The following is a 576,716-nucleotide window of genomic DNA, read 5'->3' on the forward strand; positions in this document are numbered from 1 at the left end:
ATACCCATTCTCCTAGGCTTCTGAGACTGTCCTATGGTAACTACACCAAGAAGGAGAACAAAAGTGTACGAGGAAGGAGGCGTGGCAACAAATGTCAGCCAGTCACAATTTTATGCATATCACGGGAACCAGGACAGACATTTCGATAATCATTCCTGAAAACTAACAAAGTAAATATAATTTTTAAATGCAAATTTTTGACCTGGTAAGCTGGATCTCTCCCGGGCGTCGGGATCTGGTGATGCACCGACTAGCTCGCGTTCCAGGGTGTGTCCGGTTTACACTCTCCTAGGAGAATGTCAATCCAGACTTGGGAGAACAGACTGGCGTTTAGAAACGGGTGAAGCTACCTAATAATAATGGGCGACAATCGGTTAATTTAAATACTAATTGATTTAAATAAAAGAAAGCATGAAAAAACAAATAATGTAAAATAAATGAAATCAACACATCTGAAATAACCACTCAAATTTATCCTATAAACAGACGCCTAAGTTTCTTCAACACATATGATCTCACGGAGAAACGTTTCTAATTCTAAAATAAAAATAAATATTGAGTTTAACCAGATAAACTGTTTCTTTATCTGTGGCCGACTCGGCTAGTAAATCCATCTAACGTTATGATAAATAAGAGTTGTACAATACCCAGGAGGAATATTTGAACTTTTTAACGGGTGTGTTAAAGGGTTCTAGTATGTTTGAATGTGTTACATTAAAACAGACATTAACAAGAAATGAACAGTGTATATGTATGGTTTAGATTTAACATTGTAAATGGCAATGTTTAATGTAAAACAGAGTGATGTTAGATCTTGGGATTTGTGGAAGACTGATATTGATGTAGAAAGCGCTGATAAGGCTCCCGAAACATGTACGCGTAAATTATTGCAAAAAAATCAAATATTTGCAATACATTGACAGAGCGCACAGGTTGTACATTATTGTTACGAGTTAATGCGGACCAAATATGGTCAAATTTGTCGCTCTCTCTTTCTCTAGTCATCAGCCGTGAGGCTGCTTGGTACTGGCTCTCCATTCTTCACGTTTCTCTGCTTTCCTTTCCAGTTCATAGTAGGAATCACATCACATTTCATCTAATTTTTGCGTCACATACTCTAATCCTGGTTATCCTCTATAATTTTTCCCCCTATGGAACCCCCCTTTACTTTCTTCAGTAACCCGACGTGTATCAGAATATGGCCTATCGGATGTGCCATAAAACACCTTCTCTCTCCTGCTCTTCTCAAGAATTATTGTCGTCAAGATAGACACCAAACCGATGCCCACCCCAATAGTGCAGGTCTATATGCCTGCTAGCTCAGCGGATGATAAGGAAATGGAAAGAACATATGAAGAGATAGAAGATTTAATACAATGTGTAAAAGGTGACGAGAATCTAATTGTGATGGGAGACTGGAATACAGTCGTAGGCCAATGAAGAGAAGGTAATACAGTAAGAGAATTCGGATTGGACAAAGAAACGAAAGAGGAATTCCGCTTGTTGAATTCCGCACTGATCATAATTTAGTCCTTGCCAATCCTTAGTTCAAACGCCATAAACGACGGCTTTATACGTGGACGAGACCTGAGACACTGGAAGGTATCAAATAGACTTCATTATGATTAGGCAGAGATTAAGAAACCAGGTGTTGGATTGCAAAACTTTCCCAGGAGCAGACGTGGACTCAGACCACAAATTGTTGGTCATGAAATGCCATCTGAAGCAGAAGAAATCGAAGAAAGGAAAGAATGAAAAAAGATGGGATCAAGACAAGTTGAAAGAAAAGAATGTGAGGGATTGTTTCAAGGAACATGTTGCAAAAGGACTAAATGAAAAGGCTGAAGGAAACACAATAGAGGAAGAGTGGATAGTCATGAAAATGGAGTCAGCAGGGCTGCTGAAGAAATGTTAGGCAGGAAGAAAAGGTCAACTAAGAATCAATGGATAACTCAGGAGATACTAGACCTTATTGATGAACGACGAAAATACACGAATGCTAGAAATGAAGAGGGCAGAAAAGAATACGGGAGATTAAAGAATGAAGTTGATAGAAAGTGCAAGGTAGCTAAGGAGGACGGGCTGAAGGAGAAGTGCAAGGATGTCGAAGGTTGTATGGTCCTAGGAAAGGTAGATGCTGCATACAGGAAAATGAAGGAAAACTTTGGAGAAAGGAAATCTAGGTGTATGAATATTAAGAGCTCAGATGGAAAGATACTTCTAGGGAAAGAAAGCTAAGCAGAAAGGTGTCAGGAACATATCCAACAGTTGTATCAAAGTGAAGATATAGATAATTTGGTTCTGGAACAAGTAAAGGCTGTTGATGCTGATGAAATGGCAGACCCAATTTTGAGGTCAGATATTGACAGAGCTGTGAGCGACTTAAATAGGAATAAGGCACCTGGAATTGATGACATTGTCTCTGAATTACTGACTGCCGTAGGAGAAACCAGCATGGCAAGGTTATTCCATTTAGTGTGCAGGATGTACGAGACAGGAGAAGTCCCATCCGATTTTCGGCAGAATGTTGTTATACCTATTCCCAAGAAAGACGGTGATGACAGGTGTGAAAACTATCGCACCATCAGTTTAGAATCTCATGCCTGCAAAATTTACAGAAGAATGGACAAACAATTTGAAGCTACGTTGGGAGAAGATCATTTTGAAGAAGTGTTGTAACATGTGAAGCATTACTGACGCTAGGTCTGATCTTAGTGGACTGAATTAAGAAGGACAAGCTCACGTACATGGGCTTCGTATATCTAGAAAAGGCATTCGATAATGTTGATTGGACCATGCTATTTAAGATTCTGAAGGTGATTGGGATCGGATATCGAGAACGAAGAATTATATACAATCTGTATAAAAATCAGTCTTCAGTGATAAGAATCGAGGGCTTTGAAAAAGAAGCAGCAATCCAGAAAAGAGTGAGGCAAGGTTGCAGTTTTTCCCCACCCCTTCCAATGTTTACATAGAACAGGCAGTAAAGTAAATTAAAGAGGAATTTCCAAGGACGGGAAATCAAATCTTTGAGATTTGCCGATGATTTTGTTATTTTATCTGAGACTGTAGAAGATCTCGAGAAGCTCCTGAATGGTATGGACGAAGACTTGTGTAAGGAGTACAAGAAGAAAATCAATAAGTCCAAAACAAAAGTAATGAGGTGCATTCGGACGAAGGCAGGTGATGCAAGAAATATTAGATTAGGAAATGAAGTCTTAAAGGAAGTAGATGGATATTGTTATTTGGGTAGCAAAATAACTAACGATGGCGGAAGTAGGGAGGACATAAAATGCAGACTAGCGCAAGCAAAGAAGAGCTTTCTTAAGTATAGCAATTTGCTCACTTCAAACATTGATATAGGAATTAGAAATATGTTTCTAAAGAGTTTCATCTGTGGCGTGGTATTGTATGGAAGTGAAACACTGACGATAACTAGAACAGAAAGAAAGCGAAGAGGAGCTTTTGAAATGTGGTGTTAGAGAATAATGCTGAAGGTGAGATGGACAGATCGAATCACAAATGAGGCGATACTGAATCGAATTGGCGAAAGGTGATCGATTTGGGTACATTTGACGAGAAGAAGAAGACACCCAGGATTTGTTCAGCTGGTTTTTGGAAGGAAGTGTAGGTAGGGGTAGACCAAGGTATGAATATGACAAGCAGATTTGTGCAGATGTAGGATGCAGTAGTTACGTAGAAATGAAAAGTTAGCACAGGACAGGATGGCATGTAGGTCTGCATCAAACCAGTCTACGGACTGATGACTCAAACAACACACAAGATTGCGAGTAACTGCAAAATGACCTCGATAGTGTTGTGAGATGGACAATACGCCAAGGTATGATGATATCCGGGAATAAAAGTCAGGTTGTGAGTTTCACAAGTAGGAAAAGTCCCCTCAGTTTTATTACTGTCTCAACCCTGACGTTTTTGTATTGACCTATGTTGAATTCAGTTAGGAAAACCACCAAGTCAGTCTTTCTGAGAATCCCGTAGCGAAGCACGTGTACATGAGTTAGTAATCTATATAAATAAAGTTTTAGGGGGTCCGCTGTCTGTAATTTCTTTTGTTTTGCCAATTTTTCAGATATTTATCCGTTTTAGGTCAACTCAAGACCGAATCGTTGGTTTTTACTTTTCGTGTCTGTTTGTTTGCTTGTCTGTTCCACCATCACGTCGAAACGGCTGGAAAGATCTCAACCAAACTTCATATTTAGAGTATACTCATCCCGGAGAAGGTTCTGGTATGCATATCATTTTAAAATCTTTGAATATACGCGGGTTTATAGGAAAACCTGAACGGTTTTTCTCCATTTTCTCGTATACTATTGATTTTTCGTAAACTCCGTGGACCGTACGTGAAACGTCTCTTCATTATAAACAACTTTCGTTACGTTCATAATTTACCTTACTCTTCACATGACGGAGAAATTTACCATTTTCTGCGGGTATCATGCTCTGCATTGAGTGACCGACAGACCGACAACGAACCTACAGGTTACCATGGCAACGTCTCTGACTGCTTGCCAGCAGGGAAGTAACGTACTGCCATTTTCCTCATCATGCTTTTCATTTCGTGGTTGTTCCTTGGGTAGAAGGCAGGAGAGGCGTCAATCGGCCTATCTGCGGGATATTGGCGGAATATCGTTGGAGGTTATAACCACACTCGAATAGATTAAGTAATAACACCATTAGTCATCTTCTTATCTGTTTACCAAAAAATCACTGCACCTACATTTCTCCTTTGTTACCGCTTTATTAAATCCATAACTCACACCAGCATAATTTATTGAGGGGTATTTGATTTTCCAATACATTCACTTGGCATTTACATATTTGTCGTTATCCGGCTGACCTCAATTTCTTCCTTAATTACCTCGTATGTACGCGAGTGCTACAATTTACTGGATATATTTCCACCAAACTTCATATTTAGAATCCACCTGTCCTTGGATAGGTTTTAGGGCAAATATTGTTTCTGAATCCCTCAACTGACTGGGGGGTTTATACGAAACCGAAATCGTGATTTTGCACTCCCACAAAATATACACAACCGTACTTAATGGAAATCTACCTGCCTTAATGGAAATTAATTTCTAAACCTATTATCTCATGTGCATCATTTCGATACGAGGATTAATAAAGGAGATATCATTAACGGACCGTTTTTCGGTACAAGTCCCATCGGACTTAACTCAAGAGCGGGTGCGTGTAAAGAGTATTTCTTACAACTGTAAAACTACTGAAGATATTCGAACCAAACTTTATATTTAGCATCTACCAGTCCAAAGGTAGGTTTTAAAGGTCAATAACATTTCATGTTCCCGGAATGGACTGGTGGTTTATAGGGAGCCGAAATGATGTACTCTTCCACAATATATACAGTACAAGACCAACCTGACTGGAAATCGACCAAACGTGATGGAATTCCGTCTCTAAAAAACTTTTTCTTCATGTGCATTTTTTCGTAACAACTGTGTGCCTTTACATTGACTATTTTGACGAAAGTTTCGCATAGCTACCCGTTTAACGGGTAATAATGACCATCTGCATCTTTTCTTGGTTTAATTTCTGCAAGTCCTGATTTTTACCCTCCTCGCCCAAAATCCAGATTGCGGCATAATCTGCCAGACGAAAAAGAAAATTGAAATTTGACAAAATTATACGTTTTAGCCTGTAACAAACGGAAAACTTCCATGATCTTTAAATTTTTCACTTTTTATCCCCGAAGAATATCGAAATATGGAGGCAATTTTTATGATGGTGCAGACCTTCGGGAAGTCCTATCACATAACGGATTGCACAATCTCCGTTCAATTTGGAATGATCTACAACCTTGGTCTTATGACTTTTTGTCGTATCTGTATCCCTTTTACGTTTCATTTTTCTCTATTAATCGATGTTAATTTGGACTTTTCACATGCATAATTCATACTTTCAATCACTTATAGGAAATATAGAATCATCAAACTCTTCACGAAAATTGGCCCACCCAGTAGTCATATATGAGCCAAATGCTATGTATGTAGCTGTCACATAATTATCCGAAAAGTAATGCAATGTGAGATAATCTTACAAAACCTTTACCCTGTTTAACGTTTCTAACTCAATCAGACCCAAGAATAGATGAGATTTCATAGGACCAGCCATTTAGGCCACTTAATCCGGCGTCTTATGGTATAATCCTTTGTCGATATTACGTACGTTTAGCAGCAGTTAATCTGTAAATGAAGGTCTGCAATATTGTAAAAACGCATATACTTTCGGATGTCGATATATATACTGTATATTCACTGATGTCGATTTGTAGCGATAGAGAAAGGGTGTGTCTGCTATTGTAATCAGTACTCCCCACACCGACTTTGACTGGCAGTAGGAATGGGGTCCTTCTCCAACTCCTGTGAGACTGGCATCAGTAAGGAAGGCCTACCATTGTAATGAATAGTTCACTTCTCGATTTGACTTGCAGAAGGCAAGGGAACATGCATTTTTTTAACTCCCCTGTTCGTTTGTGTTTGGCAGTAGGCAAGGGTGCCCGCAATTACAAAGAAATGTCCTCATCTAAAATGTGACCGGCATTAGGCATAGTGGCCTGCTATTTTGATGGAAACTCACCAACTTGGTGTGACTGGCAGTAGGAAAAGGGGCCTGACATTATAATGATAACTGCACAACTCCATTTCGAGTGATAGTAGGGTAATTGCCTGCCATTATAATAGAAACTCCTCAACTGTTATCTGTCTGGAAGTTGGAAAGGTGGGCTGCCATTGTAACGAAAACTCCCCAAATCGATTGTGACCGCGCAGTAGGCAATGGAGCCTGCAATTATAATGTAAACTTCCCACCTCGAATGTGAATGGCAGTAGGCAAGTGAGCCTGCCGTTATATCACAAATCCGTGACAAGCAGTTTACATTGGAAACAACGTATTGGGACCTCCCCATGCTGTTTCTCGGATAACGCTAAGAGACATGCAATTTTAAAACAATCTTATTTACTGCATGTACACTATTTACTTCGATATTCGAATACAATGTAGAATACCGTAGCGAAGCACGGGTACATTTGCTAGTATGAAGATAAAGTTGGAGCTGAAAAGGACAAATTGGGCAAATGTTGATTTACAGGAAGGGGAGTTAGAGACTGGAATAACTCACCAAGGGAGATGTTGAATAAATTTCCAAATTCTTCGCAGTCATTTAAGAAATGTCTAGGAAAACAAGAGATAATCTGCCACCTGGGCGACAGCCCTAAATGCAGATCAGTAGGGATTTATTTATTGATTGATTGACAGACACTTGGATGTAATGCTTCCTTTCCCAATTTCATCTCTGTACATTTTATTTTTCGTCTACTACATACTAAAATTGTTCTCTTTTCTTTATTTGTTTACATGTCATATTCTTTTTGCAGTATTTTACTCATCATATGAAGAATCATTTTCAAATCTTCCTCACTCTCTGCAACTTTATGTCATCGGCAAATATTACATGTCAGTTTTATTCCCATCAATACTTACTCCAATTACTTATGCCGCTATAACTCTGTCCACTGCTTTTCTTTGTGCAAAGAGTTTGATTATTTGTGGAGATAAGGAACAACTTTGTCCGACTCCCTTTTCAGAGTGAGCTGTTTCTTATTTATTACCACAGTGAATTGCTCCTATTTCTTGTTTATAGCTGTCATATATGATTCACTCATCTCTAAATCCGATATATATTTAATGAAGAATACTGAATAAAACATTCCAGTTTACGTTGTAAAAATCCTCCTCCAGATCAACAAATGCTATTAACGTTGGTTTTATTATTTTTACTTTTGTTTTTGTATCACTTGCCTCAATGTTAATTTTGCTTCAGCTGTTACCATTCCTTTTCTAAAATCAAATTTATGTTCAGATAATTGTTCTGTTATTTTGCTTTCCGTTTTCAATAATACTATTCTAATTATTATTTTGAGGCATTACTCACTAGACTCAATATTCTGTATTCTTTACAAGATCGTGAATTTGATTTCTTTGGTAATGGTATTATTATACACTTCATAATGTCACAGGTAACTCTCCAGTTCTATAAATACTAGACTACGTACTAATTTGTAAATATAACACTTTAATTTGTCTCCTGATTGTTTAATACTTCTCCAGGTATTCCATCAATCCTACGAGCCCTGTGGAGCCATCTTAAAATTTCTCCTTCATAACAGGTTTTCCAAAATATTTGTTACCTGTTCTTCATTACTAGAGTTTTTATGTTTTCTTCTCTCAGTAATCGTATCTACAACATCCGGACTGATACATTCTTCCTTATTTCTTCCTATAACCGATTCCGTTGATTACAGAATTATTGCATAAATTTATTCCAATTCTCTTCTACACTTAATTGTTCTTCAACATATTCTAGTTCAGTTTTACTTGTTTCATTTCCATAAATAATTTTGGTAGACTCATCTCTAAGTCTAGAAATATCCCTTCTTTCTTTCCATTCCGTTCCATATTTTGAAACTTTAGCTCGCATTGCATAATAATTAGATAATTATCACTGTTGATGTCTGCTCCAGGGTAATTTTTACTGTCATTTACTTCATTCTTAAATCTGTATTTTACTAATATGAAATCTATTTGAGCTTTTATTATGTCACCCGATCCTTTCCACGAGTATCTCCTTCTAGGGTGTTGCTGAAATATTCTATTTGTTACTACTAATTTATGTTGTATACAAAATTATATTAATCTTTTAAGAAATTGTATTAATCTTTCACCTCTCCCATTCCTATTCCATAGTCCAAATTCAGCGATAACGTTTTCTTCAACTCATTCACCAACACAAAGCAAGAGTAAATTTTATTCTCCTTTCATATTACTTTCTAATTCATTTAGATCTTTATAATAGTGTTCTACCACTTCAATCGTTTCGTCGGTTGTCGGCATATAAACTTGAACTATTACTGTGTATTTTGGTTTGGTTTCAATTCTTACTAAAATTTGTCTCTCGTTATATTGCACATAGCTCCTCACGCTATCTCCTAAATTCTTACGTCACATTATACCAACGCCGTCATTTCCTGGTCTAGTAGTTGCCGTGCGAAAATGGATGATCCTATAATTTCCACTCCAAAAGTCTCCCGGTGGCGGCCATCTCATTTCTGCTATACCTAGTACACCTAAACTCAATCTGTCCATCTCCATTATCAAGTTTTTTAAATTTCCAGTTTGAAGTAATGTTTAACGTTCCGAGTACCGGTTCGTCTTTTATTACTAGAATTCCTGAATGTGGCGTCTTTAGTTGACGCCCTACCGAGATGCGATTGTGGGAATATTTTACCTCCTGAAAATTTTACAGAAGGAGCATTGATCATTTTTGAACTGCCGATTCTTGGGAAATCCATATGGATCCTTTTCCTTTTCCTTCCCCCATCTTATGCCGTTGCCTACCTAGTAGTCACGTGTCCAGGGTGATATAACCTCGCAAGGGCCCCTTGCCAAGGTTACGACGAAGACCTCAACGGCATTCATAGTAGGGAAGATGAACTTCAGAACTGTGTGGATGACGGTGGAAGCAGCCCTGTATCCTGGATTAATTGGATAAAAGGCCTTTAGGAACAATTTCTTATCCCATGGGGGCCGGGCTGAGTGGCTCAGACGGTTAAGGCGCTGGCCTTCTAACCCCAACTTGGCAGGTTCGATCCTGGCTCAGTCCGGTGGTATTTGAAGGTGCTCAAATACGACAGCCCCGTGTCGGTAGATTTGCTGGCACGTAAAAGAACTCCTGCGGGACTAAATTCCGGCACCTCGGCGTCTCCGAAGACCTTAAAGAGTAGTTAGTGGGACGTAAAGCAAATAACATTATTATTATTATTATCCCATGGGCAAAAACATGGCCATCCTTCTATCTGCTCAACCACCCTCCAAAGAGGCTGTTTGGTCTTGATAAAAGGAGTTTCCATATACCCGGAGATTCTCGGGTTAATAACTGACATTTGTCCTGAAGTAAGTGCTAATGCCTTTTATCGAATTAATCCAGGATACAGGGCTGCCTCCTCCGTCACCCACACTCTTCCGAAGTCCATCTTCTCCACTATGAATGCCATTGAGGTATTCGCCGTAATCCTGACAAGGGGCTCTTACGAGGTATTATCACCCGAGCCATGTGAACCAAGGTTTTGTAACGAGGTGTTACTCCTCCACCTATTCCTTTTTCAACCGGGCTTGGGACCGGCTATGGCGGAGTTTTCAATTAGCTATGGTAAACTTATATCTACACAACAAATCAAATCAATACAATAACACATAGCGCACGCAACCTGTAAAATCTACATCTCACTGTTCTCATCTACTGACTTCATCACTTCACGTTGTAGTTTCTACCCTTGTGTAGAGGATTAGAGTTGCTATGATTTCTATAAAGCATTTACTAATGCGAATCTTTACTACTTATAGGCTAATATTTTAACACTCCTTGGGGCTGTATTTATATTATCAGACGATTCCCTAGTATAGACGGCAATTAAACTTGGGAGATCACAGGCTCCCATAGCTCATTAGTACAATTCGACGATTCATAATGTGCGCATATCTAGGACGCTGGCAACGTTGGCCACGTCTACAATCCGAAGATCACAATATCATAACATAATTATCACTGTCCCCAAGGCCTGTCAATTAATCACATACTCATGCCATTGAGCCAACGGCCGTAGCCGTGTTGAAACACCGGATCCCATGAGATCTCCGAAGTTAAGCAACATTGGGCGTGGTCAAGATTTGGATGGGTTGCCACGCGCTGTTGGTGGGGGTAAGGGAATGGAGGAGCGGAAAGGAACTGGCCACCCTACCGTACGTAAACTCCGGCTCCGGCAAACCTCTGTGGAGGCTCGGACTTGCCTTCGAGCAGAATAACCCTTACCTTACCTTACTTTCATGCCATTGACGGCTGTCTTTCAAGTTCCTATCTGCTTAACAATTTTCATTTTTCCACGTTCCTAGATGAATTTCTGATCTATCAGATCACTCATAGTAAGTTAACGAAGATTCTAGTCAAAGATCTCTTTCGTCCTAACTGTTTGACTTGGTTCGATGATCCCTCTCTGAACTAATTAATTATTCAACAACTCCAATTTACAGAAAACACTCTAAATAATTAAGTAAATTACTACATTTTTAAGAATTTAAAATTCTACTTATCTCAGGATACACCTTGCATCGCCCCATGCTTTTACTGGAACACCTTCACCATCTCGGGATGACTTGGAAACACATTCTCTTGCATGGATCTGGTTCGGAAGTCGTGGACCATCTCTGTGTTCTCCCGCTGGCTCTGCAACCGGATCTGATGATTCTCTCATTCGCTGCTGGTAGCCTGCTAACACTTATATACAATAATCGTTACCTATTTGACTTGGCTACTGAGTTTATGGCAACGATACTGTTAGATACTACAGTTCAATAGCGTATATCTGGCTGCTAATTCAATCTGCACAGTTCATGGGTTACGACGTTCCTCCGAGGCGCAAAAAACTCGCGGAACATTCTAATTACTTGAAGTAATTGAAAATAGGTTAGAGTTTTCACAGATTACAACTAATTAGTGACTTCAATACAAGAGTAACTTACAGTACTTAGATATTATGCTTCAGACTCTTTTCATTAATATGTTTGTGACTACGCGCATGAGTGCAAGACAAAAGTGTGTAGAATTGTGCAAAGCGTTTCCGCTGGGCCGATGACCTTAGATGTTAGGCCTCTTTAAACAACAAGCATAATCATATTGTTTTAGCTTCATCATCATTCACTTCTTTATATATATGCTTTCTCATCGTGCTTTAATGATACACTTTTAACATTAATTCATGTAGTTTTCTCCATTTTTTCACTGAAGATGGCTCAAAATGAGCCGAAACATGTTTGATTAGAATTACTGCATCAAAAGATGCATGCATGTATTGAATAGGAGGAAGCAATAAATACTTTTCTTTGTAAAGTGAAAACCGTGAGTACAGAATGATATTAATAACTTGTAATGTAATAAATAGGTATAAAATCTACCAACATCATTTTATCATTAAGACTTCATAAAAAAGTATGTCACAATTCTATGGCCATTAATTTACAAATTTGATTAGCTTAAAGCAAACATATATATTATTCTTAAAATTTACATCTTTTTTGTATTGCAATTGTCAATTATATTCGCAAAGTAAAATCGTAAATCATACAGGAGAATCGATGTGTATGTAACGCAATCTAATGCATAAAGGAATTCAAATGAAGACGGTTTCATGGTGATTTTAAAGGAAAATAACCGATGGTACAATGGACAGTAAAAGGTAATAAACAAAACCTTAATTAACGCGCTAGTAGGAAAATGTTTGCCATCCCTAACCTGGAGTAAAACGGAACATCGTAATTGAGGAGCTAGCATCCAGACGGCGTCACATTACTATCTGCGCCTCACGAGAAATCGCGGTAGCTTGTAGGTACTATACTAAACTACAAACAATAGTCGTGATGAACAGTACTTACAGTAAATGTGTAACTAAAGTGTAACTGCGCCATCGAATTGAAACTTCACAGCTGCACTTAATTTCGCAACAATCTCCGCGGACGGAGCAGATATTTATTATCAGGCCGTGAGACTTGACATTGGCGCATGCTTACTCTCCGCACCCCTCACCTCGCATGCACGCGACTTCTCGTGAGACGACCATAGTAAAATACTTGCGCAATGTAGCTGAGGCCATACGGTTATTATTATTATGAAAATAAAGTAAAGTTAAAAACATAATTACCCTACAAGAAGAACAACAACAACAGTACAACAAGCAAATCACTGGAGAGAAAATATTACAAGAAATAATACTAGTTTAAGTTTAGAATTCTAAATTCTGTCTTGTAGTCAAACAATACGGAGCAACATCAGAGGAGCTATTTTATACTATACTCTTCGAGTTTAAAAGCATTTTTCAAAATTCTAGGATGACATATCTTAATCCTTCTTTGTTCCTTACATTGCATATCGTCGCTCGACCGGTAAAAGGTTGTATTCCACAAAGTTCTTCCTATCAATTATTCTCCTTAAGACTGGTCACGCCTCCCAGCCACGTATAGATATGCAGTCCATCTGAACAAATTTTGTTGTGTTCATTTTCCTATGCCCAAGTGTAAAGGAAAATGAACCTTACAGTACCGTACTGTAGGAATGTACGTTTGCATTACATATTTACGCTCTCCTAGTGTACAATGCTTGTAAGGTTCATTTTCGTTTAATCGTTGACATAGGAAAACGAACACAACGGACATTGTTCTGATGGACTGCGTATCCATATGTGGCTGGGAGGCGTGACCAGTCTTAAGGAGAATAATGGATAGGAATAGTATTGTGGGATACAACGTTTTACCGGTGAAGCGACGATATAGTTTTCATAAGGAAGGTTCAAGTAACAGTAACGCTGTGATCAAAATCACGAGGTATAAATTTTCGTGAAATCCTGACCACAAGGAAGTGACATTTCAATATCCGGCGTTCAGTTCCGAACTACGACCAGGCAGTAACGACGTTAAACTGCAATTATTCTCCACGCGCACTGAAATGAGTTTTCATTTTCTATACATATTTCCCTGGGTAAAAGGTGACACATAAGCTGAATGTATATTTATAGCGTATATTTCATATTCAACTTGATATTTCATCTTCTTCTAGGTCACAACAGGAGGTCACAAGACATCATTGTGTATAGGCCTGAGAGCAACGTTATTGGACCGGCGTATTCGGATTCGCTGAATGGCCAACAGGATATCTACAACTAAATATAATTCTCTTTTGAGCCAGGCGTCATGCTAGCCACTTGGAAAACGTTCAGGATATGTACACAATATTTAATGTTTTATATGTTTGCTGGATATTGATACAAATAAATATTAAAATGGTCCTACTGTAAATATATATATTCAATTTTGAGATGAAAGGTCTATTGTCTGTCGCTGTTCATCTACAGCATGTACTTTGTATGTTTCGAATACACTGCAGTATTCTTTAGCAGGCGAGTGATGTACTATAACGTGATCTGAGGTTATCAATCTCTACAAGCAGCTGTCTCGCGGTCACAATGGCACCAGCCAACCCGGAACGAGAACTTATAGCTTGTTTCATCAACTCAATTATTCCTGGTGTTGTGTTAACCCTTCATTTTACTTGAAGTCAATTTAGCCAGATGGGAAAATGTAATTGATGATGCTATCCATTCTATCGGCTTATCAGTTGGAAAATGTGAATACCAGCAAGAAAATGTGAATAGTTCTGATAGTGGTGTAATTATAGGTAATGTTGTGAAAATACACAATTCCAGAATATCATTGAAGATGTATATCAAGTATCACATGTTCCCGATGTTGTAGAAGCTAGACAAGTTAAAAGAAAAGAGTGTGAGGGATTGCTTCAAGTAACATATTGCGCAAGGAATAAATGAAAAGGCTGAAGGAAAACAATAGAAGAAGAGTGGATAGTCATGAAAAATGAAGTCAGTAGGGTTGCTGAAGAAATGTTAGAAAGGAAGGAAAGATCAACTAGGAATCAGTGGATAACTCAGGAGATACTAGATCTGATTGTTGAACGACCAAAACACAAGAATGCTAGAAATGAAGAGGGCAGAAGAAATAGAGGTGATTAAGGAATGAAGTGAATGGAATGTGCAAGGTAGCTAAGGAAGATTAGCTGAAGGAGAAGTTCAAGGATGTCGAAGGTTGTATGGTCCTAGGAATGGTTATACAGGAGAATCAAGGAAACCTTTGGAGGAAATCCAAGTATTTAGAGCTCAGATGGAAAGCTACTTTTAGGGAAAGAAGACAAAGCAAAAAGATGGCAGGAACATATCCAACAGTTGTATAAAAGTGAAGATATAGATAATTTGGGTCTGGAACAAGTGAAGGATGTTGATGCTGATCAAATGGGAAACCCAATTTTGAGGTCAGAATTTGACAGGGCTGTGTGCGACCTAAATAGTAACAAGGCACCTAGAATTGATGATATTCCCTCTGAATTACTGACTGCCTGCCTGCCTTATGAGAAACCAGCATGTCAAGGTTATTCCATTTAGTGTATAAGATGTATGCGACTGGAGAAGTGCCATCCGATTTGCTACAGAATGTTGTTATACCTATTCCCAAGAAAGCCGGTGCTGACAGGTGTGAAAACTACGGCACCATTAGTCTAGTATCTCATGCCTGCAAAATTTTATCACATATTATTTACATATGAATGGAAAGACAATTTCAAGCTAAGTTGGGAGAAGATCGTTTAGAAGAAGTGTAGGAACATGTGAAGCAATACTGACGCTAGGTCTGGTCTTAGAGGATTGAATTAAGAAGGACAAGCTCACGTACGTGGGCTTCGTATATCTAGAAAAGGCATTCGATAATGTAGTCTGGGGCAAGCTATTTAAGATTCTGAAGGTGATTGGGATCAGATACCGAGCACGAAGAATTATGTACAATCTGTATAAAAATCAGTCTGCAGTGATAAGAATCGAGGGCTTTGAAAAGGAAGCAGCAATCCAGAAAAGAGTGAGGCAAGGTTGCAGTTTGTCCCCACCCTTTCCAATGTTTACATAGAAGAAGCAGTAAAGGAAATTAAAGAGGAATTTTCAAGGACGGGAAATCAAATCTTTGAGATCTGCCGATGATTTTGTTATTTTATCTGAGACTGCAGAAAATCTCGAGAAGCTCCTGAATGGTATGGACGAAGACTTGTGTAAGGAGTACAAGAAGAAAATCAATAAGTCCAAAACAAAAGTAATGGGGTGCATTCGGATGAAGGCAGGTGATGCAAGAAATATTAGATTAGTAAATGAAGTCTTAAAGGAAGTAGATGGATATTGTTACTTGGGTAGTAAAATAACTAACGATGGCAGAAGTAAGGAGGACATAAAATGCAGACTAGCACAAGCAAGGAAGAGCTTTCTTAAGTATAGCAATTTGCTCACTTCAAACATTGATATAGGAATTAGAAAGATGTTTCTAAAGACTTTCATCTGTGGCGTGGTATTGTATGGAAGTGAAACATTGACGGTAACTAGAACAGAAAGAAAGCGAATAGGAGCTTTTGAAATGTGGTGTTACAGAATAATGCTGAAGGTGAGATGGAGAGTTCGAATCACACATGAAGAGATACTGAATCTAATCGGTGAGAGGAGATGGATTTTGCTGAATTTGCCGAGGACAAGGGATAGAACGATAGCACACATTTTAAGACACCGAGGACTTGTTCAGTTGGTTTTGGAAGGAAGTGTAGGCGGTAAAGACGGTAGGGGCAGACCAAGGAATGAATATACAAGACGATTAGAGGAGATGTAGAATGCAATAGTTACGAAGAAATGAAAATTTATCATAGGATAGGTGGCATGGAGAGCTGCATCAAACCAGTGTATGGACTGGTGACTCAAACAACAACAAAATCAACCTATCAAGCCCCAAGGACCGAGCTCGATAGCTGAAGTCACTTTCGGCAGCCCTGAAGATTGTTTTCTGCCGTATCACATTTTCACACCATGCGAATGCTGGGGTTATGCCTTAATTAAGGCCACGGTTGCTTGCTTCCCAGTCCTAGCCCTTTCCTGTCCCATCGTCGCCATAAGACCTATCTGTGTCGGTGCGACGTAAAGCCAATAGCAAGCCCCAAAGACTTCAAACAAATCTGTCATCAAAGAGATAATGATCGGTCCGTACGCTGACAATCCAAGGAGATCGCCATTATTTCTGATACTGATTCCTTTAAAAATAGTGCATTCTGATTTGTAAGCATAAGAAGGTCTGAGAAGCGCATGAGTCACTGGCGCTTTGAATTCGAGAACTGACTTCCCTCAAGTGTTATATAGGTCATCAGTTTTGAGTCATTATAATAGTTGATCCACCCGCGATTCCTTCAAACTTGTTTTCGGAACATTATTCAAGGTGTCAAGAGCAAGTTGTGCTGCAATTTTCCTTTTTACTTTCTTCGACATTAAAGTGACTGGATTAGTAAAATTTGTTTATGGGCACTGAAAGTTTTTCTGTGGATGTTAGCGTGTCGGGCTCCGGATCCCATGATAGTGGGTTCAAACCCGGCAGAGTTAGATAGAATTTTCAAGGGCAGTAGAAAGTTCATTAGACACTCCATGTCGTACGATGTTGGCATGTGCCCTAAGATCACTGGTGACACATTTCGTCGCCACGCAACGAAAACAAATTCTTAAAACTCAGCCATAGACGCCCAAAAGAGGTTCCGTTTACTCTGCCATCTAGAACAGGGATGGCAAACCAATGACACGCGTGCCACTCGGCGACATGCGAACACGATGCGCAGCACAACACATTTTAATATTTTTACCATGTAATATGTACTTTAAAAAGGAAAGTATATATTGCATCCTCCTATTAAATACATGTAGCCAATGGAGTAATTCTGATGAAACGTGTTTGGCTGATTTTGAGCCAACTTCAGTGAAGGGTAATGCTAAACAACTACATAAATTAGTGCTAAAAGTGTGTCATTAAAACACGAAGACAAAGAACATATAAAACCAAGCGAAACATAATGAAGCTTAAACAATAAGAGGTTGTAGCAATGTTGAGAACCTCTTAGTATGTAAGTACAGTATGTCATTCGAAATGACAAATTAATCTTGAAAAAACTCTATCTTCAATTAATCACAAGCTCGTGACATGTAGAGGGCAAGGATGTATTGGATAGGACAACACAATAAATGACATTAATATCTTCTAATGTAATAAATACGTAGAAAATCTACCAACACCTTTTTAGCATTAAGATTTAATAAAGAGGTATGTCACAATTAATTCTATGGCCATTTCTTATTAAGAAATTTATTAACTGAAAGGAAAAATATATCTCATTCTTAAAATTTACCTCTTTTTCGTAATGCAATTTCCAGTGATGTTTCCAAATTAAAATCGTGAAACATTCAGTCGAATCGATGTGCACATAATGGAACCTAATACCGTACATAAGAGAAGTCAAATGAAGAAGGCTTTTTGGTGATTTTAAAGAAACTAACCGATGACCTACAAGACAGTAAAACGTAATAAATGATACCCTAATTAAAGCGCTAGTCGGAAAATATTTCGCGTCTCTGACCTGGAGTAAAATACTTGCATATTTTATCTGTGGCCATATGGATATTACTATCACTATTATTATTACTGTTATTATAGGTACTGCTAAAGACAGCCACAAGAACGTTCTTGTAGAAAATATCAGTTATGCACAAACTGGCATTAGTGCTGACCTGACTTTATAAGCCGCCATGAAACTAAGTTTTATATAAGAACTTCTCCTGTCTTAAATCAAACAGTACGGAGCAACATCAGAGGAACTATGTCATACTATCGGAGCTTCAAATATTTTTTCAAAATTCTAGGTCGGGTGGCAATTACTACTGGTGTTGCAGGTTGCAAATAATATATACTAACAAGTTATATGTTAATCCTTCTTTTTCCCTAACGTTGCACAATTTTTCATAAGTAATGTTCAAGTAACAGTAACGCTGTGATCAAAGTCACGAGGTCTCTAAATTTTCGTGAATTCCTAACCATACGGAAGTGACATTTCTATATCCAGGGTACAGCTCCGAACTACGACCAGCCAGTAACGACGTTAAACAGCAATTATTTTCCCTACGCACTGAAATTAGTATTCACTTTCTAGACATATTTCCCTGGGTAAAGGTGACACATAAGCTGAATATGTATTTATAGCGTATGCTTTAAATTCAACTTGATATTTCATCTTCTTCTAGGTCACAACAGGAGATCAGAAGACATCATAGTACATAAACCTAAAAGCAATGTTATTGGACCAGCGTATTCGGGTTCGGTGAATGGCCAACAGGAGATCTACAACAAATAAATGTAATTCTATTTTGAACCAGGCGTCATGGTTACCAGTTGGAAAAACTTACGTCTATCTACTCAATATTTAATGTTTTACATACTTGATGCATATTGATATGAAATAAATGTTAAAATGGTTACACTTCAAAATACGTTTCGTATATTGATATGAAGGTTCTGTGGTCTGTCAAAACCTATTTTCGGGTTCGACTGTGTCGCTGTACAACTACAGCATGTACCTTATATATTTCGAATACATTGCAGTATACTTTAGCAGGCGAGTGATGTACCATAACGCGATCTGAAGTAATCAATCTCTCCAAGCAGCTGACTCGCGATAGATAATGGAATGGCACGAACCAACACGGAACGAGAACTTATAGGTTGTTTCATCAACATTAATTCTTGGCCTTGCATTAACCCTTCACTTTACTTCAAGTCAACTTAGCCAGATTGGAAAATTTAATGGATTATTCTATCCATTCTATGGGCTTAGCAGATGGAAATATGATTACCAGGAAGATAATTTATGTAGTTCTGACAGTGAAACAGTTCGGTTATGTCAGTAGTTAGCCTGCTGGTCGGTACCTTCCTGCTTTGTCAAATGTGAAATTCATATCCCTCTATATGTAATTATAGGTATGTTGTAAAAATACGAGTAAACAATTCCAGAATATCGTTCAAGGTTTATATCACATGTTACCGGTGTTCTAGGAACCTTACATTGCACTCATATAACAATATATTGAATGTTCTGATAAAGCGCTCCGCCACTCATTCTGTTGTATCGGATGTCGAACTTGCGTACCGTTATTGTACTGTCTGTACTTGCACTGACTGCCCTGTACTACCCTTCACCTAGGCGTCCCGCCTCTAACACTGTGCTATTGCTGTCTGATCATCAAGATCTCGCTACTCGGTCGTAAAATGCGAAACGTTCTCTCACCTCCTCGACTCTTCTAAACAGATCAACTCTAAATATCCACGAGTCCTATTCTCTCAAATTAAAACTCTGCGGTGATGATGATGTTATTCTTCCAGACGAATACGACCATCGGCGATTCCATGAATTAGCGCTGTTCCATATTGTCTCCTTTACTTGTTCTAGGGTGAGGGTGGTGTCTGTTTTAATGGCGTCTAACCAGGAAGTCATCTGGCCACCTGGCCTTCCTGTACCGCTGATCATTCCTAGAATGTCGCCTAACGTGGCCAAAGTATGTTAATCTCCGCTTCATAATAACACCATCCGATGACATGCGGGGCTTGTTGCGATGGTATTCGTGACAGTCTTCGCCAACACCAGAGCACAAAAGAGTCGATTCTCCCCTTGTGTGCCTGTTTGAGCGTCCAGCTCTCACATCCACACATGAACAGTGAGAAATTAATCGCATTGACTTATCCGCACTTGGTGGCTGGTTGGCTCTTCCAGATCGGGTACATAGTCAGAGAAATTCGTCCAAGCGAAATCCGTATTTTAATTTCCGGACCACAATCTCCACTATGACTGATTTTGGCTCCCAGTGAGGTGAATCCTTCACACTCTCTGTCTCCTCGCTATTTATCTCTACACAAAGTGAACGATACTCATATATAGTCATAACTTTGGACTTTTTAATATTGAGTTAGAGGCCCATTTCTTCACTTTCACCTTTGAGGCAGGAAATTAAAAGCTTTAGATCTTTTTCTGTTTTTGCCGCCAGGGTTGTATCATCAGTATTACTCAAAATGTTTATAGTTCTTCCTCCAATCTTCACACCAATGTTACCTTCCCCTAAATTTTACTTCCGCATAATTATTTCTGCTAACAAAGAGAAACGAAATGGTGAAAGAATGCGATGAGAGTCATGTGTTTTGAAAGACTCTGATGAAAATCGAATAGAATGGATGACTGAACCATGAAATTTTCCTTAATAATAGTACATTTTGATTTGAAAGCTTGAGAAGATCTGAGAAGCGCACGGGTCACTGGCGCTTTGAATTCGAGAACAGGCTCTCCTCAAGAGTTACGGAAAAGAAACATGTTATGTAAGTAGTAGGGCTAAGTGCTTCCCACGGCGGGATAATCAGAGGCCGCGGAGCGGGTCACGTGACTGATGACGTCAGCGGCGCGGGAAATTTGAATTTTGGCGCGAAATTTGAATTTGCCAAAGGTCATTGACTCCGTGACGTCATGACTACGTGACCGTGACGTCATCACCACGTGCTCTTGTTTGTACACAAAGCCGCGTACTCTTGTTTGTACACAAAGCCACGTGCTATTTTTGACAGCTGTGCTGCCATCTTTACGGCACTAAACCTCACGGCTACCACTTTTGGCACGTGGTAGCGGGCTATTTGAAATATTCCACATGCTTTTTCTTGACAGCTGTCAAGGCGGCAGCTGCCATCTTTAAACAACAGGGCATCGTGCTGCCATCTTAACGGCACTAAACCTCATAGCTACCACCTTAGATATGTAGTAGCAGGCAATTTGAAAAATTCCACGTGCTCTTGTTTGCAAAGAAAGCCACGTGCGTTTTTCACAGTTGTCAGCGGCCATCTTTAAACAACAGACGATCGCAAACGTCAGTGGTGACATCTTGACGGCACTAAACTTTAAACTAACTTTTGCACGTGGTAGAGACTGGCTAGCTGCCCTTCCCGACGCCGAAGAGAGCGAGCCTAACCTACATACGCCATCTTGAAGGGGACTATCGTTAGATTTACGGTCAGATGCCCTTCCTGACGTCAATTGCACTCGGTAATTCTGATTCCATCGCGCTCGCGTACCGTGTACTTGCACTGATTGACATTTCCACGTCCTCCATCTAGGCGTCCTGTGCTATCGCCGTCTGATCATCAACATCGCGCGACTCGGTCGTGAAATCAATAACTTAGGGTGAACCATCTGTCCGAATAAATGTTCCATCACCTTCTCGACTCTTTTATTCAGCTCAGTTCTTGTTGTTAGTTGTTAGTCGTTTAGTCGGTTTCGACTCTCCGTGACCCCATAGACCAAAGTGCGCCATTTCTTCCTGCCGTATACTATTTTCCGAAGTCTTTCTAAATTGAGAGCCGTGGCTTCCTTGATGTCATCAATCCACCTCATCCGTTGTCGCCCTCTTCTCCTGTTACCATCAGTCTTCCCCAGCATTAAGGTCTTTTCTAGTGAATCATGTTTTCTCATGATATGACCGAAGTACTTTAGTTTTTGCCTGAGTATTTGACCTTCCAGTGAACAGCCTGGGTTGATTTCCTGTAATATGGACTTATTAGATCTCTTCGCAATCCACGGAACTCTAAGGAGTTTTCTCCAACACCATAGTTCAAATGCATCTATTCTTCGGCGCTCAGCCTTTCTCACTGTCCAGGTTTCGCTTCCGTACATTGCTACTGGGAAGACCATAGCCTTCACTGTACGAATCTTCGTTCTTAGAGTTACGTCTCTACTCTTGAAAACGTTATCAAGGTTGGCCATTGCCTTCCTTCCAAGGAGCAAGCGTCTCTTAATTTCATGGCTGCAATCGCCATCAGCACTTATTTTGGAGCCCAAGTAGATGAAACTAGGAACAACCTCCATTGTTTCACCATTTATATGCCAGGAGGTGATGGGTTTAGTTGCCATGATCTTTGTTTTCTTGACATTCAACCTTAGTCCAGCTTTTGCACTTTCTTCTTTCACCTTCATTAGTAGATACTTAAGTTGTTCTTCACTTTCTGCCAACAGGGTGGTGTCATCAGCATATCTAAGGTTATTTATATATATCCCACCAATGTTAGCTCCAGTTTCTGTTTCATCTAATTTGGCATTCCTCATCACATACTCTGCATATAAGTTGAATAAGTAAGGTGACAATATGCAGCCTTGACGTAGCTCAGTTCTAAGTTTCTACAAATCCTGTCTCTCAAATTTCAACTCGGCGATGATGATGATGATATCACCCGTTCAGTCGAACACGACGCTCGGCGATTCTATGAATTAGCATTCTCCATGTTGTCCTGTTCCATACTGTATCGTTCCAGGGTGACGGTGGTGCCTGTTATAATAGTCTCTAACCAACGAGTCCTCTGTCGACCTGCTCTTCTTGTACCGCTGATCACTCCTAGCATGATTGCTTTTTCCATTACATCCAATCGCATAACGTGGCCAAAGTATGCTAGTCTGAGCTTCATAATAATACCATCCAATGACATTCGGGGCTTGATGCGCTCTAAAAGTGACGTATTGGTGTTTTTTTGAGTCGACGTTATTCGCAAGAGCCTTCCCCAACACCAGAGCTAAAAATAGTGGCTTTTCAACTTGTCTGCGTCCAGCTCTCACATCCATACATGAACAGTGGGAATATAATTGCAATGACTAATCTGTACTTGGTAGCCAAACTGATATCTCTGCCCTTCCAAATCGGGGACATAGTCTTCATAGAGATTCGTCCAAGCGAAATCCGTATTTTAATTTCAGGACCGCAATCTCCACCTTGACTGATATTGGCTCCAAAAGAGATGAAATATTTCACTCTCTCTGTCTCCTCCCCATTTAACTCTACGACACTGATTCAGAGTCATAAATTTGTTCTTTTTAATATTGAGATAGAGGCCCATTTTTCAGTTTCATCTTTGAGGTAGGAAATTAAAACTTTAGATCTTTTTCAGTTTCTACCAGCAGGAATGTTTCATCAGCATTACTCAAAATGTTTATAGTTCTTACACCAATCTTCGGACCAATGTCACTTTCCCCTAATTATAACTTACGCATAATTATTTCTGCTAACAGACTCAAAAGGAATGATGAACGAATGCGACGATAGTCATGTATTTTCAAAATCTCTGACGAAAATCAAGTACAATTGTTGACTGAACCTAGACCAAATCTAATCCTCAGACCTTATGCTACTCTCGATCGTTCAAAGATGGCGAATCGAGTAGATGGAATTGTTGGAAATCTGGGTTTGTTTTGGTTTATTATGGTATGTAGTCTGTATTAATGTATGAAAGTTGACGATAAATGTTAGTTTCTTTGTAGAATATAAATGTGCGAGTGTATTTATATGAGTCATTGGACACATACGATCTGTAATTATACGCAGTAATGTGAGAGTATGCTTGTTTTGATCGTGTGTTTAACCAAAATATGATTGCACTAGGTGGACCAGGTTTTAGTCTAACTATGGCAATGCCTCTCATACAACTATTCTTAAGTTTCCTACGGAATAGAACATTAAGACAGAAATGGATTTGGAATATACATCGTGATTATTTTGAAGTCCATGACAAAACTGTAGCATGCATACATCATTTTGAGAATAAGTCTGAGGTTAGGGAAGCCATTTCTCTACTTCCAAACTATTCGTGTTCCTCGAAAAATTTAATTTAGATAGAATATAATTGATATGTGATATTCCGTCAGTGTCTATGTGCTTTAAAGTGTCGAGTGATTTAGACGCAAGTTTATTTTACAATAATCTGTGCTTTGCCTGCGTAAATGTCTGGCTGGATCTTGGAGTATAATGAAGCTTATAAGTGTGACAGTTGGAGCAATCTGTATACCGTTACACAGAAGAAATAGTGACTTAGAGGGATTATCTGGGTTTGTAATGTAGGGTTTTACACTGCTAACAACCTTCCGATTCATGTTGTGGTTATCTGTTAACAAGCAAACTGCGCAGAACTGAAGCTCATGCATGTGGTTAAACATCGATGTTTAGTCAATAGAGTTTATGCATTCATGTTCTTTAATGGGTAAAAACCTATTATATCTTTAGTGTCTGAACGTTTCATTACTAAGGTTACTATCATTGTGTGAAGTGCTGTTATTCCATATGTCAACATTATGTTAACATTACCAAGGCCGTCCATTGGGTTAACACAATCATTCCGGGTGTATTTGGGCTGAGTGACTCAGACGGTTAAAGCGCTGGCCTTCTGACCCGAAGTTGGCAGTTTCTATCCTCGCTCATTCCGGTGGTATTTGAAGGTGCTCAAATACATCAGCCTCGTGTCGATAGATTTGCTGGCATGTAAAAGAACTAAGGCAGGACTATGTTTCGGCACTTCGACGTCTCCGAAAACCGTAACAAATGTAGTTAGTGGGACGTAAAGCCAATGACATTATTATTTCGGGTGTACTTTGTATTCGTTGGGCGCTGAATTTAAGAAATTGTCCACCACTTCGAAACTAAGGCAACAAATTGTGCTTCACAGTTCTCATGAGAGCGAATATCGAGGAATTTCGTACCTTAATTTATTTTGAGTCCGCCTCTGTGGTGTAGTGGTTAGTGTGATTAGCTGTCACCCCCGGAGGCCCGGGTTCGATTCTCGGCTCTGCCACGAAATTTGAAAAGTGGTACGAGGGCTGGAGCGGGGTCCACTCAGCCTCGGGAGGTCAACTGAGTAGAGGTGGGTTCGATTCCCCCCTCAGCCATCCTGGAAGTGGTTTTCCATGGTTTCCCACTTCTCCTCCAGGCAAATGCCGGGATAGTACCTAACTGAAGGCCACAGCCACTTCCTTTCCCCTGTCTGGTCTATCCTCCAATCTTCCCATCCCCCACCAAGGCCCCTGTTCAGCATAGCAGATAAGGCCGCTTGGGCGAGGTACTGGTCATCCACCCCAGTTGTATCCCATACCCAATGTCTCACGCTCCAGGACACTGCCCTTGAGGCGGTAGAGATGGGAACCCTCGCTGAGTCCGAGGGAAACCCAACCCTGGAGGGTAAGCAGATTAAGAAAGAAAGAAGGAAAGAAAAAAAGAAAGAAATTTATTTTGAAACATTCAAAATTATGTTAGAAGTATCATTTTAACAGTTTTATCATGTATTTTCATCTATCCAGCGAAGTGAAATCTAAGAAAAAGCGTTATTTGACGAATTGAAATTTCTATATAATCAGCTTGTTGGTCTCTTTTCTAGTAGAATATATGTGATTCTTGTTGACGAAGAGTTTTCATACGTATAAAAGTGATTTTCCCTATGATGTTACATTTATCATGTTAATTTACCGCCGTTTATATAATATGTAGGTGATATTTCCGTGTTAGCCACCACCAGCAATCCGGCTACTTCGGCCGCCATGTTCTTTTTATATTACGGTCTGAGGATTGGAGGATTGAACCACCAAATTACACGTCGTAGTACTGATAAAAGTAACATGTAATGACACCGGGTGACGAATAACAAGTGAAAATACTGCACGTAATGACTGTGTAATGATCGTAGGGCAGATTAGAATGCGGCTCCACACTGCAGGCTGCTAAATGTAACATTTTTCTCGGTTTCTCCCAGGATTGACTTTCCAGGCTATCTTCCTGGGTCTCATTCAATTGAACTTCAATCTTCTATGCCACGTTTTTCCTCACTGGCGTTCACTTTCTGGTGCTTAGCTACCAAGTTCGATTCTCCCCGTGCTTTCGTTGACCGAAAGTCTGGCTACACTCTGACTTCTTTGTTCTCGTTATTCGTCCCTTCGATATTAGAGATGTTTCAGAAATCTTGGCTATCGCTCCTAGTTTGTTTTAATTTTACGACGGCCTTCTAGAGTTCTGTACAATTGTTATGACGTTTTTCGGCACACTTTTTTTGCCAGAGTGGTCAATCGTTCCGAGAGGCTTTGTTTTGTCGTGTGTACAATTCGGTCCCTCCCCTTTTCGTATTTTTAAGGTAAGTGCTGCTGTCCTTGCCACTCCTGGTTCTTCATGTCTTTGAGAAATTGCTATTGTACATAACAACCAGCACGCCGGACAATGGCCTCAGTACCGGCCACTCTTTAGTCACTTCCCAGATAACATAACTTTAGTTTTGGAATTTTTTTTTCATACCTTACTCACTTACGAAAACCGAAAAATATGAAACGATTGAAAAACGTAATTTCCGATGTTTGCTTACAAATAGCAGGAACCAAAAGAGATATTTCCTTAAATATTATTTGGATATAATCGGAATATAATCGTTAATACTTCGGCGGAATATGTTCTATATTTAATATTTTGTCTCAGAAATAACATTATAAAAATAATTAAAGAAATATTTTTAAACGTTCAATTAAGTGGTGTACTTTCTTGCTGAGAAAATAATCAAACTAGACCAATGAACCCTTGCATGCGAAAGATATCAACGTATTTTGAGCTTGTGAAGTAAAGTTAGTGTCGTATAATTTACAGAGGTTGAGAATTTGTTTTTGATTATCCTAGTTGAAAGCTGGGCCCATGAACTAATCAAGTTATCTTATGTAATATACTTCCGCAAGCAGATCTATATAGTGTCTAAGTGTCTACCAAGTCTCAAGTGCATTGATATGATAGTTTATGGGAGGTACAGAAATATTCAAGACAAGTAGGTGGCATCTAATAATGTTCAGCTTGTTAACCTAATTTTTGTATTACCTCAAATATAACTTCAGCACAATAAGTAATGCACCAGATTTTTCAGAAAGGTTAGAGATACCTTTAAGCTCAAAAAAGGAAAATTGACATTTTCTGCCTATCTCACTTCCCGGCTCCATTAAAGCAATATAAACAAATGCACCGTCGCCCGTTGGACGGAAAGGACGTGTGAGTTATGCATGATATTCCTTTGCTACATGCGTGTTACTGGTTAGCCATGAACACATCTCATTTATGCCTACAAAAACACTGAATACTTAATGATACCAAGCGGAGTCTGCGGCTTCATCCTTCAAGGAAGATATGCTGCTAGTTACTGATTAATCACTTCGGCTTACTAAGTCACGCCGTAACAAGATTTTAAGCCTACCTGAGAGAAGGTACTGTCTAAAAGGAGGCAGTTCGTCTGCTACAGAATTGTTTAATCAGAACAAGAAATCTCACAGTATACATGTCTATTGATATCATGACCAAAGCCACGGAACATCTTGTTTTACGTGGAATCCGAACTATAGGGATATAATATTTTATTTCAAGAATTCTTGAAGCACTGACCACGTCCTCCTTGGTGAGAATAGACTTGGACTTGACTCTCACACTCAGCCTAAAGTCAACTCACTTTCTGGCTTAGCTCTGGACATGTTCAAGTCTCTAACTAGAAAGAGCTAATGTTCTCTCCGTATGCTGACAGTTCAGAGTGATCGCAATTATTTCTGATAGTGATTCCTTTAAGAATAGTCCATTCAGTCTTGTAAGCATGAGCAGATCTGACAAACTCGGTTCCTTAACATTATTCAAAGCGTCAAGAGCATTCAAAATAACAACCTGTGCTACAGTTTTTCTTTTTACTCTCTTCGACATTAAAGTGATTGGATTAATAAAATGTTTCGTAGGCACTGAAGCTTTCCCTGTGGTTGGTAGAGTGTCGGTCTTCGGATCCCAAGGTAGCGGGTTCAAACCCGGAAGAGGTAGATGTGTGGGACTCTCGGTGTCGTACGATGTTGGCATATGCTCTAAGATCTCTGGTGACACATTTGGTGTTCACCCGACAAAATACCTTTAAATTGAGCCATAGACACCCAAGAGAGTTTCCGCTTACTCTGCCATCTACAACAGGGATGGCAAACCTATGACACGCGCTTCACTAGGCGACATGCAAACACGACTGCTTTGACGCGCAGCATAACATGTTTTAATATCTTTACCATTTAATAAGTACCGTAAAAATGTAAGTATTAATTGCGTCCTCCTATTATATACATGCATCCACCTTTTAATGGAGTAATTCTAATCAAACGTGTTTTGGCTCATCCTGAGACATCTTCAGTAATAGAATGTTAAAAGACTACATGTATTAATGTAAAAACATGTCATTAAAAACGGTGAGAAAGAACATATAAAACCAAGTGAAACTTGATGAAGCTAAAACAATAAGAGGTTGTTCTCATATTGAGAACAACTTAGTGTGAATGTAAGGGCATGACATACAAAATGAGGACGAAATCACAAATGAAATCTTGAGAACAGTCTACCTCAACGAGTCACAAGCTCGTGTGACCTACAGGGCGAGGATGGATAGATGTATTGAATAGGAGGACGCAATAAAGTGAAAACCGTCAATAAAGAATGATATTAATACCTTGTAATGTAATAAATAGGTATAATATTTCCCAACATTATTTTAGCATTAAGCTTTAATAAGGAAGTATGTCACAATTAATTCCATGGCCAATGATTTTAAAGGAAACTAACCGATGGCACATTTCACAGTAAATGGTCATAAACAAAATCTTAATTAACACACTAGTCGGAAAATGTTTGCCATCTGACCTGGAGTAAAAGATAATATCGAAATTGAGGAGCTAGTATCCAGACGGCGTCAAATTACTATCTGCGTCACACGAGAAATCGCGGTAGCTTGTAGGTACTATGCTAAGCTACAAACATTAATCGCGATAAACAGTGAAAGTGACGCGTGTTCATTATGCGGTCCTAACAGTAAATGTGTAACAAAAGTGTAGTTGCTCTATCAGTTTGAAACTTCACAGCAGCACCTTACTTCACAAGAATCACCGCGGATGGAGCAGATGTTTGTTGTTAGGCTTAGAGACTTGAGATTGGCGCATGCTCAGCAGACCTCCGCACCCCTTACCCAACAAGCACGCGACTTTTAGTCAGCAGAGACGGATTAAGAGGGAGGCTAAATGGGCAGTAGCCCCGGGCCCCGCGTGCCAAGGGGCCCCGGCTTTTGGCCGAACCTAAAATTGTATAAAAAGGCCTGCTGTTCCACCTCCGTGCATGTATATGAATATTTACCCTCGCAAAATATCGAACACGCACTCTTCCTTCCTTCTTATCAGCTGTGCGCGTTAGTATTTCATCACTGCTAGAATGTCCGACTCCATGGCTAAATGGTTAGTGTGCTGGCCGTTGGTCACAGGGGTCCCGGGTTCGATTCCCGGCAGTGTCGGGAATGTTAACCATCGTTGGTTAATTTCCCTGGCACGGGGGCTGGGTGTATGTGTTGTCTTCATCCTCATCACGACGCTCAGGTTGCCTACGGGAGTCAAATCGAAGACCTGCACCTGGCGAGCCGAACCCGGCACTAAAAGCCATATGTCATTTCACTGCTAGAATCAATTACCGTCCGGAGACACGAGCCCTCGCTACTTACGCACTGAAATTATTGTAAAAGTTATTGTTGACGAAAGTTTAAATCTGTCAGCTTGCGAGTACGGGCAGAGGGGAAGGTGGAAGAGGTCTAGGAAGTGAGCGGGAGGGGACAGGGGAAGCACGGTGGAATGCGCATGCTATACTATATCTTTGCATCAGGAACAGAACTTCCAGTTCACCTCTGATTATTGAACCATTCATAAGTCACAACTGTAATGTTCTTGTAGAATGGATAGAAAATATCCTAGTGGTGCCAAGAAACGTAAATTCTGTTTTGTATGTCTATTTGATAGTGATGATGAGACAAATGTAAAATATGTTTTGGCATTACGAAATATTAAAGTGAAAAATAGAGAAAAATTGTAGTCTATTTCAACACTTCCCTATTCATCAATTTAAGTGGTAGTAGTTATATAACAACTTCAGTATGCTAGTCTTGCGTCACCGGGCGAGTTGGTCGTGCGCGTAGAGGCGCGCGGCTGTGAGCTTGCATCCGGGAGATAGTAGGTTCGAATCCCACTATCGGCAGCCCTGAAAATGGTTTTCCGTGGTTTCCCATTTTCACACCAGGCAAATGCTGGGGCTGTACCTTAATTAAGGCCACGGCCGCTTCCTTCCAACTCCTAGGCCTTTCCTATCCCATCGTCGCCATAAGACCTATCTGTGTCGGTGCGACGTAAAGCCCCTAGCAAAAAAAAAGTCTTGCATCATGTTACTAAGAAGGGGCCCCACATTTTTAAATAGCCCAGGGCACCCAAACACCTTAATCTGGCACTGCTTGTCAGAATAAAGTAGTGAAATGCTTGTATATTTTAGCTGAGGCCATGCCGATATTACTATCACTATTATTATTACTGTTATTATAGGTAACAGTAATGCCGTGATCAAAGTCACGAGGTCTCTTAAATTTTCTTGAAATCCTAACCTTACGGTAGTGACATTTCTATATCCCTGGAACAGTTCCGATCTACGACCAGCCAGTAACGACGTTAAGCAGAAATTATTCTTCCCACGCAATGAAATTAGTATTCACTTTCTAGACATATTTCCCTGTTTAAAGGTGACACATAAGGTAAATACATATTTATAGTGTATGCTTTAAATTCAACTTTATATTTCTTCTTCTTCTAGGTCACGGCAGGAAATAGGCAGACATCATAGTAGATAAGCCTCAAAGCAACATTATTGGACCAGTGCATTCGAATGCGGTGAATGGCCAACAGCAGATCTACAACAAATAAATGTAATTCTATCTTGAACCAGGCGTCACGGTAGCCACTTGGAAAACTTTATGCCTATCTCCTCAATATTTAATGTTTAATATTTTGAATATTGATATTAAATAAATATAAAATGGTCACACTGGAAAATATGTTTAATTTTTCAGATAATGGTTCTATGGTCTTTCAAGTTCTATTTTCGGGTTCGACTGTGTCGCTGTACAACTACAGCATGTACTTTACATATTTCGAATAGATTGCATTATACTTTATCAGGGCGGGTAATGTACCATAACGCGATCTGAGGTAATCAATTTCTCCAAGCAGCTGACTCGTAGTACACAACACAATGGCACGAACCAACCCGGAACGAGAACTTATAGCTTGTTTCATCAACCAATTTATCCTTGCTGTTGTGTTAATAGTTCACTTTACTTCAAGTTAACTTATCCAGATGAGAAAATTGAGTGGATTATGCTATCCATTCTATGGGCTTAGCAGTTGGAAAATATGAATGCCAGCAAGATAATTTGAATAGTTCTGACAGTGAAATAGTTCGGTTTTGCCAGTAGTTAGCCTGCTGGTCAGTACTTTCATGCTTAATCAAATGTCAAATTAATATCCCTCTATATGTAATTACTAGTAAATGTGCCCGTGCTTCGCTACGGTATTCTTCATTGTGTACGGATATCGAAGTAAATTACTGTACATGCAGTGATGTTTTTTTAATTGCATGTCTCTTAGCGTTATCCAGGAACAGCAGGAGGTAGGTTCCCATACATTATTTCCAGTGTAAAGTGCGATTTGCAGAGTTGTGACGATAACGGCAGGCTCTCGTGCCTACTGCCATTCGCAATCGAGTAGGCAAGTTTTCATTATTATTGGAGGCTCCATTACCTACTGCGCGGTCACATTCCATTTGGGGAGTTTTCGTTACTATGGCAGGCGCCCTTTCCTACTTCCGGACAGATTACAGTTCAAGGGTTTTTAATTTAATAGCAGTCACCTCTCCTACTGCCAGTCAAAACTGACTTGTGCTGTTATCATTGCAATGACAGGCCCCATTCCTTGATGACAGTCATACCGATTTGGTGAGTTTCCATTATAATAGCAAGGCCACTATGCCTAATGCCAGTCACATTTTAGATGGATAAATTTGTTTATATTGGCGGGCACACTTGCCTACTCATACACACAATCGGTTAGGGGAGGTTTGAACAGAATTGCATGCTTCCTTGACTTCTGCCAGTCAAATAGAGAAGGGAATTACTAATTACAATAGTAGTCCCTCCTTATTAATGCTAGTTACACAGAAGTTGGAGAAAGAGTTCATTCCTTCTGCCTGTCAAAGTCGATGTGGAGAGTAATGATTACGTCAGCAGACGCCCACCTGCTGAGAGTCACTATTGATGTATAATATTAACTATAATGGCAAATACCCCTTTCTATATCGCAAAACATCGATTTCAAAGAATATATATAGATCGATAAGTGAAGTATACGCATGTATACAATATTGCAATCCTTCATTTACAGATTAACTGCTGCTAAACGATACATCATATCGACGAACGGACTGAACCATAAGACGCCTGATTTAGCGGTCTAAATGTTTGGTCTCAAGATATTTTCCCCAGTTTCATCTATTTATTGGTAAAATTTAGAAACATTGAATAGGGTGATATTTGGGTAAGATTTTCTCACAGTGCATTAGATTTGGGTACTAATATGGCAGCTACAAGCATAAAATTTGGCTCACGTATACATACTGGGTGGGCCAAAGTTCGTGCAGATTTAGATGATTCTACCTTTCGCATAACTGATTCGAATTACGAATTATACGTGTACAAAGAGCAAAATATAGGACTAATAGAGAAATACAGACAAATCTAACATAAAAGGCACAGAGATACGACGAAACTTCATAGGACCAAAGTTGTATATCACGCCAAATTGAACTGAGATTTTGCCATCTGTTTTGTAATAGGACTTACAGTTCAGCCGCGAAATACCTAGAAACGAAGGTCTGCACCGACATTAAACTTGCCTCAATATTCCGATATATTTCGGGGGTAAAATCTGAAATATTTAAAGATCTTGGAAGCTTTCCGTCGATTGCAGTTTAAAGCATATAAATTTTGGCATTTTTTTTCTAGCACGTCTGGCAGATTGTGCTGAAATCTTGCTTTGGGGGAGGAAGGGGGGTATATAAAATAAGGACTTCCAAGAAACTAAATCTATAATATGCAGGTGGTCATTATTGCACTTGAAACGGATAACTGAACGAAAATTTTGCCAAAATAGTCAATGTACAGGAACACGGTCGTTCCGATTTTATTTTGATATAGAAAAGGTACCTGCTCTATGTACAACACCTTTTGGGCTATGTCCGCTCGACCGATCGTTCATGATATCTCCCTTATTAATCCTCCTATCGAAAAAATGCACATGAGGAAAAGGTCTTAGAAATGGATTTCCCTCAGGGTTGGTCGATTTCCAGTCAGGATAGTCTTGTATATATTGTGGGAGAGTAAAATCACTGTTTCGGTTTCCTATAAACCCCCAGTCCATTCCTGGAATTGGGCATGGTATGGACCTAACAACTTACCATTGGACAGGTGGTTGCTAAATATGAAGTTTGGTTGAAATATCTCCAGTACGCTTTACACACACTCGTTCTTGAGTTAAGTCCGGTGGGACTTGTGCAAAAGAACGGTCCGTTAATGATATCTCCCTTGTTAATTCTCGTATCTTATAACAAAAAGGTTTAGAAGTTGATTTCTATTAGGCAGGTAGATTTTCATTAAGTTTGGTTGTGTATATTCTCTGGGGGTGCTAATCACGGCTTCGGTTACATATAAACCTCCAGTGAGTTCAGGGATTTAGAAACAATGTTGGCCTAAAACCTAACCAAGGACAGGTGGATTCTAAATATGACGTTTGGTAGAAATATATCAAATACTTTAATATATCCAGTATTTATCAACTTTTAGACAAACAGACAAACAAACAGACTCCAAAGCTAAAACAATATGCAGATGACCTTTATTACACTTGAAACGTATATATTACTATATATACTGAAACGAATAACTGTACGGAAATTTTGCCAAAATAGACAATATACAGACACACGGTCGTTCGATTTTATTTGTAGAGATGAAGATCCTTCCTTATGTTAACACCTACATACTTACAATAATCCCCAAAAGGGGATTACCCATCAACGCAGTAATTAAATCTGAGAGGAATTTTCCTATTTGTGAAACTCACAACCCGACTTATAACCACCTTTATCATCATACCATTGCCTGCTGTCCATCTCACAACATTATCGAGGTTATTTTGCAGTTGCTCACAATCTTGTAACTTATTTATTACTCCATACAGAATAACATCCTCGACAAACGTTTTACCTCTGATTCCACTTCTTTACACACATAATTTATATATATAAGAAAATATAAATGTCCAATAAGATTGCCTTGAGGAATTCCCCTCTTAATTATTACAGGGTCAGATCAAGCTTCGCCTACTCCTAATTCTCTGAGATCTATTTCCTAGGAATATAGTAACCCATTCAGTCACTCTTTTGTCTAGTCCAATTGCACTCATTTTTGCCAGTATTCTCCCATGATGCACCCAATCATATGCTTTAGACAGGTCAATCGCGATACAGTCCATTTGACCTCCTGAATACAAGATATCTGCTATATCTTGCTGGAATCCTACAAGTTGAGCTTCAGTGGAATAACCTTTCCTAAAACCGAATATCCCAACCCATTGTCTTTAATATATATACAGAAATCTTATCAATTCCAGCAGCTTTTCTAGTTTTTATCTTTTGTATCTTAATGTAAATGCCATTATCATCTTATGTAAATTATAATACTTCTTTAGCGTTAGTCTCCTCCTCTACCTGGACATTATAAATTTAACCAGGAATCTTTACATACTGCTGAGTGAATACTTCTGGCTTTTGAAGATCCTAACATACACCACCCATTGTTCATTAATTATTCAATTTGATGAATAACAAGTGAAAATACTGCACGAAAAATGACTATATAATGATTGTAGGACAGATTAGAATGCCGCTCCACACTGCTGGCTTCTAAATGTAACACATTTTTCGGCTTCTCCCAAGAATGAATTTCCAGGATATTCCCCTGGATCTCATCTAGTCGAACTTCAATTTTCTATGCCACGCTTTCCATCACTAGCGTTACTTTCTGGTGCTTGGCCAACAAGTTCGATTCTTCCCGTGCTTCCGTTCTCCGAGGGTCTGGCTACACGCTGACTTCTTTGTTCTCGTCTTTCATCTCTTCGATCTTAAGGATGTTTCAGAAATCTTGGATATCGCCCGTAGTTTGTTTTTATTTTACGACGGCCTTCTATAGCTTTTCAGAATTTTTATGATGTTTTTCGGCACACTTTTTAGCCAGAATGCCCAATCTGTCCGAAAGGAATTGTTTTGCCGTGTGTACATTTCGGTCCCTGTCTTCTTTGCTTTTCTAACGTAAGTTTTATGATATGTTTACGATTGCATGAGGTGTGCTAGGTGTGTTGTCATGAGCCTTTCTGTCTTGCCTCGTGCAGCTGTCCTTGCCACTCCTCGCTCTTCCTGTCTTTGAGGAATTGCTATAATGAATGCATATTTACATAATAGTCAGCAGGACGGAAAACGGGCTCAATACCTGATACACGAAATGATCCACTAGCCCCGGCTGCGTGTTCCATACCTGCCACTTTTAAGTCCCATTCCAGCTGATGCAACTCTGGCTTTGTAAATGACGTTTTTCATACCGTACTTACATAAAGAGACCGGCAAATGTAAAACGATAGAAAAATGAATTTTCCGATGTTTCCAAAGATTATTTCCTTGAATGTCCTTTTCGTATAATCAGAATATATTAATTAATATCTTGGCAGAATATGAAGCTTCTTTGTTTAATATTTTGTGTCAGAAAGAACATTACAAAAATAATTTTTTTAAACATATTTTAAAAGTTCCCTTAACTTATGTAGTTTCTTGCTGGGAGTGGACTAGACAAAAGAATGACTGAATGGGTTGCTATATTTCTAGAAAATAGATCTCAGAGTATTAGAGTAGGCGAAGCTTTATCTGATCCTGTAATAATTAAGAGGGGAATTCCTCAAGGCAATATTATTGGACCTTTCTGTTTTCTTATATATATATAAATGATATGAGTAAAGAAGTGGAATCAGAGGTAAGGCTTTTTGCAGGTGATGTCATTCCCTATAGAGTAATAAATAAGTTACAAGATTGTGAGCAACTACAACGTGACCTCGAAAATGTTGTGAGATGGACAGCAGGCAACGATATGTTGATAAACTGGGTTAAAAATCAGGTTGTAAGTTTCACGAATAGGAAAAGTCCTCTCAGTTTGAATTACTGCGCTGGTGGGGTGAAAGTTCCATTTGGAGATCATTGTAAGTATCTAGGTGTTAATATCAGGAGAGATCTTCATTGGGGTAATCACATAAAGGGGATTGTAAATAAAGGGTACAGAACTCTGCACATGGTTATGAGGGTATTTAGGGGTTGTAGTAAGAATGTAAAGGAGAGGGTATATAAGATTCTGGTAAGACCCCCAACTAGAGGATGGTTCCAGTGTATGGGACCCTCACCAGGATTACCTGATTCAAGAACTGGAAAAATCCAAAGAAATGCAGGTCGATTTGTTCTGGGTCATTTCCTACAAAAGAGTAAGCGTTACATAAATGTTGCAAAGTTTGGGCTGCCAAGAATTGGGAGAAAGAAGACGAGCTGCTTGACTAAGTGGTATGTTCCGAGCTGTCAGCGGGGAGATGGCGTGGAATGACATTAGTAAACGAATACGTTTGAGTGGCGTCTTTTAAAGAACGGAAAGATCACAACATGAAGATAAAGTTGGAATTCAAGAGTACAAATTGGGGAAAATCTTCATTTATAGAAAGGGGAGTTAGGGATTGGAATAACTTACCAGGGGAGATGTTCAATAAATTTCCAATTTATTTGAAAACATTTCAGAAAAGGCTAGGAAAACAACAGATAGGGAATCTGCCACCTGGGCGACTGCCCTAAATGCAGATCAGTATTTATTGATTGATAATCAAAGCAGACCTAAGGACGTTTGCATGCAAATTATTTTAACGTATTTTGAGCTTCAGAGGTAAAATTATTGTCGTAAAGTTTACAGAATTTGAGATTTTTTAAATATCCTAGTTAAAAACTGTATTTTTCTGTAAATGTTTCACTATCATTCAAGCTGGACCCACAAAATAATCAATATATATATATTATGAAATTTACTTCCACAAGCAGATGTGTATATTGGCTAGGAGCCTATCAAGTTTTAATTGCATTTATATGATAGTTTATGTGTAAGAGGTACGGAAAAATCCAAAAAGGTTTGTTTGACTAATACTATTCAGCAAGCAGATTTATGTTTAACCTAATTTTATTGCCTGAAATATAACTTCAGCACAATAATTAATTCACCAATTTTTTCAGAAAATGTTAGAGATTTTATTAAGCTCCAAAACGAAAATTGACATTTTTGCCTATCACACTTCCCGGTTCTCTTAAGGCAATATAAACAAATGCACCGTCGCCCATTGGACTGAAAAGACGTGAGAGTTTTCCATGTTACTCTCAGACTGTTGCTTGTGCTACATGCCTATTGCTGGGTAGCCATGAACACTTCTAATTCATGCCTACAAAAACACTGAATACTCAATGATACCAATTGGGGTCTGCGGCTTCATCTCTCAGTGAAGATATGCTGCTAGTTGCTGGTTAATCACTTCGGCTTACTAACTCACGCAGTAGCAAGATTATAAGCCTATCTGAGAGAAGGTATTGTCTAAAATGAAGGAGTTCTTCTGTTACAGAATTGTTTAATCAGAGCAGGAAACCTTACAGTAAACATGACTATCGATATCATGATCAAAGCCACGGAACATCCTGCTTTACGTGGAGTCCGAACTATAGGGACATGATATTGTATTTCAAGCATTCTTGAAGCATTGGCGCTCACTCAAATGTTTCACTTTCTGGATTAGCTGCGGGCGTTTTCAGGTGATTACCAAGCAAGCCTCGAGGACATCAAAGAAAACTGACATCAGAGAGCTAATGTTTTCTTCGTCTGCTGACAGATCGCGCTTATTTCTGATACTGATTCCTTTAAACATAGTGCATTCTGATTTGTATCCATAAGAATATCTGAGAAGCGTACGGGTCACTGGCGGTTTGAATTCGAGAACTGACTTTCCTCAAGTGTTACGGAAAAGAAACATGTTATATAGTTCTTACGTTTTGAGTCATTTTAATATTTGGACTGTTGATCTACTCGCAATTCCTTTAAACTTGCTTCCGTAGCATTCAAAGTAACAAGGTGTGCTTATTTTTTTCTCTTTTTACTCTCTTCGACGTCAAATTGACTAGATAAATATAACTTTCGTAAGCACTGAAGCTTTCTCTGTGGATGGTAGAGTGTTGGCTCCGGATCCCAAGGTAGCGGGTTCAAACCAGACACTCCATGTCGTACGATGTCGGCACATACCCAAAGATCTCTGGTGACACAACTGGTGTTCACCCGACAAAATAACTTACAACTGAGCCATAGACACCCAAGGGAGATTCGGTATACTCTGCCATCTAGAACACGTATAACAAACCTATGACACGCGCCCCACAGACGAACACGACTGCTGTGACGCGCACCACCATTTTTTTTTTAACATATAATATACCTTTTACAAGAGAAAGTACTTATTGCGTCCCCGTATTCAGTACATGTATCCACCTTTTAATGGGGTGTTTCTAATAAAACATTTTTTAGCGCGTTTTGAGCCATCTTTAGCGAAAACATATTAAAAGAGTACATGAATTCATGTTAAAAATGCGTCATTAAAAACGATGAGAAAGAACATATGAAACCAAATAAAACAGGATGAAGCTAAAGAGGTTGTATCAATATTGAGAACCTCTTAGTGTGAAAGAACGGTATATCTTACGAAACGAGGATGAATTCACAAATTAAAACTTAAGAAGAGTCTGTCTTTAATGCCTCACAAGCTTGTGTGGTCTGGAGGGCAACATAATGTAACTCACCCAATGCTGTACCTGACATTTGCTTTCTCTCTATAACCTCTTATTTTTCAATTGCTTTTATATATTCATTCCCATCGGGTTTTCATGACACTCTTTTAACATTAATCCATGTATTTTTTAAAATGTCTCTCTGAAAATGGCCCAAAACGAGCCGAAACACGTTTGATTAGAATTACTCCAGCAAAAGATGGATACATGAACTGAACAGGAGGACGCAATGAATATGTTCCTTTATAAAGTGAAAACCGTCAATACAGAATGGTATTAATACCTTGTAAAGTAATAATTGGATAGAAATTCTACCAAAATTATTTTAGCATTAAAGTTTAATAGATAAGTACCGTATGTCACAATTAATTCTATGGCCATTCTTTGTACACATTTTTAGCTTGAAGCAAAAATATGACTTATTCTTAAAATTTACCTGTTTTTTGTAATGCAATATTCAGTGATGTTTGCAAAGTAAAATCGTGGAACAATCAGCCGATTCGATGTGTATGTAACACAATATAATACATAAAAGAAGTCGAATGGAGAAGGATTGTTTGTAATTTTAAAAGAGAATAACCGATGGCACACTGGACAGTAAGAAGCAATAAACAAATCCTTAATTAACACACTCGTCAGAAAATGTTCGGCATCCCTGATCTGGAGTAAAGGAGAACATCGAGAGCAGCCAGATGACGTCAAATCACTATCTGTGTCTCACGAGGAATCTCGGCAGCTTGTAGGAACTGCACTAAGCTGCAAACATTATTCGTGATAAACTGTGAAAGAGATGCGTGTTCATTACGCAGTACTTGCAGTAAATGTGTAACTAAAGTGTAACTCTGCTATCGATTTGAAACTTCACAGCTGCACCTCAGTTCACAAGAATCACCGCGGACGGAGCAGATGTTTATTGTCAGGCCTTGATATTTGAGACTGGCGCATGTGCAGCTGTCATGCTTTCCCTCCACGCACCCTATCCCACACGCACGTGACTTCTCGTGAGACGACCATAGGAAAATACTTGAACATTGTAGCTAAGGCCATACCGTTATTATTATTATTATTATTATTATTATTATTATTATTATTATTATTATTATTATTATTCTTGCGTTCCGGCCTTCTAAGGACCACGTTACAATTTCAATTGTTCCTCCTTAGTTGTTCTTTCCTTTTCTTCCAGTATTCTTTCATTGTTTCACTGTGTTTCTTTTTCCTGTCTTCAGTCCACTTTGTGCCTGTTTTCTTTTCCTTCCTCCCTTGGAATCCTTCCATTTGTAAGACTTTCTTCCTAAAAATCTTTCTTTCCAATAATTCTTCTTCTCGTATGTTGTTCCTTTCCAGGTCTTTCTTGACTTCTTGAATCCAGGTGGTAGTTGATTTCTTTTCCCAAAGGTACTTGAAGATTCGTTTAGTTAGTCTATTGTCATCCATTCTGTAAATGTGTCCAAGAAATAGCAATCTCCTTTTTCTTATTGTTTCTGATATGTTTTCTACGTTCTGGTAAATTTCATTGTTACTTCTTAATTTCCAAAACTCTGCAATTCTTGGAGGACCTAATATTTTCCTTATAATTCTTCTTTCTAATATTTCTAATTTATCAAGCTTGTAGTTCAGTGCTAGACATTCGCTGGCATAAAGGCATTCTGGTTTCACTACTGTGTTGTAGTGCTTTATTTTAAGTTTCCTTGATAAGCACTTCTTGTTGTAAGTATTCTTAGTTATACCGTATGCTCTTTCCATCTTTTGTATCCTCTCCTCTATAGCAGATTTTTCTAAACCATTTTCTTGAATTGTCTCACCCAAATATTTGAATTTCTTTACCTTTTCTATTTGACCAATATCCGTTGCTAAAAACTTTGGGGCACTTTTTATATTCGTCAAAAATTTTGTTTTCTCGGCAGAGATTCTCAAGCCTGTCATGTTGGCTGTCTTTTCAAGGAGATTGACTTGCATTGCTGCATCTGTAAGGCTTTCTGAAAGTATGACAAAGTCATCTGCAAATGCTAGGCAATTTATTGCAACACCTTTGTTCTTCTTCCCCAGCATGAGTGGCATTATTTTAGATTCTTTCAGTTTTTCATTCCAAATTCTTACAATTTTCTCCATGACACAATTGAAAAGGAGTGGAGATAGACCATCGCCCTGCCTGACACCTGTATTTATTTTGAAAGGTCGAGATACTTCACCCATAAATTTTACTTTCGAGATAGTGTCTGTAAGTGTTTCACGAATTAGGTTTGCCAATTTAGTTTTAACTCCAAATTCACGGATTACTTTATCTAGGGTTTCCCTATCAACAGAGTCAAAGGCTTTTTTAAAGTCAATAAATGTTACAACTATGTCTTTGGAGTTTATTAATCTGTGTCGAATTATAGATTTCAGGTTGAAAATCTGTTCGGAGCAAGATCTTCCTTCTCTAAATCCACCTTGATATTCACCCAATTGACTGTCCAGTGTCGATTTTACTCTATTTAGTAGTATTGTTGAGAATATCTTGTAAGCAACTGGCAAGAGAGATATACCTCTGTAGTTGTTGACATCCTGCTTGTTACCCTTCTTGTGTAATGGGTGTATTAGAGCCACTTTCCAATCCTCTGGGATATTTTCTGTTTCCCAAATTTCTTCAAAGATTATTTGCAGATCTTCTATAATTTTTGGTTCAGCCCATTTAAAAAGTTCAGCTGTTATGGAGTCTTCCCCACTAGCTTTGTTATTTTTAAGATTTTTGTTGCTTTCTTTATTATTATTATTATTATTATTATTATTATTATTATTATTATTATTATTATTATTATTTTATATATATAATTCTCTGGGGCCATCAAGGACCACGTTAAGTCTTGTTGCATTTGACACTGAACTTGGCCTTCTTTAGAGCCCAAATTTCCCTCATTCTTTGTGAGTGGGCCTGCTTACGCTCCTCTGTCCAAGGGGTACCGTGTCTTCTCTTCGGTTGCTCGTCTCGGTTTAGCCCGTTCGTCAATATTTTCTTCCGGAAGACATCTCTGTTAAGGGCGTCTTCAGCTGAGATATGTAGCATTTGCAGGTCTTCTTTGGTATTTCTAAACCAGGGAATTGTGGTTTTGGGATTTGAGTCAAAAAGTGAAAGATTTCTTTAGTTAACTTTCTTGCGTCCATTCTTTTCAGATGACCGTAAAATCGTGCCCGTCTTTTTCTGATTGTGTCGGTAATTTTCTCTATTTTGCTGTAGACTTCCTTGTTGGATCTCTTTTGATGGATTCCATTTCTGTACTTTGATCCCAAGATTCCTCTCACAATTTTGCGTTCTTTTTTCTCCAGTTCTTCAAGGAGTCCTTTGTTGGCATTTAGGTACAGGGTTTCGGCTGCATATAGAATTACTGGCTTCAGAACTGTTTCATAGTGACGTACCTTGGTGTTTTGGGAAAGGCATTTTTTGTTGTAGATGTTTGGTAGGCTATTTCCAGTTTGCGCACTCGCTCCTGAAGTGCTTCTTTGTCCAGTCCATTTTTCATGATGATCTCACCCAGGTATTTGAATTTGTCTACTCGGGTGACGTCCCCGTATTTTGTATGGAGTTTTGGTAGAGCCTCCTTGCTGTTAGTCATTACTTCTGTTTTCTCAAACGATGTCTGCAAACCAGTTTGTTCGGCAATTTCCTTTAAAATTTCAACTTGAGCTCTAGCGGTTTCTATGTCTTTTGAGAGAACAGCAATATCATCGGCAAATGCTAATCAGTCTGTTGCGATCCGCTTGGATTTGGTTCCTATTCTCAGTGGACTGTAGTTGGTTTCCTGTAATCTCACCCGCCAGGTTCTGATGATCTTTTCAAGAACACAGTTGAAGAGTATCGGGGATAGCCCATCACCTTGTCGGACTCCTGTTTTGATGTCAAAGGAATGCGAGAGACATCCGTGGAACTTTACCTTGGATTTTGTATCGGTCAGGGTGGCTCTAATTAATGCCAGCAGTTTCAAATCAACTCCAAATTAATTTAAGATGTTTAGCAGGACTTCCCGGGCAATTGAGTCGTACGCTTTCTTAAAGTTCACAAAGACAGACACATACTGCTTGGACCTTAGTGTACAACATCTGATGATCGTTTTGAGATTTTGGATCTGTTCAGCTGTTGAGCGACCTTTCCTGAACCCTCCTATTTGATGTTCGACTTGTGCTTCCAAACGCTCCAGGATGGCTAGTGATAGAATTTTGTAAGTCACGGGTATTATTATTATTATTATTATTATTATTATTATTATTATTATTATTATTATTATCAGCACTGGAAAAGACAGCCACAAGGCATTTCTTGCAGACAATATCAGTTATGATATGTCATTAGTGCTGACCTGAATTTATAAACCGCCATGACTAACTTTTAAATAAGAACTTGTCATATCCTGAAGTCAAACAGGACGGACCAACATCAGAGGAACTATGTCATCTCTCAGAGCTTCAAAGCACTTTTTTTCAAAATTCCAGTTCGGGTGGCAATTACTACTGATTTTACAGGTTGCTAATAATATCTACTAACGAGTTACATGTTAATCCTTCATTTTTCCTTACGTTGAACATATTTTTCATAAGTAAGGTCCAAGTATCAGTAACGCTGTGATCAAAGTCACGAGGTCACCAAATATTCGTGAAATCCTGTCCACAGGGAGGTGACATTTCCATATCCCGCGTACACTTCCGAACTACGACCAGCCAGTAATGACGTTAAACAGCAATTACTTTCCACGCACACTGAAATTAGTATTCACTTTCTAGACATACTTCCCTGCGCAAAAGGTGACACATAAGCTGAATACATATTTATAGTGTATAATTCAAATTCAACTTGATATTTCATCTTCTTCTAGGTCACAACATAAGATCACAAGACATCAGTATATATGCCAGAAAACAACGTTATAGGACCAGCGTATACGGGTTCGGTGAATGGCCAACAGGAGATTACAACTAAATGTAATTCTCTTTTCAGCCATGCATCACGCTAGTCACTTGGAATACGTTCAGAGAAGGAGTAGTATGCCGGTTCTAATCCACTTTAGCGTGGGGGTGGTGGAGGTGGGTGGGGGCGTTGTTTGTGCTCTGATCGTTGGGGGCGGGGTAGGGGGCGTGGTCTGTGCTTTGATTGGTGGGTGGGGTGGGGGTGTGGCCTGTGCTTTGATTGGTGGGAGCGGGTTGTGCAATGGGTGTGTGTTCTGTGCTCGGATTTGGTCGTGCAGGGGTCGGTGGGGGCGGAAGCATGGTGGTGGGGGAGAGGTGTGTGGGCGACACCTGCGGCTCTCTCCCACGCGGGTATTGTTGACCCCTACCCTCTCGCAGGCGCGTTCGTGGCGGGTGAGTTGTTCTTTTCTTTAAATGCGTGCAGGTTCTTTCTCCCGCTGAGTCAACATCGTTCCTCTTGTTCTTTTGCAGCTGTGTGGCAGGTGCGTTCTCCCGCTTTGTCAGCATCGTTCCCCTTGTTATTTTTAAATGCATGCATGCACGCTCTCCCGCTGAGTTGGCTTGCACGTGCGCTCTCCCGCTGCGATGAGTTTGGTATATCTACAGCCAGCATTTGTTTGTGGAAGGTATTCACTGGTTCTGCGACCTTGGTTGTATATATCAGTAACCTATTACATATTTCATTGATTCCTGCTCTTGCTGCTCGGGATTGACAAGAGATTTGATTCACACCTGATATATTGGTCAGTTTTTCTTCTGTATGTTTCTTTGTAAAACAGTGTAATAGGTTATAACTTGATTGAATACAGAGGATAACATTATGATTGCTTTATGGTTTCAGAGTGTGATTTAACTGTTTGATTTCTTGCAATTAATGGACTTGTTCGATGCAGAATTGAGCAGGCTAGAACTTCTTTTCAGAGACTTAGGAAACTTTTGACAAGCCGTGACCTTTCCATTTCACTACGGACACGACTACTCCGGTGCTACGTTTTCAGCATTCTATTGTACGGCGTTAAGGCATGGACACTAACTGAGACCATGTGCAAGAGATTGCAAGCATTTGAAATGTGGACGTACCGAAGGATGCTGAAGATACCTGGGACAGCTAAAATGACCAATATAGACGTTTTGCACCGTATGAACAAAGAACCAGAAATTCTCACTACCATCAAGAGAAGGAAACTAGAATACTTTGGTCGTATGATGCGGAACTCTAAATACCACCTTCTGCAAGTAATACTCCAAGGAAAAATTAATGGAAAACGTGGTCCGGGGAGAAGTAGGACATCATGGCTCGGCAACTTGAGCCAGTGGTTTGGGGTGACAAAGCTTACTCTGTTCAGAACAGCTATGAACAAACAACAGACCATGCTACTGATCTGCGAGGACATGGCACGTGAAGAAGAAGAATGGACTTGTTGAAGAAACTTTCTGCTTTGTCCAAATCAAGAGGAAGCGAGTATAAACCGCTAGATCAATTAGCGGTCAATGAGGTTTATAATGTTCTCTCGTACCGAGCCGTTAAAACTCGGTATGGGAGGCGAATTGTTGCACACGTTCCAGAAAATCTGGTGATGAAGAGGTGGCAACGTCAGTATTTTTACCAGCTCAGTATCAAAAGTATCTGCCAAAAGTAACACATCAGTTTTCAAATATAAATCTGAATAGTCGTCCAAAGTAACACAATTAAAAGTTTTCCATGCACGTTGTGCTCGTTCGTATCCTATCTCAGAAATAGAAGTACCAGAAAGCAAGTTATCAAACATATCTTTTGGTGGTAAACTTCTTTCATCCAATACGTTTATTTTCTTTATATATTCGTAAGGAAAAACACCCTTTTGACAAATCAATTATAGTGAACAGAATCTGGAAAATATTTCCGCGTGATATGTTTAGCATCATTGTTCATATGGAAAGCACATTTTTCTACCGAACTGCCCAAAAGGTTGAATGAATCAAGAAATCGTAATTGTAACGACATGAAAGGTTTACTGTCAGCAATAGGAACAACTTTAGTGAACGACTTATAGCGTTCTGTATTAGTAGGTATCAATGTTACCCTTCCTGGATTAAATACCTCACTCGAATTACCATCATTCTCCTCTACAATCTTCTCACACAATAGTTTGATAATAAAATTACTATCGTATCCACTCAAATTACGAAAAAACTGGTATGTAATTCGGTAAGGTGTACTGTAGATTACAACACTGGTGACTAGCACCAAGAAATTTTTCAGTTAAGTGGTCATGATCCTTAACTTTAACATCTGTAGCAACAAACTCTTTTTTGCAAATATCACACAAATTTGCGCCTAAATATTATTCTTCCTGGTCTCTGCTAAGTTCCTCTATCGCAACAACTTGAGCATAATAATGTGTTATATATTGAACAATACTAGATAATGCTCTAACAAAAAATTCACAACAATCGTCTTTACCTTCGTTCGGTATTTTATCATTAATGCTGATTTGGTTGATACGAATAAACGTATTATAAAAATCGTAGTAAGACCAGACATTGGTGTGAGTAGCCAAGGTCAATATTTCTAGGTTAGACTATAATCTGCGGGTTGCATAAAGCTAAGTACCACGCCGTATATCAAGCAAATTGATCGGGCAATAAATAAATCAATAAGTAAATGAATAAGACAATGAAGGTATTAAAGAACTCAAGAAATTATAACTCACTTGAATAAGAATATTTTCAACCGCATACATGCATATATTTCCAAACTGGTATTCACGGCAGTGACGGCACCATCATACATTAAGCTACAGCAGATTTAAGAATGTCCTTACACTTTATAAACTGTCACTTCATAAGAGTACAGGCATGGTATCAACAAAAATATACTGGGACTAGCATATTGATTTTAAACTTTAAAATATTAACGTAAACTGAATGAGCAAAATTTTGCAGTTATTTTATCGTCGCCGAAGTTTTACAGTTTTCACTCGCTTGCTAAGCGTAGGTACAGCAACGGCAAACGGGGAGTAATATTCCTCACGACGTGTACAACTTTTATATTCACAAATAATGCCACAGAACTCGCGAAAACTCTGCCTAAAAACCAAAAATTCACAATTTACCACCACTACAGGCAAACCTTTTCTTACAGAGCAAAACACAAAAATCTCAAAATTCACACTTGGCTCTGTTTTTATGCTGGGTGACCTATACGTGCCATCAACACATGCCGAAATGCAAAATTAAAATAAATACTTTTACTACAATCGATTTCGTAAAATGGCTATTTTTATTAGAAGACTATGTGCAAGTGGCTACACTGCTTTTTCTTGTAGCCATTGGTGTGTGGCGCTGAACACTTCGAGTGTTGACTATTACAAATGCTCTGTACAAAACGAAGGAATGAATGTACACTTACAGATCAAACGTCAACATCCCAGGGAGCAATTAATTGAGACCGATTACCTCGGATCGAGTAAGGGTATTTCAATCGCTTTTTTAAAGAATACTGCAATGTATTCGAAACGTCGGCAAACTGTACGGGATGTGCAGGAAATAACAACACGGTTCAACACGAAAGAAGAAGTAAATAAGCAAATAAAGTAAGTCCGCCTCTGTTGCGTAGTGATGTGATTAGCTGCCACCTCCGGAGGCCCAGGTTCTGCCAGGTAATTTGAAATTGGTACGAGGGCTGTAAAGGCTTCCACTCAGCTCCAGGAGGTCAACTGAGTAGCGAGGGTTTTGATTCCCTCCTCAGTACTTCTCGAAGTGGTTTTTTGTGGTTTCGAACTTCTCGTCCAGGCGAATGCCAGGATGGTACCCAACTCAAGGCCACGGTCGCTTCATTCCCTCTCCCTTTCAATCATTCCATACCCCCGCAAGGCCCCTGTTCAGCATAGCAGATGAGGCAGCCTTGGCGAGATACTGGTCATCCTCCCTAGTTGTATCCCACAACCCAATATCTCCGCTCCAGGACACTGCCCTTGAGGTGGTAGAGGTGGGATTCCTCGCTAAGTCCGAGGAAAAAGACAACCTTGGAGGATAAACAGAACAAGAAAAAAGAACAGATTAAGAAAGAAATATAATATGTATAGTAACGAATTTCTAGAAAAAGTGAAGTAATAATCGCCAGCATTATTATATTTCTAATATATAGTAGCATGGTTCATGGTGTGGGTTACTGTAGTCACGTCCTAGTTCGTGAATCAATCAATCACCACTGATCAGCATTTAGGGCAGTCACCCAGGTGGCGGATATCCTACTGTTGTTTTCCTAGCTTTTTCTTAAATGATTGCAAAGAAATTGGAAATTTATTGAACATCTCCCTTGGTAAGTTATTCCAATCCATAACTCCCCTTCCTATAAACGAATATTTGCCCCAATTTGTCCTCTTGAATTCCAACTTTATCTTCATATTGTGATCTTTCCTACTTTTAAAGACACCATCCAAACTTATTCGTCTACTGATGTCCTCCCACACCATCTCTCCATTGAGAGCTCGTAACATACCACTTAGTCGAGCAGCTCGTCTTCTTTCTCCCAAGTCTTCCCAGCCCAAACTTTGCAACATTTTTGTAACGCTACTCTTTTGTCGGAAATCGCCCAGAACAAATCGAGCTGCTTTTCTTTGGATTTTTTCAGTTCCTGAATCAAGTAATCCCTGGTAAGGGTCCCATACACTGGAACCATACTCAAGTTGAGGTCTCACCAGAGACAAATATGCTCTCTCCTTTACATCCTTACTACAACCCATAAATACTCTCATAACCATATGCAGAGATCTGTACCCTTTATTTACAATCATATTTATGTGATTACCCCAATGAAGATCTTTCCTTATATTTATACCTAGGTATTTACAATGATCCCCAAAGGTAACTTTCACCCCATCAACGCAGCAATTAAAACTGAGAGGACTTTTCTTATTTGTGAAACTAACAACCTGACTTTTATCCCCATTTATCATCATACCATTGCCTACTGTCCATCTCACAACATTATCGGGGTCATTTTGCAGTTGCTCACAATCTTGTAACTTATTTATTACTCTGTACTGAATAACATCATCTGCGAAAAGCCTTATCTCTTATTCCAATTCTTTACGCATATCATTGATATATATATAAGGAAACATAAAGGTCCAATAATACTGCCTTGAGGAATTCCCCTCTTAATTTTTACAGGGACAGATAAAGCTTCACTTACTCTAATTCTCTGAGTTCTATTTTCTAGAAACAGAGCCACCCATTCAGTCAATCTTTTGTCAAGTCCAATTGCACTCATTTTGGCCAGTAGTTTCCCATGATCTACCCTATCAAATTCCTTAGATAAGTCAATCGCAATACAGTCCAACTGACCTCCTGTATCCAGGATAGCAGCTATATCTTGCTGGAATCCTACAAGTTGGGCTTCAGTGGAATAACCTTTCCTAAACCCAAACTGCTTTCTATCAAACCAGTTATTAATTCCGCAAACATGTCTTATATAATCAGAAAGAATGCTTTCCCAAATCTTACGTACAATGCATGTCAAACTGACTGGCCTGTAATTTTCAGCTTTATGTCCATCACCCTTTCCTTTATATAAAGGGGCTACTATAGCAACTCTCCATTCATTTGGTAAAGTTCCTTCATGCAAACAATAATCAAACAAGTACTTCAGATATGGTACTATATCCCAACCCATTGTCTTTAGTATATCCCCCGAAACCTTATCAATTCCAGCCGCTTTTCGAGTTTTCAACTTTTGTATCTTACTGTAAATTGTCATTGCTGTTATAGGTAAATTTTAATACTTCTTAGTATTAGTCACCTCCTCTATCTGGACATTATCCTTGTAACCAACAATCTTCACATACTGCTGACTGATTACTTCTGCCTTTTGAAGATCCTCGCATACACACTCCCCTTGTTCATTAATTATTCCTGGAATATCTTTCTTAGAACCTGTTTCTGCCTTAAAGTACCTATACATACTACTCCATTTTTCACTGAAATGTGTATGGCCGCCAATTATGCTTTCCATCATGTTAACCTTAGCTGACTTCTTTGCTAGATTCGATTTCTTTGTATGCTCCTTCAATTTCTCCGTACTTCCACAGCCATTTCTAACTCTATTTCTTTCCAATCTGCACCTCCTTCTTAGTCTCTTTACTTCTCTGTTATAATACAGTGGATCTTTACCATTCCTTACCACCTTTAAAGGTACAAACCTATTTTCACATTCCTCAACAATTGTTTTAGACCAATCCCAGAGTCTGTTTATATTTTACCGTTTTTCACCAATCATAGTTACTTATTAAAAACTCCCTCGTGCCTCTTTTATCAGCCATATGGTACTGCCTAATAGTCCTAATTTTAATCTCTTCCTTTCTTTCATATTTATTTTTAATTGCCACAAAAACAGCTTCGTGATCACTAATAAGATGTTACTTCTGTTTCCCTATAGAGCTCATCTGGTTTTGCCAGCACCACATCTAGAATATTCTTCCCTATAGTTGGTTCCATCACTTTCTGAATCAGGTGCCCTTCCCATATTAACTTATTTTCCATTTGTTGGTCATGCTTCCTATGATTCGCATTAACTTCCCAATTGACATTTGGTAAATTGAGATCACCCGCTACGATCACGTTCCTTTCCTTATCGTTTCTCACATAGCTGATTATCTTATCAAATAATTCTGAATCAGCATCTGCGCTACATTTTCCCGGTCTGTACACTCCAAAGACTTCAAGTTGCCTATTATCTTTATAAATGAGCCTTACCCCTAGAATTTCGTGCTTGTCATCTTTGACTTTTTCGTAGCTTACAAATTCTCTTTCACGAGAATGAATACTCCCCCTTGTACCATTCCTATCCCATCGCTACGATACACCCTCCAGTTCCGTGAGAAAATATCTGCATCCCTGGGAGGACCTAGTGTTTACAGTGCACTATGTCTTCTGGTATAGGCTAGAGCAATTTTGTTACTTTCATTGATCTGTCTCTGTCTTATCCTTGGGTTTGACTATTTGTAAGTGACTGAGGTATGAGCGATGCTAGTAATGCCATTCCTTCTGCAGCCAGTCCCTGGTATGAATGGTGTGAAAATGTTGCTCATAGGGTCGGTTGGTGAATGCATTTCAGTGGGCATGGCAGACTGGTATGTAATAGCAACTTCTGGCTCGGTGAGGAAATCAACGGGAAACTACCTCACTCCTCATTTCCCTAGTATGCCTCTTCAGTCATGCCTAGGTCATCTAAGACAGCTGATGGCAGAGCTGTTGAGGATCCAACCAGCCTTAGGGCTGAAGACTGAACATACATACATTGTATCATTTCTCAGCCATGATTGAACTCCTATTACAAAATCTGGTAAGTATATATATAATTAATTCTATTCCTTTCTTCACAATACTTCTACAGTTGAGCACTAACAGCTTTATGTCATCCCTACTTGAATTCCAGTTCCCTGTTACCTTAATACCGCTCTCTAGGCCACCCTGTTTCCCTGAATGTACCTCCCTATAACCATGGGCAACGGCTGAGTGGCCTAGTAAGTGTTCCTGAGGGTCAGAATACCAGTTGCTATGGAATGGGAGTGGGCATCTCGGACATATTCTGAGTCATGTCCCTTCTTGTGCTCAGCCGTCTAGGACTATACAATTCACCGGTGGTCCATAACCCGTTAGATGAGAGATCCTCACTTGGACTATACGAGTTTTTCGGCCGGGCTGAGTGGCTCAGACGGTTAAGGCGCTGGCCTTCTAACCCCAACTTGGCAGGTTCGATCCTGGCTCAGTCCGGTGGTATTTGAAGGTGCTCAAATACGACAGCCCCGTGTCTGTAGATTTACTGGCACGTAAAAGAACTCCTGCGGGACCAAATTCCGGCACCTCGGCGTCTCCGAAGACCTTAAAAAAGTAGTTAGTGGGACGTAAAACAAATAACATTATTATTATTATTTACGAGTTTTTCGATGATACAGACCACTATCTGATCTGTGGTGAACTAAATATCTCTAGGCATAGGGCAGAGAAAGTGAAATCTGTCTGCAAACGAATAATGGTAGAAAATCTCCAGGACGAGGAAATTAGGCAGAAGTACATGGATATGATTAGTGAGAAGTTCCGAACAGTAGACAGTAAGCAGGTTCATGATATAGAAGGTGAATGGGTGGCATACAGGGATGCTGTAGTAGAAACAGCAAGGGAATGTGAGTTGAATAGAGGAGGATAGGTTACCTAGGAGGATAATGGTCTCTGTTATGGAGGGTAAGAGAAGTTGTGGTAGACCAAGAAGATGATGGTTAGACTCAGTTTCTAACGATTTAAAGATAAGAGGTATAGAACTAAATGAGGCCACAACACTAGTTGCAAATAGAGGATTTTGGTGACATTTGGTAAATTCACAGAGGTTTGCAGACTGAACGTTGAAAGGAATAACAGTCTATAATGTTAATATATGTATGTATGTATGTATGTATGTATGTATGTATGTATGTATGTATGTATGTATGTATGTATGTATGTATGTATGTATGTATGTATGTAATGTATAGTAACCTCACACAGGTGTGAATATTCACCCTCCTATTCTTATCTTTGTTGAATCTAAACTATCTAGTCCATTCAAATGAGTGACTTAATATTCGGATAGACATAATAACCCATTTTAACCTTCAACTCATTGCATTGGATAACACACGGACGACAGCAAATAGAGAGCTTTAGTCTCAAAATGGCCGCTGCCGCAAGGAATTCTGGGAGCGTCGCCAGACCTGTGTACCTTAATTCTAGCCGTGATAACGCTCAATATGTCAGTTGTCTGATGAGAATATTCCGTAGTATACGTACCCAAAGTCCGTGTAACTTAAATCTTATTCCCAAAGTCAAATAGCCTTTGCGTAAGAAACGCTTTGCAAATAAAGAAGACAATGTGTGAGCATTTCGGCGTGAGAAAGTGCACATTTCCGAATACAAATCTCATGCAGCAAGGCCATGTTTGTCATTTTCCCTTACCTGCGATTCTTGTTCCCTACCCGATGTGGTCTCAATTTTAAGAACTCATTGTCGTACACTTTCGGATTTAGTACTTTTTCCGCGTTGAAGCTGTTCCAGGAGAAAAAAATAATGGTTGCCATGATTTGTTTATTAAACCTACTACTTATTTATTTATTTTCTTTTTTCTTTCTTAATCTGTTTACCCTCCAGGGTTGGATTTTCCCTTGGATTCAGCGAGCGATCGCACCTCTACCGCCTCAAGGGCAGTGTCCTGGAGCTTCTGACATCGGGTCGGGGATACAACTGGGAAGAATTATCAGTACCTCGCCCAGGCGGCCCCACCTGCTATGCTGAACAGGGGCCTTGGTTGGGGATGAGAAGATTGGAAGTGATAGGCAAGGAAGAGGGAAGGAAGCGGCCGTGGCCTTAAGTTAGGTACTGTCCCGGCATTTGCCTGCAGGAGAAGTGGGAAACCACGGAAAACCACTTCCAGGATGGCTGAAGTGGGAATCGAACCCACCTCTACTCAGTTGACCTCCGGAGGCTGAGTGGGTCCCGTTCCAGCCCTCGTACCACTTTTAAAAATTCTTGGCAGAGCCGGGAATCGAACCTGTGCCTCCGGGGCTGGCAGCTAATCACACCAACCATTACACAACAGAGGGGGATTATTTATTTATTTATTTATTTATTTATTTATTTATTTATTTATTTATTTATTTATTTATTTATTTATTTATTTATTTATTTATTTATTTATTACGCGTTCTTTGTCTTGCCATACAATACTATTGTTGTTTTCAAGAAATAACTCAAGTAATACTATTATCTTCATGATCGTTGACCATCTTCAGTTTCCCAAGTGTGGTGTATGAGCCCCCTCCATTTTTTGTTTGTCCATGAATCACTGTTCTCTCGTAATGTTTTCCCAATTTTGTCCTCGACATCTTTATTCACCAGATCGATCCCTTTTCCTGTGGGTCTGCCCACTGGTACTTTTCCTTTTACTTTCCTTTCATATTCTCTTCTTGCACTCATCCTTCTCTCTTGGTCAAATCCCTGCAGTCTTGCTTTCTGGATCCTTTCTAGTAGGAAGTCACCTCTCGGACTTTTCATTCCTGAACTTCCTTCCTCGTCTTCCGTGTCATCATGCATAGGAAGTTCTTTTCTGCAGCTTGGTTTGTTGAGTACCATCATAATTATAAACTGAAGTACTAATTTTATATTCTATTGATTAGGTAGATTACCTCGCCGAAGGATTTATCAATTTACGCTCTGTTCATCAATCGTCGTATACATTAGGTCCCATTGTACTTCTGAGTAATAGCCTGTCATGTATTGTTAAGATACACTGAGATCATTTTCGACCTTTGGAGTACGACACCAGTAAACGAGAAGATAGCTTGAACTACAGGTACTTCATCTTGCTGTCAAATACTAATCTCTCTTGAGAGCTCGTTGTGTTTAATGAGATTCTTTTACGAACTTGCCTGCCGAATTGTTTGGATTTGATAATTATGACAGTGAGATGTTTCGGGCTTTTATGAGCGATAATGTGGTTTCACTTCTACTCCGTATATCATGTCGGATTGAGTTCAGTATTGAGTAACTTGTGCCTAGTAATTTTGCTACTTGTAGTAACATAATGAGAGCGCCATAATTTGCCTCACTACATTCTGGAGTACGAGGTGTATTTCTTTTGACTGCTTAGCGAATATGTAATCATTATAAAAGTGAATAAGTACAAAACTACAAAACAAATCAAATGCATGCAACCTAACGTATAGCCTACAGAAAAAAAGTGGTGTAAAATTTCCTTTCGGAAAAATTAAATTAGCTGCCATCCCCGGTGCCCAGGGTTCGATTCTCTGCTCTGCCACGAAATTTGAAAAATAGTGTGAGGGCTGAAACGGGATCCACTTAGCCTCGGGAGGTCAACTGTGTAGAGGTGGGTTCGATTCCAACTTCCGTCACTGTTCCTTGTCTATTCCTTCCAATTTTCCCATCCCCCATAAGGCCCGTGTTCAGTATAACAGTTAGACCACCTGGGCGAGGTATTGGTCCTCCTCCCCAGATGTTTCCCAAACCCAACGTCTCACGCTCCAGGACACTGCCCTTGAGGCGGTAGAGATGGTAAACCCTCGCTTAGTCCGAGGGAGAAACCAAGTCTGGACGGTAAACGAATTAAAAAAGAAATAAAAGAAAAGAAAGGAAAATAAAATGATCATAAATATATATTTTAATAAATGCAACTCAAACTAATAACGATTCACTTATTTTAATCTAACGAATAATTTTCTGTACGAAATTTGGAGTCGACTAGTGTAGGATTCAATAGATCCAAAGGAGGATACTGAATCAGGGCCTATAACGACCACGAATGAAGTAATCAGTTATCTGGAGTATGAGCCCTTTATGAAGCCATCTATGGGTACTTAACATCACAGACTGGAATATTACGTCAGTGTCTCAGTCATGACCATCCATCAGACTGGAAGATTACGCCAGTGTCTCAGTCATGGCCATCCATTAGTACTTAACATGACAGAGTGGAAGATTACGTCAGTGTCTCTGTCATGGCCATCCATCAGACTGGAAGATTACGCCAGTGTCTCAGTCATGGCCATCCATTAGTACTTAACATGACAGAGTGGAAGATTACGTCAGTGTCTCAGTCATGGCCATCCATGAGTACTTAACATGACAGAGTGGAAGATTACGTCAGTGTCTCAGTCATGGCCATCCATCAGACTGGAAGATCACGCCAGTGTCTCAGTCATGGCCATCCATGAGTACTTAACATGACAGAGTGGAAGATTACGTCAGTGTCTCAGTCATGGCCATACATCAGACTGGAAGATTACGTCAGTGTCTCAGTCATGGCCATCCATGAGTACTTAACATGACAGAGTGGAAGATTACGTCAGTGTCTCAGTCATGGCCATCCATGAGTACTTAACATGACAGACTGGAAGATTACGTCAGTGTCTCAGTCATGGCCATCCATCAGTACTTAACATGACAGACTGGATGGTTACGTCAGTGTCTCAGTCATGGCCATCCATCAGTACCTAACATGACAGACTGGAAGATTACGTCAGTGTCTCAGTCATGGCCATCCATGAGTACTTAACATGACAGACTGGAAGATTACGTCAGTGTCTCAGTCATGGCCATCCATCAGTACCTAACATGACAGACTGGAAGGTTACGTCAGTGTCTCAGACATGGCCATCCATCAGTACCTAACATGACAGACTGGAAGATTACGTCAGTGTCTCAGTCATGGCCATCCATCAGACTGGAAGGTTACGTCAGTGTCTCAGTCATGGCCATCCATGAGTACTTAACATGACAGAGTGGAAGATTACGTCAGTGTCTCAGTCATGGCCATCCATGAGTACTTAACATGACAGACTGGAAGATTACGTCAGTGTCTCAGTCATGGCCATCCATCAGACTGGAAGATTACGCCAGTGTCTCAGTCATGGCCATCCATGAGTACTTAACATGACAGAGTGGAAGATTACGTCAGTGTCTCAGTCATGGCCATCCATGAGTACTTAACATGACAGACTGGAAGGTTACGTCAGTGTCTCAGTCATGGCCATCCATCAGTACTTAACATGACAGACTGGAAGGTTACGTCAGTGTCTCAGTCATGGCCATCCATCAGTACTTAACATGACAGACTGGAAGATTACGTCAGTGTCTCAGTCATGGCCATCCATGAGTACTTAACATGACAGACTGGAAGATTACGTCAGTGTCTCAGTCATGGCCATCCATCAGTACTTAACATGACAGACTGGAAGGTTACGTCAGTGTCTCAGTCATGGCCATCCATCAGTACTTAACATGACAGACTGGAAGATTACGTCAGTGTCTCAGTCATGGCCATCCATGAGTACTTAACATGACAGAGTGGAAGGTTACGTCAGTGTCTCAGTCATAGCCATCCATTAGTACTTAACATGACAGACTGGAAGATTACGTCAGTGTCTCAGTCATGGCCATCCATCAGTACTTAACATGACAGAGTGGAAGGTTACGTCAGTGTCTCAGTCATGGCCATCCATGAGTACTTTACATGCCGGACTGCAAGATACGTCAGTGCCTCAGTCATGACCATCAATCAGTACTTATCATGTCACACATTTTGTATCGATAATTTCTTGACGCAAATTTTCAAAGGACCCCCCGAGCCTTAACACATATTTTCATGAAAACTGCAGCAGGAAAACACACTATTTAATTTTTGTATTCAAAATCCTGGGATTGCAGTCTCCGAATTGTCAGCTCAGTCACGTCCTGTTCATCGAGTTGTCTATTGTGAAAAGTGTTCCACAATATAGTCTCAGATCCTTTCGTTGTTGTGGTATGATGTGCGGAAAATGTCTAATGGGGGATATGTAGGCTGGATTAGCACACTGGCCAGAGGGGAAACCTCTCATCGCTAATTTGGAAAAGATACCGGTTTCATTTAGTGACTTTGGGGTGGGGGAATGGCAGCTACCATCTTAAAGAACGGAGCCTATCAGGGTCGTAACCTTGATGTTTAGTTAATAATTATTGAACGTTGTATATTAATTTGGGAACAACCGAAAGGGGGTAATTAATCCAGGTCATATGATCCAAGGTCATCGGTATTTAAGATATGTGTTTGGCTTCTTGGTTTTTATGACCTGTTTAATAATAAGGATGCGCGTGCCGTTGGACTGAGTAGTGAGTATTCTGGAGTTAGACATCTTCACTATTTTTCGTATCTGCTGTGCAATAGTCGGGATAAAGAGTTGGCTCCGTTTCTCCCAATTGGTTTTAAACGATGGGGCTTTAGTCATTTTTCGTAAAATGTTGTTCAGAAAAGTTTGAATTTTCCCATTGGAGTCTTAGAAATACAGGCCGAGGCCTCAAAACCATAAATCAGAATAGACCTGATGCACGCTAAACATAACTTTCTTTTAATGTTATTTGATATATATTTATTATAAATTAGCGGCCTCAGACAGGTCACTCTTGTCCATGCTCGCTGCAGGGCCTGTTCTATATTCCATTTCCAAGTCAGACCTCTGTCCATTGTCAACCCAAGTCCGCCATGTTGATGACTTTATATATAGAAAAACAAGGACACATAGATGGGATAAAATGAACATTGATTGGCAGAAGTTACTTACATCCATATTCATATCCATTCCTCATTGGAACTATGGACTATTTAGTCAACCTAAGAGAACAAATTGAAGAAAACCGTACAAAGCATTTATATTCCCACCGGGAAGATATAAACCATAGAAGGCATGAATGGGAGGGTAGAAATAGAAGATAGAATTGCAGTGGTTGCGAGAAATGGTGTAAGAGAAATGAATGATGATAACGCGATTGGCTGATCATGTCCCACGCTCTAGGACACCGCTCCTGAGGCGGTATAGAGGTGGTATCCCTCACTCAGTCCGAGGGAAAACCAAACCTTGCACGGTAAACAGATTAAGAAAGAATGACAGATGATTAATATCATGAAAGCCAACTCAAGAAACTCGTGAAAGTACAGGAATTAATACAAGACTTTTCGTTGAATTTTTTGCTACAGGTTTCACGTCACACTAACATATCGAAGGGTTCTGGTGACGCTACGATTGGGAAAGAGGAATCCGTGATCTTAATTGAGGTACAGCTCCAGCATTTGCCTGGTGTGAAAATGGGAAACCACGGAAAAACGTCTTCTGGGCAGCCGAAGGTGGATTTTCTTTTTACAAGTTGCTTTACGTCGCAACGGCACAGTTAGATGTTATGATGACGATGCGATAGGGAAGGTCTGGAAGTGAGAAGGAAGAGGTCATGGTACAGCCCCAGAATTTGCTAGTGTGAAAATGAGAAACCACGGAAAACTATCTTCAGGGATGCCGATAGTGGGATTCGAACCCACTAACTCCCGAATGCAAGCGCACAGCTGCGTGCCCCACAGCGCACGACTAACTCACTCGGTTGATGAAATTGTGATTTAGGAGAAGTACCGTATGGGAAAGGTAGAGGTGGTTATTGTTTGAAGAGGAAGTACAACTGGGCAACCATCCTCTATATAACGCTAATCAGAGAGAAAACTGGAAGTGGTCTGAAGGGTGTGAAAATGGAAAACTCCCTAGGCCTCGAGTGCTGTAATACTGTCGAGGTTGGAAAAGAACAAGAGTTGACCAAGAGAGGTCGGGTGGGATAGATGAAAGTGAGGAGCCTGGCACAAGTAAGTGGAAGCAATGGTATGACTCAGCTAAGGGCTTCGTGGTCGCCAATGCAGGATCCATGTTCAGAGCCTCTGGGGCCCTTCTAGTCACCTCTTACGACAGGAACCAGGTTTGAAGCTTATATTCACATTCCATCGTAGTAATGTTCTGAAAAATTATTTATTGGCAATCACCATGGACATTTGTACTCGATGCTCTAGTCAATATTTTCTCAATCTCACCGATGAAAACTGGTGGTGGTGGTGATTTTTGTTTTCAGAGGAATTACAACAGGCCACCATACCACTAATCACAGAGAAGGAATGGAAGGTGTCGACCAAAGAACGACAAGGGCCACGAACGGCGTGAAAATGAAAGATTCCCTGGGCCACGATACCTAATACCGTCGTGGTCGGAAAAGAACAAGAGTTGACCAAGGGAGGTCGAATGGGATAGACGAATGTGAGTGGCATGTTACAAGTAGGCCTAAATGGAAGCAATGCAAGGATTCTGCTAAGGTCCCCGTGGTCACCAATTCAAATTGAGAGCCCCTGGGTCCCATTTAGTCGCCTCTTACGGCAAGCAGCGGATACCGTGGGTGCATTCTTCATCTGCGTCCCCCACTCACAGGGGATTCACCGATGAAAAACCTCCTAAATTTGCTGATGGATGATGACTGATTTTGGGAAATACAGATTTTGTCGAAAGTTTGACCCTGAGACTCATTGATCGACATTGAGAAAGGCAACAGTATTGGAAACTGTATTCATTTAAATTTAGAAGGTATACGCCTTCAGGAGAATAAGTGTTGTCTTGCAGTATGACAACAATTTATGTGGTAACAGTATTCAACAATTGCTTGTATTATATTCCTCTGTAATTGTTAAACTACAAATCTTGGAAGGTAGTAAATTTCTTACCTTGAAGCATTTTGACGTTCTCAGTTTGTGTGCAGGTAGGTATCTTGCTTGGTGATAGTTTGAATATTTCCTGCATGTGTCCAATGACCACTTCGGTATTAGAATATCAAGAACGTAAGCAAATCATCAGCTGTCTATTGCAACAGTATTATAGTTTTCATATTACCGTATTACTTTATTATCACACCTATGTGTACTTGATTTTAACGTAAATTCATCAGAATAACGCACTCAAAAGTTTTTCTAGATTATTTACCCTAATATTGTGCTTCAGTTGTCTTCAATAATACATTTACGTAACTCTGTTATTCCCATAAACCACTGCCTTCGTAATGTACAGGCCGTACTGCTGAAAGCGCGCCAAGCACATCAGCTGATCAATTGAGGCGAGCTAAGCGAATGTAACAAGTTGTAATGGTGAATTATATTCGTAAGGACTGGGAGCGTTCTTTGGATAATGGTGACTGTGAAAATCAGAACTTTAATTTAAATATATTGCACGTTTGTTCTTTAAATTGATCACATCAGGATTTACTTAAACAGCTGTTACTAAGACAATGAGACCTCATAGTTTAGGATAGGTGTGGTATCTTCATGTGGTAAACAACATAAATTCAAGAGACGTAATACTTCTCGTGGAATTTACTCATGTAATTGTTATCTTATAACACGTTTCTGTGAAAATATAATGTGTTGCGAATTTAAATGCAGTGTGTGAAAGTTCGTAGTTGCCACAATGACAAGAACTTGTGCGTACAACTATAGAACTAAGTACCGGTACACACTAATGTTTTCATTTCCTTAATGTGAGGGCATGATACCTTTATGAGAAAGTAAAATGCCAACAGAAACTGTACCTGTTAAGGAGAATAAAGCAGTAAGTTGCACTCATTTTCCCGAGCTGATGAGTTCTGTTTTGACTTTCTTGTTATACAGATTTACAGCACGGCGTTTTATTGATCCAGCACAAGCATAAAAATTGACAGTAACCATTTGATGCTACATACGGTAAGAGAAAAACTAAATGCAATTTATAAAACCTAATCTTCTGTTAAATGATTTTCGTACTATTATGTTTACATTTTAAATTAAACTATTGCTGTTAGATATGTAGATGCTGGAAGCAAAGTATCTTAATAATAAAGTAATTAATAAGTTATAATTAAGAACTTATTCCTCTGCAGTTTCCGTGAGTGTGGAAAGTAACTAACAGATCTTGCTGGTCAGTACATTAATATTTGTGAAAATATGGGCAATTCCTAAACAGAAATGATATAAATATTTGTGTGGAAGAAAGGGTCTGAAGGATAGCGCCAGAAATGTCAAGAAAAGCAAACAAAAAAGAAAGCTACTGTATTAATGGCCATCTAGAGGTACGGATGTAAAGTCTATTATTGTACAACAATCAATCAATCAATCAATCAATCAATCAATCAATCAATCAATCAATCAATCAATCAATCAATCAATCAATCAATCAATCACTACTGAACTGCGTTTAGGGCAGTCGCCCAGGTGGCAGATTCCCTATCTGTTGTTTTCCTAGCTTTTTCTTAAATGATTGCAAAGAAATTGGATATTGATTGAACATCTTCCTTGGTAAGTTACTCCAATCCCTAACTCCCCTTCCTATAAAGGAATATTTGCCCCAATTTATCCTCTTGAATTCCAACTTTATCTTCATATTGTGATCTTTCCTACTTTTAAAGACACCATCCAAACGTATTCGTCTACTGATGTCCTCCCACGCCATCTCTCCACTGACAGCTCGGAACATACCACTTAGTCGAGCAGCTCGTCTCCTTTCTCCCAAGTCTTACCAGCCCAAACTTTGCAACATTTTTGTAACGCTACTCTTTTGTCGGAAATCGCCCAGAACAAATCGAGCTGCTTTACTTTGGATTTCTTCCAGTTTCTGAATCAAGTAATCCTGGAAAGGGTCCCATACACTGGAACCATACTCTAGTTGGGGTCTCACCAGAGACAAATATGCTCTCTCCTTTACATCCTTACCACAACCACTAAATACTCTCATAACCATGTGCAGAGATCTGTACCCTTTATTTACAATCATATCGTCCCTGTTCTGCCAAAACGGCGAATGTTACAATGCTCTTCCTATCCATTATTTTCCTTAAGACTGGTCGCGCCTTCCAGCCTCATATTGATATTCAGTTCATCAGATTAATTTCCGTTGAGTTCATTTTCCTATATGCGTGTGTAAAGGAAAATGAACCTTACTGTACCATACTGAAGGAATGTATGTTTGCATGACATTTACCCACTCCTAGAGTGTGATATATTTAAGGTTCATTTTCCTTTACACACGCGCATAAGAAAATGAACTCAACGAAAATTGTTCTGATGGACCGCATGTCAATATATAGCTGGAAGGCGTGACCAGTCTTAAGGGAAATAATGGATAGGAAAATCATTGTTACATTCGCCCTTTTGGCAGAACAGGGACGATATTATTTTATGTTACTACCCGAATGATGATCTTTCCTTATATTAATACCTAGGTATTTACAATGATCCCCAAAGGGAACTCACCCCATAACGCAGTAATTAAAATTGAGAGGACTTTTCCAATTTGTGAAATTCACAACCTGACTTTTATCCCCGTTTATCATCACACCATTGCCTACTGTCCATCTCACAACATTATCGAGGTCTTTTTGCAGTTGCTCACAATCTTGTAATTTATTTATTACTCTGTACAGAATAATATCATCTGCGAAAAGCGTTATCTCTGATTCCACTTCTTTACACATATCATTGATACTATTATTGTACGTTTGTTGTCTCCATACTTTTATCAATGCATAATAATTATTTGTTGAGAACATTGACTAGTAAAACCATCAAGCGTTGACCGTATAGATCACACTTCAAACCTACTTCTAAAATTGCATAGACCTGACTTACGAATTATGAAGCGATTACAAGTGTTAATGATCTCACCTGTTATATTAATACAACATTTGTAAATATTTCATAATTTCAAGGTACCATGTCCTTGCATTGCACGGGTTGGACGGCGGAAACAGTTCGCCTCTTTGCGTGAAGTTATCGGAGCTAGAGTACAGCCTGTACATCACGAAGGCAGTGCATAAATCCATTGCCTTCGCGATGTATATTACGACCCGACCACCGACATATTTGGAGTCTACCAGTACAAGGCTAAAACAGCGTATGATCATGATGAAAGTGTTATTCTCTATACAGGTTATGAATTTCTATGTGCTTGAGCAAGACCATTTCGATCAGACGTCAATACAAAATCAACATGGCCGACGCATCTGATGTAAACAAACTTATGATCCATAAATGTAACCGTGTGATTATCGTATTGAATTGCTCAGTTGTCATTGATGGCATGCAAATTTAAACATTTCATGTTAAGTAAAAATAACAAAAGAAGGATATCCTTCTGAAAATATAGAGCCTTTTAACCAAATGTAGACATTAGACACAAACAACGCAGAGGTTTATTTGTAAGGAACAATTACTTATGCACTAATGGCACTGATACATCGGCGATATTGAACACTAATTGTATCAGTAGAATTCTCTCTAGCTCACGAATTACATGTTTTATGGTATACAGGTTGAAAATATTTTAGCAGGGAAGGTCAATAATATCCTTGTTTCGTGGATATGACACAGAAGAAATAAAATACTGACATCCACTCTTTTTTTTCTGCCATACGAAATACTTTTCATCCTCCGTACGTCATATCACACTAACTAAATTCCTCATTCTTAAAGCAGTTTACTATTTTCGTTTAAGAACGCTTTACTTGGGGTAATATAATCAATGCTATCCCCAGGGAATCAGTAAGATAGGTTACGTACAATGGAGTGAAGTCGATCAGGTGGGATGAAGTCGATCATTGTGACATCTCGATGTTTTTTAATTGATGGCATTTTGTAGGTAGATGGAGAAGTAACAAGTTGAGCTTCTTTGGAATGTGGAAGATCCATGCTATTTATGCGATATTCTTTAGATTTTATAATGATAACAAGTAAAGTGTGGTTATGTATTCAATAAGTGTCCGTGTTTAGCATAGTTTGAAAAAGGTCGTAAAAATCTGTCGTCCACCGGTACAATTAATAACCTGACCTCATCACTGACTTCATTTGGTAACTTAATGTGTTGTTCTCTTTTCCTGAACTTTGGATTACATCCAATTTTCTCCGCATTCGGGCAATGATGTAATATGCCTAATGTTTACATTTTATAGGGTGACGTCGATCATGGGACGAATATACCAGAAGAAGCCAGGTCCTGTCGGTAAACGAAATTTTAATATGGAAGTTGAAGAAAATAGGTGTGTTACCCAAGTGTGAGTTTCCTTCCAAGCTCAAGAAGGCATTCAGTGTTGTCGGAGCCCATGACAGCTCAACTATTATTTCTGGTTTCAAGGCTTGTCGGATTGTTCCAATAAATCGAGAAATGGTCTTGAAGAAATTGCCAAGCCTTAATCAGGATCCCGGAGATTCGCTAATAGGAGCAGAAAAGAGATGGAGTGATACACTTGTGGAACATCTGCACCAGTCACAAAATGGAGCAACAAGATCTAGTGAAAGACGTCCAGCAAGAGAAAAGAGAATGAATATTGCTGCTGGTAAGGGAATAGTGGTAAATGACCTCCTTGATTCTGATGAAGAAGAACTAGTTGAGACAGCAGCATTGGAGGAATACTATGATGATGATCTTCATAATGCTGAAGATAATGAAAGTCACTCTGGTGTGAATGAGAATACAATTTCAGTTTAAACCATCAAAGTGATGTCAAAGGTGAACTAGACATTTTTTGTGTTGATGATTTCGTTGTGGTTTCATTTCCCACTGAAAAGAGACAGAAACTTCGTAGAACAAATTGTAAAGGAAGTTGATAATGGCCATGAGATATCGTTGTTGTTGTTGTTGTTGTTGTTTGAGTTATCAGTCCATAGACTGGTTTGATGCAGCCCTCCATGCCACCCTATTCTGTGCTAAACTTTTCATTTCTACGTAACTATTGCATCCTACGTCTGCTCTTATCTGCTTGTCATATTCATACCTTGGTCTACTCCTACCGTTCTTACCACCTACACTTCCTTCAAAAATCAACTGAACAAGTCCTGGGTGTCTTAAGATGTGTCCTATCATTCTATCTCTTCTTCTCGTCAAATTTAGCCAAATCGATCTCCTCTCACCAGTTCGATTCAGTATCTCTTCATTCGTGATTCGATCTATCCATCTCACCTTCAGCATTCTTCTGTAACACCACATTTCGAGATATCATATCTGAAAAAAGAGGTGTCAAGCAAATATATTTCTCATTTCCAGATGTGCCCGATATTCAAGAAACATCTGGTAGACAAATAGTAATGAAATTGTCCTCAAAACGTTCGCAAAGGGGAAGTTATATCTTTCCAAACATAGATGTCTCCAGTATTGAATGATATCGCAGAAATGTACAGAACATTAATTTAAATTAAATAGGGATTTTATTTTGTGATTTATATTCCATACTTGGAGACTAGGCCTCCAGGTGTCAAATATTAGTTAAATGTAGTCATTTTGTCATTTTAAAAATGTTAAATCTTTAATGAAACATTTTTAAAACTAAACTGATGATCGATGTCACCCCACATCATTTATAAAGTCGTTTTTAGGCTGAAAAAATCTGTGATCGACTTCACCCCACCAGGTGGGGTGAGGTCGATCACACTTTAGACAGTAATAACCTTGTAATTTATTGAGACTATCATGTTGTTACGCAACCTTTAGAAAGTTAAAGATTCATTACATATATGTACGTTTTTTGGGAATTGCTTTCCTCTATTTTCATCCCGTAATATGCCAAAAACTATTTATTTTGATCGACTTCACCCCATTGGTTTGCATTCTAAAATAACAGTCCTGTGGAATACTTTTCAAAGATCACCGGTTTCCAGTAAATCAGTCACCAGTAATCTGCATTTAGGGCTGTTGTCCAGGGGGCAGATTACCTATCAGTTGTTCACCTAGTCTTTTATTAAATTATTTCAAAGAACTTGGAAATTTATCGAATTGGTGTAGATATAGTAGAAGGAACCCTTGGTAAATTAATCCGGTCCATAATTCTTATACCTATAAATCAATATTAGTTTTATAAATACATTTATTTCAATGAACTTTCTCTTACTGTATGTTTTTAAATTTAATATCCTACCTCGTTCAATGAAGGTATTAGAAACATAACCCTGTCACGAATTTCAATTTTCTCCTAAGAATTACTCTGATAATGATTCACCTAACTGTTACACTTCAGATAATCTTTGTCTCTCACTAGTAGAATCGATTTGAAGTTCTCTGGTGGCACATGCATTCATATTGGCTGTGGAAATAAGGAAAAATTGAAGGAACTTACTACGAAATTGAATCTAGCAAAGAAGTCAGCTAAGGATCACACGATGGCAAGCATAATTGGTGGCCACACTAATTTTAGTGAAAAATGGAAGAGTATGTATAGCTACTTTAAGGCAGAAACAGGTTCCAAGAAGGACATTCTAGGAATAATGAATGAACAAGGGGAGTGTGTATGCGAGGATCTTCAAAAGGCAGAAGTATTCAGTCAGTTGTATGTAAAGATTGTTGGTTACAAGGATAATGTCCAGATAGAGAAGGTGACTAATACTAAAGAAGTATTAAAATTTACCTATGACATCAATAACATTTACAGTAAGATGCAAAAGTTGAAAACTAGAAAAGCTGCTGGAATTGATAAGGTTTCGGGGGATATACTAAAGAAAATGGGTTGGGATATAGTACCTTATATAAAGTACTTGTTTGATTTTTGTTTGCATGAAGGAAATTTGCCAAATGAATGGAGAGTTGCTATAGTAGCCCCTGTATATAAAGGGAAGGGTGATATGCATAAAGCTGAAAATTACAGGCCATTCGGTTTGACATGCGTTGTATGTAAGCTTTGGGAAAACATTCTTTCTGATTATATAAGAATGTTTGCAAAATTAATAACTGGTTTGACAGAAGGCAGTTTGTGTTTAGGAAAGGTTATTCCACTGAAGCCCAACTTGTAGGATTCCAGCAAGATATAGCTGCTATCCTGGATACAGGAGGTCAGTTGGACTGTATTGCGATTGACTTATCTAAGGAATTTGATAGGGTAGATCATGGGAAACTACTGGCCAAAATGAGTGCAATTGGACTTGACAAAAGATTGACTGAATGGGTGGCTCTGTTTCTAGAAAATAGAACTCAGAGAATTAGAGTAAGTGAAGCTTTATCTATCCCTGTAAAAATTAAGAGGGGAATTCCTCAAGGCAGTATTATTGGACCTTTATGTTTCCTTATATATATCAATGATATGCGTAAAGAATTGGAATAAGAGATAAGGCTTTTCGCAGATGATGTTATTCAGTACAGAGTAATAAATAAGTTACAAGATTGTGAGCAACTGCAAAATGACCCCGATAATGTTGTGAGATGGACAGTAGGCAATGGTATGATGATAAATGGGGATAAAAGTCAGGTTGTTAGTTTCACAAATAAGAAAAGTCCTCTCAGTTTTAATTGCTGCGTTGATGGGGTGAAAGTTACCTTTGGGGATCATTGTAAATACCTAGGTATAAATATAAGGAAAGATCTTCATTGGGGTAATCACATAAATATGATTGTAAATAAAGGGTACAGATCTCTGCATATGGTTATGAGAGTATTTATGGGTTGTAGTAAGGATGTAAAGGAGAGAGCATATTTGTCTCTGGTGAGACCTCAACTTGAGTATGGTTCCAGTGTATGGGACCCTTACCAGGATTACTTGATTCAGGAACTGGAAAAAATCCAAAGGAAAGCAGCTCGATTTGTTCTGGGCGATTTCCGACAAAAGAGTAGCGTTACAAAAATGTTGCAAATTTTGGGCTGCGAAGACTTGTTAGAAAGGAGACGAGCTGCTCGACTAAGTGGTATGTTCCGAGCTGTCAGTGTAGAGATGGCGTGGGAGGACATCAGTAGACGAATAAGTTCGGATGGTGTCTTTAAAAGTAGGAAAGATCTCAATATGAAGATAAAGTTGGAATTCAAGAGGACAAATTGGGGCAAATATTCGTTTATAGGAAGGGGAGTTAGGGATTGGAATAACTTACCAAGGAAAATGTTCAATAAATATCCAATTTCTTTGCAATCATTTAAGATAAGGCTAGGAAATCAACAGATAGGGAATCTGCCACCTGGGCGACTGCCCTAAATGCAGATCAGTAGTGATTGATTGAGTGATATTGAATCCATAATTCTACCATGATAAATATTGCAGCTACAAATAACTACTGGTGCAGCCATATTCTTTATTCTTTATTATTTCACCCTTCATGGCGTGAGAAGTCACCGTGGGATCGTACTCACCGTGGCTATCTCTTCGGACATTGTCGAGACACTTCGGCTGAATTCAAGTATTAAATAATTAACCATATATCAATCAATCAATCAATCAATCAATCAATCAATCAATCAATCAATCAATCAATCAATCAATCAATCAATCAATCAATCAATCAATCAATCAATCAATCAATCAATCACTACTGATCTGCATTTAGGGCATAATAAACCTTCACAACGAGAGATTTAGGCAATTTCATTATTCAAGGAATAAAGAATTGAAATTGGTAAGTATTATTAAATGAAGATAGAATCCACAGGATGGAAATGAATGTAATTAGGCCTGGGAAAATTGTGACATCCATACTGATAATCTGTCCGCGCGACTCAAGGCCAAGCAACCATATTACCGCGAAAGCCTCTACAGGAAATTAACTACGCCCGTTTCAAACACGGGAATAATTAGAAAACAACACCATTGTGACTTGGAATTTTGGTTGAAATTTTGGAATGAATTTCAGAATAAATGGTCCGGTGCTTAAGAAATTGATGATTGCATCACAACACCCCATGGCCAGGATAGCATCATTTGGGAGCCTATAAATATCCGTACTTAGGGAACGGTAATACACTCACTTGTTTGATCGTCGCGCGTTCGGTTCGCGTCGTGTTATGTTTTGAATTGTTCTTCAAATAAACTTGTGAGTTAGTGAATTTAGATGCTTTTATAAAGTTATATTTTACCGAACGGTAACGGTGGAAGGGACTTAGTTGAATTAATACCAACATTTTTGAACTTCTTTCTGCAAATGAAGATCGAAAATACATAGCTAGCTTTCATCTAAGTATTGTGTGTCTTAGATATCAGCAAGGGGAGTCGTAGACTAGCCAGAGATAAGATCGAGCCTAATATCTCGTAAGAGAGGGTGAGTGAGGGCAGTTCTCACAAACAGTGTGTGTCTTTCAAGCAGACGGGAAATACGCACGCATTGTGGATAGGCAAAGTAGTGCGTTATTTGTGTGTATATATAATTTCAAGCGTAAAAGCTGTGTAGTTATAATTGATATATAAGGAAGATGTCCTCCGCCGTGAAGAGAGGCTAATTTTGTACGAGCTGGCCAGAATGTGGCCAGGACCCCTAAGATGACATCATTACCAGGTCTGTCTAAATTTAATAATTTTGTAGATTAGATTTTACATGCTTGTTCCATTAAATTACTATGTTGCGTGTGTCGAATAAGTATTTTATGATGTTTAGGCGAAGTGTATATTGTTCATGTCAGGGTGCGAAACTCTTAAATGCGTTTGAAATCTCGTTAAGGAACGATAAAAAGCGGAGTTTAAATATGGTACTACAAATCAATGAAATATTGTTCAGGCTAATAAAAGTTACAAATATGATAACGATAAAATAGTCGTGGTGAGCGTGATAAACCTCAAATATCAAAATAATAATAATATTAATAATAATAATAATAATAATAATAATAATAATAATAACTAATCTTTACGTCAGGATAAATTTTAAGTGATAAAGTATGTATTCAGCAGTAATGTCGGGTGAGGTTTGCGATTTATACCGAAACTCCAGTGAAGTCTGATAAAGTTAACGTTTATTTTTGGGAAGCTTATATTTTGTGACACCGTGTGTCAAGGGGTAATACTTCTGAGACAGGTTGTATAAGATAACGATGTCCTGTGAGCAATCCGGAACAGCTGACTAATTTAATAATGGTCAAAATCCAAGAGAGAGCATTGTAATGCCTATATTAATTTCAAGTCGATGTTTTCCGTGGTATGATTTTTTATGTGACCGTAGGTTTTGGCAATTGAGTCCAAGTAACGATTCTATGTGGATTTCATGATGGTGGTGATTGCTGTTTCGGCGATATTACGTAAAGTTAGACGGGTGTTGATTTTTTAATTTTCTGAACTTCACTGCGCGTGTTGAGATTGTATTTGAATCACGGATTAAAGTAGCCAGACGTCGTTTAATTTCGATTTTACGTTTTTATTGGATGGAATGGACATTGTTATATTTCCAGATTCGAGTTTATTCTGTGGGGAGCTTCGTTTAGTTGTGTTAACGTTTTTACAAGGCTGAGATTTAAAGATCCGACATTGTGTTTGAAATTTCGATTTCGCCTGACACTATAGATGATGTGTAAATATTTCAACATCCGCTCAACGATAGATTTTAGGATGCTGCGTGTATCTGTTACTTAACGATGTGTAGACACTACGTAGGCTCGATGACAGGATTAGGGTGTCGTCTGTATATAGTTTTGTCTTAGGTTAGTTGTTTTGCTAATCGACTTGAACGATGTTAGTGTCTGCAGTAGTGAATGTGAATGCGAAGTGGGTTAACAGGTATTATCAAGACCATGTTTCGGCATAATTCCTACTAGCCAGAAGGTGCTTCCACAATATCATGACACCGATAGTGGCATGAATGTGAGTGTTGCCATTACCGCTTAGCCGCATATGTTCAGGTTAGATGAACTTTCGTTTCTTTAATTTATCTCTTTACTTTTAAATTTATTGTTTTGATGTCCGGTATCTTGTAGTGGTGCCGTGAATTGACACTTAGACGTTTTATGTAGGATATACGTTACGAATGCGATTTCGATTCGTCAGCTGTTAATGCATTTTATTATCATATTTCGATCTTTCACTTTATGTTAGGAGACATTGGTCTACCAATTATTTGTAGTTTGGTTTAAGGGCCGGTATGATAATAAGGGTTTAAACTGAAGATTGAATTAAACTGTAACTTGAGATTAAACCGATGTTGAGTCTTATAATGGGCGGCCTAATTTAAACTGAGGTGAAGAAGGAAAAATACGATCTTGGTAGCGGTGGCTTGCAAGAAAAGATGACTATCGATAATGTTTGTTTACTTCTTGAAGGTAAAATGGCGAATAAAAGTAATAGATGTTGTCCTAATTTTACTTGTAAGGAAATATAATTGCTTGTGCAATTAGTACAGGAATATTTATATAGTCCGTGAAATAGTGGCCTTATGAATTACTCCGAAATTTCCCATTGTAATAAATATAGTACGGGAGGCATAAAACCGCAATGCTATTAGTAGCTGACTGGGGGTTTCTACAGCATGATTTATGAAATAGAATGAAGTTACTTTCTTTTCTAAAATTTACACTTTTGACATTCAAACCTTTCATAAAGTCATTTTTACATTCTTACCTTTTCGTTCCATGTTTTATTCTAGCACCAACGTGCTGAAATAGGATTATGACAGTCTGTTTTGTAAGTCTAAACATATTTAAAAACTATTTTCATTCCATTTATGAAAGTAACGTGCCCTTGCTCGAAAAGCTCGTGGTGCCCGTCGTCGTTCAATAATTTGAACCACTTCTTCATCATCGCTTAGTATTTCTTCAAACACCTCAAACATATCTTCGAGATCCATTCGTTCTGCAATGTTGTAAGGTTAAGTATGCTTAAACTTTAGTTTAAACGGTAGATGAGTGGCAGTAAAATGAATCTCTAGTTAAACTTAAGATTAACAGATAAACCGAAGTTCAAACTGAACAAACAGTTTAAATCTATTATAATACCGGCCCTAATTAATAGGACAAGTGTAGGTGGACAGATTTATGATGGTAGTCGTAGTTATTGAAAATGGAAAGGTTCCCTTTCATTTGTGTTAGAGTGTGGACTTGTAATTTATTAAACTTAACGACATAGCTGTTTATAACCTTAAATTGTTTCTATAAGAATATTTTCAAGTGACTTATCACTTTTCTTTAACTTCACTCTTTGGCATTTCTCCTAAAGGTATAATGAATAAATGTTTCGCTGTATTTCGCAGTTTTGTTCTTTCAGAACGACGTAACGTAAGATCCTCTCGGACCAAGTTGTTGATGGTTCCTTCTGAACAGCTGTTTGGGTGATGCATGTTTCAGTATCGGGATTACTCCGTAACTTAAGGATGTCACGAGATGACAACACATGGTGGAAATTTATTTTTAATTGTGACTATTGCTGTTAACTTGTAATGAACACCATGCTTTCTAGTGATATTTCGCAACCTATCTAAAGCAACTGATACTCTATTTGGTCCGATTAAGGGTCCATTCGTCGGATGTTCCAATATCCGTTAGGGTATCAGATTGGTGGATAACCTTAATTAAATGTAAATCTGGAATTCTCCTTGTTGAAGGTCAGATTTTCCACGGATCGTTTGCATTAATTCTCAGTTATCGTTTGGATCAATGGTGCCCGATTTTCAGGTTTCATTTTCGTTATCCTAGTTTTTGATATCCACGAATTTCATGATACTTTTACATTCCCTGAAATAATGTTAAAGAGTAATAAGAAGACAACACTCACGCAATGTATTGTGACTACGTCAAAATATTATAAATAATTAAGTGATTTTATGGATGGTTTTTAATAAATATAAATATTTTGATTTGATATAATCGAATAAAATTTTAGTAAGCACATTTTTGCTCAACATTTAAAGTAGTTAGGCTCTCTTCTGAACCCCATCATTTGGTCAATGTAGTGACAGAAATAAACCCACTACGAACCCAGGATTTAAGAGATCAATATTGCTCTATTGCAGCAGCTGTAACAGACGACCAACGATGGAACGGTAAGTTCAAGGGTTCAATATAAAGCACAGTAACACCCAAATCACTGGTCCACAAATACTTACTGTAAGTGGCAGTATATCAGTTGATACCTTGCGCTCTAATTTAACAAATAGAATATAATGGTATTCGCAAATAACGCTAATAGCTTGATCACTTCTGATAACCTCAATGCTCAAACGATATGGTAGTTAGGAAATTGATAGGAACTGTCTCAGGGCTTTGGCCTTGACCGAAAAATGTTAAAGCTCTAAGAATATAACTATCAAGTACATGTAATACAGCCTCTCTGATAAAAAATGCCCTGGAATGTATTAATTCACTCTAATGAATTATTTGTAACTACGGAATCATCACGGTGAGTACTCTTGATTTGAATGTGAGTGCATCTGCAGGCACACAACACTAACGGCACGGTCCTAATATAATCACATTAGTTTAAAAAAACAAATTTCAATACAAAAATCACTACACTAACGTTTCTTAATCAAACCTACAGGAAAAAACTAAACTTATCCGTCACACATGATCATGTTTACATTCGAACAAACCAAACGCGGCGCCATTTTAGCTAATATCGATAGATGAATTAAGGTCTGTCTTGAGTGGTTTTATATTGCTTCATGTTCAATCTACAGCCTGAAGGCTGGTTGGATGCTCAACAGCGACGCCATTAGCTATCGTAATCATTACTTATTTATTTTTCTAAGTATTCCTTAAATAGTCAAAATAAATATCGAGCTCCACATTCTCTGTAGATAAACTCTGGAGCTCTAATTATATTAATAAAATATTTAAATGGCAGAGATTAATCAAACTCGATTCTCCTTGTTCAATATTATGCACACTTACTTGCGCTATCACAAGCCTAGGGAAACCTTTAAATACACGACAGATGATTTCAAATGAGTACCAAGTATAAAAGTGCCCAAATATGATTTTTTTTTAAATAAGGGGATGTATCCATGTCGCATAAATGATGGTAACTTGTGCATGCACTTGAGGTCATTGGTTTATTTAGTAGGACGATCAACAGATAGAGGCACAGTCGAATGTGTCCAGCTGAGTTTGGTGGGAGGGGTGAATGTGCCAGCGTGTCGCGCTGTGCTGTCCGTTGTGTTAGTGTGCTATCACTGAAGCATTTTCTAATTTATGAGCGTTTAATTAAAGAAATGAAATTTATAGAAGCTAAGTGTCGTTATGTAATTATATAAAATGTATTGTACGGCTCCATGGCTAAATGGTTAGCGTGCTGACCTTTGGTTACAGGGGACCCGGATTCGATTCCCGGCAGGCGTGGGAATTTTAACCATCATTGGTTATTTTCGCTAGCACGGGGGCTCATCAGACGCGCAGGTCGCCTACGGGAGTCAAATCGAAAGACCTGCTCCTAGCGAGCCGAACATTTCCTCGGACACTCCCGGCACTAAAAGCCATTTCATTTCACAAAATATATTGGACGTAGTATACTTGCACTTCAAAGGCCGTCTGCTGGTCTCCTTTGGTAGAGAACGATGAAAGTGCCATTGTGCTCGGGAAGTCGATTACCGGCGTTCCTTGAACTTTCACCTTTCCCATATTTGGCCCTCATTTGAGGAGTGTCTGTTCAAAATTTGTTATTTACACTTCCAAAAATGAATCAGTATTTTGTCCACATGCATTGCAGCAGATAAATATTACCGATCGCCATGAACAATCCAGATCAGAGAGATATATTTAATTAAAAGTTGTACCAAACTCGATGATGGGTACGTTCCGTGTGCCTTTCAAACTTTCTTAAAGTAGGGGTGGCACCTTATGAACAGACATTCCTAAGTTTTTCATTAATTAAAAACTGTAAGAAACGGTCTCCCTTTAAGCTGTTGAAGGGTGGTTGCAGTGAGGTCAATATCACCATACAGTTGTTGAAATGGATCTCGTATATGTGGGTAGCATTTTGAAGATATCGCACCCGTCGTTCCAGTCTTCAATTCTCCTTCCTCTCAAAGTCATGCAAAAATCTTCTCTCAGAATTCATAGTGTGAATGTTTCAACTGAGTTCCATTATATGGATTTTGATCCAACATTTTATGCCACTTCAAACAGCTAGTTGCAGTTAGAAATCAAGGTTATAAGTACTACTGTCTCACTGGTGCCTCGTGCCCTGAAAGGGTATCAGTTAGCAAGAATTTACAGGAATACACTAGTGTGCAAAGGTTAAGCGTAAGTTACGAGTAAGCAAGGCAACAGGAAATAGACCGCAAATCGCACGACATATGGACCTCCCGACCTTACGTGTTCTCTCGGTATAGGAAAGGAGCGTTCCCTGCTTTGACTAGTGGCGTAACAGCAAGGTAAACACAGCCAATGCCTGCGCTCCATATTCCCGCAGTCGTGTTTGCCCTGTTATAGTGTGCGGAGTGTAGGCTCGTGGTGAACGTGACAACATAATTGCACAACGACGCCATTTGGACCCTGTTTTGTAGGGTAGAATACTCGGCCGCCTGGAATCAGGCCAGACACAGACCGAAGTAGCCGTATCCTTGAACGTGACACAAAGTGTCATTTCCAGGCTTTGGAGACGATTTCGAGACACAGGAGATGTTAGTCGTTGGCTAGTACCAGGTCGATCAAGAGTAACCACCCCACAGCAGGACCGATATCTGGCCTTAAACGCCCGACGGAATCGGAGTGCACCTGCAAGACAAAAGTCGGCGGAGCTTGCAACCGTCTCAGGGGTTGCCGTTTCGCGGCAAACTGTGTACCGGAGGCTCAGAACAGCAGGGTTGTTTGGCCGACGTCCAGCGGTGTGCGTCCCGCTCACTCTAGCACAGAGACGGGCCCGTTTACTTTGGAGCTGTCAACATCGAAACTGAGGCATGAATGAATTGAGGCATGTGCTCTTCATAGATGAATCCCCCTTCAGTTTGCAGAACGATTCCCGTCGCAAAATAATCTGAATAGAACCGGGTAGCCGATACAACTACAGGAACATCGCGGAACGGGACCAGTATGGTGGTGGTGGCGTCATGGTTTGGGACGGCATCATGTTGAATGGCGGTACAGACCTGCACATCTTCATTTGTGGTCCGAGGAACACTGTTAACGCTCGGAGATAAAGGGATGAGGTACTAAGACCACATGTTAGATTCTTCAGAGGTGCGGTTGGTGCAGACTTCCTCTTAATGGACGATAATGCCCGACCGCACTGCGCTGCTCTGGTGGATGAATTTCTGTCTGGAGAACACATTCATCGCATGGACTGGCCAGCGAGGTCTGCGGATCCGAATCCTATAGAACATGCCTAGGATGCACTGGGGAGGCGAATTGCATCCCGTCTGCCTCTAACAAGGACCCTCCAATACCTTCGAATAGCCCTTTCAGAGGAATGGGATCGATTGCCACAAGAGCTCTTGGACCATCTGATAGAGAGTATGCCACGTCGCTGAGAAGCATGTGTGGCCATTAGGGGTAACCATACACCCTACTAGCAGCTTATTTTGTCGTGGAAGACATTACCAAGTTTTGTTAGTTGTCGTCGAAGGTGTACCTTAGCTATCAGAACCTTTCTGACACTGGTTTTTTTGGACAAGTTATTTGATATATGGTATATGAGTCAGCTTCCGTTTGTTCAGCAATCCGTCTGACATTCCTATCAGGCGCCATGGCCTCCTTTAATGATTATGCTTAACTTTTGGATACTAGTGTATTTACGGGATGCTCACGTATGCGCAGAAGAATTTTCAAATCATTGTGCTTGTGCATGAAAAATACGGCAACCGGCGCGTGGACCATCGAATGGAAGGGCCATGATGATACTTAATAAAAGTGTTTTAGATAACGAAGATTTGAAAGAACAGTTTCACACGAAATGACCACAGTGGAGGAAGCAGATACCACGTTTCCAACATACACTCAACTGGTGGCTAAAGTTTGCGGAACCAAGAAGCGTACGATTATTGGAAAGATACAGTACGGAACGCAGAAGTCAACTTTATCATGCAACGGGACTCTGCTATAAATGCTTACGGGAGTTCTGAAAGGAAGATCAAAAATGCCCATAACATTTCAACGCATTAAGAAAGTAAGTAGTGAGCTCTTAACAGTGTACGGGGAGAAAGCATAAGAGGGGAAATTGTGCTCCAGGGATGAACACAACAGAGCTACTGAAGCACCTTCTCTACACCATCTAGAACGAGAACAAAGACGAGACCGTCAAAAGAGCTTTCAGAAACTCGTGGAGAGCACTACTCATGAGGAAATTAAAGATACTATTGAAAACTACTTTCACTCGCTGTTTGAAGATATCTCGCAGACAGACGTGAACAATCAACATAAATATTTGGATTTCATCAAAGGAAGAGCAACAAACTGCCAACTGGAAGATCTCAGCTCCCAACTGAGCCAGGAAGAAATTTACGAAGCCATCCGAAAGAGCATACCCAACAAATCACTCTGCCCTGATGGGCTTGGTAGAGGATTCTGTCTCACTTTCTGGTCAATTATACAAGAAGAACGTGTTCGTGCACTAAATGATGAGCTTGATACGGAGTCATACCTGAAACACCTAAATAATAGTATGATTGTATTGATACCAATGAAAGCCAGATCACAGAAGATAGATTTTACACCTATCTCCTCGCTGAACTTTGATTACAAAATACTTGCCAGGTGCCTGAAACAAAGATTAGCTACCTTTATGGGAGACGGTGTATACCAACACCAATCATGTGGGATTACGGGTAAACCCATTGTGCGCTATTCGAGACAGAATGAGCGACTCGTCGATTAAAAGGGAAAATGGAACTTCTAATCACTGTGGACTTTAACCATGCTTTTGATCGAGTCAATTATGCCTACCTTGTTGAAGTAATGACAGTCCTAGGATTTGTAGATAAATTGATCACAGTCATAACGAATGTCCTGCAAGGAGCAACTTCAAGAATCTCCTTCAACAGCTTACTCAACCTATAAACATAAATAAAGGTGTACGACAAAAATGCCCACTGTCGATAGTGGTGGTGGTGATTTTTGTTTTAAGAGGAAGCACAACGAGGTAATCATCCTCTCTGAACAAATTAGTGGAAAAGAAATTTTAAAAAACTAAATTACTTATTCAACAAAGAAATTTGGAAACGCAGTACAAAATAAAACAAAACAATTATAGAATAAGGTCGAAAATATTACTAACGAATCAAAAGGGAACGTGCGTTCCCTGAGTAACAGTACACTTGTAATTTATATGTCCTTGATAAGTCCCCCACACATAAAGCGGATGACGAGATCAGCAGTAGTCGCGTCATCGGCTAGAATGCGTTCGAGTGTTCCCTGCAGGCCGAGCCTCCGTCTTAGGCCAGAGAGATCGGCGCCCTCTGTGAAGAACGGGCCACGGTGAAGTCGGCACCACAAGAACACACTGGGGGGTCTTCCCTCTTTAGGAGATAAGAGTGCGTGGATCGTAAATGACCTATCCTCAGCCTAAACAATGGCCTCTCTCCGTGAAGGTCGGAAAGAGGACCGCCATACGGTAGTTGTCTTTTTAATTGCTCTAAGCTTGTTGGGAGTTCGGATAGCTAGCCACTCCGATTCCCAGGACGCCAGGATGGTTTGACGTAGCAAAGAACAAATATCCTTAGCAGGTACATTGACAGGTCTTGGAGGTAAAAGTACCGCTTCCTTTGCAGATTCATCCGCACGTTCGTTTCTCGCAATCCCAACGTGGCTTGGAAGCCATGCGAAAGTGATTCTGGTGCCAGCATCCCTTAACCTGGGTAGAATGCCGTGTATCTGCTTCTGATTGTTTAGTCTCCTGAGCTCTCACCTCACTGCTACATTAAACCCGCACGCCCTAGAGGTGACGATGACGCCACTATTATTGCTAACTGCAGGAAGGATTCCGAGTGGTTACTTAACAAAATCAATGAATATAATGGACATTCTAAAAGCAGAATGAACACATAAAAATAGCACATGCTAGTAATAGGTGAAGGCAAACCTAGGACATTCACCCAACCAAATTGGCTTAACCTTAAGGAAGAGGTGAGAGTCTTAGGGATGATACGTACAATGGAAGTGGACACAAAACTGAACTCACTCAGAGGACTATTAGAAAGATAGAAATATAGATCGTTGTCACTCCATCAAAGAACACAATATGTCAACATGCTCGTCGTGAGCAATATATGTTACTTGATCCAAATTCTCCTTACACCCCGCATGCAGGTACCAAGGTCAAATCAGCAATGAAATATTTTCTCTGGCAAAGCTCACTTTTAAGATTGACATATAAATCTCTCACCCTTTCGAAGCCTCTCTGTAGTCTTGGTCTCATTAACGTGGAAAGACATGCAAAATTCATTTTTGTAAACAGAAACCTAATGGCACTAAAAGGCTTAGGTCATTCGAGCTCTCCACAGTTCTTACAACATTGGTGCAACCTGTAAGAAAACTGCACCGTCTAGCATACATGACGTACATCATCTAGTGTAGGCAAAGCTTTGTCTGAAAGTTCCTTTTGGGGACCATTGTAAGTACCTAGGTGTTAATATAAGGGGTAATCACATAAATGGGATTGTAAATAAAGGGTTAAGATCCCTGCACATGATTATGAGGGTATTTAGGGGTTGTTAGTAAGGATATAAGGATATAAAGGAGAGGGCATATAAATCTCTAGTAAGACCCCAACTAGAATACGGTTCCAGTGTATGGGATCCTCACCAGGATTATCTGATTCAAGGACTGGAAAATATCCAAAGAAAAGCAGTTCAATTTGTTCTGGGTGATTTTCGACTAAAGAATAGCGTTAAAAAATGTTGCATAGTTTGGGATGGGAAAACTTGGCAGAAACAACACGAGCTGCTCGACTGAGTGCTGTTCCATGCTGTTTGTGGAGAGTTGGCGTGGAATGACATCTGTAGACGAACAAGTTTGAGTGGTGTGTTCAAAAGTAAGAAAGATCAAAATATGAACAAAAAAACCAAGGTACTACAGTCCTTGAAGGGCCTTGGCCTGCCAAACGACCGCTGCTCAGCCCGAAGGCCTGCAGATTACGAGATGTCGTGTGGTCAACACGACGAATCCTCTCGACCGTTATTCTTGGCCTTCGAGACCGGGGCCGCTATCTCACCGTCAGATAGCTCCTTAGTTCTAATCACGTAGGCTGAGTGGACCTCGAACCAGCCCTCAGGTCCAGGTACAAATCCCTGACCTGGCTGGGAATCGAACCCGGGGCCTCCGTGTAAGAGGCAGGCACGCTATCCCTACCCCACGGGCCGGCGTTCACAATATGAACATTAAGTTGAAATTCAAGAGGACGAACTGGGGCAAATACTCGTTTATAGGAAGGGCCGCTTCCTTTCCATTCCTAGTCCTTTCCTATCCATCGTCTCCATAAGACCTATCTGTGTCCGTGCATTTCCGTTCACTTATTCCTACCTGCCTTAGATTCACACCATAGTTCGAATTGCCAAGGTGCTCTGCAAACACAATATAAAATCCGTGTTTGGCACCGTCACTAAAATTGCTCACGGTCTGAGTAAAGCTAAGGACAAATTGTCCCCAATATTACATCCTGGGGTATACGAAATTCCCTGTACTTGCGTTAAGATACATTGGCCAAACATTCCGGTCCATTGGTACTCGTATTAAAAAACATGAACGTAATATTCGTTTCAACCAGCACGCTCTATTGACGGGTCATGATGTCATGTTCCAACATGATCGATCTCTTACCAACACTAGAAACTACAGGTACAGGATTATACCTCAAGCTGTGGAAATACTTAAAAATCCTAACAATTTTTACAGGGGCACTGGCTATGAATTAAGTAATACCTGGTTGCGAGCCATTAAGAGTTTTCCCTTCACTGTCGGTTTTTCGGTGTTTTCCAAACTCGTACGTTCCTCATCGCCGGGTGTTTAATTTCAGGCTTGTGTCGCTGTCGTAGCTTCATATGTGCGTACACTTGTTGTGCATGACCAACTACAATTACATCAGACCGTAATCCAGACAAAACATGGCGGACATCGGTGGGCAATATGAGAGGATTAGGGAAAGGTTATGCATGTTTATTCCGAGTCACGCAAAGAAAAGACCACAAGTCGAATGTCATGGAATGCAATTCACTTACTCAAAATATGAAATATAAACACCAAAAATAGCATTACCACGTATTGTAAGTCTAAATGTAATTTCAGAGGGGAAAGTAACGAAGGGAGAATTATTATATCAACGTCAGGTTGAAACAGACACAGAGTATAAAAATATTTCACATATGAAACTCCGGTCAGTAAATACGATATATGGATGTCAACAAAGAACATTATTAACCTTACATGAACTACTATGTAACACCACCATTAACCACAGCCCATTTTGTAAAACACGCAAACAAATGTCGCCAGTAAAATTTCAAATCACCTAAATCCAACTGCATTTTTGAGTAGGTACAAGCGATATTTGTATGATACACTTCACCATCTAAGAACTCGTCACCTTAACAATCACCAGAATTGATGGGACAATTGTAATTTGTATTAAAAGGAAACATATTCCTCACTTTAACTCACGGGAATTGGGGTTAGGTTTAGTTTACGCATGTTCATTGTAAAACGTTGAAACTGAATAATTACATCATTCTTGCACCACCGTTTAAGATTAATTTAGTCTCTAAATCATAAATCTTGGTCATGATTTTCCGGATATTTCCGGAACTGATTTAATTTTCTTTGTAGTAAGGTGCGTTTGCTGATAGGGCAAATGCTAGGATAGGCATCATTAGTTTTAACTTCGGAAGTTTGCGCGGCACTCCAATTAGGTCACCACCTTATATGGGCAATATCTTCCCTAACAATATATTTGATTTCAAAAATGATAAAATTATTAATGCACACAACATTTTTAGGCCTATCATTCAGTTCGCAGTTTTCCTTACGAATGCTCTTAACCAAATTTTGCCTTAATACCAGATCGTTTGGAAACGGGAGCACTGAAGCTTGTGCCCTACCTCTTACTTACATCCAGACACAGAGCACATTAAACTATAAACATATTGCATAGGTAACTAAAAATAAAGAAAGTACTTTTGGAGAAAAATGCGAGAATCAAGATTAATCTAATCACCGCCGATATTGTTGGGATAAATAAGTTCTTTGAGAACAGACAGCTTCTTACGGCACTGAAAGAGGATCTATAACCTTATTAAGACTATAAATAAATATAATGTATGATTAATAATATTCAAATTTTCGTAAATATTTGGTAACTACACGACTTACACAAATCAAAACAAACGCATGTTAGCACTCCAGCTGCCGCCATTATGGACAGTTTCGATAGGTCGGTTAAGGTCTGAGGTATTGTACTTGTTCTTGTGTTATGTTATGTAACCATCGCAGACTGATTCTGATTGTTCCGTCAGCTTCCGTTTCGAACGCTAGAGCACTACCGCATCCGGAGAGCCATCTGGTGACGAACTAACGCTCCATTTCCAGTTCTATTATAACGTCTAAATACAAAGCTCATTGTTTAAGGAGCCTCTCACGTGGACAGTCGAGATTTTCTTCTGATGAATTTCACGTTATTTTCTTGACACGGCAGAATCCCAACAGCCTATATCACGTCTATAAGTACGGGCCGTGACAGCATCAATGGCATCATTAAAATCCTCTATGGGAGGATACTTTTGAGAAGGTTTCAAAATTCAGCAAATTAAGGAGGAAGAAATCTATTGTTCTTTCTCCTTAATGCTTTGTGCTGAGATACAGGGACCATAACATAATTCGCAACTGTGTGAAGCTGAAGCACACGTTAAATACTCCGAAGGACAGAAGAATATATCAACGCGCTAGCAAGGCTCTTGTGATCGAGAGAGTGCAGTAAACTCGTAAGGAACTGGAATCATTCTCCCGAGAGCTGTTTCGTTTACACCTGCTATTAAGCAACACTCTCTCGCAGGAATTGTGGCTGTCTTTTAATCGCATTACTGCTATACAGGCTGAACGCAAATTCAACCAGGTGTCATTCAGACAGAAATGTAAGTTCCTCCGACTAGTTCAGAAACAGGCGGTCTCTTGCACGAACCCGGATGCTGGTAAAACGGTCGTCAATCTTTCCAAGAAATCCTTGGACCAGAGCCACACTGCAGTTCTCGCTAGGGGTCTTAATTTCGGTGTCGCTCCCTCCAAAATTCCTACTGAGAAGTTCATTACTTACGGTAAATAATATTAAATTAGGAAATGAAGTCTTAAAACAAGTTGATGAATATTGTTACTTGGGTAGTAAAATAACTAACGATGGCAGAAGTAAGGAGGACACAAAATGCAGATAAGCACAAGCGAGGAGGAGATTTCTTAAGAAAAGTAATTTGCTCACTTCAAACATTGATATAGGAATTAGAAAGATGTTTTTGAAGACTTTCGTGTGGAGCGTGGCATTGTATGGAAGTGAAACATGGACGATAACTAGCTCAGAAAGAAAGAGAATAGAAGCATTGGAAATGTGGTGTTAGAGAAGAATGCTGAAGGTGCGATGGATAGATCGAATCACGAATGAAGAGATACTGAATCGAATTAGCGAGAGGAGATCGATTTGGTTAAATTTGACGAGAAGAAGAGATAGAATGATAGGACACATCTTAAGACACCCAGGACTTGTTAGTTGGTTATTGAAGGAAGTGTAGGTAGGGGTAGACCAAGGTAAGAATATGGCAAGAAGATTAGAGCAGATGTAAGATGCAATAGTTACGTAGAAATGAAAAGGTTAACACCGGATAGGGTGGCATTGAGAGATGCATCAAACCAGTCTACGGACTGATCACTCAAACAAAAACAAGGCAGCCATCCACAAACTACCTACGGATAAGGCCGAGAAGTTAAGACAGAAATGTGTAGACCCATAAGGTCCGCTGCTGTACCAGCGCCCATTTTAACAAGAGGCGAGAAGGAGAGCTCTGGGGGTACTTAGAGTTGATTCTGAACTGACCGTTCTCTCAGCTGATAAGAGTAATGTAACAGTGGTTATGGACACTGACGAGTATAAGAATAAGATCTCGGCTATATTGTCAGAGCCTGTCTACAGACTGAGCTCACGTGACCCTACCACTCGTTTGTCCAACGCCACCGTGAAGCTCTTAAGGCAATCCTCAATTCCAAAAGAGGAGGCTAAACATCTGTCCCCGGGGGACGCGGTGCCACCTAGATTATATGGACTTTCTACGTTTCACAAAAAGGATGTTCTCCTCAGACATATTGTTAGTGCGATAGGTTCTCCTACGTATGCTCTGGATAAATACCTAAGCGAATTGCTTCAGCTACACATAGTACGTACTTAATCTTACGTCAGGAACTCTCGGTATTTCGTCAACAAGCTGTCAACCATAACCCTTCAACCTAATGCACTCTTGGTGAGTTTCGATGTGGAGTCCTTGTAAAGTGCCGATTGACTCGGTCATGTCTCTCATTGAACACCTGTTCCCTGAGGACATTACTAAGCTATTTTACCACTGCATGACTTCCAGCTAATTCTTGTGGGGTGGGAATTTTCGCGAACAGACAGATAGGGTGGCTATGGGAAGTCCACATTCGCCCGTAGTGGCTCATTTCCTTATGGAGCATTTTGAGGAGGAAGCTATTGCTTCGGCACCCGTCAAACCTATGATATGGTGGAGGTATGTTGATGGTACGTTTGCGATTTGGACAGAAGGTCCTGAGACACTTCATCTGTTTCTAAACCACCTAAATCGGCAACATCCTTCAATTAAATTCGCTATGGAGATTGAGTCGGACGGATGTCTTCCTTTCCTGGATGTCCTAGTGAGATAGAAACCGGACAGCACCTTAGGACATACCGTCCATCATAAGCCTACCCTCACAAATCGCTACCTTAATGCAGAGTCTCATCACCATCCAGAAAAAAACAATGTATTCTCACGACACTCACCAAGAGAGCGAAATGAATATGTGAGCCATCAAATATTCAGGTGGAGATGGACACTCAAAGTTACGTTCAAGGGTAATGGTTACAGCGATTTGCAGATTCATAGAGTCATGCATCCCAGAGAAAAGACCAAGCAAAGCTCACAGAAGGAAGACAAGAAGGGAACTGCCTACCTGCCTTACATTCACAACACAACAGATCGACTTGCCAAGGTGCTACGCAAAATGAGAGAACCGTGTTTGGCACCGTCACTAAAATTGCTCAAGGTCTAGGTAAAACCGGACGAATTGTCCCAACTCTTACACCCTGGGATATACGAAATTCCCTGTACTTGCGGTGAGGTACACATTGGCCAAACATGCTGGTCCATTGGTACTCGTATCAAGGAACATGAATGGAATATTCGTCTCAACCAGCCAGACACTATCTATCGTCGGGTCATGATGTCATGTTCTAAGATGCTCGAGGTCTAACCTACACTAGACACTACAGGTCCAGGATTATACGGGAAGGTGTGGATATACGTAGAAAAACTTACAATTTCGACAGGGATACTGGCTATCAAATAAGTTTTCCAAATTCGTACGTTCTTCATCGCCAGATGTTTCATTCCAGGCTTGTGTAATCGTCATAGATTCCTCTTCGAACGCTGGCGCTGTACCGCGTCCGGGGAGCCATCTGATGACAAACGAACGCACCATTTCCACTTCTATCATAACGTCTAAATTCAAACCTCATTGTTTGAGAAGCCTTTCTCACGGACAGTCGAGATTTTCTTCTGATGACGCAGAGCAAAGTTCTCGGCGAAACGCCAAGAATTTCACCTTATTTTCTTGACACGGCATAAGCCCAAAGGCCTATATCATGTCTAATAATAATGTTCTTCCAAACATAGTACTCGAACAGTGGTGTATGGTAGTGCATTAACTGATTCCAACTAACAAGTTACATCTTATTCGTAAGCTGCACTGTTTGCAAGAAGGAAGAGGACACCATAATGCACCGTTTAACTCGCCGCATACAAGTTCAAGCAGTGTGGAGGAAGACTAAAACCTTAATGAGACAGTTATTGGGCCAGCATATTACCAGTAGTCGAACAGTTCCGGAATGGATCATAAGGCCACTTTCAGCACAACTCCAGGCTGCAGTAGTGTTATTTATTGGTGTATACGTTTATTGTGTTTCAAGTGTGCCAACTTGTAAATCTCCACCTAGATGTGTACGACTATCTGGTTAACTGCACATGAAATCCAAATAAGAAGCTATTTTTAGGTATTTATGGTGACAAACAATGCCAACTTGCAAATGAACAGCTAAAAGAATGAAATATATCAATAAGGATTCACCAAGTTTTCATTGTAATTATTCGCATCAAATTATCCCTTTTTTTTTGACTCTGCATGATGCTTCATGGGATCATAATCAGGTGGTTCCTCTTTGCCTTCCTGATCCTATGCCGCTGGCCGTCCAGTGATTCTTCCGCCTTTATGGGAAGCTTCCCACCCCAAGTACAAGAAGGTGAAACTTCTCAGACTTCTTTTCTACTACTGCTGGAGGGAGACAAGGTTGCATTCTCTCCCCCTTCTATTGAATGTATACAGCGAGTACATTATGAGGGAGACTCTTGAGGATTGGAGTGGTGGCATCACAATTGGTGGCAGGAAAACTAACAATCTCAGATATGCAGATGACATTGTGATAATTGCAACAGATGATCATGTACTAGAAACCATCATGCGAAGGTTAGACCAGCGAAGCAGAAAATATGATCTTGAAATCAACAATAAAAAGCCCAAAGATATGATTGTAGATCGTTTTAATATCTACAGAGCTGCCATAACAAGAACTGCTGATTATGATGTTGTCAGTCGCTTCGAGTATCTGGGATCTATTGTCACAAATACCGGAGACCGTGAACATGAAATCCGTAAGCGCATTGCGATTGCGAGAAATTCAACAGCAAAAACTTACTCGCATCGGGAAGGACAACTCCATCACTTCGAAGACAAAGCTCACCCTCATTCGAACTCTGATCTTCCCTATCGCGACCTATGCAGCGGAAACGTGGACGATGAAGATGGCGGATCGTCGCAGGATTGATGCTCTAGAAATATGGTGCTACAGGAGATTACTGCGAATACCATCGACAGCCTGGGAAAAAAGGGATAATAATACCAGTGTTTAAGAAAAGGGATAAGAAAGTTTGTGGAAACTGTAGAGGAATCACGCTTATATCTTAGGTAGTTAAAATACTGGAAAGGATACTAGAAAGAAGGATGAGAAGAAAGATTGAAGGAGAGTTACAAGAGGAACAATATGGCTTCAAGATTAGAAAATCTACAGTAGACCCAATCTATATATATAAAAGTAAGAGTTTTGTCTGTACAATGCTAAGAATTTAAAAAGAATGATATTTTCGTATCAGTCATATCCACAGTAATGAGGAAATGTAATTTTTAATTTTCCGTAATTTCTGTCTGTCTGTATGTATGTATGTATGTATGTATGTATGTATGTATGTATGTATGTATGTACAAGCATCACGAAAACACAGCTGAAAAGAATTTGATTAAAATCGGTATGCAAAGTCGGAAAATATGTCGCTATAATCTAGGCTATAAATAATTTTATTTACGCTGAGTGAAATGGTAGTTTAGGGGAAGGCCTAAAATTTAATTCTCAAATATTTATGTTATTAGTGTCGGAGTATAAGTAGATATAATCTAGATCATAAATAATTGTACACACGCTGAGCGAAATGATAATATGGGGGAATGCCTAAAATTTAATTCTCAAGTATTTATATTACTAGTGGTCGTACCTTAATGACAATCGGTAGGCAACGTCGGGGAATAATTTGCTACAATTTTGGCCATAAATCATTTTATTCACGCTGAGTTAAATGGTAGTTTAGGGAAGGCCTAAAATGTAATTCTCAAATGTTGATGTTATTAATGGTCGTATCGATAAATACTACTCAACGAAAGTTAAGACACTGGGGTTCCAATCCATTATCTCTCGGATGCAAGCTAACAACTGAGCGCCCCTAACCACATTCACAAATCGCCCGGTCGTACGGAGAGTAACAGCCTGTCTGAATATTGGCGGGAAGTAGCTGGGATGCCATTCCTCTGGTTCATAAATTTTCTTATACTACTGGTTCGTAACTGACTGGTTCATCATTACACTCGATATATTCAATCCCCACTATGAGGAACTGACTGGAATGAGAAGTGTACATATTTAATGGAATAATGGCAGAGGAGTCTTCACGGCAGTCTGCGGCCTGGTCATTCCAGCTCTGGAACTTTGCACTGTTAAATCGGCAGCGTTGTACTGTCCGTTAAAGGTGATAAAATGTGTGGTGTTTCATTTGATTGAGTATTTTATATAAAATTGCTTTTAATCGCTACATTCCGACTGGCGTTTTTGTAATTAGCTATGTTGACTTCAGTTGGGAAAACCACAGTCTGTCTTTCTGAGAATCCCGTAGCGAAGCACGGGTACATCCGCTAGTTTTTAATATGAGACAGCTGATGGATAAGAACTGGGAATATGGAAAGAATTCGGTCCTGACCTTCATAGATATAGAAAAGGCATATGATAGTGTACCAGAGAGAAGGTTTGGGAAACCACGGTTTAAAAGAGACTCTGAAGATAAATGTTAGAAATGGTGCAAGCAATAAACGACAACTGTGTTAGCAGAGTACTGACCGCAGTTGGAAAGATAGAATGGTTTCGGAATAACACTGGACTAAGACAGGGGAGTGTGCTGTCACCTCTTTTATTTATTATGGTCATGGTCGACATTGTAAAGGAAGAAAAGGAAGCCTATGGAGATAGAGAGATGAAGATACTGCCATTTGTAGATGACGCTGTGATCTGGGGAAAGAACAGCAAATAAGTGCAACAATATCTAGATGTACTGTACGAAAAAATGAGAATTATGTCTTGAAAATCAGTACAGAGAAAAGCAAGAAAAATTGTGAACTCGAGACGGGAAAGACCACTGCGAAAATTGGAAGTCAGTGTCTGGAAATATTGGACAGCTTGAAATACCTAGGAGATTGGCAGGAGTGTACAGCAGAATAATGCATTCTACCAAAGTGTAAGAAAACTTGTTTGGAGCAAAGAAGTGCCAAGGAAAAGTAAATAGATAACGTACAAAATGTACTATGTACCCTTACTGACTTATGCAGCTGAGACGTGGAGTAGAATTCAAGCCAGTGAGATGAAATTCCTAAGACGTATGATAGGAAATGCAAGGACAGAGTGAGAAATGAAGGTGTTAGGAAGGAAGTTTGGATAGGGAAGCTAAATGTCAGAGTTGAAAATAATAAAGTAAGGTGGCTTGAACATGCAAAGAGGATGGACGAGAATATAATTTCAAGACATATGCTGGAAGCAAAGTGTGAGGGCAAGAGAGCAAGAGGAAGACATAGAACAAGGTGTATTGAATCAGTGAAGAGCGGCATAAGAAGACGAATGGTGGAAGGAAAGGGGATAATGGAGAAGTGCCATATAAACCCCTACCCGGCAGGAGCTGGATAAGGGGATGATAACCATGGACAGCACACCGTACTAATGAATAGATCCTGCAACAGCTCGGCAACAGAACAAGACTGTCGACCCTTATCAACGAAAAACAACTCGGATATTTTGGTCACATTGCCAGAAGACAGGAGGCAATGGACATATTTATCGTAGAGGGGAAAGTCGACACCCGAAGACCTAGAGAACCTGCACCGTTACGATTTTAATCTAATTTCGTGTGGCTATTTCTACCCGACTGCAGCCCTTGTAAAGCAGACCCTCCGACTAGGGTGGGCGGCATCTGCCATGTGTACTGTAGGTACCTGCGTGTTATTGTGGTGGAGGAGAGTGTTTTGTGTGGTGTGTGAGTGGCAGGAATGTTGGGGACAGCACAAACACCGAGCCCTCGGGCCACTGCAATTAACCAATGGAGGTTAAAATCCCCAACCTGGCCGGAAATCGAACCCGGTACCCTCTGAACTGAAGGCCAGTACGCTGACCATTCAGCCATCAAGTCGGACACCGTTACGATGGGTCGTTGCCTACGAGATACATAAGGCCAGGAAATACAGCAAATCAGACTCGGCCTCGAGATACTTCCAACAAGCGCCGCTAGAGTTCTCTTTACTGAGCTGTCTCGCCCGCTCATTGCAATACGTTCCAGTACGAAAACGTATAAAAATTCATTACAACTAGCAATTTCAGAAGACAGCAAACAGATGTGAGGTAAAAAATAGACCAAGAGCAGTTGCATGATTTACTTTCTACAGCGTATTTCTTACACTTTGCTTAAACGAAATAAGTAATTCACGAAATAAGCAGACAAGTCTATTAGCGAGTTTGTCATTTCTTCCCGTTTTCTCTAATTCTGCCTCAATGTATCCGATAAACTGATCAATATTACGGTCATAAATAACTTTGGGTCTAAACACCATCTTATAAATTATCAGCTATCCTACTTTTCCTCCACACATCTGATGTTGCGACATTCGCATTGTTTGGAGAGCGATGTTATGCCCGTTTCGCCATTAGAAAATCCTATATAATTTTTAGCATCTTCGGATGTGGTACAGTTAGGCAGTTCAATGATCTCAAATCTGTAGCCGGTAGGTGTTTTCCTATGTCAGAGGACGCAAATTTTTAGCGTCGTTTCTCCGCATTTCACTTTTTCTTCCCGTAAGATTCAGTTTGTTCTATCAGGAATAAAGATCCTAAATGATCATTTGTACCATTATTTTGAATTTGGTTTACACTTCGGTCAAATTCAGATACCTTAAATCATTTTTCTGATGTAATTATCGCATCCCATTTCTCTATATAAAGACTGTTTTCCCTAATCTGGCCTTAGAAACCTCATCGATATATATTTAGATTTACATAGATACTCGTAGCCTTTCCTTGACATAGAAACTAGCCTAGTAGGTACTTCTTTTTTGTTTGTGGGTGAGGTTGATCAGTTATAAGCTGAAGATATGGTATGTTCATCGTTATCTGAATCAGAAATTTTACTAAATTTTGATGGTAATACGTCATTTCTTGGAGCTGGAGCCTTCCTGCGTTTGACACTTTTCAGTTGTGTACAAGATATACACTAAAAACAGAAGGAAATTCGTTGGGGAGAATTCGCTTGATTGACATGCTTACACTGAAATGTGATGTATTAAAATGCAATCTACACACTCGTGCCTTGAAATAGCTTGCCTGCATTTCTCTCTTAAACGGCACTCCGAAGGAAAATTCTGGAACGTCACATTTTCTTGCTTTTTAGCGGTATCCGAAGTACATAGAGGTACACAACAGTGCTCCATGGTTTCAACCTCACGGACACTCACCGACAGAAACAATACGCACAATAAATTGCAAAAAATCAACACAACATCACAATTATTCCGTACATCTCGCTTTCTTAATCTGCTTACCCTCCAGGGTTGGCTCTTCCCTCGGACTCAGCCACGGATCGCACCTCTACCGCCTCAAGGACAATGTCCTGGAGCGTGAGACATTGGGTCAGGGATACAACTGGGGAGGAGGACCAGTATATCGCCCAGGCGGCCTCACCTACTATGCTGAATAGAGGCCTTGGTGAGGAATGGGAAGATTGGAAGGGATAGGCAAGGAAGAGGGAAGGAAGCGGCCGTGGCCTTAAGTAAGGTGCAATCCTGGCATTTGCCTGGAGGAAAGTGGGAAACCACGGAAAACCACTTCTAGGATGACTGAGGTGGGAATCGAACCCATCTCTACTCAGTTGACCTCCCGAGCCTGAGTGGACCCCGTTCCAGCCATAGTACCACTTTTCAAATTTCGTGGCAGAGCCGGGAATCGAACCCGGGCCTCCGGGGGTGGCAACTAATCACACTAAGCACTACACCACAGAGGCGGACGCTCCGTACATCACAACGTTAAAGTCCGCCGAGAGCAGAACAGAAACCTGACATCTAGCGGCCAAACCGTGAACACGGTCGGGCCGGGCCGTCTTTTCAGCGGCAAATTAGTAGCTATGTCCCGGCCTTGTATATCTCGTAGGCAACGGATGGGTGGACCAGTTCAAGAGCTTGACCAGGATGAGCTTGTCACCATGCCCAAAGCAGAGGCTCCTGGAGGCAGATCACCATAAGGCTTGTTGCGAGATACCACTACACCGTTACGAAATGTTGGACTCAGAGAGGGAGGGATCCTCTGTCTTCATCATTGTCAATATTGTCATTGCTGCTATCAGTCTTAATATTTTGTTTGTACTGTAACGTGAATGATTATAGAAGAGATAATATAAGAACGTATATTTTAAAAAGGGAACATGAACCTATTTACTGGACGATTACAATATATCAGAATAGAAAATTAAATCAAGTTTGAAATGGTGAAAACGTACAAAGATTTTACGCTTTCATGATAAATATTTAAAACAGAATTTTGCTATGCATCGGTGCTGAGGTCAGCAGAAGGTGAGCAGTGAAATGAAATGACAACATTTACTTATCATAAGAGTTAATTAATGTCCTGAAGTGGACATATATTATTTAAGTGTTGGCCTTACCAGTACGTAGAATGAGGACGTTTCGAAGGTTTGAACAAATTTGTTGCCGTCTATTAAATGAAAGTGGGAATAATCTCACGTCTGCATAATACTTTCATTTCTGTTTATTTCATCCATTGCAATGACATTTCGGAACAAAGGCGCATGGTCGTGTAAAGAAAGGATATGGAGCGCATCCGTAGTACTCGTGTCTAAGAGGGCACTTACATTATTATTTCAGAATAACAAATTACAAAACAGTATTCATTGAAATTGGAGCAAATCAAGTTACATGAAGGAAATCAATACTGTTATGAAACACATAAAGTCACGACTTTCACACAAAAGCATTCCAGTACATTTCTAATGCAGAGGTCATGTACCGTTAACAATAATGTCATCTCTATTCGTAGATTACTACGGGTCACTAATTTTCCATAGCTGTTTCCTCTTAGCAGTCCATATCCCCCAAACAAAGGAATGACAGTAGTGTAGCGGTAAATTCAAGCTAAAGAGCTCAGAGAGTTAAAGTGCGTAACATTTTATAGGGACTTCCTTACGTTAAATTAAGCTATTGAATCCACTATTGTTTTCCCAATAAAATAAATTCTTCTTCTTTGAAAAATCGTATTCTTCCCACCGTGTTTAAATACAAATCAATGAATGAATATTTCTTCTGAATTAAACAAGAATGGACAACTGTTTGTTCTTTAAGAATGACTTGCGATATATTAACTCAGACTTTTACCCGCCACCAGCTAGTTTTTTAACACCTTGCGTCCATTTGACGACATAGGTTATTTCGTAGTTCTTCGGGCAACGTAACCATAGGGAAATGAGCACGACGGAAATTGTTCTGATGGACTGCATATCCATATGTAGCTGGGAGGCGTGACCAGTCTTAAGGATAATAATGGATAGGAAGAGTACTGTGAGATATGGCCTTTCACCCGAACAGCGATGATATCGTCCCTGTTCTGCCAAAACGGCGAATGTTACAATGCTCTTCCTATCCATTATTTCTCTTACGACTAGTCACGCCTTCCAGCCACATATGGATATGCCTTCCGTCAGAACAATTTTCGTTGAGTTCATTTTCCTATGCAGGTGTGTAAAGGGAAATGGACCTTAAATACATCACACTCTAGGAGTGGGTAAATGCCATGCAAACATACATTCCTTCAGTATGGTACAGTAAAGTTCATTTTCCTTTACCCACGGACATAGGAAACTGAACTCAACGAAAATTGTTCTGATGGACTGCATCTCGTTATATGGCTTGAAGGCGTGACCATTCTTAAGGCAAATAATGCATAGGAAGAGCATTGTAACATTCGCCGTTTTGGCAGAACAGGGACGATATAATGTTCGTCATTTACATTAGATAGAACTAATATCTTCAGAGATTTTAGGACGTTAGGTAAATTCTAATAATCTAAAAATTTATGCCATTAACCCTACCAAGTGTCCGCCTCTGTGGTGTAGTGGTTAGCGTGATTAGCTGCCACCCCCGGAGGCCCGGGTTCGATTCCCGGCTCTGCCACGAAATTTGAAAAGTGGTATGAGGGCTGGAACGGGGTCCACTCAGCCTCGGGAGGTCAACTGAGTAGAGGTGGGTTCGATTCCCATCTCAGCCATCCTGGAAGTGGTTTTCCGTGGTTTCCCACTTCTCCTCCAGGCGAATGCCGGGATGGTACCTAACATAAGGCCACGGCCGCTTCCTTCCCTCTTCCTTGCCTATCCCTTCCAATCTTCCCATCCCTCCACACGGCCCCTCTTCAGCATAGCAGGTGAGGCCGCCTGGGCGGGGTACTGGTCATTCTCCCCAGTTGTATCCCCGACCAAGAGTCTGAAGCTCCGGGACACTGCCCTTGAAGCGGTAGAGGTGGGATCCCTCGCTGTGTCCGAGGAAAAAGCCGACCCTGGAGGGTAAACTGATGATGATGATGATGATGAACCCTACCAAGTTAAAAATACCGTATATTAAACTCGAAGGATTTATGGCGTATATTTTATCGTGTACAGATTTTAGAATCAACTAGTATCGACGGAAATATTTGACATATGCTGTTTAATTTAATATTGCCACACCACTGTATACCAATCACTTAAACATCGTTTATAACCTAAATTAAATCACAAGTTTCGACAAATTGTATCTTAGATGTCTTCCCGTTATATCGTTAGAAGAAAACGAGAAACGGAATTTTAACTGAACCTACTTTCGAGATTAAAACGGAGTTTGAGGCAAAACTTGGAGGCTTACAGACAAAGTCATCATCATCATCTGTTTACCCTCCAGGGCCGGCTTTTCCCTCCGACACAGCGAGGGATCCCACCTCAGCCGTCTCAAGGGCAGTGTCCTGGAGCTTCAGGGGGATACAACTGGGGAGAATGACCAGTACCTCGCCCAGGCAGCCTCACCTGCTATGCTGAACAGGGGCCTTGTGAAGGGATGGGAAGATTGGAAGGGATAGACGAGGAAGAGTGAAGGAAGCGGCCGTGGCCTTATGTTAGATACCATCCCGGCATTCACCTAGAAGAAAAGTGGGAAACCACGGAAAACCACTTCGAGAATGGCTGAGATGGGAATCGAACTTACCTCTACTCAGTTGACCTCCCGAGGCAGGATGGACCCCGTTCCAGCCCTCCTATTACTTTTCAAATTTCGTGGCAGAGCCGGCAATCAAACCCGGGCCTCCGGGGGTGGCAGCTAATCCCGCTAACCACTACACCACAGAGACGGACCATAATTTGATTTACGAGTATATAATTTATCAAACACGTTCGCATAATTTAAGTTAATTCCCGGAAATGTCACGTCACAAAGAGAAGTAGTGTCAGATGTTAAGATTCAATGAAAAATATTCCCGTTACTGTGTTACGCTCTAAAACCCTTAATTGTTCATATGTTTACTCTCAAGGGTCACTAGAGGATCGTTACTTATAAGCGAATGAACTACTTTCAAAAGAGGAAACCCATAAGAACAGGCCTGAAAGGAGGATAATTAACGACTGTAAATTGCAGTGACTTTGTAATGTTATCTACTAAACCTCTTATCAAGGCTTACTTTGGACACTTGGCCACAATATAGCTATAATATAGTGCTCAAAATTATTGCCATGGTGCCATGCGCAGCCTATAATGACTGATTTTGCAAATATTCAATGAACCTGAAGGTCATTTACATCAGTTTTTAAAATTATTGTTCGGCTGTATTCAGAATAAATGTCAAGGAGGTAGTTAGGATGGTGATAGCTTAGTCCGTGACACGTGTTTTATGCGGTGATGGTGGTAACTGCTCTTTACGTGGAAAGCAGACAGGTTATCATTACATCATAACTTCAAGGAATGGGAATGCTGTGTACTCCTTTTGTGGTTAGTGCTTTTGGGGGAAATTTAAATTAAATACTAAGTTGGAATCTAGTAAGAATGATTTACTGTTTTAGATCTATATTAAGCGCGATTCAGTCCGCCTCTGTGGTGTAGTGGTTACTGTGATTAGCTGCCACCCCCGGAGGCTCGGGTTCGATTCCCGACTCTGCCACGAAATTTGAAAAGTGGTACGAGGGGTGGAACGGGGCCCACTCAGCCTCAAGAGGTCAACTAAGTAGAGGTTGGTTCGATTCCAACCTCAGCCATCCTAGAAGTGGTTTTCCGTGGTTTCCCACTTCTCCTCCAGGCAAATGCCGGGATGGTATCTAACTTAAGGCCACGTCCGCTTCCTTCCCTCTACCTTGCCTGTCCCATCCAATCTTCCCATCCCCCCGCAAGGCCCCTGATCAGCATAGCAGGTGAGGCCACCTGGGCGAGATACTGGTCATCCTCCCCAGTTGTATCCCCAGACTCAATGTCTCACGCTCCAGGAATGTTCCATATAGTGGTTACACAGCTGAGTTATGTACGGTATCTTAAGTTATTTTGTCGTGTACAACTGAAACAGGCGCTTTTTCATAAGTAAGATAAGTTTTAAGATATTTTCCTCAGTTGTGATGCGATTGATAACTTTTATATAAAAAATATCCAATTGTTACAAGCTTATTACGAATTTTACATTACATGAAAATTTTTAGTAAAATTTTCGTGCCAGACAGAGTCAAAAATCGACAGTTTTAGCCTTTGAGGCAAGCAACGCAATGTTGAAAATTTACTGAGAATATGAGGTACGAATTTTAGGTCAATGAAATGAAATGCAATAAAGTATGAGAATATATTAATTATTTATTCCAAAAATTACAATCCTTTTCTTAGTCATCGTTATCTGGTCGATTATATTAGCAGTTTGCTTTTTCTCTACAACTACGAACGCTAATGTGATTCAATGCAGAGTTTCACTTAAGCCCTTATAAATACATTCGATGAGGAAATATTAAAAAAATCAGAAAACGCCTGAACGCATTGAACCAAGGAACACATTATAGAAAGAATAATGTAAATAATTAATTTGGCTAGGATTTGAATGAAACAGAAAGGGAGTAAAGAAACAAGCGATTTTAGGCTGCTTTACGGAAGTGCGTTTAGACCGGAAGTAATTTTCGAAATTTGTTTTCTTAGTTTATTATAGCTATCCAGGACTGACAATTTGGAACTTTCCCGGGCCCATTGGTCTTTCAATTTACATTGATTTATTTTACGTTTTTCATAGTATCGGGCCCCTACTTTCTCTGCTAAGGAATGTTTTCAACATTTTAAAAAAAACACCTTTCTCTTTGCGATAATAAAATGATCATAAATATGTCTCCCGGTCATGGCATCCAGCAACGGCTGTTAAATTCACATGGCAGCCAGCTATAAGACATAGCCTGCACAGTTGCTAGGTAACAACACCTGCCTGCACGGTTGCTAGGTAACAATACCTTACATCACTGCCTGCACAGTTGCGAGGTACAATACCTTACATCAATGCCTGCACAGTTGCTAGGTAACAACACCTTACATCACTGCCTGCACAGTTGCGAGGTAACAATACCTTACATCAATGCCTGCACAGTTGCGAGGTAACAATACCTTACATCACTGCCTGCACAGTTGCGAGGTAACAATACCTTACATCACTGCTACCCCTCACATCACTGCCTGCACAGTTGCGAGGTAACAATAACTTATATCAATGCCTGCACAGTTGCTAGGTAACAATACCTAACATCACTGCCTGCACAGTTGCGAGGTAAAAACACCTTACATCACTGCCTACACAGTTGCGAGGTAACAATACTTTACATCACTGCCTGCACAGTTGCTAGGTAACAATAACTTACATCACTGCCTGCACAGTTGCTAGGTAACAATACCTTACATCAATGCCTGCACAGTTGCTAGGTAACAATACCTTACATCACTCCTACACAGTTGCTAGGTAACAATACCTTACATCACTGTCTGCACAGTTGCTAGGTAACTACCCCTCACATCACTGCCTGTACAGTTGCTAGGTAACAATACCTTACATCACTCCTACACAGTTGCTAGGTAACAATACCTCACATCACTGCCTGTACAGTTGCGAGGTAACAACACCTTACATCACTGTCTGCACAGTTGTTAGGTAACAATACCTTACATCACTCCTACACAGTTGCTAGGTAACAATACCTTACATCACTCCTACACAGTTGCTAGGTAACAACACCTTACATCACTGTCTGCACAGTTGTTAGGTAACAATACCTTACATCACTCCTACACAGTTGCTAGGTAACAATACCTTACATCACTCCTACACAGTTGCTAGGTAACAATACCTTACATCACTCCTACACAGTTGCTAGGTAACAATACCTTACATCACTCCTACACAGTTGCTAGGTAACAATACCTTACATCACTCCTACACAGTTGCTAGGTAACAATACCTTACATCACTGCCTGCACGGTTGCTAGGTAACAATACCTTACATCACTGCCTGCACAGTTGCGAGGTAACAATACCTTACATCAATGCCTGCACAGTTGCTAGGTAACAATACCTTACATCACTCCTACACAGTTGCTAGGTAACAATACCTTACATCACTGCCTGCACGGTTGCTAGGTAACAATACCTTACATCACTGCCTGCACAGTTGCGAGGTAACAATACCTTACATCAATGCCTGCACAGTTGCTAGGTAACAATACCTTACATCACTCCTACACAGTTGCTAGGTAACAATACATTACATCACTCCTACACAGTTGCTAGGTAACAATACCTTACATCACTGCCTGCACGGTTGCTAGGTAACAATAGCTTACATCACTGCCTGCTCAGTTGCTATGGCTACACTTCCGTCACACATTTTGTCACGTCACGTGACATATTTTAGGTCTATCCCCAGACATAGGATATATGTATGTCCACATGTTATACCTGGTAGGTTACGTTTAAAATGGAGTGGTCTCAGCCAGTTGAACGAGGCGAAGGAGAGCGTTTTATTTCGATCAGATCCAAAACATTTCCGTTCTCAGTATGTTGTGCGCTTAGAGCATTGATGCCAGAGGGATGAGGACAGCGATGCGGAGCGTTCTTCAGAACTCCTACACAAACTACCATTGGATAAAATGGAAATTCAAAAATTTTAAAGGAAAGTTTGTATTGAGTTTCGTGGTTTATAGTGCTTCAGTAAGCGGAAAGCGCATTGTACAAAACAAGCATATTTGGTCGACCTTTATTCTATATCAGATTACGACGTGTTTAAATCCAGCGAATATAATCAAGCGATGTCTAGTTGCTCTGCGAGCCAAGCACCTCTCAATATCTTAGCAGTGTTAGAGTTATGGGGTTCTTCTTCCGAGTTGAACCGTACATTCCGTACAGTTTTCGGACGTTTCGAATACATTGCAGTATTCTTTGTCAAGGCAACTGAAATACCCTTACTCGATCCGAGATTATAAGTCTCCCAGACAGCATTCACTCGGATCGAGTAGTGTTATTTCAGTCTTCTTAAGGGAGAATATTCTACTGTATTCGAAACGATGGCAAACTGCACATTTCAACCCGGAAGAAGAACCAAACACCACTCAATACGCTGCACGGATTGACTGTTCTTGAATTCCACAGCAAGGCAGTGTTGTCAGTGTTAGCTATCTACTAGTTCAGCGCTCATTGAACAATATGAAAAGAAGCGTGTCATACTATATTCGTGCTTTATTTTTTAAAGAAAGAGCGTTATAGATGCATCGCTCTAGTTGGGCCCACGAGAGTTAGAGTCTGACGTTAAACACCATTGGAGAGAAAACGTTGACTAACGCTGGTCTGTTGCTATGGCAACGATAACAGGGATGCCACATTGAAGCGCTCATTATCTTTGCATTGATGGAACCATCGCTACGTGGCTTGGCTTACTCTCAGCCGCTTTTGTGATATTATTGGGAGGGGAACTGTGTTAGTTGATGCCGGTTTATGTAATTATTTACGTGTTTGTTTCCTGAATATTATTTCCGTTGTTAGTTTATTTTTTGTAAGTTAATCCGTACATTTCTTGAGGTTGTTATCAGTTTATTGATTATGAGATCTCATATTTATTGGCAAAGAAATGTTCTGCCTTAAATGCTGGAATTATTAGCACGAGGTTAGGAACGGGTCAAAGTCTATTGAATTGCATTACGCCAACATAGTTCAGCCTGAATTAAAGGGTGATGTGCCGCAGACTATGACAACGCAGCGTACTTCGACACACAACAAGCCAACACCCACACGCACGACTATAAGTGTGAATATATCTACGTACTATGATATTCATTAAGTTACTTACGGAACGTTATATTCTTTCATCACTAATTTCCCTCCCTGTATTGTTCCATTGTTACAGATTACATGCCTCACGATATTCAAAACACAACCGTCATTACGTTGCAGAGTATTAGAACCGAGTGAAACAGTTCGCTTTTATATTAGACTTACGTTTCTCGATAACGGGTACAGGGAAAGAAGAAATTTAAAACGCTCTTATTGTTTCGGTAGAAAGCATATATCGCCGAGTGAAATAACGCTTCGAAATAAGGCAAACGTAATGCTAAATATGTAACGTCACGCGTATACTTTGTTATAAGATGGCGCTGTGTTGACTGGCGCGCTCAGTTGGAGATTAGCTGTCGTGGTGAATACATCGTGGTCAGTTGTGTACAACAACATATTTAATAACGGAAAATGCATCACTTTAATTTGAATGCTGTGCCGAGCAATTATCCGAACGCATTGGGCAATTCATTTATTGATCTTACTTTTGCTCCTAATATTACTACCCAATTCTTAAATTGTGTTTTTTCATATCATGGACCCATGCTACACCGAGGAATTACCCACATTCCATGGGTACCACGTTCTTCTTTTTCTTCTTGGTTCTAATGGGCCTACTTTGGACCATGCTTGTTCAACTGTTGGGCTTTGATCTTTGTCCAGTATCGGCGCATTTTCTGCCGGTGTAGTTCCCTCCTTTCATTAGTCCAGGGGGTACTTTTCTTGTGAGTTTTCTTTCTCAAATCGTCCACAAGGACTTTAAAGTAAATTGGAAGGTTAGATGTTGGTCCATGACATAGTAGCAAGTCGCATCCATTCAATTAAGGGTCCAAGCCGTACAACCACTGAGCGGCACATACCGATTGGACTGCCTTAGTTATACCAAGAGTTCAGAGTTCGTGCCACGACGGCTGGATCATCACGAATCATTATGATGGTACATGTAGTCTCAAATGGAAGCCGAATTTAAGGATTTCCAGACTTCCTTTTCTTCGCTCTTAATTTGTGACAGTGGCTTCTAGTAAGGATGCCCATTAGGCAGTTAAGTCAAAGCTTCTCAAAACAGTATACCCAGTATACCTCTCCTCTGCGTTGTAACTAGGGTAGCGTTGAGTGGACAAAATAAATTCGAAGTAGAATGTTGATTTCTGAATTTTCCTCATTAAAATATTTTTTAAATAAACCACAAATTTTCTTGAGTTGATTTTTCATTTAAGTAGATAGATTAGGATTACTGAAACCCGCCTTTTACCTCAGCAAGTGACGAAGAACCCGTTAAAGACCCAAAAGACAGAAATCATGGTAATTGCTGATATGTAAGGAAGGCAGGTATCCTTTATGGACCTCCAAGTGTTCAATATGAAGATAAAGGTCGAATTCAAGAGGTCTAATTGGGGCAAATATTCGTTTATAGGGAGGGGAGTTAGTGATCTTCAATAAATATCCAATTTATTTGCAATCTTTTAAGAAGAGGCTAGGAAAACAACTTATAGGGGATCTGATACCTGGGCGACTGCCCTAAATGCAGATCAGTAGTGACTGATTGATTGACTGATCTTCTTGTTCCGCCAGAAGATGAACAGGCGATTGTCGGTCTTTTGGAAGACAGTCTTACTCTATGGCCATAGAAGGCTACTCTCCTTTTCCTCGCACAATCAGAGAACCTCTCTGTGTGTTCGTAGAGCTCAGAATTGTGCCGCCTACGGAATTCTTCATCTCTCTTTACCGGACCTAAAAAGAATTAAATGGAGTATGGCGTTTAGTGGCGGTGCTGTCCGAGGATATGGTCGACTCTCCAGATGCAGGTCTTTATATCTGACGCTCGTAGACGACCTGCGCGTCAGTATGAGGATTAAATGATGATGAAGACGACAAATACACCCAACCCCGGTGCCAGAAAAATTAACCAGTTGTGGTTAAAATTCACGACCCTGCCGGGAATCAAGCTGGGACCCCTGTGACCAAAGACCAGCACGCTAACCATTTAACCATGGAGCCGGACACCTGACCTAATATATTCCTAAGAATTCTCCTCTCTCTGACTTCCAGTTTCTCCATCAGATCTCTTCGGTTCAATGAAGGACACTCCGTGGCATACATAATAAAATATATTGTTAACATAATATTTGTCTTTTATTTCTAATAAGTAAGTTTGCAAAACCCTCAGACACCTTCGGTCGTTACTACAGTTGTCAGCCTACCGCTAGTTCATTCAAAACCAACATGGCGACCTGAATCAGGCGTTATATCGCCAGCTGCTCGATAAGGCAAAGAACAACGGAAAATTTCACATAACTGGCTAAACTAATTCCAATGCATTTCATACAAGGATGGATGGAGAGTTTTGCAGATTTTGTATATTGCTTTCCCCTGTGTCTCGTGCTGTCAGCCACTAAACTTCTGATGAAGGAGCCGTGGAAAAGGAAGACCAAATGCCCTTGAAGGCTTGCGACTTCATACATCTAGTCAATACGATTTATTTGCAGCCGAAAAGCTGACGAGGTCTAGAAAAGCCATGAATCACAAGACATTAGAGCAGTTGCAGTTGTGATAGCTAAGAACAATGCAGCAATAATCGAGACAAAGAGAAAAAACAAGACTGATTCCACAAATCAAAACATACTGCTCTACCACTAAGAGCCCATTGTGACAGTGATCCATTAAATGTCAATAAATCAGTCGTGACAGGCAATGCGAGCTCTATATTCATTATCAAACGGTTCATTATGCAGTGCGTACAGTAAATGTGTAATTCAAGCCCAACTGCACTACCTCTCTGAAGCTTCTGAACAACACCTCATTTCGCAAGAGTCACCGCGGATGTTTATTGCCAGGCCTTGAGACTTGAGATCGGCGCATGCGCGGCATGCCTGCATCCACGTGACTTCTCGTCAGTCGACCATATAATCAGAGCGATTTTCGAGCTCTTCGAGATTTTAGAATAGAAGCAGGAAATCAATGTCTACAGAATCAATTTCAGATGACAAATCTCAATTCTACTGCTACGAGCCCCCAGTAGTGGCCTGCCCGTAAGCACTCTCAGACGGAGTCCTCCCTAGACAACGAAAAGATAACTTTTCTCTTTATATTTGAGGTCAAAACTGGACTAGAATAACGCTAAGAAAATTACATTTCATTGTAAAACTCTAAATTCTCATCAATAATGAAAACTGTTAGGCAATATCAAACTTAGGTGGGTGACTTAGCGCGCAGTTCGCTGGTAAATGTTTCCAGGTTGAAAATAAGACACGGTCTCTCAAGCTTCCGTGGGGGGAGGGGAGAGAGATGTAAGGGGGAAGCACGCTGGTGGACGGTTTCGGAGGGACGAAGGGTGGGGGAAGAGGCTTTAAGCCCGGCAGAGTCCGGAGGTGTAAAGGCATATTCTCAAGCCTTTCTACGAGCATACGCCAGCCATGGCTGCATATAATGACATTAAATATTGATTCATGGCCTTGTTTGACCTATTAATAACTATATTTGAAGACGAAAGAAGTAATGAATGATAATGAAATGTAACATTTGAGATGTGGAATGTTGACTCAATTTGCAAAGGTGAAGTATTACGCGCCTCTGGCTTGCATCTAGCGTTTTATGAGGGTTAGCAGCAGTGAAGGATTTTGTTTCCTTGCCGAAAACTTAAATGAGTGCGGTGGTACTGGTCCGAAATGTGTGTTGCCCGCTTATCACATTCGAATCATCATAGGTCTGAGCTATTATTTTTCAGGGTACTTATTGCCCTCCAGTTTATCTACTTCGGCAAATAAAGATTGACTAATTCCGTATATGTGTGATTTTCACATCAGATCCACAGTGATGGTATCCTTTAAATATAATCATCATTGTATATCCAAATTCCAAAAAAACAGGTGATAAGGGAGCGTAAAGATTACAATTTGCTCTTCCCTTTTCTGTCAAAGTTGTCGAGAAAGAGGTGTGGGAAAAGTACTGCGGCCACCCCCTCGACCTAACAGTCCATCGGCCGCCACTGCAAGCCCCACCGTGCGGAATAAAATAATTTCGTCTATAGGGAAAACGTTTGGAAAGGGAATCACAGTCCAAGGAGAGGAAATCAAAACCTTGAGATTTGCAAATGATATGGTTATTTTATCTGAGACTGCAGAAGATCTCGAGAAGCTGCAGAATGGTATGGGCGAAGTCTTGGGTAACGAGTACACGATAAAAATAAGTAAGTCCAAAATAAAAGTAATGGAGTGCAGTCGAACGAAGGCAGGTGATGCAAGATGTATTAAATTAGGAAATTAAGTCTTAAAGGAAGTAGATGAATATTGTTACTTGGGTAGTAAAATAACTAACGATGGCAGAAGTAAGGAGGACATAAAATACAGATTAGCACAAGCAAGGAAGAGCTTTCTTAAGAAAATAAATTTGCTCACTTCAGACATTGATATAGGAATTAGAAAGATGTTTTTGAAGACTTTCGTATGGAGCGTGGCATTGTATGGAAGTGAAACATGGACGATAACTAGCTCAGAAAGAAAGAGAATAGAAGCTTTTGAAATGTGGTGTTACAGAAGAATGCTGAAGGTGAGATGGATAGATCGAATCACAAATGAAGAGATGCTGAATCGAATTGGCGAGAGGAGATCGATTTGGCTAAATTTGACGAGAAGAAGAGGTAGAATGATAGGACACATCTTAAGACACCCAGGACTTGTTCAGTTGGTTTTTGAAGGAAGTGTAGGTGGTAATAACGGTAGGGGTAGACCAAGGTATGAATATGACAAGCAGATTAGAGCAGATGTAGGATGCAATAGTTACTTAGAAATGAAAAGGTTAGCACAGGATAGGGTGGCATGGAGGGCTGCATCAAACCAGTCTATGGACTGATGACTCAAACAATACTCAAACAACAACAGGGAAAACTATTCGCACGGTCATAGTCAACGGCATTAATCAAGCGATTTTTTTTTCACTTTTGTGTAATTAAATCATAGACTGCAGCACAACACAGTACAGGAAATGGTGTACGAGATAATCTGAATATTACTACCTTCGTTGTCAAGAAGAATTTGTGGGTTGCTTGTTGATGACCTCTAAAAAATGGTATTGATGAAAACGGACAATTGATCAAGAACGAAAGACCTTGCGTATAAACAGCAATAATATTATTGGTCCTGGATACAACGGAGGCTGAAATATATCAGGCAAGTTTAAGGACACCGGAAAGTGTTCTGCGGTCAAAAAATATGTGTTTAAAGTGGTGTGAGTACCGAAAGGCACACTAACTGAGGCAGTTCTGTTACCGCATGAGATGGCCGTGCGGTTAGAGGCGCGCGGCTATGAGCTTGAATCCGGGAGAATCCCACTGTCGGCAGCCTTGAAGATGGTTTTCCGTGGTTTCCCATGTTCACACCAGGCTGTACCTTAATCAAGGCCACGGCCACTTCCTTGCAATTCCTAGGCCTTTCCTATCCCATCGTCGCCGTGAGACCTGTCTGTGTCGGTGCGACGTAAAGCCACTAGCAAGAAGAAGAAGCAGTTCTGTTAGAAAAAGAACCAGTGTATAAAGAACTATGTGATCCAAAGCTGCTGGCTAAATGTTTACAAAGCCATACTCAAAATCCGAATGAAAATTTCAACACTTGCATATACGGAAGAGTGCCTGCATAAGGATGTTTTGGCCTAAGGACTTTCAAACTGCAGTATTTTATGCTGTTTTATGTTGTAAGAGGTAGTGTTAAGGGAAGTCAAGTTATAGAAGAACTTAGCATCACGCCAGGGTAGAATATAGAGAGCGCTCCTCAAGAGAGACAGCAAGTTTTGGAAGCAGAAAAAGCTGTTCACGAGATGACCAAGGAAGCTAGGATGAAAAAGAGGACAGGAAAAAGAAGATGCGGAGATCTGAAATGATAATGATTATAGTCCTAGGAAGTTTTAATTCCATTGGTATGTGCAAAACTGACATGGTGTTAGTTTTTAGTGTTTTCCCCGAAATTGATTTTTGTTACTTTAGGTACACTTATCCCAAACCATTTTTTTGATAAAGGTCTCATTTCTTGTGGTTCTTAACAGGCTTGTGTACAACACAGCCGGTGAATGATATGATGGTAATGTCCAAAGAATAAAAGGTAAATACTAAAAATTTGCTCAAAATATTTTACTTGTTATAATTTTTTTCAGAATTGAAGAAGGGAGAGGAGGGTTGCCACTGTTTGATATAAGAAATAAGGGACATTTACGTAAAAATATGGGATTTTTTGCAAAAATACGGGACGGTTCATGAATACTTGAAAATGAAACATAAGGTACCATTATTATTATTATTATTATTATTATTATTATTATTATTATTATTATTATTATTGTTATTATTATTATTGTTATTATTATTATTTACAATATGCTTTCCGTCTCAACGACTCCGATAGGTCTTAAGCCGTGGCCTTAATTAAGGTACAGCCTCAACATTTGCGTGATGTGAAAATGGGAAACCATCTGCCGAGCTGCCGATAGTGGGGTTCGAATCCATTATCTCCGGAATGCTAGCTACCAATTTCAATTAGGTTATAATTAGTTTAATTGGCAGAATAAGGTATTTTTGAAATACGTAAAAATAAAATTTCTTACAACTTCTTAACCGTAATGCAGTACATTGGGTAAGTTATAACAAAACATGCAGAAAAAGAAACATTATTAGAAATATATTTCCTTCTTCTGGGGCTCTAAAGAGAAGGAGATAATGGAGCTACTTTGAACTTCATTGGCGCTCAAATCAAATACGGATTTTAAAATATTTAGTGACAGAAAAAAAGAAGGCAAACGCTCGTTTTTACGGGACTTGGGCTAGTAACAGTCGTGATAAAGATTGCAAGACCTGCAAAGTCATGATCTTCGTTAGTTTTCATTTACATTTTTTAAATTTATTTCCCATGAGTACACACATTATTTATTCTCAATACTCTCAGTTTGTAATAGACATTTTTCTATATTATAATCGTAACAGGTTAACTTAAGATGTTTTAAAGTATAACTTATTATTTTCAGTGTATTCCTTGTATGATTGGTTAATGCTTCGGACTTTTGAACCTAAGGTTACCTACAGGCTGATGACGCCCTTAACAAGGGGCGAAACATGTTCCTAAGAAGTGTACATAGTATGATATAAATTTCACCCACGTAGCACGTGGCATGTATTCAATAGAATAAATTATTTTGTGATAATTTGCTTATAGTCATCTTCAATATGGACCAACCATGAGAATTGTATCTTGCAATTAGAAACAGTGGCTCAGAGGGCAGAAGTCATGTTCACTTATGAATGTGCGATTTATCACAGCTCCCGTAGTCACAGTGTTTAATTTTGGGGGAAAAGAAAATCAACTTATTTTCAAGAAATAGAACGAACCTCACCTCACGTCATGAACAGTTATTTTCAGATGACTGGCTCATTCCGCAGCTGAAAAATGCGGGATTCTTAAACGTTGTTTGGTTTCAGGTCGATGGGGTGCCGGCTCACTTCGCAACGTCTGAGCGCAGTGTTACAGAATCACAGGATCGGGCAATGATCGAGCTCATATTTCATGGCCACCAAGGAGCCCTGATCTAACAGCAATCTGAGGTTACATCAAGGAACAGGAGATGAAGCAGCGGTATGTTGGAAATGATGATCTGTAAAATGCGAAGGACTGTGACGACAAAGATGTTACTTAATATGAGAATCAGTACATGGCAGCGTATTCAGCTGTGCAGAGACCATGAAGGGACATACACGGATGTTTTAGATTCCTAAGATGTAAGACGTGAGTAGAAATAAAAAAAATATGAGCATATGTACTCTAAAATCGTGTTTGAATTATTATAGTCAATAACTACTGATATGCATTTAGGGCAGTCGCCCAGGTGGCAGATTCCCTATCCGTTGCTTTCCTAGGCTTTTCTTAAATGGTTTCAAAGAAATTGGAAATTTGGAAGTTACCCCAATCCCTAACCCCCCTTCGTCTGCATTAATATTTGCCCCGATTTGTCCTCTTGAATTACAACTTTATAATCATATTGTGATCTTTCCTAGTTTTACAGACACCACTCGAACCTATTCGTCTAATTTTTACCGTTTCTTTTTTGCTATTTGCTTTACGTCGCACGGACACAGACAGGTCTTATGGCGACGATGAGATAAGAAAGGCTTAGGAATGGGACGGAAGCGGGAAACCAAGGATAACCATCTTCAGGGCTGCCAACATTGGGTCTCGAACCCTCTATCTCCCGGTTGCAAGCTCCAGCTGCGCGCCCCTTACAGTACGGCCAACTCGCACGCTATATTCGTCTACTAATATCATTCCACTACATACCACTTACTCTAGCTGCTCGTCCCCTTTCGCCCAAGTCTGGGCTGGGAAGAACTGGGAGAAAGGAGACGAGGTGCTCGATTAAGTGGTATATTCCGAGCTGTCAGAGGAGAGATGGTGTGGGATGACATCAGTAGACGAATAAGTTTGAGTAGTGTCTTTAAAAGTAGGAAAGATCGCAATATGAAGATAAAGTTGGAATTCAAGAGGACAAATTTGGGCAAATATTCGTTTATAGGAAGGGAAGTTAGGGATTGGAATAACTTACCAAGGGAAATGTTCAATATTTTTCCAATTTCTTTGCGATCATTTAAGAAAAGGCTAGGAAAGCAACAGATAGGGAATCTGTTGCTATGAAAGCAACAGATAGGGAATCTGCCACCTGGGCGACTGCCCTAAATGCAGATCAGTAGTGATTGATTCATTGTTAATTGATTTCAGCCCAAAACATTGCAACATTTTTATAACGCTACCCTTTTGTCGGAAATCGCCCAGAACAAATCGAGCTGCTTTTCTTTGGATTAGGTAATCCTGATGAGGGTCCCATACTCTGGAAACATACTCCATTTTGGGGTCTTACCAGAGATTTATATGTGCTCTCCTTTATATTCTTACTACAACCCCTAAACAACCTCATAACCATGTGTACCGATTATTTACAATCCAATGTATATGATTATCCCAACGAAGCTCTTTCCTTATATTAACACCTAGGTACTTACATGATCCACATAAGGAACATTCACCCCCTTAACGCAGTAAGTAAAAATGAGGGGACTTTTCCTATTTATGAATCTCACAACCTGACCTTTAACCCCGTTTATCGTCACACCATTGCCTGCTGTCCATCTCACAAAATTTTTGAGGTCATTTTGCAGTTTCTCACAATGATGTAACTTATTATTCTATACAGAATAACATCATCTGCAAAAAATATTACTCTGAATCCACTTCCTTACTCACATCATTTGTGTATAAGAAAATGTAAAGGTCCAATAATGCTGCTTTGAGGAATTCCCCTCTTAATTATTACAGGGTCAGATGAAGCTTTGCCTACTCTAATTCTCTGATATATATTTTCTAGAAATGTGTCATGACTGGTCCAATTGCACTCATTTTTAATTTAACTTTCTTTTATATAAATGTATACGGTCTTTGTGCGCACCCTGTAATATAATTTGCTTTAGTGAGAAATTATATCTTTCTATCGAACGTATTTCAGTTTGCTTTATGGTTTGTAGCGTTCCGTCAATTTTATAAGAAATATTGTCTAAGGTGACTTCGTACTTCCGCATTTCAACCTGTAAATTGCAAAGGAAAATTGAGCTGTCACCACACCTAGGCTTGATATCCACCTTTCTTTGAAGTACAGTGCAGTCATTAATTGCATACACAAAATAAACTATAATACTTACCAAGCATACCACTGAGTTGGGAATTTTGTTGTACGTGTTTGCTGCGAAATTCAAGAATATAAACGGTCTTTAGAGCTGACTTTACGTATTTGGGTTATGACTAAATACAATTACAGACTAGTGACAAAGTTGTGGTTATCTGTGTAGTATAAACCGATTGTGTTGCATTCCCTGTCATTTAATTAACTGGTGTTATGATTTTAAATGACTATAACAATGTTTTACCGTACTGTATGTAATATTATGTGTGATATCTTTATGCTTCATTTTCGTCATGCATGATTCTTTGGCATTGCAGCCCGTCCCTCCGCTACGTGCCTGATGAAAGTCTCTCGAACTTGACAGAGATGTTTGGTATCAAGGTAATTGGTCTATAACTTTAAGGGGGGAACTACACCTTTGAACATAGAAAAATGGGGTATATTAAACATTTTTTCCGCAGCAATGGAAATGGATGCTAAAGGGAAATTTAGTATGACAAACACACTATTCCTTGTTAATGTGCCTACATATTTAGAAATCATATAAACCTATGCCATTACATATAATTAATTATTTTAAATAGCGGGGTATCATGGCTACTATTTTGCCATTTCCCCGATAATTTCCAAACACATGAATATTGTTCTATGATTCCTTTTTGTTTTGATTTCTAATGTAATAGCTACAATATTTTTTGGAATCAGTGAAGTTAATCAAGTACAAATATATTTTCATGGAGTTATTTTCAAGTAGTCATTTATTCATTAATTTTCATTAGAATCTAATTCAATAATTTTAGTATATATTTTTCTCTCATCTTAATACCTTAAGAACTTTTATAGTCATCAGGGAAATGGTTATGGAAGACAAAAGTTACGGAGAACGAGCAATAAACTCGCCGATGAAGGGCTTTACCTTTTATGTCATAAATCCGCATGTTCGGGATAATGAAAAGAATGTTGCACTGTTATCAAGATAAAATTTCAACTTTTAAAAATAAATAGAAACATCGCGTTTGTGGTCCGTCAAATGTGTTGGGCCCCACCTCCCCACCTAAGAGCACATTCTATCTCTCCTCATTTTTTCAATGACTACGATTTCAACAGTTTTCCAAGCCACAAGCAAGTATTTCTTTTTTAAACATCTCGAAAAGACGGTAGCCTAAAATGTTACTGTCCTATTAGTTAACGATTTAATTTTCTTGTAGACTTTGTCATCACCATCGCTAAATGGTCAGCATCCTGGCCTTTACTTAAAGCGGTCCCGGGTTCTATTCCAGGCCGGGTCAAGGATTTCAGCTTTCATGAGTTAATTCTTCTAGCTCGGGGGTTGGATGTGTGTGCCATTTTCAACATTAGAAGTCATTTTAGGTGCGGCCCCAGGTTCACAGGTGCGCAGGTCACCTCTGTGGTATCAATTCGAAACACTTGAAACGCGACCACACATCATCATCATCATCATCATCAGGAGATCTTTCCTCATTAAGACCATTTAAAACCCTCCTGCCTTCTGCAGATGTGACGTCATCTTTATCACTGTTAGGAGCTGTTTAAAAGCTGATGCCCAACTGTGATTTTTTACAGATTCATCGGTTGTCATCGTAAGAAGTATCTTGAGTTAAACATTAACACTCAGTCGAGTCAGCGAAGGCCTGAGCTTCGTCGTGAGAGGAAAACACTAGTCCATGGTGGCCATGAATTCCGCGCAAGTCTGCAAGTAATCCGACAAAAGTCACGCTCTGATTCAGGTTCAGGTTCATTGAGAGTACGAAAGAGTTCCTCCCATTTTTCAATCTTACATTCCAGGAAACGATGTAATTCACCCGGCCAGCTGAGACTCGACATTAGCCATCTGTTCCGATGTGTATTTAACGTGGATGAGATCCTTCAGGAAATCGGGTGTGGTATAATCTCAGTGGCTGGATCCAGAATGGACCTGACGACTTTTGGCTTAATTTTTGTTGAGAGTGAGTAATTAAGACTCCCAAGGCGTAAACTATCCCCGTTTACTCATCTATTTCTGATAATACCCGACGAGTAAGAAATATATCTATTGACTACACTGGTGGGGGAGTAACAATCTGTCGCGGAGGCGGTACCTTGCTCCAAATGTGCAACGATAGTAATAACATCTATATATATATAATAAGAGTTTTGTCTGTACATTGCTTAGAATTTGAAAAGAATGGTATTTCTGTATCGGTCATGTCGACAGTAACAAGGAAATGCACTTTTTACTTTTCCGTAATTTCTGTCTGTCTGTCCATATCATCAGTCTGTATGTATGTACATGCATCACTAGAAAACGGATAAAGAGAATTTAATGAAAATGGGTATGTAAAGTCGGGAAATAAGTAGGTACAATCTAAGCCATAAATCATTTTATTCACGCTGATAGAAATGGTAGTTTAGGGGAAGGCCTAAAATTTAATTTTTAAATATTTATGTTATTAGTGGTCGTATCGATAAATAGTACATAAAGAAAGTTATATAAAATTAAACTTTCTACCATTTATGTCTCATACGTTTTACGGTACCGGTAATGATAACACAAATATTCATGAATTTGTATTTTTGTTGTTAAGTCCATTTCGACGCCGAGCCACGAGAAAATGGGTTAACAGAATTTAATGAAAATCGGTATATAGAGTCGGGGAATAAGAAATTACAGTCTAAGCCGTAAACAAATTTATTCACCCTGGATGAAATTGTACTTTAGGGGAAGGTGCCTAAAATTTAATTTTTACATACCTTTGTTTCTGGTCCTATCGAAAAGTACTACATAACAAAAGTTACAGAGTATACAATTTCCGATTCTTTATGTTTTATTCAGTTTTACCGTACCGACTATGATAAGAGTGGTATTTCAGAGTCGAAAGAAAACTAAATGTGAAGGCCTACAATATCGAAAGCGCATAACCTGATATTGATCAACAATAACATTACATTGACCATTCTTTGTTGTGATGATCTTTGTGTCTTATGCTGCCTCTCAACTCCGATAGATGGGTTACTGCTGCGTACCGATTATAACAGCCTGACTGAATATTGGCGGGAAATAGCCGGGAAGTCAGAAAACTTTCTTCTTTAGCATGCCATTCCTCTGGTACATACCTACATTTTCCGATACAGCTGGTACGTAACACACTGGTTCTTCATAGCATTCCAGTTATTCGATCCCGACGCTGACGCGCTGTTTGAATGAGCAGTGTGCACAATTAAGGCAGAGGCTGACTTAGTAGTAGTAGTAGTAGTAGTAGTAGTAGTAGTAGTAGTAGTAGTGATAGTAATAGTATGGCCTGGTCTAGAATAATAATTTGGAACTATTCCAAATTATAGCACCACAATTCACGAAATCAATCAAAATTCAACCCTGAAAAGAGCCGTTTCTTAAGAAAAGCTTGGATTATAATATGTATTATATTCATTATAATCCAAATTATCAGTGAAGAGGTGTTTTCTCCCCTGGCCTGAAGGAAAAATTTGCCTCCAATTCAGGTAGATTTTCCCGCCGCCAGTGTAATGAATTGATATTTTCCGACTCATCGGGTTCTTCTAGGAAACAGGTTAGTATATGGGCATAGTTTCCGCCCTGGGAGTCTCCACTATTCGACCCTCACCCCACTGAAAAAGGACAAAGAGTGTTCACGAATCACGGCTGTCTGCGGCTTGGTCATTCCAGCTCTGGAACTTTGGACTGTTAGATAGGCAGTGTATTCCTGTTCGTTAAAAGTAAGAAAATGTGTGGTGTTTCATTTGATCGAGCATTTCATATGAAAGCATTGCCTTTAATCGCACCATTCCTACTGACGTCATTGTAATATATGCTCATTTGAGTTGGGAAACCACTAAGACAGTCTTTCTGAGGATGTAACAAGGCAGGTGGAGAGTGAGTGTGTACCATTATAATGAAATCTACCCAACCTGATTGTGACTGATGGTAGGCAAGCGGGTCTACCATTACAGTGAAAATTCCCTAACTCAGTCTTCATATGAGAAAACATGTTTGGTGACTTACCCGTCGCGTTTCTAGGGTAACGTTAAGAGCTGTGCAATTTAATACGATCTTGCTCACAACGTGTACACTAGAATTCCGTATACAATGTAGAATTCCATAGCGAAGCACGGGTACATCAGCTAGTAGAATATAAATATCGGATAAGCTCGCCATTACTCAGGCTGCAAAGATTTAATGTAGAAAGGACGCATAAAACAAGAAAACAGGACATAATTAATCTCGAAGTATATTACCTTTAAATTACCGTCTCGCTAGAAAAATGAGTTCACAATAGAAATTCATACAAGGTGCTGGACGAAGACAGATCCACAATAAAGAGCACAAATAGGAAAACTATGAAATACTCCACTAATCTATTGAAGTTTAACCAGACACTCGAAATTTACTAAAGAATACAGTACAAATATAGAATGCAATTAAAAGGTAAGCATTTACACCAGGTAATGGGAAGTTGTCCAAGGGACATGATTGTTAAAGGTCTAATTAGAGATCTGTACCTTCCGTGCATTACAATTCACATATTGAAATGGTAAACGCTAATAATAATAATAATAATAATAATAATAATAATAATAATAATAATAATAATAATAATAATAATAATAATAATAATTGAAAAACTCGGAAACAGCTCCTTTAATTAGCTTCAGTAACGGTTTTCAAAACAGTTGAAGTAGTTAACCGAAATAACCATATACACTGACTGACAGAGCAAATGCAACACCAAGAAGGAGTGGTCAGAACTTTATGCCAATTGCAGGGTAGACTGACGTCACTGAGGTATGCTCATGATGTGAAAAGCGCCGCTGTGCTGCGCACGTAGCGAACGATAAATGGGACACGGCGTTGGCGAATGGCCAACTTCGTACCGTGATTTCTCAGCCGACAGTCATTGTAGAACGTGTTGTCGTGTGCCACAGGACACGTGTATAGCTAAGAATGCCAGGCCGCCGTCAACGGAGGCATTTCCAGCAGACAGACGACTTTACGAGGGGTATGGTGATCGGGCTGAGAAGGGCAGGTTGGTCGCTTCGTCAAATCGCAGCCGATACCCATAGGGATGTGTCCACGGTGCAGCGCCTGTGGCGAAGATGATTGGCGCAGGGACATGTGGCACGTGCGAGGGGTCCAGGCGCAGCCCGAGTGACGTCAGCACGCGAGGATCGGCGCATCCGCCGCCAAGCGGTGGCAGCCCCGCACGCCACGTCAACCGCCATTCTTCAGCATGTGCAAGACACCCTGTCTGTTCCAATATCGACCAGAACAATTTCCCGTCGATTGGTTGAAGGAGGCCTGCACTCCCGGCGTCCGCTCAGAAGACTACCATTGACTCCACAGCATAGACGTGCACGCCTGGCATGGTGCCGGGCTAGAGCGACTTGGATGAGGGAATGGCGGAACGTCGTGTTCTCCGATGAGTCACGCTTCTGTTCTGTCAGTGATAGTCACCGCAGACGAGTGTGGCGTCGGCGTGGAGAAAGGTCAAATCCGGCAGTAACTGTGGAGCGCCCTACCGCTAGACAACGCGGCATCATGGTTTGGGGCGCTATTGCGTATGATTCCACGTCACCTCTAGTGCGTATTCAAGGCACGTTAAATGCCCACCGCTACGTGCAGCATGTGCTGCGGCCGGTGGCACTCCCGTACCTTCAGGGGCTGCCCAATGCTCTGTTTCAGCAGGATAATGGCCGCCCACACACTGCTCGCATCTCCCAACAGGCTCTATGAGGTGTACAGATGCTTCCGTAGCCAGCGTACTCTCCGGATCTCTCACCAAGCGAACACGTGTGGGATCTCATTGGACGCCGTTTGCAAACTCTTCCCCAGCCTCGTACGGACGACCAACTGTGGCAAATGGTTGACAGAGAATGGAGAACCATCCCTCAGGACACCATCCGCACTCTTATTGACTCTGTACCTCGACGTGTTTCTGCGTGCATCGCCGCTCGCGGTGGTCCTACATCCTACTGAGTCGATGCCGTGCGCATTGTGTAACCTGCATATCGGTTTGAAATAAACATCAATTATTCGTCCGTGCAGTCTCTGTTTTTTCCCCAACTTTCATCCCTTTCGAACCACTCCTCCTTGGTGTTGCATTTGCTCTGTCAGTCAGTGTATATGAATAAGTAATAATGAGGGAACGGATTTTAAGGTGGAAATTATGGTCAGAAAAGGGGGAAATGAGGTTCTGGAAATTCTTGAAAGAAGGTGCAAAATAGGTGTTGATGAAATGGCTTTAAACCTTAATAAAGTGAAAGGTACTTGTTCATTTTTATCTCATTCACTTGGTTCTAGAATTATGATGATGATGATAATGATGATGATGATGATGATTATTATTATTATTATTATTATTATTATTATTATTATTATTATTATTATTATTATTATTATTAGCGTTTACCATTTCTATATTTCAGTATTTTTGATAGTCAACTGCAATATTTACCTCGCAGGCGGCACATCGAAAATGATGCCACGAGTTTCTATAAATTGCATCTTGAATTTTTCTGGAAGTGTATAAAACTTCTTATTACCTTTTGGCATGATTTTGTGTTTGGAAAGGAAATGCTTTTGTCCGCAGTGCTAAAACAGTAACACGGCCAGTAAGAGAGTATACAGTCCATTAATTTAAATTTTTGCAGCATCGTTGTTTAAATATCAATTCGATTTCACAGCTGAAGGTTGGTAATTCTTGCTGGGATATGAATTACTAGTGGTTACCATAAATTATATTTTAATATGTACTATTTTTTATTGACTATTGTTGACTTTTGATTAAACAAAATTTTTAAAATCTGTTCAACATTGAAAAAATGCTCTGTATAATCTTTTAAAAACGTAGATTAAAGTGGCATAAAAGGAGCTGAAGCATGAAATGGAATCGAAAGTGATGCAAAATGTACTAACCTCACAAAAAGGTGCAAACGGTACAATTAATTATTGCTTTTATTGACATGATATTGTATAGGCTTGTGCCGTGTCAAGAAAATAAGATTAAATTCTTAACGTTTCGCAGAAAACTGTGCTCTGCGTCCTCAGAAGAACTCTCGACTGTCCACGAGAAAGGCTTCTTCAAAAATGATACTTTTGAATTTGGAACGTTATAATAGAAGTAGAAGTGGAAATGGTATGTTCATTCACCACCAGATGGCGCCCAGGATGTGGCTTTTGTTTCGCTTCATTTCATGTCCCCTAATGCATACATATAAAATTAAGTATATTTTTGGAAAATTGATGCACCTTATATTCCTCTCACTAGTGATAATACCCCATCCATTATCTAAAGGCTAAGCCTTGTCGCTGTAGCCACATCCCACGGCCTTCAGCAGTCCTTTTCATCGTGACATAGGAAGCAAAACCCAGCTGAGTGATTATGTTACTAAGGTATGAGAGACGTGGTCTTCCTCTCCCCTAGAACCTTTCCTTCTGGAGAAAGGTGTCATGTCGTAGGACGTGTCCAAGCAATTTAGCTTTCCTTTGCTCTATTGAATAAATTAAGGCCCATTTCTCATTAACGTCATTCCAGATTTGAATATTAGTCTTTTTTCATGTCCAAGTCGTCCCTGTTAGTCTTCTTCAGATCCACATTTCAGCAGCTTCTAGTGTTGATTGTGCTAGTTTTTCCAAAGTCCAGGTCTCACAACCGTAAGTTAGCACACTCCAAACAATGGTTTTAACAAATTTCTTCCTGGGTGATAATACTAAAGGTTAAAAATCACAAAGTAACAACCAGAAAGTAAAAAAAAGAATAAGGAAATGAAGGTTAATCGGAAACCTCGAATGTAACTAGAATAAGAAAATTGTGTCCCGAAATATGAATAAAATTAATACACAACATAACCAATCCCAGCAGAAAAACCATTGAAAAACTGGTCACGCCTACTAACACGAAACATCTGATATTTCTATAAACAAAGGAAAAAGAAAACCCAGATATCGACAGCGTAGAATGAATACCTCGTATCTCACAAAGTTCTTCCTATCCAATTTTTCCCTTAAGACTCGCCACGCATCCCAGCCACACATGGATATGCAGTCCATCAGAACAATGTACGTTGTGTTCTTTTTTCCTATGCGGGTGTGTGAAGGAAAATGAACCTTACCTTACCGTACTATAGGAAAGCATGTTTGTGTGACATATTTACTAACTCCTAGAGTATAAGTTTTATAAGGTTCATTTTTCTTTACTAATAAGCATAGGAAAATAAACCCAACGAACATTGTTCTGATGGACTGCATACCCAGATGTGGCTGGAAGGCGTGACCAGTCTTAAGTGAAATAATAGATAGGAAGAACTTTGTGAGATACGAGGTTTTCATTCTAGGCCATCGATATAACCTAAATAGCAATGGTTAATTTCAGTTTAAAAACTTAAACAGGTTAAATACTCGAGAACAAGGTTAGACAATGTTCCGGTCAGTTTTACAGGGTAATAAAATTTACGTACGTAATTAAATAAAGTCCAGATTAACGGCGATACACTCTCTAAGTAATAACTACATAACAAACTCGATAAAAGTACATAATTAATAAACCAAACAAGGATTAATATGGTTTAAAAAATAAAATTTTCAAAATAAAAGAATTTAGTTTGTAGCAGCTAGAAAAGTAGTAACTTAAATTAGAATAAGATATCAAGAAACCAGTTACGAAGTAACATAACACAACACTTTGAAGAAGTAACGAAAGCTAACTCAAGTACAGTTTTAACTAGATAGATGCATTGGCGAACTGAAATTCATCGAGGTAAAACGTTCTGGAAAGGAGGTGTTAGGTAAGCGTAGACGAATGTACAGGTTTGCCAGAAAGGTTAGGGGCACACTACAATTTGAACATAGGCGACCCTGTCGCTATATTCAGCTAACAATGGGATACGAGTATTTGTTTTGCCCAAACAAAGCGTTTCCACGACTACGGGTACCCTACCTAGAAAATTTGACAGATTTGTAAGCAAACGAAAAATTCGGAATCATTTTGAAAGAATGCAAAATTAATGCTTTCAGAAGGGAGATCGTGTGTGGAACGAATTTGGAACCTCGAGACAATACTGAAGGACTGAGTTGCCAGGGGCAAGAAGTATGTAGCAGTTTTTGTTGACTTTCGAAAAGCATGTGATTCAGTTGATAGGAGCACATTGTTTAACATCCTTAGAGAAATGATTACAGATAACAAGACATTACAGCTAATAAAGGAGACTTAACAAACACATACTCAAAGGTTAAGTTTATGGGAGAGATATCTGAACCCTTTGAAATCAAGACAGGCGTAAGGCAAGGAGATTGCCTATCCCCACTGCTGTTCAATTGTGTCTTGGATAAGGTCATCAAAGAATGGGAAAAGGAACTCGCAGACAAAGGCATTAAAGACAAAATAAGGATAGGATACAAGAAAGAGAACATCACTATCAACTATAGACATGATATTGTATAGGCTTTTGGGCTTGTGCCGTGTCAAGAAAATAAGGTGAAATTCTTAACGTTTCGCAGAAAACTGTGCTCTGCGTCCTCAGAAGAATTCTCGACTGTTCACGAGAAAGGCTTCTTAAACAATGACACTTTTAAATTTGGAACGTTATAATAGAAGTAGAAGTGGAAATGGTACGTGCATTCACCGCCAGATGGCACCCAGGACGTGGCACAACGCTAGTGTTGGAAGCGGAAGCTGACCGAACCATCACAATCAGACTAAGCGGTTCACATAACGTGTTTGCGTAACATATGGCAGGTGTAAGACATAGACATAAGCCTGGAATGAAACATCTGGCGATGAGGAACGTATGCATTTGGAAAACACCGGGAACTAAATAACAATAGTGAAAGTACAGGGAAGGGAACTACCCACGTAAATGCTTAATGGCTGGCAAGCAGGTATTACTTAATTGATAGCCGGTGCCCCTGTTCAAATTGTTAGGATTTCTACGTATTTCCACAGCTTCCCGTATAATCCTGGACCTGTATTGTCTAGTGTGGGTAAGAGCTCGAGCATCTTGGAACATGACATCATGACCCGACGATAGAGCGTATTCAGCTATTGCCGATTTGTCAGGTTGGTTAAGGCGAATATTACGTTCATATTCTTTGATAAGGGTACCAATGGACCGGCATGTTTGGCCGATGTATACCTTACCGCAAGTAGAGGGAATTTTGTATACCCCAGGATGTAAAAGTGGGACAATTTGTCCTTGGGTTTACTCAGACTGTGAGCAATTTTAGTGGCGGTGCCAAACACGGTTCTTATATTGTGTTTGCGGAGGACCTTTGCAATTCGATCTGTGGTATTGTGAATGTAAGGCAAGTAGGCAGTTTCCTTCACTTCTTCCTTCTGTGAGATTTGCTTGGACAGTCGAGAATTCTTCTGAGGACGCAGAGCACAGTTTTCTGCGAAACGTTAAGAATTTCACCTTATTTTCTTGACACCGCACAAGCCCAAAAGCCTATACAATATCAGATCTATAAGTACGGGCCGTAAAAGCATTAATGACAACATCACTATCAACTGCTTAGCATTTGCTGACGATCTTGTACTGTTATCAGAAAATATTAATTCGGCGATAATACAAGTTAACACTTTAAAAGAGGTAGCAATGAAAACCGGCTTGCAGATATCATTTGAAAAGACACATTTCATGACCAACATTAAAGAAGCCCCAAGATAAATAGTAACAACAAACAATGATAAGATAAATACAGTTGTTAAATTCAAATACCTTGATAAGATAATACAACCTAATGGGATTGATAAAGAAGCAAACCGCGAGAGAGCCACAAAAATGGAGCTTGCATTCCACCTTACAAAAGACACATACAACAAGAAAGCGATCTCTATTAGGACAACACTACGCCACTATCAGGCAGTAATTCAACCAGAGCGCTTGTATGCTTCAGAATGCCTGGGATTAACTACCAGGAAAGACAGTGAGATATGGAGAGAAAGGAAAGAAATATTTTAAGAGAAATCCTCGGTCCAAAGAAATGTACTGACACATATCGATTACGCAGTAACAAATAAATATATAAAGTATGCAGTAGGATTTCAGATGCCATTCGGAAGCGAAGAGTTAAATTTTTTGGACATATTTCAAGAATGCCCGATGACAGACGTGCTAAGAAAATCTTTAACCACTTCAATAAGCCCAATAGGAAAGGCAGCTCTTATGAAAAATGGTTTGTTAACACGAAGAAGGATTTGCAAGAAATGAACATCACACATCGAGACATCCACAATAGAACCACCTTCATAAAATATTTACACACATTTAAGTGTTTCCTAGAGCCAGAAACAGCGACCAAGAGGACACAACAATGGACGGCTGAAAGGAAAGAAGCAGCAAGCAGGAGGATGAAGGAGTACTGGCGCCAAAGAAAGTTTAAATCACGAGGAGTTATTTACGTGGTGCACAGCTGGCCAATTGTGACGTAATTTTTATTTATTGCTGGATTGTTTCTGACACTCTACGTTTTAAATTAGTAAGGATAAAATATGCTTTGGAAAATTATTTTGCAAATGGTCAAGCTTTTTTTGAGTTTTCTTTTTTTCTATACAAGGTTGGGGGAAATCATGGTATATAACATTTGAAAGAAATCTTCTGGCACACTGCGGTTTACACAGCAGCGATCTCTGTGGGAGAGACAACTTATGCATGTGCTAGATGCTTCCATTCGAAAGTTATATCAAACAACTTACAACATGATTTCCTCTAAACTTCTCAAGAAAATACAAAACTAAGAAAATGCTCGGCCAATTGTGAAATAATTTTCCAAGGCATATTTCACCTTGATAATATAAAATAAAGCATGTTAGAATCAATCCAGCAAGAAATCAAACATGGATAACAATTATTTATTCAGTAATTTTGCATTCTATTGTCAAAAAGTCTACACTTTTGCTTGCTTACAAATCTATATAAATAAAAATGAATCGCTAAATGTGTCGCTAAGCGCAAAACTCGGGAACGGCTGAACCAATTCGGCTAATTCTTTTTTTCAAATATTCGTCGAAGTCCGAGTAAGGTTTAGGATAAGAGAAAAATTGGAAAAAATGCCAGAAAAACGTAAAAGCCCCATTTCTCTTTTAACATTCAAACTGTTCGTCTCTCTTTCCTTCTCCCACCTTTGCGCTTAGCGCTGTCCTCTAATCCAGCGCGTTTTGTCAAATGTCCGTAAATCTGAATGTTATCGGTTAAAGTGGGTGAATATCGGATTATGTATAACATTTTCAAGCCGCATATGATACCGTTAACAAAAAAAGGTTTACAAAATAATTGAGTATGAAAATGTTAATATAATGGAATGTTATCTCAAATTCAAAATCTTCATTGCATAGAACTTATCATGTCATAACTCCTATTTATTATTCACTATATTTGTAATTTTTTCACTGCTGGTAAAGTAATATTTCAGCTCGACTTAGATAAGTTTGTTTTTTCATTTAAATGATAAGAACATGCACTATTTGTCTTTCTTTTCAGTCATGTTCAGAGATTTTTATGTGCAGGCATGAAAAAGTCAGTCACTGGCCAACTTCTTTGTTATTGAATTTGCATGGGGGGTCAAAGCGAGGCAAATGGTCTTCAGATATGGAAGTTATTTTTAAAACAAACCCGAAGTTCTTGTCTTGCTTAGTTCTCAGTTTGGGACAGGAGGAATGTCTCCTTGGGTTTTGGTTTCGCGCGTACGCTCTCCAGACATTCGCTTGCAGTGTCGTGTTTTATTATAGTTGGAGACGTTTGTCTACCCTGATTGTTTTTAAATCTTCGCTTCTCAACAAACAAGTTCATCGATTTCTTTGGTTGATCGGTTTATTTTGTGTCTGCTTCCATATACAGTATACTCATTTCAAGACCCATGCCGCCTATAAGACGCGGGCGGAGCAACTTCGGTCGAAGAACTCGAAATGCTACAATCCAAGCTAATATTCAATCTAATCGGACTGCACAACAACGTGAAGAGCGGAATGAAACTGAAAGGTTTCGGATATCACAAACCCGTGCAGTGCGTCTTTCAGCTAATAATCTTCAAAGTTTGAATCGAGCTGCTTTCAGTTACGATATTTCAATTGACTACAGTGCCTACAAATGCGTTGCTATTGGATCTACGAACTCAGTTTGCCAAAGTTGTGAGTCATTGAAATACAAAAATGAAGCCACTGGATTGTGTTGCGCAAATGGCAAAGTGAAATTAGTGCAATTGATTCCACCACCAGATCCATTGCACTCATTGGTCTCAGGAACAGGAACAGATTCCACACATTTCCTTACACATATCCAAACATATAACTGCTTTCAGCAAATGTACTTTGGAACAATTTCATGCCAACTTTCAGGGTAACATATAACAAAGAGACTTATCCCCCATATTGCTTTCTTTTAACATATAACAAACAGACTTATCTACCATATTGCTTTGTTTATATTATTTTGTAGTTTTTGGGACAAAAATAATAAACCTGTCCTCCTCAATTTACAGATCTTTTTCTTTCTTAATCTGGTTATCCCCCAGGGTTGGCTTTTCCCTCGTACTCGGCGACGGGATGGCCAGTACCTCGCCCAGGCGGCCTCACCTGCTATGATGAGCAGGGGCCTTGCGGGGGGGATGGGAAGATTGGAAGGGATAGACTAGGAAGAGGGAAGGAAGCGACCGTGGCCTTAAGTTAGGTACCATCCCGGCATTTGCCTGGAGGAGAAGTGGGGAAACCACGGAAAACCACTTCCAGGATGGCTGAGGTGGGAATCGAACCCACCTCTACTCAGTTGACCTCGTACCACTTTTCAAATTTCGTGGCAGAGCCGGGAATCGAACCCGGGCCTCCGGGGATGGCAGCTAATCCCACTAACCACTACACCACAGAGGCGGACTAATTTACAGATACAAGGCCAAATATATCACAGAGCAGATTCACTGCTGCCGATGTTAGATGGTGACTACAAATTACTGCAAATTTACTTCATGGGCAATTCAACACAAGAAATTTATCTGCGTTGTGCAAATGACAGTTCAGTGAAGAGGTCTACTGTAGAACAATCACAAACTTTCTTTCATTGTTCTAGACTGCACTGGATCTCATGCCATCTGATAATCACAAAATTGTAATCAGAGCTGATAAAACTCCTGTGGGCCAACATGCTACGTTTCAATGCGCCAATAATTGATGAAGTTGCCATTGTTATAGTTTGAGAAAATTCGGAAGCCCATGATATTGTTTTACATCGCCAACTCTGATTTTTGCGTGCAGTACAGACTGAATTTGAGTTGGTTCCATTGTAATTTACTTTCGACAGAACGACGTCTGTCGGGTCAGCTAGTAAATAATGTTTTCTAGAAGGAGTACCCATTGTGGTGGCAATACCTTGTTTAGGCACGACAATACACGTGTCCCATCGTTAGTTAACAGCTAAGAACATTGTTATTTAACCCAACAGTATAGCGACAGGGACCCCGGTGTTCAAATTATAGTGTCCCTAAACTTTCTGACAAAACTGTGCACGATAATATATATGGATGGAATATCCTATGTAAAAATCTTGTAAGGTACGGTAAGAGTATTTCGCTCTTCGTCAGGATGCATAAAATAAGTACGTGTGCATCTGTCACTAATTGTCCCACCAGTACCAGTGATTAGTTAGGTAAATGATCACATGTAGCCAGCTTGAATATAATACTAATGGAGAGGTACCTGGTAGTCGGTGAACTCAAGTGGCAAAATTCAGCTACATAATGCAAATTAATATTAAAACTGCCAACATAAATTGGGGAACGGAATCAAGATAGGGCTGAGCAGGAGGGGAGGAAATTATAATGAGGTGGGCAGGGTTGAGCCTCTGGTCAGGGGGGATTCCCTTGTTAGACATGTGGGGAAAGTGTGTGGAGGAAAGCGAAACAGGGTAGAACGTTACCCAGGTTAGGTTGAGGCAAATGTTGAAGAATGTAGAAGGGAAGGAGGACAGAAAGTAGAAACTGGTAGTGTTTCACGTTGATACCAACAACTTAAGGCAAGCAGGTATAAGTACCAACATATTTGCGGATGTGTGGGATCTGGTAAATGCAGCACGAGTGAAAATTAAGGAAGCGGAGATTGCTATCAGTTGAATGCTATGTAGGAGGGATACTGATTGGAAGGTGTTGGGTATTTAAAATACTATGGAGTGGGTATGTGGGAAACTGGGAGTGAGATTTCTAGATTGCAATGGGTGGGTAGGCTACAGGGACCTGCACTCATATGGCCTTCGTTTAAACCGCAGTCATACGTATAATTTGGGAAATTTGTTTAGAAGGATCATAGAGAGGTACATTCCGGGAGACGGTGTGGTCTAGGGAGCGGTGATAGGTATGACATAAAAATGTTAGTGTTGAACTGTAGAACTATCGTAAAGAAATGAATAGAATGAAGTAATTTTATAGATTACTTACCAGATATTGTAATAGTAGTTGAGTCAAGGCAGAAAATGATATAATGGATGCAGAAATATTCTCACGGAACTGGAGTGTGTATCGTAGAGACGGAATAGGAATGATAGGAGGGGGCGTATTCATTCTGGTGAAAGAAGAATTTGAAAGCTACGAAAAAGTTAAAAATAAGAAACATGAAATTCTAGGTGCAAAGCTCATTTCTAACGATAATAGGCAACTTGATGTCTTTGGAGTGTACAGACCTGGAAAGGGTAGCGCTGACGCGGATTCAGAATCATTTGATAAGATAATCAGCTATGTGGGAAACGACACGGAAAGTAATGTGATTCTAGCGGGATATCTGTATTTACTAGATGTAAATTGGGAAAGCAATGCGAATGACAGGAAGCATGGCCAACAAATGGAAAATTAGTTAATATGGGAAGGACAGCTGACTCAGAAAGTGATGAAACGAACTAGAGGGAAGAATAACCTGGACGTGGTGCTGGTAAAACCAGATGAGGTGTATAGAGAAACAGAAGTACTATATGGTATTAGCGATCACGAAGCTGTTTTTGTTGCAGATTAAAATAAATGTGATAGAAAGGAAGTTTTTAAAAGTAAGACTATTGGGCGGTACCATATGGATGATAACGCAGGCATGAGGGTTTTCTTTATAAAGTAGTTATGATCGGAGGAAAACGGTAAGTAAGAATATAAACAGACTCTGGAATGGGTTTAAAACAATGGTTGAGGAATGTGAAAAGAGGTTTTTACCTTTGAAGGTGGTAACCTACTATATTGAATCACAGGAGTAATGTGACTGAAAAGAAGGTGCAGATTGGAAAGAAATAGTGTTAGAAATGGCTGTGGAAGCAAGGAGAAATAGAGGAAGCTTACTAGGAAATTGAATCTGGCAAAGAAGGCAGCTAAGGGTAACATGATGACAAGCATAACAATTGGCAGTCATACAAACTTAATGAAAAGTGGAAGGGCATGTATAGGTACTTTAAGACAGAAACAGGTTCCAAGAAGGACATTCCAGGAATCATTAATGAACAAGGAGAGTGTGTATGTGAGGATATTCAAAAGGCAGAAGTATTCAGTCAGCAGTATGTAAAGAGAGTTGGTTATAGGGATAATGTTCAGTTAGAGGAGGCTAAATAATCTAAAGAAGTATTGAAATTTACCTATGACAACAACGGCATTTACAATAAGACACAAAAGTAGAAAACTAGGAAAGCGACTGGATTTGATAAGATTTCGGTGGATACATTAAAGACAATCGTTTGGGATATAGTACCATTTCTGAAGTACTTATTTGATTATTGATCGCATGAAGGAGCTGTAACAACTGCATGGAGAGTTGCTATAGTATTTCCTGTTTATAAAGGTGAGGGTGATAGCCATAAAGCTAAAAATTGTAGGCCAGTCAGTTTGACATGCATTGCATGAAAGCCTTGGAAACGAATTCCTTTTGATCATATTAGACATATTTTCGAAAATAATAACTAGTTCGATAGAAAGCATTTCGGGTTTAGGAATGGTTATTTCCAGTGAAGCTCAACTTGTAGGGTTCAAGCAAAATTAGCAGATATCTTGGATTCAGGAGGTCAAATTGATTGTATCACGATTGACCTATCTAAGGCATTTGATATGGTGGATCTGTGGAGACTGCTGGAAAAAATGAGTGCATTAGGACTTGATAGAGAAGTGACTGAATGAGTGGCTATATTTATAGAACATGTATCTCGGAGAATTAGATTAGGCGAAGCTTTATCTGACCTTGTAATTATTAAGAGGGTAATTCCTCAAGGCAGTATTAATGGACCTTTATATATATAAATTAGCGCTTTGCCCGCGGCTTCGCTCGCGTCATAGTTGAGTTATGTCCCATTATAATTTCCCATTTTCTTTTGAAGTCCACCAAACCAACCTTATGCGTTCATCGACTTTCGCATGAAATGTAAGACATGAACGTAAATGATGTGTTTTCCCGTCCCGGCTTCGGCCGGAATTGAAAAGTTTCACGTGTATACCGAGTTCGCTGTTAAATGAAATTCTCCTGGAGAACACCCTGCAATAACAGTGTGTTTGAGTCATCAGTCCATAGACTGGTTCTATTATTTTTTTAACCCCGTCACACGTAATCTAGTGCCATTGCACAACATAGGTGGTTTGAGGTTACGTAACAACATTACAGGTGCTCCTACTTTCAAACGAAGTTTGTGAGATGGAAATCCTGGAGGATTAAGAGAATTTGGGAATTATAGTGGATGATTGACAGCATCGTCCATTTCTAACACCGTGTCGACCGATTTATACTCTATTTCTTCTGCATCAAAATATGTAATCAATGCTTCATTTATTTCATTAGCCGTCTCATTAAAGTAAATCTGCAAAAATCCAGGATCTTGATGAGCATTTGGCAATAGACTGCCTATGAAATGCTAAATTTGACCTTGTACTTTGAAAGTTTGCACAAAGCCGGATTGGATAACTTGCTTAGCACCTAAATATCGCGTTTGAAAACAGCTGCTATATTTTCTAATTCGATCAAAAAAATGGGCATGATCTGGATGGGCACCCATTAGTATCTGTACGATGGTTCAGGTGGAGATTAGAGTGGTGGCAGCTGAACCTTGCCAGAATCGCAACACATGCCTGGTGTTTCATTTTTCCACTTGAGTGCGTTACAGAATTGGCATTTATGGATCATTGTACCAGTGGTTATCAAACTGTTATCTTCCCAATTAATTTCAGGATCGTAAGACATGCCGGAACGAAACTTAATTTTACATGGACGCAATCGTCATTCTCTTCGGACACCAGGGTGATGTTGCTCATATCGCGTTTGAATTGTCCTGTGATATTCGCGATTATTTTGCTGATGTGTAGCTGCCGCTGCTCTATGAAACTCGGGATTATTTTTCTGGTATGTCGGTGCCGCTGTTCTATTAACCTTGGGGTTATTCTTCTGGTACGTGACTGCCGCTGCTCTATGAACCTTGAGATTATTCTTCTGGTACGTGTCCGCTGCTGCTCTATGGACTTAGAGATTTTTCTCTTGGTATTTACTTGCAGCAATGGTATATGCGGAAGGATTATTCTGTAAAAATGTGGCTGCTGCTTCTTTTTCTCGTAGCATTTGAGTATCGGGTACGACGTTTTTCAGAAACCTTTGTAACAACAAATGAAGCACAGACATTCATATACAGTACTTCAAAATGTCCGTTAGAGAGATTACCAGTAAATCGCAATCTTTTTACGGTATTATCTTCATCACTAAATGTCCAGTCTAACTTTTGGTCACGATAAACTTCAAAGCAGAATGGAAATATTTTGCCTGCTGCCGTCAACTTACATGTTTCACCATAAGTCGAATCTTCTGACACGAAAAGTCGGCACTCTTCTGAGGAGGAATAGTTATTACCAAGATGATTTTCGGACAAAATGGAGACAACTTACGAAACAATAGCATCACGAACTTCTTTATGCCGTAACTGAGTAGCATATAAAACGTAAGAAAGAGATCTAAATAGACACGCACGGTCACCAACAATAGAAACAATGTTATGTGGCAACACTTCACCATTAATGTTTAGATAAGTTACTGCCATTATGCTGTGTGCGTGAAAAAGACGTTATCGCGCTGCAGTCTGTTATTTAGCTGTCTCCTTGAAATATCACACACCAGTACATTGAATCTTCTGATATAAAATGTTGGTACTCTTCTGGGGAGGAATAGTTCTTAGCAAGGATTGCCAAGGTTCAAACCGTTATTGCTCAAGAGTTCTATCACACTCACTTCATTACTGGTCGACAATATTATGCAAGTTGCCTCCTTCGTCAATACGAGTGACATAATGTCTTCGAACCATAGACAGCTTTGCTAATGACGCATGCGCGCGCCGAACTGGTACTGCTTTTGTCTAGCTTGTTTTACCAGTTGTACGGATGAAACAATTCATTTAAACTGTAAGCGGCTGCATAACTCACTAACAAAATATAAAACTGTAATAAATCTCCTTGATAAACCAATATTCCTGTGTTAAAAATGCCGCCGACAGGCAGATTCGAACCTGCATTTTTGCAGTCTATAGTCCGCTGACTTAGGCGTTGCGGTATCAGCGCAGCGTAAAAGAACGTCTCTTGAATTCACTCAGAAACATTCGTGTATGTAGGCTTATATACTGTTAATTGTATTCCCTTTTCTTTAAGAATTTGGTTTATTACCGTCTTTAAATTCACTGAAGCGGAGTGAATTGGCGCGTACACTTATAATTTGGAAAGTGTCGCGGCCATTTCTAATTGGCAAAAGCCAAAGATTCATGCGCGCAAGGGAATTATTTCATCTGGAAAATCTTGAAAATAAATATATTTCCGTTGTATTTTCCAGAAATGCAAGATTGTTGCTGTACTATTGAGACTATTTGGAAGACTGAATGAATATATATGTACAAGATTGTTAAAAAACTGAGATACTCAAAACAAATGTAAAACCACATATCACAGCCTTTCACCCATTTAAAATCGGAATTTTTAAAATTACCCTTAAAATAATATTTACGATGTATGAAAAAAATATCTGGATGAATATAAGTACAAAATTTTTCACAGAAATGGAGAAATTCAACAAAAAATAAATCACATTTCCCCCATTTTCACCCCTTTAAAATAGTAACTTTTAAAATCCTTTCTTAGTACGAATTTAAGCTACGGTAGGATAATGTCCTCAAATTTTCATGCAATTATCTACAGTTGATCTGCGTTGATTATCAGTCAGTCAGGACATTTTTCTTCATATATATATATATATATATATATATACATAGAAGATAAAGATAATAAGAGAAAAGTAGTGGATTCAGAGATAAAATTTTATGCTGTTATTCTATATAGATTAATAAATAAGTTACAAGATTGTGAAAAACTGCAAAATGATCTCGATAATATTGTGAGATGGACAGTACGCAATGGTAAGATGATGTATGTATGTTGGGTATTCAGCCCGAAGGCTGGTTTGATCCTCTGCAGATCCGTCACTGAAGTGGCGTACTAGGGACACGAGGAGTGAGGTAGTTTCCCGTTGCTTTCCTCGTATGATGATAAACGGGGTTAAAAGTCTGGTTGTGAGTTTCACAAATCGGAGAAGTCCCCTCAGATTTAATTACTGCGTTGATGGGGTGAAGGTCCCTTATGGGAATGATTGTAAGTACGTTTTTTTTAATATAAGGAAATATCTTCATTGTTGTAATCACATAGATGGGATTGTAAAAAAAGGGCACTGATCTCTGCACATGGATTTGAGGGTGTTTAGGGGTTGTAGTAAGTATGTAAAGAGAGGGCATATAAGTCTCTCGTACGACCACAACTACAGTAAGGTTCCAGAGTATGGGACCCTCACCAGGATCACTTGATTCGAGAACTGGAAAAAATCCAAAGAAAAGCAGCTCGATTTGTTCTGGGTGATTTCCGACAAAAGAGTAGCGTTACAAAAATGTTGCAGAATTTGGGCTGTGAAGACTCAGGTAAAAGGAGAAGAGCTGTTCGACTAAGCGCTATGTTCCGAGCTGTCAGTAGAGAGATGGCGTGGAATGACATCAGTAGAGAAATATATTTGAGTGATGTCTTTAAAAGTAGGAACAATCAAAATATGAAGATAAAGTTGGAATTCAAGGGTACTGAGAGTGAATGTGCCAACTGGGCGCCTGCCCTATATGCAGATCAGTAGTAGCGACTGAATTTTCGAATCTACCCTGGATAGGCAAAATCACAATAATACTTTCCAGGTACTTAACATGCTAATGGAGGAGAAAACTTCGTCCTCGTACTATGAGACCCCAGATGCTATCAGCTTGGGAGCGCGGGTTGGCAACAACAGGGCCATTAGCTGTGTGTTGACATTAATTCAACTTTCTTGTGCCAGTCTCCAGACTTTCATCTATGCTATCCGCCCTCCCTTGGTCAATTCTTGTACTTTTCGCCCCCGACGACGTTACGTTGCGAATGCGAGGGAGGCTCTCATTTTTTCGCCCTGTGTGACTCTTGTCTGTCTTTGACCAATAACTTCATCTATCGAAGTGTTTGATCCCTTCGGCTTTTCCATCCTGATTTGTCTTAATAGACAATGGTTGCCCAGTTGTCCTTCCTCTTAAAGCAGTACTCACCACCACCACCACCACCACCACCACCTCATACTATTAGATGACTGCAAGGTGATTGGGGATTTACATGAGACTATGGAGTGGGAAACTGGGAGTGAGATTTCTAGATCCTAATGGGTGGGTAGGTTACAGGGATCTGCGCTCAGATGGCCTTCACTTAAACTGCAGTGGTACATATAAGTTAAGAAACCTGTTTAGAAGGGTTATAGGCAGGTACATTCAGGGAAACGGGGTGGCCTAGGGAGCGGTGTTAAACGAACAGGGAACTGGAAATCAAGTAGGGATGACATAAAAGTGTTAGTGCTCAACTGTAGAAGCATTGTAAACAAAGGAATCGAATTAAGTAATTGAACAGATATATACTTACCAGATATTGTAATAGGAGTTCAATCATGGCTGAGAAATGATATAATGGATGCAGAAATATTCTCACTGAACTGGAGTGTGTATCGTAGAGATAGGATAGGAATGGTAGGAGGGGGAGTATTCATTCTGGTGAAAGAAATATTTGTAAGCTACGAAAAAGTTAAGGATGAAAAACATGACATTTTGGGTGTAAAACTCATCTCTAAAGATAATAGGCAACTTGATAATTTTGGAGTGTACAGACCGGAAAAGGGTAGCGCTGATGCTGATTCAGAACTATTTGAAGAGATAATCAGCTATGTTGGAAATGATATGCAAAGGAATGTGATAGTAGCAGGTGATCTCAATTTACCAAATGTCAATTGGGAAGGTAATGCGAACGACAGGAAGCTTGAGCAACAAATGGCAAATAAGTTAATATGGGAAGGGCAACAGATACAGAAAGTGATGGAACCAACTAGGGGGAAGAATATTTTGGATGTGGTGCTGATAAAACCAGATGAGCTCTATAGTGAAACCTAAGTAATAGATGGTATTAGTGATCACGAAGTTGCTCTTGTCGTAGTTAAAAATAAATGTGAAAGAAAGGTAGGTATTAAATTTAGAACTGTTAGACAGTACCATATGGCTGATAAAACAGGCATGAGAGAGTTTTTAAAGAATAACAATGATCGCTGGGACATTTTAAATAAAAATGTAAACAGACTGTGGGATGGGTTTAAAGTAATTGTTGAGGAATGTGAAAATAGGTTTGTACCTCTAAAGGTGGTAAGGAATGGTAAAGATCCACTATATTATAACAGAGGAATATAGAGATTAAGAAGGAGGTGCAGGTTGGAACGAAATGGAGTTAGAAATGGTTATGGAAGTAAGGAGAAATTGAAGGAACTTACGAAAATTGAATCTAGCAAAGAAGTCAGCTATGGATAACATGATGGCAAGCATAATTGGTGGTCATACAAATTTTAGTGAAAAATGGAAGGGTATATATAGGAATTTTAAGGCAGAAACAGGTTCAAAGAAGGACATTCCAGGAAACATGAATGAACAAGGGGGGTGTGTATGCGAGGATCTTCAAAAGGCAGAAGCATTCAGTCAGCAGTATGTAAAGATTGTTGGTTACAAGGATAATGTCCAGATAGGGGAGATGAGTAATATTAAAGAAGTATTAAAATTTACCTATGATGACAATGACATTTACAGTAAGATACAAAAGTTGAAAACTAGAAAAGCAGCTGGAATTGATCAGATTTCTGGGGATATACTAAAGGCAACGGGTTAGGATATAGTACCATATCTGAAATACTTATTTGATTGTTTGGTTGAAAGAGCTATACCAAATGAATGGAGAGTTGCTATAGTAGCCCCTGTGTATAAAGGAAAGGGTGGTAGACATAAAGCTGAAAATTACAGGCCAGTCAGTTTGACATTCATTGCATGTAAGCTTTTGGGGAAGCATTCTTTCTGATTATATTAGACATGTTTGCGAAATGAATAACTGGTTTGACAGAAGGCAGTTTGCGTTTAGGAAAGGTTATTCGACTGAAGCTCAGCTCGTAGGATTTCAGCAAGATATAGCAAATATCCTTGATTCAGGAAGCGAAATAGACTGTATTGCGATTGACCTATATAAGGCATTTGATAGGGTAGATCATGGAAGACTACTGGGGAGATGAGTGCTATTGGACTAGAAAACAGAGTGACTGAATGGGTGGCTATATTTCTAGAAAATAGACCTCAGAGAATTAGAGTAGGCGAAGCTTTATCTGACTCTGTAATAATTAAGAGGGGAATTCCTCAAGGCAGTATTATTGGACCTTTATGTTTTCTTATGTATATCAATGATATGTGTAAAGAAGTGGAATTAGAGATAAGGTTGTTTGCAGATGATGTTATTCTGTACAAAGTAATAAATAAGTTACATGAAAGTGTTGTGAGATGGACGATGGGCAATTATATGATGATAAACGGGGTTAAAAGTCATGTTGTGAGTTTCACAAATAGGAAAAGTCCGCTCAGTTTTAATTACTGCGTTGATGGGGTGAAAGTTCCTTTTGGGGATCATTGTAAGTACCTAGGTGTTAATATAAGAAAACACCTTCATTCGGGTCATCACATAAATATGATTGTTAATAAAGGGTACAGATCTCTGCACATGGTTTTAAGGGTATTTAGGGGTTTTAGTAAGGATGTAAAAGAGAGACACCAACTAGAGTATGGTTCCAATGTATGGGACCCTCACCAGGATTACTTGATTCAAGAACTGGAAAAAATCCAAAGAAAAGCAGCTCGATTTGTTCTGGGTGATTTCCGACAAAAGAGTAGCGTTACAAAAATGTTGCAAAGTTTGTACTGGGTAGAACTGGGGGAAATGAGACGAGCGCCTCGATTAAGTGGTATGTTCCGAGCTGTCAGTTGAGAGATGGCTTGGGAGGTCATCAGTAGACGAATAAATTTGAGTGGTGTCTTTAAAAGTAGGAAAGATCACAATATGAATATAAAGTTGGAATTCAGGTGGAAAAATTGGGGCAAATATTCGTTTATAGGAAAGGGAGTTAGGGATTGAAATAACTTACCAAGGGAAATGTTCAATAATTTTCCAATTTCTTTGCGATGATTTAAGGAAAGGCTAGGAAAACAACAGACAGGGAATCTGCCACCTGGGCGACTGCCCTAAATGCAGATCTGGAGTGATTGATAGAGTAACTGACTATCGCTTCCTTTTCCTGCTTCTTTCGGCCGGCTGTGGACCAGCTTCAGCTTCATCTGTTTTTGGGCCTTATTCCTCATCCTGTTCCCGTTAATTCTTTCACTCTTTTATTCCGTCCATGGCGCTTGAGTACCGGCATCTATCTTTCCCTTGAAACATTTTCGTGGCCTTGATATTCAACTTACAAACATCCCTGTTGCTAATATCCGTTCCTTGTAATCCATTGTAATCCAATGTCTTCCAGGTTCCTCTTCACCTCCTGGTACCAGCGCACTGCAGTTTTCCTGGTCTCAAAAATCTTATTATCTGATTGGTTAGTCTTCCCGAGTTCGTTCTGTACATATGTCCGGAGAGCATGACTCTCCTCTTCCGGATGGTATCTGAGATCTTTTCCATATTGAGAATTCTTGGTTTCCTTTCTTTCTGTATGACTCTTCCCGTGTTTTGGGATCCTATTGTCCTCCTTACAGTCTTTCTCTCCGCTATTTGCATCTTCTTGATCAATCCTGTTTTTATCAGGTTTAAATTTTCTGCTGCATATAAAGCCTGGTAGTGTCTGAGATATTCTTCTTGTTACAAGTCTTCATAGTTTATTTGCGATGTTCATCTTGCTGATTCTCGATAACAGTGCCTGTCTTTCTGACAGATTGTTGTCCATCCACTCCCTCAGATTTTGAATTTCTCCACTTTCTGAATCCTTTCTCTCTCAACTTTCATCCATCTTAGTGGCGTTTTGATGTTGGTTATGTATTGTGTCTTCTCCATCGCCCTCTTCTATGACTGTGCTAATATGCCATCCCAATACAGCGTTATGGGCGATATGGGCCCAGATCCAATTCTTACCGTCGAGCCCTGTATCCCTGGCATTGAAATAAGATTGTTCATTACAGCACACGCAATATATTTTGTATATTTCTGTTTAAACATATAGCCAGTCACTCGATCAGCATATTTAAATCACACCTTATACCTATTTAAAGAAATTCAGTGGAGAACGTGTCCGTCCGTGGCGAAAAAATCAGTAGAAAATAATTTTAACGGTAGTAAATACCATAGGAAATAAATAATTTCACACACCTATTTTGGACCTACATAAGCAATACCTTTCTGTGTAAAGATTTGCGTTCAAATATTTCGGCCTTTCAAAGATCTCTTTTGTTGATATGGCTATGTTATTTAAGAATACAGAAACAGCACATTCGCACATAAATTCACTCAATAACTGTGGATGTCCGATTTCAGGACAACTGAAGTGAGGACAATCCCGCAAAATAGGCACTAAATAGTCACACATAGACGGACCAAAACTGTTAGCACACGTGGTTGTGCTTTCAATAAAAAATCATGAATACGTTTCAAAACCCACAGCAGCAAATCAGATGGGTACTGCAGCCTCTCATTTTCATCTCATTCAATAATCAAGCCCATTAACAATGATGAACACCCTCGTCTTGTCAAAGGAATCAAGCAGCTGCGACAACTAGTTTCCAGGAGTGATTTTCGAACAAAACCTCCCATATACGACAGATATACAGGAATAGAACAGAGCAAAAAGAGAGGACTGCGGGATTTTAAATCGTGCCTCATAATAATAATAATAATAATAATAATAATAATAATAATAATAATAATAAAAATAATAATAATAATAATAATAATAATGCCCGCCTCTGTGGTGTAGCAGTTAGTGTGATTAGCTTCTATCCCCGCAACCCCGGGATCGATTCCCGGCTCTGCCACGAAATTTGAAAAGTGGTACGAGGCCTGGAACAGAGTTCACTCAGCCTCGGGAGGTCAACCGAGTAGAGGGGAGTTCGATTCCCTCCTCAGCCATCCCAGAAGTGGTTTTACAGGCCAGTCAGTTTGACATGCATTGCATGTAAGCTTTGGTAAAGCATTCTTTCTGATTATATTAGACATGTTTGGGGTTGTTTAGGGTTGTAGTAAAGATATAAAGGAGAGGGCATATAAGTTTCTGGTTAAGACCCCAACTAGAGTACTGTTCCAGTGTATGGGACCCTCACCAGGTTTACTTGATCTATGAACTGGGAAAAATGCAAAGAAAAGCAGCTCAATTTGTTCTGTGTGATTTCCAACAAAAGAGTAGCGTTACAAAAATGATGCAAAGTTTGGGCTCCGAAGACTTGGGAAAAGGTAGACGAGCTGCTCGACTAAGTGATATGTTCCGAGCTGTCCATGGGGAGATTGCGTGGAATGACATCAGTAGACGAATATGTTTGAGTGATGTCTTTAAAAGTAGGAAAGATCACAATATGGAGATAAAGCTGGAATTCAAGAGGAAAAATTGGGGCAACTTTCGTTTATAGGTAGAGGAATTAGGGACTGGAATAGCTTACCAAGGGGGATGTTCAATAAATTTCCAATTTATTTGCGATCATTTAAGAAAAGTCTAGGAAAACAACAGATAGGGAATCTGCCACCTGGGCCATGGGCGCCCACGTGGCAATTTAATACTTTGGAATATAAATGGCGACTTGTATTCTGCGGTAGATTAATCCCTGCCTGTTGGTGGGAGACCGTACTACCACTTCTTCGTAATACTGACTTTTAAATCATTTTCTTGAAATGAAAAACCTGACCACATTAGATGTTTTCCTGTCCCTGAGAGCTGGGGGGGGGGGGCTCCTTGCCCCTGTGTATGGGCGCCGTTGACCTGGGCTACTGCCCTAAATGCAGATCACTAGTGATTGATTGAGAAAATGATGCTGGTATTTTGTAGTCAAGCCATAAATTGAAATACGGAGAAAGTTATTGATCAAGGTAATTGGATTTCTACTTTGATTTTCAGTTTTGCAGTGAGTAGTTATGAAGTGACTTCCTGTCCAAAGAAGATGTCGAGTTTGTCGTATAACATCTGTTGTTCTTTGGACTAGCAATAAGCAATACCTTTCTGCTTCATTTAGGCACTGACTTTCTGAAGTTTTCCTTTACTAAGGGGGCTATACCAGTCTCACAATTTTTATTTCCTACGTAGCGCAAAATTTAGTATTTACTCCGTGTGGTAAACATATAATTTCGACGATCTCGAATTGAAATTTGTCGAAAAATCCGTTCTTGAAATAAAATTTAGCGATTATTGACGTTGTTGTTGGTTCAAATAAAGTTCATGGAATGAAATCCTATTTCCCGATCTGCTTTTGCTCTTACATACAAATACACAGAGTGTCTCTATACTATGTACATATACATTCAAATGGTTCACGAGCAAAGAAACAAACTACATAAGGTGAACACAGCCTCATATGACACCAGTACTCTTAGCAATGTTCATGGAGCTAGTCTCGTCAAGGAGACTAATGCCAGATTATCAGCGCTCCAAGCGCCTGAACTTGTAACTATGTCGTGTTCGCTCGTTTACATGTGTTACCGGGCGAATGAGAACGCGTATTAGTGTAGTCATAGTAGAGGGCGACGGTTTTCTCGAAGGAGAACCGTAGGCCTGCCTTACTTGCTTCTTCCTGGAGTTGGGCTGTTTGGTTCTGTGCCTCCTCTATTGACTCCAACCATCGCTTAATTATTAGCCAACTGCTACAATGGGTCACGTGACAGCGAGACTTCAACATTCCAAGGGAAACCGGGAGATCGCGCACAAGTGCAGTTACCGGTAAATCAAGTACAGTGTTGTAAGTTCATAAAAAGTGCAAAGAAATCCTTTCGACTCACAAAAAATGGTCACACTGTTGACTGTGGAATCACATTTAATTTGTCAGCCCGTAGTTTGAGCGTGCCTATCACACAAAAATATTCATAAAATAAAAACGAGTGCAGAAAATTCACTTAAATTTCGCATTTATGTCATTGAAGTTAGGACTTACCCTTTCTTCCTTCCTTGAGTGACTGCTGGCTGTGGTGGAAATCTTTGATTTGAAATCGTTTCAAAAAATGCGGATCCGTGTACTCTAAAAACATCGCAGTTTCGGATGGTGGGTGGACTATACAATTTTCATTAATATTTCTGAAACACCAGTGTAACCACGAAGTGGATAAATATTAGAATTATCGTACTTTTTCACTACGGTTCTTTTGTGTCACCGGCCGTGCGCGTTTGGAAGAACCTGGCGTAGTAATTTCACTCCCACTTTCTTCAATATTCTGCTCACTGGAGTAAATTTCACTGTTTCTATCACTATTCTCGAAGTCGTATTCATTTTCCGAAACATCATTATCGCCGTAATCGCCGTAGAAACAATGTTTACATGCTCTTTAATCTCTCATCGACATTCCCGTGAAACCCGTCCTACTGCATAAAGAAGACTGAATACCAATGAAAATAAACTGTTATTCAACAATTCCAGTGTCACACAGAAATACATACAACAGCACATCCTATAGATCCCTACAGTGTATATTGTTATAAACTATAATGACAAGGGAGTCTAATGTACGAAGATAAGCGAGGCTAAACACAGGACGCCATCGATCACAGCTCGTCATAAGATACAAATGTGTTAAGAATAAAACTTAGCGACCTCAGCGAATGCCACAAGGCGTGTTATATAGCAGGGTTAGAAATTGATGCAAATTTCAAAATTGCATAAAGCAATCCAGCTAGGGATGTAAGGAAGAGGTAACAAAACTAAACTTTATTCCTTTATGTAAAATATGAATGTTGCCTTTTGACTTTCTGAGTTAAAGCGACAACAAATAAACTTAATAGAAAAGAAATATAATTGTTACACAAGTCAGAAAAGAAATCTCCCTCATCACTGATCTGAGTAAATTGGAAAACCGCTCTGCTTAAGTAAATAATTTCTACTCGCAGTTATTTCGTGGATACTCTTTAAATTTTGAAAAAGACGAAAGATAATACTTTTCCTTGTCATACGTTAGCCAAGGGCCGCGATTTTTTAACTTAGTATTCGACTGCTTGGTCTTTTACTCTGATTAAGAAGGATTCCAGATTTGATTATAATCGCTATTTCATTTATCTAATAAGCGAAATACGAAGTTCTCGTCTTATCGATTTATTTGATTTCAGTAGTGGGGCTAAAGTCTCATTCGTAAAAATTTAATTTGGAAAATTTCTCATTTTGAAAGGGCAGATGGAAACCGTCATGTTTAGAGCAGGGCGGGTCCCGTTCTCAGCGTAATCCGTTCGTTTGGAGGACTTGAAGGGTCTGAACTTTTCCACGTTAATCTGTGCGGGTAATAGCGACCAATTGTGATCTCTCCATCTCAAGATATATTACAATCAATCAATCAATCAATCAATCAATCAATCAATCAATCAATCAATCAATCAATCAATCAATCAATCAATCAATCAATCAATCAATCAATCAATCAATCAATCAATCAATCAAACAAACATTACTGACCTGCATTTGGTGCAGTCGCCCAGGTGGCAGATTACCTAGCTGTTGTTTTCCTAGACTTTTCTTAAGTGATTGCAAAGAAACTCCCCTTCCTATAAACGAATATTTGCCCAAATTTGTCCTCCTAAATTCCAAATTTATCTTCATATTGTGATCTTTCCTACTTTTAAAGACATCACTCAAACTTATTCGTCTGCTTATATCATTCCACACCATGTCTCCACTGACAGCTCGGAACATACCACTTAGTCGAGCAGCTAGTCTTCTTTCTCCTAAGTCTTCCCAGCACAAACTTTGCAACATTTGTGTAACGCTACTTTTTTGTCGGAAATCACCCTGAACGAATCGAGCTGCTTTTCTTCCAATTTTTTGCAGTTCTGCAATCAAGCAATCCTGGTGAGGTTCCCGTACACTGGAACCATACTCTATTCGGGGTTTTACCGGAGACTGGTATGCCCTCTTCTTTGCATCCTTACTACAAAACCTGAAAACCATCAAAACCATGTGCAGTAATCTGTGGCCTTTATTTTCAATCCCATTTATGTGATTAGCCAAATGAATATCTTTCCTTATATTAACACCCAGATGCTTACAGGCATCCCCTTAAGGAGCTTTCACTCCATAAATGCAGTAAGTAAAACTGAGAGGACTTATCCTATTTGTGAAATTCACAACCCGACTCTTAACCCCGTTTATCATCATACCATTGCCTGCTGTCCATTTAACAACATTATTAAAGTCATTTTGCAGTTGCCCACAATATTGCGATTTATTTATTACCCTATACAGAATAAAATCATCCGCAAAAAGCCTAATCTCCGATTCCACTTCCTTACTGATATTATTTGTATATAAGAAAATATAAAGGTCCAATAATATTGCCTTGAGGAATTTCCGTCTTAATTATTACAGGGTCAAATAAAGCTTCGGCTACTCTATTGCTTTTTGATCTATTCTCTAGAAATATAGCAACGCTTGCAGTATCACTATCACACTATTGTCCAGTTTTGTTGGACATGTACGTAATTTGGTCGATGAAACTTTCAAGATAGGTAATACTTTACTGAAATATATTAGCTTACAGAGCTCCAAGGCGTCACTCGTGGCCGAAAGATTGGATACCTAAGACGCTTTCATAGATGGGACAGGACTGGCAGAGAGGCAGATGTGCCTAATGCTGCCTCGGTGAAAGAGAAATTGGGAACTTCCTGTGGGGAGGCAGAGACATTTTCTAATGAGATTGTTAATTATTCGTTAACTTCTTTCTCTTCCATGATGGAGTGAAAGAGGCAGTAACTCAGTGGGATGTTTATCTCTACAGATTGCTTTCTTAGCTGTTGCCTGGGAATTAGGCAGCGCCCAAGTGGATTTTCCCCGTACTCCACATGCCTCAGTGGCACCTTGCAGTTGTTAGCTGTGTTCCTCCATCTGTGGTACCTGTAACACTGAGGTATCACAAGGAATAAATTGCTTTGCTGAATTCATTGTTTGGAAGAGTTGAGCTCATGATGCTCAACGGTATCAATTTCTTAGTCTTGGCATCCCAACGTATAAACTGGTGAATATCTTGGGGCTGATACGCACCCATCATGAGCCCAGTCTACTCTGAAGTTGAAACACTACTTTGAATATTAAACCTGAGAAGCATCTCACTCGGAAACTGGTGAGTATAGAAACTCTCATCGAAATATTTCGTCCTTAGTTCATAATAATATTTGTTAAAGGAACAGAACTTAATGGAATGTCTGGTATTGAGAAGTGTAATGTCACCCGTCATTTTGACTTCAAATAGTGACAGTGGTGTAAATATTCACAGGTATCAGCTACCACTATCAGAGGGAAAGATTTGCCTCGTGGGTTGCACTTCCATCGTTTCAATTCCCTCTCCGCTCTTATGGAGCATTGCTCTCTTGTATTCTCATTCTGAGGAGATCTATCCACGGCCTCTCTACTGACTTCCGACAGGGTCGGAGTAAACGTTTCTGGAGAAGTACAACCGCTAGTGGAAACCGTAGCCAAAACACAAAAGAATTTTGGATAGAGACAGGTTTCCTCGTGTTCTTTAGTTCACCAACTTTAAAGGTCATCTTATGACTACCTCCCAGTTCGCCTTCAACCTGGGTTGTCGAACGTCCCGATTTGGAGTTAAAATTCGCGTCCCCCTTCGAATCGGGTAGGGACGAAAAATGTCTCGCAATTCGAAAGTTAAAATCTCTTTAATATCTTCCACAGTCCATGAAACGTTGTAGCTCAATTTCATATTTATTTTCAATTTAATTTGCTGGCAATGTGCATTTGATACCATTCACTGTCGCACTCCACTGAGCACAGCAGATATCTCTCACAAACTGTGTCTGAGTTTCAAATTTCTGGTGTAGTTTTAAAGAAATTCAACATTAAAGATAATGAAGTTATTTTTTCTTAATGATGAACAAAATATGTGCAGCATTCTAATATTGAAAACATTTCTTCGCAGACAAATTAGGGGTACCCATACTAAGGAAAACGTAAAATTAAGCAGTTTTCTCAACGGTACCTAAAGTTGAAGGACTAAAGTGACCGGAGAGCTTTCAAATTGTGAGTCTTCGATAACTCTATCTAACTAAGAAAATAGTTTGAAAATAACTTCCGGCCTAATTGCAGTCCAGATAAATCGTTTGTTTCCTCACTCGTTTCCATTTGGATTCAAATCCTAGCCAAGTTTATTTACATAATTCTCCTGTAATGTGTTCCTTGGTTCAATACACTTAGGCGTTTTTGGATTATTAAAAAATGTCCACACCAAATGTAGTTATAAGGACTTAAGTAAAGGTCGATTCACACATCTCCGGGACGTGACGGCGCTTTCCGTAACGGGACGGCATCTTGCGTGAAAATAAAATATCGTCGCCATGTAAACGAAGGGATGAATTCCAACACTTCCATTGACGTCATTCGCCGTGACCTTCAGTGATTCTCCGTGATCCGTGCCGTCAATGCGTATTCGCTCGCCAACGATATTTTATTGTTTTCACGGACGTGATTTCTCTCTTCCCACATTCCTGCTTCTCTGCTTTCTTCGAGTACTGAGGTTATCTGTGTACGTTTGAACTGTTCTTTACCTCCAAAAATGAAGGCCGAACTGCTGATTGAATTAGTGAAGGTACATTCTTTTCTATATAATTTAGCTGATTCGAAATATATGGATAGTGGTCTGAAGAAGCGTGTATGGAACGAAATTGGCGAGAAAATGGAAGCTGAAGGTAGGTAACTAACATTTTTTGGTTTTAAGAATAAGAGAATCAGTCTGTCAGTACATAGGCACCGACTTTCTGCCCATAACTTACAAAGTCAGGGGTATTAAAAATTAATCAACAATTTCATTTATTTAATTTTTGAAGCAATTATTATTTAATTTTTCGAGTAATTAAAAGCAAATATAGTATATCCGTGAAATTTTACTTCGTCGTCCTCCAAGCACTTATATTGCCTCCTGAGGCCTGGTGTCCTTTCAAAAGGACACTGTTTAAAAATGGAATATCCCGTAAAAGAAACATTTTATAAATAAATAAAAATTTACCTTTTTTGGTGTTTCATTTTTGGGGAGGAATTCATTTACCTTGATGTGATATGCTTCTCACTTCACTGTCCCCCACCAATACACCGTTAAAGAAGTATACACTTTTATGATATTTGACCAAAAGAGAAATATTCTGGGCCTCAGGAGGATAGAGTAGAAAACTCTCCTTCCTTACCCCTGCGTTTCCCTATAGGATGAACCCACAGTTTCTTCCTCTCTTCCTCCTCTTCATCCAAGATTATAGCTATCATTAATAATTCATCATCACTAAAAACTCATCATGGAACACTTGATTGCCGACTTTTGCGCGGAACTGCACGGAACTGAAGTGTGAGAACAGACGTGAAACATTCATGTCGGAAAGGGCATATACGGACACGGACAGCGCCATCACGTCCCGGAGATGTGTGAATCGACCTTTAAACTCTGTATTGACTCACATTAGCGCTCTTAGTGGTAGAAATATGCAAGCTGCTATCGTAATCGACCGGATAACGATGATTAAGAAAATGGTTGCAATTTGTAGGGATAAATAAAGAATATTCTCTCATACTTTATTATATTTTATTTACCTAAAATTCGTTGCTCCTATCCCTGGGATGTTTTTAACACTGAGTTTCTGGCCTGAAGGCTAGATGTATGGATTCTTTTTCTAAACATGAAGCTCTCCAGTTCTGCACTTTTTGATTTGCTTTCATTCTCCATTCTAAAGTCTCTTTACACAGGTAATGTGGGTGATTTTTAAGAAAAGAAAAAGTTCAGATAAAGAAAACTACGTCTTGAACAAGCAATATCCAGTAATAAAGTTGCATAAACTCTCAAAATATGTGTTAAGTAGACAATGAACAGACAAATTAATATCAATGTTTCATGCATTAGAAGGTGGATCTAGTAACGTCTGACCATTCAATCGTCGACGTGCTGAACACGAAGGGCTTCACTCCTGTGAAGAATGCCATAGTCTCGACGTTTACAGTAAGAATCGCTTCACTGATATTGTTGCGTATAAGAGAACATTAGGCTTATACGAATCGTACATAATCGATCCTATGATACCACGTGAGAACAATCTCAAGACCAGACAAATGAAGCTGATGAAGAAAAATTATATATCCACGAAAATTGCATCCCATATTTGCATGAGATGTGTTTTGATTGCTACAGAAACCACACATACTCTCTTAAAACCTGACGAACTATCTACAAAAATATTGCGGAATTTTTACAACTCGGCCTAGACAATATTTCGTTGAACTCTCTTGTGGAAGGTATCATAGTAGGCTCACTACATCTACAAAATCCGTTAAATCACTGTTTGATTACATTTGAAAGTTTTATCTTTCATGTTATATTGTATATCCAGAAATGGATGGAAGGGTATACTGTGAACAAATTTAAGCAGCTTTATTTATAATGTAAGATATTCGAAATTACTAAAACTAGTTCATACCTGTCGTGCGCTGCTACGCCTCTTTGAATAAAAGTTGTTTTAATTAATTCTGTTTAATGCAATTTGTATTAACATTTTTCTTCATTATTTTTGGTTGTTTTGTTATTCATATTTTTCTTATTACATTTACTCGTAATTTCACTTACAAAACAAATAAATAATTATTGTCAACACGTTCTATTTCTTAGATTTCTATGTCTATTAATTTGATATAACTATTTCTATTTGATTTTATAAATGGCGATGTATTTGCATGATGCATAATGTTCATTGCAACGCGATTTGATACATGACATTTTTTTATTTACCCATCCGGTGCTAAAATGAATAGATTCCTAGTTACATGAAAGTACCTCCCGAACACTGCATGTTGGATTGCTGTTCCAAATAACCAGCAATGAGTTGCCTAGTTACGTGAACTTCCTAGCAAGAAGGGTACATCCTAAAACATGGCGGCGTATTCCCATCCTCCTATATACATCATTTCGTACCGAATTCACACGATACAGAGTAAGTCACTACCGCCAAGCAAAAATCTATCTATCAAGGTCGATCCAAATCTTGGTGAGGCTTTGTAATTACATGAATTACATAAAATATTTCCGTTGACGTTTCGAGAAATGCAAGAATTTCCTGTACGATTGAGACGATATGGAAGATTTTGGTACAAACCGCACCTTTTTAACTCCTTATGATTTAAGAGCTTGGGTTTCGTGAAACATACACGTTAGCGTTTTATATATATTAAAACCGTACAGCTCATTGACTGTATCTGCATCTATCCATCCTATTGGAAGCACCTCTGAAATCGCGTTATTTGTAACATTTTGGAACATCCCCGGGACTCGATCGGCGTGTGGTCAGAGCCGGACCCTCAAATAAAAAGCGCGGAAAACAATGGAAAGTTGCGGCTGAGGAAAATCCCTGGAGAAAAAGCTCTTTCAAGTAAGAGACAGAGTTGGAGATAAGACGCGACGCAACGATAAACTAATACGCCCAGAGGTGCGGCCTATTCTACCTGTTTCCACACTAACAGAAGAAATTTCTATGTTTTCTGCACGTTTCACGAGTGCCAATTTCGAATTTTGGCGCGTAAAATAATATGATATTTTGATCCAGACATAGGCAAAATATGTGAGGCACGACAAAGAATAGAGCTAAATTTTCTGTGTGTCCCAGACTGAAAATATGGAATACTTTATTCACGGGCGAATTGAGGTCACCAGATGTCAAGCTGTAATGTATTGCTGAAACGTGTAAATGTAGAGAGTCTCCAAAGCCAAGAATTACCTCCTACCTCGATAGGACGCGCGTGAGCTAATTAATGGCAGGAGCTTGAATACTTAAGAACTGAAGATCGGATGCGATCACACTTGGCTCGAGTGAAAGAAGGAATCGAGGTCTACAATACGCACCCTTTAAATGTCTTGATCTCCAGTGACTAATGGAGCCGATTTCCATAATTAAACGTGAAGAAGCGAGTTGACAATATAAGGCCGACCCTGGCCCTCGCTGAGAACAGGCCATTGACCACTTACAAAGACGAAGGGGGACGCGAATTTTAACTCCAAATCGGGACGTTCGACAACCCAGGTTGAAGGCGAACTGGGAGGTAGTCATAAGATGACCTTTAAAGTTGGTGAACTAAAGAACTAAAGAACACGAGGAAACCTGTCTCTATCCAAAATTCTTTTGTGTTTTTGTGTTTTGAAATACGGAGAAAGTTATTGATCAAGGTAATTGGATTTCTACTTTGATTTTCAGTTTTGCAGTGAGTAGTTATGAAGTGACTTCCTGTCCAAAGAAGATGTCGAGTTTGTCGTATAACATCTGTTGTTCTTTGGACTAGCAATAAGCAATACCTTTCTGCTTCATTTAGGCACTGACTTTCTGAAGTTTTCCTTTACTAAGGGGGCTATACCAGTCTCACAATTTTTATTTCCTACGTAGCGCAAAATTTAGTATTTACTCCGTGTGGTAAACATATAATTTCGACGATCTCGAATTGAAATTTGTCGAAAAATCCGTTCTTGAAATAAAATTTAGCGATTATTGACGTTGTTGTTGGTTCAAATAAAGTTCATGGAATGAAATCCTATTTCCCGATCTGCTTTTGCTCTTACATACAAATACACAGAGTGTCTCTATACTATGTACATATACATTCAAATGGTTCACGAGCAAAGAAACAAACTACATAAGGTGAACACAGCCTCATATGACACCAGTACTCTTAGCAATGTTCATGGAGCTAGTCTCGTCAAGGAGACTAATGCCAGATTATCAGCGCTCCAAGCGCCTGAACTTGTAACTATGTCGTGTTCGCTCGTTTACATGTGTTACCGGGCGAATGAGAACGCGTATTAGTGTAGTCATAGTAGAGGGCGACGGTTTTCTCGAAGGAGAACCGTAGGCCTGCCTTACTTGCTTCTTCCTGGAGTTGGGCTGTTTGGTTCTGTGCCTCCTCTATTGACTCCAACCATCGCTTAATTATTAGCCAACTGCTACAATGGGTCACGTGACAGCGAGACTTCAACATTCCAAGGGAAACCGGGAGATCGCGCACAAGTGCAGTTACCGGTAAATCAAGTACAGTGTTGTAAGTTCATAAAAAGTGCAAAGAAATCCTTTCGACTCACAAAAAATGGTCACACTGTTGACTGTGGAATCACATTTAATTTGTCAGCCCGTAGTTTGAGCGTGCCTATCACACAAAAATATTCATAAAATAAAAACGAGTGCAGAAAATTCACTTAAATTTCGCATTTATGTCATTGAAGTTAGGACTTACCCTTTCTTCCTTCCTTGAGTGACTGCTGGCTGTGGTGGAAATCTTTGATTTGAAATCGTTTCAAAAAATGCGGATCCGTGTACTCTAAAAACATCGCAGTTTCGGATGGTGGGTGGACTATACAATTTTCATTAATATTTCTGAAACACCAGTGTAACCACGAAGTGGATAAATATTAGAATTATCGTACTTTTTCACTACGGTTCTTTTGTGTCACCGGCCGTGCGCGTTTGGAAGAACCTGGCGTAGTAATTTCACTCCCACTTTCTTCAATATTCTGCTCACTGGAGTAAATTTCACTGTTTCTATCACTATTCTCGAAGTCGTATTCATTTTCCGAAACATCATTATCGCCGTAATCGCCGTAGAAACAATGTTTACATGCTCTTTAATCTCTCATCGACATTCCCGTGAAACCCGTCCTACTGCATAAAGAAGACTGAATACCAATGAAAATAAACTGTTATTCAACAATTCCAGTGTCACACAGAAATACATACAACAGCACATCCTATAGATCCCTACAGTGTATATTGTTATAAACTATAATGACAAGGGAGTCTAATGTACGAAGATAAGCGAGGCAAAACACAGGACGCGATCGATCACAGCTCGTCATAAGATACAAATGTGTTAAGAATAAAACTTAGCGACCTCAGCGAATGCCACAAGGCGTGTTATATAGCAGGGTTAGAAATTGATGCAAATTTCAAAATTGCATAAAGCAATCCAGCTAGGGATGTAAGGAAGAGGTAACAAAACTAAACTTTATTCCTTTATGTAAAATATGAATGTTGCCTTTTGACTTTCTGAGTTAAAGCGACAACAAATAAACTTAATAGAAAAGAAATATAATTGTTACACAAGTCAGAAAAGAAATCTCCCTCATCACTGATCTGAGTAAATTGGAAAACCGCTCTGCTTAAGTAAATAATTTCTACTCGCAGTTATTTCGTGGATACTCTTTAAATTTTGAAAAAGACGAAAGATAATACTTTTCCTTGTCATACGTTAGCCAAGGGCCGCGATTTTTTAACTTAGTATTCGACTGCTTGGTCTTTTACTCTGATTAAGAAGGATTCCAGATTTGATTATAATCGCTATTTCATTTATCTAATAAGCGAAATACGAAGTTCTCGTCTTATCGATTTATTTGATTTCAGTAGTGGGGCTAAAGTCTCATTCGTAAAAATTTAATTTGGAAAATTTCTCATTTTGAAAGGGCAGATGGAAACCGTCATGTTTAGAGCAGGGCGGGTCCCGTTCTCAGCGTAATCCGTTCGTTTGGAGGACTTGAAGGGTCTGAACTTTTCCACGTTAATCTGTGCGGGTAATAGCGACCAATTGTGATCTCTCCATCTCAAGATATATTACAATCAATCAATCAATCAATCAATCAATCAATCAATCAATCAATCAATCAATCAATCAATCAATCAATCAATCAATCAATCAATCAATCAATCAATCAATCAATCAATCAATCAATCAAACAAACATTACTGACCTGCATTTGGTGCAGTCGCCCAGGTGGCAGATTACCTAGCTGTTGTTTTCCTAGACTTTTCTTAAGTGATTGCAAAGAAACTCCCCTTCCTATAAACGAATATTTGCCCAAATTTGTCCTCCTAAATTCCAAATTTATCTTCATATTGTGATCTTTCCTACTTTTAAAGACATCACTCAAACTTATTCGTCTGCTTATATCATTCCACACCATGTCTCCACTGACAGCTCGGAACATACCACTTAGTCGAGCAGCTAGTCTTCTTTCTCCTAAGTCTTCCCAGCACAAACTTTGCAACATTTGTGTAACGCTACTTTTTTGTCGGAAATCACCCTGAACGAATCGAGCTGCTTTTCTTCCAATTTTTTGCAGTTCTGCAATCAAGCAATCCTGGTGAGGTTCCCGTACACTGGAACCATACTCTATTCGGGGTTTTACCGGAGACTGGTATGCCCTCTTCTTTGCATCCTTACTACAAAACCTGAAAACCATCAAAACCATGTGCAGTAATCTGTGGCCTTTATTTTCAATCCCATTTATGTGATTAGCCAAATGAATATCTTTCCTTATATTAACACCCAGATGCTTACAGGCATCCCCTTAAGGAGCTTTCACTCCATAAATGCAGTAAGTAAAACTGAGAGGACTTATCCTATTTGTGAAATTCACAACCCGACTCTTAACCCCGTTTATCATCATACCATTGCCTGCTGTCCATTTAACAACATTATTAAAGTCATTTTGCAGTTGCCCACAATATTGCGATTTATTTATTACCCTATACAGAATAAAATCATCCGCAAAAAGCCTAATCTCCGATTCCACTTCCTTACTGATATTATTTGTATATAAGAAAATATAAAGGTCCAATAATATTGCCTTGAGGAATTTCCGTCTTAATTATTACAGGGTCAAATAAAGCTTCGGCTACTCTATTGCTTTTTGATCTATTCTCTAGAAATATAGCAACGCTTGCAGTATCACTATCACACTATTGTCCAGTTTTGTTGGACATGTACGTAATTTGGTCGATGAAACTTTCAAGATAGGTAATACTTTACTGAAATATATTAGCTTACAGAGCTCCAAGGCGTCACTCGTGGCCGAAAGATTGGATACCTAAGACGCTTTCATAGATGGGACAGGACTGGCAGAGAGGCAGATGTGCCTAATGCTGCCTCGGTGAAAGAGAAATTGGGAACTTCCTGTGGGGAGGCAGAGACATTTTCTAATGAGATTGTTAATTATTCGTTAACTTCTTTCTCTTCCATGATGGAGTGAAAGAGGCAGTAACTCAGTGGGATGTTTATCTCTACAGATTGCTTTCTTAGCTGTTGCCTGGGAATTAGGCAGCGCCCAAGTGGATTTTCCCCGTACTCCACATGCCTCAGTGGCACCTTGCAGTTGTTAGCTGTGTTCCTCCATCTGTGGTACCTGTAACACTGAGGTATCACAAGGAATAAATTGCTTTGCTGAATTCATTGTTTGGAAGAGTTGAGCTCATGATGCTCAACGGTATCAATTTCTTAGTCTTGGCATCCCAACGTATAAACTGGTGAATATCTTGGGGCTGATACGCACCCATCATGAGCCCAGTCTACTCTGAAGTTGAAACACTACTTTGAATATTAAACCTGAGAAGCATCTCACTCGGAAACTGGTGAGTATAGAAACTCTCATCGAAATATTTCGTCCTTAGTTCATAATAATATTTGTTAAAGGAACAGAACTTAATGGAATGTCTGGTATTGAGAAGTGTAATGTCACCCGTCATTTTGACTTCAAATAGTGACAGTGGTGTAAATATTCACAGGTACGGTTGTGAATTGTATGTTAGGAACTCGAACAATAGCCAATCGAGCTTAGGCAAGTGTTCCAGTGCTGGGCATAAATTAAGTAGGCCGTTAGAAACATTTGTATAAACGAATAGCGGGAGTTGGCTATGAACAACGCCGGCATAAGTTAGTACACGCTATCAGTAAATAAATGGTATCTAATTCGGAGCATGCGGTAGAATAGCGTCGACAGGGACAATTCGATATTCAGAGTCCGGATTCCTCAAGCCTCAAGTCACCCGAATCACTGTGTTAATGCGTGCCGCTGTCGATTAGAGTGACATAAGGGGAAATCTTGTGTAAATTTGGCGTGTGTGTCCTTGTAGACAAAGGGTACGTGTGACGAGTTCTGGAGCTGATACCAATTGGATTACGTCAAGATTTGTAGCAGTTGAACGAGCCAACCAGGATGATGGACTGTCGCAAACCAGGTTCGAAGGCTGATACTCTCATCTACAGGGCCGAGAAGATGGACGAGTAGGATTCTACCATGGGTTTCCCGTGGAAAGAAAAAATGACCACCATACAGATTAGTTGTCATTTTATTTCTTAGCATAACTGGTGTAATCGAATGTAGGATATTCTTTTGTTAACACATAAATGTTGTAAATAAAGCATGTTCTAATATGGAATATGATTTTTCTTTTGTCATGTTAAAGTAACATTCAGAGACTTAACTCTCCGGATAAACCATTTATTTCTTTTGATCTTTCGTGAGGGGTAGTTTATTGTCAATAATTAATAACATCCTAGGAAGTATGAGTAAGAAGGGTAGAAGAGTATTTGGAGTTCCCCTACGGTGGATTGGAAACAATGGTGGGTGAAGAATACGAGATACCTTGTCCAAAATGTTGCTATTAATGTTCAATATGGTTGTCGTAGGAGCTGGGGAGCTCGCGGGTCATTTAGACAATGCATGCATAGCTGATACGTACTATGAAGGCTTGAACATCAAGAGAGGGAGAGAGAGTAGTCCTGACAGAGAGAGACACAAAACAGCGTTATTCAGGTAAATAATGTTAGGGACAATATGCAAATTTCCCTTGATTGTTCATTATTATACCAGAATCTGTCTGGGCTTTTCTGTTTGTCCATAATCAGTGTGAAGTGCAGTGGTACCGGATGCTTGAAAGAGTGGTCATATATTTTACGGTGAGCGAAGAGAAATATAAAGGGTTGAGAAAGGAATAATGATAGCCCTATGCCCAAGGAATTAGGATACACGGTAAGAGAAGTAATGTGAGGGCCGAACGCCCAAAATAGTCTACGATGAAATGTGAAAGGATGAATTCGAATGTTATATAGCCCCAAGGAATTAGGATACGCGGTATGAGAAGTAATGTGAGGGCCGAACACCCAAAATAGTCTACGATGAAATGTGAAAAGAGGAATTCGAATGTTATATAGCCGAAAGGAAATCGACATGATGTATGAGAGAATAGAGAGTGAAAGAAACATATTTCTTGGGAAATCTGCGGTAACATGAAATAAATGGGATAAGCACATGAATTGGGCAATAATAAGTGTATCTTAGGAAGTGAAATAGCGGCTGTAATTAGAAGGTTACTGCCCGCCTTGGCTCATGAATGGGCAGAGCGACGGGCGACCGTTCTACCGGCGCGACAAAGGAAAATGTTCTTTTTGTTCCGGTACCACCTTCGCGGAGATTGTTATGAATGGAAGTTAAAAGTTATGGAGCCATGGATTTCATACTGTGCCTTATTTCAATCGTTCGGTTTAAGAACACTTGTGATAAATGATAATATCACAATAATTTGGACGGTTGTTAATAGATAATTATCAATCAATCAATCAATCAATCAATCAATCAATCAATCAATCAATCAATCAATCAATCAATCAATCAATCAATCAATCAATCAATCAATCAATCAATCAATCAATCAATCAATCAATCAATCAATCAATCAATCAATCAATCAATCAATCAATCAATCACTACTGATCTCCATTCAGGGCAGTCGCCCAGGTGGCAGATTCCTATCTGTTGTTTTCTTAGCCTCTTCTTAAATAATTGTAAAGAAATTGGAAATTTATTGAACAACTCCCTTGGTAAGTTAATCCAACCCCTAACTCCCCTTCCTATAAACAAATATTTAACCCAATCTGTCCTCTTGAATTCCAACTTTATCATCATATTGTGATCTTTCCTACCTTTAAAGACACCATTCAAACTTATTCATCTACTGATGTCCTTCAACGCCATCTCTCCACTGACAGCTCGGAACATACCACTTAGTCAAGCAGCTCGTCTCCTTTCTCCCTAGTCTTCCCAGCCCAAAATTTGCAACATTTTTGTAACGCTACCCTTTTGTCGGAAATCTCCCAGAACAAATCGAGCTGCTTTTCTTTGGATTTTTCCAGTTCGTGAATTAAGTAATCCTGATGAAGGTCCCATACACTGGAACCTTACTCTAGTTGGGTTCTTACCAGATACAAATATGCTCTCTCCTTTACATCCTTACTACAATCCCTAAATACCCTCATAACTATGTGCAGAGATCTGGACTCTTTATTTATATTTATATCATATTTATATGATTACCCCAATGAAGATCTTTCTTTATATGAATACCTAGGTATTTACAATGATCCACAAAGGAAACTTTCACCCCATCTACGTAGTAACTAAGACTGAAAGGACTTTTCCTATTTGTGAAACTCATAACCTGATTTTATCCCCGTTTATCATCATACCATTGCCTACTGTCCATCTCACAACATGATCGAGGTCATTTTGCAGTTGCTCACAGTCTTGTAACTTATTTATTACTCTGTACAGAATAATATACCATCTGCGAAAAGCCTTATCTCTGATTCCACTACTTTACACATATCATTAATATATATGAGAAAACATAAAGGTCCAATAATGCTGGCTTGAGGAATTCTCCTCTCAATTATTACAGGGACAGATGAAGCTTCACCTACTCTAAACCTCTCAGTTCTACTTTCTAGAAACAGAGCCAGCCATTCAGTCACACTTTTGTCAAGTCCAACTGCACTTATTTTGCCAGTAGTATCCCATGATCTACCCTATCAAATGCCTTAGACAGGTCAATTGTGATACAGTCCAATTGACCTCCTGAATCCAGGATATCTGCTATATCATGCTGGAATCCTACAAGTTGGGCTTCAGTGGAATAACCTTTCCTAAATTCAAACTGCTTTCTATCAAACCAGTCATTAAGTTTGCAAACATGTCTTGTATAATCAGAAAGAATATTTTCAAAGGTTACATACAATGCATCTCAAACTGACTGGCCTGTCATTTTCAGCTTTATGTCTATCACCCTTTCCTTCATACACAAGGGCTAATGTAGCAACTCTCCATTCATTTGGTAAAGTTCCTTCATGCAAACAATAATTAAACAAGTACTTCAGATATGGTATTTCATCCCAACTGACTGTATTTAGTATATCCCCCGAAACCTTATCAATTACAGCTGCTTTTCTAGTTTTCAACTTTTGTATCTTACTGTAAATGTCATTGTTGTCAAAGGTAAATTTTAATACTTCTTTAGTATTAGTTACCTCCTCTATATGGACATTATCCTTGTAACCAACAATCTTTCATATTGCCGACTGAATAATTCTGCCTTTTGAAGATCCTCGCATACACACTACTCTTGTTCATTAATGATTCCTGGAATGTCCTTCGTGGAACCTGTTTCTGCCTTAAAGTACTTATACATACTCTTCCATATTTCACTAAAATTTGTATGGCCGCCATATATGCTTGCCATCATGTTATCCTTAGCTGACTTCTTTGCCAGATTCTATTTCCTAGTAAGTTCCTTCAATTTCTCCTTACTGCCACAGCCATTTCTAACACTTATTTCTTTCAACCTGCACCTCCTTCTTAATCTCTTTACTTCCCTGTTGTAATATAGTGGATCTTTACTATTCCTTACCACCTATAAAGGTACAATCCTATTTTCACATTCCTCAACAATTGCTTTAAACCAGGGCCTCTCAGGGTGCATACGCTTGGTGCATGCACTGTGCACAGTGCAAAAGACGACTTCGCTTGGTTGACCAGAGTGCAGAACCCCCACTCCTCTGTTTGGAGCAATAGCGCTTACTCTCTCTTTCCTCACGCCTGTCTCGCTCGCTCCCCCTGTCTCCCTCTGCCGCACTTGCTTCGTAGCGCTCCAAATCCGAGTTGAGTTGCGCCGAGTAGAGCCGAGCTGAGCCGAGCTTAGCCGAGTAGCCCAGTGACGAAGCGTTGGTCCGAACCAAGCCGAGTGGCAACGATGCACAGTGCACGGAGCTCTTGCTCCTCGATTTGCACGCGTGAGATTTTGGGCGTTTGAGAGGCCCTGCTTTAAATCCATCCCAGAGTCTGTTTACATTTTTATTTACCGTTTTCTACCGACCATAGTTAATTATTAAAATCTTCCGCATGCCTGTTTTATCAGCCATATGGTACTGACTAATAGTCCTAATTTTAATATCTTCCTTTCTTTCACATTTATTTTTGATTACCGCAAAAATAGCATCGTGATCACTAATACCATCTATTATATCCCCCAATATCCCGTAGTATGAGGACACGGAGATCTAGGGTTTTCCAGATATGTATCTCTCAGTAAGAGGAAGCCCGGTTCGAACCCAGGTTAGAATGAGCCGGCCTGCGTAGGCTGCCTTAAGCTTACGCCGGGGGCAGAAAAAACTGATATCCATGTGTTTCTTACAGGAATGGACCCATTTATACAAAAATTGTACGTATGATTGTGTTCAGTTTATAGTGCGTATCTCTTTGAACTGAAACAGAACCGATGTTCATCGTTGTCTGTCTTGGAGTTAGGTCACGGATAGTCCGGGGAGTTTTGTTCAGTATTGTGCGTGTGTTAACTACGTAGCGTTTACTCGCTAAGAATAGAATGTATTGTGTATGAGCCATCATCTCTAATTACACGGTGGCGGTCGACCGAAGCAATTAAATTATCGATGGAAAGATATGCGATGTTAATCGCCAGACTTCGATTATACCTCATTGCTAACTGAAGCTTGTGCTGAGTGAGGTCAGTGAACACCCTTCAGGCGAGTCAATTTAATGTGCGTATTTCTTTTCTTCTTCCCACCGTGTGCGAAGAGTTTATTGTAATGGTGTTCTTTTTCTTCTTATGTCACAATTTAGAATAAATTGGTATCCGTGAACCCATTACATGATTCTTGTCATTTATAGAAGTGCTAAGCTATATTCAATGGATAGTTGAACTCATAAATCCAACTTTCACATTAGATAAGACTCCATCTTAGGTATTTTTGTTAGTTACACTCTTTTTTCGAGCGTAACACCCCCAAGTGCTCGAGTTGCCGAGACAGGCACAGAAAGTAGGAGGTGAGGGGGGTTCGAAGCCTGTGTTGGCAATTCGTGCCGCTCTTCAATATAGTCTCATCTGTGGTTGTTTATCATGTTAAGCTGATGCATTATTATGCTAGGGTCTCACATCCGAAGCCCCGAGGGTTCAATATAGGTGATCGTTAATGATATTCATATATATATAGGCTATTTTATTATTCAACGTGGTATAGGCCTTTCCCTATATCAGTATCTCTTACTTAAATGTAAACTTAAGGAGGCTAAAGTTATAGTGAAAAAAGTATTCCTCTTTGGCAGTTCTAATAACTGACAACTCTGCCGTCAACACGTCAAGATAGGGAAGATTGAAAGCTAGGTTACCGGATGGTAATTAGCCTGATATTGCCAATACGGCAGCCACGATAACCAGGTAAATCAGTGTTGCCACCTTAGTGGATTTCCCACTAAATCTAGTTTTTTCACTCTTCGTCAGTGGGTGAATTTTAATACACGGTGGGCAGTGGGAAATATAGACTTTCTCACGCTTATATTAGTGGGTATATTGGTGGTTTTTCAATTAAAGTGTTATTCAGTGTGATAGAGAGTATAATAATGTATTAGTTCACATTAACGTTGTTGACGTTGATGGTCGTGGTGCCATCAAAAGGGGAGCCGGGGAAGAACTAAACTGTATGCGGAGCTGAGATGTATGGAAATTCCTTAAAAATAAGAAAGCAAGGACCGCTTAAGTGCATGTTTCTTTCTTCTTTCACAGAATAGTGTCACTACTTCAAGTGTCAAATGGAATTCAGATTGTCTTAGAGTCACTGATTCAGTTTTTTAAATCAGGTGATTCGGAAGCCAGCGCACTGATTAGTATATCAGCTAGAAAAGCGTGTCCTTTGCAAAATGATCTAAAACCATGGACCCGTTAATTTCTGGTGTAAAGCGGTGAAATACTGCGATGCAAGTAAGACAAACTCATTTCAGGAGCTGGCAATATTTTCATTGCCACATCTCGCATTGCCATGGTCAAATGTGGAATTGGGGAGAATTAATAGTTAGAAATTTTTTTAAACTAAAGCCAGATATAGAATGAGGCCCGAAATGATATATTTGCTTTTATAGATTCAGACAGAACTGACTGAAAAGAAACTAACAATTCTGTCATATGAGCTAGCAAACGAGCAGGGCTGTTCTTTCTCTGTGTCTTCTATCGATTTGAAATATGTTTGCCTTGAAATATGCTTCGAATACTTTTGTACTTTGAACAACAATGATATATATATTGTAGAATTTTCATAACTCAACCAAACTTGAGAAGGGTAAGTGTCCAGCAGGGCTGGGGTGACCTAGTTGTTTCTGCTGGTTTCCAATCTGCATTTAGGAAAGTCTCCCAGGAGGCAGATTCCATATCTGTTGTTTTCGAAGCCTTTTCTTAAATGATTGCAAAGAAATCTGAAATTTATTGAACATATCCCTTGGCAAGTTATTCCATTCTCTAACGTCCTTTATTAAAAACGAATATTTCACCAAATTTGTGATCCTTCCTACTTTAAAAGACACCAATCAAACTTATTCTTCTACTAATGTCATTCCCGCCAACACTCCACTGACAGCTCGGAAAATATCACTCAGTTGACCAGCTCGCCTCCTTTCTCTCAAGTTTTCCCAGTCGTAACTTTGCAAAACTTTTGTAACGCTACTCCAGAACAAATCGAACTGCACTTTCTTGGAATTTTTCCAGTTCTTGAATCAAGTAATCCTAGTGAGGGGCCCATACACTGCAACCATACTCTAGTTGGGGTCTTACCAGAGACTTATATGCCCTCCCCTTTACATCCTTACTACAACCCTAAATACCCTCATAACCATGTGCAGAGATCTGTACTCTTTATTTACAGTCCCATTTATGTGATTACCCCAATGAAGAACTTTCCTTGTATGAAGACCTAGGTCCTTACATTGATCCCAATAAGGAACTTCCACCCTAACAACGCAGTAATTAAACCTGAAAGGACTTTTCCTATTTGTGAAACTCACAACCTGACATTTAGCCCTGTTTATTAACATATCATTGCCTACTGTCCATCTCGCAACATTATCGAGGTCATTTTGCAATTGTTCAATATCTTGTAACTTATTTATTACTCTATACAGAAGAACGCAATAAGCCTTATATATGACTGTCCTTCTTTACTCGTACCATTTATATATATAAGAAAAGTATAAGAAAATATAAAGGTCCAGTAATAATGTCTTTAGGAATTCCCCTCTTAATTATTACAGAGTCAGATAAAGCTTCGCCTATCAATATAAATTGGTCCTTTATGCTTACTTCAGCTATAGCTATAAATAAATAAATGAATTCGAAAAAACATGCGAATGTCAGACTCATGATAATTTAAAATTTGAAATTTCGAATTGAAATCTTAAACTGAATTGAACCCTGAAACTTGCCCCGAAACGAGTTCCTTAAGAGACACTTTTATCATCACAAATGCAGCACATATGAAGATTATTCTATGGTTACCTGATTTGGTATTTAAGATAAAAACTGATGAATTAGGTTACGTACTAGAACGAATTCGGGCTTAGTTTACAAGTAAAATATTGCTTGTCCAGTATTATAATTTTAAATTTCGCAGTTGTGATGAAAAATTAAATATTTGAATTTGTATAAGCTGGCCGGTAAAAGTTAGTCACCTTAGTGCGAATGCGCAAATGAATCGTTAAGCCTGTACAGATGGCAAAACAAACGTGCCCCGTTCTCCACCGCGGGCAGTGGCGATCTGTGAGACACTTGATGTATCAATCGGAGAGTTTGCATCTAACAATGTGACAGAGTGGCAAAAATATGCAATCGTGTTTGGCCATGCTTATGGCTATATGGTGTGCGAAGTTGCTGGATTTGTTGGTGTTTTGCATCGAACTGTTTTACGTGTCTGCAAGCAGAAGTGTGCTACACGTGGCCGCGAAAGACGACTTCAGAATTGTCGTCGGAAAAAGATCCAGATTGAGAGGGATCAGAGACAAATTTCACGGCTTCTGAATCAAAATTGCTTCCAAATTCGACAGGAATTGCTGCAACTGGGGAATGAAGATTCATCCCAACTTGTTAGAGAGACAACATTAACACGAGAACTGCAAGCAATTAACACAGGGCCTCTCAGGGTGCATGCGCGTGGTGCATGCACTGTGCACGGTGCAAAAGACGACTTGGCTTGGTTGACCAGAGTGCAGACCCCCCACTCCTCGATTTGGAGCAATAGCGCTATCTCTCTCTTTCCTTACGCCTCTCTCGCTCGCTCCGCCTGTCTCCCTCTCCCCCACTTGCGCCGTAGCGCTCCAAATCCGGGCTGAGTTGAGCCGAGTATAGCCGAGTAGAGCCGAGCATAGCCGAGTAGCCCAGAGACGAAGCGTTGATCCGAGCCATACCGAGCGGCACCGAGCGGTACCGATGCACAGTGCACGGACTCTTGCGCCTCGCTCTGCACGCGTGAGATTTTGGGCGTTTGAGAGGCCCTGAATTAACATTTGGAGTCAGTCACCTCGCAAGAGGCCATTGATAAAGCAGGAACGTTTTCAATGGGCTAGAAGTCATCGTACGTGGACAGTAGGTGACCGATTTAACGTAATGTGGTCTTACGAATAACTTTTTTGTTGCCTCTGTTCCAATGACGCACGTTATTGAATGCAACGAAGGCCATATGAAATATTTCATCCTGGATGTGTTCGAAGACAGATTCAAGCCGTAGGTGGGTCTGTGATGTTTTGGGAGTGTTTTTCGTATCATGGATTGAGCCCCCTCACTTAGGTGAGCGCCAACATGAACCAGCATGTTTATTTCAACATTCTGGATGATCAGCTGTTGCCTATCATTCAGCACCTGCATGATGAGGACGCTATTTACAGCGGGTAAAACACCGACATCAATTTGGTGTAACTGCGCGATGATGGCTTAACATGGATATTATGTACCTGTACAACCTTGTGGACTCACTTTCTAACTGAATCTAGGCCGTTATCAAGAGCAAGGCGGAGTCATACCCTATTAAATGATAATGCTTGTAATGATTTCTCCACGGGTAAAGTTACTAGCAGCCTTCAAGAAACTTGCACGAAACATCGTTCAGTAAGAGAGTATTTAGCTGAAATTGTCAGGGATACATCACAGCTTTAGGTGTGACTATAAATGGCATTAATGCCGCAGAATTCCACACAAAATCCAGTTTACAGCAAGTATGCTATGCAGTTTTAATCATCTCTAAATGCGCAGAGGAATATTGAAATACACTCGACACATTTGAATAGGATTTTCACCGAGCTCGATAGCTGCAGTCGCTTAAGTGCGGCCAGTATCCAGTATTCGGGAGGTAGTAGGTTCGAACCCCACTGTCGGCAGCCTTGAAGATGGTTTTCCGTGGTTTCCCATTTTCACACCCGGCAAATGCTGGGGCTGTACCTTAATTAAGGCCACGGCCGCTTCCTTCCCTGTCCCATCGTCGCCATAAGACCTATCTGTGTCGATGCGACGTAAAGCAACTAGCAAAAAAAAAAAAAAAAAGGATTTTCCTCCTAAATTGCTCGGTATTATATGCTTGAAAAGTACGAGTAGTAGCATAGACGGTAAGATATATTTCCATTGCCATTCACAACGCTGAAGGAGAGAGAAATTTTTCGCAAGAAATATTTGAAGGACCGAAAGATTCTTTTAGGAAATTAAGAAACCAACAAGTCCGCCTCTGTGCTGTAGTAGTTAGTGTGATTATCTGCCACCCCGGAGGTCCGGGTTCGATTCCCGGCTCTGCCACGAAATTTGAAAAAGTGGTACGAGTGTTGGAATGGAGTCCACTCAACCATCCTGGAAGTGGTTTTCCGTGGTTTCCCACTTCCCCTCCAGGCAAATGCCGGGATGGTACCTAACTTGATGATGATGCTTGTTGTTTGAAGGGGCCTAATATCTAGGGTCATCGGCCTACAAGGTACCTAACTTAAGGCCACGGCGGCTTCCTTCCTTCTTCCTTGTCTATCCCTTCCAATCTTCCCATCCCCCACCAAGTCTGACTCGTTGGCTGAATAGTCAGCGTACTGGCCTTCGGTTCAGAGGGTCCCGGGTTCGATTCCTGGCCGGGTCTGGGATTTTACCTTCACTGGTTAATTCCAGTGGCCCGGGGGCTGGGTGTTTGTGCTGTCCCCAACATCCCTGCAATTCACACACCACACATAACACTATCCTCCACTACAATAACACGCAGTTACCTACACATGGCAGATGCCGCCCACCCTCATCGGAGGGTCTGCCTTACAAGGGCTGCACTCGGCTAGAAATAGCCACACGAAATTATTATTATTATATCCCCCACCAAGGCCCTGTTCAGCGTAGCAGGTGAGGCCGCCTGGGAGAAGTACTGGTCATCCTTTCCAGTTTCATCCCCGACCCAATATCTCACGTTCCAGGACACTGCCCTTGAGGCGGTAGAGGTGAGACCCCTCGCTGAGTCCGAGGGAAAAACCAACCCTAGAGGGTAAGCGGATTAAGAAAGAAGAAGAAGGAACTAACAAAATGCAAGGCAAGACCTTGTTGTGGGACGTGGTATGATCATGTGTCATTGTTTTCTTACACCAACACATCTGATAATTTTGAAGTCACATCTGTATCTCAATGGATGTCTCTTTGGTTCATCCTTCAGCACCTATAGATCAATTATATCATGTGTAACACAATGAGTACGGCTGCTAATTAGTTCCTATAAACATGCCATCTCTGTACATAATGATCTAAAATCAGTGTGTCGGATGTTACGAAGACATTTAAGAATTCTGAACTTGTTTATCTCATTTCAACTTCCTTCGGCATATTATTCCCTGTTCATTTAGATGAAAACGTAAAAGGACCATTTTTCTACGGGCCATAAACTTTGTAGGAGTGGAAGATAATAATCACAACCTCGGCACTAATGAGATAGAGTGGAACTGATATGGTACTTATTTCAACTCTACCCTGAGTGGACAACATGCCTCTTCTGAGTGATGCTCGTTTTCTAAACATCATTGTCTCCTGACGGGGAATGAAAGCCACGTCCATCCGGATGAACTAAGTACTCCTTTACGTCAAGCAGCCACAAATTGCGAACATATAAACTTTAGCATGTAACGGTAGGTAAATTCGATTCCAGTGACTGACAAATTCAGTGAATTCGGTCCAAAAATAATAGAGGTAATTTACTAAGCAATGGATATGGTTTCATCCATTTTAGATTTCAGATTCGTAGTCTGAAAATGCTGCAAACTGCAATATCGGTATTTAGTCTGGACCTTTGTTTTTAATTTATTCATTTTCATACATCAATGTAGACTATTACACGTCATCGTATTGGATTTGTTTACTGATATTAGGTGAAGTCGCGTATGGCGTTTAGTGCCGGGAGTGTCCGAGGACATGTTCGGCTCGCCAGATGCAGGTCATTTGATTTGACTCCCGTGGACGACCTGCGCGTCGTGGTGGGTATGAAATGAAGATGAAGACGACACATACACACAGCTCCCATGCCAGTGGAATGAACCAATTGTGGTTAAAATTCCCAACTCTGCCCAGAATCGAATCCGGGACTCATGTGACCAAAGGCCAGCAAGCTAACCATTTAGCCATGGAGATGGGCTGAAATCCGAAATCAGGTCAAACTCTATAGTCTAACAGTTTTTCTGCCAAATAAAACCAAAATCTTATCATCTGCCCGTTTTAACGTCAAATACTACTATACAGATATCCAGGACACTACCCCTTGCGGGAGGGGGCGGTAGAATATACCACCTACGGTACCCCACTGTCTGTCGTAAGAGGCGACTAAAAGGGGCCCGAGGGGCTCTTAACTTGGGAGTACGGATTGGTGATCATGAGGTCCTTAGCTGAGTCCTGACATTGCTTACTTGTGCCAGGCTCCTCACTTTCATTTATCCTATCCGATCTCCCTTGGTCAACTTTTGTTCTTTTCCAACCTCGACGGTATTAGAGTACTCGAAGCGTAGGGAGTCTTTCATTATCACGCCCTTCGTGGCCCTTGTCCTTCTTTGGCCAATATCTTCATTTTTCGAAGTGCCGGATCCCTTCCTTGTTTTTCTCTCGGATTAGTGTTGTAAAGAGGATGGCTGCTGAGTTGTACTTCCTCTTTAAGCAATAATCACCACCACCATCCAGGACACTGTTCTTAAGGCGGTAGAGCTGGGTCCCCTAGCTCAGTCCGAGGGAAAACTAACTCCGGAGGATAAGCGGATTAAGGAAAGAAGTGTTTAAAGTAGGTGTAGGTAGATGAGATATTTGATTCTGCCAGCGTGTTCATGCGTAAGCTCTACAAGGAATTCTATCTCTTGTTTTTCTCTTCACTTGCTCATAACTTCCCCATACTCTTTATATTATATTTTCCATTCTCGTCGTCCCCTTTCGTTCACCATTCCTTCCAATATATATATCTACGTGAAATTCTTAAACGTATTTAGTTATTTAGGTCCACCTATTCAAGACAATCAGATTTTTACCACGTAAACTAAATGGTGTGCACAGACTATAGCCTAAAGTGCATGTTTAGCCTTTGTGAAGGTCATCTTCAGCTTATAAGTAGTAGTAAAATTTATATTAAAAATAAATCATCCGTCCACCAGTGAGGGAGACTATAACGAATTGATAATATTATTTTCTGAAAAATTCATCGTAAGAAGATTACGATTTCAGACATAAATGCAACTGTATAATTTACAGAGAATCTCTTATGATCCATGGGTAAAAGAAAATGAACTTTACTGCACCATACTGAAGGAATGTATGTTTGCATGGCATTTACCCACTAATAGAGTGCGATGTATTTAAGGTTCATTTTCCTCTACACATCTGATGGAATGCATATCCATATGTGGCTGGAAGGCGTGACCAGTCGTAAGGGAAATAATGGATAGGAAGAGCATTGTCACATTCGCCGTTTTGGCAGAACAGGGACGATATGCTGAATGATATGGCAAGCATGATCTATAAATTGCTTGATTTTTCAGATTAACATCCTGAGCTTGTTGCAGGTTCCTCTCGAAGCGAGTAGTAGGATCTCACACCATCGCTTTATTCTCTCCTTTTTTTTGATGACTATGATGTCCACCCTTCTCGTACAGACGCAGTGAACTTCTTCGTGCACCTCCCATCCACGTTGACTCAGGCCTTGAGCATTTGATGTCCTTACTCGAAGCCTCCGTGGCTCACTAACTCATTATCACTACTGATCTGCATTTAGGACAGTCGCCCAGGCGGCAGGTTACCTATCAGTTGTTTTCCTAGCATTTTCTTAAATGATCGCAAAGAAATTGGAAAATTATTGAACATTTCCCTTGGTAAGTTGTTCTAATCCCTAACTCCCCTTCCTATAAACAAATATTTGTCCCAATTTGTCCTCTTGAATTCCAACTTTATCTTCATATTGTGATCTTTCCTACTTTTAAAGACACCACTCCAACTTATTCGTCTACTGATGTCCTCCCACGCCATCTCTCCACTGACAGCTCGGAACATACGACTTAATCGAGCAGCTCGTTTCCTTTCTCTCAAGTTTTCCCAGCCCAGCCGGCTCAGGCTGCAGCGCGCCGGCCTCTCACCGCTGGGTTCCGTGGTTCACATGCCGGTCACTCCATGTGAGATATGTGCTGGACAAAGCGGAGGCGGAACAGGTTTTTCTCCATGTACTCCGGGTTTCCCTGTCATATTTCTTCTCTGCAACACTCTACAATATCATTTCGTCTGTCAGTCATTAATCATTGCCCCAGGAGAGTGCGACAGGCTTCGGCAGCCGGCACAATTCCTATCCTCTCCACTAGATGGAGGCTTCATTCATTCCATTCCTAACTGGTCAAATGACTTGAAACAGGCTGGTGATGATTGTTACGCTGTAATTCAGCGCTCCTGCAGAACCGCAGAACATGTACAAGCGTTTCGGTCGCGTTGCAACCGTTTTGGCGGCAACGAATTGAGCTGAAAGTTCTACCGGGAACCGATCTTAGTGTGGTCAGGTTGCACATCTTTATAGCATTTATGTATTCGGATGAAGACAAAGGTGACTTGCGAGACATCAACGATTTTACTTTCGGTGATCTGCGTACAAAGTCACTCCGCCCCCTGTATGAGACAACTGACACCATAACAGGAAAGATCGATCTCTCATTATCTCTGGCAGCTTTCTTCCATTCGTTTTAGAAGGAAGGCTTTCTTTATTGATGTTCAGTTTATGGAGCGCCATATTCTGCTCATCGGAAAATGTTTGTACATGATGCAGCCGTACGTTCTTAATTGGGAGTAAGCGACTGCAGATATTATGGTGCTGAATAGTAGCCTCCCATTCGGCGCAGAGTAGTCCCATACCTCTGAATGCTTTGGACTATATACTGTAACATTTAGTTTGGTGTGTCATCGGCTAGCATCATTATCTTTTTAACCGAACTTCTTGTAATTGTGTTCAGATATTTAAGGAAAGGACTGGATAGCTGAGTTAGAGTTGCGCACTTTAGTGGGTATATCAATCCTGGAAAAATAAATTTATTGACAATTTTGATTTTCTGTTCCTGTTTTAAAAGTGTAGTTTTAAATAAATTGTTTAAATCAGAATTTAGGGTATTAATTACTTTAGATCTGTCAAGAGATATTTCGTTAATGAAATCAATTCCTAGATACTTGATTCGTTCAGTATTTGATGTTAATGATGGTATTAATGAACCTTGAAGAGTGGTGATTTTTTCTGGAACTAGTTTTCCTTTCTTTAGGATAATAGATGCAATTTCTTGTGAAACTAATTATGGCTAAATTGAGCAAAATTGTTGCATCTTGTTCGGTTCTGCTGATTATTGCTGTATCATCAGCGAATGCGAATGCAGACAATGGTGGCATTTCTTTGGATAAAATGTATCTGTACTTATCGCTGACGTCATCGTCGGTAAGATAATGTGATATTTTATTAATTGCCAAATTGAAAAGGAATGGCGAATAATATTAGGGGAACGTTGTATTACTCCATATTTAATTTGTGTATGTTTGGGTTTCTTAAAATCTGCTTCTACCTGAATACTATACTGAAAAAGGAAATCTATAGTAAGTTTACGTAAATAGTCTTGAATGAGAGACTGCTGAAGAGCCCGTCTAATGTGCTGATGTCCAGTAGAATCAATCCCTTTCTATATGTCGAGAAAAATGCGCAACAATCCTTCCCGTAGCACTTTGCACCCTGAAGGCAAAGGACAGGAGAAACGTTCATATGGGTTCCAGTTAGTGATGGTGTTGGTAATTATTATTTTAAAAGGAAGTACAAGTAGGTTACCATCCTCTATTAACACTAATCAGAGAGAAAATGGAAGGGATCCGATACTTCGAGAAATAAAGGTATTGGCCAAAGAAAGACAAGGGCCACGATGGGTGTAAACGTGAAAGATTCCCTAGGCCTCCGAGTGCTCTAATACCGTCGGGGTCGAAAAGGGACAAGAGTTGACCAAGGGAGGTCAGACAAGATAATTCCAGGTAGTAACATAAAACCGCGTTGAGATGGATTTAAAGTGATAAGATCACGTAGTTAAGCGCATAACACACGGTCTAGGATTCTCTCTATCATGGAATATATGGAAATAGGTCTCTGTTCCCTAATGTCGTTTATTTCTTCACCTTTGTGTATCAATAGCGTTCGTCCTCTTTTCAGCTGTGAAGGCACGTAAGAGAACCGCAGCATTGCGTTAATGAGCAACGTGAGAAGTTGTCTTAAACCAAGAACTGTTATACGATCGAGGCCAGGTGACGTGTCAACTTTTATACCGTGAAGCGCCTTATGTACGCCATATTCATAAATGGTAATATCGGCAGGTAAGTCAGTATTTACTTCTGTATCTGGGAAAGGGATGTAGTTGTTTCAGACACCCAATGGATGTTCAAAATATTCTGTTATTCTTGGCATTGGAATTTTGAAAGGCTGACGCTTGTCCACTTCTGACGTTCCTTTACGGGCGTCTTTCCTTCTTTGGTTATCAAACTGGTATTTGTTCTCGATTTTTTCTCGTTACCTCTTAGGCCTTTGTATTGGATTATTCGATGTTTTATGATCATGTTTATGATTACTTTGCAGCTTTCTAGTTTTAAATTGTCTTACTACAGGGTGTTGAGGACCAGACAATTTACAAAAACTGTAAAATGTCAGAAGCCAGGGATTCTAAGTGGTTCAAAATTCCCAGTCTGCATAAAACTAGAGATTATGTTTTCCCTATTCTGCGTTACAGTAGCATTTTTGTTTGGGATATCTCCGACTACTGGATTACTTCGTATTGGTTCTACAGGTTCATCATCGTTTCTATTCTCAGCGGTTTGGATTATGGAATTAGAATTACAAGGGACTGTGCTGTTGATGTCATATTGCATAGATATTTTATTTCTCCTGCTTTCGGGGTGAGTTTTACCGACGTGAATGCTAACACCTAAACATGATTTATATAGCTTAGCACAAATACGGCATAGTAATTCTAGATCAGACTGTGCGTCACTAGTACGGTACTGGACAATCCTTATCAAATGTATATCCGATGATGAAACAGAGATTTATAACCGAATGTAGCCCCATTAATTGATAAAGAATGGTCGTAGTTGTACTCAGATCTGTTTATAATTTTAGTGCTGGAGTCATGATATGGTTATGAATGTAAAATGAAGCATACGAAAAGAGTCATTAAATTAATCAAAACAGAGATAGCCTAACCTAATACAAACGTTGACTGTACGTATGAGAAGATGTGACAGAGTAATGGTAAGAGCTGTAAGTGCAACTGTTTCGAGTTCCGCAAAATGGCAGCACCATCACACGTAATCGTCTTTTCTCTTTGAAAACCAGTGACCAGAATAATATATCATCAGTGATGAGTATTTGTGAACAAGATGGCTGCAGCCATTCGCACAAACTCGATTCTATAGTTTATACAATATGTCACTGAAAATCAGCACGGCCACTAAAGACAACATCGTCGTTCACGTAAAACACGTTATTATGCTACTATATCCATGAAAATACCTATTTGGTGAGAACGCGTGTGACGTCATGTGGTTGAAATCATTTCAGACATTTAGATTATTCGACAGGAATGGTCAGCATACTGCCCTTCTGTACAATCAATCAATCAATCAATCAATCAATCAATCAATCAATCAATCAATCAATCAATCAATCAATCAATCAATCAATCAATCAATCAATCAATCAATCAATCAATCAATCAATACTGATCTGCATTTAGGGCAGTCGCCCAGGTGGCAGATTCCCTATCTGTTGCTTTCCTAGCCTTTTCCTAAATGATTTCAAAGAAATTGGAAATTTATTGAACATCTCCCTTGGTAAGTTATTCCAATCCCTAACTCTCCTTCCTATAAATGAATATTTGCCCCAGTTTGTCCTCTTGAATTCCAACTTTATCTTCATATTGTGATCTTTCCTACTTTTATAAACGCCATTCAAACTTATTCGTCTACTAATGTCATTCCACGCCATTTCTCCGCTGACAGCTCGGAACATACCACTTAGTCGAGCAGCTCTTCTTCTTTCTCTCAATTCTTCCCAACCCAAACATTGCAATATTTTTGTAACGCTACTCTTTTGTCGGAAATCACCCAGAACAAATCGAGCTGCTTTTCTTTGGATTTTTTCCAGTTCTTGAATCAGGTAATCCTGGTGAGCGTCCCATACACTGGAACCATACTCTAGTTGGGGTCTTACCAGAGACTTATATGCACTCTCCTTTACATCCTTACTACAACCCCTAAACACCCTCATAACCATGTGCAGAGATCTCTACCCTTTATTTACAATCTCATTTATGTGATTACCCCAATGAAGATCTTTCCTTATATTAACACCTAGATACTTACAATGATCCCCAAAAGGAACTTTCACCCCATCAACGCAGTAATTAAAACTGAGAGGACTTTTCCTATTTGTGAAACTCACAACCTGACTTTTAACCCCGTTTATCAACATACCATTGCCTGCTGTCCATCTCACAACATTTTCGAGGATCCCTGGTTCGACTTAGGCCGCCTCGGGGATTTTAATCGCTTATGATTATTTCTGCTCGGGGACTGGGTATTTATATATGACCAAACACTTTCCTCCTCATATTCAGAAAACACACCACTCTACCAACTTCACAGAAACACGCAATAATGATTACATCCCTCCGTATAGGATTGGCGTCAGAAGGGCACCCGGCCGTAAAACAGGACATGTGCTACGCAGTTCGCACCCGCAACCATAAAGTTAGTAAATAATACACTAGAGAAAGCGCTGGCGCTGCAGTCGCGTGCGAAGTTAAACGAACGCGCTGTTTGGCAAAAGCTGGATTGTTTGGCACTGTCACTACTGGAGTTTCCCAATAAATTGAAGTCTTATACTTCTCTTAAGGAAAATATCAGTCTTCTGGGCAGCTTATGCCTGCACAGGGAGGTTCGTAAAGGGCAATGGCGTATTATTTCACAGATATGTATATTTGAAATTCATTTTATTGCAAATAAAATAACAATTTGTGACATTTATCGTCATATGGATTGGCCTACTTACGCTGACTTCGCGCTTTCTTTCCCTGTCGGCCTGAATGAGATTCTTTAGACTTTACCATGAAGTCTAAAATGAATGTTTTACTAAATATAAAGGACGTCATTTTTCTTTCACCGAATGGCCATGTCCTTTAAAGTGAATATCTAGTAAATTCAGTGAAATAGTATACGAACATAGGCCTATGCATACATCGTTTTGCAGATCATATGTGCAATTTCCCAACGTTAGAAGTAAGTTAACAAAGACAATTTCGTTTCGTAACTAATAGGTGGGCCCAAACTAATTTCCCTCTTGCATACTGCAACTGAGTTCTACTCTCCTGAACGTTTTCCGAGTACCTCGTTATGTCGTACTACATCTGTGCAGGTTTCCTTTTCCACTCGCCTTCATAATTATATCCTCGCTGCTGTGCCAAAACCGCGAATGTGACAATGCTTTCCCTATCCATTATTTCCCTTGACACGGGTCACGTCTTCCAGCCGCATATTAATTTTTAGTCCATCAGAACAATTTTCTTTTAGCTTACTTTCCTATGCGGTTATGTAAAGGAAAATTATCTTCAATATATCATTAGATAATAGAATAACATAGAAAAAAATTAAAAATAGAAAGATGAATAGTAAGAACATGCATTAATAAGAAGGAGAATGGCGTATTATACTGAATGCAGCAGTATATCAGGAAATAGAATCTATAAGGGATTTCATAAGAAAGAAGAGAATATCATTCTTTCGTCATCTGTTGAGAACATCTCAAGACAGGCTAACTTTGGAGAAGCTCTGGAAAAAAAAAAAAAAACCTGTCTGGATAGAAGAAATAAAAGAAGACATGAAAGAAGTATACATAACACTGGAGGGTCCGAAGAATAAATCATACAAAGTAAATAAATTGAAGAATGGTAAAATTAGATTCCTATCAAAAATTGATAAAAGAGAAACAAAAAAGGGTATTTTCAGAAGAAGAACGAAAAGGAAGATTGGATAGAATGAGGAAATACTGCAAAAACAGAAAAGAAAATGAAAAAAATCATGGAGACCATAAAAGCACAATAATAATAATAATAATAATAACAACAATAAGCATACTTGGCTAAATATGGAATCATACATCCTACAGTGCGGTCAGATTCAATTATCTTTACTCACGCTCATAGGAAAATGAACTCAACAAAAATTTTTCTGATGGACTGCTTATTTATACGTGACTGGGAGGCGTGACCTGTCTTAAGAGAAATAATGGATAGGAAGAGCATTGTCACATCCGCGATTTTGGCAGAGGGGCGACGATACGTCAGACAGATGTGAAGCTTCCGCGGTCTGTTGAATTATTGCTATTGAATCATGTTGAATTATTTTATAGATGTGAGAGTGTGAGTACAACGTAACGATGCTCGATTTTATGCCTCTTAAGTGTTGTAAATGTTGTAACGGTTCAAATCCCGTTACAAGATGATATCTGTATTTTTATTATTTTATCTGTATTATTATTATTATTATTATTATTATTATTATTATTATTATTATTATTATTATTATTATTATTATTATGTCCGTATTATTATTATTTTATCTGTGAGATTACTATTATTTTGTTATAATTATTATTCAATTCCATTATGCAGAGCTTGTCGCTTGCATATTTGTAATTGAGTGTATGCATATATATGTATATGTAGATTAACATTGAATACCTGTACAGTGAGAGTTTCGATGTATCAGATGTGGATGTGACGTTGTTATATTTTGCACTACTGGCGATTCTGCCAAGTCATTGCTACGTCATGGCTACGTCATCGTGAGCTTTTAGCAATTCGCTCAGAGACTCAGCCGCCCCAGGGGATATCACCATTACATGCAACGGTTTGAGGCGTTGTGGGAGTATGTTGTGGGAGATTACGTAGCTGTGTCAACCAACGTCTATAAAAGGTGGGTGCATATTGTAGCGTCAGTCATTATTTAAACGGAAGCAGTACAGTGAAGAAGTCAAAATGGATAAGTGAACAGTCTTTAGTTAAACGAAAGCTGAACAGTGAAGAAGTCTACGAGATGAAGAGGCCTCAGTCGGTCAGTCGACGATTGTGAACGAGGGATGGAGAAGACTCAGTGAGCCATTAATTATTGGTCATTGAGAGAGTGAGGACAAAGTTGGTCGCTCACTTAGTTGAAGACACGGAAACAAGGGCTTACCATGGAGTCAGAGAGGGCTACCACCTGCCATGAGGTAATACCATATTGACTTACAAAGAAGTCAGATGATATGGAGAAGAAGCAGTCACAAGGATGTATTACCAAATTAGGCGTGACACATCTACAGTAAACACCAGATCAAAGGATTATGTCGTAATTACACTCAAAGTGTTGAAGGTACAGTCAAGTGAATCAGTGAGGGAAATATTTCGTATAAATTGTTAAATGTCCGGTCAAGAATAATTCAAATTCATGCCTAGCTTTCTTTCAGTTGCAATGTCATAATTTCATATTCTCATCTGTTCTATCGCAACTAGACTCACTATTTTTATATATTATTTAAAGAATATATTTTGTTCTATCAAATGAATTCATAGTTTTATTTCAGTGACAGTAAAATATCTTAACCTCAAAATTAATGAGGAAACCGAACGTCAATCTCCTTTTCCCAGAACTTATATGGTATGTTGTCAAACGTAAGCTTATTACCCCACACCCTAGAGATAGTCAAGAGTCTCATTCTATTATTGCTACACTGAGTGGCAGCTGGCGCCCTTCAAATAACGTATCTGTAAGTAAGCAGGTAACAAGTAAGTGCGAGTACAAGGTCCGACGAGTGTGTATTTTATTTAATGAATATTAATTTTCAGATTTTCCATTTTAAATGCAGATATTTCATATTTTTCAAGTTAAATGCAGATTTATATATGTTTCAAAAGTTAGTCAGACAGTTAGGAGCGTTTCAATGTGGATAAGTGTAAGAGAGGACCAGCCACCCTAACTTCATCACTTGAAAGAAGATAAATAAATAAATAAATAAATAAATAAATAAATAAATAAATAAATAAATAAATAAATAAATAAATAAATAAATAAATAAAAAATAATGATAGACTAAAGGCCAGGCCTTGTCACTGCAAGCATTCTCCTCTCAATATTGCTGTTCCCTTCACTTCCTTGTAGTCTTTACATCTCTTCTATTTTCTCCTATTCTCAAAGCATGTTATATTTTCTTTGGTCATCGTCTTCCATCCTTTCGTAGTATTTTTCCTTCAAAGACGGTTACTAGGAAGTCATTATGTCTCAGGATATGACCTACAAGTTGTATCTTCCTTATTTCTATATCCTTCTTCTTTCTATATCCTTTATCAGTCACCGTTGCTCATTGACTTCCTTCAGAACATCTCAATTCGTCTTTCTTTTTTAGTCTAGCATGTGTTCGTCGTTTTCCTCATGCCAATTATACGTATTCAAATCCACATTTAAGTTGGTTCCAATGAATCCCTTCTTTTTTCTAATAATCCAGCTCTCATAACTGTAAAGTCGTACACACCAGAAAATCGATTTTAAAATGCCTTTCTTGGTTCCAAACTTATATGGGTATTTGTTAGAAAATTTATTTTATTGTGAAAGGCCTGTTTAGCAAGAGCTATTCCTCTTTTAATTTAATTGGTGCATCTACTGTACTCTTTTCAGCTATAATGCTTCGTAAGTAACAGGAATAAATAAATAAAAATACAAATGATTGAGTCCGGGTTGAACCGTGTTGTTGTTTTATTTGCCTTACGTAGAACTTGCCGACGTTTCGAATGCATTGCAGTATTTTTTGTCAAGACGACTGCAATGTCCCTACTCAACCGAGGTGATCAGTGTTCCCAGGCTCTATGTAAGTAACACAGCACAGCAAGACGCTTCAACCCGGAAGAACTAAATATAGCAGATATTTCCCAGCTCTTTTAGTCTTCCTTTCTCTGTCTCTTGGTCTCTACTTCACACAGTGTCCTCCTCCAAATAAAGCACTTCAATATCCTGTTCCTCAGACTCTTGTCCAATACGAATTTTCATTTCCCAATTGTATATCATACCTTAACGTTTGTTTAACTTCGGAAATGGCTTAAAGTCGTACAAGCCGAGTGACCATAGAGGTCCTGGATGAAAGAAACAGTAATCAACTAGTGCCCTGTAGCATAAAAATCTACGAATCTATATGATTATAAAAAGAATCCAACCTAGCTATAAAACGAGTAAATATGCGTTACCGTTGCATTGGTGGTAGTAGTGATTATTGCTTCAAGAGGATGTACAACCCCCCTATTAACACTACTCAGAGGAAACAATGGAAAGCGTCCAACACTTCGAAAAATGAAGGTATTGTGCAAAGAAAGGTAAGGAGCACAAATGGTATGAAATCGAAAGACGCCCTAGGTCTCGAAAACTCTAATACCGTCGGGAAAGAACAACAGTGGACCACGTGAGGCCAGATAAGAAAGATGAAAGTAAGGAACCTGGCATAAGTAAGTGGAAGCAATGCCATGACTCTGCCAAGGACCAAGTTAAAAAAAGCCCCTCGGGTGTAACTGTTGTGTTCTGAAGAAGAATCTCTTGTGAGACTTCTTCATAAATAATAATGTTTTCAACGTATACAGTGACACTGCTTTCACCTTGTTCATAAGTTTTTCAACAACTTCGGCATCCCCAGGAGTTTTTACCGGCCTTAGTGCCCGTATGTGAACAATTTTTGGAGGAGATATATTCCTATTTTATTTAAAGTCTGTCCTTGCTCTTTATTTATTGTCATTGCAAATGTAAATTTTTACTGCAATTGCGCTTTTGTTTGTATAAACACATGGTCGGATCTGGAGAAACTTATTTAATTCTCGGCATGAACACAATGCTTATTTCATTTCATATTATGACGCAATTGTCTTCTTCAAAATAGTACGCAAAATAACATTTTTCCGTACTGTAGCAATTACTTTCTGCAACTATCTTATTACAAATCTCATCTGACTGTTTGAACTCCGCTTCATGCTAATGTAAACACGGATAGTCAGAGAGAGACCATGCATCAAGGAACGCCGGACTTAACCTTGTTGATTTTTTCTCCGCCTGATAGCAGCACCGCGATTCCGTACTCATCTATAGTACGCGCACCTTTTCTTGAGCCCTGGTTCCCATTCGTTACTATGGAGATCCGGGCTCAAGAAAAGGTGCGCGTACTATACATGTCTCTGCATTCCCAGTTCAAATATTCTTCACCATCACAATACCCACTAAAGTACAGGTTAATCCATTTTCAACAGATAAATATCGCGTATATCAGAGTAAAGTTCGTATTAGCTTCATTAACACAGGACCAGAGGACCACGTTACGACCCTGTTAGCTTACTGGGCTGTTATACATCAAAGAAAGGACCAAAAAAAAAAAACTGGGCTGTTTGCAACTTCAAATAACTTTAATTGTAATTTTATTTCAACATAACCCCATAATAATAATAATAATAATAATAATAATAATAATCGTATGGCCTCAGCTACCGTTTTTCAGACATTTCGATTTGACGCCATCTGGCTGTCTGCTCGTCAATTTCGACGTTCCGGTTTACTCTGTCTAGCAGACCTAGAGTAAACCGGATCTCTCTTGGGCGTCTATGGCTGAGATTGAATTAATTAATCACCAGAGATCTTTTACATGTCGACATCGTACGACATGGAGTGTCGAATGGACTTTTTTCCGCCCTTCAAAAATCCGACTACCTCTGCCGGGTTCGAACCCGCTATCTTGGGATCCGGAGGCCGACACTCTACCACGGATCCAAAGAGGCAGCTAACATAACCGCATGTACTCACCCCTTACCAGTTGTATGCATAAGTGTTTGCCGGATTTTGTGGCAAAGAAGTCACGTTATTTTCAAGGGAAATTCATTTTTTGATTATTTAAAATATTGGTCGGTTTCTACACACTTCGTCCATATTTCGGGTAAGTAATGAATACCGTCCCAGAAAAACTGCTTGTGTTGTGCGGCAAACCATTCGTCAAGCCATTTTCCAAGTTTCTCGTAATTGCTGAAGTGCTGCTCTGCGAGCGCGAACCCCATTTATGAAAAGAGGTGATAGATGGCGCCAGGTCGGGGAGTACGGTGGCTGTGTAAGGATGTCCCATCCAAGCGATTTCAAGGTGTCTTTCACTGTTTTTTTTTATGTGAGACGGCGTATTGTCGTGTAACAAAATCACTTTGTCATGTCTGGCCAATTCCGGTCGTCTTTCGACCAATGCGTGTTTTAAATTAATCATTTGTTGGCTTTAGCGTTCAGTTTGAGTTGGGTCATATCATCCAGTAACGCCTACAATTATTCGTTTTAGCAATTTTGTGGTCTACCAGAGCGCGCACTGCCTTTCACGCTGAAATCACCTCGCTGAAATTGTCGAAATCAAGTCTCATATGTGCACTGACTGAACAAATGTCATGGGATAGAGGAGCACTGATGCGCAGGTGTGTTGTCTGCGCACCACACGCCCCCTGTGCCGCGGCAGTTGTATAGGAGACCTTGTGAGCAGTGGCTATGCATGTGCCAGGTGTAGCATGAAACGTCGTCGTGAGCTGACACCGTTCGAACGGGGTATGGTGTTCAGTGCCCGACGGATGGGAAGTGTGATTTCGGAAGTGGTACGGGGATTCGGCTTCACACGATCAACCATGTCCAGGTGTATCGTGAATGGTTGAATGCGGGTGTCACCCTCCACAACAGACGAACGACCGACCCTCCAGCCACCCTCGATGACCGTGACCAGCGACATCTGAGACGGATTGTCAATAGTGACATACGGGCAACCGTGCAACAAATCACGGCTCAATTCAACACAGGCCGTGTTAGACACGTCTCCCGGGTTACAATCTGTAGGAACATGGGTTCTATGGGGTATGGCAGACGGCGCCGCACACGGGTGCCACTGTTAACCCAATGTCATCGGGCACAACGATGCCCATTTGTCGCCAGTCACCAGGGATGGACACTGGAACAATGGCGTAACGTGATATGGTCAGACGAATTACTATTTCAACTGCACCATGCCGATGGGATGCACCGTGTATGGCGCAGACCACATGAAGTGATGGATCTCGCCTGCCTCGAAGGTGTGGTCCAGGGCGCTTGTGTCTCTCTTATGGTCTGGGGTGCATTTTCCTGGTATGGAATGGGCCCCCTAGTTGTTCTGGAAGAGACTTTGAATGGTACGCGGTATGTTGAGCTGCTCGGAGACCATCTCCACCAATTTTTGGCCTTCCAGCGCCTAGACGGTTCTGCGGTGTTTCAAGATAACGCAGCGGAGGTCCAACGACTACTATGGCCACCTAGGAGTCCCGATATAAACCCTATCGAGCATATCTGGGATGTGCCATGGATCCTGCACAGACCAGCATTGGCGGCCGCTCTGCAAACGATTTGGTGTCAGCTGCGTCCAGAGGACTACCAATGGTAGACTCACTTCCACGGCGTCTCACTGGAGTTCGCAGGGCCAGAGGAGGCCCCACACGCTATTAGGTGACTATCCCATGACATTTGCTAAGTCAGTGTACTAAACGATGGAGCGTGTTCATAAATACGTTCCTACCAGTAAACGATGACTTTCCACAGCCTTTCCCTTTTGATTAAATAAGAAAAGCAATGCGTGGCGCAAATGTTCTTTTTCAGGGGCAAACGTTGACATGATCACGGAGCGGTAGTGTTTGGCGGACTCAACTTGTGTGTGTTGGTAGGTTAATGTCAGACGAACAAACTGACGTATGTGACAAAGTCATACGCTGCGTACTGTTCGCTGGTGCCATCTCTTAGTGGAATCTGGTAAACTGGTAAGTCCACGTTACTCATTTCGAAACATCACTGTAGTAACCCGAAATATCACGTTTCGTGTCTGTTGCTTAAATAACTATTCCCTTTCCAATACATGTAATAACTTCCAATTATATAGATCGCTCCATTAAATCACGTGCCACGAAGTGAACCGCATTAACTTATCCTGAGCCTAAAATCTTTCTTTCGATGAGCATTTCTGTTGCTCCAACTTGCAGGATGAGTTTATGTGATGGCACTCCTGAAGGTACAATAGCAAAGCAAAGCAAAGTCATCTCCGTATAGGCCATGAAGGCCCTTGGAGGAGTGGAAGGTAAAGGCTTCAACTATCCGTAACCTCGGCACTTGATGGGGTAGATTGGTTAGTTCTTCGCCCGGCCGCCTTTGCCCCCAGGAATTAACATGGTACTCATTTTTGCTGTAGGCTGAGTGAACCTCAGGGCCATGTGCATCTCCGGAAGTGGAAATCTCGTTTCTTAAATTTTACGACTTCCTGACGGGGATTCGAACCCACGTCCTTCCGGGTGAACCGAACACGCCTTTACCGCCTCGGTCAGGCAGCACCTCCTCAAGGTACAATGGAGTTGAGAAACTCTTGCAGTCTGGTTTTCCCAGTCGGGTCATCTGAGATGACTGAGTCAATACTGCAGTACTCCTTGAAATCTCCAGGAATTAAAAGTATCAGATCCTTGTTTATTTTGTAACGTTATTCGTTGATAAAGCACACAACACTCCGGGTCGAATGCTAATCTACAGAATTAGGATTATTGGAAGTGCTAAATATCAGTTCGAAGATGGAGGTTTCCTGACATCAGTTTGGTGTTCCTTGTTTCATGATCCCCCTTGACTACACGTATTTAAGTTTCTGTGAATCGGAGCTCAACCATTCAGAGACGATTTCTAACAAAACGTTGCGGAATGTAATTACGATGCGGTAGGGTAGACTGAAGTGATCAATTTCCCAGTTCCTGTACCCATTTAGAAACTGCACATTCATTGGCATTGGCACGAATACTTTTGTTATTCAACCCCCTAAAACCATTCCTTTTCAGAGAAAACGTATTAGAAAGATGCATAGTTCTGCTTTGTTAGCTAATTCCCATTTAAAAACCTTAGCACTCGGCGAGTTGGCCGTGCGCTTAAGGGCGCGAAGCTGTGATCTTGCAACCGGCAGATAGTGGGTTCGAATACCACTCCCGGCAGCCCTGAACATCGTTTTCGGTGGTTTCCCATTTTCACACCAGGCAAATGCTGGGGCTGTACCTTAGTTAAGGCCATAGCCGCTTTCTTCCTACTCCCCAGGAACCTACTACGCTGGCGTAGAAGAGGGAGAGGCGATACTCCCGTGTGGCGCGTCCCAGGTGGCGGATAAGGGGGTGCTAACCGGCTTGCCGACGGATTTTAGCGAAATAAAATAGCTCTCACGGACCAAACACACAACCCCCTGTGGGTGGGGGACGCAGACGAAGAATAGACCGACGTATCCCCTGCCTGTCGTAAGAGGTGACTAAAAGGGGCGACCAAGCGATGATCCTATTAGAACCATGAGACTACTTGTAATTAGTACCAGCACTGCGGGGAACACCATGGGTCGCTCCTACTTGCGCGTGTACAAAGTAGGTTTGTGATTAGTAGCAACAGAGTGTGCTGTCGGCTTTTACAGTACCTGTGATTTGTACCACTATATGAGTGCACCATGGGTGAGCGACACCATGGTTCTGCCTTGCCTACCTTATCAATCAATCAATACTGATCTGCATTTAGGGCAGTCGCCCAGGTGGCAGATTCCCTGTCTGTTGTTTTCATAGCCTTTTCTTAAATGATTTCAATGCAATTGGAAATTGATTGAACATCTCCCTTGGTAACTTATTCCAATCCCTAACTCCCCTTCCTATAAATTAATATTTGCCCCAATTTGTCCTCTTGTATTCCAACTTTTTCTTCATATTGTGATATTTCCTACTTTTAAAGAAGCCACTAAAACTTATTCGTCTACTAATGCCATTCCACTCCATTTCTCAGCTGCCAGCTCGGAACATACTACTCAGTCGAGGAGCTCATCTCCTTTCTCCCAGTTCTTCCCAGCCCAAACTTTGTAACATTTTTGTAACGCTACTCTTTTGTCGGAAATCACCCCGAACAAATCGAGCTGCTTTTATTTGGATTTGTTCCAGTTCTTGAAGCAAGTAATCCTGGTGAGGGTCCCATACACTGGAACCATACTCTACTTGGGGTCTTACCAGAGACTTATAACCCCTCTCCTTCACATTCTTACTACAACCCCTGAACACCCATATAACCATGTGCAGAGATCTGTATCCTTTATTTACAATCCCATTTATGTGATTACCCCAATGAAGATCTTTCCTTATATTAACACTCAGATACTTACAACGATCCCCAAAAGGAACTTTCACCCCATCAACGCAGTGATATATGTGATGAACACCATAGGTTTGTGTTGCCCGTAAATGGCGCAGCAATGTGAGAAACACCATAGATCTGTGTTACATGTGTGCATTATATTACCTGTGAGTTGTCTCATAATGTGTGGAATACCGCGAGTCTACGCTACTTTTGATTAGTACCGCAACATGTCAAATACCATGGTTCTACTTTCCTAATATTAAGTACTATTATGAGGGGCCGATGACTTGGATTTCGGGCGCCTTTTGACTACAAGCATCATCGATTCAGTATTTTGCTTTAGAAGCAGTGCCTTGGTCAGTAATATTATTGTTTTACGTTAGTTTTTGTGAATGCGAGACAATTCAGGTCGGATCCACGGATTGTTTTAAATTCATATCCATCCATTCATTCTTCGTCGTCACGTTTTGAATTCTAGTCAGTGGAGGGTTTTGGACTGTTAATTTGTCATTACATTTCGTCTCATTTCGTACCATTAGGGGCCGATGACCTAGATGTTAAGCTCCTTTAAACAACAAGCATCATCATCATCCTTCCCACTCCTAGGTCTTTCTTGTCCCATATAATCTATCTGTATCGGTGCGACGTAAAGTCAATTAAAAAACCGTTAGCAGTGGAATGTTTAAGAATCTATTATTTAACATAATACAGGACATACAGTAAAAGACCACCACTGTGTGAAATTTCAAACAGGTTCGAAGGAACGAGTAATGTAGATTTTGGGCTTTTATCCATGCAAGTGGAGAACTGTCCATCACAGGAAATTGGAAACCGTGATTTCTATGCATCAATCGGTTGCTGTCACATGTCTGTTCCTGCTCTTATCCCACATCCTCTATCTGAAGAACGTCGCCATTATGCGTCAGAAAATCGCCATCTCTTCGTCGAAAAGCCGTTGAATAGACTCAAGGTTGGTGAGTGGTGCGCAATGTCTAGTGTCTACATGCTAAGACGATTATTTTACCAAACTGTTAATGCCAACCGGCATGTCCAGACACTGTCTAATCCATATGTGGATCAACTCACAGAAGATGAACGGCAGCATACCACGTCGTGACAACGTTATCACAAGTGCGTGAGGTGTTCGGTGAGGAGAGTGCAATCAACTGGCCGCCTCGATCCCTTGATCTGTCTTCCTATGATTTTTACCTGTGGGGGCAAATTGAAGAGTCAGATGTACTCCAATAATCCTCACACACTGGAAGAGCTACATCAGAACATCGAAAATACTATTGCTGCTATCCCTCAGGCAGAGCTGGTACGTGGGTCTCACAGTTTGATAAATCGGACCATTTTCAGCATCTTTTGTGATGTCAATTAACAGCAGTCAATACCGTGTCAATCCTATCCGGACCAGCTTTATTTTCCACACCCTGTATTATTGATGCGAGTGTAATGGACTAGTATAACGTGGAAACAATTCTCTAAACCCATGGGTAAATATTGGAAATAGCGAGCTCGATTAGTACGTCTTAAGTATTATTATTATTATTATTATTATTATTATTATTATTATTATTATTATTATTATTCCTCTCACGCTTGAGTTCTTTACGAACTGCACCAAACATGTATATTACGTTTCCCAAGGGAGATACACATTTGGTGCTTTCAAATATCGTAAAACTCTCAGTGTTATTATATCTGGTCCAGTTGCAGTATAATCTTTGATTTTACGCATTGTTCAAATATTATAATAATTACTATTTATAATAATAATTATTCTTATTATTGTGACTTGTTTGGTGTGGCTATGAAGTTGTTTACGTCTATTAGCATTAATAAAAATAATAATAATAATAATAATAATAATACTATTTACGTAGTTACGCACGGATTTTATTTGGTATGAATCGTGGTCGTATGATTCATTTGTTGTGTCTTGTGTAATAAAACGTGTGATGTTATGTCACGACACGTCTGCTGTGTTTATATTAATATGACTTTATTTAATGTAAGAACCCGTAATTAATAGTGTATAATTCATTATTACCTGTAAATTTGTTGTATAAATCCAATGTAATTGTGTGGAACGCAGGGTAAGATTCCAGAACAAGGCATCTTGTCACTCGAGTTCAATAGAATGTTCGATCCATTTGTAAATAGTTCACTGGATACTCGAAACAATTCGAGAAAACATGTTATGTCATATTTTTCTAGAATCCCGGCCGGGCAGGGTATATATAGAGACATTCTTGGGGGTGTTATGAGTTGTTAGCGAGACTTGTAGTGGAAGTCGTTAGCCGAGTGTGTGAACTAGTGTTGTGATTTTATGTATTGGTAACTGGTTGATATGTTAAAGTTGCAGTATTTTGTTCACTATGGTGGTTTGTTGGTGTGTGTGAATAATGTGTGTATAATTTGCAAATGAGACAGTGTACACCATTGACGGCATCGCGTGTCTGCGTCTTTGCAGTTCCAACATTATCACATAACGGTTTTTGCAGGCGCATAGACTATGTACATAAATCGTCACTGAGGGGCCACAACAGCGAACGTGACAATCCTCCTCCTACCCATTATTTACCTTCAGGCTGATCACGACTCCCGGGCAGTCCATCAGAACAAATTTCGTTGAGTGAATTTTCCTATGCGCATGTGTAAAGGAGAATGAACCTTCCTTTACAGTACTGTAGGAATGTACGTTTGAGTAACTTATTTTCACACTTCCACAGTGTGTGTTCATTTTCCTTTACACTTCAGCATAGGAAAACCAACTACGAAAATTGGTCTGCGTATCAACATGTGGCTGGGAGGCATGACCAGTGTTAAAAGAAATAATGGATAGGAAGAGCATTGTAACATTCTTGGTTTTAGCTCTTTAACGACGATACATATTCTTCTCATAATGAAGAAGATGGTGATAGATCTGCTGAATCATCTCCTCTGTGAATGAAGATTTTCCTCTCACGCTTGAGCTCTTTACGAACTGCACCAAACATGTATATTGCGTTTCCCAAGGGAGCTACACATTTGGTGCTTTCAAATATCGTAATATTCTCAGTGTTATTATAGCCGGTCCAGTTGCAGTATAATCTTTTATTTTACGCATTATCGTCGCCATAAGACCTATCTGTGTCGGTGCGACGTAAAGCCCCTAGCAAAAAAAAAAAAAAATTACGCATTGTTCAATTCTCATCTTTCTCTATCAGTTCCGTTGGCTCTGAAAAGTCGCGGTCTTCTAACGAAGACTTCCTATATACTGGAAAACTGTAATTTGCCTGATTTCTTACTGATTACTCCTTTTTTCTCACCATTTTCACTTGCGTTTATCCCCACTCTTCTTTCCAATTTTCCTTAGATATTTCACGTGTAGATGGGCGTACTATATTTTTTTTACACTTTACTTTTCTACCCAAATGAAGTACATTACACATGAGTTTATACGTCCAACTTCTCAACATAACCTCATTGTATCTGTATGCACTTTTGCCATCGATTTGTCAGTTTCTCCGGACCTTCCTGAAACCATTCATTCGGAGCGCTGCGTACGCATGCTTTGACAGCTGTGTCCAGTTATACAAAATCCGCAAAATGGTGACAACCCAGAGATTTTGCTTGCCAACTGATGGCACTGTTCGAAATTTCTTTGGTGGTGGACTGCCCTTATGCTTCCTTTGCATCGATTGTTGTTTCGTTTGTGTCTCATGGTAATGGAGATATGTCTCATTACCGGTCAAAAGCCTAGCCATGAAGTCGGCTGGTTCTTCATCATGGCGTTTCAAAAGTTCACTGCACACGTCCACATGCCTCTGCTTTTCGTCTGCAGACAAGAGCCTTCATTTCCGTAAATATGATGCATTTGTTTCGTTGGAAGGCCGGTTCGACCCGGGCAATGTGGGCTGGTGTTGACACTGTCACATTCCTTCCAGAACTGGTTCCGTTGTCCACCGATGTGCGGCCTGTTCTCCAACATTCCACCCAGTTTTAAAGTGTTTTCCGTGACGGCACATGTTCTCTACAGACTGCCACCAAGCGCCGATGAATTTCTGCAGTGGTGACGCTTTCTTTCCATAGGAACCAAGTCGTTTTCTTGCTACTTGCTTTACGTCGCACCGACACAGATAGGTGTTATGGTGACGGTGGGACAGGAAAACCCTAGGAATGGGAAGGAAACGGCCGTGGCCTTAATTAAGGTACAGCCCCAGCATTTGGCTGGTGTGAAAATCGGAAATCACGGAAAACTATCTTCAGGGCTGCCGACAGTGGGGTTCGAAGCCACTATCTCCCGGATGCGAGCTCTCAGCTGCGCGCTCCTAACCGCACGGCCAACTCGCCCGGTAAAACCAAGTCGTATAGAGCTGTCCCTGACGGTTGCTTCCCATGTTGTCTGCTCTTCCGCTGACATTGTTGTTACGAAATGGCTATGTCGAGTGCATTCGTTGGCCCCTGTGCGTGTGCTGCTACCAAACGGTGGAACAGGACACTAGTTACACAACCTTCAAAAGTGAAGTATGAACCATACAAAGAATAAAGTATAAAACAATATGGTAGGCCCCTCGTATTATTATCAGTGTTCTGTAGGTATTGTGATCAATAGAGGGATCGATTTGTCGTTAAGAAGACAAAAGAAACGGTTGTGATAAAAAAAAGACAGTGCCACACACATCCAAATGTTGAATTTATCGGAGTACTTCGAGGAAGTTACTCGTGTTGTTGTGAAGCAGTCTTGGTTATGATTTCGATGTTTACGTCCTGTGGGTACAATTCGAAACAAGCGCACTGTGCTGTATTTAGTTAAAATGGCAGAGGTTCACATGATTCGGTTTAATCGCATATACAGATCTTGAAGAATTACTTACATTGTATTCGTTTCTTGAGAGTTACTTGAAACTGAGCTTGCTTTACGTTTCAGTAATGGGCAAATATTTCCTAGATAATTAACAGCGGCGTACACTCAACCCCATGTACAGCAAAGCTGTTGGGGCATATAATTTTGCATTTACCTTTTGATATTATTCCTCAGTGTGTTCTTAATCAAGTTCAAAAAATTGCAAAGTGGCAAGTCAAGCCAAGTACAGCTGATCCGATCATCTATTCGTTCCACAGCAGTCCATCTCTCCCCTGAGAGCTGTGCGAGAAAGAGAGCTACCCTAGCCGTTGCCTACGAGATATTAAAGGCCGGAAAATACAGCGCAATAGACTCGGTCTCGAGATACTTCCGACTACCGCCACTAGAGTTCTCTTTACTGAGCTGTCTCGTCTGCTCATTGCAACATGTTCGCATACGAAAAACTAAACATTCATTAAAACTAGTAATTTCCAAAGGCACCAAACAGAGATCAGATGAAAATAGACCAAGAACAATTGTTTGACTTACTTTCTACAACATATTTCTTTTTTTTTTTGCTAGGGGCTTCACGTCGCACCGACTCAGATAGGTCTTATGGCGACGATGGGATAGGAAAGGCCTAGGAGGTGGAAGGAAGCGGCCGTGGCCTTAATTAAGGTACAGCCCCAGCATTTGCCTGGTGTGAAAATGGGAAACCACGGAAAACCATCTTCAGGGCTGCCGATAGTGGGATTCGAACCTACTATCTCCCGGATGCAAGCTCACAGCCGCGCGCCTCTACGCGCACGGCCAACTCGCCCGGTAACATATTTCTTAAAGTATGCTATAACAAAGTGAGTAATTCACGAAAACTTTGTGACACATTGAGACAGATATATCAGCAGCGTTGATGTTCAAATGTTCAGACGGACTACTTCATTTCATCTCATATAAATATTATCTACATGGTATGACGTACCTATACATAACATTAGATTACCTGAATTTCAGGAAGTTATTACAATTTCAACACTTTGAGTTCAGCGGTTTCGTTCTAAAATTCTTGAAGACGTCATCCTGAAAAATATACCCTAAAACATTTTTTTTTTTCTGATTACATTATCCGTATCCTACTTCTCAATTTGAAGATTGTTTTCCTTAATCTGGTATTTGATTTTCTCATCAGTTTATGTTTATACATAGCTACCCGCAGTCTTTTCTCGTTACAGAAACGGGACTTGTATTACCTTTCATTTTGTGAAGATATGGCATGTCCATCTTTATCCGAATCGGAAATGTTACTAAATTTTGATGGCAATGCGTCGTTGTGAATAGGATACATACTAAAATGAAAAGGAACTTTGTTGGGAAGAATTCGTTTGATTGTGTGCTTAAACTGAAATCTGATGACTTAAAATGCAAGCTACACACTCGGGAAGAATTGTTAGGTAGCCGAAGAAATCCTATTTTTAATACCTTGTCTAGAAACAGCTTGCCTCCATTTCTCTCTAAATCCGCACTCCGAAGGGACACTGTGGAACGTCACACTTTCTTGCTTTATAGCACTATCCGAGGTACATAGAAGTACACAACAGTTCACCATTTTCTCAACCTGACAGACACTCATCGACAGAATCAGTACTCACAATAAGTTGCATAAAATGAACACAGTATCACCATTACTCCGCACATCTCTACGTTGAATGCCTGACAAGAACAGATCAGAAAACCGGAGGCAACGCCGTAGCAGAATTAAGTACCTGAGTTGACGAGTACGTCTTAAGCCACCTTGTTCTGATGTGTGTGGACTGTGGGCTTACCTGGAGATTCACAGTGTATTATGGTGACAAACCTGCTGGTTACGGTAAGGTATTGTCACGCCACAAATTAGTACTAGTAATTGTTAAGAGCTTAGCGCCACATACAAGAGAAAGAACAGTGTGTTAACGGTACATATCCCGCACATTGCCCTGCTAATAAAAAGAGAGTTGTTTTATAAAGTCCGTTGTAATTAAAGTATTGTTTTCTTTTTGGATTTTGGCAAGTACAGGGTCTCCCATAAGACGGTGTTAGTACACTGCTCTACGGCAGTTGCCTCAGCCGAACTACGCTGCTTTAAGCGTCTATGTAATCTTACATGAAATCTCACGTTATAAAAGATGGCGAAAATGTCGTCCTTCCTGTGTTGTATCAGGTAACCACATTCTGACTGACGCGAGTGCGTTCTGCCAATGCAATGTTCCTGATATCATTCATAATATTTTCTTTCAGTTCCACCAATTAGTGAGGATTTGTTCGATACATTTTTCTCTCAGCTAACCCCACAAGTAAAAAGCACACACTATTAGATCTCGAGAGTGAGGGGGAAATAGACCAGCGCAATTCACTCTCTCTGCAAACACTTCCGAGATTATAAAAAGGATATCTTCTGCTGTATGAATGGGGGCTAAAACTTGTTTAAACGTTGCCCGTAATTTTTCTTCTTCTGATGGAAGAACGGCGTAAAAATGTCATCTTAGTACCTCTCTCGATTTACTGTCGTCTCGAAAACAATAGGCCCAGCGCTAACAGCACACCAAACACCGATCTTCCTGTCACAATGAGGGACTTCATACACACAATTAAGATCTTCTGCACACCAATAGCGAGGTTTATGACTGTTTACAACACCATTAAGATTAAACCAGGCCTCGTCCGAAGAGAACACAATCTGTGCGTCAAATAAACGATCATTCAATGATGCAAGATACAACTCACAATATCTCACTCTTGTGGCTGGATCAGGAGGTTTTAAACAATGGGCCCGTGTAAACCTGTACGGAACAGCTTTGTAGTTCTGTGTGCAGAAGAAACCGAAACCCATAATTGTTGTGCTAATTTTGTGAGTTATTTATACGCTGACCTTTGAAGATTCGCTCCAATGTCATCTATCTTTTCCTCTGTTAAAACTGTTCGTGTGTGTGTGTGTGTGTGTTTGTGTGTGTGTGTGTGTGCATGTTTGTTATTGAGTACTGAGCCAGTACCTTCAAATTTATTTACAATTACGTGAAATTTACAATTACGTAATTCATGGTTTGGGTTACTGTAGTCACGTCCTAGTACGTGAACCATGAGCAGCGGCTGAGTGGCCTAGTAAGTGGTCCTGAGAGTCGAGATACCAGTTGCTATGGAATGGGAGTGGGCATCTCGGACATATTCTGAGTCATGGCCCTCCTTGAGCTCAGGCGGCAAGGAATATACAATTCAACAGTGGCCCATAACCTGTTAGAGGAGAGATCCTCACTTGGACTATGTCCAAGTAGGGTAGCATCCTGCTTCATGAATTTGCTGAGCTCAGAACAATTTAAGCAATCCTCGGACCTATGGGAGTAACAGAGTCCCACTCCCATTTGACAAGCGAGGGACTTCTTGGAAACAACTTAGCGAACGAAATGGAATTCGATGGGGCTTATGGAAGAAAGGAAGTATAATTGGCTGAGTCAGCAAAGAGGATGCATCTGGATGTGCTAGGAGTAAGTGATATTCGGATAAGGGAAGATAACGAAGAAGAGATTATAAAGTGTACTTGACGGTTGTTAAAAAGGGAAGGAGAGAGTATGGGGTAAGGCTGTTCATCAGGAATACTATTGACCGCAACATAGTTCATGTTAGGCGCGTAAATGAGCGAAAGATGCGGGTAGATTAGGCGGTTGGAGGAATTTGGAAGAGAAGTGTCCCAGTGTATTTACCATGTGAGGGTGCAGATGAGGATGAAGTTGACTAGTTTCTATGAAGCATTTAGTGACGTCGTAGTCAGGGTCAACAGAAAGGATAAGATCGTGTTAAAGGGCGATTTTAACACGAGAGCTGGAAATAGAACAGGAGGATATGAAAGAGCGATTGGTAAATGTGGGGAAGATATGGAAGCTAATGGGAATGGGAAGCGTTTGCTGGATTTCTGTGCTAGTATGAGTTTAGCAGTTACGATTCACCGCTACACATAAGAGGCAGATCCATAACAGACTATATCTTAACCGACTTCGAATTCAGGAAGTCTGCATGTACGGGTTTTTCGGAGATTTTTCGATGATACGGGCCACTACCTGATCTGTAGAGAACTATTTCTAGGCCTAGGATAGAGAAGGTGAAATCTGTCCGCAAATGAATAAGGGTAGAAAACGTCCGAGACGATGAAATCAGACAGACGTACATGGATATGATTAGTGAGAAGTATCGAACAGTAGACAGTAAGCAGGTTCAGGATATAGAAGGTGAATGGGTGGCATACAGGGATGCTGTAGTAGAAAGATAAAGGGAATACCTAGGAACAACTATATTTAAAGGTGGGAAAAATCGAACATCTTGGTGGAATGATGAAGTGAAAGCAGCTTGTAAACGTAAAAAGAAGGCTTATCAGAAGTGGCTCCAAACAAGGACCGATGCAGACGATACCGATACGTAGATGAGAAAAACAGAGCGAAACAAATAGTTGTTGAATCCAAAAAGAAGTCCTCGGAATATTTTGGTAATAACCTGGAAAGGCGAGGTCAAGCAGCAGGAAACATTTCTCGACAGTAATAAATAATCTTAGGAAGGGGCGGTGAGAAAGAAATGAACAGTGCCTTGCGTAATTCAGGTCAACTCATAATTTATCCCAGGGAATCACTGGAGAGGTGGAGGGAATATTTTTAAAATCTTCTCAATATAAAGAGAAATCTTTCTGGTGTGTCGCGAACAACCAAGCTCATGGGGTGGAGGAAAATTTTGTTGGTGAAATTATGCTTGAGGAAGTGGAAAGGATGGTAAATAAACTCCATTGTCATAAAGCAAAAATAGATTAAATTAGACCTGAAATGGTGAAGTATAGTGGGAAGGCCGGGATGAAATGGCTGCATAGAGTGGTAAAATTAGCATGGAATGATGGTAAGATACCTTCAGATTGGACAAAAGCAGTAATTTCACCTATCTATAAACAAGGGAGCAGGAAGGACTCCAACGACTATCGAGGTATCTCATTGATTAGTATACCAGGCAAAGTATTCACTGTCATCTTGGAAGGGAGGGTGCGATCAGTTGTTGAGAGGAAGTTGGATGAAAACCTGTGTGGTTTAAGACCACAGAGGTGCTGTCACGATCAGATTTTCAGTATGCGTCAGATAATGGAAAAATATTACGAGAGGAAATGACAACTTTATTTATGCTTTATAGATCTAGAGAAAGCATATGACAGGGTACCGAGGGAAAAGGTGTTCGCCATAATGGGGGACTATGGAATTAAGGGTAGTTTACTAAAATCGATCAAATGCATTTATGTCGACAATTGGGCTTCAGTGAGAATTGATGGTAGAATGAGTTCTTGGTTCAGGGTACTTACAGGGGTTATACAAGGCTGTAATCTTTCACCCGTACTCTCTGTAGTTTACATGGATCATCTGCTGAAAGGTATAAAGTGGTAGGGTGGGATTCAGTTAGATGGAAGTGTAGTAAGCAGTCTGGCCTATGCTGACGATTTGGTCTTCATGGCTGATTGTGCCGAAAACCTGCAGTCTATTGATGGGTAGTTCGCGAACGAACTAGTTCTCGCGAACTACTTCACTCCCACGAACTGTGAAGTGTTTACACGTCTCTCGAGAACTACTTCGCGAACTGTAGAACTTAAGAGTGTGAAGGGAGTGGGAAGGAACTTTTTGGCGGACGAACTACTTCAGCCGCTGCAGAGTGCTCTGGCAGGAAAATTACACATTTTGAAGTAGTTCGTAAAGTAGTTCTTCCTTGGGATCGAGAGTGTTGGAGTCTGATGTTTAGCGCCACCGGCGAGAAAAAGTTGACGAACGCTCAGATGTTATAAATTTATGTTTTGGTCAGGGAATGAAATCACTACCGAGAAAAGAGTTCTCTTGCGATAACAGATCAGCGTTTAAAACATCTCATTTTCAAGTCGACAATATTTCACAGAAATATTTATTATCTCGGAAAAGAAATAGATTTTTCCTACACTTACATTCCTGAGGGTTTGGGGGCGGGGGAAGAGAGTGTGAACTGACAATACCGGTAATAGGAACATAGCATCTCCAAATGTTATAGAGAAGTGCACCTGTGTGCTACCTGTTTTCCACTTTGAGTACTTCCTCGTTCTGGAAAGCTCGCGAAGCGATGAAGCCTTGTTTGAAGGGAATAAGAAGGAACTTGTTCTCGGACGAAATATTTCCGCGGGAATGTTACACATTTTGAAGTAGTTCGGGAAGTAGTTCCTGAAGTAGTTCTTTCTTGGGAACGAGAGTGAATGAACTAGTTCCCAGAGGTGAACTGCTTCTTCCCATTACTACTGCAGTCTAATATCTATGAACTTGAAAATAGGTGTAATGAGTATGGTATGAAAATTAGCCTTTCGAAGACTAAATTGATGTTAGTAGGTAAAAAAATCAACAAAATTGAATATCAGATTGGTGATACAAAGCTGGAACAGGTAGATAATTGTATGTATTTATGTTGTGTGTTCTCCCAGGATGGCAAAGTAGTAAGAAAGATTGAATCAGGTTGTAGTAAAGCTAATAGAGTGAGCTCGCAGTTGCGATCAACGGTATTCTGTAAGAAGGAAGTCAGCTCCCGGACGAAACTATCTTTACACCGGTCTGTGTTCAGACCAACTTTGATTTATGGGGGCGAAAGCTAGGTGGACTCAGGATATCTTATTAATAATTTAGAAGTAATATACATGAAAGTAGGGAGAATGATTGCTGGTACGAACAGGTGGGAGCAATGGCATGAGAGTGCACGGAATGAGGAGATAAAGGCTAATTGAGGAATGAACTAAATGGATGAAGCTGTACGCGTAAACCGGCTTCTTAAGTGGGGTCATATGAGGCGAATGGAAGAGGATAGTTTACCTAAAAGAATAATGGACTCTGTTATGGAAGGTAAGAGAAGTGGAGGGAGACAAAGATGACGATGCTTACACTCAGTTTATAACGACTTAAAGATAAGAGGTTTAGAACTAAATGAGGCCACAGCACTAGTTGCAAATAGAGACTTGTGACGTTTTGTAAATTCACACAGGCTTGCAGACTGGACGCTGAAAGGCATAACGGTCTAAAATGTACCTATGTAATGTATGTACGTAAATATGTGCTCGTGAAGGTGTCACTTCAGCAGGAAATTGCTGAACAAATGCCTCGCATAATCGTCGATCCTACGCTTACTTAAAATAACACGTTCTTGCAAGATAACTGTGTCACCATGTCAACAGCTGAGATTCAGACTGGCGACTGAAGCTTGGGAGGTCGAACACGTGCACGCTGCTTGCAAGATCAAGAACCAGGCTGCTGCTTACGTATCGGAGAGTAGACACGACGCTTGGACGGTCTTAGTTTATACAGGAGACGGTATAAAAAACTATGGGATATATTCATTGATGGCGCGTGCATAGAATGATTTCAGATCACGCGGATAATTGTTTATGTCGACCAGCATTAAAACACAGCCACCCCGCAAGAATAAGAATTTTGTATTGAACCCATGACCTTTGTGTTATAAGAAATCAGAGCCCTAAAGTTACCACATGAGGCACCATACTTATCTAAATGAGGAGCTCAGATTAAACTTTTCTCACCGCAACGACACGTGGCATGGGGGAGAACGGCTCTTTTTCTCACGCTAAGAAAAATGACCTCACTTGCATGTGTAAATGGAGCATTGATACTATGAAAGTGTTGGTTTGATAAATATATTGTTTAAAAGAAATTGGTAGCGAAACTAATATAATAATTGTCCTGTAATTGTTTGCGAGACAATTGGTCTTTAGAAATTGATGTTGTTGATGTTTGTTGTTTGAAGGGGTCTAACATCGAGGTCATTTAGTAATACAGTACAGAATTTATATTGCTAAGCAGTTTCCAATGGAAAATTGGCAAAGGCCGCGCGTGTCTTTTCAATTTACGTCACGTTATCAAAATATAGTGCCTATCAAACAAGGTCATTTAAACAGTCAATTTGTTACGAGATAATCGTAAATGTTCATAAACAATGTCACTATTAAATTAGAAATCACTCCACGCCACTTACACCATTGAAAGTGCTTTGGCCGGCCCAGCGACCGCTGGTCAGCCCCAAGGCCTACAGATTACGAGGGGCCTTGTGGTCAGCACGACGCATCCTCTCGGTCGTTATTCTGGACTTTCGAGACCGGGGCCGCCATCTCACCGTCAGATAGCTCCTCAATTCTAATCACGAAGGCTGAGTGGACTTCGAACCAGCCGTCAGGTCGAGAAAAAATCACTGATCTGGCCGGGAATCTATCCCGGGACCTCGGGGCGAGAGACAGGCACGCTACTCCTACACCACAGGGCCGGCACAAATTAGCAAGTACTGGGTTACTGTAAAACCTGCCTTCAATGCATTTCCACAAGGTCGGAAAATATATGTAAATATTCTTGGCGGCAAAGGAAATCTGCCTATGAGAGGGGGTGGAGACTATAAAAATGGGAACGACATCTTGAAATCACCCGCATTGTGTCATTTGAGCTAGAGAAGGAACCTCGTACTGTTGAATAATTTATCGGCGATTATTAGACTAAATCCAACTGAGAAATTAGATTTTAGCCGATGTGGCTGGAGTATCGTCTCCAAGTGGAGATAGCTTCTTTAAGTAACGTGTATTTGATAAACGTGTAAAACGTACGGTCATTCGTATGTCGTAGTCTTATAAGTGAAGTTTTTAATAATATCAAGTTGAAAATATTGCGTGTGCGATCGATATTACAACAGTCGTGTTCGGTACGCGAAAATATCGAGTGAGGAGTTTTTGCGCTTTCATTTCAGGTGAATCAACATGAATGAAATTACCTGTGAAGCCAAAAGTGTTAAAGTGGCTAAATAAAATATACCGGAGAGTTACTGGTGAGCTCTCATGATGGAAGCTGGCGTACGTCCAAGGTAGGTGAATGACCATGACCACTTATTTACTTGTTTCATGGTAACACCGTTTATTTTGTATGTTTATTTGTGACGCAGTTTGGTCACCCATTTATTTTCGTGAAATATCAGAAATATGACGAAAGGTAATTGGTTTTGAATGTTTGGATAAATTTAGGAAAATTGCGAAGTACCGTGTAAAGTGTTGTAAAATAGTCAATTGACGGTTATGAGCGAGATAATGTACGAACTAGACTGTCATTTCCGTGCGTTTACTTTCTGCTATTTGTGGTGACAAGTTAAGATCTTTAATCTGATGTGAAAAATTTACTATTTGAAATTATTACGAAAGTTGTATAAGAAATCCGTGGTTGCTCATTTTCAGTCGAATGAAGGCACGATATCGTGTGGTGCAATGTAAAATTATATTAAGGAATGTTACGAGGCGAGATCGGTAAATATCTCTTACGATGGGATTGCTATTTCTTTGTCCGTTTTAAACTGTGTATGACTGACGATGAAAATAACAGTAATATTTGTCAGTCATTTTTTGCGAAATCCAGTTCAGAAATACGAGGTAACGTTTTGAGATGATGTCTCATTATCAGAATATTTTGTGCGTGTATACCGTCATGGTTCATAAGAGTTATATTCAATTTTAATGTCGTCGAGATTTTTGTCGTGTTTAAGCAAGTGGTCAAGTCTTGCTAAATGTGAGTTGAGTTAGGATTTCGTTAATCAGACGGTTGGAAGCCTGTAATGGATGTCGGAGATTCTGTGTATACCCGAGGAATTTCTTTGTCTAATGTTTTAAGATGGAAATTGGGGTGGATTCCACGTAAAAGTGTAGGTTCGTGATATGTATTAGTATTGAGTGACATCTTAAAGTAAATATCTGCGTATAAAGAGTTTGGGCCAGGAATTTCGTATTTGTAATTTTATCAGCGAGATCGTAGATATCATTCTTTAAGGACCAGTTAGAACTTAAGTACAGGCGAAGACAGGAGGGGTGGCACCCTCCGCCGGACTGCTGGTCAGGTAGACCGCTGCTTGCGAGGTAACGGTCATTTGCAATCATGTTTATAGTCAACGTGTTGAAAATCAGATTGTATTCTTTAGAATGGAGCTCGTAATTTTGAAAGAAACTAATTGAAATTCTTATCATTGAGTAATGTGTATTGTATTAGACCTCATTCTTTAATATTAAATCATTTAACCGAGATTGGAATGTATATTTGAAGCGACGGAAATGAGACAATAAGGAGCGGATTTAACCATTTCCATGGATGTCCAAAATAGAGTATTGATGGTAGTTATTGATTTTATATTTGAGGTATGCACAAAGCCTTGTACAGTATTTAAATGTCATGTTGGGATGTGACATAGTGTTGGCTTATTTTATGTTGAGTTTACATGTGCGGATTTGCGTACTTAATAATTATGGTTTTCCAAGCAAGTGTTAATAATTGTTAGCGTTAAATTAAGCTTGTGGTGTGACATCATGAAATAAATAATAGTGGGAATAAATGTACTTTCCCAGCCTTCACGACGCGAGTGACAATAGATGTTATAATAAAATTACGTCAATAAAATTTAATAGGGATTGTTAAAGAAACCATTTCTCCGCTGAGATAGAATTTGTTGTTAATTAGGATTAATAAAAATAATTTCAGTTTATTGAATTATTAAAACTCAGTGAAAACCGTATTTGAGAAGTAACTTAAAATCAAGTGATTAACTTGAAAATGTATCCTGGAAATATTAGTTCATTTTGCTGGGAAAATTCAATTGTTAACGTAACGATTAAGGGAACATGTCCGAATGAAAAGGATTTTTTTACTGCCACCCCTTGAGTACAGTAATTAAATCTGAAAGGACTTTTCCTATTTGTGAAACTCACAACCTGACCGTTAATCCCGTTTATCAGTAATGTATGTTTGTATGAAGTATTTACACAATTCTCTAGTATTATATACTTAAGGTTCATTTTTCTTTATACAGGAAAATGAACACACCGAAAATTGTTCTGATAGACTGCATACTCACATGTGGCTGGAAGTGTGACCAGTCTTAAGGGAAATACGCTAGTGGAAATTGAAAGTGTTACTCCATGAAGTACCACTCCGATATTTATCAAACTTTGTGGAGATGTTCATCACTTAACAGGTATTACATGATTAAACTTTCAGTCCATTTGGAACTGTTCATCATAATCATTATCAGTACGATGTATGACCACACTCTTGTATTTGGTGTGGCATGGAAGCAAACAGCCATAGAATGTCATCTTTAGGGATTTCTTACCATGCCTGAAACACATGCTGTGTCAGTTCATGATGATTGTTGGCTGGAGGCTGGTGTGACCGTATACGTCTTACCATCACATTCCAGATATGTCCTATGGGTGACAAATCAAGGGACGGGGCAGGCCAGTCAAAGATCCGTACATTCCTCAGGGCGTTTCTGGTGTGATCTGCAGTGTGGGCTCTTGCATTTCCCGCTGGAATATGGCATTTGGTACCCTCGTCATGAAGGGTGCGACAACGGGTTTTACCATTCTTGCCACACACTGGCGAGCGTATTGTCCCGTTTCAACATGTACCAAATCCGTCCTGTTGTCATATCCCATTGCTTCCCATACCATCATTCCAGGAGTTGGAGAGGTATATGTGTCGATAATCATTTCTCCCTGTGACCTACCACCAGGTCGTCTACTGACATATTCACATCGAAGCTATACTCATCGCTGAAAACCACACAATGCCACTCAGTACCTCAGTTGACTCTGGCTCTATACCATGCAAGTCTCGGTTGTCTGTGGTTTGGTGCCAGCAAAAAACAACGCATGTCAAATCGAGATCTTATCCCGGCTTCAGTAACCTCCGACTGTTCGTAGTGACACTCTGTCTGTAACCTCTGCCCGATTTTCAGCTGTTGTCATGCGTCTGTTCGTCAGAGCCAGCCTATGAAACCTACGCCCTTCGTGTCACGCTGTTGTCCTGATCCCAACGTGTCACTACTCGTTTTGAAGTCATTGCACTACAGCCAACTGTCTGTCGGTATGATGCTCCATATCCCTGATGCCCATGATTCGACCTTTCACAAAGTCCGAATAGCTGCCCCTACACTTCCACTAGGCATGCTGAATTGTGATCTCTATTTGAAAGAAAAAAGACAGTAACGTTAGACACACCCAACAGTCATCACGTACACACACCAGCCGCCATCTTTAGGAATGGCGTTTTCCTGTACAGGGTGAAATTTGAATCAACATACCTCAAAGGAATGGAAATACTGGGATATCAGTTTGGTGGCATTCAGTCAAGGTATGCATGGTGTACCACTTTCCATTTCCGCTAGTGTAATTGATAGGAAGGGCATTGTGCGATACGTGGTATTGTTTCTTAACCCGCGCTGTACTCTTATTCATTAGAAATCTATAACTTCAACATGTCGAAATTACAAGTAGGAAATTCGCTTTCTTGTATATACTCAGTCTCGGAAATTCACACTTCGGAACCTGGATTGGTTGACCACGGGTTCTGTAGCAGAGTCTTGCATTGTTTGCACTTAAGTGGATCAGCCTCCTCACTTTCATCTTCCCTGCCTGACCTCTCTTGGTGAACTCTTGTTCTCTTCAAACCCAGAAGGTAATAAGTTTTGTGAGGGCTTGGAAGATTCGGACTGAGTGGCCCAGACGGTCGGGGCGTTGTGCTGGGCTTCTGGCCCCCGCTTGGCAAGTGGTATTACTGAACGAGCTCACATACTTCATCCTAGAGTCGGTAGATTTACTGGCACATAAAAGAACTCCTGGGGAACGAAAATCCGGCACCTTGGCGTCTCCAATAACCGTAAAGTAAGTTAGTGGGTAGTGAAATGAATAACGTTATTATTATTATTAGTATTAGTATCATTGGAAGACGTTTAATTTCACCAATTGCCTTGGTTCTTGTATATGAAGCCCCAAATACTGGAATACATAATTTTTTAGACGGAAAGGTATGTCAAACAGCTGGATACCACGAGCCAGACGAAGAATGTACCTGCCGGCTCTGTGGTGGAAAATGCCCCAGGTACCACCTCATCAACTGCACCGCAAGAACAATATCCATTACCGCACTCGCTAAAGACTGGTAAAGAGGAACCGCGTGCACCTACAAGCGGACGAGGCATGTTCAACAGAGTGTTGCAAATTAGGCAAACGGAAGACGTTTCATCACTGTGCCCTACAAAAAGCGATCTCAAAACAGTGTCGCAAATTAGACAAGCAATCGGCCTCCCATCACTGTGCGTTACAATATGTGTGAGGCAGAGTTCAGCTCTAAATGTCCTCTCACAGATGGAACACATGGACACACTAGCACCACTGTACGGACCTGCTTACAACCGGAACGGAAGTCGATCCCCACTATGACTGCTAGTAAAGACCTGACAATGACTATCTGACATTGTACCTTTTTACTCTATGGAATTTAATTACTTATGTAATCTAATCATTGTGAATAATTGTGTGTATGGCCATTGGTTGCAATAAATTATTACAACAATGATTTTGTATACGAGAATCTCTTTCAGCTTCGGAGAACTAAAGTTCCCCTCACATTTTAATTTCTACAGCCGCCACTAATTTTATTCGTGCATTGGGATCATCTCCCATAGCATGGATGTAAAAATACGCATTTTTACCCGGATAGAACGTTGTGTATTCTTTTATCAAAGCATGACTCCTCAATGAAGTCAAACCAAGTTCTCAAGATACCCTTTGCATTTCAAATATCCGTTAATATACACTGACTGACAGAGCAGATGCAACACCAAGAAGGAGTGGTCAGAACTTTATGCCAATTGCAGGGTAGACTGACGTCACTGAGGTATGCTCATGATGTGAAATGCGCCGCTGTGCTGCGCACGTAGTGAACGATAAATGGGACACGGCGTTGGCGAATGGCCCACTTCGTACCGTGATTTCTCAGCCGACAGTCATTGTAGAACGTGTTGTCGTGTGCCACAGGACACGTGTATAGCTAAGAATGCCAGGCCGCCGTCAACGGAGGCATTTCCAGCAGACAGACGACTTTACGAGGGGTATGGTGATCGGGCTGAGAAGGGCAGGTTGGTCGCTTCGTCAAATCGCAGCCGATACCCATAGGGATGTGTCCACGGTGCAGCGCCTGTGGCGAAGATGGTTGGCGCAGGGACATGTGGCACGTGCGAGGGGTCCAGGCGCAGCCCGAGTGACGTCAGCACGCGAGGATCGGCGCATCCGCCGCCAAGCGGTGGCAGCCCCGCACGCCACGTCAACCGCCATTCTTCAGCATGTGCAAGACACCCTGGCTGTTCCAATATCGACCAGAACAATTTCCCGTCGATTGGTTGAAGGAGGCCTGCACTCCCGGCGTCCGCTCAGAAGACTACCATTGACTCCACAGCATAGACGTGCACGCCTGGCATGGTGCCGGGCTAGAGCGACTTGGATGAGAGAATGGCGGAACGTCGTGTTCTCCGATGAGTCACGCTTCTGTTCTGTCAGTGATAGTCACCGCAGACGAGTGTGGCGTCGGCGTGGAGAAAGGTCAAATCCGGCAGTAACTGTGGAGCGTCCTACCGCTAGACAACGCGGCATCATGGTTTGGGGGGCTATTGCGTATGATTCCACGTCACCTCTAGTGCGTATTCAAGGCACGTTAAATGCCCACCGCTACGTGCAGCATGTGCTGCGGCCGGTGGCACTCCCGTACCTTCAGGGGCTGCCCAATGCTCTGTTTCAGCAGGATAATGCCCGCCCACACACTGCTCGCATCTCCCAACAGGCTCTACGAGGTGTACAGATGCTTCCGTGGCCAGCGTACTCTCCGGATCTCTCACCAATCGAACACGTGTGGGATCTCATTAGACGCCGTTTGCAAACTCTGCCCCAGCCTCGTACGGACGACCAACTGTGGCAAATGGTTGACAGAGAATGGAGAACCAACCCTCAGGACACTATCCGCACTCTTATTGACTCTGTACCTCGACGTGTTTCTGCGTGCATCGCCGCTCGCGGTGGTCCTACATCCTACTGAGTCGATGCCGTGCGCATTGTGTAACCTGCATATCGGTTTGAAATAAACATCAATTATTCTTCCGTGCCGACTCTGTTTTTTCCCCAACTTTCATCCCTTTCGAACCACTCCTCCTTGGTGTTGCATTTGCTCTGTCAGTCAGTGTACATCAAATATTTGAAATGGAAAGTAGCTCCCTTTGGTTTGGATTCCACGCATATCTTCAGATCCTGTGGCTTTGATTCCAAGTCTTAAAGGAATGTGATTCAGAAAGAATATGTGTGTGAGTTTGTTGGATTTATTAATTTAATCATTCTTTTATTTATGTGTTTATTTGTTTATTTATCTATCTATTCGTTTAGTCTACCTTTGTGATATATGAAGGGGACAGTCACTTTGAGGATAGTCTGGCTGATCTTATGGAAACCTTATCGAGTGCTCTACAGAATAAGTAAAAAGGGTGTCCCCTTCGGGAGTCGTGAGACGGGGGTTTAATTTTTTTTTAGAGATGCCGATTAGTTTTGTTTGGGTTTAGTTTAGTAATTTTTAACATTATATCGTCACTGCGTGAGCAGTACCGCGTATCTGACAATGTTCCTCATTAGTTTATTTAAGAGTGGTCACGCCTTCCAGCCATGTGGATATGCATTTCATTGGAACAATTTTCGTTGTGTTCATTTTCCTACCCTCGTATATAAATGAAAATGAACCTTACTGTACCGTACTGTATAAATACGTTTGCGTTGCATATTAACATACTCCTACAGTATAATGCGGTTATAAGCCATCGTGCTGAAAGCAAAGCGGGGCTAGTGACCTTCCGTCACAAGAAATGGCACTAATACTTCCTGCCCCCACCGATAAAATGACTTCTTGAACTCGTAAATGTAGGAATTTTCTGAAAGCCAGTAATCACAACCATGTCGGTTCAGTGCCATTTGATTTATATTGAATTTCATCGGACCCTCCATTTCACTTTCTTCAGAATTTGTCGTACCGGTACATGTTCTCGACTTGGAAATACCACTTGAGAATGGTGTTAAGTTGTTTGAAAGTCAAATGTACTTTAGACATTTTGTTTGACCATCCTACGGTCACAAGGTGGCATAGCTATATTGCCCTACTAAGTGTCAACATATTACAACACTTTCGGGCCATAATTGAACTCAGATTTTAAACCCGTACATAAATAACTGCTACAGAATTGTGCATGTATTATTGGATCGTGCTTTATTTTCCTACAACAAACATTTATTCTTCTTCTTGTTTCGAAATAAACCACATACAGGTCGAACAACGGTGGAAAAGGACTAAAGTAATGGATTTTTTAAATAAAAGAGTTTTCTACAATATTTTGGTGAAGTATGATATCGTCCCTGTTCTGCCAAAACGGTGAATGTTACATTGCTCTTCCTATCCATTATTTCCCTTACGACTGGTCACGCCTCCCAGCTACATATAGATATGCATTCCGTCAGAACAATTTTCGTTGAGTTCATTTTCCTATGCAGAACTGTAAAGCAAAATGAACCTTAAATACATCACACTCTAGGAGTGGGTAAATGCCATGCAAACATACATTCCTTCAGTATGGCACAGTAAAGTTCATTTTCCTTTACACATGCACATAGGAAAATGAACTCAACGAAAATTATTCTGATGGACCGCATATCAATATATGGCTTGAAGGCGTGACCAGTCTTAAGGGAAATAATGCATAGGAAGAGCATTGTAACATTCGCCGTTTTGGCAGAACAGGGACGATATTAAATTGTTCTAATCTTTTGAAACAACAACCAGGGTCTGGGTTGAAAAAACAAAGCTTTTGACTACCATCCCCACAGCTCCCAAACAACTAAAGACAAGGTATGGAAAGATTGAAAGAGTTAACAGCTTCAAAATCTCGGTGAGATTGTACAGATAGGATCTATTGAAAGAGAGGATAAAACAGTAGGCGAGATATGATGGTTGAAGCGTTTCGCAGAACACATGACCTGTACAAGGAAAACTTCAACACGGTGATTAAACCCGAATGTCTCTTGAATTCCTTAGAGTTACTAGAAAGGCTGAGAAGTGTGAGTGGAAGATCCTTCGAAAAATAACGGGCCCAGAGATCGTGGCTGGACAATACAGGTTTCGAGGACTAGAGGAACTATATCAGAAAACCGAACGATTGATGGAATCTATCACGGTAATTAAAGAGAGACGGTACTGTATGTGTCACTCGCAGCAGGCCAGGAGCATGTGACGTCAGTGAACTCTAGTCTATCAGGCTCTGTTACTGCAAATCCGTGTGCCAAGCGCCCTGCGTATCTTCCTTAGCACAGATACTTTTACATTGTAATTTAATATTTTCACATGAAAACCAGTATCATATTACATACAACTATTACTTTGTGTGCTTTTGTAAACATTGCAGGCCTAGTTTGAAAGCCAGAATAGTAAGACCTTTTGTTAATATGTTTAAAAATCATTTTAAATGTTGCAAAATACCGGAAATGTTAGTATTTACAGCTCCCAGTTACTTGAAAGAAAAATGACATAAGAACCCTACACACGTACAGTTTACATAAATGAAAATTTGATAATCAATAAATAATATTAACCGATGAAATGAGAAAGTGAGGGAATGTTTTTGGAAGAAACTGTTCCTATTTTGAACAAATGCTTTTGGGCGGGGAGTGTCAGCCCGAACAGTTCAGATTGTAAATCTCTTTCAAATTCCGAGGGAAGAAAGTATTAGGCGTGAATATGATCGATTTCAGAGTTAAATGCATATTTTCTTTTATAAAAATGCAGCCAATGTTTGTGCAGAGATGGGTCTTTTGGAAATCTATAAAGAACTGTACGGTTCTTTGCAACGTTGGCATGGTTTGCACACCCTGCAACCGCACAGTACGGCATTTTAACAGCACAATCACGACGTATACACTGAAGTTTACTTCATTCACGAACGATACGCAGGAGTTCTTGACTTTTAAAACATTCGTAAACATCGAAAGTAACTTAATAATTAAGGACATAATGTGAAGACCACCGATGAACAACAATGTACCAAGCTACACCGACACAAAAGTGTATATAGACTAACATTAACAATGCGTAATGAGTCCAGTGACGTAACGACCACTCCAGTCTACTACGCATCCGTCTTCTGACACTTACCGTCTCTCTTCTAGTTACCGTGGAATCCATCAAGAAGTGACGACTCATTTTCTATGGCCACGTATTTAGAATGGATGACGAGCCGTTGACTAAAAACATGTTTACTATGCTCGATAGGAGACCTAACACATGTGATGAGTGGTTCACGGAGGTCAGGTGTAACGGTTCACATCCCGTTACAAGATGATATCTGTATTTTTATTATTACTATTATTTCATCGGTGATATTATTATTATTATTATTATTATTATTATTATTATTATTATTATTATTATTATTATTATTATTATTATTGTATCGTTATTACTATTATTATGTCATAGTATTATTATTTTATCTGTGAAATTACTATTATTGTATTATAATTACTATTCAATCCAATTCTGCAATGCTTGCCGCTTTCGTGAATGTAGTTAAATGTATGCATATATACGTGTGTGCAGATTGACACTAAAAACATGTACAGTAGGAATTGCTATATATCAGATGTTGGATGTGACATTGCTACATTGTGCAATACTGCTGGCGTTAATTAGGATACGTCTGAAAGTAGTTTAAAAATTACTGTAGTGTACTGTACAGTAGTATACGAGTAATATCCTATTAGAATTTAGTGTGCTTATTTTATTATTGTAAAATATTTGTGTAGTACTGGTGTAGTAGAGGTATCCGTAGAAACTCTTACTAAAATATTGTTGAAATTAGGATAGGCTTAATTGCAGTTTGGAATTGTGTAGTTCTTGTGTATTACTTTCGATATTCAGTAATTAACAGCAGCTTTTATCCTGTTAGGGGTTGTAGGATAAAAAAATACAGCACGACTAAGTAGTATTGTAGTGTAGTCGTATATTAATTACCTTATTGTTGTGTACTATCCCAGACAATATATCCCTCCGTTCATTTATTTTTTTGCAAATAAGTTATTTTAGTTTTTATTTTAAAAATTTCCCCCCGTAACGAATGGCTAAGGAGCGCGAGTGAACTTATTGTGGGTGTGGTGAGGCATTGAGGGGTATGAGGGAGGAGTTGGAAAGTTTGAGGGAGATAATTAGGATTCTCACAGAAGACAGGAAGGAAGATAGGACTCCCTCAAACAATGTACAGGTTACAGTAGGTGTACAAGAGGGAGGGGAAGGAAAGGGAGGAGTTGTAGAAGACAGGTGGTCTAATGTTCTAAGGGGAAGGAGATTGCAGGCCAAGGGCTCTATTCAGGATCAGAATTCAGGACAGGTGTCTGTGCGAAATCGGTACGAGTCACTCCAGGTAGAACAACAGAGGGAAGATGAGGGACAGGGAACTTGCTGAGATGCGTGGAAGTAGGAGGAAGGGAAAAGGTAGGAAAGGGAAATGTAGAGTAGAGGATAGGAAAAGACAGGTGGAACAGGGTCATGGGAAGGAGAAAAGGGAGGAGGAAGTAGCTTCTTCAGCTCTCAGGAAAGATAGGCCTGACCAGGAGGGGAGGGGATCAAATGAGGTGGGTAGGGTTGAGGCTCTGGTCATGGGGGATTCCATCATTAGACACGTGGGGAAAGTGTGTGCAGGAAAGGGAACCAGGCTAGAATGTTATAAAGGAATTAGGTTGAGGCAGATGTTGAGGAAAGTAGAAGAGAGGGAGGAGGGGAAGGAGAAGGTGGTAGTGTTTCACGTTGGTTCCAACAACGTAAGGCAAGCTGATATAAGTACCAACATAGTTGGAGATGTGTGGGATCTGGTAAATGCAGCACGGGTGAAGTTTAAGAAAGCGGAGATTGTTATTAGTGGAATACTGTGCAGGAGCGATACTGACTGGAGGGTGATTGGGGATTTAAATGAGACTATGGAGTGGGTATGTGGGAAACTGGGAGTGAAATTTCTAGATCCTAATGGGTGGGTAGGAGATAGGGATCTGCGCTCGGATGGCCTTCATTTAAACCGCAGTGGTACGTATAAGTTAGGAAATTTGTTTGGAAGGGTAATAGGGAGGTACATTCAGGGAAACGGGATGGCCTAGGGAGCGGTGATAAGGGAACAGGGAACTGGAAATCAAGTAGGGATGACATAAAATTGTTAGTGTTGAACTGTAGAAGTATTGTAAAGAAAGCAATAGAATTAAGTAATTTAATAGATATATATTTACCAGATATTGTAATAGGAGTTGAATCATGGCTGAGAAATGATATAATGGATGCAGAAATTTTCTCACGGCACTGCAGTGTGTATCGTAGAGATAGGATAGGAAAGGTGGGAGGGAGAGTTTTCATTTTGGTGAAAGAAGAATTTGTAAGCTACGAAAAAGTTAAAGATGAGACACATGAAATTCTAGGTCTAAGGCTCATTTCTAAAGATAATAGGCAACTTTATATATTTGGAGTGTACAGATCGGGAAAGGGTAGCATTGATGCGGATTTGGAATTATTTGATAGGATAGTCAGCTATGTGGGAAACGACATGGAAAGAAATGTGATTGTAGCGGGAGATCTGAATTTGCCAGATGTCAATTGGGAAGGAAATACGAACGACAGGAAGCATGACCAACAAATGGCAAATAAGTTAATATGGGAAGGACAGCTGATTCAGAAAGTGATGGAACCGACCAGAGGGAAAAATACTTTGGATGTGGTGCTGATAAAACCAGATGAGCTCTATAGGGAAACTGAAGTAATAGATGGTATTAGTGATCATGAAGCTGTTTTTGTGCTAGTTAAAAATAAATGTGATAGAAAGGAAGGTCTTAAAAGTAGGACTGTTAGGCAGTACCATATGGCTGATAAAGCAGGTATGAGGCAGTTTCTAAAAAGTAACTATGATCGATGGAAAACGGTAAATAAAAATGTAAACAGACTCTGGGATGGGTTTAAAGAAATTGTTGAGGAATGCGAAACAGGTTTGTACCTTTAAGGGTGGTAAGGAATGGTAAAGACCCACCTTATTATAATAGAGAAATAAAGAGACTAAGAAGGAGGTGTAGACTGGAAAGAAATAGAGTTAGAAATGGCGTGGAAGTTAGGAGAAATTGAAGGAACTTACTAGAAAATTGAATCTAGCAAAGAAGGCAGCTAAGGATAACATGATGGCAAGCACAATTGTCAGTCATACAAATTTTAGTGAAAAATGGAAGGGTATGTATAGGTATTTTAAGGCAGAAACAGGTTCCAAGAAGGACATTCCAGGAATAATTAATGAACAAGGGGAGTGTGTATGTGAGGATCTTCAAAAGGCAGAAGTATTCAGTCAGCAGTATGTAAAGATTGTTGGTTACAAGGATAATGTCGAGATAGAGGAAGAGACTAAGGCCAAAAAAGTAATAAAATTTACATATGATAACAATGACATTTACAATAAGATACAAAAGTTGAAAACTAGAAAAGCGGCTGGAATTGATCAGATTTCTGGGGATATACTAAAGACAATGGGTTGGGATATAGTACCATACCTGAAGTACTTATTTGATTATTGTTTGGCCGAAGGAGCTATACTAGATGAATGGAGAGTTGCTATAGTAGCCCCTGTGTATAAAAGAAAGGGTGATAGACATAAAGCTGAAAATTACAGGCCAGTAAGTTTGACATGCATTGTATGTAAGCTTTGGGAAAGCATTCTTTGTTATTATATTAGACATGTTTGTGAAATTAATAACTGGTTCGATAGAAGGCAATTCGGTTTTAGGAAAGGTTATTCCACTGAAGCTCAACTTGTAGGATTCCAGCAAGATATAGCAGATATCTTGGATTCTGGAGGTCAAATGGACTGTATCGCGATTGACATGTCTAAGGCATTTGATAGGGTGGATCATGGGAGACTACTGGCAAAAATGAGTGCAATTTGACTAGACAAAAGAGTGACTGAATGGGTTGCTATATTTCTAGAAAATAGATCTCAGAGAGTTAGAGTAGGTGAAGCTTTATCTGACCCTGTAATAGTTGAGAGGGGAGTTCCTCAAGGCAGTGTTATCGGACCTTTATGTTTTCTTATATATATATAAATGATATGAGTAAAGGAGTTGAATCGGAGGTAAGGCTTTTTGCGGATGATGTTATTCTCTATAGAGTGATAAATAAGTTACAAGATTGTGAGCAACTGCAACGTGACCTCGAAAATATTGTGAGATGGACAGCAGGCAATGGTATGTTGATAAATGGGGCTAAAAGTCAGGTTGTGAGTTTCACAAATAGGAAAAGTCCTCTCAGTTTTAATTACTGCATTGATGGAGTGAAAGTTCCTTTTGGGGATCATTGTAAGTATCTAGGTGTTAATATAAGGAAAGATCTTCACTGGGGTAATCACATAAATGGGATTGTAAATAAAGGGTACCAATCTCTGCACATGGTTATGAGGGTGTTTAGGGGTTGTAGTAAGGATGTAAAGGAGAGTGCATATAAGTCTCTGGTAAGACCCCAACTAGAGTATGGTTCCAGTGTATGGGACCCTCACCAGGATTACCTGATTCAAGAACTGGAAAAAATCCAAAGAAAAGCAGCTCGATTTGTTCTGGGTGATTTCCGACAAAAGAGTAGCGTTACAAAAATGTTGCAATGTTTGGGTTGGGAAGAATTGAGAGAAAGAAGAAGAGCTGCTCGACTAAGTGGTATGTTCCGAGCTGTCAGCGGAGAGATGGCGTGGAATGACATTAGTAGACGAATAGGTTTGAATGGCGTCTATAAAAGTAGGAAAGATCACAATATGAAGATAAAGTTGGAATTCAAGAGGACAAACTGGGGCAAATATTCATTTATAGGAAGGGGAGTTAGGGATTGGAATAACTTACCAAGGGAGATGTTCAATAAATTTCCAATTTCTTTGAATTCATTTCGGAAAAGGCTAGGAAAGCAACAGATAGGGAATCTGCCACCTGGGCGACTGCCCTAAATGCAGATCAGTATTGATTGATTGACTGACAAGTCATGGCTACGTCATCGTGCTTATTTAGCGATGAGTTCACTTTCTTTGAGTAACCCAGGGAGCCGCGGGGGATTTCGCCATAGGGTGTAATATTTGTCGCGGTGTGGGAGTAGATCATAGTTATTTCTGGAGATTACGTAGGTGCGTCAACCAACGTCTATAAAAGGTGGCTGCATATTGTAGCGTCAGTCATTATTCTACTGGAAGGAGAGGCCACAGTTGGCCAATAACTGAACGAGATGGAGAGACCTCAGTGGTCATTAATCATTGGTCATTGAGAGATTGAGGCTACAGTTGGTCGGTCTCTTAGTTGAAGATACGGACGGGAAGGCTTACCACGAAGTCATAGAAGGATACACTTGCAATGAAGTCATACCATACACACTTACCAAGAAGTCATATGATATGGAGAAGAAGTAGTCACATTGATACATCACCAAATTAGGCGTGACACATCTACAGTAAACACCAGATGTAAGGAATACGTCGTAATTACACTCAAAGTGTTGAAGGTACAGTCAAGTGGACCAGTGAGGGATATATTTCGTATAAAATTGTTAAATGTCCGGTGAAGAAGAATTCAAATTCATGCCTAGTTTCTTTCAGTTGCAATGTCATAATTTCATATTCTCATCTGTTTTAATCGCAGCAGTTCTCACAATTTTTATTGAAATTATTTCAAGAATATATTTTGTTCTATCAAATTAATCTTTCGTTTGATTTCCAGAGTAGAATCACTTAACCTCTAATGTAATGGGGAAACCTAACGCCAATCTCCTTTTCCCAGAACTTATATGGTATGTTGCCAAAAGTAGGCTTATTACCCTACACCCTAGAGATAGTCAAGATTCTCATTCTATTATTGCTGCACTGAGTGGTAGCTGGCGCCCATCAAATAAGGAATGTGTAAGTAAGCAGGTAAGAAGTAAGTGTGAGTACAAGGTCCGACGATTGTGTATTTTATTTAAGGAATATTAATTTTTTTAGAAACATCTACACAGGAAAGATCTGAAAAAAATAAAAAAGGACTGAATAGTGAAGACATTGTTAAAAGAAACATGTGCCGACATAATATCAACAACTCCAAGGGTTTTCATGAATAAGAACAGCGGGTGGACAGCAGAAAGTAGACAGGGTGCCAGAGAAAAGATGCGACGATACTGGGCTGCAAAGAAACTTCAAAAAATGTGTAAATGTTGCTTATTTTGGTCTCTAACGGCAGTAAACGTCTTAAAAATTGTTTATTGATATTCTTTTTACGTCCAACTAACGACTTCTGACGGCTTTCGGAGACGCGGAGGTGCCGAAATTGTGTGCTCCATGAGTTCTGTTAAGTGCCAGTAAATCTACCGACACGAGGCTGGCGTATTTGAGCACCTTCAAATACCACCGGATCGAACCTGTTAAGTTGGGTTCAGAAGGCCAGATCCTCAACGGTCGGAGCCACTCAGCCCGAAAAATATAATATTCATTTGAGTTCTGGTCCGGGAAATCCATGCCCCCCAAACAAATGTTTGGCCATTCGCATTAAATCACGTACAAAATGTTAACTCTACGTTTTTTGCGTGATAACTATGCGAAATTCGATATGTTTACTGCCTTCTTCACTATTAGGTTAACAATCTATAACCCCCAGCTACACGGGCTCGTGACTGATAAGGATGTAAGCAGTCCTATCCGGTAAATTTGAGTTTAGTTCACTATTACCTCCAGGCAGTTCTGTAGGGTGTTAGGCAATGACTAATTACGATATTTTAAGATAGCCACTGTCCCTAAAATTAGTGCTTGATAGTTCATATACGGCTGATTTCCCGTAATATGGAAAAAACGTCGTACACAGAAGACATTGATGGCAAGCATAATGGCAGTCATACAAATTTTAGTGAAAAATGGAAAGGTATGTTTGGTATTTTAAGACACAAGCAGGTTCAAAGAAGGACATTTCAGGAATTATTAATGAACAAGGGGAGTGTGTAGGCTATGTGAGGATCTTCAGAAGGCAGAAGTATTCAGTCAGCAGCACGTAAAGATCTGTGGTTACAAGGATAATGTCCAGATAGAGGAGGTGCCTACTGCTAAAGAAGTATTAAAATTTACATATGATAACAATGACATTTACAATAAGATACAAAAGTTGAAAACTAGAAAAACGGCTGGAATTGATAAGATTTCTGGGGAATAACTAAAGACAATGGGTTGGGATATACTCGTAGTACCATATCTGAAGTACTCATTTGATTATTGTTCGGTAGAAGGAGCTATACTAAATGAATGGAGAGTTCCTATAGTAGCCCCTATGTATAAGGGAAAGGGTGATAACATAAAGCTGAAAATTACAGGCCAGTAAGTTTGACATGCGTTGTATGTAAGCTTTGAGAAAGCATTCTTTCTGATTATATTAGACATGATTGCGAAATTAATAACTGGTACGATAGAAGGCAATTCGGTTTTAGGAAAGGTTATTCCACTGAAGCTCAACCTGTAGGATTCCAGCAAGATATAGCAGATATCATGGATTCAGGAGGTCAAATGAACTGTATTGCGATTGACCTGTCTAAAGCATTTGTTAGGGTGGATCATGGGAGACTACTGGCAAAAATGAATACAATTTAACTAGACAAAAAGTGACTGAATGGGTTGCTATAATTTCTAGAAAATAGATCTCAGAGAAAGTAGGTGAAGCTTTATCTGACCCTTGAGGGGAATTCCTCAAGGCAGTATTATCCGACCTTTATGTTTCCTTATATATAAAAATGATATGAGTAAACAAATGGAATCCGAAGTAAGGTTTTTATGCGGATGGTGTAGTTCTGTTTAGAATAATAAATAACTTACAAGATTGTGAGCAACTGCAAAATGACCTCGATAATGTTGTGAGATGGACAGCAGGCAATGGTACCGGTATGTTGATATATGGCGTTAAAATTCAGGTTGTGAGTTTCACAAATAGGAAAAGTCATCTCAGTTTTAATTACTGCGTTGATGGAGTGAAAGTTATTTCTGGAGATCATTTTAAGTATCTGGGTGTTAATATAAGGAAAGATCTTCATTCTGGTAATCACATAAATGGGATTGTACTGTATATAAAGGGTGCAGATCTGTGCTCATGGTTATGAGGGTGTTTAGGGGTTGTAGTAAGGATGCAAAGAAGAGGGCATGGAAGTCTCTGGTAAGACTCCAATTACAGTATGGTTCCAGTGTATGGGACCCTCACCAGGATTACCTGATTCAAGAACTGGAAAAAATACAAAGAAAAGCAGCTCGATTTGTTCTGGGTGATTTCCGACAAAAGAGTAGCGTTACAAAAATACTGCAAAGTTTGGGCTGGGAAGACTTGGGAGAATGGAGACGAGCTGCTCGACTAAGTGGTATGTTCCGAGCTGCAGAGGAGAGATGGAGTGGAATGACATTAGTAAACGAATACGCTTGAGTGGAGTCTTTAAAAGTAGGAAAGATCACAATATGAAGATAAAGTTGGAATTCAAGAGGATAAACTGGGGCAAATAATGATTTATAGGAAGGAGAGATAGGGATTGGAATAACTTACCAAGGGAGATGTTCAATACATTTCCAATTCCTTTGAAATCATATAAGAAAAGGCTAGGAAAACAACTGATAGGGAATCTGCCACCTGGGCGACTGCCCTAAATGCAGATCAGTATTGATTGATTTTAAGATTATTTTTTTTAAATTTCGTGTGGCTATTTCTAGCCGAGTGCAGCCCTTGTAAGGCAGACCCTGCGATGAGGGTGGGCGGCATCTGCCATATGTAGGTAACTGAGTGTTATTGTGGTGGAGGATAGTGTTATGTGTGGTGTGTGAGTTGCAGGGATGTTGGGGACAGCACAAACACCCAGCCCCCGGGCCATTGGAATTAACCAATGAAGGTTAAAATCCCCGACCCGGCCGGGAATCGAACCCGCGACCTTCTGAACCGAAGGCCAGTACGCTGACCATTCAGCCAACGAGTCGGTACGGTTCATTGCACACATGACCACGTACTGTGTACGGTTTATTGTGCACATGACCACGTACTGTGTACTGTTTATTGTGCACATGACCACGTACTGTGTACGGTTTATTGTACACATGACCACGTACTGTGTACGGTTTATTGTGCACATGACCACGTACTGTGTACGGTTTATTGTACACATGACCACGTACTGTGTACGGTTTATTGTACACATGACCACGTATTGAGTACGGTTTATTGTGCACATGACCACGTACTGTGTACGGTTTATTGTGCACATGACCACGTACTGTGTACGGTTTATTGTGCACATGACCACGTACTGGGTACGGTTTATTGTACACATGACCACGTACTGTGTACGGTTTATTGTGCACATGACCACGTACTGTGTACGGTTTATTGTGCACATGACCACGTACTGTGTACGGTTTATTGTACACATGACCACGTACTGGGTACGGTTTATTGTACACATGACCACATACTGTGTACGGTTTATTGTACACATGACCACGTACTGTGTACGGTTTATTGTACACATGACCACGTACTGTGTATGGTTTATTGTACACATGACCACGTACTGTGTACGGTTTATTGTACACATGACCACGTACTGTGTACGGTTTATTGTACACATGACCACATACTGTGTATGGTTCATTGTACACATGACCACGTACTGTGTACGGTTTATTGTACACATGACCACGTACTGTGTACGGTTTATTGTACACATGACCACGTACTGTGTGCGGTTTATTGTACACATGACCACGTATTGAGTACGGTTTATTGTGCACATGACCACGTACTGTGTACGGTTTATTGTGCACATGACCACGTACTGTGTACGGTTTATTGTACACATGACCACGTACTGTGTACGGTTTATTGTGCACATGACCACGTACTGTGTACGGTTTATTGTGCACATGACCACGTACTGGGTACGGTTTATTGTGCACATGACCACGTACTGTGTACGGTTTATTGTACACATGACCACGTACTGGGTACGGTTTATTGTACACATGACCACATACTGTGTACGGTTTATTGTACACATGACCACGTACTGTGAATGTTTTTTTCCGGGGAGATACCTGTTGTCTGAAATCTCGCTTCCTGCAAGGCACACATTAATGCCTCTATGGAGTACCCTTAGTGCTTGTCTTATTATTTTCTTTTGTGTATTTTCAACTACAGCCTTATTTGTCTCTGCTGTCTTCAATCAATCAATCAATCAATCAATCAATCAATCAATCAATCAATCAATCAATCAATCAATCAATCAATCAATCAATCAATACTGATCTGCATTTAGGGCAGTCGCCCAGGTGGCAGATTACTTATCTGTTGCTTTTCTAGCCTTTTCCTAAATGATTTCAAAGAAATTGGAAATATATTGAACATCTCCCTTGGTAAGTTATTCCAATCCCTCGCTCCCCTACCTATAAATGAATATTTGCCCCAGTTTGTCCTCTTGAATTCCAACTTTATCTTCATATGTGATCTTTCCTACTTTTATAAACGCTATTTAAACTTATTCGTCTACTAATGTCATTCCACGCCATCTCTCCGCTGACAGCTCGGAACATAACACATAATCGAGCAGCTCTTCTTCTTTCTCTCATTTCTTCCCAACCCAAACATTGCAACATTTTTGTAAGACTACTCTTTTGTCGGAAATCACCCAGAACAAATCGAGCTGCTTTTCTTTGGATTTTTTCCAGTTCTTGAATCAGGTAATCCTGGTGAGGGTCCCATACACTGGAACCATACTCTAGTTGGGTTCTTACCAGAGACATATATGCACTCTCCTTTACATCCTTACTACAACCCCTAAACACCCTCATAACCATGTGCAGAGATCTGTACCCTTTATTTACAATGATCCTCAAAAGGAACTTTCACCCCATCAACGCAGTAATTAAAACTGAGAGGACTTTTCCTATTTGTAAAACTCACAACCTGACTTTTAACCCCGTTTATCAACATACCATTGCCTGCTGTCCATCTCACAACATTTTCGAGGTCACGTTGCAGTTGCTCACAATCTTGTGACTTATTTATCACTCTATAGAGAATAACATCATCCGCAAAAAGCCTTACCTCCGATTACACTCCTTTACTCATATCATTTATATATATAAGAAAACATAAAGGTCCGATAATACTGCCTTGAGGAATTCCCCTCTTAATTATTACAGGGTCAGATAAAGCTTCACCTACTCTAATTCTCTGAGATCTATTTTCTAGAAATATAGCAACCCATTCAGTCACTCTTTTGTCTAGTCCAATTGCACTCATTTTTGCCAGTAGTCTCCCATGATCCACCCTATCAAATGCTTTAGACAGGTCAATCGCGATACAGTCCATTTGACCTCCAGAATCCAAGATATCTGCTATATCTTGCTGGAATCCTACAAGTTGAGCTTCAGTGGAATAACCTTTCCTAAAACCGAATTGCCTTCTGTCAAACCAGTTATTAATTTCGCAAACATGTCTAATAAAATCAGAAAGAATGCTTTCCCAAAGCTTACATCCAATGCATGTCAAACTTACTGGCCTGTAATTTTCAGCTTTATGTCTATCACCCTTTCCTTTATACACAGGGGCTACTATAGCAACTCTCCATTCATGTGGTATAGCTCCTCCAACCAAACAATAATCAAATAAGTACTTCAGATATGGTACTATATCCCAACCCATTGTCTTTAGTATATTCCCAGAAATCTGATCAATTCCAGCCGCTTTTCTAGTTTTCAACTTTTGTATCTTATTGTAAATGTCATTTTATCATATGTAAATGTTATTACTTATTTGGTCTTAGTCTCCTCCTCTATCTTGACATTATCCTTGAAACCAACATTCTTTACATACTGCTGACTGAATACTTCTGCCTTTTGAAGATCTGCACATACACACTCCCCTTGTTCATTGATTATTCCAGGAGGTGGCATTGGACTAGTTAGTGATTTTCAATCCCCTTGCAACACATAAAATTCACAATTGAGAATAAGATATCCAAACAGTTCTTTTCAAAATACGTTTGAACATCCACTGTTGTAAAATGAAATGCCATATTCTTTTAAGGTCCGGGACTGTCCTAAGGCGCCCGTAGGTGACATGCCCGTCGTGATATGGATGAAATGATAATGAAGACCACACGTACACCCAGACCGCGTGTCAGCAGAATTAACGAATTATGGTTCAAATTCCCTACCCTCCCAGGAATCGAACTCGGGACTCCGGGAGTGGCAGCTAATCGCACTAACAGCTACATCACAGAGGCGGACTGAGTATACATTTATTAATTTAATTTAAAGAAGTAGGTGAATATTGTTACTTGGGTAGTAAAATAACTAACGATGGCAAATATAAGGAAGACATAAAATGCAGACTAGCACAAGCAAGGAAGGTCTTTCTTAAGAAAAGAAATTTGCTCACTTCAAACATTGATATCGGAATTAGAAAGATGTTTTTGAAGACTTTCGTGTGGAGCGTGGCATTGTATGGAAGTGAAACATGGGCGATAACTAGCTCAGAAAGAAAGAGAATAGAAGCTTTTGAAATGCGGTGTTACAGAAGAATGCTGAAGGTGAGATGGATAGATCGAATCACTAATGAAGAGATAATGAATCGAATTAGTGAGAGGAGATCGTTGTGGCTAAATTTGACAAGAAGAGGTAGAATGACAGGATATACCTTAAGACACACAGGATTAGTTCAGTTGGTTTATGAGGGAAGTGTAGGTGGTAAGAACGGTCGGGGTAGACCAAGGTATGCATATGATAAGCAGATTAGAGCAGATGTAGGATGCAGCAGTTATGTAGAAATGAAAATGTTAGCACAATATAGGGCGGCATGGAGAGCTGCATCAAACCATTCGATGGACTCAAACAAGAACAACACCTCAGCCATGCAATCACATACCGGGTGCAAATGACAGACGATTATTATTATTATTATTATTATTATTATTATTATTATTATTATTATTATTATTATCAACTCACATAAATTTATTGTCCTTATGCTTCTTTTCCGAACAGACGAGGTGAGGAGCGCAATAAAGCGCACCGGTACTGGTAACAATTTTTTTTTTGCTAGGGGCTTTACGTCCCACCGACACAGATAGGTCTTATGGCGACGATGGGATAGGAAAGACCTAGGAGTTGGAAGGAAGCGGCCGTGGCCTTAATTAAGATACAGCCCCAGCATTTGCCTGGTTTGAAAATTGGAAACCACGGAAAACCATCTTCAGGGCTGCCGATAGTGGGATTCGAACCTACTATCTCCCGGATGCAAGCTCTCAGCCGCGCGCCTCTACGCGCAAAGCCAACTCGCCCGGTGGTAAGTAAATTAACGCCTGCCTAGGATGCCCTCACTCTTCTATATGGCATAAATACAAAATAAAGAGTTTTGTGTGTACATTGCTCAGAATTTAAAAACGATGGCATTTCTGTACCAGTCATGTAAACAATAACAAGGAAATGCACTGATTAAGTTTCCGTAATGTCTGTCTGTCTGTCTGTCTGTCTGTCTGTCTGTCTGTCTGTCTGTCTGTCTGTCTGTCTGTCTGTCTGTCTGTCTGTCTGTCTGTCTGTCTGTCTGTCTGTCTGTCTGTCTGTCTGTCTGTCTGTCTGTCTGTACACGCATCACGAGAAAACGGCTGAAGAGAATTTAATGAAAATAGCTATGGAAGGTCAGGGAATAAGTAGCTACAATCTAGGCCAAAAATAATTGCATTAACACTGACAAAAATGGTAGTTTAGGGGAAAGCCTACAATTTAATTCTCAAATACACGAATACGAAAATCGGTATGCAAAGTCGGGAAATAAGTCGTTATAATCTAGGCCGTAACTAATTTTATTCACACTGAGTAAAATGGTAGTTTAGGGGAACGTCAAAATGTAATTCCCAAATATTTTTGTTATTAGTGGTCGTAACGATAAATACTACATAACTTAAGTTATACAGATTTAAATTTTCGTCATTTTTATCTTATGCATTCTTAACGTACGGGTTATGATCATGGAGATATTCACGAATTTAGATTTTTTTTTACTAAGTCCATACCGCCCTATATCAATACTCCCTCCGCTTGCGAAAGCCCTTGAACGACTTATTCACGAGCAACTAACTGAATATCTCACAAATCATTCACTACTAGACCCGTTGCAATCTGGCTTCAGGAAGGGCCACAGTACGACGACAGCACTCCTTTGGGTAACAGATGATATCAGGCTTGCTATGGATAAGCGACAGGTGACGGTACTCACGCTCCTTGACTTTAGCAGTGCATTTGATACAGTCAACATACAACTACTCCTTTCAAAATTGCGCTTCCTTGGCGTTGTCCGGAATGCGCTCAGTTTCTTTATATCTTACCTCACAAATCGTCGTCAGTGTGCCTCAGTAAACGATGTTACGTCCAAATGGGCTATCAGATCTGGCGTGCCTCAAGGATCTGTGCTTGGACTTTTATTATTCAGCCTGCATATCAATGATATTTCATCCCCACTTGTCCACTGTAAATACCATCTGTATGCTGATGACCTACAGGCATATTACCATACCAGTGTAGATAGTATATGCGAAGCGATCCAGCATATGAATACAGACCTACAACGACTCACAACGCCTTACTCATCAACCCACGAAAGACCCAAAGCATAATAATTGGACACAAAAAATTACTCTGTGCTCTAAATAGTAATCACAATCCTCCTCCAATTACCATTGATGATACCGAAGTGCCATACTCCAAGATTGTTACAAACCTCGGGGTCACCTTAAATGAGACTCTGACCTGGAATGAGCATATAACCAATGTGTGCAGAAAAGTACACTCATCTATTTTCCTTTGAAGCGTCATAAAAATGTTCTCCCACTGGACCTTAAATTAAAACTCATACAAACACTTCTATTTCCAATCTTTGACTACTGTGACACTTTATTGACTGATCTAACCTGTGAACAAGCAACAAAGCTACAACGTGTACAGAACTCTTGCATTCGATATGCCTTCCATCTCCGACATGATGCTCATATAACACCATACTACAAAAAGTTGGGATGGCTACGTTTAAATGACCGTAGAAAAATGCACCAAATGACCCTTGTCTATCAGTTGCTTTCTTCAAACTGCCCCACCTACCTGTCGTCCAATTTTAGGCTTCTTTCTTCGTTCCACGAAATTAACACTCGTTCTGGATCACTACTTGAAATAGCACGGCATCGAACGAATACCTACAGCCATTCATTCCTGGTCTCCGCTACGAGGTTATGGAATACGATCCTGGATGATATTAAAAAGTCTTGCTCGTCTACGACATTTAAAACAGCCTACCGTAAATTCCTCCAGAGTACATACAGTTGACTAGAATGAATGTAAGAGTGAATGACGTGTGAATGAAACCAAAAATGAAGTACTAGATTTATCTTAGTCTATCCCATTTACGTTCTTACTACTCTCATTTAAGGCTATAGACTGTTCATAGAAAAATACTACATAGTAACATTGATTTTAGTTCACTCAGATTGTAACATACCAGTTAATTTATTTTAGCCTTATATTTGAATAAGATTCTCTTTAAGCTAGTTGTAGATATATTCTTTAGGTTATAAGTTGATATATATATTTTTTGTTATTATCCACTCTCTATTTATCCTATAATTTTTCATCAGTAGTAACCTTAATTAATTGTATTATTGTAATTCCTTATCTGACATACATATCTCAATAACAGTAATTGATTACAATGATACTTTAGATTAATACTGTAAAAATAAAATAATGTATGTGGTTAAGTGTAAGAGAGGGCCAAGAGCCCTAACTTCGCCACTTAATAAAGACACAAATAAATAAATAAATAAATACCAGCGCCAAATGAACAGAACATGGGTAAACAGAATTTAATGAAAATCAGTATGTGAAGTCGGAGAACAAGGAACTACAGTATACTCTATAAATAATTTTATAAGACGCCCTAATATCACACAGTCGAAAGAAAACTAAATGTGAAGGCCTACAATATAGCTCATAAAATTGATCAACAATAACATTACATTGACCATTGTTCAATCAATCACTACTGATCTGCATTTAGGGCAGTAGCCCAGGTGGCAGATTCCCTATCTGTTGTTTTCCTAGCATTTTCTTCAATGATTGCAAAGAAATTGGAAATTTATTGAACATCTCCTTTGGTAAGTTATTCCAATCCCTAACTCCCCTTCCTATAAACGAATATTTGCCCCAATTTGTCCTCTTGAATTCCAACTTTATCTTCATATTGTGATCTTTCCTACTTTTAAAGACACCATCCAAACTTATTCGTCTACTGATGTCCTCCCACGCCATCTCTCCACTGACAGCCCGGAACATACCACTTGGTCGAGCAGCTCGTCTCCTTTCTACCAAGTCTTCCCAGCCCAAACTTTGCAACATTTTTTAAACGCTACACTTTTGTCGGAAATCGCCCAGAACAAATCGAGCTGCTTTTCTTTGGATTTTTTCAAGTTCCTGAATCATGTAATCCTGGTGAGGGTCCCATACACTGGAACCATACTCAAGTGGAGGTCTCAAAAGAGACAAATATGCTCTCTCCTTTACATCTTTACTACAACCCCTAAATACTCTCATAACCATGTGCAGAGATCTGTACCCTTTATTGACAATCATATTTATGTGATTACCCCAATGAGGATATTTCCTTATATTTATACCTAGGTATTTACAATGAGTCCCAAAGGGAACTTTCACCCCATCAACGCAGTAATTAAAACTGAGAGGACTTTTCCTATTTGTGAAACTCACAACCTGACTTTTATCCCCATTTATCACCATACCATTGCCTACTGTCCATCTCACAACATTATCGAGGTCATTTTGCAGTTGCTCACAATCTTGTAAATTATTTATTACTCTGTACAGAATAACATCATCTGCGAAAAGCCTTATCTCTGATTCCACTTCTTTACACATATCATTGATATATACAAGAAAACATAAAGGTCCAATAATACTGCTTTCAGGAATTCCCCTCTTAATTTTTACAGGGAGAGATAAAGCTTCACCTACTCTAATTCTCTGAGTTCTATATTCTAGAAACAGAGCCACCCATTCAGTCACTCTTTTGTCAAGTCCAATTGCACTAATTTTTGCCAGTAGTTTCCCATGATCTACCCTATCAAATGCCTTAGATAAGTCAATCGCAATACAGTCCAACTGACCTCCTGAATCCAGGATATCTGCTACAACTTGCTGGAATCCTACAAGTTGGGACTCAGTGGAATAACCTTTCCTAAATCCAAACTGCCTTCTGTAAAACCAATTATTAATTTTGCAAACGTGTCTTATATAATCAGAAAGAATGCTTTCTTAAAGCTTACATACAATGCATGTCAAACTGACTGGCCTGTAATTTTCAGCTTTATGCCTATCACCCTTTCCTTTATATACAGGGGCTACTATAGCAACTCTCCATTCATTTGGTAAAGTTCCTTCATGCAAACAAAAATCAAACAAGTACTTCAGATATGGTACTATATCCCAACCCATTGTCTTTAGTATATCCCCCAAACCTTATCAATTCCAGCTGCTTTTCTAGTTTTCGACTTTTGTATCTTACTGTAAATGTCATTGCTGCCATTGGTAAATTTTAATACTTCTTTAGTATTAGTCACTTCCTTTATCTGGACATTATCCTTGTAACCTGAATGCTTCTGCCTTTTGAAGATCCTCGCATACACACTCCCCTTGTTCATTAATTATTCCTGGAATGTCCTTCTTGGAACCTGTTTCTGCCTTAAAGTACCTATACATACACTTCCATTTTTCACTAAAATTAGTGTGGCCACCAATTATGCTTGCCATCATGTTATCCTTAGCTGACTTCTTTGCTAGATTCAATTTCCTAGTAAGTTCCTTCAATTTCTCCTTACTTCCACAGCCATTTCTAACTCTATTTATTTCCAACCTGCACCTCCTTCTTAGTCTCTTTACTTCCCTGTTATAATATATAGTGGATCTATACCATTCCTTACCACCTTTAAAGGTACAAACCTATTTTCACATCCCTCAACAATTGCTTTAAACCCATCCCACAGTCTGTTTACATTTTTATTTACCGTTTTCCACCGATCATAGTTGCTTATTAAAAACTCCCTCATGCCTGTTTTATCAGCCATATGGTACTGCCTAACAGTCCTAATTTTAATGTCTTCCTTTCTTTGACATTTATTTTTAATTACCACAAAAACAGCTTCGTGATCACTAATACCATCTATTACTTCGGTTTCTCTATAGAGCTAATCTGGTTTTACCAGTACCACATCCAGAATATTCTTCTCTCTAGTTGGTTCCATTGTTTCTGTATCAGGTGCCCTTCCAATATTAACTTATTTGCCATTTGTTGGTCATGCTTCCTGTCGTTCGCATTACCTTCCCAATTGACATTTGGTAAATTGAGATCACCCGCTACAATCACGTTCCTTTCTTTATCGTTTCCCACATAGCTGATTATCTTATCAATTAATTCTGAATCCGCATCTGCGCTACCCTTTCCTGGTCTCTACACTCCAAAGGCATCTAGTTGCCTATTATCATTAGAAATGAGCCTTACCCCTTGAATTTCGTGCTTGTCATCTTTAACTTTTTCGTAGCTTACAAATTCTTCTTACACGATAATGAATACTCCCCCTCCTACCTTTCCTATCCTATCTTTACGATACACCCTCCAGTTCCATGAGAAAATTTCTGCATCCATTATATCATTTTTCAGCCATGATTCAACTCCTATTACAATATCTGGTAAGTACATATCTATTAAATTACTTAATTCTATTCCTTTCTTTACAATACTTCTACAGTTGAGTACTTACAGTTTTATGTCATCCCTACTTGATTTCCAGTTCCCTGTTCCCTTAACACCGCTGCCTAGCGCACCCTGTTTCCCTGAATGTGCCTGCCTATAACCCTTCTAAACAAATTTCCTAACTTATATGTAACACTGCGGTTTAAGTGAAGGCCATCTGAGCGCAGATCCCTATCTCGTACCCACCCATTAGGATCTAGAAATTTCACTCCAAGTTTCCATCATACCCACTCCATAGTCTCATTTAAATCCCCAATCACCTTCCATTCAGTATCCCTCCTACACAGTATTCCACTGATAACAATCTCCACTTTCTTGAACTTCACCCGTGCTGCGTTTGCCAGATCCCACACATCCCCAACTATGTGGGTACTTATACCTGCTTGTCTTACCTTGGCTTGTTGTTTGTTGGCTTTGTATCTTCTGCTGTCAATCATCTATGATAGATAGGATTACTGCTGTGTACCGAGTATTTTTATTTTACCTTACATCGCACCGACACAGATAGGTCTTATGGTGACGATGGGATAGGAAAGGTCTAGGAGTGTGAACGAAGTGGCCTTTGCCTTAATTAAGATACAATCCTAGCATTTTTCCGATGTGAAAACGGGAAACCGCGGAATACCATTCAGGTTTGCCTACAGTGGGGTTCGAATCCACCGGTTGCGCACCCCTAACCACACGGCCAACTCGCCCGGTCGTACCGAGTGTAATAGCTTGCTTGAATATTGGCGGGAAGTAACTGGGGAGTAGCTCTTCTTTAGCATGCCATTCCTCTGGTTCATAAATTGTCTGATACTACTGGTACGTAGCACACTGGTTCATCATAGCATTCGAGCTATTCAATCCCTACTCTGAGACACTGATTGGAATGAGCAGTATGCATATTTAAGAGAATTATGGCAGAGGAGTGTTCACGGTTGTCTGCGGCCTGGTCATTCCAGTTCTGGAACTTTGGACTTTTAGATCGGCACCGTAGTACTGTTCGTTAAAAGTGAGAAAATGTGCGGTTTTTACCTTCATCGAGTATTTTATATGATAACATTGCTTTTAATCGCTACTTTCCTACTGACTTCTTGTAATGGCCTTTGTTTACTTCAGTTAGGGAAACTACACAGTCTTTCTGAGAATCCCGTAGTGACGCACGGGTACATCAACTACTTTGGCATAAATTCCTTCCCTTATGCCACTTCACCTTCGATATGAGCACTACCACATTCGACGAGATCTGTAGAATATTACATTTTCTTGCTCTTGCGGTTTATCCATTTCCCCACCCTTGTTACGGAAATCAAATACCGAACATCACTCAGTCAACCTATAAATCATACCCACACAGAAGTACGAAATAGCGATGTACTGCCATTCCAGTGTTTTCTCTTAGACTGGCATAAAACTAGCTTTGAGGTTAATGTATTATGGTCAGATTTTGTAACTTCTGCACTTTGAATACCAACATTCAATCTCACTACTTATCTGCATTTAGGACAGTCGCCCAGGTGGCAGATTCCCTATCTGTTGTTTTCCTAGCCTTTTCTTAAATGATCGCAAAGAAATTGGAAAATTATTGATTATTTCCCTTGGTAAGTTATTCCAATACCTAACTCCCCTCCCTATAAAACAATATTTGCCCCAATTTGTCCTCTTGAATTCCAACTTTATCTTCATATTGTGATCTTTCCTACTTTTAAAGACACCACTCAAACTTATTCGTCTACTGATGTCCTACCACGCCATCTCTCCAGTTTTTAATGTCTCCTTTATAGAATCACAAGTACATTGAATTAATTTAAGACTACGCAGTTGCGTTAGTAACTACGTTCAGTTTTTACTTAAAGATCATAAACTATACTTGTTTTCATTAACTAAATATTTAAGAAAATGTAGCTCAGATGTATCTATACAAGGCTTGTTTTCAATTTTAGTATGACATGTATTTATTTATTTCAAGTCATGTCCAGTCTTTACTCTTCAAATAATAATTATATTTATGAATATATTCTTCAATTCTCATAGATTTTAAGAGACTATGGAGACTCCTGTAGGAGATTTCAACACATTGTAAATAAGGTACAACACCAACTTTACTCGCAATCAGCACCGCCAACTTGGAAGGGTAAAGATTAACCATCAGCATCGCTAACGCCGGCTATCTTTTTGTATGAAGTATTTGCAACATTAACCTTTTTTTTTTCATAACACCCGACTTTAAGATAAAATTCAGTGTGTGCCAAAATCAGGAGAAAATGAAATAACGTGTGCGGTTTGCACGTTAAAATATTTCATCAAATTCTAAACAGGCCATCATATTGTTTATAGTATAATATCTATAAATTGTACTTCAAAGGTAATTAGTATGTAGGACCTATCAATACTCACCTCTGTTCTTTAGAATATCCGCCGTAAAAGTGGACTAAGTGTGTAAAATAATATTTGAAAAATTCCATACTTTTATGAAGAAAAAACGCACATTCATGCCATAAAAGAACCATCTTAATATAAATAACACAAATTGATATTTTTAAGACAGTTCTTGACCAAACTGAAGATAATGACATAATATTTGTGATTTTTATAAGATGTATAAAGATGGAAGAAAGAAGTAGAAAAAATAAGGAGTACATACCTGCAAGCAGTACTTACCGAAATGCCTCTTTCGAGAATCGAACCGTTTCTACCTTGTAGGCTGTATGTTGAGCGCTTGTGTGACAATAAGAGAAAATGACATTGAGGTTCTACCTATCAGATCGTTATCGATCATGCTTAACGTATATAAAGCTGTGATGGTATCATTACCATTTATGAATGGATCTTAAATTGAAGAACTTGATAGAGTTGAGCTAACAATAGAGAAAGTACTTATTGTAAGCATCTATCTCTTTCAGTGTTGTAGAAATACAATCACTTTCGCTTGAATTTTACTGAAAAGCGAAGGATACTAACTCGTTTAACAGTTAGCGATCCGTGAGAAGAGAAACATTAATCGTGCACTTAATCTCAGGAATCTAGCATCGCGAATTCATAACCCCTTAAATGCCATATCCGGCAATATTACTTGCTATTCTTCACTGGGCGTATATAAAGCGACTTGTGGATTGGGAAAGCGCATCAGCCACAATGGCACACATCGTGAGCTTCATCTGCCTTCTGGTCCTTCAGTTCGTGGTGAGTAACCGTTAGACATCCACTTCTATTATTTCACTCACGTTCAGCTAGTAAATTCCTAATACATAAATACGGTGTCTTTAGAATGACAAGGTTGACAAGTATTAAGTTTTAATGTAATTTAAAAGAACGTATAACACTGAGTGTAACATATTTCTCTCACACACATTACAGGGAAGTTGAGATTCTCTTATTCACTGAGACACAACAGTCACGCAATCATATGATGGAACATTTCTCACTCCTGTGGGCAATTCTTGGGAATTTCACGACGTCAACCAATTCACATACAGTATTACCAATTCTGAGATACTTCTGGGCTGGAATAAAACCGAAATTTATTTCTCAATGTTTCATTAAAAGACTAGCATTGCTGATTCAAAATATTTAACAAGGGCACTTGAACTGTACGATTATATTACACACTTTTGCGGTACGTTTAAATCACTCGTTTCTAAAGTACGACGATATTTCTACTTCAATTCTTCTTCTCATCTAAACATACAACAATTAAATTGAAGCTAATGTAATGGCTTTTCATGTTTCTGATAAGGTAGTAACGAAAGCATATTACAGTACTTTTAAGTAAATTTATTGAAATGTCATACGTCAACGCCAAATCAGGTATGAAATTATTGAAACAGTACTGAAAATCTACTATTAGTATTAAATGCTTCCTTCCTCACTAGAAGGGGGAGGTGGGCCTCTTAGACGGTGCCGCCGTCTCTCAGGCCGGGAGATTTGTTACGGTGAAGGAGATGTGCGGAGAAGGTGAGGTGGTGAGCGGCCGTGGCCTTTGCTAAGGACTGTCCCGGCATTCGCCTTAGTGCGGGAGAATGGAAAACCACGAAAAACCATTCTGAGGACAGCCAGCGGTGGGTACCAGCCCCCTCCGTAAAGGCGCGGTGCCGTGGCCAACCCTCCTCCTCGGAGTGCAGAGCTGTCGGACCAGCCTGAGCCCTGCGCACTTTACGGTTGTGTGTGTGTGAGTGTAACGTTGAGGCCTATGCGTGCCATTCGACTTTTTAATGAAAACATGAACATTGTCAAACAACTACTCCGTACAAATTCTAAAAATGTCCACATTAATTTAAAATAACTCAAGCCCACTACAGAGAGTCACTGTTCCTTTCTTTCATTTCCCTGTTCGCGTTCACAGTGAATACTGGAGCGCTTACTGCCCTTGCTTAACGTAGGCCAGCCAATTTACTGGCGCCCTTCCTCTTCTTGCGACAAGCGAGAGTATTCCGTACCCAGGCACTGATATCTCTTCATCACTCCCAGAACTTCTCTAGCGCGTAACAACCTAGTAGCATCACTACTGCACTGTTCTGTTCAAATGGCCTCAAATTGAATATCGGACCGATGAGCCAATCAGACGCAACATAACTGTCTGACTGATTCATATTCGTGTTTTATATCCCCTTAAACTTTCTCTATACCTGCTGGATGACTTTACACTGAGCAAGTGTGTGATATATGGTATTTCTACATAACGTACACAGATCGAATTTTTTCCGTATGAATTCCGTGTAGCTTACTGTTATCGTATTTCGCGAGGTGTTTCAGATTCGATGCATTCCTTCATATATGACACCAGCTGACAATCAGGGTTGCCCTCATGATGTTAGGGTCTGGATATTGTTGCATCTAGGTGTAAGGAGGTCCCGCGGAAGATAACTCAGTTCACATCATTAGTACAGTGCATTCGGCGAGTAGAGATTGATAGCATAGATTGTGTGTGGATTACTACTTTCGCCTGGCTGCACCATTGCTTTAGGAATATATTTGACCTCGGCTGTGTAGGTGTTTGCATCAATTACAAACTACTTTTTGTAAAGAGTGCTTCAGCTTTTGTATGCAGAACAAGAAGTGCTAGTCTTACTTCATATTAAGCTAGTGAAAGTGTATCTCTACTGATCCGAAATATTCAATCCTACTGCTGAAGATATCCGGATGCCTATCGTTCGTGGACTGGGCACGAATTTACTGAACGCATGTATGTTAACACCAGAACGTATACCCGTGCTTCGCTACGGTATTCTACATTGTATGCGGATTTCTCAGTAAATTACTGTAAAAGCACTGAGTAAGATTATATTAAATTACACATCTCTTAGCACTATCCGAGAAACTAAAAGGCGAGGACGCCATACGTTGTTTCCGATGTAAGGTAGGCGTTGGGGAAATTTAGAGGATAATGGCAGACCATATTTCCTACTGCCAATCACAATGGAGTCCATGACATCCTACTATTACGACAGGCTCACTCGGCGACTGCCGTTCACAATAGAGATGGAGAGTTTTCATTATAAAGAGAGGCTCCTTTCCCTAATGCCAGTCTCAATCAAGTTGGAGAGATTTGATTATAATCGAGAAATACAGAGTTATCTAACGTATCAACAAACGAGACACGACAAAAAGTCATAGGCCCAAAGTTTTAGATCTCTCCAAATTGAACGTTACTTCCCTGCTGTCACCTACTAAAATGGTCTTGGTCTTCTGAAAGTTAAGAACTGTTCCAGAGCAGTGACCGTGAGTCTCTAGTTCCGGTATTAGTTGTTGGTATTACGTGTCGTGGTCGATTGTGACATCATCAGCATAAGCAAATTTATCTAAGGTTTCTGGTGACAACTTGCGTTTTAACGTAGTAATAAAAGGTTACAACGAGATACCAAACAGCATCATAGAAGGAGCAGCCCTGTCAAATTCTTGTCCCAATCTGATTGCTTTTGCCAGGTAGCCATTCATATCGATACTGGATGTTCCACCTATCACTCGTTTCTGAATTATTGACGTGAAACGAACGTTGGACTCTAGAACACCAGAAACACAGATTTATGTGGTTTACTCTATCAGAAACATGGCCAAAATCCAGGGAAATGAGCTGTCTATGAAGACTTTCTGTCAATGATTTACTGTCTTACCGTGTCTCGAACGTCACGGATACTTCGTCGTCGGACTGCACCTGATTGAAGCCCAAGTGCTGCGTCCTCTGCAAAGGCGCTGTTTAAGGCATCGAGTTTGTAAACTATAATCAAAATTTAAAAGTTATTTCATGAAAGTCTGCTTTAGTCTTCAGATGTGATAATTTTGGAACGAGTAATGTTAGACATCTTAGATCCGATCGATATTCGTTCCCAACTCAAGTGTACTTTTCAAAATGGCAGTGTATTCATTGTTGATGACTGGCCACATCACAGTACAGAATTCCTTTTGACGCCATGTTTATAATGGTACACCGTAGGTAAGGTGTCTTGATTGCGACGCCGTTCTCGTCCTCGCAAGCAACCAAGACGCCGGTCTTGGTGACCAATATGTGTATTGTGTTCTTCTCCGTACATGTTGTCAAAGGAGCGTACAGAGCTTTCCATTGTAGGACTCATCAGATGCACAGGCTCACCTCTCCTAGTAGCGGCAGACCGTGTACGTCTAATTAGCAATTAAGGGTTGCTACACTGATAGAGAAGAAATGATTCTACATTATCAAATGTACTCTCAACGGAGCAAAACGCCAATCAAGGCTTTCACAGCCACACGTCATAAATCAATAATTGATTGTTTTGCCCGCGTCTGTGAAAACCGTAATTAGCGGAATCTTGAAAATCCTGAATATAGGTGAATATTGAGGGATTATAGAATTGCTTCAATTTATTGCGACCGGGCGAGTTGGCCGTGCGGTTAGAAGCGCGTAGCTGTGAGCTTGCATCCGAGAGATAGTGGGTTCGAATCTTACTGTCGGCAGGCCCTGATGATGGTTTTCTGTGGTTTTCCATTTTCACACCAGGCAAATATTGGGGCTGTACCTTAATTAAGGCCACGGCCACTTCCTTCCCATTCCTAGGCCTTTCCTATCCAATCGTCGGTGCAACGTAAAGCAAAACAGAAAAAAATAATTCTTGCGACTCTTGGTATTGTAAAGTAGACCCTCCGACGTGGGTGGGAGTTATCTGCGTATATGGAAAACTTTGCGTTATTATGGTGGAGGACAATTTTGAGTGTGACATGCGAGTTGCAGGGATGTTGTGGAGAATAGAAAACACCAAGGCACCAAGTCTAGCAAATTAACCATTTAAGGTTAAAATCTCCGGTCTGGCCGGGATTCGAACCCGTCGCTCTCTGAACCGAAGGCTACTACGCTGACCATTGAGCTGGACATCATACGAATAAGTTTCATTGAAAATCATAATGTTATAACTGTTTACTTTGACTTTGCATTTAAGAGTTCAACTATCCATTAGTTGTGGTATTCATGACTGTGGATGTAGCGGCAGCAAAGGTGAATGAAGAAGTAGATCTAAATATACATATGAATATTACAGTTACTCCTTCCAGATCTGACTCGCATGTGTCAGTGGAGTGTAGAATCGACTCCTCTCTCTAATATTAACGTTGGAATACACTACAAAACGTCCTTCATTGAACTCCAAACATATCCTCCTTAAAAACGTAACCAAAAATAGCTTGATAAAAAGAAAAATGCTCATTCATGAATATCTACATACACATCTTGTACTTATGAACACAGCTGAACTCCTCTCACTGCTGAAGGATTGCTTGCAAACGTTTTGATAACGAATTTCAGAACATATTTACAGAGCCCGAAGTGATAAAGATTTGAAATGAGATAGATTGTTATACTTATCTGGTAAATATTCCGTAACTAAATAACTTTATAATCGAAAACACAGCGTTGTCCGTCTGTTTGTAGTCGTCTTAGTTAAACATTTGTGATGGCTCCTGGGTGGTCTTAGCAGCTTTTATCTATTCCTTTCGCAAAAGAATTGTAATGAAGTAAAAATCACTCACTCTTCGGCTACGTATCGACAAACATGCACCTTTTTTTACTGTAAACCGACTTCAGTATATTGCCATAATAACTTGTATTTTGTTTTGTAATATCGATATCATTCAGAGATCATATTCTGGTAGATATTTATCAAGTTAAGTTCTGTTTTCATTTGGACATCACGAACTGTTTCATGCTTCTCGACAGAAGTTGTTGTAAAATTAAACTAAGACAAAAGTTGAAACTAAATATTCTTGTAAATATGAGAATGATTTAGTAATGTATCCAAATCCGACTTTTTTGATGTGACATTTGTAATTTACAACATGGGATTCGGAAATGTATTTTTTTTATCAAACAATAATTCCTGACTGTCAGTATTGCATTCTGATCAATACACAGTGTGTACATTTACGGTGTTAATTAAATTGAATTACAGTACTTACAGGTAAGTACAGAGGATCAAAAACGAAGGGGTCTACGTCATTAGATTGTGCATGATAAATAACCCCATTTTTTCCTGTAGCCATTACACGCTGCCTGACTAAAAGGAGTGGTTGAAAGTGAATGGAACTGCATAAGCTGAAAGACCATGTGCCTTTACTGAACTGATTACGGCATGGGATGAAAGAGAAAGAGAAAATGTCGTTGAGAGTTACATGTGGAATGTTGGCGCCACGTCAGTAGGGTGTCGCACCACCCCTGGCCGCAATGCATGTCCTCGGAATGGTGTCAAACAGCCTTCCTATCCTCTCCTGAGGCATGTTCGTCCACAGTTGTTGCAGTTGTCCCTCCTGATCACGTATGTTGGTACTGGGATGGAGTCCACTTCCAATGTCATCTCACACGTGTTCAATGAAGGAGAGGTCTGGGGATCTTGCTGGCAAGATGCTCTGGGCAGTCCAGAGACACACGTGCTGTGTGAGGACGTGCATTATCTTGTTAGAACGCCGTTCCGGAAGGTCTATGACTTATTGCTGTGCCGTCAAAGTCTGCCGAAGCACTATTAGAGGTGATCTAAACGCATATCCTATGGCTATCCACACCATGATGCCAGTAATTACGCCTGCGTGCCATTCCGCAGAATGGGCAGTACCTGCCCTCTGCCCTCGACATCACCAAACCTGCACACGATGGTCATCGGAGATTATGGAGAAGCGGGACTCATCACTTCCGGGCAAGCCACCACTCCAAACGCAGGCGTTGGTGTTCTGGTGTCAATGGCAACCGAGGCATGGAGCGGTAAGACTGTAATCCGGCGGATACGAGTCGTCGAAAAACTCACAGATGTTGTAGAGTCCCCAGTACATGATCGCGGATGGGGGGCGTCGGAGTTATGAGATCCCGCAGTGCTTGCTGCACCATACGACGGCCCCCCTCGGGGTGGTGTTTCTTTGTCGACTGGACGATGCACGGCGTGATTGGGTGCCCTCATGTACCCATCGAGACCAACATCGGGTCACTGAGACATCTGAATTGGCCACATGTCTGGCAATTGCACGATACGACCAACCAGCCTCATCAAGTGCTGTCAGTTGGGTGGATAGGCACCGTACTGTATGTCTGACTCACAGCAGTTGCCTGGTATGGCACTCTAGTGGGCGTTCTACACATTTCAGATCCTTGTAAATCTAATCATTTATTCACCCATCAATTGTTATGCATGTATACAGAAATGGGACATTTTTGGACCACACCTTCTGGGTGCTTAACTTTTTATTCTGACGGTGAGATAGCGGCCCCGATCTAGAGAGCCAACAATAACAGGATTGAGGATTCATCGTGCTGACAACACGAAACCTCGTAATCTGCAGCCCTTCGGGCTGATCAGCGGTTCCTTGGTAGTCCAAGTCCCTTTGAGGTTGTTGCACTTTAGGGTGTAGTTTTGGTTTGCTTAGATGAAGTATGTACATAGATGTTACATAATCAATTGAAAAAAACGATATTTACATTCCATATTATTTACATGCAAAGTAAAGATAAGTAAAGCGAATGTTTAATTTCTGTTTCAGCATTATTCATCCCAGGTTCCCGGATTTGGTAAGTCAATTTGCAGGAATATATTACGTCCAATCAATCAATACATTTAAAAAATCAATCAATCAATCATCTGGACTTAAGACTGTCACCCAGGCGGCAAACTCCCCATCAATTATTTACGTAGTCTTAGGTGATTTCAAGCTACTTGGAAATGTATTGAATATTTCCCTTGATAAAGTATTCCAATCCATTACTCCTTTTCCTATAAATGTATATTTGCACCAATTTGTCCTTTTGAATTCCAACTTTATCTTCATATTGTGATCTTTCCTACATTTAAAGACGCTACTCAAACTTAGTCGTTTACTTATGTCCCTCCAGGCCATCTCTCCACTGACAACTTGGAACATACCACTTAGACGAGCAGCTCCTTTCTTCTTTCTCCCAAATTTTCGTAATGCTTCAAGCTGAATTTCTTTGGATGTTTCCAGTTGCCGAATCAAGTAATTCTGATTAGGTTTCCTTACATGGAAACCTTCCTCTAACTAGTGTTTTACCAGAGGCTTATATGCCCTCTCCTTTACATCCTTGCTCCAAGCCCTAACTTCCCTCATAACCATGTGCAGAGATCTGTACCCTTTATTTACAATCGGGTTTATGTGTTTTCCCCAATGATGATCTTTCCTTATATTAACACCTAGGTACTTACAGTGATGTCCATCCGGAACATTTACCTCGTCAACGTAATTAAAACTGAGAGGACTTTTCCTATTTTTGAAACTCACGACCTGACTTTTACCCCGTTTATCAATATACCATTGCCTACTGCCCATATCACAACATTGTTGAGGTCTTTCTGAACTCGTTAACAACCTTACAACTTATTTATTACTCTATACTGCGTAATATCACCCCAAAAATTCTTTATCTCTGATGCCAATTCTTTACTCATATCATTTACCTATACATAAGAAAACATAAATTCTGAATTATTCTTTCTTGAGGAATTCCGCTCTTAATGATTCCAGGATCTGATAATGCTCCACCTGCTATATTCTCTGAGTTTTATTTTCTATCAGTATGGCCACCATTCAGTATTAGATCCTAGTGGTCAGAAATGTCTCAAAGTTGATTTCTAAATAGGTTTAGGTAGACACAAGTGTATCATATACCCTCACTAGTGTTGTAAAACTCATCAAATTTTAGAGACAGCGTCTCAATAGTTTCAAGCTACAGTATCAGATCCGATATCACCACAATGTGTACTGTCTGTCAGCGAAATTCGTGTTGTGGTGCAGGTCATACAATAAGCTCAGCTCTGGGCAGGCCATTCGCCATAATCAGAAAAAAGTATATCTTACTAAAATACTGAGTTTTGTTTCCTGTGTGGTGTAATACAAGAAAAGGCTGTTCAAACTCAAGATTTATATTTTTGATCTCTCCCGTTCACGTGTGCTATGAAATTGTCAACATCATTACCTGTAACTGTGTAACTGATTAGGACGTAATTAAGCCAGTTATCAGTACACAAACCAATTGTAAATTCAGTTCCATACAATTAACAAAAGGAACTTCATATCTCATTATCTTTGATCTTACTTGCGTTTCTCAGGTTCGTTTCAAATTCGCCTCCTCAGAGCCAGTGTTTAGTGTGCAGGATACTTTCTATTTTAACACCGAGATAATCTTTTATTTCAATATTAAAAACTAATATAACATAGAAATAACTTGGGTAAATACCATATGATCAACCGATAGATCGTTGTGTTTAACTTTACCTTTCAAAAGCATTATTCACTTGATCACAAATTTAATATCGAATATATGCAACGTCGAATACAATAGTGAATCATATTCCAATCGGAGTTATTTAATTTCATTTACTATCAGACTGACACTAAAAACCAGGTAATAATTAATCATTTCAGACTGTCTAACTACAGTGTCATTAACACAAATTCATAGCATTGTTCTAATGGCAAGAGGGACTAGGGACTATCCCTTGAAGTTTGCTCTAGATAAGAAGCACGCTTTTCAAACATACATCATAGCTACTATTACTTAATGATTAACGACATACATTTTCACACCACATATTATTCAAATTTAAGTAGTAAAATTATACTCATTAATGTTTTAAAGCTGAAATTTTACCTTTTCAGTAAGGTCTTAATTTAATTAATTAATTAATCGATATTTCCTACGATAAAATCTCACGTAATGTAAAATGATGAGGGGGAACTGGTCCAAATATTGCATGTTTATTTAATTTAATGACATTATAGTAAGCATATATGTTAGTTATCAAGCAATAAGTAGAAAAGTTTATAAGTATCAGTGCTTTCGGATGTGATTTAAAATACGTGTTTCTTCTCTCTAGCGCGAGCTAACGATATTACGGTTTACGAACCAGAGAAGAATGTAATTGGACCTGCATTCGGAGCCTCATACTATGGCGGTCAGGCCATCCACAATAGAAGAGCACAGGATATTACTGTCTGGGAGCCTGAGAAGAATGTCATTGGACCCGCATACGGATCATCATACTATGGAGGTCAGACCATCCACAATAGAAGAGCAAATGACATTACAGTCTATGAACCCGAGAAGAACGTTATCGGACCTGCATTCGGAGCCTCATACTATGGCGGTCAGGCCATCCACAATAGAAGAGCACAGGATATTACGGTCTGGGAGCCTGAGAAGAATGTCATTGGACCTGCATATGGATCATCATATTTTGGTGGTCAGGCCATCCACAATGCACGTAAGTAAACCTCCTTTTCTTGTTTGACACGTCTTAAAACCTACCAACGATGTTTATAATAGTTGGTGAGGTCATTATTCATTTCAAAGTAAAAAGAATTCAATTATGTCATCATTAAAACTCTTAAACTGAGAATTTGTATAGAGTTGAGTTATTTGAATTAAAAATTGCTTCCCCAGGATGTAAGACTTCAATCCTTTTCGTATACAAATAGAGACCTAATTATCACGTATATGCTTATTGTTTTATTTGTTTAATTGTACACTTCACTCCCGTTACCTCGCACATGTGTGAAATTCTTAGTGTGCTCGATCCATCAGATATGGACATACAGACTTAATACAGGACTTAGAAGTAATACACTCCACATCGGAATACATTGTTGGTTATATATGTCTACTTTCGTTATTTTTATTTAATTACACTCTTTTCATGTATCAACATTACATTTACTTTAGACTGGAATTAAAATCTGGTTACTAAGACAAAAGCACAGTTTAGAATGTAAGGCACTCTTGTTCCCAAACATCTTATAGATATGTACAATTTCTTAACACTTATATATTTTTCTACAAGACAACAATCATCCGACATTAAGTATCCCCATGAGGTAGCCAAGGAATGCCAATCTTGTGTGCACAATGATGTGCTTAGCTTGCAATTTGATGTTCTAGGACGATCTCAAGATATTCTGGTTGTGAGACCACAAGACAATGTGATTGGACCTGCATACTCAGACTCAGTCTATGGTGACCAAACCATTTTCAATGGACCAAGCCGAAGATCTGAAGATATCCTTGTGGTGAGACCTGTCGACAACGTGATTGGCCCAGCATTCTCAGGTTCAGTTTATGGAAACCAAGACATTCATAACGGTACGGATTTTATCAAGGCTATTATGTCGATTTTAAGTTAAATCTAGACTGGAGGATATCCACACCTCGCCATACTCCTTATGTTCATGTAATAGAGGGCATGTATCTGTGAAGCTAAAGGTAATTTGAACACAACAAATAGGAGGATAGGAGGATAAGTAGGTTCGAATTTTTCCAAGAGATCTAGTCACGGTGAAGACCTTTATTTCTAACAGAGATAAGATCCTGTTCCTTCCAGATTCAAGGTTACTTTTTGAGGTGGAGGGGATGGAGGTAAAAGAAGTAGACTTCATGTTTCACGAAGAACTCGTTGCACGCGTCCATAAGAAATCACCTAGGACTGTTCTGACGACCTGCACAACAGAAACCGTCACTGGTGATATTATATTGTTAAGGTGTTGTAGTTATTGCTTTTGGGGGAAAGATCGCTTTCACAATAACTCAATCTGCGAATTAATGATAAAATATCGTCTGACGGATTTCTATGACGGTGGGCTGAAGCGTGAGTTTTTGAAGTGCGGGAGAAAGTTCTTTCGATACACCGTGCCATACAGTGTCTGCATGTGAAGGATATCGGGTGACACATTTGGTGCTTATCCGACAAGAATACATGCACGTTCAACCATAGATCACCCGCCGGAGACCTGGGAGAGCTAAACAAACGTCTGCATTGACGTCCATGCAGCCCAAGTAGTGTCAAATCACAATGCCTTCACATAATAGCTGAGGCTATTCCATTGCTCTTACATTTTTAGAATAGTTAATAAAATATAATTTAATTTGATCGATTGTAGCGTCTGTTTAACATTTTTATATATTTTCTTTGAAATTTTGAACGATTTAGAGGGGAAATTGATCCGATTGGAACTGAGAAAATTTGTGACATAAACGTCGATGTGTTAGGAGTCTGTTGTTCAGTCAAAAATGTTATTTGATTATGATATTTTCTTTCCATCTCTTAGCCGCCGAACATGAATATTCTTAAAACATAAATGTTTTTATAAATTGTAGAGAAGGCTTATTAATACGACTGGAAGCAATGCGGAGCTGAAATCATTTGGAAGTTCACAAGAAGTTCTTCAGTATGACGATATCATTAACTTCCAGAGTAAATATCAGAACATTCGTCAGAAGAATAAAGCTGAGTTCTTTCTGGCTTTTCTGGAGCTTTCCCGTAAAACACTGCATGTTCTTGATAATTTCTGTCATGATCATTAAATTAAGAACCCGTTTCTTTATTTGCTTTCCATCGTTGCCTTTCCCCGAAAGTACTGTTAACCAGCGGATCAGCAAATATGTAGGATCAGTTATATTGTCATCTTTCTTGTAATTTCCTTGATTTGCTTTTACATGTTACTACTGTAATTGAGGAACTGGTGATAAAAAGTTGTTTGATCTTTGGTAATACTCCCTTCTCCAATACCATGATTCAAATAAATCATTTTCTACATGCTGTAGCAAGGACGTTAACAAGGGACAGTAAAAACGGTATCCGATATAACATTGTCTGAGTAACATGCACATCTAATCGTACAACTGTCTTGATTTTTTCCTTTTTTGTATCTAATATCGTCAAAAGCATAAAATTTAATTGAAATATATTAATACGCAATATCTCACTCTTATAAAACACAGTTAGTATACTATTCCAGTGTCACAATTCAAATACCCTCTGTAAATACCGTTCAACAAATTTATATATTTGCTTTCAAATTTCGAATACGGAAAAAAAAGAAGGTTGATCCGATTGGAAATGGGATAGACCATGACAAAAGCTAGGATCTCTAACTAAGAGTCTGTCCCTCCATTAAAATATTCTTTGTTAATAGCACATCTAATATTTTCTTTTCATTTCTAGTTCCTAGCCGGAGAACCGAGGATATTGTCGTAGTGAGACCAAAGGACAACGTTATTGGACCAGCCTATTCAGGATCATTCCATGGAGATCAAGCCATTAACAATGGTTAGCAGGCAAATTAAGGACTCTTTCCTCATAAGCTGTGAGATAAAAGATATAACTGTGTCTTATTATTGGAAACTTAATATTAATCTTTTTGCCACCTTCGCCTATTCGCTTCATCCTATCATTGTTGTCTCGCGCACTTCTAAACAAATTACTTGAAGGGATAATCAGAGCTACATAGATCATATTCTCTTCCTTTCTTTGCCAGTTTTCTTAAAATATCCAATAACACTAGAAGGGCCTAGGAGGACCAGTCCGACAGTTTGATGGGCCGTTCATTCACAGAACCAAAGTCCAATTCCTCAGAATAACTTTGAATCACAATTTGAGTGAATGTTTTAACACGTAAGTACTGTGGTGGGCCAGCTCCTGTACGGTAGCGATACTTCACTGTATTGAGAAAGTTTCATTCAGTTCTACGTTCTCATGGAGTGGACTCACAATGAGTAGCCTACATTCTCTTCCACTTCTCCAGTTACAGTTGCATCATCAATCCTTCTTTCAGTATGTGATTTGATGTTTTCAATCATAACATCATTTACAAGAAGGCAATTTCCCTATGGATTTATTACTTTTTGTATTTCCAGTTGGTCCAGATATTTTTTGCGCAACATTTCCCATGCCTCGCCTTCCAGCACGTTTTGCAGGAGCAATAATCGTTCTTGTTTTTCCATCTGATGACATCTCGGTTGATCCAGGCACGGGTGACGTTCCTTCGGATAAGTCCTCCCGTGACTTGAGACATGACGCAGACGGTCCTGCATCAGTCAATCGTTTAATATCGTGAGTTTGGACATATTGAAAATCCTCAGAACCATCATTCGAGTCTTCTTAAAGCTTTGAAATTGTTGTATGTAGAGGAAAATCATCGACGCCAGTTGAATTAATCTCAGTTACCTGAAATTCATGCAGTTCTGTAAAACTGTTATCAACTTCCTAATCTATCGTCATTGATCTACATTTAGGGCGCTTGCTCGGGTGGCGGATTTCCTATCAATTGTCTACCTCGTATTTATATTTATTTATAATTGTATACCCAGCTTTTTCTTAAATATTTTAAAGGAACTTGAAAGATTGTCGAACATTTCCCTTGATAGTTTATTCCAATCCCTAACTCCTCGTCCTATGAAGGAATATTTTCCCCAATCTCTCCTCTTCAATTCCAGCTTTATCTTCATATTATGAATGTTACTACTTTTAAAAGCTCCACTGAAGCTTACTCTTCTACTTACGTCATTCCACGCCAACTCACCACTGACAATACGAAACATACCACGTAGTCGAGCATCTCGTCTCCTTACTTCCAAGTCTTCCAAGCTCAAAGTTTCTAAAATTTAGTAACACTGCTCCTTTGTAGGAAATCACCCAGAAACATCTGTGCTGCTTTCCTTTGAAATTTTTCCAGTTCTCGTATCAAGTAGTCTTGGTGATGGACCCATACACTGGAGCAAATACTATTACCAGAGACATATACATCCTCTCCTTTACATATTTACTTCAACCCCTAAATACTGTTGTATCCACGTGAAGAAATCTGTGACATTCCTCTAACCACCTCGTTAATATGATTACCCAAGTGAAGATCATTCCTTACATTAACACCTAGGTAGGCCTACGTACATTGCTCCCCATGAGGTACCATCACCCCATGAAAACTCAGAGGACGTTTTCTCTTGGTAAAACTTACAACTTGACTTTTCATCCCATTTTCATTGACACCATTGTCTGCTGTCGATCTCACTACATTGTTTAATTCCCCCTGCAGTGACTTCCCCTTCAGAATCGCAGTCTGAAATGCTTCTTCGCAAATCAAACACATCGTGATCTTTAAATTCTTTCGTCCGTTCATACTGACTTGTTTAAAGCAACTAATATTGAATTGCGAGTGAAGTGAAAACAAATGGTTAATAATGCTTAACTCCCAATCAAATCTGCACCCGTCAAGTTTACGAATTCCGGTCCCATTTGTAAGATTTGCTTGTAAATTACTTTTTTTAAAGCCATAGACATCTCAGAAGTTTAGGGATTATAAAATATTAATATCGGACAAAAATTCATATAGGCTGAATGCTATAAAATCTAATTTGAGAAAGTTACAGCAAAATGCTCTACAATGCATGGCGAGCTGAACCATCTAGCGCTACGAAAAGTTTGGATAGTAGATCCCATTTTTTCTTTTGGTGAATACATTTCACCCCTTCACAAAAATATTTCATCAGCAATTTTAGAGTTATTCTTATTTCTGCTTTAGCGAATTATTTTACAACTCACTAATCAAATTTCGTAGGCTCCGCTCAAATCTAGGTTCAATTTCTGGTGAGTTCAAAGCAATTAGTCTGGACCTGAGATTTAGTTCGAGGCCCACTTAGCCTCCGTGATTGCCTGACGATGAGTTGGTGAACTCTGCCGAGACAACTAAGAACAATGGCCCACGAATTCGCAGCACTCACTTTCAGTCATTTCGCAATCAGCAGGTTTTCGGGCTGAGCAGTGGCCGCTTGGTAGGCCAAGTCCAATCAAAGCTGTATTGCCATGGACTTCATATGTTTATTCGTTTTTCATATATTTTCTCTATGGGATTATTTAGTAACCTGTCCTGCCAACGTTATTTTACGTCGTTTCTATGTATCAAAATATTCTATACATAATTCAGCAGTTCCTTTGCATGATACTCTATCTGGATAAGATGACAATATAACTAGTAAATATTAGCTATATCGGAAATATAATTGATTCCATACTATAACAAATTTGACCTCTTTTCTCATTCAAATATGTGCGGCAAATAACTTTAGGCTTCAGTTACTACATCCAGAACAGTTTTGTTTGAAAAAAGGTATCTGGCTGGTTGAAATGCGGTTCGCTAACTGACGGATTTTCTCATTGGCTCAAACTTCCTTTCGGGTACTGAATGTGTTTATCATTTAGCCGCACTTGTTGACGAACTGCTGTACCGACTTTGTAGGTCACAGCCACTACGATCATGCAAGATTTGGGTAGTAACGTGTGAAAAGTATTTAAATTAAAACATGTGATTTGGCAATGTACTCGCTTCGGAACATCTCGCTCGTAAGATCACTTCCTATGTCAACTGCGTAATTAACTATTTTACAGAGAAGTTTAGTTTGCTACCTGTTACCAGTGCACGCCATGAGATATTGTTGTTTTTTGGGAGTAAATCCAAATAACAAGTGCATCTCTCATTCCTTTATACCACCTGTAGTTTTGATTTTCTTTAGATAAAGCACTAAATATAATTGTTTTCATCCTAGCTCGACGATCTGAAGATATTCTGGTCGTGAGGCCCAAGGAAAACACCATTGGACCAGCTTACTCAGGATCAGTCTACGGAGACCAAGCCATCCACAACGGTTAGAACAAGACCTAGTCTAACTCACGTTAAAACGTTATTTCAATCGAATACATATTACTTCTAGCGTTATCCTGTATGTGTGCCAAATAATGTACAGCGGGCTGAAATAAAGTATGAAATGTTTTCCTTGAAATCTGTCAAGTTAATTAAGCAAGAACACCTCTCTTCCTTAAACCGACCGCGTGTGTATTCAGGCGTACGGAACATGAATTTACCACTTTAAACCGCAATGAAAATTACCCGCTTACTCAACGCATGGTAGAGGTCAGCGCGGGAAGGCAGGTCCCGTGTGTAACCACTCCCATTGTGGAATAGGATCGTCCTGACGCAGTCCGTTACTATATAGACGTAGGATGTGTCAGGCTGAGAGCTCAGGCTAGTGCGGGACGTAGCGCCTGACTTGCACGGGCTTGAGGATAGGACTGACACTAGGTTATGTTCGTTGGTTTGGACAACTTTTGACTTCTGTGAAACTTCATGTTTGCAAACAACCCTCAATATTAACATTGTTGAACATAGTAAAGATATTTTATGGAGCCCATAAATCACGATAATGTTGATCGAGTAGCGTTTAATTTGATTTGAGCTTCATCAGACAACACTTTTCGTTTCATATTCTTCACATTTCGTCGTACCGGTAAAAGTTCTCCACTTAGAAATACCACTCAAATGTGGTTTTGCGTTGTTGACTTTGAAAAAGTTCTTACATCATTTAGTTCTGCCCTCCTGATGGTCACCACATTGACTACTGTAGGCCTGATTAAAGACAACAAAATAATACACTTTTCTGTCATAATTCATTTCGATTTTGATTATTTGAATAAATAACTGCTATAGAAGTTTGTAGACTATACAATTTCTTGGACTCTTCTGTATTTTCTACCAACAAGCAATTATTATTCTCGAATTACACCACATAGACCTACAGCTCTAACTACGACTGAAAATATTTACATAATGGAATATTTTCATTAATGATGACACGTTACTTTGGTGAAGTACTATACTATTCACTGGGTTTTGGCCCGCAAAATTCACTTCTCTCATCCAAATTAAAATGGCCTCTCCTTCGTGTTAAGTACGCAACATTAGATAGGTATTTTTAGGTACATCGCGTCCTTCACCATTACGACACGAACTTAAGATTAGCAATCTGTGATTCCTTGTTACACGGGTTCATAACCGATGAGAATGTGAGCAGCCTTATTAAGCTTAATACAATATCAGCTCCGGGATTTAAATTTTCACCTTCCTTGCCACTAATTCATCGCTAATGCTACTCACTTTTGGTACGAGTGCTCCCACATTTGATGGGATCTGTAGAATTTTTAGTTTGCCCGTTCCTGTTGTTTTCCCTTTTCCTCATCCATGCAATATCAATCATCATCCAGTTAGTACTGTCGCTCCGGTGTCAGATTACCCATCAGTTGCTGTCGTGTCTCTTTCTTAAACTATTTAAAAGACCTGGGAATATTTTCTAACATTTCCCTTGATAATTTATTCCAAACCCTAACTCCTAGTCCTGTGAATGAATATTTGCTCTAATTTCACCTTTTGAATTCCATTTTTGTCTTAATTTATATTTTTAAATGCTCCACTCAAGCTTATTCGTAAACTTATGTCATTCCACGCGAACTCTCTACCGTCAGATCGAAAAATACGATATAGTCGAGGATCTCGTCTCCTTACTGCCAAGTCTTCCCAGCCCAAAGTTTTCAACATTTTCCCAACACGACTCCTTTGTCGGAAATCACCCAGAAAAAACGTGTTGTTTTCCTTTGATTTTTTTCAGTTCTCGTACCAAGTAATCCTGGTGAGGGTCCCATACACTGGAACCGAACTCTACCTACGTTCTCTCCTTTACATCTTTACTACAACCCTTAGATACTCTTATAAGCTTGTGAAGAGATCTGTAACTTTTTTAACAACAACGTTAATTATTTCTAATATTAACACTTACAGTGCCTCCCGTGAGGTACTATTTCCCCATCAACATAATAATTAGAAATGAGAGGACTTCTCCTCTTGGTGAAATTTACAACTTAACTTTTCATCCCATCTTCAATCATACTGTTCTCTGGTGTCCATCTCACAAAATTGTTTAATTCCTCTGCAGTTGCTCACATTCCTGCAACTTATTTACTACTCTACACAGTATAACATCATCCACAATTAACCTTATATTTTATCTCTGTGTTTACTCATATAATTTACTTATATAAGAAAATTTAAATATTCAATAATATTGCCCTGCATGACCCCGTCTTAACAACTACGGGATCAGGTAACGCTTCACCTACTCTAATTCTCTGAGTTCTATTTTCTGGAATTGTAGCCACCCGTTCAACCACTCTTGTTTCTAGTCCAATTGCACTTATTTTTGCCAGTAGTCCCGCATGATCTACCCTACCAGAAACCTTCGATAGGTCAACAGCGATACAGTCCATTTAATTTCTTGAATCTAAGATATCTGTTATACCTTGCTGGAAACCTACAAGTTGAGCTTCAATGGAATAACTCTTCCTAAACTCAAACTGCCTTCTATCAAACCAGTTACTAATATTGTAAACGTGTCTAATATAATCAGAAAGAATGCTTTCCTAAACCTAACAATCTACATATGTCAAGGTGACTAGCGTTTTATTATCAGCTTTATGTTTGTCTCCCTTTCCCTTGTACATCGGGGATACTTTTGCTGCTCTCCATTCATTAGGCATCGCTCCTTCATGTAAACAAAATCAAATAAGTATTTCAGTATCCCAACGCATAGCCTTTAATATATCCCCAGAAATGTTATCAATCCCAGCTGACTTTCTAGCTTTCAAATTTTGTATCTTTATATAAATGTCTCTATTATCAGAGGTAAATTTCACATTTTGGCCAGTTTTAGTCGCCTCCTTTATCAGGACGTTGTCTTTATATCCAACTACCGTTACATATTGCTGATTGAATACTTCTGATTTCAGGAAGTCCTCGAATACTTTCTCCTTCCTATGAACTCAAATAGCGACCATCACCAATTGACTTATAAATCATACCCACAATAAAACATAATAGTGACGTAATGTCACCCCCATTTTCTCTGTTAGACTACGTTCAAGGTGAGTTTAGTATGATTAAATAATGCAGCTTCTACAATTGAAATACCAACACCGAATATTTTGTGAATCTTATATACACATAAAAACTTATTTAAAGCTATGCCACTGCAATGGTCATCAACTTCTATTCATAATAAAATTTTGTAAATCTTAAGTTAGTTCCAGTTTGTGACTTTTTCATCAAATAATATATTTGAGAAAATATAGCTGCAATAAATCGACAAAAAGCTTGTTCTCTCTTTCAGTATCACATGTATATATGAATTTCAAGAAATGTTCAGACTTCACAAATAGTAACGTTATTTACGAATAGATTGATCAATTCCTACAGATTTTAAGAGACTACGAAGACTCTTTCGGAAGTTCGCAACGCATTGTAAATAAGCAACGCGAAGCATTCGCATTTAAACATCCTCAGATGTCAATAACCTTACTCGAAATCACCACCACTAGGTTGGGAACTGCAGGGCAACGATTAACTACCTGCATCACAACATTAGCCTCTTTCTGTACATCATACTTCAAGATGACGTTCAATATGGACTAAAATCTAGAGCAAATTAAATGATGTATGCCTACATTGCACGGTGGAACGTTTCACTACAATTCATCAAATTCTAAATAGAAGGATATCATCAAAGATGTTGTTCCTTGATAATATATATATATATAATCCATACTTGAAATATAATTAGAATGCTGGACCTACCAGTACCGTGCTATGTCCTCAAGGTAGACTAATATTCTGTTATTCATTGAGTCATCAGTCCATAGATTGGTTTGATGAAGCTCTCCATGCCACCGTATCCTGTGCTATTCATTTCTACGTAACATTCGCATCTTAGATCTGCTCTAATCTGTTTTTCATATGCATGCCCTGGTCTACCCCTACCGTTCTTACCACCTACACTTCCTTCAAAAACTAACTGAACAAGTCCTGGGTGTCTTAAGTTGTGTCCTATCATTCAATCCCTTGTTCTCGTCAAATTTAACCAAATCGATATCCTCTCACCAATTCGATTCAGTATTTCTTAATTAGTGATTCGATTTATCCATCTCACCTTCAGCACTCTCCTCAAACACCACATTTCAGAAGCTTCTATTCTCTTTCTATCTGAGCTACTTATCGTCCACGTTTCACTTCCATACAATGCCAGGCCCCAGATGAATGTCTTCAGAAACATCTTCCTAATTCCTATATCAATGTTTGAAATGAGCAAATCTCTTTTCTTAAGAAAGCTCCCCCTTGCTTGTGCTAGTCTACCTTTTATGTCCTCCTTACTTCTGTCACCGTTCGTTATTTTACAACCCAATGAACAATATTCATCTACTTCCTTTAAGAATTTCTTAATCTAATATTACCAGCGTCACCTGACTATGTTCGACTGCACACCATTCCTTTTGATTTGGACTTACTTATGTTCAACTTATACTCTTTATCCAAGACTTCGTCCATACCATTCAGCAACTTCCTGAGATCTTCTGCATTCTCAGATAAAATAACAATATCATCGACAAATCCTTGGTTTTGGTTTTGATTTCCTCTCTTTGGCTTGTAATTTCCTTTCCAAATTCCTCTTTGATTTCCTTTACTGCCTGTTGTATGTAAACGTAGAAAAGGAGAGGGGATAAACTTCACCTTTGCCTCACTCCATTCTGGATTGCTGCTTCTTTTCCAGTGGACTAATATATATTAATGTTTTCTGATAGAATCATATTTCTACATTTTTATGGAAGAAAACACAACCAATGCACCATCTTCATATAAATGACAAAAATATTAGACTTCATACTCATTCCTTTAAAACAGTTCCTGACTAAACTGAAGATTTCGATAAAATGTGTATGATTTAAGAGATTGTAATGATAATTGCATTTATGTATTTATTTAAGGTATAAGAAGGAAGAAAGGAGAAGTAGGCCGAGCTCAGTGGCCATAATTGTTAACGCGTCAAACTCAGCGATCGGGAGGCGCGTGAATTCGAACACCACCGTTGGTTTGCTGTAATTTGACATTTTCAAGTCCAGGCCAGGACAGATCCTATTCATATGCCACAGCCGATTCCTTCCAGCCCCTTACCCAGTTTCATTCACAACCACTCATTTCATCTCAATTGGCTCCTCAACTGAAGTTGGCGTCCGCCCGGAAAGTATTTTCATATCATCTCATTCTCGATCCCACATCATATTTGCAAACTGCCGGAACCTCTAGTACCCTGAGATACAAGCTGTCCGCTAAGCTGAGAGCGGGACCGGACTATGTGGGCAGACATACACACAATGGAAGGAAGAAGTGTAAAATGGAGAGAAAACCAACCTGCTTTCATTACTTACCGGATTGTCTTGAAGGATGAATTGATGTTAAAGCACCAGGAAAAGAGAAAATAAACAAAAGAAAGGCTGTATGTTGTGTGACAGTAAGATAAATGGGCACTGAGATCCTTCCTACCAGTTCGGTATCAGTCATGCCGAACATACAGCTCCCCCACGGCACTACAGCCCTTGAAGGGCTTTGGCCTACCAAGCGACCGCTGCTCAGCCTGAAGGCCTGCAGATTACGAGGTGTCGTGTGGTCAGCACGACGAATCCTCTCGGCCGTTATTCTTGGCTTTCTAGGCCGGGACCGCTATCTCACCGTCAGATAGCTCCTCAATTCTAATCACGTAGGCTGAGTGGACCTCGAACCAGCCCTCAGGACCAGGTAGAAATCACTGACCTGGCCGGGAATCGAACCCGGGGCCTCCGTGTAAGAGTCAGGCACGCTACCCCTACACCACGGGGCCGGCCGAACATACAGAGGGTGCCAATATAATGTAAACACATTTCAAGCAAAGAAAAAACTCTGTTAACATAACGAAGATGAATTCACACAAACAGAAAATGATGAGCAACTAATCATCTTCGACTTTACCACTTTTCTAGTTACAAGAGTAGCTCAAAATGTCCACCAATGATGCCAAAACACTTCTGAGTACGTTACGGATCGCGCAATGTTTGCTAAAGTGTCCTCAGCAATTGAAGCACCTGTCGTTTCAATTTATTCCCGATGTGCTGCCAGTTTAGTTGGTTTTCTACGGTATATCAATCAATCAATACTGATCTGCATTTAGGGCAGTCGCCCAGGTGGCAGATTCCCTATCTGTTGCTTTCCTAGCCTTTTCTGAAATGATTTCAAAGAAATTGGAAATTTATTGAACATCTCCCTTGGTAAGTTATTCCAATCCCTAACTCCCCTTCCTATAAATGAATATTTGCCCCAGTTTGTCCTCTTGAATTCCAACTTTATCTTCATATTGTGATCTTTCCTACTTTTATAGACGCCATTCAAACCTATTCGTCTACTAATGTCATTCCACGCCATCTCTCCGCTGACAGCTCGGAACATACCACTTAGTCGAGCAGCTCTTCTTCTTTCTCTCAATTCTTCCCAACCCAAATATTGCAACATTTTTGTAACGCTACTCTTTTGTCGGAAATCACCCAGAACAAATCGAGCTGCTTTTCTTTGGATATTTTCCAGTTCTTGAATCAGGTAATCCTGGTGAGGGTCCCATACACTGGAACCATACTCTAGTTGGGGTCTTACCAGAGACTTATATGCACTCTCCTTTACATCCTTACTGCAACCCCTAAACACCCTCATAACCATGTGCAGAGATCGGTACCCTTTATTTACAATCCCATTTATGTGATTACCCCAGTGAAGATCTTTCCTTATATTAACACCTAGATACTTACAATGATCCCCAAAAGGAACTTTCACTCCATCAACGCAGTAATTAAAACTGAGAGGACTTTTCCTATTTGTAAAACTCACAACCTGACTTTTAGCCCCGTTTATCAACATACCATTGCCTGCTGTCCATCTCACAATATTTTCGAGGTCACGTTGCAGTTGCTCAAAATCTTGTAACTTATTTATCACTCTATAGAGAATAACATCATCAGCAAAAAGCCTTACCTCCGATTCCACTCCTTTACTCATATCATTTATATATATAAGAAAATATAAAGGTCCGATAACACTGCCCTGAGGAACTCCCCTCTCAACTATTACAGGGTCAGACAAAGCTTCACCTACTCTAACTCTCTGAGATCTATTTTCTAGAAATATAGCAACCCATTCAGTCACTCTTTTGTCTAGTCCAATTGCACTCATTTTTGCCAGTATACAACAGTATACAACATCCTTAAGTGTTCCCCATAGATGGAAGTCCAACAGAGTTAGGTACAAGAACGCGATGGAAACTCTTCGTCCCATCGAGTGTCCTGGAAGGTTAAAATCAAAGTTCTCATGGACATCTCGGTGGTAATGTGGTGGTGCCCCATCCTGCTGGAAGTAAAATTGCTCATCTCCATAAATTCTGCGAATGGCGGGTAAGACGGATGTGCGTATCACGTTGAGGTACACTTGGCCAGTTACTATTCCTTCAAAAAGGAATGGTCCAATTAGATCTCTAGATGACAACCCACAATTTACATAAATTAACAACCTTTTCCACAAAATCATATGGACTGTTTGCACACCAGTAGACGCAGTTATGTCAGTTAACAGTTCCGTTAAACTTAAATTGTGCCTTATCGGACCAAACAACTTTCATTACGAAGGCCACATCCTCTTGCACCATGTTCTGAGACCACCCACAGCACAGCATTCTCCGATCAGGCTCATCTTCATTTAATGCATGCCAAAGTCTTGGGATGAAAATTTCCCACTTTGCTGCTTTAATAATACGGTATACGCTGGTTCTGCCATTCCCTGTCTCACGCGATCATCGCTTTGTAGTCCGACTCGTTGGCTGAACGGTCAGCGTACTGGCCTTCGGTTCTGAGGGTCCTGGGTTCGATTCCCGGCCGGGTCGGGGATTTTAACCTTAATTGGTTAATTCCAATGGCACGAGGGCTGGGTGTATGTGTTGTCTTCATCATCATTTCATCCTCATCACGACGCGCAGGTCGCCTACGGGAGTCAAATAGAAAGACCTGGCGAGCCGAACCCGTCCTGGGATATCCCGGCACTAAAAGCCATACGACATTTCATTTCATTGCTTTGTAGATTTCTGCGGTGAGTGCTCAAAGCGTTTCAAAAGCGTAGCCGAGGATGCGGCGCCTGTTGCTGCGCGAAGTCTCCCAGATCTTCCGTTGTGAACATCACATGTGGTACCATGAGTCTCAAATTTGTCTCGAATGCGTGCAGATGTCACTCGCTTTGACGGTTATGTTCTGCACACGCGTCTACATTGTAGTTGAACTTCAACAACACTCTCGGTTTTCCAATACCATTTTAAAATTATTTTCCGCTGTCCAAACGATAACGCTGGCACCATTTCGTTGTAGCAACGCTAGCATAACGTCATGTGAGTTACATCTGTTTACAGAACATCATGCGATTATCTCGTCTTCACTTGTTCGTAACAGAGACAAGCTAACATTAGATAAAGTTAAGTGGTATTAATGAAAGCTCCAGCACTTTCACCTGAATTATAATCTATAACAAGAGAAACATTAACCTTTCACTTAATCTCAGGAATCTAGCATCGCGAATTCATAATCGGCAATATTACTTTCTATTCTTCACTGGACATAATATATAAAGCGACTTCAGGATTGGTCCCTGACGTCAGCAAATTTACGTACCGTATTGAAAAGTATGTGGTACTTCTGAGCTGGAATGGAACGGGAATGAATTTCAGAAGATTTCGTAGAAGAGGGCTAACACTGATGGTTGAACATACTTAAAGAAGGTACTTGAAATGTACGGCTGCATTGAAAATATTTACTGTACGCTACATTTATTGATTTCTCAAGTATGTCGATATTTCAATAGTTATTACGTAAATACAAAAAATTATCTTGAAGATAATGTAATGAATGTACATGTTTTGATTTGGTAGTCATGCAAGAATTTTTCTTCTCTCATACGACAACGTCACATCGAAAACGACATTACTGTGTTATGTTCGCTGATTTTTAGAGCGGGGCTGGAGGAGGAGCGGTCCATTGTGACCCCGCCCCGTGTGCCGTCGAAGTGTCGGAGTTTCCCTACCCGCTGTACAGTCAAGCTGAGCTGGAACGCGTTGGTCAGAGCCTGCTACAGTGACCGTCATTGGCCGCTACGTCACTAGAGGCTTCGAGGGGTCCAGAAACTACGAGGCCCGCGGACTGTGAGGTTTATATATCCGGAGGTTTATACAGGGTTCTTTGATCTAAATATCTCGAAGGGCCACCACGTTGAATATAAGGCAGGAGCGACCTGGGAGTCAAGTTCAGTTCAGTGTGAGCTCAACCAGTGAGGCAAGGAGAGCGAAGAGTACTACAGTCACGGGTTCAGTTCAGTAAGTCCGAGTAGTTGAGTCGAGTTCAGTGTGAGCTCAGTGGTTGAGATGCATCGTTACAGCTGAGTTACCAGTTAGAGGCCGAGTGTGAGTGTCAGCCTGAGTTGAGTGGGACAGTCTTTTGAGTCGAGCTGAGGACCCGTCCTGTATGAGTGTCGTTATGGGTTGTGTTTCTGTGGCCAGCTGCTCGTGTGTTCTGGTGCAGCGTGGAAGAAAACGTCGGATTTCAGCATGAGGCTGTGAGCGGAGTTCTTCCTCAGTGTGTGGACAACGGATACTGTCCTGAACTGCTTGACTGACGTGTGCAGGTGGACGTGACGGAGTAACTGAGTGATTGAAGAGCCTGAAGTGCTAGTGACAGAACTAATGTGAAAGAACAGTGGTAAGTAAGAGGGAGAGAGCGCAAATTGTGTCCTGTACTATGAATGTAAGAGCTGATCTCGGTATGCCTGTACGTTCATGTGTAGATTGAATATTTAGCTAATAAATCATAGAAGTAGAACGCTACCATTTTCTGTAATCATTCATTTACATTAGTGAAACAATTTTTAGAACCACAGCAGTGACAGCCTGTTGTGTTATTTGGGCAGTGTGCGTGGGTATGGTGGGGAGGGGGATTTACGCCTTACAAAGGAGGCACAGGCTAGAAATAACTAGTCACACGGAATATTTATTATCAAAAAATCTAATCCCAAGGAAGGTATAACTTCAGTCAAGTCATTCACAGCTACGGATCATAGATCAAAGAGTGATTTCTTGGTCTGTGTTCATGAACATATTTCATTGGCGGAATATTAAAAACGTAAAACCTGAACATTAGTGAATACACGGGGTTTATAAGAATAAATGTGTGCAGGGCTGAGTGGCTCAGACGGTTAAGGCGCTGGCCTTCTAACCCCAACTTGGTAGGTTCGATCCTGGCACAGTCCGGTGGTATTTGAAGGTGCTCAAATACCACAGCCCTGTGTCGGTAGATTTACTGGCACGTAAAAGAAATCCTGCGGGACTACATTCAGGCACCTCGGCGTCTCCGAAGACCTCAAAAAGTAGTTAGTGGGACGTAAAGCAAATAACATTATTATTATTATTAATATTATTATTATTATTATTATTATTATTATTATTATTATTAAGAATAAATGTGAAAGAAATGAATTGTTATCACATTGTAGTTAGGCTGTGTATTAAAGGGTCGAATTGTTGTTGTTGTTTGAGCCATCAGTCCATGGACTGATTTGATGCAGCTCTCCACGCCACCCTATAATGTGCTAACCTTTTCATCTGTACATAACTACTGCATCCTACATTTGCTCTAATCTGCTTGTCATATTCAAACCTTGGGCTACCCCTACTGTTCTTACGACCTACACTTCCTTAAAAAAACAACTGAACAAGTCCTGGGTGTCTTAAGATGTGTCCTATCAATCTATGTTTTCTTCTTGTCAAATTTAGCCAAATCGATCTCCTCTCACCAATTCGATTCAGTATCTCTTCATTCGTGTTTCGATATATCCATCTTACCTTCAGCATTTTTCTGTAACACCACATTTCGAAAGCTTCTATTCTCTTTCTTTCTGAGCTAGTTATCGTCCATGTTTCACTTCCATACAATGCCTCGCTCCACACGAAAGTATTCAAAAACATCTTTCTAATTCCTATAGCAATGTTTGAAGTGAGCAAAAATCTTTTCTTAAGAAAGCTCTTCCTTTCTTGTGCTAGTCTGCATTTTATGTCCTCCTTACTTCTGCCATCGTTTGTTATTTTACTACCCAAGTAACAATATTCATCTAGTTTCTTTAAGACTTCATTTCCTAATCTAATATTTCCTGCATCACCTGCCTTCGTTCGACTGCACTCCATTACATTTGTTTTCGACTTATTTATTTTCATCTTGTACTCCTTACCCAAGACTTCATCCATACCATTCAGCAGCTTCTCGAGATCTTCTGCAGTCTCAGATAAAATAATTATCCACTCATTAGTTGCGATATTCATGTTTGTGGATATAGCAAAAGTAAAGGTAAACGAAGAAGTAAATCGAATCTAAATATACTTATGAACATTTGAGTTAATTTTTATTGCTTTCAAGATAGCAGGTGTCAATTGCGCGAATCTTGATATAATGTCAGAGTTAAGTGGAATACAAAGGATCCTTCACTGAATATTTCATACCACGAAGACTCACATAATTTCAAATTATTGGTGCCAACTTGTGCCAATACTGAAAGTTCATTTAATTTAAGTAGATATTCGTATATGTCTGTGTGTGTTGGTTTTCAAGCAATTAGTTGGAACGTTTTATTATGAATACCTACGGAAGTGATTTAAAACACTTGTTCTTTCTTTCTAGCCCGAGCGTCTGACATTACGGTATTCGAACCAGTAAAGAATGTAATTGGACCTGCGTACGGAGATTCTTACTTTGGGGGACAAACCATTCACAATGCAAGAAGAGCACAGGATATCTTGGTCTACGAACCAGAGAAGAATGTAATTGGACCTGCGTACGGAGAATCTTACTATGGAGGACAAACCATTCACAATACACGTAAGTACACTTCTGGTTGTTGTTGTTCATTTTTTAAATTATACATCTATATAAACCTACGAATGGTGTTCGCAATAGTTGATTATGTCATTATTCATTCCAAAGTTAAAAATCTCATACTAAACAATTTCTTCATCAAAGCTTTAACTGAGAATTTTATAGAGTTGAGTGGCTTGAATCAAAACAATGCCTGCTTCTCCAGGATGAGACACTTCGTCGGTACTGGTACATAAACACTTATCTGTTTCGAGAGATCACAATGAAGGAATATTTAAAAATGAGTAGACAGCTCCAAAATGATAAAATGTGCAGGAGACACAAAACCTTCCTTCATGCTCCGGCTGGAACAGTTAAAACAACTTTCACAGCTCCTTTTACATGATGACGCACCAAATCTGTGGAGCAGTACAGTTCATGAACCGGAAAATAGAGCTTTTTTAAATAACAGCTTTCCGCAAAAAATTAGAAATTAACCAAAAGTGGAGCTGTCTCTATCTTGCGCTGGTCTCTTCGATTGGTTCTTTGCTGTATTCCGTGGGATTGCATTTTTTATCTTAGGAAAAACTCACTGAATGTTTACGTGTTGAAAACACATAGTTTACGTTAGTTTCTTGTCATGTCTATTCATCTCGGGTTAAAGTTAATTGTCACGTACATAATTCTCTCTTGCTTGCTTTCTTGGTTATTTGGTTGTACGATTCTTCCCGATTTCTTAACACAAATGTAAAACAATCCGTAGTTTGTTCACTCAATTAACTATGGATATACAGTCTTACCTGCTTCGAAGTGATCCACCCTATATTTGAATCCATTGTTGGGTACGTATTTCTACTTTCGTTATTTTTACGTGATCACACAATCTGTCATAATATAACCCCATTACACTGACATTAGATTGAGATATTTGAAGGCATGGTAATCTGGTTTGAAAGAAGAAAAGCAGCGCCGATATTTAGATTATAAGGCCCTATTTTTCCCGAACATATTGTATTATTATATATTTCTACAATATTACAATCACACATTCATCCAGTATTAAGTATCCGTATGATGTAGTCAAGGAATGTTAAAATAAAGGCTTTATCTATCTATCTATCTATCTATCTATCTATCTATCTATCTATCTATCTATCTATCTATCTATCTATCTAAACTTTTCTGCATTTTGCGAATGCAGAACAAAGATATAAATGATGTACTTAAGTTAGTTTGAAATTTCATGTTTCAGGACGACTTCAAGATATTCTGATTGTGAGACCTCACAACAATGTGATTGGACCTCCATACGCAGACGCATTCTATGGTGACCAAACCATTTACAATGGCCCAAGCCGAAGATCTGAAGATATCCTTGTCGTGAGACCTGTTGACAACGTGATTGGGCCAGCATACTCAGGTTCATTTTATGGACAGCAAGAGATTCATAACGGTACGGATCATAGCAGTGTCATTATTTAAATGTAGACTCATGCTCGTGGAAACCATAACACCTTGAAAGACAAGAGATAGGAAGTTCATATTCACAGGACATGTGCATTAATATGCTGTAAAGAAATGGTTAGCATTTGAACCATATCGGCCATCAGATTCAAGCTCCACATCGATATCTCGGAGCACAACCACTGACTGGAAAAAAGCACCTGCGGCTCTCGTTGTCGCTATAAACCGAAGGTAACGGATCAGTGTGACTTGAGCAGACGTGCAGTATGCCTCAGAGACGTATTCGAGAACCGTACCGTCAAATGAGTGAGTTTGAAATAGGGCGCATTATTGGCGTGAGAGAACGTGATGCATTCATCCGGGAAATTGCTGCAAGTGTGGGACGGAGAGGCAGCAGATAGTGTTTTCGGACAAACCGAGGTTCTGCTTGTTTGAAAATGATAGCCGCATTTTGGTTCGCTGCAGACAGGGGTAGAGGTATCACATTCACTGCATTCGCACAGGACATACAGCGCCAACTCAACAACGCCCTATAGTGTGGGGTGCTATTGGGTAAAACCACAAATCACAGTTGAAGTGTGACCAGTTTGACCCACGTGAATGACCCGTAGCCATACCCTTTCTGCACGGTACCCCAGACGCTATATTTCAGCTGTGCTGCACGAACACGTGCCTTCTTGTTGTCACAGGATGTTGGCCCGCCAGATCACCGGACTTGTCGCCAATCGAAAATGTGTCGAATATGATGAAATGACGGTTGCGGCGCTGTAACCCAATGCCAACCACCAGAGATGAACTGTGGAACCAGGGGAATACAGCATGGAAGGCTAAACCACAGGATACCATTCGCGCCTTATACGCGTCGATGCCATCGCGCATGGAACAAGTTATCAGTGCCCATGGAGGATCCAGTTCCTACTAGGCAACAAGACACATGCTGAACCTATGTAACTGAAATGCTAGTCGTTTCTGCAGTATATACTAATAACATGTACTGTGAATATGAACCTCCTATCTCTAGTCCTTCAAGGAGTTCTGTTTATGAACATGAGTGTAGAATAGAGTATATCCACAATTCCCCATACCCCTTACGTTCACGTAGTAGAGGCCAATGTATCCGTGAATTTCGGAGTAATTTGAACACAACTTCTCATGCCACGAGTCAGAATTATTGTGCAGATGTTGATAGGAGGATTAGTAGTTTCGAATTTTTTAAAGAGATTGTAATGTCCACTCTCGTGCTACTACTGTCTACGACACACTCATATACGGACGCACCTTGTTCACGGGTTCTCCCGGCCATCTCCTCTCGGCATCAGCTGCTGTACTGGCAAGCATCAACTTGTTCTGGGCCGTATGTTACGTCACATCGCCACGTCACACCTGCCAATCTATACCTCGTGACACTTCCAGTATCTTCCACACGCTAACTTTCTCTGCTATATAAACTCGCATTTTCCCCTGACTCATCAGTCCGGGATTCTTGTAAAGAATCGCAGAAGTAAAACTACTCCTTAAACGATTAAGACTCTTCTAACCCGTCACAGAAGATAAATCTGTCCGACAACGATTACGACTGTTGCAGCGAGTCGTGGAACAATGACATTCGAGGCCGGACGCCCAAAGACTTCGTGATACGTAAAATTTACCACTGTTTATTTCTTTACCATGGCAAAAACACAGAATATTATGTTCAAAATTTGGACCATAAAAGTATCGATCTAAGTAACGTCTTATATTTGAGACAACGGTTAATGCTTTTTAATGGCGTACGGCTTTGGGAAAGGCCTTGTGCAGGTTTTTCATGACCGAGCCCATGACCTACTTGCGCGTCTGTATGGAAGGGGCCCTCCTTAGGAGAATTCTAAGTCCTACTCATTGGCTGAATTGTCAGTGTTGAGACCTTCTGTTCAGAGGGTCCACCGTTCGATTCCCGTCCGGGTCGTGGCCCATCATAATAAAGTTCATGCGATATCACGAACGTGACCGTATCTGGCGTGCAAAGAAATCGCTGAAGGGATCGGGTATGCTGATAACAGAATCGCTAACAGCAACGAGAAACGCCGCGCGTGACCACTTCGGTCAGAAATCTGTATGGACTAAGGATGGACGTATCATTATTCTAAGCGCTGATGGGAAGAAATTTCAAGTGACCACACGAGCTAACCTTAACAATGTTATTCAAGCAGCTAGGGGGTGAAACAGTGTGAAATAACGACAATGTGGATTAGTTTAAGTTTGTATTATGGTGTTTTATTATTGAGTGTGAATGTGATTGAGTGCATGAAAACCCGGCGCCATATGAGAGGAAATACGCAGGTAAGAAGCATGTGTTCTTGGTATTCTGCTTTGTGTGATGAGTACTGTTATAACTACTGCCAGCTGTGGACCTGATTGCCCCCCTACCCCTAACCTCTCCTATCCGGGAACGGAGACACCCCGCTGCCAGAGCTCATTGGTGAAAGTATTTCAGGCCAACGCACGTTCATTGAACTGCATTAATTTAAATTCTCAATCCCTACCTGCTCACCATGAGGAGCTAACAACTCTCCTTGAAAACAGCAATGTACACGTAGCTTGTATCAGTGAGAGCTGGTTACGCGCAACTATCCCTAGTAGTATGGTACACATAACAGGCTATAATATTTACAGGCATGACCGAATAGATAAAAGAGGTGGAGGAGTAGCCTTGTACTGTAGAGATGATATTAAATGTAAAATGGTATGCACATCTGCCTACTGTGCTGACCCGAGACCTGAGTTCATTTTTGCCGAGATCACTGTGACAACAGTTAAAGCCCTAATAGGAGTTGTTTATCGGCCACCACGGGTAGGTCACCTCTCAGACATTGAAGACATCCTGCAGAGACTATCACCTGCTCATGAACATATTTTAATATTTGGAGATTTCAATACTAATTTACTGGAACAGGCTGGAGATACAAAGCAACTCTTAAGTATTTTCCAGACGTGTGACATGACAATACTTCCACTAAAACCGACAAATCGTACCTCATCTGCACATAAACTAATTGACTTAATGGTCACTAACAACCCACAGAAAATAGTATCACATGGACAAATTCCTACCCCTAGCATATCGACACATGACATAATATACTTGTCTTACTCGCTCAAAGTACCGAAGTATAAGTCCAGATATATCACATTCAGGGACGTTAAACATATAAACTTAGATCATCTGAGAGTTGAGGCCTTGAATAGTCCTTGGGATGACGTAAAAAATATAAACGGTATCGATAAGAAAGTTGAAACTTTAAGTTCACTTATACTTGGTCTTCTTGATAAACATGCACCTAAGCGTACGGCCAAAGTCTCCCGACCTCCTTCTCCATGGCTGACCGATGACATTAAACAAATGATGTCTCACCGTGACGCGTTACACCGGCTCTACAGACGCACACACTCTTCCAGTGCGCTTGGACAGTATCGGACACTTCGTAATAGAATTAAAGTAATAATTCGAAATGAGAAATTTTCTTTTTACAATCACCTGGCAGGAAATTTAAATGTGTCAAACACTTGGAAACAACTTCGTTCCATTGGAATTGGGAAAGCTTTTCCCCAGCCATGTAATCCAGACATCTCTCTGGAGAGATTGAATGCTCATTTTTCTGAAATAAAAATTAAACCGGAAATACACACAATATCACAGACTATAAAATCTCTTCTGAACCAGCCACCACCAAATGGGCCATTCATTTAATTTCGCGAAGTCACAGAGATTGACGTGAAACGCGAGGTATTATCAATCACATCATCTGCTGTAGGACCTGATGAAATACCCATACTCATAATACAACACATCATTGACATTATTCTTCCCGCCATTACTCATATATACAACACGTGCCTCACAAGTGGCCTCTCTCCAAAAATGTGGAAAAATGCCATTATAAATTATGTTCCCAAAACTTCCTCACCTGTACTTATAACAGATTATCGACCTGTTTGCATATTTTCATCTCTCTCCAAGCCTCTTGAACGCTTAGTACACGTGCAATTAACCGACTATTTAAATCAATACAAACTACTTGACCCTTTACAATCGGGTTTCAAAAAGGGACACAGTACGGCCACTGCCCTGCTGAAAGTTACAGACGATATGAGACGTGCTATGGACGAAAGGCAGCTGACGTTACTTACACTTCTTGATTTTAGCAGCGCTTTTGACACAGTAAATATAGAAGTACTGGTTGCTAAATTGAAATCGCTTCACCTTGGACAGACAGCTCTAGAATTCTTTCTCTCATATCTTACGGAACAAAAACAACGCATAATTCTTCAGAATAGGTCATCCGAATGGGTAATGAAATATTCAGGAGTAATACAAGGCTCTGTACTTGGACCACTTCTCTTTGTTATCTATATTAACGATATATCGACACGGCTCCAGTGTAAATACCACTTGTATGCTGACGATCTACAGATCTATTATCATTCCAAAATTTCAGACATCAATCAAGCCATAGGTTGTATGAACTCTGACTTAAAAAATATCTATGCATACGCTCATGAAAACTTTATTTTAATTAATCCATCAAAATCTAAAGCTATTATTCTTGGGCAGACGAAAAAAATCAGTGCGGCAAAAAACAAAAACATTCCTCCACTAACTTTATCTGGTAAAATTATTCCGTACGAAAACTCGGTAAGAAATCTTGGTGTAATTATAAACGAGAATCTTAACTGGGGAGAGCACATTACAAATATCTGTAGAAAAGTGTATGCGTCCCTTCACCCACTAAAATATCATCAGAATATGCTGCCACTAAACATGAGAATTAGGCTTATAAATACTCTTATCTCCCTATATTTTCCTACTGTGACGTAGTACTAATTGATGCCACGAGAGAACAACCAAACCGATTACAACGTGCTATGAACTAATGTATTAGATTTATCTTTCCCTTACGCTATGATGTTCATGTTACCCCTTATTATCGACAACTTTCCCTTCTAAAATTTGAACAATATAGAAACCTCCACGTGGCAGTATTAATCTTTCGGTTGGCCGTGCACGTAGAGGCGCGCGGCTGTGAGCTTGCATCCGGGAGATAGTAGGTTCGAATCCCACTATCGGCAGCCCTGAAGATGGTTTTCCGTGGTTTCCCATTTTCACACCAGGCAAATGCTGGAGCTGTACCTTAATTAAGGCCACGGCCGCTTCCTTCCAACTCCTAGGCCTATCTGTGTCGGTGCGACGTAAAGCCACTAGCAGAAATTAATCTTTCGAGTATTAAAAGAGAATATCCCATACTACTTATCTTCACAACTCAATTTCCTATCCTCTTTCCACCAGCATTACACACGCTCCGGTAGTACACTTGTTCTCCCTCTCAGCAGGTCAGCAGCATTTAGCCGTTCCTTTGTTGCAAATGAAGCTAGAATATGGAATTCTCTATCCCACAACATTAGAGCTATAAAATCCTCAAATTCCTTCAAGTTGTCTTGCCGTGAGTATCTCCTCGATGTGTGCCGCCAGGCTGAATGAATCTGGTAGAGTGAATGTGTGTATGGATGTACTGTGCTTATGGTATTTTGTGTCATTCAACTTTTAATTTGTAACGATAGTTTTAAGACATGACTAAGAATACTTATAGAGTTTATGTTATTTTGTTTCATAGTTTGTAATGGTAGTTTTAAGATAAGATTATGAATATTGCTCTCAGATGTACAATGTTAATGAAGTGTGGTTAAGTGTAAGAGAGGACCATGAGTCCTAACTTCGCCACTACAAATAAAGGCAAATATAATAAATAATAATAATATAATTTTCGTCGCGTCTGATTAATTATTCTGACCCGGGAACTGGGCGTTTGTGTTTGTCTCAAAAGTTTCCACTTCATATTCAGACAACATACCACACTACCAACCGCCACAGATACACGCATTAGTGATTACATCCCTCCATATAGGGTTGCGTCAGGAAGGGCATCCGGCCGTAAAATAGGACCAAATTAGCTTGTGCGACGCAGTTCTCACCCACGACCCCACAGAAGTGGGAGGAGTGGTAGAAGAAGAAGAAGTAATAATAATGTTATTTGCTTTAAGTCCCTCCAACTACTTTTACGGTTTTCGAAGACGCCGAGGTGGCGGAATTTAGTCCCGCAGGAGTTCTTTTACGTGCAAGTATATCTACCGACACGAGGCTGACGTATTTGAGCACCTTCAAATACCACCGGACAGAGCCAGGATCGAACCTGCCAAGTTGGGGTCAGAAGGCCAGCGCCTCAACCGGCTGAGCCGCTCAGCCCGGCAGAAAAAGAAGAAGGCAGAACACAAGACCACTCGAAATGCGAGAGTTATTAACCAAACAATACAAAAAACCACAACCCAGTCAGGAATCGAACCTTGGACCCATAAACCAATTTATTAACGAGTTATCCACCGAAGCGGAGGAACTTCTTTCCTTGTCACAGGTTGATGGCTATGGAGTTCAGATTACATTTTAAAACCACACATCAGCCCTCCTGCAAATCTTAAAACTTCTGACAAAACCTGGAACTGAACCCGATCCTCCGAGGACGACAGCCGAGGAAGTGGACTAGACGACGGCGATCCGTATTTGTCATCATAATGATACACGAAAGGCTAAGCCTTGTCGCTGCTACCATTCTCCTATCAATCTGGCCGTTCACTTCCCTTCGTTGTAGTTTAGACATCCCATCAAGACTTCCTTGGGCTTCCTCTCCCTTCCTTACCTAGAATTTTCCTTCAAAGACATCACTAGGACGTCATCGTGTCTCAGGATATGACCCATGTCCTTTATAAGTCGCCGTTGTTCATTGATTTCCTTTAGAACATCTCGTTTCGTCTTTTTTATTAACCCAACATGCCCTCGACATTTTCCTCCAAATACACGTTTCATTTGCTTCCTATGAATCTCTTTCCTTTTTTCCAAAAGTCCAGCTTTCACAACCATAAAGTTGTACACGCCAGACAAAGGATTTTATAAAATCCTTTCTTGTTTTAAATCTAATATATGTATTTCTTAAAAGACTTATTTTTATTTGAAAAGCCGTTTTGGCAATACATATTCTTCTTTTGATTTCATTGGTGTATCTGTTGTCTTCAGTGATGATCCTTCCTAAGTAACAGAAATGTTGCACTTGTTCTATTTTGGAATTTCCTATTACTGTGTTTGTATTAACTTTCCTGCTACCTTTGCTCACAACTAACATTTTGGTTTTCTTACTATTGATTTTAAGTTAGTAATATTTCAGTCTATGACACAGAACTGTAAACATTCTATTTAATTCCTTCACAGATTGTGCTCCTGTGGAAATGTCATCAGCAAATCTAATACTGTGGATTCTTTTTCCATTTTTTTACCATTTACATTTTATTATGAGCAGTATGATTATTTTTAATTAATAAGCTCTCATTAGGAGCTATAATTGGTCATATAAATGACTTAACGAGGATTTCAGCCTTTCAATATTCAGCACCTGAAGGTCTTCGCGAGTCCGTCTTCCAGTGCATGATTTGATGACTGCAATTTTAACATCATTTACAAGAAGAAACCATGAACTTGAAGCTTTCCCTATAGAGATATTATTTTTCGTACAACAAATTGGTCCAGATATTTCCTGCGTAACATTTTACAATCCTCGACTCCCAGGACGTCTTCCAGAAACAATCATCGTTTATGTATTTCCTTCTGACAATGTCTCGGTGGTGGAACCGATGCACAGTGCACGGAGCTCTTCGCCTCGATTTGCACGCGTGAGATTTTTCGCGTTTGAGAGGCCCTGCTCTAGGTTGAACTTGAGCATTCCAACACTGTCATATACAAATAAATACCTACCTTAATTATTTCAAAATTTTACTGTAATACTTATAATAACAACAACAAGAGTGAAACTAGCAAGTCCATGGAATGAAAATATTACTAGAAATACTACTAATTTAACATTCTAACGTGGCGCGAGTGCCGTAGTTTTGACGGTCTTGGTAAAGACCGGTGCCATAAAATGTCATTTTTGTAAGTTATAGGCAAGTAAGACATCAGGGACCTGTCGTAATGGCGACTCGGTCCGTGTAGTGTACTATAATGGATCCCATTGTCTCTATTTTTGGTGAACATCATCATAAAAACGTTTCGCCCGCAGTTTTGCAGTCATTCTTATTTCTGTGTTAACGAGTTGTTTTACAACTTATTAACCAAATTATGCCGGCCCCGTGGTCTAGAGAAAAGATGGCAGCCTCTCACCAGGAGTCGCCAGGTTCGATTCCCGGTCAGGTCAAGGACATTTGCCTGGACCTGAGGATTGTTTGGAGGTCCACTCAGCCTCCGTGATTACAGTTGACGAGCCATCTGATGGTGAGATGGCTGAACCAGGCCTACAAATCTTAAACAAATGGTCGGGAGGATTCACCGCAATGTCCGTGTGTCACCTTGAAATCGCTGAGAGGTGGTTGCTTGGTAAGCCAAGGCCCATCAGGTCTGTACATCGATGGAGTTCATTTGTTTCATCAAATTTCATACCTTTTCCTTAAGACTATGTTCAGTAACTGTCTTGCCCAATTTGTTTCCTCTTTTTGTATGTATTTGGAAATTTTGCATACATCATTTAGCAATTTAGCAGTTTAGCAATTTATAAATTTAGTGATTCTCTATCTGGATGACATAAAAATATGATTGGTAAACATTAGGCTGATCATAAATATAATTTATTTCATACTAATCTGACTTCTTTTCACACTGAGATATTTACGGAAAATAACTTCACGCTTCAGTAACAACTTTCTGCTCACTGTTATTTGACTGGTTGATCGTTTCGCTGACTGACGGATTATGTAATTGGTTCAAATTTCCTCTTGAGTGTTGATTTTCTGAATTTCCTTCGATATTTATCATTTGGCCGCACTTGTTGACGAACTGTTGTACGGACTGTATGCAAGATGTAACGTGTAAAAATCATTTAATTTAAAATAACTAATTTGGCCCCGTACTGTACTTCGAAACATCTCACTCGTAAAGTAACTTCCTGTGGTTGTTGCCGTAAGTTTAGTTTGCTATCCATTATCAGTATAGACGTGCACACCATCGGACATTATTGTTCTTTGAAAGTAAACCTAAATAAGAAGTGCATGTCTCATTCCTATACATCACCCGTAGTTTAGATTTTCTTTAGATAAAGCACTAAATATAATTGTTTTCATCCTAGCTCGACGATCTGAAGATATTCTGGTCGTGAGGCCCAAGGACAACACCATTGGACCAGTATACTCAGGATCATTCTATGGAGACCAAACCATCCTCAACGGTTAGACGAAGACCTAGTCTAACTCACGTCATAATAGTATTTATGTTAATTCTAGCGTTATCCTGTATGTGTGCCAAATAATGTACATCGTGGCAAAATAAACTATGAAATATTTTCATTGAAATCTCTCAATTTAATTATGCAAGAACAGCTATCTCCCTTAAACCGACCGCGAAAGACAAGGTATTTCGGTATACGGACCATGAATTTACCACCTTAACTCCGTAATGAAAATTACCCGTTTATCAACGCATGCTACAGGTCAGCGCGGGAAGGCAGGTCCTGTGTCTGCCCTGCCCCATTGCGGAATAGGATCGTCCAGACGCAGCCCGTTATGTGCCAGGCTGAGAGAGCAGGCTAGTGCGGGAAACAGGATGGGACGTAGCGTGTGTGAAGGAGAATTAGCCTTCCGTTACCGTCCTGTAGGAATGTCTTTTTTAAGGTTAATTTTCCTTTACACTCGAGCATAGGAAAATGAACACAACGAAAATCGTTCTGACGGACTGCATATCCATATGTGGTTGGGAGGCGTGATCAGGCTTAGGGAAAGAGAGGATGGCTACCTAGTTTTACTTCTGTTAAAAGAACTATCACCGCCACCGCCACCTCCTCTGGGAATTTATGGACAGGAAGAGAATTGTTACATTCGAGGTTTTGGTACCGCAGCGAGTGGTGGGCAGTCGTATGTTGGAAATTTTTCGTTTCATATTCCCCATATTTCGTCCTCATATTACTTCACGTAAAGCTCTAACTACGATCAAAATTATTAAAGCAATTTAATGTATTAAATGTTTTTGTTATATTATTGTGAGGAAGTATAACATACATAGAATTCGTGCTTATGTAATTCACATCACACACAAATTTTAGGCTACATATAATACAAGTCCATACAGAATGTTAAGTCGTTCTGTTCTTCGAGAAAAATACTCCTCATTAGATAAGTATTGTGCCCGTCATGCGATAACTGACGACACATTAAAAATGATATCTCGGCTAGTCAGCAGGTTAACTTCTTATCAATCAATCAATCAATCAATCAATCAATCAATCAATCAATCAATCAATCAATCAATCAATCAATCAATCAATCAATCAATCAATCAATCAATCAATCAATCAATCAATCAATCAATCAATCAATCAATCAATCAATCAATCAATCCATCCATCCATCCATCCATCCATCCATCCATCCATCCATCCATCCATCCATCCATCCATCCATCCATCCATCCATCCATCCATCCATCAATCAATCAATCAATCAATCAATCAATCAATCAATCAATCAATCAATCAATCAATCAATCAATCAATCAATCACTACTGAACTGCATTTAGGGCAGTCGCCCAGGTGGCAGATTCCCTATCTGTTGTTTTTCTAGCCTTTTCTCAAATGATCGCAAAAAGATTGGAAAATTATTGAACATTTACCTTGGTAAGTTATTCCAATCCCTAACTCTCCTTCCTATAAACGAATATTTGCACCTATTTGTCCTCTTGAATTCCAACTTTATCTTCATATTGTGATCTTTCCTACTTTTAAAGACACCACTCAAACTTATTCGCCTACTGATGTCCTCCCACGCCATCTCTCCTCTGACAGCTCGTAACATACCAGTTACTTGAGCTGCTCGTCTTCTTTCTCCCAAATCATCCCAGCCCAAACTTTGCAACATTTTTGTAACGCTACTCTTTTTTCGCAAATCACCCAGAACAAATCGAGCTGCTTTTCTTTGGATTTTTCCAGTTCTTGAATGAAGTATTCCTGGTCTCTTCTCGCTTTGATACAACGTTCTTCCTGGGTCGGACAGCATCAAGGATTGGGCAGGTTTATGATTTATCATAAATAGCAGGCAAGTGGGAAAGATAGACGGGATCAGGGACATGCAAGAATTGTCTCGAGCAAGGCATGTAAATAATATTAATAACAGACAATAGGACCTATGAATACTGACACTCCGGTTTTATTTTGACAAACTACGGGGGCGTACCCATTGAGGCGAGGGGGTGAGATATAAAATATTCGAAAATAGTGTCAAATCCATACTTTTTGTGGTCGCTCAGATGAATAGTGACACTCTGGAATTTTTTAAAGTCCAAGTTCAGCCCCGTTTGGGGTGGGGGGCGAGGGGGAATGATATAAGAAAATTATCGAAAATAGTGTTGAATCCTTACTTTTCATGGTCGCTGCGATGAATAGTGACAATCTGAATATTCCTAAAGTCAAAGCTCAGCCCCTTTGGGGTGGGGGTGGGGGAGGGGGAGTGACATCTAAAATGAATCGAACAGTGTCGAATACATAGTTTTCGAGGTCGCCAAGGTAAATAGTGGCACTCCGGATTTTTTGTATCAGGAGAAAAACCGCGTGTGTGTAAGGCACCTTTAGGGGCGGGAGGCGAGGGGGGTGAGATATAAATATCACCGAAAATAGTGTCGAATCCACACTTTTCGGGGTCGCTGATATGAATAGTGACACTCCAGAATTTTTTAATGTCCAAGTTTAGCCCTCTTCGGGGGGGGGGGGGGCGATGGGTGAGTGATATATAAAAATAATCGAAAATAGTGTCGAATCCATAGTTTTCGGGGTCACTGAGATGAATAGTGAGACTCCGGATTTTTTATAAGTCCAAATTCAGCTTATTTCGGGTGGGGCGAGGGGGGAGTGATACATAAAAATAGTCGAAAATAGTGGCGAATCCACATTTTTCGGGGTCGCTGAGATGAATAGCGGCACTCAAGAATTTTTTGAAGCCCAAGTTCACCCCCTCCTGGGTGGGGGGCGATGGGAGAGTGATATATGTATATTCTGCCCGTTTAAGCCACGACTGACACATTAGAGACACAAGACACCCTCAGAGTTGATCAGTAAGGGATTGATATGTTCCATAAAAAAATGGTGTGGATCAAGGAAATGGGCACATATCAGTAAATAATGAACCATCGAAATACAAATTAATGGTGGATGATTTATCACAAAATAATTACGTCCTTATGAGAATTACGATTGTGTGAGATGATCACTTAAGTTTTAATTTACGTTTAGTCTTGCTGTACATCCAAAAGTCAAAGCAAGTGGGATGGTACATGCTCATAAATTCCTACTAATTCTGAGAAAAGTTTCATAAAAATCATTATCGAATATTATTTTGAATGTGAAATTTGCTTTCCTTAGAGAATGATGCTCGTACGCATGTCGAATCATGCTGGAAAATCTGGAACAAGATTTTAAATGCTCAAGTTACATGACTGGTCAAAAGATGAAAATACAAAAAACAAAAAAAAAAAACAAAAAAAATTGATACACTTAATTTCACTTGGTAATTGTTTCTCCAATTTAACTCGACCTTTCAGTGATTATCAGTTCAGCGGAACCTCAGAATACACGCGACTTTACGTGACTAAAGCAAGCAAGAAAAAAATTAAATTAAATCTTTAACCATGTGTAATGACCTTAACGCCGAAATTTTGAACAACGATGGTAACACACACATCAATAATTTACAATAAAATATAATTACTCAACCTTCAGAAATAATAAAATAAAATGAACGTAATAAATCTCCCGTTACCATCATCTACCGAGGAAATAATTGTACCCAACTACAAGTAAGGATGCAATTTTACAAATATACACAATTGTCCACACGTTATTCATCCACTTTATGGAGATGGAAGACTCCCATGAATAATGGCCTGCACACAGTAATCAATCCGGTACAGATAGTCTGGGTAATGGTGACTGATAATATCGTCAATATCTACATCGAACTCAGGAGGTTACCAAAATTTATCAAATATCGAGGAATTGAGTAGTATTATACAGCTACGATTTTGATATTATTGCTATGATGCTCATCCAGTATGACAAAAGGCTCTAACAATCTCATACGCTCAATTTTATTTTTCACCCCCTGCGGGTGGGGGACGCACATGTAGAATACACCCGCGGTATCCCCTGCCTGTCGTAAGAGGCGACTAAAAGGGGCGACCAAGGGCTGACTGAATTAGAACCATGAAACTAATTTTGAATCGTACCATCACGCGGGGAACACCATGGGTTGCCTGTACTTGCGAGTAGTACCACTACATTAGGTATGAAATAAGTTTGTGATTAGTAGCCGCTGGAGGGGGCTCTCCTGTGGGTTTCCAGTACCCGTGCGTCGTACCCATGTGAGCAACACCGCGGGTCTGGGCGTTGCCTGTGAGTTGTACCACTATATGAGCGACACCGTGGGTCTGCGTTGCCTGTGACTGGTACCCACTCTGTAAGGAACACCACGGGATGTGTGGTTAGTACACCTAGGTGAGGAACCTTATCGGTCTGCGTTGGCTATGAGTGGCGCCATTGTGTGAGAAACACCATAGGTCTGCGTTCCCTGTACGAAATGCAAACCTTGTGAGTAGTACCTTCTTGTGTGCACCGTGAGTCTTCGCTACTTTTGATTAGTACCCCAAAATGACAAATACCATGGTTCTACTTTACTCGCGACATGTACCATTCTGTGGGGCCTTAGATATGGATTTTGCACCCCTTTAGACATCAAGCATCCTTTTGCTTTATAAATGGTCCCTTGGTCAGTAATACTATTATTTTCGATCGTTTTTAGTCTGATCCACTGTTTCTTGTTTGTTTTTTGTTTGTTTGGTTGGTTGGTTGGTTGCTTTTTGTTGGGTTCATGTCCATCAAATCATTCTTCATGACAATTTTTATTTTATTTTGGTCAGTGGATGTATTTGACCCTTTTGTTATTTCATTTCGTACCATTAGGGGCCGATGACCTCGATGTTAGGCCCCTTTAAACAACAAACATCATCATCATCATCAATTTTATTTTATAGGAAGACATGTGGTTTACCTCGTGGTTCAATAACTTTTTTTTTTTTTTGCTAGGGGCTTTACGTCGCACCGACACAGATAGGTCTTATGGCGACGATGGGATAGGAAAGGATTAGGAGTTGGAAGGAAGCGGCCGTGGCCTTAATTACGGTACAGTCCCAGCATTTGCCTTGTGTGAAAATGGGAAACCACGGAAAACCATCTTCAGGGCTGCCGATAGTGGGATTCGAACCTACTATCTCCCGGATGCAAGCTCACAGCTGCGCGCCTCTACGCGCACGGCCAACTCGCTCGGTCAGTAACATTTTGTGAAGACGCTATCGCGTATGGTTCTCTCACGAAAACAACTACTCGCAGATACATCAAATAATAAATTATTCCTAAATATCCATTCATCATTGCACACAACATCGCAGGAAATAAATTACATGAGCTACTGATCATAGACTCATGGACGAGTCTAGTGTCAGACCTAAGACGAAACGCTGGTTAATAGAGCAAACGCCTGAAAAGCCTTACATCTGATATGTCTGATCATAGAGACGCGAAGATTCGCCGCCAAATAGCACATAAAATCACCATAATCCACTGCACATGGCGCGATGTGAGAGGTAAAATATCAAAATTAATTCACAACATCCGTCCAAAATATCACGGGAAAATTTTCATAAATGACTGGAACCACACATAAATATAATAATCAGACGATGTCCTCCCTTAAAAGTATGAAATCGGATCCAAAAATAAGGCTATCCGTTTCGTTAGCGTAGCATTAATATGTCAGATGATCCTGCTCCCTAATGAAAAATGCAGCAAACACTTTTGGTAAAATATTGGAGAAATAAATTTCGAAGAATAAAAATATTACACGTACACAATCCTCAATATTATAGTAATTGAATGGAAAAGTAATATTCCTTAAAGGTTAGCCGATGGCTGATATTTAAACCAGGTACTTGTCCAATGGTCCGCCTCTGTGGTGTAGTGGTTAGCGTGATTAGCTGCCACCCTCGGAGGTCCGGGTTCGATTCCCGGCTCTGCCACGAAATTTGAAAAGTGGTATGAGGGCTGGAACGGGGTCCACTCAGCCTCGGGAGGTCAACTGAGTAGAGGTGGGTTCGATTCCCACCTCAGCCATCCTCGAAGTGGTTTTCCGTGGTTTCCCACTTCACCTCCAGGCGAATGCCGGGATGGTACCTAACTTAAGGCCACGGCCGCTTCCTTCCCTCATCCTTACCTATCCCTTCCATTCTTCCCATCCCCCTACAAGGCCCCTGTTCACCATAGCAGGTGAGGCCGCCTGGGCGAGGTACTGGTCATACTCCCCAGTTGTATCCCCCGACCAAGAGTCTGAAGCTCCAGGACACTGCCCTTGTGGCGGTAGAGGTGGGATCCCTCGCTGAGTCCGAGGGAAAAGCCGAACCTGGAGGGTAAACAGATGATGATGATGACTTGTCTAATGACATGACTTATTGAAACCCGCGTGGCCGATGATGTTGACATACCATCATCACGCATCTTAAAAATCGTATAGTAGGAGAAAATACAAATTCAACGTCGTATAATACAATAAAATTACATGGTAAAGATACTAGAATTCTACTCAAACTACTATTCAGTCAATAATCCCTTCAAGAAGAAAATTAACTACTTATTACAGCTACATAGAACAGATAATACCCTGTATAAATGAATTATCAAATTAACTTGGATGTCTTGATGACCCTGGTTTCCTTCTAGGCTGGATTCACGCTATTAGGACGCTGTAGACATTGGTCCTGCCTTTTACTGTTGCATCTTGATCTGGGCGATGTCTCCGAGGCACACGAATTTCCTACTGTAAGTCTTCATTGCCTTGGCCGGTATCGAACTGGTACTGCTTGATGTGCACTGAAACCTGCACGAAAATATTAGTATAAATTACCCACTCGTGGTTTCACAATTGACATATAATGATACGTACTTTCTTCATAGGCACCATTGACGTCTGCTATGAATGTAGATGGTGTGATAAACTACCAAGAAATGACACTGTTCTCCTCGTGGTGCAAGTATCAGCTCTCCCGGTCTATAAAAGACCTCCCCGCTTAGTGAGCTTTTGAACAACACGCGTAGCCATCAAGTAAGCAAGTAAGCAAGTAAGATTCCTTGTTCGAGTTCGCTACCTATATTCTGAGTCCTGACGTCATACCTCGTGATTCGATTGACGTCCTGAATTCTTTGTAATTAATATGTCCCCTAATTTCTTATTAATTAATTAGTTAATTTATTTTTAAATATTATTATTAATGCCTTTCTAAAAATGCGACATCAAACCTGTTATGCATACATGTTAGAGAATGTTTATTAAGACGTCGAATCTGAAGTTTTGATATTACGAAAGGTTTTGCATGTAATATTTCTCGTGGATGGAGAGTTCAGCAGTATAAAAACATTTTTCCGTCTTCTCTTGCGGTGGTAACACTGTTCTTCACCCCTCAACAGGTTATATAAAAAAAAAAAAAAAAAAAAAAGAAAGTCACCCCTTCGGATTTCGCCGACGAGCACTGTGCGGACCACGTGGTGTACAGTCCCGTCATATAAAATTCACTGCCAATTACAATAGACCTAAAATGTCACAATATATATAAATAATAGAAAATAGTGTTGAATTCATAGTTGTGGGGTCGCTGAGTTGAAGAGTGAGACTTCGGATATTTTATAAGTCCAAGTTCATCCCTCTTTGGGGTGGGGGCAACGGGGGAGTTACATATAAAAGTAATCGAAAATTGTGTCGAATTCATTGTTTTCGCGGTCGCTGACATGAATAGTAACACTCCCATTTTTTGAAACTCGAAGTTAAGATCCCTTTGGGGTGGGGGAGGGGGGAGTGAGTTATAAAAATAGCCCATCGTTTTCCGGGTCGCTGAGATGAATAGTAACATTCCGTATTTTTTAAAGTCCAACTTCTGCCCCCTTTGGCATGGAGGGTGAGAAAGGGTGAAAACATAAATTGTCCAAAATGGCCGAAATAATGGATGTGTGTATGTTCCAGTATGACTTGCAAGTATGCCTTACTATCTGGAAAATATACTGAGGGAGTAAGACTCCCCTAGAACCAGTAGGGAAGCGGGTGAAAGATTATCCATATTAATAAATGGAAGTCAGTTTGGAGCGATCTATATATATATACACACACACATTAAGGCACAAACATGAAAACAGTCGTGAATTAATGAGAGAATTCCAGGCATCTTACAAACTTAAAACTTGGTACCAGACAAGCTGGTGACTTCAGAATCATTAGAAAAATCTAAAATTCACAAAATTCTCTCAGAGTGACACACTGGGAGTTTCAAATCTGCATAAAAACTCAGTCGATTATATTTATCCAGAACGATATCCTATAGGTTTCATGGGCTGAAAAGTTTCCTGAAAGTCCTAATTTTTTACCCCCTCCCCAATATCAAGATGGCCAATGTGCCAGACGAGTTAGAAAATTCAAATTGGGCAAAATTATAGCTTTTAGCCTGTAACCGACTGAAAATTTACGAGATGTTTAACATTTTTAGTTTTACCCCCCGAAAAATATCAAAATGTGGGGGAAATTTTAATGACGGTGCAGACCTTTCTTTCGAGGTATTTGGTGGCTAAAAGGTAAGTCGTATCACAAAGCGGATGGCACAATCTCGGTTCAATTTGGAATGATCTACAACTTTTGTCCTATGACTTTTTGTCGTATCTCTATCCTCTATACGTTAAATTTGGCTCTATTTCTGGATTTACCTAAATTTTGCACTTTGTACACGTATCATTGATGGTTTGATTCACTTTAAGGAAAGATAGTATCATCAAATTCTACACGAATATTGGACCGCCCAGTAGCCATATGTGAGCCAGATTCTATGTTTGAAGCTGTTGCATAGGTATCTGAAAAGTAATTAAATGTGTGAAAACCTTACACAAATTTCACTCTATTCAACGTTTCTAAAACAATCCTACATTCAAATAGATGAGATACGAGGAAATATCATAGGACCCGCCATTTAGATAGCTAAATGAGGCCAGAGGCGTCTTATCGTAAATAGTTTTTTCGATATGATGCACCGTTTATCAACAGTTATTCTGTAAATGAAGGTGTACGTGCATAAACTTCCGTATTTTGATCTATATTTATTCATTGAAGTCTATTTGTAGCGATCTAAAGGGGTGTCTGCCATTGTAATTAATCTTTACCAATCAACAGTGACTGTCAGCAGTTGGGCGTCTGCCATTGTAATCAGTACTCCCCACATCGACTTTAACTGGCAGTAGGAATAGGGTCCTCCTCCAACTCCTGTGTGTGTACCACTGTAATGAATAATTCCCTTCTCGATATGATTAGCAGAAGGCAAGGGAGCATGAATTTCTTTTCAAAACTCCTTTACTGATTTTCTTTGTCATTAGGCAAATGTACCCCAGATTATGAACAAATTTACCCTTCAAAATGTGACTGACGTTACGCATAGTGAACTGCAGTAGACAAGTGGACCTGTCATTATCATTACAACTCCGCAACTCGCACATTACATTGGAAACAACGTATGCGGACCTCCCTATGCTGTTCCCGACACAAAATATGGTTCAATACAAGTTTTTCGGTGAAGTGGGTTACCTCATTTCTCGTATGGCATTGTGAACTTTCTAGTCTGAACGAATATGTAAACTTTCGTTCCTAAACTTTCATTAAACACGGGAAAAGATTAGAAGGGTTCGCGCGGACAAACTTCAATTAGAATTATTAACGCAGTTATGTAAACAGTCGTCCAGGACGGTAAAATTTATCCCCCCAAAATATATACAGACTCTGCTATTGGCACGATTACCAATATACAGGTGAATGAGTTAAGAAACTCGCATCCCCTCTGTAAGTGTACGGGTTTATTTTCCTTATAACAAAGAAACTACTATGAGCACAACTATTAAAACAAAGCCAACCACACCAAAGAAATATACACCTTAAACACTGCACCTGTAAATACACATAAAAGAAAATGCATTTGTCTTTAGGAAGTTGGTAACATCTGTGTCACTCAGCCATCCCTTTTAAATGAGGTCATTGGCTTCCAGCAAGAACACAGATAGGCAAGACTGTCACCGAACCCGTACATTGCTTCATTGGTTCTTTAAATACAACTATAACCAACTCCCCTTCCTAACACGGCAAGGATTCACACAGCGACCTTCACCTTATCACCACGACGCTCCCTTTCTGGGGCAAACTCAAACACTGAACAAATTCCGTTCCTTTCCCTGAACCTGGAGCTTCAATATATCTTGGCATTCACAGTCTATCTCATATTACATAGCCTGGTACATTTTTCCCAGATCAACGACTAGCAACATGTAAGCCTCGTGGTCTTATCTTTCCACGGGCACTCTGAACATTTACATTATACACATCTCTCAGTAACTCGCATCTAACAGGCCCCAGTTCGTTACTCTCGTGGTGCTGTGTCCATCGTCTGCCAGTATATCACGGAAAACTCTAATTCATCAACGTTGGTTGAACTTGGTTCCTCTCTCTCTAGCTCCCTGTAAAGACATGCATACAAATACCCAACAATCATGCAGTTCCTATAATTAAGATGTCTGGCCATACGTCTAATCTTTTCCCGTTCGATTCCAACAAGACCCCATCTTCCTTGTAATCTTTTGATGATTCTTTCACTCAAATAGTTATATCTCGCAGTGAGACGGGAACATAATAATTATATACATATATCTCAGTAAATCAACCACTCTGTTCATTTGCCTAATACCCTCTAATCTATGCTGACAAAGATAAACACAGACAAAACATTACATGCATAGGTCCTGAACTTAATTAAACTAACATATGGTTTTCCCTAGGAAAATAAATGATTTATTTATATTTGAAGTACTTCAAAATCTGGAGACTTCAAACCTGTGTGACTAAAACAGAAGTGTCTTGCTTCCATTTAAATAACCGTTTGGCGAACGTGAAGCTGAAGGTTAGTTTCAGAGGGAGAATTCTTCCTCATAATTGGAACCCAAAATACCTTCGTGTCATCTTGGACCGTACACTATCCTTCAAACAACACCTCCTGAACTTAGCGCAGAAGTCGAAGTCTCGAATAAACATCCTCCATAAACTGTGTGGAACTTCCTGTGGATCTTCAGCAATCACCTTGCGATCTTCAACCTTGGGTTTGGTGTACTCAAGTGCTGAGTATTGTGCACCTGTTTGGTTGAACGGTCATCATACAAGACTCGTTGACACCCAGCTTAATACCATAATGCGCATCGTATCTGGTGCAATCAGATCTATTCCAATTCATTGGCTTCCACTGCTAACTGGTGTAATAGCACCTGATCTGTGCCGATAAGTTCCCTTACGAAGGAATTCTACAAGATCTCGAAATATCCTGGTATACACGTGTTTAGTGACCTGCCACTTTTGAATCTTAATATACTAAAATCGCGCCATCCAACTCTGCGTGATACTCCTGACATGGATGCTGAGGATTTCAATATCTTGATGAGTCGAAAGGTAGATGGGAAGCAGCAAAAGTTGTGCGCCTGCATACCTTCTTTTCAGGTTGCAGCCATCCAAGTGGATCCCATCTACCACGCAAGACCTGGACTGCCCTGAATAGAATCAGAACAGAACATGGCCGGTGCAGAGCCGCTCTCCCTAAGTGGAAAAAGCTACCTAATGCAGACTGTGAATGTGGAGCTAAACACCAGACTATTCATCATATCGTCAGGGAATGCAGGATTCGAGCCTATCACGGTGATGACGCTATTCTACCCCATGCTTATTGCTGTTGAGAATTATCTCGTTCAGGTGTTGTCACTCGACTCCATCTTAAACGATCACAGGTTGGTTTAATGCCACATAGCTCCCTGCTGGTCGTAAGATGTATCCTCTAGATTCGGCAGCTCACAACGGTCCATGGCAGTCTCGTTCAGCGGGTCCTTCTGGATTACAGTTGTAAGGTCCCGTTTCATCTACTGGATCGGCGGTCTCTCGTAACCCGCGTCCTTCTGGATTACAGTTGGAAGGTCCCGTTTCATCTACTGGATCGGCGGTCTCTCGTACCCCGGCTCCTTCTGGATTACAGTTGGAAGGTCTCGTGGATCGGCGGTCTGTCGTACCCCGGGTCAAGCTTCGTCTGACGTCTCTGCAGTCAGCCTAGTTCATTACACCGACTTTATCCAGTTTTCCCTTCGCACTTTATTTGCTTACTGCCCAATGGCGCCCTTCGCTGTCTAGTCACACGCCATGTCCAACAATTCAGCTTCGTAGTTTCAATTCGCCGGCTTAGGAACAAATTTGCTTATCTACAAAAATAACCAAAATGTGGTATTTCATGGGTTTTCTTATTTAGATTGAAACACATTTGCTGCCAAAACAACGTAAGTATAATTTTAATATTTTTCGAAATAAGACTCCAGCGTAACTAACTTGCGCAAATTATCGTTAATACCTCAAAATCATAAGTTAAGTCGCTTTGCTGCTAAGGGATGTGAGAAAATTTTAGAGCTCTATTAGCGTAAGTGTAGATACACTATTATCCGCACACTTTATCTTGGTGCATTTGTGTACGAATGTGAGGAGTAAGGAGGGAGCTGTCCCGGTATCGATAGCGCTGCCTGGTGCTGCCGACTGAATGAAAATGAAATCTGAATTGAATCGAGAATATGATCGATCGATATGAAATTTCTAAACCGTTACCATTTTAAGCCAACAACTATGTCACATACACATTATATAACATTTCTCGATGCGAATCTAGTTCCTAGCATGAATTCTATACTTTGGCTTTGTTGTGTAAACAACAACAGTACTAGTACGTAAAGTGTACGCCAGATGTCGAACAACGATGCTTAAGCGATTCATAGTTTGTGTTTCAAAGGTTGCCAGTACGAATCTCGAAGATCGCCGAGGTCGACCGATTCATCACTACTACAATAATGCTGTAGTGTCAACCCTTCGCCGTTCCCCGTTTATGGATAGCTGCCCGGCCGGAATTGCCGAGATTTCTGGCAGGGCATTTAAATCCCAGCAGATGCAGCAGTATAAATAACACCCTTTAAAGAAAACAACACAGTAGTCAAACGAATAAAGATAATATACTTTTCTTTTGCATTTCATTTCTAAATGATCAGTCGTTATATATTAATTTGGACTCACCCTAATTTTGAAACGAAATATTGCCCAAGTATCCTATACCATTTCAGTGTCATTGCCCACACTTATATAGTCAGTAATGTTTTTCCAGGTGGTATCAATAGAGCCAGTTTTTCCTTGTGCTTTACTATGAGTATACGCTCATAAAATTCTCATCACACAAATAATTGAAGAAAATATTTTGAACTCCCGAGAAGTAAATCATGATTCGAATCAGCATTTTTTTCTCATATTTCCAGTCCATTGGAAATATAATTTCGATATTACCAGCAACATTTCTCTGCAGCCCTGTCCCTCGGTCTTTACACAATATTCGTTCACGTTTGTTGATTCTCGGATTCATTATCACTACTGTATTCATCGACATATTATTCTGAACCGTTAATTCATAATTCATAAATAATAGTAATGAAAATAGTAACGGGAATGACAGACTATTCCAAGGAAAAATAGAACATTCTATGTGGCGTAGAAACTTGTAAGACAAGGGCTGTGTGACTCAATGTTTCGAAAGATACTTATATAAGTTAAATGCGCATTTCTACTGGAAAAGTACGATGTCACATGTAAAAGACATAAGAATAGCTCCTAAGCGTTTCTGGAACATTTTGTGTAGTGCAACGTGACAGGGTGGTTCCATACTAAGGAACCCATCAGAGAACAGTGATGCTGTGACGTACACAAGTGACTAGTGGTAGTGATATCTTGGTCAGGTGGAGTGTTTTCGAAGGGCGAGAACCTATATAAACTTGTGACTTGTAAACAACACGGCTTTTTGACTCTCAGCTCCTGAGGGAGGCTTTTGATTCTCAGCCTTTGGACTGTCGGCTTTTGATTGTAGGCTGTTAGACTGTGTAGGCCGGCGGCCTTATCGCCGAGTGAACAGATAAACGGCCAGGGAGAAACTGTTAAAATTGGTGGTAGACGTTGAGTAGAGCCGCGAGTACGCTGTAAAGTAATAGCAAGTCAGAGGGATAATAGACTCTTGAACTGAGTGTGATTCGTTAATGAACGATCACAGGAGTTTTCCACACCAGCAGTCAGTTAGGTGTTAGAGCATAATAATAATAATAATAATAATAATAATAATAATAATAATAATAATAATAATAATAATAATAATAATAATAAACCAGCAATCATTCTCATTGTGAAAGCTTAGCATAGCCGACGAAGCAACGGGTTCCAGGGACAAGGACTTCAGCGCAGAAGAAAGAAGAAACTAAGACTTCAGCTGTACGGGGATCAACTATATCCCGTAGTTAATTATCCAACCAGTAAATATATGTATACTTGTGTGTAATATATACAGACTCAAAGACTCACAGCAAGATCTGAGAGAAATTTAAAGGTTAATTGGTGTCATAAATTGATATGTACTTTGTATATTATTTCAAGGGTTTTTTAGAATATAAGTGATATTCATACTATCTTTCCCAATGCGACTATACGCTCCCGAGTCCTCATCCTGTCATATGCTTACGATACGACAGTTCATTATAGTCTAACTTCCACTCAAAATGATAATATAATGTATGAAGTTAATTTTAATAATAAACTGCAGGAAAATTCAAATAAGGTCTTACATCCCTTAAGGCTATTAGGCAGATTTTTAAGGATTATAAAGGAGTAATGCGGAAAGGCGATTTAGCAGTTACTTTTACTTGGGGTCAAAATCCAAAAGATGCTTTATATAGATGGTTTAGTAAAAATGCAGCCGGTGAGGATGTCACTGGAATTTGGCCTAAAGAAGGAAAAGTTACTGTAAATTCTATGGAAATAAGAATACCAATCGTTAAATACGAACCTACTTACGACCAAGAAAAAAGGGCTAAAGTCTTAAATGAACCAAGGATATATAACTGAGTTTAGGATTTAGGTAATTATTTCAAAGGTCGAGAGGCACTACGTTTGGGGGGGGGGGCTGTCCTTTTCCCCTGGCCTTCCATAGATACTGTAAAGGTTTATGGTAAATAAATAATGAATGAATGAATGGATGAAGGATATCTGTTTCATTCTATGACTTACAAACTCAAGAAATTTCTGGCCTTAGCGGAAAAAGGAACTTCGAAATCGATGTTACAAACTACTACAGTTCAATGCAGTTTGATCTGCCGTATTTTATTTTTATTGTTTCAAGCTAACAGAAAAAGGTAATCAAGATATAGATTCTTCTAAGTTTGACCATGTTCAACTTCAAAATATTTACGTGAGAAATGGAAGAAACGAGATATTTCCAGAAAAAATGTGCAATATAAGTCCTCCCAACACTTATCTCAAAGCCTATAATGGATTTTTAGAATTTAAGCGCGTAAATGTTTAAACTCGGTTCCTTCTCTTAATCCTGGGGAGTTCATTAATTATTACCCCATTTATGTTAATAATAAGATTAGGCGAAGAAACGTGATAACGGCTCAGAAAACTACTACGAAGCTCTGTGCGACATATAATGCTAATATTCCGGTTGACACACTTGCTCATATAATTATGTAGGGTGAAAAGAATTTAGCAGATGATGTTAAACATGGAATTGTAACTGAAAATTTTAATAAATAAATGAAGAAAAAGTTAAAGGAATTTCTTGAGTTAATCACTGTTTGTTTTGATTTTTAAATACGGTACATTATTTGGTTATAATTATTTTCGTGTTATTTTATATCAATTTAACCGGCACCTCATAATATTTTATTAGCCTTATTTTAACAATAATAATATTTTAGCTTTATTTTAATAGTAATATATTTATTACCTTTATTTTCATAATAATAATAATAATAATAATAATAATAATAATAATAATATTCGGCTGTAGCGCGTAGTGGCACTAAGTCTGCTTCCATTGAAAGACTAACTCCTTCTGCCGGCCAAGTGATATCTTAGATTGGTAATTACTGCTTAGCTGAAGCTTCCGGTTGAGATAACTGAGAAGTAAGTGTTATAACTTGTGGCGCGCTCTATAAGTAAATATAATTAACTACGGAAATACGCCATCTATTATTTTTAGTAGAAACTAGAAGAAATACGCCATCTGTTTATATAGGAACTACTGGTATTCCACTGTTATCTCATTTCAAATATCCTATTAAACTCACATTGCGGTATGTTACTGGCAGCTGAGTGGAAATAATATTAAGGTAGTATTCTGTATATTCATGGTCCCAATCTACCCTCCTCCAGAAATCTTTGAAATATATTCAACCAACCAGGGTCGGTTTTCCCTCGGACTCAGCAGGGGATACCACCTCTACCGCCTTTTAGGGCACTGTCCTGGAGCTTCAGATTTTGGGTCGGGGGATACAACTGGGGAGAATGACCAGTACCTCGCCCAGCCGGCATCACCTGCTATGCTGAACAGGGGCCTTGTGGAGGGATGGGAAGAGTGGATGGGACAGGCAAGGAATTGGGAAGGAAGGGGCCGTGGCCTTGAGTCAGGTACCATCCCGGCATTTTGCCTGGAGGAGAAGTGGGAAACGACGAAAAACCACTTCAAGGATGGCTGAGGTGGGAATCGAACCCACTTCAACTCAGTTGACCTCTCGAGGCTGAGTGGACCCCGTTCCAGCCCTCGTACCACTTATCAAATTTCGTGGCAGAGCCGGGGATCGAACCAACATCTCCGGGGGTGGCAGCTAATCACGCTAACCACTACACCACAGAGGCGGACAAATAAGTATATATACTCCTAAATTAAACGTCAATCTTCGCCTTCCGCGGTGGCTCGAGCGGTTCAGGTGTTGGTAAATGTTTATGATTTGTTCTCTTAGAAGTGATGGGCTCACACTTCTATGGTTCGAACCTGTATTCATTCCTTCAATAAAAAAATGAGCTAAAACAGGCGGAGAAATAGAGGTAAATTCCGCCGTTGCGTCCTGTTACTTGTTAGGAGATAGGCTTAGGCTGAGGCTGCTTGGAAACGTACAGATTCCTTGGTGGAATAACCTCGGAGAAGTAGGTACTTCGGGAAGAGGAGAGAGAGAGAGAGGAAGAAAGAGGAGGAGGAGAAGGAGGAGGAGGAGGAGGGAGAAATGCGAAATAGAAAACTCCCTAGGCTCCAACGAAGAAAAATTAGAAAACCGGCGCCGGCTTCGAACAAGACTCTAGGGAGTTTCTCGATTGTTCGGAGTTTTGGCATTTTTTCCTTATAAAAAAGTAAAGTCATCTCCGTACAGGCCATTAAGGCCCTTGGAGAGGTGGATGGTAAGTTTATGGGAGGGACATCTGAAACCTTTGAAATCAAGACAGGCGTAAGGCAAGGATATTCCCTATCCCCACTGCTGTTTAATTGTGTCCGCAACCTCGGCACTTGATGGGGTAGAGTTCTACGCCCGGCCGCCTTTGTCCCTAGGAATTAACCTGGTACTAATTTTTGTTGTAGGCTGAGTGAACCTCAGGGCCATATGCACCTCCGGAAGTGGAAAACTTATTTATTAAATTTTACAACTTCCTGACGGGGATTCGAACCCACGTCCTTCCGGGCGAACCGAGCACGCGTTATAGCAGTAATAAATATAAAAATATTATTTTTATAATCTGTATTTTACTACTACTACTACTACTACAACTACAACAACAACAACTACTACTACTACTACTACTAATAATAATAATAATATTTACCTGTAGTGCGGAGCATCATAAGTCCGCTTACGTCAAAAGAGAAACAGGGAGCCGCGCTATCTGTTGTCTCTTCTGGTCGGCTACTGCGCTCACATATCAGCTAATTACAAACGAGGAAGTTGGGTGAATCACAATCTCTGTTACGACAAAAGTTAATATTTTATTATCACTTATATGTATTCCAATATCCGCAGCACATGAGTTCGATTCTGAAAACAAGTAAAAATTTCTAATGCCACAAACTCAGCCATTTATAGGCCGATTCCAATGAAACAAAGTTTATTGAACTTTATATTAATTATCGAATTATATTTAAAATATTAAAATTATTATTATTTTGATCTAATGATTTTAGACGTTTCTTCCTAAAATATTTCATGTTTAATTTTTTATTGTATAGAAATAATTAGTTTTGAAATTTTTCCATAAAAATGGGTTTTGAGGGGAAAAGATATGAAATTCTGAACAAAAATACGCAAAATTATGTGTAAATCGTTAAAAGTTTATGTCGGTCTAGAACTGGCTCTTTTAAAAATCCGTATTCATGACATGACATAGCTCATTTTAGGAGAAAAAGATATGAAATTCTGAGAAAAATACCCAAAACTATGGCAGCTGTGAGGTTAGCCACGTTCAAAACAAGTGCACGTGGTTAGGAACTACGTTTTTTAAAGCCCCCTACGTCGTTAAGATGGTAGCAGTGAGTTTAGGGCCTGTCAACATGGCAGCACTGAGGTTAGCCACGTTTACTTGTTTAAAATTCCGCGCCCACGTGGTTAGGGCCTATAGGATGGCAGATGTCAAAAGCACGTAGATTTTAAATGGGATAAATACGCGTCGACGGACGAATAATATGATGAATAACATGAGTAGTTCAAAAAAGGTCGGAGGAATAAGGAATGCCACTATATTAAAAATTACTGTGCGAAGAATTATGCGTATAACTGATCCCATTCTTCATCAGCTTCTTCGACGTTCCATATGACGTTGATCTTTTCCTCTCCATTGACGATGGGAATGGGATACCGTTTCAGATTGGTCGCGTTAAAAATTGAAACATTACTACAATCTAAGCTCTGTATTTTATATGCGTTGTTATCCAATACTTCAATAATATCGAATGGTCCAATGTATAGGCGGACAAACTTAGAGTAGAATTTCGCAGTGGGATTCTATATAGCCGGTTTTCTTACAGGAACTAAAACTCCAACTTCAAATGGTTTTCGGAATCTTTTCCGCCTTAATTTCTTCTTCTTTTATCGATATTGGCCAGGTGTGGACCACGCAAATAACGCCTCATGATTTAAGTTTTCTTTGGCGCCAGTACTCCTTCATCCTCCTGCTTGCTGCTTCTTTCGCCTTCCACTGTTGCTTCTTCTTGGTCGTTGTTTCTGGCTCTAGGAAACCCTTAAATGTGTATAACATTTTTCAGAAGGTGGTTCTATTGTGGATGTCTTGATGTGTGATTTCATTTCTTGAAAATCCTTCTTCGTGTTAACAAACCATTTTTCATAAGAACTGCGTATCCTATTGGGCTTATTCAAGTGGTTGAAGATTTTCTTAGCAAGTCTGTCATCGGGCATTCTTGAAATATGTCTAAAATTTTACTCTTCGCTTTCGAATGACATCTGAAATCCTACTGCATGTTTTATAACCGAGCTTGATAGCTGCAGTCGCTTAAGTGCGGCCAGTAGCCAGTATTCGGGAGATCGTGGGTTCGAACCCCACTGTCGACAGCCCTGAAGATGGTTTTCCGAGGTTTCCCATTTTCACACCAGCCAAATGCTGGAGCTGTACCTTAATTAAGGCCACGGTCGCTTCATTCCCACTCCTAGGCCCTTCCTGCATCATCGTCGCCAAAAGACCTATCTGTGTCAGTACGACGTAAAGCAAATAACATGCTTTATATATTTCCTTGTTACTGCGTAATCGATATGTGTCAGTACATTTCTTTGGACCAAGGATTTTTTAAAAAAAAAATTATTTCCTTCTTCTCAATTTATTGATTTTTTTTCCTGGTTGTTAATCCCAGGCATTCTGCAGCTTACAAGCACTCTGGTTGAATTACTGACTGATAGTGGCGTAGTTTTGTCCTAACAGAGATCGCTTTCTTGTTGTATGTGTTTTTTGTAAGGTGGAATGCAAGCTCTATTTTTCTGGCTCTCCCGAAGTTTGCTTCTTTATCAAGCCCATTAGGTTGTATTATCTCACCAAGGTATTTTAATTTAACAACTTTATTTATCTTATCATTGTTTGTTGTTACTATTTATCTTGGGGCTTCTTTAATGTTGGTCATGAAATGTGTCTTTTCAAATGATATCTGTAGGCCAGTTTTCATTGCTACCTCTTTTAAAGTGTCAACTTGTATTATCGCTAAATAATAATAATAATAATAATAATAATCGTATGGCCAGCACACAGAGACAAACCAATAGGATCTTTTCCTACTTTCTTAACAAGAAAACCAAGGGACCCTGGTTTATCGAAGTTGAAAAAGACCTTCAAGAAATAGGAATCACACTCGAAGACATCCAGAAACGTGCTCCTCTCCAGAAAAAGCTCCAGGGATACAAGAGGTTCCAAGAAAGGCCAAAGTTGAAAACAGGCAAGAAGTGGACTGATGAAAGGAAGGAGGCTCACAGAACGAGAATGCGTGAGTACTGGGGAAGAATTAAAGCTCAAGGATGCAAACGGTTGAAATAACGTGGTCCACAGCAGGCCGAAACGAAGAAAGAAAGAAGAAGAATCGTATGGCCTCAGCTACCGTGTGCAGACATTTCAATTTGACGCTATCTGGCTGTCTGCTCGTCAATTTCGACGTTCCGTTTTACTCTAGGCCACCACTAGATGGCAGACCGAGTAAACTGAAACTCTCTTGGGCGTCTATGGCTGAGATTTAATGAATCAGAGATTTTTTACATGCCGACATCGTACGACATGGAGTGTCGAATGGACTTTTTTCCGCCCTTCAAAAATCCGACTACCTCTGCCGGGTTTGAACCCGCTATCTTGGGATCCGGAGGCCGACACTCTACCGCTGATCCATAGAGGGAGCTACGTATTATCGCTGATTGAATATTTTCTGATAACAGTACAAGATCGTCAGCAAATGCGAAGCAGTTGATAGTAATATTCTCTTTCTTGTATCCTATCCTTATTTGGTCTTTAATGCCTTTTTTCTGCGAGTTTTTCTTCCCATTCTTTGATGACCTTATCCAGGACACAATTAAACAGCAGTGGGGATAGGGAATATCCTTGCCTTTCGCCTGTCTTGATTTCAAAGGTTTCAGATGTCCCTCCCATAAACTTAACCTTTGAGTACGTGTTTGTTAAAGTCTCCTTTATTAGCTGTAATGTCTTGTTATCTGCACCCGTTTCTCTAAGGGTGTTAAACAATGTTCTCCTATCAGCTGAATCATATGCTTTTCGAAAGTCAGCAAAAACTGCTACATACTTCTTGCCCCTGGCAACTCTGTCCTTCAGTACTGTCTTGAGGTTCCAAATTTGTTCCACACACGATCGTTCCTTCCGAAAGCCTCCCTGGCATTCGCCGATTTTTTGTTCGACTTGTTCTAATCTTGATAGCATTGCCATAGTGTCTTGTATGTCTCTTGAAGGAGCGAGATGCCTCTGTAATTGCTGATATCTGTTCTGTCTCCTTTCTTGTGCAGTGGGTGTATCAAGGATGATTTCCAATCATCGGCAATCTTACAAGTGTTCTACATTTCTTGCATTAACTGGTCATAATTTCTCGATCATTTGGGGGCTCACATATTTCCATAGTTCACTCGTTATAGAGTATTCACCAACTATTTTGTTGTTTTTAAGCATCTTGAATTGATTTGTGATATCTGTTTCATCTGGCGGTGTTGAGTCTGGGTTCTGTTGCGTATGTTCTCTGGCGAGCTTCTTTTCTGGCACTGGGCAGTTAAGTAGCTGTTTAAAGTATTCTGCCAACAATTGGCAATTCTCTTCATTGTTTCTTGCGATGGTGCCATCCTCTTTCTTGAAACACAAGCTGGGTGGTTGATATTTAGAAAGGCTCCTCTTAAATCTCTTGTAAAAGTCCCTCGTGTAATTCTTTGGAAGTTCTATTCTATTGCAGCCAGTTGTTCTTTCTCGAATTTTCTTTTTTCTCCTTTTACGATTTTTGCGGTTCATTTTCTCTGTTCTTTGAAGCTGTTGTAATCTTCCTCTTTCTTTGACGAGTACAATTTTTTCCATCTTTATATTCTGAGTGATATTAATGTAGTAAGTCGTCTCATTGCTTGCTTCTTCATGCATGCCTGGGCTTGCTTTACATTTCCCTCCGCGTCAGGTCTCTTTCCAACTGGCCTGCTTATGATGTCATTCCATGGGCTCTATCGGTATTCGTTCATGTGAACGACACTGGGAATGTTACCGATAGATTCGTGCCCCATATAGTTCATGAGTGAAGGATAGTCGGTTAGAATGAGGTCCAAGTCCAGTGACGTTCATGACAGAAAATTCGACAGAATTTCGATATTTCTTTCATGGCCCTCTCAGCTGCATTGGATTCTGGGTGTCTTATAGAACTAAATCAATGTTGAATATTCATTATCTTCATTGCCTCCGAGAATTCAACTGACGTAAACTGCTTTTCATGATCTATCAATACGCACTCTGGTTTACCCATTTTCGGTATTACTTCTCTCCCTAGGCTCCTACTTATTGCCTTAGAAATTGCTTTCCTAATGGGCTGACGTGACAAAAACTTCGACATTACGTCAAGGATGACTAATACAAAATCGGCTCCCCGCTTGCCAACAGGTAATTCTGCGTACTGGTCCATTGCGTATACCTTTTTGGTTGACTTGGTATGAAAGGTATCGGTGGTTGATAGAGCAAGACAGAATTGTACTTCACCCTCTGACATGTATCGCAAGTCTTGACTTAAAGTCCTCCGAAGTACGACCCATGTGAATATTTCTCCAATTGTGAATATACCAGATAAGTCCGCATCTTAGCTTATATGATACCACTACCCTCAGTCTCTTTTTATCTTTGTCTACGTATTTGATAAAGATATTATTTGTAAATACGTAATCAACCATGGATTCGTTCACCATCTGATTTCCAGGGTCAGTATTCGCTGATCTCCTCTGACAATGCTCAATGACCTTCCTTAACGTTTGATCTTCCAATTGTAGTTCCGTTAGACGTTTCAAACTTTTCAGGCACTCTTCACCTTTCTGAGTTTTCTCTATTACATTAATCTCTCGAATTTCTTCTGTTGGATTCCGACTTAAGCTGTCTGCCAATATGTTATTTTTACCTGGACAGAATTCGATTTGCAAGTTGAATTGTTGCGCATAGAGGACCCATCGTGATACTCTCTCACTGGATAATGTTGTCTTTAGCACGAACGTTAATGCTTTATGGTCGGTCTTAATAACTACTGGTTACCCATATATCATTTTCCTCCACTGCTGTAATGCGTAAATGATAGCTAACATTTCAAGTTCGGTAGTAGTATATTTGAGCTCATGAGATCGTAATTTTCTACTCACAAATGCTAGATAAGTTCCATCATTCTCCACATGCTCCTTCCCCTTGTATAAAACAGCTCCAATTCCAAATGATGAAGCATCAGACTGGATAATAAATTTAAGATCGAAGTCTGCAAACCCTAGTTTAACATTGTTAGCCAGTAAACTCTTCGCGTTAAGGAAAGCCTGGTCGTGACAATCACTCCAACGCCATCGATTATTAGCCTTCAGCAGATCTTGTAAAGAAGCTACCACCTCCTTTTATTTTGGACAATGATTAGCAAAAACTGTGTCATACCCCGGAATTGTCGAATGGGATTAAGTCTTCTTGGCTTTGGGATATTACATATAGTCTGAATTTTAATGGGATTGTGTTTTATACCAGTTCCGCCAATCACATTTCCAATGAACAAAATCTCTTGTAGGCAGAATTTCGATTTAGATCGATTAATTTTGAAGCGAGCTTCATCTAAATTAGCTAATAGTTCCTCTAGATTAATCATATGCTCCTAAAAAGTGAACGTTGCTAATACTATGTCGTCAACATAAATTAGTTTTATCCCCTTGGAAACAAACAGTTCTGAAATATATAAACAATATATAAAACACCCCATTGCATATTGTGTTAAAATTTGAATTCCATCAAATAACTTGTTTTCGGAGACGCAGAGGTGCCGGAATGTTGTCCCGCAAGAGTTTTTTAACGTGTCGACCTTAAAATACCACCGCAAGGAGCCAGGATCGAACCTGCCAAGGGGCAGAAGGCCTGCGTTCCAAACTTCGAGCCGTTGTGAGAGTCCCTTTGTCTTTACAAAGGCGGATTTGAAGTCGTACGTTTTCGTATAAGTTTTAAATAATACACGTTACAGCATCCAAATATCCATTAGTTCTGTATTTCATGACTTGAGTGGAGTGTAATTACAGTAACTACTAAGCTCAAAAGAATACCACTTCATTCTCGCTCTCGGCGACGTCAGGCGCTTTAGCCAATAGCAACGCTGCTCACCGGAATGACCAATCTGACCTTTGAGTTATTCTAGTAACGTTGGAAAACCCCATTTCCAGGAAATACAAGGATTGTAAACGACGGTTTTGTATACCTACCCTTTATGAAACTCTGAAACGGTGCTGGTAAAGAACGCCACAGCTGAGGGGCACTGCAACTTCCATCTATAGGTGGGGTAGTAGAATAACACCCACAGTATCCCCTGCCTGTCGTAAGAGGCGACTAAAGCGGGCCCCATGGGTTCTGAACTTGGGAGTCTGGGTTGACGACCACGGAGCCCTTAGCTGAGTCCTAGCTTTATTTCTACTTACTTGTGCCGGGCTCCTCACTTCCATATACCCGCTTCTTCAAGTGTTATCCTTTTTATTTTTTTTATTTTTTTGCTAGTCGCTTTACGTCGCACCGACACAGATAGGTCTTCTGGCGACGATGGGACAGAAAAGGGCTAGGAGTGGGAAGGAAGCGGCTATGGCCTTAATTGAATCGATTATTTCAGAAAGCAGTCAAGTGCCAAAAAATGGAAAAATGAGTAAATGACAGAATATGTTACTAAAAGGGTATACGCACATTTTGGTGCTGAAACCAGTCAAGAAACGTCGTCCTATAATGGTCAGGCATTACGTTGAATTTCGTATTTAGTTCAGAAACCAGTTAAATGACACCGCTTGGTTGGTTTCTGCGGTAAACTGCTGGTACCGTTCTGGCTGGCGCTGCTGTTCTGAATCCAGCATAACCAGCTGTTCATCTGTTTTTGTTGACATTGTTGTGTTTCTGAAATCGCATGTTCCTAGTTTTGTGAACAACTGATTCCAAAAGTGTTTCTTTTGTTTAGTGCAGTGTTTTATATATTCTTAGTGATATGTCTGAAAATTCAGAAGCGGGTTCGAATCCCACTGTCGGCAGCCCTGAAGATGGTTTTCCGTGGATTCCCATTTTCACACCAGGCAAATGCTGGGGCTGTAACTTAATTAAGGCCACGGACGCTTCCTTCCAACTCCTAGGCCTTTCCTATCCCGTCGTCGCCATAAGACCTATCTGTGTCGGTGCGTCGTAAAGCCACTAGCAAAAAAAAAAAGAAAGAAAATCAGAAGACGAACCTGTATGTAAAAAGGAAACGAGGAGTGGTAGACAAACAAACTCACACGCGTAATATTATTCGGAATGCAAGGATAAAAGGAGAAGGTTACATTTCTTACTCAGACAAGGAAGTACCTGGTCTGAACCCTACATTATTCTTTGTTCCTGTTTGTTTAAATGCCCATCAATATCAAGAGGATAAGTGAACTAAATGCCTTAAAACCTTACCTGATGGGATATGAACACTTTTATGACAGCATTTTACAATGGCCTACTACAGAGACAGAATGTGCTGTAGAGTTTGTTTATGAGGATTGATTACCTCCTGTCATGATGAGCAGGCATTGCTGATTTCATCCTTTTGTATCAGCAATACAGTCTAAACCTATTAAAATATGTTTTTTTTAAAAATAAATATGGGGTTTATGACAAAATCCCTTCAAAATTCAAGAATTATCCCATAAAAATATGTTTGCAACGCTCGTTTATTTCAAAAACCGGTTAAGTGGAAACTTTTCCCAGTTTTTTACAGCAAAGTTAATAAGCACATCATATTTTCCTTAAATATAAATTATTAAGAGATATAATACTTTCAAGCTAAAATATTAAAACCCCTATCATAATATTTTGTCTGATGCTAGACAGTTTTTTTCATTTTCCCAAACATGACAGACTTGGCGGTTGACTGGTTTCTGAAATAATCGATTCAATTAAGGTACAGCATCAGCATTTGCCTGGTGTGAAAATGGGAAACCACGCAAAACAATTTTCAGGGCTGCCGACAGTGGGGTGGTGGTGATTATTCTTTTAAGGGGAAGTACAACTAGGTAATCATCCTCTATTTACACTAATCAGAGAGAAAAAGAAAAGGAAGGGATCCGACACTTCGAGAAATGATGATGTCGATCAAAGGAAGACAAGGGCCACGAAGGGCGTGAAAATGAAAGACTCCCTAGCCCTTGCAAACCTAATACCGTCGGGGTCGGAAGAGAACAAGAGTAGACCAAGGGAGGTCGGATAGGATAGATGAACGTGAGGAGCCTGACACAAGTAATTGGAAGCAATGCCAGGACTCAGCTAAGGGCCCCGTGGTCGCCAGCCCACGCTCCAAAGTACAGAGCCACTGGGCCCCCTATTAGTCGCCTCTTACGACAGGCAGAGGATACTGTGTGTGTTATTCTACCACCCCCACCCACAGGGGTGCGACAGTGGGGTTCGAACCTACTATCTCCCGAATACTGGATACTGGCCGCACTTACGCGACTGCAGCTATCGAGCTCGGTTCATCTCCTTTCAGAAGATCGGCTACCATCATGGAGATTCTTGCTTTGGATGTTGCTCCGTAGTGGAACAGTTGAACCAAGTTTTCAAACTATGCGCCTTCTTACTGGTCTTCTTTTGCCTTGTGTCTTCCCTTGAATAACCAGCTGCCGTAGATGATATTCTCTTCTGTCATCTATCCTATCCGACCACATTTGATCAACTCTTGTTCTTTTCCGACCCCGACAGTATTACGTAAAGAGGCCTATGGAGTCTTTCATTTTCACGCCCTTCGTGGCCCTTGTCTTTCCTAGGCCGATACCTTCATTTTTCGAAGTGTCGGATCCCTTCCATTTCTTCTCTCTGATTAGAGTTATATAGCGGATGTTTGCCTAGTTGTACTTCCTCTTAAAACAATAATCGCGACGTCAAGCCCCTAGCAAAAAACCAAACAATAATCACCACTACCAACGCACTGCAACTCAAAAACGGTTATATTCTTGTAATTGTTTCATTCAACAACGGTTGTGTTCCCGAAACGGTTGCGTTCTATCTCTCCCAGCTGTAATGGGTATTACAGTGACACATGCACGGAGCCTCAAGGAGGGTTGTAATGCAGAAACAGGGGAGGCCCGCCTGCCAGCCTCGTCTCGAGAGCAAGGGAAGCAGTGCAGCGGTGAGTTTCCGTGCACACTAGTAACAAACGTAGATTTAAACCCATATCCAGAGGCGATTCTAGCCCTGGCGGGGGGGGGGGGGGGGGGGGCGGCGGCTCAGTTTTAGTGAAAAAATTATTTTAAAATTCCTTGATTTTTAATTGATAATTTACAGATATAACGTATTTGAAATAAACATGTTAATGGTTGTGCTAATGTTGCCCATTGTATTTTCATAAACATGGTTACTTTTCTTTTGAATTCCGTTACCAAGACTTTCAATTCCATACAGCCCCCCTCCCCCATTTTAACTACCTTTTTTCTTGCTAGTTGCTTTACGTCGCACCGACACAGATAGGTCTTATGGCGACGATGGGGCAGGGAAGGGCTAGGAGTGAGAAGGAAGCGGCCGTGGCCTTCATTAAGGCATAGCCCCGGCATTTGCCTGGTGTGAAAATGGGAAACCACGGAAAACCATCTTCAGGGCTGCCGACAGTGGGGTTCGAACCTACTATCTCCCGAATACTGGATACTGGCCGCACTTAAGCGACTGCAGCTATCGAGCTCGGTTTTTAAGTATTTAGAACCGCCACTGCCCATATTGTAATAGGCTACAATTGAAAGAGGAACACCATATATTTATAGCAATTTATTCTTATTCTACTAAACCTTAAAATAGTTTAAAAATGTGTACATACAGAGATAATACAGAAACATTAGTAGCAACTACTATTCAGTATGCGAATTCTCAACCATTACTGCATCACTTTCTGTAACGTTACGCCACTTAGCCATTCTTTTAGTGAGCTATGTTGTCGCTTATTCGAACTGACGATTCACCTCCGACCTACAATTACCAATAAAAATTAGTTAATTGTCTTACTTTGAATAGTAAGCATCATTGCGTCACTAATATAACAAAGACAATTCAATAAAGTCGGATAACACCTACCTCAGATAAGGCAGCTGTTCTAAGTTCATTCGCAATTTCATGGTGTTCTTCACCAACATGTTTGTCATATTCTTCGGCGTGTTTTAAAGAATAATGTCGATGAATGTTAATTTTTTGCTAGTGGTTTTACGTCGCACCGACACAGTTAGGTCTTATGGCGACGATGGGATAGGAAAGGTCTAGGAGTTGGAAGGAAGCGGCCGCGGCCTTAATTAAGGTACAGCCCCAGCATTTGCCTGGTGTGAAAATGGGAAACCACGTAAAACCATCTTCAGGGCTGCCGGCAGTGGCATTCGAACCCACTATCTCCCGGATGCAAGCTCACAGCCGCGAGGCTTTAACCGCCAACTCACCCAGTGTTAAAATTTTTAATAAAGTTTAATGTCTTATTACAAATCAAGCATTTTGCCATTCCATTGCACTCGGTAAAAAGATACGGCATAATAAAACACGACAAAATATAACGTGCTATTGAAAGGTCATACCACAGCTAGCGAGTAACAAAGTATTGTCAGCTTGTCCACTGCCGCTTTTTATGAAGCAAGGGTGAGGAAGCGACTAGCAGCTGAAGATCTCGCTCACCACATCCCTGCATGGGTCGTTGCCTACGAGATACATAAGGCCGGGAAATAGGAAGCAATTTGCCGCTGAAAAAGCGGCCCGATCGTGTTCACGGCTTGGCCGCTAGATGTCAGGTTTCCGTTCTGTTCTTGGCGGACTTTTAACATTATGATGTGCGGACTAATACTGATGTTGTGTTGATTTTGTGCAATTTATTGTCAGTATATTTTCTGTCGGTGTGTGTATGTGAGGTTGAGAAGATGGCGAACTTTTGTGTACCTCTGTGTACTTCCGATACTGCTAAAAAGCAAGAAAATGTGACGTTTCATAGCTTCCCTTCGGAGCGCGATTTAAGAGAGAAGTGGAGGCAAGCCATTTCCAGGCAAGGTGATAAACTAGGATATCTTCAGGTACCTAACAATTCTTATCGAGTGTGTAGTTCGCATTTTAATGATACGTCAGATTCACCGAGCTCGATAAGTGCAGTCGCTTAAGTGCAGCCAGTATCCAGTATTCGGGAGATAGTAGGTTCGAACCCCACTGTCGGCAGCCCTGAATATGGTTTCCCGTGGTTTCCCATTTTCACACCAGAAAAATGCTGGGCCTGTACCTTAATTAAGGCCACGGATGCTTCCTTCCCACTCCTAGCCCTTTCCAGTCCTATCGTCGCCATAAGACATATCTGTGTCTGTGCGACGTAAAGCAACTAGCAAAAGTCAGATTTTAGTGTAAGCACATCAATCAAGCGAATTCTTCCCGACAAAGTTCCTTCTGTTTTTAGTGTGTACCCTGTTCATAAACAGAACAGTAACAAGCGCAGGAAGGATCCAGCTCCCAGAAATGACGTACCATCAAAATTTAGTAGAATTTCTGATTCAGATAATGATATATCTTCAACAAATAACGGTTCTACACCAGTCACAAACGAAAAAGGGTTACAAGTCTCGTTTCTATGTAAGGGAAAGTCTACGAGTAGCTCTTTTAAATCGAAATATTTATTGACGAGAACGTCAAATACCAGGTTAAGGGAAACCATATTTAAATTGAGAAGTAGGATACGGGCAATGAAATCAGAAAAACGTTTGAAGATATCTGAACTTCATCGAAAATTTCCGATCAGGATGATGCGTTGAAGAATTTCCGAAGGAAATCCCTGAACCGCAAAGTGCTGAAATTTTGATAACTTCCTGCACCTCAGGTAAGCTAATCTTATGTATCGGTACGTCATACATTATAGATAATATTCTATGAGATTAAATGAATTGTTTCTTGTGATCATTTGAACATTAATGCTGCTGATATGTATTTGTCTTAATTGATCACGAAGTTTTCGTAAATTACTTATTTCGTCTTAACACAGTGTGAGACAAAGGCCTACGTTCTAGAAAATAAGTCATACAATTGCTCTTAGTCTATTTTTTACCTTATATCTGTTTGGTGTCCTCTGAAATTACTAGTTTTACTTAAATTTTATAGTTTTTCGCAAACCAACGCGTTGCAATGAGCGCGCGAGACAGAATAGTAAAGAGAACTCTAGCGGCGCTTGTCGGAAGTATCTCGAGACAAGTTTAGAGTGCTGTATAGTACGCGCACCTTTTCTTGAGCCCGAATCTCCATAGTAACGAATGGGAACCAGGGCTCAAGAAAAGGTGCGCGTACTATATTTCCCGGCCTTGGTGTATCTCGTAGGCAACGCATGGGTAAGAGCTAATCTGTCATCATCCCTCTTCAAGGACAAGGCGCTGCGGCATCTGACGGAAACTGGCTGAACTACCAGCACTAGAATTCGGCCAACACGCTTAAGTCAATAAGCAGAGCTTTTTCAAAATCGCGATTAAATATATATATAAAGAACCCCTAATTTTGAAGTATGTTAAAGTAGCCCCTTAGAGAAAAAATAAATTTCCCTACGGTATAGTTTGCTTCTAATTTGAACACCATCTTGACTTAAAACAAGTTTAGGAAAACCGCGGTTCAGAGCTCAATTTCATATGGAGATTCGTTATTTTAACTACCATTTTATAATTATATTTGCATTTCTTTTTAAAATGCTTTTAACTAATGACGAGTGTATCACAGACTACCGTGCGCTATAAAAACAAAATAATTTTACCTTGTTCCGTTTCCTTATAAAAACTCTTACAAACTTTTGACCCATGTTACAACAACTACTGAGCTGGTGGCCGGCCTTTCCATCTCCGGCCGCCTCTTAATGATTTCAGTCCTAGAAGTAGCGTGACATGTATTATAGAAAAACTTGGGTGGGAGAGACTGGGCACTAGAAGGAAATGAACACGGTTATGTGCCATGTATAATGCTTACACAAATAAGCCAGCTTAGTGAGAGTTGAACAGAAGACCAGGAAAGCCCTGTAACAAAAGTAGGACAGATCATCCGCATAAGGAAAAAGGTAGATTGCAGAAAATTAACTGTGGTAAATATTCGTTTATAAATCGGGGAGTTGATGCCTGGAATGCACTACCTGCAGCCTTCTTAGAGCCTTTTCCATTTAATACAATGTGCTTCAAAAATAGACTCCAGCATTCAGCAAATTGCGTGCAAACATTTATGTGTTGTATCTTATTTAAATGGAAGGCAGATTATTGCAGTGTTAATGCATTTGAATTATTTAAGGTATGTGTGAATTTGTATATATGAACGTGCTTTATTTACAAAGCTGAGGTTATAGTAATTCGGACGCTCAATCTACTATAAGCCACTGTGTAAAATTTTAATTACTTACGGTACGTGTGAATTTGTATATTACGGTGTTGTAATGTTAAGCCAGTAGTAAACTCAACCTATAGTATTGTAAGCCTTAGTATGAAGCACTGGAAATACTTAAGGGGGCGTTAATTTGTATATCATGATTCTGGATTTAGAATGTTAAACTAGTATAACTTGTAATCATTTATTTGTTGTTGTAAGCCACAGTGTAAAATTTTGAAATCAATCAATCAATCAATCAATCAATCAATCAATCAATCAATCAATCAATCAATCAATCAATCAATCAATCAATCAATCAATACTGATCTGCATTTAGGGCAGTCGTTCAGGTGGCAGATACCCTATCTGTCGTTTTCCTAGCTTATTCTTAAGAAATCGCAAAACAAATAGGAAAATTATTGAACATAACCCTTGGTATGTTATTCCAATCCCTAACTCCCCTTCCTATAAACGAATATTCCCCCCAGTTTGTCCTCTTGAAGTCCAAATTTATCTTCATATTGTGATCTATCCAACTTTTAAAGACACCACTCAAACATATTCGTCTCCTGATGTCCTCCAACGCCATCTCTCAGCTGACAGCTCGAAACATACTACTTAATCGAGCAGCTCGTCTCCTTTCTCCCAAGTCTTCCCAGCCCATATTTTGCAACATTTTTGTAAAGCTACTGTTTTGTCGAAAATCACCGGGAACAAATAGAGCTGCTTCGTTCTTTGGATTTTTCCATTTCTTGAATCAAGTAATCCTGGTGAGGGTCCCATACACTGGAACCATACTCTAGTTGGGGTCTTACCAGAGACTTACATGCCCTCTCCTTTACATCCTTACTACAACCCCTAAATACCGTCATTACAACGTGCAGAGATGTGTACCCTTTATTAAAAAAACCAAGTGCACTACAGCCCCTGAAGGACCTTGGACTAAAAAGCAACCGCTGCTCACCCCGAAGGCCTGCAGATTACGAGGTGTCGTTTGCTCAGAACGACGAATTCTCTCGGCCGTTTATCTTGGCTTTCTAGACCGGGGCCACTATCTCAACGTCAGTTAGCTCCTCAATTCTAATCACGTAGACTGAGTGGACCTCGAACCAGCCCTCAGGTCCAGGTAAAAATCTCTGGCCTGGCCTCGATTCGAACCAGGGGACTACGGGTAAGAGGCAGGCATGCTACACCAACACCACGGTGACTGCTACGCTATATTAAGAATCATATTTATGTGATTACCCCAATGAAGGTCTTTTCTTATATTAACACCAAGGTACTTACAATGATCCCAAAAAGGAACTTTCAACCCATCAACGCAGTGATTAAAACTGAGAGGACTTTTCCTATTAGTGAAACTCACAATCTGACTTTTATCCCCGTTTATCATCATACCATTGCCTACCGTCCATATCACAATATTGAGGTCACCCTGCAGCCGCTCACAAACTTGTAACTTATTTATTACTCTGTACAGAATAACATCATCTGCAAACAGCCTTATTCCTTTACACATACCATATATATAAGAAAATATAAATGTCCGATAATACTGCCTTTAGGAATTATTACAGGGTCAGATGAAGCTTCGCCTACTCCAAATCTCTGAGTTCAGTTTTCTAGAAATATAGCCACCCAATCAGTCACCCTTTTTTCTAGTCCAATAGCACTCATTTTTGCCAGTAGTCTTCCATGATCTACCATATCAAATGCCTTAGGTAGTTCAATTGCAATACAGTCCATTTGGCCTCCTGAATCCAGGATACCTGCTATATCTTGCTGACATCCTACAAGCTGAGCTTCAGTGGAGTAACCTTTCCTAAACCCAAAATGCCTTCTGTCAAACCAGTTATTAATTTCGCATACATGTCTAATATAATCAGAAAGAATGCTTTCCCAAAGCTTACATGCAATGCATGTCAAACTGACCGGCCTGTAATTTTTAGCTTTATGTCTATCAACCTTTCCTTTATACACCAAACAATAATCAAATAAGTATTTCAGATATGGTAATATATTCCAACCCATTGCCTTTAGTATATCCCAAGAAATCTTATCAATTCCAGCTGCTTTTCTAGTTTTCGCCTTTTGTATTTTACTGTAAATGTCATTGTTATCATAGGTAATTTTAATACTTCTTTATTATTACCCACCTCCCCTATCTGGATATTTTCCTTGTAATCAACAATCTTACATACTGCTGACTGAATACTTCTGTCTTTTGAAGATCCTCACATACACACTCCCCTTGTTCATTAATAATTCCTGGAATGTCCTTCTTGGACCTGTACATAACCTTCCATTTTTCACTAAAATGTGTATGATCACCAATTATGTTTGCAATCATGTTATCCTTAACTGACGTCTTTGCTAGATCCAATTTCCTAGTAAGTTCCTTCAATTTCTCCTTACTTCCACAGCCATTTCTAACTCTACTTCTTTCAAAGCTGCACCTCCTTCTTAGGCTTTTTATTTTCCTATTATAATATAGTGGATCTTTACCATTCCTTTTCACCTTCAAAAGGAACAAACCTAATTTCACATTCTTCAACAATTGCCTTAAACCTATCGCAGAGTCTGTTTGCATGTTGTTTGCTGTTTTCCACCGATCATAGTTACTTATTAAAAACTCCCTCAAGCCCCTTTTATCAGCCATATGGTACTTCCTAATAGTCCAAACTTTAATATCATCCTTTCTTTCACAAACAGCTTCGTGATCACCAATACTATTTATTACTTCGGTTTCTATATAGAGCTCATCTGGTTTTACCAGTACCGCATCCAAAATATTCTTCCCTGTAGTTGGTTCCATTACTTTCTGAATCAGGCGCCCTTCCCATATTAACTTATTTGCCATTTGTAGGTCATGCTTCCTGTCGTTCGCATTACCTTCCCAAATAACATTTCGTAAATTGAGGTCATCCGATACAATCACGTTCCTTTCCATATCATTTCCCACATAGCTGATTATCTTATCAAATAATTCTGGATCAGCATCTGCACTACTCTTTCCAGGTCTGCACACTCCAAAGAAATCAAGTTAGCCATTCTTTACTAAGTAATGAAAATAAATCGAAAAACTACGTTCAGACGTATCCTAGCGTATTACTAAGCATAAATAGAAATGAAAATTCCAATTACGCCTAAATTAGGTATTCGTAAGAACTACCGGTAGGTACTCAAAGATTACCAACAAAGTTGAACGTGTAGACAGATTAATATTAGTACTACTTTGTCCTACTATGTTGTAATAGGAAAGAACCCTGCCGTTCCCACAAAAATACACACGAATATAACAGGCAAGATACTATCTAATATACCGTACTGTCCCCGTTAAAATTGGCGATATTGTGAATATTTTCAACAAGTGGAAAGTAAAAGTTTTATTGTCTGCTTGGAACTGCAGCATGTCATTTGGGGAGTAGTGGCGAGCTAAGAACGAGTTTTTTTCGTCGTTCAGAGGGGTGATACACGGCCAGGACTGTGCCAAGTTCAAAGCAAACCACGTGACAACCGCCGCACGCGCGCAACTCACATTCTGGATCTGGAATAGTCTGAGCAAATTAAATGAGACCATCAGCCAATTATCGTTCTCGTTGAAGATCACACCTCTCAGGCCGATAAGATAAAAAGGCCTTGTTACGAGTAAATCGCTCTCTCTGAATATTCTTCGCTGTGTTGCTCTCTCGGAATATTCTTCGCTGTGCTGCTGTGTGGGACACTACGTTATCGGACCACGTGGAGAAATAATTTCCAGTTCAAGTCGATGCCCGTTCTGCCAGAATTTAGCGAGAATTAGTGAATTCCTATGGAATAAAAACGCCTTAAGAACCAAGTTAAGTGTGACTGTGTAGACGAGCTATTAATATTCGACGTGTGCTTGTGCAAAATACTTAATCTTGTCATCTCAGTTACAGCTTGTGACCGGAATTCTACGGAAGTCGTCTTAGAAGCTGAACACCTCAAGATGGACAATTCCGCAACCACCGACAACACAACTTCATCAAGGGACACCTGCTACAAAGCCTCCATGGAGCTGTAAAATGTGAGGCGTATCTGGTAATTGGAAGGAGACTGACCGGAGGAAAATGCTGGAATAATTGACTGTCGACGGGAATCGAACTCCATCTAAAACTTGAGTACCTTTTAATTTAATTTATCTGTCTTACCTTTTGTACAACTAGAGGTCTTTCTTCTTTAAGTCGTAGATCTATTAGTTTGTTGTAGTTAGAAATATTTCATTTTTCCACTTCTTAAGGTGTCGTGGTAGACTAGGTACGTGTGAATGAAATTTTGAATCTATTAGAGTAGACATGTAGGTTGTCTTCGAATGATTTCCCATGCTTAGGAGCTTTATACTTAATAATCACTGACCACACGATAAATCTACTTTCCTTGTAATGTTGAAAGTTACTGGACTGAAATTTGCGTGTACATTTTGAGTGAATAGGGTCGAACCTAGTGTCTTTCAAGATCACTTGTTGTATTTATGATGAAGTCATCTAATTTTACGATATTCCACGAGGATCAGTAGATGTAATAATCACTTAAATAATAATAATATTGACTAAAGATCGGGTAAAACAGAATTAAACGCTCGTGAGCCATAAATTTACTGTAGAGTCCTTATATGTGAGATTGAATGTGCTCTGTTCATGAAGGGTCTGGAATATGACCAATCCTGAGGGATATTTGTTGTATAATTGAGCAATTGATGATTTAATGATGATATTTGACTTATTCTTGTGTATTAGGAGCGCAAGATAGATTATAATTATTGGAGCACGTGTTGCGAGTGTATTTCACAGGTAGGGAATAAAAATAATACGATTAAGGCTCACGCTCGCGATAGTTTCAACCTGTAGCCCAAACGATGGTAGTGCTTATGGATTTTACTAGAATATTCCATTATAATTTCATGAGTTAGTTGAACTTACGTTGATATGTGAAATGTGTTTCTACCAAGTGATACCCATGACTTCGATCACTAGCCACCATTAATGAAGGATAATTTCAGTACACAGATTATTTCTGCTAGATATTACGCGTCCTGACCACTCGTAAAAATCATGAATAAACTTGCCAAAACAGGATTCGATGCAAATAATGTACATAAAAGACGTGTTTCCTAGTGTGAATGTGTGTGTGTATGTAAATGTGTATAGTTCTCTTGTATCATGTTGGTCCCATTTAATTTGATCTGGTCGTGCACTTGCTGCGACGCAAATTACACTCATCGTTGTGTGTTGCCTTAAGAAGTAATTTTCATGCCCTTAAGGGAAAGTTTGATCAACTTAAGTCGAGGAAGACTAGAAAAGGATTTATTTTCTTGATTAGCGAGATTTAAAAGGAAAGATCATCTCGTTATTTTACGAAGGCACTCGATTTGTAAATAAAATTTATTTAACTAGCTCACACGTGGATAATGTAAATTTCTGACTCATTTATAGTTGAACTTTGAAATATTTTAAGATTAATTTGAATGGAAATGAAATACAAAGATCAGAAGTAGAAGTTCGTTAGCCGCATGATTACTTTGAGTTATGGTGAAACCAAGTCATTAATTATTAATTGAAAATAATTATTCTGAAATGCTAATGACGATCATTAGGTAAATGATGCAGTTGAAAATTAATGAGAACACGATCGTGTGACAGTGAAACATAGGTTAATTAAATGATGAGAAATTAATAATAATAATAATCAAAATAATCATTAATTAATTTTGAGAATTTTGAAATCAATTTTCATTTTCTACTGAAGTTCATGTTGGTGTCATTGACTAATATTAAATACTGTAAATGATAAATTCAGTTGAGTACATCTTAAAACCACGTGTTGAGACTACTTTGAATTGGTAAAACTTTGAACACATTTATTGTAGAACCCTCGTTAGCAAGACAGTTGTTAATTATTTTACGAACCTCTATGTTAATTTTTTTAAATTCTTTCAATCAAATATTCTGATTTGGAAAGGCAAGAGGCCTAATTTTTCTTTGGTTTTCATTACAGCACAGTAAGGCTGGAGATTAAGAACACGTGTCACTCTAAATAAGGAGGAAGAAAATCAATATTATGGAAGTTCTATGTAAAACAATAAAATATCAGTAAGAATATTTTCATTTATTGTTTGCTTATGTGAATAAATGTCAGAGTGTTGTTTTAACATTTCTTTTTATCCTGCTTGGTCATCAATCCTTAACATCCCTTAAATGCCTCTAGAAAGTGATAGCCAGCGATCGAACGGTCCACCTTGGGATCTCTCGCTCGATGGCTGGGCTTAGCTCGGGAAAAATGGGGGCAGTACCTACAGTACACTTCTCAACTGAAATGTGGTTATGTGAATATTACAGATGGGGATTACTATTATTTTGCTTCCTTCGCTGGACGGAGAATAAAAGTGTCCTTAAATGCTGAAAAATAAAAGGTTGTTTACAATATTTTCTGAAAAGTATTTCTATCTCAACTACGCCGGGGAACTGAATTGCAATTATTGGATGTAGGAGCTTGATTATTAGCTAACCGCTCATAATACTGAAATGTCGATGGTGTGAAATTCAATCAATCAATCAATCACTACTGATCTGCATTTAGGGCAGTCGCCCAGGTGCCGGATTTCCTATCTGTTGTTTTCCTAGACTTTTATTTAATGATCGCAAAGGAATTTGAAAATTATTGATTATTTCCCTTGGTAAGTTATTCCAATCCGTAAATCCCCCTGCTATAAACGAATATTTGCCCCAATTTGTCCTCTTGAATTCCAACTTTGTCTTTATATTGTGATCTTTCCTACTTTTAAAGACACCATTCAAACTTATTCGTCTACTGATGTCCTCCCATGCCATCTCTCCTCTGACAGCTCGGAACATACCACTTAATCGAGCAGCTCGTCTCCTTTCTCCCAAATCTTCCCAGCCCAAACTTTGCAACATTTTTGTAACACTACTCTTTTGTCGGAAATCACGAGAACAAATTGAGCTGCTTTTCTTTGGATTATTGCAGTTCTTTAATCAAGTAATCCTGGTGAGAGTCCCATACACTGGAAACATACGCTAGTTGGGATCTTACCAAATAATTATATGCCCTCTTCTTTACATTCTTACTACAACCCCTAAATACCCTCATAACCATGTGCAGAGATCTGTACCCTTTATTAACAATTATATTTATGTGATTATCCAAATGAAGGTCTTTTCTTATATTAACACCTAGATACTTACAATGATCCCCAAAAGGAACTTTCACCCCCATCAATGCAGTAATTAAAACTAAGAGGACTTTCCCATTTGTGAAACTCACAACCTGACTTTTAACCCCGTTTATCATCATACCATTATCCACCGTCCATCTCACAACACTATCGAGGTCACCCTGCAGCCGCTCACAATCTTGTAACTTATTTATTACTCTGTACACAATAACATCATCTGCAAACAGCCTTATCTCTGATTCCACTTCTTTACACATATCATTGATATATATAAGAAAACATAAAGGTCCAATAATACTGCCTTGAGGAATTCCCCTCTTAATTTCTACAGGGTCAGATAAAGCTTCGCTTACTCTAATTCTCTGAGTTCTCTCTTCTAGAAATATAGCCACTCATTCAGTCACACTTTTTTCTAGTCCAATTGCACCCATTTTTGCCAGTAGTCTTCCACGATCTACCATATCAAATTCCTTAGATAGGTCAATCGCAATACGGTTCATTTGGCCCCCTGAATCCAGGATATCTGCTATAACTTGCTGAAATCCTACAAGCAGAGCTTCAGTCGAATAACCTTTCCTTTACCCAAACTGCCTTCTGTCAAACCAGTTATTAATCTCCCTAACATGCCTAATATAATCAGAAAGAATGCTTTCCCAAAGCTTACATACAATGCCTGTCAAACTGACTCGCCTGTAATAATCAGCTTTATGTCTATCACCCTTTCCTTTATACACAGGGGCTACCATAGCAAATCTCCATTCATTTTTATAGTTCCTTCAACCAAACAATAATCAAACAAGTATTTCAGATATCGTACTATATCCCAACCCATTGCCTTTAATATATCCCCAGAAATCTTATCAATTCCAGCTGCTTTTCTAGTTTTCAACTTTTGTATCTTACTGTAAATGTCATTGTTATCATAGGTACATTTTAATACTTCTTTAGTATTACTCACATCCCCTATCTGGATATTATCCTTGCAACCAACAATCTTTACATGCTGCTGACTGAATACTTCTGCCTTTTGTAGATTCTGGCATACGCACTCCCCTTGTTCATTAATGATTCCTGGAATGTCCTCCTTTGAACCTGTTTCTGCTTTAAAGTACCTATACATACCCTTCCATTTTTCACTAAAATGTGCATGACCACCAATTATGCTTGCCATCATGTTATCCTTAGCTGACTTCTTTGCTAGATTCAATTTCCTACTAAGTTTCTTCAATTTCTCCTTACTTCCATAACCATTTATAACTCTATTTGTTTCCAGTCTGCCCCTCCATCTTAGTCTCTTTACGTCTGTGTTATAATATAGTGGATCCTTACCATTCCTTACCACCTTTAAAGGAACAACCCTATTTTGACATTCCTCAACAATTGCTTTAAACCCATCCCAGAGTCTGTTTATTTTTTTATTTACCATTTTCCGGCGATCATAGTTACTTTTTAAAAACTCCCTCATGACTGTTTTATCAGCCATATGGTACTGCCTAATAGACCTAATTTTAATACCTTCCTTTCTTCACATTTATTTTTAACTACGACAAAAACAGCTTCGTGATCACTAATAACATCTATTACTTCTGTTTCTCTATAGAGCTCATCTGGTTTTATCAGCACCACATCCAAAATATTATTCCCTCTAGTTGGTTCCATCACTTTCTGAATCAGGTGCCCTTCCCATATTAACTTATTTGCCATTTGTTGGTCATTCTTCCTGTCGTTCGCATTACCTTCCCAATTGACATTTGGTAAATTGAGATCACCTGCTACTCTCACATTCCTTTCTGTATCATTTCCAACATAGCTGATTATCTTATCAAATAGTTCTGAACCAGCGTCAGCGCTACCCTTTCCCGGTCTGCACACTCCAAAGACATCAAGTTGCCTATTACCTTTAGAGAAGAGCCTTACACCCATAATTTCATGTTTTTCATCCTTAACTTTTTCGTAGCTTACAAATTCTTCTTTCACCAGAATGAATACTCCCCCTCCTACCATTCCTATCCTATCTCTACGATACACACTCCAGTTCCGTGAGAATATCTCTGTATCCATTATATCATTTCTCAGCCATGATTCAACTCCTATTACAATATCTGGTAAGTATATATCTATTAAATTACTTAATTCGATTCCTTTGTTTACAATGATTCTACAGTTGAGCACTAACATTTTTATGTCATCCCTACTTGATTCCCAGTTCCCTGTTTGCTTAGCACCGCCCACTAGGCCACCCCGTTTCCCTGAATGTAACTCACTATAACCTTTCTAACATGTTTCCTAACTTATACTTACCACTGCGGGTACTTTAACTGCCTACTCACGACTACAAATGATCGGAATACAAGAATCAGCTGTTTTTATTTATATTTTCTTGATAAACTACACCCTCTGTTCACGAATACGAATACGAAGAGTGACAATAATCAATAACAATTACGACTGTTAAATTTTTCGCCAGTGAAATACTGTCTATACTGTTGAAATCCTTTTATGAACAAAATTTACAACAGTATCGCTTTATTTACAGAAGTTATTTCCTTCGTGATAGATGGGACCATTGGGCTGCTTTTTGAAATACCCTGTCAAATGCTTGCTCTAATAGACAATAACCGCTGCCGAAGTTACGACTCTTTTTAATATCACGTCTTTGTAAGTTATTTTATCAACAAACTAATAATACTATTAAAATGAAAGAGATATTTCTTCTTTCACTCAGTCCTAAACTACAGGTTGTTATCTAGCGAACGCCTACGGAACAACACAGTGAGAAAACTGTAAATAAATACCACTAATCGCAGATTACTACAAACAAACACTAAACACAATTATATGTTGAGCTGAATGTATCACACATACGCAAAATCAAATTTCTGCAATTATTAACTACTTTATCACTGAGATAACAGCCAACCACCCGCTAGCGCATCCAACAATGGAATCCGAACGTTAAGTGGGATTGTATTTCAGGTCGTGATTATAACAGGGGGAATCAGCCAATACACCCGGAGGACAGAATTAAATAATTACATGGCATTTGTTGTGGAATATCTCCCTCTTCTAGTGGCAATTAATAAATAACACATGGATGCTTGTCCATTCGTTTCGTGTTTGCAATTCCTTACTCAATAATCGCGGTATGCCTTTTCAGTTAAGATAAGTCAGTCTTTTCGTGTATAACCTCCTTAAAGTTCAAATTAGTAAATAATAAGCCAGCAAAATATACACTGACTGACAGAGCAAATGCAACACCAAGAAGGAGTGGTTCGAAAGGGATGAAAGTTGGGAAAAAAACAGAGACGGCACGGGCGAATAATTGATGTTTATTTCAAACCGATATGCAGGTTACACAATGCGCACGGCATCGACTCAGTAGGATGTAGGACCACCGCGAGCGGCGATGCACGCAGAAACACGTCGAGGTACAGAGTCAATAAGAGTGCGGATGGTGTCCTGAGGGATGGTTCTCCATTCTCTGTCAACCATTTGCCACAGTTGGTCGTCCGTACGAGGCTGGGGCAGAGTTTGCAAACGGCGTCCAATGAGATCCCACACGTGTTCGATTGGTGAGAGATCCGGAGAGTACGCTGGCCACGGAAGCATCTGTACACCTCGTAGAGCCTGTTGGGAGATGCGAGCAGTGTGTGGGCGGGCATTATCCTGCTGAAACAGAGCATTGGGCAGCCCCTGAAGGTACGGGAGTGCCACCGGCCGCAGCACATGCTGCACGTAGCGGTGGGCATTTACCGTGCCTTGAATACGCACTAGAGGTGACGTGGAATCATACGCAATAGCGCCCCAAACCATGATGCCGCGTTGTCTAGCGGTAGGGCGCTCCACTGTTACTGCCGGATTTGACCTTTCTCCACGCCGACGCCACACTCGTCTGCGGTGACTATCACTGACAGAACAGAAGCGTGACTCATCGGAGAACACGACGTTCCGCCATTCCCTCATCCAAGTCGCTCTAGCCCGGCACCATGCCAGGCGTGCACGTCTATGCTGTGGTGTCAATGGTAGTCTTCTGAGCGGACGCCGGGAGTGCAGGCCTCCTTCAACCAATCGACGGGAAATTGTTCTGGTCGATATTGGAACAGCCAGGGTGTCTGCACATGCTGAAGAATGGCGGTTGACGTGGCGTGTGGGGCTGCCACCGCTTGGCGGCGGATGCGCCGATCCTCGCGTGCTGACGTCACTCGGGCTGCGCCTGGACCCCTCGCACGTGCCACATGTCCCTGCGCCAACCATCTTCGCCACAGGCGCTGCACCGTGGACACATCCCTATGGGTATCGGCTGCGATTTGACGAAGCGACCAACCTGCCCTTCTCAGCCCGATCACCATACCCCTCGTAAAGTCGTCTGTCTGTTGGAAATGCCTCCGTTGACGGCGGCCTGGCATTCTTAGCTATACACGTGTCCTGTGGCACACGACAACACGTTCTACAATGACTGTCGGCTGAGAAATCACGGTACGAAGTGGGCCATTCGCCAACGCCGTGTCCCATTTATCGTTCGCTACGTGCGCAGGACAGCGGCGCATTTCACATCATGAGCATACCTCAGTGACGTCAGTCTACCCTGCAATTGGCATAAAGTTCTGACCACTCCTTCTTGGTGTTGCATTTGCTCTGTCAGTCAGTGTAAATGAAATAAAAGTTCCAAATTGAAAGTGATTTGACATCAATGTTGCTGTAGCGTTTGGCAACATACTACCAAAACAATAGCAAGTCTAGACACAAGTAAGGTTCAGAGTTTTGCTACAGAGACCTCTGTACAACAATATATATATATTATTATTTTTAATGTTCACCGTGAAACAAGTAATAACATATGGGTGTACACATAACATAGCATACAAACTGCACTTCACATATGAGCGAACCAGTAAAAACATAATTTCGGAGAGCTTCTTACTACATCACAGTCTCAAGATACCTATAAAAGAAATCTAGTCCACGGAATGTACCACGGTCATCCACGAACCTGAATGTTGTCATAAGATTTTAACATTCAAGATTGGCGTACCTTCCTCATGAATTAATTTACGTTACTGCATATAGGGCGACAAAGCAGGTTACCATCCGTGAAGAAATTAACATATGATTATTCTATGACACAATTTAAGGAAATACATAAGAATTACGGTCAGTCCAAACCTTACAGTACTACTCCTTGTAATACTCTCGAAGGCCATGTGCTAGTTACATCAGATACAAATGCGAAGATTTTAACGATAATTTGTACAAACACCATTGTCGATTTTCAAAATTACAATTATTTAAATATTCACGAAGATCATTTAACGAAAGAATATTCACTAGTCAAATTCCACTTTTGATTTATGTTAGATTCCGACGTTAGGAATCATGTGCACGCCTACCAAGCGCATATGCTCGTTGATGTCAGAACAACATTCCTATTGTTCTCCTTCCTATGCATTTAACCTTACCATGGAGTACTGTAGGACTATATTTGTGTGATGTATTGTCTACTCCTGCAGTATACTGCATACAACAATAATTTTTCTTTACAATCAATATGAAACTTGTTCTGATGGTGTGCATATTCCTATGTAGTCAGGAGACATGAAGTGTAGTCCTTGCGAATTTCAAACTTTAGGCATAATTGCAATATTCATTTCTATTTGTGCTTAATAATAATCTATTGTAATTAGGATACGTCTGAACGTAGTTTAAAAACTGTTGCAGTGAATTGTAGTGACGTATTAAAAATTAGAATATATATTCTATTATTTTGAGTAGTCTTACTTTACTTGTAATTTTCAATTCAGTTTGTGCTTAGTAATAACCTGTTTATTATAATTAGTATACGCCTGGACGTAGTTTAAAATAATTGTAGTGTATTATAGTAGGTATCTTCTTATAAATTAGTGTGTTTATACTATTACTGTGAAATATTTGTGATGTGTAGTATCTGTAGTATCTGTAGTATATGTAGTATCTGTAGTATCTGTAGTATCTGTGGTATCTGTATTAACTCTCTTACTAGAATTCTGTTGCAGTAATTATGGTAGACTTAACTGCAATTAAGAATGTGCAGGTCTAATTCTTGTGCATTACTTTCGGTTTTCAGTAATTAACAGCAATTTTCATTTGTTAGGGTGTTGTGGAAAATATTCGAAAACTAGGTAGTATTGTAGTGTAGTAAAAGCTTATATCAATTTCCTTGTTGTTGTGTGATTCTTGTGAACTATTCTAGACAATATTCCTTTCCTTTCATTTTCATAGGCAATATTTCATTCCTCTCATATTTATTTTGCACAGAATAATGCCTATTGCTCACGGTAAAATATTTCGTAAAATTTGTTGTACAATTAATTTTATAAAAATTTGGTGAAACAAGTTGTGTTGCTCACGGTAAAATCATTTTTTTTAATCCGTGGAAGCATTACAATGGCCATCTATGAACTCACTTCTGAACTAATATGTGTTTGTGCTACCATCAGTCGATAAATTTTAAACTAAGAATCAGCTGTTCACCCTACAGTGTGTTTGAGAGTATGGCTCCAAAAAACAAAGCACAACTCGCTGCTTTAGCTGCAATTATATGTTGTATAGTGGTAAAAAGGAAGAAAAGAAATTCCAGGAAATGCTGGATTCAGCATTGGATCAAAACAAGAGAGGATGGTAGAGGATTGCTGTCCTTGGTCGAATATTAGTTATGGTTAGAAGACCAGCATTCATATAGGAATTCGGCGATTGTGTTTTCTGCCTCTCTTCTTGCATTTCTGTTGTGGTAAAGTGGTGTTTTAACTTCGTACAAACAAGGATATTTATGATATTCATCTAGTAAAACACTAACAGCTTCCTTAGTCCACCCGGATCCGGCCATTTTAGAAAGAAGTGTTTGTTTACAATCGAGCTTCACAAACTTCTCACGACGTAGCGCCAGCATCGTCGTGATGTCAGCTTCGCTGATTGGTTCGTTTCGTCAAATTAATTGTACGGAATATAACATGTCCTATTTTATTAAAAGTTTTATCAAAGGTTTTATAAACTAGAATTTGACCGTGAGCAACAGATATTTTATAAAATTAATTATTGTACAATAAATTTGACAGAAAATTTTACCGTGAGCAGAAGGCATAAGTTATTTTATTTTTTCCTTTCTTCCGATTATTCCTTAAATAATGGATAAGGAGTGCAAGTGTAGGAACAGTTGGTGTGGCCAGGCATTAAGGAGAATGAGGAAGGAGTTGGAGAGTTTGAGAGAGATAATTATGATTCTCCCAGAGGACAGGAAGGAAACTAGGCCTCCCTCAAATAATGTACAGGATACAGTAGAGGTAAAGGAGGGATGGGAAGGAATTGGGGGAATTGTAGAAGACAGGTGATCTAATGTTTTGAGGGGAAGGAGATTGCAGGCTAAGGGCTCTGTTAACGATCAGAATTCAGGACAGGCGTCTGTGAGAAATCCATAGGAGTCACTGCAGGTAGAACAACAGTGGAAAGATGAGTAACAGGGAACTGTTGCTGTGATGTGTGGAAGTAGGAGGAAGGGACAAGGTAAGAAAGGGAAATATAGTGTAGTGGAAAAGACAAGACGGTGGAACAGGGTCATGGGAGGGAGAAAAGAGAGGAGGAAGTAGCTTCTGCAGCTATCAGGAAAGATAGGGCTGACCAGGAGGGGAGGGGATCAAATGAGGTGGGTAGGGTTGAGACTCTGGTCATGGGGCATTCCATCGTTAGACATGTGGGGAAAGTATGTGGAGGAATGGGAACCAGAGTAGAGTGTTTTCCAGGAATTAGGTTGAGGCAGATCTTGAGGAAAGTAGAAGAGAAGGAAGAGGGAAGGAGAAGGTGGTAGTGTTTCACGTTGGTACTAACAACGTAAGACAAGCCGGTACAAGTACCAAAATAGTTGGAGATGTGTGGAATCTGGTAAATAGAGCACGGATCACGTTTAAGGAAGCGCAGATTGTTATCAGTGGAATACTGTGTAGGAGGGATAATGACTGGAATGTGATTGGGAATTTAAATGAGACGATGGAGTAGGTATGTGGAAAACTGGGAGTGCGATTTCTGTAGAGAAACCGAAGTAATGGATGGTGGGTAGGAGACACGGATCTGCGCTCAGATGGCCTTCACTTAAACCGCAGTGGTACAAATAACTTAGGAAATTTGATTAGAAGGGTTATAGATGGGTACATTCAGGGAAACGGGGTGGTCAAGGGAGCGGTGCTAGGGAACAGGGAACTGGAAATCAAGCAGGGAGGACATAAAAATGTTAGTGTTCAACTGTAGAAGTATTGTAAAGTAGAGATCGAATTAAGTAATTTAATAGATATATACTTACCAGATATTGTAATAGGAGTTGAATCATGGCTGAGAAATTTTACAATGGATGCAGAAATATTCTCACGGAACTGGAGTGTGTATCTTAGAGATAGGATAGGAATGGTAGGCGGGGGAGTAAACATTCCGGTGAATTACGAAAAAGTTAAGAATGAAAAACATAAAATTCCGGGTGTAAGACTTATCTCTAAAAATAATAGGCAACTTGATGTCTTTGGAGTGTACAGACCGGGAAAGGGTAGCGCAGACGCTGATTCAGAATAATTTGATATGATAATCAGCTATGTTGGAAATGATATGGAAAGGAATGTGATAGCAGCAGGTAATCTCAGTTTTCCAGATGTCAATTGGGAAGGTAATGAGAACGACAGGAAGCTTGAAAAACAAGTGGCGAATAAGTTAATATGGGAAGGGCACCTGATTCAGAAAGTGATGGAACCAACTAGAGGGAAGAACATTTTGGATGTGCTGCTGGTAAAACCAGATGAGCTCTGTAGAGAAACCGAAGTAATGGATGGTATTAGTGATTACGAAGCTGTTTTAGTTGTAGTTAAAAATAAATGTGAAAGAAAGGAAGGTATTAAAATAAGGAATATTAGGCAGCACCATATGGCTGATGAAAGAGGCATGAGGGAGTTTATAAAAAGTAACCATGATCGCTGGAAAATGATAAATAAAATGTAAACAGACTCTGGGATGGGATTAAAGCAATTGTTGAGGGATGTGAAGATAGGTTTGTACCTTTAAAAGTGGTAGGAATGATAAATATCCACTATATTATAAAAGATATATAAAGAGACTAATAAGAAGGTGCAGGTTGGAAAGAACCAGAGTTAGAAATGGCTGTGGAAGTAAGGAGAAATTGAAGGAACTTACTAGAAAATTCAATCTATCAAAGAAGTCAGCTAAGGATACCATGATATCAAGCATAATTGAGGTTATACAAATTTTAGTGAAAAATAGAATAGCATGTATAGGTACTTTAAGGCAGAAACAGGTTCAAAGAAGGAAATTCCAGGGATCATTAATGAACAAGGGGAGTGTGTATGCGAGGATCTACAAAAGGCAGAAGTATTCAGTCAGCAGTATGTAAAGATAGTTGGTTACAGGAAAATGTCCAGATAGGGGAGGTGATTAATACTGAAATAGTATTAAAATGTACCTATGATAAAAATGACATTTACAGTAATATACAATAGTAGAAAGCTGGAAAAGCAGCTGGAAATGATAAGATTTCGGGGGATATAATAAAGGCAATAGGCTGGGATGTTGTACCATTTCTGAAATACTTATTTGATTATTGTTGTTTTGAAGGAGTTATACGAAATAAATGGAAAGTTGCTGTAGTAGCCTCTGCGTAGGAGGGAAAGGGTGATATACATAAAGCTGAAAATTACAGGCTAGTAAGTTTGACGTGCATTGTATGTAAGCTTTGGGAAGGCATTCTTTCTGATTATTATAGACATGATTGTGAAATTAATAACTGGTTTGATAGAAGGCAATTTGGTTTTAGGAAAGGTTATTCCACTGAAGCTCAACTTGTAGGATTCCAGCAAGCTATAGCAGATATCTTGGAATCTGTAGGTCAAATGGACTGTATCGCGATTGACCTGTCTAAAGCATTTGATAGGGTGGATCATGGGAGACTACTGGGAAAAATGAGTTTAATTAGATTAGACAAGAGAGTGACTGAATGGGTTGCTATATTTCTAGAAAATAGATCTCAGAGGATTAAAGTAGGTGATGCTTTATCTGTCCCCGTAATAATTAAGAGGGGAAATCCTCAAGGCAGTATTATCGGACCTTTATGTTTTCTTATATATATATATATATAAACGATATGAGTAAAGGAGTGGAATCGGAGGTAAGGCTTTTTTGCGGCACAATCCTCGATTTGCAACTAGTGTTGTGGCATCATTTAGTTCTATACCTCTTATCTTTAAATCGTTAGAAACCGAGTCTAACCATCGTCGTCTTGGTCTCCCTCTACTTCTCTTACCCTCCATAACAGAGTCCATTATTCTCCTAGGTAACCTATCCTCCTCCATTCGCCTCACATGACCCCACCACCGAAGCCGGTTTATGCGTACAGCTTCATCCATCGAGTTCATTCCTAAATTAGTCTTTATCTCCTCATTCCGAGTTCCCTCCTGCCATTGTTCCCACCTGTTTTAGCAGCAATCATTCTTGCTACTTTCATGTATGTTACTTCTAACTTATGAATAAGATATTCTGAGTCCACCCAGCTTTCGCTCCCGTAAAGCAAAGTTGGTCTGAAAACAGACAGATGTAAAGATTGTTTCGTCTGAGAGCTGACTTCCTTCTTACAGAGTACTGCTGATCGCAACTGCGAGCTCACTGCATTAGCTTTACTACACCTTGATTCAACCTCTCTTACTATATTACCATCCTGGGAAAACACACAACCTAAATACTTGAAATTATCGACCTGTTCTAGCTTTGTATCACCAATCTGACATTCAATTCTGTTGAATTTCTTACCTACTGACATCAATTTAGTCTTCGAGAGGCTAATTTTCATACCATACTCAATGCACTTATTTTCAAGTTCCAAGATGTTAGACTGCAGGCTTTCGGCACAGTCTGCCATTAAGACCAAGTCGTCAGCATAGGCCAAACTGCTTACTACATTTCCACCTAACTGAATCCCTCCCTGCCATTTTATACCTTTCAGCATATGATCCATGTAAAGTACAAACAGCAAAGGTGAAAGATTACAGCCTTGTCTAACTCCTGTAAGTACCCTGAACCAAGAACTCATTCTACCATCAATTCTCACTGAAGCCCTATTGTCAACATAAATGCCTTTGATTGATTTTAATAATCTACCTTTAATTCCATAGTCCCCCAGTATAGCGAACATCTTTTCCCTCGGTACCCTGTCATATGTTTTCTCTAGATCTACGAAACATAAACACAACTGCCAATTCCTCTCGTAGCATTTTCCAATTACCTGGCGCATACTGAAAATCTGATCCTGGCAGCCTCTCTGTGGTCTGGAACCACACTGGTTTTCATCCAACTTCCTCTCAATGACTGATCGCACCCTCCTTTCCAAGATGCCAGTGAATACTTTGCCTGGTATACTAATCAATGAGATACCTCGATAGTTATTGCAATCCTTCCTGTTCCCCTGCTTATACATAGGTGCAATTACTGCTTTTGTCCAATCTGAAGGTACCTTACCAACACTCCACGCTAATTTTACTACTCTATGAAGCCATTTCATCCCTGCCTTCCCACTATACTTCACCATTTCAGGTCTAATTTCATCTATTCCTGTTTCCTTATGACAATGGAGTTTATTTACTATCCTTTCCACTTCCTCAAGCATAATTTCACCAACATCATTTTCCTCCTCCCCATGAGCTTGGCTGTTTGCAACACCACCAGGATGATTTCCTTTTACATTGAGAAGATGTTCAAAATATTCCCTCCACCTCTCCAGTGATTCCCTGGGATCTATTATGAGTTCACCTGAATTACTCAAAACTTTGTTCATTTCCTTTTTCCCTCCCTTCCTAAGATTCTTTATTAATGTCCAGAAAGATTTCCCTGCTGCTTGACCTAGCCTTTCCAGGTTATTACCAAAATCTTCCCATGACTCCTTTTTGGATTCAACAACTATTTGTTTCGCTCTGATTCTTTCATCTACGTACCAATCCCTGTCTGCCTTTGCCCTTGTTTGGAGCCATTTCTGATAAGCCTTCTTTTTACGTTTACAGGCTGCTCTCACTTAATCATTCCACCAAGATGTTCGCCTTTTCCCATCTTTAGACACAGTTGTTCCTAGGCATTCCCTTGCTGTTTCTATTACAGCATCCCTGTATGCCACCCATTCACTTTCTATATCCTGAACCTGCTTACTGTCTACTGTTCGAATTTTCTCACTAATCATATCCATGTACTTCTGTCTAATTTCCTCGTCCTGGAGATTTTCTACCCTTATTCGTTTGCAGACAGATTTCACTTTCTCTATCCTAGGCCTAGAGATACTTAGTTCACTACAGATCAGATAGTGGTCTGTATCATTGAAAAATCCGCAAAAAATCGTACATTCCTAACAGATTTCCTGAATTCTAAGTCTGTTATGATATAGTCTTTTATGGATCTGGTACCCCTAGTCTCCCATGTGTGTGCCTTACGCTTAGTACCCCTAGCCTCCCATGTGCGTGCCTTATGCTTGAAGAATGTATTCGTAACTGCTAAACCCATACTAGCACAGAAGTCCAGCAAACGCTTCCCATTCCCATTAGCTTCCATATCTTCCCCACATTTACCAATCACCCTTTCGTATCCGACTGTTCTAAATGCAGATCAGTATTTATTTTATTTATTTATTTATTTATTTAATGATTGATTGATTGATTTAATGATTGATTGATTGATTGATTGATTGATTGATTGATTGATTGATTGATTGATTGATTGATTGATTGATTGATTGATTGATTGATTGATCTTCGTCATGAGTACGTCTAGGGACGCGGTTGGAGCATGTATGAGATAATTTCAACTTATATTATTTACAAATTCTAATGTTCAACCCCCCAGTTACGTCATTCGGGTGTCGTTTAATGGTGAGGAATAAGATGAGATCATGGGTATTCTCAGCATAGATCATGAATTTCTTTAAGTGTTGAAGGTTATCTTTCACGTTCAGAAAAACGGCAAGCATCATTTTGGTTATGAACTTTTTAATCTGTTTATCCACAGGTTAGCGTTATACCTTAAATGTTTAAGAGCCACAAACGAGATAGCGCAGTTTACTAGCAACCAAGTAATACGAGGATATTTTAAAGATAATTACAGCTCGTCTCATTTATTCCTTTCTGAAGAAACGTACATTCGATGTTTATCTTAAGCAATATTTTTGAAACATAAATGGTAGTTGTTACAAGTTTCTAGCTGTTTTAGTGTTTTAGAAATACAATAAACCTTCTCTAGAATTTTAATCGGAAGCGAAACTCGTTTAACAGTTAACGATCCTTAAGGATATAAACATTAATCGTGCACTAATTCTCACGAATCTTATCATTGTAAATTCATAACCCCTTAATGCCCTATTCGCCCATATTCCTTGATATCATTCACTGGGAATATATATAAACCGACTCGAGGATTCGAAAAACGTATCAATAACCATGACACACATCTTGAGCTTCATCTGTCTGCTGGTCCTACAGTCCGTGGTAAGTAGCCGTCACATATTCATAATTCATATACGGAGACTATGGAATGAAGAATTTAAAAAATATTAAGTTTTCAATGTAATTGAGAAAAAGTTTCATTCCTGGCGTATTGTAATACCCCCATTAATTCCCAGTATAACATATTTGCCACACAAATTACTAGAAGTAACAGGAAGTTCAAATTATTTAATTCATTTATGAGACACAATAGTCACGCAATGTACATTTTTATCTTATAGCAATTGAGCAGTATTATTTGAAGTAATTCCACGTACAATCAGTCAATACTGATCTGAATTTAGGGCAGTCGCCCAGGTGGCAGATTCCATATCTATTGTTTTCGTAACTTTTTCTTAAATGATCTCAAAGAAATTGGAAATTTATTGAACATCTCCCTTGGTAAGTTATTCCAATCCCTAACGCCCCTTCCTATGAATGAATGTTTGTCCCCTTGAATTCCAACTTTGTCTTCATATTGTGATCTTTCCTACTTTTAAAGACACCACTCAAACTTATTCGTCTACTGATATCCTCCCACATCTCTCCACTGACTGCTCGGAACATACCACTTAATCGAGCAGATCGTCGACTTGCTCCCAAGTCTTCCTAACCCAAACTTTGCAACATTTTCGTAAAGCTACTCTTTTGTCGGAAATAATCCAGAACAAATCGAGCTGATTTTCTTTGGATTTTCTTTCAGTTCTTGAATCAGGTAATTGGTGAGGGTCCCATACACTGGAACCATACTCTAGTTGGGGTCTTACCAGAGACATATATGCCCTCTCCTTTACATCCTTACTACAACCCCTAAACACCCTCATAACCACGTGCAGAGATCTGTACCCTTTATTTACTATCCCATTTATGTGAATACCCCAGTGAAGATCTTTCCTTATATTAACACCTAAATACTTACAATGATCCCCAAAAGGAACTTTCACCCCATCAACGCATTATTTAAAACTGAGAGGACTTTTCTTATTTGTGAAACTCACAACCTGACTTTTCACCCCGTTTACAACATACCATTGCCTGCTGTCCACCTCACAACATTACCGAGGTCCCGTTGCAGTTGCTCACAATCTTGTAACTTATTTATTACTCTATACTAAGGTATAAGCGTTAGTTATGTATGTAAATACACAAGACACGATGAATAAAATTTTGTAAATAATATAAGGTGGTGGTGGTGGTGGTGACTATTGTTTTAAGAGGAAGTACAACTAGGCGACCATCCTCTATATAATACTAATCAGAGAAAAAATGGAAGGTGTCCGACACTTCGAAAATGAAGCTATCGGCCAAAGGAAGGCAAGGGTCACGATAGGCATGATAATGAAAGACTCCCTAGGCCTCCACACGTAATACTGTCGGGGTCTGAAAAGAAGACGGGTTGACCAAGAGAGGTCGGATAGGATAGATGAAAGTGAGGAACCTGGCACAAGTAAGTGGAAGCAATGCCGATACTCAGCTGAGGGCCCCGTGGTTGCCAACCCATGCTCCAAAGTTCACAGCCCCTGGGATCCCTTTTAGTCGCCCCTTACGACAGGCAGCGGATACCGTGGGTTTTATTCTACCGCCCCCACCCACAGGGGAGTAAATAATCTATATATGTAAAATAAGAGTTTTGTCTGTACATTGCTCAGAATTTGAAAGGAATGGTATTTCTGTATCGGTCACGTCCACAGTAACAAGGAAATGTACTTTTTACTTTTCCGTAATTTCTATCTGTCTGTCTGTCTGTCTGTCTGTCTGTCTGTCTGTCTGTCTGTCTGTCTGTCTGTCTGTACACGCATCACTAGAAAACGGCTAAAGAGGATTTAATGAAAATCGGTATGCAAGGTCGGGGAATAAGTTGCTACAATCTAGGTTATAAATAACTTTATTTACGCTAAATGAAATGGTAGTTTAGGGAAAGGCCTAAAATTTAATTTTCAAATATTTATGTTATTAGTGGTCCTATCGTAATGAAAATTGGTATTCAAAGCCGAGGAATTGGCATGCGTAGTCGGAGAATGAGCCGATATAATCTAGGCTATGAATCATTCTATTCACACTGATTGAAATGGTAGTTTAGGGGAAGGCCTAAAATGTAATTCTCAAATATTTAAATTATTAGTGGTCGTATCGATAAATACTACATAACGAAAAGTTATATAGAATTAAATTTCCGACCATTTATGTCTTATACATTTTTACCGTACCGACTGTGAAAACACAGATATTCATGAAATTGTAATTTTGTTGGTAAGTCCATATCAACGCCGAGCCACGAGAAAATGGGTTAACATAATTTAATGAAAATCGTTATATAGAGTCGGGGAATGAGAAACAACAGTCTAAGCTATAAACAAATTTATTGACCCTGGATGGAATTGTAGTTTAGGGGAAGGCGACTAAAATGTAATTTTTAAATACCTATGTTATTGGTGCTATCGAAAAGTATTACATAACAAAATTTATAGGGAATACAATTTCCGATCATTTATGTTTTAAACAGTTTTACCGTACCGTGGTATTTCAGAGTCGAAAAAAAACTAAATGTGAAGACCTACAATATCAAAAGCGCATAGCATTGATCAACAGTAACGTTACATTGACCATTGTTTGCTGTGATGTTCTTTGTCTCTTATGCTGCCTCTCAACTCCGATAGATGGGACTACTGCTGCGTACCGAGTATAATAGCCTGACACAATATTAGCGGGAAATAGCCTGGGAGTTAGAAAACTTTCTTCTTTAGCATGTCATTCCTCTGGTTCATACATTTTATGATACAGCTGGTTCGTAACACACAGTATCATCATAGTATTCCAGCTATGCGATCCCTAATCTGACGCGCTGTTTTGAAAGAGCAGTGTGCATACTTAAGGCAGAGGCTCACTTAGTAGTAGTAGTAGTAGTAGTAGTAGTAGTAGTAGTATGGCCTGGTATAGAATAACAATTTAGGCCTATTCCAAATTATAGCCCCACAATTCACTAAATAACTCAAAATTCGATCCTGAGAAGAGCCATTTCTTAATTAAAACTTCTTCCTCTTTACTTTTGTTAAGTACAGTACTACATTCATTTTATTCCAAACTAGCAATATACCCGTGCTTCGCTACGGTATTATACTGAAATTTATAATTGAATGCTTATTGTTTTAGATATATAATCCGCCGAAATTCGCGATCCGACTTGTTTTCTGCGAGAATTCGCCAAAATTCGCGATCTGGTTCGTTTTCTAATAGATTACGGCAAGTTTCCTCCTATTTTTCAATCTTTCTTTCCAGCAATCGATTTCGTACTTCCCGGTCTAGGTCCAGGTATTCCACCCGGTCAGTTCGGTCCTTAAATCTTTGCCATTTTTCCCTATAAGCATTTTTAATATGGATCAAATCCTTCAGGAGATCCGGCGTTGTGCCTTCTAGGGTGCCTTGGCGGTACTGAACCTGCCGACGGACTGCATTTTTAGTTAATCCCCGTCCAGGGCCCGTTTCCAGCGCGGTCCGCACATTTGACGACGGTCCAGAACATTATTATTATTATTATTATTATTATTATTATTATTATTATTATTATTATTATTATTATTATTATCATTATTATTATTATTATTATTATTATTATTATTATTGCACCAGCCGGTACAGTCCTTTGAGCTGGTACGAGTACAAGTCAAGGTAAATAAATACATAAGATGAAATTAATCACTGGGCATAAACCCCAGACAAAATAATTAAAATAAAGAAACCTAGAGATGACAGGAAGTTAAACGGGTACAGTATTAACCGGTACAACTAACTGAAAGAAAGACCAACAAAGAATGGAGTTTAAAAGGATTTAATATTAAAATATTGAAGAGTGTTTAACAACTTGGGAAAACAATGCAATTAAATTAGGCTCAAACAGCTGCAACGTAATGAAGTTAATTAATTCATAAATTAAACTTAGATAACTAGGGAAAAGAAGAAATTAACGGTTAACTCACAAATTCAAAGACGGCCATCATATAAATAAAGTTAAAAGAATACAACCTGGTAGCTTAAGTAGGCCTACGGCAAGAGTTAAGTTACCTAACTGCAATCTCAACGAATTTCCACCAAGATTGGTAATTACTTTTCAGGTTTCAGAAAACACTGGACCAGGTTCAATTTTATTGCCATGAGCTTTCACAAGCGTCAAGATTTTAAAAAGGTCTCAATTATGAACCCGAAATAGGCCCAAAAAGCCAACAGAAAATCGGACGAAAATAAACAGATATTCCCCGAAAGGATAATTAAAACATAAACCAAGAAACAAAGTACACCAGAAAAATGGCGCAGAAATCCGAATTCATGCTCCAAAGGCAAAATCCACCCACAACAATCAGTCAATCAATCATCAACAATCGTTAAAAAAGTAAACGTCGCCATTGTTACGGTGCGGCAAAATTTTCGAGGCACCAATCGCAAGGGTCCCACAATAATGGAACACGAGAAAAGAACAAAAGGGATTCGAGGAAAATGAATATCAGAGTTAAGATAAAATAGAGAGAAAGCATGACACCAAAATAAATAGACTCAACAAGAGACCGAAGACTAGAAATAGACGCTTGTGGGAACTCCTTCAGGCATTACACAAATGAATTATACATTTCTTTAGGGCGAAACAAAACCACCCCGTAAATCCCGAGAACATTGCTTTAAATATAAAATAACAATAGCCAAAATTTTGGGAGCAAGCTTTTAGAAAATTACAAATGAAAAACCCTTGTTTCAGTAGGAGAATTACCAATACTGAAAAGATCTTTTTTTATGATTACATTAATTTAAAAAATCAAACGATTTCAAAAGCACCGCTTAAAGTTCGGAAAACATACGGAGAAGAATATTTATATGAAGTCACAGACCCATGATGATGAATATTTGATGCATGAAAATGAAACTCACAGTTCAAATGTAGCTTCCATGTTCGAAAGGCGCGTTGTTTACATACTCACAAATTAATTCGCCGTAGTCGTACTTAATCCACTAGTAGGAAGGTATAAACAATTCTAAATATAAATGAATTTCTTGAGGATGAACAACATCCTCGCACACCAACGGTTTTATCCGTAATCCATGGTTACACAGATTGCTCGCGTAGAGCCACAAAGAAGATTGCTTCTGATCGCCATGATAGCTTCCAAAAGACAACGGGCCACTACAAGCCAGAGAGAGAGGTTCATTACGTAACAATCTTCGCTAGCTCTGATTGGCCAGCGACATAGGCCCGGCTAAGAGTCGGCCTCACTTGCGCAGAAGGCAGACACTAGTTTAGCGCCCTTTGGCCCGGAATATGCGAAACACAAACGGAGAGTTCTTGAACAAAAATGGAACAGAGAGTTTTAGGCAAGTCAAAATAATAAGTTAGGAGTATGGTCTCCAGTAACTTAGAAGTAGTCGTAGAAAACAAGTTTGAAAGATGAGCATGATGTGACACAAATTTCTACAGCGATAGCCAGTCCAAAACATAAATGGGGAAGGCTAAAAACGTCACCTCGGTAACAATTATTATTATTATTATTATTATTTTTATTATTATTATTATTATTATTATTATTATTATTATTATTATTGTCATTGTTGACAATATGACCAGCACCATTGTCGCGCATAGGCACGTGTGCTGGATTTCTGGCGATACGAATGACGTACTTCCGTGCATTATTGACCTTGTTATAGAGGTGAACAATTTGACGGTCAATCTCATTTCTATCGTTTATTTCAAGTGTGTTCAAGGTTTTATTCATATATCAGGAGAATCTACTGTAATCTAAGAACATTCTGCGAAGGAAAAGATGGGTGTTGAAAACGAACACAGGAAAGATTAAAATGATCGGTTTATGATCAGAATAAGTATCTACAGCCTGTTTCCAGTCATTCAACAGGGTCAGTAATGGAATGAATCAAGCCCCATCTAGTGGCGAAATTAGGAATTGCGCCGGCAGCCGACGCACTCCTCTGGGGCAATGATTGATGAACGACTAATGAAATGAAATATTGGACAGTGTTGCTGGAATGAATGATGACAGGGGAAACAGGAGTAAACGGAGAAAAACCTGTCCCGCCCCCGTTTAGTCCAGCACGAATGTCACATGGAGTGACCTGGATTTGAACCACGGAGCCCAGTTCTGAGAGGCCGGCGCGCTGCCGCCTGAGCAACGGAGGCTCCTTATAAGTACATTATGAACAGTAAAATCAATTGGTCTCACTTCCTTTTACACCCCACCGGCGTTACGTTTATTTACCCCCACCCCTCCTCCCCAAAATTAAAAGAAGGCGTGTTTCTTTATGTTAAAAGGGGATTCCAAACACCAATGTTCACGGCTATTACCTTCAGTTTTGAGATGTAAGTAGCCCCATCATACTAATTCACTTTTTTCACATTCTTTCACACACCCCTCCCAAATGAAATTTCCAGCAAAAATTACTTGTTTCTTTAATAGTAAAGGATATTCTAAATACCAATTATCACGACCCTAACTTCTTCAGTTTTTGATTTATGTGTCCTCATGGAAGGAATTCAACTCTTTTTCACTCCCGCCCCCAAAGATGATTCCCCCCCCCCCCCAAAAGCGCTTTTCTTTGTTTTTGTTTTTTTTGCTAGGGGCTTTACGTCGCACCGACACAGATAGGTCTTATGGCGACGATGGGATAGGAAAGGCCTAGGAGTTGGAAGGAATCGGCCGTGGCCTTAATTAAGGTACAGCCCCAGCATTTGCCTGGTGTGAAAATGGGAAACCACGGAAAACCATCTTCAGGGCTGCCGATAGTGGGATTCGAACCTACTATCTCCCGGATGTAAGCTCACAGCCGCACGCCTCTACGCGCACGGCCAACTCGCCCGGTCTTTGTTTTTAAAGGAGATCAAAATACCAATTTTCACGTCTGTAACAACTTTAGTTTTTATTAGATGTATGTATTCTCATACAATTAATTCAATTAATTTTTCAATTCTTTCACCTCCCCCCCCCCTTCATTCGATTTTCCGAGAATACGTGTTTCTTTACTTTTAAAGCAGATTCCAAATATCAAATTTCAGGTCTGTAACATCTTCATTTTTGAGATATCAGTAGCCAAATTAAAATAATTCTACACCATTTTCAGTCAATTATACCCTCCACCCAAGTGGCATTTACGAAAACTAAAAATACACGTTTCTTAATCTGTATTGTAATTGCAGGTTCAGAGTGTAAAATAACATACACTGAAGTAAGACAGCGTTGCGGTCTTTCCCCTCTCCTGTTCGTAATCTCTATGAATGCTCTCATACAAGAATTTAGAGAAGCAAGACATGGTTCCACCCGCAATAACAGAAATGTACAGCTTGACACAGTATTATTTGCAGATGACTTAGTGCTGGTCGCTACCTCAGAAGATGAATTACAGCTTTCAATTTAAAACATAAACCCAGTCTCAGAAAAGTACTCAATGGAAATATCCCATGAGAAACTAAGGTAATGGCTTTCTGTGGTAAGGAACCAGTAAATATGAAGATCTGCTTAAATAGTAACATTTTGCAAAGACTATATAATTATAACTACCTCGGCTACAAACTGTCTTTTTTTGAAGAACTGAACATACCCCATAAAATACACAAATTCTACAGATGTTTAGGAATCATCAATAAAGTTTTTAAACCATCATTATTTCAAAAACACAGCCGTAAAAGAATATATGAAACCTTGGCAAGAACTGTACTTTGCCATGGAAGCGAAGCGTGTCTCTTCTTCTTCTTCTTCTTCTTTTCTAGCCTATTTCAATCCACTGCTGGATATAGGCCTCTTCCATGTGCTTCCATCGTCTTCGGTCTTGAGCCACTTGGAACCAGCGTGTTCCAGCCAACAGCTTTATGTTGTCGAGCCATCTCTTCAGGGGTCTTCCAATGCCTCTCTTGTGTCCCCATGGTCTCCAGTGAACAATCCTAGAGGTCCACCTGTTGTAGTCTTGTCGAGCTAAAATGAAGTACATACGGCGGACAGCAGGAGTCACTAAATGGGAACACAAATGAAATACAGAAGTGCTGAATGTATTTAAAAGCAAATCTGTATTGGAATACATCCATGAATACCAGAGAAATTGGTTGGGTGGACAGAAGCAGTCATTAACTACTCTTCCGGTGGGAAGATATCTCTGGGACGCCCCAGGAAGAGATGACGTGAAAATGCAAATCTTTTGTACAGACGGTAACAGTTCTTCTATAGGACTAATACAGGGAAGGATGATAATGAATTAGATTGGGTACTATGTTCATATTCTGTGGTATTATTTGTCGGTCTGACAATCTCAGTTGTTATTATTAGTAGCAGTATTATTGTTAATCCTTCCTTATTTCCCCGGAGATCAATTTGACGCACTATTTATGATAGATTGGTACACTTCTCCTCGTAACACTATACACAAGCTGTGCCGTTCTCGTCCTCGTATGCCATCAAAAGCTCACCTTGGTGATCAGAACGAGTGCCATGTTCATTTTCGTACAAGTTTCCAAAGAAGCGTACAGAGCTTTATTTTCTGGGCTCGTCAATTGGACAGGCTCATCTTTCAAGGCGCAGTCAGGTAGTGTCAGAACTACCTCATTAGCAAATAAGGATTGCTTGATAGCCAGAGAAGGAATGATTCTCCGTTATCAAACACTGTACTCTCAGTGGAGGTATAACGTCAATCGGGGCTTTCACAACGCACTACTGATCATTAATACAAATGTGATTGGGAGGTCGGTGTCCGTGAAAACCTTAAATGGTGCAATTTTGAATATGTAAACACTTAACATATATTGAATACACAGGGATTTTTGGTAGACTGTGCTTTGAAAGGTTTAATTGCTTTAATTATCCATTAGTTATATACGATTTGCATTCATGTGAATATAGCAGTAGTAAGGGTAACTGAAGAAGTAAATATAATCCAAATATAAAACCCCCAACCCACATGGCACTTCAGCCCTTGAAGGGCCTTGGCCTACCAAACGACCGCTGCTCATCCCGAAGGCCTGCAGATTACGAGGTGTCGTGTTGTCAGCACGACAAATCCTCTCGGCCGTTATTCTTGGCTTTCTAGACCGGGGCAACTATTCTAATTCTAATCACGTAGGCTAAATGGACCTCGAACCAGCCTTCAGGTCCAGGTAAAAATTCCTGGCATGTCCGGGAATCGAACCCGCGCCGTCTGGGCAAGAGGCAAGCACGCTACCCCTGTACTACGGGGCCGGCATAATAATCAATATATACTTACAAATATTACAGTTACTTGTATTGTGTTCCAGATATGACTCACATGGCGTATAATAATCTAGGAGGCAAATGGTATGCACTACAGAAGTTCCTTCATTGAACTCCAAACACGTCCTGCTTGAAATCATAACCGGAAATAGTAAATGGGCTCATAACGTACACGTGTTGTGCTTATGAATAAAGGTGATGTACTTACAATGGGGAAGGATTACTTGCGCAAATGTATATTACGAATTCAATTAATTTTTTCGGAGCCGAAGTAATAAAGATTTGAAATAAATTTTCTTATACATGACTGCAAAATATCTCGTAATTAAATAACTTTCTACTCTAATAATTTGCTGGTCCCTTTGTGATGCCTCTTGGATGGCTTTAGCGGCGTAACTTTTCCATATTCCTTTTTACAAAAGAATGGTGTCGTCAAGGTATAAATGTCTCTCAGTCTACGATAATTCATGGGAAAACGGCAAAGTATCAACAAACTTGGACATTTTTGTACGATAAATGAGTTTAGTATGTTGCAGTTATTAAAAACCAATTATCACCTTTAAACTTGAATCACATAAATCAGCATTTCATGAAGAAAACTTGACATTTCGATTTTTTTACGTATGAAACATCTTGAGGTAGATAATCAGTAATAGTACAAGTTATTCTCAAATACCACATCAGTTAAGGAGTCGGAATGAATCAGGTGCAGGCTACATAACGACTGACTCGAGGTCAGGAGAAAGCTTAGGCTGTGGATAGGCGAGATAGGCGTAGCCAATAAGAGAGCTTTATTTGAACGGCCACATGACACAATGACGTACACATCGTCCACTCCTTAGATAGTGACAATCTGAATCAACTGATTACTGTATAATCACATGATTTACTATCGTAAGTTCTAGAAATAAATCTGAAAATTATAACTGAATGTATTACATTCCTTCCTCCTTAAGATCTTGACTATAGCTGATCAGACCAATGTAGTATTATACGCATTCTTTAGAAAACATACCAATATATGCTAAATACAAAAGTGATTATATATTTTTTATTTTACCTAACTTAGGCTTAATGATTTACTCAACTTCATCACACTGAAAAATGTTAGAAATATCATGAACTTCATCACACATTTTTTCTTGATTCACATTGTGTTTATGTAAGTGTACATAGTGCTTGTTGGGTCTAAGTCTGTTTCCCTGCTGATTCTTAACTCCCTTAGAAAATGAAGGATTGTTTGTAAGCATTGGTTTGACATCAAACTGAAACTTGATCTTATTGTTTGACTTGCAAACCCTCTCTAAATGACCCTTCTTTCGACAAAAATTGTAAATATATACACGATATCGACATTCAGCGGTAGAATGCCCAACTTTATGACCACAACAAAAACATTGAGGCACTTGCACAACACATTAGGTACATTGCTGAGTGGAGAATGCCGTGCTGTAAACTTCTGGAGTCTTGGTGTGGTGTGGTAGGCCAAGGACAATGCATCCTTGTCAGTTGCTTCCAGCGATATTGCCAGCTGTTCCGCCTTCTGGAATGTGAGGTTCTTCGACAGCAGTCGTTTCTTGATGGAGTCATCACGGATGCCACTGGCTAACCTATCCCGTAAATAATCAGGAAGTTTGTCCTCGAACTCGCATATTTGGGCACCTGATTTAGTTGAACAATATAATCTGACACAGTCTCATGTTCTAATTGATCTCGCCGGCTCAATTTAGATCTTTCAACTATAAAGGTAGGTTTAGGATGGGGATGATCTTAGACGATTTTAACAATGCTATCAAAGGGTTTGTCAGAAGATTTATCATGGGTAATTACATTTTTCAGCAAATTTTAGGTTTTAACACCGATTACTGTGGGGAATGTACTAACCTTTTTAGCATTCGGAATGTCATTGCACTGTACATAAAGTTCAAAGCGTTCCACGTAGGTTGACTAAGTTTCTTCCGAATTGTCAAATGGTCCTATTTTACTATCGTCGTCGCCAAATTTACGTATGAAACATCTTGATGTAGATAATCATTAATAGTACACGTTATTTTCAAGTACCACATCAGTTGAGGAGTCTGGATGAATCACGTGCAGGCTACATAACGACTGACTCCAGGTCAGAGGAGATATTTTAACTAAAATCAAGCTGGCACCCAGAGAGCTCACAGTGGGACAAGACAAAATTATACAGTGAATAAGTTCAAGTATCTGGGGGAACTGTTAACACCAAACTTGTCAGATAAAGAAGCCTATACACTGCGGAAGAACAAAATGGAAATGGTCTTCTATTTAACCCTGGGCGTCTACAACAAAAGTCCCATATCTTTCAAAGCAAAGCTGAGGCATTACTCCAGTGTCATCCGTCCAGGGGTCTTATACGCTTCAGAATATCATGCAATGAACAAAAAAGGCCTGATCGAGAAACTGGAGGCAAAAAAGAATGTTTTCAGAAATATCTTAGATCCCGTCAAAGACAATGGGGAGTACGTAAGACGGCGTAACGACGAACTATACACTCACGTAGAGAAATTACCGATGCCATCTAGAAAAGAAGAATTACCTTTTATGGGCATGTGACACGAATGCAGGAAACAAGACCGCATCATTACGTTCCTTCAGCAGAAGAAAACCAAAGGGGCTTGGTTGGTTGAGGAGGATAGAGATCTCGAAGAAGTGAGAATGACAGGTTATGACATCCAGGAACGTGTCCCACTTAAGAAGAAAATTCAAGCGTTCCAGGGTCTCCGAGACAAGCAAAAATTAAAAATCAGGAAAGGAATGGACACAGGAGATTAAAGAACGACTGGAAGTACCGGGCAGGCATCAAGTTCAGAAATAGTCAGTTTCTAATGTAAATTTTATAAAAGACTCTAAACTATCGATATGGTATATTAAATTGGCAGTGCTATTGATTTGTTCCTTAGCATCACCAAATTCTAAAGTCTAAGGCCTGTCGCTGCAGCCACATATGTCTATCTTGAGCCAGCCTTTCTATCTCAGCGTAGGTCTTGCACTTAATCCTCAGAAGCAGATTCTTTAAGTAAGATACACTGGGTCGTCCTGTAACAACTAAAACGGTGTGGGGTAATAAGCTTACTTTTGACAACGTACCTTATCGTCGTTGCTGGGACAAATCCTCCTATGTGATAATATGTTTGGAGTTATACTGACCCGAAGCACATTTAGTATGAAGAGCGAGAATGCCTTGACAATATTCACACAAAATTGCACCTTAGATGACAGAACCTTACCGGCCAAAGTTCTAAGGTAAAATATTTCACATAGGAGGTTTTGTCCCAGCAGAGACAAAATGTAGGTTCTGGGAAAAGGAGATTGTCGTTTTGTTTCCCCATTAAATTTGAGATTATCTAATTCTACCCTAGAAACAAGACGATAAATTAATTCCATAGAACAATTCTTTATATTATTTCACAAAATACTAAGAACTTCTGCGTTAAAACAGATGAGAATTAAAAAGTATGACATTACAACTGAAAGAAACTAGGCATTAAATTTGAATTCCTCTTGACCGGAAATTTAAAAATTGTACAAGAAATTTATCCCTCTCTCGTTCACTTGACTGTACCTTCAACACTTTGAGTGTGATTATGACGTATTCCTTTCAGTTGGTGTTTGCTGTAGGTGTCTCATGCCTAATTTGATGATGTATCCTTCTTGTTCCATTGACGACTAAGTATCCATGTGACTGCCGCTTCTCCATCCAGATGACTGACTACTATCATCTCAGTACAACACTCCTTGGCAAGTGTCTCCATCCATATGAATTCATGGTGTACCCAGAAAAGGTTCCGGCATGAAATCTACAGGTCGTTAACGGGTTGAAATAAAATAAAATGGGCGCTTATCTAACGTTACCTTAAAATCATACAGGGTAGGAGAAACGGGGCATACTTAAATACAATAACTTTAGATACAATGAGAATATATTCAAATTAAAGTTTAAATTAATGCAAGCGGTTTATCAGACCTTGATGACGATGGGAATGAAGCATCAATGTTTACAAATGAATTACATGAATTATTAACAATTGTTGTGGTTTGTTATCGACTTGTAGTCGTGTGTGATGGATCCGAGTATTGTTTATCGCAATGCGATTCGCCGTGACGTGATACGAACGGAAACATTTACCATAAACACTGAGGCTATATGACATTATTGACTAATGAAATTAACATTCATGCATCAAGTCTGAGCGATTCCTATACTAAAAACACACAATTATTTCACAACGAAATTCCATGAAAAAATTATATAAATGTGGAACAAACGCCCGGGTTTGAACCGCGCCGATGGTCAGAACCATCGCCGACGCTAATTATAGTCACAACATGTTACATAAACAACACAGAGGAACACATTATATACAATGAACACGTGAGGCACCCCATTCTGCATTTTGGCATTGTGGAATACCACTGCCGACGTAGGGAACTGAACTGACAACCCCTTGGGAGGAATGTAGGACACTGACATCCATAGTTACATTATGCTCAAATGAGTAACGATAGTAAACTAACAAATACTGGTACCAATCGCCGTGTCATTGATTAGCGAATACTTCATTCTAGAGTGTAGAATATTTCCCATTATTAGCCGAATCCTACAGGCCTTGTTTTATTTAACTCAAGGCTCCCTTCTTATATGAGCGGACACACACACAATAACACGTCTGTTTACTAGGTCAAGCGCTCCAACCCCTGACACGGGTGGTCAATGGCCTCGGCCTTCAAAGGCATAACACGCCCTTTATTTAACAACAACACCTCATCCCGAGGTGTGTTCACAACGAACTCAGGTCTATTCCCCATTAAGCAAATTGCATCGGCTCCCAATACATCACCTCGATTCAACACATACATATTTTTTAACAATCATGACTTCACAACACGACACCGGTTTTTATGATGCCAATATTTGTATGATCACCGTCATTACAATTTATAATAATTATTATTGCTTGATTCATCATTACACTATCTTCCTACGTGATTTAACTGGTAATTAGATCATACTGTGTGATCACACCGAACTTCCTCGTAATCACGATGTAATTAATCCCTAATAAATTTATGATTAACAGATAATTAATTTCTAATTAAATCGTCACACGGTAATACAATAATGAATTAAATATTCACACGCTAATCAGCTCAATCAAAAATTCATACTGTAATTAACTGCTAATTAAATATCCACACCGTGATGAACCCAATTAAATTTTCACACGGTAATTAACTCAATTAAATATTTGCACGGTAATTAACTCAATTCAATATTCACGCGGTAATTAACTTAGTTCAACTGTAAATAAATTATGATAAACCTGATCAAATAATCCAGCTTAAATTGTAACACTTCCAAGCTAAATATTTCAAAGGAGGCCTGGGGCATCAGCTCCATCTTCATTGCTTCATTACTTCTATTATTTATCAGTCATGCATTTTTTGATACAGGATCAAATGCAGCCTAGCTTCAATTACCCTGAATTTCTAAAATACTAGTCTCCTGACGTCTTAATTGTACACAAGTCTCCCAAAATAAACTAACTGAGTACGGTATATCTTCTACCGTATTCAAACCTATTAAATTATTGTCACAATTATTTACCGTTCAATCACTCAGACCTGTTATTAATTAAATTAAATAAGAAATAAAAGCTACGTGCTCCATTTCGGCACTACAACATTTCAATTAAGTTGTCCCTAACATGATAGCGTCGGCTTATGATAAATAACTCCCGTCCCCTCTAATCAGGCCATATAATATGAAAAATACTCATCTCCATCACTTGATAACCCGTTGTCAGTTCGGGAAGTTCATTGCTGGTTAACTGCTGATCCATTGGCACCAAAGTAATTACTGGTGGCAACATTCTTCCTTCAGTATGGAAGTCCATAGTTTCTGGTTGATGAAGCCGCTGGTAGTATCCCTAGGCACACAACACGTCACTATTTATTTCAAAATCAGTTTAGTTGCGTTCAGTGTGAACGTCCGGCCACGATTTCGGATATTACTTCGCAATTCGCCGTTCAGTATCGGATTCCGCGTACCTTTGTTACTACCCGACACAGTAGCGCCGTAGTAGTAATAATAATATTACGAATCGTATTGAGTGTTCGCGACACGTCACTGATTTCTTAAAAGTTTAATCACTGGTATCACGTCTACCAAATCCATGCACTATTTACGTACAGTACACTATTTCACTTGAAAACTAAGTTTAAAGTCACTTAAACACAAGATCAATGGGAGCTTAAGGGGAAGTGTTAGCCCAACTGGGTGAAAAAATCAAAAATCAAATTGTGTGTGTTGTGTGTCCCTTATAACCTCAGTTAAGTGTCCAAAGCAAAATCTTGCGTTTAACGACCTTCCTAGTAGTTTAAATAGACGGTTAATAAGCATTCTGCATCAGGTGCCACACCCCCTTTTTCTTTCCCTCCTCAGTTATCTTGTATAATTCATGCTTTCGAGTTAAGAAATATATTGTTGTATCATTGGATTTGCTGAATAATTCAATCAGCTCTTGCTGATCCTAGTTTTCTGAAAAAATGTTTACACGGCCACACGCAAAACCCTAACGAGTCATTCAGCAATGTTGTGTGGACTCGAATCCTTAAGAATGTGTTTGTTGGCTTGGAAACTTTGTGAATTGGTCTATCTGTTGCTGTACTGACCTTTAATGATGGTAATTTTGGAAAGATATGTGTTTTGAAACATTTAAACGTTGAACCCGGTAAAAACATTGTGAGAGCGCTTAAAGAAATTGATAGTTTTAGAGTTAAAGGAGCTGATAAGGATATCAACGATTTTATTAAGGAAGCTAGGAAGCACAAGAGGCAATTTAGAAAGACTGAGAATGAGAATGATGATGATGATGATAACCCAGAGTATGCTGCAGGTATTCACTGATATATGTCGCAACTTAAAGTTCATTTTTCTGAAAACTAACTTTTCTTGTATAAATGACCCATGTTTTCAGAAACTTCTAATTATAGAAAAATGAGTTTCTGTTAATACATAATGATACTAATGATCAATCTACTGAGTTACTCCTAACTCCCGAGTTGCAGTTGTAAGGATGTCATGGATAAATTTTTGATGAAAAATGTGCTAAAAATTGAGTGCTAGAGAAAAATATCCCTTGAAATTTTATATTCAGTAAGAACTACTTGAAATAAACTCAGTGTACGTACAAGGTATCACCATAAGTGCATACCAAATTTTATATTCGTGGGGCTAACGGTTCCAGAGAAAACGTGTCACAAAGTATGGCAATTTAACATTGTTAGTATAGGGGCTAACACCTCCCCTTAACTGAACATAGCTCCGCCGTCGGTAAGCTGCGAGTCCCGAATGATAACCCAGAGTATGATGCAGTTATTCACTAATATATGTCGCAACTTTAAGTTCATTTTTCTGAAAACTAACTTTTCTTGTATAAATGACCCATTTTTTCAGAAACTTCTAATTATAGAAAAATGAATTTCCGCAGTACTTTTTACAAGGGGATCATTTCTCCCACCCCTAATCTGCATATGGCCTATCCACGGCCCATTATAGGTCAAATAGTACAACTATCAGGTGACCAGTATTCACCTGATGTAATTGAGACATATCCGTAAGATTATTCTTCGTACAATCTTCTGTAATTAATTAAAGTCTGTCTACTTCCCAAACCATGCGAGGGTGAACTCCCTTGTCAAGGATGTGTCATGAGAATGAACAGATGGCCCTGGCACTTTTCCATACAGAAATAACACAGTATTCTTTCTTCATCTGAAAGTTATCGAGTAAGTGGGCATTAGACATTCTACATAAATGTCCCAGTGACATTTATCTCTTTTAAATCGGGAGACGACTCCAGAATTCAAATTTCATTAATTTTTAGATCGTAGATAATTAAGTTGGCTAGTCTGAATTAAAGATGGTTCCATATTTCGTTTCGAAAAAGTTTGCTTCCCCTCATTCTCCTCGTCGTGAGGAAGGGATGTCTTCTCTGGAGTTACGTCATGGGGAATTCCCGATTGCAGCCCCGCCTGAGTCTAGGTGGGCTTGGCTTCTGCTGTGAGTTCCAGTTACACAAAGGAAAATAATGTGCAATAGATCGTAAGTAAAGAAATCCTGCAGAAAAAATTTAAAAGACTCATTTTATCTGTCCTAATGATATGGATATTAATTAGTTTTGGTTTTCTTCCCTCAAAGATCATTGCGACAGTAATTTCACAGACCAGTATTAACCAGAGGTCCTTGGGTCATGCCCCTGTCGGGTGCATTGGCAAGTCTCTCCTTCTATATGGCTTCATGGCAAGTCCGTCCGTCCACATGACTGACCAACCAACAGTAGCCTCACTCTCCCAATGACTCCAAATAACTGACCGACTGAGGGCTCTCCATCCGTTTGACTATCTCACTGTTCACCATCCATTTGACTGAAGCTATAACACGCTGGTCCAAATATATATAACCTTACCTGACACACACACATAATCTCCAGAAATAACTATAATATTACCCCCACCCTGCGACAAATGTTACATGCAATGGTGAAATTGCGTGGGGCGGCAGTAGGTTTGTCCAAAAAATGAGCTCATCGCAAAATGCACTCAATGACAGAGCGATGACTCGGCAGTTACGCTAGCAGTATTGCACAGTGTCGTAATGTCACAAGTTATTACACACAATACTTCGACATCTGATATACAGCAACTCTCACTGTCCATGTCTCGAAAGTTAACCTACACACACATATATACGTAATAGTTAATTGCAATCACGCAAGCGATAATCATTACCGAATTGAATTGAACAATAATAATAAGTAACAATAATAGCAATAATAATAATAATAATAATAATAATAATAATAATAATAATAATAATAATAATAATAATAATAATAATAATAATAATAATAATAATAATAATAATAATATAAATAATAATAATAATAATAATAATAATATCACAGATGAAATAGTAGTAAAATATAATAATACTGATGTCATCTTGTAACGGGATTTGAACCGTTACAGTCCTCTTCCAATTTTTCCAGCAATCCGTCCTTCAATGATGTTCCAAAGGAACTCCTGATGCTACAGAATGTGACCAATAAATTTGTTTTTCCGTGTTTCTATTTCAGTTATCAGATTCCGTTCTTCTATTATCTTTCTAAGGACTTCGGTATTGCTCTTCGCTTCAGTCCAACTTATCGTCTGAATTCTTCTCCAGATCCATTTCATTTGCCTCTAGTTCTTTTCTTGTATTTGTTCATTCACAATTTAAAATATGTCATCAACGAAATGACAATTCCTTTTTCATCGTTTAATAATGTTTTTCTCTAAATAATCCATGTAAATTTCAGCGAGGACGCCGATGCTGGGGCTCTCCTTCTTGGTACAGTGCCACATTTAAAGAAAAATTATAGTTGTTGAGGGTAAATTCAAAAAGTAGCTTGGATTCATCAATTTCTTGCACACTAAACATTCTGTGTGACCTTAAGTTGTTCTTCATTATGTCAAGGGTCTCTTGTTGGGATGCTGGAGTACACATTGGTAACGTCAAATGAATTCAAGGCGAAAGATGGTTCAATTTTACTTTCTTAGTAGTTAAGAGAAATCCAATTGAAAATCTACTTGTAGTTCCTGCTTGAAAGGTGTAGTTTTTATTAAGAAAATGTGAATAAATTTATAGGTTTTGTAAGTAGGGCAGTTTTTCAAATTATAATCGGTCATGCGGATATATCGGGTTTGAATATTTTAGGTAAAGCTGTTGTTAAAGGCATTATCGCCATCACGAAACACTGCTTCCACTGTAGTCCGAGACGGAAGTGCGCATTGTCTCAACACACTTCTTTACCATGCCATCACGAAAAACAGTACGGGTACTGAAGAAAACGGTTTCTCTTGCAGCCGAAAACGGAAGGCGCCGTTTGTCGACACATTGCTTCACCAAGCCATCACGGAACACAGTCCAGATATTGCGGAACACTGTTTCTCTTGCAGTCACAGACGGAAGTGTGCCGTTTGTCGACACATTGCTTCACCAAGCCATCACGGAACACAGTCCAGATATTGCGGAACACTGTTTCTCTTGCAGTCACAGACGGAAGTGTGCCGTGTCGACACATTGCTTCACCATGCCATCACGGAACACAGTCCAGGTACTGCGGAACACTGTTTCTCTTGCAGTCAGAGACGGAAGTGCGCCGTGTGTCGACACATTGCTTGACCAAGCTATCACGGAACACAGTCCAGGTACTGCGGAACACTGTTTCTGTTACAGCTGAAAACGGAAGTGCGCCGTGTGTCGATATATTGCTTCACCATGCCATCACGGAACACAGTCCATGTCCTGTGGAACACTGTTTCTCTTGCAATCAGAGACGGAAGGTCGCCGTGTGGTGACACATTGCTTCACCAAGCATTCACGGAACACAGTCCAAGTACTGCGGAACGCTGTTTCTCTCGCAGTCAGAGACGGGAGTGCATCGTATGACGACACAATGCTTCACCATGCCATCACGGAACACAGTCCAGGTACTGCGAAACACCGTTCTTCTTGCAGTCAGAGACGGAAGTGCGCCGTGTGTCGACACATTGCTTCACCATGCCATCACGGAACACAGTACAGGTACTTCTGAATACTGTCTCTCTTGCAGTCAGAGACGGAAGTGCGCCATGTTAGACATATTGCTTCACCATGCCATCACTGAACACAGTCCAGGTACTGCGGAACACCGTTTCTCTTGCAGTCAGAGACGGAAGTGCGTCATGTGTCGACACATTGCTTCACCATGCCATCACTGAACACAGTCCAGGTACTGCGGAACACTGTTTCTCTTGCAGTCGGATAAGGAAGTGCGTCGTGGGTGACGCATTGCTTCACCATGCCATCACTGAACACAGTCAAGGTACTGCGGAACACTGTTTCTCTTGCAGTCAGAGACGGAAGTGCGTCATGTGTCGACACATTGCTTCACCATGCCATCACTGAACACAGTCCAGGTACTGCGGAACACTGTTTCTCTTGCAGTCGGATAAGGAAGTGCGTCGTGGGTGACGCATTGCTTCACCATGCCATCACTGAACACAGTCAAGGTACTGCGGAACACTGTTTCGCTTGCAGTCAGATACGGAAGTGCGTCGTGGCTCGACACATTGCTTCACCATGCCATCACTGAACGCAGTCCAGGTACTGCGGAACACTGTTTATCTTGCAGTAAGGTAAGGAAGTGCGTCGTGGGTCGACACATTGCTTCACCATGCCATCACTTAACGCCGTCCAGGTACTGCGGAACACTGCTTCTCTTGCAGTCAGATAAGGAAGTGCGTCGTGTGTCGACACATTGCGTCACCATGCCATCACTGAACACAATCCAGGTACTGCTGAACACTGTTTCTCTTGCAGTCAGATAAGGAAGTGCGTCGTGGGTCGACACACAGTTTCAAAGCAATTCGCTCTGCCGTATGGAATGTTTCGGAACAGTCAGATGTGTCACTTCCTCCATCTCAGGTTAGCATCTCGTCATTTCTGAACTTCTGTAGTGTAATGTATTCAAGGTTCATTTTCCTTTACACTTTGGGATAGGAAAGTTATTACAACGACAATTGTACTGATGGACTGCATATCCCCCATGGCTGAGAGGCGTGACCAGCCATAACGAGAATAATGTATACGAAGAGTTTTGGGAGATACTGGCGTTTGGCTGTAACAGCGACGACATCCATCCGTCCACCTTTCCATTCGGTCATTAAAAACTATTTTGTGTCTCTCGGTACAAGTAGTTTTAAACTTAATTAACAGGTCAATTATATCTAATTTATTTGCGAATATGGTAATCACTCTACATTTTCTACATTGGACATTCGTGATTTAGTGCACAGGAATAGGAAACAAATTTGCTATGTAAGAAAGTGCCTAAATGTCAGTTTGCCTTTCCGAGCAAAGCTGCTCATTTCACAAAGTAGTGGGAGTAAAGTTAAATAGTATATGAAATTATTTGCAGGTAAGTATACATGATCAAATTCTAATGGGTCGAAGTCACTAGATTCTGCGTGGCAAACGAACTGTGGTGGACGACCTTTATTTCAAGGTAACGGCTCTCTTCAAATACAATGTATTCCTCCTCAAAGCATTACATCCGTAAGTCATTAAACGCGTTTCTGAGACGTTATATTTTAACTTCATGTTCCCCTGTAGCCATTATATTACTCGGATGGTCAGTATGTACAGATTTGCTTTATAATATAATGGGGTAAATGATATTTGGATTCCATATTATTTACATGCAAAATAAAGATTAATAAATCCAATGTTCATTTTCTGTTTCAGCTTTATTCATCCCAGAAAACTACCCGTAAGTATAAGACACTTAAAAAGTGAATATATTCCATCCATCCATCCATCCATCCATCCATCCATCCATCCATCCATCCATCCATCCATCCATCCATCCATCCATCCGTGCGTTCGTCCGTCTGTCGGCAGGCGTCTTGAATGAGTTGCATAAAACCTACTTCCAGGCAAATAAGTTTTATAACAAACTAGCATGTGTCCGCGGCTTTGCCCGCGTTTAGCAACTCAACGGTTATATGTTCCTAAAGTCTTTATTTAAAAGCAAATTAAAGCATTATATTTATTAACTCGCATATTTTTGATGTAAATTGCATGAAATATATAATTTTACTTTTAATACACTATTACTTTCAATGCTTATGATACCGGGTGAATGGATTGTACAAACAATATTAAAACCATATAAAAGACCGTCTTATATAATACAAAATATATTGTTTCCTTAGAGCTTCGGAATGAACTATATTAATGTCCTTCCTTTTGGAGGTAAGATGTATACTATATTGCGTTTGCCTTTCGAACTCTTGAACAGTCAAGTACAGTTGACAATAGCACCGTTTTCGGAGATGTAGTCCTACAAATTTACGCGATTGTCATATGTCAAAATTTCAGATCTCTGTGTGTCGTAGATTTGACTGGGGTTCGCATACATGCACACAAAAACTTCCGAATATTACGGGCTGATGGCTCCTCGTGTCGCGGTTCGAAAATGTATTCCTACTCAATGGACTTACAGTCCGAGGAATACAACTTCGCCCACGGCATGCTCAGTCAGGATGGTGGCTTCAATATTATTCGTCATCAGTTTGAGAGCCGTGTTTATTGCAGAGGGAAGGAGTCATATTCCTGAGAAGGATAATCGGTGCCACAATCGTCCACTCAAAGATGTTAGAGGGTACTCCAGGTGACCCCAAATTGTTCAAAATCTCTGTCGTGTAGTTGACACCCTCATCTGTATGACATGTTGTGTCGATAGACTTTTCAATTTATAATAAACCGGATAATTCTTGTGAGTATTGCTTGTTGATGACGTTGACAGCTTCATGTCTTGGTGCAAGAATTGTTCTCAGACACAGCCATGCGTCTATGACAAAAATTTTAGATCTTACTTTACCGTGGATTAGGCTGGGCATCGCACACATGAACACAGACAGACAGACAGACAGACAGACAGACAGACAGACAGACAGACAGACAGACAGACAGACAGACAGACAGACAGACAGACAGACAGACAGACAGACAGACAGACAGACATCATGAATTGAAGGAAAATGGATTCCTATTCCACGGACTTTGGCATCCTGACTGTGAGCCACACCCATCCCATCTATCACTACATAAATCAGTGATCCAAGCAATATCGCTGTTAACTGCTCATGGGGAACAATATTTGAGGCCCGGATCGTGTCGACTGGGCAAGGCACATACATAACCCTGAGCTGAAACCCTCCCTTGTAATTAGAAAACAAGGGCAAGACTACATATATTACCAATATAAGAAGAAATGGTTTAAACCAGCGGATTTATTAAATAAATGACCTTCCGGTAGTCTATCACGAATCTAAATTTGCCGTCCTTTTTAGGGATTAGGAAGGCGGGACTACTAAAACGGGACTTGGAGTGACTGATGACCTTTTTATCTAGCAGATCGTTGACATATTCCCTCATAGCGGACAACTTCGGGGGCGAACAACTGAACGGAGGGGACCTCAGAGGATCTTTGAGATCGATGACGTACGAGAAATTCTTGGCACACCCAAGCTTATCGGTCAAGACGTCGGAATACTCCTCTAACAGGCAGTTCAACATGAGATTTTGGTTTTCGCTGAGTTTACTTGAGGCGTTGACAAGAAGATGTCCGTCAGGGCGGACACAGTGGGACGCCGAAATGGTGTCTCAAAGGGGTAACTGACATCAGATTTAAAGGCAAAGGATCGATTAATGAAATCGAGGGGCAAGCCGGTAGCCAGCATAAAGTCGGTCCCTAGTTTGATCTGCGCGGACAGGTTGAGCACAACATGAAACGTCCAGTCCCACGACAAACCATGTATCTTGATATGGCACTTGGTTCTACCAACGGGACACACCTCACGACCATCGACAGACACGTACTTTCTCGGGTTCTCACTTTTAGGGAGATACTCTAATTTCATAGAAAACACCAGGGATTTGTCTACAAGAGAAATACACGAGCCGGTATCCAACAAGACATACGATACACGAGACCCAACATAAACTTTGGCACATGGGGTAGATGACGGAAGGCCCTAGATCCTTTTATTGAGACCGACCTTAGGCGCCAACGGCGGACCATCACGCCGGCGCGCCTCTAGTTTCCCTGCTGAGGGTTACAACGAGGACATACGCGCACTGTGACACCAACAAGTCCACATTGAGAACATTTTGCAGGGGGCACGGACCAACAGTTCTTTGAGACGTGACCTGATATACCACAATTCCAGCACGACTTGACTCTACCACCTTTTTCAGTAGCTGTGTTGGATGGTTGGGTTGCATTGGCATAAAGCGGGGGCGGAGTTTGAAGGTTGAACTTGCGTTCGGGGCTACGGACGGGACGAGATGGAGGAGGGGAGGTACCAAAACTAACAGATTTGATGGGCGTACGACAAGCGACATCAGGAAAAGAGCACTCGGGTGGAATGGGAGGCGGACGGTATTGTTTGTTTTGGCTAACTATGCCCTCGAATTCGGTTAATGATGTCGTCGACGCTTTGAACTAGAGACCGTTTAATGTGCAGCTTTTAGTCGGGGGCAAGATTTGTATAGAATTGGTCGAAAATCTCGTCTTTGGGCACCATAAAATTCATGCGGTTAAATAACGTCAAAATCACAGTGGCATAGTCGTCGATGCTTTCACCTACTCCTCGCGTTCTACGGATGATATCCTGCTTCAGGCAGTACTCCATATTAGATACCCCGAATCGATCCTTTATGCGGCTGGCGAATTCACTCCACGTTATGATGTTCCCTTTAATAAGCCTATACTGTTTTAGAGCCGGCCCCTCTAGCATTCCCGGGATGACGGGCACAAACAAATCGAGTGGTAACGAGCTACACTCAGCTATGTCCTCAAGTCGCTCTAAAAATTCAATTAGACTGGAGGGTTTCCCTTCACCAGAGAAATTTAACCTCAATTTTCTCACAATTTCAAACACGGGGTTCACTTCGGCATGACGGTCGGAACTGGGCCTAAGAGAAGGGGAAGTTAATCGCCTACGATTCTCGTCAGGATACGATCACGAAAGGTAATGACATTATTATCGTCAGGGCATGAATTACAGCAGTTGCTTCCCACGGACGAAGCATGGAGTTCATTTGTCCCTTGCTCCATTTCGCTTTCCGGGTTAGGCATGTCGCTAGTAACACTATCGTTACGATTATTTATTTCTACAGCCTTCTGATTATCCATATCACAACCCAAGTTTTAGAGGTATTAAACACGAGACACATACACAAAATAACAACAATGGATATGAATTCAACAATGCACATAAATTATAGATTACACTTAAAATCAGGGCCAGAGATTAACAGATTCATGAGATTAAATTAAAGATACCAGATCTGACTTCGAATGGGTTTCCAGCTCTACCTCGTCCGATTTCCTTTCAGAAGAGGTATCCCAGTCAAAAACGCTCTGCTACCAATAACTGAGCCACACCCACCCCATCTATCACAACACAAATCAGTGATCCAAGCAATATCGCTGTTAACTACTCATGGGGAACAATATTTGAGGCCCGGATCGTGTTGACTGGGCAAGGCACATACATAACCCTGAGCTGAAACCCTCCCTTGTAATTAGAAAACAAGGGCAAGACTACATCTATTACCAATAAAAGAAGAAATGGTTTAAACCAGCGGATTTATTAAATAAATATGAAAAAGAAAACATTTAAATCAAGAGAAGAAAAATCACACAAATAAACAGGGAAATTAATCGTAATAGATGTGGACATACCTTATTCATGTTCAAATAGTTGTAACATGGCGTGAGCTCAAGGCTAATTCTCATCAAACGTATTGATACGTAATTTAAAATGCTCACTGCCCCTCAACACATCACTATTACATTGCCAGTAGCTTCATTTCCATCATTAATAATTCAACCAGGTCCCCCGTTTTACCAGGATTCACATATCCAAGCCACTGCACCACACATTACACGTTCAACTAACAATGAGAAGCCTCAGCACAACAATAAGCCGTGTCGAAGAACAAAAGGCAGATAACAATAACGCCAGATAAGACTGAGAACAGCCTCCATGGACCAATCAAAACCAAGACAGATCCAAAGAATTCAATAGGTACGCCCATGCGCAAATATGAAACCAACATGGCGGCTACTCAAGCTGAGTATCAGCCACGGATAAGAAATAAGTATATAGCTCTGCGCTGAGAATAAAAACAAGGCGCAAAATTAAAAAGACGAATACAACAGGTCGATCGACATACCATCCTTTTCTCCCCCACACATCCCAACTCACACGCATACCGCATTCACGCACACACAATGAGGGTATCGGCAAAATAAAACACGAACGGCCGTTCAGTTTTCGTAGTCAAATACAAACCATAAATAATGACTCCACGGCCATTACCAGCGGGTCTCACATACTCAAATATTTGCGTGCGGCGTGCAATCACATATAAGGTCAGAATTGAACATTACTTTATTTACATCAATGGCATGTTGCGCCTCGTACAACCTGGATTGTACCTCCTGTGGTCGAGACGAGGGGCACATCATGAGGGTCACGCAGTATTAAAGCACGCAATGCACCAAATCATAACAACAGAGACCCTTTTTCAATTATCACCACAAGACCACAAACACATTCATTCAAAGCACATCGTACAACGGAGCGGAAAGATGTATGCCATCGACTGTAACATTCGGGAATGACTCGTCACCAAATTTAAATATAAATAAAACTATCACATACCTGTGATTATCAATGGTAAAATTGAATATCAGTTAGCGTGAAAGGTCCAGGCTTGAACACATTAAATGAATATTCAAAGCATAAAAATGCCACACCAAACATAGCGGCAGCCATTGTTAGTATCCGCCACACATAGAACAGAGTAAATATTATCGCTCTGGCAAACCGAACGATCTCACAGATAAAAGCAGCGTGTGCTGCTCCCTACTGGACGCCATTAGACTGACACATGTAAGCACTGAAAGACAAAGCTGAAGGAAGCCACTTGCATAATGAAATGTCAAATAATGGAACATGCGACGAGCATGGTTCAACTGATATATGTTTTATTCCTTGTTTATTATTATCGCCTATCTTGTGTCATATATGTTCCCTCCAAATGTATAAGTGTCCAACCCTTGTGCCCTTTCTCTATGGGATTTGCGTATGAAGTGAGATGAATCTTCTTAGTGAATTTCTACGACGGGATGACTTTCATGAAGGGGAAGAAACCCGGCGCCCGCACATAGCCCACTTCTCTCGAATAACTCAAGCCTTTACGTGCCGATCCGCCGGACAAATCACCACCAACAGCGTAATATGCCCTCACACCATGTAAGACCAAAAATGGTTTCCTACGCCCTGGACGTAAACTGGCTCCTTGAATATTGTGTTCTCTACCTGTCTTATGTATGTTGCCTAGCGACAGAGACTCTATGAATTTAATCTTAGTGACAGCACATTGGATTATCATATCCCAATGCACGTTTTCCGATATGTTTTCGTTCATAACTCACGAAAGAAAGCGAAAATGAAAATTCAGGCTTCGGGGTGCATTCGAACCCCTTCCATCTACCTATGTTAAAAATTTCAGATTTCTTCGTGCTGTAGATTTTGCTGGGCATCGCGCCCAGTCAGACAGACGGACAGACAGACAGACAGACAGACAGACAGACAGACAGACAGACAGACAGACAGACAGACAGACAGACAGACAGACACTTCCTTTTATAACCCTCGGACACTCGCGCTAGGAATGGACGCAGCGTTACTCGCGCGGGTTACATATGTAGCCCAAACTGAAATTCAATCTGAATGACTTGTACGTGCTATTTTTAGGTTTCTTTGGTAATAATATCTTAAATAGTATTATATATTAATATTCTAAGCCAAATTGGAAGACCTTATATAGGTTTATCTTATGTTCAGAAGACGAAAAAAAAACCCTTGAAGAAATTTTTTTTTGCTTCTCACACTAATGGAAATCTGCCATGCAAACCAAAATATCAGAATTACAGCTTTTAAATGTATTTATATGTATACCCAAATTCCTAAATTAGAATACATTTGCATGGTAAATAAATAAAAACAATGTCAGGTTAAAAACAGTCTTAAGGTTTCTGTGAGTTTTTTTAAGGAAATTTAGCACTCTATCAAAGCACGTATTTCTGTAGTATCGGTAAATTTTGCATAAAGATCACGTTCAAACTTGTCTCTTAATTCACCTATATAAATATTTGTCGCAGTTGTTATCATCATTATTATATTGCTATCTATAAAATGTTCTAAACATTGAAGTTCAGTTTTCACAGTACGAGCATTTCCCTTAGGGCCAGGAAAGTGCACGATAGAATTACGGGCTCCTGTACTCACATTAGTACATGGATGATCCCTTAGCCACTTAAAATTCTCCTTGGCAGTGAACCATCTGAAATTATTGCTGCCGGTACCTGCATCGTCATTTGTCGCTGGACACTCGGACGAGGTATCATCCTCACTGCTTGTTCCTTCTTCAGATTCAGTTTGGTGTAATTCGTGTGCAAGTATATCCTGTTCACTATCGTCAATATCACCGCTAAGAACACCATCACTAGTTTCATCTCACCACTGACTGATTTGAAAGTCATCTACTGGGCCGCCTGCGCAGCGACGTTTCCTTTGCTCGCTCAGTGTCAGCACTGAAACAGCAATGCTCGTGCGGGCTACTATTGTAGCCCAGACCACTTCTAATCCGTCTGGCGCCTAAATGGCACACCTAGACAAGCTGGAAACACAGTCGCCAGTTAATTGTAACATTGACAGGCAGCTATAGATAGTATCAACATTCCTAGCAACGGATATGCTCTGTACTACAACAAAACATTCCTAGCAACGGATATGCTCTGTACTACAACAAAATATATGACTGAGTTACACCTGTAGACCGCGCGAGTATCCGAGAGATAATTATAGACAAACGACCTATTTCTGATAAAACATATATACCCTTATTCCGCAAAAACTCTATTTGATCAAAAATTGTGGCTTAGACCCTTCTTTCGGGCAGCACTTCAGGTATATTAATAATAATATTGATAGTAATAATTTTAATTGTTGTATGTAAATATAAAACAATTATCTTGAAGATAATATAATAAATCAACGTTGCCGGGACAAAACCACCTGTGATAACATTTTTGAGATATACTGACCCGCAGCACATGCATTATGAAGAGCGAGAATGCCTTGACAACGGTCACACAATATTGCACCTTAGATGAGAGAACCTACCGGCCAAGGTTCTAAGCTAAAATATTTCACATAGGAGGTTTCGTCCCGGCAACGACGAAATGTACATGCTTTGCTATGGTGGTCATGCAATAATTTTTCTTTTAAATAAACGTGTTCCTCTGTCATACGACATCGTCACATCGAAAACGATGTTATGATCGTATGTTCACTGTTCTTTGGAGCGGGGCTGGAGGAGAAGCGGTCCATTATGGCCCCGCTCCGTGTGCTGTCGACGTACCGGAGCTTCGCTACCCGCTGTACAGTAAAGCTGAGCTGGAACGCCTTGGTCAGAGCCTGCTACAGTGACCGTCATTGGTCGCTACGTCACTAGAAATTCGAGGGGTGCAGAAACTACGAGGCCTGCGAACCGAGAGGTTTATATATCCGGAGGTTTCTGCGGGGTTCGCCTGATCGAAATATCTCGAACGGCCACCACGTTGAATAAAAGCCAGGAGCGACCTGGGAGGCAAGTTCAGTTCAGTGTGAGCTCAGCCAGTGAGTGAAGGAGAACGAAGAGTTCTACAGGTACGGGTTCATTTCACTAAGTCCGACTAGTTGGAGCCGAGCTCAGTGAGCTGAGTGGTTGAGAGCCATCGTTACAGTTGACTTACCAGTTAGTGCCCGAGTGTGAGTGATAGCCTGAGTTGAGTGGGATAGTCTGTTGAGTCGAACTGAGGACACGTCCTGTATGACTGTCGTTATGGGTTGTGTTTCTGTGGCCAGCTGCTCGTGTGTTCTGGTGCAGAGTGGTCGAGAACGTCGGATTTCGGCATGAGGCTGTGAGCGGAGTTCTACCACAGTGTGCGGACAACGGATACCATCCTGAACTGCGAGACTGACGTGTGCAGGTGGACGTGACTGGAGAGACTGTAGTGCTAGTGACAGAACTAATGTGAAAGAACAGTGATACGTAAGAGGGAGAGAGGGCAAATTGTGTCCTGTACTATAAATGTAAGAGCTGATCTCCGTATGCTTGTACGTTCATGTGTAGATTGAGTAATTAGCTAATATATCATAGAAGTAGAAAGCTGCCATTTTCTGTAATCATTCATTTACATTAGTGAAACAATATTATTTAACCCTTACAAGGCATACACATGCTGGATATAGCCAGTCACACGAAATGTTTATTCTAAAGAATGTAATCCCAAGGGATTTAGAACTTCAATCGAGTTCTTTCACAGCTACAGATCATATATCGAAGAGTGATTTCATGGCCTGTTTCCAAGTAAATTTATTTTCAGAATACTAAAACCGAAAACAGTCAACATTACTGAATACACGGGGTTTAAGGTAAAAATATGAAATAAATTAATTTTTATGATATTGCAGTTAGGCTGTTTATTAAAGGATCCAATTATCCATTCGTTAGTTGCGACTTTCATGTTTGTGGATATAGCAAAAGCAATGGTAAACGATGAAGTAAATCGAATCTAAATATACTTATGAATATTACAGCTAATTTGTATTGCTTTCAAGATCTCATGAGTCAACTGCGCGAATTTTCATATATAATGTCGGAGTTAAATGGTTTACACCACAAGAGATCCTTCATTGAATATTTCATACCACTAAGACTCACATAATTTCAAATTATGGGTGCCAAATGCTGCCAATATTGGAAGTACATTTCATTTAGGTACATATTGGTGTATGTGTGTGCGTGCTGGTTATCAAGCAATTAGTTATAACGTTTTATTATGAATACCTAGGAATGTGACATAAAACGCTTGTTCCTTCTCTCTAGCCCGAGCGTCTGATATTACGGCATACGGACCAGTAGAAAATATAATTGGACGTGCGTACGGAGATTCTCACTTTGCAGGACAAGCCATCCACAACGCAAGAAGAGCACAGGATATCTTGGTCTACGAACGACACAAGAATGTAACTGGACCTGCGTACGGAGATTCGTACTTTGGAGAACATACCCTCCAAAATGCACATAAGTACATGTCTAATTGTTGTGGTCTTTTTGCAGTCATATGCCTACTTCTATAAACCTACGAACGGTCTTCGCTATGTTGACAATAACATAATTCATTCCAAAGTTAAAGAACTCAAATTAATTCATTCCTTCCTAACAGCTCGTAACTATAATAATTTCGTGTGGCTATATCTAGCCGGGTGCAGCCCTTGTAAGGTGGACCCTCCAATGAGAGTGGTTCGCATCTGCCATGCGTTGGTAACTGCGTGATATTTTGGTGGAGGTCAGTGTTTTGTATGGAATGTGAGTTGTGAGTTGCAGGGATGTTGGGGACAACACAAAAACCTAGCCCCCGACCCATTGGAATTAACCAACGAAGTTTTGAATTCCAGACTCAGCTGGGAATCGAACCCGGGATCCTCTGAACGGAAGACCAGTACGAGCTCGTAACTCAGAATTGTATAGAGTTGAGTGACTTGAATTAAAAGAATGCCTCTCCAGGACGTGACACTTGGACTGTATTGGTATATAAACACTTAAATGTTTTGAAAGATCTCAAGGTGTGAATGAATGCATGGATGGATGAATAGACTCTTAAAAATAAGTCCTATTGGTTATTTGCTGTATTACTTGGGATTGCATTTTTGCTCTTAGGAAGGAAATCAGTGAATGTTTAAGTGTTGAAAACACGTAGTTTATTTTAGTGTCCTGTCGTTTATCTCATAAAAATGTCTATTCATCTCGGGTCAAATTTAATTGTCACGTATATACTTCTCCCTTACATGCTGTACGCGTTTCCCTTATTTCCTAACATTAATATAAAAATAAATAATTAAAATCCGTAGTTTATTCACTCAATCAGCTATGGACGTACAAACTTACCTGCTTCGAAGAGATCCACCTTGTATCTGAATCCATTGTTGGGTTCATATTTCTACTTTCGTTATTTTTACATAAACACAATATCTTTTATAACATTTCACCATTACATTGAAATTATATTGAGATACTTGAAGGGATAGAAATCTGGTTAAGAAAAGGAAATCAATATTTAGATTATAAGGAGACATTCTTCCGAGATATATTATATTTTTCTACAATATTACAATCATGCACTCATCCAACATGATGTAGTCAAGAAATACTAACCTGGTGTGCATATTGCGAATGCAGAACAAAAATATAAGTGATGTAATTCATTTTAAATTGGATGTTCCAGCTAAACTTCAACCTCTTGGGAACAGGAATTCTTTCGATTATGGCGCTGGACCTGCAGTCACTGATTCAACCGTGGGTGACGAAAGCCGAAGACTTGGAGATAGATGTGCCTTGAACATTACTTGCCCAAAAGATTCATCAAAAGGTCAGTTTATGGACAGCAAGCCATTCATAGTGGTACGAATGTTAACATCGTCAAATTTTCGATTTTAAGTTAAATCTAGGTTGGAGAATACTTACACCTCGCCATACACTTTCTGTTCATGAAGTAGAGCCCAATGTATCTGTGAAGCTAAAAGTAATTTAAACACTGCCTCCCATGCCAGGAGTCAGCATTATTGTACAAATGCTGATAGGAGGATGAGTAGGTTCGAATATTTCTAAGAGATCGAGTCACGGTGAAGATCTTCATTTCTGCGAGAAATAAGGTTACGTCCCTTTCAGCCACAAGGTTTCTTTAGAAAAAATTAATGGTCTGTTGGATTCCTCCATGATTCACCAAGAATTTGTTGTGCGTCCTGAGAAGGGACCACCTGAAATTGTTCTAACGCGTCACAAAAGAGAAACCTGTTCGACAACGACTGCGACTTTTGCAGCGCGTCTTAGAACAATCATATTCGTGGTCGGGCGAGCAAAGACTTTGTAATTCGTAAAAATTACCCTTGTTTGTTTCTTCAACACAGACGATTATCATGTTCGTAAATACGGAGCGTAAAAGCGTCGAACTAAATAAGGTCTTGTAGTTGGGACCATGATGGCGTATGGCTGTCTGCAGATCTCTCATGACCTACATGCGCGTTTGTAAGGATAGGGCCCTGCCTAGGAGGATTGAAGACGGAATGGTCAGCGTTGAGGCGTTCAGTTTAAAGGGTCCGGGACCGGGGATTTTAATCGCGTCTGATTAATTCTTCAGACCCGGAGACTGGGCATTTGCGTTCGTTCCATAACTCTCCTCTTCATATTTAGACATTACAATCCACCAAAGAAACACCCAATAGCGATTACGTTCATATATAAAGTCAAGAAGGGCATCGGGGTGTAAAACGAGCTCAAACACACTTGTGCGACGAATCTCACAGATTTGTGAAAAGCGCTAGAAAAAGAAGAAGACAGAATACAAATACACTAGAACAGCCAGAAATATTAACCATAAATACGAAAAATCCACAACCCAGGCAGTAATCGATCCTGCTATCAATAAGGCCAAATCCAGCATACTAACGAGTTATCTACCGAAGGGGAGGAATTTTCTTCCTCGTCACAGATTGATGGCTATTTTCAAGCACACCACGAGTGGTGATGACCTTTTCAAACCACACATCAGCCCTCCTGCAAATCTTAAAACTTTTGACAGAACCTGGAACTGAACCCGATCCTCCGAGGACGACAGCTGAGGAAGTGGACTAGACGACGGCGATCCGTATTTGTTATCATAATGATACACTAAAGGCTAAGCCTTGTCGCTGCTACCATTCTCCTATCAATCTGGCCGTTCACTTCCCTTCGTTGTAGTTTAGACATCCCATCAAGACTTCCTTGGTCTTCCTCTTCCTTTCTTCCCTAGAATGTTCCTTCAAAGACATTCACTAGGACATCATTGTGTCTCAGGATATGACCCATGTCCTTTATAAGTCGCCGTTGTTCATTGATTTCCTTTAGAACATCTCGTTTCGTCTTTTTTATTAACCCAACATGCCCTCGACATTTTCCTCCAAATACACGTTTTATTTGCTTCCTATGAATCTCTTTCCTTTTATCCAATAGTCCAGCTTTCACAACCATAAAGTTGTACACGCCAGACAAAGGATTTTACAAAATCCTTTCTTGTTTTAAATCTAATATGGGTATTTCTTGAAAGACTTATTTTTATTTGAAAAGCCGTTTTGGTAATACATATTCTTCTTTTGATTTCATTGGTGTATCTGTTGTCTTCAGTGATGATCCTTCCTAAGTAACAGAAATGTTGCACTTGTTCTATTTTCGAATTTCCTATTCCTATGTTTGTATTAACTTTCCTGCCACCTTCGCTCACAACTAACATTTCGGTTTTCTTACTATTGATTTTAAGTTGGTAATGTTCAATCTATGACACAGAAGAGTCCAAATTATATTTGATTCCTTCTCAGATTTTGCTAATATGCAAATGTCATCAGCTAAACTGATACTGTGGATTCTTTTTCCATTTACTCTTACCATTTAATTTTATTATAAGCAGTGTTATTTTTTTCATTAATAAGCCGTCCTTATCGAGGATTCCAGCGTTTCTGTATCCAGCCCATTAAGGTCTTCGCGAGTCCGTCTTCCAGTACATGATTTGATGTTTGCAATCTTATAATTTAGATGAAGAAACCTTATGCCGTGCCTCTACTATTACATGGTATACACCCTTATTCCCCGAAAAACTCAATTTGCTGAAAAATGTGCCTTACACCCTTCTTTCGGGCCGCCCTTCAATTATATTAATACTAATAATAATAATAATACTAACAATAATAATATTGAAAATAATAATTTTAATTCTTTTTTGTAAATATAAAACAATAATCTTGAAGAATAATAAACGTACATGCTTTGCTATGGTGGTCATGCAATAATTTTTCTTTTAAATAAACGTGTTCCTCTGTCATACGACATCGTCACATCGAAAACGACATTATTATCGTATGTTCACTGTTTTTTGGGAGCGGGGCTGGAGGAGAAGCGGTCCATTGTGGCCCCGCTCCGTGTGCAGTCGACGTGTCGGAGCTTCGCTACCCGCTGTACAGTAAAGCTGAGCTGGAACGCGTTGGTCAGGGCCTGCTACAGTGACCGTCATTGGTCGCTACGTCACTAGAGGTTTCGAGGGGTGCAGAAACTACGAGGCCTGCGGACCGAGAAGTTTATATATCGGGAGGTTTCTACGGGGTTCGTCTGATCGAAATATCTCGAACGGCCACCACGTTGAACATTAGCCAGGAGCGACCTGGGAGGCAAGTTCAGTTCAGTGTGAGCTCAGCAAGTGAGTCAAGGTGAGCGAAGAGTACTACAGTCACGGGTTCATTTCAGTAAGTCCGACTAGTTTGAGCCGAGCTCAGTGAGCTGAGTGGTTGAGAGCCATCGTTACAGTTGACTTACCAGTTAGTGCCCGAGTGTAAGTTATAGCCTGAGTTGAGTGGGATAGTCTGTTGAGTCGAACTGAGGACACGTCCTGTATGAGTGTCCTTATGGGTTGTGTTTCTGTGGCCAGCTGCTCGTGTGTTCTGGTGCAGAGTGGAAGAGAACATCGGATTTCGGCATGAGGCTGTGAGCGGAGTTCTACCACAGTGTGCGGACAACGGATACCATCCTGAACTGCGAGACTGACATGTGCAGGTGGACGTGACTGGAGAGACTGTAGTGCTAGTGACAGAACTAATGTGAGAGAACAGTGATAAGTAAGAGGAAGAGAGCGCAAATTGTGTCCTGTACTATGAATGTAAGGGCTGATCACGGTATGCCTGTACGTTCATGTGTAGATTGAGTAATTAGCTAATAAATCATAGAAGTAGAACGCTGCCATTTTCTGTAATTATTCATTTACATTAGTGAAACAATATTGTAAATCACAGCAGTAGCAGCCTTTTGTGTTATAGGGGCCGTGTGTGTTTGTTCCTTACAAGGGATACACATGCTAGATATAGCCAGTCACACAAAGTGATTATTATAAAGAATGTAATCCCAAGGATGTTATAACTTCAATCGAGTTCTTTCACAGCTACAGATCATATATCGAAGAGTGATTCATTCGCCTGTTTCCATGTAAACATTTTATTTTCAGAATATTAAAACCGTTAACACTCAACATAAGTGAATACACGGGGTTTATAGGTATAAATAAGAAAGAAATTCATTTGCATGACATTGTAGTTACGCTGTGCAATAAAGGATCGAATTATCCATTCGTTAGTTGCGATTCTCATGTTTGTGGATATAGCAAAAGCAAAGGCAAACGATGAAGTAAATGGAGTCTAAATATACTTATGAATATTACAGCTAATTTGTATTGCTTTCAAGATCTCATGAGTCAACTGCGGGAATTATTATCTAATGTCGGAGTTAAATGTTTTACACTACAAAATATTCTTCATTGAATACTTCCTACTAAGAAGACTCACATAATTTCAAATTATGGGTGCCAAGTGCTGCCAGTATTGGAGTATATTTAATTTAGGTACATATTGGTATGTGTGTGCGTGCTGGTTATCAAGCAATTAGTTATAACGTTTTATTATGAATACCTAGGAATGTGACTTAAAACGCTTGTTCCTTCTCTCTAGCCCGAGCGTCTGATATTACTGTATACGGACCAGTGAAAAATGTAATTGGACGTGCGTATGGAGATTCTCACTTTGGAGGACAAGCCATCCACAACGCAAGAAGAGCACAGGATATCTTGGTGTACGAACGACACAAGAATGTAACTGGACCTGCGTACGGAGATTCTTACTTTGGAGGGCGTACCCTCCAGAATCCACATAAGTACATGTCTAATTGTTGTGGTCTTTTTGCAGTCATAGGCCTACTTCTATAAACCTACGAACGGTCTTCGCAATAGTTGATAATATCATAATTCATTCCAAAGTTAAAAAACTCAAATTAAATTATTTCTTCATAAAAGCTCGTAACTATAATAATTTCGCTTGGCTATTTCCAGCCGGGTGCAGCTCTAGTAAGGCAGACCCTCCGAAGAGAGTGGGCGGCCTTTGCCTTGTTTAGTAACTGCGTGTTACTTTGGTGGAGCATAGTGTTATATTTGGTGTGTGAATTGCAGGGATGTTGGGGACAGCACAAACACCCATTCCCCGAGCCACTGGAATTAACCAACGAAGTTTAAAATTCCCGACCCGGCCGGGAATCGAACGCGGGACCCTCTGAAACGAAGGCCAGTAAGACCTCGTAACTGAGAATTATATAGAGTTGAGTGACTTGAATTAAAAGAATGCCTCTCCAGGACGCGACACTTCGACGGTGTTGGTATATAAACACTTATCTGTTTTGAGAGATCTCAAGGATGGATGGATGGATGGATGGATGGATGGATGGATGGATGGATGGATGGATGGATGGATGGATGGATGGATGGATGGAGGGATGGATGGATTACATCTCCTCCTAAACCACCGGAGCGATTTACACCAAACTTGCTACACTTACGACAATGCGTCAGGAGACAAACCGCGTGAGGGTAATTCACCCCAAGTACCCTTATGGGCAGGGGGGGGGCGCGAGGGTTACATATAAAAATATATGATAACATTGTCAAATCCATCATTTTTGGATTCACTGAGGTTAATAGTGATAATCCCGAATTTTTCCAGGTCCAAATTCAGCCCCTTTTGTGAGGGGGGCGAGGGGGATATTATATATCAAAGTAATAGGAAATGGTGTCGAATCCATCCTTTTCGGGGTCGCTGAGATGAATAGTAACACTCCGGATTTCTTTTGACAAGCCGCGTGGTGGTAAGACACACCATGTACCCTTAGGAGCGGGGGGGGGCGCAAGGGGGGTATCATATATAATATCCGAAAATAGTGTCGAATCCATACTTTTTATGGTCGCTGAGATCAGTGACATTCCTGAAATTTTTGATGTCGAACTTCTGCCCCCTTTGGGGTGGGGGGTGAGGGGGGAGTGATATATCAAAATGAAAGAAAATGGTGTCGAATCCATCCTTTTCGGAGTCGCTGAGATGAATATTGGCACTCCGGATTTCTTTTGACAAACTGCATGTGGGTAAGACACCCCACGTACGCATTGATGTGGCGGGCGCAAGGGGGTGACATATAAAATATTCGGAAAAGTGTCGAATCCATACTTTTCGTCGTCGTCGCTGAGATGAATAGTGACACTCTGGAAGTTTTTAATGTCCAAGTTGAGCCCCATTTGGAGGGGGGCGGGGGGCGTAGGGGTCACATTTAAAAATATTCGAAAATGGTGTCAAATCCATACTTTTCGGAGTCGCTGGGATTAAATAGTGAAACTCCGGAATTTTTGAAAGTCCAAATTCAGTCTCCTTTGGGCGGGGGCGTGGGGGAAGTGATATATCAAAGTAATGGGAAATAGTGTCGAATACATCCTTTTCGGGGTCGCTGAGATGAATAGTGACACTCCGGATTTCTTTTGAGAAACCGCGTGGGATAAGACGCCCCACGTACCCATAGGGGTGGTGGGGGGCGAGGAGGATGCCACATAAAACATTCGACAATAGTGTTGAATCTATACATTTCATAGTCGCTGAAATGAATCGTGACACTCCGGAATTTTTAAAGTCCATTTTCGTTCCCCTTTCGGGTGGGGGCGAGGGGGAGTGATATATCAAAATAATCGAAAATAGTGTCATATCCATCCTTTTCGGGGTAGCTGAGATCAATAGGGACACTCCGGATTTTTTTGACAAACCGCGTGGGGTAGGACACCCCACGCACCCATAGGGGCGAGGGTGGCGAGGGGGGTGACGTAAAATATTCGACAATAGTATCGAATCCATTTTTTTCGTGGTCGCTGAGATGAATACTGACACTCCGGAATATTTTTAAATCCAAACCGCGTGGAGTAAGACACCCCATGTACCCTTAGGGTGGGGTGGGCTAGGGGGGTCACATATCAAAATATTCGAAAATAGTGTCGGATTTGCTGAGTTGAATGGTGATACTCCGGAATTTTTCCAAGTCCAAATTCAGCCGCCTTTTGGGTGGGTGGTGAGGGGAGAGTGATATATCAAAGTAATAGAAAATAATGTCCAATCCATCCTTTTCGGGGTCGCTGAGATGAATAGTGTCACTCCGGATTTCTTTTGACAAACCGCGTGGGGGTAGGACACCCTACGTACCCATGGGGGTGGGGGTGCGCGTGGGGTCACATATAAAAATATACGAAAATCGTGTCGAATCCAACGTTTTCGGATTCTCTGAGATGAATAGTGATACGCCAGAATTTTTCCAAGTTCAAATTCAGCCCCCTTTTGGGTGGGGGACGAGGAAAGATTGATATATCAAAGTAACAGGAAATGCTGTCGAATCCATCCTTTTCGGGGTCGATGAAGATGAATAGCGACACTCCGGATTTCTTTTGACAAACCGCTTGGGGATAAGTCACTCCATGTACCCAAAAGGGCGGGGGGGGGGCGCAAGTGGGGTGACATATAAAATATTCGAAAATAGTGCCGAATCATACTTTTTGCGGTCACTGGGATGAATAGTGTCATTCCGGAATTTTTTAAAGTCGAAGTTTTGCACCCTTTGGGGGGAGGAGACATAAAAAATTTGAAAATAATGTCGAATTCATACTTTTCGTGCTCGCGGAGATGAATAGTGACAATCAGAATATTTTTAAAGTCCAAGTACAACCCCCTTTGGGGTGGAGGCGGGGGAGTGTTAAATAAAATTAATCGAAAAATGTGTCGAATACATAGTTTTCGGGGTCGCCAAGATGAATATTTGGACTCCCTAATTTAAAAAAATTTAAGTTCAGCCCCCTCTATGGTGGGGGGCGATGGGGGAGTGATATATCCAAATGACCGAAAATAGTGTCGAATCCGTACTTTTCGTGCTTGTTGAGATGAATAGTGAGACCCCGGATTTTTATAGGTCCAAATTCAGCTCCTCTGGGGTGGGGGCGAAGGGGTAGTGACACATAAAAATTGTCGAAAATAATGTCGAATCCACATTTTTCGGTGTCAATGAGATGAATAGCGGCACTCCGAATTTTTAGTATCATGAGACAAACCATGTGGGAGTTAGACACCCCACCTACCCTTAGGGGCGGAGATATAAAAATCTTCAATAGTAATGTTGAATCCATACTTTTCGCTGTCTCTGAGATGAATAGTGACACGCCGGAAATTATTAATGCCCAAATTTAGCCTCCTTCGCGGTGGGGGAACGATGGGGGAATGATATATAAAAATAATCGAAAATTGTGTCGAATCTATACATTTCAATTTTTTTTGCTAATTTGCTTTAAGTTGTACCGACACAGATATGTCTTACGGCGAAGATGGGATAGAAAAGGCCTAGGAATTGGAAGAAAGCGGCCGTGGCATTAATTAAGGTACAGCCATATTTTTCGAGGTCGCTGAGATTCATAATCACACTCCGGTTGTCGTTGTCCAGCCCTTATCGGCATGGATATTAGAAGGGGTGGAAAGGAAAAGGTTCAAAATGACCAAAAGTACGGATGTATTATTCATTAAGCATAGCCCTCATATACAATTGGTACACGTATGACTTACTATCTGAAAAAATACTGTTGGGGTAAAACACCCCTAACACACGTACGGGAAATGGTGAAATATAAAAATAAACCATTTTTTACTGATATTAATGTCGAATACGTTCTTTACGTGGTCACAGAGTTGATCTGTGACACAGAATACTTCATCCGCAATCAGTATGATGGTTGAGAGGGGGGATGGGTGGAACGAATGTAAATGTAACGGATATTATGGATGTACTGTGTGTGGGTATGTTCCAGAATTGCTCTCAACGAAACTTGGTACACATATGACTTACCATCTTAGAAAAAATACTATGGAGATGAAAAATTACAGCCTCGGCTGGGGGTGGGGAATAAGAGGGGCTGACGTGCAAAAATGATGGAAAATATCCGATATTAATGTCGAAAGCCATTGTTTATGTGTCTCTTATACGAACTGTGACGCTCTTGATACCGTTTAAGTCAACATTTAGTCTCTATTGAGACAGGAGCTGAGAAGGGTTTCAAAGAATACAGTACCGGTACAAAATGGCCGAGATTAGTGTTGAATACACTGATTTTGGAGTCACTAGGCTGATTGTGACGGTCTCAATGACTGCTGAAATCGTGTACATCATTATGTACGGTGCGACTGGCAAATACATATAATTATTACTTTTTTTTGGAATGAATCAAATACTTCCCAGTCATTTCTAGCTTCAACAAGGACAAGGTTTTTCGCGAGAATAAAATGATCTAAAACATGAAATCAGATACATCTAAATAACTCTAAAACTACATAATAGGTCGTAAAATCAATATCTCAAAAATAAATCAATAAGCATCTACATCACACTTAACTAACTGTTAATACAAATACTAAAGGTAAACATTCAAAAGCTACCCGGAAAACGCCGGGTACTACAGCTAGTATCTCATAAAAATGTCTATTCATCTCGGGTCAAATTTAATTGTCATGTATATACTTCTCCCTTACAAATTGTACGCGATTCCCTTATTTCCTAACACCAATATCAAAATAAATAATTAAAATCCGTAGTTTATTCACTCAATCAGCTATGGACGTACAAACTTACCTGCTTCGAAGCGATCCGCCTCATATCTGAATCCATGGTTCGGTTCATATTTCTACTTTCGTTATTTTCACATAATCACAATATATTTTATAACATATCACCATTTCATTGAAATTAGATGGCGATACTTGAAGGGACAGAAATCTGGTTAAGAAAAGGAAAGCAGTATTTAGATTAAAAGGACCCATTATTTCCAGGTATATTATGTTTTCTTATTACAATCATACATTCATCCAACATGATGTAGTCAAGAAATACTAACCTTGTGTGCAGTTTGTGTTTGCAGAACAAAAATGTAAGTGATGTACTTAATTTTAAATTGGATGTTCCAGGTCCACGTATTTATCCTATCACACCTTCATCGGCTGCTGGTCGCTAAGTGATTGGCCCAGCATACTCAGGTCAGTTCATGGACAGCAAGACATTCATATTGGTACGAATGTTAACATTGTCATAATTTCGATTTTAAGTTAAATCTAGGTTGGAGAATATCTACACCTCGCCATACACTTTCTGTTCATGAAGTAGAGCCCAATGTATCTTTGAAGCTAAAAGTAATTTGAACACTGCCTCCCATGCCAGGAGTCAGCATTATTGTACAAATGCTGATAGGAGGATGAGTAGGTTCGAATATTTCTAAGAGATCGAGTCACGGTGAAGATCTTCATTTCTGTGAGAAGTAAGGGCACGTTCCTTTCAGCCACAAGGTTTCTTTGGAAAAACGAATTAGTCTGTTGCATTTCTCCATGTTTCACGAAGAATTTGTTGTGCGTCCTGAGAAGAGACCACCTGAAATTGTTCTAACGCGTCACAAAAGAGAAACCTCTTCGACAACGACTACGACTTTTGCAGCCAGTCTTAGAACAATCATATTCGTGGTCGGATGAGCAAAGACCTTGTGATACGTAAAAATTACCCTTGTTTATTTCTTCAACACAGACGATTATCATTTTTGTAAATACGGAGCGTAAAAGCATCGATCTAAATAACGTCTTGTAGTTGAGACCATGAGGGCGTATGGCTTTCTGCAGGTCTTGCATGACCTACTTGCGCGTCTCCTGCCTAGGAGGATTGATGACAGAACACAATGTCCGACTCATTGACTGAATTGTCATCAGCGTTGAGGCCTTAGTCAGAGGGCCCCGGATCGGGGATTTTAACCGCGTCTGATTTATTCTTCTGACCCAGGGGCTGGGCGTTTGTGTTTGTCCCATAAGTTTCCTCTTCATATTCAGACAACACTACCAACCACCAAAGAAACACCCAATAGTGATTACGTTCACCTATAAAATGTTGGCGTCAGGAAATGCATCGGGGCGTAAAACAGGGTCAAACACACTTGTGCGACGAATTTCGCAGCCGCCACCCCCCAGATTGTGAAAAGCGATATAAAAAGGAGAAGACAGAACACCAAACCATTCGAAAAGCCAGAGGTATTATCCAGTAAATTCGAAAAATCTACGACCCAGCCAGTAATCGAACCTGGGACCAATAAGCCCTAATCCAGCATACTAGCGAGTTTTCTACCGAAGCGGAAGAATTTTTTCCCTCGTCACAGGTTGATGGTTATTTTGAAGCACACACCGAGTGTAGATGACCTTTCCAAACCACACATCAGCCCTCCTGTAAATCTTAAACCTTCTGACAGAACGTGGAATTGAACCCGATCCTTCGAGGACGACAGCTGAGAATGTGGACTAGACGACGGTGATCCGTATTTGTTATTCTGAGATTAACACTACAGCTTAAAATTCTATAGGTTGAACTTACTATTAACTCGTTACTAAACACTATCATATAAAAATTCGTACCTATTTCAAGTATTTCAAAATTTTACACTATGACTTCTAACAACAACTACAACAAAAATAGTTCAACAGGCAACATGGAATAAAAACTTTACAAGAAATACTACTAGTTTAACTTTCTAACATGGCACGACCACCGTACTTCAGACGGTCGTAGTGAAAACTCAATGCAAGGAAATATAACTTTTGAATGTTACAGGCAAGTAACACATCGCGGCCTGTCGTAATGGCTACTTGGTCCGTGTACTGTAGTATACTGGATCCCATTGTCTGTATTCTTGGTGAACATCATCATATAAACGTCTTGTCAGCAGTATTACAGTGATTCTTATTCCTGTGTTAACGAGTTGCTTTACAAGTTGTTAATCAAATTTTGCCGGCCCCGAGTCTAGGGAGAGCATGCGAGCCTCTCACAAGGAGACCCCGGGTTCGATTCCCGGTCAGGTCAAGGACATTTGCCTGGACCTGCGGATAGGTTCGACGTCTACTCACCCTCCGCGATTGCAGTTGACGAGCTATCTGATGGTAGGATGGCAAACCGGACCTAGAAATCTTATAATAATGGTCGCGAGGATTCGCCGAAGTGACCGTGTGTCACATCGTAATATGTAAGACATAGCGCTGAGCAGTGGTCACTTGGTAGGCCAAGGCCCGCCAGGACTGTAAGGCCAGGGGGTTTATTTGTTTCATCAAATTTCATTCCTTTTCCTTTTGACTACATTTATTAAATATCTTGCCCAGTTTGTTTGCTATTTTTGTATATATTTACACATTTTCTATACATCATTTAACAACAATTTCAAGTGATTCTGTATCTGGATGAGATAACAATATGACTGGCAAATACTAGGTTGATCATAAAAAATGTAATTTATTTCATTCTAAAATGAGTTGACTTCTTTTCACCCTGAGATATTTACGGAAAATAACTACACGCTTCAGTAATAACTTTCCGTTCACTGTTATTTGAAACGTATCTCTGATTGGTTGAACTCCGTTCCGCTTACTGACGGATTATTTAATTGGTTCAAATTTCCTCTCGAGTGTTGATTTTCTGAAGTCCCTTTGATATTTATCACTTTTCCGAATTGGTGTACCAACTGTGTGGGTCACGGCCACTACGATCATGCACAATTTGGGTATTAAAGTGTGAAAATCATATAAATTAAAATAAGTAATTTGCAATGTACTCGCTTCGAAAGGTCTCACTCGTAAGATCACTTCCGGTGGTTGTTGCCTAATTAAGTATTCTATACGAGAAGTTTAGTTTGCTGTCCATTACCAGAGCCATCGGACTTTGCTGTTTTTTGGAAGTAACCCTAAATAACAAGTGCATCTCTCATTCTTTTATACCACCTGTAGTTTTGATTTTCTTTAGAAACAGCACTAAATATATGTTTTTTTATCCTAGGTCGACGAGCTGAAGATATTCTGGTTGTAAGACCCAAGGAAAATCCCATTGGACCAGTACACTCAGGATCATACTTTGGAGATCAAACCATCCACAACTGTTAGAAGAAGACCTAGTCTAATTCACGTTCAAATGTTATTTAAACCGACTTCTTAATATTTATAGCGTTATCCTGTATGTGTACCAAATAATATACATGGTGATGGTGGTCAAATAAAATATGAAATATTTTCATTGAAATATGTCAAGTTAATTATGCAAGAACGCCTATCTTCCTTAAACCGACCGCGTACGACAAGGTATTCAGGTATAAAGAGCATACATTTACCACCTTAAACCTTAATGAATATTACCCGCTTACTCAACGCATGTTCGAGGTCAGCGCGGGAATGCAGGTCCGATGCTTACCCACTCCCATTGCGGAACAGGATCGTCCTGAATCAGCCCGTTATTATATAGAAGTGGGATGTGCTAGGCTGAGAGAGCAGGCTAGTGCGGGTCGTAGCGCCTGACCTGCACGGGCTTGAGGATTGGATATATGAGCAGGACTGACGCCAGTTTGCGTAGTTTGGACAACGTAGTAACTACACGTGACTTATGTGAAAATTGATGTTTTTAAACAACCTTCAACAGAAACGTGGTAAAGCATAGTGGAGGGAGTTTGTAGAGCCCAGTACTAAAAGTCATTTTTGTTGAGTACCATCTAATTAAATGTCACCCTTTACACTTGAGCACAGGAAAATGAACACAACGAAAATCGTTCAGACGGACTTCAAATCCATTGGGCAAACTTGGCAAATATGGGCACTAAGGTAATATGGGCAGATTTAAGAAATTGTTCATAGTAAAGGAGGTAGGTGCGTCCCAACACGTTGTTTCAGCACTTTATTTGCTGCATCAGCACCAGAGGTCATTGACCCCTAGTAGTGTACCTAGTATAGTAGAAGGGCTAGGCCGATTTGCGGATTACATGTAAGAAAGCGAAACTAACCTCACAGTCGCTATCTTGAGGGGTGTAACCGTACTTTAACGGCTAGTTGCCCTTCCGACGCTTAAGAGAGTGAGCCACACCTCACATGCGCCATCTTGAAGGGGGCACTCCTTAGTTTTATGGCTAGATGCCCACCACGACGCCAATTGCATGAGATGGCTGCTATCCACACCTACATATAAGACGGCTTAGGAGCGCTTGTGCAAGATGGCGCTATACATAGGCTCTTATGAGACGGCCTAGGGGTGTTTGCGCAAGTTGGCGCGTATCCAATTGCACAGGATGGCGCTTTACACAGCTCCTTATGAGAAGGTTAAGAGCACTTGCGCAGGATGGCGGCCATACGCGGCTACATATGAGACGACCTAGGGGCGCTTGCGCAAGATGGAGGCTATACAAAAAGTGCCTAGTTACGCTTGCGCAAGATGGCTGCTATACATAGGCTCTTACGAGACGACCTATCTGCTATCTAATAACACAAGATGGCGATATACGTAGGCTCTTATGAGTGGCCTAGGGGCTCTTGCGCAAGATTGCGCCTGCTCTTACGAGGCGGGGTACGGACGCTTGCGCAAGATGGCGGCTATACACAGGCACTTATGAGACGGCTATGTGTGGTTACGCTAGGTGGCGGCTATACATATGTACTTATGGAGATAGATGTCCGACATGGGCGATTGCACAAGATGGCGGCTATACATAGGTTTATATGGAGAAAGCTAGACGCTAGCATAGAGGCTGCTGCACAAGATGGCAGCAGCTCTTATGAGACGGCTTAAGGCCGCTTGCGCAATGTTTCGGTTATACATAGATTCTTATGGAGAATGATGTCGGCCATGGGCTATTGCACAAGCTGGCGGCTATACGTGGGCTCTTATGGAGAAAGGTGATGGCCATGGACGCTTGCGCAAGATGGCGGCCATACACAGACTGTTATGGAGAAAGCTAGCTCCGGGGGCTACTACAAAAGATGTTGGCTATAAGTAGACTTTTATGGCCTCTTCCTCCTCCGAAGGGACACAGCCATCCTCCTGTTCCTCCTCCTCGTCCGTATATTAAAATGACAAAAGGGCACATCCTCCTAGCAAAAAAGCAATGGACAAAAAGAACACCTCCTCATCTGTAGGGCAAAAGGGAAAAAGGACAAAAGGCCTGCTCTTCCCGGCAAAAAGGCAAAAAGTGCTCCTTGTCAAAAGGGAACCTTCTCCTAGCAAAAGGACAAAAGGGCAAAAAGGCACATACTCCTAGCAAAAGGGAAAACATGTCAAAAGAACAATTCCTCCTCATCTGTAGGGCAAAAGGGCAAAGGGACCATTCTTCCTGGCAAAAGGGTAAAAGGTCAAAAGAGCTCCCCGGCATCTCCTCCTAGCAAAAGGGCTCATCCTAATCTGTATAGCAATGTAGCTCTTTCACGGGGCGAAGGGGCAAAAGGGTAAAAGGACGCCTTCTTACATTTACTGAGGTTAGCTCAATCCCTCATCTTACAGAGAGATGCTTTCCTGTATTGAACGTTACATTACAAATAAATATTCACAAGTTATATAGCGTTGTCCTCATCGCAAAAGTTTTTCGATTGAGGAGGAAGCGGTAGGAGGAGGAGGAGGCGGTAAGGAGAAGGTAATACATTTTTCAGCATGCAAAAATATTGTAGGATAAGCAAATGCTAGTTCAATCTAGTTACAGAATGCAACAGCAAAAATATGGAATTGACATGCTATATATCTTTATCCTCCAAGACAAGAGATATTGACTATTAAACTGAAAACTTTTAACGCTACTGTGCTATATGTTTCGATTCGTCAAGACAAGTTACAATTAGCGCACATTAGAATTGATTGTAGAACAATACAAAACATGTTGACTATTAGTGTTTAGAACAGAAGAACTTAAAACGCAAAACATTATAAGATTAATCTCTCTGTTGACACAATCGCACTCCTATGCCATCAATGTGCACACATAGGATTGCAAATGTTGTATATCTCTATCCGACATACTTCTTCTTAATCACTGCAGATAAAATAATTACTACATTGCAGAGAATACCGTTGTCGTAAGGAGATGGATTTTGCGGGATTCGAACACATGCAACAGAAATAATCTGTTTAGTTACCGTAACAGAACGAAAAATCATACTACTGTGCAGATAAAATGACTTTACTACTTAGCAGGGGTACATTTATCCTACATCGTATTGTGCTAAGGAGAAAAATTATGGATTCAAACCCTGTTTTATTAACACTATAAAAAACATTATAGGATTGAAACTTTGCTACAAGGGAGAGGAACAGGAGTGTACTTCCTCTTAAATCAATAATCACTACTATTATGCAGGTAAAATGAACTGTAAGAAGGATCGGAAATGTATATTGTAAACTTACCTTAATTTTTGGTACGAGTACTTACGCGACACTCTTTTTAAGTCGACAGGTGTTTTGAATTCGTGTAACCTAGAAGGATTTACGAGTCGAACCCTAAGTCTTATAAACTACAACATAGCAGGACGGGATGCTGACACTTACAACAGGTGTTTTTGTGATTAGAACACTGATTGTGTGATTGAAACATTTTATGAATATAGATTTAAAAACTAGAGATATTTCATGCTCTACTGTAATGTTTACAAGACTAGAAAAGGGCAAAGGATGAAAGGACTCTTCCTCCTCCTCACCGCGCCCTCCTCCTAGTGATAAAGGGCTAATGGGCTAGGGTACATCTATTCCCTTTATCCAGGCTTGAGACCGGCTCTACATCTAGAGGCGGAGTTAACACCCTAAGGAAGGGAGGATTTTGAAAAAAAAAACAATTCTAATATAGCTACTCGATCGACAACATACTACTGGAGGATGACTTAGGTGAGGGTAAGCGTTGGGAATGTAGGAAGGTGTTTAGGCTGTTGTATTCTCTAGAGAGAGCTATTACTCAACAATATCAACGCCACGTAATTCTTGCACTATTTCAAAAATATGTGCTTTATACTCTGTGTAACCCGGAACTCCATAGGCTCATATAAGTTGCAAATGTTTTACGAGTACGTTGGGGTCCTTACAGTATCTTATGTTTACATAGGGTAACAGAGGATTGTTGTGAACTTTGAGCATACATACTGTGCCCTACTGCACTTTAAAGTTCCGTCCAGGCGAAGGCCGGTCTCGAACCCAGTGTACAGTAGTGAACGAACTCTCACAGACGTGAGCTGGTGCACATAGTCTTACCTGAACACACTCCTCTTCATTCAGCCGGGAAAGCGCTCTTCTCAGGGATAACATGGGTATAACGGGGCAACAAAATATAAACAAGAGGATATGTGACAAATCAGGTAAGATTCGGCTAAATTAAAATAAAATGAAAATATCTAACAGAAAACTCGCTGCATTCAAAGTTTAACAAATAGGGATTTATTACACAAAATTGAATTATTGACAAAGGATAGAGCTTTTCATTATGACAGGGTAAAATAACGCTGAGTCGAGGATAACCAGTTCACTGCCTTCACGAAAACTGTTGTGCTGCAACAAGCATGTTACAATAGTGTAAGTAACGAAGGTTTAGAAAGATGGACATCTGCTTACACTCATAAACAGTTATTCCCAAGAAATTTACAATGCCTCGCGCCGTCGAACCCCGGTGCAAACAAAAATCACCACAAAATGTACAATGACCTGACTCGGTCACGAACCCTAGTCCCATGACGAGTAAGGCGTCAAAGATACCTATGCAAACAAAATAAAAAGGACACAATCAACACATACATGTGTGTAAGTATCAAACGGGCCAGTGTTAAAATCTTACGTAAAACAAATAGGACATAAAAAGATTCTCTCTCTGCTTTCAAAACATGAAGGTCGTTTCTTCCCCCCTGGCACCCTTGACAAACTGCAGACGACAATAACCAACTCACAAGCATGTGACGTCAAGCTCAACGACCTCCACCCTCACCACTTTCCTTGCGGCAGCCCCCTAATTTATGAGCTCAAATGGGCGACAGGCTAAATTCTTGCCTTTCAAAAGAACACCTCTCGTAGTCAGCTGCTAAAGCCCTCATTTAAATATACCTGGGCTATCTGCCCTAGTCTCAATATCTCCAGCAATCTCGCTAATCTTACTTATGCCTCTCATGGGCTAAATCCTGGTGCTACAAAACACTAATCATTAAGCGATAGTCACATGGCCATACTAGGCATTTCCAAAATATATTCAATCAACTCTCAATGGTTGGGCTCTCTCATGTCAACTGCAAATTTTACTTCTGCCTCTCATGGGCTCAAATCTCTTAAATATTCGGACTCGCTCGCTCTATCAGTGAATCTGGGTGAATTACTGGTCACGTCTTGGTCACAACTATACACATCTACGTCGGCAGAAACAAATGCCTAAATGCGATCTAATAAAAGTACCTATCTGTTAGACTAACCTCCTATGACCAAATGAGTTCGATCAGACCCATAAAATCACACATTCGTTAAAATAACACAATCAAAGTGAAATATGAACACGCTAACAAGGACTCTACAAATAACATCTACTTTAAAGTACGGGGTTCGAGTCTGAGGCCTAGCTCTAAGTTACAAGGAAAATTGTCCTACCATAACTAATCTGACTGACGGCCCCCATATTCCTATCTAAATTTAAATGACATGCTTGAAACAGAATTGGAAAGCTCTGACCTTGTTATCGATGACAGTACGGAGCGGCCATCCCTGCGGACCACTGAATCTACCACCTCATGGTGGACTGCGGGGCTGGCATCAGATACTGTTGACCACTTGGAGACATTCTTTCTTGTGTTGCGTCTTCGTACAGCTCCCTCTGTAGTTGGAAGGTGTCCCCTTCGATGTTGTGCTGATCAGGTTCTCCCAACGTTCCTGGATCGATGCCCGTTGTCGTGTTGGCTTCAGCTCCTGGTTGTGACTTCCTTGCAATGACGATGTCAAACACTCGTACTGACTTGATGCTGGGGTAACTGAAAATAAATTCATATATTACAGACTGTCCAAACTCGATGCCTGTCTCCATTACAATCGTGTCTCACACTTCACATTGACCAAGTCTCGTTCAGAGTTTTAACCTGGTACACAATAGTTTCTTCACTCCTCTCAGTCACTGTTCTTTCACCCTATCACACGGACAACATATAGTTTCATAATTCCTAACCTGAGCCAATATTAATTCTAGCCTTTCGTCCGTAATACCTTGACCTCATAAAAATATGAAGCTACTAGTTCATTAGTCTCTTATAAGCAGTATCTCATCTCCCCATAGCATATTCTCACAGGTAAAATCTTAAATTCAGCTGAATATTCAAGTTGATTACTTACTTCCTTGCAGAAATAGCAGTACGGGTAGTAGGTGTAGCTCGAAGACAAAGCGTTGTTCTCAGTACCAACACGCAGTATGACGACTCGTTCAGGCAGCCATTTGGTCCAAGAATGACTCTGATCTGCCCGGCGGCCTTAATTTATAATTCCGGATAGCGTCATCAAGCCGCTTGGCTGCGTGCAATCTTAGCGCGCCCGGGAAATTTTCCCGCATTAATTATATCATGAGCTCTAATTAGCGAATGCATTAATGAATGCAGCCCTAATGCATATCAAAATAAAGCAGAAATAATACAGGTTGCAATTCTTGTCTCAAATCCAATGCAATTCTTCCGTAACCAAAGATATTAATTTAATTCTTTCTTCCCTCCTCTAATAATTTTAGCCGGGATCTGGGAAGCGTCCCCAATCTTCATCAAGAGGCTTGGCTTGGGACGTAACTCCTTTTAATGAGTTCTGGAGATTTCTCATAATGACGCTCGCGCTCACTTCACACAAGAACGCTTCTTCTGGACTCCTTTACGACATATATTGTAAGACACTGGCTTTGTGGGTGGCCTTGTGTGATTCCAATATCCAATACTCAAATTAATACAATTGTTCCAATGAACAGGATGGTTCAATACAGACAGTTGATGTGTAGGGACTTGTTTTGATGTAATACGTGCTTCAGAAGTAGCGTTTCCAGGTACAAAATTAACTTGTTTCGATCGAAATTAAGCGTTGAAATATTCTTCTACTTCATCTTGCATCTCTTCCTACGTTATGTTAAATTACCGATGATTCTTGATGTGACATAAAAGAATTGAAAGAAATGGGATGGGACACGTGACTTATTTGCCCTGCAATTCTGACAGAGTTGTATCATTTGTTGATCGTATTATTCAATAATATGAAATTTTTGAATCTTCATAAATGAGGATGATGTATCAAATTCCTCGAACAATCTGAAAATCACAATAAAATTTAATGGACTCTATGAAATATGAAATAGTCAAAATTTACAAAGTCAATTTCTTCTCATATCAAAATGTTAGTGAAGTTACGTTCTTTAAATATACATTATCATTAAATGCATCTTGAAAGTGCTTTGCAATGAAGTAAAAATTAACTCGAGACGTCGAGTATATCTGCTCAAAGTTATTCTCACTTATCTCCTCGTGAGAAATATGATCTAATGTTGTCATTACATGGTCTTTGACAAGGAATCGAAATTATTAATCCTCAAATTACCATTAAAACAAAATAATTTATCGACGTTGAAATGCTGTCGAAATTGTAAATTGAATGCAAGTAAAATGTCACAGATTATTCCCTCTGTTAACCCAACACATCCATCTGAAATACACTAGACATAACTTATAACTAGAAAATATGACTAATTCTACCAGCTATCTACAGGAAGAATTCTAAAGAAAAAATATTTACAATATCAACACCACGACCACGTACAAATTAACATTATCACTCTCCATTAGATTCATTCTGAGGAATCATTGAAAATGTGAAGTCTCAACGTGAGTAAGAATTCGAGCGATAAATGTGAGCTCGCCTGGTATCGAAATATAGTCTGATAAGGATATTTATTTCAGAATCTACTTCCAATTTTAATCCTTTTCCAGTAAGATTCACACAAACATTCGAGGCTTTGAATTAATGATTTACATAAGTTACCACAGGATAAGCTTATTCCTAAATATGAAGACAGAATTCTGGAGTACACCTATCGACATATCCTTATTATTATCATCAGAAGACATTATCAAAGTGACTACAATTTATATAATCTAGAAGAACCATTATCTATTTCCTTCCATGATCAATATCATGTATTCAAAATATCATCGCACAAACACGTCACAATTCACTATCGGAAGACTCATATCACATGTACTAATTCACCATAAATTCGTAGTACAATTAAAACCTTATAACGACGGCTAATATTCTCCACAACTGTATATCACATAATGTGCAGTCAGAAAATTACGTAAGAACATGTTATCTTCCAAGAAACAAGTCTTACTTCCATTAACTTCGTCTCGATGATTAAATATACCATTCCGAATTATATATTTCTACTCACGTACTCCTAATAAATCCATGATCTCCTTACGGAATTAACATCCTGATGACTTACTGAACCCTTTGGTCCACTCTGAAAGATACATATCTTCCTTACCTATCAGCAAAATTTTATGAGATCTGTCTCTTGGGTTGTATTGGGTTCTTCGTCACTTGCTGAGGTAAAGGTAGCGTTCAGTAATCCCAGTCTATCTACTGAAATGAAGGGTCTTATTCATAAAATATTTTATTTTATTTTTAGAAAAATTTACTGAAGAAACTAATAATTTGAAATCCATGTATAATTCGGACTCTATCTTGTCCACTCCACCACATTTATTTTTATACAGAGGGGCCGAACGCTGGCTTGGGCCTTTGACTTAACTGCCTGATGGGCATCCTTACTAGAAACCATTGTCTCAATTATTAAATAAAGAAAGTCTGGAAATCCTCAAATTTGGCTTCCATGTGAGACTAGATGTACCATCATAATTATTCTCGATGGTCCAGCCCTGGTAACACGAACTCTGGACTCTGGGTATATTAAGGCAGTCCAATCGGTGTGTGCAACACAGTGGTTATACGGCATGCACCCTTAATTGAATTGATTTGATTTCTGACCCCATTGCTCTTCGTCACTTCTTCCTCACGATCATTCAACCTATCTTAAACTACTGCTCTCCTATTTGGACAACAGCCTCTCGCTCCAATACTAAGCAGTTGGGCAGAGCAGTGTCCTTCTTTGTTGCAATTGTAAGGAACAGAAACCCCAAGCTCAGATTTCTGTCTACGCAGCAGGTATTAATGGCAATTAATATGTCACCGCTGCACATCAGGCGACAGGTAGCTGACCTGAGTTTGCTCCACGATGGAGGCCATTACCCCTCGGAACATCTTGTCTCAGTCTTCTCTCTCCGTGTTCCTTCCCGCTCCACCAGAACCAAAGACCTTGTCCACATTCCCCACACTCAGCACTCAATACTTCAACAATCTTTCCTAATCCTCCTCCCAACACTCTTTAACAATACTAATAGGAGACAAGAGCTTGATATAGCATCAAATAAAAGTGTATTCGAGAAGTGTGTAAATAGTCTTTTAAAGATAAGTTGATGTGAAGGGATTATACCGCCATCTTGACCTACGACGACTTGGCTATGAACATGGACATTTTCATGGTTTTCGATTTGGACAGTTGTTATTAGTAGGCTGTGTACATGATCTTGTTATATTTTGTTATATTTTTTATATTTTATTATGAAAGTTTACGTTTATTAAATAGTCTGTTGACAGTGCAAGTGAAATTTGCTCAGTGTAGCTGTATCTTGTGCTTTGTGAATAACTAAATAAATAAATAAATAAATAAATAAATAAATAAATAAATAAATAAATAAATAAATAAATAAATAAATAAATGTGACCTGCGACTATGTCATGGACCGACCTCTAAACTTCTAAGTTACTTTAAAGTCATTATGGATGATGACCTCAAGAAAAATGAAGCTAGAGTGCCATACGGCCCTAATCTAAGTCCCTGAGGTTGATGACCCCATGACCATCGAAGTTTCTAAGCTTAAGGCTAAACACAATTAGGTTACATCGGTTGATGACCAAGGTTTCCACTTTACTAACCCCAGCACATTAACTGCTCAATCAATCAAAATCAAATAATGCAACAACAACAACGCTCACAATACTTTGTGGCAGTAAAATCCATTGCCTTCGGATATGTCCCCTTAATCGTTTCGTTAACATTTAAATATTCCCAGAAAAATAAACTAAGATTTCCATCTCCATGTTATTCACTTGCTTTAAAGTTATTTCGCAAATATGGTTCCACCTAATATCTAGTACAAACCAAAAGTAACACGCCGTATAATGTAGCCGATTTACGATGTCATATCTCGTCATAACAAATCATAGAGTTTGTGCACCCTCACAAACAAAATAATCTTCACTACCACCACTGTATATTTTGGACAACCCTGAAATTGGCCAACCTCGCTCATTATACTCTAACTTTAGGGTTTCAAATACATTACAATCTCAATTAAACAAATTCACATATCTAATAACCTACACGTTATTCCCGGATGAAAATTTCAACTAGATCCCGTAGTTAAAATGATATCCGCTGTCAAGAAATCCAATCTCATTTGAACACGTAGCACGCACCCAACCCCGTTACCTTCGAGCGGTGAACTCCGATCAACGGGCGGTACTGGACACAAACCAACCTCGCTGTCAGTGTCAACATAAAACATACGTCTGCCGTCATACATAACTGGCTTCAAAGAATGAACCCCTTTGACTTCACAAAATAGAACAAAATACGAACTGTGTCCAAACCAAATATGCAAATAGATTTACTTTTAAATGTCCCACAATAATTCTACACGTCGCAAATTAATACCGGCTCGGATTCCCGTACTCTATTTTCCATTCCCTTACATTATAAAATCTTCCTTGGGCTCCCACAAAGTCCTGGCTTCATCTACAGGCTTCCAATCACCTTATTCACAAATCCTATCTCAACTCATACGACAAATCTAATCTCTGTTTCTCAAACTCGACGACTCTTACTAACAAAAGAACTGGAATAAAAAATTCCTTACTAGAATCCCCGACGCCTAATAACGCACAATGCTTTAATAATAAACAACTTCGCATAAAACGAGCTCGTATTTTAAAACTGGATTTCCACGAAAGTGACTGACAAATTTACTGTTATCATTTCACCCAGACACGGTTTAAACGGACATCGAATACGTTACACTTCGTGAAAAATTTCACCGATCTGCATTATGCAACACTACACACAGCGCTTCCCTCCGATTGAAAATGGGTAACCACGGATCACTTTTGCACCAATTCCATCAAAATTCCAACTGAAAATATTACGTCGAATAAACATGTTAATTTGACATCACAAAATATGAGCAATAAAGTACACGAAAATGACAATCTACTTTGGACGTGATATCACTTCGAAACCTTCATTAGTAACTTTTACATCATTACACGGCACTCGCAATACTTTGAAATTTTATGCAAGCAGAAAATAAAACAGATGACCTTTCGTCACATTTCTGACATTTACAAAAAATTATATGGGTGACCAACTGCGTCATAAATATCCATTTCAAATACATATAAGTTTGACATCATGAAACAAGATATACAGTTGTAGGCGGTAAGATGGCATATCACCTATCTGATGTCAGGCCAGCGTCCATCTTTGGGCTCACCTGCGACCCCTTTTCATTTATTTAGCCAATTTTATATTTTTGGCTGTACATTGCATTTTTATTACTCTTTTTTCCTGGAAATATAGCATAAAAAAGAAATGCCCTTCACTAGTCGTTCTTATTGATCGCACTCGACAGATGGTATTTATTTTACGCGCACGAATTACTTTCTTTAGCACACAAAAAATGTATTAATATTTCTTCGGTATCTTGACCGTCCTTTTTATGCAATTACTTATGCTCAAAGGAAACTATCTCCACATGGAGTCAAGACCCCAGCCACATCGACTAAAATCTGTTGGTTTGATTTAGTCTACTTGTCGATCTATTTACAGAACAGTTCAACCCTCTGTCTTCAAACTCACGATATAAAATGCAGGGGGTTTCAACATGGCGTCCCTTCTATATTTATAGCCTTTACCCCTGTCTCCAGGCATTTTCCCTTTGCCTCCAAGAATTTGGCGTAACTTTTTCGACTTAAATGAGCTGTATTTAAAAGAGTTTTTGATGTAACCACATACTTGCTACATTGCTGTCGATAGTGTTCCTGGACATTTAAAATTTATTCATATTAAATTAACTGGTTAAATGACCTCATTTGATAAGCACTATTTTTTCGACTTAGCGTGGGTAAGCTAGACACGCGCGTCCATCTGATATAGTCCCCAGAAATGGCTTAGCAGTCTCAAATCCGTCTTACCAAAGACCAATTGTCTTCTAGATATATACAGGACCCTCATTATATTGCGTTCACCACCTCCTTGCCACGTGTCACTCTCGTGATATCAAGAAATATTCAAGCTCCTCATCACAATTGACATGGGGCCTCATGTAGTAACTTTCTTACTTAAAATTCTTAGGGCACAAAGGTCATGTGTTCAATACTACAATTACCATGAGGTACGAATGAAAGTCCAAATATCACGGGAATATAAAAATACAGGGAAAATATTATCTCAATAAATTCCTACGACTCAGATTAACTCACTAATGCAATAAAATTCTTTAAGGAAAGTATGATTACGATAACACACGGATAACTTCAGCTTATCTATCATTTCAGAACTCAGTAACACGTGGTTCGGAATATGAGCAAGTACACAAAAAACTTCATATCGTAACTCGAACATTAGGGAACAATCAATGAAATAACATAAGAAATAAATCAACTATTAGACTACAAGACCACACCAAAAGAATAGGAAAAGAAATAAATTGCTACAAAGAACAGATATAAATAAGACGTTGTCGACTTAACTTATACTGTAGGCTTCATGTTGAGCTCCTGGCGTCCTCAATCGAACATTCTAGAGTTGAAATCCTTGCATTTCTAAACTGATGGCGACAGTCCGTAGATTTAGCAGTTCATGATGAAATAGGTGTAGAATCCATTACGAACTCTCATCTTCTTGTAATGTATGCTGTTGAGGTCCTCGTCAACTATATACTTCCCGATGATTTTGCTGAAACTTTTACAGAATAAATTGGAGAATGTCCTAGGCACAATCTTGCAAATTATTACTGGAAAACAAGTACTCTAATTTATTTATCTGTGTCCATTCGACGTCTGTTGGTTTAATACACTAATTGTAGTCGTATAGGATGGCACAATTTATGTATAGGCTTAACGCTGGATATGCGTCCTCTATCCCTGGTGAAAACTGGATCTCAACTGACGTTCTCGTAAACCAATGTACCAAGCGTAGCTGAAGAATAAATGCAACGATGTGAGAATGAGCGTGCGTATGACTCGCTTTATGTAACGCAATGCCCCCTCATTGTAGGAAGTACGAGTCAGCTCAAGTACTCAATTCTTGTCAGTTCCTTTAATTAAATTCATATTACTTTCTGCAAGTACACCATTCAAATTAAATATAAATTCACTTATTAATTATTGTAGTTCGCACGTGATATTGTTGTCATTGTTCAGTCTAATTTTACTTTTGTATAGAGGTCTGCATTATCTCCGATTTTTACCGGCGAGTACCGCTCGCCTCTCTGGCTCTCGGGAGTATGCGGCCGAGCGTCCTGTGCAGCCGGTTGCGGGCTACCGATCATCGGTGACTGGCCGAGCGCGCCAAACGCTCGGTCGGTCGCCAGTAACCGGCGGGCTCAGTGCTAGCCAGCCAGCGAGCTGCGCTTCACCGGACTCGAGATCATAGGTCACTACTTTACATTAATCCTCACCTATTTCTTTTACAAATGTAACCTAAATATTACAGTTGTATATGTTACATTTGAAGTGTGTTAATATTTTGCAGACTATTGGATTTTCGTCTTTGAGGTGATAATGTATCTAATAATTGTAACGTTATGAACTGTAATGTCTTCATATAGTATTTTGTTCCGTTCGCTAGATAAACGGGGACACAGTAATAGTGGGTTATGTGTAGCCTATCTCCAGACTCGGCCACATGTACACTGTACTAATATCAAATGCAGGGTCAAGAAGAAATGCCGGATTGTTTTTAAACAAATACTCATCAATTTTCTTTTTACAAGCGTTAATTTACAAACAAAGTGAAAGTGGTACTGTAAATGAAGTTATATGTGAATCATAAATATACAATTCGTTTTTCGTCATTGGTGCTGCCTGATGCACAGGATTCATTTGTGTTCCTGGAGTTACTACTAGAGCTGGCGGTTTGCACTTCTTCCTGTGAAGTAAATGAAAGTAGAATCAAACATTCATAGCGTTTGAGGAATGTTTCCTTTCTTGTGATTACGTGGTATGTTCAGAATACTTACGAAATTGTCATGGATCCATAAGAGATCATCCACCTTATGATTCCAAGCACGATCTTTTGCTAGACAGCAGGTGACCGGCTTGGCTAAAATTTCTCTCGCTGGAAACACTAGTGGCATGAATGCAGAGAACTCTTCTACTACTACCGACAGCCTTGGAAATAACTCCGCATGCGTTTTCCACCACTTCAAAATGTGGCATTCGGCACAGCTACAGTCAGATTTGGAGAGCGAAAGGTACCTGTCGATCCATTAGTAGTATTTGTGTGTCCATCTTCGTCGTCCTCATCCGAACTCCAGTCCACCTTGGACTTTTTCATGGGAAGAACTTGGTCACTGTTTGCTTGAATGGGCTCTAAAAATGAACAAAACATCCGTAATGCATTCATGTCACCTTTAAATATGTATAAAAGTTAGGATACTGGTTACTAAAAGCTATATTTCCAGTGAATTCCTAGATATATATATCGCAAAAATTACATCAAAACGCATTGTGGAATATTTAGGTTGCGAAACCCTTCCCAAATATTGTATTGGCTTATTTTCTTGACACGGCATAAGCCCAAAAGCCTATACAGAAACATCCGTTTACTACTTTTTTTCAGTGATTCGACCTTACCATTTACAGGCACATTTACGAGCACAATCGTCGAACTTCAGCATACGCGACCTGCTTTTCTTCTGCTGTGACTTTCTTCAAATGACGTCGTGATGGCCATAGAACCGTGGCTTTGTAACGGATAGCCTCCAATTTTGCAGTTCTCTATGTTGAAATATGCTGCTCTCGTTTTTATTTTCGTCATGCATTGAAAATGATAAACAATATATACATAATTATATTCCGATAATTCAGCAGGTTTATAAACGATCGTAACTTATAAAAATATTTCTTACTTCGTTGTCACTCTCTTCTGGTTCACAATGATGTAACAGACGCGTGTACCAAGGCAGCACACGTTTCAGCCTTGTTACACTTTCCAAATCCAAACTCGCTTCTTTAAAGGGGGTTAGAAAAGCGATAACTTCTCGTATGCACTCTTCATGGAAAGTTTCTAAGAGTTTCGATTGCTCACGGGATTCTAATAGATCTAGAATATCGTCAATTAAACTTATGATGGAATTGAGCATTAACAGTATACTGTTCCACCGCGTTACTGCTTCTTGCTTCATAGAGTGCTGCAGACGCCCCGAGTGACCCGATCTCTTCAAATAACCTACTATAGCTCTTGCTGATAGCAGACACGTCAGTATTTCAGTAGCTTCATCTTCTAAAAACGTCTCTTATCATGTGTGACGAAGCGCAGTCATCAGGCAGTGATCAAAGCAAGGAAGACGGTCGTAAGATTCAAGTGCCTTCTTCATATTAGCTCCTTGGTCGGTGACAAAGTAACATTTTGTAAGATCATTCTTGTTAATTGCTAACTCAAGCAACCGCTCTTCGATTTCGTGCCGAATGTTCTCTCCTGTCTTAGGTATGTCCGGAAACTCAGTTGTTAGCAAAACAAGCGTTTCTAGCTGCCACTCATCGTTAACATAATGCGATGTCAGAGTCAAGAAATTTCTCTCCTTGTAGTTATCAGACCACAGATCAGCATCTGAAGCCCACATTTTGTTCTTTATGGCACATATTAGCTTGGGCACCATTGTCGCCCGTATTTTTTCGGCCTTTTCTTTAATATGCCGTGATACAGTGGTAGGGTGCGGAAGAACATCTTCTATTATTGACTTTGCCATAAGTGGCGCCAACATTGATGAGCTCCTGCGAATAATTCTTGAAGCCAATCTTACTACTAGTATTTAACGGCAGCAAATCTATTCCACTGATATCGACCAACTTATAAACACCAACTTTCTTTATGCTGCTTGATACTGCACGTGTTCGGTGGAATTCTGATCCTCAGTTACTTTTGCAGCGCCAAATCGTACCTGTTTTGCTTGACTGGTAAGAAAGTACAGTATCACATGTGGCACACTGCACGAACCCAGAAGAAGCCTGCGTGACAGGATCCACTAAAAGTGCAAACGATTTCCACGCTTCACTCTTCGCCACCTCTTCCGACATATCTTTCTTCTTCAGGACTAACGAGCCGCTCCTAATTCTCTCCAGAATACTTCTCTTCGTTTCTTGAATGCAGCGTTTAAGACTTATACTTGGTTGATCCATAAGCTGTCTGCACTGCTCAAAGCCCAGTCACCAACTGGTTTTACACACGATGTCTAATGCATTCCGCACTGTAGAGCGCGCGGCGGTTTTGCAGTCACCGACCGGGATTATGATTACGCTCGAGCCCCCGGCAATGCTCGACAGTTCCACTGATCACCGAGAGGTGAAGGGCGACCGGCCACATGGTGTATTAGACGGCCACAGCCTTATCGCAGCGTGGGCTTTTCCCAGCCGTCGAGCAGCGGCACGAAGTGGGCAATGCTCGAGCGGTTGTTTTCTTCCAAATGCAGAGCTCTACTTTTGTACACATTCGTAAGTACACATATCACGCCGTCGATGTTATTAATAATATATTCCTTACGTTTAATCAAGCACAACTGTACGTGAACATATTCCAGCTATTTTCTTCTCTCTTCCTCATTTATTTCTATTTTTATTTTCTGATCCAGCTAGCGCTCTCCCCTTCGTGTTTGAAACCGCTCGCCACCTTGCACAGGAAAAAGCACATGCGATGCCGACAAAGAAGACAGACCCTTGACACACTACCCTACGTTCAACCACTTGACAAGAAGAATACGGTCACAGTATAGTCGCCATCTTGTGTAATTAGATGGCCGCCATCTTGCGGTAGCGTCCTCAGGGGGTTCCATATGAGCCTATGTACAGTAGCCACCTTGCGCAAGCGCCCTTAAGCTGTCTCATAAGAGCCTATGTATAGCAGCCATCTTGTGCAATTAGATTGCTGCCATCTTGCTCAAGTGTCCTTAAGCCGTTTCATGAGAGCCGATGTATAGCATACATATTGCGCAAGTGCCCTTAAGCCGTCTCTTAAGAGCCTATGTAGTGCAGCCATCTTGCGCAAGTGCCCCTAGGCCATCTCATAAGAGCCTGTGCATGGTCGCCACCTTGTGCAATTAGATAGCCGCCATCTTGCAAGCGTCCCTGGGCCGCCTCATAAAAACCTATGAATAGCAGCCATCTTGCGCAACCGCCCTTAAGCCGCCTCATAAGACAATATGTGTAGCAGCCATCTTGTGCAAGCGCCCTTAAGCCGTCTCATAAAAGCCTATGTATAACAGCCATCTTTTTCAACTAGATAGACGCCACCTTGGGAAAGCGTCCCTAGGCCATCGTCTCATAAGAGCCTATGAATAGCAGCCATCTTGCGCAACCGTCCTTAAGCCGCCTCATAAGACAATATGTGTAGCAGCCATCTTGTGCAAGCGCCCTTAAGCCGTCTCATAAAAGCCTATGTATAACAGCCATCTTTTTCAACTAGATAGACGCCACCTTGGGAAAGCGTCCCTAGGCCATCGTCTCATAAGAGCCTATGAATAGCAGCCATCTTGCGCAACCGCCCTTAAGCCGCCTCATAAGGCAATATGTGTAGCAGCCATCTTGTGCAAGCGCCCTTAAGCCGTCTCATAAAAGCCTATGTATAACAGCCATCTTTTTCAACTAGATAGACGCCACCTTGGGAAAGCGTCCCTAGGCCATCGTCTCATAAGAGCCTATGGATAGCAGCCTTCTTGCGCAAGCGACCCTAGGCCGTCTTGTAAAAGCCTATGTATAGTTGCCAGCTTGTGCAATTAGATTGCCGCCATCTTGCGCAAGCGTCTCTAGGCCGTCTCATAAGGGCCTATGTATAGCAGCCATATTGCGCAAGCGCCTTTAGGCCGTCTCAAAAGAGCCCATGTATAGCAGCCATCTTCAATCAATCAATCAATACTGATCTGCATTTAGGGCAGTCGCCCAGGTGGCAGATTCCCTATCTGTTGCTTTCCTAGCCTTTTCCGAAATGATTTCAAAGAAATTGGAAATTTATTGAACATCTCCCTTGGTAAGTTATTCCAATCCCTAACTACCCTTCCTATAAATGAATATTTGCCCCAGTTTGTCCTCTTGAATTCCAACTTTATCTTCATATCGTGATCTTTCCTACTTTTATAAACGCCATTCAAACCTATTCGTCTAATAATGTCATTCCACGCCATCTCTCCGCTGACAGCTCGGAACATACCACTTAGTCGAGCAGCTCTTCTTCTTTCTCTCAGTTCTTCCCTACCCAAACATTGCAACATTTTTGTAACGCTACTCTTTTGTCGGAAATCACCCAGAACAAATCGAGCTGCTTTTCTTTGGATTTTTTCCATTTCTTGAATCAGGTAATCCTGGTGAGGGTCCCATACACTGGAACCATACTCTAGTTTGGGTCTTACCAGAGACTTATATGCACTCTCCTTTACATCCTTACTACAACCCCTAAACACCCTCATAACCATGTGTAGAGATCGGTACCCTTTATTTACAATCCCATTTATGTGATTACCCCAGTGAAGATCTTTCCTTATATTAACACCTAGATACTTACAATGATCCCCAAAAAGGAACTTTCAACCCATCAACGCAGTAATTAAAACTGAGAGGACTTTTCCTATTTGTGAAACTCACAACCTGACTTTTAGCCCCGTTTATCAACATACCATTGCCTGCTGTCCATCTCACAACATTTTCGAGGTCACGTTGCAGTTGCTCACAATCTTGTAACTTATTTATCACTCTATAGAGAATAACATCATCCGCAAAAAGCCTTACCTCCGATTCCACTCCTTTACTCATATCATTTATATATATAAGAAAACATAAAGGTCCGATAACACTGCCCTGAGGAACTCCCCTCTCAACTATTACAGGGTCAGACAAAGCTTCACCTACTCTAACTCTCTGAGATCTATTTTCTAGAAATATAGCAACCCATTCAGTCACTCTTTTGTCTAGTCCAATTGCACTCATTTTTGCCAGTAGTCTTCCATGATCCACCCTATCAAATGCTTTAGACATGTCAATCGCGATACAGTCCATTTGACCTCCAGAATCCAAGATATCTACTATACCTTGCTGGAATCCTACAAGTTGAGCTTCAGTGGAATAACCTTTCCTAAAACCGAATTGCCTTCTATCGAACCATCGAACCAGTTATTAATTTCACAAACATGTCTAATATAATCAGAAAGAATGCCTTCCCAAAGCTTACATACAATGCATGTCAAACTTACTGGCCTGTAATTTTCAGCTTTATGTCTATCACCCTTTCCGTTATACACAGGGACTACTATAGCAACTCTCCATTCATCTGGTATAGCTCCTTCGGCCAAACAATAATCAAATAAGTACTTCAGATATGGTACTACATTCCAACCCATTGTCTTTAGTATATCCCCAGAAACCTGATCAATTCCAGCCGCTTTTCTAGTTTTCAAATTTTGTATCTTATTGTAAATGTCATTGTTATCATATGTAAATTTTATTACTTCTTTGGCCTTAGTCTCTTCCTCTATCTCGACATTATCCTTGTAACCAACAATCTTTACATACTGCTCACTGAATACTTCTGCCTTTTGAAGATCCTCACATACACGCTCCCCTTGTTCATTAATTATTCCTGGAATGTCCTTCTTGGAACCTGTTTCTGCCTTAAAATACCTATATATACCCTTCCATTTTTCACTAAAATTTTTATGACTGCCAATTATGCTTGCCATCATGTTATCCTTAGCTGCCTTCTTTGCTAGATTCAATTTTCTAGTAAGTTCCTTCAATTTCTCCTTACTTCCACAGCCATTTCTAACTCTATTTCTTCCCAGTCTGCACCTCCTTCTTAGTCTCTTTATTTCTCTATTATAATAAGGTGGGTCTTTACCATTCCTTACCACCCTTAAAGGTACAAGCCTGTTTTCGCATTCCTCAACAATTTCTTTAAACCCATCCCAGAGTCTGTTTACATTTTTATTTACCGTTTTCCACCGATCATAGTTACTTTTTAGAAACTGCCTCATACCTGCTTTATCAGCCATATGGTACTGCCTAACAGTCCTACTTTTAAGACCTTCCTTTCTATCGCATTTATTTTTAACTACCACAAAAACAGCTTCATGATCACTAATACCATCTATTACTTCAGTTTCCCTATAGAGCTCATCTGGTTTTATCAGCACCACATCCAGGATATTTTTCCCTCTGGTTGGTTCCATCACTTTCTGAATCAGCTGTCCTTCCCATATTAACTTATTTGCCATTTGTTGGTCATGCTTCCTGTCGTTCGCATTTCGTTCCCAATTGACATCTGACAAATTCAGATCTCCCGCTACAATCACATTTCTTTCCATGTCGTTTCCCACATAGCTGACTAACCTATCAAATAATTCCGAATCCGCATCAGTGCTACCCTTTCCCGATCTGTACACTCCAAATATATCAAGTTGCCTATTATCTTTAGAAATGAGCCTTACACCTAGAATTTCATGTGTCTCATCTTTAACTTTTTCGTAGCTTACAAATTCTTCTTTCACGAGAATGAAAACTCCCCCTCCCACCTTTCCTATCCTATCTCTACGATACACACTCCAGTACCGTGAGAAAATTTCTGCATCCATTATATCATTTCTCAGCCATGATTCAACTCCTGTTACAATATCTGGTAAATATATATCTATTAAATTACTTAATTCTATTCCTTTCTTTACAATACTTCTACAGTTCAGCACTAACAATTTTATGTCATCCGTACTTGATTTCCAGTTCCCTGTTCCCTTATCACCGCTCCCTATGCCATCCCGTTTCCCTGAATGTACCTCCCTATTACCCTTCCAAACAAATTTCCTAACTTATACGTACCACTGCGGTTTAAATGAAGGCCATCCGAGCGCAGATCCCTATCTCCTACCCACCCATTAGGATCTAGAAATTTCACTCCCAGTTTCCCACATACCCACTCCATAGTCTCATTTAAATCCCCAATCACCCTCCAGTCAGTATCCCTCCTACACAGTATTCCACTAATAACAATCTCCGCTTTCTTAAACTTCACCCGTGCTGCATTTACCAGATCCCACACATCTCCAACTATGTTGGTACTTATATCAGCTTGCCTTACGTTGTTGGAACCAACGTGAAACACTACCACCTTCTCCTTCCCCTCCTCCCTCTCTTCTACTTTCCTCAACATCTGCCTCAACCTAATTCCTGGATAACATTCTACCCTGGTTCCGTTTCCTCCACACACTTTCCCCACGTGTCTAACGATGGAATCCCCCATGACCTGAGCCTCAACCCTACTCACCTCATTTGATCCCCTCTCCTCCTGGTCAGCCCTATCTTTCCTGACAGCTGCAGGGGCTACTTCCTCCTCCCTTTTCTCCTTCCCATGACCCTGTTCCACCTGTCTTTTCCTATCCTCTACTCTACATTTCCCTTTCCTACCTTTTCCCTTCCTCCTACTTCCATTCATCTCAGCAACAGTTCCCTGCCCCTCATCTTCCCTCTGTTGTTCTACCTGGAGTGACTCGTACCGATTTCGCACAGACACCTGTCCTGAATTCTGATCCTGAATAGAGCCCTTGGCCTGCAATCTCCTTCCCCTTAGAACATTAGACCACCTGTCTTCTACAACTCCTCCCTTTCCTTCCCCTCCCTCTTGTACACCTACTGTAACCTGTACATTGTGGAATCTTGTGGAATTAGACAGCCGCCATCTTGCGCAAGCTGCCTTAAACCGTCTCATGACCAGCTGTGTATACCGCCGTCTTGTGCAATTAGATAGCAGCCATCTTCCGTAACCGTCCTTATGCCGTCTAATAAGAGACTATGTATAGCAGCTATCTTGCGCAAACGACCCTAAACAGTCTCATAAGGAGCTGTGTATGGCGCCATCTTGAGCAATTAGATAGCCGCCATCTTGTGCAAGCGTCCCTAAGCCGACTCATAAAAGCCTATGTATTACAGCCATCTTGCGTGAGCGCCCCTAGGCAGTCTCACATGGAGCTGTGTGTAGCCGCCATCTTGTGCAATCTGATAGCTGTCATCTTGTGCAAGCGTACCTACTCCGTCTCATAAGAGCCTATGTATAGCAGCCATCTTGCACAAGCGCCCCTAGGCCGTCTAATAAGAGCTGTGTATAGACGCCACCTCGTGCAATTGGCGTCGGGAATAGCATCTTACCGTTAAACTAAGGATAGCCCCCTTAATGGTGGCGGATGTGAGGTTAGGCACGCTCTCCTAGGCATCGGGAAGGGCAACTAGCCGTTAACGTAAGTTTACGCCCCTCAAGATAGCGACTGTGAGGTTAGACTCGCTATCCTAGGCATCGGGAAGGGCATCTTGCCGTTAAACTGAGGATAGCCCCTTCAGGATGGCGGATGGGGTTAGGCTCGCTCTCTTAGGCATCGGGAAGGGCAACTAGCCGTTAAAGTAAGTTTACGCTCCTCAAGATAGCGACTGTGAGGTTAGGCTCGCTCTCTTAACCAAAATCCGCAAAGCAGCCTAGCCCTTCTACTGTACTAGGGAGTCAGAAACCGCCTAGGTACACTGCAATGGGTAAATGACCTCGGGTGCTCACACAGCAAAAGAAGTGCTGACTCAACCTGTTTGGAATCAAATAGCCCCTCTACTGTTCATATTTCACGCAATGGTAGCGAGTGGAAACATGCGCTCTGCTAGGTTGGTGATCATGTAGTGTCATGGCTGCTCAGTGTGTTAAAGGCTGTCTTCTACTGTGCTATCAGAAGCTGAAAAGAACATGTTTTGAGGTAAGTCGACAAGTCTACTCTTCCAAAATCGATCTGTTGTAATAACTCTGCTAGGTTGGTGATCATGTAGTGTCATGGCTGCTCAGTGTGTTGAAGGCTGTCTTCTACTGTGCTATCAGAAGCTGAAAAGAACATGTTTTGAGGTAATTAGACCAGTCTCCTCTTCCAAAATCGAGCTGTTATAATAACTCAGTTAATTTACGTAAGGCACTACACGCAAAATAAGTTTATTTTTCAAATATTGCAATTACGGGTAGCTTTCGAGGTTAGTGTAGGGTATGTTGTAGCGAGAGGACACGCGCTTGGAAGTCAGTTCTTTCCCAGTAATGCCAACCTCTGAAATGTTGCACTGAGGCAAAAATGGGCAGGACATGGTAGGTAATGCGGGCATCATCAAATTACATTGTAAATACGTGACGGGCTCTGAGATAGACTTATAATATTTTCGTTCTACTGTGATCTTTACGTTTTCATATTCATCTATTAATATAGCACGTACCTACAACGTATTTCGCAAAAACTAAATAATTTTAATTTTATTTTCTTCCAGATGATGATGCTAAATGGGAATGAACGAGCGGATATCCACCAGAAATGGGATAAAGAGGATATGTCGCGTGCTGTAATAGCTGTAAGAAATGGCGATTGTAATCAGCTACAAGCATCTAGAACTTATAATGTACCTAGGCAAACTTTTCAGCGGTATTTGTCAAAAGATGAGATCGAGGTGCCGAGACTCAGCCGAAAACCGGAAATGGGAACTGGGGCGGAGACTGAGTTAGAACATTACATGATTTTGCGTCAGCAATGTGAGTTTGATCTTACTAGGACGGAACTGAGGTGTCAGGCTTTTGACTTCATGGAAAGACTTGGTGTTAATCACCAATTTAATAAAGCCAACAAAATTGCAGGGTGTGAATGGATGTATTCATTTCTAAAGAGACATCCAAGACTCACTGTTCGTAAAGAAGAGAATCTTTCTATAAATCGGGCATTAGGAATGAGCAGACTTAGTGTAGGGAATTTTTTTGAAATTCTTGAGCAAAAGACTAAGGATTTGAATCTGCTAAACTAGCCAGGCAGAAAATTTAATACCGACGAGTCAGGACTCCATATGAACACGAGGGGTGGCCATGTTGTATGTGAAAAAGGAAAGAAAGAACGTCCACACAATCACTCCTTAAGAAAAGGGAGAACCTGTGACCGTTCTTGCATGCTGCAATGCCACTGGTAAATTCATGCCACTCCCTGTCATTTTTAAAGGAAAAATGCAGCATGTAGAATATCGAGCAGAACTTCCACCTGGAAGTTTCGTATACACTAGTAATAGTGGCTTCATAAACACTGATATATTCTCTGATTTCACCAAGAATTTTATCTACTTCTTCAACATAAGCCTTGCTGCCCCTGCAATACTTGTCGTTGACGGACATGATTCTCACAGTAGAAATTTGGAAATGCTTCAGCACTAGTCTGTCGCTGTTGTGCCTGCCTCCGCAGCCAACAGACAGGTCATTCTTCAAACCACTGAAGAAATGGTAGTACGAAAAAGCGTCTGTGTGTGTGCGGCACCATGGTTGCTCATTTACGAAAATTCAATTCTGATCAATACTGCGCAAGGCTGGCATGAAATCGGCTACGGCTGGAATTGCTATAAGTTGCTTCCAAGCAACCGGAATTTGGTCTATAAATATGGTTGAGATACCAGACAGTGTTTACATAGGGGCGCACTGTCTGACAGTGGTGAAATTTTGATGCAAATCATCGATGAAAGCCTACTGAAGCACCGCCTGGCCCTGTTCACTACAGCGTTCTATACCTGGACCGTCCTCCAGTGTCCCACCTAGAATAACCTCACAATATAGGCCTACGCTTGACTCGTCCACCCGCTCTATCCCTGGACCATTCTCACTCCCTTCATCTGTCCCATCCTCGCCGCCAGTGAGAGCAGCAGTCATTCTTAAGGAAATTATTCCAGTTTCAAAACTGAAGATGACGACTAGTAACCGGGGAAGACGTAAGTGTTCTGCAAGAGAACTTACAAGTTAAGAATATCTGGCTCCAGCGCAGAAAAGAGCTAGGCCCAACGCACGAGCCAGTAGTGGATGTTTAGCCGCAAAGCGTAAAGCCATCAGGTGCAACACAGTTTCGTGTATTTGAACTGTGTGTAAGGGGAATTATTATGATCAGAATGAAGGGCAGAAGTGGGCTAAATGCTGTGGTTCATGTGCGAAGTGGTTCCATGAGGAGTGCGTAGAGATGGAAGGCGATTCATTCTGTTGTGATGGGTGTAGTTAAAAAACTTTTGTCAAAATTAATGACTCAGAGTGCTCTCTTGTGATTGTTTCTATTAGATTAATCCTTTTACCTTTCATATAACCCACTATTTTGAAAATTAATTGTTACTTACATTTTCTAATTCAATACAATTTTTCCGAATTGACAACCAAATAATGGCATGAGTTCTTCTTCCTTGGTAGCATTTGTTCACGATCAGTGTTTAACTATAATATATATTTTCCCTTGTTTCATATATATATTTCAATACAACCATCTTGTTATAATACAAAATGAATGTAACCATGCCAGTGGCTCTAATTATGATTTGATAACTCGTACCCATATTCCCAGAAAATATGCCCATATTAAATTAAGAGTTTGGCAAATATGGGCAATTGCAGGGTTTGCTGCGAAGCTGTACACTACCTAAACCACTATGGGATAGAGGCTGGTTCAAGCGTTATTGGAACGGAAATGGTTGAAATTAGACCGGAAATGGTGAAGTATACTGGGAAGTCAGGGAAGAAATGGCTTCATAGAGTAGTAAGATTAGCATGGAGTGTTCGCAAGGTACCTTCAGATTGGACAAAAGCAGTAGTTGCACCTTTCAATAAGCAAAGGAACAGGAAGGATTGCAACAACTATCGACGTATCTCATTGATTAGTATACCAGGCAAAGTATTCACTGGCATCTTGGAAGGGAGAGTGCGATCAGTAGTTGAGAGGAAGTTGGATGAAAACCAGTGTGGTTTCAGACCACAGAGACGCTGTCAGGTTCAGATTTTCAGTATGCGCTAGGTAACTGAAAAATGCTACGAGAGGAATAGGCAGTTGTGTTTATGTTTCGTAGACCTAGAGAAAGCATATGACGGGGTACTGAGGGAAAATATGTTCGCTATATTGGGGGACTATAGGTTATTAAAATCAGTCAAAGGCATTTATGTTGACAAATGGGCTTCAGTGAGAATTGATGGTAGAATGATTTCTTGGTTCAGGGTAATTACAGGGGTTAGACAAGGCTGTAGTCTTTCACCTTTGCTGTTCGTAGTTTACATGGATCATTTGCTGAAAGGTATAAAATGGCAGGGAGGGATTCAGTCAGGTGGAAATGTAGTAAGCAGTCAGGCCTATGATGATCGACTTGGTCTTAATGGCAGATTATGCCGAAAGCCTGCAGTCTAATATCTTGGAACTTGAAAATAGGTTCAATGAGTATGGTATGAAAATGAGCCTATCGAAGACTAAATTGATGTCAGTAGGTAAGGAATTCAACAGAATTGAATGTCAGATTGGTGATAAAAAGCTAGAGCAGGTTGATAATTTCAAGTATTTATGTTGTGTGTTCTCCCAGGATGGTAATATGGTAAGTGAGATTGAATCAAGGTGCCGTAAAGCTAATGCAGTGAGCTCGCAGTTGCGATCAACAGTATTCTGTAAGAAGAAAGTCAGCTCCCAAACGAAAGTAGCTTTACATCGGTCTGTTTTCAGACTAACTTTGCTTTACGGGAGCGAAAGCTGGGTGGACTCAGGATATCTTTTTCAGAAGTTAGAAGTAACAGACAAGAATGTAGCAGGAATGATTGCTGGTAAAACAGGTGGGAACAGTGGCAGGAGTGTACTCGGAATGAGGAGATAACGGCTAATTTAGGAATGAACTCGATGGATGAAGCTGTACGCATAAACCGGCATTGGTGGTAGGATCATGTGAGGCGAATGGAGGAGGATAGGTTACCTAGGAGAATAATGGACTCTGTTATGGTGGGTAAGAGAAATAGAGGTAGACAAAGACAACGAATGTTGGACTCAGTTTCTAACGATTTAAAGATAAGAGGTATAGAACTAAATGAGGCCACAGCACTAGTTGCAAATAGAGGATTGTGGCGACGTTTATTAAATGCACAGAGGCTTGCACACTGAACGCTGAAAGGCATAACAGTCTATAATGATAATGTATGTATGTCTAATACAATCAGAAAGAATGCTTTCGCAAAGCTTACATACAATGCATGTCAAGCTGACTGGCCTGTAATATTTAGCTTTATGTCTATCACCCTTTCGTTAATACACAGGAGATACTGTAGCAACTCTCCATTCATTTGGTATAACTTCTTCATGTAAACAATAACCAAATAAGGATACTTGAGATATGGTACTAAATACCAACCAATTGTCTTTATTATATCCCCCGAAACCATGCGAATTCCAGCTGCTTTTCTAGTTTTCAACTTTGTATCTTACTGTATAAATCATTGTTATCATTGTTATCGGATATCAGGAGAATTTGAAAATGTCCCATCTAATAATAACAATAATGTATTGTTAACATTTTAATACAGGAGCGAATTGTATACGTCTACAAATATGACACAACCAGATAGCATCTTATATTTCGAGAGTAATACGCGAATGTAATACCGAAGTCGTTTCTTCTAAATTGTGTGTTCGCTCATTTTTGAAAGAGTGACATTTAGAGAAAACTTTTTTCCGCCCTTCAAAAAGTTGGTTACCTCTGACTGGTTTATACCTCCGATCTTGGCATACGGAAGCCGGCACTGTACTACTGATCCACTGATTGACCTGAGTTTGAGCTGAGACAGGCTCGTGGCTATGAATCATGTCGCTGTAGATTTCGGTGTCGACCATGTGTAAGACCTCAAAATCATCCATATCCTGCAGTACCGTAAATTGTCATCACGGTGGTTGCCTCGCCAGCTCACAACAGACCATAAGTCGTAAAGAATGGAAACAAGCATGTAACTAACCTAGATTTCTCGAGCGGAAAAACCATACTTACGACACGTCGCTGGGAGAATAGTCGCCCTGGAAAATGTGTTGTGGCGGTAAAGCTGAATAGCAGAGACATCCTATCAGATGAGTGGACCACTGCAGATCCTAGTGGAGAAATCCTTCCACAAATCTGCCCTTATAGGGACAGACCTTCAGAATTGGAGTGAGCAAATCAGGACAGCAAAAAAGAAATGAATACTACCATACGCTTTCAAAGGTAAAGGATTGAGGACGATTGCCGATGAAGGAAACTACGTATACAGATAAGGATGGAATTTAATAATACACTGTACGCAAGACTGTTTTGGTCTTTTCGTTATACAACCTACAGTAAATCCATTACAGACTGGAAGAAAGGTACTCCATTCTAAGGCTATTCAAGTGTGGTACCCAGTTCTTTACTCTCTCTAAAGGAAAGTGCAATTTCGTACTAATGAAAAAAATATGCATACGGTACACTAAAGTATTACGGTATGGATTTATGCAATGTGAATATCAATACACTAAGATATGCGCGACCCAATATTGATCACTTTATCGTTCATTCCTCATTTCTAAGAAATTATGTTCAACACCAACCTGTCTGAGGACTTGACCAATCTGGCAGCAGTTTGTTTAAAATCTACGTATTTCTACTACAAAGGGATTATTACGAACAGACAGAAGGAGCAGCAATGGGTTCACCTTTGTCACCAGTGGCTGCTAATACTTTTATGGAACACTTTGAGTCTACTGCATTAACATCAGCACCATTGAAATCTAAGTGCTTCTACCGTTACGTGGATGACACATTTTCGGTCTGGCCACATGGAAGGGAAACATTAAATGAATTTTTGGAGCACCTAAATTCCATTAACAGTAATACCAAGTTCACAATGGAAGTAGACAATGAAGGTAAATTACCCTATCTTGATGTGTTAGTATACAAGAAGAACGATGGTACACTAGTCCATGCAATGTACAAGAAACCTACACATTCTGAAAGATACCTTCATAAGTCTTCACATCACCACCCGTGCCAAAAAGCATCTCTCATTTGAACGTCATTTACTAGGGTGAATAACGTTGCAGACGCTGATAACCACTCAAGTGCATTAAGAGAACTGACAACACCCATGAAGAAAAACTGCTATACGTCACGAGACATAGCACGAGCTGTGAAAATCAAGGAGCCTAACAGGGATAGTACCAACCAGGACTACAGCAAAAAGGAAAAGTATTCTTTCCTTACGAAGCAGGTATAACTGATAGAATAGGGCGCATTCTTAAGAAGTACAATATATTTCCAGTTTTCACCGCAGACCGGAAGCTCAAATCCCTGTTTCGACCAGTCAAAGAGAAACCACATCTTGAAACACCGGGTGTACATGAAATTCCATATGGTGTTGGTTGTTCATATATTGGCATGACAAAAAGGCTTGTTAGCACCAGGGTGAAAGAACACATCAGGTCGGTAAAGAATGTCGCTCTTTCATCCTCCAAGGAGAACGCTATAAGCCAGTCTGCCATAGCAGAACATTCCTACAGTACAGACCATGAAATCCTCTTTGACCAGGCGAAGGTCATCGCGCCTGTAAGAGACTTCTATGCTCGTCTTGTGAGGGAAGCCATAGAGATAGAGCTGCGCCCAAATAACATCAACAGGGAAGACGGCTTCAAGTTATCAAATACATGGAAACCTGTACTGCAGAAATACATGCATAACACCACCATGGCACAGCGGGACGCACTCAAACTGTCGACAGAGGGCGGTGAATAAGTAACTTCCCTCCCAACCACCACAGCACAGCGCCACGATCCTTGAGTCCAGTTAGTGGGGTTGGCCGTGGATATTACGGATATGACTTCCACGTTCCTTCGGAGAATTTCTTTGCTCACTGTCGGAGGCAAAACCACATGGCCTGATGAAGGCCAATGCAATTTGGCTGAAAGCTTGGTTTTATTATTAAATAAATATGCATATAGTGACTTTAATCCAGTTCATTTCTTTCTTTATATTAGCCTCTAAGTATATTCATAGAGCTGAGTTATGTCGCCTCCTTTTTTTTACCGGGCCTAGGATCTTCCTGAGGATTTTCCTCTCTCTGACCTCCGATTTCTCTACCAGACGTCTTCGGTTCAAGGAAAGATACGCCATGACATACAGGGCTTCTAGTCGTACGGCTGATGCGTAGTGTTTAAGTTTCAGGGTGCATGACAGGAATTTCTTGTTGTACGTGTTCCTAGTCAATCGATAGGCTAGTTCCAACTTGTTGACTCTCATGGATAATAATGATCTTTCTGATAAGCTAGGTTCAATTCATTCGTTGAGATATTTATATTTCTCAGTCCTCTTGATGTTTCCCTCCTCTAGCAACATCTCTCTGTTAGCTTCTTTAATGTCAATGAAGAATTCTGTTTCCTTCTCCGACACATGAAACTCACTTTGGCAGCCTGTTTCCTTGAGGAAATTTATCCGAATTGTTGCCATTGCAAGAGAATCAGCAATCAATTCTGTGTTATCTGCAAAGGCCAGGCAATCTACATCCAGTCAATCGTTCTTACGGCCCAAGTAGACACCACTCTGAACATCCAAGTTTTATTTAGTTTATTGTCCATTGAGAGTTTCGGCTTATTTTCTTGTTTTAAACGTGGGGGTGCGGATGTCTAACCCCCAGTAACAGCCCCTGCCATCGTAATCGTTACCTTCTAGTAACTGAGGTACATAGCACGGTACGAGAAAAGGGGAAGAAAATAAGTGATGGTAACATTTTCACTTCTACTAGAGCAGCTTCACTTTCTTACTTCTACAGTACTCTCTACTCCAACTACATTCAAAAGAAAATTAGTTTTTCTAGTGCACCTGACAGGCGTCTTTTCAGTAAATGCAAATAACTTATGTACCTTCCCAATAGGTCAAGGTCTAGCGATGACAAATAATTGATTTGTTTGCAAGGGTAATAGTAAATTGTTTCAAATGCTTAATCTTTTTTACTAAAATAAAAATGATGTAAAAATAGCTTTCTGAAAGTCGTATCATGTTCTGACCTGACCTGGTGATGCCTATACGCTAGAAAAAATATCCTTGTTAACTTTTGTACTATCCCAGTGATTTCCTTAAGATAAGCGCACCGGGCGAGTTGGCCGTGCGATAAGGGACACGCAGCTGTGAGCTTGCATCCGGGAGATATTGGGTTCGAACCCCAACTGTCGGTATCCCGAAGGATAGTTTCCCGTGGCTTTCCATTTTCACCCGAGGAAATAATTGGGACCGTACCTTAATTAAGGTCACGGCCGCATACTTCACACTCGTAGGCCTTTCCTATCCCAACCTCGCCATTACACTTATCTCTATCGGAGCAATCAAAATCAAATTGTGACCAGTACAGGATATAGAGCAATCCTGATCTCCCCATCCACGAAGATGTCAACGTCACATTCATCCAGCTCAAATCAAGATCACATCCTATTCAAACTTCACAGAAAATTGTTAGGAGGGATTTCAATCCAAAAAGTGTTTGGCAGCAAGGTAATTTGCCCCAGACTAGTCAGCCGTTCCCAGACATCCTGAGTTCGAACTATGAAACATAAATTAAATATTACACTCTGAATTTAATGGGGAACATATAAATAATATAGACAAGACGGCGTCAACTAATAGCTATAAATGATACAAGGCGAGGTATGGCGTCACTTTAGAGGACAACATGTTTATTAAAATTAAAAAATGCGAAAATTTGTTGCAAAAATGGTCAAGTGTGACAAAAAAATACATGGCTGAGATCTTTCTAAATGCTTATAGAGTTCGTCTTGAGGATCAAAGACTGACTGACAACAAGAGTGGAACAGCGCAGTGAACCATACTGTTCATGGTCCAATAGAGGCAATATTTAATGCATCGGTGACGGTTTTATGACCAACAGAAAAAGGGCGCGAACTGTAGTCATAACGCGCTTGGGAGAGTCAACACGTCAGTTTCGGCGTGGTGTTGTTTGTGAGAAGGTGAAGGAGAGGTGAAGGTACCCACGTGATGTCAGGGAATTTATTTATGCCAATACACGGGCAAGAAAAGCGGGAGAATGCAGGGTTGACGATACAATACACTTGAGATGTATCTTCGCCCACAGAATTAATCTAGAGAATATATAACGATGGAAATGTAAAGAATAATTCCCTGATTATTATGACATGGTTTGTTTAGCTAATTATCATCCACTAAAATATAATGTGTTTGCGGTAAAGACCGTGAGAACCAAGTTTACCCTTCATAAGGGAGTCAAGTAGACTACAAGTGTGTTTGCCGCGGAAGAACATGGCTTGGCGTGGCTTGTCGACCTAATAAATGCTGAACTCTGGGAGTACAGAGCCGATTCCATACTCTACTGTGTTCTTTGAAATACGTAATATGTTTAGGTCGCGTTGAAGCTTAATTTGAGTAAGAAAAAGAAATTATCTGAACAGTGTTCGACAGTTTGAGAACTATTCTATTGTTTGGATTAGTAAAGCAAACAGTAATCAGATAATCATGTTTCGAGAAAAAATATTCTCCGTATAGCTAGAATCAACCGCTGTGTAGGCTTAAATACAGTGAAGCTATAGTGCTAACTTTGTTCTAAAGAACTGTGCTTTTGTGTCGAACCACACAAATCAGTAGTCTCAGTAATTGCGCTGCTCAGTGCGGACAGGAAATAAACAGTCGATGGTTAGGGTGATAAACTCAATGACGCTGGAATTGTGTTTATAAATAGCACCAGCATTAGTAAGCATAGCTGTAGGAGGAACGAACTAGCATCAGACTTAGTTTTGTAGCTTGCTGTGATAAAGGTACGTGTGCGGTTGAGCACAAGACTTCGCCACAGAACATTCCGAAACGGGGAATTGTAGGAGAAACGATGCAATGCTACAGTAAGGGGAGATAAACATAGACGAATATGAACGTTAATTCTGTTTCTCCTTACAGTCCATGTTAGTTCGGCTCAAGTGAAATCGTCAATAAGCGCTGTTGTCCCACTGCGCATCCCAGTCGTACAATAGGGCGTGAAGAAGACAACAGGTGCCGCTGGGAGAAGAAGATCGACGGATCAAGGAGAAGCCAGCAGCAGAGGATGAACACGATCAAGAAGAAGCAAGGTAATCGTGCAACTGCAGATGATAAACCGAGGACGGTGGACTGGCGACGACAGCAGCACTATGGAAGGCTAGGCGCCTATGGCCTGAGATGGAAGATCGCTGAAGGTCACATAACAGATCATGTTGGACAGTATCTACTTTTTTGCGTGGATTAGGGACAGGATAGGTTCACATATGTTTGTAAATACAGTAATTAGTTTAATCCCTTCAGGCAAGAATGATGTATTTTTCACACTCAGGACTTGCATACGTAAGAAATGTAACTTTATATCAGGATTTGTTAATTTGTCTTATAATGAGAGATTTAGGTTTGAGATAGTGTTGTTTGTGTAAATAGATTTGCGGTTTATTTTAGGGGATACGTCGTGCAGTACAGGGTCACTAAAAGGAAAGGGACCAGTACGGTGCAGTAACATCGTTAGATAGACCTCGTGAACTATGTGGGCTACTTAGATATAGAATTTGCATGGGCATGATTTTCAGGTGAAGTTATAATGAGATCAGATGCCCTCAGTGTTGTAGTCAGAAAGGCCATCACTATAGGTCCCTCGAGTTTCCTTAGACCTGAGCACGAACTGCGCACCACAGAGTCTAGAGATATGGTACACAGACCAGATGTAGTGATATATGATTGGCCTATAGATGGCTTGTATGAACTGCCCATGGTTTGCGTGAGCACGCAAGAGATAAAGGAGATCATCAATACGTTGCGATATTGATTTGCCTGTAGATGGCTCGCAAGAGATAAGAGTAATGGTGTGTACTTTGTGATATGTGATGGCGGATAGATGGCCAGGCAGAGAAGCCTAATGGTTTGCGTGTGTTAGCAATATAAGAAAGTTGTTACGTTTGGTAACGGGCCAAGTAGATAGACGAGCATTGTGAAGGGTCTGCATTTTATGGCAGTCTGCTCAGCTGTTGTAATGGCTGCCGTGGTGACGTTCGATCGTATAGAGGAACTCGGGTGGAATGGGGAGCTGTTGATGACGTCACATTATTTTTGGTTTGGCGACAGAGAGAGGCGAACCTCTCACCCCACAGCAAAGACGGTCATTAACCCAAGTAAGCCAGGGGCGGGTCGAGATTAGATGGTCTCTGTTATTTCATTATGCTGCAAGACCTCCATGTTTTATTATTACATCTCTTACAGGTTTATTGAAGCTTTATTGAATTTGCGTGCGTTGTTATTATTTTGTTTCATTTTGTCTGAGTTGATATGACGTGTAGAGGTGTTACAAGGATACGAGGGGTCTCGTGTTCGTATCGCAGCTGTGCGTGCTGCAGCGTGTAGTTTGTACAATTAATGGGAATATCCAGTCCTGCAGTGCAGTGTAAATATTTTCCAATACATTTGGGAACTGATAGTGTAAGTTTTTGCGAAGTCATTCCCTCCCTAATCTCATGTTTATTTTGTTTAAGTATTTACCCGTAATGAATTAGAATCGAGGCTGTCCAAGCGTAAAGCCAACTCAAGCACTAATGAAACTTCGCCGGCGGACACAGAAGGAAGACTGATTTTAGCTACATGGCTGTACAAATTGTACTGTATAAATTGTATAGAGATTAATGTTTGCTCATGGGTTTACCATTTACTCTTATGTTTGTAATAAATGGTTATTTGACATTGAGATCCTTTTTTAACTCACACAAGAGTAAGAAATAGCCCTAGGTTACAGTCCTGTTCCTTTTAATTACATTTTATAAGTCACAAGGACGTTCCCAAGGATATCTCCGACTGTGCAGCCGGTGCAGAAGAGGACAGGAATTTATGGTAAGCTATGTGCCACTATATTAACGACACACAAAGGTATGTATTTCTACGATACAACAGTACTTCCGATTCGTTCTCAGAATTTTCTTGACTGGTATTGAGTCTGTAGGGCGCAGTAGGAGCGACTTCATTTCAGAAATTCTTCAATTATAAGAATAATCCAGCTGGCTTTGATTTCCCCCGTAATACATGGGTAGCCCTCAACAACGTCCGTACTAACCATGGTACATGCGAATAAATGATGTTTAAGTGGGGTATGAGATCTTCTACAGCGTTTGACTGTGGTGCACTTAAGCAGAATTTCGACCATATTGCCACCGAATGCGTTGGAAAGGCATTCGTTGGATCCACCCACGACTTTGTGGTCGTTTCTACTGAGGCCGTAAGATAGCCATAGGATTTACATAAAATTATTTGAACTCTTTCGCTTGCGTAATTGTTTTCGCTGTTATAATGTGCATATTTTGTAATTATTTATATGATATTAATTGTGCTTACTGTTCATGTATGTTGTTTTGTGTACGTTACCATACGCTAGTTATAATAATAAAGCAAATTATAAAAAATGAGATAGTGATTACAATTGTAATTGTTCCCATTACTTGTTGAAAACGTAATTTGTAATCGTAATTGTTTAAAATATTTCTCAGGTAAACTGTAATCGATTCCTATGTCTGACCGTATGTCTGGCATGAGACGAACTGTACAAGACTGTGTGATAGTACATATATCACACCCCCGAATTATATGTAGAAGTTAGATATATTATTGTCAGTATTCGATTTATTGTTATTATTATTATTACTATTATTATTATTATTATTATTATTATTATTATTATTATCAGTATTTCATTTGTATATTTTGCCATTTATATTGGTAAGCTGGAAGATATCCACATATGTAGGTATGAGTAATATGTTTTGCATGAGTGGCAAAACATTGCTTTAATAACTCTGGTAATTTGAATGAGTCATATGGCTGCCCCAGTGCTTGTTGTTGTACCAGGGAAATTCATGAGTCATGTATACATCCCAGCCTGATGAGGTGAGCTTGTTGTTGTAGTAGGAAAGTTTGGTGATTCATGTAAAACTCCCGAGTGTTTGTTTATCTCTTGGGAGAAAGGAGAAGTTCAGGGCATGTCTTGACAAGAGGTTCACTCATGATTGGCTGGCAATCACCAATCCAGACGTATCATCTGACAGGAGGGGATGTTGATATCTATAAAGGTTGATGATACGGCGGCAAAGAAGAACATTGTAAGTGACATGGTATGAGACATTGTAAATGAAACATTGTAAGGGTGATTGTAAAGGAACGAGAAGGAAGACAACTACAACTACAACTGCCGCACTGTACGGGAAGGAAGTGGTGCTGATACACGGTACTGGAGTGACACGGCTGCAATGGACTGGACTTCAAACGTTCGTGGAGCGTAGTCTTGTTATGTTTGTGGAAAGTGGCTGATTGTGGAGAGTGCTTGCGCATAAAGTATTGTAGCACTTGTGGCGGCCTAGCATTATGTTGGTGAAAGCTATCTCAGACTTTCCATAAATTTATATGTTGAGGATCGACAGACGTGTTTATATATCTTTACAACAAGTGTTAAAATACACTGACTGACAGAGCAAATGCAACACCAAGAAGGAGTGGTCAGAACTTTATGCCAATTGCAGGGTAGACTGACGTCACTGAGGTATGCTCATGATGTGAAATGCGCCGCTGTGCTGCGCACGTAGCGAACGATAAATGGGACACGGCGTTGGCGAATGCCCCACTTCGTACCGTGATTTCTCAGCCGACAGTCATTGTAGAACGTGTTGTCATGTGCCACAGGACACGTGTATAGCTAAGAATGCCAGGCCGCCGTGAACGGAGGCATTTCCAGCAGACAGACGACTTTACGAGGGGTATGGTGATCGGGCTGAGAAGGGCAGGTTAGTCGCTTCGTCAAATCGCAGCCGATACCCATAGGGATGTGTCCACGGTGCAGCGCCTGTGGCGAAGATGGTTGGCGCAGGGACATGTGGCACGTGCGAGGGGTCCAGGCGCAGCCCGAGTGACGTCAGCACGCGAGGATCGGCGCATCCGCCGCCAAGCGGTGGCAGCCCCGCACGCCACGTCAACCGCCATTCTTCAGCATGTGCAAGACACCCTGGCTGTTTCAATATCGACCAGAACAATTTCCCGTCGATTGGTTGAAGGAGGCCTGCACTCCCGGCGTCCGCTCAGAAGACTACCATTGACTCCACAGCATAGACGTGCACGCCTGGCATGGTGCCGGGCTAGAGCGACTTGGATGAGGGAATGGCGGAACGTCGTGTTCTCCGATGAGTCACACTTCTGTTCTGTCAGTGATAGTCACCGCAGACGAGTGTGGCGTCGGCGTGGAGAAAGGTCAAATCCGGCAGTAACTGTGGAGCGCCCTACCGCTAGACAACGCGGCATCATGGTTTGGGGCGCTATTGCGTATGATTCCACGTCACCTCTAGTGCGTATTCAAGGCACGTTAAATGCCCACCGCTACGTGCAGCATGTGCACTCCCGTACCTTCAGGGGCTGCCCAATGCTCTGTTTCAGCAGGATAATGCCCGCCCACACACTGCTCGCATCTCCCAACAGGCTCTACGAGGTGTACAGATGCTTCCGTGGCCAGCGTACTCTCCGGATCTCTCACCAATCGAACACGTGTGGGATCTCATTGGACGCCGTTTGCGAACTCTGCCCCAGCCTCGTACGGACGACCAACTGTGGCAAATGGTTGACATAGAATGGAGAACCATCCCTCAGGACACCATCCGCACTCTTATTGACTCTGTACCTCGACGTGTTTCTGCGTGCATCGCCGCTCGCGGTGGTCCTACATCCTACTGAGTCGATGCCGTGCGCATTGTGTAACCTGCATATCGGTTTGAAATAAACATCAATTATTCGTCCGTGCCGTCTCTGTTTTTCCCCCAACTTTCATCCCTTTCGAACCACTCCTTCTTGGTGTTGCATTTGCTCTGTCAGTCAGTGTATGTGAACGCAGTAGTACAAGGTACAGTATCTGTGTGATGTGATAACTGCCGATTAAGAGAATCGGTAAGTCGAATTGATATAGAGACAGTGAAGGGTATTTATCTTCATACATGTACATTGTTCATCGGACTATTTACAAATGGTAACTTAGTTCTCGCTTTCGTTTTCCCACGATTTTCATTATTATTGTTGTTGTTGTTGTAAATATGGAGTCTTCCAGCAATATTTTATGTATTATATGTATAATGTTGTATGTTGATGAGGTGCTCATGCACGGAATTTGTTAAGAATATAGTTAGCTATTTTAGAATCAGTGTTATTGATGAACCTAGGTGCAGTTCGTACCTAATTAGTCGTTTTCAGGAGGTTAGGTAAAGCCTGCAGCAGATGTACCAGTACGCAGCATTATGTACACGCCCTGGGATATAAAGTTTATCATGCTCTTATCTAAATTCGAGGGATCCATTCTGGTGAACTCTGGCGCCCATACTACGGACATTTCGATTAATTATGCTTATTAATTTTATTAAGTTTTTGAGTAATTTTATTTATATATTTTTATTCATGATTTTATTTATTACTATCATCAGAAATGTTACAACTGAGGACAACCTAGTGTCACTGCTGAAGTGCGGGCTGTTGGAGGATGAGAACCCCGCTCTGACCCTGCCAGTGTGCGAGGAAGGTTTTTTCCCATGTGGAAATTTTCATCTCATTACTCTTACAATGGGTTTTAAACGTACGAGGTCCATCGAGGATTACTTCCAGGTATTTTTTAGTGTAATAGTGCTGAAATTGGATACCTGAGGGAAGTCCTTGACTGGATTGAACAACTCGAGACGGGATAGCCATTATGGACAGTGTCGTTAGATCCACAAAGACCACCCCTCTCAGCAGGAGAGTTTCAAATCCCTCCTCCATGAACGCAGTGAGATTCAAGAGTTGACGTGTACAACTTTTATTGGGCCGAAATCCTTCTTACTCGGCTGTGATCGTGATCCCGCTGGGCGAAAACTACTAGTTACTGAATAGATTACATTTGGTGTTTTAATAACGTTAATAATTTATCTCCATTCTTAGGTTTTTCCGAGGCGTCGGGCTGCAGAAACTTTTACCCGCAGGAGCTCTCTTACATGTCGGTAAATATATCGACAAAGGACTTCTTCAAATACACCGGCCTGAGATGTGATCGAGCCTGCCATCAGAAGCCCATGCTACTCAGCCGGGCGATTGATGTTTCAATTGTAGTATTTAACGGACGCAACCTTGAGAAACAATATGGGGTGGCACATGTCATAATCTGAAAATACTCACTTATTCGGTCACTTTCTTTTGGTGCTTATAGAGCTTGGCTTGTTGGTACGTTTTGGTCCAAATTTACGACATTGTAGTCGGTGCGACGTGTTGAACCTTACTGAACACTGTTTCCAGTGCTTCCGGAATGAGAATAGCTAAAGTGCCTGGAGTGGGTATTGGGGAGTCTTTGAAAGTGGAGGAGTTTCCATCTGGACGAGGTACGTGTAAGGCATGCTGTATTTACCGGTTGATATGGAGGGTGGGGGTAGGAAGCAAGAGTGGCTGGTGGGGGACTGTTTCGTGATTTAGGTGCGGTTAGTTGTAAGTACTATGATCGTTCCAAGTATTTTTATTTATTTATTTATTTAATTACTTAATTGTGTATTTATTTATTTATTTATTTATTTATTTATTTATTTATTGCACACTACAGGACTTAGTGTTTCAATTATAGTGGCAACTACGTCATATAAACTGCAATTAACGTGGCCGTACTTAATTCTAAACTATATTGTAAAATTGTACCTAATCTGATCACGTACATCATATTAATATAAAATACCAAACTATTTTTCTAAAAGCTAGAGAGCCTTGTCTTAATTTGTAGAAAAAGCACACGACAAAGTAAAATGGCAAAAGAAGTGAAGCAATTTATGTACAAGCGTAATATTAGGTTACAATTCATAAGGTAGTTCTTAAATTTTCCCTATGTTTATGACTTCATAAAATGGCGTGACGAAGTTCAGTTCGAAAATCGCGCATTGGCAGACTGATGTGAAGGCCATTATTTTTATGAATGGCACTGTTGAAGGTATTGCAGAGTCTGTTCTGGAATTCAAGGGAGGTAACTGGAAATTTAAGAGAGACAGTAATTCAGGATGGTCAGTAGCATAGTTTACAATTGTAAAAAGAATCTTTACTGAATACATTTGTCTGCGAATTTCTGAACTCTCCATTCCGAAATTTAGAAGGATGTCACTATAGAGTAGAGCCTCCGTGGCTCAGGCGGCAGCGCACAGGCCTCTCACCAATGGGTTCCGTGGTTCAAATCCCGGTCACTCCATATGAGATTTGTGCTGGGCAAAGCGGAGTTTGGACAGGTTTTCCTCCGGGTACTATGGTTTTCCCTGTCACCATTAATTCCAGCAACACTCTCCAATATCGTTTCATTTCATCTGTCAGTCATTAAACAATGCCCCAAGGGAGTGCGACAGGCTTCGGCAGCCGGTAAAATTCCTATATTCGCCGCCGCTAGATGGAGGGTTCATTCATTCCATCCCTGACCTGGTCGGGTGGCTGTAAACAGGTTTTGGATCACTATAGGGTACCATACGGGGATAACAGCCAGATTCTTAAAATTCTTAAAATTCTTAAAATTGCAAGACGTATTTTTTAAGCTCTTTCCGTATATGCGAACTGAAAGTAAGCACGTGGTCGAATAAAACCCCGAGGTCTTCCATCTCGCAAACAAATCGTGAATCTCTGTCGCGTAGCCTGCAAGTGTAGTGGACGGGAGTTTTCCTTCTGGTGAACGAAATCCATACACATTTTTCTGTGATGGCCTTCCTATGCAATGGGTAGCAAAGATAAGAAGCTGCGTGGTTGCCGATGCAAATATCCCACTTCGCCTGCTCCCATTGGGCCGGTTTACGATCACTTTCACTTTCCGATATTTTATGGGGAAAAGTAGCTGATAAACATTCTAAATAAGAATCTGTCGGTTCATTCTCAATAAACTCAAACTTAAATCCGTCACTTTCAACTTCCGAAAATTTCACGCTTCTTCATTTCTAGCTTTCCGTAATGAAGCGAAGATGCCATATTCAGACACACGCACTGTACTCATAATCCATATAATCAATTAAATATTAACATATATACAGAAATAAATAACTCGCACGGAACGGAATACTAGGAAGTAAAATGAAGCAGAATAGCGAAGCAGAGCCCGTGAAGGTTTGTTTACCAACACTACAGAAATGGCGCTGAAACAGATGGTCGGAAAATTGCAGTCATTTATTTCTGTGAAATTGCGCCCAAGGAGGTTGTAAATATGAATGAAACTGATCTCACGCCCGCTGTGCACATCGAGAACGACAATAAGTTGACTGTCATGACATCTTTCGAAGAAATGAGGAAATTACGAGAAGAAATACGTACGTGTCGAATATTCGACAGTGCCACTACAGCAGGGACCAAAGCGTCGAATATTCGACAGTTTGCCAGTTCTAAGGTTAAACAAAGAATTGGAGGGAAAAGAAAACTACGGACCCCCTACACGGGGAAACCACTACCTGGTCAATATATATATATTCCGCAGGTATATTTAAATAACAGATTCTCATATACTTTTCGGCATGAGGGCCGTGAAAACCTTCACGTGAAACCAACAATACAGACCAAGAGCAGATCCGACAAGTGCTCAATATCATAATGAGGACTTCCGGCCACAAAGCAGAGGAAACGACGGCAAAAAGTATGAACTCCCCCAAGCAGTATAAAAACGACCTTTTCTAGTCGCCTACAAGACCTGTGAACGTTATAAAGCATCATAAAAATCAACAATCACCGCAGCTCGCAATCTTGAAAATATTGCTCATTCTTCGTGCATTGTCATCCTAATTTTAACCCCGTAGAGATTGTTTTGTCATAAATGATTCTTTTTGTTTTCGTAAAGAGGACGATAAGGGATTGGGATAAATCGCCTGCGGCAGTCTTTGATACATTCCCTTCCGATATCAAGTCATTTAAGAAGATCACTAGTGCTAGTGTTAAGTAAAGGTAAAAGTTGTAAATTACGGACAATGCATTTGTGGTTTTCTGCTTGATTTTAAAATGTTAAACTGGTAGTACTGTATATCTTGTAATATTATCTTTTCTGGAATTGTTTGTTGCACTCATATTGTTGTAGTTCATGTTGATTTTGTTGATGGATAATTACATATGTTTTAAAATTTACTTGTGTCACTGGTAATGTTAAGTTGGTAGTAAGCTCAACCTATAGTATTGTAAGCCGTAGTGTTAAACATTAGGAATAATTAAGTTGCCTGTGAAATGGTATCTGATGCTGGATTTTGAATGTTATTTCCATCGAACTGCTTGTTGTACTTTTATTGTTGTACTTTTGTTTTGTTATTGTTGTTGTTGGGTAATTATTTTTAACATTACCTTATTCTCACACTACAGTAAGTGACCACTGCCACCGAGATATTTCCCAATTGCGATCTATTTATTAATAACAAAATAAACGCCAAATTACACTCTCTTCAACTTGATACTTTCTCAGATATATTGATGAATATGTGGGTGGTACTCCGCATTTATACATTCACATATTAATTGAAATCCTTAGAAAACTATATCATTCATTACAAGTAAAAAAAGTGTAAATCCCAGAAAGGGATATGTGAATAATGTACTTGTAACGTTTGTAAGCGGTCAGTTTTTGTAACGCATGAATTGCACGCTTTTATTTGTTTGTGGTAATCCTTTAATGCACCCTGTGAACGGAATTATACGGCCTGACCTTTGTAATTAAAAGGTTACTTGATTGAAGAATTATCTCGTGCTCTAGGACACAGTCTAATTGTTGATTAATGAGACCTTTAAGCTAGCCATTGTTTCTGGCTTTATAATCCCAATTTAACTGGTCATTGTATGTCTTTATTACCCGTATAGTGGTGAGTACTTTGTCATAACAGTCCTCGTATAACAGCTGAGTACGCATGCTCAGTGATATAAGCACAATTATCCCCTACATTTTAAAATGAATACGACACAAATATGCGGATTTTAATTTTGATTACACGCTAATGATGGAACTTAGTCCCAAAAAGCACTTTTGAATTAAAATATTGTGAAATTTTTCTTTCCCCGGGAATTTGCAGAGAATTCTATGTTTCCTTCAGGAAATTATGCGGATTAACATGGATCTATTCACACGTTTAATACGACATGTTAAAATTATATTTTCCTACTCTAACAGTCCGTGGTGCGTTTCTGTCAGGAGTAGCTGTTTTTAGGGGGTTCAGCCATCTTGAGTAGTAGGACAATGGGTATTCTTGAGACGTTATTTTGAGTAGTAGGGCAATGGAGGTTAGCATAAGAGAAAGTACCTAACCACATGGTGGAGCCTAACCTCAGTTTTACGGCCAGATGGCCTTCCCGACGCCAATTGCAAAAGATGGCGGCTATACACAGCTGCTTATGAGACGGCTTAATGCTGCTTTCGCAAGATGGCTGCAGCTCTTAGCAGACGGCCAAGGGTGCTTGCGCAAGATGGGGCTATCTATTTCTACGAGATGGCGCCTATACAAAGTTCCTTATGAGACGACTTAAGGGCGCTCGCGCAAGATGGCTGCTGCTTTTACGAGAGGGCCAAGGGAGCTTGCGCAATATGGCGACTATCTAATTGCACAAGATAGCGACTATACACAGCTTCTTATGAGAGAGCTTGAGGAGGCTTGCGCAAGATGGTGGCTATACACGGCTTCTTATGGATAATGATGACGGCTATGGGCGATTGCATAAGATGGCGGCTATACACAGGCTCTTATGCAGAAAGCTAGCTTGGAGGCTACTGTACAAGATGTTGCAATACAATAGGATGTTATGAAAAAAACAGCTTAGCGGCTACTGCACAAGATGGCGGACCGGGCGAGTTGGCCGTGCGCGTAGAGGCGCGCGGCTGTGAGCTTGCATCCGGGAGATGGTAGGTTCGAATCCCACTATCGGCAGCCCTGAAAATGGTTTTCCATGGTTTCCCATTTTCACACCAGGCAAATGCTGGGGCTGTACCATAATTAAAGCCACGGCCGCTTCCTTCCAACTCCTAGGCCTTTCCTATCCCATCGTCGCCATAAGACCTAACTGTGTCGGTGCGACGTAAAGCCCCTAGCAAAAAACAAGATGGCGGATATAACTTACATAAGCTGTTACGGCCTCCTCCTCCTCTTCCTAACCTGTTAAGGTATAGCGTTATGTCTCTATCAAACAAGTTTAAACATGCATTAATATAACGACGCGATCTTATTCTTAAGGCTAGAGTGTGCACGTCCTATTATTTAGTTTTTAACCTGCAGCGATGACGTCATCATAGTTTTGCATGCTTAGACTTGATCACTATTCAACCCTCCACCCTTCCAGCCTTTGAAATGTGGCACCGTAAAATATAATCCCAGGGTCGCTGAACGGGCACTACCCACAGAGATATCTTCGAATAGTATAACTAACCTTAAATTATTGAGCAGGAAGGATAAGAGAGAAGATAAAATTAAATAAAAGGATCTGAATGAGAACCTTTTGGTAAAAACTCAGATTTATTAAAGTATACGGTCAAACTCTGGCAAAGTAAAATTCTCACATACAAACTAAAACGATTCGGACTGTGCATGGATACATCATATTACCTCCGTCAACTCATATGTAAAATTGGTATAATTTACACAATTATTTACTTAAAGTCACTAACTAATATCATTACCTATTAAGAATTTGTCAACCTAAGTTATCAAATCAAATTTTATTCCAAGTCAATTATGACCATGAGAAACCAACAATCTCGTCCATGAATTCAAAGTTCATCCAAATGCATCTCACTTAATTGAGTTGGTATTACATCTCATTATCATTTACCAACATTACTTTACTCAACTAATTCCTTTACCTAATTCACCTCGGTTTTTATTATGTGTGGTTGACACCATATTTCAAAAAAATAGTAATAATACTAATGTAGTTGACCATTATTACAACCATCACTTTCGTCAGAGTGACCTTTGAAAATATAAAGAAATAAATTCAAAATACATTCATCTATTCATTAACTCATTACTCCGCATCCACATTCCCTTTTATCTATACATCGTTGAGAAAATGTGAACCTTTGAACTTGATACTGAATCACTAGTCATTATACTTTCAAAATTATTAACTTATTAAGTTATAACAATCTTGTTACTATTATTAAATATTTAAATTGTTACAATAATTTCGATCCTGGAATCGCGAAGCTGTTTGAAATTATAAAATCCTTACATTTGTTAAATCATCCATGATATCCACAATATATTAAATTTAAAATCATTAAATCATTAATGATCATTTAAGCCTGAGGTTATAAAATACATAAAAACCATTAAATCTGAAAGCATTAAAATTATTAGTCCTCTAATTTGATAATTCATTAAATTATCAACTCCTCAAATTTCGTTAAATCATTATTTTATATCGGCTTCCACCTCTAACACTGAACGTGACCGAATCGATAATTACCACTGACACGAATAAATTTAACTTACTATTCTGATTCCTCAATAAAAGGAAAAATATATCACATACGCATAATCAGCTGCTTCACTAATACATACAATAAACACAAACTCTGTAGCAAAGGACCTGCACTAAATTGGAATTCCACCGAACTTATTCTACACTGAATCTATGACAATAGGACAGAACCATATTGCCGCAAACACATCAACCACAATGAAATGAATTCACCATATCAAAACGAAGATTGCAACTGCAAACCAGAAGTTGCGTTGCCAATTTCACAGAAAATTACCCATTACATATGCAACAAACACAAATTAAGTCATATACATAATTACCAGGAAAATGTTGTTCATTGAGCTGGCCGGGCATCGGACTCCGACCACCTGAATCGCAACATTACAGTGACCTACCATTTCCTGTCTTACAATGGACCGTCAAGAAGTATATTTAGTATTCTAACTTCAATGTGCTCTTCCTAAATCACTCAATCAGAACTATACAAAAATGGCATTTATTCTTTAATTCTGTGACCTAATCAACGCAGTTTGAATCTTTTTAATATACACGCCTAGCAGTAAACGAACGCCTCATCTCTGAGCGCACCTCATATCAGTTTATTCCACTGACACGGCAATCCTTCCGTCAACACAAACTAAATATCTCTCCGTTCTAATTAACTGCATATGTTTCTCTTAAATCTCCTTTCGTGTAACTGAGCCTTCCTGGGCGTTAATAACAATTATTTATAAACATTCCACGCTTTCAGTACACATTTTTCATTCCATACTTCACATATCTAACTGCGCGCTCTTCACAGGATTCGTAATATATTAAGAATGACTTACTTCACTTTGCCGGCACTATATTCAAATATAACGCTCAACAATATCACCGGTTCGTCTCCTGCTACTAGCGTTCGTATCTTGAAGGTGTTACTTCGCAGCTAAACACAACTAACTCTCAAATGAATTATGTGACAGAATACCTATTCCCTCATAGCACATTTTCATCTACTGGTTAAAAATGCGTGTTACTTATTGATGAAACAGACTCTAAAGTTTCACTGTAATGTACACGGATGTCCAATGGTTCGTCTCTTCAAGATGTCAATGAATTCTCTATCGACGATCTTAACGTAACATCATGCAGCATGCCGCAACTATCCTATCCTATCCCCATGACAATAAAACACATACTGATTGCCATCTATGCTACTCACGATATTTACACACACGGATATCTTATTAGAAGTCACACATTATAAAATATCATATCACAGCACACGTTTCTTATTACTATGGAAGATCATATTTCAACGCACATATCTTATTATTATAGAAGATCATATTCCAACACACGTTTGCTATTCTACACAAATCACTCCCCCAAGGCATCAGTATTGTAAGTTACTCCCTACATCTAAATAACCCCTGCTACAATAAAAAATATATAGTGAACATTTCATGCCAGAAAATTATTTAGAAGTTGAAATACAGCGGATCATGCATAAGCAAAACATTATGAATCAGGAAGTACTTATCGAGTTCGGCGGCGTTCCATGCTCAGCTGCACAGCACATTTGGCTTCAGGTAGGCCCCATGATGTGGTTTATTCCATCATAATGGTAGCATTAACATGTGCACAAATGCCTTCCTCGAGATCCATGTTCTGGACTCGTGTAGGTTTTAATATTTCACACGGCTTCACACGTATCATTACTCTAAAAATACACAGAAACATATACATGGGTTACATAAAAGTACACAATACACTCTTATCACAATTTTATAATACTCGGTCTCTGCAAAACTTCGCGATTCCCGACACGTGGCACTGCAAAACGTCCCGCGACTTGATATCGTTCCGGTCTTTACTGCCCAACGAAAAGTTGATAACGTGAGACATTATATCTCCAAATTCTTGACTATTTACACTCCCCAGTATCTAAGTGAAATAGGATCCATCGTATCCAGTTATTACTTATCAACTGTTAAATTATTAGGCTGAGAAATGCTCAAAATTTTGTTCTATAGCGAACACCATACACTTTCCGCCCGAATCGTCCCGAACCACGCAGCAGAGTGCTTCTCCTGGACAGCGCGTGACTTCCTTCTGTACGCCTGTCTCCAGGCATGGAGTATAGTGAATCCCCTCATCAGTTGTGAAATATCCTGTCGTATATAGCTACATTTATAGATTGCTCTAATTCATTAGGAAATATCGTCTAAAATTTCCACCTATGAAAGAGCCTGAAATTTCTTCTAAGTCCCGGCGAATTCATGCCAATATTGGAGGTCTTTCATGCTGGCGTCCAGATTTCTTTTTCCACACAGCTTCAAGCGTGCTGTGCTCTAATTCGCTAATCAGAAGTCCTACCAACTTAACTCATTGCGGACCCTGGACGGCGTAAGACGTTCAAGCTTGCTCTTATGCTGCGGGCCGTGGACGGCGTAAGACGTTTAATGTTCCGCGCGAAGCAGTGCTGTTTATATTCGTCATCTATTCATTCTTACACTTTAGTCAGCGTTACTGGTTGTAGCAGGAAGTTGGTTGACCTTGTTGAGATAACCCTCGCGTTGAGTGGGCTCATGTTTATCTCAGCAGTTTTAGCTGGAAAATCTCAGAAATTCCTCGCGCGTCAAGTCGGTACTTGAGATTCCAATGCAGTGTGTGTCGTTCTTACCGATTGTAGTATAATGGCTTATAATACAAAGTTTTATACGGAAGATTAATTATTAGATATTGTCCACAATGATTATTCTGGTGATGAACTTATTCCTGAAATAGACCCAGATAGTGAAAGTGGGAGTGACGAAGAAATACCGATTCCCGAATCCGATAGGCTTATAGAGAAAAGTGAAGTGCCTGATACATATCATCCTAGTTATTGTCCACCCGTTCCACCATTTAGAGAGAATTCAGGTATAAAAGTTCAAATAGAAAATAAGCAGGATATTCTGAAGTACGTGAGTATTTTCATGATTGACGAATTTTATCAGTATGTGTGTGAGCAGACCAATCTATACGCGAGTCAAGTGATAAGTGCGGCACCCCGGCCTTTCACAAAGAATTCGATCATACAATCGTGGATACCGATTAGTCCAAAATCCTGATATGAAAATGTACTGGACCGAAGACCCTGTTATTCATACTCCGATATTTTCTAAAACAATGTTCCGAATATGCTTCCTTCATATTCTTTTATTTCTTCACTTCGGTGACAGTAATCATTATGCCAAAAATACAGATAGGCTGTATAAAATTAGACGTATTTTGAACCCGTCACACCAGATATCACACCTTAAATATTCACAAGAGGTAAGCACAAAGTATCATTTTTCTAACATTTGTAGTTTAGGAGTAATTGTAAGCTGTATTAAGTGATGCACGTCTAGAGGGCTGGGCATGAAAATGGCCGGTCCAGGCATTCAAGTGTCCCGCACAGAAGCAGGTACTGAACGTGTTAAAATCTGAGAAGCTCTGTCATACTCCGTCTCTCTAGCGTGGAATATTCCAATGCTTCCATATTGCGCCATCAAATGATCCTGACACGTGGACTCCGGCTGCAAGCTTAAGCAAGCGGATGCAACACATATCTGCCCTCTCATGTAACTTCACTCCATACTTCCCGTAACTTTCTATCATTTCAATATTCTATGCCAATGATATGAGCCGTTTGGGTTAATCTTTCCCCCGCTTTCTTTTTGGGAAAATTGCTGGCAAGTAATATTTCCAAACACTCATATTAGAAACAAATCATAGGCTTCCAATTTTTTTCTCAACAAATGCGCGCTTTAGACTCATGTTTTCCTTCTTAAGACGATCATTATCCCATGGTAAGTTTGTAGCTACTTTCTTCAACATTTCTCTAAGTTGTATCAAGTCTTCACAGGTACATTCGTCTTTTGAACACCCATTTTCATTCTTTCAACGTCATGGCATTTCTTCCATAGCATCGTAAGTTAGCATGACATCTTCTTCTTCTCTTCATCATCTTCCACTTCATCGTTTTCTCCTATGTCTTCTTCTCCTCCACCTTCAAGACGCCCTCCAGGATCAGCAACCTTCGTTTCCTGATCAATATTTTTCCTTGTGGGTTAGTCCAAGTTCTAATTTAAAGCGTTATAGGTACTTTCAGCTCCTGTCACTAAATTTCTGACTCTGTAGGAATTATTTTCACAGTCATTTACGACTTCACGCGGCGCAATTAAAAGTTCAGCAAATTTATGGTAAAATTTTGTCTAGGTTTGAGACAGCAGGATTCCTCACGAGATCCAATTCTCTCACACGTAAGCTTCGATGAAATGTCTTGTTGCGCATTCTTCGTATACGTCGTTCGGCTTGTTCCTTCAGATATTTTGAAGTATTTTGCACGAAAAGTTCGTGTGAAGGCCTTGGATCTCTTGGTAACGGAATTATCCCTTCCGAGGGTCTCTCTGGATACCCATCATGGTGTACAACAGCATGTATTTGTCCGGTGGACTCATGTATTTTTGAATTTATGCTTTCAGTTTTAATAGGCAATAATCTGATCCATTTCCAATGTTCAGTTCGACAATAAATTTTACAGAACTTCCCAATCTCTATCATAATTCTCTCAGCAGGATTTGACTGAGAATTCCTGATTGAACTCAGTACATGTCCTATTTGCAAATTTTGAATGTTGCGTTTAAAATTTTCAGAAGTAAACTGAGTCCCATGATCTGTTAGTACTAATTGTGGCGTCCCCATCTGAGGTATAATCTTGTTCTTTATTTGAGTAATAACAGGGTTCGTAGTTGTTCTTTGGATAGTACATAATGTCACAAATTCGTAAATACATCAACACATACCAGGATGTATTTCAGCCCTCTGTTGGCACGGGGTAAAGGACCATAAAATCCATAGCGAATAAATCTTTAGGCTTAGAAGGTAACGCTGGCCTAGGAATTTGTCTCATCAAAAATGGGCAAGGTTTAATTCATTGGCATATAGCACACGTCATTTTAATTTTTCGTACCATGTCCTTCAATTTAGTCCAAATAAAGCCTTCCTTGATTGTTGCTGTCACCTTATCGATCCCAGCATGTCCTACTGCATGATGTGTATCCCTAATTAATTCAACTCTTAACTGTGGTGGTACAACAATTCTCAGTTTCGTGTGTTCTTCATCAATGAATTTGTGAAGTATCGCGTTAAAGAAACTGTAATTAATAGCTTGTTTCTCAGCTTCTCGATGTTCAACTGTCCCAGACTGCAATTTCTTCTGTAAATAATCCCTCAAGTTCTCGGTTTCATCCCACGACTCTTGTGCATCCGAAATGTTCCTAAGCTTTTCCAAAACTGATTAACCTCGTGTGTAATTTCAATCAAATTTACTTCTACTTCTTCTGGTTCAGGATTTCTACTCAATGCGTCTGCTATTACATTTAAATTGCCAGCACAATGCTCAAGTGTAACATCGTACTGCTGAACAAATAATCCCCACCGGCTAACTCCATCGTTTGACATTGTAGTCTCGAAAAGGAATGTTAAAGCTTTATGATCTGTCTGAATAATAAAAGGATAACCGTAGATATACTTCTTTCAGTGTCCCAGTGCTTTAACGATTGCAAGCATATTCAACTCCGTAGTAGTACACTTTATTTCGTGAGCCCGCAACTTGCGACTCAAAAAAGCCAACAAATTTACTTTGTGATCTTTGTTTTCCGACTCTTCATATAAGACTGCTCCAACTCCCACAATGAAGCATCTGTCTGAACTATAAAGGGTTTTCCGAAATCTGGGTATCCCAGTTTTACACTATTAGCTAATAATTCCTTTGTCTTCGAAAATGCATTTTTACAATTTTCATCCCATTTCCATTTCTTATACTTCTTCAACAAGTCCTGAAGTGTTGCAACAACTTCTGTATATAATGGACAATTGTCTGAGAAGGAATTACACATTCCCAAAAACAGACTGATATGTTTGATTCTCTTGGGTCTGGGGAAATATTGTACGGATTCTATCTTTAAAGGAATGGGTTCGACACCATGGCCGTCCACAAGATGGCCTAAAATATGATACTCCTTTGACAAAAATGGGACTTCTCAAGATTTACTTTAAAATTTGCACGCTTTAGATTTTCCGAAAGTTTGTGTAGTACTTCAAAACGCTCCTCCAAGGTCTCAGTTGCAATCATAATATCATCAACTTATCTGCGGTAGAATCTTTAACTTCTTGTGTCAACTTCTTATCTAAAGCTCGAATCAATGCAGAACCAGCTGTCCTCAAACCGAAAGGTAATCTGTTGAAAATATATGTTCTTGGTCGAATAAAAATTCCGTCAAAACCTTAGTAGCTTCATCCAATTCATTATAGTGTTACGATGATATTAGATCAATGGTTGTGAAGTAAATTTTCCCTCGAAATTTCCTCAACAGTTCCTTAATAGGAGGGGCTTGGTCATAGTCTGATACAAGTAGTTGATTTATTGCTCTCGCGTCCGAAAAAACACGTATACTTTTAGGTTTGTCTACAACTACGAAATGATTCAAAATGGCGTAGGAGTCATGATATTAGGTCATTATTCCCCATATCCTTAATTACTTCTTTAACTTTAGGATAAAATGTTTCTGCTACTGGGTAAGGTCGTTGCTTAAACGGTTCCCAACTATTTACCTTCAACTCATATTTATAACCCAGTAATCAAGAAGAGTCCTAATCTATGCATTACAAGGGAAGTGTGTATGCCTGTCATAGAGGGTGGAACAGAAGACTTGAAAAGAGTACCACAGATGATAAATGAAGGAATGATTGACGCTGCTTTGGATAGTGTTCTGGACCTCATAAAGAAAGCACAAATCAGGAAGACTCCGAGGATCGCCAAACCATGGTTCGACAAGGAGTACTACACGGCCAGACAAGATACTCTGGACCTTTTACACAAGGCACGGAAAACAGGTGGGGAATCCACATATGCTGAGTATGCAGTGAAAAGGAAAACATATAAGGAACTACTGAAACAAAAGAAGGCGCACTACCTAGAAGAAAAGGCTAAATTGCAAGCTCAAGATGCTATGAAAGACCCTTACATTGCTCTCAAACAACGAGCTACGTGCCCTTCTCCAGAATTTCCAATAGCTACATGGGAGAAACTTTTCTCGGAGATCCTTAATCAGCAAAATCTCGACATAGCTCTCCCACTTCGGGAAAATATACATTGTACAACAAGACCTATTGATCAGGAGAAAGTCAAAACTGCTATCCAGTCCATGAAAAATAAGAAGGCAGTTGGCCCAGATGGAGTTTTCAATAAAAATCTGAAAGATACCTGTGACATTCTGCTTTATACATGGACCACTCTGTTCAACGCGTGTTTGGTGACAGGGAAAATACCCGAAGGTTGGAGACAGTCGCATATCAAAATGCTCTTCAAAGGCAAAGGAGACAGGGATGACCCTGATTCGTATAGAGGCATTGCCCTTGAAAACAACATTTATAAGACCTATGTCAAGATCCTAGAGAACAGACTAATTGCCGAAACAGGAACTATGATCCCCGAACTCCAATTTGGTTTCATGAAAGGAAGAGGGACATTACATGCAGTCAAGAATCTCTTGGACAATATACGTGAATCAATGAGGTGGTCAAAGGGGAAATTTTATGTAATCTTTGTAGACTTTAAGAAAGCTTTTGACCTCTTAAACAGAGAAATACTCCTTAGAAAACTAGCGAATATAATTGGAGCAGACAACCCACTAACCATAGCCATAAACAACATACTTGCCTACAACAGGGTCACGATACAAGATGGCAAAGCGTCCTCAGCAGCCATTATACAAAGCAACGGGGTACTGCAAGGGGACCCCCTTAGTCCGATACTATTTAACATAGCCTTAGCAGATATCTCAAATATCATCCACAAAACATCGGTTGTGATGTACTAGTATGCAGATGACATAGCAATAGGATAGAACAACAGAGATGACCTACAAGCTGTAATGGATAAACTCGATAAGTATGCCGAAATGAATAGTCTCATAATCAACAGAAATAAAACAGTCCAAATGGTTTTCCGGAAAGGAGGGAGAATAGCAGAAAATGACAAGATAACAAGCAGTGAAACAGCCCTGGAAGTTGTGAATTCATTCAAATACTTGGGAGTTACGCTCCAGCCCTCTTCTACTTCTTTTAGAATTCATATAAGAGAAAGGTCATTGGCAGCCATAAGAAATATGTATGATTTGAAGGAACCCACTAAACTGTCTCTAAATACAGCCATGACGCTGTTCTATGCAAAGGTTCTACTTGCCCTGACACGGTTTGGAGCTAATTTGAGAACATCTAACTCTATCTGACCTTAGAGTTATTGAGAATGTCAAGGCTAGATTCTTGAAAAGAAATTTAGGTATTTCCAAAATGTCACAGTCAAGACTTGCTTATGAGCTAGCCAGAGAAACCTTCCTTATGGAAGACATAAGAATGAGACTACAATTACCCTCCACACGACAAGAACAGGAACTACTTCATATTAGACTAAGAAAACGAGCGGAAATTGACTTGGAATTCTACGGGACGGACGCAATGATTAATCGAAGCTGGACTGGGCCGAACAACGAACTGAGGAGTGCTCTGAATAGACTGGCCATACATGGTTTCCATCACAAACTGTGCGTACGACCTGGTTTTCATGACCCATCTGTGCAGTGCGTGTGCGTGTTATGTAACAAACGATGTTAACGATACCATTTTAGTGTATGCAGCAAAAGAACAGTTTCCTTATTGGATTACTCTAAAATGTAATGCACATTTGTGCGCAATTTCTCCTTATATTATAATTAGGAATTTTCCTGGTTTAGATCCGAATACTGCCTAATGATGGACTAAAATTCCCTTTAATTTCGACCTATCTTCGTCCCCTGTCATAGCTTCTGATACTTTTGACTTTGTCACCGAAATCTGGTAATTGAGTCTCCTTTTCCAATGCAAAATCCATTTCCTCAAACTCTTCTAAAATGGTGCCCTCATTTTGATGTATATTTCCAACCATGTCTGCCTCTGACTGCTCACTCAACCAAATTCTTCCTTTTCCCTCGACGTTTGGTAATTGATTCAACTGAACTTCTGACTAATCACCACTAAAATTAAATTTTATTACATCTCTCTCCATGTCAATGATTTCCTTAAATTGTCGGAGAAAATCAGCCCCTATAATCATGCTGAAATCCAATCGGCTGAGAATAATGAATGGGTGAGACATGCTATCATTTACAACTTTAACATCTACATAAGCTTGATTTTTACATGTTATAACCTTATCTGGTATGACGCCTCGAATCTTGGCTGACGCTACTGGGATAATCGCTATATGGCACTTCTTCTGCAATTCATTTACTAAAACTTATGAAAACATACTAACGCTGGCTCCCGTGTCTACTAAATATCTGACTTTCAAATCCCCAGCTCTTACATAAATAACGGGTAATTTCTTCACTGCTCTATTCACAAACTTATCTCTATCCTCCACAAGGTTTTTGGTCTAGATAACCAAGAATCAATGGTCGCAATTTCCCATCCGTACTCATCCTGATGATGACATCCTGAAATATTACTATCTTGCCGTGTTACATTTGAGCGTTTTAGCACCATTTCCATCTGCTGAAAATCTCGGAGCGTTTACATTTTAACCCCTGGAATCCTCTCCTTGCCTTTGGGCCTTGTATTCATAACTCTAAGTTCCATGACTTCTGTCTTGGTTCCGTTGTTGAATCGCACTCTTCCATTGTTCCGACGATACTACTCCTTTCGTGGTTAGTCCCTCTACATATTTTCTTGATTCATTTCTTCGTTCTGGAAGATCCGTTCTGTCACCTTCTTCTCTTCTTGGTCTGCCTCTTACATCACATGGTCTGTTATATGGTGGATAAGGTCGTCTCATTTCTCCAAATCTGCCATATCTATATCGGTATACTTGTCTTCCATTTCCTCCATTGTTCTTGTTATAGATTGATCCACGACCCCTATCATTCAATTGTCCTCTTGCAAAAGATTGATCTCTCCAATTTCTTCCTTGGTATCCTCCTCGATGCTCTCTATTTTGGTTATTATCATTCCTATTACGGTAAATATTAGATCCCTGGGTCTTCGTCTCTGAAGTGTTATCTTCCTTTGTTAATTCAACTGTATGGACTGCTTCGATGTTCCGTTTCCTAGGATGACATACATTCGACGTCTGATCTGGCTGTCTCAGCAACACTTCGGCCTCTACAGCTGTCTTCACGTTCGCGGCTATCAGTGTTCTTTGCACATCTACAGGTAACTGTCTTTCGATTGAAGCTATCAACTCCTCTTCTGGAAGTGGACAATCTAATTCCCGAAGCTTTAAAAGTTGCCCACTGAAAAAGTCAGCATACCTCGTAGGTACTGTACTCTGGTATCTTCGCGAATATAGCTCAAGTCTAAGTCCTTGTTGAACTTCCTGACCCCAATATTTTTGCAGGAATGCACCCCAGAATCCTTCATAATCATCAAGAGAATATTTAAATGCTTTGAACCAGATCAATGGTTGTCCATCAAGAAAACGTTCTACTATTTTCAACTCTCTGTCTGGATAAATTCTATTGTCCTGAATATATTCTGTTATCTTTTTAAGGAAACTTTTTGGCGTTATCTCGGTTCCACCAATGAATTTGCTTGGCTTTCTCTGTGATAATCTCATCAATACGAAATACGGCATTGGTCCCATAATCTGCGGTGTTGAAGTTCGTTCTTCAAATGGTTGATTAGTAGTCTCAGGTAAACGAGTTTGATCTACTCAATTTCCCAATCCTACACTACTAGAATGACTCCCTGCTTGTTCCATGCCATTCTGCTTATTTATCATCGATCGCATGAGCAGTTCACCCTTGGTCTCCTGTAACTTCAAGATCTCAACATCTTCCTTGAGTCCCTTGATTTGTCCAATTTTTTCATTTCTTTCGTTAACTCCTCATTAATATCCACCTTTACTTCGGTCTTATGACATTTATGTGTGCATTCACTAATCTGCTTAATTACTTCACATCCTTCAGCTCGAAGATTTGCTTGTATTCAGTTTATTTCATCTAAATGTTCCTATTTTCGGTATTCTCCTCTTTCATTTGGTCTTCTATCTTCTTGACTTCCCCATGAACATTGCCTCTCAATTGCAATAATCGTCCACTAAATCCCTCAGCAGTCTTAACGAAAGATTCCTGTGTTTCCTTTTGTAGCTTAGTAACTTTGGCATCTGTCAATATGACTGCTTTCTCAATACCAACCATCTTATCCTTGACCGAACCCACAGCTTTCTGTTGACCATCTACTTTTATTTCAACTTGATTCTGTTTCTACGACAACCTGGCATGTACTTGAGCTACTGTTAAGGCGACCTGATCGATTTTTCTTCCAACTTGTCCCTACGAGTTATGGTTTCTATTCGGAACACTTATATCTGTTTCTCTAATCTTTGAGAACTCCTATCACAGCCTTCTTTAACTATAGTTATTTCTGTCGATAACTGATCCTTAATGTTGACCACCTGGTCCCCAACTTCTTTGAATTGTTCATTAACACCTCGGAACTGTTGATTAACGCCTTGAAATTGTTCATTTACGCTTTCTTAAACCATCTTAAATTGTCCCTTTGCTCCTTGCTTCGCTTCCCTAAATTGTTCATTGATATCTTCCATCATCTCCTTCATGAGTTTTGTCATCAGACCCTTCATCACCTTTACGTCGACCATTATTTCTTTCTGAGAAAACGGGCTTCCCCTCCGGCCTAATACTGTGCACGTATAAGAGAATGATTTAATACCATATCTCCACAAGGCAATATCATATCATTTAATCCCAGCTTCTTTACTTTACGTTAGGTAAACAGTATCAATCCAAAATGAGGCATACAACACTGCCATTTAGAAGATGTCCCTACTTCATCTTACATTTTGCCAAAGATATATGAGAAAAACCACCGAAAGTAATTCGCGAAAAATAATGTACATTGCACCGAAAATAAATTTAAAATCGAACCACCAGATATCATGATATCATGATATCATTGGGTCCTCGAATTACTAAAGACTTCACATACAGTACATGCCAGTATACAAACACATGCCCTCAGCGTTACGGCGAATACGACCGAAACAATGGCCTACACCATCGTAAACTAACACCATATAATTTGTTACTGCCATTCTTCAAAAAATGAGACCGAGGTCATCTCACGATTCCACGAAAATCCACGAATATTATTTAACTATTGCCCCTGGCTAAGTTTATTTGAAGAATAAACCAGACACCTTTAACCTCGATTGTATTTAACACAATCCCTCTATTTTTGGGCATATCTATTAAGTGACTCTCATGAGCCCCTGTCCACAACAATGGTGCTACTGATCAGTTCTCATTCAGTTTCGCAAAATAAAAATGTCTAACAATAATCGTGAAACCCGAATTTTATGTTTTTCAAAAAAAATTCCAACATTCCTGTCATCACCATGATCAACTTGGTTAGACTTAATGGGTAAAGACACCAGTGCCCCACGTCACAGACTACAACTCAAACACCTACCCTTCCAGACTTTGAAATGTGGCACCGGCAAAAAAATCCCAGGGTCGCTGAATGGGTACTACCCACAGAGATAACTTCGAGCAGTATAACTAACCTTAAATTATTAAGCTGGAAGAATAAGGGAGAAGATAAAATTAAATAAAACATCTGAATGAGAACCTTCGGTAAAAAACAGATTTATTAAATTAAAAGGTTAAACTTTGGCAAAGTAAAATTCCTAAACACAAACGAAAAATATTCGGACTACACGTGGATGCGTTATTCATAACCTCCTTCAACTCTTATATAATATTGTTTTAATTTACACAATTATATACTTTAAGTCACTCCTTAATATCATTATCTATTAAGAATTTGTCAACCTAAGTTATCAAATCAAATTTCATTCCATGTCAATTATGACCATGAACAACCAACAATCTTGTCCATGAATCCAAAGTTCATCCAAATGCATCTCACTTAATTGAGTTGGTATTACATCTCTTTATCATTTAACAACATTACCTTATTCTAATAATTCCTTTACCTAATTCATCTGGGTTTTTATTATGCGTGGTTGACACCATATTTCAAAAAAATAATAATACTAATGTAGTTGACCATCATTACAACCATCGCTTTCGTCAGAGTGACCTATGAAAATCAAAAAGAAATAAATTCAAAATACATTCATCTGTTCATGAACTCATTACTCCGAATCCACTTTCCATTTTATCTATACATCGTTGAGAAAATGTGAACCTTTGAACTAGATACTGAATCACTAAGTCTTTATACTTTCAAAATGATTCGCTTATTAAGTTATAACAATCTTGTTACGATTATTAAATATTTAAATTGTTACAATAATTTCGATCATGGAATCGTGAAGCTGTTTGAAATTATGAAATCCTTACATTTGTCAAATCATTCATCAAATCTACAATCTATTAAATTTAAAATCATTAAATCATTAATTATTCTTAGGTCTGAGGACATATCATTTAAAAATCATTAAATCTGAAATCATTAAAATTATTCAATCCTCCAATTTGTTAAATCATTAAATTATCAAGTCCTCAAATTTTGTTAAATCATTAAATTATCAAGTCCTCAAATTTTGTTAAATCATTAAATTACCAAGTCCTCAAATTTTGTTAAATCATTGAATTACCAAGTCCTCAAATTTTGTTAAATGATTTATCAAGTCCTCAAATTTTGTTAAATCATTAAATTATCAAGTCCTCAAAATTGTTAATTCATTCTTTTATATCGGCGTCCTCCTCTCATCTATATACAGTTAACACTGAACTTGCCCGAATCGATAATTACCCTTGATACGAATAAATTTAACTTACTATTCTGATTCGTCAATAAAAGGAAAAATATTTCACATACGCATAATCAGCTGCTTCACTAATACATAAAATAAACACAAACTCTGTAGCAAAAGACCTGCACTAAATTGAAATTCCACCAAACATATTCTGCACTGAATCTATGACAATAGGACAGAACCATATTGCCGCAAACACATCAACCACGATGAAATGAGTTCACCACGTCAAAAAAATTGCAACAGCAAATCAGAATTTGCATTGACAAATGCACAGTCAATTACCCATCACATGTGCAACAAACACAAAATAAGTCATCTATATAATTACCAGGAAAATGTTGTTCATTGACCTGGTCGGACGTCGAACTCCGACCACCTGACTCACAACATTACAGTGACCTATCATTTCCTGTCTTACAATGGACCGTCGCGAAGTATATTTAGTATTCTAACTTCAATGTGCTCTTCCTAAATCACTCAATCAGAATTATACAAAAATGGCATTTATTCTTTAATTCTGTGACCTAATCAACGCAGTTTGAATCTTTTTAATATACACGCCTAGCAGTAAACGAACGCCTCATCTCTGAGCGCACCTCAAATCAGTTTATTCCACTGACACGGCAATCTTTCCGTCAACACAAACTAAATATCTCTCCGTTCTATTTAACTCCGTATGTTTCTCTTAATCCACCTTTCGTGTAACTGAGCCTTCCTGGGCGTTAATAACAATTATTTTTAAACATTCCACGCTTTCAATACACATTGTTCACTCCATACTTCACATATCTAATTGCGTACTCTTCACAGGATTCGTAACATATTAAAAACACTTACTTCACTTTGGTGGCACTATATTCAAATATTACGCTCCACACTATCACCGGTTCGTCTCCTACTACTAGCGTTCGTATCGTAAAGGTCTTGCTTCGAAGCTAAGCTCAACTAACTCTCAAATGAATTATATGACAGAATACCTATTCACTCACAGCACATTTTCATCTACTGGTTAAAAATGCGCGTTACATATTGATGAAACCGACTCTAAAATTTCACTGTAATGTGCATGGATTGCCAATGGTTCGTCTCTTCAGGATGTCAATGAATTCTCTTTTGACGATCTTAACTTAACATCATGCAGCATGCCACAACTATCCTACCCTATCCTATCCCCATGGCAGCTGAGACAGTGTATCCAGAGCAAGTGGATAATTTTCAATCTATTATCTTATCCTCTTCTACAGTTCGCCATCAATGCTACTTAAGGTATTTACACAAACGGATATCATATTAGATCACACATTATATAAGATCATATCTCAGCACACGTTTCTTATTACTATGGAAGATCGTATTTGAACGCACATATCTTATTATTATAGAAGATCATATTCCCACACACGTTTCTCATTCTACAGAAATCACTCCCCCAAGGCATCAGTATAGAAAGTTACTAAACAAATTTAAACTGTTCTATCCATGCAAGGAAATTATTTACAAGTTAAAATACAGCGGATCCTGCATAAGCAAAATATTATGAATCAGGAGGTAGTTATCGAGTTCGGCGGCGTTCCATGCTCATCTGCACAGCATGTTTGGCCTCAGGTAGGCCCCATGATGTGGTTTATTCCATCGTAATGGTAGCATTAACATGTGCACAAATGTCTTCCTTGACATCAGTAGTATAATTGGAGAGTTCGGCGGCCACCTCCACCTCCGGCTCCCAGGGGCCTCCTACACCTTCTCCACCCGGGGAGCCTTCCCAGGGGCCTCTTCACCATCACCATCCGGGAGGTCTTCCCAGGGGCCTCCTCCACCTCCCGCGGGAAATTTGAATTGGTAAACCAAGCCACGTGCTTTTTTGAGAGCCACGTGCTTTTTGACAGACAACAACGCATCGCTAACCTCGGTACTGCCATCTTGACGGGCCTAAACCTTAGTGGTACCAACTTAACCTAACTAGAACGAGTTTTAAATCGGTAAACAAATCCAGGTGCTTTTTGACAGCCACGTGCTTTTTGACAGACAACAACTCATCGCAAACCTCAGTGCTGCCATCTTGACGGGCCTAAACCTTAGTGCTACAAACTTAACCGAACTAGCGCGAGGTGTGAGTCGGTAAAGAATTCCACGTGCTTTTTTGACAGCTGTCATCGGCCATCTTTAATCAAGAGAACACCGTGCTGCCCTCTTTATGGCATGTAGTAGCGGGCAATTTCGTCAGCTGTCATCCGCCATCTTTAATATACAGAGCACCGTGCTGCCCTCTTGCGGGCAATTTCGTTAGCTGTCATCCGCCATATTTAATCAACAGAGCACCGTGCCGCACTCTTACGAGCAATTTCGTCAGCTGTCAACAACCATCTTTAATCAAGAGGGCACCGTGCTGCACTCTATAGATACTTACCTTTGAAATGTGGTGGTAATAAATTCCACGTGCTCTTGTTTGGAAACAAACCGACATGCTTTTTTGACACAATACACTCTTATCACAATTTAATAATGCTCCGTCCTTGCGAAACTTCGCGATTCCGGACACGTGGCACAGCAAAGCGTCCCGCGACTTGGTATCGTTCTGGTCTTTACTGCCCAATGAAAAGTTGATAACGTGAGACTTTATATCTCCAAATTCTTGACTATTTACACTCCCAGTATCTAATTGAAATGAGATCCATCGTATCCAGATATACTTTATCAAATGTTAAAATTATTAGGCTGAGAAATGTTCAAAACTATGTTCTATAGAGAACACCACACACCTTTCGTCCGAATCGTCCCGAACCACGCAGCAGAGTGCTTCACCCGGACAGCGCGTGGTTTCCTCCAGTACGCTTGCCTCCAGGCATGGAGTTCAATGAATCCCCTTATCAGTTGTGAAATATCCTGTCGTATATAGCTACATTTATAGATTGCGATAATTCATTAGGGAATATCGTCTTAAATTTCCATCTATGTAAGAGCCTGAAATTTATTCTACATTATCTCCCGACCAATTCTTGAAAATATTTGAGGGCTTTTATGCTGGCATCCATATTTCTTTTTCCACACAGCCTCAAGCGTGCTGTGCTCTTATTCGCTACTCGGAAGTCCTTCCAACTTAAAATCTGAGTAGCTCTGTCAAACACATTTCTCTCTCTAGCGTTGAATATTCCAATCCTTCCATATTGCGCCATATAATGACACTGACACTTGGACTCTGGCTACAAGCTTAAACAAGCGGAATTTCAACACATATCCGGCATCTCATCTAACTTCCCTCCATTCTTCCCGTAACATTCTATCATTTCAATATTCTATGCCAATGATGTGAGCCGTTTGGGTTCATATTGAAAGATACTGACTGAAAGCTTTAGTCTTCGAGATTCAGTGATAGAGAGTAGGGCGCAAACGTGACGAGAACATTAATGTATACGACAACAAATTTGTGTTTAGAGAGGTGTCTGTGTTATATTGCAGTGTGTTGTGGGCACCAAAGCTTGTTAGTTTAGTATTTAGTCCACCTTTCCCTTACTGTTTGCAAACAGATTAAGATAAAAATCAGACTCAATGGATCGAAAAAATTAGGTTTGCAGTGTGAAGAAAAAGGTATACTTTATCGTTTTGTATCTTTAACGATGAACGCACATTTGTCAAGAGCAGATGCTGTTTTTAAAAGGGTTTTGGAAAGAAGGAATGTTTGCGTGAGTATCTACCATCATCGTGTGAAATTATCGAAATACATGAATTAGGGTGCCCATAATTTAAAACTCTTCCGGAGGAGCATAGTAGAGAGACAAGTAAACAGTCTTTTCAACATGTGTACATGCTCTTTGAATGGTTGTGTTGCAGTGCAAGCCGGGAGGTGAACAACATATGTAAACTGCAGTATCGATATAACGTTAATGTGAAAGAAACATTTGCAGTGTGAAGACAACTAGTCATTTCTAACTGATACTAAGTGTAACGCAGTTGAGAAGGCAATCATAAAGTGTCATGCATGCAAAAAGAAACTAAAAACGTTTACTGGAGAAGAGTGAAATCCATTAACAAAGGCATTTTTGGTTAATGTAGCTGCGAATGCTGTAAAGATTTCGGATAAGTTGCCTCGTGAGTGGACTCAAGATCCTGTATTGTCAGAGCTTCAAACGTGTAGTTCACATCATGAAAAAGTGAGTTTAAGTAAGAGACCTTCTGTGAGACAGTGTCGTACATGTCAACTGATTAAACTGTATCACGGGCCTAAAACTATCTTCGATTATAAACGCTTATCATGGCTGCGAAAAGAGTAAACAAGAAAAAGATAAAGAAACGTGCCGGGAGATAGGTGAGGAAGCATGCTGGGCATGGTCTCATCAATAAAGTGATTTATCTCCTTCCCTTCGAGATTCATCTTCCTAGTTACGAGTACTGCGGCCCAAGAACTCGACTGGACGTTCGCTTGGCACGTGTTATCCTGGTATTAATATGTGATATGCTGCGTGGAAAGAGCATGACCTTGCTTATCGACAAAATAATCCTAAAGTAAGACGTGTAGCTGATGAATATCTGCTTCGTAAAGTTATGCTGCGGGTGTCGTCACCTAGTGCTTCAGTTGCTGAGAAGATAGCAGCACTTGTTGTTGTCGGTACGATAAAAAGAAAGCTGTTACTATGTAGTGGCGAAGACAGTAAAATAAAGAAAGGATAAACCAGATTTACTTGAAGAAAAAATGTATATATATTCTAAAATAAATATGAATTGTCAAAACATATTACAGCTGTTGTTAAATATTAATCCTAAAGCATGTCCTAAAACTAAGGTTAACTTAGAAGAAGGGATAGGTAGAGGAATGAGAATTAAAAGCACACAAAAGCTTTAAAGTACATCCTCTTTATTAATCCGTGAATTAAAGCTCTTATTAAAACCAAGCCATTTAACATACAGTATATTCCCACGACGTCGAATAACACGTTCAATTAAATAGTGTTCAGGATAGGTTGTTTTCTGCAGTTCTCGATGTAGAATCCGCCTTCAATAGGCTGTCCTCTGAGATCGCGAAGTAAATACGTAACTGGATTAGTAATTTTAACACTCCTGATTTGAAAAATTTCAGTGCTCCGGTTTGGAGTGTATTGCTATGATAAACTTGTGTTTGTTGATGCGAACAAAATCACCTTCTTTAAAGCGTTAGCGGCGTGGAACAGCTGTTTTAATTATAAGATGAATAGCATCTTGGCGGGTTGTATTCCTTGCAACAAGACTTGGCTTTGTTCCGATAGTGCGATGAGGTGTACCGTTGTAGGTAGATACAAGTCTAGGTAGCAGATCAGTCCAACGATATGAACCTTGTGCTGTAAATTCTCGCTACTTCATTGTTTTGAGTGTACGATTAAGGCCTCCTACAACACTTGCCTTGAGATTGCTGAACGTAGAGTAGTGTTGAATGCCAAGTAATTTGAGGTTAGAAGAAAAATACTTGTTGTAAAACCCTTTACATTGATCTGTTTGAAGAAGCCTTGGGAAGCGTTCCTATTCTTCAACAATATGTTTAAATGCGTCTTTGACTTGAACTGCTGTCTTAGAACGCACAGGTTGTGCAAAAACAAACTTCGAGTACACATCGATAACAGTAAGTAGATACTTATGGAATGATTTCTACTAAGTCTGCTTGCCAGAGATCATCTTTTCCTCGTATAACAACGCGTCTGCGACAGTAGGTGTGCTGGTTTATGTAACTCATGTGCGATGTTTATCTTCACAAGTGAGATCTTCTCTGGACGACCCATTACAAAATAATGCCGGCATGTTGTAATTCTCCCTCTATTTCTAGAATTTCTGATTCGTGACCTGAGTGACCAGCATCTTGCGATGTTGTTAGAAGTTGTAATCGTTCAACGAGTAAGGTTAGGTCATTCCAGTATCTTACGTCCACATACTACAACAAAGGCTTGTAGATAATATCAAGACCACGTGCAGTCGGACACAGCTTAGAAATAAACTCACGATACTTGTAACTCTTATTTGCATTTACAGTTTCTGTTCTCTTGTAATTACGTCGTGTTGTGTCAGTAGCAAAATTATTGCTTTATATGATTTAAGATCATCTTGTAGTTATATCCTTGTCACATTTTCGTGAGAAAAGAAGTTCTAAGAGTCCCTTCGTAGGTTTATAGGTAGCACGTTTTACAATAAGTTTGTTGCTATTAATCTTAACATTTGAATTTACTATCCAGAAGCAATGGTTCATGATTGTGGATGGTTCATGTTTGTGGGTTACTGTAGTCACGTCCTAGTCGTGAACCATGGACAACGGCTGAGTGGCCTAGTAAGTGGTCCTGAGAGTCGGGATACCAGTTGCTATGGAATGGGAGTGGGAAACTCGGACATATTCTGAGTCGTGGCTCTCCTTGTGCTCAGGCAGCTAGGACTATACAATTCACCGGTGGTCCATAACCCGTTCGAGGAGAGATCCTCACTTGGACTATGAGCAAGTAGGGCAGCATCCTACTTCATGAATTTACCGAGCTCAGAACACTTTAAGCAACCTTCGGACCTATGGGAGTAGTGGAGTCCCACTCCCATTTGACAGGCGAGGGACTCCTTGGAAACAACTTGGCGAACGAAATGGAATTCGATGGGGAGCTATCAATATTAATGTGGCTTATGGAAGAAAGAAGGTAGAACTGGCTGAGTCAGCAAAGAGGATGCATCTAGATGTGCCAGGAGTAAGTGATATTCGGGTAAGAGGAGATAATGAGGAAGAGATAGGAGATTATAAAGTGTACTTGACAGGTGTTAGAAAGGGAAGGGCAGAGTCTGGGGTAGGGCTCTTTATCAGGAAAACCATTGGACGCAACATAGTTTCTGTTAGGCACGTAAATGAGCGAAGAGTGTGGGTAGGTTTGTCAGTGGGAGGAACTAGGACTAGAATTATGTCCGTGTATTCACCATGTTAAGGTGCACATGAGGATGAAGTTGACAAGTTTTATGAAGCATTGAGTGACATAGTGGTCAGGGTCAACAGCAAGGATAGAACAGTGCTAATGGGTGATTTCAATGCGAGAGTTGGAATAGAACTGAAGGATACGACAGGGTGATTGGTAAATGTGGGAAAAATATGGAAGCTAATGGGAATGGGAAGCGTTTGCTGGACTTCTGGGCTAGTATGGGTTTAGCTGTTACGAATACATTCTTCAAGCATAAGGCTATTCACCGCTACACAGGGGAGGCTAGGGGTACCAGATCCATAATAGACTATATCTTAACAGACTTTGAATTCAGGAAATCTGTTAGGAATGTACGAGTTTTTCGGGGATTTTTCGATGATACAGACCACTATCTGATCTGTAGTGAACTAAGTATCTCTAGGCCTAGGGTAGAGAAAGTGAAATCTGTCTGCAAACGAATAAGGGTAGAAAATCTCCAGGACGAGGAAATTATACAGAAGTACATGGGTATGATTAGTGAGAAGTTTCGAACAGTAGACAGTAAGCATGTTCAGGATATAGACAGTGAATGGGTGGCATATAGGGATGCTGTAGTAGAAACAGCAAGGGAATGCCTAGGAACAACTGTGTGTAAAGATGGGAAAAGGCGAACATCTTGATGGAATGATGAAGTGAGAGCAGCCTGTAAACGTAAAAAGAAGGCTCATCAGAAATGGCTCCAGACAAGGGCCGAGGCAGACAGGGATTTGTACGTAGATGAAAGAACAGAGCGAAACAAATAGTTGTTGAATCCAAAAAGAAGTCATGGGAAGATTTTGGTAATAACCTGGAAAGGCTAGGTCAAGCAGCAGGGAAATCTTTCTGGACAGTAATAAAGAATCTTAGGAAGGGAGGGAAAAAGGAAATGAACAGTGTTTTGAGTAATTTAGGTGAACTCATAATAGATCCCAGGGAATCACTGGAGAGGTTGAGGGAATATTTTGAACATCTTCTCAATGTAAAAGGAAATCATCATGGTTGTGTTGCAAACAGCCAAGCTCATGGGGAGGAGGAAAATGATGTTGGTGAAGTTATGCCTGAGGAAGTGGAAGGATAGTAAATAAACTCTATTGTCATAAGGCAGCAGGAATAGATGAAATTAGACCTGAAATGGTGAAGTATAGTGGGAAGGCAGGGATGAAATGGCTTCATAGAGTAGTAAAATTAGCGTGGAGTGTTGGTAAGTACCTTCAGATTGGACAAAAGCAGTAATTGCACCTATCTATAAGCAAGGGAATAGGAAGGATTGCAACAACTATTGAGGTATCTCATTGATTAGTATACCAGGCAAAGTATTCACTGGCATCTTGGAAGGGAGGGTGCGATCAGTCGTTGAGAGGAAGTTGGATGAAAACCAGTGTGGTTTCAGTCCACAGAGAGGCTGCCAGGGTCAGATTTTCAGTATGCGCCAGGTAATTGAAAAATGCTACGAGAGGAATAGGCAGTTGCGTTTATGTTTTGTAGATCTAGAGAAAGCACATGACTGGGTACCGAGGGAAAAGATGTTCGCCATACTGGGAGACTATGGAATTAAAGGTAGATTATTAAAATCAATCAAAGGCATTTATGTTGACAATTGGGCTTCAGTGAGAATTGATGGTAGAATGAGTTCTTGGTTCAGGGTACTTACAGGAGTTAGACAAGGCTGTAATCTTTCACCTTTGCTGTTCGTAGTTTACATGGATCATCTGCTGAAAGGTATAAAATGGCAGGGAGGGATTCAGTTAGGTGGAAATGTAGTAAGCAGTTTGGCCTATGCTGACGACTTAGTCTTAATGGCAGACTGTGCCGAAAGCCTGCAGTCTATGATCTTGGAATTTGAAAATAGGTGCAATGAGTATGGTATGAAAATTAGCCTCTCGAAGATTAAATTGATGTCAGTAGGTAAGAAATTCAACAGAATTGAATGTCCGATTGGTGATACAAAGCTAGAACAAGTCGATAATTTCAAGTATTTAGGTTGTGTGTTCTCCCAGGATGGTGATATAGTAAGTGAGATTGAATCAAGGTGTAGTAAAGCTAATGCAGTGAGCTCGCAGTTGCGATCAGCAGTATTCTGTAAGAAAGAAGTCAGCTCCCAGACAAAACTATCTTTACATCGATCTGTTTTCAGACCAACTTTGCTTTACGGGTGCGAAAGCTGGGTGGACTCAGGATATCTTATTCATAAGTTAGAAGTAACAGACATGAAAGTAGCAAGAATGATTGTTGGTACAAACAGGTGGGAACAATGGCAGGAGGGTACTCGGAATGAGGAGATAAAGGCTAATTAAGGAATGAACTCGATGGATGAAGCTGTACGCATAAACCGGCTTCGGTGGTGGGGTCAAGGCTAATTAAAGAATGAACTCGATGGATGAAGCTGTCCGCATAAACCGGCTTCGGTGGTGGGGTCATGTGAGGCGAATGGAGGAGGATAGGTTACCTAGGAGTATAATGGATTCTGTTATGGAGGGTAAGAGAAGTAGGGGAGACCAAGGCGACGATGGTTAGACTCGGTTTCTAACGATTTAAAGATAAGAGGTATAGAACTAAATGTGGCCACAACACTAGTTGCAAATCGAGGATTTTGGCGACGTTTAGTAAATTCTCAGAGGCTTGCAGACTGAACGCTGAAAGGCATAACCGTCTATAATGATAATGTATGTATGTAGGTATCCAGAAGCAGTCGTCTTCGTGGCGAATACCGCAGGTAGTGTCAGTTTGTCCCATAAAGAGTTTTTCTATATAAGGTCAAAGAGAGATCCATAGGTATCTGAAAATGAAAACCTTCAACCTGTTTTCCTGTCACTGACCGGGTCAGGGATGTAATGTATGAAGCAAATGTAGGCTGTTAGTACGGTGGGGTCGCCACTCCCAAAGTGATTTATTAATGAATGATAGATGCTATGAAATGAGAAGAGAGAGTGTTGCTGGAATGAAAGAGGACAGGGAAAACCGGACTACCCGGAGGAAAACCTGTCCCGCCTCCGCTTTGTCCAGCACAAATCTCACATGGTGTGACCGGGATTTGAACCACGGTATCCAGCGGTGAGAGGCAGACCCGCTGCCGTCTGAGCCACAGGTATCTATATAAATAAAATTGTAGGGCGTCCACTGTCTGTAATTTCGTTTGTTTTGCCAATTTTTCAGATATTTATCCGTTTGGAGTATACTCAACCCGAGAAAGGTTCCGATATGCATATCATTTTAAAATATGTATATATTTCGTATGGCATGAGGATACATTATTACAATTTGGTTATTTACAAATACGTACAATTACACGATAAAGAGTTTCATCTATACACACAGAACAAGTACGTAATAAACAAACAATATTTATACATTTGAGCTCATCAGTATCTGCATTGCTGCTAAAGCCGAATGCCCAGTTTTGTTATCCAACTCACAGCTTCATCACTGGCCTCGAGTATGTCCTTTATTTTCCCACTGAATCTTCGGAGTGGGCACTCTGTGACGACATGTTGAACGGTCTGAGGCACGTCAGAGCAGTCGCAATAAGGGTCGCTGGTAATCTTCCACTTGTGTTTCCGGAAGTTGCATCTGCCATGTTGAGTTCTGATCCGATTAAGTGATGACCATATTTTTCTGGGTAAGTTGAAACCAGGAGGTTGCATAACTGGATCCGAAATTAGACCTAATCTGTCAGGGTTTGAAGCTGCCCACCCATCGCGCCAGGCAGTGTTAGTATGAAATTCACCTTGGGCTATCCTCTTTCCTAGTAATCAAGAAGGGTTCCTAGATTTCAGCCTGAGATCTTCATTTTCAAATATTTGAATAGACGGGGTGTTTATAGGAAAACAAGACAGCCTTCCTCCATTTTCTCTCATACTATTGATTTTCCGTAAACTCCGTGGACTGTATGTGAAACGTATCTTCATTTAAACAACTTTCGTTATGTTCATAATTTACCTTACTCTTCAAATGACGGAGAAATTTGCTATTTCCTGCGGGCATCATGCTCTGTATTGAGCGACCGACAGACCGACAACGAACCTACAGGTTACCATGGCAACGTCTCTGACTGCTTGCCAGCAGGGAAGTAACGTGTTGCCATTTTCCTCATCATGCCTTTAAATTCGTGGTTGTTCCTTGGGTAGAAGGCAAGAGAGGCGTCAATTGGCCATTCTGTGGGATATTGGCGTAATATCGTTGGCGGTTATAACCGTCTATAACACCACTAGTCATCGCGCCTAAATTTCTCCCCTGTTACCGCTTTCGTATATCCTTAACTCACACCAGCATAATTTATTGAGGGGCATTTGATTTTCCAATACATACAGTTGGTGTTTACGTATTTGTCGTCATCCAGATATCCTCAGTTATAATTCATTTTCTATTAATGTCAGCTTTCTTAACTGTATTATTTTCTACCTTAATTACTCCGTATGTATGCTAGTGCTAATCCCGAAAGCTGCACTCTTTTCTTTGAGGAAATATTCTAAGGTATGTAAATGTATAACTTTGGTCCCGGAAAATATCGAAATATGGATGCAAATTTAACGACGGTGCAGACCTTCCTTTAGGGATAATTGGTGGCTAATCGGTAAGTCGTATCACAAATCAGAAAGCACAACATCGTTTCTTAGTGAAGAGATCTACAACTTTGGTCCTATGACTTTTTGTCGTATTTCTATGCTTTATGCGTTAAATAGGGCTGTATTTCTCGATTTCAAGCTAATATTGTACTTTTACACGTATATGTTAGCATTTGGCACAATTATAGGAAAGATAGAATCATGACATTCAGCACACATATTGACATGACATTCTTGCTGTCAAATGAATATCTAAAATATTAAGTAGTTTGAGAAAACTGTACAAAATTTCACCCCATTCAGTGACTCTAACTCAATCAAACCATAAATATAGGAGTTACGATAAGATGTCATGGGACCAGGCATGTAGAACACTGAACGAGGCGTCTGATGGTGAAGTCCGTTTGCAGATATGTCGTACAGTTTCAAAGCAGTAACTCTCGAAATAAAAATCTGCACTGCTAGGCGTGTCCATGCTTATCTATATAAATAAAGTTGTAGGGGGTCCGCCTGCTGTGATTTCCTTTGTTTTGCCAATTTTTCACATATTTATCCGTTTTAGCTCAACTTAAGTCCGAATTGGAGGTTTCTATTTTTCGTGTCTCTTTGTCTTTTTGTCTGTCTGTTTGTTCCATCATCAAAGCGAAACGGCTGTTTAGATATCAACCAAATTTCATACTTACAGTATACTCATCCCGAGGATGGTTCCGATATGCATATTATTTAAAAATCTTATCTGTCTACCTACGAATCTCAGGGCCTATTTCCTCCTCTGTTACCGCATTCTTATATCCATAACTCACACCAGCATAATTTTCTGAGGGACATTTCATTTTCTAATACATTCGGTTGGAATTTACAGATTTGTCATAATCCGGCTGTCCTCAGTTATTATCAATTTTCAATTAATTTCAACTTTCCTAACTGTATTATTTTCTTCCTTAATTACTTCGTATGTATGCGAGTGCTAATTCCGAAAGCTGGACAGTCTTTTCTTTGAGGAAATATTCTAAGCTATGCAAATGTATAACATTTGGCTCCGAAAAATATCGAAATATGGATGCAATTTTATCGACGGTGCAGACCTTACTTTCGGGATAAATGGTGGCTAATCGGTAAGTCGTATCACAAATCATAAAGCACAATCGCGTTTCATTTTTTTTAGAGATTTAGAGTTTATAAACTGCGGCTTTTCATGTTTCCTAGTCAATTGATCGTCGCCCTTCTAAGTGTGTGCGTTAAGGCAGGAGGCGGGGCCGCCTCTTTCTTCGGTCAGCAGAATATCTATAAGGTAATGGCCACATAACTTAATTCTTTCTTGCTACCTCCGCAGTTTAATTCAAGGGGAAGGTTCGAATCTTTAATTACGTAACAGTACTTTTCTAAAATGTATCTTTTCTTTTGGTTAATGTAAAACCTTCATAAAATCTTTAATTGTAAATCAGAGATAGAGAGTGAGTTACCCTCTCGAGCTCTCCTTCATCTTGGTTTGAGGTGGCTAAGTTTTCGTAACCTTTCGTTTCTGTAATGCATTAAAGTTATTTCCATCCGCGCCACCTCAGTAGTGTGGGAATAGCCCCAGTTTCATCGGCCAAGAGCCCTGTAGGATTTTATATTTCATTATCTGGAGTGCAGTGTACGCCTCCATTCAGTTTGTGTTCGGGCCGTTTATTTAACCTGTTCCTTTTCTGAAGGGCAATGTAGGTTGGGTACTAGATACCACTGTAAATTGCGCCTTGAGAGGCCAGAGATTGTAAGTTGATGTTGCCTTGAGTAGGCTTGCAAAACTGAGAGACTGTTTGCTCTTTTTCAAAGATGAGTAAGAGTAAAGTGTGCCTTTGGGTGGCTGGATATTGTGATTTAGGGAGCAAATGCTCTTGTCTTAGGGCATTTCTGCCCTTAACTAAATAATACCTCTTCCATTTGTAAAATTGTAAAACTGGGGGCTCGAAACCCAGAATCAGAAAAAATCACTAATCTTGGATCTTCCTAGTCTCGTTTCAAGATTGCTTTTGTACCTGACATTTTGTTATTTGTTGAGTTGTTTTCTTGAAGAAATATAACATTCAGTTCATGTTTTAAATTAATTTTGATATTGTAGATAGACCCATTCATCCTGGCACCTTCTTTAACCTCTCTCTGCTCCACGGGTGTCCCCGTAACAAGTGGTAGCAGAGCATGGTTGAACGGGTCTCAATTAAGCCCTTTTTGACGTCTAAACATAGGATCCGCGCCGAAGTCTAAGAATTTTGTCGGTCGCTAGATTTTTTTCTAAATTTGTAAGTTTTCTATCATCATGTCTGGCCCTCGCGATTCCTCAATCCCGGGTACTTGCGCAAGGAGGAATTAATTTATGAATTACTCATTAGAAATATTCAGTCTGGAGGCACGGTTGCGGCAGATACTGCCAAACTTAAAGAATCCCTAGAATTTGCCTATTTGTATCCCAATTTTGGGAGAGAAGGAAATTGATGAGGCTCTCTCCACTATCACGGACAACACCACCGAGCTAGCATCTGTAGTAAGTTTTTTGAAGTAAGCGATCCATCTCCTAATCAGCTCAAAAGAGTACAGGCTAGACTGATCCATTTTTATCATAGTGTTAATGACCTATTGTCTCTGAAATTAAAAGAAGATCACGCTAAGCAGGCTAGTAATTTAGTTGGCAATCTATCAGAAATGTCAAAAAGAGTTAATCAATTGTTGACCGGGACAGCTGCTCCCAAAATCGATCGAGCCCCTTTAATCAAATTGCCGGCTGAGGAGGATTCTCCCAAAGGTGTATAAAGTAGGGAACGTGTGGCAACTCAACAAACTTCTGCACCATTAGAAAACGAGTCTGATCATCGTACACAAATTGCACCTTTTTAAATAATGCTGTGTCTGAAGCCTCTCAACCCTCTAGGCCATCATCAATTATGTCATCTTGTTTTAGTAGTCTGCCCCAACCACTGGCTATGTTGCTTAGGGGAATTTCTAAATTTTCAGTAAACTCCACCAATTATGTCATTTCATTTCTAAGATTCTTAGTTGAATAAATTTCAGGATCACGCACTAGTGTTTTCCCTCTCTCACTCTCAAATTCTTCAAACAATGTACCCATATGTGGTAGGCATCCCATCGGACAAGATAGTCAAGCCTATAGCTGATAGATCATCTATAGAAGATTTCCACGCCCACCTGTTAGCAAATTTCATTCCGGCTAGGACAATGTCCTCTTTAATACAGACGTTCAAGTTTAGGGTACAACGCCTGGACGGAAATCTTGCGGATTACATCCAAGATATCAAATTTTATACCCGAGTGTTCGCCCTGCATTTTTTGGAAGACCAATTAGTGCAAACGATTTTTGAAGGTATCTCACCACCTTATAGATCTCATTTATGGTTTGAGTCTCGTCCCCAAACCTTGACAGAATTAGAGGCTATGGAATTCTTTCTCAATTGGAAATGTTTTCTCAAAATCCTTCCGTGTCACCTCAAGGAAGGACATTTGAGTGAGGGGAGGTCTGTACCGGAAGGTACACCTTAACGCCGCGCATTCAAAATTGGCGCCTAAATGAACTCCTGTATTGATCAAATAGTGAAACTGATAACAAAACAAGTTAGAACTTTAATCAGAAGATGTCACCACTGAAAAATTAAGTAATTGTTTTCTTGTGAAGTTTCCTAAACTGACTGAATTTCTCCTTGTGTTGTTTTGATATACATCAAGAAGTTTGGACATTTTTCTACAGATAACACTACTAAAAACTATGATCATGTTCTCTGGTTCAAGGTGGAAGAACTTATAATTTAAAGAAGTTTTGTATTTCTAGGTTTTTGTAACAGATCTATGTTCATTTATTTTTGGGTTGGCAATTCTTCCTTTTCTTTCCGCTAGTTTTGAATCGGACCAGTCATAAATTTTGGTAATTAATTTTCAACCAATCTGCCAATAAAAATTAAGAGGGTGTGTCCTGATTAATCTTGAGTGCTCTCGAACCTTCCCTGAGAGTTTATAAACTGCGGCTTTTCATGTTTCCTTGTCAATTGATCGTCGTCCTTCTAAGTGTGTGCGTTAAGGCAGGAGGCGGGGCCGCCTCTTTCTTCCGTCAGCATAACATCTATAAGGTAATGGCCACATAACTTAATTCTTTCTTGTTACTTCCGCAGTTTAATTCGAGGGGAAGGTCCGAATCTTTAGTTACGTAACAGTACTTTTCTAAAATGTATCTTTTCTTTTGGTTAATGTAAAAACTTCATAAAATCTTTAAATATAAATCAGGGATGGAGAGCGAGTTAACCTCTCGAGGTCCCCTTCATCTTGGTTTGATGTGGCTACGTTTTCGCAACCTTTCGTTTCTGTAATGCATTAAAGTTATTTCCATCCGCGCCACCTCAGTAGTGTGGGAGTAGCCCCAGTTTCATCGGCCAAGAGCCCTGTAGGATTTTATATTTCATTATCTGGAGTGCAGTGTACGCCTCCATTCAGTTTGTGTTCGGGCCGTTTATTTAAGCTGTTCCTTTTCGCAAAGGACTCCTCAAGACAGAAAAGACAGATAAACAAGATGTTACGGTGATTTTTTAGACATATTAAAAGCGTTCGGCAACATCGGACATCAGCACCTAAATCTAACAATAGCTGCCGAGCCACTTCCATCCAACCTGAAGGAACTAATCATCAATCTACAGACTGACAATTCAACACAGATCGAAACCACTAAGGGTAAAACGAAGCGAATTCGCTTGTTGAGAGGACGTTTGCAGGGATCACCATTATCGCCAGCATTGTATAACCTGGCCAAAGATTTCATTTTTGATGAGATAACAGAATAAAGCATGTGGCAAATCAGTTTCTGCATAATTTCCCACTCATAGTATTATTGGTTTTGCCGATGACACAGTCATTGTTGGCAAAAATAAAGAAGCAGCTCTTGAGTTGACATGCATCGCTATTACGTTGTTCCAGAAAATTGGTCTACAGATAAATGCCAATAAATGTATGGGCATATGTATTGAAAAGGGGAAACTCATGGACGGAGTGCTCGATATTCACGACAATTTTAGGATCAGTACCAGTGCTGGATTAAGGTGTTTGGGGGCCCTGGGCTATTTAAAAATGTGGGGCCCCTTCTTCGTAACATCACGTAAGACTAGCATACTGAAGTCGTTATAAAACTACTTGCACTTAAATTGATTAATAGAGAAGTATAGAAATAGACTACAATTTTTCTCTATTTTTCATGTTAATATTTCATAATGCCAAAACAAATTTTACATTTGTCTCATCATCACTATCAAATCGACATACAAAACAGAACTTACGTTTTTTGGCACACTACGATATTTTACAAAAACATTACAGTTGTAACAATTCAAAAATCAGAGGGGAACTGGAAGTTCTCTTCCTGATGCAAAGATATAGTATAGCATGCACATTCCACCGTACTTCCCCTGTCCCCTCCCGTTCACTTCCTACACCTCTTCCCTCCTCCCCCCTCTGCCCGTACTCGCAAGTTGCCAGATTTAAATTTTCGTCAAGAGTAACCTTTACAATAATTACAGTGCGTAAGTAGCGAGGATTCGTGTCTCCGGACGGTAGTTGATTCTAACAGTGATGAAATACTAACGCGTGTGACGGTTTTAACGTGTTGAAACCCCGCAGTAATCTTTTGGTCTGAGTTCTGAAACCCTTAGAAATTTGTGTTGACGAACTTTGTGTATGAACACTATCCCATCACATTTATTGTGTAATATCTTGCCTGTCTTATTTGAATTAATTAATCATATGGACCTGCGGTATGATGTGCTACACTCTGGTGGCAAGGCTTAGAACTCTAGGCGGCCTGAAGTTTTCTGAGCGCGCGCAAGGTGGAAGAGAAGCTACGCTGCTTGTAGGAGCCACGCGAGCAGTTCGTGTGTGATCGCCATGCCTAGCAGTTGCGTGTGTGTGTACTATGAAAATGGTAGTATATTATACACCTTGCAAGTGTGGTAAAAAAAATTCTGTGGTCTTTCTCTCATGTGATTGGTACTACTAAATGATTTTCTTGATTCTTTGACCACTGTATGGTAAGAGAATTATGTGAAGCTTCGGGGACGGAGGCTGTCACGTTTGTGACGAGTTTTAGCTCTCCCTAACCAGATTTCGAATCTGCATTCGTGCTATAGAAATTGGTGTTATTCGGAAATTATTTCCGTCTTGTATTCTACTAATACCTTCTACGTGGCCTTGCCCACACTGTTTATTTGATTCCATCTCCGTGATGGATGTTGGTGTTGTTCAAGCATAGTAATAATAGTAATAATAATAATAATGAAAGAAAAATAAATTGCTTTGAAACTATAGAAGTGAATAACTTAAGCGAAGAAAACACTCACTTTTCTGAACCGAAGGCCTCAACGCTCAACCCCACTGTCGGCAGCCCTCAAGATGGTTTTCTGTGGTTTCCCATTTTCACACCAGGCAAATGTTGGGGCTGTACCACAATTAAGGCCACGGCCGCTTCCTTCCCACTCCTAGGGCTTTCCTGTTCCATCGTCACCATAAGACCTATCTGTGCCGTTGCGACGTAAAGCAAATAGCAAAAAAATCTTCTGGCTCGGGGACTGGGCGTTTGTGTTTGTCCCAACACTTTCCTCTTCATATTCACATAACACGCTACACTACCAACCACCACAGAAACACACAAATTACATCCCTTCATATAGAGTTGCGCCAGGAAGGGCATTCGGCCGTAAAACAGTGCCAAATCCACATGTGCGACGCAGTTCGCACCCACAACCCCACAGGTGTTGGAAAAGTATCAGAAGAAGAAGAAGAATAAGAAGAAGTCATTTTCTCCTCCTCACTCCCTGATTTTCTTCTTTAATGAGCAGCTCTATAATTCCAATATAATTATACCAATGATTTTGATAAAAGACAACTGGTTAACCCTCAAATCTATAAGAGTTTTTTTCTGCACATTGGTCAGAATTTAAAAAGGATAGTATTTCTGTATCAGTCATGTCCACAGTAACAAGTTAATGCACTTTTAAATTTTCTGTAATGTCTGTCTGTATTACAGCATCACACTCAAAGGTAACTGTGACCCACACCAAAGTCGCAGTTGCATACACGCATCACGAGAAAACGGCTGAAGAGAATTTAATGAAAATCGGTATGCAAAGTCGGAGAATAAGTAGCTACAATCTAGGCCATAAATAATTATATTCACGCTGAGTGAAACGGTTGTTTGAGGGAAGGCCTAACATTTAATTCTCATATATTTATGTTATTAGTAGTCGTATCTTAATGGAAATTGGTAAGAAAAGTCGGGGAGTAAGTCGCTACAATCTAGGCTATAAATAATTGTACTCATGCTGAGAATAATGGTAGTTTAGGGGAAGGCCTAAAATTCTATTCTCAAATATTTATTAGTGGTCCTATCTTAATGAAAATCGGTATGCAAAATCGGGGAATAAGTCGTTATAATCTAGGCCATAAATAATATTACTCACGCTGAGTGAAATGGTAGTTATGTTAATAGTGGTCGTATCGACAAATACTGCATAACCAAAGTTATATAGTGTTAAATTTCAGATCATTTATGTCTTATATATTGTTACCTTACCGGCTATGATCACAGATATATTCATGAATTTGGATTTTTGTTACTAAGTCCATATCAGCGCCGAGTCACGAGAAAAACAGGTAAACAGAATTTAATGAAAATCGGTATGTAAAGTTGGAGAATAAGGAACTACAGCCTACGCTATAAATAATTTTAAAAGACGCCCTAATATAGCAGAGTCGGAAAACATCTAAATGTTAAGGGCTGCAATATAGAAAGCTCATAAAATTAATCAAAAATATTTTGCTATTTGGCTTTACGTCGCACTGACACAGATAAGTTTATGTCTTATGGCGACGATGGGACAGGAAAGGGCTGGGAGTGGGAAGGAAGAGGCCGTGGCCTTAATTAAGGTACAGCCCAGCATTTGCCTGGTGTGAAAATGAGAAACCACGGAAAACCATCTTCAGGACTGCCGACAGTGGGGTTCGAACCTACTATCTCCCGAATACTGGATACTGGCCCCATTTAAGCCACTGCAGCTACCGAGCTCGGTGATCAAAAATCAAACGACTTCGTTCGAGACATCCACCTCTGCAGCCGAGATCAATCACATCGGGTTCAGCATCACCGATTCCTGGAGGGAAGAATGGATGAAAAATGCTCCAGCTACATGCCTGGAAATGCCTTGCATTGATAAGAGAGTTCCAGGGTTTGATCAACCGCGCAAGGTATGGTCAATGCTGAACCGACTCAGGACGGGACACGGAAGATGTGGGGATTCACTTTTTAAATGGAGAATGCTCTCCTCGCCGCTATGCGACTGTGGTGCACCGCAACAAACTATTAAACACACCAGGGAGGAATGCAGCATCAGAGCATATGGAGGGCCATATGAAGACTTCTTGATGGCAACCCCAAAATGTATTGAGTACATACAATACAATACATACATACATTATCATTATAGACTGTTATGCCTTTCAGCGTTCAGTCTGCAAGCCTCTGAGAATTTACTAAACGTCGCCACAATCCTCGATTTGCAACTAGTGATGTGGCCTCATTTAGTTCTATACCTCTTATCTTTAAATCGTTAGAAACAGAGTCTAACCATCGTCGTCTTGGTCTCCCTCTACTTCTCTTACCCTACATAACAGAGTCCATTATTCTCCTAGGTAACCTATCCTCCTCCATTCGCCTCACATGACCCCACCACCGAAGCCGGTTTATGCGTACAGCTTCATCCATCGAGTTCATTCCTAAATTAGCCTTTATCTCCTCATTCCGAGTTCCCTCCTGCCATTGTTCCCACCTGTTTGTACCAGCAATCATTCTTGCTACTTTCATGTCTGTTACTTCTAACTTATGAATAAGATATCCTGAGTCCACCCAGCTTTCGCTCCCATAAAGCAAAGTTGGTCTGAAAACAGACCGATGTAAAGATAGTTTTGTCTGGGAGCTGACTTCCTTCTTACAGAATACTGCTGATCGATAGTTGTTGCAATCCTTCCTGTTCCCTTGCTTATAGATAGGTGCAATTACTGCTTTTGTCCAATCTGAAGGTACCTTACCAACACTCCACGCTAATTTTACTACTCTATGAAGCAATTTCATCCCTGCCTTCCCACTATACTTCACCATTTCAGGTCTAATTTCATCTATTCCTGCTGCCTTATGACAATGGAGTTTATTTACTATCCTTTCCACTTCCTCAAGAATAATTTCACCAACATCATTTTCCTCCTCCCCATGAGCTTGACTGTTTGCAACACCACCATGATGATTTCCTTTTACATTGAGAAGATGTTCAAAATATTCCCTCAACCTCTCCAGTGATTCCCTGGGATCTGTTATGAGTTCACCTGAATTACTCAAAACACTGTTCATTTCCTTTATCCCTCCCTTCCTGAGATTCTTTATTACTGTCCAGAAAGGTTTCCCTCCTGCTTGACCTAGCCTTTCCAGGTTATTACCAAAATCTTCCCATGACTTCTTTTTGGATTCAACAACTATTTGTTTCGCTCTGTTTCTTTCATCTACGTACAAATCCCTGTCTGCCTCGGCCCTTGTTTGGAGCCATTTCTGATAAGCCTTTTTTACGTTTACAGGCTGCTCTCACTTCATCATTCCACCAAGATGTTCGCCTTTTCCCATCTTTACACACAGTTGTTCCTACACATTCCCTTGCTGTTTCTACTACAGCATCCCTGTATGCCACCCATTCACTTTCTATATCCTGAACCTGCTTACTGTCTACTGTTCGAAACTTCTCACTAATCATATCCATGTACTTCTGTCTAATTTCCTCATCCTGGAGATTTTCTACCCTTATTCGTTTGGAGACAGATTTCACTTTCTCTACCCTAGGCCTAGAGATACTTAGTTCACTACAGATCAGATAGTGGTCTGTATCATCGAAAAATCCCCGAAAAACTCGTACATTCCTAAAAGATTTCCTGAATTCAAAGTCTGTTAAGATATAGTCTATTATGGATCTGGTACCCCTAGCCTCCCATGTGTAGCGGTGAATAGCCTTATGCTTGAAGAATGTATTTGTAACAGCTAAACCCATACTAGCACAGAAGTCCAGCAAACGCTTCCCATTCCCATTAGCTTCCATATCTTCCCCACATTTACCAATCACCCTTTCGTATCCTTCAGTTCTATTCCCAACTCTCGCATTGAAATCGCCCATTAGCACTATTCTATCCTTGCTGTTGACCTTGACCAAATGTCACTCAATGCTTCATAAAACTTGTCAACTTCATCCTCATCTGCACCCTCACATGTTGAATACACGGACACAATTCTTGTCCTAATTCCTCCCACTGACAAATCTACCCACATAATTCGCTCACTTACGTGCCTAACAGAAACTATGTTGCGTGCAATGGTATTCCTGATAAACAGCCCTACCCCAGACTCTGCCCTTCCCTTTCTAACTTCCGTCAAGTACACTTTATAATCTCCTATCTCTTCCTCCTTATCTCCCCTTACCCGAATATCACTTACTCCTAGCACATCCAGATGCATCCTCTTTGCTGACTCAGCAAGTTCTACCTTCTTTCTTCCATAAGCCCCATTAATATTGATAGCTCCCCATCGAATTCCATTTCGTTCGCCAAGTTGTTTCCAAGGAGTCCCTCGCCTGTCAAATGGGAGTGGGACTCCATTACTCCCATAGGTCCGAGGCTTGCTTAAAGTGTTCTGAGCTCGGTAAATTCATGAAGCAGGATTCTGCCCTACTTGCACATAGTCTAAGTGAGGATCTCTCCTCTAACGGGTTATTGACCACCGGTGAATTGTGTAGTCCTAGCCGCCTGAGCACAAGGAGGGCACGACTCAGAATATGTCCGAGATGCCCACTCACATTCCATAGCAACTGGTATCCCGACTCTCAGGACCACTTACTAGGCCACTCAGCCGTTGCCCATGGTTCACGAACTAGGACGTGACTACAGTAACCCACAAACATGAACCATGAGTACATACAAGATCTAGATATTTGATCTAGATATTTGTTTGTAGATTGGTTCATTGGTTATTGTTGTTCATTTGTAATAACGTATTTGTATGCCATACGCTAAATAAATAAATCAAAAATAACATTACATTGACCATTGTTTGTTGTGACGTGCTTTGTGCCTTCTGTTGCCACCCATCTCCGATAGATAGGATTGCTGGTGCGTACCAAGTATGTTTTTAAATTTGTTTTACGTCGCAACGAAACAGATAGGTCTTTTGGAGACGATGGGATATGAAAGAGCTAGGAGTGTGAAGGAAGCGTTCTTGGCCTTAATTAAGGTACAGCCCCAGCATTTGTCTGGTGTGAAAATGGGAAACCAAGGAATACCATCTTCAGGGCTGCCGATAGTAGGGTTCGAATCCACTATCTCCCGGATGAAAACCCACAGCTGCGCACCCTTAACCACACGGTCAACTCGCCCGGTCGTACCGAGTGTAACAGCCTACCTGAATATTGGCGCGAAGTAGCTGGAGAGTTATATAACTTTCTTCTTTCTTTTTTCTTTAGCATGCTATTCCTCTGGTTCATAAATTTTCTGATGCTACTGGAGTTAAGTTTGTAGCGCAACAACATTTATATTTTTACAGGTACTGAGCTATCAGGTTCCGATAGTTCAATATCGCGCTGAGCCTTATATATTCAGTCGAAATGAGAAGACAATTTGATGTTACTAGTTTATTAACTTAGGTGATTATTCCTATCTACAACTGTAGATTAATTACATCTCTACTATGATCAGGGATCGAATCCGTGATCCGAGATGTGCGAAGCCTGAGAGCTTACTAGTCTGTAGCTGACTGGTTGACGAATGAGTCATGAGTCTTATGAGACTGTTGGTTTTATACGCTTAGCTTTCAGGTTACTATCACGTGTCAGTCCACTGGAAAACAATCTTACGTTTTCTTGACAAGATGGGTTAGTGACGTATAGTTGAGCAATATTGCAACACACTTGTGAAATATTGCAGTAAGTCGTGAGTGCCACCAAATCTGAACAACACATATTTTCTCAGAAAAGGAGGGTAACCTTGTTATTGTCACAGTTTGTTATTCTCAAGAAACCCATGTTTCTTGGAGAGCGCTTCCTAACTGAAATAATATCAAGCAATATAATTTTACTTCCTTGTGAAACGACCAAATATGGTCTTAGTTTATAATATAATATATATTTAAAATCCCAAGTTCTGGACTGTGAAAGTCCTGGACTCGACGCTAGTTGTCGGGATACATAACTCCTCCACCGTCAGTTGCTTATTACCGTCCTCGTAATATCTTTCTTATTTTTACATTTTACATTTTTACATAGTTTACTTAGTTGATACAGTCTTTTCCTAAAGATTAACGAAATAATACACAATATACTTATCATAAAAATTACAGTCGTATATATAAAATGCCTTGTAGTAGTATTACCTTTTGGGACAGGTGTCAGGTCTGATTTCAGTTTCTTTACATCAAGGTGGGAGAAATGGAATTTTATTTCATTCCTTACATAGGGTTCGTTTTGGATTGATATGAGTGGGAATGAGTACACATAATTTGTTGGATGCTGTTGCAAGGTTATACCCACGCTGGAAATAGGGCAGGATTCATTGGTATATATAATATTTGGTCCGGAGAGCTTGATAGTTCTTTGAAAATCTTGGCATGTCTGCAAAATAACCTGAGGGTTTTTTTGCTAGAAAAGAGAATATGTTCCCTGTTTAAGGGTTGAAATAATTGTACATCATTGTTAACAAAAGCAAATTTACATCCTGAAGTGTCTGTTAGATTACACTTAGTGGTTCTGACATTATAATATATACATACATAAGATTGAGTATTCTTAATACAAGGTACACTTGACCATTTTAAGGTGGAACCTTGTAAATAGTATCTTTCTGAAGGAATTAATACAAGATTGTTAATACTAGGCACAGGTGAAATTGAATACATTTGATACTGATTTCCATCTGTGATTGGCATAGCAAGAATCACAATCATTTCTTTGTCCATCATGAGAACTTGCGTTCTTGATAATTTAAGATTTTCGATTTGATAGTATTGATCAGTATGAATTAAAGTCTTAGTGGGATATATTAATATCAAATGATTTATTATATTTGATAGGTCTCTTTGTGAAAAGATGTTTATATTGGTCATTTCATTAAATGATAAATTGATGGTTTCTTGCAGCACTCGCACAATTTTATTAAATTTATCGCGCACAGTAACACATATTGTAAATGTTCCAATATATTTATCTTGAAGTCTTCTTCCTGTAAGATACCTTGGATTACCTTCACATTATCATTGACATGGTTCATTTCATCATAGAATTTTTGAGTAATTGAGTTAGCAAATGATACAAGTTTATTAATGTGTTTAATTTCATTATTATGACTTTGTTTCAATGATTCTATTTGACTTTGCAAGTTGTCTAAATCGTTCTGATCTAAATTTCCAGAGATGAATTTGATCACGGTACCTAAGCCATTTATTAAACCTCTTTTAGTCCTAGGTGTGTTAGGTAATATTTTATTTAATTCTTTCTTTGCTTCCTTAATGGCTTCATTTAATTCGGACATTAAATAAGGGAAAGTGTTATTACTTCGAGATATTAGGCTTGTAACAGTGTTGCGAATATTATTATAAGATTCTCTTAAACTATTGAGATCAAAATGAAACATGAACTTATGGTAATCGTTAATCATTGTGGCAGATCCCATTGAGTCAGCATAAAATCCTTGGGTTTTTATGGGCTGAGTGAGGATGGAGCCGTATCCGAGGAGTAACCTGGAAGTATAAGAATACTTCTTTTAGGTTTTATGTGCCGAAAATTTCTTACATGTATCTTACCATTTTTCATTTTACAATGTACCCTGTTTTCTTCAATTTTGGTTATTACACCTTCATTGTACAGGTTTTTCGATTTCTTGTTTCTAGTGAGTGGATCTAATACATACACAGTGTCATTAAGTTTGTATGTATGATCAAAAGTGTCAGTGTTAGGTTTAGTGCAACTATCTTTTAGAATTCTCAACTGATTTCCTTGTTTTTCAATATACTCATTGATTTTAGGAGAGGGTGAGAAGGTATGGTCTAACGCTTGGTAGTAAGGACCATAGAGAACGTTGAATGGAGGTTGTTTAGTTATGGAATGGATTGAGGAATTGTAATTTATGATTATTGTGGTTACAAGTTCCGAGAGTGGAGTGAATTTATCAGAGTCTCTTGAAATACGTAATTTTTCAAGCAAGGTTGAATTGAATCTTTCTACTGGAGAGTTAGACGAAGAATTCAAAGGAGTGGTAAAGTGGTACTCAATATTTGTGGCTTTACAGTATTCTTTAATGACCTTGTTCTCGAATTCTCCTCCTTGATCATGGGTAATTTTCTTTGGAAACCCATGGTGTGAGAAATATACTTGTAACTGACTTAGCACGGCCAAAGCTGTGCCATTCGGCAGTACATATGCTTGTCCGTATTTTGAAAATGCATCTATCACAGTTAAGATGCGATTCTGTTCAAAATGATGATGATGATGCTTGTTGTTTAAAGGGGCCTAACATCTAAGGTCATCGGCCCGTGTTCAAAATGGAACGTATCAATGTGCACTTGCGAAAATGGGTGATCCGCTGTTATGGGACCTTGGTTCTCTACTTCGTTAGGGTGCCTCTCATATTTGTTTCTCTGGCAAAGATTACATTGGTTTATCAGTGTTCTAATTTGCTCACGTAAGTGTGGCCAGTAGTAGTTAATTCGAAGGTGTTCATAGGTTTCTACGATACCATTATGATTTTCAAAATGATAGTGCAGGATTAATTGCCTCTGAGTTTCTGGACATTCAATGTCTTCCAAGAACTTGGATGATCTAATGATAATTAGTTCAGAAGTAAATAATTTCTGACATGCTCTAATAAAGGGGATTTCTAGAGTTATGTCATCGAAATAAGTAGCATACTTATCAGATGTGACAATTATTTTGAGTAGCTGATCACTCAAAACTGTCTGAAAATTATTTCGTGTAACAATCATAATGTGTCGTGTATATTTCTTGAATAATTTTTGTTCAAGAATCTTAGGAGAATTGCCATATTTAACTATGATCTGGTTACGATTCTGATTCAGATTTCGTTCAGATGATTTCAATGTAAATATGGGGTCTTCTTGGTTGGAGTGTACAGTTTCATTGTCCAATTCTTTCTGGTATGCATCATCTCCGGGGATAGCTGCATTGGAAACTGTTTCAGCATTTGCATTTATTTCTACTCTAGAGAGTGCGTCTGCTACATAATTAGTTTTACCTTTGACGTACTTAATGTCAAAGTCAAATTCTCCGAGTTTTATCTTCCATCGATAAAGTCTCGAACTTGGGTCCTTCAGAGTGAAGAGCCATTGTAGCGGGCGGTGGTCACATTCCACTTGGAAGTGCCGTCCCCATAGATAGGGCTTAAAATGTTTGCTACTATCTACGATAGCGAGTAACTCTCTTTCTATTGTGGAGTAGTTTCTTTCTGCGGGATTTAAGGTTCTGGAGTAGTACGCTATGGGGTGTCCTTTCTGTGACAGAACGATTCCCAGAGCAAAATCTGAACTGTCCGTAGTTAACGTGAATGCTTCTTCGAAGTCTGGGTAGACTAGCACAGGAGCATTTATTAAAAGGGTCTTAAGAGTTTTAAATGCGGACTTGTATTCAGCATTTTCTGCGTCGACTTTTGTTCCCTTCTTTAGGTAGCGAACCATGGGTTGTGCCACTTTCGCGAAATCTTTTATGAATTTTCTATAAAATCCAGCTAGGCGAAGAAATTGTTCAATTTCCTTGGTACATTTCGGAATAGGGTAGTCTTTGACTACTCTGATTTTTTCAGGATTCGGTTTTACTCCGTCTCGTGATACAACGTGTCCAAGAAAGGCGACTTCTTTATGGAGAATCTCCGTTTTGTCGAGTTGTAATTTCTGCAGCACAAGAGTTAAGTGTTGCATGTGCTCTTCTAGAGATTTGCCATATGATTATATCATCAATATACACAAAGCAGAATTTATACAAAAAGGGGCGTAGGACATTGTCCATTACACGCTGAAAAGTGGCTGGAGCATTTTCGAGACCAAATGGCATCCTTCTAAACATTAGATGCCTATTGTCAATAGTAAAAGCAGTCTTCTCTATAGACCTGGGATCAATTTCTATCTGGTGAAATCCCTGGGCTAAATCTAAAGTACTGAAATATTGGCAATGACCGAGGTTGTCTAAAATTTCTGTTATTCTTGGGAGGGGATATTTATCCTCGATCGTCTTTCTATTGAGCTGTCGAAAGTCTAAGACCAGCCTCCATTTCTTTTCCCCTGAAGCGTCTAACTTCTTGGGTACAATCCAGACAGGATTACAATATGGAGATTCACTATGCGTGATTATTCCTTGGTCAAGTAGCTTTCCTACTTCGTCATTAGTAGTTTATTTAATGTGGGTGGATACCTATAGTTCCCTTGATGTACCGGCTCTTCATCTGTGGTGCGGATGAAATGTTTTACTGCACTAGTAAATGTCAAGTCACATCCTGGGTAGTAGAAAACGTCTGAGAATTCAGAGCATACGCTTCGAATTGTCTGGTCTTCTAAATCGTTCATGTGTTGGGTACGAAGATATTCGTTAATGTCTCTTTCTGTAATTGAATTTATTTCTAATGGTTGAATAATTATATTGTCTAAAGGTTCAACTAAAATAGGTTCAGTGAATTCTTGTTTCAATAGGGTGTTTGTTGGATAAAGAACTTGGTAGTCCTCAGCACATAAAATTGCGTCTGAAAAATAATTTCCATCATATTCGAACCCAGGAACGTATACGTCTCCTTGTTGAATATCGACTGGAATAGCAGTAGTGTGCGCATCTAATGTTGGTTGAGAACTTTTCTGCTTATTGGAGGAGTGAAAGTGAAAAGGTATGTCTTTGTTGGCTAGAACAACTAGGTTCGATGCATAGTCAATTTGTGCTCTTAATCGGGCAAAATCAGCAGTACCAATTAATGCGTCGAAATAATTATGCCATTGCAAAACTCTGAAATTTACAGGGGTGTCAATATTATATTAGGAAAAAATAGGAAATCGGACATTGTCTTCTCCTATTGTTTCAGAGTGCACCGATTGTATGCAAAATGGGTCTTTGAATATAAAATCTGTAAATAGTGTCTGTGCTATTGAAGGATTCATGACTGAATTGCAAGCACCACTGTCAATCAAAATTTTTAGTCCAAATAGGTTGATAAATTGTAATTTGGGAGTATTACAAATATTGTTTAAGTCTTCGACTTGGATGACTGGGTTATACGAAAATGCTGACATTGTTCTTCATTGTCGTACTCATTTGTACAGTAGGGAGAGTTAACCTCAATATTATATTCATTTGAAACGTTAGGTGAGTCTGACTGAGGGTCGAACTCATCTTCTTGTTGAAATATTCCTGCTACGGAATATAATTCTTCTGGCTGTGTGTTTTCAAGTGGTTCCATGTGAGAATTTACATTTCCTCTAACGGTTGAAACACCAGACATAGGTTGCGGAAATCTTTGGTTTGGGGGATTAGTAGGAGTGAAACGTCTACCAATGTTATTTGGAGTAGAGTAAGGACGATTCGTTGGAGCTGTGGATTTAAAAGGTTGTTGCTTCGTAGGCTGGAAAGATTTGAAGTTAGATTTATTTGGATTGTTATTAAAGAATGATCGGTTAGGTTGATTCTGAGGTATGAATTGATTAGTTGGTCTTTCTTGGGTAGTATTGTTGTGATTTATGAATGGGTTGTGTCTTGTACAATTGAATGGCTGAGTGTTTTGAAATCTGTTAGGAGGTAACTTTGGTGTTCCTCTCAACTGATCCATGTAACTCTCATGTGCCCTGTCATTGTCAAAAGATCGACAAAGTCTGAGCGCTTGATTTAGGTCCGTAATGTGTGCGTATCTTAAGAAAGAACGGTAAGGTTCTAAGATACCGGCTTTGAATGTGGTCAAACTCAAGTCTTCTAATTCTCGAAGTTTTAATTCTAGAATCTGATCCCGATAGTTTATTTTATTTTATTTTGAAAAGTCAATGTGTGCAGCTTGTCATGATACTCTGTATAAGACTCGTTCCTTTTCTGGTAACAATTCGAGATCTCTTGAACCAGGAGTCTTTCATCTTTGGCATTACCATATTTTCTTATGAGTTTTTCTTTAAATTTCTCATAATTACTGTTAGCGTCTAAATCTAAGATGCTACATGCTTCTCCTTTTAATTTGGCTTTAACTACATTAAAAAGAAAGTCATTAATTATGGCCGCATTGGGAGCTGTGGCGGCTCTCTAATGCGTGTTTAGAAAAGATTCACATCTTGCTATAAAGTAATCTAGACTGCAAGATGAACTGCCGCTAAATTCAGGTAGTAATTGAATTTGCGCGTATTCAAATTTTGATAATAGCTCTGTTTCTGACATGTTGAGCTTATTAGAAATGAATAAATATAATAAATATTTAAATGATTATTAATTCAATTAACTGTGACAAGCGAAAAGTCTTATAGATTCTACACTATATTCACGTTAATATGAAAGGCAAGAAATTATTATTAGTTTTGTTTAGTGCTCATTCGCTGCTTCGTTTGTTATATATGAAATGAACCAAGCTAATTAATATTCAGGCTCACAAATAAGGTATTTGTAGTAGACTTACAGGCATGAAAAGATGATCAGCGTTGACTGCATCCTGCATGAGCTGTGGAAGTCGGGTGTCTTCTCTGGTCGTCGTGATGGTCCGAAAGGCGCCTGGTCAGCGTTGTCGGTTCCAGCAGGTCGACAGGCGTTGTCAGTAGGCGGATGTGTCGAAAAGCCCCTTCTTTGAGGAGTTGTCGCTCGCCTCCGACAGTCTGCGATGATGAAGTAGTCGAAAGGCCCCTGGCGGAGTTGTCGTTCTACTTCTTTCAGAGCAGCTTGGCTTCCGATGAATAGATTTCTCAGTGTTGCGAATGGCTAATTTGGTGTCGCTAGCAAAGTCACGAAAGGCCTCCTTGTGAGGTTCACCACCTTACTCGTAGATTATTGTGAATAATCATTAGCCATCCCGGACGCAGGCCCCCAGTTAAGTTTATAGCTCAACAACATTTATATTTTCGTAAGTACTGAGCTATCAGGTTCCGATAGTTCAATATCGCGCTGAGCCTTATCTATTCAGTCGAAATGAGAAGACAATTTGATGTTACTTGTTTATTAACTTAGCTGATTATTCCTATGTACAACTGCAGATTAATTACATCTCTACTATGATCAGGGATCGAACCCGTGATCCGAGACGTGCGAAGCCTGAGAGCTTACTAGTCTGTAGCTGACTGGTTGACGAATGAGTAATGGTCCTTATGAGACTGTTGGTTTTATACGCTTAGCTTTCAGGTTACAATCACTTGTCAGTCCACTGGAAAACAATCTTACATGATTTTGACAAGATGGGTTAGTGACGTATAGTTGAGCAATATTGCAACACACTTGTGAAACATTGCAGTAAGTCGTGAGTGCCACCAAATCTGAACAACACATATTTTCTCAGAAAAGGAGGGTAACCTTGTTGTTGTCAAAGTTTGTTATTCTCAAGAAACCCATGTTTCTTGGAGAGCGCTTCCTAAGTGAAATAATATGAAGCAATATAATTTTACTTCCTTGTGAAACGACCAAATATGGTCTTAGTTTATAATATAATATATATTTAAAATCCCAAGTTCTGGATTGTGAAAGTCCTGGACTCGACACTAGTTGTCGGGATACATAACTCTGGTACATAAAACACTGGTTCATTATAGCATTCGAGCTGTTCAATCCCTACTCTGAGGCACTGACTCGAATGAGCAGTGTGTATATTTAACGGAATAATGGCAGAGTAGTCTTCACGGATGTCTACGGCCTGGTCATTCCAGCTCTGAAACTTTGGACTGTTAGATCGGCACCGTAGTACTGTTCGTTAAAAGTGAAAAAATCTGCAGTTTTTCATTTGATGGAGTATTTTATATGATAATGTTGCTTTCAATCGCTACATTTGTACAGATTTTTTGTAATTACCTATGTTGGCTTCTTTTAGGAAAACCACAATGTTTCTGAAAATCCCGTAGGGAAGCACGGGTACATCAACTAACAATTATAAAAAAATAGTCCTTGTTGATTCGTACGGTGGGGTACTTTTTGAAAACACGTACCTAATGTATGTAACTTTTAAAAATATGATTCTGAAAATGAGTATTTGTTTTCAGCGTTGGCGCGAGTTCGCCCGGCTGCACAACATCGTACTCCTCGGTACTCCTGTAGGCCGCAGAGTGGTGATGGTGGCGTTGGCTGAATCACAGTTAATCACAGTTAAAAATCACTGCTGCTTCAAAATAGCAATCACAGTTTGACCTATGAGTGTAAAATCACTGCTAGTCACACCACTAGTTCCTATGTGTCCGTGCGCTCTGCGTGAGAGTTTCTCTCATCGCGTGACCAATGACGTTGGTGTTAAGTTGAAGTGGAGCGGGAAACTTACACCTGTTGTACGCGTTAGTATTTGCATTATGAGTACTTCTTGTTTTTGAAACTGTTATTGTGTTCAGAAATCTTGCTTTGTACGTAAATATGACCTGATATATTGCATATGTAACATTTTATTTTTTACAACTTCAGGAAGGAAGTTATTTTTATGTTCATTGCATATGTTACTTTAAGTAGTAATTTGTGTCTTTAATAAACAGCTAATCATTTCATTTTTATCTAAAATATAGCTAAATGATTAGCGTGCTGGCCTTTGGTCACAGGGGTCCCGGGTTCGATTCACGGTAGAGTCAGGAATTTTAACCTTAATTGGTTTATTTCGCTGGCGTGGGGGCTGGGTGTATGCGTCGTCTTCGTCATCAGTTCATGCTCATAACGACGCGCCCCCTGTGGGTGGAGGCGGTAGAATAACAGCCACGGTATCCCCTGCCTGTCGTAGGAGGCGACTAAAAGGGGCCCCAGGGGCTCTAAACCTTCGAGCGTGGGTTGGCAACCACGGGCCCTTAGCTGAGTCCTGGCATTGCTTCGACTTACTCGTGCCGGCTCCTAACTATCTTCTATCCTATCCGATCTCCCTTGGTCAACTCTTGTTCTTTTCCGACCCCGACGCTATTAGGTTTGCGAGGGCTATGAAGTCTTTCATTTTCACGCCCTTCGTGGCCCTTGTCTTCCTTTCGCCGATATCTTCATTTTTCGAAGTGTCGCACCCTTCAATGTTTCTCTCTGATTAGTGTTATATAGGCTAGAGTTTGGTTGCCTAGTTGTACTTCCTTTTAAAACAATAATCACCAACACTCATAACGACGCGCAGGTCACCTACGGGTGTCAAATCTAAAGACCTGCATCTGGCGAGCCGAACTTTCTCCTCGGACACTCCCGGCACTAAAAGCCATACGCCATTTCATTTCATTTATCTAAAATACATAAGGTAGAATTTGCCTTTCATTTCAGTAGTAAATTTCAGCCTTACGCCCCACAAAACTGAAAAATGTCATATTTATGTTCATGTGAGGGAATGTCTCACGCGCGACCACTCACGTTACATTTCGGCTTGCGTCCACTCGCGGGTTAATTAAGACCACGGTCCTTTCCTTCCCACTCCTAGGCCTTCCCTATGGTATCATCGCCTTAAGACCTCTCTGTGTAGGTGTGACGTAAAGCAACTAGCAAAAAAAAAAAAAAAAAAAAAAAAAAAAACAATTTAAAAACCTCCAGTAATTGAGAGCGAAGGCCCCAATACCTGCTGTACTTAGCAGATTGCATAGCGACTATCACTGTCATAAATACAGTATTCTGATATATGATAATTTCATCCTTAACCACGACTTATTACTACCTGTCACGCCACAGAATATACACTTCCTCTGATCATGTAACAATATTACTCCGTGCTTCATACTCTTCGATATTATGACCTTCCCCAGCTTTGAAATGTACTCAACAGATGGCAGAACTGTACTAATAACTTACATGGTGCTAATAGAAAACATCGACGTACGCACAGGAGTGAAAATACAAAGTCGACTAACCTTGTGTAGGACCATAGTCAGAAAAGAAAAAAAAAGATCAGGGGCAAACTCCTGAAAGAGTGGGTGTCTATTTACCCTAACCAATATACAGCCACGGCCAATTGCATGTTGGACTAACTGAGGCAAGATCGTTCGAGAAGGTTAAGATTCAGATACGCCCGAATGGTCGAAGTAGTGTTATAATAGTACATTATGCAACAAGCCTATAATGGCAATAATTAAGACACGAGTATGCTTATCAAGCGGGCGAGGCCAAGACCGACTCCAGTCCTCAGACCTTAATGCTACTCTCGATCGTTCAAAGATGGCGAATCTAGTAGCCGGAATTGTTGGAAATATTGGTTTGTTTTGGTTTGTTGTTATTGTATGTAGTCGGTGTAATTTTATGAAAACTGACAATAAATGTTAGTGTCTTTGCAGAATATAGGTGTGCGAGTGTATTTATATGAGTCAGTGGACACATAGCATCTGTAATTATACGCAGTAATGTGATAATGTGCTTGTTTTGATCGTATTTTTACCAGTTAAAGAACATGAGTGCACTAGGTGGACCAGGTTTTAGTCTAACTATGGCAATGCCTCTCATACAACTATTCTTAAGTTTGCTACGGAATAGAACATTAAGAGAGAAGTGGATTAGGAATATACATCGTGATTATTTTGGACTCCATGACAAAACTGTATCGTGCATACATCATTTTGAGAATAGGTTAGAGAAGCCATTTCTCTACTTCCAACCTATTCGTGTTCCTCGAAAAATTTAATTTAGATAGAATATAATTGATATGTGATATCCGTCAGTGTCTATATGCTTCAAAGTGTCGAATGATTCAGATGCAAGTGTATTTTAAAATAATCTGTGCTTTGCCTGCGGAGATGTTTGGTTGGAGTGTAACAAAACTTATAAGTGTGACAGATGGGCAATCTGTATACTGTTACAAACAAGAAATAGTGACTTAGAGGGATTAGCTGGGTTTGTAACGTAGGATTTTACACTACCAACACTTTCCGGTTCATGCTGTGGTTATCTGTTATCAAACAGACTGAAGCTCGTCCATGTGGTTAAATATCAATGTTTAGTTAATAGAGTTTTTGCACTCATGTTCTTTAATGGGTAAAAACCTATTATATATTTAGTGTCTGAAAGTTTCATTACTAAGGTTACTATCATCGTGTGAGGTACTGTTATGCCATATGTCAACATCATATTAACATTACCAGGGCCTTTCACTGGGTTAACATAATCATTTCGGTGTACTTGGGATGAGTGACTCAGACGGTTAAGAAGCTGGCCTTCTGACTCCAAGTTGGCAAATTCGATCCTGGCTCAGTCCGGTGGTATTTGAAGGTGTTCATATACGTCAGCCTCATGTCGTTAGATTTACTGGCACGTAAAAGAACTACTTCAGGATTATATTCCGGCACTTCGACGTCTCCGAAAACCGTAAAAAATGTAGTTAGTGGGACGTAAAGCAAATAACATTATTATTTCGGGTGTACTTCCCATTCATTGGGTGGTGAATTTAAGAAATTGTCCACCACTTCAAAACTAAGGCAACAAATTATGCTTCATAGTTCTCTTGAGAGCGAATAAATCGAGGAAATTAGCACCATAATTTATTTTGAAACATCCAAAATGATGTTACAAAAATCATTTTGACAGTTTTATCATGTATTTTCATCTATCCAGCGAAGTGAAATCTAAGAGAAAACGTCATTTGACGAATTGAAATTTCTAAATAATCAGCTTGTTGGTCTCTTTTCTAGTAGAATATATGTGATTCTAGTTGATTATATGTGGTGCGTAGTTGTTGGTGAAGCGTTTTCATACGTGTAAAAGTGATTTTCCCTATGATGTTACATTTATCATGTTAAATTACCGCCGTTTATATAATATGTACGTAATATTTTCGTGTTAGCAAATACCAGCAATCCGGCTACTTCGGCCGCCATGTTTTTTTAAATATTACGGTCTGAGGATTGGAGTCGCTCTTGGCGAAGCTCGTTTTGTAATTTCCATGCGAGTAGCATACGACTGTTTATGCTCGACGATAATTATTCTATTTTTTAAATACTCATACATATCTGTCGAGATATCGCTTGGCAGTTGAGTTTACAGAACAGAGCGCATGTTTGTCCAACCCTTGTCCCGTTCCCCTACGGGGTCGGGTATGAGGTGAGATGAATTTGTCGTGGCGGTTTTTTATGACCGGATGCCCTTCCTGACGTCAACCTCATCAGAGGAGTTAATGAGAGATGAAATGAAATGACGTGATATATGATAGTAGGGAGAGGGTGAAACCCGGTGCCGGCACATAGCCTACTCCTGTCGAATAGCACCAGGGGGTCTGCTCAAGGCTTACCGTCCCCATCCGACGGACGAATCACCATCAACAGCGTCATATGCCCTCACTCCATATGAGCCCTGCGGAGAGGTTTGGAATTTAATCCAGGCTTTTGGCACGCAATCTAGTGATTAGAAATTGTATACCACCACCTCCCCTACCCTGCCGGCCAACATTCTGATGGTGAAATTTTTTTCGACCAACGGGACTCGAACCGGCTAACCTCGGTGTTAGAACGTTTTTAGACTTCAGCGCCTTAACGATCATGGCCACCAGGCGGGCTACAGAACAGAGCGCATGCGCTAGGTTATTAATTTTCCGTGAGTGGATCAGAGATATGGACAATGTCGAAAGATTTCAAAGCTTTCATAAAAGGTTACCATAAACAAACTTTATTTCAAATACAAATTGTTTATTGTACTGTTGGTGAAGTGTATTTGTGGAAATGTGCCGTGTGGTTGTGGAATATTGGAAGTAGAAGGTGCATTGATGTTAATATGTGTGTTCGAATTGTTTGATTTTGGAAACAATTGCGAAGCTAGTGCTCTGAGCGAAGGTGCGATGCTATCCTTACCTAGTTGGTCAAACAGTTGTATCATAATGAAGATCTGAACTCTAATTGGTAAAGAATCTGTGTCATAATGAAAATATGAACTATGATTGGTGGAGAACCTGTATCATAATAGTAATTGAACTGTAATGAGCCTCATTAAGATTCAGTTTTCTGGCAAATAATATTTAAATTTCGGCATCGTCGAGCATAAACTGCTTTACGAATGAATCAGTTATTATGTACCGGTATTGAATGTTCATAAAACTATTGATAAATGCAGACAAAACAACATGACTACGACAGGCATATCAAGACGAGTTATGTGACCTATTTATTACGAATGCTGCAGAGTGGCACGTGTCCATTATTATTGTACCGGGTGGTACACCTCTACGCGACGCAAGTTCAAATCTTGCGCCAATTCAAACTTCTCTACTGGAGAAACCCGGAACATCAACCACCGAACTAACTCTACTAATTATCAAAAGATGTCACTGAGTGTTTTTGATTTGCTTTTGTTTTTCATTAATTTTGACGGCAAGACTTGCCGCCGCTGCTTTTGTCCAGTGGAGGCCGCTCGGACCCCTCAAGTACCCTGAGATACCTCTCTCCCGCTACTATGAGAGGGGTAGTCGTGGTGAAGCACGCCGCAGATGCGAAGTTTGTTTACAGTCCTCGAGTAGCTTGTGGATGGTGCGCCGCACATCAGCCTTGGCCAGAAGGAGGGCTCCGGCTCGCCGTACACTGGTTAACCTCACTGGAGTGGAGTGGGCCCGTACCCCACCTCAGCGGCGGTACGGCGCCGCACGGCTGCGGGGGCACTGAAACAGTAAGATCTCGGCTGCAGAATTTGTGTTGGACCATAATGGTTTTAGGGTACAGTCTTTGTTGTGAGGCTGAGGGGCCAGCGGCGTGGAAACTTTATTTAATTTGCCACTGGTGTGGTTTAGCAGGAGACGGGAGCGTGGTAATGGCCGAATTGACAGGACAGCAGAGTAACTATGAGGAAGGTTTTACAAGGTAAATAAACAAATACAGAGCAGAAGGCCTTAAAAATACCCCCCCCCCCAAAAAAATATAACCTTTGGGGTTCTTACAAAATGTTGAATATCCAATGAACAAGTGATTTACACAGGTTTGACCTGAGACAGGTGAACCCTAAAGATTCTCTCGGTGGATGGATTGCTCACTAACAATGTGACCGGCGTAAGAAAATCCAAGACGGTGTACGGCCCATGAAATCTGAGGGCAAGCTTAACCGCGGGAACAAAATTCTTGACCATAACTTGGTCTCCTACTTTTAAATTGGTGGGCCTCCGTCCACGATCATATCTTTTCCTAACCTTTTCATGAGAAATTTTAAGATTGGCCTTAGCCTTCTTCCAAAGATCTTTAATATTATCTGGATCTATTGTCTCAGGTAGAATATCACTAAGAGACCAAAGGTTAGAGAGCGGCGTGTTGGGAACAAACTTAAACATCAAAGAAGCTGGAGTAAACTTATGGGATTCATGAACCGCCGAATTCAAGGCGAAAGCTAACCAATGCAAAAACGTGTCCCACCTACAATGATCTTCATGATGATATGCAATAAGAGCCGACCTCGGATTACGATTGACCCGTTCAGCTAGAGATGGTTGAGGATAGTACGCAGAAGTTTTACATGAGAGATGCACAGATCAAAACAGAATTTACGGAAGAGATTGGAGGTGAAGACTTTAGCATTATCAGAAACAATAAATTGACACGGACTAAAAGAAGCGAAGATGGAATTTAAACAAGAAATGGTGGACTGAGCGGTAGGCAGCTTAGTCGGAAATAACCATGAGAATCTAGTGAAGTCATCTACACACACAAGGATGAACTTGTTGGCATTCCCCTTTGACTGGGGGAAGGGTCCTACGTAGTCGATGTAAAGACGTTCCATGGGGCGCAACGCTTGGTGAGAAGATAATAGGTCTAGCTTAGTGGACATGGTGGGTTTACTAAGCCAACAAGATTTACAAGCTTTTACCAACTCCCGGATTTCACCGTCCATACCTTTCCAAATGAACATTTCTCTGATCTTTTCTCTAGTTTTGAAGATACCTAAATGCCCCCCTAATGGGGTCTCATGGTAGTACTTGAAGATCATAGGTACAAGAACAGCTGGAACCACAACTTTCATTTTTTGATCATGCCTCGACGGGCTACATAAAACAACATTCCTCAATACATAGGGGACGACATGTTCCCCAGAAGAAAGGGTTTCCATGATAGGGGCCAGCGTCGGATCTTCACGTTGATATTTTTCAAGATCCCTAAACAACATGGGAGCATCCGTTAGAACGGCATTAATCTCAGGTAGTATGGACTCGGGAGGTGAAAAACTATCAACCTGTTCAGGGGTCTCTACATCATTAGAAAACATACGGCTTAGTCCGTCAGCAACCATGTTTTCAGTTCCTCTGATATGCCTAACATCAAATTGGAAGGCAGAAATTCTGATGGCCCAGCAGGCTATGCGACCAGTGCGACGTGGCCTACCTAAGACCCAACTTAAGGCTTGGTTATCAGTCTCCAAGTCGAACTTGACATGTTCCAAATAGAGGCGGAAATTTTCTAGAACAAACAAGACAGCCAAACCCTCAAGTTCATAGATGGAATACTTGGATTCTTGGGCCGATAATGTCCTAGATGCATAGGCGATGGGTCGCCTCCCTAGTTCAATCTCTTGAAGAAGGACTGCAGCTACCGCCGACGACGACGCGTCGGTTTGGAAGATGAATTTCTTAGAGAAATCGGGCAACACGAGGACAGGGGCATTATAAAGGGCTAATTTGTGGTCTTCGAAAGCGGCTTGTTGAGAAGGCTCCCACTCAAATTTGATACCTTTCCTACGAAGTAAGTTCAAGGGTGCCGCTCTATTAGTGAAGTTAGGAATAAATTTCCTAAAGAAGTTCACCATGCCTATGAACCTGGCAATACCTTTGATGTCCTTGGGAGGTTTGAAATAACGGATGGCCTGTGTTCTAGAATGATCTACAGCGACACCATCGGGCTACGCAATATGCCCTAGAAATGACATGGAAGGCTTAGCGAAGGAAACCTTGGACAATGTCACCGTTAACCTTGCCTTACGAAGGCGACTCAGAACCTCTTTCAGATGATCCAGATGTTCTTCAAAGGTCTCGGAAAATACGACGACATCATCAAGATAATGGTATAGATACTCAAATTTGATGTCGGAGAAGACCCTGTCTAGCAGCCTCGTAAGCACGGCTGCTCCCGTGGGGAGCCCGAAAGGCACGCGGTTGTATTCATACAAGTTCCAATCAATCTCAAACGCTGTAAGATGTTTAGATTCCTCAGCTAGAGGTATCTGGTTATAAGCCTGATTGAGGTCTAAGATGGTGAAGAATTTAGCCTTTCGAAACCATGAGAAACAAGAGTGAAGGTCTGGAAGGGGCACAAATTGTAACTCCACCTTCCAATTGAGAGCCCTGTAATCAATCACAGGCCTGAAGCCACCTTGGGGTTTCGGGACAAGAAAAATAGGCGATGAATGCGCCGACTTAGAGGGCCTAATTATGCCGTCTTTCAACATCTGCTCTATGATTTCCTTCAACGCCTTCATTTTAGGTGGAGATAGCCTATAAGGAGGAAAACGGACTGGAATCGAATCCGTAACCTCAGTTTTGTATTCAATTAGGTCAGTAACACCAAGAGTATCAGAAAAAAATTCTGGAAACGACTGACACAACTTGCGAATATTATCAGCCTGCACCTCAGGTAGATGTCTAAGGTCTAACGACATCTCATCCTGGGTAGGCGAAACAGATGAACATGATACAGAACTACATGATAACAAGGGAATTTTGAGACTACAAGCAAACTTGAACGTGCACAACTTGCTCTGAATGTCGAGCACTAAACCGGTGCGAGACATGAAATCTGTTCCCAATATAATGGGGCAAGACAAGTGCTTAGCCACAAACAGTTTAACTTTCCAAGTAAATTTAGAAATTCGAATTTTGGCATTTAGAAAACCTAAAATTTCTAATGGAGATGAGTTTGCCGAAACGCATTGAACCAAAGACGAACAATAATCCGGAAGTTTACACACAGATTTTAATTTGGAACACCATTCAGCCGAAATAATGGACCAAACACTGCCTGAGTCTAAAAGAGCAGTTACAGGCTCATTATTTAATTCAATTTTGAGAAATGGGACCGGTGCGGGAGTATCCGCCGCAATCCTACGACATTCCTTGGGACCTTCAAAAGATGAATTAGAGGAACACAATTTCCCTGAGCTTTCGGCAGGTTTACTTGGGGCTGAGCCTCGCAAGGAAGAGTTAGTCGACTCAGCCGAAGCCACTTTTGATTGTTGGTGGAAGGTGCACCCGAAGTTGAGCAGCAGGGAGTGCTATTTGAATTCGGGCAATTTTTGGCAATATGGGAGGAAGCGCCGCATTTAGGACAGCCTTGAGATGACCCTGCTCCATTCCTTGTCCCGCTAGATTTAGTTAATGGACACGTCTTCCGAAGATGGTCAGGCGACCCGCAAGCGTAACATTTACGGGGTGTGACGGGTTGGCGAGGTGGAGGTCGAAAATAACTAGAGGATGGAGGGGGTTCTTTCGCGACACGTAAGGTGTCGGCGTATCTAACCCCTTCGGCTGAAACAGCCATAGCTTCCAACTCGGCAAAAGTTTGCGGACGCGACGCAAAACACAAGTATGACCTGTAAGATGGTGAAATTCTTTCCACAATGGCCTGTACAATTGATCTTCAGGAAAATGGAGGACAAATACTCTGGTGTAGAATTTGATGTCTTGAATAAAGTCGGCAAGGTTTTCATCCAGACGCTGTACTCGATAGTAGTACTTTTGAATTAGCGATGACCTAGCTCGAGGGGGGATAAAATTTGCCAGAAGGTGTGCATGAAGCTCTTCAATAGTTGATTGTTCGGCAATTGCCCTAACTATTTTGTCAGATAAAACACCAATTGAATAGGGATAAATAATCTGCATAATTTGACACGGGGAAAGAGAAAAAACAAGAGCATGATCCTGAAATTCAACAAAAAATCTTAGAAAGGCAATAACATAACTGGTGGAATTGACGGAGAACTTCGAAATACCTCTGAGCAACATTGCTAAAGGATGGGGCAAACTGCTGGAGCCAGGTGACATAGTAGGTAGAGGCCTAAGTGGCGGAGAAGCTGATTCAGACGGTGCATTATTCAAAGAGGTACGACGTTCAAACTAATTTTTTAATGGGGCAGAGGTTTGTTGAACTCCTACTGATTTCCTATTTTCTTCTCATTTAGAAGAGTCTTCCTCGCTAACTACGTTTACCGTAGCGGGTTGGTCGGTTTTGGGAGGAACTGCCCCAGTTAACAATACGCTAACCTTACTGGACAATGTGGAAAGGTTTTCGAGAAGAGCACTAGCCTCCTTCCCTTGAATGTCCTTCAACTTTAGAGACAACGGATCGTTAACTCTATTAGAGAAATGAAACAATCTAGCTTGCACACGTTTAAGTTGATTTGGAGAAGGACCATTTTCTTCAAAAAAAAATAACTACGGATGCTACCTCAGTAGTATTGTCAGTGATCGTGGAGAGAGAGTCGTCAATCTCTTTCTCTCCCAAAGTGCGGATGGAAATAGGCAAATCAAGGGACTCTTTAAGCTTGTTGGTCTCTACCGCAACCGTGCCTCCATATTGCACATTTCTAATTGTTAATTCATAGATTAATTCCTCCTTGCGCAAATAGCCTGGATGGAAGACATCGCGAGGGCCGGGCATGATGACAGATACTTTACAAATTTAGAAAAATGGAAAGATTCCAGCGACGTTGAAAATTGTTAGAGTTCGACTCAAAAGCAATGTTTAGCCGTCAAAAGGGGCTAAATTGAGACCCATTCAACCACACTCTGCTACCACTTGTTACGGAGTTATCCGTGGAAGTCAGAGGTGAAAGAAGGTGCGGGCTGGAATGGGTCTAACTACAAGTCCGAAAGATGAATTAAAATTTCAATAAAGGTTATATTTTCAAAACTTAACAATGGTAACATAGAATTTTGAGCGTACAACAAATAACAACAAGTTAAATCAGGTACACAATCAAGAAGTCCAAACTTAAACCAGCTTCCACTAGGGGAAATAACAAAATCAGGTACCAGAGTAGATTTACAATAAAAGCCCGAGATTCGGGTTCTTACAAGATCTGGGCTTCGTGCCCCGAGTTACAATTTCTGAGCCCTCAGCTCATAACTACAAATTACCAAAGGGCAGAAAACCCCTAACTGCATGGAGCACTTGCTCCCAACTTTTAACCTCAAGCCTCCCAGAGGAACCTTTCACACACAAGAAAGAGCTGACCCGCTCTCAATTTTTCAAGCCTATTTAAGAGGCCATAAACTGACTTTACACTAACTGCCCTCAAGGCAAACAAATAGGGGTATTTAATACCCAACCTACAGGGCCTTCGCATGAAGAAAACAAAACATCAGGTTAAGTTAATGGCCCAAAGTACAGAAAGGACTGGAGGCGTGAACCCTTCACTCCTAAATACACAATATTAAAACCTAAGTGGCTCTAGGCCGATACACAGGGGCTAATCCCAAGCTAGGGAGGTGACTCGTATGAAAAAACTTTAATACATTAAGGAAGAGAAGAAACGGTTATGGAAACGTGTCACCTTAATTTCAAAATGAAGGGGAGCTCGAGAGGGTGAAGCACTCTCTATCCCCGATTTACGGTAAAAGATATTTGTAGTTTTTACACAGACTGAAAAGGAATTTACATTTTAAAGAGATGGATTACATATTAAAGGTTTCGAACCCTCCCCGAGAGTTAGACTGCTGAGCTAGCAAGAAATAAAGATGTTGAAAGGCCATTACCTTGTTGAAGATCTGCTGTCTGAAGAACGAGGCGCTTCCCGCCTCCTGCTACATATTCACACACTGAGTTAGATGTTATACGAGTGGCCCCGAGACAAGAAAATCAGCAGTTTTTATACCCTCGTGGAAAATTCGAGATCTTTCAAGAATGAGTAGACACACCCCCTCAATTTTTATTGGTAGACTAAGAATTACACATGGAAATTTGAAGAAAAAAGCTATGATTGGAGGAAAATTAATTACAGAAATTACTGATTGGATAAATTCAAAACAGGCGGAAAGAAAGGATTAATATGCCAACCCACAAACCACAGAACAAAATTTAGTAAAGACAAAACTTATGAATACAAAATTTCTTCAAGACAGTTCATTCCATTGCGCCAGAGTGTATTACCATAGTTTTTGGTAGAGACATTTGTTAGAGAATGTCCACACTTCTTGATCAATTAAAAACAAAAGCAAATCAAATACACACAGTGACATCTTCTGATAACTAGTAGAGTAAGTTCGGTGGTTAAAGTTCCGGGTTTCTCCAGTAGAGAAGTTTCAATTGGCGCAAGATTTGAACTTGCGTCGCGTAGAGGTGTTCTGCCCGGTACAGGCCCCCCCCTCCCAAAAAAAAGTCCTTCCAAGGGGTGACACAGAAGAAGAAAAAAAATTCCAAAACATAGTCCAAGTTTGTTGCTGATTGGTTGAAGAAGAATTTAGAAGAGAAAATATAATTTATTTGTAGTCGGAGGTCTCTTAAGTTGTTTGATGTAGATGGATGTGACTAGTTTAAGTCCAGCTTTAGAGTTTCTTTGTTGTAGTAGAATTGCGAAACAAAACATAAATTCATGGAAGTAAAATTTTTCTAAGTCCACCAAAGGTTGATTTGAAGCAATTATTAATTGCAGAAATGGAGTGTCCATTAATTCTATGTCACCATTGTTAAGTTTTGAAAATATAACCTTTACTGAAATTTTAATTCATCTTTCGGACTTGTAGTTAGACCCATTCCAGCACGCACCTTCTTTCACTTCTGACTTCCACGGATAACTCCGTAACAATTATTATTATTAGCTTATGGGATAAATACATTAAACATAACCAACATACATGGACAGTTACAAAAGCAATGATAAAACACTGAGACAATCAACAATTTAAAACGGAATTTCACAAAATAATGTCTATGTTTTCCAGCCACTGAATGGCCTGCGTTGAAGCTGTTACAAATTTTTCCACTCCTCAAGAGGATGCCTTTCTTTCACGCTCAGTGACAATGTGATGGATTGTCTGTCCCAACTCACCACAATCGTAGCTGGGGGGGGGGGGGGGGGAATCTCAAGACCCACTTGTGATGTGATGAAGCACGTCGTTCATGGCCGATTAGAACGGTGTTGATAGCAGCCAAAATTTTCCGTGGGGCATCAAAACCAGGAGAAAGATGGTGTACCTTCAATAAAGGCTGCCCGCCCCCCTCCACCCCCACCGCCATAATACAAAAATTAATGCGAACCAAACCACGAACCACCTCCAACCACTAACAAACCACCACGACACAGGCTCCTAAGAAATAAACACTAAACACACAACCCACGATTCAGGAGTCCACCAACACTACTACACACCCAACCCCCGCCCCCATAACTCACTCACGCCCGTAACACCCTACACTTACTATCTTGTACTATAACCGCCTTAAATTAGATCATCATGCAGCGTGATGCAAAAATAAAACCCGTTACAATAGATTTGGCGGTCCTCACCGCCACACTGACTGAAAGGTGCCTCGGGATCAAGCGAGGTGCGCGAATCCCGAAGGCAGTCACCCACACCAAACTCAACACAGCCATTACAACACCCCCGCTTCTACTTCCCACCCCCAAACGCCCACCGCTAATGCCCATACTCTTCCGCCCCCCACTTTTTCCACCCCTAACTCTCCACAGCCCAACCAAGTAACAAACACCCTACTTTCTCTACTCTTAACCCTCATCTCCAATCAAAATTCTCCCTATTCAGAACCACCTTGGAGGATTGACTAGCTGAGACCCTGGATAAATCCAGACAAAAATTCGTCCCTTCCCGCCAAGAATACCATGAAAATCTCACTTCCTCCCTTAAAACATCCAATACTACCTCTATTGCCTTCTCTCTAGTTAAGAAAAGGCTAGGAAAACAACAGATAGGGAATCTGCCACCCGGGCGACTGCCCCAAATGCAGATCAGTAGTGATTGATTGAACTGTCCAACAAGTCCAGGTGAAGCAGTGGTACCCGGAACGAAATACGGCGCGACACACAAGCCGATAATTACGCTTTGAAATAACATCTTCATGCTCGCATTAATCATAAACACAAATAATTTATTAAATTAATACAGATAAATGCCCTGTTACCGACTTGAGGTAACAATCGGGCGTGGTCAGTGGTTGGTGAAATGAAATGTCGTATGGCTTTTAGTGCCGGGATATCCCAGGACGGGTTCGGCTCGCCAGGTGCAGGTCTTTCTATTTGACACCCGTAGGCGACCTGCGCGTCATGATGAGGATGAAATGATGATGAAGACAACACATACACCCAGCCCCCGTGCCATTGGAATTAACCAATTAAGGTTAAAATCCCCGACCCGGCCGGGAATCGAACCCGGGACCCTCTGAACCGAAGGCCAGTACGCTGACCGTTCAGCCAACGAGTCGGACTGTGTGGTTGGTGGGTTACCATAACAACACTATCACATATCTGCAACATTACATCAGTGCTAGCCATACTGTCAAGCGAGAAAAGCTTGAACGGTCCATATAACTATATCACATAACTAGCAAATGTACCCGTGCTTCGCAACGGTATTCTACATTGTATTCGAATACCGAAGTAAATACTGTACATGCAGTAAATAAGATTGTTTTAAAATTGCATGTCTCTTAGCGTTATCCGAGAAACAGCATGGGGAGGTCCCCATACGCTGTTTCCAATGTGAAGTGTTTCTTACGGATTTGTGATATAATGACAGGCTTACTTGCCTACTGCCATTCACAGTCGAGTTGGGAAGTATACATTATAATTGCAGGCCCCATTGCCTACTGCGTGATCACAATCGATTTGGGGATTCTTCGTTACAATGGCAGCCCCTCTTTCTACTTCCAGACAGATAACAGTTGAGGAGTTTTTATCATAATGGCAGGCAACTACCCTACTATCAGTGGAAATTGAGTTGGGCAGTTATCATTATAAAGTCAAGCCCCTTTCCTACTGCCAGAAGCTTACCGCCAGTCACACCAAGTTGGTGAGATTCCATCAAAATAGATCAAAATAGCATGCCACTATGCCTAATGCCAGTCAAATTTTAGATGAGGACATTTGTTTATAATTGCGGGCACCCTTGCCTACTGCCAAACAGAATCGGGTAGGGGAGTTTTAAACAAAACTGCATGCTCCTTTGCCTTCTGCAAGTCAAATCGAGAAGTGAACTATTCATTACAATGGTAGGCCTACCTTACTAATGCCAGTTACACAGGAGTTGGAGAAGGACCCCATTCCTACTGCCAGTCAAATTCAGCGTGGGGAGTACTGATTACAATAGCAGACACACCCTTTCTCGATCGCTACAAATCGACATCAGTGAATATATATAGATCGATATACGAAAGTATATGCTTGTTTACAATATTGCAGACCTTCATTTACAGATTAACTTCTGCTAAACGTACGACATATCGACAAAGGATTATACCATAAGACACCGGATTTAGTGGCCTAAATGGCTGGTCCTATGATATCTCATCTATTCTTGGGTCAGATTGTGTTAGAAACGTTGAACAGGGTAAAGTATTTGTAAGATTATCTCACATTGCATTGCTTTTCGGATAATTATGTGACAGCTACATACATAGCAATGGCTCACATATGGCTACTGGGTGGGCCAATTTTCGTGAAAAGTTTGATGATTCTATATTTCCTATAAGTGATCGAAAGTATGAATTAGGCCTGTAAAATGTCCAAATTTACTTAACATCGATTAATAGAGAAAAATCAAACGTAAAAAGGATACAGATACGACAAAACGTCATAAGACCAAGGTTCTAGATCATTCCAGTTTAAACGGAGAGTGTAATTCGTTATGTAATAGGACTTCCCGAATGTCTGCACCATCATTAAAATTACCTCCATATTTCAATATTCTTCGGGGATAGAAGTGAAAAATAGAAAGATCTTGGAAGTTTTCCGCCCGTTACAGGCTAAAAGGTATAATTTTGTCAAATTTCCATTTACTTTTTCGTCTGGCGGATTATGCCGCAATCTGAATTTTGGGCAAGGAGGGTCAAAATTAGGACTTTCAGGAAACTGAACAAAAAAATATTCAGATGGTCATTATTAGCCCTTAAACGGGTACTGTGCGAAACTTTCACCCAAATAGTCAATGTAGAGGCACACAGTCGTTACGATTTTATTTGTATTGATAGATGAGGTATCTGGTCCACGTAGGCCTACAACACCTTTTGGGCTATTTCCGCTGGACTTAACCTGAAAAACTGACCATTCATTATATATCCCTTATTAATCCTCCTGAAGAAAAAAATGCACATGAAAAGAAAGTTTTAGAGATGGAATTCCATCACGTTTTGTCGATTTCCAGTCAGATTGGTCTTGCACTGTATATATTGTGGGAGAGTAAAATAACAATTTCGGTTCCCTATAAACCACCAGTCCATTCCGGGAACATGAAATGTTATTGACCTTTAAAACCTACCTTTGGACAGATGGATGCTAAATATAAATTTCGGTTCGAATATCTTCAGTAGTTTTCAAGTTGTAAGAAATACGCTTTACACGCACCCGCTCTTGAGTTAAGTCCGATGGGACTTGTACCGAAAAACGGTCCGTTAATGATATCTCCCTTATTAATCCTCGTATCGAAATGATGCACATGAGAAAAAAAGGTTTAGAAGTTAATTTCCATTAAGTTTTGTTGTGTACATTATGTGGGAGTGCAAAAGCATGGTTTCGGTTTCGTATAAACCCCCAGTCAGTTCAGGGATTTAGAAACAATAGTTACCCATCGAAAGGTGAATTCTAAATATGAAGTTTGGTGGAAATATATCCATTAGATTATAGCACCCGCGTACATACGGAGTAATTAAGGAAGAAAATAATAGAGTTAAGAAAGTTGAAATTAATAGAAAATGGATTATAACTGAGGATAGGCGGATAACGACAAATATGTAAATGCCAAGTGACTGTATTGGAAAATCAAATGACCTCAAAAAAATATGCTGGTGTGAGTTATGGATATAATAAAGCGGTAACAAAGGAGAAATTTAGGCGCAGTGATTCTTAGGTAAACAGATAAGAAGATGACTAATGGTGTTATTACTTGAGCTATTGGAGGGCGGTTATAACATCCAACGATATTCCGCCATTATTCCCCAGATGGGCCGATTGACGCCTCTCTTGCCTTCTATCCAAGGAACAACCATGAATTTCAAAGCATGATGAGGAAAAATGCAATACGTTACTTCCCTGCTGGCAAGCAGTCAGAGACGTTGCCATGGTAACCTGTAGGTTCGTTGTCGGTCTGTCGGTCACTCAATGCAGAGCATGATACCCGCAGAAAATAGTAAATTTCTCCGTCATGTGAAGAGTAAGGTACATTATGAACATAACGAAAGTTGTTTATAATGAAGAGACGTGTCACGTGCGTTCCACGGAGTTTACAAAAAATCGATAGTATAAGAGAAAATGGAAAAAAACCGAACTCGTTTTCCTATAAAATCCCCGTCTATTCAAAGATTTTATAAAATGATATGCATACCGAAACCTTCCCCAGGATGAGTATACTCCAAATACGAAGTTTGGTTGCAATCTATCCAGCCGTTTCGACGTGATGGTGGAACAGACAAACAGACAAACAAAGAGACACGAAAAGTAAAAACCCCCGATTCGGTCGTGAGCTGACCTAAAACGGATAAATATCTGAAAAATAGGCAAAACGAAAGAAATTACGGACAGCGGACCCCCTACAACTTTATTTATATAGATAATGCAATCCAAATAATTCTGAGCATTAACTTCAAATTTCACTAAATCTCAGCAGTATATATATACATACTAATTTAGTTCTTCTTTTTCTTATTCTTTTGCTACCGCTTCTTCCACACCTGTGGGATCACGGGTACGAACTACGCCGCCCTGCTTCACGGCCGGACCCCTCCTGACGCCAACTGTAAATGGAGGGATGTAATCACTATTGCGTGTTTCTGTGGTGGTTGGTAGTGTACTGTGTTGTCTGAATATGAAGAAGAGAGAGTTTTGGGACAAACACAACAACCAGTCCCCGAGCAAGGAGAATTAATCAGAAGTGATTAAAATCCTCGATTCGGCCGGGAATCGAAGCCGGGACCCTCTGAGCCGAAAGCCAGTACGCTGACCATTCAGCCAACGAGTCAGATAATTTAGTTCTTCTCATTATCATAATTTAATTCACTATAACTACCAAAATTACTTTTTCATCTAGACTGTACCGGCATCAGTTAAGAACTCGGACTCCACCCCCCTCCTCGCCGGCGGGAGTTGGTGGCCTTAAATTTGTTATGGCGCCACTCATGGTAAACTTCGCTGCACCAATCGCTGCATCATTAATTTGCAGCACTGAAGTTGCTTGAAAAGAGCATTCGAGCTCTTTTAGTCGGTGAAAACCTAGACTTGAGGCGTTGAGGTCAACCAGCTGTAACATCGTGGATAGGGAGAGTACTCACGGACCAAGTTTTTCTTTCTCCTTGGTCTACGAGCTTCAGTGAGACTCGGTAGAGGTAGCCAGAAAGCAAGGATGCGTTTAACTCTGCCAATGATAATCCCCACGGTTTGATTCAGGGAAACCGAGCAAGACGTCGTGCGGTTAGGGTCACGCAGCTGTGAGCTTGCATTCGGGAGATACTGGGTTCGAACCCCACTAACGGCATTCTGTTTTTTCCCATTTTCACACGAGGCAAATGTTGGGGCTGTAGCGTAAATAAGACCACAGCCCTATCTGACTAGTCCTAGGCCTTTCCTATCCCACCGCCTCCATAAAACCTATCTGTATAGGCGCGATAAGAAAGCAAATCGAAAAATCAGGAAAACAAAAATCTTCCGAGCATGTGAGCTTTTTATCCATAGTGTAGAAGACTATTCCGCTGCTGAATAACCCAACCCAATAGCTGATATGCGAAACGTGGAGCCAGCAACTTTGTGAAGAATCTTGTTCCTTGTTCTTAATTTACCAAGACTGTCAGGTAGACTTTTAGAGAGAGACAACGCTCAATGCAGAATAACTCCAAGGGACTAGGGATGAGAGCTATGAGGCAGAGTGATACATTTAGGGGTGTTTTTTGACTGCCTGTCGTTTAGGTGAACGAAACAGGTCTGTGTTCTGTTGCTACTTGTAGTCACACACAGTTTTCTAAAATTTACGCTCAGAATGATCAGGTCAGCGTTTAGATTTCTCTCTACCTCATCTACTGAGATGTGTTGAAAAGAAAGTGCTAGGTCATCAGTATATGCAAAGTGGCTTGGGGAGATAACTGGTACCTCCGCGATGTACAAATTAAACAACAATGGTCAGAGCATAGATACTTGAAGGAGCCTGTTACTGGGAACATTGAATCTGCTAAAATTCTCCATTAATACCTGAAGCTTCCCATTTTTAAACATATTGTTTAACAACTGTGTCGTTGAATATTGAATTTTCACGACCGCATTGTAATCGAAACAGACTTTCAACACGTACTACATGTACGTAACACGACCAACACGTACTAAGTGTACGTAACACGACCTTATACGTTGAAAGTCTGTTTCGATTACAATGCGGTCGTGAAAATTCAATATTCATTGACATGCCCCACAACGGGCGACTTAAACGCACTCTACAGTGTGCTAGCAGCAGTGCCAAACCTGTAGCTCAGATCCTTTCAAACAGAACAAAGGTTGCCTAGGCCACCATCGCTCAATTGGTAGAGCAACCGACGCGAAATCGGGAGGTTGTGGGTTCGGATCCCACTGGTGTCCGGCTGGCCATTTTTGTTCTGTACTTAACATCTCTTCAACACGTACTACATGTACGTAACACGACCTAATACGTTGAAAGTCTGTTTCGATAACTGTGTCGTTGATTTCCATCCCGTCAGTTTTAAGAATTTATATACAATTCCAAACAGCGTCATATCGTTACTGCTGGAGCAATACCGCGTATCAGACAATGTACTTCTAACCCAAGTTCAGCCCAATCGGCATTGGGGGGGGGGGGGAGATGTGAAAGAGAAAATGTCCAAAATGACCGATATGATTAATATATTTGTGTTATGGTCCAGAGTAGCTCGAAACCAAACTTGGTAAACATATGAATTATTATCAAGAAGAAATACTCGGGCGTGGGGAACGGGAACAACCCTATTGAGGAGGTAGTAAGCATGTGACGTATAAAACTAATCATAAACGGCCAATATTACGAACGAATCAACAGTTTTCGGAATCCATGAGATGAATAGTGACACTCCAATCATGGAAGGTAAGAAGGGGTTAAAAGGAAAATGTACAAAATGACCGACATTATAGATGCATGTGTGTATATTCCAATACAGCTCTCCACCAAACTTGGTACACTTATTATCCGAAAAATCCCCGCAGGTGAGGGGTTGACGTGAAAAAATATCGGAAACGACCGGTGCTAATGCTGAATAAATAGTTCCGGGGGTTACTGAGATAAAATGTGATTCTGTGCATGCCGTATAAGCCTACGTTCAGGCTCCATGACAGTAACACAATAATGAAATCTACAAATATTCACTTCTCGAATAATTAATAGGTTATAAGAAGCCTTTACATAAACATTCCATAATGTAACGTAATGTTGTATCAAAGGGAAGGAATCGAAAATCCACTATTATTCAAAACTATTTAAATGAGTTAATTTCATCAAAAACTTACTAAGTTACATATATGATTTAAATTCAAATACAAGTACATGAGTTTAATGTTTCAAATAGCAGTTTATTGTGAGCGACAGTGTAGTACACACATTTATTGTTTAAGATTTCACCACTCACGTTTAGAATGGATTCTCAGTGTGTAATGGAGAAGCGTAAGGTCGCTGAGGGAGCATTGCCGCGTGTCCAACAACACTCATTCCGTAAGACTGGTCACGCCTCTCGCCCACATACGGACACGCAGTCCATCAGAACAATTTTCAATATGCTCATTTTCCTATGCTTGTGTGTAAAGGAAAATGAGCGTTAAATACATTGTACTGTAGATGTACACGTAAGCATAAGTTACATTCCTACAATACGGCATCGGCGAATGGCTGTTATCACTCAACTTTCATAGTTAAAATTAGCTAAAGATAATTCTGGTTTGGTTATGTACTACGAAGCACAGATTTTAAGTAAGCGCTGTTTTTAAATATGGCCGTTCCATAACTTCGGTCGTTGTTCAAAGCATGTGCACTCAGTACGCTAGCCACAAACGCCATTACGGAAGCATTCACCAGTATTAAAGTTCGTTTCTTGCGTATTGAAAATGCCTCTGACAGTTAATGGTCCAGCCAAGCGTTATCTGTGTTATCAGGAGTATCTCAGGGCAGTATTCTAGGACCCCTACTCTTTGTTCTCTATATTGATGACATAATTTTTTGCACCCGAAATAGTCAGTGTTCCCTCCTCTTGTACGCCGACGACCTGAAAATCCTAAGGGAAGTGTCTACGCCTGATGACTGTGACGAATTACAGACTGTTCTCAATTCGTGTGGTGACTGGTTTAAGAAATGGAATCTTTCTCCCAATTTTAAGAAGTGCAATACAATCTCCTTTTCATTGCTAAAGCAAGGAATGAACACTGCATATACCATCCACGGAAATACATTGCAATCGGCTTCTCAGGTAAGAGACCTAGGTGTTATAATAGACTGTAAACTAACCTTCCCTGCTCACATTCACTCCATGAAATCCCGTGCTATGCGTACTCTAGGCATTCTTTACAGGTTTACTGAAATTAATGATATTAACGCCTTAAAAGTATACTTTGTCTCGTATGTTCTCCCCATTATTGACTTTTGTTCCCCCATTTGGTCCTCATCTGCTATCACAAACATATCTCAACTAAATAGTATTTTTAACTTTTTCACTTTCATTGTTAAGACTCGCAATCCTGTTTTTAAGAACAAAACTAAATCTGAAATTATGAACTACCTGGGTATACTTGACCTGAGAAGCCGTTTACAGTTCTCTGATCTATGTTACCTTCACAAAATAATCAATGGCTACACCAAATGTAATTCTCTTCCAGCGTACTTCCCTATACACGTTCCTCCCCGCCTTACACACAACCGGCGCACCCATCATGTGTCCCATCCGCGCCTAACCTTGCAACAACGCTCTATCTTCCACCGTCTCCCTACTCTTGGTAATTCACTACCCGATATCGACATATTCACACCTTTCGCATCCTTCAAACAAAAAATTAAAAGATTCCTTTGAAGTCCTCTCCAGGTTTTCACTTTCTTCCGTCCCTCCAACCCTTGACCTTTCTTCTCCCTAATTTCTGAAACCGACACTTCCCAGTTACCGTTTTCATTGTTGTTACATTGTTACTGTTAAAACTGTTAACTATTGTTGTTACTTAATATTGTTGTTTATACCTTTGTTATCTTTTATACTTATTTAAACTTATTATTATTATTATTATTATTATTATTATTATTATTATTATTATTATTATTATTATTATTATTATTATTATTATTATTATTAGTGTAAAATGGCCCTCCATAGGCTGTATCTAATAAATAAATAAATAAATAAATAAATAAATAAATAAATAAATAAATAAATAAATAAATACTCACTCACATGGACATTAAAACAGATATTGGCAAAGTGCAAAGCCAATCGTAACTATTACGGTCTGCTGCTCAACCGCACGCGAACTTGTGTGAAAAATGACTCTAACTGAAGGCAGAAATGATAGCCTAGTTGGTTGAATATAAATGTTACTGTCTCGTGCTCAACTGAACACTTATATCAATCTGGCGGTAATTATATTGGCTGCTCGAGTCTACATCTCTAGCTATACTCTACATTTTCATATATACACAGTTTGTCAATACAGCTTCTATGACGAAATCTATGCATACGGCGTTGTTATCAGTCATACCGTATTTCACTCGCGATCGTACTGTGAAATGTTCAAACAGAATAATTAAATCAAAACTGTTCTACAATGCGTTCATCGCGATTATCAGCCGGGCTATTACATGACCGTACAGAATAATGTTAAGTCTTTGTACTACACAAAGTCTATGGCGCAATATCTTGATCAAACCGACATACTCACGACTTCGCAGGACAAAATCTTGGAGTACAACCAGATGGCTCCCTCGAAATCTCTCAGTTCTTATAGGGAAAAGCAAGACACGCCACGCCAGGGTTTTGCCAGCAAACATATTGAGGTTGGTGCACGCCCGAATTAATTATCAAATAGTATCCCAAGACCCATCATATCGTTCGGAAAATTACGAGGATTATTGCTATGATTTTATCTTTTCAAATTACCCTCTGGGAGAGTAGATATGGCTTCATTTCATCGACGTGACAAGCTGGCCTTTTGCCGCTTTAATTTTTATCACGGTGGTATGGTGCTTCCTGATACAAAATTCAAGTGTCTCTGTTCCTTTCCAACACCTCACAAATACTGCCACGCTCGTCTCAGTGGACTACGCCTCAACAACAGCTTCCAATAAGGTCTCGCGCCAAATGTAAATTGAGTCCTATGGAGAAATACTATAACTGCGTTAAATATCAGTATACCACATCATGAACGATATGGTTCATAGCCACCCCACGACGTTCAATAAAATAGAAAGTTAATTTATATTTCTTTAACTCTACATGACATTTAACGCATATTTTTCAAGTTTTTCATCACTCTTCGTTATCAATGGATACCTTGGCTTTCTCCAATAAGTCCTCATGTTATTTCCTTTGACGATAATAGATATCTAGCAAGGCAAGGAATTTTCTCTGATATACGCGGCATTCATGGCAGTCGTTGTCAGTTCTCTCATTAACTTCACTGCACTCCGACAAAACCACTTCTGACATAACTGTGTTGACAACTTCCTCATTAGTGTTGTCGACTGCGTCCTCTGTTCTTTCATCATGGTTGTCCTTGGGCTCATCTACTTCTACTGCATCACGTTCCTCCTCTTCATCATCTTTTTTTTTTTACTTTTAGTCAACTGTATTGATTTTTAGAGCGTCTGTGCTCTTCATTGAGTATTCTGGTGCCTGAGGGCTCAAGTTGTGACCCGTACTCTGGTTAACACTTCGCTGAAATTCTATGCTCTGAGTTTCTTCACATCGTTGCTCTACTTGCTGCTGGATAGCCTGCTTCCAGTCTTGTTGTTCATTGCATCTCCTCTCTAACTGGTTAAGGTAATCGCGGGGCCTTTCCGTTTCCGGTGGTCTATAATTATATCCGTGTCGCCTAAAATGTTGTGTTCTATTTTTTCTTTCCATTGTGGATAGGGACTTCGCGACTCATTTCCTGATGCATATCTATGACGATATGGCCTACCCGAATGTCTTTGCTTGTAACGTGACGGATGTCCGTCTCTCCTATCTTTATCATTTACGTACTCACGCCGGTTACCCCAATATGGTTGTCTTCCCTCACTCCTCTCTGGTGGTAATATCGAGGCTCATTTCCACTTCTTACTGACGTCTGTGTTCCCAAGTCTTTGATATCTCCATTTCTTCCTCTCAGGTGGCCGATCCACTTGTACTGCTTCAATTGTATATATAGCCTCTGAATGACGGATCCTGAGCTAATTTTGGGCCGCAGTCTGGTCCAGTTGACGTAGTGTTGCCTCCACTTCGACAGTTGTACAAACGATGGCAGCCATCCGAGTTCGTTTTACTTCGACTGGCAATCGTTTTAGAATAATCGCGATCACTTCAGTTTAAGGTGGTGGGTGGTCTAATTTCCTCAATCTGACAAGCTCAGTTATGAAATAATCGGCGAAACGAGTAGGCAACGTTGCAGCATGTAGTCAAGAGTATAATTCCAACCTCAAGAATTGTTGGATTGACAAGTCCCAATATTTTCTTGGGAATGCATCTTTAAATTCTTCATATGTTTGGAAGGTATACTTGTAGGCTCTCATCCATTGCGACACGGTACCACCCAGAAAATTCTCCAAGGTACGGAAACGTTTCTCCTTAGGAATGCGGCAGTCACACATGTATTCTTCTATTTCCCTTAGAAATGACCTAGGCGTGATTTCCCCATTCGCTAGGAATTTCTTAGGCGTGCCCTCTGTAGACCGAATTAAATTATAGACTGGTAATGAGTTAATTAATTCAGGCGTCGAATTACGGGCTTCTATCCTCTGACTATTAGAGAGTTCATTCCCTACTATTGTTTCACTCAAGCGGCTGTCATCTAATTTCTCTCTCGCAGCTGTTCCGTCTGCCTCCCTCAGCCCCACCTATCTATCGTCAAATCTTAGGATTCTTTCTTCGTTCCACGAAATTAACATTCGTTCCGGATCACTACTTGAAATAGCACCGCATCGAACAAATACCTACAGCCATTCATTTCTGGTCTATGCTTCGAGATTATGGAATACGATCCCGGAAGATATTAAAAAGTCTTGCTCGTCTAGGGCATTTAAAACAGCCTACCGTAAATTCCTCCAGAGTACATACAGTTGACTCGAATGAATGTAAGAGTGAATGAAACCAAAAATTACGTACTAGATCTAAGCTCTTAGGCTATCCCATTTACATTCTTACTACTCTCATTTAAGGCTATAGACTGTTCGTAGGAATAGACTACATAGTAACATCGATTTTAGTATATAATCAGATTGTAACATATTCAGTTAATTTATTTTAGTCTTATATTTAAATAAGTTTTATATATTCTTTAAGTTATAAGTTGATTTTTTTTGGTATTATGCACTCTATTTATCCTATAATTCTTCATCAGTAGCAATCTTAATTAATTGCATTATTGTAATTCCTTATCTGACTCACATACCTCAATAACAGTAATTGATTACAATGATATTAGAGATTAATACTGTAAAAATAAAAATAAAATTTTTATGTGGTTAAGTGTAAGAGAGGGCCATGAGCCCTAAATTCGCCACTTAATAAAGACACGAATAAATAAATAAATAAATAAATAAATAAATAAATAAATAAATAAATAAATAAATAAATAAATAAATAAATAAATAAATAAATAAATAAATAAATAAATAAATAAATAAATAAATATCTTGCCTTTCCCTCTTCGCTCTCTTGCAAGCCTATATGCTCCAATTGTTCTCCCATTTGCCCTACCTGAATTTCTAGTCCTGACATTTTGGCTGTCATTTTGGCTTTGGTCTGTCCTACTTGGACCTCCAGACCTGCAACTTATACTTCTCTTCAACCCGTTCCATTTTATCTGCCATTTTCTCAGTTAGAACTCATAACTTGGAATCTACCTTTTTCTTTAGTAATATCAGAGCAGAGCTGTTTTCGTCCACCTCTTTAATTACTTCATTAAGATCCTCGGCAAATGCTTTCAATTTCTTCTCAACCAAAATCTCATTGTTGCTTGTCCGTTCCTCTAAGGCATCTACAGTCCCTTTAATAGCGACACTTTGTCCCTGTGTCTGGATCTTCATGGTAGATTTCTGTTTCTTCAAATCTTCCGCTCTCGTATTATAGCATATACGCACTTTTTCAATTTTCTCATCCATTTCTACCAATTTCTATTGTGTCATTTGATTATCAATCACTAACTGATCGAGTTTGGCATTTGTGTGAGCTTCTAACATTGTTTACTGCTCCTTAGTGCGGGCTTCTAAGCCTGTTAATTGTTCATTAGTACGGACTTCTTAACCTGTTAATTGTTCATTAGTACGGACTTCTAAAGCTGTTAATTGTTCAATAGTACGGACTTCTAAAGCTGTTAATTGTTCATTAGTACGGACTTCTAAACCTGTTAATTGTTAATTAGTACGGACTTCTAAGCCTGTTAATTGTTCATTAGTACGGACTTCTAAACCTGTTAATTGTTAATTAGTACGGACTTCTAAGCCTGTTAATTGTTCATTAGTACGGACTTCTAAACCTGTTAATTGTTCATTAGCACGGACTTCTAAACCTGTTAATTGTTCATTAGTTCGGATTTCTAAACCTGTTAATTGTTCATTAGTGCGGACTTCTAAACCTGTTAATTGTTCATTAGTACGGACTTCTAAAGCTGTTAATTGTTCATTAGCACGGACTTCTAAACCTGTTAATTGTTCATTAGTGCGGACTTCTAAACCTGTTAATTGTTTGTTAGTACGGACTTCTAAACCTATTAATTGTTCGGTAGTACAGACTTCTAAGCCTGTTAATTGTTCGGTAGTACAGACTTCTAAACCTACCATTTGTTCGGTAGTACAGACTTCTAAACATGTTAATTGTTCGGTAGTACAGACTTCTAAACCTGTTAATTGTTCAGTAGTACAGACTTCTAAACCTATCAATTGTTCCTTCGTTTCCCCTAACTGTTTTTCACTGACTTCCGCGGGCTTCTTTCATATGCTCTAACTGATTCTCTTTGTCTTTCGTGGCCTGACCGCCATGTCCGCTAATTCACCCTTCACTCCAGCCAAATCCTCCTTCATACGCTTCCATAGTACTTCCAAAATTAATGCTATACACTTCTGTATTCGATGCACCAGTCCTCCTGGTGGTACCCGGGTCTATGCTAAAGTAATATCGCGGCTCCGTTCCCAAAGAAAAGTTATTACTGTGCAGCTTATATTACTTTACCTTAACTCCCAATAAAAAAACAAGTTCGGTCTACAAACGGCAGTTTTACAGCTGCATTAAACATTCACTAGTGCTTTCGTCATAATAGATACAATTCATGAATTGTAACTCACAAATTTAGAAAAGATTTAGACATGAAATAGCCCCATAATTGAAGTTAATGAACTTGCCAGGTTTCTACCTATCACTGTCGAACTTCGCTGGAAAGTACACAGCTTGTGTCAGATATTACACTCGTCATCTACGCTTCGGTCTGTCGTATTCCAGGTAACAATTATCCAGCCACAGACCGCTATTATTAATATCGACATTACCTATTATTTGAGACTGAAGTTATCACAACTTCTCCGTTATCTATCTTATAACAAGGGAATTATTAATTTATGGCTCCGTCCGTGATTATGGGTTCTGAAGGAAACCACAGTCACTACCTCATAGATTGGAAGTCATTCTGTTGTTCCCTGCATCGATTGGATGCACATATAGTTGACATCGCTTTAAGAACACAACAAAACTGAACAGATCGATCACCAAACTACTGGTTCCTCTGTTCCAATCCTCACTTATATAAAAAGAAACTCACACAACGCAAATGTCAGGCCACACGCTATTAGTCGAGGAGCCCGAGAATGGTCCTGTGGCCTTAATAAATTATAAATAAGAGGATCTTAAAGATCTAATCGGACAGGAAACGTCGTTGTGCGAGTAAATGATGAACAAAGTAAGATAAATAACTTTAATAATCGAAATCACAAAAATGGAAGTGGAAAAATGAAACTCAAACTTTATATGTTGCAACGGCAATGAATTGTCGGCCCCGTGGTGTAGGTGTAGCGTGCTAGCTTCTTACCCGGAGGTTCCGGGTTCGATTTCTGGCCAGGTTAGGGATTTTTACCTGGACCTTAGGGCTGGTTCGAGGTCCCCTCAACCTACTTGATTAGAATTGAAGAGATATCCGATGGTAATATAGCGGCCCCGGTCTAGAAAGCCAAGAGTAACGACCGAGAGCAATCGTCGTACTGACCACACGACTCCTCATAATCTGCATGCCTTTGGGCTGGGAAGTGGTCGCTTGGTAGGCCAAGGCCCTTCAAGGTCTATAATGCCATGGTGTTTGGTTTTTAATGGCAATGAATTACAAGTTCAATTACATGCCATGAAGTGGCAAACGAAGAACTGATTCACAGAGTCCAGCGATCATTACTTTCGCTTTGAGGAATTACGATAAGTGTGAACAGGTGCTTAGTATATAACGCATTGGCATAACGTTAAAGATTTATAATGTTAGGAGCAGTAATAGTTCGCAGATCTATAAACTATCACTCATAAATTCCCTCACATAGGGATATATTTACTCACATACATGAAAACAGGACTACATTATTCCCTTCCAAAATCACAGAAGTTAGAGGTGAGCCCGAATCTCCCTAACCACAGAATGGGCTTGAAACCACAACCAACTAGGTAGCTTATGTGCTACATCACTCCCTAATCAGCGACACATACGACAATACAACAAAATATAAACATCACAATAAGCACAATAATATGGCAATACTCAGTAAGATGCAGATTCTGCCACATGAAATTTAAAAACAAGCTTAATGCAAAGAAACACATTTCACACGCTGTCTTCTTAAAGAAGGGGTTTCACCCTCACCTGGGCAGTGTGGAATGGGGAAAGGTCGTCTCGAACGACAGTAAAGTATAAATAGACTCTTTCTACACGGCCTAGTTCCACACACACCTGACACTATCTCAGCAAAATGGGACAATTTAAATTTTCTACTTCTCTAAAGCAGGTATTCACTGTCTCATTGGCCCTCTTCACAATACACATGGGATCATTCTTCTGTCATCCACGTTAAGGCCTATGTGCCTGACCTCATCACGGGTCCATTTCATTTCCATGTGTCAATTCCCCACTTAATTTACGGAATATGATCCGTTCAATATAACTGTTGTCCCTACGTTCCAGGTTCAGATCGAGTGCACAGTTGTGGGGAAACTCTGCCGGAAAATTTAGAAAATCCTTACTTAATCAACGATGCAAATGCATGCACATTGCTTATCCTATCACTCTGAAATACATGCACACATGCAATCATGCCAATCCTCTCTTTAAGTTAACTAACACTTCGTAAGAAATTCTCATTCGACACCTTAAGTTGGCAGAACTTTCCATCTGAAGACACTAACTGTACGCTAACTGTATGCACAGCCGTTTTTGGGCTCTTTTCCATTTTCCATTAAGGCTGGTAGATTTAAATTAAGATTGGTGTCGTATATTGTATGGGAGAGTAAAATCGCTATTTTGATCCTTTCATAAACCCCCAGTCTATTCAGGGATTTAGGAATAATATCGAACCTGAAACCTAGCCGCCTGGTGGCTATGATCATTAAGGCGTTGAATTCTAAACGGTCTGACACCGAGGTTAGCTGGTTCGAGTCGTCGAAAAGTCTCACCATCAAGAATGTTGGTTGGCAGGTTAGAGGAGGTGGTGGTATACAATTTGTAATTACTAGGTTGCGTGCCATAAGTCTGGGTCAAATTCCAAATCTCTCCGCAGTGCTCATATGGAGGTAGGTCATATGACGCTGTTGTTGGTGATTCGTCCGTCGGATGGGGACGTTAAGGCTTGAGCGGACCCCTTGGTGCTATTCGACAGGAGTAGGCTATGTGCCGGCACCACGTATCATCCTCACCTTTCCTACTATCATGCATCACGTCGTTCAGTTAATCTCCTTAACTCCTCTGATGAGAGTGACGTTAGGACAGGCATCCGGTCATAACAAGCCGCCATTCAGATTAATCTCACATCATACGAGAGTTGGACAAACAAACATTGACTCTAAAACCCACCCAAGAACAGGTGAGTTCCAAATACAAAGTTTGGTTGAAATATATCCAGTAGTTTTTCGTTTATAAGAACTCAGAGAAACAAAGAGACAAACCGACAGACACCAAAGTTACATAATACGTGGATGGTCATTATTAAACCTGAAACGGATATCTGTGAGAGAATTTCGACAAATGTACAAACACACGGTTATTTCGATTGCATTTGTGAAGGTTTTCATTGTCGTCTCCACCAGCTATGGATCACGTTAATCTAACTATACACAGAGCTTATACAGGAGAGGGAGCATCGGGGGACATCCATGAGAGGTTTCAGATGGAAAATAATTATATCGGAAGGGCTGTAAATTTTCATTCATTCGTAATGACATAAAGGAGTGGAACATTTTACCTGGGGAAGTGTTTCATCCTTTTCCAAAATCTGTACAGATATTCAAGAAAAGAATAAACAGCAAAAGAGAAAAGACACTTTAGAGGGAATTCGACCTGTGTAGGTTATTGTAAATAAAAAACTTGTGAATGAATTCTATCCTCTTGTCTATCGAGATTGGACTGCCAAAGCAGGGGACTGCCTGTAGAGGTGAAGTACAGTGGGGACTTCGAGGGCCCTGGGACCGATGCGGTAGCTGTGAAGGCCTTCAGGAACTCTGAAAAGCGGTGACGAAAGGGAGATCTGCTTAAGAAGCAGCAGGTCGTTATGCACGTTAGGTACCAAAATGGGTTAAAAAAGGAAGGCAAATTTAAATCTTATAGCAGTTGTATAGTATTTTTCAAGTGATTCCACGTACTGTTTATCATTTGATTAAGTGTGTAAATACAGAATATATTATGAGCAGAATTTTGTGTATAATATAAATTTATTAAGGATGAGCTCTGTGTTTAACAGAAAAATCGTTTGTGTAAATTTTACAATACTCTATTTTAGGAAAATTACTTCTATCCATTTCAGTTTAAAACTTAGTTGTTGATAACAATGTATTCTTGTGTATCGTTTACCACCGAGGTAGATAACTCATCTGCTAATAAAGTATTTTGATTTGATTTGATTTGATTTGATTTGATTTGATTTGATTTGATTTGATTTGATTTGATTTGATTTGATTTGATTTGATTTGATTTGATTTGATTTGATTTGATTTGATTTGATTTGATTTGATTTGATTTGATTTGATTTGATTTGATTTGATTTGATTTGATTTGATTTGATTTGATTTGATTTGATTTGATTTGATTTGATTTGATTTGATTTGATTTGATTTGATTTGATTTGATTTGATTTGATTTGATTTGATTTGATTTGATTTGATTTGATTTGATTTGATTTGATTTGATTTGATTTGATTTGATTTGATTTGAACTGCTTCCTTTCTCGAGCTTTACGTTTCCTTTTTAAATGAAAATGTCGTTGTCAATGATTTTGGGTATCTGAAGCCACCTCTTATCAGTTTCGACTGAGTTAATTTATACTTGTTACAATCATCGATCTGTCGAAACTAATTTTGAATTTAATGAATGTATAAGCTACCTGAAAACGAAATGTATTAGACAATTACACATATTTCGTTCCTGAAAGACGTCATTAAATTCCATCAAATCTCAATAATATTTAAGAATGTATAAACATTTATCCTTCCGCAGGCAATACGGGTGTTTATGGATGCTTGAGTGCTCAAATGACCCTTAAAGCTATTCCAGTGGGAGCTTACGGCCCCTAGTACGGCCACGCAAACTGCACGGCTCTAAGCTAAACATCTCTTTGGAAAGTTACAAGGATTTCAATGCGGTGAAAAGTTAATAGCAGATACATTTGATAGCGCAAGAGTTACTCGTGGTACATAGATCTGGATTAGTTACGTGGTTGTGCAAAAATGAATAAACTGTACTGGTGGCCATGTATTCTATTTTCCTCAGAAAAAATGCTTGGAATAAAGACGGTGTGGACGATTTAGACAGATGTACTCTCAGAATGTGTGTGGTAGCAACACGAATTCGTTATACGAATATAGTCGGTCTTTACCATTCCTTACCAACGTTGAATGTACAAACCTATTTTCACATTCTTCAACACTTGCTTTAATTCCATCCCAAGTCTGTTTACATTTTTATTTACCGTTTTCCAACGATCGTGTTTACTTTCTAAAAACTCCCTCATGCTTATTTTATCAGCCATGTGGTACTACCTAATAGTCCTATTTTAAGGACATTCCTTCCTATCACATTAATTTTTAACTACAACAAAAAAGAGCTTCGTGATCGCTAATACCATCTGTTACTTCGGATTTTCTATAGTGCTCATCGGGTTTTACCAGGACCACGTCCAGGATATTCTTCCCTCTAGTTGGTTCCATCATTTTCTGAGTCTGCTGTCCCTTCTATGTTAACTTATTTGCCGTTTGTTGGAGATCTCACCTTATGAATTAAAACTACATACTGTGCATTTCCTATCTAAATCTACGGTATATTTATTTATGAATATTCATCTATTCCGTAGTCATTTATGTAATCGCATGGTGATTATAACAACAAATTCATAAGTTCAGCTGCCACTTTACAGCACGTTACGAAAGGTGAAACATGCTTCCAGAGTAGCATGAAGAGGGCAGCGCAGGCTGGCATGGTCAATGGTCGGCTCCTCTTCACTGCATTCACACATTGGAGAATCCATCCAACCCCACTTATACATACATACATACTGCACCCATAAGCGAATTTGCCTAATTTAATTCTTAAATTAAAATTGAATATTTCACATTGAGATACCACAGTGAGGCTGTGAAACTAGCAGTCACAAAGGAATTTTCTGGCGCCAGCCTGACGGCGAGAGAATCCATGAAACTCTTCTCTAGACACGACCAGATTGTAAACCACCCATCCAATAAATTTTATGACACCGCCAGGGAGTGGGCACTTGCTGTTCGTTCTCATGAGAAAAGCACGCGGTGAAGCCTGACCTATTTAGCTAGGACAATAGAGGACCAACGACAGTAACCGCCAATTCGTGGGAGGAAGCGGATGCAGTACGTTTTGGAAGAGCGCGAAAGTCTCAGCCAATCAGAATATTCTAAATTTGAATGTGTTGTCATACCGGGAGATCTACTATCAGTATCTCGCGATCTGAAGCCCGAGGTGGTAGTGAAAAACAGTGTCCTAACTTCGTTGTAATATTTGGTGAATTATCAGTGCCAATCTGTGATTAATCAGTGCCTAATTAATAAAATTCAACTTCAAACGGAGGAGTAAGTGAACCCAGAATAAGGAGCCATGATGGCTGAACGAGACCATCCACCGGAAGAAAATAACACCAATGACGCGCATCATCGTGTGGAGTATTCTATGATCATTTCCCGCGGCGCAATATCGCATGTGAGTCGGACAGAATTTAGGAAGTTTTGTGTATAAAATTTGAAAACCATAACCTACGGATGTACGAGAAAGCGCTCCCAAGGACTAGATTATTACGCCACATCCCTTCTACGGAACTATTTTCCTGGTGGTGGGGGAAAATTTTATAAAACCCAGCGACCAGAGGGTCGAACTCTCAGTTATTCTCAGTTATTCTCAGTTATTCTCAGTTACTTCTCAGTGTGTTTTCAGAACTCTCAGTCATTCCAAGTTATCAGTGTTTTGAATCGTGTATTCTAGAATTCTCAGTGTTTGAGTCACTCTCAAGTGTTTCTAAAGTTCTAGAGTTCACAGTTGTTTTGAATACTCTCAGTTATTGTCTTGAGTACTTTTAGTGTTACTTCAGTATTCTCAGTGAATCTACGTTTTGACAGAGTGACAGACTGTTCAGCAAAATGCATTTTAGTCAGTTTTATTTTGGCTGGTAAGAAGGCGATTAGACACTTGTAGGCATTTAGAAAGCCTTGTTGTATTTACGTGAGAGAATAGCATTTCAGGATATGAACACTTTCACAGACTTTTACTGGAAATGCAGGGAGTGTAGGGAAGAATTACACTTTCAACTTAAATGATATTATGTCCAGCAGGTTTACATAAAAACATTTCTAACCAGTGGGGAGTGTTACATGTGAGATCAGTATAAAATTTTCTCCACAACATAAACTGCATTTTAGCTTGTTTCCACCATTCTACAAACTGTTTGGCAAGCGAGATGTTTATGGGCAGAGACTAGTAATACAGACGGGAAGGTGATTGACTTTATTCAATGGATGCCGCAATGGCAAACCTTGAGGGGAAAGTTATGTCCCAGTAAGGTGAACGTACTATAAGCTGAAGGTAAACAAAGCTGAGGGAGCGAAGGAAGGCCAGCAGGGTTGCAGGTAGGAAGCGAGGCGACCTTCATCTACACAGCAAGCAGGAGGCTGCAGCGGCATCTTCTAAACTTTCACGGGAGTGAGAGAAATGCGAGTGTTTTTTCTATGCTAATATAATTGTGTGTCACGGCATGGCAAGAATGTGTCAAATTTGCGTGTGTAATAAAAATCTGGAATACCACATCAACCTGAAGATGGAATTCTAATTTCCACCATGACGGGGGCCGGTGGGTGAACTGACCTGCTTCCACCATACAGGTATGAGCATAATTAAATCATGTAAATAATATGTAGTACCGTGGCAAAATCGATGATCAGTGTAGTTTAGAGTACTAGGTAGAGTTGTAAATAATTCACAGTTTATAATACTACTAGGAATAATAATAATAATAATAATAATAATAATAATAATAATAATAATAATAATAATAATAATTATGTTAATGTTGCACTTTCAGATAGGCTTATTTTTGTGCTCTTTGTTTTAAGTAGATGTTTGTCTGCGTGTTTATGGTTGATTTTCTGTAGGATGTCATTTTGACAGTTAGGCAGCTATTGTTTTGATCTACGAGTGTAATGCCAGTTGATTTTTTTTAATTGTTCATCATGATTTTAGATCGATTGTTTTGTGAGTCATATTTTTCTTTGTTGGAGTTTTTGATGTTATGGACACCGCCGCGATGTTTTTCAATGTTTATTTTGCTGTTTTGCGCATTTCAGTTTTGTTTTATGTGGCGGAATCATCCTTTAGATGACCGGTTTCGATTTGTATTTATCCCGCGTATTTTGCGACGATTTTTGGGTAGACGCGAATTTTTCTTATTTCTGTAGTCGCGGTTGCGCACGTTTCAACATTTGTGTTTTGAGAGGCAATCTCGTCACTTGTTTTTTTTAATATAGTAACAATGAGCGCCATTGATGAGTCAGCTCTGTGATTTTTGTGATGTGTTAACAGTGAATGATCGAGATTTTGAGCTAGATTTAATATCCCTGATGATCTACGTTGATGATGGAAATATGATAGTTGAACCATGTCTTGAATTTACATGAGAAGTCGTAATGTGCACGACAGATATTTTTGCCCGCCGGGTACGAGCGAGGCCGTACTGTGAGAATATGAATAAAAATGACGTCGCGAATAAATGAATAAATAAGAATTGTGGAATGAAGAATTTAACCACGTGCGTTAAATGTGTTACGACATGGGTTATGATACTACAGGCAGGAGCCTGTATTTGTTAAATAATTCCAGGGAGAATAGATGCTCGACTAATAATGCTAGCCAGTGTACATTGTGAACGGAGCGACGAGTCAATGTGTTTTGAATATTTATGCAGTCACGGATGACGTGAAATTACAGTAAAATTTTCCATCAAGGTTAGATAATTTTATTTCCAGACATTTGTCGTCTGAAATTTTGAGATTGCCGTCAAATTCGCAATATTTTGCTACCCGCAGCGGGGTATATTTGTCTGGTAACGCCGAGTTTGTTTTGCGCATTTTCTATCCTTGTTAATTTCCAGTAGGCCGCGACGGTGGGATCCAGTTTTGTTTATTTGTCTTTCTTTCTGTTTGTAACTTTTACCGTATTTGTAGGACGCAAGCGCATGTGAATTATTTATATTTGATTTGTTGTAAATAGATAAGTGTAGCTAGGCTAGTTGGTTTTGATTTCTGTATTTTTTGTCGGAGCAGTGTTTCTCCGTTAATTAATGTAATGATGTAAATAAGATGTTAGATGTTAGATCTAGAGGTCATCGATTATGTCACAGTCGAAATAGTAGTGGTATGCTCATACCAGGCAGCCAAGTAATTACCAAACTTTCTTTTAAAATCCACTACATTTTTATTTTGAAATGAAGCGATCTTTAATAAACCAATTGTATAAAACTGCCGCAAGAAATGGTAAATAAGATGGTATCTGCCTCCATCTAGTGGTGATACCACAAATATGAATTAATAATGAAATGCAGTTAGCGGCAAAGTCAATAGAAATTTTAATGTACAAGGATCGCTATCATTCGATAATGTTAACATCAGGCACTTGGCCTAATTTTGTTTTATTTTGAGAAGTCCAGTTTATCACAGTCAAGCAAGTGAAGTCTAACATGTAGATGAGTGGTTGGATACACTCAGAGTAATGTTGCGATAATTAATTTTGTTTAATCATGAGGTATTTGAATGAGACGACGGTTATGTAGGAAATGAAGTGATGTTCATGGTTGTTTTGTTCCGTTTTTTCTAAGAACTATTTCCTTAAGTGATACCCTTGTTCAGTGCAGTCCATGTTTATTTAAATTTGGGTATTTTTCCCAAATGAGCCTACATGTGTTAAACATTTAATAACTCTTATAAGTCAGTGGAGTGATCGACGTAACAGAATTTATTTTACTTTTTGTGAGTCAACTATTCATTAATTTATTTTGAGAGATGGTTTCTCTATTATATATTTTTGTATCTCAAGAAGGTGGTCGTTCTGACCAGAATTTTATACAGTGTCATTTTATTTCAACTTGAAGACAATGTCAAGATAGTCTGGAATATTTAATTAAGGTGTTTGACCTTCAGTCAGTTTATTCAGGCAGTCATGATTGTTTTGGAAGGCAGACCTTCTATCTTTAATATTTTATTAGTCATTTATTTTCCTTTGTTTACACTTTTTCTCTAGTTCAATTTACGTTCATTTCAGCACTTTGCATTTTATTTGAATAAATTAGTCTTTTATTTTAAACTTTAATTCAGTCTTGGGTACCGTCATTTTAGTTAGTTTACCCCCTTCTTTTCATTCCCTCACTCCTCAATCAGCGGGTGGCCTCTGCGGGGATATCGAACGGGCACAACTGAGAAAGAAGAGTCTACATGCAGCGGTGAGTATGATTTTATATGTCATTTATTACAGGAGCAGCCGGCGCATAGAAGAGAGAAGAGATCACCGCATTTGGTGCCTTAAAAGGGCACAGGGGCCGGAGTGAGGAGTGAAAGGCGTGGCGCCCACCTTTAGGGGCTAGATTTGCTTATCCCCGGGACTGTGCGTTTTACATTTTATTTATTTTGTACCCAGACTAACAGCCATGAACATAGATTTACTGAGTGTTGATAAATATGAATGCTGTGATAAACTGTTTGACAAGTAGTGGTATTAATTATAAATGATATGTTTGTATAATTTTATCCAAGTTTAGGATAAAATTGTTTTGTATTGGTGATTACTGTGTCTTGCATGTATTGGAAGTATGTTGGGGATCCTGATGGTCTCAGTCGTATTCTCTCAGCATATAAAATGTCGATTAGCCAGGAGCAGTGGGACAGGTTGATTAAAACCATTAACGATTTAAGTGTAACAACCAGTGAGTTGAAATCAAGTCAGGCCGAACTATCGAATAAAATAGAAAGTAGCCAAACAGAATTAGCTGACGATCTGAAATCCAGTCAGGCCGAACTTGTGAACAAGGTAGAAAGTAGCCAAGCCGAACTAGCTAACGAGTTAAAAAACACACAAGGCGAATTAAAATCCAGCCAGCTAGAATTAGCTAATGAGTTAAAGAACACACAAGGCGAGTTGAAATCCAGCCAGGTAGAACTTGTAAATAAGATTGAGAGTAGCCAAGCCGAACTGGCGAATAAAGTAGAGGCAGTACACGGACAGGTCTTGGAAGAATTTAAACAGTATGAGGTAAAACTCGAGGAGAGGTTCATAAAAAGCCAGGTCGAACTGAAAAAAGAGTTACGGGAGAACCAGGATAAACTCATGCAGGCGTGTAATGCAAACAGGCAGGAGACGATGGAAGAGATAAAGAAGTTAGCCGATGCACAAGCACAGATACAAGAGCAGTTAGACAGCCACAGCGCGACTGTTGAGGAAAGCATGAGGGAAACTAGGGTAATGGTGCAAGATCAAGGCAAGGACTTAGCTCGAGGTATGATACTCTTGGAGGAGCGGATAGATAAAATTGAGGACGAGAATAGGAAAGAAATGGATAAAGTATGCGTACAGATTGGAGAGACCCAGGAGAAAACGAGCCACGAAATCATGACCTTAAAGTCGGAGACCGAGGATATTACAAAGAGGTTAACCGAACTGACAGAAAAGATAGCAGAGACTGAGGGTGCGATTACACTCAGCGAGCAGTCAGTAAGACAGGAAGTTAACGAGGTCATAGAGGGAAAGATCCAGGCAATTAAGACCCAGAGCGAAAACTTGTCGACCTTGGTCAAGATGTTAGTCGACAAACAGGCCGAGTCCCAAGTGGCCAGAGAAATTAGGATACAGCCGCATGAACCGACACAGAGCGAGCCTATAACCCAAATATTTAACATGGAAAGGACAATGCCCGAAAGTACGCAAAGAACTGAAGCCTCCACGCAAATCATAAACATCGTGCGAACGAGTGACGATCAGCCGAAGAAATTCAGTGGAACGTCACAAATAACACCAAAAGTCTATCTTAGGGAATTGAAGCAATATTTCCAAGACATTAAAGCCCCTGAAGAAAAGAAACTACGCATAGTAGAAAAATATCTCGAAGGACAGGCAAAGACCTGGTATTACGGTTTCGTAGATACTTTTAAGACGTTCGCAGATTTCGAGAAGGCTTTCCTCGAAAGGTACTGGTCCTTATCCACACAACAGGCACTCAGAATGGACTTGTACACTCGCAAGTACATGTCGACACAGCCCACACGATACTTAGACTTCTTCCTAACGCAGCTCGTCAAACTTAGGCAATTAGATTCTCCAGTGTCAGACGCAGAGATCGTTCAGACGATAATCAAACAATTTCCGTCGGACGTGCAGAGAATGCTCATTACAGCGAGGATCGATGATCCAGCCCAAGTTGAGGCTATATTAAGGGAGCTAGACGCTACATCCACTAATAACGTACCGCAGAGAGTGACCAGGCAAACGCAGGAACATAGGGCGTACCTAGCTAATGCCACCAGCGAAAATGCACGAGGCAATGTGCAGGTAAACGGCCCGAATTCAGGCGCTGTACCGCGGCGAGATACGAACACGAGACGCCAGGAGGAAGAAATCCAACGTCCGTGGTTTAGAAAACCTAACTACCCAGACAGGCGACCGCGCTACCAAGACAGGCAGCCATACCAAAGGAGGTACATCTCACATGACAGAAGGCGATGGGAAAATGCAGGAAGAGATAGGCCTTACTATCGCGATCCTGAAAGGAGATGGAATGAGAGAAGGAATTACCAGCGAGATAGGAACTCGGACCCAAGGTACCAAGAGGGGCGCCGATACATCAATGAACTGAATAACAAACAGCAGCGCGATCCGTGGAAGCAGGCGATCGAATCCCAAGACATGAACCCGGATATCACGGGGGCCGAAAGCCTTGAGTTCCAGCAAACAAGAAGGAGAGGAAGCGAGGACCGCAGACCGCTCAATCCGAATGCACCGACGTACGAGGGGACCGGTGCTAGAAAAAAAAAACTTCAATTTCGAATTAGTAGCTCCATTAGACACTGACTCAGCCACAAATTTTACCATTGAGAATGAAGAGTGGGAAGTAGCGAAGGTAGATTCATGGATAGCGCAGCCTGAGGACTTATTAAGTGATGAATTCAAACAGGAGAGCCCACAAATTTTACCTCTACCTGTGATTAAAGTCAAAATTAATGAAACAAGCATTTTAGGACTTTTAGATACTGGTGCGAGTATCAGCATTATTTCGAGGAATCTGTTTAATGATTTGAAAGAGAGAATGAGCCTACCTGAGATCCCGGTCTCGACAGTAAAAATAAAAGGGATTGTGCCAGACAGGGTGACTACCTGTAAGTCCCAGACATACCTGGAGATGACAATAGGGAGCTCAACCTACAGTCATACATTTATCATAATGGCCAGAGTTAATTACAACGTAATTCTTGGAGCTGATTTTCTAAGGGATACACATGCCGTCATTGACCTTGCAGGGGGCGTGGTGAGATTCCGAAGGAATGGAGGTCACGACAAGGTGGCAATAAATCCGGAAACTGATGAGGACGAAGCAGTTAATAGTACTGACGGAGACTTCCACGATATCTTAGGAGCCGAGCATGCGGATGAACAGTTAAATATTTTGGACCATGAGGGGATTTTTACCGACATTTTTATGGTTGATACTGCAGAAGATATTGAAAATTTAATCAATGACAAGGTTGCAGAGTTTAAAGGAACGAAAGAACAGAAAGATCAATTAAGAGCCTTCTTAATTGAACATCAGGCCGTATTCGATTCCAAAGTAGGCCTTATCCCTAATTTTACATATGCTTTCAATGTTTTGGACTGGGAACCATACAAACGTAAGCCGTATCCAGTGCCGGAGAAATACCACGAGGAGGTCAAACAAATTATCAAACAAATGGAAGAAAACGGGATCATCTCGAAGCGACCTACTCCGTACGTGAACAGCCTTGTCATAGTAAAGAAAGCCGACAATTCCCTGAGGCTGTGCCTCGATGCTCGTCAATTAAACTCCAAATTAATCCCGGAGAATGATCAAGCCATGCCTATTAAGGACGCAATTCGTCGATTTAGAGACATGGAAGTTTTCACAGGTGTAGACCTGACCAGTTCTTTTCACCATATCCTTCTGCATGATAAGTCGAAGTTACTAACAGGGTTTATGTTTGATCAGCAGACCTATGTCTTTGAAAGACTTCCGTTCGGGACACGCAACTCTTCCAGCGCTCTCATACGGGCACTTGACAGGAACCTAACAGACGAAGTCAAAGCAGTTACTACTTTGTACATCGATGAGATGATAATTGGAACTAAAACCTTTGAAGAAAACCTCCAAAATTTAAGTAAACTGTTTAAAAACCTTATAGAAACTGGATTCAAGGTGAATATCAAGAAATCACACTTCTTTCAGCCGGAAATCCTATTCCTAGGACACGTGATAGACGGCAAGGGAATCCGACCAAATCCGGTAAAGTTAGAAGCGATAAGTAACTTCCCTAGACCTACCAAGGTGAAACATATCCGACAATTCCTTGGTATGTGTCAATTCTTTAGAGAACACTGTAAAAATTTCACCGAAGTCGTAGCACCACTACAAGACCTGCTATGTAAAAATAACAGATGGAAATGGACACAGGAAGCAGAGACAGCGTTCACATGTACTAAAGAACTGTTAGCCAGGAGCATACGATTAGCGTATCCTGATTTTAACAGACCATTTATCCTTCAGACAGACGCATCTAAAGTGGGCATAGGTGCAGTCTTATTCCAGGAACAGGACAATGAATGTAGAACCAAGGACTATTTAGGCTTTTATAGTAGAAAATTGAGGTCGCACGAACGGAACTACACAACTACAGAGCTGGAAATGCTAGCTATAGTCCAAGCCCTACAGCACTGGCGGAAAGTTATTTATGGATTTCCAATCGTCATAAGAACTGACCACAAAGCTTTAACGTTCATGTTAAAATCAGCTGTTTCATCTGACAGAATTACTAGATGGTCACTGTTCGTGCAGCAATTTAATTTTACCATTGAACACTGTACCGGCAAGGCAAACATTCTAGCAGACGCCTTGAGCAGGAACCCAAATAAACGTGAAGAGCAGGTAAATTATGTGGACTTAACACAGGAAGACCGAAATGTACTACTCCGATTGAGCCAGTTACCAACCTTTCAACAGGCTGATCCAACCTTACAGCCGATTATCCAGTATTTCCAAGGAGCAATTCCACAAGGAGACCCTCGTTATGACGAAATTCACAAGGCCGCACAAGAATATAGGCTGTTAAATAATCAATTGTTAAAATATGCAGATAAGGATCATACTAAATTAAAGATTGTTGTCCCGAAAGAGTTACAGGAAGAGCTAATATGGCATGTACACCGTGTTATTGGGCATGGAGGTATTGATAAGACCGTCGCCACAATTCAGGAAACTTTCACCTGGAAAGACCTAAGGAAGACTGTCAGGGATGCAATAGTTACGTGCGACACTTGCCAGCGTGTCAAGGCGAACTCCTACCTTTTAAAACAGAAACCAATTCCCATTCTACCGTCAAAACCCCGTGAGTTATTCGCGATGGATATTTATGGAAAAATCCCGAAATCACGGAGAGGAAATCAGTTCATATTAGTCACCATGGATGTATTTTCCAAATTTACAAACCTTTCTCCAATGCAAAAGGCCAATACTAGGTCAGTTTTAAGATGCATTAATAGGGAAATAATTCCGGCCATGGGAAAACCGGAAAAATTACTGACAGATCACGGAACACAGTTCACCTCCGCTGAGTTCAAAACAGGTTTAAGGCAATTAGGAATACAGCATGTTCTGAGTTCAACACGTCACCCAGAGTCGAACCCGGCAGAAAGAGTAATGAAAGTCATCGCAAAATTCAGCAGAATTTATATCCCAGAACAACATTGGCGATGGGTCGATATTCTCCCATTGATCACTGACTGCATAAATAATACTGTCCATGAAGCAACAGCGAAAATCCCAGCCACAGTGCATAGTGGCTTACAACCAGCCAGGCCGTGGGGACCAGTCGTTAATTGTCCGCCTGAACCCCAATTATCTCCGGAGCTATGTATACAGCAGGTACGAGACCACTTAAGAGAGCAAGCTGACCGCAGGCTGAGGAGAGTTCGTAAAAAAAAATTCCACAAGCCATTAAGGGAAGGTGAAATGGTATTGATCCGTAGACCAGCCATCTCCGATCCTGAAAGGAAGTATTATGCAAAATTCGCACCATTGTACATCGGTCCTTACCGCATTGTCCAGGATATGCAAAACAATGCATATAAAATTAGTAGTTTAGATGGGGAGAATGAAGTGATTATGAATGCAGCAAATCTTCGAACATATAATATAGCACCAGGCGCAGCTCAAGTAAATCTCGTGGAGAAACCAAGGAGCTCAAACGCAGGAGAAGACCCGTGTACCGAAGCAGAAGAAGAAGATGATGATGATGACCCGTGTACCGAAGCAGAAGAAGAAGATGATGATGATGATGACCCGTGTACCGAAGCAGAAGAAGAAGATGACCAGGAAACCCTATCAACAAACCCAGGAGACGACAGTCATTTCGAGATTGAGACAGGTCAACAGACAGAAGAGAATTGTCCGGAATGCAAACAGAACTCAGCCGAGATACTAGCAGTCATGAAACAGATTGCAGATGACCTCGAGAAAGAGAACAAACTTTTAGAGAGAGAAATCAGAGAAAAACTCAGGCATAAGCAGAGGTATACTTCATAGTCAGAAGTATACATTCGCTTATGGCTGCAAGTATGTCTAGAATATCATTGGTTGAATTGAGAAATCTTCCACTATCGCGTAAGATTTCTAACGGCGTAAGGGGGCATTGCACCCATAAGCGAATTTGCCTAATTTAATTCTTAAATTAAAATTGAATATTTCACATTGAGATACCACAGTGAGGCTGTGAAACTAGCAGTCACAAAGGAATTTTCTGGCGCCAGCCTGACGGCGAGAGAATCCATGAAACTCTTCTCTAGACACGACCAGATTGTAAACCACCCATCCAATAAATTTTATGACACCGCCAGGGAGTGGGCACTTGCTGTTCGTTCTCATGAGAAAAGCACGCGGTGAAGCCTGACCTATTTAGCTAGGACAATAGAGGACCAACGACAGTAACCGCCAATTCGTGGGAGGAAGCGGATGCAGTACGTTTTGGAAGAGCGCGAAAGTCTCAGCCAATCAGAATATTCTAAATTTGAATGTGTTGTCATACCGGGAGATCTACTATCAGTATCTCGCGATCTGAAGCCCGAGGTGGTAGTGAAAAACAGTGTCCTAACTTCGTTGTAATATTTGGTGAATTATCAGTGCCAATCTGTGATTAATCAGTGCCTAATTAATAAAATTCAACTTCAAACGGAGGAGTAAGTGAACCCAGAATAAGGAGCCATGATGGCTGAACGAGACCATCCACCGGAAGAAAATAACACCAATGACGCGCATCATCGTGTGGAGTATTCTATGATCATTTCCCGCGGCGCAATATCGCATGTGAGTCGGACAGAATTTAGGAAGTTTTGTGTATAAAATTTGAAAACCATAACCTACGGATGTACGAGAAAGCGCTCCCAAGGACTAGATTATTACGCCACATCCCTTCTACGGAACTATTTTCCTGGTGGTGGGGGAAAATTTTATAAAACCCAGCGACCAGAGGGTCGAACTCTCAGTTATTCTCAGTTATTCTCAGTTATTCTCAGTTACTTCTCAGTGTGTTTTCAGAACTCTCAGTCATTCCAAGTTATCAGTGTTTTGAATCGTGTATTCTAGAATTCTCAGTGTTTGAGTCACTCTCAAGTGTTTCTAAAGTTCTAGAGTTCACAGTTGTTTTGAATACTCTCAGTTATTGTCTTGAGTACTTTTAGTGTTACTTCAGTATTCTCAGTGAATCTACGTTTTGACAGAGTGACAGACTGTTCAGCAAAATGCATTTTAGTCAGTTTTATTTTGGCTGGTAAGAAGGCGATTAGACACTTGTAGGCATTTAGAAAGCCTTGTTGTATTTACGTGAGAGAATAGCATTTCAGGATATGAACACTTTCACAGACTTTTACTGGAAATGCAGGGAGTGTAGGGAAGAATTACACTTTCAACTTAAATGATATTATGTCCAGCAGGTTTACATAAAAACATTTCTAACCAGTGGGGAGTGTTACATGTGAGATCAGTATAAAATTTTCTCCACAACATAAACTGCATTTTAGCTTGTTTCCACCATTCTACAAACTGTTTGGCAAGCGAGATGTTTATGGGCAGAGACTAGTAATACAGACGGGAAGGTGATTGACTTTATTCAATGGATGCCGCAATGGCAAACCTTGAGGGGAAAGTTATGTCCCAGTAAGGTGAACGTACTATAAGCTGAAGGTAAACAAAGCTGAGGGAGCGAAGGAAGGCCAGCAGGGTTGCAGGTAGGAAGCGAGGCGACCTTCATCTACACAGCAAGCAGGAGGCTGCAGCGGCATCTTCTAAACTTTCACGGGAGTGAGAGAAATGCGAGTGTTTTTTCTATGCTAATATAATTGTGTGTCACGGCATGGCAAGAATGTGTCAAATTTGCGTGTGTAATAAAAATCTGGAATACCACATCAACCTGAAGATGGAATTCTAATTTCCACCATGACGGGGGCCGGTGGGTGAACTGACCTGCTTCCACCATACAGGTATGAGCATAATTAAATCATGTAAATAATATGTAGTACCGTGGCAAAATCGATGATCAGTGTAGTTTAGAGTACTAGGTAGAGTTGTAAATAATTCACAGTTTATAATACTACTAGGAATAATAATAATAATAATAATAATAATAATAATAATAATAATAATAATAATAATAATAATGTTAATGTTGCACTTTCAGATAGGCTTATTTTTGTGCTCTTTGTTTTAAGTAGATGTTTGTCTGCGTGTTTATGGTTGATTTTCTGTAGGATGTCATTTTGACAGTTAGGCAGCTATTGTTTTGATCTACGAGTGTAATGCCAGTTGATTTTTTTTAATTGTTCATCATGATTTTAGATCGATTGTTTTGTGAGTCATATTTTTCTTTGTTGGAGTTTTTGATGTTATGGACACCGCCGCGATGTTTTTCAATGTTTATTTTGCTGTTTTGCGCATTTCAGTTTTGTTTTATGTGGCGGAATCATCCTTTAGATGACCGGTTTCGATTTGTATTTATCCCGCGTATTTTGCGACGATTTTTGGGTAGACGCGAATTTTTCTTATTTCTGTAGTCGCGGTTGCGCACGTTTCAACATTTGTGTTTTGAGAGGCAATCTCGTCACTTGTTTTTTTTAATATAGTAACAATGAGCGCCATTGATGAGTCAGCTCTGTGATTTTTGTGATGTGTTAACAGTGAATGATCGAGATTTTGAGCTAGATTTAATATCCCTGATGATCTACGTTGATGATGGAAATATGATAGTTGAACCATGTCTTGAATTTACATGAGAAGTCGTAATGTGCACGACAGATATTTTTGCCCGCCGGGTACGAGCGAGGCCGTACTGTGAGAATATGAATAAAAATGACGTCGCGAATAAATGAATAAATAAGAATTGTGGAATGAAGAATTTAACCACGTGCGTTAAATGTGTTACGACATGGGTTATGATACTACAGGCAGGAGCCTGTATTTGTTAAATAATTCCAGGGAGAATAGATGCTCGACTAATAATGCTAGCCAGTGTACATTGTGAACGGAGCGACGAGTCAATGTGTTTTGAATATTTATGCAGTCACGGATGACGTGAAATTACAGTAAAATTTTCCATCAAGGTTAGATAATTTTATTTCCAGACATTTGTCGTCTGAAATTTTGAGATTGCCGTCAAATTCGCAATATTTTGCTACCCGCAGCGGGGTATATTTGTCTGGTAACGCCGAGTTTGTTTTGCGCATTTTCTATCCTTGTTAATTTCCAGTAGGCCGCGACGGTGGGATCCAGTTTTGTTTATTTGTCTTTCTTTCTGTTTGTAACTTTTACCGTATTTGTAGGACGCAAGCGCATGTGAATTATTTATATTTGATTTGTTGTAAATAGATAAGTGTAGCTAGGCTAGTTGGTTTTGATTTCTGTATTTTTTGTCGGAGCAGTGTTTCTCCGTTAATTAATGTAATGATGTAAATAAGATGTTAGATGTTAGATCTAGAGGTCATCGATTATGTCACAGTCGAAATAGTAGTGGTATGCTCATACCAGGCAGCCAAGTAATTACCAAACTTTCTTTTAAAATCCACTACATTTTTATTTTGAAATGAAGCGATCTTTAATAAACCAATTGTATAAAACTGCCGCAAGAAATGGTAAATAAGATGGTATCTGCCTCCATCTAGTGGTGATACCACAAATATGAATTAATAATGAAATGCAGTTAGCGGCAAAGTCAATAGAAATTTTAATGTACAAGGATCGCTATCATTCGATAATGTTAACATCAGGCACTTGGCCTAATTTTGTTTTATTTTGAGAAGTCCAGTTTATCACAGTCAAGCAAGTGAAGTCTAACATGTAGATGAGTGGTTGGATACACTCAGAGTAATGTTGCGATAATTAATTTTGTTTAATCATGAGGTATTTGAATGAGACGACGGTTATGTAGGAAATGAAGTGATGTTCATGGTTGTTTTGTTCCGTTTTTTCTAAGAACTATTTCCTTAAGTGATACCCTTGTTCAGTGCAGTCCATGTTTATTTAAATTTGGGTATTTTTCCCAAATGAGCCTACATGTGTTAAACATTTAATAACTCTTATAAGTCAGTGGAGTGATCGACGTAACAGAATTTATTTTACTTTTTGTGAGTCAACTATTCATTAATTTATTTTGAGAGATGGTTTCTCTATTATATATTTTTGTATCTCAAGAAGGTGGTCGTTCTGACCAGAATTTTATACAGTGTCATTTTATTTCAACTTGAAGACAATGTCAAGATAGTCTGGAATATTTAATTAAGGTGTTTGACCTTCAGTCAGTTTATTCAGGCAGTCATGATTGTTTTGGAAGGCAGACCTTCTATCTTTAATATTTTATTAGTCATTTATTTTCCTTTGTTTACACTTTTTCTCTAGTTCAATTTACGTTCATTTCAGCACTTTGCATTTTATTTGAATAAATTAGTCTTTTATTTTAAACTTTAATTCAGTCTTGGGTACCGTCATTTTAGTTAGTTTACCCCCTTCTTTTCATTCCCTCACTCCTCAATCAGCGGGTGGCCTCTGCGGGGATATCGAACGGGCACAACTGAGAAAGAAGAGTCTACATGCAGCGGTGAGTATGATTTTATATGTCATTTATTACAGGAGCAGCCGGCGCATAGAAGAGAGAAGAGATCACCGCATTTGGTGCCTTAAAAGGGCACAATACATACATACATACATACATACATACATACATACATACATACATACATACATACATACATACATACATACATACATACATACATACATACATACATACATACATACATACATACATACATACATACATACATACATCATCATTATAGACTGTTATGCCTTTCAGCGTTCAGTCTGCAGGCCTCTGAGAATATACTAAACGTCGCCACAATCCTCGATTTGCAACTATTGTGGCCTCATTTTCTATACCTCTTATCTTTAAATCGTTAGAAACCGAGTCTAACCATCGTCGTCTTGGTCTCCCTCAACTTCTCTTACCCTCTACAGAGTCCATTATTCTCCTAGGTAAACTACCCTCCTCCATTCGCCTCACATGACCCCACCACCGAAGTGGGTTTATACGTACAGCTTCATCCATCGAGTTCATTCTTAAATTATCCTATATCTCCTCATTCCGAGTACCCTCCTGCCATTGTTCCCACCTGTTTGTACCAGCAATCATTCTTGCTGCTTTCTTGTCTGTTAATTCTAACCTATGAATAATATATCCTGAGTCCACCCAGCTTTCGCTCCCGTAAAGCAAAGTTGGTCTGAAAACAGACCGATGTAAAGATAGATTCGTCTGGGAGCTGACTTCCTTCTTACAGAATACTGTTGATCGCAACTACGAGCTCACTGCATTAGCTTTACTACACCTTGATTCAATCTCACTATATTACCATCCTGGGAGAACACACAACCTAAATACTTGAAATTATCGACCAGTTCTAGCTTTGTATCACCAATCTGACATTCAATTCTGTTGAATTTCTTACCTACTGACATCAATTTAGTCCTCGAGAGGCTAATTTTCATACCATACTCATTGCACCTAATTTCAAGTTCCAAGATATTAGACTGCAGGCTTTCGGCACAGTCTGCCATTAAGACCAAGTCGTCAGCATAGGCCAAACTGCTTACTACATTTCCACCTAACTGAATACCTCCCTGCCATTTTATACCTTTCAGCAGATGATCCATGTAAACTACGAACAGCAAAGGTGAAAGATTGCATCCTTGTCTAACCCCTGTAAGTACCCTGAACAAAGAACTCATTCTACCATAAATTCTCACTGAAGCCCAATTGTCAACATAAACGCCTTTGATTGATTTTAATAATCTACCTTTAATTCCATAGTCCCCCAGTATAGTGAACATCTTTTCCCTCGGTACCCTGTCATATGCCTTCTCTAGATCTACGAAACATAAACACAACTGCCTATCCTCTGGTAGCATTTTTCAATTACCTGGCGCATACTGAAAATCTGATCCTGACAGCCTCTCTGTGGTCTGAAACCACACGGGTTTTCATCCAACTTCCTCTCAACCACTGATCGCACCCTCCCTTTCAAGATGCCAGTGAATACTTTGCCTGGTATACTAATCAATGAGATTCCTCGATAGTTGTTGCAATCCTTCCTGTTCATCCCTGCCTTCCCACTATACTTCACCATTTCAGGTCTAATTTCATCTATTCCCGCTGCCTTATGACAATGGAGTTTATTTACCATCCTTTCCACTTCCTCAAGCATAATTTCACCAACATCATTTTCCTCCTCCCCATGAGCTTGGCTGTTTTCAACACCACCAGGATAATTTCCTTTAACATTGAGAAGATGTTCAAAATATTCGCTCCACCTCTCCAGTCATTCCCTGGGATCTATTATGAGTTCACCTGAATTACTCAAAACAATGTTCATTTATTTTCCCCTCCCTTCCTAAGATTCTGTATTATTGTCCAGAAAGGTTTCGCTGCTGCTTGACCTAGCCTTGCCAGGTTATTACCAAAATCTTCCCATGGCTTCTTTTTGGATTCAACAACTATTTGTTTCGCTCTGTTTCTTTCATACACGTACAAATCCCTGTCTCCCTCGGCTCTTGTTTGGAGCCATTTCTGATAAGCCTTCCTTTTACGTTTACAGGCTGCTCTCACTTCATCATTCCACCAAGATGTTCGCCTTTTCCCATCTTTACGCACAGTTGTTCCTAGGCTATCGCTTGCTGTTTCTACTACAGCATCCCTGTATGCCACCCATTCACTTTCTATATCCTGAATCTGCTTACTGTCTACTGTTCGAAACTTCTCACTAATCATATCCATGTACTTCTGTCTAATTTCCTCGTCTCTGGAGATTTTCTACCCTTATTTTTTGGCAGACAGATTTCACTTTCTCTGCCCTAGGCCTAGAGATACTTAGTTCACTACAGATCAGCCAGTGGTCTGTATCATCGAAAAATCCGCGAAAAACTCGTACATTCCTAACAGATTTCCTGTATTCAAAGTCTGTTAAGATATAGTCGATTATGAATCTGGTTCCCCTAGCCTCCCATGTGTAGCGGCGAATAGCCTTATGCTTGAAGAATGTATTCGTAAGAGATAAACCCATATTAACACAGAAGTCCAGCAAACGCTTCCCATTCCCATTAGCTTCCATATCTTCCCCACCTTTACCAATCACCCTTTCGTATCCTTCAGTTCTATTCCCAACTCTCGCATTGAAATCGCCCATTAGCACTATTCTATCCTTGCTGTTTACCCTGACCACGATGTCACTCAATGCTTCATAAAACTTGTCAACATCCTCATCTGCATCTTAACATGGCTAATACACGGACACAATTCTTGTCCTAATTCCTCCAACTGACAAATCTACCCACATCATTCGCTCATTTACGTGCCTAACAGAAACTATGTTGCGTGCAATGGTATTCCGGATAAAGAGCCCTACCCCTGACTCTGCCCTTCCCTTTCTAACACCCGTCAAGTACAGTTTATAATCTCTTATCTCTTCCTCGTTATCTCCTCTTACCCGAATATCACTTACTCCTAGCACATCCAGATGCATCCTCTTTGCTGACTCAGCCAGTTCTACCTTCTTTCATCCATAAGCCCCATTAATATTGATAGCTCCCCATCGAATTCCATTTCGTTCGCCAAGTTGTTTCCAAGGAGTCCCTCGCCTGTCAAATGGGAGTGGGACTCCATTACTCCCATAGGTCCGAGGCTTGCTTAAAATGTTCTGAGCTCAGCAAATTCATGAAGCAGGATGCTTCCCTACTTGCACACAGTCCAAGCGAGGATCTCTCCTCTAACGGATTATGGACCACCGGTGAATTGTATAGTCCGAGCCGCCTGAGCACAATGAGGGCCATGACTCAGAATATGTCCGAGATGCCCACTCCCATTCCATAGCAACTGGTATCCCGACTCTCAGGACTACTTGCTAGGCCACTCAGCCGTTGCCCATGGTTCACGAACTAGGACGTGACTACAGTAACCCACAAACATGAACCATCCAAACCCAATATGGCGTAAGAATTTGCAGCGTCCATGCCAGTTCTCAGTATGTTGAGGCGACACCATAGTCTTCTTGGGAGGTCGAATCCCTTCATTTTCCTATTTGGATTTAGCTCATGAGCCTTAGTTCCAGAAGTTGAATCTGGCCACTCATCCCGCTAGCTCTGGTTTAAATTAAAATGATCCCTGAAAATTCGGCCGGCCCGTACACTTTCTGGCCTCCTAACTCGAAGTCGTCGTGGCGATGGGCAACAAAATTCCTGGTGAACTGGTTATGGGGGTTGCTTCTCTCAGCAGAGCTTCCTCTGTCCTCAGTTGAGATGGTGGGATATGACTAACAAGGGAACATCTACAATGGTGAAGTCGTCGATCGCGACGAAACTTAGCAAACACGTTGAGGTACATATAAAAACAATGGCAGCATCAATTTTAGGCACCAACATTCATTAGCACGTTCACTAAGGGGCCTAAAAGTTGCGACATTTCAAGTTACGCGCGATCAGCGACGAATACCTGCTGGCCAATGCTAAGCCGGCACACACACTTCCCGTCTGGAGACGCACGCTCCGCACCGCCTTTTACCCTCCAAGTGGTTCTCCCCGGCACGTTCCCCTCCCTTCTCCTCGCGCTTGCCGGCTGCTTGGCTGTGGAACGAGACCGGCGCTATATTTTGCTTCTTTACGTACTATAATTATTGAAACCCTTTAAATCACGTTCCGTGTCACACATAATGATAATAAATAACCTAGACGTATTTACTCATTGGGCGTAGAGCTAACCACTCTACCCCATCAAGTGCCGAGGTTACGGATAGTGGAAGCCTTTACCTTCCACCCCTCCAAGGGCCTTCATGGCCTGTACGGAGATGACCTTACCTTACCTTACCTTGTATTTACTCATATTTTATGCAAATGTTATATTTTCATTCCTGCTAATTCCGGTGGGTTGTCAATTCGTGGGTACAACTCCGAGTTAAGTACCATCGGGCGTGGACAAACGTGGTATAAGGTACCGCGACCGACTAAGGCTTAAATTATTATTTACGCCTGAAACACCTTGAAGTTGTCGGTAGTGTCATTTAGAGTGGACATACATACGAAATTTATTAAAATAAATCACCCACCTTGAAACAACGTTAAATATCCTTTTATTTAAAGAAATTTCGTGCCCGGGTAGAGGATCTCAATGAGAATGTAATGAGGTCTTGTACCTCGGGATATCAAAATATGGTTACAGGTCCAGACCTTCTTTTCATGTCCACTCCCCTACCCCCATTTTGTGTACGCTATCAGTTGTGTCATAACGAAACGAAATCGCGAACAACAGCAATTATAAACTCCGAGTTAGAAACTGCTGGTATTTCCCGTATTACGTACTCTGGTATAAGGAATCTAGATAGCATGTTTTTATTTGTGCTTGTATTGAACGATTTATTTATGTTTTGCAGTGAAAGGCACAACACATTTCAATTGCAGCCATGGTTGTCGAACATAAATCAATTAAATGCATAGACAACTTTGATATGAGTATGACATGGAATGATTGACGTAATAAGCAAAGTCTTTAAAAAAATATTAAGATGTGCATTTATATATGCAGTAGATATACCGTAATCATAGGCAGAGCTGTAGTCCTACTTACTCGTACTTTTGCGCTATAGCTGACAGAGGTCTATGTATTCAACAAGTAGCCATATTAAAGTATCACACTACAGTCTTCTGGGTACAATGGCAGTTACATACGTAAAAGTATACATGGCCATTGTACGAACTGGTACAACAATGTAAACTGCCTATACAATGTGGAAATTCCAAGGGAGAGCTATGAGGAAGGCTGATAGCGTACGCAGTGTAGCACAGGTTCTGTTCGACAGCTAAGCAGACGGCAGCGCGGGGAGAGGGAAACGAGTGGAGCTGAACTAGGTGGGGCGGAGGGGAGGAGGAGCAGAGGTGTGGCACAAAGCAGTGTTCCGGCTAAGCATTGGTCAGGAGGAATTCATCGCTGTTCGCGCGGAACTTGAAATGTAGCAAGTTTTAGGCCCCTTAGTTAACGCGCTAATGAATGTTGGCGCCTAAAATTGATGCTGACATTGTTTTTACATGTACCTCAATGTGTTTGCTAAGTTTCATCGCGATCGGCGACTTCACCATTGTGGATGTTCCCTTGTAACCAGTGGCGCGGTGTTGACTTTACAGTACCAGTTATGCAGGGCGTGGAGTCATTCAGCTTAGTATCCACTTGATGCACATGTGCACTTTCCAGGCATACCGGGGCACAGTTTTCTGCTGCAGAGTAAACAGGACTGATACCATATAATCGTAAGCAGTCGGACTAACTTCCCAAGGAACTGGCACAAAGTTTGTGCAGGATGTTATTCCTTGTAGCGATTTTAGTGAGAGGGAGCTTGGTGAGATGTTCTTATTAGCCCAGAGTTCTGTCCACGATTACTCTTAGACATTTCTGGAACGGTATGACCGTTGCTGACGTCCGCAGGATTTTGCCTATTGATTGCCCTGCACGTGTTCCCCGGGTGGTGCTAAGCGAGTAACAGCGACATAAGGTGATACAATTGAACGAAATAATATCCTGTAATATACAGTCCAGTAAAAATATCATGGAGATACACATTCCTACAGTGTGATGCTGTAAGGTTCATTTTTATTTACACATAAGCATTAGAAAATTAACAGAACGAATATTGTTATGATGGACCGAATATCCATACCGATGGCTTTCTCTTAGAACCTCGTATCTCCTATAGCTCTTCCTACCCAGCATATTTCTTTAACGGGATTCATCACAGAAATTTGGAGCTTCTACGATTTACCACTTATTTCAGCCAAATAAAATACCACGCATATACACTGACTGACAGTGACAATGCAACACCAAGGATGAGTGGTTCGAAAGGGATGAAAGTTGGGGAAAAAACAGAGACGGCACGGATGAATAATTGATGTTTATTTCAAACCGATATGCAGGTTACAAAATGCGCACGGCATCGACTCAGTAGGATGTAGGACCACCGCGAGCGGCGATGCACGCAGAAACACGTCGAGGTACAGAGTCAATAAGAGTGCGGATGGTGTCCTGAGGGATGGTTCTCCATTCTCTGTCAACCATTTGCCACAGTTGGGCGTCCGTACGAGGCTGAGGCAGAGTTTGCAAACGGCGTCCAATGAGATCCCACACGTGTTCGATTGGTGAGAGATCCGGAGAGTACGCTGGCCACGGAAGCATCTGTACACCTCGTAGAGCCTGTTGGGAGATGCGAGCAGTGTGTGGGCGGGCATTATCTTGCTGAAACAGAGCATTGGGCAGCCCCTGAAGGTACGGGAGTGCCACCGGCCGCAGCACATGCTGCACGTACCGGTGGGCATTTAACGTGCCTTGAATACGCACTAGAGGTGACGTGGAATCATACGCAATAGCGCCCCAAACCATGATGCCGCGTTGTCTAGCGGTAGGCCGCTCCACAGTTACTGCCGGATTTGACCTTTCTCCACGCCGACGCCACACTCGTCTGCGGTGACTATCACTGACAGAACAGAAGCGTGACTCATCGGAGAACACGATGTTCCGCCATTCCCTCATCCAAGTCGCTCTAGTCCGGCACCATGCCAGGCGTGAACGTCTATGCTGTGGAGTCAATGGTAGTCTTCTGAGCGGACGCCGGGATTGCAGGCCTCCTTCAACCAATCGGCGGGAAATTGTTCTGGTCGATATTGGAACAGCCAGGGTGTCTTGCACATGCTGAAGAATGGCGGTTGACGTGGCGTGCGGGGCTGCCACCGCTTGGCGGCGGATGCGCCGATCCTCGCGTGCTGACGTCACTCGGGCTGCGCCTGGACACCTCGCACGTGCCACATGTCCCTGCGCCAACCATCTTCGCCACAGGCGCTGCACCGTGGACACATCCCTATGGGTATCGGCTGCGATTTGACGAAGCGACCAACCTGCCCTTCTCAGCCCGATCACCATACCCCTCGTAAAGTCGCCTGTCTGCTGGAAATGCCTCCGTTGACGGCGGCCTGGCATTCTTAGCTATACACGTGTCCTGTGGCACACGACAACACGTTCTACAATGACTGTCGGCTGAGAAATCACGGTACGAAGTGGGCCATTCGCCAACGCCGTGTCCCATTTATCGTTCGCTACGTGCGCAGCACAGCGGCGCATTTCACATCATGAGCATACCTCAGTGACGTCAGTCTACCCTGCAATTGGCATAAAGTTCTGACCACTCCTTTTTGGTGTTGCATTTGCTCTGTCAGTCAGTGTATTAGTAAGGTACATCACCAGACATAATTTGCAGTTGATTAGTTAATTTGTTGCAAAATTTTTAACAAGTAAAATTTATTGTTTATATGTTGCATGGTTTTGTATCCATCTCTTGGCACAGGCCAGAGTAAAGTGTAGCTTTCACCGAAGTCCCAGTCTCATCCATGGCTGTGACAATATGGAAGCAGCTGGAGTATGGGTAGTGCTGAGTAATGCCATTCCGAGTACGACTAGGGCATCTGAGTATTATAAAAGGTGTTGCTCATAGGGTCAGTCGTGCTGCAATAGCACTTTCTGACCCAGTGAGGAAAGCAATGGCAAACTACCTCACTCCTCGTCTTGCCTAGTACGCCTTATTTTGGTGGTGCCATTGGTTTTTGCGGTTTCCTTATAACCGCATAACCTTTGGTGGTGCTATTTGTGGATCCAACCAGCCTCTGGGCTGATGACCTAACAGACAGACAGACAGACATGTTGCATGGAAAATGCTCTTTGCAACATACTTTTGGTTGTTTTTGGCCTATAATTTGGCAGACGTGTCACAGTACTCATGTGCCTAATAATAACAACTCTTGGTGTTACAGTCAGGTATAAAAAACTGAGACATAAGATATTCAATTTTTCATCATTCATACAATACGCAATAATCTAGTTTGGTGCCAATTTAGAAGCACAAAGTTATGTTTGTTTACCTTTGACCTACCAAAAATACGATTTTTCATTGATGTTTTCAATCAAAGTTGAACTTTCCTCCTTATAACACTGTAAAACGTTTGTTAATAATTCCAATACGTTCGCAGTTATGTCCAAAAAACGTGAAGCACTGTCACCCAAGCAAGCCCTTTATCAGTGCGTTTGTTGACTGTTTCCCGTAATTTTCGTTATTTCAGAACCTGTTCCGTGCTAACTCTGAACGATTGTATGATATTAAGATGAAATTTTGCATGTTTGTGTAATTCACAGAGAAGGAAGAAGATGTACCAGAATTAGTGAGCTAGCTTCATTGGTTACCTTTTAAAACTATATTTTCAACTGAGAATTGATGAAAAATTTACTACTTGACAAAACGTATACTTGGTGGAATTCACTAATTATAGTAGATGTTGTAGCTAAAACGTTACTAATCATAATTGAGCAGTGGTACGGGGGGAAAAAGCGGCGGCCCAAAGGGGCTGGGTAATAAGGCGTATTAAATGAAAATGCCAAACTTTATTTAACAATAACAACTCGCCAAGCTTCTTTAAATACAATGCTGAACGCTTTAACTCCTTTAAATGTATCAAATACCAACAACTCACAATTAAGAAGATTATACCCGTACATACTTTCAGAACTACAGCAGGATAAGAATGAGGGAACCACCCTCACTATCAGGTACATGTTTACACACTTTTGTGAAGGATTTCTCGAGCTAACTCTCCGAACAAAGCCGGGTATTGAACAGCAATAAGTATAATGGACATTTTCTGAATATAAGGGAAACACAATAAAAATTCATAAACTTAGCAGTAATATTAAGAGTAAGTAGAACATGGCCTGCGGGTACCTTAACAAGAAGCAACGCTTTAAGGCTTACAGAAAATGCGCAGCAAACTACATTGCCCTTGAAAAACAACACTAACCTATTCCCACTATCGGTGAATTGCCCATCTTAACAATTTCGAATATCTGGGACAAGTGAGGTACATAATTACTTACCATGAGTCTTTCCCAGAAGGGGAAAACATTTCAGCCATGAAAACACATTCTTTTCCAACTCAATCGAACACATCAACTTGAAACCTTAGGTAATGATAATATCGAAAGCCCTAGGCTCTTACCATTAGCTCTTACCATTACACATTCATAAATTTTCATAAATGCCGCAGGGTACTGTATGAAGGTCCCTCTATATCTTACCTCCGCGCTAGCGTGCCGGGTTCGAAGAGTCGCAAGGCGAGCCCAGAAAGCAGAGCATTGCACCAGTGCCAACAGGAGATTCACACCAGGGCCAGGCAAGGCCACCGCAAGCAGCGCACCTGTCACGTGGACCGGAACTCCCCTCTTGAGGAGAGGGGAGGTGCAGATAGCAAGACAAAATACATACAAATTCATCAAAAAACACAATACATAACACAGCTTGCAAGCACATACAATAGGACGATGATGAAGAGAAGATAGGCCGGGGAGAATAATAGTTTTACACGCCTTAAAGCCGACGTCGGAGAAAGATGAAAGCTAATTTCAAAAATAAAATATGAGTGCAATTCTTCTTAAAAGACTTCCGTGCCTTTGGAAAATCTCCTGGTTCAAGGAGCTGAGATTTTTAGAATCAGAAGTGGACTCGGAAGAAAAATAATTCAGCCACACTGAAAGTTAATAGGCGGCACTCCAGGAACTTGAAGAATAAGGTACAGCGACGAATTTCCCACTCGGTCTTTCACATAGCAAAGTTGCAGAAGCAGAGCAACCAGGAAGAGTTCTGTGCAGTAAGATCAGATAGGCACGAAGATAGGGACTCCGAAGGCGTGACATTGTCCATGAGGAGCCGAAAAACAGATCACAGCGTGCAAAACGTACCAACAGCTCCACCGAGGGCCCCTCTCAGGGAGCTCGGCAACAGGATGAACCAAATGCCTGGAAAAATAGCAGAGGCAACAGAAGTCTGTCTATTTGCGCTGTTCAAGGAAGGACTGGAGGTAGGTAGACAAAGCCAGGCCGCATAAGGACCCGACAGTAGCGCGAAGGTAAGCCGAGAAGCAAACAAAGGGAGGGAGAGAATAGAGGAAGGGGCGTGAGGTAAAAGAAGTACAAGCACAATTAATCAAGACATGCAGTTTAACAAGGCTAAACATCTTAAAATTCAACAAGATATAATCATTAACTAAGGAAACCCTCCACAAATAATTCGAAGCAAGGCGAACAGGGTGCAAATCGGCACCAAAATTATAGGCAGGCTTGACTTGAGAGAGGTGCACCATAAACACCCTTTCCGCCACGGGGTCCCTAAGGAGCAATGTGACCGGAGTCAAACATTTGATAACAGTAAAAGGTCCCCAAAAGCGAGGAGAGAGCTTACCCGAAGCTACAAAAATTTTCACAAAAATATCACCGATGGCCAGGATGACGGGTCCTCGCCCCTGATTGTAACGTTGTTGCTTCCTTAAGTTAAAGACCTTAAGGTTAGCCATAGCACGTTTCCACGTAGCCTTAACATTAGGAGGATCGATATTCTCCGGCAACAGATCATTTATATTCCACAGATTTGACAAAGTGAGTTAGGTATTAAACCAAAGTTGAGAGAAAAGGGGGACGACTTATGCGCCTCGTGAACAGCAGAATTGAAAGCATAAGTTAATTTAGAAACAGTCATATCCCACCTCCAAATATCTTCGTGATGAAAGGTGATAAGCGCCGAGCGCAAATTACGGTATACCTTCTCCGCATACGACGGCTGAGGACAGTAAGCAGAGGTCGTAACATGAGAGATGGAGAGGCCGAAACAGAATTTTTAAAAGAAATTGGACGTAAAAGCCCTCGCATTATCGGAGACTGAAACTTGACAAGGCACAAACGACCTTAGTATTTAGTGGTGGCTTGCTACGTAGGGGGATCAAAAGGTTAGTTGTACTAACGCGATGCGGTAGCGCGCTGTGTGTCGCAAACGTGGGCACAGCGGGCACACTGCCCACAAGTCTGTTAGGCAGGTCGCTGTGGTGTCTCGTCTAGTGTGAATAGCAGCCAAATGCAATGGCGCGTCAACTGGACGTTCCCTCCAAATGTGAGGTGAGTGCGACAATCCGATTTCTATGGGCCAAAAGGAAGAATTGCACGGACATTCATTGTGAAATTAGTGCTGTGTATGGGGAGCGGGCCATTTCCCGGCAAGGTATCGTAAATTGGTGTCAGCAGTTCGAAGCCGGACGCACGGATATCACGGACAACCATCGCGAAGGCAGGCCCGCAAAGTCCAGGACCCGTGCAAAGGTCAACAGTGTGAATGCGATCATTATACAGAACTGGCGTATTAAACTGAGAGAAATCGCGACGCAGCTGAACATGTCGTATGTCAGTGTGTTCGCCATTGTTCAAGAGGACCTTGGATATCGTAAGCTGTGTCAAAGATGGGTCCCATGCCTTCTCACCGATGAGCATAAGGGACAACGTTTCCAATCCTCCTTGGCATATTTGCAACGCTATGCCGCAGACGGCAACGGGTTTCTGCGGTGAATCGTCACAGGCGACGAAACGTGGGTCCACCACATAACCCCAGAAACGAAGCGAACATCAATGGAATGGGTGCACCCCTCATCACCACAACGAAAGAAGGCCAAGGTTCAACCTTTAGCGGGTAAGGTTATGGCGACAGTGTTCTTTGACATGGAAGGTTTGCTGCACGTAGACTTCATGCCGAAAGGAACGACGATCAACGCGGCGTCGTATTGTCAAACGTTGCACCGGTTGCGTAAAGCGATTAAAGAGAAGCGCCGGTGTGATTTTGCTGCACGATAACGCAACACCTCTCAAAGCCCGCCAAACGAGGGAACTGCTGCAGCGTTTCAAGTGGGAGGTCTGGCAACATCCACCTACAATCCCGACCTGGTGCCATGTGACTTTCATCTGTTTGGTAAGCTCAAAACGGAGCTCGGTGGTCGACGTTTCCAGACCGATGAGGAGGTGAAGGCCGCTGTCTCCGAGTGGTTACAGAACGCTGGAGGAAATTTCTATGCATCCGGCTACGACAAGTTGATTGTGCGTTAGCAGAAATGTTTGGAGTCTCGTGGAAACTATGTGGAAAAGTGACATTACAGTGTATGTCGTTATAGTCGTGTTGGTGTTGTAGAGGAGGTGTAATAAATGACCATAACTGGGAAGTGCAACTTATTTTCTGATCTGCCCTCGTAATTCTACAAAGCTTGCAAGCTCTAACCAATTCGCGCACTTCACCATCCAATCCCTTCCAAATGAAATTCTCACGGATTGTATCTCTTGTTTTAAACACGCCAAGGTACGTACGCAAGGGGTACTCGTGAAAATATTTGAAAATCATTGGCACGAGAACGACAGGTACCACCACTTGCATCTTTTTATCATGGCGAGACGTACAACACAAGACCCCGTTCCGTAACTCGTGGGGAGCAAAAGGTTTACCTAGCTCTAAATCTTGGATGATGGGTCCCAACACAAGGTCTTCTCTTTGAGTTTTCCCAATGTCATTATAAAATATGGGGATACCGGACACAAACGCCAAAGAAATCGGCAGGGCAAGGGACTCAGCATCCAAGGGTTGATCATCTTGAACCACGTCGGGAGAGTACATAAGGCTTAAAGAATCAGACAAAATATTATCTGACACCCGGATGTATCGCACCTCAAACTGAAAGGCAGAGATCCTGATCGCCTACCCGGCCAAGCGGCCTATTCTTCGGGGTCGACCCAGGACCCAGCTCAACGCCTGGTTGTCCGTTTCAAGTTGGAATTTAAGGTGCTCTAAATACATCCGGAACTTCTCGAGGGAAAACAACACGGCTAAACATTCATGCTCGTACACCAACTATTTCGATTCGAGAGCGGACAAGTTCCTGGATGCATAGGCAATTGGGCGTCCGCCAAAATCCCACTCCTGCAACAACACCGCGGTTACAGCGGATGCAGAAGCATCGGTCTGCACTATAAACGATTTAGAAAAATAGGGCACAGGCGCGTTGGAGTTGGCCAGCTTAACATCTTCAAAAGCGGCCTGCAGGGAGAGCCCCTTATCAAATGTAACCCCCTTCCGACTCAGGAATTTAAGCGGGCCGGCACCCTTAGCGAAGTCTGGAATGAACTTCCGAAAAAATGTATCATGCCCACAAACCGTGCTACGCCTTTCACATATTTAGGTGGGGCAAGTTCACGAAGAGCCTGGGTGCGAGAGAGGTCCACCGAAACACCATCAGGCGAAAGCACATGCCCAAGAAACGACATTTGGGGCTTCGCAATGGAGACCTTAGAAAGCTGGACGGTGAGACCCGCCTTCCGGAGGCGCATCAACACTTCCTTAAGGTGCAACCAGTGCTCCTCGAAAGTTTCGGAGTAAACGACAAGGTCGTCCAAATAATGATATAAGTAGTTAAATTTAATGTCTGAAAACAGCTTATCCAAAAGGCTAGTGAGGACGGCAGCGCTAGTGGAGATCCCGAAATACACGCGCAAAAATTCGTATAAATTCCTGTCGGTGACAAATGCCGTCACATATCGCGATTCAGGAGCCAAGGGGATCTGGTAGTAGGCTTGATTTAAATCCAAGATAGTAAAATATCGAGCGTTTCTAAACCAGGAGAAACAAGAGTGTAAATCGGGGAGCTGCACGGACCGCAACACAATTTTTTTATTGAGAACCCTACAATCCATGACAGGCCTGAACTCGCAATCAATCAATCAATCAATCAATCAATCAATCAATCAATCAATCAATCAATCAATCAATCAATCAATCAATCAATCAATCAATCAATCAATCAATCAATCAATCAATCAATCAATCAATCAATCAATACTGATTTAGGGCAGTCGCCCAGGTGGCAGATTCCCTATCTGTTGTTTTCCTAGTCTTTTCTTAAATTATTGCAAAGAAATTGGAAATTTATTGAACACAATGAACGAATATTTGCCCCAATTTGTCTTTTTGAATTCCAACTTTATCTTCATATTGTGATCCTTCCTACTTTTAAGGGCGCCACTCAAACATATTCGTCTACGGATGTCCTCACACGCCATCCCTCCACTGACAGCTCGGAACATACCACTTAGTCGAGCAGCTCGCCTCCTTTCTCCCAAGTCTTCCCAGTCCCAACTTTGCAACATTTTTGTAACGCTACTTTCTTGTCGAAAATCGCACAGAGCAAATCGAGCTGTTTTCTTTGGATTTTTTCCAGTTCCTGAATGAAGTAATCCTGGTGAGGGTCCCATACACTGGAATCATACTCTACTTGGGGTCTTACCAGAGACTTATATGCACTCTCGTTTATATCCTTACTACACCCCTAAATACTCTCATAAACATTTGCAGAGATCTGTACCCTTTATTTACAGTCATATTTATGTGATTATCCAAATGAAGATCTTTCCTTATATTAGTACCTAGGTATTTTCAAAGATGGTCCCCAAAGGGAAGTTTCACCCCATCAACGAGGTAATTAAAACTGAGAGGACTTTTCCTATTTGTGAAACCCACAACCTGACTTTTATCCCCGTTCATCATCATACCATCGCCTCCTGTCCAGCACACAAAATTATCGAGGTCATTTTGCAGTTGCTCACAATCTACGAAAAGCCTTATCTCTGATTCCACTTCTTTCCACATATCATTGATATATATAAGAAAACATAAAGGTCCAATAATACTGCTTTGAGGAATTCCCCTCTTAATTATTACAGGACCAGGTAAAGCTTCACCTACTCTAATTCCCTGAGTTCCGTTTTCTAGAAACAGAGCCACCCATTCAGTCACTCTTTTGTCAAGTCCAATTGCACTCAATTTTGCCAGTAGTCTCCCACGATCTACCCTATCAAATGCCTTAGACAGGTCAATCGCGATAGAGTCCAATTGTCCTCCTGAATCCAGGGTATCCGCTGTATCTTGCTGGAATCCTACAAGTTGGGCTTCAGTGGAATAACCTTTCCTAAAACCAAACTGCCTTCTATCAAACCAGTTATTAATTTTGCAAACATTTCTTGTATAATCATTAAGAATGCTTTCCCAAAAGCTTACACACAATGCATATCAAACTGACTGGCCTGTAATTTTCAGCTTTAAGCTGATAATAAAATGCAGAACTACATTTAATTGCTGTATAAATGTTGAAAGGTAATCTGAAAATTACGGGTGAGTCTGATAAGAATTTTGTCGCAACGAACATTTTGTACGTGGCAAAGAGTTAGAGAAATGCAACTGCATGTTTTAGGAAACATACTTGCTCTTAAGCTGCTCTGGACTGTAACTTACACTTTCGGACTTCTTTCTCCTCTTACGCACAGCGTAGCCTACCAAAAGGTAAATGTATTCCAGCAGGATTATTGAAAAAGTGGTCCGAAAATATTTGGAAGCTGATATTATCGGATATTGTGAGCTAAATGGGTTCTTTACACGCCATGCCACTAGCGTTTAGATACAGCATTCAGAGCTCCAAAAGTCGCGTTAGGGCGAAACTGACGACGGGCTTTGAATGAGGGAGAATTAGGGACTTTTCAAGTTTAAAATTCAAAATTCGACTTCTTTTGTAAAAAATCACAACATTTCTGTCACCACTCTCCTTAAGACCAGTCAGGCCTGCCAGCCAGATATTTGCTGTATACGCAGCACATCTGAACAATTTTCATTGTGTTCATTTTCCTATGCTGGCAGGACCTAGTGTATAGAGTGCACTAAGTCTTCTGGTATAGGCTAGAGCAATTTTGTTACTTTCATAGATCTGTCTCTGTCTTTTCCTTGGCTTTGACAATATGAAAGTGACTGAGGTATGAGCGATGCTACTAATGCCATTCCTTGTGCAGCCAGTCCCTGCTAAGAATGGTGTGAAAACGTTGCTCATGGGGTCGGTTGGTGGATGCATTTCTGTGGGTTGGCAGACTGATATATAACAGCAATTTCTCGCTCGGTGAGGAAAGCAACGGGAAACTACCCAACTCCTCATTTCCCGAGTACGCCTCTTCATTGATGCCTACGCTATCTATGACAGCTGATGGCAGAGCTGTTGAGGATCCAACCAGCCTTAGGGTTGAAGACTGAACATAAAAATGGAAAATGTGCCCTACCATACCGTATTGTAGGGATGTTGCTTGAAATGGCGGTTTTCATCACTCCTACAGTATTATTGCATTTAAGCTTCATTTTCACCTTTCTTTAGTTATTCTGACATAACCGATATCCGCGTCCTCAGAGCCTGCTATGTATCTTGCATCCTACCGATTATTGAATTCGCGCCTCCCATTTGGTCTCCCTCTTCACCCACTAACCTGAATCATATTGACCGCGTGCAGCCATTCTTCTGTGCCATTGTTAGAGCCAGAGTATCTGATTGTCGAAACTTGAGCAGTAATCAGGTACTGGATAAGTTAAACCTTCGCCCGTTATCTAGTGGCAGGAAAGTAGCCGGCCTTAAATTCCTATATCAATCGATCACTACCAATCATTCACTACTGATCTGCATTTAGGGCAGTCGCCCAGGTGGCAGATTCCCTATCTGTTGTTTTCGTAGACTTTTCTTAAATGATTGCAAAGAAATTGGAAATTTATTGAACAACTCCCTTGGTAAGTTATTTCAATCCCTAACTCTCCTTCCTATAAACGAATATTTGCCTCGTGAATTCCAACTTTATCTTCATATTGTGATCTTTCCTAATTTTAAAGACACAACTCAAACTTGTTCGTCTACAAATGTCATTCCACGTCATTTTTCCAGTAACAGCTCGGAGCAAACCACCTACTCGAGCAGCTCGTCTCCTTTCTTTAAAGTCTTCCCAACCCAAACTTTGCAACATTTTTTTAACGCTACTCTTTTTTTGGAAATCGCCCAGAACAAATTAAACTGCTTTCCTTTCGATATTTTCCAGTTCCCGAATCAAGTAATCATGGTGAGGGTCCCATATACTGGAATCATACTCTAGTTGGGGTCTTACCAGAGACAAATATGCTCTCTCCTTTACATCCTTAGTACAACCCCTAAATACCCTCATAAGCATGTACAGAGATCTGTACCCTTTATTTCCAATCATATTTATGTGATTAGCATCCTTCTTTTGCCTACATGTTGCAATTCCTAAAACCACGGTTTGTCCACCCCTTCAAATTCCGTATTCCCGCTACTCTCTTGTGAAAGTACTTTATGTACCCGTATACCAACCCTCCTTTACTCCTTATCTTCTGACAGGAACTTAGCCGGTTTCTTTCTCCTTCGTATGCCTAGTTTGATCGAATCTTCTTTAACCTAGTTCATTTTCCACATACTCCTTTTTCCTATGCTCATCTTTTGTAGATAATGTGATATTTATTTATTTATTTTTCCTGTGCTATATCGTTACTTATGTGTTATATCTATATTTTTCTTACTGTGCCTAGCTATAAGCTCAACACATGACTCGCATTCACGTCTAAGCCTTTGAGACAGGAACATCATTTCACGGTAGCAATCTCAATTTGCCCCTGCCAAGAGTTCCAGCTCTCGGTACCACGTATCCGAGACAGTTAGACCATCTGCCTAGCACCAGCAGGAGCTGGCATTCATCTCTATTTTCAAGCCCTTAGTGAGTTCTTCGGTTCGGGCCTTGTCACGGCGTGATCCGGTAAAACTAAACCTCACCCGACCGAACCCACTAAGTGAGTATTAAATTTTCAAAGGGTCCTCTCCGTGTTTGACCAGCCATAATCAGCGCTTCACCTACACACATACACCCAACAATGGAAGACATGGAACGACCGTTACAACAATGGCAAAATAGCCTCCTCACTGGTTTTCGCGCGCAAATGCAGTCACTAATTAATGCTTTGCCTCCTCATACACCACATCATACAGTTCAATATCCATCTCCGTACCGCTTACAATCACAATCCCCCCCTCACAACTACCCCTCTTGCCCTTCACCCCCTATACCTCAACCGCCCCCGCCAGTCATCCCTACAACAACAAGAGTATGAAGGTGATGACGACTCAGGAGAAGAGGAAGTCGACTACACAGTCCCACTCTTCTGTGTTCGGGAGAACACCACCTTCCTAGTCTCTGCTAAGTGTACGATGCTGATCTTCAACCTAACTAAACCCGACCCGGTCCCCATGGCCAGAAGACGACAATCAGTCACCTAATGCCAATGTTCTCTGAGCATATCGCCGTTATTGAAGAATCACACAATAATCTTCTCATGGTTATCCTTCGCCGTAACATCTCTATCCACCCAGTCCTTCAGGCACTAGAGAAAACCAATATCCCTACCCCCATGATTATTAATCCCGTCACACATCAACTCCAAATCGATCTCCCACCCCAGACCACTAACCAGCAGACCCAAACACACCCCCAACCCACCAAGCCAACCCCATCTATACGGCATAGCCGAATTCAAGCTTCACCATTAACTACAGATAGACTACCAGTTCCCACACAGAAGAAGAAGAAGCAACAATCTCCACCGAAAACAAGCAAAAGAAAACAACTAAAGAAGCCAGCTGCCACGCCGCATACACTAAAAGGAAACTCAAAATGAGTCAAACACAAACCGATACCCCTCCACCCACCAAAGATTTCCATTAACCAAACAGTCCCACGCACCAAACAACAATCAGCTCAAGCTTATCCAGACTCCGAATATAAATCCTACCAAATAGCCCCACCCACTTACGACACACAGACTCAAACCATACCCACCCCACCCGGGGGGGGGGGCCCTTCCCCGAAAAGACTCTCAATAAATCTACTCAGTTAAACGTTTCAACCACAACCATGTCTTCTCAAACCACATCATCTTCTAAACTAAAACAACCAAAACCTCAACAGAGTAACACCAATAAACACTCCAAAACACAACCACTTCCACCCCCCCCCCCTCAAAACAACAGCCCAGTCACGTCCCCCTATTCCCTCACTCACTATTCTGTGTTTCAATCGTTTGAAACTCAAATCATCATGCAGCCAGGTGTAAGAATAAGACCCGCTGCAGCAGGTGTGGTGGCCCTCACCACCCCCCTGAATGCAAGGTGCCTCAGGACCAGGCAAGCTGCGCGAACTGCAATGGCAATCACGCTGCCTCATTTCCTGGTAGCTCATAGTTCAAAAAGGGCTATTAAATCTAAACTCCGCCAAAACTCACACTTAGACGCAAAACCAAACACACACCACATCTCTGCCAACCACCACCACCCTTTCTCACTCAACCCCCTAACAATATTCAAGCCAGCAATCTATTACTCCTCATACTTAACCTCCTACAAAACCAAATTCAACCGGACCCAGGACCCCCTCGATGGATCGAGTAGCCGAGACAATGGGGAACCGAATCAGCATTACCCCCTCCCCCTGTTAAATTAATTCCCGCCAAGACCACCAAGAAATTACACCCGAAAATACTCACTTCCTTAAACCAAATATACAGCCAATAAAGATGCCTTCAATCTAAAAATAATAGATGAAGCACTGGTTCTCGGGACCGAGGCAAGGTGCACCGCTAAATTATGCTGCCTAAACAATATGCTTTTTTTAATTATTAATCTAACATCTGCTAAAAATGTAATTATATTAAATTAGCGCAAAATATATGGCATGAGCTAATTGCTACACCCAAACAATAAGAAGCTAGTTGACACTGAACGGATTACCGCGTGAGTGCCGACACATGACAAAAATACGTGTTAGTCAGTGTCTGAGACGATACGCGCTCGAACCTTTAGTCAAAATTTCGCAAAAGAAATTAATAATAATAAAATTCAAGCCATAAACTATTCACAAGCCACCCGTTAAAATAACTACTCACAAAGGAGCGCAATGAAGCGCGCCAGTAACGGTACCTACCTCTCTGAAGACAGGTGGCTCATACGGATGACTAGAGCTATACGTTCTTCCCTTCGTTTTACGCTCAGTCTTTAATTTTCCTCGTTTTTTCTTTTGGCTTTATGTTCTGTTGTTAATTGTTGTGTCTCTACAGTTATTTTGTGAGTTTTTAATTTTTTCCTCTATTTCTAACATTAGATGACTTTTCCTCATTGTTATTCCACTTACTTTTTATGTTTGCATTGTTCTCTTACATTGTAAATATATTTTTCATTGTGAAACTCCATCTTCGAAATCGAGAAGCTACTATACAGCTGTGCGTGACGTGGTAGGGTAAGTAACTGGAGCATTGTTTTAACCTAGGTACCTGGGTGTCACTTTAGACCGGACCTTAACATACAAGAAACACTGTGTTAACTCTGGACAGAAAGTCTCAGGTCGAAATAACATCCTCCGTAAACTTGGCTCAAGCAAATGGGGAGCCCATCAAACTTTGTTAAGAACCTCAGCTCTTGCTCTGAGTTTTTCTGCAGCTGAGTATGCGTGTCCTGTATGGTTTAGGTCAGCCCATACCAAGCTGGTGGATGCAGCCCTTAATGAAACATGTAGAATAGTAACTGGGTGCCTGAAACCTACTCCCACTGACAAACTCTACTGCTTGGCTGGTATTTCTCCTCCAGACATTCGGCGAGAAGTGTTTGCAAGGCAAGAGAGGTCGAAGGTGGATCTCACAAGCAACCACCCGTTATTTGGACATCTACCTCCACCCAGAAGACTGAAGTCCAGGAAAAGTTTCCTCAGTGTCTCCAAGGCTCTGGATAAACCAGCAAGAACAGCACGTTGTGATATGTGGCGAGCAAAAATTGAGCATCTTTCTGATTGGATGGTGCCTTCTGAATCTCCACCCCCTGGTCATCATTTGGAATGGACAACCTGGAAGGCACTTAATCGTTTGAGGAGTGGAGTAGGTAAATCCAAGGATAACCTTAAAAAATGGGGTTATCTGAAAGATCAATCAGACTTCTGCGATTGTGGGGAGCAACAAACTACCCAACACCTGTATGACTGTCAGTCCTGCCCTGTTCGTTGTACACTTCAAGACTTGATTCAAGCCACTGAAGAGGGAATTTCTGTTGCCCATTTCTGGGCAGACATTGTGTGAAACATGTTTTGTGACATAAAATGTATTTATATTTTTTAAGTTTCTCAACACTCTGACACGAAATAAATAAATTGTGAAACTCTGTAATTCGTCTTATCGCTAATTTGGTTTCCCAAATAGATAAATAAATAGATACATAAATAAATAAATAAATAAATAAATAAATAAATAAATAAATAAATAAATAAATAAATAAATAAATAAATAAATAAATAAATAAATAAATAAATAAATAAATAAATAAATAAATAAATAAATAATAGCATAGAAAAGCGAACACAATAAAAATTGTTCTGATAGACTGCATACACATGTGTGGCTGGGAGGCGTGGCCAAACTTTACGAAAATAACGGAGAGGAAGATCATCGTCAGATGCGCGGTATGATGTCTATCTATAGACAACTAAAGTTATGAAACTTAAATGCAACTGAAAGAAAGTAATGCATTTTAATACAGGTTGATTTTCCCTCTACACACAAATGAAACGACGTATATCTGACTTTGAAAACATCAGATCTTAACCAGTAGGCAGAATTTTACGAAATTGTGTACAAATGTTCCAAGAGGGATCTGTGACATGAATATGTTTCATTTCGAAATATATTGTTTACAAAATTATTTGCGAAAAATCGTTTCATAGCTTACTCCCAGACCAGGTAATCTGATTACGTGGAGGTAACAAAAGCTTATTGATATAAAGGCGATAGACCAAACCCTGATATTCCGTGATTAGCCGGACGTGGTGAAAGTACGACGGTCTGTATAGAGGTTCTTTATGCCAAAAATATTCCTTAGTCAATTATTTTTAATAATTGACCTCAAATTTATTATCAGAGCATCTTCAAGAACGCTGAAAGTTCCGAAGCTACTGGAAAGTCTAGGAGAAGTTAAGTCAAAATTTACGACTTTCGTTATATCCCTAGTATATCATTCTAAAAAGCAATAAGGTAGGGTGGCCAAATCCCGTCCACGCACCTAATTTCGTCCCCCTGTGGACTCCAATTTTCACTGTTGGTGTTTGTTTGTTTGTTTGTTTGTTTGTTTGTTTGTTTGTTTGTTTGTTTGTTTGTTGGGTATTCAACCCGAAGGTTGGTTTGATCCTCTAAGCTGCACCACAGCCTAGGTGTCACTGAAGGGGCATACTAGGAAAGTGAGGAGTGAGGTAGTTTCCTGTTGTTTTCCTCACTGAGCCAGAGTCTGTCAATCCGACTGAAATGCATGCACCAACCGACACTATGAGCGATATTTTGACACCATTCATAACAGGAACTTGTGCATAAGGAACGGTACTACTAGAATCGCTCTTACCTCAGTCACTTTCATATTGTCAAAGCCAAGGATGAGACTGAGACAGGTCAATGGGAGTAACAAAATTTAATCTAGCGCATGCCAGAAGACACAGTGCACTGTAAACACTACACCCTGTCATGAAAGGCATGTGTATCTAGTGTTTATTCCTAGGCTCATCCCGTTGTCTCCTTGTGAGAGTTGGTTGTGTGGAGGATTCATTTTTCAAGGTGAGCCGAGTTTGTGCAGCATTCAAATTAAGAGCCTGTTATTCCTAGAGTGAGCACGGATATGAGTATGAAATGCTGGATCATTTCAGTCGTGTGGTGTAGTTCCTGGCACAGTGAGGTGGTTGGTGTCAGTTAATGTAGCGGCCATTATAATAAATCAGGGAATGTTCGTAATTTCATCCCCATCCATTTTCGTTGTTGTTTATGATGGTTGCTGTTGTTTTGAAATGCGAAAACACAACCAGTGTGATAAGGAGGCTATGGAAAAGGCTATCAATGCAGTGAGGGACAAGATAATGAGTTACGAACGAGCAAATAAAGCGTTTAACATCCCACGAGTAAAGCTGAAAGACTTTCTTAAAAATAATACCAGGAAAATATTTTTCATTAGTGGCCTTCAAGTAATTTATTATAGCGAAATTGTTTGGTAAGGTTAGGAAGGTAAAATACATTTAAATTAATTGTACTTCGGAAAATTTGTTGGGGGACGAAATTACGATCACATTTCTGGTAGGTTACTTTTTGTAGTGTTTATATCAAATATTGACTACCGGTACTTTACGTTATAACAGTTTCATTGTAATTTATACATAAGTGGAAATTATATTCAGTAATATCTATATATATAAAATAACTTGTCCTGACTGACTGACTGACTGACTGACTGACTGACTGACTGACTGACTGACTGACTGACTGACTGACTGACTGACTGACTGACTGATTCATCATCGCCGAGCCAAAACTACTGGATATAAAGAGATGAAATTTTGGGGATATATTCATATTAAGACGTAGGTGCTCGCTAAGAGAGGATTTTTGGATATTCCTTCGCTAAGGGGGTGAAAACGGGGGTGAAATTTTAAAATGAGTTGCTCTATATCTCAAAACGTTAAAAGTTTACAGATGTAAAAATTGGTATTTAGAATCTTCTTTAAAAATAAGGAAACACGTATTTTTTGGTTTTCAGAAAATCCCAATAGGAGGGGTGAAAAAGGGTGAAAATGGGGAAAAATGGGTTGAATGCCTTTAATCAGGATACCGGTACCTATATCTCAGAAAATGAAGATATTACAGACCTGAAAATTGGTACTTTTGATCTATTTTAAAAATAAAGAAACACGTAATTTTTTGTTTTTGGAAAATCCAATTAATGGGAGGGTGAAAAGGGGTGAATTTTTAAAATGAGTGAATCTATATCTCCAAACTTTTAAAGTTTGCAGATGTAAAAATTGGCATTTAGAACCTTCATTAAAAATGAAGGAACACGTATTTTTTTGTTTTCGGAAAATCGCAATAGGAGGAGTGAAAAGGGGCTAAAAAGTGGTTGAATGCCTTTAATGAGGCTACTTATATATCAGAAACTGAAGATATTACAGACCTGAAAATTGGTGTTTGGGATCTCCGTTAAAAATAAAGAAACACGTATTTATTTGTTTCTGGAAAATCCAATTTAGGGGGGGTGAAAAGGGAGTAATATTTTAAAATGAGTGTATCTATCTCAAAATTTTTAAAGGTTATATATGTGAAAATTGGTATTTAGAATCTCCTTTAAAAATAAATAAACACACGTATTTTTTCGTTTTTGGAAAATCCAAATATTGGGGTGTAAAAAGGGGGAGGGTAAATTTTTAAAATGAGTGTGTATACATCTAAAAACTTTAAAATTTACAGATGTAAAAATTGGTAGTTAGAATCTCCCCTAAAAATAAAGGAAAACGTATTTTTTTGATTCCTGTAAATCCCAATAGGAGGGCTGTAAAAGGGTGAAAAGTAAAAAAATAAAAATAAAGGAAAACGTATTTTTTGTTTCCTGTAAATCCCAATAGGAGGGCTGTAAAAGGGTGAAAAATGGGTTGAATGCCTTTAATGAGGATACATATATCTCAGAAACGAAAGATATTACAGAACTGAAAATTTGTATATGGGATCTCCTTTAAAAATAAAGAAACACGTATTTTTTAGTTTTGGAAAATCCAATTAATGGCGGTTAAACAGGAGTGACAAATTGGGTGAATTTTTGAAAGACTATATCTACAGAATATCTTGGAAACGTACAATGTTACAGACGTAAACAGTGGGTGTTCGTAATCTCCTGTAAATCTAAAGAAACATAGGTGATTTGTGTTTGGAAACTCCACTTAAGGGGAACTCAAAAGGGGTGAAATTTTAAAATGAGAATTTTTACAGTTTATCTCAAAAAACTTAACATGTTACAGAAGTGAAAAATGGTATTTTTTATCTCTATTAAACATAAAGAAACGTGTATTTTTAGCTTTCGGAAATACCACTTGTGTGGAGGGGGGGGGGGTAAAAGTGACTGAAAATGGTGTTGAATTCTTTTAATTAGGCTACTGATATCTCAAAAATGAAGATGTTACAGACGTGAAATTTGATATTTGCAATCTGCTTTAAATATAAAGAAACACGTATTCTCGGAAAATCCAATGAAGGGGGGGGGTGAAGGAATTGAAAAATTAATTGAATTAATTGAATGAGAATACATACATCTAATAAAAACTAAAGTTGTTACAGACGTGAAAATTCGTATTTGGATCTCCTTTAAGAACAAAGAAAAACGCGTTTTGGGGGGAAACCATCTTGGAGGGCGGGAGTCTAAAGGAGTTGAATTCCTTTCATGAGGACACATAAATAAAAAACTGAAGAAGTTAAGAGTCGTGATAATTGGTATTTAGAAGATCCTTTACTATTAAAGAAACAAGTATTTTTTGCGGGAAAATTCACTTAGGGGGGGGGGGGGGAGTAGTGTGAAATGAAGTGAAAAAAGTAAATTATTTTTATGGGGATACTTATATCTCAAAACTGAAGGTAATAGACGTGAACATTGGTGTTTGAAATCTTCTTTAAACATAAGAAACAAGCCTTCTTTTATTTTTTTGGGGGGGTGGTGCCGGTAAATAAACTTAACGGCGGTGGGGTGTAGAAGGAGGTGAGACCAATTGATTTTACTGTTCTTAATGTACTTATAAGGATCCTCGGCAGCGCGCCGGCCTCTCACAGCTGGGTTCCGTGGTTCAAATCCCGTTCACTCCATGTGACATTCGTGCTGGACAAAACGGAGGCGGGACAGGTTTTTCTCCGGATACTCCGGTTTTCCTGTCATCATCCATTCCAGCAACACATAATAATAATAATAATAATAATAATAATAATAATAATAATAATAATAATAATAATAATAATAATAATAATAATAATAATAATAATAATAATAATAATATTGTTCCGGGCCATCGTCAAATGTGCGGACCACGCTGGAAACGGCTCCTGGACGGGTAATGACTAAGAATGCAGTCCGGTCGCGGGTTCAGTGCCTTCTAGGCACCCAATATGACACCACGCCGGATCTCCTGAAGGATTTTATCCATATTAAAAATGATTATAGGAAAAGATGGCAAAGATTTACGGACCCAACTGACCGGGAGGAATACCTGAGCCTAGCCCGGGAAGTACGAAATCGATTGCTGAAAAAGAAGATTGAAAAATGGGAGGATACATGCCGTAATCTAATAGAAAACGAGTCAGGTCGGGAATTTTGGTGGGTTCTCGCAGAAAACGAGTCAGACCGTGAATTTCGGCGGATTATATATATCTAAAACAATAAGCATTCAATTATAAATTTCAGTATAATACCGTAGCGAAGCACGGGTATCTTGCTAGTATATATATATATATATATATATATAATTATATACCAACATTTAGCCTTGTCCATAATATTCTGGAATGTGTACAAGTACAAATCTGCTTAGGGGAAGAAATATGAGCTACTACCTTATTAATCTGTATCAAAAATTAAGTTCGGTGTTCGGGCGGGCCAGAGCAACAGTCTGAGATCCTGTGACAACAAGAACGCACGTGTTCATGCAGAAACACATGGTCGCGCATTGTCCTGCCGTGCAGAAAGGGTATGGCTACGGGTCGCAGGATGTCATTCACGTCAGCCAAGCTGGTCACAGTGCCCTGGGCATGCACCAACTGCGATTTCTGGTTGTGCCCAACAGGAACCGACACGATAAAGGCTTGAGTTGGCGCTGTATTTCTTGTGCGAATGCAGTCATTGTGATGCCTCTCCTGTTGTCTGCGGCGAACCAAATTGCTGCCATCATATTCCTGTCACTAGTGACATCGTTCCATACACCACTGCAATCTACCATGATTTTACACATTAGTCAAAGGTAGGCGGAGAAATGGAGGACGCGCCGTTAACCCAGACCGTAATAAACGGCGACGGACTGTCTCTCCTGATAGTGTACGATGTCTTACACTGTTGCCGAGGAAGACGCAGATCTGTCCTTAAATGGCATTCGGATGAGGTGTCGATCTTTTCGGGGGATAAGGGGGGGGGGGGGGTCGGCCTGCGTGGTGCGATCAGCTCCATCTCGTCGTGTTCTACGGCCTTCGTTGAACCATTTCGTACACACCCGTTGCACTGCCGACACTTCCAAGGAACCTATGGAATGATATTGACCTCGAACTATGATAGCTGCTAAGTTATTGGGGTAAATGTTCATTCATTGGGAAGGGCGTGAAGGTGTTGAACAGTACCAGAGGAATTGTTTGATCCTTTTCTAAAATCTGTACAGATATTCAAGAAAAGAATATATGATTTTGATTTGATTTTCAAAAGTTTCCTAGTAGCTACAAAGGGGGTTATCCTGGATTTAGGAGGTCAATTGGACTGTATCGCGATTGACCTATCTAAGACATTTGATAGGGTAGATCATGGGAGACTACTGGCAAACATGAGTGCAATTTGACTTGACAAAAGAGTGAGTGAATGGGTGGCGAGGTTTCTAGAAAATATAACTCAGAGAATTAGAGTAGGCGAAGCTTTATCTGACCCTGTAATAATTAAGAAATAATTAAGAGGGTAATTGCTCACGGCAGTATTATTGGACCTTTATGTTTCCTTATATATATATCAATGATATGTGTAAAGAAGTAGAATCAGAGGAAAGGGTTTTTGCAGATGATGTTATTGTGTAGAGAGTAATAAATAAGTTACAAGATTGTGAGCAATTCCAAAATGACCTCGATGATGTTGTGAGATAGACAGTAGGCAATGGTATGTTGATAAACGGGGTTAAAAGTCAGGTTGTGAGTTTCACAAGTCCTCTCAGTTTTAATTAGTGCGTTGATGGGGTGAAAGTTCCTTTTGGGGATCATTGTAAGTATCTAGGTGTTAATATAAGGAAAGATCTTCATTGGGGTAATCACATAAATGGGATTGTGAATAAAGGGTAAAGATCTCTGCACATGGTTATGAGGGTGTTTAGGGGTTGTAGTAAGGACGTAAAGGAGAGGGCATATACGCCTCTGGATTTACCCAACTAGAGCATGGTTCCAGTGTATGGGACCCTCACCAGGATTACTAGATTCAAGAAAAATCCAAAGAAAGGCATCTCGGTTTGTTCTGGGTGATTTACAACAAAAGAGTAGCGTTACAAAAATGCTGCAAAGTTTGCGCTGGGAAGAATTTGGAGAAAGAAGACAAGCTGTTCGACTAAGTGGTGTGTTCCGGGCTGTCAGCGGAGAGATGGCGTGGAATGACATCAGTAGGCGAATAAGTCAGAGTGGTGTCTTTAAAATTATGAAAGATGACAATATGAAGATAAAGTTGGAATTTAAGAGGACAAATCGGTACAAATATTCATTTATAGGAAGAGGAGTTAGGGATTGGAATAACTTACCAACTTCAATAAATTTCCGATTTCTATCAAATCATTTAAGAAAAGACTAGGAAACGACGGATAGGGAATGTGCCACCTGTGCGACTGCCTTAAATGCAGATCAGCAGTGATTGATTGATAGAGATGTTGTCTCACTGTATTCAGGTAATCGTAATAATGTTGTGGATATTTTCTGCGCTCCTGCACTTCTTCGGAAGCAAAACTGATCTTTTGCAAATGGTGAGCGACGTGTATTCACATCAAATTAATGACAAACGTCTTGTATTGACATTAAGGACGAGTAGGAGATAACCATTAATTGTGTCGGTAATCATAGTATATCAGAAAATGAACAGAAGATCCAAAACACTTTACATGAGTAGGAATCCGTAATTTGATTCTTCACTAGATCATTCAATAACACACAGATTATTTCGTGCTTGTATTCACGTCTCAATCAATACCTAAATGCTAACTTGCATGAAAGATGGAATAACACTGCTCATGTACTAAAGGTAAACAATGGCTCAAACAGAGATAAATTCCTTTGTTTCACTACGCATATATAAAATGGATTTCAAACTCATCACCTGTGACCGTACGTCATGTCATTCTTTCTGAAATTGTTTATGCTGCTTCTTCTAATTCTGCTGGTAAGTTTGCTCATATTCCCTTAATTTCATTCGGGGAACTTACCAGGTGTATGCGTAATTTAATGCCGGCCTTTGAAGTAAAGAAAACACGTAATTTTCAAGGAAAATTCATTTTTTGTTTACCCAAAATATCGGCCATCGACTTCTACACACTTCGCCCATCTTTCAGGTATGTTATGAGTATCATGCCGGAAAAACTCCTTGTCTTTTGCGGCAAACCATTCGTCGAGCCGTTTTCCAACTTCTTCGAAATTGCTCAAGTGCTGATCTGCGAGCGCGTGCCTCATTAATGCGAAGAGGTGATAGATGAAGCCAGGTCGGGGCAGTACGGCGGGTGTGGAAGGATGTCGCATCCAACCGATTTCAAGGTGTCTTTCACTGGCTTTTCTGTGTGAGACGGTGCATTGTCGTGTAACAAAATCACTTTGCCATGTCTTCTGGTCCATTGCGGTCGTCTTTCGATCAATGACTGATTTAAATTAATCACTTGCTGGCGATAGCGCTTTGCATTAACGGTTACGCCGAGATTTAACAGCTCATAATATACAATTCCGCTCTGGTCCCACCATACACAAACATGGTCTTCTTGCCGAAGAATTTGGCGAAAACATGCCTCATATGTTCTAATTGCTGGAGCGTGTTCACCATTTGTTTGTACCAGAAAACGATTACTTTCCACACCCTTCATTTTTTGATTAAATAAGAAAAGCAATGCGTGTCGCAAACACTCTTTTTCAGGCACAAACTTCGACATGATCACTACGATATAACACAGACGCTAGTGTTTGGCGGACTCGACTTGTGTGTGTTGGTAGGTAAATGTCAGACGAACAAACTGTCGTACGTGTCAAATTCATACGCTGCGTACTGTTGTCTGGCGCCATCTCTTAGAGAAACCGGAAAAGACTTATGCATGCACCTGGCACTGATACATGCACAAGGTAAGCTGTGAGACCTAGTAACTCTACAGGGAGTCTTGGTGAACTGCAGAAGTGAAATGTCTCTCGGTCCTTTCCAGCGTTTCAAAAAGTATCGCTTGTGTTAGTGTTGCGAAAGACACAGGGCATTTCAATATGATATTTTGGGAAGCCACCATCAAGAAAGCAGCGGACGATCGATTCTCGAATCGTCAGTGGCAACCCTCAAATTGCTCTTCATTCGAAATACCATAAGGATCGTCGTAGTATAAACTGAAGAAGTTTTAGCGTCATCCAGATGTTAATTTCACGTTCAAAGTACGTGTTAAAAGTTACAGAATCCCATAAATCATTGTCCTTTCTTCAAGGAAGGGTATTAATATTTCATTTTCGATCACTTGCCTTAGTAGAAAGTTCTTTACTGAATCTTAGAAACAGAAGTCTTTTGGTGTCAGAATGGTATTTTGTATTGTCGGCACTCTCAGCTCATCGACATTTTTAGTATTGTATCCCTCTTCATCGCCAATACTTCCAGCAGTACTAATTCGAGTCTAGTTTTCAGGTATAGGTGGTGATCGACATAACATACGAAGTGTGAACACAACGAGCATTGTTCTGATGGATTGAAAATCCATATGTAGTTGGGAGGCGTCTTAAGTAAAGTAATGATAGGTAATAATAATTTCGTGTGGCAATGTCTAGCCGGGTGCAGCCCTTGTAAGGCAGACCCTCCGACGAGGGTGGGCACCATCTGCCATGTATAGGTAACTGCGTGTTATTGTGGTGGAGGATAGTGTTATGTGTGGTGTGTGAGTTGCAGGGATGTTGGGGACAGCACAAACACCCAGCCCCCGGGCCATTGGAATTAACCAATGACGGTTAAAATCCCCGACCCGGCGTGGAATCGAACCCGGGACCTTCTGAACCGAAGGCCAGTACGCCGACCATTCAGCCAACGAGTTGGACGTAATGATAGGTAAAGAATTGTGACATACGTGGTATTTTTTCTTCTCTCACAATGTGCTTTGGAGTAGGTTAATGTAGACCATATAAAGTATTCATTATTCACTCAGTTGGTTCAGAATCAACGAAGTAGGAAATCGACCCTATGTTTATTTTCCAAACCTGCCCGGTATTGTTACATGACGTTAAAAATTAAGTGACTGGTCAGGCACGGGGAGACATTGAAGATCAACTTAATCAAACAAAGACAAAGATTGAGTAACTCTGTATGTGCGTGTCAGAGCATTCTATTCCTGAGAGATCGTACATGTACTATAGGATGCATATGATAACCGACTAAATATATAGACTTTTTTTTGCTATTTACTTTACATTTCACCGACTTATGGCGACGATGGGATAGGAAAGGCTTAGGAATGGGAAGGAAGCGGCCGTGGCCTTAAGGTACAGCACCAGAATTTGCCTGGTGTGAAAATGGGAAACAACGGTAAACCACGGGAAACCATCTTCTGGGCCGCCGACAGTGGGGTTCGAACCCACTATCTCTCGGATGGAAGCCCACAGCTTCGCGCCCCTAACCGCAAGGCCAACTCACCCGGTGAACACATAAACATAGGAAATACTTAATACAAAGGGCAGCCGAATGAAAACCAAATACCCGCCATAACACACATCACGCTAAAGGTGGCAACACTGTTAAAATATATCGAAACTGCCATCGCTGTGGTAAGAGAATTTAACGATAAACGGTGTTAAAAGTCAGGTTGTGAGTTCCACAAAAATTCAAAGTTAGCCAAAAAATGATTTGATTTTGATTTTAGGTTAATTGCTCCTTTATTAGGGTAATCACATAAATGGGATTGAAAATAAAGGGTACAGATCTCTGCACAAGGTTATGAGGGTGTTTAGGGGTTGTAGTAAGGATGTAAATGAGAGGGCATATAAGTCTCTGGTAAGACCCCAACTAGAGTATGGTCCAGTGTATGGGCCCCCTCACCAGGATTACATGATTCAAGAACTGGAAACAATCGAAAGAAAAGGAGCTCGATTTGTTCTGGATGATTTCCGTCAAAAGAGGAGCGTTACAAAAATGTTGCAAAGTTTGCGCTGGGAAGACTTGGGAGAAAGGAGACGAACTCCTCGAGTAAGTGGTTTGCTCCGTTTCCCTTCTCCCCGCGCTAGAAGGCTGCGGTGGCGAACCAATTGGAGCGCGGAAGGGAGGTGGTGCAGAGGCGTGTCTCCAAGTACGCAGTGTGCCAGCTTAGCATTGGCCAGCAGGTATTCATCGCTGATCGCGCGGAATTTGAAATGTCGCAACTTTTAGGCCCCGTAGTTAACGCTCTAATGAATGTCGGCACCCAAAATGGATGCCGACATCATTTTTACGTGTACCTCAATGTGTTTTCCAAGTTTCATCGCGATCGGCGACTAACCCATTGCCAATGTTTCCTTGTAAGTTCAGCCAACTTTGAATAAAATCATAAAATCAAAATGGTTAAATGATCACTCCAATAATTTAAGGCGAAGGCTTACCCTAACCCGCAATTCATTCTGTACTTAACAGATTGCTAAGCGACTAACACTTTCATTAACATTCTAATGTATGTGATTTTCATTCTTAAAAATGTCATTCAATCTACCAATGTTCGCTTACTACTTGTCAAGCCAGAGAGTACACACTTAATCTGACCACGGAGGAATATTATTCTCTGCTAGATAACTTACTCTTTGATTTTCTAACCGAATAAACTCAACAAATGGCACTTTCCTAATAACTTATATGCTGCTAATAGAAAACATCGACGTACGTACAGGTCTGAAGGTATCAAGTCTACTAGCCTTCTGTATGACCATTAATGAAGTGCAAGGACAAACTCTTGAAAATGTGTGTCTGCTTACCCAGCCACGGCGAATTGTATGTTGCACTGTCTCAAGCAAGGTCGTTTAAAAACATGAAGATTCAGATACGTCCGAATGGTCGAAGCACGGTGGATATTGTATGGAAAGAAGAGTTATAAAGTACATAACGAATGAATCAGTTATTACGTACCGGTATTATATGTTGGAAAGGGAAGGCAATATAATATGACTACAGCAGGCATATTAAGACTAGTGTTCTGACCTATTAATAACGAACACTGCGGAACCGCGTAGGTCTACTAGTTGACTTATATTCTGTTTCCTGATGAATACTCTTCAGCTTAATGTCGCAATAACTACAGATCGATCTGCTTTCGACACATTGGATAACCTGCCGGTTATCGTTATAGGCGCTCCAGCTAACATGTGCCAATGATCAGTCCCCTTTGAAATTCTGGCAAGGCTTCAAATCTGCCGCTTTGTATAGCTGAACTGTTGCACTTAAGAAAGTATACTACAGCGACACACACAGGTCTTAGATAAACATATCCTTTGGTAAAAATCATCCTTTGGTAAAAATCCGTCGTCAAAATACAAATTTTTTGGTGGAATAGACTGCTGAAATATTATAGTACTTTTCTCAAATGTGTCCTTTAATTTCTCTACCCCGTGAATAGTTAATGGTGCTCTCTTTATCATTACACGCATAACTTCGTACAAACAATGTGAAGCCCTCAAAAATACAAAGTGGAAAGGCAACATATTTCAATAGTTTCTAGATAGGACAGAGATTTAAAATGGCGAGAGGAACGAATTCACAGAGTGGGCAAGAATCGCCACTAACACCAAAGGAATTAATAAGACGCGGGTAAAATTAACGGTCTTGCCGTGAATCGAATTCAAGGCCTCTCCATACCGAAGGCCGCTACGCTGTTCATTCCTTCAGTGAAACGAACCGCAGCCATATTTAGATCTTTTCCTTTTTCTTGGCCTCTTCCCAACTAATTGGGGCCGGCACTATTAAGTCCAGATTTAGGGTCGGATACCTTTCCTCGTGCCAATTCCATGTGAAGGGAGTTGTTAATTATAGTATGATTATGTGTTGGTATTTAGTGAGAAAAAGTGAAATGGCGTATGGCTTTTAGTGTCGGGAGTGTCCAAGGACATGTTCGGCTTGCCAGCTGCAGGCCTTTGATTTGACTCCCGTAGGCGACCTGCGCATCATGATGAGGATGAAATTATGATGAAGACGACACTTACACCCAGCCCCCGTGCCAGCGAAATTAACCAATGATGGTTAAAATTCCAGACCCTGCCGGGAATCCAACCCGGGACTCCAGTGGCCAAAGGCCAGCACGCTAACAATTTTGCCATGGAGCCGGTCTTGTTTTCTAATGCGACGTGTTCTTTGTAAAAGGAGACTTCTAAGTAGTATAGAGAAATTAATATGACGCTGTTATCGCGGAGGTGGAACTAGGGACTCTCTAATAATACTAATAATAATAATAATAATAATAATAATAATAATAATAATAATAATAATAATAATAATAACAATAATCGTATGGCCTCAGCTACCGTGTGCAGAAATTTCAATTTGACGCCATCTGGCTGTCTGCTCGTCAATTTCGACGTTCCGTTTTACTCTAGGCCCACTAGATGGCAGACAGAGTAAACCGGATCTCTCTTGGGCGTCTGTGGCTGAGATTTTAATGAATTTTGTCGGGTAAACACCAAATGTGAGGGACTCTGACCATTCAATAAAGGAGCCGAAATGTAGCAATACTGATACATAAATAAATAAGTCATACTCTAGGAGTGGGTAAATATGCCATGTAAACATACACTCCTACCGCACAGTACAGCAAGGGTTTTTTTACAGTGCATAGGAAAATGAACAGAACGAAAATTGTTCTGATAGACTGCATATCAATACCAGCTGTATGCACAAGTCTTTTTCCAATTTCACTAAGAGATGGCGCCAGTGAACAGTACGCAGCATATGAATTTGACACATACAGACTAGTGTCTGTGTTGTCCGGGCCCACGGTGTAGGGCCTGTCTCCCGGCGGCCCCGGGTTCTATTTCCGGCCGGGTGAGTGGTTATTAATTTTAATGATTAATATCCTTGGCCTGGGGACTGCGTGTTTGTGACGTCGTTAATCTTTCTTTCCTCACACACCACATTCCACACTACCGCCACTCCAATTACACGCAGGCTCATACAATATGCTGCCACTAGGGGTAAAATATCCACAAGGGTCGACGACGCCCCGAGCAAATAGCATTTTTTTTAAGTGTCTGTGTTGTATCGTTCAGTGTTCATGTCGACGTTTGAAAAGGATATGCACTCATTGATTTTCTTTCCAACGGCCGTAGCCGTGTTGAAACACCGGATCCCGTGAGATCTCCGAAGTTAAGCAACATTGGGCGTGGTCAGGAGTTGGATGGGTTGCCACGCGCTGTTGGTGGGGGGTAAGGGAATGGAGGAGCGGAAAGGAACTGGCCACCCTACCGCACGTAAACTCCGGCTCAGGAACACCTCTGCGGAGGTTCGTACCTGCCTCCGGGCAGTGTAACCCTTACCTACCTACCTTACTGCTTTTCTTAATCAAAAGTAAAAGGCTGTGGAGAATCATCTGTTGTTTGTAATGTCAGTTCTAGACATGCGAATGCATTTACTGACTTAAGGGAGTCGATCCCTAGTATATTTAGTCACTAGCTGCTTCTCTGCCTCTTTTCCGAAATATCATTTTTATAGTTTCTGAGTGTTGAGTTTCATCTTCTTATCCGGTGCCCATATGCCTAGATTGTCAATAGCTTTTTGCAGTTCACGTAGGGAACTCGAACCACTGATCTCATTATCTGCGTAGAAGTATATGCTAACATTTACTGTTCCAAGATGATTTTATATCACTACGTCGTATGTCGCTATGTTAAAAAACTGGGGGCTTAGTGTGTCGCCTTGCAACACTCCATTGGATTGCATTTTAAAATTCGAAGTTGCAAAACGTTCATCAATTTGTAGGTAGTTCGTCGTCAGAATGTTGCTTATCAATTCTGTGAGCTTGTAGTCTTCCTCCATTATGGCTTCGAGTTTCGCAAATTAAGCACCTGCTTAACGTGTCACATGATTTTGCATAATCAACAAACGTTACATGAAATTTTCACCTTGGATGTCGTAAGATTTCGTCAAATTCAGCGATCAGGTTTTTAATGGCAAGGAGGGTATTCCGACGTTTGCGGAATACAAACTGTTCATCTGGGAGTTTATGGTCGAGTGCTTCTGTAATTCTTCCGGTTAATGTTCACCATTCTCGTATTTAATTTTACGAAATATCTCCTCTCCTGTAGAGGCTGCCTTGCTACAAAGTATAATTTTATATTCATTTTTAAAATAGAAACAGATAAACTTGAGAAATATTGATGGTAACCTAATTGTAATAATGATTTCTTACTATTATCAATGAACCTCAGAGGATCCAAAGATAAACGGATAATTGAGATCAGGATAATTATAGATGAATACGACTCTTGTATGTATTGTTCAAATGTCAGCAAGTCACAGAACTATCATGTATAAGATACTATTGGCATATTAAATATTTAACTGCTGACGCATCCTTGAAGTGAAATAACAGAAAACATGAGTGCACGTTCGTCGCCATTGTAATGATCCATTAGAGCAGAAGAGGGTTACACCGTGACAGATTCACATCTCACGTACGTTTCCTCATTGCCTCTTTCGATAACGACGTATTTTAAAACAGAAGACAGAAGCTATGTCACTCCTAGCGACTTTAATTTGTCTATTACTCTTAATTCTTATGGTGAGTACGAGGGCATTCAATTCACTACTCGATGCTAAATTAAAATTTCAATGTTGCATATTCTATTAACTTATTATTATTGGCAATATTCCAGTCATAGATAACATGAAGTATTACTGTAACTTTATCAAAATACCTGCCTTATTCCTGGGCGCTAAAAACATAAACTTCATTGACATACATGCATTATCATTATAGACTGTTACGCCTTTCAGCGCTGTCTGCATGCCTCTGTGAATTTACTAAACGTCGCCACAATCCTCGATTTTCAACTAGTACTGTGGCTGCATTTAGTTCTATACCCCTTATCTTTAAATCGTTAGAAACTGAGTCTAACCATCGTCGTCTTGGCCTACCTCTACTTCTCTTACCCTCCGTCACAGAGTCCATTATATTCCTAGGTAATCTATTCTCCTCCATTCGCCTCACATGACTCCACCACCGAAACCGGTTTAGGCGTACAGCTTCATCCATCGAGTTCATTCCTAACTTAGCCTTTATCTCCGCATTCCGAGTACCCTCTTGCCATTGCTCCCACCTGTTTTTACCAGCAACCATTCTTCCTATTTTCTTGCCTGTTACTTCTAACGTATGAATAAGATATCCTGAGTCCACCCAGCTTTCGTTCCCGTAAAGCAAGGTCTGAAAACACACAACCTAAATACTTGAAATTATTGACCTGTTCTAGCTTTGTATCACCAATCTGACATTCAATTCTGTTGAATTTCTTACCTACTGACATCAATTTAGCCTTCGAGAGGCTAATTTGCATACCATACTCATTGCACCTATTTTCACGTTCCAAGATACTAGCCTGCAGGTTTTCGGCACAATCAGCCATTGAGACCAAGTCGTCAGCATAGATCAGACTGCTTACTACATTTCCACCTAACTGAATCCCTCCCTGCCATTTTATACCTTTCAGCAGATGATCCATGTAAACTACGAACAGCAATGGTGAAAGATTACAGCCTTGTCTAACCCCTGTCCAAGAACTCATTTTACCATAAATTCTCACTGAAGCCCAATTGTCAACATAAATGCCTTTGATTGGTTTCAATAATCTATCTTTAATTCTATAGTCCCCCAGTATAGCGAACATCTTTTCCCTCGGTACCCTGTCATATGCTTTCTCTAGATCTACGAAACATAAACACAACTGCCTATTCCTCTCGTAGAATTTTCCATTTACCTGGCGCATACTGAAAATCAGATCCTGACAGCCTCTCTGTGGTCTGAAACCACTCTGGTTTTCATCCAACTTCCTCTCAACGATTGACCGCACCTTCCCTTCCAAGATGACAGTGAATACTTTGCCTGGTATACTAATCAATGGGATACCTCGATAGTTGTTGCAATCCTTCCTGTTCCCTTGCTTATGGATAGGTGCAATTACTGCTTTTGTCCAATCTGAAGGCACCTTACCAACACTCCATGCTAATCTTACTACTCTATGAAGCCATTTCATCCCTGCCTTCCCACTATATTTCACCACTTCAGGTCTAATTTTATCTATTCTTGCTGTGTTATGACAATGGAGTTTATTTACCATTCTTTCCACTTCGTCAAGTGTAATTTCACTAACATCATTTTCCTCCTCCTCATGAGCTTGACTGTTCGCAACACCACAGTAAGATTTCCTTTTACGTTGAGAAGATGTTCAAAACATTCCCTCCACCTCTCCAGGATTCCCTGAGATCTATTATGAGTTCACCTGAATTACTCAAAACACTGTTCATTTTCTTCTTCCCTCCCTTCCTAATATTCTTTATTACTGTCCAGAAAGGTTTCCCTGCTGCTTGACCTAGCTTTTTTCGGTTATTACCCAAATCTGCACACGACTTATTTTTGGATTCAACAACTATTTGTTTCTCTCTGTTTCTTTCATCTACGTACAAATACCTGTCTGCCTCGGCCCTTGTTTGGAGCCATTTCTGATAAGCCTTCTTTTTACGTTTACAAGCGGCTCCCACTTCATCATTCCAACAAGAAGTTCGCTTTTTCCCATCTTTACACACAGTTGTTAATAGGCATTCCCTTGCTGTTTCTACGACAGCATTCCTGTATGCCACCCATTCTCTTTCTATCCTGAACGTGCTTACAGTCTACTGTTCGAAACTTCTCATTAATTTTCTACCCTTATTCGTTTGCAGACAGATTTCACTTTCTATACCCTAGGCCTAGAGATACTTAATTCACTACAGGTCAGATAGTGGTCTGTATCATGGAAAAATCCCCGGAAAACTCTTACAGTCCTAACAGATTTCCTGAATTCGAAGTTTGTTAAGATATAGTTTATTTTTGATCTGGTACCCCTAGCCTCCAATGTGTAGCGGCTGAATAGCCTTATGCTTGAAGAATGTATTGGTAACTGCTAAACCCATACTAACACAGAAGTCCAGCAAACGCTTCCCATTCCCATTAGCTTCCATATCTTCCCCACATTTACCAATCACCCTTTCGTATCCTTCAGTTCTATTTCCAACTCTCGCATTGAAATCGCCCATTAGCACTGTTTTATCCTTGTATTGACCCTGACCACGATGTCACTCAATGCTTCATAAAATTAGTCAACTTCATCCTCATCTTGCACCCGCACATGGTGAATACACTGAGACAATTCTCGTCCTAATTCCTCCAACTGACAAATCCACCCACATCATTCCTTCCCTTTCTAATACCCGTCAAGTACGCTTTGCAATATCCTCTCTCTTCCTCGTTATCTCCCCTTACCCGAATATCACTTACTCCTAGCACATCCAGATGCATCCTCTTTGCTGACTCAGCCAGTTCTACTTTCTTTCTTCCATATGCCCCATTAATATTGAAAGCTCCCCTTCGAATTCCATTTCGTTCGCCAAGTTGTTTCAAAGGAGTCCCTCGCCTGTCAAATGGGAGTGGGACTCCGTTACTCCCATAGGTCCGAGGCTTGCTTAAAATGTTCGGAGCTTGGTAAATTCATGTAGCAGGATGCTACCCTACTTGCACATAATCCAAGTGAGGATTTCTCCTCTAACGGGTTATTGACCACCGGTGAATTGTGTAGTCCTAGCCGCCTGAGCACACGGAAGGCCATGACTCAGAATATGTCCGAGTTGCCCATTCCCATTACATAGCAACTGGTATCCCGTCTCTCAGGACCACTTACTAGGCCACTCAGCCGTTGTCCATGGTTCACGAACTAGGACGTGATTACAGTAACCCACATCATGAACCATTGATCATAATATGAATTTCTGTACCATGTTTGTATGTAATTATCACTTGGCGACTTCCATTGAATTAACATTTAAAATAAGTGAATAAATAAAAATGATGATACTGATAAAAATATTTTATAATTTCCTGAAAATTCCTGCCAGAGGTCACCATAGGATCACTCAATTTAGAATGTAAATAATAATAATAATAATAATAATAATAATAATAATAATAATAATAATAATAATAATAATAATAATAATAATAATAATAATCTCGTAAAAATGGTTTAGATTAACGTGAATTCCAAGAGAAGACGGGGACCGCACGCGAAAAATACTGATGAACATGTCCATCCTATCGCATTTTCAAATAAATCATTCATTAATCGCAAGACTCGAAATAAATCGCATGAAATGTATCTTAATAACTAGGTCAATCTACAGCGAACATCTACAAATCATAACTCACTTAATTAAAAATAAATTAAAAGAATAAATTTATTAAATTACTAATGAATGAAAGAAAAGAGAAATCATAATATGTTAAGAAAGATTCCTTCATCGGTGTTTAAAATCAATCATTATTCATAACATCTCATATAAGTCAGCGCTGGCTTAATAAAAAAAATGACTTCATTGATTCTGAAATGAACCGGTATCTTCTAATATTCCATCTTGTATGAAAATTAATTCAAAATTAGGCTCTTAACATCCTAGCCTATCATCCTTAAATGTTAAATAAATTATTAATTACCACTTAAAAATATGTGAGTAACCTACAACACATTTCTAACTAAATAGTTCTTAATTCGCTACTCATTGGCTCAGTATGTATACGATCATTCACTAGGCTCATGTCAAGCTTATTTAAGTGACTCCGCAAATATTTCCATTACGATATCCCGATATTATTCACCTACGTTGTTCATGATGGCTACACAGGCTCAATATATCTCTCAATGTATACATTACGAGGACATGTCATATATTACGAATATTTCCTAACATCAACAGCTGTATTTGACATTACGGTAACCGTTTACTGTTAACTATACACATGTATTCGCCATTCATACCTTGTATTAAGTTACTCCCTCGACGTATGTCCTTCATTGTACTTGCATCGCTTATTTGATTCTTCTTTGAATATTTCAACATTTACCAACCATATTTACGTCTTCCTACAACCCAACTTCAAGTTACCTTACTCAAATTGCTTCACGTGACTCCATTCTCGACTACATAACATTCAATCAATTCAATAGCATCATTAACATTATCGTATTTCATATCTCATAACCTTTTCCTAAATAAATACATTTATTAAGACCTATTATTCTCCTTTGCATTAATATTCCGTTATATGGATCATTTCTTTTCTCGCAGCCCGATGCTTAAATTTAATATTTCATTCTTCCATCTAGTGACGTGATTTGACAAGGAATAACTCGCATACATCCTACTTCGTCTAATATCATCCATTTGTGACGTAATCATAACCTGAATGGCTTCACGAAATACATAAATAATATTTAACACTCGCAAATACTCATATTTAGCTGTGCGATAGTCTACCTTCTTTCTCGTAATCTCAATTTCTACGATTACACATTCGACTTATGCATGGCCATTTCTTTCTGAGATCTCGATCTAATAGTTACATGTTAAACTTAATATAGTATCATTCAGCTACATGTATATACATATCACTTCACTGTATCACTTCTAAGTATCTCGCACTTACTGTAATTCATATTGGATACGTATGCCTAGCTTAATTAAGAACTAACATATTTATTCATCAAGTAAGCCGTCTCTGTAGCTCTCTCTCTCCGTCACATCGCTGGTCACGACTGGCCACGGTCTGCGGCTCGGCTGGAGTCCTCCTATCACATCAGGTCTGGATCATATCCACCTCCAGGTCGGTCCACCTCGAAATTAGCAAGACATCATCTTCTTCATACTGCAGCTGTCAATAACATCAAAGAAATTCGACAAGTAATCATTGATTTTTAAAAATTTCTTTAAAATAATATTTTATTCTTAAGTATTCTATTATATTTCGTGTTTCGGTCAATCAACTATCTATATTTGCTTTGATATCTTCGACCTTGGTTTAGAAGTATCAGTGATTTTAAATTACTTATCTTCGGGAAAGCTTAATTATTCCTTAAATCATCTTATCAAGAAATGATTCGTGCGTACCTTTCTCTTCTTACAGCACTGCTCGATGATGAGCTCCGACGTGTTGCTATATTACGTATCAGCTCTTCTGACGAACGTAATTAAATAAAATATTCGAATTTCACGCCGTCCTTATACTTGCAGTATATTCTTATTAAGAATCAGTAATATTTCTGAAATTCCGATTATAATCGCAAATATTATTCTTTCCGACGCAGTGGTAATGATTTGCTTCCTGTCGCTTTTAGTTCAATTCAGTAAGTGCGTATAATAATAATATATAATATTTTACTTGTTTTTTGAAACAATTCAATTGATACTGATCTGTTCTTCACAGCCTTTTAAAATTGTATATCCCAAGTTGGTCATGGCCTCCTAATAGACTTATATCTTGAGATTCTCTTGCATCATTTCCGGCCTGTGTGGTCCATACCTCTATTGACGCCATTTTGAAATACGTCAGAAAATGCAATGGGCACAATAATAATAATAATAATAATAATAATAATAATAATAATAATAATAATAATAATAATAATAATAATAGATGGTAGACCCTATCTATCAATCAATCAATCAATCAATCAATCAATCAATCAATCAATCAATCAATCAATCAATCAATCAATATTGATCTGTATTTAGGGCAGTCGCCCAGGTGGCAGATTCCCTATCTGTTGTTTTCCTACCCTTTTCTTAAACGATTTCAAAGAAGTTGGAAATTTATTGAACATCTCCCTTGGTAAGTTATTCCAATCCCTAACTCCCCTTCCTATAAATGATTATTTGCCCCCATTTGTCCTCTTGAATTCCAAATTTATCTTCATATTGTGATCTTTCCTACTTTTATAAACGTCACTCAAACTTATTCGTCTACTAATGTCATTCCACGCCATCTCTCCGCTGACAGCTCGGAACATACCACTTAGTCGAGCAGCTCTTCTTCTTTCTCTCAATTCCTCCCAACCCAAACTTTGCAACATTTTTTTAACGCTACTCTTTTGTCGGAAATCACCCAGAACAAATCGAGCTCCTTTTCTTTGGACTTTTTCCGGTTCTTGAATCATGTAATACTGGTGAGGGTCCCATAAACTGGAATAATTGGGGTCTTACCAGAGACTTACATGCCATCTCCTTTATATCCTTACCGCAACCTTTAAACACCCTCATAACCATGTGGAGAGTTCTGTACCCTTTATATACCATCCCATTTATGTGATTACCCCAATGAAGAAATTTCCTTTTTTTTTAAGACTTGTATACTTAAAATGATCCCCAAAGGGAACATTCACCCCATCAACGCAGTAATTAAAACTGAGACGAATTTTCCTATTTTGAAACTCACAACCTGACTTTTAACCCCGTTTATCAACATACCATTGCCTGCAGTCCATCTCACTACATTATCGAGGTCATTTTGCAAATGCTCACAATCTTTTTAACTTATTTATTACTCTGTACAGAATAACATCATTCGCAAAAAGCCTTACCTCTGATTCCGCTTGTTTACTCATATACCTTATATAAATAAAATATAAATGTCCAATAATACTGCCTGGATGAATTTCCCTCTTAATTATTACAGGGTCAGATAAAGCTTCGCCTACTCTAGTTCTCTGAGATCTATTTTCTAGAAATATAGCAACCCATTCAATCACTCTTTTGTCTAGTCCAATTGCACTCATTTTTGCCAGTAGTCTCCCATGATCCATCCTATCAAATGCTTTAGACAGGTCAATCGCGACACAGTCCATTTGACCTCCTGAAACCAAGATATCTGCTATATCTCGGTGGAATCCAACAAGGTGAGCTTCAGTGGAATAACCTTTCCTAAAACCGAACTGCTTTAAATCTCCTTAATGAATTTTACCGTAAAATTCATGATCTCTATCTGCTTTATTTATTTATTTATTTATTTATTTATTTATTTATTTATTTATTTATTTATTTATTTACGTATTTTATTATTAGATATTATGCTAATAATATAACATAACAAATATAACAAATTTAAATAAGTATAATAAGATAATCGGTAAAACAACAATATTTGGCCTAAGTATCACCAGTTGTTAACAACAGTAACAAGAATAGCGACGATAACAGGCAAGGGTCTGTTACAGAGTTAGCAAGAAGAAAGGTCATGGGTTGGAAGGACGGAAGTAGATGGAAACCCTGAGAGGTCTCCAAAGGAATATTTTTATTTTATATTTGAAATAAGCGAAAGGTGTGAATATGTCAGTATCGGGTAGTGAGTTACCGAGGACAGAGAGACGGTGGAACATAGAGCGTTGTTGTAAGGATGAGCATGCCGATCTGCGTGTTGTGCGTGAGAACGTGTTGGAAGAGTATTGCATTTGGTATATCCATTGATTAATTTATGAAGGTAATATAGTTCGGAGAACTTCAATGTCTGTCACGCTCGCGCAAAAGAGTATTTCAAAAAACTTGACAATATGTTGAAATTACAGGGTGTGATATACACCCAAACATGTGCCCCACATATTTACCTCCATCACACTCCGTACAGAAGCAGGTGTCTCATCCAAAGTGTTTTCGTTAGATAACAAACTATAACGTCGCTGCGCGAGCAGAACTCCCTATCCTGCAATGATCTTCCTATCAATTATTCTCCAAGCCAGATATTGATATGCAGTCCATTATAATAATTTTCGTTGTGTTCATCTTCCTATATTATTGTGTAAAAAAAATGAATCTTAAATACATTATACTGCAGGAGTGCGTAAGTACATCACGGAAACGTATATTCCTACACGATGGTACGGCAAGGTTCATTTTACTTCAGAATACCTGCTGGGAAAATGAACACAACGAAAACTGTTTTCATAGACTGCATGTCCATATGTGGCTTGGAGGCGCGACCAGTCTTAAGGATCATATTGGATAGGAAGAGCAATGTCACATACGAGGTTTTACTCTCGGAGCAACGGTAAGTGTAAACACTTCACTTTATAACTCCAACTATCTTCAATGCATAAGGTTTGAGCACATTTTTCTTTGTGGGGGTGTAATCGCAATGTTTAACAGTGTATTTTTAACAGGGGATTGCTCGATATATCAGAATGTAGAAAACAATACGACACTTGTGTGCTAGTTTCTTCTTCTTCTTTCCGATCAGGCCTGCTAAGGACCATGTGCCAATTTCAATTAAGTTCTTCAGAGTTCGTTGTTTTCTCTTCCGCTCCTTCCAATATTCTTTCATCCTTTCGCTATGCTGTTTCATTCTGTCCTTAGACCATTTAGCACCAGGCTTCTTGTTCAATCTTCCTTGGAATCCTTCCATATTTACTACCCTCTTCGTAAAAATTTCTCTGTCCATAATTTCTCCTTCTCTTATATTATTTCTTTTTAAATCTTTCTTTTCTTCTTGAATACAGCTAGTTGTTGCCTTTTTGTCCCAAATGTACTTGAAAATCCTTTTTGTTAATCTGGAATCATCCATTCTGTAAATATGTCTGAAAAATTGCATTCTCCTTTTTCTTATGATTTATGTTATTTTTTTTATGTTCCTGTATATTTCATCATTAGATCTTAATTGCCATACTTCTGTTGTTTTCACAGAGCCTAAGATTTTTCTCATGATTCTCCTTGCTAGTACCTCAGTTTAGTACCAGGCATTCACTTGCATATAAGGATTCCGGTTTCACAAGTGCAGTGTAGTGCCTTATTTTAAGATTTTTAGATACACACTTTTTGTTATATTTTATTGCATTCTGTAACTAATGAGTTGTTGAATTGTGTACTTAATAACTGGTTATGATTCTATCTTTTTCAGCATGAGTCCGTGCAGATGCCATTCCTAAGTAAGTTAGTTTCAATGTATTTATATAGGGCTATATATAAGTACTTTTCAATTAACACCTATGAAAGTTTCATTTAGTGGATGTAACATATCACGGGAACCGCATCTTGTCCAACTCTCTGCAGAACAAGAAAGAGGTGAGTTTGAAAAACATATTCTTGATCTAAGTTTGACAGCAGCTATAACGTTCACCTAGCACACAGTACAACGTAAATGTGAGTATGAGATAAGCTTTCACCATGGCGTACATTACATTTGATAATGATAGCCAAGTGACTAAGAGAGTTCACGCCACATATGTAACGAAATTACAACCCATGAATGCATCATTGTTTTCTTCTACTACCGCTTCTCCCACGTCTTTGGGGTCGCGGGTGCGAACTGTGTCAAACATATGGATTAGGCTCTGTTTAAGGGCCGGATGCCCTTCCTGTCGCCAAACCTGTATGGAGGGATGTAATCACTATTGCGTGTTTCTGTGGTATGTTGTCTGAATATGGAGAGGAGAGTGCTGGGACAGCACAAACGCCCAGTCCTCGAGGCAGAAAAATTAATCACACACGATTAAAATCCCCAACCTGGGCAGAATCAAACCAGGAATCCTCTGAACCGAAGGTCTCGACGCTGACCATTCATCCACTTGAAATCATGATTAAATCCAGAATTCTTTTCCTTCCACGCCTTTTCTTATAATTTGTAAGGATCTCACCTTGATGGAGATTTGGTGCAGTTTTACGTCGGGATGCCCTTCCTGACGATATATTTACTATTGTGGTGGCTCGTAGTACATAGTTTTGAGTGAATGTGAAGAGAATTAAGACGAACACGTACACTCAATTTCCGAGCAAGAGGAATTCACAATCAGCAGTTAAAATGCCAACTTGGACGGGAATCGAACCAGACCAGTGGTTGTGATTATTGTTTTCACAGGAAGTTAAACGGGGTAACCATTCTATATTAATACTCATCACTGGAAGAATTGGAAGAGGTCTGATATTTCAAAAAATGTAAGGTATTTAGAAAAGAGTGGCGAGGGCCAGAAAGGGCATGAAAATGAAAGACTGTATAGGTCTCGCGAACTAATACCGTCGGGGTCGGTAAAGAACAACAGTTGACCAAGGGAAGTCAGATAGGAAGGATATAAGTGGTGATCCTGACAAAAGTAAGCTGAAGCAACGTTAGACTCAGCTAGCGGAACCGTGGTCACCAAACCACTCCCCTGGTTCCCCTTTCAGCCACCTTTTACGACATTCAGGGGTAATGTAAATACATTCCAAGTCCACAAGCGAAATCGAACCTTCGGCCCTCTGAGCTGAAGGCCAGTCGTCGCCACAGTCCTCTATTTGCAAGTAGTGTTGTGGCCTCATTTAGTTCTATACCTCTTATCTTTAAATCGTTAGAAACTGAGTCTAACCACTGTCGTCTTGATCTCTCTCTACTCCTCTTACCCTCCATAACAGTGTCCATTATTCTCCTAGGTAACCTATCGTCGGCTTACTTCTAAAACCTCGTATGTTACAATGTTCTTCCTACACATTGTATTCCTTAACACTGGTCACGCCTCCAAGCCACATATTTATATGCAATCCGTCAGAACCTTTTCGGTAGTGTTCATTTTCCTATGGTAACGTGTAAAGAAAAATTGTCCTTACCACACCATATTTTAGGGATGTTGTTTTCATGGCGAATTTAAGCACTCCTACAGTTTAATATATTTAAGGTTCATTTTCCTTTACACGCTACCATAGGAAAATGAACACAACGAAAATTGTTCTGATGGGCTGTAATCCATATGTGGGTGGGAGGTATGACCAGTCTTAAAGAAGAAAATGGATAGGAAGTGCATTGCGAGATACGAGGTTTTAGAAGTAAGCCATCGCTATCCTCCTCCATTCGCCTCTCATGACCCCACCTCCGAACCCGGTTTATGAGTACAGCTTTATCCATCGAGTTCATTCCTAACTTAGCCTTTATCTCCTCATTCCGAGTACCCTCCTGTCATTACTCCCACCTGCTTGTACCAGCAATCATTCTCGCTACTTTCATGTCAGTTACTTCTGTGCTAGTTGCTTTACGTCGCACCGACACAGATAGGTCTTATGGCGACGATGGGGCAAGAAAGGCCTAAGAGGAATGGGAAGGAAGCGGCTGTGGCCTTAATTAAGGTACAGCCCCAGCATTTGCCTGGTGTGAAAATGAGAAACTACGGAAAACCATCTTCAGGGCTCCTGACAGTGGGGTTCGAACCCACTATCTCCAGGATGTGAGCTCACAGCTGCTCGCTCCTAACCGCACGGCCAACTCGCCCGGTGTCTGGACTTCTAAATTATGAATAACATATCCTGAGTCAACCCAGCTTTCGCTTCCGTAAAGCAAAGTTTGTCTGAAAACAGACCGATGTAGAGTTTCGCCCGGGAGCTGGCTTCCTTCTTTCTTTCTTACTTTTTTCTTTCTTTCTTTCTTCTTCTTTCTAAATTGAGATTAAAGTGCTTGGTCTTGAAGGGACGGATATTGAATGCTTTCTTTCTTAATCCGTTTACCATCAAGGGTTGGTTTTTCCCTCGGACTAAGCGAGGGATCCCACCTGTGCCACCTCAAGGGCAGTGTCCTGGAAAGTGAGACATTGGGTCGGGGATACAACTGAGAACAATGACAAGTACCTCGTCCAGGCGGCCTCACCTGCTATGCTGAACAGGGAGAATTGGGAGATTGAAATGGATAGACAAGGAAGCGCCGTGGCCTTAACTTAGGTACCACCCCGGTATTTAACTGGAGGAGACGGGGGAATGCACGGTAAACCACTTTGAGGAGGGCTGAGGCGGGAATCGAACCCCCTGTACTCAGTTGTTCCAATTTTAAAATTTTGTGGCAGAGCCGCGAATAGAACACGGGACTCCGTGGGGTGACAGCTAATCACATTAATCACTACACCAGAGAGGCGGACTCAGTATTACGAACAATAAATAAATAAATAAATAAATAAATAAATAAATAAATAAATAAATAAATAAATAAATAAATAAATAAATAAATAAATAAATAAATAAATAAATAAATAATCCTAATATTCTATTTTAATATATTGTGAATTTATCGTTGTGTTGATTTCTGCAATTTTGGCTCTCACAGCGCCGGAACATTACTTACGATCATGTAGAGTGGGACGTCAGAATGGGTTAAGGTTGCGTCACGTTAAAGTACAGTATGAGGAGCGATTTAAGCAGGAGGTGCCAAATAACAGAAGAAGTTAGCTGTTGTTGACAAGTTTTGTCATACAAGACCAAACTTATGTCAACAAAAGGGGACAGCAGGGCGCTCAAAAACCGTCACCACAATCATGCACGATATCCCCGACAGGTGTTACGTGTATGGTCGTGGAATATGCTACACAGAATACAAAAACAGTGGATCAGAGACCACATTATGACCCCATTCGTGTGGGGTTTGTGTCGTGGTTGTTGCGCCAGAAACTTACCCCTCCACAGACAATAAATGCAGCAAGATGGAGGTTTAGTCCACAGAAGTCACTGACTTCTCGTGGAACGCCATTTCTGTACACAATCTACCTCCTGGTCTCATGACCGCAATTGGTTTGGTATGGGATATTTTCAAAAGTCAGTTTTCAAGACAGATGGCAGATGTCGACTTGATTGTACGAAACAAGTAATTCTGTCTTTATAATGTTTATTTTATTTTGAGCACTGCAGAGAGGTTTTGACAAGTAATCTGCTGACCAGGAATTGGACAATAATTATACCCCTACCCTGTTGGTCAACATTCTGATGGTGAACTCAAACCGGATGACCACAGTGTCAGACAAAACAAAATTGGTACCATAATGATCATGATCTCACTTTGAAAATTGGAAGTTTCGAACATAGCTTTTAGCATTGTAACTGAGCTATGGATGTCTTTTTTTTTTTCTTGCTAGTTGCTTTACGTCGCACCGACACAGATAGGTCTTATGACGACGATGGGATGGAGAAGGGCTAGGAGTGGGAAGGAAGCGGCCGTGGCCTTAATTAAGGTACAGCCCCAGCATTTGCCTGGTGTGAAAATGGGAAACCACGGAAAATCACTTTCAGGGCTGCCGACAGTGGGGTTCGAACCTACTATCTCCCGAATTCTGGATACTGGCTGCACTTAAGCGACTGCAGCTATCGAGCTCGGTGGGATGTCATTTATTCAATCTGTTACTGATTGAAGCTGATCCAAGTACGTGAGGTTTATTGCAATATGACCAATAAATAAATAAATAAATAAATAAATAAATAAATAAATAAATAAATAAATAAATAAATAAATAAATAAATAAATAAATCTGTCTATCTATCTATCTATCTATCAATCAATCCATCAATCAATCACTATTGATCCGCATTTAGGGCAGTCGCCCAGGTAGCAGATTCCATATCAGTTGTTTACCTAGACTTTCTTTAATTATAGCAAAGAAGAACTTGGAAATTTATTGAACATCTCTCTTCGTAAGTTAGTGCAATCCCTAACTCCTCTTCCTATAAACGAATATTTGCCCTAATTCGTCCTCTTGAATTCCAACATTATCTTGATATTGTGATCTTTCCTACTTTTAAAGACATCACCCAAACTTATTCGTCTACTGATATCATTCCACGCCATCTCTCCACTGACAGCTCGGAAAATACCACTTAGTTGAGCAGCTAGTCTCCTCTCTCCCAAGTATTCCCAGTCCAAACTTTGCAATATTTTTGTAACGCTACTCTGTTGCCGGAAATCACCCGGAAGAAAGTGAGCTGCTTTTCTTTGGATTTTTTCCAGTTCTTGAATCAAGTAATCCTGGTGAGGGTCCCAAACACTGGAACCATAATCTAGTTGGGGTCTTACCAGAGACTTATATGCCCTCTCCTTAACATACTTACTACAACCCCTAAATACCCTCATAACCATGTGCAGAGATCTGTACCCTTTATTTACAATAATATGTATGTGATTACCCCAATGAAGACATTTCCTATATATTAAAATGATCCCCAAAGGGAGCTTTCACCCCATCAACGCAGTAATTAAAACTGAGAGGACTTTTCCTATTTGTGAAACTCACAACCTGACTTTTAACCCCGTTTATCATCATATCATTGCCTACTGTCCATCTCACAACATTATCGAGGTCATTTTGCAATTACTGACAATCTTGTAACTTATTTATTGCTCTGCACAGAATATCATCGTCTGCAAAAAGCCTTATCTCTGATTCCACTTGTTTGCATATATCATTGAAATATACACAAGAAAACATAAAGGTCCAATAATACTGCCTTGAGGAATTCCCCTCTTAATTATTACAGGGACAGATAAAGCTTCGCCTACTGTAATTCTCAGAGTTCTACTTTCTAGAAACATAGCCACCCATGCAGTAACTCTTTTGTCAAGTCCAACTGCACTCATTTTTGCCAGTAGTCTCCCAGGATCTACCCCTTCAAATGCCTTAGATAGGTCAATAGCGATACAGTCCATTTGAGCTCCTGTATCCAGGATATCTGCTATATTTTGCTGTTATCCTACAAGTTGATCTTCAGTGGAATAACCTCTCCTAAACCGAAGCTGCCTTCTACCAAACAAGTTATTAATTTCGCAAACATGTCTGATATAATCAGAAAGGATGCCTTCCCAAAAATTACATGCAATGCATGTCAAACTGACAGGTCTGTCATTTTCAGCTTTATGTCTATCACCCTTTCCTTTATACACAGGGGCTACTATAGCAACTCTCTCCATTCATTTGGTATAGCTCATTCATGCAAACAATAATCAAGTAAGTACACCAGATATGGTGCAATATCCCAACCCATTGTATTTAGTACATCCCCCGAAACCTTATCAGTTCCAGCTGCTTTTCTAGTTTTCAAATTTTGTAGATTAGTGGAAATGTCACTGTTGTCGTAGGTGAATTTTAATACTTCTTTAGCATCTTTAGATCCATACAACATCTTTACATCCATACAACACGTTGCATCTCTTACAGTCTGGCACGGTTGTGGAGACTGAGTCATCCTTCGATTAAGAGAAATTTATGAGGATAGTATGACTGGTAATATCGATTTGCTTGAAGAAATCATTGGTGTTCTCGATGTTCGTTTATATTTTCGAAACTGTATATCTATAGAATATCATCACCGTAATCTACCAGTAATGTATCTGATTTCTGTTTATAAATGAACTTAGGTCAAAATGAATTTTTATCATAAGTTTAAAGTTTTAGTAGATTGAACAGAATTGAAAAATTGCGTTTTACACACAGCTTTCAATTTCCTTCTCTTGGTTCTATTTGTGCCCACAATGGACGCTCCCCAGTATCACTCAAGGTTGCTCTTCTGACCCTTAGAGGTTGGATGTCTCCGCCACTGGAATGCCATTTCTACTCAAGGCCTTCTTGGCTGTACACCACCATGTTGCCCGCGTCTTCTCCTTCGTTCCTCGATTGCAGGAGCTCTCTTAACGGAAAGATCTTCATCTCGACGTTGTACGTGTCCGTACGCGCGCAACTGCCGCTCCTTCGATTTCCCACTGATAGAAGCCGTATTTAATGATCCTGATATATACTTATTGCGTACTCGGTTCCAAGAGGGTGACATTCGCATTTGCATTGCACGCATTTGCTCATCATGCTTCTTTTCCTTGTCCAACACTCAACATTATTTATAACTTCAATTGTTTACTCGTGGCATCACCTTGTGGTGCTGCAGTTCTTTTCAGGAACACTCAGAACGAAGGTGAGCTGCATGTACCATTTTAACCACAGACTAGCAATCCTTCCATCCCTAAAGTTCTGGCAGTACCGGGAATCGAATACGGGCCCTCGAGGAATGCAGCTAATAGTGCTAATCGTTACATTGCGGAATCGTACATGACAATCATTTCACGACGTGAGGTAAAAGAAACACGTTCAGTAACTAAGTGAGTTGGCCGTACCATTAGAGTCGCACTGGTATGAGTTTGTATTCGGAAGATGATGGGCAGCTATGAAGATGGTTCTCCGTACTTTCCCATTTTCACACCGGGCAAATGTACCTTAATTAAAGGCCACGGCCGCTTCCTTCCCAGTCCTAGCCATCTGCCATCCTTGCGTCGCTCAAAGCCTTCGATATCTTAGTGCGACTTTAAACCACTCGAAAGAAAGGAAAACACTGTGCATTTTATATATAGTTGATGGATTTTTCTCCACACGAGGAATACTGTGTGACCAACGGCGGATTTATCTCGGTCAGATTTCTCCGTAATCTATAGTGACATAATGGTTTGTAATTGTTTTACTAGTAACCTTGATATTAAAACTATACAGGTGGTCCAGAAATAGTGACGGAATTGTTAATGTTCATAATGATATATCGTCGTTGCCGGGACAAAACCTCCTATGTAAAATATTTTAGCTTAGAACTTTGGCCGGTAAGGTTCTGTCATCTAAGGTGAAATATTGTGTGACTGTTGTCAAGGCATTCTCGCTCTTCATAATGTATGTGCTGCGGGTCGGTATATCTCCAAAAATATTAACACACAGGAGGTTTCGTCCCGGCAACGACGCACAGTGGGTAATTTCTAGCATCCAGCCGGCCAAAAATAATATTTTCAACCCTTGTCTTTAGTGCGCATTTTCTGTGAGTCGTGTTTATAAGACTCTTGGGTACAGTGATTAAGTATTGAAAAGTCGCGCTGTCTGATTATCTATTCTCACCGAAGGCCTAAAGTGGCTCTCCTCCATTCTGGCGAGGCGATCGCTGAGTTATTAATATGTAAGGGCTCAGTAAAGACATCAGAAGTAAATATTTCTTTAGCTTGCAATGTGATTATATTATATGAAGGTATGTATTTTTATATAGTATGTAGCATGTTCTGAAAATTACTATATTGTTGCCCGAAATATGCACTTAAAATTCAGGTACACGGTGTCCAAGCGCTATCTAATTATAGAAATATTTGAGCTTACTTTCAAAATGGATTGCCTTTGATTACCGCAATGAACGTCTTTTAGATGAGTTATATATACTTCAATGAATAGAAAACTGTGAATTTTTGCTGCGACCAGGAGCGACCATGAGAGTAATTAATTTTTTTCAGAAGCCATGTACTCTGTAACCCGGAGGTCGGTTTTCGAGCTGTTGAGGAACAGCAGGGAATATAAGCGGAACGATGATATTGCGAATGTTAGAATTGAACATTTAGACCTCTAGGATTGTTCCGAGGATACATCCAAGTCAATAAGGAAATCTGTCAGTATTTTATGTGCTAAAATTCGATCACGCTGGACAAAATATTGTAGAAAAAAAGGGGACAAATTGCTGAAGTACAATAAAAGTTGGTTCGAGCAGAGAATGAGCCGTGCAGAAGGACGTGCATCACAAAAATGTCAGGATGAGCCTGCCATTAGCATACTATATCTCACTCCATGTTAAGGAAACAGTATTGCTCTTATGACAACAGGGTTGCCATATCGAACGGCTCCGCTCAACGCCATCACGGGAAAACGGCGGCACATACATTTGTGAAATTCAGTATGTAAGTTCAAGACAAAAGAGTGAAGAAACTAAGCTAAAAATTACCTTTATGAACTGAAGAGGACGTGGGGTTCGTTTCGTACAGAATCACAAGTAAACTACGGCACATAAGAAACCTCAGCACTGAAATATAAGACAAATTGCGAGAGAAAATAGACAAATATTTTTTATGGACTTGACGGGCGGGTGATGTGTTTAATTGCATTTAATTTTATCCAGACAATAAAGGCTAGAAAACAGACGCAGTAAATAAATACTGCAGATGACTACAAAAGATCACAGTATTAATGTTAAAGAAGTAAATCACACACCTAGGCTTATCGCATAACTCTCATTCAACACAATACATTTACGCACTGATTTAAAGCCTAAAATACACACGCAATAAATAAATACTGTAGATGACATCACTACAGAAGTTCAGGGAGGAAACGCGTCTATTGATTGATATCCGAAGCAAAATGCTGGCAATACCAATGACGGAAACCGCTAGAAGATTCTTCGGGGAGGCTTCCACTTCTGCGGATATTACTGGAGTAGATATAAATTTAATAAACCATCTAAGTGCCATCGTAGAAACTCTTTCGTGTGGGTATGCCATTGATAAAGTAACATTTGGCATGTAATCAAAGGAAACTATACAATTGCACTTACAAAAATACAAGTCGTACTACATGCCTGTAACCTTGCACAAACTCTTGGGTCATGGCACTGTATTATACCTATTGGACACCTCTCCGAGGAAGCCCAGGAGACTAGGAATAAAGATAATAGGAAACCTTCCAGAAAGACACAAATACTGACCTTTTCCATGGGCTGCTTATATCATCGGATCCTTATATTACCAGCTTAGGGAAATCAAGAAGGAGAAAGTTGATTCCGCTTTCACGAGAAGTGCTCAACTTACTGTCTGAGCCTCCTGTATCTGGTTCTGCCGAAGGAGTTAATGAAAGTGACGATAGCGATTCTAATGTAACTGCATCTAATGAATAAATTGTTTGGCAAGTACATGTATTCCTGTATCTGTTTTTAAATATTCTAAACATCATATCCCACTATTAACATCTATTTAATTTCTTAAAGCTATAATGAAAAATTATTAAAATTACAAAGTTTACTAATTCTATTCCTGCCGTAGTAACTTGTTCTTTGTACTTGATTGACCACACACTTAATTATGTCCAATAATAGCAGTTACATACTACGTTTTATGTAAATCGGTCCATTAGTTTCCGAGATAGGACTTTTGGCCGGCTAGATTCGGTGAAATTACGCACTGTGCGACGATATGTTTATCACATGTTCTATTTAATCTCTTGGAATTTCTTGAATATTATCATTAGCTTGTTGTGCTTTGCCTTTAGGCAATTCTCAAGTGGGGGAAGTGTTTGCTAAATTTCTTTAGTAAATATATATTATTTAAACATAAGCACCATGCACGAAAGACTTTCTGTAGCATTCGTCGTGTTATGGCTGCAGCAGCTTGTCGAATTCGGTCTCTAAGGTCCGCCAGTGTAGTAATGCGCTGACGGAACACACGTCCCTAGCTAAATCCCTACAAAAGGAAGTCCATTGGTGTGAGGTCTGGAGAATGCGCCGGCCAGCTCATGGATCTCTAATGTCCATTCCATCTTCCAGGAAAAACGTCCTTCAAATATCTGTGAACCTCTAGGGCATAATGGTGTGGTGCCCCGTCCTGCTGGAAGTAGACGGTGTTCAAACATTCATCCTGCGCAAGTTGAGGTAACAGAAAATCTTGCAGGATATTCAGATATACTACCCCCATTATATTACGCCATTAATGGTGTTTTCGGCCGAAAAGAAACGGCAGTAAATGTTGTCAATGGTTTTTGCTACCCTCATATTAACTTTGGAAGAGTCTCGCAGGACTTCCAAGTGCTCCACCAGCGCACAGTAGACCGACTCGCTTCAAAACATGGACATACCAGCAAAGTGGATATAAAATCCTTCAAAACTGTGTTATTTTTAGATTTTAGATTACGAATCCGATGTCAGAATTATAAAATTCAAATTAGCGGTTCCAATATGTCGGATCAAATATCATAAATTTATCGAATTCGAGTAAAACTTCGGGTATAAGGTATTTGAAGTCGCTGATAACGAATTAAATGTCGCAATTGCCATACTGAAATGTTTAATTCAATGTTTTATATTTTTCAATCGAAATCGTTGTTACATTCGTCGCTTGAGTAGTAACGGCTGTCAGAAGGGTCGCTGTCGTGTTGTCCACTGGGAGATGGTTCGATAAGAAGACCTTCTACTTCAGGTGGTGTCTGTTTATCTTCTTTAGTTGTGATATCCTGGAAACTCGAGATAAGTGGACAGGAAGATGCCAGAAGAAAACTAACCGTCCAATAGAAGCGCAATTATATTTGAACACTTCCACTATGCTATTAAGGTGGTAGTAGTAAAGCCATTTACAAAAGTGGAGCCATGTTGCGGAAAATTTGTTGCCAGAGATTTCGGATAATATCGGTAGTAGATAGATAGATAATACTTTATTGGTGGCGAAGTTAGGGCTCAAGGCGCTCTCTTACACTTAACCAGTAATAATAATAATTTCGTGTGGCTATTTCTAGCCGAGTGCAGCCCTTGTAAGGCAGACCCCCCGATGAGGATGGGCACTTAACCAGTAGATGAGTATACATTTACATAACTTATAATTTCGAATACAAATAAAACAAATAATAATAATAATAATAATAATAATAATAATAATAATAATAATAATAATAATAATAATAATAATAATAATAATTGTTACGGAGTTTTTCCGTGGTAGGTAGAGGTGAAAGAAGGTGCGGGTGTGAATGGGTTTCAAGCTACGAAATTATAGTGCAATGTAAAATTAATTTAAAATTTAACAAGGTTATATTTTCTTTTCGAAAACAAAGAAATAACAAGCATGGCAGGTACAAAGTAGCAAGTCAAAAAGGGGTAGTTACAATATTTACAGAATTTGGGCTTCGCGCCCTGACTTCACAATGCTTGGGCAATCAGCTCAGTTTTATCCCAAACACAAGTTTTAACAGAGGGGCAGAAAACCCCATTCATACCTAGGAGCCCTTGCTCCAAATTACACTGAAAAGCCTCCACGAGGCATACAACACTGAATTTTCAAAAGAGCCACTCGCTCTCAAAATTTAAGCCTCTCCCAGGCCACACCAAACTCCACCTTCAAGTTGTCCTCACTGGACATAGACACAGGGGTAAAATACCCAACCTACTGAGGTCTATTAAATAAAAATGGGCAATTACATGACCTCTAAAATAACAATTTGAGAGGAGGCGATCTTGCACTCCTAATACACTTGTTTTTAAAAACCTAATCTGGCTCTAGGCCACTAATGCAAGGGCTAATCCCATACTACCGAGGTGACTTTAGAAAAGATCAATTTGTTTTACATTAACGAAGAATAGGTTGAGAAAATAAGTTCACCTCAAGACAATGTGAGTGGGAGCTCGAGAGGGTTAGCACTCTCTATCCCAATATGCAGCTTAAAAGAGAATAGAAGAAAAGATCGTTACATTTTAGGAAAAAGTTACATGGAGGAACGCTTCGCACCCGCCCAGAGAGTTAAACTGCTGAGCTAGCAAAGAAAGAATTTATTAATCGGCCATTACCTTATTGATGACCGCTGCCGAGGAAAGAGGCGCTTCCCGCCTCCTGCTATGTACTTTATACACTGAAAGATGGAACAGAAGTGGCCCGGAGACCCTAAAATCAGCAGTTTAAATACTCTCGCAGAAGGTCCTAGGCGTTAGGGGAATGAAAACACCCTCCCGCGATGATTTTATTGGTAGATCAATAAACCCCCTACACAATACTAAGAAGAAACACATAATTGGTGGAAAATTAATTCGAGAAATTCGGGATAGGCTAGATTTAAAACAAGGGGGAAAAGAGGGGTATACAGCCAACTTAAACAATAACAGAAAGAAATTTAGCAAGAAACAAACATTTGAAATAAAAATTTCTCCAACAAAATAGTTCTTTGACTCCGCACTAGGGTGCACTATTGTTGATCTTCAGTAGTGTCCTCTAGAAGAGAAAGTTCACACTTCTTACTTCAAGCGAAACAAAAACACATCACAAATGACACAGTTCAAAAACTCAAAGTTTTCCATGTGGTGACATCTTCAGAGAAAGTAGAGAATTAATAGCGTAGTTCAGACTTCCTCCAACAGAGGAGTTTCAACTGGCGCACATTTTGAATTAGCGGTGTGGAGGTGTACCGCCCGGTACAATAATAATAATAATAATAATAATAATAATAATAATAATAATAATAATAATAATAATAATAATAATAATAATAATAATAAGTACGCTAAGCAGGTTAAATTCACTTTAGTTTTAAGTCGATATACTTCATTACACCGGTTAAAACTATCACAAACGTACCTTCTGGAGTTCTACCCATCTTGTTTTGTCCGGATGACCGGGCAGGATCGCTGCCATATATTAAAAAGCAAACACAAACCAAATCTGAAAAATATGTCCTTCTCTGATTCACTGTTTTCCGGCAAACTGTCCCGGCAAGTACTTGTGATTGAAATGCCACCGCAGCATTGGACTAGTACGCACCAGTGCCATCTACACAAGGTATCGCGAGACTACAGTCGGATTCGAAGATAGCGGGTTCAAACCTGGCAGAGATAGTCGAATTTTTGAAGTGCGGAAAATAGTCCATCCGACACTCCATGTCGTACGATGTCGGCATGTAACAGATCTCTGGTGATACATTTGGTGTTTACCCGACAAAATTCATTAAATCTCAGCCGTTGACACCCGAGAGAATTTCTGTTTACTCGGTCTACAATCTAGTAGGCCTAGAGTAAAACGGAACGTCGAGATTAACGAGCAGGCAACCCGATGGTGTCAAATTAAAGTGTCTGCACACGGTAGCTGAGGCCATACGATTATTATTATTATTATTAGTCGGAACGCGCACTTTTTTCCGTTTTTTTTTATTTAAATTCTGACCAAGTTTTGAAGCGATTTCACCCAGTGTGTGGCGGTGTGTGAGCGCAGATAATGCAGTTATGTCTGTTCACCTTTCCACAAATATGGAAGATTGCCTCATCATGCTCGAGGATGTTGAGAAGCTTCCACGCACGTGTCAATACCCTGTGCAAACGGTGCAGAGCTTTTTGTTTCACGTGTGGCGCACCGCAGAATGTTCAGGTGAAATTACAAACTCCGCACCGATTTTGGACTGCGTTTAGCGAGTGTCCTAATGGTCCCAATCCCGTCATCAGAGGTTGAGAGATGCTCTTTTCTAGGCTCGTTCTTAACGGCCCCACTGTGCTTGAACTTGTTCACCACCACTTTAATTACTTCTTCTGTATGTCCAGCTTTAAGGAACTGGCGATCAAATTTCGTCGGAATCTCGCCACTAAACGGGCCTTCCGACCACCACGACACAATGACTACCCTCCCTGGCACATAGACGTTCAGGTATTATGTAAACAGAAAAACACATGTTGAGCTGCAGTCAGAATCCAGTCCCCTGGTTTAACAGCAACTACAGATTTTTACATCTACAATATACAAGCAATCCTCCGACATGGACATCGTTGGTCTATGAAGCTCAACGAATGTTCCATGGTAGGGATGAAGGAGATCCATTTAAAACGCCTGATATCAAGAGAGCCGTGTTGTTCCTATTAATTTACGGACCATACTGTTCCACGTACAAGAATCACAGTACCAACGAAACTTCAAACACAACATATCCATTGCCTTAATTAATTTGTTGGAGAGCGACAACAATAACGTAATCATTACAGAACATAAATACCAAGAACCTGGTCGTAGTGCAGTTCAAGAGATCGACACATTAGGAAAGGCACCCCCATAGAAAAAGGCAGTATTTGAGTGAAATACAAAATTTTCATTTTCAGATATTATGTTAAGGAAGTTAGTGCACACTAAGACGTGGTCCAATTCTACTGTAAGTTTACCCCAACCAAAAGTAACTACCACTGCAAGCATAAAAAGTAAAGGACATGAAGTGATTTTACAAGTACTTCTAATGAGAGGACAACTCGAATTGTCACTTAAGTGAAACTTGTAGCAAGGATATGAACATCTGAGTATAACGGTGTATTTCAATTATTTGTTAAACAGTTAATGAATAGTGTCTTCATGAATAACCACCTAAAGTTACATACCAAACCCATGGTGTACAAAGCTGTTGTTATTTCCACGCTACTATATGGCTGTGAAACTTGGACACTCGATCACCGCGTTATTAGGAAGCTTGACTGCTTCCACCAACAAAAAAAGAGATACATCTTGAATATCAAGTGGGAGGACTATGTGTCCAGCACGGCAGTTCTCGACAAAGCGCAGCTAAACAGCATTAAGGCAACAATCGTCGCTCATCAACTGAGATGATTGGACCATGTTCACCGCATGAGTGATACCAGGCTTCCCCGCCAAATTCTTTATAGTGAATTAGCTCCGGCAATAGACGTCATGGAGCTCCTCTTAAGCGTTTTAAGGACCAGCTGAACTACATCATGAAGACAACTGGTATAGATATACAGGCATGGGAAGAATGTGCTGTGGACCGTTCACTGTGGCGGAACACTAAATCTACCGCTGTCAACTTGTTCGAAAGAGAACGCCGCAGACATCAAGAGGCCAAGCGACAAGCTAGAAAAATCCGTCAATTAGAACCCCAAACCCCTGCACCCATTCAGTGTGATTTGTGAGGCGTATGTTTTATGCCAATATTGGTCTGTTTAGTCATCCCAAACACACACTCGGATCGAGTTACAGCCGACGATTACCTTCATCTCTGAAATAAATCTATTTCTGTAAGCAGTTTTTTTTCGGTGCCCATCACCATCACCTCCCTATGACCTATTAATTTTCAATGTTTGCAATGATTTGTTCATTTGTACATGTTATAAGAACCTAATAGAGTCACAAGCTTAGTCTATGATAACAAATAAGGTACAAATTGACTGCTCTAAAATGAAACCACCTCTACTGTAAAATAAGATTAACGGGACTTGGAACAACATGGTTCTAGAGCAGAGCCTCTCAGAGTGCATGCGCCGGTGCATTGTACAGCGCAAGATGCAAAAGACGATTTGGCTAGGTTGACCGGAGTGCTGAACCCCACTCCTCGATTTTGAGCAATAGCGCGCTCTCTCTCCCTCTTTTCCCCTACGCCTATCTCACCTCACTCCACCTGTCTACCCCTTCCTTACTTGCTCCGCAGCGCACCAACATCCGAGCCACGTTGAGCCGAGCTTAGCAGAGTAGCCCCGAGACGAAACGCTGGTCCGAACCGGTTCGGACCGATGCACGATGCACGGAACCTCCGCGCTTCGGTTTGCACGCGTGAGATTTTGGGCGTTTGAGAGGCCCTGCTTTAAACCATCGACATGTTACCCCTACATCCCCGTTTCTACAAAAAGGATACCTAATTTCTTGACGTCCTGTATTTTTCAAATCATAGTTAATAAAAATGCCATGAAATTCTTGTTACAGAGCATGCTGGCGGTAGAAGAATTGGGGATCCTAATGATTACCTGATTCGAAAGCACCCCTAGCGATAACCCATCAATTATGAGGTCAGTGCATGCTCCACCTTCAATGATTATGTACAATTGCTTGTTGAAAGGGACTACAACTATGCTCATTAAAGTTTTAAAACTCTACAGTTCTGTGTATATTCATTCAACTGATTCCCATGCCTTTGAAACTGCGCATGCTTCACAGAAGGAATGTTCTAAATTCGAACCGACGTTGATTGACAAACACGTTCAGTTAACTCCTGAGCTCATGTTGGTGGGTTGAATCCCGCCCCAGTCCTGTGGTACTTGAAGGTGCTCAAATACGTCAGTCCCGTGTCTGTAGGTTCACAAGGACGTAAAATAAATCGTGTGGAACAATATCCCGATACATCGGCGTCACCCAAAGCCGTAAAAGCAGTCAATGGTACGTATAAACAAATATCATTATTATTAAAATAATATTTCTGCACCAGGAAGTATAATTCTAATAGGAAAGCAACAGAAATATCTCGTATGATATTTTATCTACAGCTGCGGCCACTGAATGAGGCGGGTGAGGAAACCTGCGTTGTTGTCAGATACGAGACCGGTGAAACGACAGATGGTCGAGATTCCTTTAACTCTGGGCACGAATTGACAACGCTGATCGTGCAGTGCTGTCTAGTCGAAGCTGCTCTGCTCCAGGTCCACGTATTCTTTGAAGTATTCCTTTCTTCTATACTGCAGAATAAATATTTAAAGTTATGCAAACCATAAACAAATAAGAATATTTTAAAAAACTTACACAAATAAAAAAGTAATCCAAAAGAACTCACCGTGCCCTGTCTCCTGAACAGGCGCGCACGATCTGGAACGACCTCAGCTAGCGACATTTATATGGCCACGTTGTGACTATTTTCCAGGAAATCTAAAAGACCGATGGAAACATGCAACAGATTAAAATAAAGTAGATGATTTCTTATATTTTTCCTCAGACAACATTTATTGACCTAAGAAACAAAAATGTAGCCATTTAGGCCTATTGAAAATTTCAGTATATGATTTTACGGATTTAAATTTACTTGTCCAGGACTTTATTCTTAGTAATTACGTTAATTGGTTTATGTGAAAAATAGTTAAACCGCTAGAATTATTAGTACTTTTTGAGGTTTGTAGTGTAATTTCTTTTGCAACATTGAAGGAGGTAGCTTGGGAGTGAATAAATTGCCACGCGCTCCGAAATGCTGTGTTCAATTAGACATCACCAGTTGCTATGTAACCTTGGCAACAGCGTAACTTCCCTGAACCGGCTAATGTGGTGGCCGCAACTATAGATAATCATTACTGCAGGAATAAATCAGCAACAAGACATTGTATTTTTAATAGCAGGTGCCTTTCGTTAACTTAACCCGAAAATGGTGGCGCTCAGACTCTATGACTTAACATCACACATTTTTTATTTTAATTCATCAACCAGCCAGTAACTGTACTTGTCTCTCCTAGTACCTACCTGGCGCTCCCCTCTCTACATGACCCGTTCACATATCTCAGTTCGCGCCCATTACTTGTGCATTGTTGACGTGTCCGCGTCACAGTGACCCACTGTTGACTTGTCCGGGTCACAGTGACACATTGTTGACATGTACGGGTCAAAATGACCCTTTGCCGCTAGTTTCGTGTGCAGTCTGTGTCCCCTGTTATGTTATTAATTTGTTCGTACATTTGTATTTTATCAAAATATTATGTTTAATTTAGCTGCAATCAATGCTCATGTAGTGTTTTGTTGTAGTGACAAACGTGGGAAGATGTATATGGTTCGCAGGATGTTCCTGAAGTTATTAGAACAGGAATTGGTTGTGGATGTTATGAGATCGAGACTGCAGCAGATGAGTCCGCCAAACAACTGAGGTCTGAAACCTTTATACTCAATAAATATGAGTAAACTCACACAAACGTCATTAGGAAGAGCCTGGAGAAAGGAAGAGATGTGAGTTTTGTCCCAACAACGACACAAACGCATGTCATTCCTGTCGAGTTTGGAACAAATTTGTTTGTGGAAGTCAAGGGAAGTTGGTATGTAATGACTGCGTGAAATGCACTCAAGTGGACGCTCTGGACAACTGGAAAGGACATGTTTATAACAGTACTCCTGAACACATTTTGGTATTTTTATAAGTTAGTTTTAATAGGTGTAATTTTGTAATATTTTCTCTTCTGATTTAATAATGTTCTTGTAGATTGGTTAAGAAACACATTTAATGTTGATTTTAATTAGAGAACGTCTGTAAACGTATGTCAATGTGTATGAATGTATATAAACATCATGGGTTTTTAAATCATCCACATTCAGAATATTGGGTCATGTCGAACCGGCCCCACCATTTTTGTTTGCAGTAAGAATGTCACTAGTGCCGAGCTAGCATTGCATTAGTCGAGTGTTATCTGAGAGATACACGGTGGTAGTTATTTCCTGTAACTTCAGCTTGCTTGAGGCTAGGAGCCCATCTCCCCTCGTACTTCCCGTTTCGGAAGAGGTGACATCCAGTAGCGTTCTGACCTTGTCACGAGCTGCGAAGAGCTTTATCTCACAGAAACGACGCACTAAATTTGTAAATTAATGTTGACCTGTAATGCGTTTGCTTTGCTGTGAATTAGCTCTGGCCGGTTTCTGGGATGGCAGTTGGGTAGATGCGTAGTTATCAGTGACTTAACATGGTGATACGTTTAAAATGAGTTTCCGAAACAACAGTTATCGGCTTCTTCACAGTTATCTGCGCAACGACTGGTAACTGCAGCTAGTGCTGTAGTTACCTCTATGTTAGAGCTGATTCCAACAAGTACCGATATGAGGCGCCACTCCATACCGTTTCGTACAAGGTCTTATATTAGTTTCGTAAACATTAGTAAGTGATAATGAACTGGTTATAGTATATTTACAGTCATTCATTGTAGTTTTAACATGCTTGGGTGTGCTGGAGTCGACAATATTTCGGTCAGTACGTTTACTTCCACGTTATCACGGGTTTTAGTCACTGATTCCACTTGTATGGTGTCATCTGGCCCAGCTGTTCAGAGGTTATAAACTCCTCGGAGGATGACGCCTCTACTGCAGATTTATCTTCCAATACGGAAAATGAATCGTCAAATAAAGTAGAACTCGAATGAAACGGATTTTCATCAGGCTCAAATTGATCTTTCAGTGCTGCTGCAATGTTAAGATCTCTTTCGTCAGGCTTTGAATCATGAGTCCCACCAACAGTTAGTGAACACCCGTCTGAAATTATGGAGTATTTACCCTTAATATTTACATTTGTACTAAATAATAAATATCTTAGGTACCGGTATGCATTTAACATAAGCCTGCTGAATAATAAATATCGATTTTTCATTGCTTTTTTTTAACGTTATTATATCCTTTAACCGGTGACGTGAGGTCTCACAGACTCCCAATAAACACAAAACATCTGGGCTTATTTTATTAAACATCTTGCAGGGAGCTGTAGTTTATGTTACCTTCTTATCTGTGTCAGCACACTTCACACCCTGAGTCAGGGTTAGCTCGCTACGTTCGATTGAAATTCTCAAGTTTACTTCACGTCAGCAATTACGAGAGTAATTTTGTGAATGCAAGCTGCGTGGTCAATGTAAGTAAAACATCTCAAATTACAAGTCCGTTGTAGTTATTAAGAGGAGTACATTAGGGAACTACTAATGAGCGAGTTCCCGAGACATACGAGCACGTAAGACTCGACGCCGAGATACGAACAAACGGCAATCTTGCCGTTGAAGAGAAAAACAGTATATGCGTGTTTTAAGTAAGAGTTTTCGGTTTGTTTGCAATCTAAGAAAAAATCTGCAACAACTGCAGCGAGAACAAATGGATATCACATCATCAGTGCAGAACTTCAGTGCCGGAATGATAGGTTTCAAAGTGTGCTGCACGTTTTCATTTATGTGATTATTTGCTTTTACGCTTGTGTTCTGGATCAGTGAAAGTGATCTGTTTGGTAATTGCGGTGTATTTTTATAATTTTACTGACGACAACGATCGAGGTGAAATTTAAGACGATGTCTGCGTACTGTGAATAAGAAAAAGGAGAAATATATCTTTGCATTATTAGATCGTACATATATTCATATTATGAGATATTATTAGATGTTGATTCAGTTTGATTGATATTACTGTGTACATATTTGCTAACCATTTTTCATTGTAGAAAACTTCTGCTTGTAAAAGTAACGAGATATTACCAAAATAACCCTAAACACATTTGCGTATTGGAGGACGAGAGATGCTAAACATGACGATAACTGTACTGTTTATTACCAGGGCTTATAAATCTGGATTTGAGTTACCGGAAACTCAACTTAACAGTGCAGTTAAAGTTACAAGCGCATTTAGTTAACTCACAGGTAACTGTGGTGTACCAGAAACCGGCCATTAGCTTGCTTGAGGCTAGGAGCCCATCTCCCCTCCTGCTTCCTGTCAAGGAAGTGGTGGCATCCAGTAGCTGCTGAGAGCTTGATCTCACGGAAACGACGCACTAAATTTGTAAATTATTCATGTTTACTTGCAATGCGTTTGCTTTGCTGTGGATTAGCTCATTCTTGTTTGTGCTGGTGCTCTCAGCTCAAGATTGAAAATGAAGATGGTTTGTAAAACTGTGCTGTGTTCGGCGAGTTGTTTGACCAGTCAGTAACATGATGATCTGAAGGTTTTGAAGACTGAAAAGAACAATCAGATACTTAGTTTAATTGTTTCAAATATGCCACTGTCCTTTCTCAATATTTCAATGGACATGTTTTAAATAAACCTTTAAGTGCATTTTATGTTGGTTTCTATCTTCCGCAAATTATATTAGGGTTATGTAGATGGGCTAAAGTTATGTATCATTCGATACGATGCGAGCACTGATGCTACTTCTGGACGCGCCTAATGCAGAGTTAAAATTAGTAAAGTTTAAATATTTTACAGCCAGCAACTGAGAGTTCCTTCAAGAAGCAAAACTTTCTTTAAATATTAATTACAGTTTATGATGTTATAATTGGTACCGTGTTGTTACGTGTACTTACAGTTAGCAACAATGATTTATCAAAAAAATACTTCGCATTTGGAACATAATGAATTTATTGTTGGTTACTTTAATGACGGCCATCCATTCAGGCACCATCTTGGTACCAATCAATCAATCAATCAATCAATCAATCAATCAATCAATCAATCAATCAATCAATCAATCAATCAATCAATCAATCAATCAATCAATCAATCAATCAATCAATCAATCAATCAATCAATCAATCAATCAATCAATCAATCAATCAAAACTGATCTGCATTTAGGGCAGTCACCCAGGTGGCAAATTCCCTATTGGTTGTTTTCCTAGCCTTTTCTTAAATGATTGCAAAGAAATTGGAAATTTACTGAACATTTCCCTTGGTTAGTTATTCCAATCCCTAACTTGCCTTCTCATAAACGAATATTTGCCCCAATTTGTCCTCTTGAATTCAAACTTTATCTTTATATTATGATCTTTCCTACTTTTAAAGACATCATTCAAACTTATTCGTCCACAGATGTCATTCCACGCCATCTCTCCACTGACAGATCGGAACATACCACTTAGACGAACAGCTCGTCTCCTTTCTCCCAAGTCTTCCCAGCCCAAACTTTGCAACATTTTATAACGCTACTCTTTTGTCGGAAATCACCCAGGGAAACGGGGTGGCCTAGGGAGCAGTGATAAGGGAACAGTGAACTGGGAATCAAGTAGCGATGACGTAAAAAGGTTAGTGCTGAACTCCCTTTTCTCCATTCCATGACCCTGTTCCACCTGTCTTTTCCCATCCACTACTCCAGATTTACCTTTCCTACCTTTTCCCTTTCTTCTACTCCCACACTTCCCGTCAACAGTTCCCTGTTCCTCGTCTTCCCTCGGTTATTCTACCTGCAGTGACTCATACCGATTTCTCTCAGACACCTGTCCTGAATTCTGATCCTGAATGGAACCCTTAACCTGAAATCTCCTTCCCCTTAAAACATTAGTCCACTTGTCTTTTAGGGGTTGTAGTAAGGATGCAAAGGAGGGGGCATACACGTCTCTGGTAAGACTACAACTAGAGTATGGCTCCAGTGTACGGGACCGTCACCAGGATTACTTGATTCAAGAACTGGAAAAAATCCAAAGAAAAGCAGCTCACTTTCTTCCGGGTGATTTCCGGCAACAGAGTAGCGTTACAAAAATATTGCAAAATTTGAACTGGGAAGACTTGGGAGAAAGGAGACGATCTGCTCGACTAAGCGGTATGTTCCGAGCTGTTAGTGGAGAGTTGGCGTGGAATGATATTATTAGACGAATAAATTTGAGTGGTGTCTATAAAAGTAGGAAAGATCACAATATGAAAATAAAGTTGGAATTCAAGGGGACAAATTGGGGCAAATATTAGTTTACAAGAAGGGGACGTAGAGAATGGAATAACTTACCAATGGGACATGTTCAATAAATTTTCAATTTCTTTACAATCATAAATATAGATCTTAAATATAGATCAGTAGTGATTAATTGGATTTACACCGGGCTAGTTGGCCGTGCGTGTAGAGGCGCGCGGCTGTGAGCTTGCATCCGGGAGATAGTAGGTTCGAATCCCACTATCGGCAGCCCTGAAGATGGTTTTCCGTGGTTTCCCATTTTCACACCAGGCAAATGCTGGGGCTGTACCTTAATTAAGGCCACGGCCGCTTCCTTCCAACTCCTAGGCCTTTCCTATCCCATCGTCGCCATAAGACCTATCTGTGTCGGTGCGACGTAAAGCCCCTAGCAAAAAAAAAATTGGATTTACATAACCACATTTTTCATATTGGAATTATTTCAATTTTATTATAAAATTGGAATGACATACATGATGGACTATATTAACATTTGTGTTGATAATATTTAAGAAGATATTAAAACCATGTCTGAACACAATTATTTGAACCTTCAAACCACTGAAAAAACTGATTATCCTACCCCCAAGTAAAACAGCTAATGCCAACAGCTCACGCAAAGACATACTAACTGTCATCAATTTTTGAAATGGATAAAAACTAAAGCAGTCACCACAGGGCACTACTTTCCAGTTTGCATAGCATAAAGCTTTGCTTAAGTTTAGTTGTAAGCAACTCCTCTTGCACTTCTTGTGGAACAATGCGTTGACGAGGCACTTTCTGGCAGAATGGTGCAATCCTTTGTATCGTAGTACACTCAGTTGCTGGTGACTAACAGCAAGTCATCATCAAGAATCTTCCGCTCATGTGTGTGTCACTGGATTTACTTTTGATGACCAACCCAGTGGCAAATACAATTGTGACATTACTTCCTGAATCAGCCTATGACTATTATACAGTATTGAAATACAGTGTAATATTTCGTTCAAAACTTATAATTATGAATATTACTTGCTGTGCATTACCTGGGGTTTCAGGTGACATGCCAGTATGGTCATGTAACTCCTGATCTTCTTATACAACATCAAGAATGTCACACAGCGCCTCATAGGACATTTCTCTCAAGTTATTTTTGCCTACGCTCCCGGGTATTTTGTTCTTAAGGAAGAATATTGACGGCATATTATGTTAGTATTTTATTTGTATATAATGAACCATATGGTCGATTCGTAAGTTCGTGCAGTATTATTTTGGGTTGGCAAAAATGCGGAGTGAAGGTATCGCTTATCGTTATTCTGTTGTTTTAACTGAGTTTGGAGCTTGTGTGTTGTGAATCACAGGTTTTCTTGATTGTGAACGTATTATTTTTGTGTATTTCAGGCAAACGGATATGGAATGTCAAGTTGAGAAAAGTGAGCATTTTGGACACATTTTACTCTTTGAGATTAACCGAGGATCCAGTGCGGCAGGAGCTGCAAGGACAATTTGTGAAGTGTACGGGAATGAAGCTGAAAGAACAGCAAAAAAATGGTTTTCCCGCTTTCGAGCAGGACGGTTTGATTTGCCTGATGATCAACGTTCTGGAAGACCCTCAGATTTTGACGAAAATTGCTTCAATGAGCTGCTTCATGAGAATCCTCGTCAAACAACACGGGAAGTAGCGCAAGTTGTTTAATGTAATCAGTCAACTATTGTACGCCATCTGCATTCGAGGGGTAAGGTACAGAAATTTGGTATATGTGTACCAAGCGTGCTAAGTGACAGTAACAAAAATCAAAGTGTAAACATCTGCTCGTCATTGCTTGCCCGGCACCGGTTGGCTTGTGATAGGCACGAAACATTCCTTTCGAACGTTGTCACCGTTGACGAGAAATGGTGCCTGTAGAGTAAATCGGGGGAAGATGTCATACTTAGTGTTTTGAGGACAAAAATGTACATAAAAATTGAGAGTTCGAATTGGACATCAAACAATAATATTTTGCCGAGTGTTTTCTATATACAGGCCAGTTAGCTATGCCAATCATTAGTAATTTTACGTTTTAAACATTTATTTATGGAGGCATATATTTAGTCATCTCACCCCGAACATCGGGGTAAAATGATAATTACATCTGGATGAGTTTCGACTACTAGTTCTATGCCATTCAGGAGACAAATCGTCTAATTACATTTCATAAAGCATATTTATTATGACTATCAAAAAGTAAACACACAAAAAATTATAGTGTGACCACATGAAATCAGCTGTATGGATGACACTTGTATCAGAGTTCTTTAGTACAGTTATTGCACATGTTTTCTGAATCTGTACAGGTTTCATGCAACGATTTATCACAAACTATGCACCGAATCCAGTCTACATGTGGTCCATTTTTGTTATAATATTTGAGGGCACACTCTGCACAAAAGTGACTGTCATTCTCCGACCTGCTTAGTCTAACAGATTGACTCGTAGTGGATTGCGTGGTCTTACTTTTCTCCCGTCGAGTTCTTGAATCTTCTATTCGATGTTGTTCTGTGAGAACTGCTAGCTGATTTCTTTCTGCGCTTAGGTAACGGATCCAAGATAGGTATAGGAGAAACTGCTTCAAAGGATGTTTCTGGCTTTGTTTCATTTGCAGTCGCTGATTCCACTGGAACTTCATCCCTGTTGTTGTCTTTCTCTGAGGGAGAAGCACATCCTCTGCTATCTGAATAATCTCTTTTATTCCTGTCAGTCTCATTTGTCTAACCCAAATCGGACAGTTGAAACGCCTCCTCTGGAATTCTTTTCGAGTTGTATGGGTACAAACCGCACGCTTCAAATCCAGACTACAGCCTTATTCTACGCCTCCGTGAGGAAGATTGGGAACTGTGCTCTTGAGACTTTACGTCTGCTCTGCATGGGATTCCATAAACTTGGGAAGCACTAAAACAATTCATCATACCGGTCCGGACTTGTTCGATGGCCATTTGTAGGTTATCGTCGAACCACTGACCCCTGTTTGATGTCCTGATATGTGTTCTTGCATATTCCTACGAAAAGAAAATGTTGTATCTAAGGAATCAAATTCGGCATCTTACCCCGAAGAAAAAGTGGCATCTCTACCGAGGATCGGGGTGAGATGCCACTTTCTGCAACGCGCATATTATGGCAGCTTCGGAGCATGTGAAGTTAACAACTTACACTGCAAAGTATCCACCATGCCCAACACATAATAATATTTTCATATCCTACTTATTATATAGGCTGATAAGCACTTTAAAACAACTGTGCGCTGTTAACAAGGCATCGCCTTAAGTTCTTACCTTCAATTTATTGATAACAGACCGAGAAAACAGTTCACACAGCGTTATACGCATTGGACTTAATGGCCACCTGAGGCCAACAAGCGCGAGACAAGTTGGTGTTGCGATCTGGTGATACCCAACGTAACTATGAAGCTATAGGCATCTCCCCCCGATTCACTGTATATCAACATGAGGAAGAGGAAATAGTGGCTCAGCCCATTAAGAAAAGCAACTCCCCGTACCAAGGATAGTGCCCATCCACAGAAAATCATGTTGTGTGTTTGGTGGAACGAAGATGGCATTCTTCACCATGAATGTCTCACAGAAAAAGTAATGATTACCTCTGCTGTGTATAGTGACCAGCTAAGGCGGCTTGCCTTTGATTTGACAAACGAAAGACGGAGATAACAACCAGTCTTATTGCTCCATGATAACACTCGTCCGCACACAGCGCAATTGACCAAAGCTTTGATAGCTGAACTTGACCGGGAACCTCTTTCTCATCCTCGGTATTGCCTTGAACTTGCACCCTCAGATTTCCATCTTTTCCGCTCTCTTTCTAACCACATTCAGTGGTAAGTGTTTCCTGACGAATCTTCTCTTGACCAATGGCTAACGGATTTCTTCCAGTAAAACCAAAACATTTCGACGGACGAGGCATTCAACTGCTACCTGAACGTTGGCAGAAGGTAATAGAGTGTGGAGGTGAATACATTACTGAGTGATTGTGATTGTCAGTTACATTGCGTGACAGTGACAGTAAAATAAAATAAAATATAAATATAAGAATCGCACCAACTTATATTGTTTACAGATTATTATAGAACACTGCTTTCTACAGTACAGCAAAGCGTAAGCCTGGGTAACATATTCAGCCACAAGCTCAAATATTTTTTGGCTTATATTCCACACACAGCGGATCTATGTCTCTTCCTACTGACATGTTTGCGCCGAATGTTAAGGAGTGTTATTCGTGAGATAAGAAACCGAGAAGGCTGAGGGAATTAATATATAAGTATTAGAAATACTGCGAGTAAAGGAAAAATAGTCATTTGCAAATGTAGCACAGTGCTTGAAAGTACATGTGTCTTAATTCATTTGCAATTTGCAGTCTCCTACGTCACTAGTCAATGGATAGGTCATTTCAGAATCGTTTAGAAGATTTCTTACTGAAGTGCCTGGTCAATAAAAGTAGGAAACGAAGCCTCATTAAAAACCCCGCGTGAAGTGCCTAAGTGAATAAGCACTGTTCCTGTCAGGAACCTCTTCTTCATGGCAAATTAAGTAAAAATATGACCTTATGTGCAGATGGTTGTTTAAGTGACCATACAACTACAAAGGTTAAGAAATGTTTTGTATGCTTGAATTATATTCATTACATATCCACGTACCATTTATGTGGTAATGACTAACGTACAGTAGAGCATTTCGTGCAGAAAAAAATTCCTTATTTTCTTCACCATCTAAAATATATTTTAGTAATACCACTATTAACGAATCAGCACTGAGGAGTGAGAGTGGGATTTCTGCCCAATCCAGTGTAACAGAATGTAGCATTAACTGGCGTTCGATACGATTTTCATGATATTTCACATCGTGAATTAAGAAACAATACCACATTTTAGACAATGTTTGTCCTATCCATTATTTTCCTCTCGGCCACATATGAATACTTAGTACATCAGAATAACTTTCGTTCTTTTCATTTTCCTCTGCTTATGTGTAAAGCCAAATGAACCATGCCGCAGCGTACTGTAGGAATGTATATTTACGTGACGAATTTACTTACCCCTACAGCATATTGTTTTAAGGTTCATTTTATATTACGCTTTCGCATACGAAAATGAACACAACGATTATTGTTCTCAGAGACTGCGTATCAATATGTGGCTGGGAGGCGTGACCAGTCTTAAGGAAAATAACGGATAGGAAGAGCATTGTGACATTCGAGGTTAGGTTCCTTCACTGACGATATACATTGTGTAATACACCTTGAAGGATGTAGTTACTTACGTTTCCTGAACAAACATGTGTTAGCTTGACATAAATCACAACAGAGTGTTTGGTTTCCAACTGAAGGAGATACATCGTATAAGTTAATCAGGTCAACGAATATTGAAGGAAGAGTACTACGCGTGTCTACCAACTTTATAAACTGAACTGAGAGTATCTCACCATTTAAAAGTTTACGTATTCATTATTATTGTGTCGAAATATATAATTAATTAATTCCTCAATAATTTTGAAGAATTTTCTAAGAAGAGAAGTTGTAAATGAATGGCTATTCATGAACAATCGCAGCAGACAAATAAATAAATAAATATAATAACTGGATAGAAACCACTTATATTTTACGTGCTAAACATAGCCGACCTTTCCGGCAAATTACTTTCGCCTTCATCGAGGCATGTGGGTCTGCTTCCGACATTGAGCATAGCATTTTCCCACAGAACGTGGAAGTCACGACCACACTATCCACGGCCTCCCACTCACTGGACTCAGGGATCGTCCCGCTGTGCGTTGGTGGTTCGGTAGGAAGTTACACATTCAGTAAAACATGAGTAGTTATAATCGAGTTATCACATTCATTTATTTATGTTAATACAATGAGCCAGGAAAACCTACGATCATTCATAGTAGAAGATGTAAATTTCGAACCCCTAGTTAAAGAAGGGTGTGCCTGTATTAATTTCGAATAGGCTTAAGTAAATTATTTTAGGACTCTTGGTTTTAAATTGAGTCACTTTAATTTTCGTCTGTGCAAACCTACAATCATTTCAATGTAGGTAAACCGAATGCAGTGAAAATATTGTCATTTAGTTATTGTAGTTTGTAAAATCTACGAGGGCAAGTCAGTAAGAATAAGTAATTTCGCTCTACTTGTCTTTAGGTTGGCTCTATGGAGTTATTTGTTCACCAGTCGCTAGATGGCACCCTTGTCTACGTCTGTGCTAAGTTTCAGCGGTTTTTTTTTCCGGCATTCGGGTCGAAGCCCACTCAGCCAGTGATTTATGAATGGAAGGGATTTTTATAGGAACTTATGGTTTAATTTATTTATTGCTCGGAGACAGGAGAGATGGATTCGTCTTCTCATCATAAGGCCTATGAGGACATTGAGTGGTACGCGTGACTAGGCCGTGGATCAGAAGAAGGTAGGAGTGTTGTAGTACTGATAGGGTAAGTTGGATGCTAGGTTTCAGCGTTATCAGATCAGTACAGCTTGCTCTGTTGCGACGTAAAGATGGCCGCGCTACTCTCTGTTTGCACAAAGAAAGAACAGAGTTCCGTAATCCGTTTTTGTGGTCTGAGGATGTACCAGGCGCGGAAATTAATCGAACAGTCACTCGCCTGTTATTCAGGATCATATCACGTACTTGTTCAGTATTGGCATCAGTTACGGCTGCAGATGGACGCCTGGATCATTCCTCATCCTTCAAGCTCGTGCGACCCCTTTTAAAGTGTTAAACACTTCGTTGCAAAAGAATGACCCCGTATTGTGCAGAAAATATTCCATGAATTTCCGCTCCTGGTACACCCTCAGGCCACTAAAAAGTGATTACGGACACTGTTCTTCCGTCGCAAACTTTTGCCTTATCTCATACACGACTCTCCTCCTCCTCCTAAAACGCATTTCTACTTAGTTGTCTACCTGTGCCAGAGTTGTCTCCGACTGAGGACGTGCGATACTGAGGTTATTCCGTTTTAACATGCAGCGATTACGTCGACATGGTTATGCATGATTAGACTTGTTCGTGATCAAGGTTACTCCTTAGTAAACTCTTAGGGGTTGTAGTAAGGATGTAAAGGAGAGGGCATGTAAGTCTCTCGTAAGACCCCAACTAGAGTATGGTTCCAGTGTATGGGACCCTCACCAGGATTACCTGATTCAAGAACTGGAAACAATCCAAAGAAAAGCAGCTCGATTTGTTCTGGGTGATTTCCGACAAAAGAGTAGCGTTACAAAAAATGTTACAAAGTTTGGGCTGGAAGAACTGGAAGAAAGAATACGAGCTGCTCGACTAAGTGGTATGTTCCGAGCTGTCAGCGGAGAGATGGCGTGGAATGACATTAGTAGACGAATAAGTTTGAGTGGCCTTTATAAAAGTAGGAAAGCACACAGTATGAAGACAGAGTTGGAAATCAAGAGGACGAACTGGGGAAAATATTCATTTACAGGAAGGGACGTTAGGGATTGGATAACTTACCAACGGAGATGTTCAATAAATTTCTAATTTCTTTGAAATCATTTAGGAAAAGGCTAGGAAAACAACAGATAGAGAATCTGCCACCTGGGCGACTGCCTTAAATGCAGATCAGTAGTGATTGCTATAAGCCTTTATAGATGGTACAATAAGTGTGAATAAGTAGAACATTTCGAATTTAATAAAATAATTATTGTGTAATTAAAAAAATAAACAAACTACTACCGGTTATAAAACAATCTTGGTTATGCTGTCGGCAAGGTTGATGTACTCCTTAACGGCTTACTGCAAAGAAATAGCATGCTTCGAAAATTGTAATGCTCCCTGCAACATTCAAATCAAAGAAAATATTTATTGTTTACGAAATTAAGACTTTACAATATATTATACTTTGTGTGTTATGCTTTACAAAGAAGTTAATGCCGTTCTTACCTTGTTGTTATGCATGTGTTTTGTTCTTTTCTGAATTATTGTCAGGTACTGTAATGAAGTGAAAAGTTCATGCATACACTGTGTACACTT

This window comes from Anabrus simplex, chromosome 1 (assembly GCF_040414725.1).
Source record: "Anabrus simplex isolate iqAnaSimp1 chromosome 1, ASM4041472v1, whole genome shotgun sequence".
Classification (NCBI taxonomy): domain Eukaryota; kingdom Metazoa; phylum Arthropoda; class Insecta; order Orthoptera; family Tettigoniidae; genus Anabrus; species Anabrus simplex.